The 574,603-nt window shown below is 48.0% G+C and overlaps 3 protein-coding genes and 3 pseudogenes across 5 annotated transcripts in view; 3 read left to right on the top strand and 3 right to left on the bottom strand.

Annotated features, from left to right (window-relative positions):
* The first annotated feature begins 87,907 nt into the window (after positions 1-87,907).
* Positions 87,908-164,657, top strand: LOC147737304 (uncharacterized; annotated as a pseudogene). Its single transcript, XR_015296094.1, has 2 exons — positions 87,908-88,027; positions 155,481-164,657. The product of XR_015296094.1 is annotated as an uncharacterized LOC147737304 (transcript).
* On the bottom strand, positions 91,488-91,927 carry LOC147737305 (microtubule-associated protein 1 light chain 3 gamma pseudogene; annotated as a pseudogene).
* On the bottom strand, positions 109,427-355,629 carry LOC147737302 (uncharacterized; annotated as a pseudogene). Its single transcript, XR_015296417.1, has 2 exons — positions 354,383-355,629; positions 109,427-109,612 (listed from the first exon to the last, which is right to left on the bottom strand). The product of XR_015296417.1 is annotated as an uncharacterized LOC147737302 (transcript).
* On the bottom strand, positions 268,964-274,228 carry LOC147737303 (endogenous retrovirus group PABLB member 1 Env polyprotein-like). The gene is made up of 2 exons (XM_086924999.1): positions 273,540-274,228; positions 268,964-269,786 (listed from the first exon to the last, which is right to left on the bottom strand). Exons 1-2 carry the CDS (start codon positions 274,226-274,228, stop codon positions 268,964-268,966), a joined length of 1,512 nt encoding a protein of 503 aa, XP_086781125.1.
* Positions 355,630-467,277: 111,648 nt separating the features above from the next.
* LOC147737301 (uncharacterized) overlaps positions 467,278-574,603 on the top strand; it is a 110,023-nt gene continuing 2,697 nt past the window's right edge. Inside the window, exons 1-3 of the mRNA XM_086925014.1 lie at positions 467,278-467,325; positions 523,309-523,427; positions 568,454-574,603. The exon at positions 568,454-574,603 is cut by the window's right edge and continues 2,697 nt beyond it. Coding sequence (XP_086781140.1) covers positions 569,852-571,231 — 1,380 coding nt within the window. The 5' untranslated portion in view covers positions 467,278-467,325; positions 523,309-523,427; positions 568,454-569,851 and the 3' untranslated portion in view covers positions 571,232-574,603. The remainder of the gene's footprint in view (positions 467,326-523,308; positions 523,428-568,453) is intronic.
* Positions 520,764-574,603, top strand: part of LOC147737284 (uncharacterized) — a 1,685,245-nt gene continuing 1,631,405 nt past the window's right edge. Inside the window, exon 1 of the mRNA XM_086925022.1 lies at positions 520,764-520,906. The gene's annotated coding sequence lies outside the window, so the exon portion shown is untranslated. The remainder of the gene's footprint in view (positions 520,907-574,603) is intronic.

Below are 574,603 nucleotides of genomic sequence, written 5' to 3'. Positions count from 1 at the left end.
CTTTTAGTTTGAGGTATCCAAGACCCTCACCCCTATGAGCGTCTGCGATTAACAAGTTTCTCCTGTCCATGTTTGGAATCACTCTATCCCCCACTCCAGGGATTCGAGCAAAAGGGACGGAGTTTGCATCGATTATGTATGTGTAATTGAGTGGATAATTGATCGGTAACGCTGAGCAGTCGCCTTTTGATGACGTTTTCACCGCTAGCACTGTTTCACCGTCAATGTGTTTTAATGTACGCTTTTTTTGATCCACGGGAGCCAATTGAGTGGCTTCCGCTGCGGCTGTTTCAGCCAATGAATTCCCTGCAACGTGAACGCCATCACGTTGATGACTCAGTGAGTGAGTCACGTGAGTCTTTGGTAGTTTTTTTTGTAAAAGAGCTACCTGTTCCCAGAGCAGTTTCTGCTTTATTGGTGCATCTGTGTCATCTTTGTAACCGTTCTGAATCCATTTCTGCAAATCGCTGTTATATGATTTGACGCAGTAATATGAATTTGACACTATAAGTGTCGGGAATTCGCGATCCGCATTATCTAGCGCCATTTTCAAAGCTATTATTTCAGTTTGTCGTTCTGAATTAGTTTCTACTGAGTGTGTCTTTGTTAATAGAGGTTTCAGTTTACCTCCGCGCCACACTTCTTTTGTAATCTCACATGTGGGGTTGTATGCTTGTTCTCCCCATACGGAGGGTTGAGCATTTCCGTTTGTAAAGATTACACAAGAGTAGTGTCGTAAGGGCAGAATGTCGATTGGCAGAGGATACGTTCTTTCATATTTTAGATTTTTTAATTCTTCTAGTTCTGGTGTACGGCTCATTTTTCTAGAAAATTGTCAGCCAGGCTACACTTGATAATTCATATCCTTCGAACAGGACTGTCAGATGGGCAATTCTGGATTTTTTAAAGTTGAATTTGTAACCCTCTGCAGCGAACCCAAGTATTATGGTGTTCACTCTTTTCAAGTGAGTCTCCAAGTCATCATCTGTTAAGTAAATGTCATCGACATAAGATAATGCTTCATCATCATATAGTTGTAGTAATTCTGTTACTCTCGCTGAGAATACCCCCGGGCTGTTCTTGTACCCCTGGGCTAAACGACAGAATTGTTTTTGAGTGCCATTTACTGAGAATGCAGTTACATATCTGCTCCCTGGTGCTATGTTTTGACAAAAGAATCCATTGGAAATGTCCAAGGTTGTTTTGTATTTTTTGCGCACTATGTTATTCATTAGTGCAGCACTGTGTGAGTTTTGCACTGCAAAAGTTTTGCAACATGTGTTAAGGTGTCGGTAATCCAAAACTAGACGATATGAATTGTCTGGTTTGGAGACCGGAAACAAAGGGTTGTTCATTTGTGAGGTGCAAGTTTCAATCACCCCCTGGTATTCTAGCTGATCTAGTATTTCATTTACCTGTTTTTTAGCTTCTTGCTTAATTGGGTACTGCCTTTGTGCAGTTGGTTGTGATTTTAACTGGATTTTGTGAGGAGGAGAATCCTCATCCCATCCTACATGATTTTTATATAAAGCAGGTGCTAAGGCCACTGCCCACTTTCTAGCAAGTGTATATTTTTTATGAATCGGGATGTGATTCGAGAAGGCAGGCATAATTACTTCTTCGCCATGAGGGCACCCCCTAACAAACTCCGGTGGCCAGTCTTTTTCAGCTAGAAGGATGTCATAGCCCTTGGAGAGGTTATCCCAAAATAGTCCCCTTATTTTCCTAGTCTTATCTCCCTCTATACGTAATGTTATCTCGTATATCTTGTGGGGCTTGCTAACTCTGGTGTCTGCAGTTTCCACTTGAAGATATTCATTCGTGTCCACTGTCTCCAGATGATTCATAAGGACTTTGCGAGCTATGCTCACCTCTGCTGCGCTGTCTAGCATTGTCTGAGCCCACTCTCCGTTTTTCAGTTGTGTCCTCAGTATTCTCGGCATGGTTAACTACCTTGATACTGGCTACCTTCTTTTTAGGAAATTGTAATTTCTTTTTTAGTTGAGCAGGTTCCTTGTCTTTGGACTTGGCGTGTGTTGGACAGGCCACATGAAGGGCCGCTCTCCCCCGGCCCAACCAGGCCCGAGTCCAGTCACGCAAGTACCACACACCACCATTGCCCGTCCTCCGTCCCCTCAGGGACCCCTGCCCTCGAGCATGCCGACCTCGTGGGTCCGATCCACTGCTGGCCCACGCGCCCAACCTGGGGCGCCATCTTGGACACTCCACCACGAGGCCGCCTGGCCCCCGATCGACCTCGACCCTGGGCCTGGCCCGGCCTCAGACATTCCGGCACCACCCTCCACCCAGGAGGTGAGCGGGCTACTTGGCGAGTCAATGGGAGAAAGAGGTGTTGATGGCTCTCCCCCGCCAAGGGCCGCTCGCCCATCGCCTCCCCGGGCGCTGGCTCCACCCCCCTGCTGGGTGTCTGGACTCCCTCATCCCGGACCTCCCGACCTCCAAGTGCGAGGGTCCGGACATCAAAGCACACCAGCCCTATAACTGGGGCAGCTCCAGAGCAGGAAGGCAGTTGTATCTTGGAGTTGAGAGACGTAAAGAGGAACTCATCCTGGACGGACTACTGGCGCTGCCGTAGCTCTGTCCTGTGCACCATCGTCCTGCCTGTTGGCGCTGCCACAGCCGTCGTAACCTTCATCCTTCATCGTCGTCGGGATCTGCTGGCGTGGCCGCGGACCGTTGTAACCGTCATCCTTCACCGGGACCTGCAGGCTCCGCCGCGGACCGTCGTCTTTCCTTCGTCCATCTCGGGACCTGCCTGGCTCCGCCGCGGCCCGATCATCTAGAACGCCGAGCTCGAGGATTGAGAGCTATTTTTCACTCATTGGTAACTAAGACTGTCCCGCTACCCCTTTCCTCAACCAAAGACTAGAATCGAGGGGACCCCTGAGTCCAGACCTCCTTGTATCATACCATCGTAACCTAAGAATTGCATATAAAGTCTCGTTAACCTTCAGTCTTGTGTGGTGTCCGTCTGTGGGGGGGAAGTTACTTGTCTGTACAGTCGTTGGAGACGGCTCTCCCCGGAGACCTCTCCCCGTAATCTCGGCCGACCCTCCCGGTCCGTCTAACATTGGTGGCCAGCGGCGCGATCCGAATCACCGCATAACGTACAGAGAGTAGCTCACCCCACAACGAATCACAATGACAACTAAAGAAAGCGGATCAACCGAGAAGTTCCAAATGGAAAAACTAGAGGAGTACAGCCATCGTGAACTAAAGCAGTTCTGCATCGAACTAGGTATCGCTACCACCGGACTAAGCACCAAGGACGATTTTAAGCATGCCCTAGAATCTTGGGCAGAGACCGGGGATGCCGAAGCCCCTGAGCAAAGCACCGCGAAAAAAACCACCACGGCCCCTGAAGGGCAAAGAACAGGTCTCTCGCAAGACGAGATCCAGGAAAGAGAAAAGACCCGACTACACGAGCTAGAAATGGCCCGACTCAAGATGGACGTAGAACTCAAGTTGGCCGAACAAAAAATCAACTTAGAGCACCTGCGTCTCCGAGAAGAAAGAGAGGAGAAACAGAGACAAAGGGAGCTCGAGGAAAAGAAACTGGCGTATGAGCACGAACGGAACCTAGCCGAGATCAACCTGCGCAAGCAGAATAAAGAGTTAGGGGTGCCCGAGCGACCCCACACCCCAGGGACCACGGAGAAAAAGGTACACATCCCCAAGGATGTTGTCCGAGAATATTTCCGAGAGGACGACATCCAGCAATGGTTTAAAGCCTATGAAATCGCTATGACTGCGCACCGGATCGATAGAAACGATTGGGGAGCCGGTCTATGGGGCAGATTCCTCAATGAGGGCCGCGATACCCTGCTACAGCTCCCAGACCACCAGATGACCTCCTACGACCATATGAAAGCGGCACTCCTCACCCGCTATGGCCTCACGCCCGAGATGTACCGTCAGAGGTTCCGAGACTGCACACGCATCCCGGGTACGACTTGGGTGGACTATGTAACGTACTTTAGCCGAGCTTTCGAAGGCTGGATCAGAGGAAGCAACGTCACGACCTACGAACAACTGTTCAATCTGATGGTATGGGAGCATCTGTCCAACAATTGCTTCATTGAACTACGCCAACACCTCCTCGACAGCAAGTTAACCGATCCCCGGCAGCTCGCAGCCGAAGCTGACCGGTGGGAGATCACCAGAGTGGGCCGGAATGGGTCCTACGAGCAGAACAGGAACAACAATGGTCACCACCGACCCAGAGGAGGAGGAGGGGGCCAAGGACGAGGAAGAGACAACACTCCGGCCGCCCCCGCTGCCAGCACCACCCCCCCGGCCAACCGGGGCAGCACCCCGGCGCGACCGGGGTACAGAGCCAATGTCACGTGTCACCGATGCCAACGAGTCGGCCACTATGCAAATGACCCAAGCTGCCCGCAGTACCAGAGTCCAAAACCCCGCCAAGTGGCCGCCGCGGCCCTAGGGGAAGAACAGATCTCCGAGGAACAGGAAACAGACGAACAAGAGCATCAAGAGTGGGAGCCAGCCGCCATGACTCTCGCGTGCTTAGGGGGAAGAGACATGGTCCCGCGGGTCCCCCTACCCGCTAACACCCAGAAGTACAGCCAATGGGTGAGCATCAATGGACGACGGGCCGAAGCCCTTCGGGACACCGGGGCCAGTGTAACAGCCGTCCGCTGTCACCTGGTGACCCCAGAACAGTATCTACCGAACATTCTCTGCCCTGTGCGATCAGCCGACAACTCGGAAAGTCTGTGTCGGATGGCCTGCGTCCCCTTCGAGTGGGGAGGGGTCTCCGGCATGTTGAAGGTAACGGTCCGAGACGATGCCCCCGTGGACTGCCTCCTCGGAAACGACCTGGAGAGCTCCCCGTGGGCAGCCGTGGAGCGAAGAGAACACTTGGGGATGTTAGGCGTCCCGGACTGGGCGTGCGTCACCACCCGATCCATGGCCGCCCGTGCCAACCATCACCCAGAAGAACCAGAATGGCCGGCGCCACCGCCTCCGGTCGCCCCAGCCGAGACCACCGACCATGACACCCCCCTCGAACCTGCTCAACCTTCCGACCTCGCTAACCTCGACCAGTGGGCCCAAGAGGGGGGGCCCACACAAGAACAATTTCGCCAGGAACAGAAGACCTGTCCCTCCCTCGAGGGACTCCGCCAGCAAGCGCTCGCCCAAAGCGCAGGGGATACCTCCGGAACTCATTGGGTCTACTGGGACAATGATCTGTTGTACAGCGAGCAAAGAATCGCCGAGCTGGGGGCCAACCGAGTACTAGTAGTGCCCCTCCGCTTTAGAGACTTTCTGCTAAACCTGGCCCACGATGTCCCCCTGGTAGGGCACCTGGGACAAGATAAAACCTACAGTCGCCTAGTGACCCACTTCTTCTGGCCCAAAATGAGAAACGATGTGCACCAGCATTGCCGATCTTGCCCCACGTGCCAAGCCAGTGGGAAGAGCGGCCGCAAACTAAAGGCCCCCTTGCAACCTTTTCCAGTAGTCACTACACCATTTGAGAGGGTCGGAATAGACATTGTGGGGCCCCTGGACCCGCGCACAAAACAAGGCAATCGCTTCATCCTGGTGCTAGTGGACCACGCCACCCGCTACCCTGAGGCTGTTCCTCTCCGGACTGTGACAGCCCCAGTAGTCGGCCGGGCTCTGATGGGGATCTTCTCCCGTGTGGGGTTCCCCCGAGAAGTCGTCAGCGACAGAGGCACGAACTTTATCTCTAAATACATGAAATCCCTCTGGCAACAGTGTGGGGTCACCTACCGATTCACGACCCCCTATCACCCCCAAGGGAACGGACTTGTTGAGCGGTTCAACCGCACGCTAAAAGGGATGATCGGGGGATTGGAAGAGCCCCTCCGTCGCCAGTGGGATGTGCTGCTGCCGTGCCTCCTCTTCGCCTACCGAGAGGTCCCACAGAAATCCCTAGGCTTCAGCCCATTTGAACTGCTATACGGGCACCCAGTGCGGGGGCCGCTCAGCCTAATCAAAGAGGGCTGGGAGATGCCTCCGGCAAAGAACCCTCCAGATGTCTTCCGGTACCTCCTCACCCTCCGCAACCAGTCCCGGCGGTTCAGAGAACTAGCAAAAGCCAACCTAGAGGCCAGTCAAGAGGACATGAAAAAATGGTATGACCAGAACGCCTCATCCATTGAATTCGAACCTGGCCAACAGGTATGGGTAATGTCCCCCACGGAGCCATGCGCTCTCCAAGACAAATGGACGGGGCCCTTCAAAGTAATCGAGCGCAAGGGTCCTGCCACCTATCTCATCGACATGGAATCCTCCCGGAACCCCCTCCGGGTCCTCCACGCCAACAGACTGAAACCCCACTTTGTACGAACAGAGCTCAGCCTCCTGATGGCCACAGACAATGGGGTTGAGGAAGACTCCGAGCCTCTCCCTGACCTCCTGCGGACTCAGGAGCAAGACGGCTCCGTGGATGGGGTCCGACTCTCGGAGACCCTCACCAGAGAACAACGCCAAGAGTGCCAAGCCCTCCTGTCACAGTTCGCCAGTCTGTTCTCCCTCACCCCAGGTGTCACTTCCTGGTGTGTGCACGATGTGGACACCGGGGACAGCCCCCCTATCCGCCACCGGGCCGACCGCGTACCTGATCGGGTACGGGCCTGCATCCAGGCGGAAGTGGCCAAGATGCTCACGCTCGGGGTCATCGAGCCCTCAGACAGTCCATGGGCCAGCCCGGTCGTACTGGTCCCCAAAGCAGCTGCCCCCGGAACCACACCAGAACTCCGGTTCTGCGTCGACTACCGGGGCCTGAATGAAGTCACCAGAACCGACGCACATCCCATCCCCCGGGCAGATGAACTGGTCGACAGAATGGGAGCTGCCCGCTACCTCAGCATCTTCGACCTGACAGCAGGTTATTGGCAGATCGGCCTCACACCCCGAGCACAAGAACGTTCTGCCTTCTCCACCCCCGATGGCCATTACCATTTTACGGTCATGCCCTTCGGCATGAAGAATGCCCCAGCGACATTCCAACGGCTCGTCAATCAGGTCCTGGCGGGGCTCGAAGGGTTCAGCGCCGCCTACCTAGACGACATCGCTGTGTACAGCCACCATTGGACCGAGCACCTCCGCCACCTCCGAGCAGTGCTACAAGCCCTTCAGCGAGCTGGCCTCACGATCAAGGCCAGCAAGTGTCAAATTGGGCAAGGGTCTGTAACCTACCTCGGACACCAGGTGGGAAGCGGCCTAGTGGCCCCTCTACAGCTGAAAATTGCCGCCATCCAGGACTGGCAGCCCCCATCACCCAAACCGAGGTACGAGCCTTCCTGGGCCTCACGGGCTATTACCGACGGTTTGTGAAAGACTATGGTACCATAGTGGGGCCCCTCACAGAACTAACGTCCAAGAATCAGCCCAAGAAGGTCAACTGGACCCCAGAGTGTCAAACTGCATTCGAACAGTTGAAAGCAGCCATGTGTTCCGCCCCTGTGCTCCAGGCCCCAGACTACAGCCGGGAATTCGTCGTTCAGACGGACGCCTCCGACCAAGGAATTGGGGCGGTCCTATCTCAAGTGAACACAGAAGGCCTTGATCAACCGGTGGCCTTCATCAGCCGGAGACTCCTACCACGGGAGCAACGCTGGAGCACCATAGAGAGGGAGGCCTTCGCTGTGGTATGGGCCCTCAAGAAGCTCCGGCCCTACCTTTTTGGCACCCACTTTAGGGTGCAGACCGACCACCGACCCCTGCAGTGGCTGATGCATATGTGGGGGGAAAACCCAAAGTTGCTACGTTGGTCCATCTCCCTACAGGGGATGGACTTCACTGTTGAACACCGGCCTGGGCCAGATCACGCCAACGCGGACGGCCTGTCCCGGTTCTTCCGCCTCGACGAGGAGAGTCCCCAAGAAGATGGGTAACTCTCCCCGCCTTCAGCTGGGGGGGACGCATGTTGGACAGGCCACATGAAGGGCCGCTCTCCCCCGGCCCAACCAGGCCCGAGTCCAGTCACGCAAGTACCACACACCACCATTGCCCATCCTCCGTCCCCTCAGGGACCCCTGCCCTCGAGCATGCCGACCTCGTGGGTCCGATCCACTGCTGGCCCACGCGCCCAACCTGGGGCGCCATCTTGGACACTCCACCACGAGGCCGCCTGGCCCCCGATCGACCTCGACCCTGGGCCTGGCCCGGCCTCAGACATTCCGGCACCACCCTCCACCCAGGAGGTGAGCGGGCTACTTGGCGAGTCAATGGGAGAAAGAGGTGTCGATGGCTCTCCCCCGCCAAGGGCCGCTCGCCCATCGCCTCCCCGGGCGCTGGCTCCACCCCCCTGCTGGGTGTCTGGACTCCCTCATCCCGGACCTCCCGACCTCCAAGTGCGAGGGTCCGGACATCAAAGCACACCAGCCCTATAACTGGGGCAGCTCCAGAGCAGGAAGGCAGTTGTATCTTGGAGTCGAGAGACGTAAAGAGGAACTCATCCTGGACGGACTACTGGCGCTGCCGTAGCTCTGTCCTGTGCACCATCGTCCTGCCTGTTGGCGCTGCCACAGCCGTCGTAACCTTCATCCTTCATCGTCGTCGGGATCTGCTGGCGTGGCCGCGGACCGTTGTAACCGTCATCCTTCACCGGGACCTGCAGGCTCCGCCTCGGACCGTCGTCTTTCCTTCGTCCATCTCGGGACCTGCCTGGCTCCGCCGCGGCCCGATCATCTAGAACGCCGAGCTCGAGGATTGAGAGCTATTTTTCACTCATTGGTAACTAAGACTGTCCCGCTACCCCTTTCCTCAACCAAAGACTAGAATCGAGGGGACCCCTGAGTCCAGACCTCCTTGTATCATACCATCGTAACCTAAGAATTGCATATAAAGTCTCGTTAACCTTCAGTCTTGTGTGGTGTCCGTCTGTGGGGGGGAAGTTACTTGTCTGTACAGTCGTTGGAGACGGCTCTCCCCGGAGACCTCTCCCCGTAATCTCGGCCGACCCTCCCGGTCCGTCTAACAGCGTGCTCTTCTGATCATCCTCTTCTTTCCGATTTCTGCGAGGAATTCTGAAAAGATTGAGAGGGACGTGTATCAATGTCTTGATATCTATCAGGTTTTTTAATATTATCCCTATTTCTAAGGTTATATCTATTCCCAGAGGGGTCATTCTGTGGTGACCTCTGTCTTCGGTTTGGAGATTTTCCTCTTCGCCTAGGAGACCTTCCTCTGGACTGGAATTTCTTTTCTTTAGGATTGGATTGTTTGTTTCCATCCCAGTTCTTTTTGGGTGAATTATTATTAAAAAATATTTTTTCTGGACTGTCAGTCAGTTGCGGTTTTAATGGTATTCCACCTAAACTATCTCTGCCTAGTTCCTCATAGGATTTTTCTATGATTCTGGCAATTTCAGCTGGTTGGTCTGCTATATCTGTCTCTTTTAACCTTTGGCGGATCGCCACGTTTGCTGCTTCACCTTTTATGTTGGCTAATAATATAGCCGAGACCTGCTTGAAGTCTTTCAGTAATTTCATACCAAGAGTTAAAGCAGGTTCTGGACCGTATTCATCTTGAATTTGTTTTAGCACATCTGGTATCACCGAAATGGATGGGACACCGTGCGTTTTTGTGTAGATGGAAGCAAATACTGTACCCCAAGTGTCACAGTCCTCTATGTGTGGTGCGATTCCCATTGGGAGACATATAGTCAGAATCCTGTGTTTTTCCAGCGGGGTGGTGTCAGGAAACACCGCCTCTATTTAGGTAATTTTCTGTGCCAACCAGAATGGTATTTGTTCCCGTTTAGCTGGAACTTTACCTAGGCAGGATTGGATGTTCTGTGGTGTAATTTTATTTGTGTTCCCCTGGTGAGGGGTCAGCTGTGGAAGTTTAATCGCTGGCTGAATTGTTGAAGTCCGCATTACATACTGAACTAATTGTCTATGAATTTTTAGTAATTGTTTTAGCTGTATTAACAGCTCTGCTGCAGGCATCCTATCGATGTCTGGATGTGGTGTGTATCCGGCTAGGACCGGCCACGTTGCTCCTGGTCTACCTAAAGGACCGAGCCTTGTAATGTGATTGTTATGTATTAGGGCGCCATCAAATAAGAGCAAATGCTCTTGGAATTTGAGTGGTACTTCCACCTCCTCGAAAGGAGTGTACGTTTCAGGAGGTTCCTCTATTTTGTAATAGTGGAAGTACTTTGTTACAGCATTAGCTGCTGGAAAATGTATCCATGTATAGTATACCTCTGTCTGCCGATATTCGTGTGCCTCAATTACGAATATGACTGTGCCACCTCTAGGTGTCAGTCCATTTTCTATAAGTTTTAGGGTTATAGATCTCCTTTTGACGACCGGAATGAGTATTATTTCCGCGTCTGCAGCCTGCATGGTAGCATCAGCTGCTGCGAGTTCAGTTGCTAATCTAACTGTTTCTCTTTCCTCATCACTTTCATCCATTTTACTGACCGGATGGTATTATGTTTATTTGCAGATCAGGTTTCTTTATGGAAACAAATATTAGATGCACAATATTTTGGAACACTGTTTATCCTTCAACGTTGACTATACCAAGAACCATACATAGGAGTTCCCTCCTGTGAGGTTTTGGAGGATATTACCTTTCACCCACTCCAGACGTCTTTGGAGTATTTGGGAAAAGGGGTCTGAGTGAGAAAGCACGACTGAGTTACTCTAAATGTCTTACGTTAGTTTTATCGCCCTTTCCAAACACGTTGGGCGCCATGTAGTGTAGTTCCTATTTTCCCAATAGGCTCTGCGCATTGGAATAATACCTACAGCAGTAAAGGCCTAGACCAGACGTTAACTAGGTCTACTACTGTCGATACTAGACTTAAAGTTTTGGGTTTGCCAGCTAAGCTCAGAGTTCGCTAGAAACTTTCTCGAATCTTCAAGAGAGAATTACCTCCCCTGATTAGACAAGAAGGGATATAGTTTCTGACAACCATAGAACATGACAACTTTGCTCTCCCCTAATCAAGAGTCAATCTCCAGAGTCGTGTGAGCACAAGGCAATTATTTTACTCAGTCAGTACGTGCATTCTTAGTCTCATCAGAATGTAGAGAAAAGGAAAGAGACGGGCGTGTTCAATAAAAAGGTGTTATTTATTGATCAGTCTTTTTTCTCATACAAGAGAAATGGATCGATATTATTGCAATACTTATAGTTAAGTAAAGTGCATACATTAGAAGCAATAGTATAAAATAATACTGTAAAAACATTGATATGGTTTCTGAGCCATATGATGTTTAAAATGATTAAAATATATTTACATACACATATACATTTGACTAAACGTACTCAACTGGTGTTTCTAAATACGCCTACCCCGTGTACCTGACCTAAGTCTAATGCGTGGGCGGGAATAGAAAGTTACAGTTTAAGTTAAGTTTGTTTTTGCCAAGTGAATAACTAAAGAATTCTCTGCGAGGGGTTATTCAGTTCTGTACCTGGAAGTTAGGATGAATGAGGAATGGTATCTCTTTCTCTGCTCTAGATATTCCAGGCTGCCTGCGAGGGCTGCCCAGAAGCGCCGGTGCTGGGTCTCTCGGCTTGAGATAGCAGCGCGTCTCTCAGCGCGTCAGGAAGGCGGGGCTGCTGCCAGCGGGGTCTGCTTCTGCTCTCGGCTTCGGCAAGTGTGGCTGCTCCGTCTTGTCACCACGCGTGTGTTTGCATAGGGCAAGATCGGCAATATTTATACCTTAAAGGTGCCGAGATTGACGTAAGGATGGACATAGATACGTCAATAAAGATGTCATACGACTTGCTCGTTAGCACATTCTTTACTAAAGTTCTCTGTGAAATCAAAACAATGGCCGCACGGATTGTCCAGGTTGTCATAGGTTTGATTTGTTATGAGAACGTCGTATGCCTTATCAGGGACTGGAGGAATGTCGCTTGTCTAATTAGATCTCAAGCGTTATGACCTAATCAGATAACACGTTCCTGTGCCGTAGTGTGACTGCGTCAGATAACCGTATCTGCATCATGGGGAATTTCTTATCTCATGGGCTGACTGTTAGTTGACTAGCTAGTTAGTTTAACCAGAATAGGGTCAGGAATAGGGGGATCGATTCAGAACCTGTAGAAATACACGACAGAAGTGGCCTGTCACCTGTGGACTGCGGCAGCGCAAGCAAGCAGCATTTCGCCAACCTCTTAAGACACAGCAGAAGCCTTTCATGATTGTGGCCTCCACCTAGCATGCACCTCACCCGATGAACAGTGCCTAGACACCGGCGCAGCGCTTCATAAAGGTTATTATTGTAGCAGACGAGACAGCTCTCGTGGTCTCACTTCACCAGATGGTGAATAGTGAGACCAGTACAATATAAGGCGAGGGAGACACTTCTAGGCGTGGCTGGTCCAAACAGATATTCTTGAAGTTAAGGCTCAGTCTGCTGCCGGTGCTCGCCAGGTAGAGAGCCAGAGGTGCAGGACGAGACATTCGTGTCACAGGTTCATGCAATCGTGGTCAAGTGGAGAAGCCAAGGTTAGGATCACACTCTTCAGACACCAGCTCATCAACATCGCCTTTTACTGATCACCTTGAATGATGTACATTTAGGGGTCACCTGGGGTAGGGATTACCATCCACACCGCCCCCTGAGAGCGCCGCCGTGCAGGCCGAAGCAACAAATTCTGAGTTCCAGAAACAAAGTGGGGACTGTAGGAAAAGCACCCCCTCGAGTCTGCATGAACATGCCACAGGCTGGCCAGCACAGACTTCATTGCATGTCTACAAATAACAAATCCCTCGATTCATGCTTCGAGGCTCTAACTTGCTGCATGAGTTCTTACCAACAGGAGCTAATAACAAGATCAAGCAAGCATTTGCAAAAACAATGGTGCTAGCCTTGGCAAGAAGGTGAAACTCTTAGTTTTATTGGAAGCATGTGTCACAAACTGAAAACAAATGATCAACACTGCCCCCATGTGCTTGTAATAAAAATGTGCAGTGTAAAAACAGCAACTCGTGGTTGTTTTACTAGTGATGTTTTACAAATGCCAATGCTTTCAGTGCTTACAGGCATTTTATCATTTGTTAAGGAGACCACAGTTAACCCAGCACTTAAACTGCAGGCAGCTAAAATGGCACTTCACAGAAGCTAGTAAACAAGAGACAGAAAAAAAAATGCAATCAAAAACAGAATTCTAAGTTTCGTGTTATGAAGGACCGGGCTTGTTTCTGCCTTCATGGTGCAATCACCCAGATGAAGGTTTACACGGGAGTGGTGCAGCCGTATGAGAGTACTAGACAGTCACCTACGACCCAAGCTAACTGGGTCGCCAATATACATCTAAAGAACCCAGTTCCAGAAATTAAAAGAGACACAAAAACTGGGGCACATACTGCATGGTCTGCCTATGGAGATAGGGTTCATTGCCATGCACCCATGTGTGGGCTACACAGAAAGGCAGTGAGTGGAGCAGCCACACTGAAGACTGCCGAAGGGCATCTAGACTCCAATCCACTCATCTCCACATGACCAAAATGTGGGCTTCGGAGCAAAGAACTTATCTCCCAGCCCGTACTTCTCCCAGATGCAAAAAAAAACAAAAACACTGGAGCACCTAGACAATATTTACCACCTGCCAAGCCACCCTCTACATGTACCATTTGCAATGGCAAAAGTTGGCTCTTTCTTTTGAACTTTTACGCCTGCCAAGTTGTGCTACACTGCAGAACACGGGTACAAAGTCAGGGCATCCCAAATGTGCCATTTACACGACAGAAAATAAAAACAAACTGTGCGTAATCAGAACAGAGTCTGGATAAAAGAGGTTTCAATTTGTCAGGGGACTTCGTTTTCTGCTCACAGAGTGCCCAGCTCCCGGGACAGAACTGTATTCTTTGCTGCAGTCTCCCACAGATAGGACACGCATATCCCAACACCCATAACAGGAGCTCCAGCACACACACCACTCACACTGGACAAAAGTAACTCCCTGGTCAGGACAGGTCATCTTTGAGAGAGTCAATGGACGGCAAAGCACGGCAGCCTTCTAGCATCTGTGGACACTTGGTGGTTCAACTGGTACCGACTGGTATATATCGGTCAGTGTTGCCGAAGTGTGAAGATTAGCCAGCCCTAAATACTGACCTGGTAATCTCCATTGTGACAGCTGGTGTAAGTGAGCAAGAGTGAAAAAGGACTCGCCTGCCCTCCCTAGCTTGAAGAATGCATGCACTTACACATGTAGACAAGAAGGGCACAGCAAAGTGGGAACAATTCATGTATTTGATTTAAAACAAGCCCGGCCACGAATACAGCTACAGCGTCCCGTGAGTGGTGCGCATATGCTTGCGAGACGCTGCTCATTACAGCAAACCATAGGCCGTAAGTCCCGCGAGTGGTGCACAAGCACTTGCGAGCCGATGCACATAACAGCAAGCAATAGGCCGGAAGTCCAGAGCGATTCCAAGAGGTAATTTTTCCTAGAGCAGCGCGTGCACGCTGCCTAGGCAAGACCTAAAAAAGGAGTGACAGAAGGTCACACGGATGGCAGGGGTTCAAAGGCCAGTTATGGCTCCAAAGTGAGCAGAATAGACACTCTGGTACCTCTCAACCGTCAACAGTGTCTCTATGGTTACACATTATTCAGCGCCTTGAGACCCTCATGGGTAAGTAGTGCGTTATTATGAACACAACTTTGTTAACATTGATGATAGAGTACCTCATAGTTCCACAATGATGCCCCTTTCACAGGAGTGGTAACATGGAAACTGATCAACTTGATTGTTCCTGTAACAACTTGTTTGCTTCATGTTGTTTGTATAACTTTTAATTCTGGAAAAACATTGTTTAAAAAAAGCATTGGCAATGTCAATCAGTCTCTCTATATTTTTGTGTTAAGTGGTGTCATTTTTACTAAAGAATATTCTTTCAATGTTATTGGTATGTGCTGTATACAATATTCATCATTTTAATTATTATATAATGGTTGCCTATTTGTATTATCAAAAAACAAAAATAATGACGCTTTAAATTTTGTAATTTCTTTTATTAACTTGCATAAGTAATGTTATTTTGTTGTACTGTTAAGACATTTGCAATGGCTTAAAAGAATATATGCAGGATTTTTTGTGATTTTCTCAAAACAATATTTGTTTTTAATACAAACTATTGTAAAATTTGATACTTATTATAAAGCTACATTTATCCAATATATTTCAAAACCTTATCCGTATAACATTTGTACAACTGTGTATTTGTCTCCTCTTAAAATTTTTACTTTTGTTTTTGCAGTGTAGCTCTTAAACATTGAAAGTGCATGATTTATTGGAAGTTTTGTTTAACTTTTGTAGACAGAATAAAATAAGTTATGGAGGAAAGGTTTTCCAGTAACAAGTATACATTTTTGTTGTTTAAATCTGCTTGCTAACCTTACTTCTTAGATTATTTTGTTCATTATATTGTATTGACCTTTGGTACTGTTAGTTCACTGACTTATGACTATGGTGTATTGTCTTCAATAAGTCAACCTTTTACTATTATATTTATACTTACTACTGGTGTGATTCTGTATTCTTTATATTGCATGCCCTTATATTATTCCGAATGAATTCTTTTAATGAAATATGTAACTTATGTTTTACTAGCTTGACATTTTATCAATTTCCACTTTTTACTGATTTGTTGTCAAATTAATGGTTTAATATTTTACTATTTTATATTCACTATTTAATATTTAATGATGTTTGTATTTCCTGCTAATAAAAAATGATAACACAAAAAAAGAAAGTGCATGATGTACTGGTAATTCTGTATATACAGCTAAATGAGTGTTATTATTAAAAAAAAATTTGTTTTCTAAGGAAGTTTTGTATGTAAGTAAAAAACATTTTTTTCCTTTTTTCTACTATTATTTACATTTTGTAAAAATATATACAGTAACATTTTTCCTATTGTTTACAAAGACATAATGCCTAAACATTGTATAATATGAAATTCTTTATAAATCAATGTTCAAATAGTTCTAGTTAAAATCTTATGCTGTATAATATTTGCAAAACAATGTTTTAATTCTCTTTTTTTGTGCAATGTAGTTTGTAAATATTGAAAGTGTATAGTATATATATATATATATATATATATATATATATATATATATATATATATATATATATATATATCACCTGGTGTTCTCGCCCGGTTTGAAGAGAAAGAAGAGGGGAGACACACACGGTATTCAGGTTGCAGGCAGCATTTTATTTCAGCAGTGTAGAGGCACCTGATGCGTTTCGTTTTAACTTAAAAACTTCTTCAGAGGTGTTGCCTCAGTCCTTGTGAGTGTGAGAATGGGCTTCAGGTGATGTTATGCACTTATATGCCTCGCCTCTAGTGGACGCCTATGGCGGTTTGCTGGGCATTGTGGTCCCTGGAGTCCCATTGATTTTCACAGTCTATTCACTCACGTTTACTGCACAGAGAGAGTGTTTTCCTTAGTTCAAAAGAATGCCGTGGTCGTTCTGCAGTGAAGGTTCATTACAGCATTGTCAGTCCCCTCCATTCGTGGTTGACTCGGCATGCTGTTTCCTGCAGTCTTCCAGTAATCAGCACTCTGCGCGAAGGTCGGTAGAATCTGCACTAACTTTCCTGGAACGTGCAAGTGTTCCGTATCCAGGACTGAATACCTCCCAAGTTGCTTCCCCATCTTTTGTGGGACTGCGCGGGATCCAAACCTGACTCCGGTGTCAGGCGGCAGCCTGTTTCCCCTGGTTTTCGGTTTGGCCGAGATATGCAGTTGTGGTCCAAAGGCGGGGAAAATTCACGGCGCTCTTTGCGGTGGTGCGTATTCTCGGCGACAGGACCAGTCGCTATATATCACCTGGTGTTCTCTCCCGGTTTGAAGAGAAAGAAGAGGGGAGACGCACACGGTATTTTTGTGCAATGTAGTTTGTAAACATTGAAAGTGTATAGTATATATATATATATATATATATATATATATATATATATATATATACACACATATATATATGTAAGTTTTATTATACAGGTAAATGAATGGTAACTTTTTTTTCTAAGGCAGTTTTGAATTAAAGTAAATTAACATGTTACTTTTTCTTAGACGTTGCAAGTATTTATTATATATTTTTTTACAATTGGCATTTCTTGTAGAGTTTGTTTAATACATCCATTAGTATGTATGACTTCACAGGTTGCAGGTAAATGTTCCAACAATTCATCTGGTAAGTCTTCTGTAAGCAGGAGCAGCAATTCCATTTCATGAAGCAGAACCAGTTATTAAACTGTATCCACAAAGGCTTGGATAATCCAATTTTACATGCTTATAATCATATAACCAATTCACAAAAATTAACTAATAAACATCAGACAATGAGAGAAGTGATGATTTTGGGGTCCCCTCTAACCTAGGGGGAGGACCAAGCAGATGCCTTGAGCACAAAGAGCATATCATGCTGAACAATTCAGTGGTGGTCCCATTCTCTTAAAACCACCCCAAGCACAGTTATGGGCAAAAATACAACTAAAAGCCCCTGCAAAGCGATAAGATTAGCATCATTATTAGCATTCATGAAAGGGTTATAATCTTTTTGAATTTTACTCATCAGGGACATCTTAGGACGACGAGGTGAACTGCAGCTTGATGTATAATATTTTAAATGCTATTGCATTTGCCTCATCAGGGACATCTAGGGACGATGAGGTGAACTGCAGCTTGATGTATAATATTTTAAATGCTATTGCATGTGCCTCATCAGGGACATCTAGGGACGACGAGGTGAACTGCAGCTTGATGTATAACATTTTTATTGCTATTGCATTTGCCTCATCAGGGACATCTAGGGACGACGAGGTGAACTGCAGCTTGATGTATAATATTTTAAATGCTATTGCATTTGCCTCATCAGGGATATCTAATGGAGGGACGCCCTCTCTATTTATGCATATTGCAGCAGCTAGGTGGGACAAAGATGGTAACGTGCGCTAGTATGCAGTGATGTTGATGCATATTGGTTCTCCCATGGAGGGAGGGATGAACCCACTGTGTGGGGGCTCATGGGGATGTGCAGGGGGATTACACCTGTGGTGTTTCACGCGCTCTCCTTGGAAGAGACATCGCGGGGTCGTGATGGTCCCGTGTGGGTGTATACCCTGGCACGGTGTAGTAAGTCGGGCCGTGGAGGCTCAGTGCCCTGTCGGTGGAGTAAGGTTCGGGGGGCATCAGTGGGCGAGATCTAGTGTCGTCTCACGGAGTGTTGGGTTAGCGCATTTTAAGAAGGAACTGTGAGTGAGTTGGTCACAACCTAGGTGTTAGATCCAGTACGTCTCACTGTGGACGTTTGGCATTGGAACTTGTGGCAGGGAAGGGACATTCCAGGCCAAGCAAGGGCGCTGTTGGTGAGATGGCACTGGGAGAGTGTAATGTGTCAGGTATTGACATGGGGGGAGGCCTTATCTACTGAGGCTGCTCCACGGAATATTATCATTCAAACCCTCCGTGTGGGTTGACAATCTGTACATCCAGCGTTGTTCTTTGGACAGTAGGTGCTTCTCGTTGTCTGTAGGGTGGACAGGGATCTGCTCGATGACTGTCCATCTGAGGTCATTGGTGGTATGTCCATAACTTAAGAAGTGCTCTGTGAGTTTGCTGATAGTCTTCTTGCACCGAACCGTACTTCTGTTTTCAGTGATTCTGGTGCGTACTTTTCTCGTGGTCATCCCCAAATATCGGAGCTGGCATGGACACTTGTTGGACAGGCCACATGACGGGCCGCTCTCCCCCGGCTCGACCAGGTCCGAGCCAGTCACGCAAGCACCACACACCACCATTGCACGTCCTACGTCCCCTCAGGGACCCCTGCCCTCGAACATGATAACCTCGTGGGTCCGATCCACTGCCGGCCCATGCGCCCAGCCCGGGCCGCCATCTTGGACACTTCGCCACGAGGCCGCCTGGCCCCTGATCGACCTCAACCCTGGGTCTAGCCCGGCCTCAGACATTCCGGCACCACCCTCCACCCAGGAGGTGAGCGAGCTACTTGGCCAGTCAATGGGAGAAAGAGGTGTCGATGGTTCTCCCCCGGCCAGTGCCGCTCGCCCATCGCCTCCCCGGGCGCTGGCTCCACCCCCCTGCTGGGTGTCTGGACTCCCTCATCCCGGACCTCCCGACCTCCAAGTGCGAGGGTCCGGACATCAAAGCACGCCAGCCCTATAACTGGGGCAGCTCCAGAGCAGGAAGGCAGTTGTATCTTGGAGTCGAGAGACGAAAGAAGAACTCATCCTGGACGGACTACTGGCGCTGCCGTAGCTCTGTCCTGTGCACCATCATCCTGCCTGTTGGCGCTGCCACAGCCGTCGTAACCTTCATCCTTCACCGTCGTCCGGATCTGCTGGCGAGGCCGCGGACCGTTGTAACCGTCATCTGCATCGGGACCTGCTTGGCTTCTCCACGGCCCGTCGACCATCCTTCATCCATCTCGGGACCTGCTTGGCTCCTCCACGGCCCGATCAGCAAACACGCCGAGCTCGAGGATTGAGAGCTATTGAACTCATTGGTAACTAAGACTGTCCCGCTACCCTTTTCCTCAACCAGAGATCAGAACCGAGGGGACCCCTGAGTCCAGACCTCCTTGTATTATATCAACGTAACCTAAGAATTGCATATAAAGTCTCGTTAACCTTCAAACTTGTGTGGTGTCCGTCTGTGGGGGGGAAGTTACTTATCTGTACAGTCGTTGGAGACGGCTCTCCCTGGAGACCTCTCCCCGTAATCTCGGCCGACCCTCCCGGTCCGTCTAACATTGGTGGCCAGCGGCGCGATCCGAATCACCGCATAACGTACAGAGAGTAGCTCACCCCACAACGAACAACAATGTCGACTAAAGAGAGCGGATCAACTGAGAAGTTCCAAATGGAAAAACTAGAGGAATACAGCCATCGTGAACTAAAGCAGTTCTGCATCGAACTAGGTATCGCTACCACCGGACTAAGTACCAAGGACGATTTTAAGCATGCCCTAGAATCTTGGGCAGAGACCGGGGATGGCGAAGCCCCTGAGCAAAGCACCGCGAAAAAGACCAACACGGCCCCTGAAGAGCAAAGAACGGGTCTCTCGCAAGACGAGATCCAAGAAAGAGAAAAAGCCCGACTACACGAACTCGAAATGGCCAGACTCAAGATGGACATAGAACTCAAATTGGCCGAGCAAAAAATAAACTTAGAGCACCTTCGCCTCCGAGAAGAAAGAGAGGAGAAACAGAGGCAAAGGGAGCTCGAGGAAAAAAGACTAACGTACGAGCACGAGCGGAACCTAGCCGAGATCAACCTGCGCAAACAGAATAAAGAGTTAGGGGTGCCCGACAGACCGTCCACCCCAGGGACCACGGACAAAAAAGTGCACATCCCCAAGGATGTGGTCCGAGAATATTTTCGAGAAGACGACATCCAGCAATGGTTTAAGGCATATGAAATCGCGATGACTGCGCACCGGATCGATAGAGCCGACTGGGGAGCCGGCCTATGGGGCAAATTCCTCAATGAGGGCCGCGATACTCTGTTACAGCTCCCAGACCACCAGATGACCTCCTACGACCATATGAAAGCGGCCCTCCTCACTCGCTATGGCCTCACGCCCGAGATGTACCGTCAGAGGTTCCGAGACTGCACACGCATTCCAGGTACAACTTGGGTGGACTATGTAACGTACTTTAGCCGAGCCTTCGAAGGCTGGATCAGAGGGAACAACGTCACGACCTACGAGCAGTTGTTCAATCTGATGGTATGGGAGCATCTGTCCAACAATTGCTTCATTGAACTACGCCAACACCTCCTCGACAGCAAGTTAACCGATCCCCGGCAGCTCGCAGCCGAAGCTGACCGGTGGGAGATCACCCGAGTGGGCCGGAATGGGTCCTACGAGCAGAACAGGAACAACAATGGTCACCACCGATCCAGAGGAGGAGGAGGGGGCCAAGGACGAGGAAGAGACAACACTCCGGCCGCCCCCACTACCAGCACCACCCCCCCGGCCAACCGGGGCAGCACCCCGGCGCGACCGGGATACAGAGCCAATGTTACATGTCACCGATGCCAACGAGTCGGCCACTATGCAAACGACCCAAGCTGCCCGCAGTATCAGAGTCCAAGACCCCGCCAGGTGGCCGCCGCGGCACTAGGGGAAGAACAGATCTCCGAGGAACAAGAAACAGACGAGCAAGAGTATCAAGAGTGGGAGCCAGCCGCCATGACTCTCGCGTGCTTAGGGGGAAGAGACATGGTCCCGCGGGTCCCCCTACCCGCTAACACCCAGAAGTACAGCCAATGGGTGAGCATCAATGGACAACGGGCCGAAGCCCTTCGAGACACCGGGGCCAGTGTGACAGCCGTCCGCTGTCATCTGGTGACCCCAGAACAATATCTACCGAACATTCTCTGCCCTGTGCGATCAGCCGACAACTCGGAGAGTCTGTGTCGGATGGCCTGCGTCCCCTTTGAGTGGGGAGGGGTCTCCGGCATGTTGAAAGTAACGGTCCGAGACGACGCCCCCGTGGACTGCCTCCTCGGGAATGACCTGGAAAGCTCCCCGTGGGCAGCCGTGGAGCGAAAAGAACACTTGGGGATGTTGGGCGTCCCAGACTGGGCGTGCGTCACCACCCGGTCCATGGCCGCCCGTGCCAACCATCACCCAGAAGAACCAGAATGGCCGGCGCCTCCGCCTCCGGTCGCCCCCGCCGAGACCCCCGACCAGGGCATCCCCCTCGAACTTGCTCAACCTTCCGACCTTGCTAATCTTGACCAGTGGGCTCAAGAAGGGGGACCCACACAAGAACAATTTCGTCAGGAGCAGAAGACCTGTCCCTCCCTTGAGGGACTCCGACAACAAGCGCTCGCCCAAAGCGCAGGGGATACCTCCGGAACTCATTGGGTCTACTGGGACAATGACCTATTGTACAGCGAGCAACGAATCGCCGAGCTGGGGGCCAACCGAGTACTAGTGGTGCCCCTCCGCTTTAGAGACTTCCTGCTAAATCTGGCCCACGATGTCCCCCTGGCAGGACACCTGGGACAAGATAAAACCTACAGCCGCCTAGTGACCCACTTCTTCTGGCCAAAAATGAGAAACGATGTGCACCAGCATTGCCGATCTTGCCCCACGTGCCAAGCTAGTGGGAAGAGCGGCCGCAAATTAAAGGCCCCCCTGCAACCCTTTCCCGTAGTCACGACCCCATTTGAGAGGGTCGGAATAGACATTGTGGGACCCCTAGACCCGCGTACAAGACAAGGCCATCGCTTCATCCTAGTACTAGTGGACCACGCCACCCGCTACCCTGAGGCTATTCCTCTCCGGACCGTGACAGCCCCAGTGGTCGGCAGGGCCCTGATGGGGATCTTCTCCCGTGTGGGGTTCCCCCGAGAAGTCGTCAGTGACAGAGGCACGAACTTTATTTCCAAATATATGAAGTCCCTCTGGCAACAGTGTGGGGTCACCTACCGCTTCACGACCCCCTATCACCCCCAAGGAAACGGACTTGTTGAGCGGTTCAATCGCACACTAAAAGGGATGATCGGGGGATTGGAAGAACCCCTCCGTCGCCAGTGGGACGTGCTGCTGCCGTGCCTCCTCTTCGCCTACCGGGAGGTCCCACAGAAGTCCCTAGGCTTCAGCCCATTCGAGCTGCTCTATGGGCACCCAGTACGGGGGCCACTCAGCCTGATCAAAGAAGGCTGGGAGATGCCTCCGGCCAAGAGTCCTCCAGATGTCTTCCGGTACCTCCTCACCCTCCGCAACCAGTCCCAGCGGTTCAGAGACCTAGCAAAAGCCAACCTAGAGGCCAGTCAAGAGGACATGAAGAAATGGTATGACCAGAACGCCTCATCTATTGAATTCGAGCCAGGGCAACAGGTCTGGGTAATGTCCCCCACAGAACCGTGCGCTCTCCAAGACAAATGGACGGGACCCTTCAAGGTAATCGAGCGCAAGGGTCCTGCCACCTATCTGATCGATATGGAGTCCGCCCGGAATCCGCTCCGAGTCCTCCACACCAACAGACTGAAACCCCACTTTGCACGAACAGAACTCAGCCTCTTGATGGCCACAGACAGCGGGGTTGAAGACGACTCCGAGCCTCTCCCTGACCTCTTGCGGACCCAGGAGCAAGACGGCTCCGTGGATGGGGTCCGACTCTCGGAGACCCTCACCCAGGAACAACGCCAAGAGTGCCAAGCCCTCCTATCACGATTTGCCAGCCTGTTCTCCCTCACCCCGGGTGTCACTTCCTGGTGTGTGCACGATGTGGACACCGGAGACAGCCCTCCTATCCGCCACCGGGCCTATCGCGTACCTGATCGGGTACGGGCCTGCATCCAGGCGGAAGTAGCTAAGATGCTCACGCTCGGGGTCATCGAGCCCTCCGACAGTCCATGGGCCAGTCCGGTCGTACTGGTCCCCAAAGCAGCCGCCCCCGGAACCACACCCGAACTCCGGTTCTGTGTCGACTACCGGGGCCTGAAGGAAGTCACCAGAACGGACGCACACCCCATCCCCCGGGCAGATGAACTGGTCGACCGAATGGGCGCTGCCCGCTACCTCAGCATCTTCGACCTAACGGCAGGCTATTGGCAGATCGGCCTCACACCCCGAGCACAAGAACGTTCTGCCTTCTCCACCCCCGATGGCCACTATCATTTCACGGTCATGCCCTTCGGCATGAAAAATGCCCCAGCGACTTTCCAACGGCTCGTCAATCAGGTCCTGGCGGGGCTCGAAGAGTTCAGCGCCGCCTACCTGGACGACATCGCTGTGTACAGCCACCATTGGACCGAGCACCTCCACCACCTCCAAGCAGTACTGCAAGCCCTTCAGCGAGCTGGCCTCACGATCAAGGCCAGCAAATGTCAAATTGGACAAGGGTCAGTGACCTACCTCGGACACCAGGTGGGAAGCGGTCTAGTGGCCCCTCTACAACTGAAAATTGCCGCCATCCAGAACTGGCAACCCCCTATCACTCAAACTGAGGTGCGAGCCTTCCTGGGCCTCACGGGCTACTACCGAAGGTTCGTGAAAGACTATGGTACCATCGTGGGGCCTCTCACCGAACTCACATCAAAAAATCAGCCCAAGAAGGTGAACTGGACCCCAGAGTGCCAAGCGGCATTCGAACGGTTAAAGGCCGCCATGTGTTCCGCTCCTGTGCTCCAGGCCCCAGACTACAGCCGGGAGTTCGTCGTCCAGACGGACGCCTCCGACCAGGGCATTGGGGCGGTCCTGTCCCAGGTGAACACCGAAGGCCTTGATCAACCGGTGGCCTTCATCAGCCGGAGACTCCTGCCACGGGAGCAACGCTGGAGCACCATAGAGAGGGAAGCCTTCGCGGTGGTATGGGCCCTCAAGAAGCTCCGACCCTACCTTTTTGGCACCCACTTTCGGGTGCAGACTGACCACCGACCCCTGCAGTGGTTGATGCATATGCGGGGGGAAAACCCAAAACTGCTACGCTGGTCCATCTCCTTGCAAGGTATGGACTTTACCGTTGAACACCGGCCTGGGTCCGACCACGCCAACGCGGATGGCCTGTCCCGGTTTTTCCGCCTCGACGAAGAGAGTCCCCAAGAGGATGGGTAACTCTCCCCGCCTTCAGCTGGGGGGGACGCATGTTGGACAGGCCACATGACGGGCCGCTCTCCCCCGGCTCGACCAGGTCCGAGCCAGTCACGCAAGCACCACACACCACCATTGCACGTCCTACGTCCCCTCAGGGACCCCTGCCCTCGAACATGATAACCTCGTGGGTCCGATCCACTGCCGGCCCATGCGCCCAGCCCGGGCCGCCATCTTGGACACTTCGCCACGAGGCCGCCTGGCCCCTGATCGACCTCAACCCTGGGCCTAGCCCGGCCTCAGACATTCCGGCACCACCCTCCACCCAGGAGGTGAGCGAGCTACTTGGCCAGTCAATGGGAGAAAGAGGTGTCGATGGTTCTCCCCCGGCCAGTGCCGCTCGCCCATCGCCTCCCCGGGCGCTGGCTCCACCCCCCTGCTGGGTGTCTGGACTCCCTCATCCCGGACCTCCCGACCTCCAAGTGCGAGGGTCCGGACATCAAAGCACGCCAGCCCTATAACTGGGGCAGCTCCAGAGCAGGAAGGCAGTTGTATCTTGGAGTCGAGAGACGAAAGAAGAACTCATCCTGGACAGACTACTGGCGCTGCCGTAGCTCTGTCCTGTGCACCATCATCCTGCCTGTTGGCGCTGCCACAGCCGTCGTAACCTTCATCCTTCACCGTCGTCCGGATCTGCTGGCGAGGCCGCGGACCGTTGTAACCGTCATCTGCATCGGGACCTGCTTGGCTTCTCCACGGCCCGTCGACCATCCTTCATCCATCTCGGGACCTGCTTGGCTCCTCCACGGCCCGATCAGCAAACACGCCGAGCTCGAGGATTGAGAGCTATTGAACTCATTGGTAACTAAGACTGTCCCGCTACCCTTTTCCTCAACCAGAGATCAGAACCGAGGGGACCCCTGAGTCCAGACCTCCTTGTATTATATCAACGTAACCTAAGAATTGCATATAAAGTCTCGTTAACCTTCAAACTTGTGTGGTGTCCGTCTGTGGGGGGGAAGTTACTTATCTGTACAGTCGTTGGAGACGGCTCTCCCTGGAGACCTCTCCCCGTAATCTCGGCCGACCCTCCCGGTCCGTCTAACAACACTCAATCAAGTACACTAGGTTGGTAGAATTGCAGTTCGTGTGCTTGCGTTGGTGCCATGTTTTACCCGTTTCCAGACTGAGGGTTTTGGTATGTTATGTTATGTTAAAATAGCTTATATAGCGCTCAGCTGCCCCAGCAAAGGGGCGTCCCGGCGCTGTGTAGCAGATAGATAACTGACTCCGATGAGATTCAGCGAGGCATAATTCCAGAAAAGCTTAGTTTAGGGGGAAGAGATGGGTTTTGATTGCCTTTCTGAAGTCCAACAGGCCTTCCAGTTCTCGTATGTGGGCTGGTAATGAGTTCCACAATTTTGCTGCTAAGTAGCGGAAGGAGCGTCCTCCCGCTCGGCAGCGCTTAATCCGAGGTACCCTGACCAGATGTTGACCTGCAGAGCGTAATACGCGAGTTGGAACATACGGGGTCAAAAGGTTGCAGAGCATTTTAGGAGTAGCAAGTTTTAAGATTTTGAAAGAAAGGCATAGAGTCTTAAACTGAATTCGCTGAGCCATAGGGAGCCAATGAAGCCTCCGGATGGTATCAGAGATGTAGCAGAATCGGGGAAGGCCTACTAAGGCTCTAGCAGCCGCATTTTGGGCGCGCTGCATCCGAGAGATCTCTGCTCAATTGGCTCCCAGCAGCAGGGAACAGGCGTAGTACAATCGGGAAAGAACCGTGGACTGGACTATCAGCTGCCTTGTAGATGAGTCAAAGAACTTTAAAATAGGTCTTAGACCTCGTAGAATGCCAAAGCATGGAGCAGCGACTTTTTTTGTCTGCAAGCAAAAATTAAGGGAGGAATCCAGCCAGACCCCCAAGTTTTTGACTTCTGTTTTGGGTTCTGGTGCTTTACCCAGAGCACTGGGCCACCAGTGATCACCCCATAGGTCTACGTTTTTTCCAACCAGTAGCACCTCTGTCTTATTTGCATTTAGTTGCAGACAGTTAGATGTCATCCAGTCTGCCACGGCAGTCAGGCTGCTTTTAAACCTGGAGACATTTGGGGCCGATCCTTCCGTTAGGGCAACCACTAGCTGCGTGTCGTCAGCATATAAGACGATGGCGAGGTCCCATTGTTTGGCGACAGCAGCTAGCGGCTGAACATAAAGATTAAATAATATGGGGCTCAATGCCGAGCCTTGGGGGACACCCTGCTCAATAGGATGTGCCTGAGATAGGAAAGGAGGGGTGGAAACACGAAATGACCTCTCGGTCAGAAAAGATCTGAACCAGGCAAGGGCCAAATCAGTGATACCTGCCTCCTCAAGCCGGTGGAGCAGAATCTTGGAAACAGTGTCAAAGGCGGCACTGAGATCTACCAGGATCAGTGCCGCCGTTTGACCATGGTCAAGGATAGATCACAGGTGTTCCGTCATGGCCAAGAGAGCGGTCTCTGTACTATGACCAGCGCAGAAACCATGTTGTGTTTCATCCAGAATGTTATTGGAGCTCAGAACGTTGATAAGTATAGAATTAACATGTGATTCTGCCACCTTCGCTATCCCGGGAAGAAGAGAGATAGGCCTGAAATTTTCAGGCTTCATGGGGTCTAAATTAGGTTTTTTAAGGATGGGAGAGACCCACGCCTGTTTCCATTTCACCGGAACCATGGCGGATGAGAAAGAGGCATTAATCAGCTGGTGTAGCGGGGCCATACAGGGCAGAGAGGATTCTCTGAACTGGGCAGCTTTGAGTGGATCAGCTGGAGAGCCCGACTTAATTTTCACAGTCAATGTGCTAAATTCTTCCCAGGAAATCTCAGGAATAGCCGTCAGATCAGAGGCTAAGGCTGGTCTAATGAAAGGAGATGGACCGGGCATAGTCATAGAAGAAAAAGATTGATAAATAGCCCGTATTCTCTCCACGAAGAAGGAGGCCAATTCTTCACATTGGGATTCTGACGTGGGAATAGGCGCTGGAGATTTTTTGGCACTGAGATCTTTGAGAATTTTGAAGATGACTTTAGCGGGGTTGGAGCTCAATTTAATCTCAGAAGCCTAGTACTCCGCTCGAGCCCTGCATGCAGCTCTATGATATGTTTTAAGTTTGGCTAGATAGTAAGCTTTTTTTCGGGAGCATAGACTTTCCTCCACTTGCGCTCATACCTTTTGCATGTCTTCTTCAGGGAAGTCAAGGTGTCATTATACCAGGGGTTAGAATCCTGTGTGCGACCCTTGATCTAGGTTGCCGGTATAAGAGTGTCAAGTGCCCGGGTGATCCAGGCACAGAATGAATCATATCCTGTCTCGACAATTACTAAAAGGGCCTAAAGGGTCCGCTCCTAAAAGTGCGTGGAAATCTTCAAGTCGAAACTTGCACCACGGTCTTTTAAATACCGAACGTTGAGTATTGTTGTGTGAAGATGCAGGTGTGGGAATGGTCATTTCAACTAGGAGATGGTCGGACCAGGCCAGAATAGTCTGATCCAGGTCCAGGTTAAGACCGCCAAAAATGCTAAAATTATCCGATTCCATGGCAAATGCTCCAACTGCCTCTAAGAGAGCATTGTTAAAACCGGAGGCAGGTCCGGGAGGCCTAAACATTAATTAGGGCTCCCTGTTTTCCGTTTTTCCGGATTTTTACATATAATTACAGACAGAAAACAATGGGGTTTCTGTCTGCATTTATTTTTAAAAGTGGATAAATACAGAAAATGGTGCTCCTTTAAAGGGACTCTCAATGCTGTCTTTGATGAATTATAGGTCAGCAGCTGAGCCTATGGACAGCATGGTTAATTAAAAAACAGGACAAAATGTATTTAAATAACAGCATATGTCAACATACATGTAATCTGTGCACTGCACTGCATCTCAGGGCACTATGAGTCTGTGCACTGCAGTGCTTCTTAGGATACTATGAATCTGCGCACTGCACTGCTTCTTAGGACACTATGAGGGATCTGTGCACTGCAGTGCATCTTAGGACACTATGAGTCTGTGCACTGCACTGCTTCTTAGGACACTATGAGGGATCTGTGCACTGCAGTGCATCTTAGGACACTATGAGTCTGTGCACTGCACTACTTCTTAGGACACTATGAGTCTGTGCACTGCACTGCTTCTTAGGACACTATGAGTCTGTGCATGCTGCAACTCATCTTACTTCACTGATGAATCTGCACTGCACTGCACCCTACTGTACTATGAGGAATCTGTGCACTGCAGTGCATCTTAGGGCACTATGAGTCTGTGCACTGCAGTGCTTCTTAGGACACTATGATTCTGCGCACTGCACTGCTTCTTAGGACACTATGAGGGATCTGTGCACTGCAGTGCATATTAGGACACTATGAGTCTGTGCATTGCACTGCTTCTTAGGACGCTATGAGGGATCTGTGCACTGCAGTACATCTTAGGACACTATGAGTCTGTGCACTTCACTGCTTCTTAGGACACTATGAATCTGTGCACTGCAGTGCATCTTAGGACACTATGAATCTGTGCACTTCAGGGCATCTTAGGACACTATTAATCTGTGCACTGCAGTGCATCTTAGGACACTGTGAGTCTGTGCACTGCACTGCTTCTTAGGACACTATGAGTCTGTGCACGCTGCAACTCATCTTACTTCACTGAGGAATCTGCACTGCACTGCACCTTACTGTACTATGAGGAATCTGTACACTGCACTGCATCTCAGGGCACTACGAGTCTGTGCACTGCAGTGCTTCTTAGGACACTATGAGTCTGTGCACACTGCAACTCATCTTACTTCACTGAGGAATCTGCACTGCACTGCACCTTACTGTACTATGAGGAATCTGTGCACTGCACTGCATCTCATGGCACTATGAGTCTGTGCACTGCAGTGCTTCTTAGGACACTATGAGTCTGTGCACTGCAGTGCTTCTTAGGACACTATGAGTCTGTGCACTGCAGTGCATCTCAGGGCACTATGAGTCTGTGCACTGCAGTGCATTTTAGGACACTATGAGTCTGTGCACTGCAGTGCATCTCAGGGAACTATGAGTCTGTGCACTGCAGTGCATCTTAAGACACTATGAGTCTGTGCACTGCACTGCTTCTTAGGACACTATGAGTCTGTGCACTGCAGTGCATCTTAGGACACTATGAGTCTGTGCACTGCAGTGCTTCTGAGGACACTATGAATCTGTGCACTGCACTGCTTCTTAGGACACTATGAGTCTGTGCATGCTGCACCTCATCTTACTTCACTATGAGGAATCTGCACTGCACCTTACTGTACTATGAGGAATCTGTGCACTGCACTGCATCTCAGGGCGCTATGAGTCTGTGCACTGCAGTGCTTCTTAGGACACTATGAGTCTGTGCACTGCACTGCTTCTTAGGACACTATGAGTCTGTGCACTGCAGTGCATCTCAGGGCACTATGAGTCTGTGCACTGCACTGCTTCTTAGGACACTATGAGTCTGTGCACGCTGCAACTCATCTTACTTCACTGAGGAATCTGCACTGCACCTTACTGTACTATGAGGAATCTGTGCACTGCACTGCATCTCAGGGCACTATGAGTCTGTGCACTGCAGGATACTATGAATCTGCGCACTGCACTGCTTCTTAGGACACTATGAGGGATCTGTGCACTGCAGTGCATCTTAGGACACTATGAGTCTGTGCACTGCACTGCTTCTTAGGACACTATGAGGGATCTGTGCACTGCAGTGCATCTTAGGACACTATGAGTCTGTGCACTGCACTGCTTCTTAGAACAGTATGAGTCTGTGCACTGCACTGCTTCTTAGGAAACTATGAGTCTGTGCATGCTGCAACTCATCTTACTTCACTGAGGAAGCTGCACTGCACTGCACCTTACTGTACTATGAGGAATCTGTGCACTGCACTGCATCTCAGGGCACTATGAGTCTGTGCACTGCAGTGCTTCTTAGGACACTATGAATCTGCGCACTGCACTGCTTCTTAGGACACTATGAGGGATCTGTGCACTGCAGTGCATCTTAGGACACTATGAGTCTGTGCACTGCACTGCTTCTTAGGACACTATGAGGGATCTGTGCACTGCAGTGCATCTTAGGACACTATGAGTCTGTGCACTGCACTACTTCTTAGGACACTATGAGTCTGTGCACTGCACTGCTTCTTAGGACACTATGAGTCTGTGCATGCTGCAACTCATCTTACTTCACTGATGAATCTGCACTGCACTGCACCCTACTGTACTATGAGGAATCTGTGCACTGCAGTGCATCTTAGGGCACTATGAGTCTGTGCACTGCAGTGCTTCTTAGGACACTATGATTCTGCGCACTGCACTGCTTCTTAGGACACTATGAGGGATCTGTGCACTGCAGTGCATATTAGGACACTATGAGTCTGTGCATTGCACTGCTTCTTAGGACGCTATGAGGGATCTGTGCACTGCAGTACATCTTAGGACACTATGAGTCTGTGCACTTCACTGCTTCTTAGGACACTATGAATCTGTGCACTGCAGTGCATCTTAGGACACTATGAATCTGTGCACTTCAGGGCATCTTAGGACACTATTAATCTGTGCACTGCAGTGCATCTTAGGACACTGTGAGTCTGTGCACTGCACTGCTTCTTAGGACACTATGAGTCTGTGCACGCTGCAACTCATCTTACTTCACTGAGGAATCTGCACTGCACTGCACCTTACTGTACTATGAGGAATCTGTACACTGCACTGCATCTCAGGGCACTACGAGTCTGTGCACTGCAGTGCTTCTTAGGACACTATGAGTCTGTGCACACTGCAACTCATCTTACTTCACTGAGGAATCTGCACTGCACCTTACTGTACTATGAGGAATCTGTGCACTGCACTGCATCTCATGGCACTATGAGTCTGTGCACTGCAGTGCTTCTTAGGACACTATGAGTCTGTGCACTGCAGTGCTTCTTAGGACACTATGAGTCTGTGCACTGCAGTGCATCTCAGGGCACTATGAGTCTGTGCACTGCAGTGCATTTTAGGACACTATGAGTCTGTGCACTGCAGTGCATCTCAGGGAACTATGAGTCTGTGCACTGCAGTGCATCTTAAGACACTATGAGTCTGTGCACTGCACTGCTTCTTAGGACACTATGAGTCTGTGCACTGCAGTGCATCTTAGGACACTATGAGTCTGTGCACTGCAGTGCTTCTGAGGACACTATGAATCTGTGCACTGCACTGCTTCTTAGGACACTATGAGTCTGTGCATGCTGCACCTCATCTTACTTCACTATGAGGAATCTGCACTGCACCTTACTGTACTATGAGGAATCTGTGCACTGCACTGCATCTCAGGGCGCTATGAGTCTGTGCACTGCAGTGCTTCTTAGGACACTATGAGTCTGTGCACTGCACTGCTTCTTAGGACACTATGAGTCTGTGCACTGCAGTGCATCTCAGGGCACTATGAGTCTGTGCACTGCACTGCTTCTTAGGACACTATGAGTCTGTGCACGCTGCAACTCATCTTACTTCACTGAGGAATCTGCACTGCACCTTACTGTACTATGAGGAATCTGTGCACTGCACTGCATCTCAGGGCACTATGAATCTGTGCACTGCAGTGCTTCTTAGGACACTATGAGTCTGTGCACGCTGCAACTCATCTTACTTCACTGAGGAATCTGCACTGCACTGCACCTTACTGTACTATGAGGAATCTGTGCACTGCACTGCATCTCAGGGCACTATGAGTCTGTGCACTGCACTGCTTCTTAGGACGCTATGAGTCTGTGCATGCTGCAACTCATCTTACTTCACTATGAGGAATCTGCACTGCACTGCACCTTACTGTACTATGAGGAATCTGTGCACTGCACTGCATGTCAGGGCACTATGAGTCTGTGCACTGCAGTGCTTCTTAGGACACTATGAGTCTGTGCACTGCAGTGCATCTTAGGACACTATGAGTCTGTGCACTGCAGTGCATCTCAGGGCACTATGAGTCTGTGCACTGCAGTGCATCTTAGGACACTATGAGTCTGTGCACTGCAGTGCATCTCAGGGCACTATGAGTCTGTGCACTGTAGTGCTTCTTAGGACACTATGAGTCTGTGCACGCTGCAACTCATCTTACTTCACTGAGGAATCTGCACTGCACTGCACCTTACTGTACTATGAGGAATCTGTGCACTGCACTGCATCTCAGGGCACTATGAGTCTGTGCACTGCACTGCTTTTTAGGACGCTATGAGTCTGTGCATGCTGCAACTCATCTTACTTCACTATGAGGAATCTGCACTGCACTGCACCTTACTGTACTATGAGGAATCTGTGCACTGCACTGCATGTCAGGGCACTATGAGTCTGTGCACTGCAGTGCTTCTTAGGACACTATGAGTCTGTGCACTGCAGTGCATCTTAGGACGCTATGAGTCTGTGCATGCTGCAGCTCATCTTACTTCACGATGAGGAATCTGCACTGCACTGCACCTTACTGTACTATGAGGAATCTGTGCACTGCAGTGTATCTCAGGGCACTATGAGTCTGTGCATTGCAGTGCTTCTTAGGACACTATGAGTCTGTGCACTGCAGTGCATCTTAGGACACTATGAGTCTGTGCACTGCAGTGCATCTCAGGGCACTATGAGTCTGTGCACTGCAGTGCATCTTAGGACACTATGAGTCTGTGCACTGCAGTGCATCTTAAGACACTATGAGTCTGTGCACTGCAGTGCATCTTAGGACACTATGAGTCTGTGCACTGCAGTGCATCTTAGGACACTATGAGTCTGTGCACTGCAGTGCATCTTAGGACACTATGAGTCTGTGCACTGCAGTGCATCTCAGGGCACTATGAGTCTGTGCACTGCAGTGCATCTTAGGACACTATGAGTCTGTGCACTGCAGTGCATCTCAGGGCACTATGAGTCTGTGCACTGCAGTGCATCTCAGGGCACTATGAGTCTGTGCACTGCAGTGGTTCTTAGGAAACTATGAGTCTGTGCACTGCAGTGCATCTTAGGACACTATGAGTCTGTGCACTGCAGTGCATCTCAGGGCACTATGAGTCTGTGCACTGCAGTGCATCTTAGGACACTATGAGTCTGTGCACTGCAGTGCATCTTAGGACACTACGAGGAATCTATGCACAGGAGCTGCCCGTGCAGGTAAGGGTGGCGGGCGGGGAGTGAAGAGCCGACGACGAGGGAGAAGATCGCCAGCCCACAGCAGCTATACTTAGGGTGACCAGAATTTTAAAGCCAAAAACCGGGACATTTCACAAAAATAGAAGAAGGACTACAATATTACTTCAAGCGATGAAAGCGCTCCTCAGCAGAGAATTACAGAACAGGCAGTAATAACATACATAAAATGTAATTTTTAAACCCAGTAGCTTGCCTGTTAATTAAACTGCTTTCTTGAAATAACTGCTAACTTTCCTTGTTTTGTAAAACATAAAAAAGGGAAACGGCCACTACAACGCGGCCGTTTCCACGGAAACATTAACCACGCATGCATTACAACGCACAAAAGCCTTTACCACGCATACCTTTACTACGAGGTACATTAAAAAGGGGGGCTCTCCCCCCCCCCCCCAAAAAAAGACTCACCTAAAGTCACTCGGCGTCGTTTAAGAGGAAATGGAAAGAAACTTCCGCTTCCTCTTAACGACGTACGACGTCACCACGAACAATGAGTGTAAAAGGTTACTCGTTGAAATAGCATTCCGTTGTAACGCATGCGTGGTAAAGGCATGCGTTGCAACGGAATTCGTGATAATAACATACAACCCATAAAAAACACCTCCCACTGTTTTCAGTCGACCCTCTCTAAAAACCGGGACATGAGCTAAATTTCTTGAAATTTAGACCGTCCTGGCAAAACGGGGACACCTGGTCACCCTAGCTATACTGTCTGTGTGTGCCTGGGGGAGAGACTGCTAGATTCTACCCCCGAGATAGATGGACTACTTTTCAACGAGAGCGCGGACCTTTCAGTGTCGAAAGGTCTTCCAAAAATTCGCCAAACCTTCTCCTCAGCGGCACTCGTGGTTCAGCTGATTTAAGAAGGGCACTAGCCATCTTAAAATGCGCAGACATTGTCCTCAGCTCCTGAGCTGGTTCAATGGCGAGCGCTTTCAATGTTACGCCGACCCCCCATGCGGACGTCACGCGGCCACGAGCTCGGACAGGCGCGTGCACGTCATGCAGAGTCTATCACTGAGGTGAGGTCTCACGAATGCCAAGTGTTATTTATTGTGTTCGGGAGAAGGGTTAGCCGTCTTTGCAATGCATTATGGGCCACCGGATGTGCGTTGGGAGGCTGTCACGCGGTACAGGAAGTGCCATCCTAACACCGGATGTGCGCCGGGAGGCTGTCTCGAGGCACCAGGAAGTGCCATGCTAACAGCGCTGCTCAAGGAAACAAGCATTTGCATATGCAAGTGATCACGCGTCAGTGATAGTTTGAGCTGCTGGAGCTGCAGGGAAGGAGCGCAGCTCGTAGATTGTCGGCACTATCAAACACCCTCTGCACTCACACCCTGATACTGTGAGCCAGCACCTCCCCGCCTTCACACGCATGGCACTTTGTGTGGCTTTAAACGCTAATATGAGGAACACAAGTGTGATCCATTCCGATGTGGATTCATGAATGTGTGCTCATGAACCCACAGGGGCGGTCAGGTGACAGTTGTCATGTATGAGGAGGCTTGAGTTGGACTGGGACCTCTAGGGACGATCCCTGGTACTGCACGCTGACCTGACCATGAGGTACATGTAGAAGTGGTCGGAGTCTAGTATTTTTGGAGTAACGAATACCTCAAAAAATCACAATTTTTAGGGGGTAACTTAGCTTGTATCTAAACCATAAATGTCACTCAAAATAGAACAGGTTCATACATTCGGTGCATATTTTTATTTTTGCACATCTTAATTATGAATTGATCAAATTCAAAACATTAGAGTAGAAAATATTGCAATTATTTCATTGGCGATATAAATCAAATTAAAGAAAGCACATTTGAATACAATAAATACATTCAAGTATGTCAACGCGCTCACGGTGCACAGAAAGGAAAGTATTTAGAAGGGATGGGTGTGTGGGGGTAGAAGTGGGGACCGGGTAAAGGTGGTGTGACTATGTTATAATCACAGTGAAAATGAAGCCTGTACAGTCTATATACAGATCAATGGGTTCCAAGAAACTCTCAAGCATAGGTTCCGTAGCCATCCGTTATTTAGTCCTATGCTTAGAAAGGTACAGAGTATAGGTTGTCGACGTTTCGACCCCTGAAGGAAAGGGTTGTTCAAAACCTCAGGCTGGGGTCTTCATCAGGACGCGTAGTAGAGCAGGAGCGCCTATAAGTAATGTGATAGTAATGAATGTGTCTGTCACTACCATAAACAATTAGTGCACTCGAATTAAAGTGAAAAATTACATACTTTGTGTGGGGCCCGGATTGGGCCTCGAGCTTGGGACCTTCCAGGGTTCCTATGTTGTATATTATGGCCTGTGAATTGTGTAAAAGGATCATAATTACAATGGGCTGTCCAACATGTGGACAGGTCACCAGTGTAAAACACAAACAAATTAAAACCGAGGGAGCACTTACTGGGAACTTAGCAACTTCCAATTGAGTTTCGTACGAGTCTTTGGCCAGCTAGGACGGCCGGTCCGTGGAGAAATCCGTTACTTTCTAAAAATGAAATGTTAAACACGGATCAGTCTGAGTAAAGGAAAAAGAAGTAATTAACCGCCAATGCCACACTGTGGTTGCTGGGCACATGCGCGGCAGTATGCATGCAAATGATGAGGTGGACCTCAAAAGCTGGTTGTAAAGATCACAGCTGGTGCAGCTATAGCTTAAAATAATATGCGGGCCATCATACTTAAAGGTCGTTAAGGAAATGTCCAGGCACGCCCTGGGTGCTGGGCATGAAAACGGCATGAAAAAGGCAGCCGTCAAGCATCTGATGCAGTTAAACGTAATCAGCCTTTGTGTAAAGCGGTATTGAGCTTCGCTCTGGGTACATAAAGATAACTGCCGGGAGAAATGCTCGGATTGTGCGTAGGAATCCCGACCATTTCAAGAGGGCAGAGTGACCTGAAACAGATTCACTCATCGCTTATCAGAATATCTTAATGTCAAAAAGCAGTAAAGCGTGAACCGGTATACAGCGCACAACCAGTATGTTGGACAGGCCACATGAAGGGCCGCTCTCCCCCGGCTTGACCAGGCCCGAGCCCGGTCACACAAGCACCACACACCACCAGTGCACGTCCCCCGTCTCCTCAGGGACCCCTGCCCTCGAGCATGTCGACCTCGTGGGCCCAATCCACTACCGGCCCACGCGCCCAGCCCGGGCCGCCATCTTGGACACTTCACCACGTGGCCGCCTGGCCCCCGGCCGACCTCAACCCTGGGCCTGGCCAGGCCTCAGACATCCCGGCACCACCATCCACCCAGGAGGTGAGCGGGCTACTTGGCAAGTCAATGGGAGAAGGAGGTGTCGATGGCTCTCCCCCACCAAGTGCCGCTCGCCCATCGCCTCCCCGAGCGCTGGCTCCACCCCCCTGCTGGGTGTCTGGACTCCCTCATCCCGGACCTCCCGACCTCCAAGTGCGAGGGTCCGAACATCAAAGCACACCAGCCCTATAACTGGGGCAGCTCCAGACCAGGAAGGCAGTTGTATCTTGGAGTCGAGAGACGTAAAGAGGAACTCATCCTGGACGGACTACTGGCGCTGCCGTAGCTCTGTCCTGTGCACCATCGTCCTGCCTGTTGGCGCTGCCACAGCCGTCGTAACCTTCATCGTCCTGCCTGTTGGCGCTGCCACAGCCGTCGTAACCTTCACCCTTCATCGTCGTCCGGATCTGCTGGCGTGGCCGCGGACCGTTGTAACCGTCATCTTACACCGGGACCTGCAGGCTCCGCCGCGGACCGTCGTCCTTCCTTCATCCATCTCGGGACCTGCTTGGCTCCTCCACGGCCCGATCATCAAGAACGCCGAGCTCGAGGATTGAGAGCTATTTTGAACTCACTGGTAACTAAGACTGTCCCGCTACCCCTTTCCTCAACTAGAGATCAGAACCGAGGGGACCCCTGAGTCCAGACCTCCTTGTATCATACTATCGTAACCTAAGAATTGCATATAAAGTCTCGTTAATCTTCAACCTTGTGTGGTGTCCGTCTGTGGGGGGGAAGTTACTCGTCTGTACAATCGTTGGAGACGGCTCTCCCTGGAGACCTCTCCCCGTAATCTCGGCCGACCCTCCCGGTCCGTCTAACATTGGTGGCCAGCGGCGCGATCCGAATCACCGCATAACGTACAGAGAGTAGCTCACCCCACAACGATCCACAATGACAACTAAAGAGAGCGGATCAACTGAGAAGTTCCAAATGGAAAAACTAGAGGAGTACAGCCATCGTGAACTAAAGCAGTTCTGCATCGAACTAGGTATCGCTACCACCGGACTAAGCACCAAGGACGATTTTAAGCATGCCCTAGAATCTTGGGCAGAGACCGGGGATGTCGAAGCCCCCGAGCAAAGCACCGCGAAAAATACCAACACGGCCCGGAGGGGCAAAGAACCAGTCTCTCGCAAGACGAGATTCAAGAGAGAGAAAAAACCCGACTACACGAACTAGAAATGGCCCGACTCAAGATGGACGTAGAACTCAAGTTGGCCGAACAAAAAATAAACTTAGAGCACCTGCGTCTCCGAGAAGAAAGAGAGGAGAAACAGAGGCAAAGGGAGCTCGAGGAAAAGAAACTGGCGTACGAGCACGAACGGAACCTAGCCGAGATCAACCTGCGCAAACAAAATAAAGAGTTAGGGGTGTCCGACAGACCACACACCCCAGGGACCACGGAGAAAAAAGTACACATCCCCAAGGATGTTGTCCGAGAATATTTTCGAGAAGACGACATCCAGCAATGGTTTAAGGCCTATGAAATCGCAATGACTGCGCACCGGATCGATAGAAATGATTGGGGAGCCGGCCTATGGGGCAAATTCCTCAATGAGGGTCGCGATACCCTGTTACAGCTCCCAGACCACCAGATGACCTCCTACGACCATATGAAAGCGGCCCTCCTCACCCGCTATGGCCTCACGCCCGAGATGTACCGTCAGAGGTTCCGAGACTGCACACGCATCCCGGGTACAACTTGGGTGGACTATGTAACGTACTTTAGCCGAGCCTTCGAAGGCTGGATCAGAGGGAACAACGTCACGACCTACGAGCAGCTGTTCAATCTGATGGTATGGGAGCACCTGTCCAACAATTGCTTCATTGAACTTCGCCAACACCTCCTCGACAGCAAGTTAACCGATCCCCGGCAGCTCGCAGCCGAAGCTGACCGGTGGGAGATCACCAGAGTGGGCCGGAATGGGTCCTACGAGCAGAACCGGAACAACAATGGTCACCACCGACCCAGAGGAGGAGGAGGGGGCCAAGGACGAGGAAGAGACAACACTCCGGCCGCCCCCGCTACCAGCACCACCCCCCCGGCCAACCGGGGCAGCACCCCGGCGCGACCGGGGTACAGAGCCAATGTTACATGTCACCGATGCCAACGAGTCGGCCACTATGCAAACGACCCAAGCTGCCCGCAGTATCAGAGTCCGAAACCCCGCCATGTGGCCGCCGCGGCACTAGGGGAAGAACAGATCTCCGAGGAACAAGAAACAGACGAGCAAGAGCATCAAGAGTGGGAGCCAGCCGCCATGACTCTCGCGTGCTTAGGGGGAAAAGACATGGTCCCGCGGATCCCCCTCCCCGCTAACACCCAGAAGTACAGCCAATGGGTGAGCATCAATGGACAACGGGCTGAAGCCCTTCGGGACACCGGGGCCAGCGTGACAGCCGTCCGCTGTCATCTGGTGACCCCAGAACAATATCTACCGAACATTCTCTGCCCCGTGCGATCAGCCGACAACTCGGAAAGTCTGTGTCGGATGGCCTGCGTCCCCTTTGAGTGGGGAGGGGTCTCCGGCATGTTGAAAGTGACGGTCCGAGACGACGCCCCCGTGGACTGCCTCCTCGGTAATGACCTGGAAAGCTCCCCGTGGGCAGCCGTGGAGCGAAAAGAACACTTGGGGATGTTGGGCGTCCCAGACTGGGCGTGCGTCACCACCCGGTCCATGGCCGCCCGTGCCAACCATCACCCGGAAGAACCAGAATGGCCGGCGCCACCGCCTCCGGTCGCCCCAGCCGAGACCACCGACCATGACATCCCCCTCGAACTTGCTCAACCTTCCGACCTCGCTAACCTTGACCAGTGGGCTCAAGAAGGGGGACCCACACAAGAACAATTTCGTCAGGAACAGAAGACCTGTCCCTCCCTCGAGGGACTCCGCCAACAAGCGCTCGCCCAAAGCGCAGGGGATACCTCCGGAACTCATTGGGTCTACTGGGACAATGATCTGTTGTACAGTGAGCAACGAATCGCCGAGCTGGGGGCCAACCGAGTACTAGTAGTGCCCCTCCGCTTCAGAGACTTCCTGCTGAATCTGGCCCACGATGTCCCCCTGGCAGGGCACCTGGGACAGGATAAAACCTACAGCCGCCTAGTGACCCACTTCTTCTGGCCCAAAATGAGAAACGATGTGCACCAGCATTGCCGATCTTGCCCCACGTGCCAAGCCAGTGGGAAGAGCGGCCGCAAACTAAAGGCCCCCCTGCAACCCTTTCCAGTAGTCACAACCCCATTTGAGAGGGTCGGGATAGACATTGTGGGACCCCTGGACCCGCGTACAAGACAAGGCCATCGCTTCATCCTGGTACTAGTGGACCACGCCACCCGCTACCCTGAGGCTATTCCTCTCCGGACCGTGACAGCCCCCGTGGTCGGCCGGGCCCTGATGGGGATCTTCTCCCGTGTGGGGTTCCCCCGAGAAGTCGTCAGCGACAGAGGCACGAACTTTATCTCTAAATACATGAAGTCCCTCTGGCAACAGTGTGGGGTCACCTACCGCTTCACGACCCCCTATCACCCCCAAGGAAACGGACTTGTTGAGCGGTTCAATCGCACGCTAAAAGGGATGATCGGGGGATTGGAAGAGCCCCTCCGTCGCCAGTGGGACGTGCTGCTGCCGTGCCTCCTCTTCGCATACCGGGAGGTCCCACAGAAATCCTTAGGCTTCAGCCCCTTCGAACTGCTGTATGGGCACCCAGTGCGGGGGCCGCTCAGCCTGATCAAAGAAGGCTGGGAGATGCCTCCGGCCAAGAGTCCTCCAGATGTCTTCCGGTACCTCCTCACCCTCCGCAACCAGTCCCGGCGGTTCAGAGACCTAGCAAAAGCCAACCTCGAGGCCAGTCAAGAGGACATGAAGAAATGGTATGACCAGAACGCCTCATCCATTGAATTCGAGCCGGGGCAACAGGTATGGGTGATGTCCCCCACCGAGCCATGCGCTCTCCAAGACAAATGGACGGGACCCTTCAAAGTAATCGAGCGCAAGGGTCCTGCCACCTATCTGATCGATATGGAGTCCTCCCGGAATCCACTCCGAGTCCTCCACACCAACAGACTGAAGCCCCACTTTGCACGAACAGAACTCAGCCTACTGATGGCCACAGACAATGGGGTTGAAGACGACTCCGAGCCTCTCCCTGACCTCTTGCGGGCCCAAGAGCAAGACGGCTCCGTGGATGGGGTCCGACTCTCGGAGACCCTCACCAGAGAACAACGTCAAGAGTGCCAAACCCTTCTGTCACGATTCGCCAGTCTGTTCTCCCTCACCCCAGGTGTCACTTCTTGGTGTGTGCACGATGTGGACACCGGAGACAGCCCTCCTATCCGCCACCGGGCCTACCGCGTACCTGATCGGGTACGGGCCTGCATCCAGGCGGAAGTAGCTAAGATGCTCACGCTCGGGGTCATCGAGCCCTCAGACAGTCCATGGGCCAGCCCGGTCGTACTGGTCCCCAAAGCAGCCGCCCCCGGAACCACACCAGAACTCCGGTTCTGCGTCGACTACCGGGGCCTGAATGAAGTCACCAGAACGGACGCACATCCCATCCCCCGGGCAGATGAACTGGTCGACCGAATGGGAGCTGCCCGCTACCTCAGCATCTTCGACCTGACAGCAGGTTATTGGCAGATCGGCCTCACACCCCGAGCACAAGAACGTTCTGCCTTCTCCACCCCCGATGGCCACTATCATTTTACGGTCATGCCCTTCGGCATGAAAAATGCCCCAGCAACTTTCCAACGGCTCGTCAATCAGGTCCTGGCGGGGCTCGAAGAGTTCAGCGCCGCCTACCTGGACGACATCGCTGTGTACAGCCACCATTGGACCGAGCACCTCCACCACCTCCGAGCAGTACTGCAAGCCCTTCAGCGAGCTGGCCTTACGATCAAGGCCAGCAAATGCCAAATTGGACAAGGGTCTGTGACCTACCTCGGACACCAGGTGGGAAGCGGCCTAGTGGCCCCTCTACAGCTGAAAATTGCCGCCATCCAGAACTGGCAGCCCCCTATCACCCAAACCGAGGTGCGAGCCTTCCTGGGCCTCACGGGCTACTACCGAAGGTTCGTGAAAGACTATGGTACCGTAGTGGGGCCTCTCACCGAGCTCACGTCAAAGAATCAGCCCAAGAAGGTGAACTGGACCCCAGAGTGTCAAGCGGCATTCGAACAGCTGAAGGCCGCCATGTGTTCCGCTCCTGTGCTCCAGGCCCCAGACTACAGCCGGGAGTTCGTCGTCCAGACGGACGCCTCTGACCAGGGCATTGGGGCAGTGCTGTCTCAAGTGAACACCGAAGGCCTTGATCAACCGGTGGCCTTCATCAGCCGGAGACTCCTACCACGAGAACAACGCTGGAGCACCATAGAGAGGGAAGCCTTCGCTGTGGTATGGGCCCTCAAGAAACTCCGGCCCTACCTTTTCGGCACCCACTTCCGGGTGCAGACCGACCACCGACCCCTGCAGTGGCTGATGCACATGCGGGGGGAAAACCCCAAGTTGCTACGCTGGTCCATATCCTTGCAGGGGATGGACTTCACAGTCGAACACCGGCCTGGGTCCGACCACGCCAATGCGGATGGCCTGTCCCGGTTTTTCCGCCTCGACGAAGAGAGTCCCAAAGAGGATGGGTAACTCTCCCCGCCTTCAGCTGGGGGGGACGCATGTTGGACAGGCCACATGAAGGGCCGCTCTCCCCCGGCTTGACCAGGTCCGAGCCCGGTCACACAAGCACCACACACCACCAGTGCACGTCCCCCGTCTCCTCAGGGACCCCTGCCCTCGAGCATGTCGACCTCGTGGGCCCAATCCACTACCGGCCCACGCGCCCAGCCCGGGCCGCCATCTTGGACACTTCACCACGTGGCCGCCTGGCCCCCGGCCGACCTCAACCCTGGGCCTGGCCAGGCCTCAGACATCCCGGCACCACCATCCACCCAGGAGGTGAGCGGGCTACTTGGCAAGTCAATGGGAGAAGGAGGTGTCGATGGCTCTCCCCCACCAAGTGCCGCTCGCCCATCGCCTCCCCGAGCGCTGGCTCCACCCCCCTGCTGGGTGTCTGGACTCCCTCATCCCGGACCTCCCGACCTCCAAGTGCGAGGGTCCGAACATCAAAGCACACCAGCCCTATAACTGGGGCAGCTCCAGACCAGGAAGGCAGTTGTATCTTGGAGTCGAGAGACGTAAAGAGGAACTCATCCTGGACGGACTACTGGCGCTGCCGTAGCTCTGTCCTGTGCACCATCGTCCTGCCTGTTGGCGCTGCCACAGCCGTCGTAACCTTCATCGTCCTGCCTGTTGGTGCTGCCACAGCCGTCGTAACCTTCACCCTTCATCGTCGTCCGGATCTGCTGGCGTGGCCGCGGACCGTTGTAACCGTCATCTTTCACCGGGACCTGCAGGCTCCGCCGCGGACCGTCGTCCTTCCTTCATCCATCTCGGGACCTGCTTGGCTCCTCCACGGCCCGATCATCAAGAACGCCGAGCTCGAGGATTGAGAGCTATTTTGAACTCACTGGTAACTAAGACTGTCCCGCTACCCCTTTCCTCAACTAGAGATCAGAACCGAGGGGACCCCTGAGTCCAGACCTCCTTGTATCATACTATCGTAACCTAAGAATTGCATATAAAGTCTCGTTAATCTTCAACCTTGTGTGGTGTCCGTCTGTGGGGGGGAAGTTACTCGTCTGTACAATCGTTGGAGACGGCTCTCCCTGGAGACCTCTCCCCGTAATCTCGGCCGACCCTCCCGGTCCGTCTAACACAGTATTTCAGAGTCAAATCAAATAAATGCCAAATGAAATGTGCGTGGAAAACCGACCATTTCGAAAGGGCAGAGTGACCTGGGACTGAGTCACTCGTAGTCTTACAAATTATCCACAATGTCAAAACGTAAAAGGACTATTTGAGTAGAACGAGTAAATAGTCTAACTCTGTCCGGCCGCCTGAGAACGGAGAAAAGCGGCAAAAAGCGTCAATGTCTCACCTGTTCAATGGTAGTGATAGAGCGCGCAGGTCACCCGGCTCACCGAATTTTTCCACGCACTGGGCCCTGGCGTGTTTATTTTCAATCGATAACGTTTCACTGGGGTGAACCAGGTGATTTTCCAATACACGCTCCTATGAGTAATCTGTTGGGTGACTCTTACACCACTTACTATTCATGTACCTGACTTACCACAGGCACATTACTCCTGACGGATCAGGAGCTAGCAGTGGATAGGTGATAAGGGTTTTCCTAAAAGGGAAAAAATTCTATTTTACACATTTAATACTTTTAATATTACTTTAATGTATAATGACCACAGACACCTTGATGGTTTTAAGGGTTTTATATAGTAAAAGTTTAGAATGAAAATGTCATTACAAGTAGGCAAATGCAAAGCAATGCGTCAATGATTAAAATCAGAACCAAAATATAACTATGTATCAGCGTGAGTATCATAGAGTAAAAGGGAACACTATAGGGCATGAATCATAATGAACATTTATCTAATACAGTTTAAACTAGGGCAAGGACGTGAGAAGGACCTAATGTGAGACCTAATATCTTTATACTAATTCCTAAACCTTATGCTATCTTTACTAACTTCACGGCAACCATACTAAGGGAAAGGGAATAAGTGGAACAATCTGAATAAACAGTCGGGTTCAACAATGTCCTAAAGGAAGGGTAAGAAGTGGAACATTTACTAATAAGCAACTGCATGTAATTTCATTCAAAGAAGATATGGAGAATATCACAGGCAAGATTGCTTTAATCAGAGGAGGAAAAGTTAAGGGTATAGTATAGACAGACGCCCACGTAAATAGTTACCTAAGTGAGAATGAGGACTAACCCTGGCCACGGGTCAGTTGGGAAAGAACGGGACAAGGACCCTCAAGGATTCAGGAATACCAGAAGGCGAGCAGGTACAGCTCATGGACAGTCACGACAGGATACCCCTCAGGTCTGGGTCAGGACTGGGTTCACCAAGGCACGACCAACCCCTTACAGCTTCGGATGCAACGCCAGCGTTACCCCCTCTCTGCACGGAATCCGCCAATAACCCCGATTGGGTTTTCGAATCTCCCAGTAAAGTGCTTCGCTTTAGCACTTAGGACTAAGTTCCACCCCTTGGAGTTTGTGGAAAGTTTCAGGCAGAATGCTCCGCAGCACTCTGTATCCGTCACCTATAGAGTTCGTAGGGTCAGTGACAGGTCTGCTAGTCGGACAAGTCGGACAACTTCTCTAAGCTAAGCTAGGCTATATATACTGTTTTGAGTCCCCAAGACCACCCATAAATGTTGCAAAATGACAAAGTCCCATCTTCTGATTGGTCAAGGGAGGTGGTTAAGTCATAGGTACCACCTATATTCTTATTACGTATTTCACGTGACATTTCCCTCCCCCCAACAGCTGGGTTCCCAGGCATACGTGTGGGAAAGTACAATAGTAGAGCACAGATTTGCAACATTGTTGCGCATTTCAGAGTAATAATAGCATGTCTTCAAGGTCAAAGGTGCGCCTGGAAAGGACAGTCCCCTTTTCAATGGCCAACTGGCCAGGTTCCATTGCTGCACGTCCCAGATCTTTGATCACGTGATGAGGGATACGTCAGCTTCAAAATGGATCCCATCCCTATTTCAAGGCCCTCAGTTGCGCGGTACATGAAAAGTAAGCGAAAACAAATTAATAACACAGAATAAAATGAATACACTGTACACCATGACCAACTACACTTAATCCCTTATTTCATAATACTTATTGCATTAAGAGTTAGTGCAGAAAAGATGCATAGACAAAAGCAGCTTAAGCTAGCATACCGCATGATTAGAGACAAGCGGCCATTTTGTTAACAATGCGCATGAGCGAACTTTTCCCTCCAGATTGCGAGTGCGTCACATCACGTGGGTATGACCGACGCATGCGCAGACTGAATTTCTTTGCAAAGCAGCCATTTTTAGTGCAAGCGTTATTAGTATGATAAAACACATAGGCAAGCCTCCTAGGGACACCCGTGTGTTGGGGAAATACAAAACAAATGACAAACAATCGGAGTTAGTACAGTTACGATTTATGCGAGGTTCATGATAGAGAGCAAGTCGCGTTACGTGCGAATCCTTGCTCCATCAATCCCCTCTTTGATGATATTTACTATCATCACTACACGTGAAAACAGATGTCAACTTCATTCATCCAATTCATCCATGTCAATCTCAACGAACTTATTGTTGAGCTTTCTCTCCGCCTCTCTGTGTGAATGATTGTTCTTTATTTTCTTATATATTTGGTTTCTTAATTCTTCTAATTCTAATTCTTCAGCCTTTCGCTTTCCTCTTTTATTCACTATATATTTTCTGCATTTCTGGCATTTGCAACAGATAAATATGATCAGAACAATCAAACCTATTCCAGCTAGTGGCATCAATATTTTCCATATAAGACTTTTACCTAAGTTAGAGAACCAACTACCTACAGAGGAGAGACCATCAGTCAGTCTCTTCCAGGCACTGTCAACCTCTAATGGTTTGAGTTCTTTTTCCAAATTAGTTATGTTTCTTACATACTTCTTAATTTCGACACTTTTATCAGGAATGTAAGTGCAACAATGTTGTGCCCTCAGCATCCTGCAGACTCCGCCCTCTTTTGCCAATAAGGTATCAAGAGCAAGGCGATTCTGTAAAACCATTGATCTGATCGCAACCATTTCGGTATTGATCATCAGAAATCCAGCAGCAGTGTCAGTTGATAACCGATCCACCACTGTAGATAATTTGCAGATTCTGTGAGTATTCAGAACTACCCCCATTCCAGGTATCAGTGCACTAAAAATATCACCTACAATTTCTCCTACACTTTCACGTTTGCTACGCACTAAGCCATTAGTAATTTCATTGCTTCCAGCTGCATTGTTCACATGGTATATTTTCGGAAAGACAATGCCAAAGTAGCAGCTTCCATACCAGTGATCCGGCAATTTGAAATAAGCCTTGTTTCCACATATATAATTGTTAGACGGACCGGGAGGGTCGGCCGAGGATAAGGGGAGAGGTCTCCGGGGAGAGCCGTCTCCGACGATCGTACAGACAAGTAACTTCCCCCCCACAGACGGACACCACACAAGGGTAAAGTTCAACGATACTTTATAGGCAATTCTTTAAGTACGATGAATGGTACAAGGAGGTCTGGACTCAGGGGTCCCCTCGATTCTAGTCTCTGGTTTGGGAGAAGGGTAGCGGGACAGTCTTGTTACCAAAAGATGGGTATAGCTCTCAATCCTCGAGCTCGGCGTTCTAGATGATCGGGCCGCGGCGGAGCCAGCAGGTCCCGAGATGGACGAAGGAAGCGACGGTCCGCGGCGGAGCCAGCAGGTCCCGATGAAGATGGTAGTTACAAACGGTCCGCGGCCACGCCAGCAGGTCCCGACGACGATGAAGGTTTACGAAGGTTACGAAGGTTGCGGCAGCGCCAGCAGGCAGGACGATGATGCGCAAGGCAGAGCTACGGCAGCGCCAGTAGTCCGTCAAGGATGAGTTCTTCTCTGCGTCTCTCGACTCCAGGATACAACCGCCTTCCTGCTCTGGAGCTGCCCCAGTTATAGGGCTGGTGCCCTTTGATGTCCGGACCCTCGCACTTGGAGGTCGGGAGGTCCGGGATGAGGGAGTCCAGACACCCAGCAGGGGGGTGGAGCCAGCGCCCGGGGAGGCGATGGGCGAGCGGCACTTGGCGGGGGAGAGCCATCGACGCCTCTTTCTCCCATTGACTTGCCAAGTAGCCCGCTCACCTCCTGGGTGGATGGTGGTGCCGGGATGTCTGAGGCCTGGCTAGGCCCAGGGTTGAGGTCGATCGGGGGCCAGGCGGCCTCGTGGTGGAGTGTCCAAGATGGCGCCCAGGCTGGGCGCGCGGGCCAGTAGTGGGTCGGGCCCACGAGGTCGATATGTTCAGGGGCCGGGGTCCCGGAGGGGACGGAAGACGAGCAGTGGTGGTGTGTGGCACTTGTGTGACCGGGCTCGGGCCTGGTCGGGCCGAGGGGGGAGCGGCCCTTCATGTGGCCTGTCCAACATGCGTCCCCCCCAGCTGAAGGCGGGGAGAGTCACCCATCCTCTTGGGGACTCTCCTCGTCGAGGCGGAAAAACCGGGACAGGCCATCCGCGTTGGCGTGATCTGGCCCAGGCCGGTCCTCAACAGTGAAGTCCATCCCTTGTAGGGAGATGGACCAACGTAGTAGTTTCGGGTTTTCCCCCCGCATCTGCATCAGCCACTGCAGGGGTCGATGGTCGGTCTGCACCCGAAAGTGTGTGCCAAAGAGGTAGGGCCGGAGCTTTTTGAGGGCCCATACCACAGCGAAGGCCTCCCTCTCTATGGTGCTCCAGCGTTGTTCTCGGGGTAGGAGTCGCCTGCTGATGAAGGCCACTGGCTGACCAAGGCCTTCGGTGTTCACTTGAGACAGGACTGCCCCAATGCCATGGTCGGAGGCATCCGTCTGGACGACGAACTCCCGGCTGTAGTCGGGGGCCTGGAGCACAGGGGCGGAGCACATGGCGGCCTTCAATTGTTCGAAGTCTGTTTGACAATCCGGGGTCCAGTTGACTTTCTTGGGTTGATTTTTGGACGTGAGTTCTGTGAGGGGCCCCACTATGGTACCATAGTCTTTCACGAACCTTCGGTAATAGCCCGTGAGGCCCAGGAAGGCGCGTACCTCGGTCTGGGTGATGGGGGGCTGCCAGGACTGGATGGCGGCAATCTTGAGCTGCAGAGGGGCCACCAGACCGCTTCCCACCTGGTGTCCGAGGTAGGTTACGGACCCCTGACCAATTTGGCATTTGCTGGCCTTAATCGTGAGGCCAGCCCGCTGGAGGGCCTGTAGCACCGCTTGGAGGTGGTGGAGGTGCTCGGGCCAATGGTGGCTGTATACAGCGATGTCGTCTAGGTAGGCGGCGCTGAATCCTTCGAGCCCTGCCAGGACCTGGTTGACGAGCCGCTGAAATGTTGCTGGAGCATTCTTCATGCCAAAGGGCATGACCTTGAAATGGTAATGGCCATCAGGGGTGGAAAAGGCAGAACGTTCTTGGGCCCGGGGTGTGAGGCCGATCTGCCAGTAGCCCGCCGTCAGGTAGAAAATACTGAGGTAACGGGCAGCTCCCATGCGGTCGATTAGTTCGTCTGCCCGGGGGATGGGATGTGCGTCTGTTCGGGTGACCGCATTCAAGCCCCGGTAGTCGACGCAGAACCGGAGTTCTGGTGTGGTGCCGGGAGCGGCTGCTTTGGGGACCAGGACTACAGGGCTGGCCCAGGGGCTGTCTGAGGGCTCGATGACCCCGAGCGTGAGCATTTTGGTTACTTCTTCCTGGATGCAGGCCCGTACCCGATCTGGCACGCGGTAGGCCCGGTGGCGGATAGGGGGGTTGTCCCCCGTGTCCACGTCGTGCACACACCAGGAAGTGACACCCGGGGTGAGGGAAAACAGGCTGGCGAACTGCAACAGAAGGTCTCGACACTCCTGGCGTTGTTCCCGGGTGAGGGCCTCCGAGAGTCGGACCCCATCCACGGAGCCGTCTTTCTCCCGAGTCCGTAGGAGGTCAGGGAGGGGCTCGGAGTCTTCTTCGGCCCCATTGTCTGTGGCCATCAGGAGGCTGAGTTCTGAACGCACAAAGTGGGGTTTCAGTCTATTAGCGTGGAGGACCCGGAGGGGGTTCCGGGCAGATTCCATGTCGATGAGATAGGTGGCAGGGCCCTTGCGCTCGACTACTTTGAAGGGCCCCGTCCATTTGTCTTGCAGGGCGCAGGGTTCGGTGGGGGACATCACCCATACCTGTTGCCCAGGTTCAAATTCGATGGAGGAGGCATTCCGGTCATACCACTTTTTCATGTCCTCTTGACTGGCCTCTAGGTTGGCTTTTGCCAGCTCTCGGAACCGCCGGGTCTGGTTGCGGAGGGTTGGGAGGTATCGGAAAACATCTGGGGGGTTCTTTAGAGGGGGCATCTCCCAGCCTTCCTTGACTAGGCTGAGCGGCCCCCGTACTGGATGTCCATACAGCAGTTCAAACGGGCTGAAGCCAAGGGACTTCTGGGGGACCTCCCGATATGCGAAGAGGAGGCACGGCAGCAGCACATCCCACTGGCGACGGAGGGGCTCTTCCAACCCCCCAATCATCCCTTTGAGCGTGCGGTTGAACCGCTCAACGAGTCCGTTTCCTTGAGGGTGATAGGGGGTCGTGAATCGGTAGGTAACCCCACATTGTTGCCAGAGGGACTTCATATATTTGGAAATAAAGTTCGTGCCTCTGTCGCTGACGACTTCTCGGGGGAAGCCCACACCGGAGAAGATTCCCATCAGAGCCCGGCCGACTACCGGGGCTGTCACAGTCCGCAAGGGAACAGCCTCGGGGTAGCGGGTGGCGTGGTCCACTAGCACCAGGATGAACCGATGGCCTTGTTTTGTACGCGGGTCCAGGGGCCCCACAATGTCTATCCCGACCCTCTCGAACGGGGTGGTGACCACGGGAAAAGGTTGCAGGGGGGCTTTTAGTTTGCGGCCGCTCTTTCCACTGGCTTGGCACGTGGGGCAAGATCGGCAATGCTGGTGTACATCGTCCCTCATTTTGGGCCAGAAGAAGTGGGTCACCAGGCGGCTGTAGGTTTTATCTTGACCCAGGTGTCCAGCCAGGGGGACATCGTGGGCCAGGTTTAGCAGAAAGTCTCTAAAACGGAGGGGCACCACTAGCACTCGGCTGGCCCCCAACTCCGCGATTCTTTGTTCACTGTATAGCAGATCATTGTCCCAGTAGATCCAATGTGTTCCGGAGGTATCCCCTGCGCTTTGGGCGAGGGCTTGTTGGCGGAGTCCCTCGAGGGAGGGACAGGTCTTCTGTTCTTGGCGAAACTGTTCTTGCGTGGGCCCCCCCTCTTGAGGCCACTGGTCGAGGTTAGCGAGGTCTGGAGGTTGAGCTGGTTCTGGGGGGACGTCACGGTCGGTGGTTTCGGCTGGGGCGACCGGAGGCGGAGGCGCCGGCCATTCGGGTTCCTCGGGTCGGGGTTTGGCACGGGCGGCCATGGACCGGGTGGTGACGCATGCCCAGTCCGGGATGCCTAACATCCCCAGGTGTTCTCGTCGTTCTACGGCTGCCCACGGAGAGCTTTCAAGGTCATTCCCCAGGAGGCAGTCTACGGGGGCATCGTCTCGGACCGTTACTTTCAACATGCCGGAGACCCCTCCCCATTCGAAAGGGACGCAGGCCATCCGACACAGACTCTCTGAGTTATCGGCTGAACGGACAGGGCAGAGAATGTTTGGTAGGAACTGTTCTGGGGCCACCAGGTGACAGCGGACGGCTGTCACACTGGCCCCGGTGTCACGGAGGGCTTCGGCCCGGCGTCCATTGATGCTCACCCATTGGCTGTACTTCTGGGTGTTAGCGGGTAGGGGGACCCGCGGGACCATGTCTTTCCCCCCTAAGCAGGCTAGAGCCATGGCGGCTGGCTCCCATTCTTGATGCTCTTGCTCATATTCTTCTTGTTCCTCTGAGATCTGTTCCTCCCCCAGAGCAGCAGCGGCTACTTGGCGGGGTCTTGGGCTCTGATACTGGGGGCAGTTTGGGTCGTTTGCATAGTGGCCGACTCGTTGGCATCGATGGCACGTAACATTGGCTCGATATCCCGGTCGCGCCGGGGTGCTGCCCCGGTTGGCCGGGGGGGTGGTGCTGGTAGCGGGGGCGACCGGAGCGTTGTCTCTTCCACGTCCTTGGCCTCCTCCTCCTCCTCGGGGACGGTGCTGACCGTTGTTGTTCCGGCTCTGTTCATAGGACCCATTCCGGCCCACTCTGGTGATTTCCCACCGGTCAGCTTCGGCTGCGAGCTGCCGGGGATCGGTCAATTTGCTGTCGAGGAGGTGCTGGCGGAGCTCAATGAAGCAATTGTTCGATAGATGCTCCCATACCATGAGATTGAAGAGTTGTTCGTAAGTTGTGACCTTGCTTCCTTTGATCCAGCCCTCGAAGGCTCGGCTAAAATAGTTTACATAGTCCACCCAAGTTGTACCCGGGATGCGGGTGCAGTCTCGGAACCTCTGACGGTACATCTCGGGTGTGAGGCCATAGCGGGTGAGGAGTGCAGCTTTCATATGGTCATAGGAGGTCATCTGGTGGTCCGGGAGCTGTAGCAGGGCGTCGCGGCCCTCATTGAGGAATCTCCCCCATAGACCGGCTCCCCAGTCGCTTCTATCGATCCGGTGGGCGGTCATAGCGATTTCGTAGGCCTTAAACCATTGCTGGATGTCGTCCTCTCGGAAGTACTCTCGAACGACATCCTTGGGGATGTGTACTTTTTTCTCTGTTGCCCCTGGGGTGTGGGGTTGCTCGGGCACCCCTACTTCTTTATTCTGCTTGCGTAAGTCGATCTCCGCTAATTTTCGCTCGTGTTCATATGCCAATTTCTTCTCCTCGAGCTCCCTTTGTCTCTGTTTTTCCTCTCTTTCTTCTCGGAGACGCAGGTGCTCTAAGTTTATTTTTTGTTCGGCCAACTTAAGTTCAACATCCATTTTGAGCCGGGCCATTTCCAGCTCGTGTAGTCGGGTTTTTTCTCGTTCCTGGATCTCGTCTTGCGAGAGACCCGTTCTTCGCTCTTCAGGGGCTGTGGTGTGTTTTTCTATTGCTGCGATGTTTTGATCGGGGGTTCCGGCAGCCCCGGTTTCTGCCCAAGACTCTAGGGCATGCTTGAAATCGTCCTTGGTACTTAGACCGGTGGTAGCGATACCTAGTTCGATGCAGAATTGTTTTAATTCACGATGGCTGTACTCGTCCAATTTCTCCATCTGAAATTTCTCGGTGGATCCGCTTTCTTTGTTTGACATCGTGATTTCGTCGTGGGGTGAGCTACTCTCTGTACGATAATGCGGTGATTCGGATCGCGCCGCTGGCCACCAATGTTAGACGGACCGGGAGGGTCGGCCGAGGATAAGGGGAGAGGTCTCCGGGGAGAGCCGTCTCCGACGATCGTACAGACAAGTAACTTCCCCCCCACAGACGGACACCACACAAGGGTAAAGTTCAACGATACTTTATAGGCAATTCTTTAAGTACGATGAATGGTACAAGGAGGTCTGGACTCAGGGGTCCCCTCGATTCTAGTCTCTGGTTTGGGAGAAGGGTAGCGGGACAGTCTTGTTACCAAAAGATGGGTATAGCTCTCAATCCTCGAGCTCGGCGTTCTAGATGATCGGGCCGCGGCGGAGCCAGCAGGTCCCGAGATGGACGAAGGAAGCGACGGTCCGCGGCGGAGCCAGCAGGTCCCGATGAAGATGGTAGTTACAAACGGTCCGCGGCCACGCCAGCAGGTCCCGACGACGATGAAGGTTTACGAAGGTTACGAAGGTTGCGGCAGCGCCAGCAGGCAGGACGATGATGCGCAAGGCAGAGCTACGGCAGCGCCAGTAGTCCGTCAAGGATGAGTTCTTCTCTGCGTCTCTCGACTCCAGGATACAACTGCCTTCCTGCTCTGGAGCTGCCCCAGTTATAGGGCTGGTGCCCTTTGATGTCCGGACCCTCGCACTTGGAGGTCGGGAGGTCCGGGATGAGGGAGTCCAGACACCCAGCAGGGGGGTGGAGCCAGCGCCCGGGGAGGCGATGGGCGAGCGGCACTTGGCGGGGGAGAGCCATCGACGCCTCTTTCTCCCATTGACTTGCCAAGTAGCCCGCTCACCTCCTGGGTGGATGGTGGTGCCGGGATGTCTGAGGCCTGGCTAGGCCCAGGGTTGAGGTCGATCGGGGGCCAGGCGGCCTCGTGGTGGAGTGTCCAAGATGGCGCCCAGGCTGGGCGCGCGGGCCAGTAGTGGGTCGGGCCCACGAGGTCGATATGTTCAGGGGCCGGGGTCCCGGAGGGGACGGAAGACGAGCAGTGGTGGTGTGTGGCACTTGTGTGACCGGGCTCGGGCCTGGTCGGGCCGAGGGGGGAGCGGCCCTTCATGTGGCCTGTCCAACAATAATAAATTCCTGGAAACACAGGTTCTGACCCATTTTTGAAACCCCAACCTCCAATTACCTTGTAATTGTGTTCACACTCGCTGGAACCGATGAATACATTGTTATAATAACTAGTCTTTTCTCTATGAAGACAGAGTTTCCCTTTCCGTTCAAAATCCAGCAACAGAGCAGGAGTCACTTCGCTTTGTGAGGTGTTATCCATGTTTTCTGCCCATCTAGAGGTTCTGTCCTTCTCGTCATTTGCCTTTTTCTGAAACTTTTCCCTTCTCTTCTCTGCCATTTTCAAGAACATTTTCTCTTGTGCATGTAAAGAACATGTCAAGTTGTCTCTACGAGCTTCATTCAGATCTATGTCACCTATCGTCAGGAAATATTCTCCCATGTATCGGGTTACCTCACTTCTAGTATGTACAATGTTCAGGTTTCCTCGAATAGGGAGTTCAGAAAAGATAACGTCAGTATTCGAGTAGTAGTACTGTAAAGTGCTCCTATAAAATAAGCTAGCTAATATACTACAGGAAATTCCATAGGTCAGGGGTAAATGGTGGTATGTCACACCTTCAGCTACTGAGGTAGGTAGCATCATGCAGACATAGCAATCTTCTATTTCCATAGCTTCTACATAGTGCACTAAAAGGTTTGCGAAAACATTTAAGTGTGTCCTGTTCTTCATTTTGTGAAAATGTAGTTCTCCCTCATCTGATGCTTCTAAGTCAGGTCGTGTATGTCTCAGACTCATTGCATTGTCACGTCTTTCTACTCTTCGTGGTGTTTCTTCAGTATGTACAACTTCTGCGTCTTGTGTCGTCGAGTCTGTAGGATATATGTTAGGGTCTTTGCTTATCATAAGAGGTATAAACACTGTTAATCCTATCCATATCACTATCACTAGTACTATACTACAGATGCATATTTTACAGCATGTTTTGCAACAGCTAAATCTGGACCTTCCAGTGACATTTGAATCAGACATTGTATCTTACAGGTGGCTTTCTCAACCCCTCTTCGTTTGTTCTCAGCAGAGGTTTTACTTCGCTTCACCTCAAGGAGGGTCTTCGTCAGAACTCCGATCAGTGATTGACTCTTTGTCGCTTTTGCCACTTGCTTCGGGCTCATCGATTTCTTCCAATACCAAATAGGTCCACTCAGGGCTCCAATACAGTCTGTTCTGTTTCTTTACTCTGTCGCCCTTTCGGATGGACTTTCCTCGGGATGCTTTTCTTTCACTTTCAGCCCTTTTTCGGTCTTTCAGTTTCTCTTCGACTGTTTTTATTCTTAGTCTTTTTACATATCGAGGTTCACCTTTCTTTTCGATCCTCTTTGTAGTCGAGGAAACTTGACCTTCTTCGTGAGCTCTTTTGCTTTTTCTTCTTTGTGGCACTATTGCTTCAGCAGTGTCTTTTTCCCTTCCTGTCTGACTAGTTCCAGGTCTTTCATCTGTTTCTTCTGCCTGGTCCTTAAGCTGACCTAGTTCAGGTTTAGACTGTATTTGATCTTGGTTTGCGAGTGATTCACTGGACTCTTCTTCCTGAACACGTTCATCTATTACTAACTTACCCTGTTCATGCTCTTCGATCTCTTGATTTTCTTCCGCATGAACTTCTGCTTTGACTACTATCTGTCCCTCTCCAGTCTCTGGTGTCTTAGGAGGAGTGTTGAAGACTTGATCTGTCCCTACTTGGTCTGTTCCCTGATCAGATTGTATGATTGTTGTGATGATCTGACCTTCTCCCTCTTGTTCTGACTCACCTGCGCTGTCCCACTCACTACCTAGGTAAGAGTATTTTCTGGTTCTTATTGGATCAAGAACCTGGTCATCAGCAGGAAACCATTCAACTTCTTGACTTGTGCCTGGTAGTTCGATGTCAGCAGGATCCGGACCCTCTTCTGGAGTCTCCTCAGCTGGACTACCATCGGCTTCAGTCGCGTTTTCTCCGGTCACCTTCTTCGTGTGACTTGCATGGATCCACTTTGGTACACCAGCACACTTCACAGCAGTTGTGGTGACAAGGATCACTTGTCGAGGCTTGCCCCACTTCGGTCCAAGGCAACTCTTTCGGGTGTGTTTCTTCAACACCACCCAATCACCTGGTCTCAGATTGTGCGCTGGAGTTGTAGGCCATTCGACAGCAGTCTCTCCAATCTGGTGAGAGATAGAACGCACTTGGTCACCCAACTGCCTGCAGTACTCTAGCACCATATCATCAGAAATACTTAGCAGTTTGTGTCCAGGTACCCATGCCTGTCGCATCATTCTTCCCATCAGTACTTCATGGGGGCTTAGGCCTGTCTTTCTGTTTGGAATACTTCTCAAGCTCATCAGCACCATAGGCAAAGCTTCTATCCAGTTCATTTTTGTGGAGTCACACAGTTTTGCCAGCCTGGACTTGAGAGTGCCGTTTATCTGCTCGACTATTCCAGAAGCCTCTGGATGATAGGCACAGTGCAGCCTTTGCTCCATTTTAAATGCTTTGCAGAGTTCTTTTAGGACTTCGTTTGAAAAATGTCCACCTTGGTCTGTTTCAATTGTCTCTGGAATTCCAAAGCGGGGGATCAGTTCCCTAAGTAACAATTTAGCTACTGTCAGGGCATCATTCTTCTTTGCTGGGTAAGCCTCCACCCACCGGGAAAACAAGCAAACTATGACCAGGACATATCTATATCCTTTGCACAGGGGCATTGTTATGAAGTCTGCCTGCATCCTAATGAAGGGACCTTCTGCTCTCCCAATGGTACTTTGTTCCACTACTGTCTTCTTTCCTGCATTGAACTGTTGACACACTAAACACCTCTGGCAAAGTTTGTCTGCTGTGCTCCTGAATTTTGGACTGTAGAACACCTTTTCAAACATTCGGCACATGGCATCCCTCCCAATATGTGTTGGCTCATGTATTATCCGTGCCATTGCGGTAACCAGTCGTTCAGGTAGTACAGGCATACCAGTCACGTGGACCACAACACCATCCTCTTCCCTTTGTCGACATTCATCCTGCCTCCACTTGTTCCTTTCTTTCCTGTCTGTTGTCCGTTGTAGTTCTCTCAATTCATCCCATGTTCCCAATCTTTCAAACAACATCAGTTGACAGCTGTTTCCACCTCCCCATAGTTTAATTAGGAGGGACATTTTGTGTCGGGCACAGTACTGGGCAATTTGGTCAGCATATCTGTTTCCGGCTGTCACTTCGTCATTTCCAGATCGGTGAGCCGCACACTTGACCACGGCCAATTCTTTGGGCAATTGGATGGCTTCTAGTAAGTTTTGTACCGGTTTTCCATTTCGGATAGGAGAACCTGAGGAAGTCATGAATTCTCTTTGCAACCAGAGCTGGCCGAAATCATGAACAACTCCATAACAGTACTGACTGTCAGTAAAAACAGTTACTCTTTTGTTTTTCCCTAGTCTGCAAGCTCTTGTTAGGGCTATGAGTTCAGCTACCTGAGCCGATTTAACTTCGCAAAGATAGGAAGCTTCCAGTGTTCTTTCTAATGTGACTACAGCATAGGCAGCACTCAAACCTCCATCCTCATGTCTCAAGCATGAACCATCCACAAACATTTTGAGGTCTCCATCAACCAAGGCCACTTCTCTGATATCAGGACGGGGTTTTGTGCTAAATTCAGTCAAGTCTATGCAGTTATGCTCAATTTCATCTCCTGCCTCTACATCAATGGGAAGGGGCAATAGAGTTGCTGGGTTTAGGATGTTACATCGGGAAATTATTACATTTTCTGCACCAATGAGAATCCTCTCATACTTAGTCAGCCGACTAGGGGTGAGATACTGTGTCTTGGTTCGGGTGAGCAAGATCACAACTGAATGTGGAACAAACACAGTGACAGGATGTCCCATCACAATGTTCTCACTCTGCTCTAGACTTGTACAGGTAGCAGCTACTGCTTTCAGGCATCCAGGTAATCCAGCAGCCACTGGATCTAGTGTGGCCGAAAAGTAAGCCACAGGACGTCTAATCAGTCCATGTTCCTGGGTTAAGACCGAGAGCGCACAATTGTCTCTCGTGTCACAGAACAGTTCAAAGTTCTTAGTATAGTCAGGCATTCCTAATGCAGGAGCTGTGCACAGACAATTTCGCAATGTTACCCAAGCGGTCATGCATTCATCATTCCAACAAACAGGGTCTTCTGCTCCTTTCTTTGTCATGTTTACCAAGGGTTTAGCTATAGCTGCGAACCCCACGATCCACTGTCTGCAGTATCCAACAACTCCTAGGAACATTCTTACTTCTTTCTGGGTTACTGGTAGTGTCATCTCTCGAATGATTCTGATTCTTTCTGAAGTGACCTTTCGGATCCCTTTCTCTATCTGGTGCCCCAGATATTTTACTGAGTTCTTGCAGAACTGTAGCTTGTCTGGTGAAACCTTATGTCCTCCTTTTCCTAGGTGATTCAGCAAGGCAATGGTATCAGTGACACAGTCGTCTTGACTTCTAGACGCTACCAGCAGGTCATCTATGTACTGCACCAGGACAGACTCTTTAGGCAGTACTAAAGATTCAAGGCATTTCTTTAGAATCTGGTTGAAAATCGATGGACTTTCGGTGTACCCCTGGGGAACACGATTCCAGACATAGACCTGGCTGTCAAATTCAAAACTGAAAAGGAATTTGCTTTCTGGATGCAATGGGATGGAAAAGAATGCATGGCATAGGTCAATGACAGTGAACCATTCCGCATTCCATGGAATCTGGTACAGTATCACTGCGGGGTTTGGTACAATTGGACAGCAAGGTACTACAATTTGGTTTACCTTGCGCAGGTCCTGCACTACCCTATATTTTCCGCTAGGCTTCTTAATTCCAAGTATGGGTGAATTACAGGGACTGCTCATCACTTCCTGAATGATGTTTGCTTTGAGCAATCTGTTTAATTCCTTTGCGACTCCTTCTTTCACTTCTGCACTCATTTTATACTGTTTGGTATTTGGGTATACAGCATTTGCTTTTATAGCTATTTTCACTGGGTCTACATTTGCCATTAAGCCTACATCTTTTCCAGTAAAATCCCAAACTTCAGGTATTACGCTCGATTGCAGTTCTTCAGGTAGACTTTCAATGGACATGGGCCTAATTTCTGTGTCGGGCCTCAGTAACATCAATTTATACAGGCCATCTTCATCTGGGGTCTGAATTTCAACCCCATTTGGTGAGCAAAAGATGGTGCAACGCATTTTGCACAGCAAATCTCGTCCTAGTAGGTTTACGGGACTGGAATCACAGACCACAAATCTGTGCATTTCCTTGAAATTTCCTATGGAGATTTCCATAGGTTCTGTTACCGGAGTACTGATTATTTGATTAGAAACTCCCACTACTTGGATAGCTTCTCCCGAGAGGGGTAGGTTAGGAACATCCGCTGTTCTCACAGTGGAACGGGTAGCACCAGTGTCCAACAGAAAGGTGGCATCTGTCCCTTCAACCTTTCCTTCAATGTATGGTCCAGTCTGGTCTACCGGTAAGGAGGCGCCAAGCACGCACTCCTTGTCCTCCCCCCTCAGGCCCCGTCAGTATTGATCATCACAGAGGAACGTATCATTTAACAGGTACTGTGGAATGGGTGCATTTCTCTCATTCTCTCTTTCCCACACTTCGACCCTTTCATTCTCTTGACCCTGATTCCTATAACTTTGTCTAGGAGCGCGAGGCAACGGAGGCTGATTTACCTGCAGTGGGTTCTTTCGGATCCCCTCTTTCTGCACCTGTGGATTTAAACCATTTACGGGGGCATTACCAGCCTGCAAGTGCGGACATTTATCTCTCCAATGCCCTATCTGACCACATCCGTGACAGGGGAATTTTTCCATAGCCTCTTCTCTACTCATTTTTATCCGGGCCTGCCTCCACCCCCTGGAGTTGAATTTTGTGCATTATTAATGTTATACAGGAACCCTATATCAAGGGTCCAGAGACCTGGTAGGTGTTTGTATGGTCACTGCTTATTAAGTCAGTGTATACCAAAAAGTGTGTAAAAAAGAAAAATTTCTTTTTAGAGTCCCCTCACTCACCGGGGTTGCCCCACGGTGACATGCTTCATCATTGGGGCCATCCCAGTTCTCTACGAAAAGGGGCGTGCTGCGACAAGGCGACTACGCAGGAGCACTAGTTTTGTGAGATGACTATGTGTGGTGCATGTGTAATGATGATGGAGTGGGTGTGGAATTAAAAATACCGTGCTAGTGGGCCTCAACAATTTATTTCGCTCCTAGTGTGGTATAAAAATTAAAAAGGGGTAACACTGTCTTCTAACTTTTACTGAGTTAGATCAGTGTCAAAGGTCAACATGTTTCAAGCTCCCCCAAGCTTTTCTTCAGGACCATACAGGGTCCAGCCCTGTATTGCCACTCCTGTTTTTCAAATGAAAGAGTATTGCTAAAAATACTTATTTACAATGAACGCTGTTGTCAATAAACATGCGTGTTGTTATACATACGTTTTGTATTTCACTTCGATTTCTGTAAAATAGAATAACAGTTGTTATTTGATGGACATCCCCTTCCAAGAAGGGGAGCAACTCACATTCATCTCTTTTTAACTAGGGCGTGAGTGTGCCCTTTACATCATAATGATGCGTGCTGGTTGTCAAACCGGTGTAGAGAAATAAATCACTGTGAATAAAGTGGTTTAGTGGTTTCACACATAAAACACATAGACTAAATGTGACTATTGACAAAACACACAACATATACACACGAAATAATATGGCAGATGGTAATATTTACATAAATGAGTATAGAATTACACCCCATGGTCTTAGGCAAGGGCAGGAACGCCTCGTGGAAACATTGCTGAAAAGGATTATCAAAGTTTAGAGTTAGAAGGCTCTTTTCCTGATTGCTATTCGAAATTGCCGGTTTCCTTGCAATCTATCGCAACTCATACACTTACTTCCTATTGGCAGACCCGCTCGGTACTACCTGGTGTCTCCTCGCCGGACCGCATACTGATCTCAACCCGGGCTCGCGGTGTATTTCAAACGCGCGTGCTTCCGGGTTGCCGGGAGACTAGAGCGCTCACCTTGCGCGGCCATCTTGATGGGATGTGATCGCGATTGGCGAGAATGTTACCAAAAAAGGGAAAATATACCGAATAATGCTGGGTTGAGGGATAAGGAATATTTTACAGTGATACTGTTGACTGGGGCATTTTAAAACACTAATTTAGAACACAGGTATTTTTTCTCGGTTAGGTGAAGTTTTTTGACAAAGGGCTAAGCTTTATTCATAAAAACGGGTTTTTTTACGTTTGGAAGATGGGAAGGTTAGTAACTGTCTTTTTAGGGAAGTCTGTGCCTGATATTTATGAAAAAGTATTTAAGGTGATAGGTTATGTTTGTTAGGTAGATGGAGGTTCTGAATGGGAAGTATTACCATGATTTTACAGCTAGTGTGGTTCATACCATCCCAAGTTAATTTAATTAAGACAAAGGAGGGGGGTCTATGGGCGGAAGGCTCCCCACGGGATTTCATCATTAAGTCCCTGGGTGTCCGTATGTAGGCGAAACACCCATCTTTGTTCTTTTTCGTGGAGGACTCGTTCCTGATTGTCTTTATTCTTCACTGTTTCTATGACCACCCAGGTTAGATCATTTGGGGTGTGGTTGTGTTCAATGAAGTGGGTGGTCATTCTTGTTGTGGCTCGCTTGCACCTGATGTTGCTTCTGTGCTCTACTATGCGAGTACTGACCTTCCTAGTGGTCATTCCTACATAGTGAAGGTTGCACGTGCAGGTTATTAAGTATACAACCCCACTAGTATTGCAATTTGAAAATCCTTTCAGTTCCCATTTCGTACTGTTGTTAAAAATTACGCTCTTGGTTGGGGAAGTCAAATGGCAAACACTACAATTGTTGCATGGAAAATGCCCATCAGGTAGTGGTTGGGATCTCACTGTTTGGGTTATGGCTTTTGGACGGGTATGTACCAAATAATCCTTCAGATTTTTACCCCGCCTATGACTGAACATGGGAGTGGGTATGTGAAGGCCACCGCTGTTAAGTATTTGCCAATGTTTTCTGATTATTCTGGACACACTATCAGAAACTTGATTGTACGTGGTGATACAAATCGGTTTTTTGTCCTCAGGTTGCGTTCTCTCTTTTGGTTCCAGTAGTGCTTCCCTGTTATTGTTAGCTGCCCGTTTTTTAGCCTCTTTGATTAGTTTGTCTGGGTATTTTCTGTATCTCAGCTTGTTGCTTAAGTCTTCCGCTTGGGTTAGGTAGTCAGATTTTTTGCTGCAGTTCCTGCGCAAACGGAGGAATTGTCCAAATGGCAAGTTTTGTTTGAGATGGCGAGGGTGGAAACTGTCAAAAGTTAAGAGGCAGTTTCTTGCTGTCTCTTTAAAATGGGTTGTAGTCACCAGTCTGCCTGACTCAGCGTGAATGTTTAGATCTAGAAAAACTAGATCGGTCTTGCTAATTGAGCAGGTAAACTTGAGGAAGGGATCTTGTGTGTTAAGCCAAGATAGAAAAGTCTGAGCTTCTTCTTCTGTGCCTTGCCATATCAACAGAATATCGTCGATATAGCGTTTCCAATGTAGGATCTGATGTCTGTGTGGGTTCCTTTCATTCAGTATCTTGTTTTTCTCCAGTTGATGGACGTACAACCCGGCTATGCTCGGCGCAAATGTACTGCCCATACTGGTCCCATGCTGTTGTTTAAATAGGGTAGATTCGAAACGGAAAAAGTTTTCACACAGTGCTAGTTGGCAGCATTCGAGTACTACATGGCGAGGAGTATGGAATTCCCATTCACTTTCGTATAATACTTCCTCTAGAATCTGTAAAGTCTCTCTGTGTGGCAAGCTGGTATATAGACTTTCGACATCCAGACTTATCAGAAGGCTGGATGTCGCGTCAAAGGTTAAGTCTTGTAACAGGCACAGTACGTCCTTGGTATCCCTCAGATATGTGTCTGTTTTTTGCACAAGAGGTCTGAGAAAGGCATCTGCGAATTGTGAAAGAGGCTCTAGAATTGAGCCTATCCCCGAGACTATGGGCCTCCCTGGTGGGTTCTCCAATCTCTTGTGTATTTTGGGGATAGTATAGAAGTATGGTATTGTTGGTTTTTTGTTTGTCAAGAACTCAATTTCTTTTTTACTTAGCCAATCATTGGCTTGACATTCCTCTGTCAGGTATGCAATTGAGATTCTTAGACGTTCTGTTGGGTCTTCATCCAGTTTGGCGTAATTTCTTGTGTCCCCTAGTAAACGGAGACATTCATTCCTGTAATCCGTGGTGTTTTGTAATACAATTGCCCCGCCTTTGTCGGCTGGTTTTATGGTAATTTGGTTGTTTCTTGACAGTTCCTGTAACGCGGATTGTTCAGCTTTGCTGGTGTTATGAAATACCTTAATAGCTCGTGGGTCTAACTCCTGAACTTCTCTCATGACCGCTTTTTCAAAAGCTAATACCTCCACAGGTAGGTTGTGTGATGGAGGGACAAAGTTTGATTTTTTATGTAAACCTGTGTCACTCTTTGTTTGTTCTGTGGGGTCTTTGTCTTGAAAGAATACCTGTAATTTGATCTTCCTTAGGAATTCTTTCAATTCACAGCATAGTTTGAACTTGTCTGTGGTTGGGGTGGGTACAAATCCTAAGCCTTTATTAAGCACTTGGATCTGTATAGCCGTGAGGCATAGTGAGGATAAATTTACTACTAAATCGAGCTGGTGCTCGTGGTTGGTTCCGGCGGGCCTTTGCTCCGCGTGTGACGTGTTGTTGTCACCACTGGTTCTGCCCATTGTACTCCCTGGTTGGGTTTGTTTTTTGCTCTTTGTGCCTGGCGGCCTCTCCCTAAAAAAGGTTTCCTTTGGTTTCCTTGGTTTCCTTGGTCATTTCCCCAGTTTTGGTAGTTGGGTTGGTTGTACATAGGTGGGCCATAGAAGAAAGGCGGGGGCGGAGGGCAATAATTATATGGGTCTTGATACATGGGCCACATCGGTGCCTGGTTTCCTCTGAAACCCCTTGTGTTACCTCTTCCTCTTCTGGGTCTTCTGTTGGGGGTGGTGCTATAATTACTTGATCCCCCAGAGCTATTTGATCCTGTGTCAGAGCCATCACTATCAGTGTTGTATCCAGGGTTCTTATTGCTGGTTCTGTAATCATCCCTAATGTAGGGATACACTTTTTCATGAGCAAATGCTTTTTTATCTTTGGATAATTTGATGTATTTTGAATCCTTCAGGCTGATTTCAAATTCAGACATCGTTTTATTTAGCTCATTCAGTCTTTTTGTTAATTCTGCTGGAGTTTGAAAAGACTTGAGGCGTATCTCCATGGAATTTATCTCTTCCTTTAGGGAATCTACTAATCTGGTCGCAGTTTTAATAATCAAGACCAGCCAATCTCTGGTACAGTGCCAGGATATTTGTGACCAGTCCAGCTTGAATTGTTTGTCGTGCTGGAATATGAAAGGTTCATTCCTGACTATGAGGCCCCTTGGTGCTGCGTTGGCTTGTAAATACTCCGCCATCATGACGCCATGGATCAGTGTTTTTATCTGTGTTCTCTTTAATTCTGTCAATTCGTCCCAACACTGGCTCGCATCACTGTTTTCTCCTGTGGGTGCTCCTGTATGTGGTAACATGGAGGCAATGGCTCTATCAACTTCATCCTCCGAGAAGGATAGTCCTGTGTTCTGTGCCATGATTTTTTCGGTGAGAGGAATGTCAAGCCAATGATTGGCTAAGTAAAAAAGAAATTGAGTTCTTGACAAACAAAAAACCAACAATACCATACTTCTATACTATCCCCAAAATACACAAGAGATTGGAGAACCCACCAGGGAGGCCCATAGTCTCGGGGATAGGCTCAATTCTAGAGCCTCTTTCACAATTCGCAGATGCCTTTCTCAGACCTCTTGTGCAAAAAACAGACACATATCTGAGGGATACCAAGGACGTACTGTGCCTGTTACAAGACTTAACCTTTGACGCGACATCCAGCCTTCTGATAAGTCTGGATGTCGAAAGTCTATATACCAGCTTGCCACACAGAGAGACTTTACAGATTCTAGAGGAAGTATTATACGAAAGTGAATGGGAATTCCATACTCCTCGCCATGTAGTACTCGAATGCTGCCAACTAGCACTGTGTGAAAACTTTTTCCGTTTCGAATCTACCCTATTTAAACAACAGCATGGGACCAGTATGGGCAGTACATTTGCGCCGAGCATAGCCGGGTTGTACGTCCATCAACTGGAGAAAAACAAGATACTGAATGAAAGGAACCCACACAGACATCAGATCCTACATTGGAAACGCTATATCGACGATATTCTGTTGATATGGCAAGGCACAGAAGAAGAAGCTCAGACTTTTCTATCTTGGCTTAACACACAAGATCCCTTCCTCAAGTTTACCTGCTCAATTAGCAAGACCGATCTAGTTTTTCTAGATCTAAACATTCACGCTGAGTCAGGCAGACTGGTGACTACAACCCATTTTAAAGAGACAGCAAGAAACTGCCTCTTAACTTTTGACAGTTTCCACCCTCGCCATCTCAAACAAAACTTGCCATTTGGACAATTCCTCCGTTTGCGCAGGAACTGCAGCAAAAAATCTGACTACCTAACCCAAGCGGAAGACTTAAGCAACAAGCTGAGATACAGAAAATACCCAGACAAACTAATCAAAGAGGCTAAAAAACGGGCAGCTAACAATAACAGGGAAGCACTACTGGAACCAAAAGAGAGAACGCAACCTGAGGACAAAAAACCGATTTGTATCACCACGTACAATCAAGTTTCTGATAGTGTGTCCAGAATAATCAGAAAACATTGGCAAATACTTAACAGCGGTGGCCTTCACATACCCACTCCCATGTTCAGTCATAGGCGGGGTAAAAATCTGAAGGATTATTTGGTACATACCCGTCCAAAAGCCATAACCCAAACAGTGAGATCCCAACCACTACCTGATGGGCATTTTCCATGCAACAATTGTAGTGTTTGCCATTTGACTTCCCCAACCAAGAGCGTAATTTTTAACAACAGTACGAAATGGGAACTGAAAGGATTTTCAAATTGCAATACTAGTGGGGTTGTATACTTAATAACCTGCACGTGCAACCTTCACTATGTAGGAATGACCACTAGGAAGGTCAGTACTCGCATAGTAGAGCACAGAAGCAACATCAGGTGCAAGCGAGCCACAACAAGAATGACCACCCACTTCATTGAACACAACCACACCCCAAATGATCTAACCTGGGTGGTCATAGAAACAGTGAAGAATAAAGACAATCAGGAACGAGTCCTCCACGAAAAAGAACAAAGATGGGTGTTTCGCCTACATACGGACACCCAGGGACTTAATGATGAAATCCCGTGGGGAGCCTTCCGCCCATAGACCCCCCTCCTTTGTCTTAATAAAATTAACTTGGGATGGTATGAACCACACTAGCTGTAAAATCATGGTAATACTTCCCATTCAGAACCTCCATCTACCTAACAAACATAACCTATCACCTTAAATACTTTTTCATAAATATCAGGCACAGACTTCCCTAAAAAGACAGTTACTAACCTTCCCATCTTCCAAACGTAAAAAAACCCGTTTTTATGAATAAAGCTTAGCCCTTTGTCAAAAAACTTCACCTAACCGAGAAAAAATACCTGTGTTCTAAATTAGTGTTTTAAAATGCCCCAGTCAACAGTATCACTGTAAAATATTCCTTATCCCTCAACCCAGCATTATTCGGTATATTTTCCCTTTTTTGGTAACATTCTCGCCAATCGCGATCACATCCCATCAAGATGGCCGCGCAAGGTGAGCGCTCTAGTCTCCCGGCAACCCGGAAGCACGCGCGTTTGAAATACACCGCGAGCCCGGGTTGAGATCAGTATGCGGTCCGGCGAGGAGACACCAGGTAGTACCGAGCGGGTCTGCCAATAGGAAGTAAGTGTATGAGTTGCGATAGATTGCAAGGAAACCGGCAATTTCGAATGGCAATCAGGAAAAGAGCCTTCTAACTCTAAACTTTGATAATCCTTTTCAGCAATGTTTCCACGAGGCGTTCCTGCCCTTGCCTAAGACCATGGGGTGTAATTCTATACTCATTTATGTAAATATTACCATCTGCCATATTATTTCGTGTGTATATGTTGTGTGTTTTGTCAATAGTCACATTTAGTCTATGTGTTTTATGTGTGAAACCACTAAACCACTTTATTCACAGTGATTTATTTCTCTACACCGGTTTGACAACCAGCACGCATCATTATGATGTAAAGGGCACACTCACGCCCTAGTTAAAAAGAGATGAATGTGAGTTGCTCCCCTTCTTGGAAGGGGATGTCCATCAAATAACAACTGTTATCCTATTTTACAGAAATCGAAGTGAAATACAAAACGTATGTATAACAACACGCATGTTTATTGACAACAGCGTTCATTGTAAATAAGTATTTTTAGCAATACTCTTTCATTTGAAAAACAGGAGTGGCAATACAGGGCTGGACCCTGTATGGTCCTGAAGAAAAGCTTGGGGGAGCTTGAAACATGTTGACCTTTGACACTGATCTAACTCAGTAAAAGTTAGAAGACAGTGTTACCCCTTTTTAATTTTTATACCACACTAGGAGCGAAATAAATTGTTGAGGCCCACTAGCACGGTATTTTTAATTCCACACCCACTCCATCATCATTACACATGCACCACACATAGTCATCTCACAAAACTAGTGCTCCTGCGTAGTCGCCTTGTCGCAGCACGCCCCTTTTCGTAGAGAACTGGGATGGCCCCAATGATGAAGCATGTCACCGTGGGGCAACCCCGGTGAGTGAGGGGACTCTAAAAAGAAATTTTTCTTTTTTACACACTTTTTGGTATACACTGACTTAATAGGCAGTGACCATACAAACACCTACCAGGTCTCTGGACCCTTGATATAGGGTTCCTGTATTTCGTACACAGACTGGAGGACGACCTGGTTTGGTTTAACCTCCTTCTCCCTCCTTTTTTGTTTATGCATTATTAATGTTAGTCATTTTACTTAACTGTTTTTCTTGTTGTTCAGCTAATTTCACCTGAGCCCACATTACTTTCTCCTTTAGGGCTTTCTTTTTATTCTCGATCTCATCTTCGCAGTATTTGGCATATTTGAGAACATCATCAATGGGTTTCCCTTGCCAACTGATTTTGTTATCTCTAATCCACTGAGATATTTCAGGTCTCAATCCTAACACGAATCGATAACTGAAATGTGTCATATCCTTCATGTCCACATTATCGATTCCACTGTAAGTTTTGAACACCTGCAGTAACCTTTCATAAAAGGAATGGACTGTTTCATCACGCTCTTGGGTAGTTCTATCTATACGGGTCCAATCAGTTTCTTTTGCAGGGACCTTTTTCTTTAGGTATTGTATGACTTGGTTATATTTTCTCATTACGTCAGGTGAGGGAGCTCCAGTTACAGAGTCTCTCTCGTACTCCTCATTGGGCCAATCGATTTCAATTTTACACTCGGTCCATAGGTCCACAGGTACCACAATGTCGAAAAACCCATCCAGGTCTTTCAGGAGACATTTCTGAACCTTTATGAAGCGTTCAACCTGTCTGTACCATTCGACCGGTTTCTCCCTCAGTTTTGGGAAGTCATTGGTAAAGGACACTATATCTTGTCTGGACCAAGGGACATGGACATATTTTCCCCCTGGGACTTCTCTCATGGGACATAATTTTTCTGGCGTGTTAACTTCTTGTAGGACGTACTCAGCAGTCTGTGATCTCTCCTTACTATCCTCCTTTTTCTTTGCCCACCTGGCTTTCCATTTGTCTAGATCTCCCCATTTCTGTGCTAAGTTTATCAGTTCCTTGATCTGCGTTTTCTTCCCTGCTGTGTTCAGGTTTTCTAGATCTTTGTCTGAAAAGTCTACTCTGTAGGATTTCTGTAGTACTTTGGATCTGCTAATATCTATTCCCATACATACTACCGTGTCCATTAATTTGTCATAGTATATTTTTGCGTTCCGGGTAAGGTGTTTGCACATGAACAACAACTCCTCTTCATCCCTGACATTCAATCGTTCTAAACCCACATTCCCTGCGCTTAGTTCCTCTAGCTCTATTCTTAGCTTATAAATATCTAGTGGTTTCGGGTGAGGGGTTCCCTTTTCTAATTCTCGGGTCCATCTTTCTATTTCCTCGGGAGTTACCACTGTGGTACTTTGAGTTCCTGATGAGGACTCTATTAGCACGTCTTTGTTCCTAGTCTGAGTTCCAGTTCGAGACATACCAGGTCCCTGTTCCCTATTAGGCAGATCCATCAAGGAAACCATGGACTCGCATTCACTTGCTTGGTCATCAATAATTAGTGGTTCTTTTCTGGGCTGGAGTATCATCGGGGTTATGACTGGAGTTTTAGGAGTATGTATTCTGTCCCCATATAGAGGAAAAACAGGACCAATGGTTACTGGAATCGTCAGGGCTTCAGGATTCGGATTTATCTGAGCTATGGCATGTATGAGATCATTTCGCTGTCCTCTCAGGGCATCCCTTTCCTGCTCGTGTAACGCTCTATTCACGGGGGGATCCTGTATCATTTGGGGTACTAGAGAAGGATATATATTCGGAGCTGTCAGAGTTGATAAAACTGGTCTTTCTTCGCCAAAAGGGTTGTAATTTGGGACCACGGAGTCGGGTCTATCAAATCCCTCTCCTCCCGCTCTTCTCTGATCTATTCCTGTGGAATCTGCTTCACTAGTACTTCTTCTTCCTGAAGGTCTCAATGTGTTAGTTTGATTCTGAGATCTGGTGTCTTCATTATAAGGCGGGGGATTTTTCATGAATAAGTCTTCTAAAAACTCATCTTCCGATTCACCCAGGGGCATCAGGTGTCGGGATTTCTCAGTACATTTCTTCCCTCCCGCCATTTCATTAGCTCCGAACATAGGAAATAACCCTTCTACCATCATGTTTTGTCTCCACTGTTTCAATTTCTGCTCCTTGGTCTCTTTTACCATTTTTGGATACCATCGGGCCACTCCCTTATCCATTCGGGGTCTGTCTCGCTCTAGAGCCTCAATTTCCCATTCCTCTAAAGCTTCATACTGTGTTAATCTAGGTCTGGGATGTAATTCATTCATTCGGGTCCTCAAATTAAATAGGATTCTCCCGTTAAAAGTACCATCAATGGGAAAGGCTAAAACTCCATCCTCCGCAGAGTACTTTACCCAGTTTTCTATCCATACACAGGTATGATACCCTTTCTCTAACATCATGAAAGATGCTGGAGTATCTGGCGGAGGAATGATCACACCTTCCCTAGTTCGTACGGGTTTGTCAGTTTTGAAGAAATTCTTTAATTTGCTGGCAAATGACATTTTTCTCTTTCCTCCGTACATGTTGTGAGGTCTGCCTCTACTCATCAATTCCTTATGACACCCTAGATTTCGTGGATCAGGCAGAAAATCAGGGTACCACATACACCGCTCGTAACAATCTATAAGCTCGGTGCAGAAAATTTTTACTTCGTTTGTGCTTCCAATGCTAGCGCGACTCCAATTTCTCAACAACCAATCAGTGCAGAGGTTGCAAAAGTTCTTGACCAATGGGTGCGCGGCCTTTTCGCGAGACGCGTTCTCACGCTCAGGCACTCACCCATCCCTTACAATTTCGGCTTCACTACACACCCGCTGGTTTAACCAATCCCAGCGCGGCACGGAGTAATGTCAGAGCAGCCCTTCGACTGACTCCCTCCTTCACAAGGTAACGGAAACTTGGTATCTTCTCTACGGTGCTAATACTAACTTTAGTCAACAACATGTAACATTCGCCATTGTGTAGGAGTGTTCTAAAGAGATAGAAAATTCTTCCTTTACTGCAAGTAAACCACTTCTGTCTACTTTTCATACACTTCGGATAGACTTCTCTTGCCTACCCTCACGCAAGCATTAGAAAACCTGCTATTACCCAGACTCATCCACTTCTTTCCGGGATATATACTAAGCCTGGGGTTCGTCAGCGTTTCCCTTTGCTATCATACAAGCTCCGATGACTCTATTACTCCCTTAGTGTGACCCTTACTAGGTGATATCAGACCAAGGTTTCTATCAGAATCCCTTCACTGTCATTCATACAGTTTTCCGAAAAAGACCTAATTAGCGCTTCCAGTTCCACTTGAACCATGCACTAACCTTTCCTCCCTACAAATGACCTCTGAACGCGATGGATTCTACTCACCATCCGTTATACAATTCCCCGGGGATTTCAGACAACACTCAACGATCACACACAATTGGTTAATAAAACATATAATATTTAGCAGCAATACATATATATATATTATTTAAAACATTTTGAAATCGATTTCTTGTACAATAAAATATTAAGTAACACAATCAATAATAAAAACAATTTTAGCAGCACATTTATTTTTCACGGTTTATTTTCTAACTATCTTATCTACCTATCTTACTAGTCCTAACCATTCCTCTGCTTACCAGAAATTACTGATAGAGCGCGCAGGTCACCCGGCTCACCGAATTTTCACGCACTGGGCCCTGGCGTGTTTATTTTCAATCGATAACGTTTTTCTCTGGGGTGAACCAGGTGATTTTCCAATACACGCTCCTATGAGTAATCGGTTGGGTGACTCTTACACCACTTACTATTCATGTACCTGACTTACCACAGGCACATTACTCCTGACGGATCAGGAGCTAGCAGTGGATAGGTGATAAGGGTTTTCCTAAAAGGGAAACAATTCTATTTTACACATTTAATACTTTTAATATTACTTTAATGTATAATGACCACAGACACCTTGATGGTTTTAAGGGTTTTATATAGTAAAAGTTTAGAATGAAAATGTCATTACAAGTAGGCAAATGCAAAGCAATGCGTCAATGATTAAAATCAGAACCAAAATATAACTATGTATCAGCGTGAGTATCATAGAGTAAAAGGGAACACTATAGGGCATGAATCATAATGAACATTTATCTAATACAGTTTAAACTAGGGCAAGGACGTGAGAAGGACCTAATGTGAGACCTAATATCTTTATACTAATTCCTAAACCTTATGCTATCTTTACTAACTTCACGGCAACCATACTAAGGGAAAGGGAATAAGTGGAACAATCTGAATAAACAGTCGGGTTCAACAATGTCCTAAAGGAAGGGTAAGAAGTGGAACATTTACTAATAAGCAACTGCATGTAATTTCATTCAAAGAAGATATGGAGAATATCACAGGCAAGATTGCTTTAATCAGAGGAGGAAAAGTTAAGGGTATAGTATAGACCCGGGGTCTCCAACCGGTCGATCGCGAGCTACCGGTAGCTCGCGGAGACCCCGGGAGTAGCTCGCCTGGCCCTTGCTCTGATTGGAGATCTGTGGATGGGGCGGGCCGGGCGAAGCGGATGACCCGATGACGCTCCTCCGATGACGCTCCTCTCCGGGAGCTGCAGACTCCTCTCGTGAGAGTCTGACGTCATCGCCAATAGAAAACGCGCGCTGCCATCGCACTCTCTGCCACTGTGCTACGGGTGCCAGCGCGGAGCTGTAGACTAGAGTGACTTCCACCACCAGAAGCCGCCACTGCTGCAGGTAAGCTCGCTCTTTTCGTGCCTCTTCCCCCCCTCCTCACATCTGGCGCCCCTCTGACCCCCGCCCGCTGAACACGCTCCGGCTGCTCTCCTGCCTCGCTCCCTCTCTTCCCAGCAGATAGACCCCCTCCCTCTGACCCCCGCTCGGGCTGCTACCCTGCCTCGCCAGACCCCCTCCCGCTGACCCCCGCTCGGGCTGCTCTCCTGCCTCGCCAGACTCCCTCCCCCTGACCCCCGCTCAGGTCTCCTGCCTCGCCAGACCCCCTCCCCGTGACCCCCGCTCAGGTCTCCTGCCTCGCCAGACCCCCTCCCCCTGACCCCCGCTCAGGTCTCCTGCCTCGCCAGACCCCCTCCCCCTGACCCCCGCTCAGGTCTCCTGCCTCGCCAGACCCCCTCCCCCTGACCCCCTCCGCACCTCTGGGTGACATTAGGCCAGAAGGGGAAACAATCAGCTCAGGTAGTGGGTCAGTCCTCACATGGTAGGGTTATGCAACGTTTTAATTCCTACTCTTTCCCACAAGTGGCAAGAACAGCGCTGCTTCTGTGCACTGAACTTCAGAATGTGCAAGGATCGTTTTATGTCCGTTACAGCTGTGCCATGAATTCCTGCGGACATGCCAACAATATGGTAGATGAAATCGGGGGATTTAAAAACAAAAAAAATTTGGGTGAATGCTTTCACTTTCACGCACAACAGACCGATATCAGAGTTCCTGCAATAGCACTTCAAGCAGCCTATCTCAAAGGGTCTTCCAATTTAAATGAGGCTTCACAGTATTCCATTGCCGCTTTACAGCTTATTTGTGTACTAATGACACTTCAATTAAAGGCTTGGCAGCTGCTTGGCGTGCATGCACATAGCACCTAGAAAACTGGCAAAGCGCTAGAGGAGTGTTTGATTGCTATCAATACGTTTTGTTACCTGGGGTGTGGAGTTTTTTCAAGGGTGTTCATTCTCTCGCTCAGGAAGCTTCAATTCTAAAAGAACTTAATATGCCCCATAGATTTTCAAAAGACAATAGATTCCATCCTCGGCCCCGTACTGCCTCCTTTAATATGCAAGCACACCCCCACACCTCCACCCTGCTGACTTCACAGGTTCAATCATGTTCCTGACAAGAAAGCTGCATATATACCCTTAAATTTGTGGGTGACCTGGGGCTTTTCCTGAGCCTCGATGGCTGTTCAAATTCTTTCTGATTTAGTGCACATTTGAGACTTAGTCGATTTATGATTATTGAGGGCCTTCACGGCAAATGATTTCTATGTATTTATTGAGACTGTTATTGCATTTTAACTTTCAAAAAAGCAGTGAATGTACTATCACTTGCAAGACCCCCTCCTCAGACCCCCTCCCGCTGACCCCCGCTCAGGTCTCCTGCCTCGCCAGACCCCCTCCCCCTGACCCCCGCTCAGGTCTCCTGCCTCGCCAGACCCCCTCCCCCTGACCCCCGCTCAGGTCTCCTGCCTAATTGATAGACAAAACATTTAATGAAGTCGAACATGCCAAGTACATACAAAGGGGAATGATAGTAATTGAAGTGTAAGTAGTAAAGCTGAAGATTCTGTGGGCGCTTGAAGGAGTTGTTAAAATTAAGGGCGTAGGATGAGCACTGTGGTTGAAATCTCTTGCATTGTCTTCTTTCTAATTTGTTTTGTTCGTACACGTGCAAGTAAAGTGAAATTCCTGTTCACCCTCTCTACGGCATTCATTTGCAAAACATCCACCCTTCTCAGGCGTTAGCGGGTACTGGAATAAACACTGAAAAAGATGATTCTCGTCCCACCCTCTCCCAGCATCAGCAAATATCCTAGATCTGTGGATAGTGAGACACATTGGAAATGGCATCTTCTCTATGGGTTGGGCATTACACGGTGAACGTTTGCAAGATAGCAGATGCTGTTCTAGCTTTCTTCCAAATTCCCAGTGGCATCTCTGTGGCCAGCATAGGCTTGGAGAAATAACGCTGTTTTTGCATCATTTGGATGCCCCGCTCCCTCTCTTCCCAGTAGCCAGGGCCCCCTCACTCTGCCCCAGCCCAGGCTGCTGTTTTGGCCTCCTCCTTGCCTCCGCTCCTCTTCCCTTCCCGGGCTGCTGTTCCCTCACCTTATAGTCACATTGTACACAGAGCCGTCTGTAAAGTAAACTAGTGTGCTTTTGTATCATTTATTGGGCTTCATTTGCATGTTTTTCATATTACGTACCCCTAATGAGGAAGGCTTGAGTGAAATGTATTTTTGTTTGCGAGGCGTATTGTTACTTTATTGTACTGCGCATTTATTAATTACTTTGCAAGTTGGTGCCATAAAGTTCTCCTGCTTTGTAATGCATGCACTCGATTGCACAGTTTATATCGAACTAGTGAGTGGTATAACCTTGGTAAGGCTTCTGAGCATTGGGTAGTTTGTGGTTAGTTGTATGTTTGCCGTGTTCAAAGTAGCATGTGCATGTAGGTATGTTACTTACACACGCAAGCTATCAACCAAATGAATTACTTTCACTACAGCAGACACCGCACCTGGGGCAGGCAATCCATTATTGGATGGCCAGAAATGTGGGCTTGGGAGTCCCAGCATGAGCTGTCCTGCGGGCTATAGAGCGAAGATTTGATAAAGGTGTACTTTGACTAATCAGGGTTGACCGAGATGCAGCTGGGATGAGGACGGACTAAAAAGAAGTGGGCTGAGAGATGAAAAGCAAGGACATGTAGGAAAGGAATAGGGCAGCAGAGGCACAGAAGAAAAAATATCAGTGAAAAAGTTGGCGACTGAGAAAAGTAGATGAAGAAACAAAATGGAAACATAATAGGGAGTGACATGTTATATGCAGAGTGGGGAAATGGGGTAAGAGGAGAGAGAGAGAGAGAGAGGGAAAGGGAGAGTGGGAAGAAGTAAGAAATGGAAAGGGCGGGAGCAAAGGGGAGTGCAAAGAGTCACAATGAGAGGAGAGTGACAGGGATGGAGATGAGAGAGAAGTCCACAGAGGAGAAAGCGACAGATGGGAGGGGAACGAGTGGCAATGAGAGGGTGTGACAGAGATGCAGATGAGAGAGGGTGGCGGAGATGGTGAAGGGTGTAAGACACAAAGACACTGAAACACAGAAATGAGTGGGATGCAGAGAAAGGAAGGTGGTCATTTTTTAACAGAAGTAGACACTCGACTTGCTGGGACAAGCACTCAGTATTTCCTCATCCAGCCCAGTGAGTCTCGTGGAAGCTCCCAGAAAGGGGAAGGTGTGACCAGGGGGGTGCTTGTGAGGTGGCACAGGGCGCAGTATGTCTGGCTTCGGGTTTTGTGTTTGTCACTATGTGAGCAAATCGAGTATTTCAACGTCTGCTTGCAACTGCAGAAGCCTCTGTGTACTTTTTTGGGTACAGGTCTTTAAGCCTAAACAAATGTTCTTGAATCTTGCTTTATGTGTGTACTTGATAGTGTTTAAGTGTGTTTGTACTTGTGTTGGGGTGAAGTTGATGGATATAAAGATGTTGTTACAGATCCTGTTATAACACTTTCGCAAGTGCTTTATCAATCTTCCTGCTTCCTCAAATTTGCTTGAAACTCTTTTTTTTTGCCTCAGTGCAATACCACAATCACTTACGCCTCATCACTTTCAAATGTCACCAGCCGCCCCTGATTACAGCATTATTAAAACTGTCCATGTGGTATTCTTGCCTTTTGTGGATTGAATGTGGACTTCATCAACATTTTTACTCTTGCTACAGAATCAACAGCCAATGATGGGTCAAGAGCCAGGTCCCTCCAAAAGGCCGAAGACTTACCACTTCCATCAAGAGTGGGAGAACGAATTTTTATTTACACAAATCAAAGACAACTGTGTGTGTTTAATCTGTGGAGCAAAAGTTGCAGTGGGGAAAAAGGGCAATGTTGAGAGGCATTTTACAACAAAGCACATGAATTTTGAGAGGAAGTTCCCTAAGGGAAGCAGCCTGAGGTCACAAAAAGTAAATGAACTGAAATCTGCATTGCAGACACAGCAATCTTTTTTTACAAAGCCAACAAAGAAAGCCACTGCAGCAACTGAAGCATCCTTGGTAGTTACTCATCACTTGATCAAGCACAAAGCAACATTTTCAGATGGAGCAATTATGAAGGAAGCAATGCTTCTAATGGCCCACTCTTTATTCAAAGACTTTAAATTTAGCCCTGAAGTTATGTCTGGCATTTCAGATGTGCAGTTGGGGGCAAACACTATGGTACGAAGGGTATCTGCATTATCGGGCAACGTGACAGAGCAGTTGGAGCGGGATTTAAAGACATGTAAATATTTTTCTCTGCAATGTGATGAATCTGTTGATGCAAGCGATATTGCACAGTTGGCTATCTTTGTTAGAATGGTTTTTGAAGGTTTTACGTATAAAGAAGAATTTTTAACTCTGTTGCCTCTGAAAACCACAACCAGAGGATCTGACATCCACAATGAGGTGAAAAAGTATTTTGCGAAACAAAATGTTCCATTGAAAAAGTTAGTGGCGATAACAACTGATGGTGCACCCGCAATGATAGGGCGTCATTCTGGCTTCATTGCCAATTGTAAAGCAGATCCAGATTTCCCTCCGTTATTAAACTACCATTGCATTATACATCAACAGGCAATATGTGCAAAGGTAATGGGGTTTGATCATGTGATGACTCCTGTTGTTAAAATTATTAATTCAATTCGTGCAAAGGCCAAGCAGCACCGAACCTTCAAATTGTTCCTTGAAGAACTTTCAGCTGAGTATGGTGACCTTTTACTGCACACTCAGATCCGATGGCTTAGCAGAGGAAGAATACTGCGAAGATTCCTTTCCCTATTGCCAGAAGTCAAAGCTTTCATGGAGTCTAGAAATGAAGATACCACACAGCTGTCAAACACTGAATGGTTGCTCGATTTAGCTTTTTTGACAGATGTCACAGAGAAATTAAATTTATTGAACTACGAGTTGCAAGGCAAAAACAAGACAATAGCCAACATGATTAGTTCTGTGAAAACATTCAAAACAAAACTTAATCTTTTCATACAGCATGTACAGAAAAGAAAGTTTCAGCACTTTCCCTCAGTGCTCCAAATCCTGTCAGAAAACAACATTGAGGCTGGGATCCTTGACATACAAAAATACAGTAACCTCCTCGTGAGGCTTAATCAAGAGTTCAGTGACCGGTTTAGTGATTTTGAGCAACTGGAGCCCTGTGTGATGTTCACTTCAAACCCCTTCATGGAAGTGGATCTTAGTGACATTTCAGAGAAAATTAGTGTTCTTCTGAACCTTGACTCTGACACCATGGAAATGGAGATGGTCTCACTTCAAAATGACATTGAATTGAAATCAAGGCAATCTGACATTAATTTCTGGAGTCTTGTGGATGCAGAAAAGTTTAAGAACATCCACACAGCTGCATTGAAACTTTTTTCCCTGTTTGGCTCTACCTATCTTTGTGAATCTGCATTTTCCGATATGAACTTCATAAAATCTAAGTTTCGCACACGTCTGACTGATGAACATTTAAATGACTCCATAAGAGTTGCCCTCTCAAACTACACCCCAGATTACAAGGCATTACTGGACACCATGCAGTGTCAAGTCTCTCACTGAAATTATTTGTATGTAGTCGTAATCAATACTTGTTCAGTCGCACTTCCTGGGGAAATGACAAATCTGTTTATTTATTAAAACCAAGATTAAAGTCGCTGCAGACAAGAATCTTCAGCCTCCTGCAAAGCTTTTTTAGTATTTGAACAAGAACAATGCAATGTGTACTGCAGGCCTGTATTACAAACACAATAAAACTTAGCTGGAGAGAAGAATCTTGAGCACGTTTCCAAATGATTATTTGCAGCATAAAAACGAATCAGTTCCACATTGAAGTTAAGATCGCTTTCCATGTATGTTTGTTAATTGAGCCGCATTACAATGATTATTTCAATGACCACTATTACTGGAAGGTCTTAATTTTGGACCTTAATTTTGGACCTGGTAATTGAAATGACTTGAAGCGTCACAAATCCAAAGTCATTCCTTTTGGTGTTCTAGGCCTGTCTTGGGTATTTTGTTCAAACCACAGTATTAAAGGCAATGAAACGAGGCGTGGGGGGGTCTCGCGGAAAAATGCACAAGTTGATTCGGGTTCGGTAGCTCACGACTATGTTCACTGGTCAGAAGTAGCTCTCACTACACAAAAGGTTGGAGACCCCTGGTATAGACAGACGCCCACGTAAATAGTTACCTAAGTGAGAATGAGGACTAACCCTGGCCACGGGTCAGTTGGGAAAGAACGGGACAAGGACCCTCAAGGATTCAGGAATACCAGAAGGCGAGCAGGTACAGCTCATGGACAGTCAGGACAGGATACCCCTCAGGTCTGGGTCAGGACTGGGTTCACCAAGGCACGACCAACCCCTTACAGCTTCGGATGCAACGCCAGCATTACCCCCTCTCTGCACGGAATCCGCCAATAACCCCGATTGGGTTTTCGAATCTCCCAGTAAAGTGCTTCGCTTTAGCACTTAGGACTAAGTTCCACCCCTTGGAGTTTGTGGAAAGTTTCAGGCAGAATGCTCCGCAGCACTCTGTATCCATCACCTATAGAGTTCGTAGGGTCAGTGACAGGTCTGCTAGTCGGACAAGTCGGACAACTTCTCTAAGCTAAGCTAGGCTATATATACTGTTTTGAGTCCCCAAGACCACCCATAAATGTTGCAAAATGACAAAGTCCCATCTTCTGATTGGTCAAGGGAGGTGGTTAAGTCATAGGTACCACCTATATTCTTATTACGTATTTCACGTGACATTTCCCTCCCCCCAACAGCTGGGTTCCCAGGCATACGTGTGGGAAAGTACAATAGTAGAGCACAGATTTGCAACATTGTTGCGCATTTCAGAGTAATAATAGCATGTCTTCAAGGTCAAAGGTGCGCCTGGAAAGGACAGTCCCCTTTTCAATGGCCAACTGGCCAGGTTCCATTGCTGCACGTCCCAGATCTTTAATCACGTGATGAGGGATACGTCAGCTTCAAAATGGATCCCATCCCTATTTCAAGGCCCTCAGTTGCGCGGTACATGAAAAGTAAGCGAAAACAAATTAATAACACAGAATAAAATGAATACACTGTACACCATGACCAACTACACTTAATCCCTTATTTCATAATACTTATTGCATTAAGAGTTAGTGCAGAAAAGATGCATAGACAAAAGCAGCTTAAGCTAGCATACCGCATGATTAGAGACAAGCGGCCATTTTAGCAACAATGCGCATGAGCGAACTTTTCCCTCCAGATTGCGAGTGCGTCACATCACGTGGGTATGACCGACGCATGCGCAGACTGAATTTCTTTGCAAAGCAGCCATTTTTAGTGCAAGCGTTATTAGTATGGAAAAACACATAGGCAAGCCTCCTAGGGACACCCGTGTGTTGGGGAAATACAAAACAAATTACAAACAATCGGAGTTAGTACAGTTACGATTTAGGCGAGGTTCATGATAGAGAGCAAGTCGCGTTACGTGCGAATCCTTGCTCCATCAGTAGGACATGCCTATCTCATCCGACTCCTCCGGCTGTCAGCGGCAATCTGAGCCGCCTCGAGGTGCCGGCGCTAAGTGCTGCTTGGGGGCTCGCCAGAGCCCGGCCAATCACAATAGAGTGATCCCAGGGAGCGGGGAAAAATAGAAATGCTTGTTTAACCTAAGTGTAAATCACAAAGGGATTGAGGATAGGACGGCAAGCGTTCGGTTAATAGATTAGGTAGTGTGATGTGGGAAAGGGCACTCAATCAAACATGATAAAGCGGTGTTCTGCTTTGGAAGTGTTCATGTCCGGACACAAATGGAAGAGGTTACCAAACGTAGGGCACTTAATCAATTGAGGTGTAGGAGCTAATCACGATATGCATTTCTCGGTGGACAGTCAAGTTGGAGTGAACTGAACCCAAACAACATTGCATCATTGACATAGCATTATAAGTGTACGTCCATGCGCCTGGCCCAGTTGTTAAATGACTTAAAATCTACAAAGCTGAGACAGCATGTTATTGAGCACTGGCATCAAAGTTATTCAGTAATCATCCGAAAGGCAGCTGTAACACCTTAAAGAACACAAACATCAATCCACAATTTGTTAAGCAGTGTAAGAATATTTATACATCGTACTTTCTGGATCAAGCCCAATACTATAATTCTTAGAGTTAAGTGGGGCTACGGTAGAATGACGTTGTCAAATGGCTCATTGTCTAGCTGAGTCAAAGGCGGGCTGGAGTGGCCCCCAGTTCATCAAACCCGGGACAGGATCTAATGGTATGCTTTACAGTGTGTAAAAAGGCCTCATGGATCAATCTGGATCTAAAAGTGCCATCTGAGAGAATGTTGTTTCCAGTTCATTTAGGCCATGCTGGACAGAGTTGAAAGATTGCATCCATTTACACTCCCGCACATTCAGGATGGAATTGAGATTACCACCCCGTGGGCCCAGTGTAACTTTTTCAATGACCACCCACTTGAGGGATTCTGGTGTGTGTGTGTGTTCTTGGAAATGTTCTACCAGGGGGGCTCCCGGTGTTTTACATCTTATCCTGCTACAGTGCTGTAACACCCGGTTTTTGATTTTCTGTTTGGTTTGACCTATATAAATCATTCCGCAGGGGCAAAAAATTGCATAAATAACTCCATGGGTGTTGCAATTCGTGAAAGACTTCAAAGTTACAGTCAAATTATTGTGTGTTACAGTTTTAGTTTCTAGACATAGTGAGCAGGCTTTACAGTTGCCGCATTTATGGTTACCGAGGATAGTTGGTAAGTTCCACATTGATTGAATAGTGGGAGCTGCCGGGCTGTCCATCAGAGAGCATACTACAAAGTCTCTAATGCTCTTTGCTTTTTTGAAAGCATGCATGGGTAGATGATGCATTTCAAGGGCCTCTGACACGATATTCCAGTGCTTGTTCACAATCTTGCGTATTGCATTGCTTTTGCTGCAATAAGTAGTCACACAGATCATCCTGTCCTCAAACGGTTGACGATCCCTGGGTAACAGCAAGGAGTCTCTGTTGCTAAACCATGCCCTCTTCCGTGCTCGTTTCACCAGTCTTTTCGGGTATCCTCTTTCTACAAGTCGGAGGATGAGTTCGTCTGATTCGCGAAAGTAATCATCCTTCATTGTGCAGTTCCTCCGAATCCTGAGGAACTGTCCGAATGGTAGATTATCACATAAGGCCCGTGTGTGGTGGCTGGAATACTGCAGCAGCGTATTTCTCTCAGTAGGTTTTCTATAAAGAGTGGTATAGAGCAGCCCTTCCCTTTCTTTGATGGTGATATCCAAAAAGTCAATTGTTTCATTATTGCATGTGCTGGTAAACTGAATGTCACATGATTGAGTATTGAGCCAGTGTGTAAAGGCCTCCAATTCTTGCTTGTCTCCTGCCCATATGATCAGTATGTCGTCTATGTAACGACGATATTCCAAGATCTTGTCATGATATGGGTTAATTGGACAGAGAATCCTATGTTGCTCATACTCATTCATATAGAGGATGGCCAGATCTGGGGCAAAGGCCGCCCCCATGGCTACGCCTTTCATCTGCATGAAGAAATTGTCTTGAAATATGAAAAAGTTCTTTGTCATTGCAATCTCCAGGAGGTAAATGATAAATTCCGTGGGGACTTCTGCTGGTTGTGGTCTTGATTCCAAGGCTCTTCGTATAGTTACCAGAGCTGGTTCTTGAGGGATGCTCGTGTATAAAGACACGATGTCCATTGTTACCAATAGTTGTTTGTCTTTGTCGAATGGGCGTTGGTCTATCAGGTTGATCACCTGCATCGTGTCCCTCAAGTAGGTAGAAGTGGCTTCAGCCAGTGGCTTCAAGAAGACATCAATGTATTTACAAAGGGGCTCCAAAAGGGACCCACAGCCCGATATAATTGGTCGTCCAGGAGGTTTGGTGGGGTTCTTGTGGACTTTAGGTAAGACATAGATCGTCGGGGTCCGTGGTTGGTCAACATTGGGATAAGAGTGTTCTTTATCAGAGAGGAAACCGGCTTCCTTTGCTTTAGCAGTGATAGAGAGTATCTGGCGTCTGATCTCATTAGTCGGGTTGGTTGTTAGTGGTCGATAGCTCACATTGTCCCTCAGTTGCGAGTATATCTCTTGTTTGTAATCATCAGTCCCCATGATAACTATAGCTCCACCTTTGTCCGCCGGCTTGATGACCAGCGATTTATTGTTCTTGAGGCCATCTAGAGCTGCTCTTTCACTCTTTGAGATGTTGTGTCTTACATAAGGGCGTTTCTTCCACATCTTGAGTACATCATTCATTACGAGGCTTTCGTAGGTTAGAATTCGATGGTTAATCATGGCAGTGTGGGGTGTGAAGGTGGAGGGTGGTCGTAAGCTGGTAAATGCTCTGGTCTGGGTAAAAGGTTTGTGTAGGAAGAAGCTCCGCAGGCAAATCTTCCAGAAGAATCTCGCCAGTTCCGTTTTGATGTTGAATAAATTGCCCTGTGAGGTCGGGACGAAAGAAAGGCCCTTGCTCAGGACTTCAATCTCTTCAGGGGATAGTGTCTGGTTAGATAAATTCATAATGGGGCTTACTTTGGTTACCAGCGGTAAGTCTTCTTCCGCGTGCTGATTTCCCCATGGTTGGCCTGCTGGAATCTCACCTGTTTGCTGTTGTAGCCTTGCTGTCTCGAGTCGTCCCAGTTCTGAGGGTCGTGGCCTCTGGTCGGCCGTCTGTTCCATCCACCGCCTCTTCCCCGGGGGGGTCTCCATGTACTGTCCTCTAAAAAAGGTTGTTGTTGTCTTTGGAGGGTCCTGTGCTGGTTGGTACCACTGTTCTTGATTTTGATAGTTGCTCGGTCCAGCCGTCTCGTTGTCACTTCCTCCACTGTACGAGGAGTCTGAAAAGTTAGTATATCTTCTTCCACCTCGTTGGCCACCCCTGTAACCCCCTCTGCCTCTGTAGAAAAAACGACCCTGATTATCCTGCTTGAAATAATCCTCAGCCAGATACGGGTAGGTTTTTTTCTTATTATAATATTGGATGTCCTTTGCTAGTTTCTCCAATTTTTTGTTTTTCTAGCAAAGGACATCCAATATTATAATAAGAAAAAAACCTACCCGTATCTGGCTGAGGATTATTTCAAGCAGGTGGAAGAAGATACACCAACTTTTCAGACTCCTCGTACAGTGGAGGAAGTGACAACGAGACGGCTGGACCGAGCAACTATCAAAATAGAAGACTTACCGCTGGAGCTTAAAAATACCTGTATGAAGCCAAAAGTACATTGTGCGGTTGCGTAGGATAGTGCGATGCGCACACACGAGGGGGGAGCGCATACAGACGGGGAGCAGGGAACCACGGAAAACCGGCACGTTTGTGAGACAAACGTATGCGTGGCTACTGTCACGTGGATCCCAATAACCGTTTTAGCCTTGTTGTTGTGAAGGACGCGATACTCTAGCCCTTACGCGTTGTGCAAGAGCAGAGACAATGGCATCCATCTTTGTGGGGGATGCGGCCTGTTATTTCGGTGAGAAGACCAACCTTTCAGCAGCCATCTTTTTGTGTGACGCCTGCCTCCCCGGCCGCCATCTTAGCATGGGGAGCGCGGCCGCTCGTCTACCACCCAAGAAGCCATTGTTATGCGGGGCGTGCGACGCTGCGACCGGTTACCGTTAGACAGAAATGAAGGACTTCGACATCATATCAGATAAATGCGCCGGTTATGGGCGCTCCTGGAAACGCGCGCACGTGAGTGTGGACTATCTGTGGATCAGACTTCATGGGGGTATAAATGGGGAAGGGGGGGTGATAAAGATAAGAGATGAAAAGTGACTCCCGGTTCTCTTCTCCTGTGACGATCTGCTGTTCTCTTCCACCCCGCCTACATCTTTAACTCCCTGTTCTCTTCTCATGTGCTGATCTGCAGCTCTCATCCACCCACCTCCTTCTTTAACTTCCTGTTCTCTTCTCTCGTGCTGATCTGCTGTTCTCTTCCACCCCACCTCCTTCTCTACCTCCCTGTTCTCTTCTCCCGTGCTGTTCTGCTGCTCTCTTCCACCCCACCTCCTTCTTTAACTCCCTGTTAACGTCTGCTGATCTGCTGCTCTCTTCCACCCCACCTCCTTCTTTAACTCCCTGTTCTCTTATGCTGTGCTGATCTGTTCCTCTCTTCCACCCACCTCCTTATCTAACTCCCTGTTCTCTTCTCTTTTCTCGTGCTGATCTGCTGTTCTCTTCCACCCGCCTCCTTCTTTAACTCCCTGTTCTCTTCTCCTGTGCTGATCTGCTGCTCTCTTCCACCCGCATCCTTCTTTAACTCCGTTTTCTGCTCCTGTGCTAATCAGCTGTTCTGTTCCAACCGCCGCTTTCTCTAACTCCCTGTTCTCTTCTCCAGTGCTGATCTACTGCTCTCGTCCACCCGCCTTCTTATTTAACTACATGCTCTCTTCTGCTGTGCTGTTATGCTGCTCTCTCCCACCCACCTCCTTCTCCAACTCCCTGTTCACTTCTCTTCTCCAGAGCTGATCTGCTGCTATCTTCAACCCGCCTCCTTCTCTGCCTCCCTGTTCTCTTCTCCCGTGCTATTCTGCTGCTCTCTTGCACCCCACTTCCTTCTTTAACTCCCTGTTCTCTTCTCCTTTGCTAATCTGCTGCTCTCTTCCACCCACCTCCTTCTTTAACTACCTGTTCTCTTCTCTCTTGCTGATCTGCTGTTCTCTTCCACCCCACCTCCTTCTCTACCTCCCTGTTCGCTTCTCCCGTGCTGATCTGCTGTTCCTTTCCACCGCCTCCTTCTCTAACTCCCTGTTTTCTTCTCCCGTGTTGATCTGCTGCTCTCTTCCAACTGCCTCCTTCTTTAACTCCCTGTTCTCTTCTGCTGTGCTGATCTGCTGCTCTCTTCCACATGCATCCTTCTCTAACCGCGCACACACACATACAACTACACACACACAACACCACACACACAATCGCACACATAACCACACACACAACCACACCCACAATCACACCCAACCACACACACACAACCACACATACAACTACACACACATACAACCACACGTACAAACACACACACACACACAACCACACACATCTATCTATCGCCCTCACTCTATCTATCTATCTATCGCCCTCACTCTATCTATCTGTCGCCCTCACTCTATCTATCGCCCTCACTCTATCTATCGATGGCCCTCACTCTCTATCTATCAATCTATCTATCTATCTATCTATCTATCTATCTATCTATCTATCTATCTATCTATCTATCTATCTATCTATCTATCTGCCTCACTCTATCTATCTATCTGTCTATCTATCACCCTCACTCTATCTTTCACCCTCATTCTATCTATCTATTGCCCTCACTCTATCTATCGGTCATATCGCCCTCACTCTATCTATCTATCTATATATCTATCTATCTATCTATCTATCTATCTATCTATCTATCTATCTATCTATCTATCTATCTATCTATCGCCCTCACTCTATCTATCTATCTATCGCACTCATTCTATCTATCTGCCTCACTCTATCTATCTATCTGTCTATCTATCGCCCTCACTCTATCTATCACCCTCATTCTATCTATCTATCGCCCTCACTCTGTCTATCGGTCATATTGCCCTCACTCTATCTATCTATCTATCTCCCTCACTCTATCTATCTATCTATCGCCCTCATTCTATCTATCTATCTATCTATCTATCTATCTATCTATCTATCTATCTATCTATCTATCTATCTATCTATCTATCTATCTATCTATCTATCTATCTATCTATCTATCTATCTATCTGCCTCACTCTATCTATCTATCTGTCACTCTATCACCCTCATTCTATCTATCTATCGCCCTCACTCTATCTATCGGTCATATAGCCCTCACTCTATCTATCTATCTTTCGCCCTCACTCTATCTATCTGTCTATCGCCCCCATTCTATCTATCTGTCTATGTATGTATCTATCTATCTATCGCCCTAACTTTATCTATCTATCGCCCTCACTCTATCTATCTATCTATCTATCTATCTATCTATCGCCCACTCTATCTATCTATCGCCCCACTCTATCTATCTATCTATTTATTTATCTATCGCCCTCACTCTATCTATCTATCTATCTATCGCCCTCACTCTATCTATCTATCTATCTCTCTATCGCCCTCACTCTATCTATCTCATTCTGTACTCCACCACCTGGTCTTCTAAAAGTACAGCCCTGCCACTTTACATGCCTTTTCCAAAGGTGCCAGGATACAGGAATCCTGCAATGATCTATCATCTCCAATGTTGCCTTCAGAGGTTTCTGGGAGAGGGGATCTTTTAAGTGGATGCAATTTGTTTTTATACCTGACCCACTCCACAGTGTCATTTATGAGGCCAAATTAAATGCAGGGGTGCAGGTTGTCAGCTGGTCGCCATGCCTGCTTCCAGCAGGCAGGTGATAGCTGCTGAGTCCGCCAGTGGTGCCAGTCAGCAGTTATTATGGACTGCATGGCCATGCGATGGGGGTTTCAGGCCAGTGGTGGATTGGATATTTGTATAGCCGTGCTGTCCCTGTGGTCCTGCCTTTTGCTGTGCTCTGCCTGTTTAGCAGAACACAGCACCACTGTTTGTAGATGGACATTTCTGAGAGTTTTCATTTCTATTACCTACAAACATAGCACCCATATTAGTAGACTGCAAGTAAAACCCCCAGAGTTTAGCTGTGCTATTGAATGGTCAAAGATCCTCTGTTCAATGGTACTCATTTTATCGACCCTAGAAGGATGAAAAGCTATGTAAACTCATGTGAAATGAAACAAGTGAACATGTGAGTATAGGAGAGCAAAGACAGATCCTTGGAGTAGGCACATTAGCTCCTTTGGCCACCAGTGTAATACATAACTGTTACCATACCTCATGTCCCAGTAAGATAACGGTGTTCGGACAGTGTAGTGACACACACAGTAGAGTGTTTTAGTGATACTGCCTGTCTTCAGAGCAGCCTGTGACTGAAAAGGGGGCTCTCTGTGAGCTCACTGACTCCTAGCACTCACTGCAAACCATCCTGAGTGCTCGGGTGGCAGCTATGGGGTTAACGCTGCTCGAGCAGGAGGAGTGTTCGCCGCTGGATCTTAAAAGCGCATGCGTGTAATCACACGCATGCGCAGTACACGGGCAGTAGAGTGGGGTGCTTCAAAATCCATGCAGCCAAGACATGGGCTTTCCACGCATGCGCATAATTATGCGCATGCGTGGAAACGCGGGGGGTGTAAAGCCAGATGGGGTGGCTCTATCGACAGTACACCGGGTCTTCTGATAAACGCCGCTCTCCACAGCAGGGGCCGCTGCAGGCGCGCGGCGAGGGGAGCTCGCGCTGATCTGAAGGTATGACGCGGCCCTCGTGGATCCCGGCGGTTATAACCCGGCGCGCGGCGAGGGGAGCTCGCGCTGATCTGAAGGTATGACGCGGCCCTCGTGGATCCCGGCGGTTATAACCCGGGAATGCCAACAGGCCCAGTGATGCCCGCTTGACTGGCCTCAGCTCTGGATACTACTCTGTGTAGGCGCGGGCGCCTCCGCGCTTTAAGAAGTTCGGAGAAAAACGGATGTTTTTTGGCCGACAGTTTCTTGTGACTGAAAGTACATCCACGAGTCTACCGAGGCAGGGCTCTCAAGGCCACATGAAAGGCCGGATTTATTCACCAAAGGACGATTTTTGTTCGTTTTTATTTTTTAGAATCTCACTGTAAAACATAAAGCAGAGAGTGGTGGTTTTATCTGGAGTTGGTAAGTAGCAGTGAGGTTGGAACGCTTAGGAAGGCTCAGTCATTAAAGCCAGATCTAGTTTCTGATATCGTGATTTTTGTTTTTTGTCATCACAGTGGTTGTTGGTCCTGATGAGAACCCCCATACTGCAGGGGGTTTGTAACGCATAGATCGTGTTATTTCCACTCCCATTCAAATTGTTCCCTTGGTTGGATTAAGATTTATGTTATATTGTGAAAAACTGCATTGACAACATTTGTTTTGCATTTATAAAACATCTAAGAGGGAATTTCTGTTGGAGAGTGGCCAGGCCAGTTTTCATAATAAGAACATTGGCCCGTTAGGATTAATGTGGTGTATGTTGTTTGTGGTGATGTGTATCAATGTGGATGTGTACATATGAACAACGTGGAGGGAGTGTGAGTGTAAAAAGGTGTGTGTATTTATTTGATGACATTGTTTTGTATACATAGCCCCTGTATATACACCTCATTTCAAAACACATTTTGAAAATTGCAAATAAAAGCTAATAAGAAGCTGTTGGATGCTTGGTTTGGTTTCCTTGCACCTATTTATTTAATAGCATTGTAGTCAGGTATCAGTATTGGCAACTCGGTTGGTGTGTTTTGTTGGTGACTCCGCCTTACTGATTAGTCAAGCCCTGTTTTTGGTTACATAGCATCTACAATGAAGGGCCAGCAGCAGTGGTGTAGGTGAATGAGTGGGATGGAAGGGGGGGAAGAAGGAGCCCCCAGCATCAGGAATAAAGGAAGTGAGGCAATCAGGGAGCGTGTGCTCTCAACTCACTGTCCCAGGCCTTCTAGAGGCATCCCACTGCATGCGACGATATCTCGTCTGAGCTCTTCCCCCTTGCGCCACGTCTCTACCGTGCCCTCTCAATTTATTTATTTATTTATTTATGCATTTTTATATAGCGCGGACTTTACCCGAAGGCGTCAGAGCGCTTCACATTCGGAACAGAAATGAAACATAATGAGAAACATTACAAAAGAGCAGATTGCTAAAACATACGTTACTTACATAAGGTAATAGTGACAATTGTGAGCAAACAAAAAAACATGAGGTAGTAAAAATTGTGAGCAACCAAAAATACATGAGGTAGTAAGGGTAATAATGACAATTGTGAGCAAACAAAATACTTGAGGTAGTAAACATTGTGAGCAACCAAAAATACATGAGGTAGTAAAGGTAATAGTGACAATTGTGAGCAAACAAAATACTTGAGGTAGTAAAAAATGATGAACAACCAAAAATACATGAGGTAGTCAAAAGTGCACAAGAGGAAAAGTGACAAGTGTGCAGTTAAAAGAGAAAACAGAGTATAATTTGAGGTATAATACTGCAATAAGTGCTCGGCACAAGAACAGGCGTTACGTAGGCAAGGTGGCACTTGTGCAAGTATCAGAGGTAAAAACATGTGAGAGGTAGCAACCGTGTGTTACAAGGGCAAAGTGTTGTGTGCATGTTACAAAAGGGCACCGAACACAAGTACATGGAGAATACTGCAAAAAGGCAGACACTCCCATCACAGGAGAACACTGGGAAGGCACTCCCATGGTCATGGAAAGTAGTAAATATCAGTAGTGGGAAGCCTTCCTCCAAATAGCAAGAGGACGTGAATTACTATTGGAGGTGTCTCTGGAGGAGGAGAACTTTGAGGTCCCTTTTGAAGGCCTGGGAGGAGGTGGTGGTCCGGAGCTCAGGCGGAAACGAGCACCGGTGCACAAGGCCCGCAATTCAGAGAGGGGCGCAGATGTGGCAGGGCTACAGCATCCGGAGCTTTTGCGCGGTACCAGCGAGTTCAATCTCGACAAAGTTCGGTCCCCCAAGGTGAAGGAAGGAAGTCGCTCAGGCAAATTCAGCTCTTGCAGCGGTCTAGTCTCTACGCAAGGCCCCGGCTTCCGCAACCAGGAGTGCCGCAAATGCCAGCCACCATAACTTCGGCCCCAGACGTCAGTTCGATTTCGGGCTAAAAGCGTTGAGCACCACTACTCTCCGGTGTATGGATATGGCACCGGAGGATCAGATTGGTGTAGCAGATTGGCGTTGTAGGGAGGGAGTCACGGAGACAATCTAGCAGGCGGCTATGCTGGATCCTCACGAAGCCACGCCCCTTCTGGGTAGTTCTTGAGCACTTTGTTGACATGTCGTGGCCGTTCCTTTCAAGGAGCAGGGCAGAAGCGGCAGACGCACCACAGGAGTCGGAGCCAGCACTGTGGAGGGAGAGCACAACCCTATCCAGGTCCAAGGTGTAACTCTTCCCACCAATCTGCATGGAGATCTCTCTATTCAGCCCTGGCTGCCTCACCCTGTCTCCTGGAAATTCCCCAGCCCCTGTCACTCAAACTCCAGACAGGGAATACACAGCACAGCAGAGGCAGGCTTGGATAGTTAGGCAAGAAAATACCTACTTTCTAAAAGTGGCATTTTCAAACACTGAATTTTAAAACCCCCTTTACTAAAATATGTATTTTATCATTCTGAGTTCAGTCCTAATAACCTCAGATTTCTACCATGTTCCCTGAGTCAGTTAGGATTATAAGATGTAATAATCACAACTGCTTATTCTGGCCTACGGAGAACAGGTAGCCTTGCAATAGTGAAAATCGAAAATGGCTGTAATTCACTATTAGGACATGCCACATACATCAGGGCTTGTCCTACCTTATACTTACATCGCATCCTGCCTTGGGCCTACCATAGGGGTGACTGATATAAAGCAAATGGACGGTTTAGGGACTGGTACGTGGGTGCACTTACCCAGTCGACATGGCAGTGCGAGACTGCACGCAGGCTCTGCGATGGCAGACAAGACACACGTTTACAGGCTACTTCTGTGGGTCGCACAACCAGTGCTCCAAGCCCACCAGCAGCATTTGACTCACAAGCCCTGGGCACCTCGTGTACACTATACTAGGGCCTGACTGTGAGTCAAATATACCCAATCATGGATTCACAAATTCGTACAATAATTTACCATAGGGAGCACTCGCACTGTGGCACTGGACAGCAGTGGCACAGTGCCTAAAGCATCTTACACCAGAAAAACACATGAGGCACGGTAAAAAAATGGAAAGGAGACTCACACCAATGGTGCCAGGTCTAACACTCTAGATAAAACCTGCTTTAATGTTAAGCAGTCTGTAATAGTGCGTGGCAGTCTGTCTGTTTCTGCTAGTCATTGGTTAGATTGCAGCCAAACATCTCCTGTGATGCATTGGTCAGGAATAAGAAGCCATCTTCATCCTTATGATCCCAATACACTTCTGACATTGTGACAGACATTAACTGTAAGGTCTTGTTATTCACCATAAAGAAAAAAGCCTGTGTTTTTGATAAAGCTAATTGGCATCCGACAATGGTCTTAAATTGCGACATGGTCAGCTCTTCGGGAACAAGAAATTTCCTTTGTCCAATACAGGCAAATACTTTTATATTTTATACCTTTCAATGACCACCAGTAGTTTGGACAGACATACTCTGTTTCTATCACCCACCACACCTTTCCGAGTTGCTAAACTCTTCCACATTTTAAACGGGATTGGGTTTTAGTTTCTCTGCACACTTTCCATGCCATTCCCTGACAGATTTACACTGTTGCCTGTTGAACACGGCACTACACCACGCCCTCTATGCCTAATTGATCGTTAACTAATGAATTGTCCTCGAGTGGTGTTTTTATATACAGTTGTGGGGGGCTGAGCTGCGTGTGGGGAGAGCTCACCGTTACCTTGCCAGGCGACCACGGAGGTCCTGCTGCTGTCCTGTCTCCCTCCCGCCGCCGCAACTACCAACGCGGCTGCCGAGCGGAGGGAGACTACGTTTCCCAGGTGCCCCAGGTCCAGGAAGTGAAGGAGGAGCGCCCGGAGGCGCGTTGAAAAGTCACCGGCTGTGTCGGTGGAGCGGGGGCTGAGCTGCGTGTGGGGAGAGCTCACCGTTACCTTGCCAGGCGACCACGGAGGTCCTGCTGCTGTCCTGTCTCCCTCCCGCCGCCGCAACTACCAACGCGGCTGCCGAGCGGAGGGAGACTACGTTTCCCAGGTGCCCCAGGTCCAGGAAGTGAAGGAGGAGCGCCCGGAGGCGCGTTGAAAAGTCACCGGCTGTGTCGGTGGAGCGGGGGCTGAGCTGCGTGTGGGGAGAGCTCACCGTTACCTTGCCAGGCGACCACGGAGGTCCTGCTGCTGTCCTGTCTCCCTCCCGCCGCCGCAACTACCAACGCGGCTGCCGAGCGGAGGGAGACTACGTTTCCCAGGTGCCCCAGGTCCAGGAAGTGAAGGAGGAGCGCCCGGAGGCGCGTTGAAAAGTCACCGGCTGTGTCGGTGGAGCGGGGGCTGAGCTGCGTGTGGGGAGAGCTCACCGTTACCTTGCCAGGCGACCACGGAGGTCCTGCTGCTGTCCTGTCTCCCTCCCGCCGCCGCAACTACCAACGCGGCTGCCGAGCGGAGGGAGACTACGTTTCCCAGGTGCCCCAGGTCCAGGAAGTGAAGGAGGAGCGCCCGGAGGCGCGTTGAAAAGTCACCGGCTGTGTCGGTGGAGCGGGGGCTGAGCTGCGTGTGGGGAGAGCTCACCGTTACCTTGCCAGGCGACCACGGAGGTCCTGCTGCTGTCCTGTCTCCCTCCCGCCGCCGCAACTACCAACGCGGCTGCCGAGCGGAGGGAGACTACGTTTCCCAGGTGCCCCAGGTCCAGGAAGTGAAGGAGGAGCGCCCGGAGGCGCGTTGAAAAGTCACCGGCTGTATCCGCGTCGCGGGAGCGCGCGGGGCAGCGCCGGGCTAAGCCCGGGCAAAGGGCGGGCCCTCTGTGGCCCTCAGAGGCACAAAGAGGCCGGGACGGGCCACCACCCTTATCACCCTGTTACAGCAAAGAGGTACTGTGCTTCCCCTTATCATCTCTATTTAGCCCACTGTTTGCTATTTAGCATTACACCATGTCTATCTGGGACGAGCTTAATGCCATGTGTGGAACTCAATATACCCCCGACCTTTTATCCCCTATAAGCACAGACAACAACCCACATCTCGCTTACGACACCCTGCAGATGTCACCTCTGTCTGTTAATAAACTCCAATCTCCACTTATAGCACTACCGGGTGGGCAGAACACCAAAAGAAAGACCGATGATGCCATCAACAACGGAAAGCCACCCAAAACTCCTAAACTATGCTCCAGTCCCTCTCAGCACCACTCAAATGTTACCTCTGTGTCGGGGGATATGGAGCTTGGAAATAAGGAAAATTCCCCATCACCTCCCCAACCAACTTTATTGGCCCAGCTCGAGCATCTATTAATCTCCCTAATTTCTCCATTGGTGGAAAAAATCAACGATCTGGGGGATAGGATATCTAACATTGAACTGATAGTCAAAACACATATCCCACCAGGAACTAAATCAGCATCATCAAACCCTCCGATCCCCCTCCTTGTCCGGGAAAAACCAAATCTGAACCCCCGCAGGAATGCGCACTCTCAAACTTTATCGTTGGCCCAAACAAACCACATTGAGGTGAAAAATGAACCTATCAGAATGCCACGAATAAATCTACCTCCCGAAGCCGCCCCCTATGTGACTGTTGTCTCCGGGATTCCACCTCTAACCCACGGAAAAGTTGAAACACGCCAAGACTTACTACACAAGGCCATGCATTGGTTACAGACTAATAGACCTCTGCCACCTGACCTAGATGGGGGGATCTTAAGCGTTAGGAGGGTGGGGTGGTTGGGCACTCTGCCAAAAGACATTCCAGGGGACTTGGTCCTAATTAGGTTCAAGCAAAGGAAAACAACCCCTTACTTACGTTCCTGCAAGTATAAACAGGGGGATGGCCAAATTCGCATCTGGGATTTACATGACTTTTATCCGAGCTTTCCACCCACCCAGATATCAAGAACACAAAGGTCTTGGGAAACTTTAGACCGATATGGGACATAACAATTATTGCTGTTTTTAATTTGTTGTTTTTAAATGTCGTTTCTAAATAGTTCCCTTATCAGTGATTTTTAACCTCCTACTGAGTATTGGATAACTTCTTTTAACTGAAATCGTTTCTTGTCTGTCATTATAATGCTTTTTTAAATTTTCTATAATAATGTATGCTTATGCTTATATGATATTTTTTCTAAATATCGAATAAAGCTTATTTTGAACCTTTGAACCTATACAGTTGTTCCAAAGTGAACAGGAAACAATGGAATGCAATTTTTTTTCTTCTTTTTAGCCTGCTCTTTGACCCTAACTTCACAGTCCCTGGCCTCCCCAGTGCCACTTAGTAGTACCACCCTTTCACTTTTTTGTGGCGTTTAATTGGAGCATGTAAATGAAGACAGCCTAGAATGGCTCCTTTTTGTGCTTCCAGGCTATCTTAATTTACATGTAATTGCAGACCTATTTGCGCCCCCCCTGGCAACACATCCACGAACCCCCAGGGGGGCGCACCGAACAGTTTGAAGACCTCTGCCATAATGTTACTGGCGCTTGTGTAGTGTGTCCATGTTAATAGCACTTGTGTAGTGTGCCCATGTCATGTTACCAGCACTTGTGTAGTGTGCCCATGTTATGTTACTGGCGCTTGTGTATTGTGCTCATGTTATGTTACTGCCGCTTGTGTAGTGTGTCCATGTTACTGGCGCTTGTGTCGCGCACCCATGTTATGTTACTGGTGCTTGTATTGCGTGCCCATGTTATGTTACTGGTGCTTGTGTCACGTGTACACATATACAACAGGGAAACCTAGGGGTCTAAAAAAAGAGGATTATTAAGAACCTCTATGTACTTGACTGGAAGTATAAAATAGTACAACCAGATATAGCCATGGCTAACTAGTTATGACTTGGGACAAGGAGTATAAAAAATGTGGGCCACCAATGATTGTAGAGGAAACACATTTTTAGGATTCCCATCAAAAGATTGTATTATCACTTGGTAATCCTATAAGGGTCGCATGTCTAGATCATTGAGATGGAGATCGTACCCTTTATCAGTAAATGGTATTCCGACCCACAATCACTTTAGGACCATGTGACTCTGATCTGATGGGATCAAGTGCAGTGCAAGAAAAATTATAAAAGTGGTGAATTTAAAATAGGATAGAGAACCACAAGAAAAAGATTTTTTATTTATTTTGGAAAAGGGCCTCTTCCTGTTAAAAACAAGAACAGTGCAGTAATATATGTATCTTGCAGTTTAACCAAATACCTGCAAGGGGGCCAACATGTTTCAGCCTTTTGGGAATAGGACCCTAGGCTTTCTTCAGGGCCTCTGTTCTAACTTGTAAATGCTACTGCAAGTGATAGATAATGTACTAAATTAATTAAAAAAAGTTTTTTAGTGAAATGAAGTGATAACAAAGAAAGGATATTATTTTGTGTCATGTGCCCATGTTATGTTACTGACACTTGCGTAGTGTGACCATGTTACTGGCGCTTGTGTAGTGTGTCCATGTTATATTACTGGTGCTTGTGTAACGTGCCCATGTCATATTACTGGCGCTTGTGTAGCATGCCGCTGTTACTGGCGCTTGTGCAGCATGCCCATGTTACTGGCGCTTGTGCAGCATGCCCATGTTACTGGCGCTTGTGTAGCATGCCCATGTTACAGGCGCTTGTGTAGCGTGCCCATGTCATGTTACTGGCGCTTGTGTAGTGTGCTCATGTCATGTTACTGGTGCTTGTGTAGTGTGCTCATATCGTGTTACTGGAGCTTGTGTAGCGTTCCCATGTTACTGACACTTGTGTAGCGTGCCCATCTTACTGGTGCTTATGTAGCGTGCCCATGTCATGTTACTGGCACTTGTGTAGCGTGTCCATGTTACTGGCGCTTGTATAGCGTGTCCATGTTACTGGCGCTTGTGTAGTAAGCCCATGTTACGTTACTGGTATTTGTGTAGTGTGTCCATGTTACTGGCGCTTGTGTAGTAAGCCCATGTTATGTTACTGGTATTTGTGTAGTGTGTCCATGTTACTGGTGCTTATGTAGCGTGCCCATGTCATGTTACTGGCGCTTGTGTAGCGTGTCCATGTTACTGGCGCTTGTGTAGTAAGCCCATGTTATGTTAAAGGTACTTGTGTTGTATGTCCATGTTACTGGTGCTTGTGTAGTGTGCCCATGTCATGTTACTGGTGCTTGTGTGTTGTGCCCATGTCATGTTACTGGTGCTTGTGTGTTGTGCCCATGTCATGTTAGTGGTGCTTGTGTAGTGTGCTCATGTCATGTTAGTGGTGCTTGTGTAGTGTGCTCATGTCATGTTACTGGCAATTGCGTAGTCTGCTCAGGTCATGTTACTGGTGCTTATGTAGCGTGCCCATGTCATGTTACTGTCGCTTGTGTAACATGCCCATGTTAGTGGCGCTTGTGTAGTCTGTCCATGTTACTGGTGCTTGTGTAGTGTACCCATGTCATGTTACTGGTGCTTGAGTAGTGTGCCCATGTCATGTTACTGGTGCTTGTGTATTGTGCCCATGTCATGTTACTGACGCTTGTGAACTGTGCTCATGTCATGTTACTATAAAGGAACAACAACGGTCCTTGACAAAAAGGATGTACACTGTTAAATAATTATAGGCCACAATCTGAGCTATAATGAACAGGAAGTCCAGCCGGACCTCAAAATTTAATCGATAATGTAATAAAAAGAATATCAAAGCAACATATTTACAGTGGGACACAATCCTGTATCCAACAGGGCTAGACAACAATTTACAATAACAGGGGGTGGGAAGTTTCTCAGGCAATTTACAATAAGTGAGCAGCTAGAAGTTTAGATGGAAGGACCGTTGTTGCTCCTTTATACGAATACCCTTGGTCCTTGCTTACCGAGTGGGTTCCCTTGTTCTTCTAAATAGCATGTCATGTTACTGGCACTTGTGTAGTGTGCTCACGTCATGTTACTGGCGCTTGTGTAGCGTGCCCATGTTACTGGTGCTTATGTAGCATGCCCATGTCATGTTACTGGCGCTTGTGTAACATGCCCATGTTAGTGGTGCTTGTGTAGTGTGCCCATGTTATGTTACTGGTATTTGTGTAGTGTGTCCATGTTACTGGCGCTTGTGTAGTGTGCCCAAGTCCTGTTACTGGCGATTGTGTAGTGTGTGTCTAGAAATAAGGAGGACTATAGGCTTTTTTTTGCCAGGTCCAGCATACATGACCAACAACTGATCAATACAAAAGGGTATGCAGTTCCTGACTGAACAATACAGTTTGCTTAAGTGAAACCGTGTTCACTTAATATCCAAATCAAGGAGGGGATTACGCCTTTCGGAATTAAGGCCCTCACACACCCAACCAGCTATGTGTCATACTTCATCATTGGGTCTACTCCTCGTCGGGTCGACACTACAATACCCGACGGGCACCCTCTAAGGGGCTCTTTGGCGGAGATCTTTTATTCCTTGCCGTAAGGTGCAGTGCGTGTGAGGGGCCTAGTGATTGTAAGAGGTGTAAATAAGTGAGACTAAAACAGGAAGTAGAGGTCCAATCAAAACAAATTTAATGAGTGTGGCTCCTATCCTGGTTAAAACTGACTGTGGCGGACCCCTGCTGTAATGTTACAGGGTACCGCGCCCCCAAGGTCAACATCTTTCTTGCCTAAATGTCAAATAGATGGCAATTCTTCAGGAACAGTAGCAAATTCTATCTACACGGTCAGTGGTGGTCCAATGTAGCACAAGTGATAGACCACCTAAATGTGGCACCTGAGGATCTAGGAGGTCAACCTGTGAGAAAAAGGAAATTCACAGAATAGTTATGTGCATGTTCATGATGTTTGTTGCACAAATTTGTAAATAACCTTGCAGCACTCGACTGTGAGGAAAGCATGCTTCACGCTGGAGTGCTGTGACCATGCGTGAGGCGACGATATTAAAATCAAAAATGAATCTCATTTTCTCAGTGTGGTAGAGCAGTTACAAATAGTGGTAGTAAGTAAGGACTCACCCCATTGGGGTCAATGGCTAGTAACAACGTGTTCCGGCAGGTGTTGACACTGAAAAGTGCAGTGTCCAATGAGATGGAAATGAGGGAGGAAACACATTGTGAGGAAAAAGGTAGTATGATACAGCTGGTTAATTGGTCTCTCCACCTGTCGCAGTGGCCAGGGATCAACGGACACAGTCAGGCCAAGGTGTATCCTAAGCTTGGTTACGAGTCTCTGAACTTGGAGTACAGAAAGGGGCTGTGTCAGAGTACTCGAGCAGCCCGGCACAGCGCGAGGAGGCACCGTATAGCCCAGCACCCAAAACTGCGTGCACCGGGATGGGACAGTACCGTACCTAACGTGTGTGCCCGCTGGGGCCGTGGCGACTGTGCAGCTCACGGCGCAATACCGCAATGTCAGGAGACACACAAACAAAGCAGCTGGCGGCCCGTAGTCTCGTAAATATTAGGGGCTCACCTGAAGCGAAAATGCCAAGGAATCCATGGGCATTGCCATGCCAGCAGCAAGAAGTCAATTACTTACGCGTCTTCTCCGTAAAATGTCGGAGGACCTACCACTCACTCTGCCGGGACAGGGAGGTAATGGCCATAAGTGGCGCGGCGTTGTTAAGCTCGTGGTTGGTGTCAAAAGGGGGTGGGCCTCCTGTCTCACTAAGAAGAGCGCTAGGGCGCTAACCTAAATTGGTTGGTGCCTGGTTGGAATAGTAGAGCGGACACCTCGAACAGGATCCGCAACCCTCCAATAGACCACGTTAGAGTGTGGGCCATTGTATAATGTCCTGTTTGACCAGGCATGTACCGATGTCACTGGTGTCCCTGTGGTTAATGCACGTCACCAACAGAACGTGTAATCGCTAAGAGGGAGTGTAATGTACTAAAGGCCATGTTCGTCTTCAAACGGGGTCTCAGCCTCATTGGGAAGTACATGTGGGCCCTAACCCTGACAATAGGCCATTGGGCGATAATTTATAGTAGTAGAATGGATCCTTTAAAAGGGTCCGGTGGTCTCCGTGGCACCTATTAATAAAAGTTAAAACCATGTCAGGATGTCACAATTAGTCAAACATACATTAGTGTCCCAAATGTAATCATGTAGATGTGTGTGGGTGGTCACATTGGGAGATAATAGTGTGCAAAAAGGTCTTAGAAGGAGCTCTAATGCAGTGTTAGCCAGCCAGAATTACGTGTTGGCCAAACAAAATACTGAGGGTATGGGATACTCTGGAGGGTATATTTTATCTAGTCAGCAGGCTCCAGGGACTATCCTCCTTTAATCCCTCTTTATCTGACGCAAACCTAAGCACCCATCTCTGTTCAGTGCGGAATAGAATGCTCTTGTTCATTTTGGGGTACGCTTCTAATATGACCCAGCATAGTGAATCTGGTGAATGTTTCAGGAGTTAAAAATGGGCAGCCATATTGGTGTTGGCTTTATGACATCGGATATTGCTCCCATGTTCTGTAATGCGTGTCTTGATGGGTCTGGTGGTCATGCCTATAAAACGGAGTCCACCGGGGCAGATGAGCATGTATAGGCAATTAGGAGTGTTGCTGTTAGTGTGCCTCTTTAGCTGCCATTTAAATCTATCGAAAAATGTGATATCTTTAGTAGGTTTTGTAAGTGGGCAAACTGTACAGGCACCGCATGGGTAGTGTCCTACAACAGGTACTTCAAGGATCTTTGTGAGGTGGAGTGGACTTTGGGCCTGGTATGTATCAGCATATCCTTGAGGTTGCTTGTGCTTTTTAAAGCAAACCTTGGAGCGGGCAGGTTAAGTGTGCGGAATAAAGGATGCCCCGATGTTTCCTCATGGTATTCCTGATCCTATTAGAATCTGGGGTAAAAGTGGTGACATGTGAGCACCTCACTGGGCTCTTTTTGCCTTGTTTCTAGTAGTGCTTCTCGATTATTATTTCTGGCCTACTTAAGTGATAGTGCAATGTTGCGTTTCGGATATTCTCTTTTGCGTAGGTTTTCTGCTAAAATGTCTGCCTCCGTTTTAAAGTCGGCCACAGAACTGCAGTTCCTCCTAATTCTGAGGAACTGACTGAAAGGCAGGTTTTCTTTCGAGGCTCTTGGGTGGTGGCTGCTAAATAGTAAAAGACTATTTCTGTTGGTGGGTTTTCTGTGCAGTTTAGTACTGATCTGACCTTCGTCTAACATGACCTTGAGGTCAAGGAAAGGTATATTATTGTCTGAGATGGTGCTGGTGAACTTCAGATAGGGGTTTAAGGTGTTGATCCAGTGACAAAATTCATCACATCTAGATCTTTCCCCCTTCCACAAGATGAGGATGTCATCAATAAACCTCTCCCACATAAAAACCACATTAATGAGGTAGGGGTTCTATGGACTGTGGATCTCTTTCCTCAAAGCCAGACATATACAATCACACCACACTCGGCACGAATGTGCTGCCCATTGAAGTGCCCTGGGTCTGATGATAGAGTTGTTTATTATATTCAAAAAAGTTCTCAGTCAAAGCCAATGTAGCTCACTCGAGCACGAATGGCACTGGGGCCGGAGATTCTCAGTCTGTTCTAGTCCGTGTATCCTCTATGACATTTAATGTGGTGGGATGTTGGCGTAGAGGGCCTCAACATCCAGGGTAACCAGAAGGTTAATTTCTTCTGGATGCTGGAGCCCCTCACTCAGGCAGAGGACATCAGTGGTGTCTTGTAAGAACGAAGGAACGGCTTTAACCAGGGGTTGCAAAAAATAATCACAGAACCAAGAGAGTGGTTCGAGGATCGACCCAATCCCCGAGACGATGGGCCTACTGGGGACTGGAGTAACCCCTTTGTGAATCTTTGGCAAGATGTAAAAGAAAGGTGTCTTGGGGTCCTTATTGATGAGGAATTCTTCTTCCTTCTTGGTGATCCACCTCTCAGTCTCAGCAGAGAAGTCCATGGTTGATATAATGGTGGCTAGTCGCGGGGTGGGATAATCTATTATGGGAGTGTAATATCTCCGGTTGCTGAGTTGTCGTAGACATTCTGTATCGTAGTCAACAGTTGACTTAACTGTTGCCCCTCCCTTATCGGCATGTTTAATGGTAATGTCTGGATCATCCGCCAGAGCCCTGACAGCCATCAGTTAAGCTGAGGATAAATTGTGAAAGGTAGTGGGTTTAATGTCACTCGTTAGGTCTTAGAGTACCGCATGCTCAAATGTCAATACCTCGTTTGGTACCTTGCTACTGTTTGCTGTGAAGGTGGATGGTTTTTGTAGCCCTGAGTCCTCCGTCGGGGTGGTGGGTTTGTCTTGGAAAAAGGCTTTGAGGCGTATCTTGCGAAAAAAGCCTTGACTTCCACAGGTGTCACAAAACTCATCAGTCGTAGGGGTAGTGACATAACCCAAACCTTTCTGTAGTACTTTCTCTTCAGAAGAGGTAAGAGTCCCAGAGGACAGATTAACAATTAATTTTTCTTCCTTCTTGTCTGGCTCCTCGTCTTGTCGTAAATATTTAATTTACCGTCATAATTTCTATACAGGAAAGTACTTAATCAATAATAACTCAATCGGAAAGAAAAAAGACAGAGTCCGTGGTGTTAGAGTTCTTAGGGGTTTTATTCCTTATAAAGGAATGGTCATGACTTGGATATCATGTTCCTGCAACCTCAAGGGTCCAGGAAGGGATAGAGCCATCTTTTATTGACAATACATAGCTTATATACTTAATTCGTGCAGTAGAAACCAATACAGTAGGCGTAACAGCTGAGAGAAACGAGATAACAGCATCCACGTGGTAGTGGTACGTAATTAGAAGGCGGGAACTGGGCGTAAACATAGAGGTGTGTGCTAGAAATGTCATAGGTAGGTGTCACAAGTGGGTGGCACAAAGCAGAAATGTTGCAATGTCAGCAGAAATCTGAGGCTTGGATGCGCGCGCAGCTGCATGACGTGTGATTGACGTGAAACTGGAGGGTGCTGGGGACTTGACATTTACACTGGCGGAAAGAGACAGAAGTCTGGCATGTCAGATCAACTTGTGCTTCTATCATATCTGATGTTTGGGAACCATATTATCTGGACGGAAAGGTCTCTGGGGCAGAAGCTATTCTATACTGACTGTGAGTGCGTGTATAAGCGCCTAAATGTCTGCATGAGATGTGTGGGGGCATGGGCCTTCCAAGGGAGCATGGTAACAGAGACTATGAATTACTTGCATGGAGACAGTAAGGCCTGACCCTTTGCTCTGCAGCTGGGGGAATGTTTACTTAACTAGTAGGCAGGAATGCATTCTCGAGGAGCGGAACAGATAATTCGAAGGTTGGAGTCAGTCTTGGCAGGCAACAGGCTGAGCTAAGCGCGGTGGGCCGCGCTAGAAGTAAGTCAGAGTTCACGGGTACAGAGACAGCCTGGGCTGAGGCCCTCGGAGTCAGAAAACAGAAAAAGAGGCTCGATGGCAGAATTCAGGGCCTACTTCGCCAGAGCTGAAAAACGTGCAAAGTATACCACAAAAAGACGTTGGCATAGCATACTTAGGAACGGACTATTCAACCCATTCAGGGTGGGTTCGAAAGAGGACATGTTAACGTTGGACGCAAATGTATTTGCGTCTTCATAGCTGGCACAGGAGACGGTGGGGAACACGCTAGGGAACACAATTTGACCATAAAATTTATATTTCCTCATTCCCTCCTTGTTCCCTACGGACCCTTCATGATATATCGATCCTCATGAATCGATCAGTTTGTTCTTGTAACATCATTTGCTCTTCTTTCTTCCTCTCACGGTTTGAGAGAAAACTGGAATGTTCAATGCATGATGTGGCGCACAGTCCACAAATCGCTGGCCCACACTGTAGGCACAGGCAACAACTGAATATTAGGACTAGGCCAATGCCTAGGAAGGATAGGATCTTCCATCCCCAAGCAGTTAACGTTGTCCAGAACCAACCGGACCAAGTCCAGGTGCCTGGATTCTGATGTATCAGATTTGCAATATTATGAAGACGTGTAATAGCTTTGTATACAGATGGCGCGTTTTCTGGGATGAAAACACAGCAACTTGACCCGATGACCTTACAGGCTCCGCCTCTATCTGCCAAGATGACGTCAATAACAAGACGATTCTGAAGAACAACAACCCGCATGGCGGACTGCTCCTCTGTTAAGTTACCTAGGGCGGAGGCAGTTTCATTCACTACTGCTTCAAGAGTTCTAGTTAATCTGCGTATTAATTTACTATTTTGAACGGGGCCTGTGAAGAAAAAGAATCCTTTATTGAAATCTGTATATTGCTCCCATGCCGTTTCAGTGTAGTCGACAATCGGGAGATCTCTTCGGAGCCTATTCTTTACTAGATTTGTATTTCTGTGGTAATCAGGAGGGGCTAGAAAAACAGGTGGCAGAAGGAATGCAATGTAACAGGTACCATCCCAATCTGGAGGTAAGCGTATGTATGCGGTATGACCACAAACAAAGTAGGAATGACGGGTAGCTTTAAAGGACGATTTACCTTGATCACTGAATTCGACCACAGTGGTACATTTGCTATGACCTAAGTGTACTGAACCTTTCTTACTAACACATAATTCACCAGTGACTGGTAATACTGACATAGCAGGGAGAACTGGTGCAGCTTCGGATTCAACAGTAAGAATCATAAGGTTAATTGTGTAATTACCTAATCCATATACTTCATTCTCTAGATCAGTTCCTATTCTAGTGGGGAGTCCCTTCTTGTCAGGGTAACAGACGTTAAGCAGAACTAAGTTCAAGTTTCCCCAAACCCAGCTCCCTTTGAAAACAGCAATATCAGAATCTAAGGAATTAATTATTCTAAACCATGCACCACAGGAGCCATTGTGAGTGAACGGGTACGGAAAGAGGGGCAGAGCTCCCTTGTATTTCTGATAGGGAGGGAGTCGGCCACATATCCAGCAGTTTGTAGCATTGTTAGTCTGATGGGAGTGATGTAACATACTAATGAATGTGTTGTTGCGCAGCGCAAGTCTGTAAGAAAGTTCATGTGGAGGTAATTCACTAAAAGAATGTTCAGCAGTGACATTATAAGCAGATTGTTCACGCTTGAAAACTGGCTAATAGATAGGAAGCAGTATACTGGCGATAATAATCAGAAGACTTAGAAAAAACATAATCAGTAATGTCACTATACAGTGACTGCGGAGTGATTTGCAATATGTATGTTTCTTGAGTTGTCTCTCTCTCTCTCTATCTCGATCTAGGGGATACATGTCAGAAACTTTTTAACCGATTCACCTAGGGGAGGACTTAAACAATTAAACTGTCTGACTTGCTAGATCTGAGTTTCAGTTTGTACTCCTCTTGGGGAGTTTTCTCTCGTTCGGGAACTTTAAAGTCACTAGGTTCGATACAGTCTTTGGTGGGGGTGGACGAGTCTGGGTCTGGTTTCAGTTCGTTGCACTGTTTGATATGACTCGTATGGACCCACCCCTTTCGGCCTTCAATCTTGACGGCGGTCCGTGTTGTAAGAAGGACGGTCTTCGGCTCTTTCCAGCGGGGCTCCAGCGGACTTTTCCGGTCGAAGTTCCTCACTAGGGCTAGATCACCAGGACGGACATCATGCAGCTTTACATCAGTGTTGTCAGGGAAGGCTGCGGCAACCTGTGAACGACATGATTGCAGTGCAGACATCAAGGAGGCAAGGTAATCTGTCAACATGTTACAATCAACATCAGTAATTTTCTTGGGAATGGGCGTCCCCCACATATTCGGTGGTCTGCCAAAGACCACTTCATACGGGGATAGTCCTGATCTCGAGTGGGCGACCATCCTCATATAGAACAATGCAACTGGCAGGGCGACTATCCAGTCGACCCCTTTCTCTTGACATATTTTAGCGAGGCGGGTCTTTAATGTCTGATTATGCCTCTCTACAAGGCCTGCGGCTTCGGGATGTCGGACACAGTGGAATTTCCACTGATATCCTAGCAGCAAGGAAACTTGTTTCATTAATTCGGATGAGAATGGCTGTCCGTTATCTGAGTACACGACACGAGGCAAGCCGTATCGTGGGAAGAATTCACGAACCAGCTGCCTGGCAGTGGTCGGAGCAGTGTAATCTGAGACTGGATATGCTTCGGTCCAACGGGAAAGTGCACAAACAATTACGAGGACATATTTGAATCCTCGACAACGGTCCATCTGGATATAATCCATCTGGAGGACTTCAAAAGGGTGATCAGGAGGATGAAATCCACCTTGCTCTACGGGAACACTTTTTCCTGGATTGAACTGACAACAGATCATGCAGGTACGCACTTTCTGTTTTGCTGCTGCTCGTAAGTGTTTGTTGTACCAGAGATTCTGTAAACTGCCTAGCATCGCTTTCTCTCCTAGATGTGCAGGACTATGTGCTGTATTGATTATGACTTGAACCACCTCCGTGGGCCAGAGAGAGATACAGGAAATCCTGCCAGTACGCGTAGTTCCTTCTAGCTGATGGCAGGGGACAGAGCTTGCAACGCACCAACCAGCGCGTGAGGTGGGGGAGGGGTCCCTGTTCGGGCGCCAAAATGTCGTAAATATTTAATTTACCGTCATAATTTCTATACAGGAAAGTACTTAATCAATAATAACTCAATCGGAAAGAAAAAAGACAGAGTCCGTGGTGTTAGAGTTCTTAGGGGTTGTATTCCTTATAAAGGAATGGTCATGACTTGGATATCATGTTCCTGCAACCTCAAGGGTCCAGGAAGGGATAGAGCCATCTTTTATTGACAATACATAGCTTATATACTTAATTCGTGCAGTAGAAACCAATACAGTAGGCGTAACAGCTGAGAGAAACGAGATAACAGCATCCACGTGGTAGTGGTACGTAATTAGAAGGCGTGAACTGGGCGTAAACATAGAGGTGTGTGCTAGAAATGTCATAGGTAGGTGTCACAAGTGGGTGGCACAAAGCAGAAATGTTGCAATGTCAGCAGAAATCTGAGGCTTGGATGCGCGCGCAGCTGCATGACGTGTGATTGACGTGAAACTGGAGGGTGCTGGGGACTTGACATTTACACTGGCGGAAAGAGACAGAAGTCTGGCATGTCAGATCAACTTGTGCTTCTATCATATCTGATATCTGATGTTTGGGAACCATATTATCTGGACGGAAAGGTCTCTGGGGCAGAAGCTATTCTATACTGACTGTGAGTGCGTGTATAAGCGCCTAAATGTCTGCATGAGATGTGTGGGGGCATGGGCCTTCCAAGGGAGCATGGTAACAGAGACTATGAATTACTTGCATGGAGACAGTAAGGCCTGACCCTTTGCTCTGCAGCTGGGGGAATGTTTACTTAACTAGTAGGCAGGAATGCATTCTCGAGGAGCGGAACAGATAATTCGAAGGTTGGAGTCAGTCTTGGCAGGCAACAGGCTGAGATAAGCGCGGTGGGCCGCGCTAGAAGTAAGTCAGAGTTCACGGGTACAGAGACAGCCTGGGCTGAGGCCCTCGGAGTCAGAAAACAGAAAAAGAGGCTCGATGGCAGAATTCAGGGCCTACTTCGCCAGAGCTGAAAAACGTGCAAAGTATACCACAAAAAGACGTTGGCATAGCATACTTAGGAACGGACTATTCAACCCATTCAGGGTGGGTTCGAAAGAGGACATGTTAACGTTGGACGCAAATGTATTTGCGTCTTCATAGCTGGCACAGGAGACGGTGGGGTACACGCTAGGGAACACAATTTGACCATAAAATTTATATTTCCTCAGTCTCTACCGAGATGGTTGGTTGTTCCTGCCATTGTCCTCTCTTTTGATGCCCTCTTCTCCGCCCTCTCCTTTTGCTCCAACCTCTGTCTAAAAAGGGAAGTTATTTCCTTGTTGGAAAAATTACGGATGGCCATGATGGTACATGGGGACTTGCCAAAACGGGGGTGCTTGATGCGGTGGCAGTGTGCCCATGTTACTGGCGCTTTTGTAGCTTGCCCATGTTATGTTACTGGCGCTTGTGTAGGGTGCCCATAATATGTTACTGGTGCTTGTGTAGCATGCCCATGTTACTGGTGCTTGTGTAGCATGCCCATGTTATGTTACTGGCACTAGTGTAGCGTGCCCACGTAATGTTACTGGTCCTTGAGTAGCGTGCCAATGTTACTGGCACTTGTGTAGCATGTCATGTCATGTTACTGGCGCTTGTGTAGCATACCCATTTCATGTTACTGGCACTTGTGAAGCGTGCGTATGTTATATTGCGTGCCCATGTCCTGATACTGGCGCTTGCGTAGCGTGCCCATGTAATGGCACTTGTGTAGTGTGCCCATGTCATGTTACTGGTGCCTGTGTAGAGTGCCCATGTTATAAGCCTATGTAAAGAAAGTTCCCCCTATAATATTTTATTTTAGGACTTAGAGAGAGGGGAGAGAAACAGGAAGCTGTGAAAAACCTCTAACTTGACCTATCTCATTTATACTTCTGATTCTGTAAATTCATACATTATACATACCCCCAAGTTATTTTGCAAACCATCACAGCTTCAAAAAGACTAACTTATTTTAATATTTTATTTTTCTGTTTTTAAACATTCAATTGTTATCTGTTATGCAGTCAGAATTGACAAAACAAATTCATAATAAAGATAAAACTGAGCAGAAAAACACAATATTTACTATAGTGAAAATAACCGTACACTCATTTATCCAACCTGCAAGCATACCAACTAAAGCATCCATACTGACATACATGCAAACAACACTACAAAATAGTGACAAAAGACAATTTAAAATACGTATGAGATCCAATAAGTTTGATGCGAGACACTAATACTGTTTCTACAATGGGCTGGAGAGTCCCAACAATTTCTTCTTCTATGTGTCTCCGGTGGGATTCCCATATGTGAGTTTTCGGTCAACGCACGTTTCGGTGGGACACAATCAAAACCATCTTCATCAGGAGCAAATAATAATTCAAAGTTTTCAAGTTTGAAGGGTGGGGTTAATACGAAAAAATGCAAAACACATGGCAAAGTCAGTCCAGCGGTTCGCTAGTGGCAAAGAAAGCATTTTAGTTATTTGGCCATTTTATCAATAACACATTAAGATTGCTCCTTCCTGGTGGGTGGCATATATAGTCTGGCCGCAGAAGATACCCCTACACCGTGATAGTAAATTCACGCATACTAAAAAGAGCAAAAGAGAAAAGGAGAAAATATATGGCAATTTTTTTTTTAAAAAGATAGAGGTACCCTGATTATATAGTTTGATTATGCTCATGCCAGAAATTATTATAGCCGGAAACCCGAAACTTGAGGTTAGAAATGATTCAATAGTGCTAATACCAAGTGTGCAATAGAAAGAGCGCAGAGATTAAGGATTTCAAGAAAGAGGCCGTGACACAAACAAAAAAATTTAAGCGTGCCCAGAAACTTAAGTCAAAGAGTAAATTTACATGTATTCTAAACAAGTAAAAATGTTTAGATTTATGTTATCTTCTAATACGTAGATGGACAGATAATTACAGGTCTACAATTTGCTCTGCTTGTTGATTTAACTAAAAACAGAAAAAAAACATTGTAAGGCGATACATGTGCTAGTCGTCAAACCTGTGACAGCCCTCCAAAAGATTTTATGAAGAAAATCTCACCCTCATAGTCGAGTTAGAAAATATATCTGTTGGTTGTCAGTCTTGATTTTGCTCAAGTGCCTTCAGCTTAGCATCCAAATAAATAGAGTGCAGGCTTTGATTATATGGGAGAAACCCAGTACCTGAAAGTATTTTAAAAAGTATATGTTATACTGAGGGGTTCCTACCTAAGCTGGAATGGTGCTGCACAGATTTATTCCATACAAATATGTAGGGAGATATTACTTCGAAAGTAGATTAGCATGAGACTTAAAAACAGATTGTATGATAGAGCAAACAGCCCTTCACTCTCCAACAATTTTAAAGCAAGAGCATCCTTCATGCCATATAAAAAATCAGCTACCTTTATAGTACAGAAAATACTAACTCAGTCATGAAAGCCGATAAGTCTCAGTATGCACTAGTATATAGAATATCCTACATCTACATGTGGCCACTATACATTGCTCATTATCTATGCGGCTCCATTGGTCATAATGAGAAATTTCCTAGTTATCACAAAGGAAAGTTTCAATTCTATTAAGGAAGCGGAGGCGAGGATTATGCATATCCTTTCTCTATTTATTAGACAGCAAGTTAAAAGGAACAAGAAAAAACAGCCATGAACTACATAGCCCATGAGGCTCAGCGGTAGTCATGGAAACCAGTCTACCAATCACAGTCCAGGCAAGGGCATATAGGAGATCCCACGACGTAGTCCTTCCTCTTTCAATGCTGCAGGAAGTTAAGTTGACCATCGTCTAATCCGTCTTCTGATCTGAACCTAGGATAAAAGAGAATATAATAATCTCCTATACAGAAGGAACTCCTATATGAGAACATTACATAAGCATAAAGCAACCAGTCAAGCAAATACAAAGGCAATAAAGTACTTGAAGCACACGCTGCCAAATAAAACTGTAATCAAAATAGAACATATCTGATGCAAACACAATAAATCACAAGAGCAATACTTTCCTGATACGTAGAAAGTTAATCCTCATACAGATAATCCCAGGGCTGGAGGTTAGATGAAGCCAGGGAGGGATAATCCTCGCCTCCGCGTCCTTAATAGAATTGAAACTTTCCTTTGTGATAACTAGGAAATTTCTCATTCTATGTCAGGAAGCGGAGGCGAAGATTATGCAAGTTTAAAGCTTACTTACCACAAGCGCAGAGGCTTCATGAATTGGCTTGAAATAAAACTATATAAAAGTTGATTCCGAAGACCAATCAGACGCATTCATAACGTCCTCCAATCTGCCACCAACGTGGACAGCCTTGGAGGCCACAGCTCCTTTAGTAGAATGAGCTCCAAAATTTCTGACAGCAATCCCAGATTCAGACATAACCTACTTGACCCATCTAGCAATGGTGGGAGAGGAAACCGCCCTAAAGAGTTTCTTAATGGCAATAAGAAGTTGCCGTTCACCAGGAGGTCGAACCTCCAAAGTCAAGAAATAAGACGAAGGAGAATAGCGAGTTTAGCTGAAATCTCCTTGCGAGACAGATAATCATTATCTTGCAAAGATAAAAGATGACGAAGAACCAAATTAACATCCCAGAGGCCAGAATAACGTGGCTCTGGGGGACGTGAAAGACGAATGCCTTTCAAGAGCTTACAAACCCAAGGGTGTTCTCCAACCGGAGCCCCATCCACCAAAGAATGACCAGCAGAAATGGCTAAATGGAAAGAATTAATGGTACAATAAGCCAACTTCTGATGGAAGAGTTCCGCAAGGAAGTTGATTACCTCAGCAACGGAGGAGCCCACGGGATCCAGGTGTTTCGACAAACACCAAAGAATCCAACGTCTCCAAGCAGATCGGTATCGCTTGGTAGTACCCGGGGCCCAGGCCTGTTGAATGAGGAGTTCAGCTTCTCTCGAAAGCGAGTAGTCAGTCCATCGTCTCCTGAAATCCTCCAGGCCATAAGATGTAGATGGCCTTGGAGAACCAGGGGGTGAGGATGGCGCAGGGGATCCGTCAGAATGTGCTCGAAAGACGGCAACCGAAGAGGCCTGTCCCAAGACAATTCCAGAAGGGACGGGAACCAAATCTGAGCTCTCCAGATTGGAGTAATCAGGATAAGAGAGGCTTTCTGCCTGCGGACTTGAGCAGCGACCCTCTAAATGAACAGGAATGGGGGAAAAGCATAAGCTGGAAAACCCAACCAATCCTGAAGGAAGGCGTCCACCGCCTCCGCTCCCGGATCCTGCTTCCAACTGAAGAATCGCGGGAGTTGGGCATTCCATCTGGAAGCAAAGAGATCCACAAGGGGAAGACCCCACAGGTCCATAACCTGATGGAAAATCGCAGGATCCAGCCTCCAATCGCTGGCATTCAGGAAATGTCGAGAGTTCCAATCTGCCACGCAGTTCTGAACTCCTGGGAGATACTCCGCCGTCACCGAAATTTGACGTTGAAGACAATAATTCAAAAAATCCTTGGCAAGATCTGCCAGAATCTTGGAGTGAGTACCGCCCAGGGGATTGATGTATTGAACCGCCGTCATATTGTCCATCCTGAGTAGGACAACAGCAGGAGACTCTCGTTGTCGTGAAGGAACGAATGGCGAAAGTACCCCCAGGAGTTCGAAGCAATTGATGTGGTGATGCAATTCCTCCTCCGTCCTCCTGTCCCCCGCAGACAGAGAGACGTATCTGGCCCCCCAACCCAGGCGACTGGCATCGACTCGATTACCAGAGCTGGACGGGAGCCGAAAATCGCTCTCCCATTCCAAGCCTCCATGTGGTCGATCCACCAGAGGAGTTCCGACCTGCATTCCAGGGAGAGGGAGATCAACTCTGAGTAAGTAAGACCTCTGCGGAGGTGAAAAGCCTTCAACCTCTGAAGGGCCCTGTAATGCAGAGGACCCGGAAAGATAGCCTGAATCGAAGATGATAACAAACCCACAATTCTGGCCACTTGCCGAAGAGAGATCCTGTCCCGACGGAGTACCTTGCGAATCTCCTTCTTGATTTTGGAAATCTCCTGAGACGGAAGATTCAGGGTGGCATCTGTCGTGTTGATGCGAAACCCTGGAAAAATCATGCTCTGCTGCGGAATCAAATCTGATTTCTGCGCATTGATGGTGAACCCCAGATTCTGCAAGAGGGACACAGTAACCTGCAAGTGGAGGAGAAGTTGATCCCTGGGCTGCTCCTTCAGGAGAATGTCGTCCAGATAAATGATCAATCGAATGCCTTTTGTGCGAAGCTGTTTGACCACCGGTCGTAGGAGTTTTGTAAAGCACCAAGGTGCTGAGGAAAGACCAAAGGGAAGAGTTTAAAACTCGTAAATTTGATCCTTCCATTGAAACTGGAGGAACCGGCGATGTGGAGGGAAGATGGGAACCGAAAGGTAGGCATCCTTGAGGTCCAACCGGACTAACCAATCGTCATGGAGAAGGAGATCCCTGAGGAGATGGATTCCCTACATTTTGAAATGGCGATAAACCAACCACTCGTTGAAGGAACGGAGGTTGATAACTGGCCTGAAGCCTTTTTCTTTCTTTTCGACCAGAAAGATATTGCTGAGAAAACCTCTTGGATGAAGATTGGAATGGACAATAGCTCATTTTGAGAGAAGATCTTGAACGTCCAGATCGATGAGTGCGTCTTCCGCTTCGGAAAAAAACAAAGGGCGAGGACGAGACATTTGAAGAATCCTTGAACTGTTTCCAGCACCCAAGGATCTGACGTGAGATCTGCCCAATTTGCTAGAAACCAAGAAATCCTTCCCCCCAGACAAACCGGAGAGAGGAGATTCATACTTACCATTGAATCCTTTGGAATTATTCTGGTTGCCACAGCGGCCTCTGTCTTGATCTCTGCCTCCACGGGAAGGATAGAAGGATCCCTGCCTACCATCGTTCCAGCCATTGGTGCGCTTTCCTTGTCCCTTATTGGAGCCTTGGTTGAACTGACGGCCGGAAGAGCGACCCCTGCCTCGTCCAGCCTCGGCAAAAACCTTTTTCGGAAAAATCTTCTTTATCAAGGGCAGAAAATGTGGCCACAAACTTTCCAAGTTCCTTCACAAAGGGATCACCAAAAAGTGTGCCCTGTGCCACAGAGCCTGCCTCGGACGAAGACAATTCCCCAGCTTTGGGTCAATCTTTAGGAGGAGAGAACGGCGACGCTCAGCTGAGAGGGCACAGTTGGCGTTGCCCAAAAGGCACATCGCCCCCTGTGCCCACCCCGCAACATCGTCCGCTGGAAGAGGTTGTCCGGCTTCTCGGGACCTTTGCGCTAATTCCATGATTTTAGTCAAGGACCCAACAACATCTAGAAGCTTGTCCTGGCAAGCTCTCTAAGATCTATCGATGCCCTTCTTAGGGTCCTTCATGTACTTTGCAAAAAAGGTGCACAATTTTGGGTCTATCTCCGGGGTAGCAGTAACGCCATTAGGGAGTGTGGGCCGAGGGCACTCTGACCTGAGGTGAGATCGCACCTCCTGAATGAGGGGTTGTCTGATTTTAGAGGCAACATAATCGGCTGTCATCCTATTGGGTACCCATTCAGTGGAACGTGGGCGGAAGATACAATTAGGGTCAAACCTGTCCGGATGAACCGGCTCACCATCACCAATGTCCGAAACAGAAGGCCTAGGACGCCAAGACCTGCCCGAATCCATCAAATCCTCTGAGGATTCATCATCATCTGCAAAGACATCATCATCCTCACCCTCTCCGCCTTCGGGAAACCCTTCTTCAGGGTCAAAATCCGGTGTGGCATCGCCACCTGTATATCCGGGTGAGCTTTCCTCCCGGTAGGGTGCATTTCTAAGTGTGTGCGCACTCTTATATAAGACTTCAGCAAGTTTACTGAAGCCCTCCAGGTGCCCTGCTTCACGCTTGACTGCCTTACGTGACACCACAGAGTGAATACCACTAGGCCCTGCCCCACTGTCTCCCAGGATTCCAGAAGAAGACTTAAAGACATGAGCAGACAGTTTATTAACACTGTCCTGCAGAGGAGCAAGCGCCTGGGCAATAGCCGAAGAAAGGAGCTTGTCAACCTCTGCAGGAGAGCGCACTTGGGGTTGCGGGGGGGGGGCTGTCCCTCAGAATCGGGGATAGACACATAATCATGGTCATGACGTGACTGCATATTCACAGAGGGTCGGGCACCCATAAACAACACCCAATAGCTATGAATATAAGGGTTCCCCCCAACACAGGTGCCCTGCGCAGTAAATAGCAGTTGTAGAATGAATACAATATATGATGGAACACTGTACCAAAGTTATGCAAGAAAACAGCCAAGTGTGGGCCAAGCCCGTCTTTCCTACCGCAAACGCGGTGTCAGTGAAGGGGGCAGGAGGCCACACAGTGTAAAACAACAAGAAATGCCCCCAGCGTGTCTCATCACATGCACGCAAAGGGCGCTGTGGTGAGAGCTCCGACACCGGCAGCGCGTCGAACAGACAGCCCTACACGGCGCACCGCATAGGACAGACGCTCGAGCCGGAGCCTCCCGCGTCAGACTGCAAGCAGGAATGCTCCGCCAAACAAGAAAACCACAAGCAATATAACAATTTAAGAAAACAAGCCGTCACAACAATAACTGCCCATGCCACAAGAAATACGCAATAAGAATTGAAGCAAGGGACTTAACTGACGGGGCAGCAATAGAGAAAGAGGAAGGACTACGTCGTGGGATCTCCTATATGCCCTTGCCTGGACTGTGATTGGTGGACTGGTTTCCATAACTACCGCTGAGCCTCATGGGCTATGTAGTTCATGGCTGTTTTTTCTTGTTCCTTTTAACTTGCTGTCTAATAAATAGAGAAAGGACAGTCTGTAGCCAGTGGGTGGCGCATGCGCAGATCTGTATTCACTACCTCCGGAAGTGACGTCCTGTGTTGCGGCAGCCAAGAAATGCCGCAGCCCCAGGGGCGCCTCGAAGCGGAGGCTTCATCTCCAGGCGCTGCGAGTCCTGGTGAGTCAGAAGAGAGGCCAGGGGGGTGAGAGGCCTGGTGAGTCAGAGGTAAGGCTGGGGGAGGGGGGTCATCTCTGTCATCGACCCTCATCCTCCAGCATTGACCCCTCAGACCCTGTGTTGACTCCTCCTGGAGGCTCCTCGAGGCCCGGGGCCTTTACAAGCCTCAGTGTGATCTGCATTTTTATAAACCATTTGTGAATTCTGTATCTCTGCTCTCAGAGCACAGGTCCTGAACAATCATCGTCAAAACCAATAGCTGTCACCCATGCACAATCTCTTGGCTTTGCCAATGTTTGTTTAGACATGCTGCACAGCACTGCGGCTGATGTAAAATACACTTAAAGTAAAATAAAACAGAGCAAAGCGCTGACACCCCAGAGTGCAACGCGGCCTGGGACTTTGTTATTCTTTGTCATGTTGCACAGCAGCTTGCGAGCTTTGCATTATGTCTAAATAAGCATTGACAAAGCCAAAATACCTCTCATGTTACCTGAGAGCTATTTGGCTTTGTTAATGTTTTTTAGTGACGATGCAAGGAGTGTTGGCAGCAACATTACTCCAGGGCTTCCAACACCTGGAATATGTGGGTATGGTTTCATAAACACAGTCACTCATTTAATTACAATACCACGCAAGCAATATTCCCTCTATTTTTATCCTCTGTGTGCGATAGAGTAAAGTCTCTGTGCACTGCGGCCAAAGCTATGTCAAGAACCTAATCATGCATGTAGACCCGGGCTTTAAGTGGGATGAAAACACTAGGGTGTCTCTCAAAAGGCATGACCAATGCAATGAAGGGCGTGGCTTAAAAGCAATTAAGTTAGCTTAACATAGTGTGCCACCTGACTGATATTTTGCTTCTTCTGTCATTGCATCCAGATATATAATACAAGTATAATTACACCTACAAGAAGCCAGGATTATTGGCTTTGTCAATGGTTGTTCGTTGCATAAAGTTGTATATCAATTGAAAATGCTTCTGCTCTTGTGGTAGAGGTTGTGGCTTAATGCTCGAGCTGCCAACTTAGGCGATGGGTTTTCTGTCTCGGTCAGACTAACATTCTGTGATTCTCTGAAAATCGATGAATCTCCCCATGCATACAAAAAAAATAATCGGGTGAATTGCTCCAATAACTTTGGGTTGAGTTCCCACTATATACAACTTGCTACATTTCTTTTCTAAATGCGGGGCTGATGGTTTGCCTTTTGAAAGAAGTTATCTTAAATGCAGCCCATGACGGACGCTGTGATCAGGGGAGCAACTAGACCCGACCTTCGGAAGGGGGCTAACACTCCCACCCAGGGATAGCCCTAGCACGCGTTGCACACTGTGCAACAGTCTTTCTTGGCGCCCCTTCTCCTTCTTCGCCATGAATTCCATCACTATCACTCACCAACATCCAGGATCATCTGAAAGCACACGTTGTGCTTTTAAACGTCCTGCTTTTCTTTTCTTAAAGCAGCACTGCTGCAGGGCTGATTGTGGGCCTTTTGAAAGAATTTATGTTAATCACAGCGTCCGTCATGGGCTGCATTTAGCATAAAAATACTTTCAGAAGGCAAACAATAAGCCACACAGCTGCGCTATATTTAGAAAAGAAATGCATCAAGTTTAAAATCACGTACCTGTTCTTTCAGATGATTCTGAAAGCACACCTCATGTTTGTAGACTTGTTGCATTTCTTTTCTAAGTAGAGCGCATCTTTGGAGTTGATTGTATGCCTTTTGAAAGTATTTGTTAAGTGCTGTCCTTGATGGGCACTGTGATTAACATAAATACTTTCAAAAGGCCCACAATCAGCCGAGCTCTAGTTAGAAAAGAACGGCAGCAAGTACATGTTATGTTAATTAAACTTTTAGAGTGCAACGGTTACCCTGAGGTGTCCTGGTGCTATGCACTGCATATCAGGAGAAATTATGTCTCTGAGTAAACAGCCATGTTTTCAGCCCCCTTCTAAAAAAGAGGAGATCTGCTGAATTTCTCAAATGGAACGGCAGATCATTCCAGGCCTTAGATGCGCAGGCGATGAAACTCCTAGCTCCCCCAACTGTTTTTTTTTTAAATATAGGAACTAGGACTTGTCTTGCTCCTGTGGACCGAAGAGTCCTTCCTGGAACATACCATTTGAATCTTTGCCTCAGATGGTCAGGCCTATTCCATTGAGGGCTTTAAATGCCATACAGAGGGCCTTAAAGCTTACCCTTTGTTCCACAGGGAGCCAGTGTAGTTATATTAGTTCTTTTTTGACAATATTTAGGTGTCCCTGTCAACAACCTGGCCGCCGCGTTTTGCACGCTCTGAAGCCTGTTAATGTGCTGTTTTTGGGCGTTCAGACAGACGCTGTTGCAATAATCCAGACGTGCCATAACAAGTGCCGTGGCCACCGTCCTGAGACTTTCTTTTGGAAGATAAAGCTTTATTTTTCTTATGATTCTGAGTGTCAGAAAACAAGCTGACACCACCGTGCTTATTTGGTCACTAAACGTAAGTTTGTTATGCACTAACACCCACAGATTTGTTGCTTTTCCAGTGCAATCAGGGCAAATACCAAAATCTTCTGGTCACCAGTCTGGTGACCATAGCTGTGGGTTATTCCTGAATATGATGACCTCTGTTTTGCTTGAATTTTGTTTCAAGCAGTTGGTCGACATCCACCCTGAGATGGCTTTCATACAATTGTGAACATGTGCCCCAGTTTCCTTTTTATCCCCATCTCTAAGAGATAACACAATTTGAGTGTCGTCCGCATAGGAGGTGAGTTGGAAGCCAAAGGATCTTATTAAACATGCCAGAGTTATCATGTACATATTAAAAAGTGTTGCGCTTAACGGTGAGCCCTGAGGCACCCCACAATGGAGGGAACACGGCTTTGACATGTTGTTGTCGTCCAGATCAACTGTTTGTGTTCTTTCAGATAGAAAGGACTGCAGGAGGTTCCAAGCAGCACCCTGTACCCCTGCTTCACACAGCCAGTCCATCAGAGCTTCATGATGGACCGTGTCAAAGGCCGCTGACAAATCTAGCATCATCAGTATTGCCTTGCCTCCACAGTCCAAGGCCTCCCTCACTTCCTCTGTAGATTTAATTCAAGCCAGCTCCGTGCTGTGTTTGCCTCTAAACCAGTACTGAGACTGGTCGAGTAGATTATTGGTTCGAAGAAATAAATCGAGCTGGGTATTCATAGCTTTTTCAGCATTTTTTGCAAGAAGCGGAAGCCATGAAATTGGCCTATAACTACTTGGGACCTTAGGAACCAGAGTCGTTTTTTAGGTTTTGCCTAGCCAATGCGTACGAAGTACGCATGCGCTAGCAAAATCTTATGTTTTCCTCTGTGGGGTCGGGTATCCGCCCCCTCCTCCCATTGGCTAGCTCCATAAATGGAGGCTAGCCATTGGGAGACGGCTCTGTCCGTCAATCCCGGACCAGATTCGGGGGCGTTCCCGAGATTTTTTTCTCTCTCCACCCACTTCTGATCGTCAATGCGGCGGTGGGTGTGTGTTATTTTTTTTTTTCGAGTCGGCCTGTTTTCTTCTTTTTCCAAGTGTTTGTTGTTGGAGTTGGCTGCAAGATTTGAGTTCCCACGAAGCGTTCAGGTAAGGAGCATTTTCTTTATAAATATGTTTTCACTTTGTATGTTTACGTATGTTTGTTTTGATCCCGTCCCTGACCCTCCCCTCCCGCTGTCCGTTCCCGCCCCCCCCTCCCGCTCTCTGTTCCTTTCCCGCCCCCCCTCCCGCTGTCCGTGTGCTCGTGGTGCTTGTTTGTCAGAGCTAGCAGCGAGGATGCTAACTCATAACCAGCACTATATATTAACTGCAGCTTCTCTTGTAAAGATTAGCAGTTTCTGTTCTGACCTATTATGCGAAAAACAAGCCCGGCTTGCTGCTTGTTGTGACGGCGCAAGCCGTGTTTACATCGACGCTCATACTTACGGGGATGCGCCGAAGCAGCTGCGCCGGGAAGCTAGAGGAAAGAAAATTGTGCGCGTCTGGGGAGGGTTTATATAGCACCAGATGCCGGCGGCTCAGGGCGTTCCCAAATATAGCCTGAGTAAAGCCCTCTGCAAAACCCAAAGGGCGCTGGCGCCCTGCACCCTGCAGGGATGGAGGATAGGGTGGGGGGGCAAAACCCAAAGGGTACTGGTGCCCTGCACCCGGCAAGGGAGGGGGGGGGGGCAAAACCCAAAGGGCGCTGACGCCCTGTACCCGGCAGGGATGGAGGGTGGGGGGGGGCCAAAGGGCGCTGGCCCCCTGCACCCGGCAAGGAGGGCGCGCATTCTGACCTCGTGCAGAGCTAGACCCCCTCAAACAGCAGCACAAAACCTTCGACCCGCCCGCGGTCCCGAGACGTCGCCCATAATGAGAATACATGATGCTCTGAGATTGACACGTATATCGGCGGGTCACTGCTCCTGTACACGATCAGATGTCAGACAGAAAGGAAACCCCTGATATCGAGAACAGAGTCGCGTGGTGGATGGACGGATATGGAAACATAAGGAACTCAGCAAATACAAATGGACCCGGATGCCATATAGGCACTATATTGCATAACTAATGTGCAAAGTGAATTGTATACTTTTTAAGACGCGGTAAAGAACCAGCGATCGCCTTGTGTGCGCAGGTAGCCCAAACCCTAAGCAGGCATAAATAAGGCTTTTCTGTAGAAGTTGAATTCACGCATGGATAAAATGTGTCTTAAAAATATGTGAACTTCTAAACAACATGAATGTGTCCTAACTCAACATGTGCTCATGTAAAGCGCTCTAACCCCTTCGGGTCTCGTTAGCGCTATATACAACTTTTTTTTTAAAAGCTTTAATGTGTACTGCCTAGCAGTGGCATCGGGAGCGGGGGGGGGGGCCCTCCGGCGGACGGGTGGCAGCATACTCTTCACACCCTTATTAACTCCACCGTGTGGGAGAAGCTCCGTAGCTCACTATTTTACCGAGGTGTTTATTCAAAAGTGCCTCTTTGTGTTCACGAGTGGCACTGCTAGGTTGAAGCATTACATATTAATTAAAAGCCCCACTCTCTTCTTCTTTGGGCCACAGGGATAACGTGAGAACTTGTGGGGCAGAGAAGGGGGAGAGTGCCTATGATAGATAAGGCTCTTTGGTCCGGTTATAGTCTAAGTCTGCTAGACAGAAATTTTACTGATGGGTTTATTTAATATACAGCCCAGCCAGGGATCTTCTTTTAATTATTTAGAACTAATACAGCCTAAGCTGAGGATCGAACTCTGCTCTCCACCTCCAAGGTCGGCAGCTTTATGTGTTACGCCACCTCTCCTCGCTTCACTTTGTTTCCATTGCGTGACCTTTAAGTGCCCCTGGGGCACAAGCAGGGGCCTACTAAAGTGCTTCTCTTCGGAATGCACTGTGCGGTCCCCCGGGGTATACACTATGCGTCATGTTTTCTGTTCCGATTGGTCATGCCTTTCCACAGTTTGTGGGTGGCCACAAAGCCTAGAAACCGTAAAGACAATATCACTACATCCCATCTAATTGAGTTAACTTCAAATTGTCAATTTCTCAGTTCTCGAAATAAGGTATTCAAGCCAAGCCGGCTGTTGCGTGAAGAAAGTTAGGCAGATGCTCTTAAATATACTATACACAGAAGATTCATTTTAAGGTTCCTCTCAATATGCAAAAAAAAGAACTAAGGATCGATCATGTATCTATAGAGCTATCCTGTATATTTGTTTCTGCATTTCAATAGTAGGTATGAGTGTATAAGAGAATCGGGTTGCCTTTCACCTGATTCACTTGTGCCAAAGTAAATAGTGGCCAAATGTGTTGGCAGAGTAGACAGTAAGGCTGGAGGTTGGGACACCCAGTTACCACTTGTTGGCTGACCTTTGATGCAGGGTGAGTACAATAGAAAGTCCTGGACAATGAATGTAATAATTATGTGGAGCGCTGTCTTGTGCACTGTGAGGCTATCGGCAGGGCTTAAGCAGGAGCAAGTTGAACCAACTATTTCAAAAGAAGGAGTTTGTGCAGGTTTTTTTTTTTTAAACGGGTCATTTTTAAGGACCAAGGCTTGTTTTTCATCCTCGGACTTCATCTAGAGTAGGAGAGAACGGAAGGAGAGGAAGAAAGGAGGAAGAGAAAAAATAGGGAAATTGTGATAAATGAGAAAGCATGGACGGAAAAGAAACTGCGAAGTGAGATGAAGAGACAGGCAGTGTGGCTTGCTGGAAGAAAGGTGTGAGGTGGAATCCAGTTTAGACAGCCTTGGTATTTTCTAACATGGCATTTGTAAGTGCCAGTGGCGGGCTCTTACAAATTCTTTAGGCCCCTGCACTTATTTATAAATTCAACCCTAAATGGAGTACATTACTGTGTGCCACTTTTACTGTGTGTACATGTGTTGTGTTTGCATAGCGCAAACATTCCCAAAAGACAGCAGAGCAGTGTACAGGCTCAAAGGAAGAGAGCAGCAGTGAAAGGTGGGTGTGAATGCCCTCATTCTGTTTCGAACAGTAGTCACACAACTACCAAGAGGCCCTGTGTGTTGTGGCCCCACACGCTTTCTGTTGGCTAGGTGAGTGTCTTTGACAGGCGTACCTTTTGTGTTTTTTTTTTTTTTGTTTTTTTTTTTGGTCGAAGCCTACATCTTTTGGACCTTCGGAAAGCGGCCATGAGAATGCATTTCACCCATTGCTTGCCAGTGGCTTTGTACCTCACATTTTCTTGCTTTTATTTGGACTGTTCAGCTTGAGTTTGTCCCTTCCATTGCCCAGTCAAGTCAAGTATTACACCGTCTCCTCCCTCGGGACTCGCTCCTCTCTCCGAACTTTGCCTCGCAATGCAGGAACATCGCTGCCAGCAGCAGCAGTGCCGACCGGTGGGGCCGCATCCCTTGCTGAGCTTTGCGGGGAACCCGAGGAGTGGCAAGGGGTCAGCGGTGCCACCGGCAGGTCCTGGCTCTGCAGTCATGCAGCTCCCAGGATGCAGGACTTCTGCTCATACTCTCATCCCGTCACTCACTCTTCCCTTTCACCACTCTCCTTCTCTCACTGCCTCTCTCCCTTCTGCTCATACTCTCATCCCGTCACTCACTCTTCCCTTTCACCACACTCTCCTTCTCTCACCGCCTCTCTCCCTTCTGCTCATACTCTCATCCCGTCACTCACTCTTCCCTTTCACCACACTCTCCTTCTCTCACCGCCTCTCTCTCCTGCTCTTACTCTCATCCCGTCACTCACTCTTCCCTTTCACCACACTCTCCTTCTCTCACTGCCTCTCTTTCTTCTGCTCATTCTCTCATCCCGTCACTCACTCTTCCCTTTCACCACACTCTCCTTCTCTCACTGCCTCTCTCTTCTGCTCTTACTCTCATCCCGTCACTCACTCTTCCCTTTCACCACACTCTCCTTCTCTCACTGCCTCTATCTTCTGCTCATACTCTCATCCGTATGATGGTTATACATTCACTAGTATTATACACAAATTTCAAGTGCACCCACACGGGAGAGGGGAAGGGGTGCAGAGGGAGGGGGTGTGTTTCAATTAGTTAACATCACTAATCAAAAAAATCCTTAAGCACAAATCCACAAGTGAAACCATCATTATCATTGATCCATGAGTAAGAGATCAAGAGGAACACATGTTAAATAAAACATTCTACATGAGACAGAGACTCCTGTAATGATTCTTATTATCAATCTTGGGGTAAGGAGTTCGTATAAGTAGAAGATGGTCTACGTTTCGACCCAGAGGTGTAGGACAGTAGATCCTTACTCGAGGGTCTTCATCAGGACGTGAGGGGGTGAAGGAAGAGGTGGGGCTGAGTCCTAGGTATAATGGTGAAAAAATATATATGCGCATTATTTTAACGGTCTCAAAGGAGTCCCGACACACATAGATTAAAAAAGCCCGGAGGCCATTCACATCAAGATACTAAACGTGTGAAAGAGGAGTTAAAAAGGAGGGTAAGTACACTAAGGGAGGAACAAAAAATGATTACCTGGCAACGCAGGTAGACAAGGCCACAGGCCTGCTGTGCGTGTTGCGTCTCCAGGCAGGGCCCAGTCCGGATTAATATTAGAGGTGTCTGAAAAGACATATGGAAACAATTCGGTACATTAGCACCAAACACCTAAGGTAACCCGTTTCAGAGCAGGTGGGGGGCAAGGGCGTCAAAAGCCTACCTTATAATAAGTAGTTGTTAGTAAGTAGTTCACCCGTTCTAGATGGCACGGAGGGTGGTGTCCACCAAGTACGTTTTAGGAATTCCCCAGGCGCTCGTCTGAAAGACACCGAGTGGAATATCACGTATCAAATAACGGAGAGCTGGATATGCAAGCAGTATGGCACGCATTGTCAAAGAGCTGTGACTCACCCAAAAGGGGATTGTGAAATGCTATCAGGAAGGAGCAGGCTCAGCGTGTCTCCTTGAAAGTGGCAGGGGCCTCCGTGGCCTGAGCGTCCCAAAAGTGGATAAAGTGCATCAGACCGCCATCTGGAAAAGCGAATTCCGGAGAGAATGTAAGGAGACGATTTTGGCTCTAAACGGAAAAAGTTACAAACGCGGCTACTTTCAATGGACTCACCCGTAATGAGTCAGAGCGGAGCCAGCGTCAGCGCGTGTCTGCCTGGAACCAGGAAGTGTTACCATGGCTACCAGGATCGATTTTGTAAACTCCTGAAAGAAAGACTCAGACGCGTTGCTGAGTAACAGGGTAGCATCCCTTTGGAGGAAAGACTGATGCAAGGGGATTATTGAAAAGGGTTGAGACCCATCACAGGATGACAGAGTTGCTATTATAAACCAATATGACACGGTGATGCGAGTTCACCCTGCAGTGATTGACGCTTCCATGTGGGCCCCAGATAGACATAGAAGCGAAGTGTGAATTACAGTCAAAAAAACAAAATAGCGCGAACCTGCCAACATGGCGGTCTGGCGCACAGTGTCTCAAACCAAGGTAGATCAACCGAGTCACAACAAGCATAGGGGTCATATAAACATTTGGTGAAAGCCCGCATTCAAGAGTATGGCCATTCGTATGTGTTGAATGTACTACAAATGCGCGGACCAACCCAACACGGTAGTCAAGGCGCATATGGGTCAAAAGAATATTTCACAAAAACGTCCATAAGGCAACCATTACATAATCCCTCAGTATGGTCATTGGTATACAACACATGTACTCCATAGGCGCGGACCAACCATACAAGGTAGTCAAACGCATATGGGTCAAGGCGCATTAGGTTCAAAGGAATATTTTACAAAAACGTCCATAAGGCAACCATTACATAATCCCTCAGTATGGTCATTGGTATACAAACCATGTACTCCATAGGCGCGGACCAACCATACAAGGTAGTCAAACGCCTATGGGTCAAAACACGCCCTGTTGGCAAACATACGCATGATTACCCAATGTGGCCAAAGGTGTGCACTGCATGTGCTGCAAAGGCGCGGACCCACCAACCAGGGTGGTCAAACGCCTAAATACAGTGGAAAACACTCAAGCTGGATTAAAGAGACGAATGAGTTAGAGAGTCAGCATGTTAGTGTGTATAGGTACCCAAGAGCGTGGAACCTAATTCACAAGGTGGCCATTTGCGCAAAACTACTTTCTGATTCATTCAAACCCCTGGATACTGAATCAAAGAGACGAATCCATTTAATCTCCCTTACATTGAGGATGGGTTCGATGCTGCCGCCCCTTGGGCCCAGTCGGACCTGTTCCAAAATTGTCCACTTCAGACTTTCAGGGGGGTGATTGTGTGTGTTACAGTGATCGACCAGCGGGGCTCCTACGACCTTGCATCTCACGCGGCTGCAGTGCTGCAGAAAACGTACCTTCGCACGTTGCTGTGTCTGACCCACATATATCTGGTCACAGGGGCATATTATGCACGCATTTAAAAAGGCAAGGAACATCCGAGACCATGTGGTGCGCTCCTTCCTATCGAGCCCAGCTGAACCATCGATCACAACCATGTGGAACCTTCCTCCTATTGTGGGACATTATCGATGCGGATCCTGCAAAGCCTGTCCATCGACTATTCAGACGAAGATCTTCACCCACAAACAACATCAAGTTCCCCTCAAGTCACACACCAATTGTAACTCCACCAATGTGGTATATTGCATAATATGCCCCTGTGACCAGATATATGTGGGTCAGACACAGCAACGTGCGAAGGTACGTTTTCTGCAGCACTGCAGCCGCGTGAGATGTAAGGTCGCAGGAGCCCCGCTGGTCGATCACTGTAACACACACAATCACCCCCCTGAAAGTCTGAAGTGGACAATTTTGGAACAGGTCTGACTGGGCCCAAGGGGCGGCAGCATCGAACCCGTCCTCAATGTAAGGGAGATTAAATGGATTTGTCTCTTTGATTCAGTATCCAGGGGTTTGAATGAATCAGAAAGTAGTTTTGCGCAAATGGCCACCTTGTGAATTAGGTTCCACGCTCTTGGGTACCTATACACACTAACATGCTGACTCTCTAACTCATTCGTCTCTTTTTTTTTTTTTTCAAATTTATTTTTATTGATTCTTAAAAGCAAACAAAAAAAGGGGGACAATCAAACATAGCGACAAAAGCAACAGACCCAACGGGTAGACTCCAGGACCGCCATTATCACAGTACAGAATGCAAGAGGGCGTAATGACCGCCAAGTCAGTGTTCATTCGCATAAGTGGCTCACATCAGTTCTCCTTCAGTTGCAGAAGAGCGAAGCCAAGCCGCCACCGAGGCGCATCACAGCACCGGAGTCCTCTATAGTCCATTACTCAGCTACGTGTCGCGTAAACAGTAACTTCAACCGCCCCCCCCCCCCCACCCCACCCTCCCACCACCCTCCACCCGTGGCGGCAGCTCACATTCATTCATACCGGGAAGTATACCACTCTGCTATCAGATCTGGAACAAGTGTAGTGCTCGCAAGCCCGACGGGCACACTGCCGATGGGAGACCCCGGGACAAGAACCTGACCAAGGGGCCCCACGTAAACATGAAGTTCTTGAAGTTGCCCAGAAAGATGTCGGAAACCCTTTCCAAACTCAGTAGTCGCCACAACCGCGCATGCCACAGCGAAGTCGCCGGTGCCGTAGGCTTCTTCCATGTCGCTGCCAGTGTCAATTTAGCCGCACCCTGGCACAGCCATATAATCCGCTTGTCGGCTCTAGTCTGATGCGCCAGCATCGGATCACGAAGCCCCAATAGGACATAATCCATGGTCTCCGGGATCGGATATCCAATCACCTCTTTAATGTGAGCCAGTATCTCTGACCAGAAAGGCTTGATGGTTGGGCAGTCCCACCATATATGGCGGAAATCTCCCAGCAGGCCGCACCCTCTCCAGCACCTGTCGGAGGTCGATGGGAAAATGCGGTGCAGCTTGGATGGATAGAGATACCAGTCATACATAAGTTTCAAATGAGCTTCCCGAAGTCCAATCGAGTGGTTGTGGGCTTTGATATCTCTCCACAACCCAGTCCATTCGGCTTCCGAAATGTCCCTCCCAAGACAGGTCTCCCAATGCTCCTTATAGCGGGGCCTAGGGAATATTACTGTGTCCATGAGCAGTCTATATATATGAAGGATATTGTCCCCTTCATACATGAGGTGCGAACAATGAACGCCTCGAAAGACGTCAGTTGTCTCGTGGCCGCGTCTCTCACCCCAGGCGAGGTAGCCCAGTGTAGGAGTTGGTTATGATGGAACCGTTCGGTGGGAGGTACCCCATAGTCCCTCATGCAATTGTGAAATGTAAGTGGATCTGCCCCATGGAACAGGTGGGTAAGCGCCCTGCAGCCCCCCTCACTCCACAGTGTAAACGGGCCATCGCGTACCGCCGGAGGGAAGGACAGGTTCCTATGTATAGGGGTAAATGGTGATGGAAAGGTGGTCCAACGGTCATCCCCAGCCAACGTGTCCCAGATTTTCAGGACCGTACCCGTAGGAGTGCATATATAGGCATTCTTGGGTCGGTCTGCCTTCGGCTTCCAGGCCAGATCCCATATGGATCTCCCAGCCACACTACGCTCCATATGTAGCCAATGCTTCTCTGACATGCGTTGAGACCATTCCACAAGCACTCTCAATTGCGCCGCCTTGTAGTATAAATGCATGTCTGGGAACCCCACTCCCCCCTCCCCCCGCGGCCGGCGAAGTACTGCAAACGGGAGCCGAGCCCGGCCCTCTTGCCATACAAATTTCAGCATGAGTGTCTTCAAGCGCCGGAAGAAGTCTAGGGGCACAGGTATGGGAAGGGCCTGGAAGAGGTACAAAAATTTGGGCAGCAGCACCATCTTGAGCGCATGAATGCGCCCGAGCCAAGAAATGAATTTTGGCTTCCATTTCTCTAGTTCCCCCCCGGATCGCCGCGAAAGTTGGAGGGAAGTTAGCTGCAAACAACCCATCCAAGGCGGGGGTTAAGTTAACACCCAGATACAGCAAGGAGGCGGAGGACCACGAAAGGGGCGTAAGAGGACGCACCTGTTCCACCACTGCAGACGATAATGTCAAGTTCAGGATGTACGACTTGGCCATATTGACCTTAAATCCCGCCACCTTCTCATAGTCAGAAAGAACCACGTGGACATGGGGCAGCGAGCGAACTGGGTCTCCCAGTGATAAGAGAACATCATCCGCGAATAGGGAGATCTTGTGCTGTTCTCCAGTGAAGGGAATGCCCATAATCTCTTCCTTTTCCCGAATTGCAAGCGCCAGCGGCTCTATACTGAGCGCGAAGAGCAGTGGGGAAAGCGGACACCCCTGCCGCGTACCGCGGGTATGGGGGAAGCAGGCAGACCTATGTCCGTTAACCAACACTCTAGAGGTGGGCCGGTCATAATTAGCTTGAAGCATTCGTACAAAGTGGGGAGAGAACCCGAAGGCCTCCAGCGTTAAGTTTAGAAATCCCCAATCGACACGGTCAAATGCCTTCTCCGCATCTAGGCCCACCAATACAGCAGGCAAGCGAAACCGGTCTGCTTTTTCGATCAAGTGCACCACGCGTCGCAGATTGTCATGCGTCTGCCGCCCTTTGATAAATCCAGACTGGTCTGGATGGATGATAGTCGGCATCAGTTCTCGTAGCCGCTTTGCAAGAATCCCTGAGTAAAGCTTGGCGTCCAAGTTGGGCGGTAGGAAGCACATTGAGTGGGGTCTTTCCCAGGCTTGGGAAGGATGGTAACTAAAGCTTCTGCCATTGATCCCGAGGTCCGCCCCTCCGTAGCTATGGAGTTGAACAGGGTGACTAAGAACTCGCAGAGCTCTCCCGCGAATGTCTTATAGAATGAGGCCGTGTACCCGTCCGGCCCGGGGGCCTTGTGGAGCTTAAGAGCTGTTATGGCGTCAAGCACTTCTTCCCTCGTAACAGGTGCCGAGAGTAGCTCATTCCATTCCCTGGAGACTTGGGGTATAGGGAGGCCAGCCAGGAAGGCGGACTGAGCCACCCGATCTCATTCGTCTCTTTAATCCAGCTTGAGTGTTTTCCACTGTATTTAGGCGTTTGACCACCCTGGTTGGTGGGTCCGCGCCTTTGCAGCACATGCAGTGCACACCTTTGGCCACATTGGGTAATCATGCGTATGTTTGCCAACAGGGCGTGTTTTGACCCATAGGCGTTTGACTACCTTGTATGGTTGGTCCGCGCCTATGGAGTACATGGTTTGTATACCAATGACCATACTGAGGGATTATGTAATGGTTGCCTTATGGACGTTTTTGTAAAATATTCCTTTGAACCTAATGCGCCTTGACCCATATGCGTTTGACTACCTTGTATGGTTGGTCCGCGCCTATGGAGTACATGTGTTGTATACCAATGACCATACTGAGGGATTATGTAATGGTTGCCTTATGGACGTTTTTGTGAAATATTCTTTTGACCCATATGCGCCTTGACTACCGTGTTGGGTTGGTCCGCGCATTTGTAGTACATTCAACACATACGAATGGCCATACTCTTGAATGCGGGCTTTCACCAAATGTTTATGTTTATATGACCCCTATGCTTGTTGTGACTCGGTTGATCTACCTTGGTTTGAGACACTGTGCGCCAGACCGCCATGTTGGCAGGTTCGCGCTATTTTGTTTTTTTGTTTTTTTGACTGTAATTCACACTTCGCTTCTATGTCTATCTGGGGCCCACATGGAAGCGTCAATCACTGCAGGGTGAACTCGCATCACCGTGTCATATTGGTTTATAATAGCAACTCTGTCATCCTGTGATGGGTCTCAACCCTTTTCAATAATCCCCTTGCATCAGTCTTTCCTCCAAAGGGATGCTACCCTGTTACTCAGCAACGCGTCTGAGTCTTTCTTTCAGGAGTTTACAAAATCGATCCTGGTAGCCATGGTAACACTTCCTGGTTCCAGGCAGACACGCGCTGACGCTGGCTCCGCTCTGACCCATTACGGGTGAGTCCATTGAAAGTAGCCGCGTTTGTAACTTTTTCCGTTTAGAGCCAAAATCGTCTCCTTACATTCTCTCCGGAATTCGCTTTTCCAGATGGCGGTCTGATGCACTTTATCCACTTTTGGGACGCTCAGGCCACGGAGGCCCCTGCCACTTTCAAGGAGACACGCTGAGCCTGCTCCTTCCTGATAGCATTTCGCAATCCCCTTTTGGGTGAGTCACAGCTCTTTGACAATGCGTGCCATACTGCTTGCATATCCAGCTCTCCGTTATTTGATACGTGATATTCCACTCGGTGTCTTTCAGACGAGCGCCTGGGGAATTCCTAAAACGTACTTGGTGGACACCACCCTCCGTGCCATCTAGAACGGGTGAACTACTTACTAACAACTACTTATTATAAGGTAGGCTTTTGACGCCCTTGCCCCCCACCTGCTCTGAAACGGGTTACCTTAGGTGTTTGGTGCTAATGTACCGAATTGTTTCCATATGTCTTTTCAGACACCTCTAATATTAATCCGGACTGGGCCCTGCCTGGAGACGCAACATGCACAGCAGGCCTGTGGCCTTGTCTACCTGCGTTGCCAGGTAATCATTTTTTGTTCCGCCCTCAGTGTACTTACCCTCCTTTTTAACTCCTCTTAACTCCTCTTTCACACGTTTAGTATCTTGATGTGAATGGCCTCCGGGCTTTTTTAATCTATGTGTGTCTGGACTCCTTTGAGACCATTAAAATAATGCGCATATATATTTTTTCACCATTATACCTAGGACTCAGCCCCACCTCTTCCTTCACCCCCTCACGTCCTGATGAAGACCCTCTAGTAAGGATCTACTGTCCTACACCTCTGGGTCGAAACGTAGACCATCTTCTACTTATACGAACTCCTTACCCCAAGATTGATAATAAGAATCATTACAGGAGTCTCTGTCTCATGTAGAATGTTTTATTTAACATGTGTTCCTCTTGATCTCTTACTCATGGATCAATGATAATGATGGTTTCACTTGTGGATTTGTGCTTAAGGATTTTTTTGATTAGTGATGTTAACTAATTGAAACACACCCCCTCCCTCTGCACCCCTTCCCCTCTCCAGTGTGGGCGCACTTGATATTTGTGTATAATACTAGTGAATGTATAACCATCATACGGTTTTTTGGGTTCAGTGATATTAAAAACACTGTTAACCATTACTTTTGTTTTGATCTTATCTAATTGTGTGAAGATTTAGTGATTTTTGTGTTTTTGGTCTGGGACCTCTTCATATACTTCAATTTATTACCCAGGTCCCACTGACCACATGGGTCGAACCCCTCTATCTACAACATACTCTCATCCCGTCACTCACTCTTCCCTTTCACCACACTCTCCTTCTCTCACTCCCTCTCTCTCTTCTGCTCTTACTCTCATCCCGTCACTCACTCTTCCCTTTCACCACACTCTCCTTCTCTCACCGCATCTCTCTCTTCTGCTCATACTCTCATCCCGTCACTCACTCTTCCCTTTCACCACACTCTCCTTCTCTCACTGCCTCTATCTTCTGCTCATACTCTCATCCCGTCACTCACTCTTCCCTTTCATCACACTCTCCTTCTCTCACTGCCTCTCTCTCTTCTGCTCATTCTTCCATCCCGTCACTCACTCTTCCCTTTCACCACACTCTCCTTCTCTCACCGCCTCTCTCTCTTCTGCTCTTACTCTCATCCCGTCACTCACTCTTCCCTTTCACCACACTCTCCTTCTCTCACCGCCTCCCTCTCTTCTGCTCATACTCTCATCCCGTCACTCACTCTTCCCTTTCACCACACTCTCCTTCTCTCACCGCCTCCCTCTCTTCTGCTCATACTCTCATCCCGTCACTCACTCTTCCCTTTCACCACACTCTCTTTCTCTCACCGCCTCCCTCTCTTCTGCTCATACTCTCATCCCGTCACTCACTCTTCCCTTTCACCACACTCTCCTTCTCTCACTGCCTCTCTCTCTTCTGCTCATACTCTCATCCCGTCACTCACTCTTCCCTTTCACCACACTCTCCTTCTCTCACCGCCTCCCTCTCTTCTGCTCATACTCTCATCCCGTCACTCACTCTTCCCTTTCACCACACTCTCCTTCTCTCACTGCCTCTCTCTCTTCTGCTCATACTCTCATCCCGTCACTCACTCTTCCCTTTCACCACACTCTCCTTCTCTCACTCCCTCTCTCTCTTCTGCTCATTCTCTCATCCCGTCACTCACTCTTCCCTTTCATCACACTCTCCTTCTCTCACTGCCTCTCTCTCTTCTGCTCTTACTCTCATCCCGTCACTCACTCTTCCCTTTCACCACACTCTCCTTCTCTCACCGCCTCCCTCTCTTCTGCTCATACTCTCATCCCGTCACTCACTCTTCCCTTTCACCACTCTCCTTCTCTCACCGCCTCCCTCTCTTCTGCTCATACTCTCATCCCGTCACTCACTCTTCCCTTTCACCACACTCTCCTTCTCTCACCGCCTCCCTCTCTTCTGCTCATACTCTCATCCCGTCACTCACTCTTCCCTTTCACCACACTCTCCTTCTCTCACTGCCTCTCTCTCTTCTGCTCATACTCTCATCCCGTCACTCACTCTTCCCTTTCACCACACTCTCCTTCTCTCACCGCCTCTCTCTCTTCTGCTCTTACTCTCATCCCGTCACTCACTCTTCCCTTTTACCACACTCTCCTTCTCTCACCGCCTCTCTCTCTTCTGCTCATACTCTCATCCCGTCACTCACTCTTCCCTTTCACCACACTCTCCTTCTCTCACCGCCTCTCTCTCTTCTGCTCTTACTCTCATCCCGTCACTCACTCTTCCCTTTTACCACACTCTCCTTCTCTCACTGCCTCTTTCTTCTGCTCATTCTCTCATCCCGTCACTCACTCTCCCTTCAACACACTGCTAACTCTCTCCAATGCACCACTCTCTCTCACCCTAATTTGTTTTTCCTTCTTGGCTCTATCTCTATTCATTATCCCTCCCCGACTCCTCCTGATTCTATAGAGCACTTTTCAAAAAAATTTGTAACCATCGTCCATTTGCGTGAGATTACGCTATTGGCATTGTAAATGACAATGGCATTAATTTATCTGTTTTCAAAACCAACACATAAATTAAAAAATTGTCATTGACAACGCCAATCGCTCTAACTTTGTCAAAGGCAGAACCATTGCATTGTAAATGCTTGTTTTAATAGAGGGAGGATAGAGGCCTTCTTCCAGTCCCTGGGAAATATGCCGGTGGTGAATATGGTGTTGAGCAAAGGGGTAAGAGCTTACCCTTTGACTTCCGGAATTAATTTCAATACAAACGCCGGACATGGGTCCATGGAAGACCCTGATCGAATAGAGTTCAAAAGTTTGATTGACTCTGATGTTTCTAGCAATGAGAATTTATCTAAAACTGGTGTAGGGTTGGGTCTATTAGGTTCTATTTTAGGTGGCTGCACTCTTTCACCTTTTTGGGCTAAAGTGAATGTAGAAAAAATACATTCCACCTTTTGTTGGAAAAAAGTAGAAATTTTTTCGCACAATTCAGGACTACTTAAGCTCTTAGGGGCTGGTGCGGCAAGTTTAGTAATCGTTTTAAAGAGTTCTTTGAGATTGGACTTAGCTTGAGAAATTTGTTCTGTAAAACCTTCTTTTTTGTTCTCAGCAATAGTTCCTTATAGATTCTGAGACTCTGCTTATACATTTCTATATCCTTACTTTTATACCCTTTCCTCCATGCCCATTTAATATTTTACAGGCTGTTTCAGGTTTTTTAAAATCCTCTGAGTACCAGGGGTCTGAGGGTTGGGCCCGTGTAAGGGTTCAATGTTTCACCGGAACTAATTTATTGCATGCCGCGTCTATCCAATCTGTATAGGCTGACGTAGCCTCGTCCCCCCAGAGGGGAGCGGGCGCAAGGTTCTCTTCAGTGCCCCTTCTAATTCTAAACAATCTGCATTTTTCCAGGCTCTTTTTGTAATCTTCCTTATGGGTTCAGGTCTGGGTTGAAGGCCGTTTGACTCTTTCAGTTCAAATAAAATGGCACTGTGATTGGACCATGCCAATGGGAGTACCACAGTGCAGGTCAGATTTGGATTATTAGAAACTGTCAGCATTTTACAGGACTGTATTTCATTTGGATAGCTCATTGGGTTAATACACCTCCTGCAAAGAGTCTGTCGGCATATTAAAGGACTGTATTTTATATCGATAGTTCAGTGGGTTAATGCGCCTCCTGCAGAGAGTCTGCCAGCATATCACAGGACTGTATTTTATATCGATAGTTCAGTGGGTTAATACGCCTCCTGCAAAGAGTCTGTCAGCATATTACAGGACTGTATTTTATATCGATAGTTCAGTGGGTTAATGCGCCTCCTGCAGAGAGTCTGCTGCATATTACAGGACTGTATTTTATATCGATAGTTCAGTGGGTTAAATGCACCTCCTGCAGAGAGTCTGCCAGCATATTACAGGACTGCATTTTATATGGATAGCTCAGTGGGTTGATGCGCCTCCTGCAGATATTCTGCCAGCATATTACAGGACTGTATTTTATATGGATAGCTCAGTGGGTAAATGCTCCTCCTGCAGAGAGTCTGCCAGCATATTACAGGACTGCATTTTATATGGATAGCTCAGTTGGTTAATGCGCCCCCTGCTGAGTCTGCTAGCATATTTCAGGACTCTATTTTATATGGATAGCTCAGTGGGTTAATGCGCATCCTGCAGAGAGTCTGCCAGCATATTACAGGACTATATTTTAAATGGATAGCTCTGTGGGTTAATGCGTCTCCTGCAGAGAGTCTCCGAGCATTGTTCAGGACTCTATTTTACATGGATAGCTCATTGGGTTAATGCGCCTCCTGCAGAGAGTCTGCCAGCATATTGCAGGACTGCATTTTATATGGATAGCTCAGTTGGTTTATGCGCCTCCTGCTGAGAGTCTGCCAGCATATTACAGGACTCTATTTTATATGGCTAGCTCAGTGGGTTAATGCACCTCCTGCAGAGAGTCTGCCACCATATATTACAGGGCTGTATTTTATATGAATAGTTCAGTGGGTTAATGCGCCTCCTGCAGCGAGCCTGCCAGCATATTACAGGACTGTATTTTATATGGATAGCTCAGTGGGTTAATGCGCCTCCTGCAGAGAGTCTGCCAGCATATTACAGGACTGCATTTTATATGGCTAGCTCAGTGGGTTAATGCACCTCCTGCAGAGAGTCTGCCAGCATATTACAGGACTGTATTTAACCCCTTCCATGCTGGTGACGAACCCCAGCCGTCATGCACTACAGTGCTCGTGTGCTGATGACGGCTGGGGTTCGTCATGGCCCGCCCGTGTTCTGCCGGCGGCCGCACACGGGGAAAATCGCGGCCGCACGGAAGGGGTTAATATGGATAGCTTAGTGCTTTAATGCGCCTCCTGCAGACAGTCTGCCGGCATATTACAGGACTGTATTTTAGCTGGTTAGCCCAGTGGGTTAATGTGCCTCCTGCAGACAGCCTGTCAGCATCTTTCCAATGCATTTTAATGCTGGTGTCCGCATCACTGCTTTAAAATGCATTCGACACACATACATAGCTCCCAGATACGATAGAGAGCACATACAATGCTTAAAAAACAGCATTGTGTACCGTAGATAATCTATGCACTGCGCTCTGCAGGGCCTGCGAGACATCAATCCTGCTTGCGATGAGGAGATGGATTCCCTACATTTTGAAATGGCGATAAACCAATCACTCGTTGAAGGAACGGAGGTTGATAACTGGCCTGAAGCCTTTTTCTTTCTTTTCGACCAGAAAGATATTGCTGAGAAAACCTCTTGGATGAAGATTGGAATGGACAATAGCTCATTTTGAGAGAAGATCTTGAACGTCCAGATCGATGAGTGCGTCTTCCGCTTCGGAAAAAAACAAAGGGCGAGGACGAGACATTTGAAGAGGGGACTCGTAGAATTCTATATGAAATCCTTGAACTGTTTCCAGCACCCAAGGATCTGACGTGAGATCTGCCCAATTTGCTAGAAACAAAGAAATCCTTCCCCCCAGACAAACCGGAGAGAGGAGATTCATACTTACCATTGAATCCTTTGGAATTATTCTGGTTGCCACAGCGGCCTCTGTCTTGATCTCTGCCTCCACGGGAAGGATAGAAGGATCCCTGCCTACCATCGTTCCAGCCATTGGTGCGCTTTCCTTGTCCCTTATTGGAGCCTTGGTTGAACTGACGGCCGGAAGAGCGACCCCTGCCTCGTCCAGCCTCGGCAAAAACCTTTTTCGGAAAAATCTTCTTTATCAAGGGCAGAAAATGTGGCCACAAACTTTCCAAGTTCCTTCACAAAGGGATCACCAAAAAGTGTGCCCTGTGCCACAGAGCCTGCCTCGGACGAAGACAATTCCCCAGCTTTGGGTCAATCTTTAGGAGGAGAGAACGGCGACGCTCAGCTGAGAGGGCACAGTTGGCGTTGCCCAAAAGGCACATCGCCCCCTGTGCCCACCCCGCAACATCGTCCGCTGGAAGAGGTTGTCCGGCTTCTCGGGACCTTTGCGCTAATTCCATGATTTTAGTCGAGGACCCAACAACATCTAGAAGCTTGTCCTGGCAAGCTCTCTAAGATCTATCGATGCCCTTCTTAGGGTCCTTCATGTACTTTGCAAAAAAGGTGCACAATTTTGGGTCTATCTCCGGGGTAGCAGTAACGCCATTAGGGAGTGTGGGCCGAGGGCACTCTGACCTGAGGTGAGATCGCACCTCCTGAATGAGGGGTTGTCTGATTTTAGAGGCAACATAATCGGCTGTCATCCTATTGGGTACCCATTCAGTGGAACGTGGGCGGAAGATACAATTAGGGTCAAGCATGTCCGGATGAACCGGCTCACCATCACCAATGTCCGAAACAGAAGGCCTAGGACGCCAAGACCTGCCCGAATCCATCAAATCCTCTGAGGATTCATCATCATCTGCAAAGACATCATCATCCTCACCCTCTCCGCCTTCGGGAAACCCTTCTTCAGGGTCAAAATCCGGTGTGGCATCGCCACCTGTATATCCGGGTGAGCTTTCCTCCCGGTAGGGTGCATTTCTAAGTGTGTGCGCACTCTTATATAAGACTTCAGCAAGTTTACTGAAGCCCTCCAGGTGCCCTGCTTCACGCTTGACTGCCTTACGTGACACCACAGAGTGAATACCACTAGGCCCTGCCCCACTGTCTCCCAGGATTCCAGAAGAAGACTTAAAGACATGAGCAGACAGTTTATTAACACTGTCCTGCAGAGGAGCAAGCGCCTGGGCAATAGCCGAAGAAAGGAGCTTGTCAACCTCTGCAGGAGAGCGCACTTGGGGTTGCGGGGGGGGGCTGTCCCTCAGAATCGGGGATAGACACATAATCATGGTCATGACGTGACTGCATATTCACAGAGGGTCGGGCACCCATAAACAACACCCAATAGCTATGAATATAAGGGTTCCCCCCAACACAGGTGCCCTGCGCAGTAAATAGCAGTTGTAGAATGAATACAATATATGATGGAACACTGTACCAAAGTTATGCAAGAAAACAGCCAAGTGTGGGCCAAGCCCGTCTTTCCTACCGCAAACGCGGTGTCAGTGAAGGGGGCAGGAGGCCACACAGTGTAAAACAACAAGAAATGCCCCCAGCGTGTCTCTCATCACATGCACGCAAAGGGCGCTGTGGTGAGAGCTCCGACACCGGCAGCGCGTCGAACAGACAGCCCTACACGGCGCACCGCATAGGACAGACGCTCGAGCCGGAGCCTCCCGCGTCAGACTGCAAGCAGGAATGCTCCGCCAAACAAGAAAACCACAAGCAATATAACAATTTAAGAAAACAAGCCGTCACAACAATAACTGCCCATGCCACAAGAAATACGCAATAAGAATTGAAGCAAGGGACTTAACTGACGGGGCAGCAATAGAGAAAGAGGAAGGACTACGTCGTGGGATCTCCTATATGCCCTTGCCTGGACTGTGATTGGTGGACTGGTTTCCATAACTACCGCTGAGCCTCATGGGCTATGTAGTTCATGGCTGTTTTTTCTTGTTCCTTTTAACTTGCTGTCTAATAAATAGAGAAAGGACAGTCTGTAGCCAGTGGGTGGCGCATGCGCAGATCTGTATTCACTACCTCCGGAAGTGACGTCCTGTGTTGCGGCAGCCAAGAAATGCTGCAGCCCCAGGGGCGCCTTGAAGCGGAGGCTTCATCTCCAGGCGCTGCGAGTCCTGGTGAGTCAGAAGAGAGGCCAGGGGGGTGAGAGGCCTGGTGAGTCAGAGGTAAGGCTGGGGGAGGGGGGTCATCTCTGTCATCGACCCTCATCCTCCAGCATTGACCCCTCAGACCCTGTGTTGACTCCTCCTGGAGGCTCCTCGAGGCCCGGGGCCTTTACAAGCCTCAGTGTGATCTGCATTTTTATAAACCATTTGTGAATTCTGTATCTCTGCTCTCAGAGCACAGGTCCTGAACAATCATCGTCAAAACCAATAGCTGTCACCCATGCACAATCTCTTGGCTTTGCCAATGTTTGTTTAGACATGCTGCACAGCACTGCGGCTGATGTAAAATACACTTAAAGTAAAATAAAACAGAGCAAAGCGCTGACACCCCAGAGTGCAACGCGGCCTGGGACTTTGTTATTCTTTGTCATGTTGCACAGCAGCTTGCGAGCTTTGCATTATGTCTAAATAAGCATTGACAAAGCCAAAATACCTCTCATGTTATCTGAGAGCTATTTGGCTTTGTTAATGTTTTTTAGTGACGATGCAAGGAGTGTTGGCAGCAACATTACCCCAGGGCTTCCAACACCTGGAATATGTGGGTATGGTTTCATAAACACAGTCACTCATTTAATTACAATACCACGCAAGCAATATTCCCTCTATTTTTATCCTCTGTGTGCGATAGAGTAAAGTCTCTGTGCACTGCGGCCAAAGCTATGTCAAGAACCTAATCATGCATGTGGACCCGGGCTTTAAGTGGGATGAAAACACTAGGGTGTCTCTCAAAAGGCATGACCAATGCAATGAAGGGCGTGGCTTAAAAGCAATTAAGTTAGCTTAACATAGTGTGCCACCTGACTGATATTTTGCTTCTTCTGTCATTGCATCCAGATATATAATACAAGTATAATTACACCTACAAGAAGCCAGGATTATTGGCTTTGTCAATGGTTGTTCGTTGCATAAAGTTGTATATCAATTGAAAATGCTTCTGCTCTTGTGGTAGAGGTTGTGGCTTAATGCTCGAGCTGCCAACTTAGGCGATGGGTTTTCTGTCTCGGTCAGACTAACATTCTGTGATTCTCTGAAAATCGATGAATCTCCCCATGCATACAAAAAAAATAATCGGGTGAATTGCTCCAATAACTTTGGGTTGAGTTCCCACTATATACAACTTGCTACATTTCTTTTCTAAATGCGGGGCTGATGGTTTGCCTTTTGAAAGAAGTTATCTTAAATGCAGCCCATGACGGACGCTGTGATCAGGGGAGCAACTAGACCCGACCTTCGGAAGGGGGCTAACACTCCCACCCAGGGATAGCCCTAGCACGCGTTGCACACTGTGCAACAGTCTTTCTTGGCGCCCCTTCTCCTTCTTCGCCATGAATTCCATCACTATCACTCACCAACATCCAGGATCATCTGAAAGCACACGTTGTGCTTTTAAACGTCCTGCTTTTCTTTTCCTAAAGCAGCACTGCTGCAGGGCTGATTGTGGGCCTTTTGAAAGAATTTATGTTAATCACAGCGTCCGTCATGGGCTGCATTTAGCATAAAAATACTTTCAGAAGGCAAACAATAAGCCACACAGCTGCGCTATATTTAGAAAAGAAATGCATCAAGTTTAAAACCACGTACCTGTTCTTTCAGATGATTCTGAAAGCACACCTCCTGTTTGTAGACTTGTTGCATTTCTTTTCTAAGTAGAGCGCATCTTTGGAGTTGATTGTATGCCTTTTGAAAGTATTTGTTAAGTGCTGTCCTTGATGGGCACTGTGATTAACATAAATACTTTCAAAAGGCCCACAATCAGCCGAGCTCTAGTTAGAAAAGAACGGCAGCAAGTACATGTTATGTTAATTAAACTTTTAGAGTGCAACGGTTACCCTGAGGTGTCCTGGTGCTATGCACTGCATATCAGGAGAAATTATGTCTCTGAGTAAACAGCCATGTTTTCAGCCCCCTTCTAAAAAAGAGGAGATCTGCTGAATTTCTCAAATGGAACGGCAGATCATTCCAGGCCTTAGATGCGCAGGCGATGAAACTCCTAGCTCCCCCAACTGTTTTTTTTTTAAATATAGGAACTAGGACTTGTCTTGCTCCTGTGGACCGAAGAGTCCTTCCTGGAACATACCATTTGAATCTTTGCCTCAGATGGTCAGGCCTATTCCATTGAGGGCTTTAAATGCCATACAGAGGGCCTTAAAGCTTACCCTTTGTTCCACAGGGAGCCAGTGTAGTTATATTAGTTCTTTTTTGACAATATTTAGGTGTCCCTGTCAACAACCTGGCCGCCGCGTTTTGCACGCTCTGAAGCCTGTTAATGTGCTGTTTTTGGGCGTTCAGACAGACGCTGTTGCAATAATCCAGACGTGCCATAACAAGTGCCGTGGCCACCGTCCTGAGACTTTCTTTTGGAAGATAAAGCTTTATTTTTCTTATGATTCTGAGTGTCAGAAAACAAGCTGACACCACCGTGCTTATTTGGTCACTAAACGTAAGTTTGTTATGCACTAACACCCACAGATTTGTTGCTTTTCCAGTGCAATCAGGGCAAATACCAAAATCTTCTGGTCACCAGTCTGGTGACCATAGCTGTGGGTTATTCCTGAATATGATGACCTCTGTTTTGCTTGAATTTTGTTTCAAGCAGTTGGTCGACATCCACCCTGAGATGGCTTTCATACAATTGTGAACATGTGCCCCAGTTTCCTTTTTATCCCCATCTCTAAGAGATAACACAATTTGAGTGTCGTCCGCATAGGAGGTGAGTTGGAAGCCAAAGGATCTTATTAAACATGCCAGAGTTATCATGTACATATTAAAAAGTGTTGCGCTTAACGGTGAGCCCTGAGGCACCCCACAAGGGAGGGAACCCGGCTTTGACATGTTGTTGTCGTCCAGATCAACTGTTTGTGTTCTTTCAGATAGAAAGGACTGCAGGAGGTTCCAAGCAGCACCCTGTACCCCTGCTTCACACAGCCAGTCCATCAGAGCTTCATGATGGACCGTGTCAAAGGCCGCTGACAAATCTAGCATCATCAGTATTGCCTTGCCTCCACAGTCCAAGGCCTCCCTCACTTCCTCTGTAGATTTAATTCAAGCCAGCTCCGTGCTGTGTTTGCCTCTAAACCAGTACTGAGACTGGTCGAGTAGATTATTGGTTCGAAGAAATAAATCGAGCTGGGTATTCATAGCTTTTTCAGCATTTTTTGCAAGAAGCGGAAGCCATGAAATTGGCCTATAACTACTTGGGACCTTAGGAACCAGAGTCGTTTTTTAGGTTTTGCCTAGCCAATGCGTACGAAGTACGCATGCGCTAGCAAAATCTTATGTTTTCCTCTGTGGGGTCGGGTATCCGCCCCCTCCTCCCATTGGCTAGCTCCATAAATGGAGGCTAGCCATTGGGAGACGGCTCTGTCCGTCAATCCCGGACCAGATTCGGGGGCGTTCCCGAGATTTTTTTCTCTCTCCACCCACTTCTGATCGTCAACGCGGCGGTGGGTGTGTGTTATTTTTTTTTTTCGAGTCGGCCTGTTTTCTTCTTTTTCCAAGTGTTTGTTGTTGGAGTTGGCTGCAAGATTTGAGTTCCCACGAAGCGATCAGGTAAGGAGCATTTTCTTTATAAATATGTTTTCACTTTGTATGTTTGTTTTGATCCCGTCCCTGACCCTCCCCTCCCGCTGTCCGTTCCTGCCCCCCCTCCCGCTCTGTTCCTTTCCCGCCCCCCCTCCCGCTGTCCGTGTGCTCGTGGTGCTTGTTTGTCAGAGCTAGCAGCGAGGATGCTAACTCATAACCAGCACTATATATTAACTGCAGCTTCTCTTGTAAAGATTAGCAGTTTCTGTTCTGACCTACTATGCGAAAAACAAGCCCGGCTTGCTGCTTGTTGTGACGGCGCAAGCCGTGTTTACATCGACGCTCATACTTACGGGGATGCGCCGAAGCAGCTGCGCCGGGAAGCTAGAGGAAAGAAAATTGTGCGCGTCTGGGGAGGGTTTATATAGCACCAGTTTCCGGCGGCTCAGGGCGTTCCCAAATATAGCCTGAGTAAAGCCCTCTGCAAAACCCAAAGGGCGCTGGCGCCCTGCACCCTGCAGGGATGGAGGATAGGGTGGGGGGGCAAAACCCAAAGGGTACTGGTGCCCTGCACCCGGCAAGGGAGGGGGGGGGGCAAAACCCAAAGGGCGCTGACGCCCTGTACCCGGCAGGGATGGAGGATGGGGGGGGGCCCAAAGGGCGCTGGCCCCCTGCACCCGGCAAGGAGGGCGCGCATTCTGACCTCGTGCAGAGCAAGACCCCCTCAAACAGCAGCACAAAACCTTCGACCCGCCCGCGGTCCCGAGACGTCGCCCATAATGAGAATACATGATGCTCTGAGATTGACACGTATATTGGCGGGTCACTGCTCCTGTACACGATCAGATGTCAGACAGAAAGGAAACCCCTGATATCGAGAACAGAGTCGCGTGGTGGATGGACGGATATGGAAACATAAGGAACTCAGCAAATACAAATGGACCCGGGTGCCATATAGGCACTATATTGCATAACTAATGTGCAAAGTGAATTGTATACTTTTTAAGATGCGGTAAAGAACCAGCGATCGCCTTGTGTGCGCAGGTAGCCCAAACCCTAAGCAGGCATAAATAAGGCTTTTCTGTAGAAGTTGAATTCACGCATGGATAAAATGTGTCTAAAAATATGTGAACTTCTAAACAACATGAATGTGTCCTAACTCAACATGTGCTCATGTAAAGCGCTCTAACCCCTTCGGGTCTCGTTAGCGCTATATACAACTTTTTTTTTAAAAGCTTTAATGTGTACTGCCTAGCAGTGGCATCGGGAGCGGGGGGGGGGGCCCTCCGGCGGACGGGTGGCAGCATACTCTTCACGCCCTTATTAACTCCACCGTGTGGGAGAAGCTCCGTAGCTCACTATTTTACCGAGGTGTTTATTCAAAAGTGCCTCTTTGTGTTCACGAGTGGCACTGCTAGGTTGAAGCATTACATATTAATTAAAAGCCCCACTCTCTTCTTCTTTGGGCCACAGGGATAACGTGAGAACTTGTGGGGCAGAGAAGGGGGAGAGTGCCTATGATAGATAAGGCTCTTTGGTCCGGTTATAGTCTAAGTCTGCTAGACAGAAATTTTACTGATGGGTTTATTTAATATACAGCCCAGCCAGGGATCTTCTTTTAATTATTTAGAACTAATACAGCCGAAGCTGAGGATCGAACTCTGCTCTCCACCTCCAAGGTCGGCAGCTTTATGTGTTACGCCACCTCTCCTCGCTTCACTTTGTTTCCATTGCGTGACCTTTAAGTGCCCCTGGGGCACAAGCAGGGGCCTACTAGAGTGCTTCTCTTCGGAATGCACTGTGCGGTCCCCCGGGGTATACACTATGCGTCATGTTTTCTGTTCCGATTGGTCATGCCTTTCCACAGTTTGTGGGTGGCCACAAAGCCTAGCAACCGTAAAGACAATATCACTACATCCCATCTAATTGAGTTAACTTCAAATTATCAATTTCTCAGTTCTCGAAATAAGGTATTCAAGCCAAGCCGGCTGTTGCGTGAAGAAAGTTAGGCAGATGCTCTTAAATATACTATACACAGAAGATTCGTTTTAAGGTTCCTCTCAATATGCAAAAAAAAGAACTAAGAATCGATCATGTATCTATAGAGCTATCCTGTATATTTGTTTCTGCATTTCAATAGTAGGAATGAGTGTATAAGAGAATCGGGTTGCCTTTCACCTGATTCACTTGTGCCAAAGTAAATAGTGGCCAAATGTGTTGGCAGAGTAGACAGTAAGGCTGGAGGTTGGGACACCCAGTTACCACTTGTTGGCTGACCTTTGATGCAGGGTGAGTACAATAGAAAGTCCTGGACAATGAATGTAATAATTATGTGGAGCGCTGTCTCGTGCACTGTGAGGCTATTGGCAGGGCTTAAGAAGGAGTTTGTGCAGGTTTTTTTTTTTTTTTAAACGGGTCATTTTTAAGGACCAAGGCTTGTTTTTCATCCTCGGACTTCATCTAGAGTAGGAGAGACCGGAAGGAGAGGAAGAAAGGAGGAAGAGAAAAAATAGGGAAATTGTGATAAATGAGAAAGCATGGACGGAAAAGAAACTGCGAAGTGAGATGAAGAGACAGGCAGTGTGGCTTGCTGGAAGAAAGGTGTGAGGTGGAATCCAGTTTAGACAGCCTTGGTATTTTCTAACCTGGCATTTGTAAGTGCCAGTGGCGGGCTCTTAAAAATTCTTTAGGCCCCTGCACTTATTTATAAATTCAACCCTAAATGGAGTACATTACTGTGTGCCACTTTTACTGTGTGTACATGTGTTGTGTTTGCATAGCGCAAACATTCCCAAAAGACAGCAGAGCAGTGTACAGGCTCAAAGGAAGAGAGCAGCAGTGAAAGGTGGGTGTGAATGCCCTCATTCTGTTTCGAACAGTAGTCACACAACTACCAAGAGGCCCTGTGTGTTGTGGCCCCACACGCTTTCTGTTGGCTAGGTGAGTGTCTTTGACAGGCGTACCTTTTGTGTTTTTTTTTTTTTTTTTTGGTCGAAGCCTACATCTTTTGGACCTTCGGAAAGCGGCCATGAGAATGCATTTCACCCATTGCTTGCCAGTGGCTTTGTACCTCACATTTTCTTGCTTTTATTTGGACTGTTCAGCTTGAGTTTGTCCCTTCCATTGCCCAGTCAAGTCAAGTATTACACCGTCTCCTCCCTCGGGACTCGCTCCTCTCTCCGAACTTTGCCTCGCAATGCAGGAACATCGCTGCCAGCAGCAGCAGTGCCGACCGGTGGGGCCGCATCCCAGGCTGAGCTTTGCGGGGAACCCGAGGAGTGGCAAGGGGTCAGCGGTGCCACCGGCAGGTCCTGGCTCTGCAGTCATGCAGCTCCCAGGATGCAGGACTTCTGCTCATACTCTCATCCCGTCACTCACTCTTCCCTTTCACCACTCTCCTTCTCTCACTGCCTCTCTCTCTTCTGCTCTTACTCTCATCCCGTCACTCACTATTCCCTTTTACCACACTCTCCTTCTCTCACTGCCTCTTTCTTCTGCTCATACTCTCATCCCGTCACTCACTCTTCCCTTTCACCACACTCTCCTTCTCTCACTGCCTCTCTCTCTTCTGCTCTTACTCTCATCCCGTCACTCACTCTTCCCTTTCACCACACTCTCCTTCTCTCACCGCCTCTCTCCCTTCTGCTCATACTCTCATCCCGTCACTCACTCTTCCCTTTCACCACACTCTCCTTCTCTCACCGCCTCTCTCTCCTGCTCTTACTCTCATCCCGTCACTCACTCTTCCCTTTCACCACACTCTCCTTCTCTCACTGCCTCTCTTTCTTCTGCTCATTCTCTCATCCCGTCACTCACTCTTCCCTTTCACCACACTCTCCTTCTCTCACTGCCTCTATCTTCTGCTCATACTCTCATCCCGTCACTCACTCTTCCCTTTCACCACACTCTCCTTCTCTCACTCCCTCTCTCTCTTCTGCTCTTACTCTCATCCTGTCACTCACTCTTCCCTTTCACCACACTCTCCTTCTCTCACCGCCTCTCTCTCTTCTGCTCATACTCCCATCCCGTCACTCACTCTTCCCTTTCACCACACTCTCCTTCTCTCACTGCCTCTATCTTCTGCTCATACTCTCATCCCGTCACTCACTCTTCCCTTTCATCACACTCTCCTTCTCTCACTGCCTCTCTCTCTTCTGCTCTTACTCTCATCCCGTCACTCACTATTCCCTTTTACCACACTCTCCTTCTCTCACTGCCTCTTTCTTCTGCTCATTCTCTCATCCCGTCACTCACTCTTCCCTTTCACCACACTCTCCTTCTCTCACTGCCTCTCTCTCTTCTGCTCTTACTCTCATCCCGTCACTCACTCTTCCCTTTCACCACACTCTCCTTCTCTCACCGCCTCCCTCTCTTCTGCTCATACTCTCATCCCGTCACTCATTCTTCCCTTTCACCACACTCTCCTTCTCTCACCGCCTCTCTCTCTTCTGCTCTTACTCTCATCCCGTCACTCACTCTTCCCTTTTACCACACTCTCCTTCTCTCACTGCCTCTTTCTTCTGCTCATTCTCTCATCCCGTCACTCACTCTCCCTTCAACACACTGCTAACTCTCTCCAATGCACCACTCTCTCTCACCCTAATTTGTTTTTCCTTCTTGGCTCTATCTCTATTCATTATCCCTCCCCGACTCCTCCTGATTCTATAGAGCACTTTTCAAAAATTTTTGTAACCATCGTCCATTTGCGTGAGATTACGCTATTGGCATTGTAAATGACAATGGCATTAATTTATCTGTTTTCAAAACCAACGCATAAATAAAAAAATTGTCATTGACAACGCCAATCGCTCTAACTTTGTCAAAGGCAAAACCATTGCATTGTAAATGCTTGTTTTAATAGAGGGAGGATAGAGGCCTTCTTCCAGTCCCTGGGAAATATGCCGGTGGTGAATATGGTGTTGAGCAAAGGGGTAAGAGCTTACCCTTTGACTTCCGGAATTAATTTCAATACAAACGCCGGACATGGGTCCATGGAAGACCCTGATCGAATAGAGTTCAAAAGTTTGATTGACTCTGATGTTTCTAGCAATGAGAATTTATCTAAAACTGGTGTAGGGTTGGGTCTATTAGGTTCTATTTTAGGTGGCTGCACTCTTTCACCTTTTTGGGCTAAAGTGAATGTAGAAAAAATACATTCCACCTTTTGTTGGAAAAAAGTAGAAATTTTTTCGCACAATTCAGGACTACTTAAGCTCTTAGGGGCTGGTGCGGCAAGTTTAGTAATCGTTTTAAAGAGTTCTTTGAGATTGGACTTAGCTTGAGAAATTTGTTCTGTAAAAACTTATTTTTTGTTTCCAGCAATAGTTCCTTATAGATTCTGAGACTCTGCTTATACATTTCTATATCCTTACTTTTATACCCTTTCCTCCATGCCCATTTAATATTTTACAGGCTGTTTCAGGTTTTTTAAAATCCTCTGAGTACCAGGGGTCTGAGGGTTGGGCCCGTGTAAGGGTTCAATGTTTCACCGGAACTAATTTATTGCATGCCGCGTCTATCCAATCTGAATAGGCTGACGTAGCCTCGTCCCCCCAGAGGGGAGCGGGCGCAAGGTTCTCTTCAGTGCCCCTTCTAATTCTAAACAATCTGCATTTTTCCAGGCTCTTTTTGTAATCTTCCTTATGGGTTCAGGTCTGGATTGAAGGCCGTTTGACTCTTTCAGTTCAAATAAAATGGCACTGTGATTGGACCATGCCAATGGGAGTACCACAGTGCAGGTCAGATTTGGATTATTAGAAACTGTCAGCATTTTACAGGACTGTATTTCATTTGGATAGCTCATTGGGTTAATACACCTCCTGCAAAGAGTCTGTCGGCATATTAAAGGACTGTATTTTATATCGATAGTTCAGTGGGTTAATGCGCCTCCTGCAGAGAGTCTGCCAGCATATCACAGGACTGTATTTTATATCGATAGTTCAGTGGGTTAAATGCACCTCCTGCAGAGAGTCTGCCAGCATATTACAGGGCTGTATTTTATATGGATAGTTCGGTGGGATGATGTGCCTCCTGCAGAGAGTCTGCCAGCACATTACAGAGCTGTATTTTATATGAATAGTTCGGTGGGATGATGCGCCTCCTGCAGAGTCTGCCAGCATATTACAGAGCTGTATTTTATATGGATAGCTCAGTGGGTTAATGCGCCTCCTGCAAAGAGTCTGTCAGCATACTACAGGACTCTATTTTATATGGATAGCTCAGTGGGTTGATGCGCCTCCTGCAGATATTCTGCCAGCATATTACAGGACTGCATTTTATATGGATAGCTCAGTTGGTTAATGCGCCCCCTGCTGAGTCTGCTAGCATATTTCAGGACTCTATTTTATATGGATAGCTCAGTGGGTTAATGCACATCCTGCAGAGAGTCTGCCAGCATATTACAGGACTATATTTTAAATGGATAGCTCTGTGGGTTAATGCGTCTCCTGCAGAGAGTCTCCGAGCATTGTTCAGGACTCTATTTTACATGGATAGCTCATTGGGTTAATGCGCCTCCTGCAGAGAGTCTGCCAGCATATTGCAGGACTGCATTTTATATGGATAGCTCAGTTGGTGTATGCGCCTCCTGCTGAGAGTCTGCCAGCATATTACAGGACTCTATTTTATATGGCTAGCTCAGTGGGTTAATGCACCCCCTGCAGAGAGTCTGCCACCATATATTACAGGGCTGTATTTTATATGAATAGTTCAGTGGGTTAATGCGCCTCCTGCAGCGAGCCTGCCAGCATATTACAGGACTGTATTTTATATGGATAGCTCAGTGGGTTAATGCGCCTCCTGCAGAGAGTCTGCCAGCATATTACAGGACTGCATTTTATATGGCTAGCTCAGTGGGTTAATGCGCCTCCTGCAGAGAGCCTGCCAGCATATTACAGGACTGTATTTTATATGGAACGCTCAGTGGGTTAATGCTACTCCTGCAGAGTCTGCCAGCATATTACAAGACTGTATTTTATATGGATAGTTCACTGAGTTAATGCGCCTCCTGCAGAGAGTCTGCCGGCATATTACAGGACTGTATTTAATATGGATAGCTTAGTGCTTTAATGCGCCTCCTGCAGACAGTCTGCCGGCATATTACAGGACTGTATTTTAGATGGTTAGCCCAGTGGGTTAATGTGCCTCCTGCAGACAGCCTGTCAGCATCTTTCCAATGCATTTTAATGCTGGTGTCCGCATCACTGCTTTAAAATGCATTCGACACACATACATAGCTCCCAGATACGATAGAGAGCACATACAATGCTTAAAAAACAGCATTGTGTACCGTAGATAATCTATGCACTGCGCTCTGCAGGGCCTGCGAGACATCAATCCTGCTTGCGATGGCCTTGGAGGACTCGTTATAGTTACCGTCCACGGATATATGGTTTCTTTTCCTGCTGCTTCCTCGGTCAGGTGCCCTCCCCCAGCCTCCCTGAAACAGACATGGGCATGGGAGGGGCTGCTAAATGAGGAAAGTCACTGAATAAGTGTGCTTGCTGTACACACATAAAATATTCAAATATAGTTTGTGGTGCTGCGGCCTTCCAGCGTAAGACACTCTAGGAGGAAAACGGACTGACTCTGCGCCCACTCGAAAAAAACATAGAAATGCTGCATTCCATTGCTGCATTCCATTTCTGCATTCCATTGCTGCATTCCATTGCTGCAGTCCATTGCTGCTCTCCATTACTGCAGTCCATTGCTTCTCTCCATTACTGCAGTCCATTGCTTCTCTCCATTACTGCAGTCCATTGCTGCAGTCCATTGCTGCACTCCCTTACGTCAGTCGTCCATTGCTTCAGTCGCCCATTGCTGCAGGCCATTGCTGCAGTCGTCCATTGCTGCAGTCGTCCATTGCTTCACTCCATTGCTGCAGGCCATTGCTGCAGTCCATTGCTGCACTCTATTGCTGCACTCCATTGCTGCAGTCATCCATTGCTGCAGGCATCCATTGCTGCAGTCGTCTATTCCCGCAGTCCATTGCTTCTCTCCATTACTGCAGTCCATTGCTGCAGTCCATTGCTGCACTCCCTTACGTCAGTCGTCCATTGCTTCAGTCGTCCATTGCTGCAGTCCATTGCTGTAGTCGTCCATTGCTGCAGTCATCCATTGCTGCAGTCGTCCATTGCTTCACTCCATTGCTGCAGTCCATTGCTGCAGTCCATTGCTGCACTCCCTTACGTCAGTCGTCCATTGCTTCAGTCGTCCATTGCTTCAGTCGTCCATTGCTGCAGTCCATTGCTGCAGTCCATTACTGCAGTCGTCCATTGCTGCAGTCGTCCATTGCTGCAGTCGTCCATTGCTGCAGTCGTCCATTGCTGCAGTCGTCCATTGCTGCAGTCGTCCATTGCTGCAGTCGTCCATTGCTGCAGTCGTCCATTGCTGCAGTCGTCCATTGCTTTACTCCATTGCTGCAGTCCATTGCTGCTCTCCATTACTGCAGTCCATTGCTGCAGTCCATTGCTGCACTCCCTAGTCGTCTATTCCTGCAGTCGTCTATTCCTGCAGTCATCCATTGCTGCAGTCATCCATTGCTGCAGTCATCCATTGCTGCAGTCATCCATTGCTGCAGTCATCCATTGCTGCAGTCATCCATTGCTGCAGTCATCCATTGCTGCAGTCGTCCATTGCTGCAGCCGTCCATTGCTGCAGCCGTCCATTGCTGCAGTCGTCTATTCCTGCAGTCCATTGCTGAAGTCCATTGCTGCACTCCCTTACGTCAGTCGTCCATTGCTTCAGTCGTCCATTGCTGCAGTCCATTGCTTCACTCCATTGCTGCAGTCCATTGCTGCACTCCCATACGTCAGTCGTCCATTGCTTCAGTCGTCCATTGCTGCAGTCGTCTATTCCTGCAGTCCATTGCTGCAGTCCATTGCTTCACTCCATTGCTTCACTCCATTGTTTCACTCCATTGCTGCAGTCCACTGCTGCTCTCCATTACTGCAGTCCATTGCTGCAGTCCATTGCTGCACTCCCTTACGTCAGTCGTCCATTGCTGCAGTCGTCCATTGCTCCAGTCGTCCATTGCTTCAGTCGTCCATTGCTTCAGTCGTCCATTGCTTCAGTCGTCTATTCCTGCAGTCGTCTATTCCTGCAGTCCATTGCTGCAGTCCATTGCTGCAGTCATCTATTGCTGCAGTCATCCATTGCTGCAGTCATCCATTGCTGCAGTCATCCATTGCTGCAGCCGTCCATTGCTGCAGTCCATTGCTGCAGTCCATTACTGCAGTCGTCCATTGCTGCAGTCGTGCATTGCTGCAGTCGTGCATTGCTGCAGTCGTGCATTGCTGCAGTCCACTGCTATACTCCACTGCTGCAGTCCATTGCTGCAGTCCATTGCTATACTCCACTGCTGCAGTCCATTGCTGCAGTCCATTGCTATACTCCACTGCTGCAGTCCATTGCTGCAGTCCATTGTGGCAGTCCATTGCTTCAGTCGTCCATTGCTGCCTTCCTTTGCAGTAGCCCATTGCTGCAGTCCATTGCTGCAGTCGTCCTTTGCTGCGGTCCATTGCTGCGGTCCATTGCTGCAGTTGTCCATTTCTGCAGTCCATTGCTGCAGTCGTCCATTGCTTCAGTCCATTGCTGAGGTCCATTGCTGCAGTCGTCCATTGCTTCAGTCCATTGCTGCGGTCCATTGCTGCGGTCCATTGCTGCGGTCCATTGCTGCAGTTGTCCATTGCTGCAGTTGTCCATTGCTGCAGTTGTCCATTGCTGCGGTCCATTGCTGCGGTCCATTGCTGCGGTCCATTGCTGCGGTCCATTGCTGCAGTCCATTGCTGCAGTCCATTGCTGCAGTCCATTGCTGCAGTCCATTGCTGCAGTCCATTGCTGCAGTCCATTGCTGCAGTCCATTGCTGCAGTCCATTGCTGCACTCCATTGCTGCACTCCATTGCTGCACTCCATTGCTGCACTCCATTGCTGCGGTCGTCCATTGCTGCAGCCGTCCATTGCTGCAGTCCATTGCTGCAGTCCATTACTGCAGTCGTCCATTGCTGCAGTCGTGCATTGCTGCAGTCGTGCATTGCTGCAGTCCACTGCTATACTCCACTGCTGCAGTCCATTGCTGCAGTCCATTGCTATACTCCACTGCTGCAGTCCATTGCTGCAGTCCATTGCTATACTCCACTGCTGCAGTCCATTGCTGCAGTCCATTGTGGCAGTCCATTGCTTCAGTCGTCCATTGCTGCCTTCCTTTGCAGTAGCCCATTGCTGCAGTCCATTGCTGCAGTCGTCCTTTGCTGCGGTCCATTGCTGCGGTCCATTGCTGCAGTTGTCCATTTCTGCAGTCCATTGCTGCAGTCGTCCATTGCTTCAGTCCATTGCTGAGGTCCATTGCTGCAGTCGTCCATTGCTTCAGTCCATTGCTGCGGTCCATTGCTGCGGTCCATTGCTGCGGTCCATTGCTGCAGTTGTCCATTGCTGCAGTTGTCCATTGCTGCAGTTGTCCATTGCTGCGGTCCATTGCTGCGGTCCATTGCTGCGGTCCATTGCTGCGGTCCATTGCTGCGGTCCATTGCTGCAGTCCATTGCTGCAGTCCATTGCTGCAGTCCATTGCTGCAGTCCATTGCTGCAGTCCATTGCTGCAGTCCATTGCTGCACTCCATTGCTGCACTCCATTGCTGCACTCCATTGCTGCACTCCATTGCTGCACTCCATTGCTGCACTCCATTGCTGCACTCCATTGCTGCACTCCATTGCTGCGGTCGTCCATTGCTGCAGTCGTCCATTGCTGCACTCTATTGCTGCACTCCATTGCTGCAGTCCATTGCTGCCTTCCTTTGCTGTAGCCCATTGCTGCAGTCCATTGCTGCAGTTGTCCATTGCTGCAGTCTTTCATTGCTTCACTCCATTGCTGCACTCCATTTTTGCAGTCCATTTCTGCAGTCCCTTTCTGCAGTCCATTGCTGCAGTCGTCCATTGCTTCAGTCCATTGCTGCGGTCCATTGCTTCAGTCCATTGCTGCGGTCCATTGCTGCAGTTGTCCATTGCTGCAGTCCATTGCTGCAGTCGTCCATTGCTGCAGTCCTTTCCTGCAGTCCATTGCTGCGGCCACAGCTGCCATGTGGCTTAATCGCGTGAATCCGATCGCTATCACATTTGCGGCGCTTGTCCACTCAACTCCCGGGCTTCTTTTCACGCACTTGAGGTGCCCACTTCTTTTACGCGTCTTTTCACTTTCAGCCCGGCCGCCCTTCAACTCCACCTCCCTCCCTCACCGCAAGATCGTGTGTATTTTCACTTTCAGCCCGCCCTCGCTTCAACTCCCTCCCCCTCCCTCACCGCTAAGCGCGTCTTTGACCATGTTAACTTGTTATCTGAGTTATTCGAATTCCTCTCCAATCGGGTAAAGGCCATATGAATACATCGCAATAATGAATATTTCTTTCATGTTGTTCCAAACAAAATGCAGCTTTTAAAAAGCGCCTGCACAGCCTGAGAAACAGCGCTCGGCGCTACAAAAGAGCAACGTCTGATATGTTTCTACTCACGAGGCTTTGAAATACATGCAGTGGAACGTCTAGCCTATATGTTGCCATAGTAGCCAGCGGCTGCTTTTCATATTGGCTTTGCCTTTCACAGACTAGAGTTTGGGATTTTATTAAAAGGTCTGACGGTCTGTTATCAGGTGACATCCATTGCGGCTGCTGGAAAACATCCCTCGGTACGTGGTCACATTTCAGCACATACTGTCCTCTGAATGAGTTTGACATTTTTAAGGGCCACTTTAAATCTATTGTCGTTTTCTTTCTTCATTTTGGCACACATGTATGCCTACAATCAATATTCAATGTTCCTTCCTGCCACTGGAATGTGAGAATTTCAAATACTTCATCATTCTTTATCTTTGTTCCATTCTTGAGATAAATTGGTGCTAACTGTGAGCCCAGGCATCGCTTGTAAAATCAGCAACCTTCGTAGTGTCAGGCTCTGCCTACACATTCAACCACCGCTGCAAACAAGCATTAGCATAGCCAATATGTCTCACTTTTGGGACCTTATAAGTATTTAGTTATGCAGCACAGTATCCTTGGTGCAAAAACAGAAACTGTTTCACTGCTAAACACTTATAAGGTCCCAAAAGCGAGACCTATTGGTTGTGTCAATGCTTGTTTATTAACCTAATTGTAGCAGGTAGACGTATAGTGTGCACTCTGTCAACATGTGGACAGGCTACTCTATGCGTTCCTTCTGGTCTAAATGCTGTTATGTTTGGCTTGGTGTACATTGGGAAACCTGGCACGCAGCTGATGCCTTGGGCAATATTTTATTAAAAATCAAGTATTAAAAGAACTGGGGTGGGGATACCTTGTTGGAGATTGAGTGTCTGCTGTGGTGCATTCCTGCAGCGTCACTCAGATCTATGTTACTACATGTGCCCAGGGTCTGCAAATTATTTGCTACTAGAGGTCTGCAGCACTGATTGTGCTACCCACCTATGCAGCCTGAAACCATGTCTCAGGCCTTCCACTGCAGTGCCTGTGTGTGTGCAGTTTACTGCCACATCAACTTTACATTTAAAACTACTTGCCAAGCCTTCAAATCTCCTTTCTTTACATATTAGTCGCCCCTAAGGATGGCCCTTGGTAAACCACCACGAGAGTGCTATGTAAGTAAAAGTTGGAACATATACTCTGTGTTTTACATGTCCTGGTAGTGACAAACAGCTAAATTCAGTTTTCACTGCTGTAATGCCGACTTTCATTGGCTAGAACTGGGAATTCCTTAGAATACCTATAAGCTGTAATTCCTGATTGGAAAGGAGTAGCCGTTTCATGTTTCATATTTCATATCTTTGGAATAGTAATGATAAATCCTCCTTTAACATTCCTATTTTAAAAATGCTACTTTTAGAAAGTGGACGTTTCTATGCTTGTACTGCTCTTTGTGCCTTATACCCTGTCTCTAATACACGTCTGGGCTAGGTGACCGACCCCTTTGTGCATTCCGTCTAGACAGCCACAGACAGTGCAGGGGTTGGGTGTGATTTAGCACCCATCTGCATCCATCTGTATTCTGATGGGTCTTCCTGGGAAGATGGGAGGAAGGGGCCCACCCTTACACATCACAGGGTAGTGAACTGGCCCATACAAATTACTGATAACTCCCTTTGGTAGTCTGGAGTGAGTGCTGGGATTGAAAAAGATACTGGTGCACTTCAAAACCACTCTTTGGAGTTTCCCTCAGATCATTGGCACATTTGGACGTAAGTGCTAAGTCTCTGGCCCTGTCAACTCCGTCACTTCTGGATCTACACAGAACCGCTGTCAGAAGGACTGGGGTGCTGCAGAAAAGACTCAATTGGATTGTTTTTGACAAAGAATTGCTTTTCTGTGTGTTGCCCTGTGGAGTGCAGCTCTCTGACTCCTGGAAGGAGAGCTAGACTCTGTCTTCACTCCAAAGTGTGCTCCAAGGGCTTTTTAGCTTGCCTCCTGTTTCTCAAGTGTCAGAGACACAAAGGACTTCCTGCAGTTCTGCTGATGCTGCTGGACTCTCCCTTCCTATCCGTGTCTGAGGTGCCCCCTCCAAGTTCTGGACCTCAGAAGTGGTTTCTACAGCTGAGTCTCTGCCAAATCTGATGTGACGCAGCACGAAGCCCTGCAAAGTTTCTTCCGCTAGATGGCACAAGGCCTCCCCACGCACACTGCACCCCAAGCTCCAAGGTACTGTGTTCAGTGGGCCCAAATGGGTCCCTGCAGTCTTTCTGCGCTCCATTGTAGTCGGCCTGCACTTTGAATTTGCACCGGTCCCTCTTGACCAATCTGAAATAACCTTTTTTAGTGTTACCTGCTTTCAATTGTTTTATTACCTTTTTTTTCTTCAACATTCAATATCGCAGCTTCTACTTGATTGATTTTTATCGTTTTGGACTTGTTTTACTCAGATACATGTTCTCTATATTTCTAAACTGAGTCTTTTTGTGAGGTATTCACTGTGTTGTTGCATGAGTTATTGCACAAACCCTTTAAACATTGCCTTTTAAGCATGCCTGCTCTGTGCCCAGCTACCAGGGGGTGAGCGCAGAATAATTTGCAATTGTTTTGTGACTTACCCTGACTAGGATTGCTGGCCCTACTTGGACATGGTGCATACCTCTGCCAACCAGAGACCTGTTTTCTAACCGGTTCCATCTTGCATTATTCGTTAGGCCGTTTGATAATAGGAACCGTTCCCTGGATAAGATGGGCGGCATCTTGTTGCTGTGGATTTAACATTGTAGTGTCTCTTGGGAGAAGATCTCACTCACTGAACAAGCAACAGTCTCTGGTCTCTTGGTTACTCCACACTCCTCAATAGAAGGCGATCACAAAAAGATCGTATGCCCTTACTCTGCCTATTGCATCTTTACATTGAAAGTGGAATCTAGGATTTCTTCAACGCACTTGTCTATATGAACACTTAAATGCATCATTAAATGCCAATGAGTTTTTCTGATGGGTTTTGCATTTAAGCTTAATGATTGTTTCTTTTTCTTAATCTAACAGGTGAAATAAATGCAGTAATGAATGTCAAAAGTAAAGCTATTAAACATCACTGGTGTGGGGAGTGATGTAAAAACAGTGTGCCTCAAAAACTCTTCCCTTGAAGGCTAATGCCTCGCCGAAGTCTTTTTCTACAGCAGAAAACCCAAGATGCCCAATGAGGTCTGTACTTGGCTCTTAGATATCAGCTGATAGACATTGGAGACACAACACACTGACATACTGAAGCAAGTCTAAGGTGCTGATTACGAAGGAAGAGAGAACCTGGTATCAGAAAGAACACACATGAGAAAAACCATATGAATTTCTAGAATGTGACAAAACATTTATTAGGCCAAAAAACAGCAAGTGCGACATAAGAAACTTCATACTGGAGAAAAACCAGATAGATGGACTGACTGTGAAAACGTGTTCTTTGCAATGAAAGACCCAGTGCAGCATCAGCGTGTCCACGTAGAGGAGAAACCATATAAATGTACAGAATGTAATAAATTGTTCAGATGGAAGGCGAGTCTAAAGCGGCATCAAATGATCCACACTGGGGAGAAACCGTATGAATGTACAGAATGTGACAAAGCATTTATAAGAAATGAAAAGCTAACACAACATCAGAAAATTCACACTGGGGAGAAACCGTACCAATGTACAGAATGTGACGTGGCATTCATTAGAAAGTCACATCTAATGAAACATCATAAAATCCACACTGGGGAGAAACCATATCAATGTACAGAATGTGACAAAGCATTTATAACAAATGGAGAGCTAAAACAACATCAGAAAATCCACACTGGGGAGAAACCACATCAATGTACAGAATGTGACAAAGCATTTATAACAAATGGACAGTTAACACAACATCAGAAAACCCACACTGGGGAGAAACTGTATGCATGTACAGAATGTGACAAGGCATTTATAACAAATGGAGAGATAAAACGACATCAGAAAATCCACACTGGGGAGAAACCACATCAATGTACAGAATGTGACAAAGCATTTATAACAAATGGAGAGCTAAAACGACATCAGAAAATCCACACTGGGGAGAAACCATACCAATGTACAGAATGTTGCCTGACATACATTAGAATGTCGCATCTAATAAAACATCAGAAAGTCCACACTGGAGAGAAACCATATCAATGTACAGAATGTGACAAGGAATTTATAACAAATAAACATCTAAAACGACATCAGAAAATCCCCACTGGGGAGAAACCATACCAATGTTCAGAATGTGACAAGGCATTTATAAGAAATAGAGCTCTAAAGCTACATCAGAAAATCCACACTGGGGAGAAACTGTATGCATGTACAGAATGTGACAAGGCATTTATGACAAATGAAGACCTAAAACGACATCAGAAAATCCACACTGGGGAAAAACCATATAAATGTACAGAATGTGACAAGGCATACAGTAGAAAACACCTTTTACTGGAACATCAGAAAACCCACACTGGAGAGAAACCCTATCAATGTACAGAATGTGGCAAATCATTTATAAGAAATGTACAGCTGAAGCAACATCAGAAAATCCACACTGGGGAGAAACCACATCAATGTACAGAATGTGACAAAGCATTTATAACAAATGGAGAGCTAAAACGACATCAAAAACTCCACACTGGAGAGAGACCATATCAATGTACAGAATGTTGCCTGACATACACTAGAAAGTCGCATCTAATAAAACATCAGAAAGTCCACACTGGAGAGAAACCATATCAATGTACAGAATGTGACAAGGCATTTATAAGAAATAGAGCTCTAAAGCTACATCAGAAAATCCACACTGGGGAGAAACTGTATGCATGTACAGAATGTGACAAGGCATTTATGACAAATGAAGACCTAAAACGACAACAGAAAATCCACACTGGGGAGAAACCATATAAATGTACAGAATGTGACAAGGCATACAGTAGAAAATACCATTTACTGGAACATCAGAAAACCCACACTGGAGCGAAACCATATCAATGTACAGAATGTGACAAAGCATTTAAAACAAATGGAGGGCTGAAGGGACATCAAAAACTCCACACTGGAGAGAGACCATATCAATGTACCGAATGTGACAAAGCATTTATAACAAATGGAGAGCTGAAGCGACATGAAAAAGTCCACACTGGAGAGAGACCATATCAATGTACCGAATGTGACAAAGCATTCATTAGAAAGTCACACCTAATGGAACATCAGAGAGTCCACACTGGGGAGAAACCATATCAATGTACAGAATGTGACAAAGCATTTACAACAAATGGAGAGCTGAAGGGACATCAAAAAGTCCACACTGGAGAGAGACCATATCAATGTACCGAATGTGACAAAGCATTTATAACAAATGGAGGGCTGAAGCGACATGAAAAAGTCCACACTGGAGAGAGACCATATCAATGTACCGAATGTGACAAAGCATTTATAACAAATGGAGAGCTGAAGCGACATCAAAATGTCCACTCTGGGGAGAAACTGTATGAACGTACAGAATGTGGCAAGGCATTTATAAAATACAAACAGCTAAAGCAACATCAAATGGTCCACACTGGGGGAGAATCCGAATGAATGCACTGAATGTGGTAAGGCATTTATAACAAATGGAAAGCTGAAGCGACATTAGACAATCCACATTGGGGAGAAACCATTCAACTGCACTGAATGTGAGAAGGCATTTATTAGAAAGTCACTTGTTATGCAACATCAGATAATCTACACAGGGGAGAAACCCTATGAATGTACATAATAGTACATCAGAAATTCCACACTGGTTAGAAACGATATGGCTGTACTGAATGCGATTTAGCAGTTATTACAAAGCAAAGTTAAAAAATACACCAGAAAGTTTCCACATGAGAGAAACTATATCATTGTACAAAATGTGACAAAGAACTTATACCAAATGGAAAGAGACCATTCAACCTCACTGAATGTGACAAGCTATTCATTATAAAGGGAGATTTAAAACAATATCAAGTCCACTGTGGGGAGAAACCACATGAATTTACAGAATGTGACAAGGCATTCATCACAAAGCAAAATTTAATACAAAATCAAGAAGTTCACACAAGAGAGAAAATGTATGTATTGAATACCACAAAGCATTCATAACAAATGGACAACTGAAGCGATGTCTGAAAATCTACATGGCAAAAAAATCCTATGTATTTAGAGTGTAATAAAGTCTTCCAAGGAAGAATAAGCTAACATCAACAAATCCACACTAGGGAGAAACACTATTAATAAATATAATGTGGCATGGGATTGATTACAAAACAAAATGTAATATATCAGAATGTTCACACAGGACAGAAACTCTATAAATGTATTGAATGTGACCATTGATTCATAAATGGAAAGCTAACGCAGCATCAAAAGTCCACCCTGAAGACTGCACTGATTGTAGCAAGGCATTTGTTAGCAAGGGAGAGCTAAACAACATCAAAGTCCTCACTGGGAAAAATCTATATTAATGTGCGCACTCAAATCAATCAATCGGTATTTATTAAGCACGGCAAATCATCTGTGAGATTCTCAAGCCGCAGGGGAGGAGTTGCTGTCCGGAGGGGCTGATCAGTTGAACAGCCAGATCTTGAGTTCTTTCCAGATTCACTGATGAGTCGGATCTCCAGTGCAGGGGAAGTTCATTCCAGGTCTTTACAGCCAGGTGGGAGAAAGAGCAGCCTCCGTGCCTGGTTTGACACTGGGAACGTGAGCAAGCAAGAGGGAGGTGGAATGCAGGTGTCTGGCAGGCTGGTTAAAGAATAAACTTTGGCTGATGTAGGACGATCCTTCGTTGTGGAGTGCCTTACAAGCATGGGTCGGTATCTTGCCTCTTTTCTAGACTGGGAGCCAGTTGAGTTTACTGAGGTGGGGAGTGATGTGGGTCTGCTTCAGGAGGTTGAGGATTAGTATTGCTGCTGAGTTCTGTATTGTCTGCAGTTGTCTCTGGAGGTTAGTGTTGATTCCTACATACAGAGTTTTTAGGTAGCCAAGCCAGTTAGTCACCAGGGCTTGGGTGATCATTTGTCTGGTGCTGATGGGGAGCTGCAAGATCTAAAGATCTTACAGCACATGTGCATTGTGAGTCATGGCATGGTCTGTAAGGGAGGGGACTGCTGACCACCATGCGTCGCTCCACGGAGATGCCTGGTAACTGAAGATGAGGACTTCCGTCTTGTCTGTGTTCAGTTTTAGGCAGTTGTGCTTCATCCAGTCGGTGATGTCGGCCGGGCACCTATGTAAGTTGTCTCTGGAGTTGGTGAGGTGGGTGTAGAAGATGACTTTCAGTCTGTGTGATCTAATAATGTTGGCTGGGGGTATCATGTTAGTGTAGAAGAAGGTGGGGATAATTGAGGATCCTTGTGGGGTACCACAGATGATGTGCTTGGGCTCAGGAGTAGGGCAGGAGTCTGATTTTCAGAGTTTTTCTGGTGAGGTAGGAGGCGATCCATTTCAGGGCATTTCCTTGGATTCCGATGTGGTGGAGCTTGTCGATCAGGATCTGGTGGGAGACCATGTCAAAGGCAGCCGAGAGGTCGAGGAGGATGGGGCTGTATTTTGACTGAGGTCCAGGTGGGCTTTGATATCATCTGTGGCTGCTATCAGTGCAGTCTCTGTGCTTTGATTGGCATGGAAGCCTGAAGGGGAGGAGTCCAGGAGGTTGTTGTGCTCCAGGTGTCTGGTCAGCGTACTCTTGATTGTCCTCTCAAAGACTATGGCCAGGAACGAGAGCAGGGGTATCAGTCAGGAGTTCTTCAGCTGCTCTAGGTCTGCTGAATGTTTTTTAGGAGGGGTTTCACTTCTACATGTTACCACTCTTCTGCAGAGGGGGCCAAGGCGATCGATCTGTTATGTGGGTTTGTGAGCTCTAATCTGATCACCTTGCTCCTGAGGTTAAAGATATGGTGGGGCATGGATCAGCGGGTACCCCAGAGTGCATTGTGTTCATTATAGAGGTGGTGTCTTGTGCAATGAGGGTATCCCAGGAAGTGGCCCGAGGTCAGAGTTAGTGTCAGTGGGTGTGAGGAGGGCGAGGCTGTCACTTGCAGAGAGCTGAGGTTCAAAGTCCCTGTAGATGACCGCGATCTTCTAATGAAAGTAGTCAGCAAGTGTGTAGCACAGATCCTAGGAGGGAGTTATGATATTCTCTGTGGCTGCAGGGTTGCTGAATTCCATGATGGTGAAGTGCTCATTGCTGTGGTTTGATCTGATCTTTATCCAGCATGTGAGCGCTCTCTTCTTTGAGGAGGTGGTAGTGGTTGATCGATGTCCTGAAGGTGGTGTAGTGCACTGGATCCTTATTGGTACGCTATCTTCTTTCTAGCCAACAACAGTTTCATTTAGAGGTCTGAAGTTCCAGGGTAAAGAGGTTGACACTCTTTGCCGATTCTCTGATCTTGGTCGGGGTGGCATAGTCGGTGATCCAGTCTGTGAAGTTCCTGAGGGCCTGTTTAAGGTCTAGAGCTGTGTCCAGACAGTTGGCATGGCGAGTGTTTCAGTTCTCATCTGAGAACGTTTTCCAGTTGCGCTGGGTTGTTTGGCTTTGGTTGCCGTAGTATTGTGCCCTGTGATGGTGAAGTGGACAATGGAGTTGGTCGGTCCAGGTGAGTTCTGTGACATGGTGGTACTTGATTGGTTCGCTGGAGATGAGGATGGAGTCAAGCGTGTGCCCAACGATGTGTGTTGGGTCGATGACGAGTTGGATGAGGCTGATGTTGCTCATGCTTTCTATTAGGTTGGCAGTGCTGACGTCGCTTAGGTCTTCCTTGTGGAAGCTGAGATCTGCTATGAATATGTAGTGTTCAGAGGCAATGGCGAGCTAGGTGATGAAGTAACGGATGGCTTTGCAGATCTCTGGACGAGTTCCTGGAGAATGTGACAAAGTGTTTTTAATGAAGTATCTGTATGAATGTACAGAAAGTGACAAGGCATTTATTAGAAAGGCACCTCACAGCCAATGTATCATGGGAAAGCCCACCCTGGGGAGAAACCATATAAAGGGCCACGGGTATGCCTAGACGTGGGTCCCGGGCTCACTGTACACTGGATTCAAGATGACTGATGAGGGGTGATACCCTAAACCGGTCCCAGTATGCTTGTTTCTGGTCCAGGGAGGACCTGCCTTCAAAGTTCAAGCTGGACTGTACCCATGAGGAGCAGGGCCAATGATTTGAATATGGTTAAGTCTTAACTGGCTTGGCATGGTGAGCAAAAGAACAATGGATTTAACCCAGATCACTTGACTGGGGGTGAATGTTTGAATTATTCCGAATTCCGTCCATAATTTGTGTGTCTTTTGGTTATGTATATAAGCACAAGACAAATTTTAAACCATCAACACAAGACAAGAGACCTTGTATCAATTTTATCAACTCTATGCCCGCATACGTAGATTGATGTGGTCTACAATGTCACTTATGGGTGTGGTGACGAGATAACACATCCAGTGATGTGTCCTGTTTACAAAGCTGACTCATTGTCACTAAGCAGCATGACCAAGCCCTTTTCCTGTTCCAGAGTCTACTATAATAAACTGTCATGACAAATTCAACAGTGCTGTACCACACTCCTCTCCAACTGGACTCCCACCAAATAACATAAAAAAACATAAAACTACTGAACTGTACGGACCCATCTGGTGACCAAAGAAACGCAGCGGGGAGAATACGAAGTTAAATCCTCAGTCCTTGAATGGATAGTAGGAGCAATTGATAGGTCAGTGTGTCACCATCTTGAAGACATCGATACTTGGATAGAGGCTATAAAAAAACTGGTCGCTTCGCTTTGCTTGTTTATGAAAGGTTAACTGTTATTTCCACAGTGATCAAGGCTTCAATCGAGCAGGATTTATAAAGCCCGGCTAATCGCCCAATAGGTTATCCAGGCGCTTGCAGGTCCTGTAGGCTTATTCGAACACCCAGGTCTTGAGGGTTGTTGGATGTGGCCCTTTTTGCAGGGTTATCCCCAAACATTTTGCTTCCACCTCCTATTTTTTTCATGATCTGTTGTTCTTGGTTTTAGGACTCTGGGCACTTTACCACTGCTAATCCGTGCATAAGTGCATATGCTCTCTGTGTAAATTGTTAATATGATTGGATCTCCCTGATTGGCAGGTTCGGATTTACTGGTCAGTACCTAGTAAAATGCACTGGGTGTGCCGGTGCTGGTAAATCAAATACTACTAGTGCAGCACTGATTCTGCCACCCACATGAGTAGCCCTAAAAAGATGTCTCAGGCCTGCCACTGCAATGCCTGTGCGCAGTCTGCTAAGTGCCATGTCGCCGTGGCAAGTGCACACACTTGCCAGGCCCTAACCTTCCCTTTTCTTACATATAGGACACTCTTATGGTTGGCTCAAGGTACCCCCCGGGCAAGGTGTAGTGTATGTGAAAGGTAGGACATGTACTGATGTGTGTAACATGTCCTGATAGTGAAATACTGCCAATTTCGTTTTTCACTATTGAAAGGCTAGCTTGCCCCATAGGACAGAATGAGGAATGCTTTGTAACATTCTTAAGCATATCTTCCCATAGGGATAAGATGGAAAAATAAAATTTAGGCTCTCTGAACTCAGAATTTATTAACACATATTTTACTAAAGATGGTTTTTAAATTGCGCGTTTGCAAATGCCACTTTTAGAAAGTATTTAGAAAGAAAGAAGATCCCCTAGGAACTACTTTAGAATGCTGCTATTTATTTAAGCAGACTTAGTGTCTTGACCATACTGTTCATAGCCAAATTTGACTTTTATCACATACATTTTTTATGTACTTAAATGCTTTTTTACAAGTACATATGTCTGAGCGCAACACAATCCGTTTACATCCAATATTTTTAAACAATTAACAGTTGAAGAATAGACATGAATTCTTCAAGCTACAACAATAATGTTACTAAAATTAAATAACATGTAATAATTACACCAACATAATCAGCTACAACAAGCAATCCTGAAGCCTGCTACTTAACGCCTTAGTTAGGACTGCTGTCACAAGGGCAGTTTTTCTGTGGGGCTAAATCTTTAGGTGAAGGCGTCCTCAGAAAACTAGTTAGACATGGACTAGTGAATGTCCCTTTGTGAATGAAAAGGAAAAGTTGTTATGTTTCCAATCCCATTGTTATGTCGCTGGATTTTCGTCAGGGCTGGGCACGGTGTAACCTGTTGGTTTAATAGAATGGACAAATAAATATGGGCTCTTTCTCGCTATTGAGACTATTAACTATTGTAGTGGGTGAAGTACCTTTATCAGTAAAGAGACTCAGTCAGATTTCTCAAGAACTTTAAGGCTGGGCCTGTAGTGGAAAAAACGGGAAGAGACACGGACATCTTGTCTCAGTATTGATTGATATTCGGCCATTAAATATATATTGCTCCAGTAAAACTAAAAAGTGTAGAAACTTACGTTGATTTGGGTTGTTTGTAGATAGTTGGCCTCGAGTCTTTTCAGCAGTCTAACTTTGGAGTGAGTTAGACAGAAACACCACAGTGTTTTAGTTCAACAAAGTGTCGTGGAGATGACCCGTACATTTATATAGTGTTAAGTTAGCATGAGCTTATTAGAAGTTTAAACACCATTTTTCCTTGCCTGCTCTGCTTTGCACATGACATACTCTGCGCTGGTGTTTAGAGAAACGATAGATGCTTTGCTTCACATGAGAATAACTTGTTTTGCTGCATTTCTAGCCTGCTTCGATAGTTTAGTCTGCACAGTATGCGCTGACACCGTCAAGGTTATCTTAGACACTGAGGTTGTTGTTCTAACTGATCAGCGCACGTTCTATCCATCACATGTATGCAGCTGTGGCCACCTCTGAGGTTCGGCACGTTTAATAATGCACTGGGTGGGCATGAATAGACACACTTGGAGAACATTTGTGTGCTGAGAGCTTGAGGAGAATATGATGTGATCCACTCCTGCTGATTACCAGAGGTATGGGGCCACCCATGTAAACCTGTGAGACCTTAATTAGTTATAAAATAACTTGCTATCTAGGGAGGGCGAAATATAGGTATATGTATAACCTGTTTCCCTTTAGCATTATAACATGCTTTCTCCCTTTGTATTTTATGGAGCAGTAACAATGCTGACAACCTGCTTTTTATAATACGTTTACTTATACTAGCAAAGATGCTGCTCATTAGAACACGTTGTTAGAAATAAACATTTCAAACTTATTTGTGTCTCATTTACTCCTTGTTTTGGACTGATATGATAGTATAATGAAAGAGTGTTCTTGTTTCCACCTTACCTGAGGAATCCTAAGTTTCATGTTCTGGGTTGACTAATCATTGGGGTTTTCACTATAGGACGAAGAACCGATGAGTCACTGATGCTAGTCTGGTAGGGGATGTTAGGTACTAAGGTGAGTTTGGTGTACCCTAATTCACTGAGGTCCTAGGTCTCTATGCACAGTTCTGTATAGGAACGGAATCCCTGCAACATGGCGCCCAACGTTTGGTCGTATATACGAGGCGCTTGAGTAGTGCTACTATCAGTCCTTTTTTCTTCTTCTTTTTTTTAAAAACATTTATTGCCAATGTCACAACTCACACAGCTTTTGTAGCCTACAACCCGCAGGCCGGCAGCATGACATATCCAAGCATTTAGGTGCGTTAACACAGCCATATTTCCGACAACCAGTGCAGTCCGGTGGCGAATCTGAGGTGTTACCATACTGTATCTTCTGCCTGTGCGTAAACGCATGTTAATATTGTTCAGGTGAAGCTGTGAACTGTCACTAATGCTTAATTCTTAATACCACATCCAAGCCTGGCTGCAAATTACCCATTTGGTTCTCCATCATATCTAAATAAGTCCTCTGGCTCTAGCTGCGATCCATCCTCCCAGTCTCAGACTTCCCTCAACCCTCCCCCTATTGATAGTCCACAAGTACGAACATCCGCGCCAGATTCATGTCTTTTGCACATTATACTACTCACATCCCACAGACAAGCACTCCCATTCAATCGAACATGCTCACTGTTCCGCGCCACCACGACCCAGCCATTCTGCAAATGGTTCCCAAATGTCCAGAGGCCGTGTTCTGGCTGGCATAAGTTCCCAATAATTAGTCAGTTGGTCCCTACAGTATGTGACCGATTGGATCCATCTTGCCACTGCAGGAGGAGCTGCTTTCTTCCAATGTAAAGCTACCTGTCGTTTAGCCGGCAGCAGCAGCAAAGCGGTCAGCTTACGAGACCCTCGTGGCATCTCCAGAACAAAACCCAACAGTGCCAGCAATGGACTCGGCCTCAAGTCCACTTCTATAATCCTCCCGATGTATCCTAAGATTTCCTCCCAATAGAGCGCAATATGCCTACACCCCCATGTCAGATGGAAGAAGTTCGCATCGGCAGCTCCACATCTCCAACAATTCGCATCAGCCTGAAGACCCATTCGATGAAGCTGTTTAGGCGTGCGGTAAGTTCTATGCAAAAAGTTAAAATGTATTAGCCTCAGCCTATAATTAGGAGACAGGTTCTCAAGCTGCCAGCAACAAAATGCCCACTGCTTTTCACTAATTGCCGTGCCTGATTCCCTTTCCCACTCAGTACTGGATGTGCACACAAGTATTGGTGAGTGCTCCTGTGTGTTCCTGTAAATACGAGTGATCAGTTTTCGAGGAGAGCTATTAGACAATACATCTTCCAGCGCCGGTAACGGGGGAGGCGCCTTCGGGAACTCTGGGTATCTAGCTTTTCATGCGGCCCTCAGCTGGTAATAGAGCAACATGTCCGAGGCCGTCGGTTCCTCCGCTGCGCACATCTGTTGCAGCGTCAGAAATTCATCAGCAGGGTATAAGTCTCCTGCAAGTTTTAAGCCATGATTACGCGCTCTCTCCGTCACCGCTTTGTCCGTTAGAGGTCTCAGCAGAGGATTACCTCCCAGCGGCATCAACGGAGCATAAAGCTCCGACACAACCGCCCTGTGTGCTATTTTCGACCAGGCCCATCTAGTCACTTCGACTGTGTTTATGTCCGATGGGGATTTCTTGTAAGGGTGGTAAGCCGTCGTATTCAGTGGGGTTGGAGAAGCAATGTCAATCTTAATCGCTACATGCGGTTGGTATGGGATGGGGTGCTGCCAAAAATGCAAGAACTGCGCCTGAGCACTGAACGCATATAGTTCAAAGTCTGGAGCAGCAAGCCCACCCTGGCTGAATGGTAGTGTCAATAGCTTCCATGAAACTCTAGGTTGACGTCCTGCCCAAACTAGCTCCAGAAACACAGTTCGCCGCCGTTTAAAAAAGTGGGCGTTGAGGGGAATAGGGATATTCACGAATAAATATAACAGTTTGGGTAGAATTACCATTTTACTTATAGCTATTCGACCCGTCAGGGAGAGAGGCACATTTTTCCATCTCTGCACTTTTCCCTCCATCCAGTTCACCACTTTTCCATAATTTGCTAACCATATTTCCTGTACTGATCTACTGAACCAAATCCCCAAATACTTAACACTGTCGTCTGTCCAGGCTATGGGAAATTCTGTACTGCACCTAGTGATGCCATCAGTCAAGGGCATCATTACAGATTTGGTCCAATTGACCTCTATGCCTGAGAGGCCCCCATACCGTATGAATTCCCTCATCAGTGGGTCAAAGTGTTCTGCAGGCTTAGTCATATAAATGGTCATGTCGTCTGCGTACATCGAGACGAGCAGTCCTCTAGAGGTGAAGCCAATACTGCGATGAGTGTGGTGTTGTCGCAGCCGCGCGCAAGGGGTTCTGTGGCTATGGCGAAGAGCAGCGGCAACAGAGGACAGCCCTGTCTCGTGCCCCTGGTTATTCCAAACGGTTCCGAAATCTGACCGGTGACTGTCAGCCGTGCCGTAGGAGACGCATAGAGGAGCGTGATCTGTTGAATAAATATCGTGCTAAACCCCATGCGGGAAAACAGAGCAAATAAAAACTTCCACTCTAGGGAATCAAATGCCTTAGTGGCATCCAGTAAAGCGGCAGCTGCCTGCACACTAGGGTCTAAATAATGGAGTAGGCCGAAGAGAACTCTCAAATTATGTGATGTGGCGCGACCAGGCACACATCCCGACTAATCCGAGAGCGCTATCTGCGGTAGCCTGGGTTTCAGTCTTTCTACCAGCAATTTGCCGTATATTTTCGCATCCAGATTAATTAAGGAGAGGGGGCGGTAGGACTCTGGGTACATCGGGTCTTTATCAGGTTTGAAGAGTAATTATCATGGCTTCTCTGAGTGTAGGTGGCCTCCTTATACACCTGATGCAGTCTTGGAGCAACTATGTCTATATACTCTTTGTAGAACGCAGCCGTCAGTCCATCCGGACCCGGGGCTTTGTCAGCCGGCATTCCAGCAATCACTTCTCTAACATCCTCTATTGTGAAAGACTGGTCCATGTATCGTCTGGCTCCATCATTAAACAAGGCCAACGCTATCGTGTCCAGATAATCTGCTATGTCAGTCTCATTAGCATTTGTGCGAGTGGTGTATAACATTCTGTAGTATTCCGTCATTGTATGCAATATGGCCTGTGGTTCTCTCACCGTCTCGCCGCTCGATCCTTGTAATTCTGTTATATATTCTGCCCCGCGTGGCGCTCGTAGCAATGCGGCTAATGTCTTCCCTGCTCTGTCCCCCTCCCCATACCTCCTAGCTTGTGCGTATTTATTAAGGTACGCTGTTTCCCTTTCAGCTTCTTCTTGGAAGGCCGTTAGTTTGATTCTAATTACTGCTTGAGTGAACGGATATGGACTTTCCCTATTACTTCTCTCTAGATTCGCAATATCCTTCTCTAGGCTACTCAATGTGTTCTGTATAGATCTAAGCACCCCTGTTTTTAGCGCCATGCAGCTGCCTCGGGTCACCACCTTGAACGCCTCCCACAGGACACCTGGTGAGTCCACCGTGCCTTCATTTAATTCAAAGTATTCAGACAGTTTTGCCCTCAGTTCTTCCCTAAACACTTGGTCCAGCAATGCTCCTGAGGGAAATCTCCAGCTAAAAGGACGTATGTATTGTGGAGGAATCTTCAAGCGTACACACACAGGCGCATGATCAGAAAAGGACCTTGGCAGATGTTCTGCCACTGCCAGACGTGCATGTAGATCTCTGGACATCAACCAATAATCAATCCTGGACCATGCATTTCTATGTGCAGTCACACACGTGCCCTCGCGTCCATCCGGGTGTAGAGCTCTCCAGGCATCCACCAGCCATTCTTCAATCATCAGATCTCTCAGAAAGCCTGCAGCTCTAGGGTGGTGCTCACGGGCCGTACCCTGTCTGTCCACCTCGGAGGATAGGACCACATTCAGGTCTCCGCCCCATAATATCGCCGCCTGGCCACATGACTGGACCTTTTGCCACAGTGTGCTGAAGAAACTCGGACTATCCACATTTGGCCCATACACATTGACAATCAGTACCGGAGTAGCACACAGTGTTCCTAGCAGTAAAATATATCTACCCTCCTTATCTATTATGGATGTGTGAGTTTTCCATTGTAAACCTCTGCGTATGGGGATGGCTACCCCTCTAGTATAGTTTGAAAAAGGTGCTTCAACAATCTCACCCCATCTGTAGTGTTTAAGCATGTTAGTGGTGGTAGAGGCCAAATGAGTTTCCTGCAATAAACAGATATCTACCTCATGGCGCATCAGGTATGAGTGAATTAATCTCGCTTTCCTTCTGTCGTTCAGCCCTCGGATATTCCAGGATAGACAATTAACCGTCTTATTAGGGGACCCCATCATACGTAAAACAAGCTACAATTAGGCCTCCCAACTCAGTCAGCCATTTCCGTATGCAGCAGCGAGCCAGGTCATACATTCTCTCAGAGTGACTACAGCCAGACCCCGGAAGACCTATGTGTGGTATTGCACTTGATCTGAAGTTTCGAGCTAGTGTAACTGTGAGGCCAATCAGGCAGCAAACATAACCAAACATCGTGTATCCCTGCCGCTCTGTCCCCCCGAACTGGCTGAGCATTATCCACCCCAATTATCCTTATCTTGTGAATTCGTGTCCCAACATCCCCTCCCCCCCACCCACACCAACCTCCCAATCAGGTTGTGTTGTCCCCCCCAATACCCCAAACCATACATTCCATAGCATCATGTATTGGTACATGGGACTCATCCCTTGGGGCATGCAGAGTGACCGCCGTTCTCCCCCGTACTCTTGACGGGGTGGCAGAGCTGCTCGCACCACGTATACCCCTCAAGGCCCCATCCTTAATCATAGTTCCCGAGTGATGTTCGGTGAAATTTCTGAATGTCCTCCTGAAATGGGCACCCCACTCACCCTCCCATTTTGAATCAGCTCCCTTTTGGGCTTGACTTGGCACAGGTGTACACATGCCTAGTATCTGCTGTATTATTCATATTGTACCAAGTCATTCAATGTCACTCAGTCTGTTTCCAGATGTGGCGTTGTCCGAGTTCGTCTGATTGCGGTGTTCTTTCACTTGTTGCTTAGCATATGCAAGTGCAGCACCAGGGTCAACAAAGAAGGTGGGTCTGCCTGGACCTTGGCCCCTCAATTTGGCCAGATATAGCAAGGCGTATTTCGTGCCGATCTGCTGGAAAATCCTTTCCGCCGGGATGAATTCCCTGTGAGCTGTTTGTACCTGTAGGGTGAAATCTGGATAAAACGCTACGTTATTTCCGTTATATTGAATTGCTCCCTTTTCTCTGGCCAAGCGTAAGATTGTGTCACGGTCCCTGTTGTTTAGCACTCGTGCCAATATGGGTTGTTCCATTGCGCCTGGCTTGGGCCTAGGACCCAACGACCTGTGAGCCCTTTCTATGAGGAACATGGTGGACAAATCGGTCCCAAACATGCCCTTAAACATAGTTTCCACATATTGCGCCATGTTTGGAATGTCTGTTGATTCTGCAATGCCTGTTATACGTATGTTGTTACGTCTTGATCTCGCTTCCAAGTCCTCATTCTTCTGTTGAATCAAGGCTAAAACTTTGTCCATGCCTTTCACTTTCTTCTCTATCTCCGTGTGACCCTCCTCAGTTTCTGTGACTCTTGTCTCCAGGACACCGCCTCTTCCCTCCTGCTTGTCCATTCCTTGCGTGATCCTATCCATGCGCTCCGCAAAGTGTCCATTTTAGAATCGATGCCCTGCAGCTCAGCCTTTAGTTCCTGAAACATGTGTTTCACATCGTCATCAACTGTGTTTTTTGCACTTTTCTTCTGTCCATCAACTGTGTTTTTTGCAATTTTCACATAGTCAGCCGGCATCTGATCCTGCACTCCGTCCTCTCCCTGTTCACGCTCCGCTGCCCCCGCATCTTGTTGTTTATTCGTCTTCTTTTCAAACGTTATTTTTGGCTGTCTAGTTTCCAGCTTCCCCATTGTGAACAAGCGCTGGAGCGCCCTCCAACCCAGTATAGCGGCTCAGCAGTGTGACACAGTCTCTCCCTTAGGCTGGCTCAGGACCCTGTGTGGGTCACAAGGATTGTAGGTCGGAGCAAGGCCGCTCTCAGCCGCAATGGTGGTAGTTCCTTAACCTCCCCAGCACACAGAGTACAACCTGCGCAGCAGTGGCAGTACCAATGCCCAGAGCTCACCTCTCATGCACAAATCGTCGTCGCCACACAGCCCGCACATATGGCACAACTCTCTTCCTGGGCTCCCCTGATGGTGGTCTGTGGCAGTAGCCGCCGTCTCTCACGCCTCACAGATCGCCAATAAATGAATGACCGGGGGCCCAATCAGGTTCGCTTGGAGGGGTCAGTGTATCACTGTGCAGCTCCTCAGAGTACCTTCTCTCTTCCCGGGTTGTCTGTTAGGGTCCCAGACCTGTCCCAGCTCACTGCACAGTGTTTGCACGCCGTCAACACTTGTTCGGATCCACTAGCGCTGTGCAGTCCCCTCAACGTGACTACTCTGCGGGGCGCATGCAGAGCACAACATTAGCCTGATGGGTGTTATGAGTTACCAGGAGCGCGTGTTCCCCTGCAATCCAAACCGAAATGTCTGCAGTCGCCTCCTGCACCCTTACTTATTTATTTCCGCTGCCTTTTCCTCGGACCACAGTAGATCCGCAGCACCGGGAATACAAAATGGCGGCCGCCCTCTCCTCAGACGATCTCTGTATTGGCGCGGTGCTCCTCACGTCTCATTAATCCAAACTTTCCCGAACCAGCCGTCTCATTCTGTCAGGTCCCACATACAGGTCGCGTCGTCACCCAGAAAGCGAAATCACTTTTACACGCTTGCAGCTCCTCAGATGCTATCGGCCCTCGTCTCACCTTGTCTTCCCTCCACCATCTAGTTTCTGATTCTCCCTCCGCTTGTCGAGCCGTCTTTTCCGCCAGTGCAGAGTGGAGCCAGATGCCTTTAACACGCTGCTTGATGCTACGTGCGTCCACCACCTCACATCCCGCAGCGCCAAGCGGGCAGCGCCCAAGCCACTGCTCCCCCTCCACAGCCGGCTCCGCTACTTGAGGGCCCGGCTTCAGCCGCTCGTCCAGGCCTCACTTCCAGATCCAGCCCTTGTTCGCCGCCACATCTCCAGATCTCCCTGTGCTGTCCTGATTTTACCTACAGCGGCTGCCGGGCGCCCACACAGTCTCACCCATCTGGTGGAGCCGAGGTGTACCGTGTTAGGGTCGGATTTATGTCGGATATTCAGCTCGGCTGGCAGAGCTGCAGATTCAAGCAGCCATTACGCTCAGCGGCCAAGCCACGCCCCCGCTACTATCAGTCCTTAACGCCTTCACCATTGTTTCCGGATAACGGTGGTGACGGATAAACCTACCTATAGTTACATAGGTCTTTTTAAGCTTGAATCTATCAAAACGGTTTTATTTTCGAACTACTACCCAGTTGTGCTACGCAGTTTGGTCTAGAACCGGACTTTTCTGTTTCGTAATGGCAGACGCAGTGGATATACGCTGCATAGTCGGATTGCGGTACGCAATCATTTGCAAACGTATACCGTCCCTTTGGAGGGCATGGCGGTAATTTTTGTGGTGAGTGCGGAGGTAGCTTACCCATTTGAGATCTTTTACTCTTGGGTTACTTTTCCTGCAGTAGATGCTTCTTCTAATGTGTTTCATACATATACTCTCTGTTGGACCTGGGGTCACCAGTCCACATAGGGTAGCCTGGCACAGAGTGAAAGGACTTATCTCAAAGGCAATCGTGTTATGCTTGAGTCGCACTTATCACAGTAACACAGCGCCCATCCACTGAAAGAAGACACCACACCTTGTTAGAAAAATAGAAATGCTTTATAGAAATCTTTTGATAGGTTTACTCCTTCAGTAGTTCAACCTTATAATGCATTAAGCACTTCCACCTTTACTTATTTGCATAAATAGAGCACCACTTTGTTTTGTCTTACATGTTACACTTATTCACCAAAAACAAAAGAACTCAGGGAAACTCTTGGCACTTCAGGCTTCCAGCAGTTATTTTAGATTAACATCTCACCATTTTACTCATAGTGTACTTGACTCTGAGTTTACACCCCATGTTCCAACTTTCATTTTACTAAGAATCTCCCTTTAGCCCTAGTTTTACATCAGGGCAAAAAGGTTCCAACCACATCCCATACAAGTATTGGTTTACTCAAATTTGACTCAGGCTAGTGGGAGATTTCGTCACTGTCCATTGCTAAAGCACCATAGCCAAAGTCAGTAAATATTAGCCGCTAGCATACATCAAAGAAAAGTCCCCAATGACATTAGTGGATTGCAACAACATGGCACCCTAAATGCAGTTTCCCATTTAGTTTCACCTTCTTCTCACTTTCACATAAGCGTAGGGAGAGGGTTGTCAAAGTTAGCGTACATTCAAAGGTGTTAACCCTCCTCCCTTGAAAGCACTGCTACATTCAGTTCTTTTTCCCTAACTAACACTGTGTTATGATGATGCCACAGTTCTCCCTCAGTTTTCCGGCCTGCTATGCGTGAAGGGAGAGTTCTCAGAGAGGATTCAATATCCTCTGTTTCCCAGCCTGCTACCCTGCTTACTTTACAACCGGACCATCCGGCCAATGCCAGCAGTCTGAGGGATCATGGCGACAAACCGGGGAGTGTAGGGGTTAATTCTGGCCCGGTATGCTAAAGGCGGCCACATCCATACAGGGAGAGTCCGTGGTAACTGGAGTGCCTCAGTGCTTGTGAGTCCCTTCCTCTCCACGCCCCTCGGAGGTCCGGGCTCCTCCCTTCCCGGCCTCTCCCACTCTTGCCTTTCCCCTTCCGGGCTCAAATCCTCAGCGCCGGGTCAGCTCCGATGACAGAACATCCTGCGGACTCGAAGGCTTCTCTCCGTCGGAGATCAAGTCTCGCACGGGGCCGTCTCTCACCCGCCCTCGGCTACTTCACCTACGGCTCTCACTGGGAGCTCAGGTCGGCCTTGGTAAGTCTACAGCCACGAAGAGAGAGGGGGGGCAGATTCTGGCCAGGCTCACAGTCGCTGAGGGGAATCTCTATGCCCTGCCTTTAGAAACCACCAGGTAGGGAATTGACTACACGAGAGTTCTTTTTGTGGTAATCCCCGATATAAGGCAGTCCCAGACACGCTTACTTTTCAGATCTACATAGATCTTTTCTAGCGATCCTTACTGGGGGAAAGTCTCTCTTCTCTGGTACCTCAGGTATGTCGTGAGGAGACGGCTCTGCCGGGTCAGATCCACGGTTGAGGGGGGGTATCAGACAGTAAAGAGGAAGCAGCCCCCAGAGTCTGTTAGACCCTCTACCGCGCGCCCACCTCCTCGCTCCTCAGCCTGGACTCCAGCTCGCCCTTGACCTGAGTACCACCTCTCCTCAGCTCAGCTCTCTCTACAAAATGGCCGCACAACATTCCAATATTTATAACCTAGGACCAGAGGGTCTAGAGTGGACCAGAAAGTTCTGGAACCCCTCATATTACGTATACAACAAAGGGGGACAGAATGGGGACAATATTTAAAGGGGTCCAGTGTACCTGTCCTAACAACATGTAACCAAAGAGTTGTACAAAGTTCCCCTGGGAAGCATCTTATAAAAAAGGGGGGGGGGTATCTCTCTCTCTAGGTTGACTGATGTAGCCGGTATTCAGGGGACCAGTCAGGTCCCTTGTCGGAACTAAGAAACCTCACACAACTAATAGGCTAGATGACTTATTTCATTAAGCCCTTGTGGTGTTGTATCATCATCGGCTTCCTGCTCCTGCGTCAAGCTGGCGCTGCAATGCCTGACGGGTAACAGCAAGTGTTACACTTTTGTGGAGATCTTTTGTTCCTTGCCGTGGCTTGATGATGTGTGAGGGACTTAAAAAAGTGGTAGTGAGCGTAGAGTGAGTTTTAAAAAGGGTTGGTTAGTCCACTAAGTAACCTTTATTCATGTGGTAAGCCACCCTAATAAAAAGTGCAAGGAGGGGTATGGAGATCCAAAAAAGAATTAGGTTGGTCTCGGTTCAACCCTCAAGTGTGGTCAACATGTTTCATGCCCTAAGGGCAATTCTTCAGGATCTAGTAGTGCTCATATACCAATCAGGGGCCCGGGAAAGGGCTTTAGTGTATATAGTATACAACCTGGTAGGTCTATTGCTGGGGCAAGCTGGTAGTCCTGCGTTCCCGTCAGACCTAGGGAAGGAATAGAGGCATTAGAAACAATCTGTTTACATTCCAAGTAATTTGTATGTTGCTGCCTTCCCAAGTTTAGATATATATAACACCCGAGCATCAGTGGTATCTATTGTGCTCATTGATACAGAGGTGAAAATGTGAAAGAGAGAGAGATGTTGTGAGTGACTTAAGTGAATATGTGAAAACAAAATGTTTTCGGGAACATAATGGAGAACTAACTCTTAGAGGAAGTCTGTTTCCTAAGTAATACAAGGACTTCTAAGGTTAGATCATTGTTATGCTTTCACTGAGGAGCCAATTACCCCCGGGTTAGGAAGGAGAAAAGACAATAGACTACTGCCTAGAGAATATTGTGGCTTACCATTGTAAACCCTCAGTAGGACCACGCGGCTCGTTCCTGTGGGGCCTGCGCTTTGCGGTAATTACCTAAGGGATGTACGAATCAGGGATCAATTGGAGCCTGGATACTGAGAAAGGAATTTTAAAAAGAACTTTGTAAAGGTACAGCCAGCAAGCCACATGGAGCACTGTCCCACCAGGCTGCCCCGTCCAGAAAGACATGCCGCACGCCATGGCCCACGACGCTGCCCGCAGCTGCCGCGTATCCACACTGGGATCGTAGGGGGGCTCAATTGTGCCGGCAACTGGTAGGCGAGGGTCCCAGTTGGTAGCGCTAACCATCCAACAACCAGCGCCCAGGGGCCAGGCAAGGGCAGCCTCCAAGAGGCTGCAGCCCGGCGGAGGACCGAGACCCATATGGTCTCGCTCGGGAGTCCGACACTCATCAGGGTTGGAGTCCTGAACCAGACCACAGGCGCGAGGCCACTGCCGGTCAGAACCTACCCCCACACTTCGGCGTGTACTTGACACGCGGAACAGCCGGTGATGTGTTGTAGAGACCGCCGCCATTAAGTATACGGCGTTAGCGTCTCTATAGGGGGGCGTGTACAGATGACGTTGCTCGTGGACCGGCCAATGAGGTGCCTCGGGTGTCAGGCAATCCCGAGTGGAGGTCGATAGGCTGCCTGCAATGTTAGGGAGTGAGGGCAAAGTGCCTCACTAGAGTGGGGTGGCAAGATGTTGTAACTCTGCGGTATCTGGGTCCCAATTTATTTATTTATTTATTTATTTGCTGGTTTTTATAGCGCTTGAATCAACTCCAGATGGAGTATCTCTGCGCTTGTGGTGCCGACTAAACAGAAGATGTAAATTGGAGCAGATGCTAGATCTCATTTTTAAATAAGACGGTTTTCAGTTGCCTTCTGAATTTTAAGTGCTCAGTACACTGTCTTAGGGACAGAGGGAGTCTGTTCCATAATGTGGGTCCTGCAATTGACAACGCTTTATTCCCATGCCTCGCTTTCTTGGCGCGGGGCACCACTAGGAGCAGATTATTGCTTGATCTCAGTGTACGAGATGGAATGTAGGGAATAAATTTGTTTTCCAGATATGCAGGCCCTTGTCCATGGGATTCTGATTAAAATATAATGCGTGTCAGTCTCCGTTGTGGTGCGGGGGGGGGCGTGTCCTGATGACGTCACTCGTAAATCGGCCAGTGAGGCCACTGGTATCAGGCGAGTGGGAGCCAATAGTCTCCATAAAATCTGAGGGACTAGGAGCAAAGTTGGAAGGTTGTTTTCACCTTAAGGCACCCGGGTCCCAATAATTCGTGATTTGGGATTCTGAATGAACCAGATGACAGCTCTATGAAAAGGCACCTCTCTAATGCAAGAAGTATGATACATCACCGGAGGTGCAGAGTTTTATTGGGGATATCGGTGGATAAGGAGTCAAGTGGAGTTGGCCTAATTTAACCCATGGATAGGCGGGTAACGTCAGTCTTGGAGGTAATAAGCCCGCAGGGTGCCCTACGCTCAGGGGATGGAGCCTGCGCTTTAAATGATGGAATCTACCTGATTCTATCGGGTATAACTATTGGATGCTATGTAGTAGCAGCAGCAACGCTACAAGGGATTTGAAGGAGACTCAGCAGGTAAGATGTGGGTACTATAGTACTTATCGTGGTATTTGGTTCCAAGGAACTGAGTCGTTGAGCCCACAGGTGTCTAGTTGTAGTCGGTGCACCCACCTTTGTTCCATTCTAAAGAGGGCTTGTTGATTAATGGAGGGGTGGGACTCCAACACCACCCATTTCATGCTCTCTGCTGTGTGGCCAGTTTGCTTACAATGATCGTAAAGTCGCGTGTGTGTCTTTCCACAGCGAATGTTGCTGTTATGTTCAATGATGCGCACTTTGACAGTGCGCATCGTCATGCCTATGTAGTTAAGCCCACAGGGGCATGTGAGCATGTAGATGCATCTACTGCTATTGCAGTTGGTATGCTTGTTGAGGTGCCAAGTAAAGGTATCGGATAGCCTGATGGTTTTACTTTGTAAAGACTGGGGACAAACGGGTGCAATTTCCGCAACGGAAGTGGCCCACGACTGGTGGTAAATCCCAAAGTGTATTTGGAGGCAAGGTGCTTGTCTTTTTGGGTCGAGTATGGATCAAAGTATCCTTCAAGTTGGCAGTTCTTTTGAAGGCAAATCGTGGCCGTGGAATCTCCAAGCCAGCGGAAGTGATGATTCCCCAGTGTGAATTTACCGTTTTTTTGATGAAGGTTGAATTTTTGGTGTAGGTAGTTACGCAGGTAATGACATCATCTGTAGCCTTTGTGTGTGTCTCCAGAAGGGCTTCTCTGTTGTTGTTAAGTGCTCTTTTAGCTGACTGTTTGAGTAGTCTCGTCGGATAGCCTCTTTCTTGAAGTTTATGTTGCAGGGTGGATGCCTCTTGTTTGTAGTCCGATACTGACGTACAATTCCTGCGAATCCGCAGGAATTGTCCAAAGGGTAGGTTCTCTCTCAAAGCCCTGGTGTGGTGACTCTGGTAAAGGAGGAGACTGTTTCTATCAGTCTCTTTTTTGTAGAGAGTGGTGGTGATCTCTGTAGGGTCCAACCTGATGGTAAGGTCGAGGAAGGGGAGAGATTGTTCGGAAATGGTACCTGTGAATTTGAGGAATGGGATCTGGAGATTAATCCAGAAGCAAAAGGCTTCACAACTGGCCCGGTCTCCATGCCAGAGGACCAAAATATCGTCGATATAGCAACGCCATAGGGTCAGATGTTCAAGGAAAGGATTGGTCTCCGCGGAGTAAATGCAGAGCTCCTCAAAAGTGGCCATGTAAATACATGCCAGGCTTGGCGCGAAAGTAGAACCCATAGATGTCCCACAAATCTGATGGTACATCTGTGACTCACATCTGAAAAAGTTCTCCGTCAGAGCTATACTTGCTAAAGCCATGATAAATGAGATGGGGGTGGGTGATGTCCATTCCTCCGTCCTCAAGGCAGACTCTACTGCTTCCAGAGTTGCTTGCTGTGGAATATTCGTGAATAGAGCTTCCACATCCAATGTCAGTATGAGATCTACATTTTCCCTGCCATCCATATCATCAAGCAAACGTAGGACATCTCTAGTGTCCTGTAAAAAGGATGGAATTTTCTTTACTATCGGTTTTAGGAATACATCGCAGAATTGGGATAGGGGTTCCAACAAGGATCCTACTCCAGAAACAATGGGCCTGCCTGGCACCGGAGTGACTCCCTTGTGGATCTTTGGTAGTGTGTAAAAGTAGGGGGTCACCGGCTCTGCTGTAATGAGGAATTCTGCTTCCTTCTTTGTTAGCCATTCATTAGTTTCCCCCTCAATCACGAGATTCATGATGGTAGTCGTCAAACGTTTGGTAGGATCTATAGTGAGGGGTCTGTAGTGAGTGCTGTTTGATAGTTGTCGTCTATATTCCCGGTCGTATTCCTCATAGTCTTGGATGACCATGGCTCCTCCCTTATCCGCCTGTTTAATGACGATCGTGTTGGCTTGAGCGGCTTGTCTCTCTGCTTTGGTCAAGTTATTGAATTGGTTGATGTACGGTTTCTTTGTGAGGCCGGTTAAGACAGCTCTCTCAAAAGCCAGAATCTCCGGGGGGACCATCCCATCCGTCGGAGTAAAAGTAGAGGGTTTCCGTAATCCTGTGTCTAGAGTTTCTGTTTCAGGTTTGTCATCGAAGTAAGCTCGCGGGCGTATTTTTCTGAAGAGCTGCTTGATTTCAATCATTTCTTGAAAGTTATCTGGAGTTGGGGTTGGGGCAAAGCCAAGTCCTTTTTCTAAGACTTTGTTTTCACTGGGGGTCAAAGTCCTTTTCGAGAGGTTCACCGTCAGACTCTTCTCCCTCTGGTTGTGCTCCTGGTTTCCACAGTGGTCTGTGGTGTTGGCTGGTCTTGCCACTGGACCCCTTTCTGTCCGCCTCGCTTTCGCACTCTTCCTCTGCCCCAACCTCTGCCTTGAAAAGGTGGCTGGTTCAGAGGGAAAAATTGTGGTGGACCCTGTTGGAAAAAGGGGTACTGCCACGGGGGTGCCATATGTGGGGGCCCATGGAAGTCGGGTCCTTGGTGGTAGCCAGGTTGCCAGTTGGGGCATTGTGGGGCCCGATTGTTCTTTGGATTATATCCACCACTGGAATCACTGCTGTTGGAGCCTCGTCTACTGTTGTTGTCCGAGTTTTCATCCGAGGAGTAGCTGGTCTTTTTATTCTTATAGCCATCCTTCAAGTATGGGTATACTTTCTCCTTTTCGAATTTTGCGATATCTTTCTGTAGTTTGGTTGTTTTAAGATTCAGAAGGTATTCATGGTGGTCAGCCATTTCCTGATTGATATCAGCTAATTTCGTGGTGAAGTTAGCCTTATTGTTCTTGTTGACTGCGCTCCTCATTGTCGCTTCTATGGCTGTAATTTTCTCCATTAGGGCATCGGACAATCGTTTCGAGGTTTGCTCAATTAAAAAGAGCAAGTCTTTTCTTTGGTGCACTTCCAGGATACCTGGACCCAATCAACTTTAAATTGTTTATCTTCCAAGAAGAGTCTGGGTATGATGTTGATAATTAGGCCCTGTGGGGCAATGTTACTTCTCAAATATTCAGTCATCATTGTCCCATGTATCGTGATCCTTATCAGTTCTTTCTTCATCTCAGTTAATATGACCCAGTCATCATTGGAGGTACCAGAGGCAGAGGTAGCCGAGGTGGTGAGAATGCTAGGGGCTGCCCTAAGGGCTTCAGCTATTGCGTCCTCATCAAAGCTAAGACCCGGTACATCATGGCCGCACAACATTCCAATATTTATAACCTAGGACCAGAGGGTCTAGAGTGGACTCATATTACCCAATGGCCCCAAGCCCTGAGGTAGCACTTGGCAGTTGGCAGGCACCATTTTGTAAAAGATCAACTCCAACACCTCCATTTTAAAAGAGCACCTGTGCCCCTTCATGGTGTAAAAAAACAATAATAAGGCACCCAGAGCTCTAAGAACAACACCAAAAATTGTAGTGGACACAAAAAATAAAAATTAGGAGGCAAAAGGGAAAAATAGGAGTGTTAGACCTGTCTGGCTTTTTGGCGAAGTCCCTCCTAAATTTTATTTATTTTGTCCCCTTTTTGCCCCTCATACCCTTGTTAATTTTTGTGTCTACTGACTTTTTGTAGGTGTTGGTCAGGGGGATAGGTGTTTTCTTCCCCCCTCATAATCTTTTACCTTAGGCCCAGAGGCCTGTTCTGACAGGAAAGTTGGCACCACCTAAAATGGTGGCCACCAACTGCCCCAACTGTCACCAACAGAACCTGGCCATAGCCTAACATAGGGCATTCCAGAACCTTCTGGTCCATTCTGGACCACTGAAGGGCAGCCTATATAAGGCGGAATGTGGGGCAGCCATTTTGTCTACCTGTGGAAGTCAGCTGGAGGACAGGCTGTAGCCAAGGGTGGGAGAGGTTAGACATAGGGTTGACCTCCTAGATAGGGAAGCTGCCTTGGGTTGTCACCTCAAAATCCCCCTTTTGGGTTATTTGTCCTGACCCCGCTGTGAAGGATTACTGGAGACCCTGGGCGCCTAGCTTGCCCCTTGTCCAAACTGTACAGGGGAAGTTCGAGGAGGAGACTGCAGTGCTGCGGTGCGCAGTCCTCTGCCCAGCAGAAAGAGACTCAGGAAGGATAACCTTCCTCCCTAAAATCCCAACCCCTTCTTCAACTCAAGTGCTAAAAGGACTTTGTGAGGAGAACTGGGTACAGAATCAAGCCAGCGCTGTCCCTACCTTCCTGGGTGCTGGGGAAGGCTGGTGTACTGAGGAGCCCTGGCTGGATCTGCAGACAACTGATCCCGGGAGTCCTTGGTGGAAGGCATCAAGCGTTCTGGAAAAGCTCCCAACCCCGGGATCCACTGAGCCTGGGAAGCTTGTCAGGGCTTCCCTTCGAACGCGGGACCCCGGGGACACCTTCCGCGCTCCAGTCGCGTTACCGAGTAGAGTCCCGGTTTACAAAGAAGAGCCTGGGCGAGACGCTTTGCTAAGGCGCAATCGCGCATGCCCAGTCGGCTGTAATATTCCCTCAGGAGGGGCCTAGGTCCGAGCAGGCCCGGTGCGGTGTCGCTTCTCCCCCGCGCATGCGCAGGAGAGCCCGGGGGCGTGTGGAAGCGCCGACGCGACGCTGAGGAGAGCTGTCCGGAGGCAGCCTCGGCGAGTGGCAGAGATCAAGTGGGGCGCCGAGGGACAGATCCTGGACGGTGAGGAGCAGCCCTGTGGCGAGGCTGCATCACCGTGTCTGCGCTCCGTTTTCTGTTTGCTGAAGAGGTCTCTGCTCCTCTGAGAGGGAGCGAGGGGGCCGAGTAACAGCGGTGAAGCGCCCTCGAGTCCAGAGGGTGAGCGGAGGACTCGACTGCTGCCTGCTCCTACAAGTAAGCGGGGAGGAGTGAGGCGAGGCGAGGGAGAGCTGGTTAGGCCTCCTTTTCGTCTGGTTTCCTTCCCACACTGGTTGAGCCTGAAAGGAAGAAGGAGGGGGGAGAGCCTGGAAAACGAGGGGCTTAACTGTGGAAAAACTACCTATAACAAGGAGCCTGGTTAGCTGAGGGGTGCAAAGAATATAAGAGTCCCAGTCAACCCCCTGGCTCTTGTTCATTAATGACAGTTGGCCCCCCTCTGATGGAGTAGAGTGTCTGAAAGGCAAAATAGAAGCCCATTGCATCATTAACTGTCCTATGGACTTAGAAGGGTTATCTACCAGACCTGGTTGTGGTGCGTATTCAACTGTAATGAGCTATTGGAATTAATTATCAAACTGCATAGTAATTTAAGAGTGTTATTGCTATTGCTGAGACCAGTTATAGAGTATAGGTCATCTTTAGAAACTATGCCTAATTAAGCGCTAGAAATGCTAGGAATGTACAGCTGATGATTTAAGCTAGCACCTTGACAGAATCTGTAACAAATTCCCTGACTAATAAGATTTGTGCTTTCATCTCATAAGGAAATCTACTTGTATTTAGGTGGCGCTGGGGTTTTTCCTCCCAAGGTTCTAGCAGAGTGATAAATAACCTGATTGATTCTAAGGTACAGTTTATCCTAATGTACAAGTGTAATAGGAGTTCAGGGATATAGCCACTGCTTTAAAGACAACGTGTTAATCTGCTATTAATTTCAAAAGTGTAACTGCTGATTCTAAAAGTGATTTGAAATGTTTTGAGCTAATTACATGTGAGCTACTTATATTTGACAACACAGAGAACATTATTTTTATATAAAGCAGTACGTATTTTCACATAATTTTGGTGTAGTGTTTTCTTTTTGAGTGCTATTGCGTGGAATTACTTTTGGGTGGTCTGCAACCTTTAAACTGTGCCTCTGAATGTTAGTCTTGCCCTAGGCCAGGCTACCTAATTCCAACATATTGGTGCCTAGCGGTGGGATTGCGGACTTGGTTGCAGCTACTTACTAGTAATTTGACGTAATACACCTAACCTACACCAGGAGTTTTCTCCTTGCGGCCCTCCCAATTAGTCTTTTTGTTTTTTCTAAATTTATTCCTGGTGGTGGGTGGAGTTGGCTTAAGGTTGCCCTTGCCCCTTTGAAATTTCTGGTGTGTATCCAGGTTTGCCAGACTCACAATGGAGTTTGCGGTGGAAAACCTGGAAGTCTATTCCGTGCCCCAATTGAGAATGTTCTGCCAACGAATGGGGGTCTTTTTCAAACATGGTGCTAGGAAGGGGGAGCTCCAGACTAGCCTCAGGGCCTGGGTGGAGGCACACCAAGAGACAAAGGAGGAGGATGAAGAGGTCGACCAGGACACGGTGGGGGAGGTGGAGGAGTTATTCCGCCATGAGGGGGAAAACTTGCTCACCGGACCAGTGTCCTATTCCAGAAAGGGCAGTAGTATTTCTGGGAGAAGCCTAACGGAAGCCGAGCTCACCGATAGGAGGGAGAAAAGACAGCTAAAGTGGGACTTGGCTAAGATGGAACTGGAGAAAGAGGAGAGGAGGATGGTCCACGAGTTTAGACTGAAGGAACTGGAGCTCCAAAGTCTGCAACGGGGGTCCTCTCCTGTTAGGAATGGTGGCAGCGGACCGAAAGAGTCAGCCAGGGAGACCAAACCCTATATCCCAAAGGACCTGATAGCGAGCTTCAGTCAGGGGGATGATGTTGCTAAGTGGCTGGCCGCTTATGAGGTTTCTTTGAAGGTTCATGGAGTGCAGGAGAAGCACTGGGGGGGTAGTTTGTACAAGTACATGCCTCCTGCTGGTCGGGACACCTTGCTGGCCGTGGATCCAGAGGAACAGACAAACTACCCAACCATGAAGCTGGCGTTATTGAGGAAGTTCGGGCTCACCCCAGAAAGGTACCGACAGAAGTTCAGGGGGAGCCACAAGATGGGCACTCAGAACTGGGTGGACTTCCTTGATTACGCCAGAAAGGCCTTAGAGGGTTGGGTCAAGGACAGTGAGGTAAAAGATTATGAGGGGCTGTATGATCTGTTTTTGAGAGAACACCTCCTCGAGAAATGTTTTCCCGAGCTGCGCCAACACCTGGTAGACAGCAAGCTGACCAATCCCCGGAAGCTTGCAGAGGAGGCGGACATCTGGACAAGTACCCGGGTGTCCTCCAAGGGGACTGGAGGGGAATCTCAAAAAGCCGGACAGGGCGCCCCCCAGAAGAAGGAGGGGGGGGGAGAAAAAGAAAGAGTTCTCTAAAGGTCCCCAAAATAACTTCCAAGGGAAGGGAGCAGGTTTCACCCCTAGGGCAAACCCGCCCCGGAACCCTCATCCTGGCCAGAGCCAGCAGCCCAGGGTTCTCCACTGTTTTGAATGCGGTGGCGTTGGACATTATAAGGGAGATGTCAGATGCCCAAAGAGACCACCCCCTCCCACCGGAGGAAAGTCACCGGGAGTAGCTAGTGTAGCGCTCGGGGAGGAGTTGCCCTTAGATAAAGAGGGTGAGTGGGCGGGTGTCACCTTAGTGTCCATGGGAGAGCGGGAGATGGTGCCAAAGATCCAGGTGCCCCCAAATACTACAAAGTATGGGCAATGGGTTACCATCAATGGCCAGAGAGGGGAGGCTCTGAGGGATACAGGAGCCAGCATGACTATGGTGAGAAGTCAGCTGGTGTCCCCAGAGCAGGTTGTTCCTAATGTACTCCACCCCGCCGCGATGGCTGACGGCAGAATGGGCCACTATCCAGTGGCTGAGGTTCCCTTTGAGTGGGAGGGGGTTGCAGGTTCACTTCGAGTTGCCGTAAGCCCTGCCGTGCCAGTCGATTGTCTGTTGGGGAATGACATGGAACACAACACTTGGAGAGAGGTGGAATACCGGACGCATTCTGCGATGCTGGGTACACCTGACTGGACCTGTGTCAGCACACGGTCTGCGACTGCCCGGAGAGGGAGTTCGCCTGGGTTGGAGCCTGGAACAATGGCCCAACCCGCTGCTAAGAAGGGACAGACCCGGAGACAGAGAAAGCCTGCTCCGGCTTCCACACCCCATGAGACAGATCGGCCACCTGCGGTGGTGGACCAGGAGTCCGTGGAGGGGGAAGTAGACTCTCTGGAGGATTTGCCCATCCCTGCGGAGTGGCATGTGGAGGGAGGTCCTACCAGAGAAGAATTCTGTAAGGGGCAGAGGGAGTGCCCCACCCTTGAGGGACTGAGGCGACAGGCTGAAGCCCAAGCAGCAGGTGATGTTACGGGACATTACCATATTTACTGGGAGGATGGACTCCTCTACAGTGAACCCAAGGTACCCTCGCCTGGTTCATCGAGGGCCTTGGTAGTCCCGCAACAGTACCGAGCCTTTCTTTTGGAATTGGCTCATGCCATACCCCTGGCAGGACACTTAGGCCAGGACAAGACCTTTGCACGGCTTGTTCTCCACTTTTACTGGCCTCAGATGAAAGCGGCGTCCAACACATACTGTAGGACATGTGTAACCTGCCAGGCCAGTGGGAAAACAGGGGTGAAGCTAAAAGCTCCCCTGGAACCACTTCCAGTCGTTAGCACCCCCTTTGAGAGGGTGGGCATCGACATTGTAGGGCCTTTGGATCCACCAACAGCAGCTGGTCACAGGTTTATCCTGGTACTGGTGGATCATGCCACACGGTACCCAGAGGCAATACCTCTGAGGACAGTCACTGCACCTGTAGTGGCAAGAGCCCTAATGGGAATCTTTACCCGAGTGGGATTTCCCAAGGAAGTTGTGTCCGACAGGGGGACCAACTTCCTGTCAGCTTACATGCGGGCCATGTGGAAGGAGTGTGGAGTGACCTACCGGTTCACCACTCCTTATCACCCCCAGTCGAATGGACTGGTTGAGAGGTTCAATAAGACCTTGAAGGGCATGATCAGAAGTCTGCCCGAGAGCCTGCGGAGGAAATGGGATGTCCTCCTACCCTGTTTACTCTTTTCCTACAGGGAAGTGCCCCAGAAGGGAGTGGGCTTCAGCCCCTTTGAGCTTCTGTATGGGCACCCTGTACGCGGTCCTCTCAGCCTGGTGAAGGATGGTTGGGAGAAATCTCCCAGGAAACCCCCCCAGGATGTGGTGAGATACATGCTGGCCTTCAGGAGCCAAATGGCGAAGTTGTGGAAGCAAGCTTCTGACAACTTGGAGGCCAGCCAGGCAGTCATGAAGGAGTGGTACGACCACAACACTCACCAGGTGGAACTGGAGCCTGGACAGAAAGTGTGGGTGATGGAGCCTGGAGAGCTTAGCGCCCTCCAGGATCGCTGGACAGGCCCCTTTGAGGTGTTGGAAAAGAAGGGTAAGGCCACATACCTGGTGGACCTTAAGACCCCTCGACAGCCCCTACGGGTGCTACATGCCAACCGACTCAAGCCCCACCATGAGAGGCCCGAAGTCATGCTGATGATGGTGACTGACGGGGGAGAGGAAGCGGAAAGCGAACCTCTCCCAGATCTCTTTTCGTCCCAAGAGAAGGATGGGTCAGTGGAGGGAGTGATTCTCTCTCCCACTCTCACTCCTGAGCAACGGGAAGACTGCCGCCAGATACTGGAGCAGTACTCTTCGTTGTTCTCCCTTGTCCCGGGAAGGACCCACCTGTGTACCCATGATGTGGACACAGGAGACAGCCCACCAGTGAAGTCCAAGACCTACCGGCTGTCTGACAAGGTGAAGGCTAGCATACATGGAGAAGTTGCCAAGATGCTAGAGCTGGGAGTAATTAAACCTTCCAACAGCCCTTGGTCCAGTCCGGTGGTGCTCGTGCCAAAAGCCGCACCACCAGGCACCACACCTGAACTGAGGTTCTGTGTGGATTACCGAGGACTGAATTCAGTGACAAGGACTGATGCTCATCCGATCCCTAGGGCGGATGAATTGATTGACCGGCTAGGAGCTGCCCAATATCTGAGTACCTTTGACCTCACTTCAGGGTACTGGCAGATCTCCTTGACAGATGGAGCAAGGGAAAGGTCAGCCTTCTCTACGCCTGAGGGACACTACCAGTTCTGTGTGATGCCCTTTGGGCTCAAGAACGCCCCTGCCACATTTCAGTGGCTGGTGAGCCAGGTCCTCTCTGGAATGGAGAGTTTCTCTGCTGCTTACTTGGATGACATTGCTGTCTTCAGTAGCAGTTGGGAGGACCATCTGCAGCATTTGCAGGCCGTTCTCCAGGCCCTGAGACAAGCTGGATTGACCATCAAAGCCAGCAAATGCCAGATTGGGCAGGGGTCGGTTGTGTACCTTGGACACTTGGTGGGTAGGGGGACTGTGCAGCCCCTGCAGGCTAAGATTGAGGCAATCATGGCCTGGGAACCCCCCAAGACACAGACTGAGGTCCGAGCTTTCCTGGGCCTCACAGGATACTACCGTCGCTTTGTGAAGGGGTATGGCACTATTGTAGCGCCCCTCACAGAGCTCACCTCCAAGAAACAACCTCGACGGGTAGTTTGGACAAAGGCTTGTCAGCAAGCCTTTGAAAAGTTGAAACAGGCAATGTGTGCGGCACCGGTCCTGAGGGCCCCAGACTTCTCCAAGGAGTTCATTGTCCAAACGGATGCATCAGAATATGGCATTGGGGCAGTGTTATCGCAACTCAATGAAGAGGGCCTGGATCAACCTGTAGTCTTCTTATCCAGGAGGCTGCTTCCCCGGGAACAGAAGTGGAGTGCCATTGAGAGGGAAGCTTTTGCGGTGGTGTGGGCTCTGAAGAAGCTGCGGCCATACCTCTTTGGCTCGCACTTCCTGGTTCAGACCGACCACCGACCCCTTCGTTGGCTGATGCAAATGAAGGGGGAAAATCCCAAGTTGTTGAGGTGGTCCATCTCCCTACAGGGAATGGACTTCCGGGTGGAACATTGGCCTGGAGTGGACCACGCCAATGCAGACGGTCTCTCCAGGTATTTCCGCCTTAGTGATGAGGACTCCCAAGGGGTTGGGTAGTTCTCCCCACTTTCAGCTGGGGGGGACGCGTGTTAGACCTGTCTGGCTTTTTGGCGAAGTCCCTCCTAATTTTTATTTATTTTGTCCCCTTTTTGCCCCTCATACCCTTGTTAATTTTTGTGTCTACTGACTTTTTGTAGGTGTTGGTCAGGGGGATAGGTGTTTTCTTCCCCCCTCATAATCTTTTACCTTAGGCCCAGAGGCCTGTTCTGACAGGAAAGTTGGCACCACCTAAAATGGTGGCCACCAACTGCCCCAACTGTCACCAACAGAACCTGGCCATAGCCTAACATAGGGCATTCCAGAACCTTCTGGTCCATTCTGGACCACTGAAGGGCAGCCTATATAAGGCGGAATGCGGGGCAGCCATTTTGTCTACCTGTGGAAGTCAGCTGGAGGACAGGCTGTAGCCAAGGGTGGGAGAGGTTAGACATAGGGTTGACCTCCTAGATAGGGAAGCTGCCTTGGGTTGTCACCTCAAAATCCCCCTTTTGGGTTATTTGTCCTGACCCCGCTGTGAAGGATTACTGGAGACCCTGGGCGCCTAGCTTGCACCTTGTCCAAACTGTACAGGGGAAGTTCGAGGAGAAGGAGACTGCAGTGCTGCGGTGCGCAGTCCTCTGCCCAGCAGAAAGAGACTCAGGAAGGATAACCTTCCTCCCTAAAATCCCAACCCCTTCTTCAACTCAAGTGCTAAAAGGACTTTGTGAGGAGAACTGGGTACAGAATCAAGCCAGCGCTGTCCCTACCTTCCTGGGTGCTGGGGAAGGCTGGTGTACTGAGGAGCCCTGGCTGGATCTGCAGACAACTGATCCCGGGAGTCCTTGGTGGAAGGCATCAAGCGTTCTGGAAAAGCGCCCAACCCCGGGATCCACTGAGCCTGGGAAGCTTGTCAGGGCTTCCCTTCGAACGCGGGACCCCGGGGGCACCTTCCGCGCTCCAGTCGCGTTACCGAGTAGAGTCCCGGTTTACAAAGAAGAGCCTGGGCGAGACGCTTTGCTAAGGCGCAATCGCGCATGCCCAGTCGGCTGTAATATTCCCTCAGGAGGGGCCTAGGTCCGAGCAGGCCTGGTGCGGTGTTGCTTCTCCCCCGCGCATGCGCAGGAGATCCCGGGGGCGTGTGGAAGCGCTGAGGAGAGCTGTCCGGAGGCAGCCTCGGCGAGTGGCAGAGATCAAGTGGGGCGCCGAGGGACAGATCCTGGACGGTGAGGAGCAGCCCTGTGGCGAGGCTGCATCACCGTGTCTGCGCTCCGTTTTCTGTTTGCTGAAGAGGTCTCTGCTCCTCTGAGAGGGAGCGAGGGGGCCGAGTAACAGCGGTGAAGCGCCCTCGAGTCCAGAGGGTGAGCGGAGGACTCGACTGCTGCCTGCTCCTACAAGTAAGCGGGGAGGAGTGAGGGGAGGCGAGGGAGAGCTGGTTAGGCCTCCTTTTCGTCTGGTTTCCTTCCCACACTGGTTGAGCCTGAAAGGAAGAAGGAGGGGGGAGAGCCTGGAAAACGAGGGGCTTAACTGTGGAAAAACTACCTATAACAAGGAGCCCGGTTAGCTGAGGGGTGCAAAGAATATAAGAGTCCCAGTCAACCCCCTGGCTCTTGTTCATTAATGACAGTTGGCCCCCCTCTGATGGAGTAGAGTGTCTGAAAGGCAAAATAGAAGCCCATTGCATCATTAACTGTCCTATGGACTTAGAAGGGTTATCTACCAGACCTGGTTGTGGTGCGTATTCAACTGTAATGAGCTATTGGAATTAATTATCAAACTGCATAGTAATTTAAGAGTGTTATTGCTATTGCTGAGACCAGTTATAGAGTATAGGTCATCTTTAGAAACTATGCCTAATTAAGCGCTAGAAATGCTAGGAATGTACAGCTGATGATTTAAGCTAGCACCTTGACAGAATCTGTAACAAATTCCCTGACTAATAAGATTTGTGCTTTCATCTCATAAGGAAATCTACTTGTATTTAGGTGGCGCTGGGGTTTTTCCTCCCAAGGTTCTAGCAGAGTGATAAATAACCTGATTGATTCTAAGGTACAGTTTATCCTAATGTACAAGTGTAATAGGAGTTCAGGGATATAGCCACTGCTTTAAAGACAACGTGTTAATCTGCTATTAATTTCAAAAGTGTAACTGCTGATTCTAAAAGTGATTTGAAATGTTTTGAGCTAATTACATGTGAGCTACTTATATTTGACAACACAGAGAACATTATTTTTATATAAAGCAGTACGTATTTTCACATAATTTTGGTGTAGTGTTTTCTTTTTGAGTGCTATTGCGTGGAATTACTTTTGGGTGGTCTGCAACCTTTACACTGTGCCTCTGAATGTTAGTCTTGCCCTAGGCCAGGCTACCTAATTCCAACAAGGAGGGACTACCCAAAGGGCTGACCGGTCTAACACCCGTCCCCCCCAGCTGAAAGTGGGGAGAGCTACCCAACCCCTTGGGAGTTCTCTTCACTAAGGCGGAAATACCTAGAGAGACCGTCTGCATTGGCGTGGTCCACTCCAGGCCGATGTTCCGCCCGGAAGTCCATTCCCTGTAGGGACATGGACCATCTCAACAGCTTGGGATTTTCTCCCTTCATTTGCATCAGCCAACGAAGAGGTCGGTGGTCGGTCTGCACAAGGAAGTGCGAGCCAAACAGGTATGGCCGCAGCTTCTTCAGAGCCCATACCCCCGCAAAGGCTTCCCTCTCAATTGCACTCTACCTCTATTCTCGGGGAAGCAGCCTCCTGGACAAGAAGACAACAGGTTGATCCAGACCTTCTTCATTGAGCTGCGATAACACTGCCCCAATGCCATGTTCTGATGCGTCTGTTGGGACAATGAATACCTTGGAAAAATCAGGAGCCCTGAGGACTGGAGCAGCACACATTGCTTGTTTCAAGGTGTCAAAGGTTTGCTGACAAGCCACTGTCCAGACTACCCGTCGGGGTTGCTTCTTGGAAGTGAGTTCAGTTAAGGGTGCCACAATGGTGCCATACCCTTTTACAAAGCGACGGTAGTAACCTGTGAGGCCCAGGAAAGCTCGGACCTCCGTTTGGGTCTTGGGGGCTCCCAGGCCATGATAGCCTCAATCTTCGCCTGGAGGGGCTGCACCATTCCCCTGCCCACCAAGTGGCCTAGGTACACCACCGACCCCTGCCCGATCTGATATTTACTGGCCTTGAATGTCAAGCCAGCCTGTTTCAGGGCCTGGAGAACAGCTTGTAGATGACACAAATGGTCCTCCCAGCTGCTGCTGAAGACGGCAATGTCATCCAGATAAGCAGCGGAGAAGGCCTCCATCCCAGAGAGGACCTGGTTCACCAGCCGCTGAAAGGTGGCAGGAGCATTCTTGAGCCCAAAGGGCATTACACAGAACTGGTAGTGGCCCTCAGGCATGGAGAAGGCTGACCTTTCCTTTGCTCCATCTGTAAGGGAGATCTGCCAGTACCCAGAAGTGAGGTCAAAGGTACTCAAATATTGGGCAGCTCCCAGCCGGTCAATGAGTTCATCCGCCCTAGGGATCGGATGAGCATCAGTTTTGGTCACTGAATTCAGTCCCCCGGTAATCCACACAGAACCTTAGTTCTGGAGTGGTGCCCGGTGGGGCAGCTTTTGGTACCAGAACCACCGGACTGGACCAGGGGCTACTCGAAGGTTCAATTACTCCTAGCTCCAACATCTTAGTGACTTCACTGTGGATGCTGGCCTTTACCTTATCTGACAGCCGGTAGGTCTTAGACTTCACAGGTGGGCTGTCTCCTGTGTCCACATCATGGGTACACAGGTGGGTCCTTCCCGGGATAAGGGAGAACAGCGAGGAGTACTGCTCCAGGACCTGGCGGCAGTCCTCCCGCTGTTCAGGAGTTAGGGATGGGGAGAGAATCACTCCCTCCGCCGACCCATCCTTTTCCTGAGACGAAAATAGATCAGGGAGAGGCTCACTCTCCTCTTCCTCTGCTCCATCGGTCACCATCATTAAAATGCCCTTGGGCCTCTCATGGTGGGGTTTGAGGCGATTAGCATGGAGCATCCGCAGGGGCTGCCGGGGGGTCTTCATATCCACTGAGTAAGTTGCCTTCTCCATCACCTCAAAGGGGCCTGCCCAGCGATCCTGGAGGGCACTAAGCTCACAAGGTTCCATCACCCACACTTTCTGGCCAGGCTCCAACTCCACAGGGTGAGCATCGTGGTCATACCACTCCTTCATCACTGCTTGGCTGGCTTCCAAGTTGTCAGAAGCTTGCTTCCACAACTTAGCCATTTGCCTCCGGAAGGCCAGCATGTAGCTCACCACATCCTGCGGAAGCTTCCTGGGAGTCTTTTCCCATCCGTCTTTCACCAGGCTGAGAGGTCCACGCACAGGGTGCCCATACAGAAGTTCGAAGGGGCTGAAGCCCACTCCCTTCTGTGGCACTTCCTGTAGGAAAACAACAGAAAGGGTAGGAGGACGTCGCATTTCCTACGCAGGCTCTCAGGCAGACTTCTGATCATGCCTTTCAAGGTTTTGTTGAACCTTTCCACTAGGCCATTGGTCTGTGGGTGGTAAGGAGTGGTGAACCGGTAGGTAACCCCACACTCCTTCCACATAGCCCGCATGTAAGCTGACATGAAGTCGGTCCCCCTGTCGGACACAACTTCCTTGGGGAAACCCACTCGGCTAAAGATCCCCATCAGGGCCCTCGCCACTGCAGGTGCAGTAATGGTCCTCAGACGGATTGCCTCTGGGTACCGTGTGGCGTGATCCACCAGAACCAGGATAAACCTGTGACCAGCGGAAGTTGGTGGATCCAATGGCCCCACAATGTCGATGCCCACCCTTTCAAAGGGGGCGCTAACGACAGGAAGTGGTTCCAGGGGAGCTTTCAGCTTTAGCCCTGTTTTCCCACTGGCTTGGCTCGACACACATGTCCGGCAGTAAGTGTCGGACGCCACCTTCATCTGAGGCCAATAAAAGTGGGGGACAAGCCAGGCAAAGGTCTTGTCCTGACCCAAGTGTCCTGCCATGGGTATCTCATGAGCCAGTTCTAAAGGAAAGGCTCGGTAATGTTGAGGGACAACCAAGGCCCGTGACGAACCGTGCACTGGTGCCTTTGGCTCACTGTAGAGGAGACCATCCTCCCAGTAAATATGGTAGTTCCCCGTAGTGTTACCCGCTGCCTGGGCTGCGGCCTGTCGCCTCAGTCCCTCAAGGGTAAGGCACTCCTTCTGGCCCTTACAAAACTCCTCCCTGGTAGGTCCTCCTTCCACATGCCACTCGGCAGGGATAGGTAGGTTCTCCAGGGAGACAACCTCCCCCTCCGCGGACTCCTGGTCCACCACCGCAGGTGGCCTATCCGTCTCACGGGCGTGGATGCCGAGGCAGGCTTCTCTTGTCCCCGAATCTTTCCCTTTCTGGCAGCTGGCTGTGCCTTTGTCCCAGGCTCCAGCCCAAGCGAACTCCCCCTCCGGGTAGTCACGGACCTTGTGCTGGCACAGGCCCAGTCAGGTGTACCCAGCATCTCAGAATGAGTCCGGTATTCCACCTTCTTCCAAGCATTGTGCTCCATATTATTCCCCAACAGACAATCAACTGGCACGGCAGGGCTTACAGCAACTCGAAGTAGACCTGCAACCCCTTCCCACTCAAATGGAACCTCGGCCACCGGGTAGTGACCCATTCTGCCGTCAGCCATCGCGGCGGGTGGAGTACATGTTGGATCACCTGCTCTGGAGACACCAGATGACTCCTTACCATAGTCATACTGGCTCCTGTGTCTCTCAGAGCTTCCCCTCTTTGGCCATTGATGGTGACCCACTGCCCATACTTGGTGGTATTTGAGGGCACCTGGATCTTAGGAACCATCTCCCGATCTCCCAGGGACACTAAAGTGACTCAGCTCTGGAAAACATTTTTCGAGTAGGTGCTCTTTTAAGATTAGATCATACAACCCCTCGTAGTCTCCACCTCTCTGCCTTGCACCCAACCCTCTAAGGCCTTTTTGGCATAATCTATGAAATCCACCCAATTCTGTGTAGCCAGTTTGTGGCTGTTCCTGAATTTTTGTCGGTACTTCTCAGGGGTCAGCCCAAACTTTCTTATCAGTGCCACTTTCATGGTGGGGTAGTAAGTCTGCTCCTCCGTTTCTAGGGCCAGAAGCGCATCTCTTCCAGCGGGAGGCATATATTTATACAGGCCACCCCCGTGTGTCTTTCCAATATCCCATGGGCTCTTAGCGAGACCTCATAGGCAGCCAACCATTTCGCAATGTCGTCCCCTGCACTGTAGCTGGCGACTACGTCTTTTGGCAAATAGGGTCGGGGTTCCCTGGCTATCTCTTTGGGTTCGCTGCCACCAACAGGAGCACTAGGAGTCCCTATTTGCAGGGCCTTGAGGTATAACTCCTTTGAACTCCATTCATGAGCCAGCCTCTGTTCCTCCCTCTCCTTCTCCATCTTAGCTAACTCCCACTTCAACTGCCTTTCCTCTCTTTGGTCAGCTAATTCTGCTTCGGTTAAGCTCCTCACAGAGACACTGCTGCCCTCCCTCGAAAGTGTCCTAGGACCTTGCAGTAGGTTCCCCCTTTCGGTTTGGTACAATTCATCCACTCCGATGACAGTGTCCCAATCCCCCTCTTCCTCCTCCTTCTTCCCATCTGAATGTGCTTCCACCCATGCCCTCAAGCTAGTTTGAAGTTCACTCTTTTTCGCACCTCGCTTGAAAAACGCCCCCTTTCTCTGACACAATTCTCTGAGTTGTGCCGCAGTATAGGTCTCCAACTCTTCCAAGTCAAATTCCATTTTGCCAACAGGGTATCAAACAGCCACTTATAAGAATTCAAGGAAGGGTATCACGTGAGGGTTTCCTCCACCCACCACCAGGAAAGAATTTGGAAAAGCAAAACTGTAATTAGGGAGTCCGCTAGGAGAAAACTCCAGGTGTAGGTTTGTGGAGCACACTAGGCTACTGCTAAGTGGATGCAAGCATAAGCTCTATCCCACCACTGAACACCAATATGTTGGACCTGGGGTCACCAGTCCACATAGGGTAGCCTGGCACAGAGTGAAAGGACTTATCTCAAAGGCAATCGTGTTATGCTTGCGTCGCACTTATCACAGTAACCCAGCACCCATCCACTGAAAGAAGACACCACACCTTGTTAGAAAAATAGAAATGCTTTATAGAAATCTTTTGATAGGTTTACTCCTTCAGTAGTTCAACCTTATAATGCATTAAGCAATTCCACCTTTACTTATTTGCATAAATAGAGCACCACTTTGTTTTGTCTTACATGTTACACTTATTCACCAAATACAAAAGAACTCAGGGAAACTCTTGGCACTTCAGGCTTCCAGCAGTTATTTTACATTAACATCTCACCATTTTACTCATAGTGTACTTGACTCTGAGTTTACACCCCATGTTCCAACTTTCATTTTACTAAGAATCTCCCTTTAGCCCTTGTTTTACGTCAGGGCAAAACGGTTCCAACCACATCCCATACAAGTATTGGCTTACTCAAGTTTGACTCAGGCTAGTGGGAGATTTTGTCACTGTCCATTGCTAAAGCACCATAGCCAAAGTCAGTAAATATTAGCCGCTAGCATACATCAAAGAAAAGTCCCCAATGACATTAGTGGATTGCAACAACATGGCACCCTAAATGCAGTTTCCCTTTTAGTTTCACCTTCTTCTCACTTTCACATAAGCGTAGGGAGAGGGTTGTCAAAGTTAGTGTACATTCAAAGGTGTTAACCCTCCTCCCTTGAAGGCACTGCTACATTCAGTTCTTTTTCCCTAACTAACACTGTGTTATGATGATGCCACAGTTCTCCCTCAGTTTTCCGGCCTGCTATGCGTGAAGGGAGAGTTCTCAGAGAGGATTCAATACCCTCTGTTTCCCAGCCTGCTACCCTGCTTACTTTACAACCGGACCATCCGGCCGATGCCAGCAGTCTGAGGGATCACGGCGACAAACCGGGGAGTGTAGGGGTTAATTCTGGCCCGGTATGCTAAAGGCGGCCACATCCATACAGGGAGAGTCCGTGGTAACTGGAGTGCCTCAGTGCTTGTGAGTCCCTTCCTCTCCACGCCCCTCGGAGGTCCGGGCTCCTCCCTTCCCGGCCTCTCTCACTCTTGCCTTTCCCCTTCCGGGCTCAAATCCTCAGCGCCGGGTCAGCTCCGATGACAGAACATCCTGCGGACTCGAAGGCTTCTCTCCGTCGGAGATCAAGTCTCTCACCCGCCCTCGGCTACTTCACCTACGGCTCTCACTGGGAGCTCAGGTCGGCCTTGGTAAGTCTACAGCCACGAAGAGAGAGGGGGGGGAGGGCAGATTCTGGCCAGGCTCACAGTCGCTGAGGGGAATCTCTATGCCCTGCCTTTAGAAACCACCAGGTAGGGAATTGACTTCACGGGAGTTCTTTTTGTGGTAATCCCCGATATAAGTCAGTTCCTGCCACGCTTACTTTTCAGATCTACATAGATCTTTTCTAGCGATCCTTACTGGGGGAAAGTCTCTCTTCTCTGGTACCTCAAGTATGTTGTGAGGAGACGGCTCTGCCGGGTCAGATGCACCGTTGAGGGGGGGTATCAGACAGTAAAGAGGAAGCAGCCCCCAGAGGCTGTCAGACCCTCTACCGCGTGCCCACCTCCTCGCTCCTCAGCCTGGACTCCAGCTCGCCCTTGACCTGAGTACCACCTCTCCTCAGCTCAGCTCTCTCTACAAAATGGCCGCACAGCATTCCAATATTTATAACCTAGGACCAGAGGGTCTAGAGTGGACTCATATTACCCAATGGCCCCAAGCCCTGAGGTAGCACTTGGCAGTTGGCAGGCACCATTTTGTAAAAGATCAACTCCATCACCTCCATTTTAAAAGAGCACCTGTGCCCCTTCATGGTGTAAAAAACAATAATAAGGCACCCAGAGCTCTAAGAACAACACCAAAAATTGTAGTGGACACAAAAAATAAAAAGAAAAATTAGGAGGCAAAAAGGAAAAATAGGAGGGACTACCCAAAGGGCTGACAGGTCTAACACTCTCACAGTCGTGGCGGCGGATTATGTTCCGTATAGGACGCAGGAAGTTCCAATTAATGCTTGGCAGCTCGGAGTTTGGTTTAATGGCGCCCTACCCCACACTTTATTGGCACCTAGATTAGGTCCTTTATCGATACCAGATGCAACCATTCCTGTCTTAGCTGGATTAACGCCGCATCCTAATGCGGGGGCGATTCCAGTAGCTGAGTTAAGGCGCCTACATACGGTCGCAATTGCGGTCATTAGGGACTTAGTGCAATTTATTAGCCACAACGTCCAGGGTGGGGCTCCTGGTGTGCAGGCTCTTCCAGTAGGATCGAGCGGTTTGACGCTCAGTCCCGTGATGGTTAATGCAGTAATGGGCAAGCGTCCCCAGGATAAGGATGATATGCCTTTCTGGCTTGCTGAAAAGTTTGATCAGCTGGAAGCAGTATTTCCCAATACGTCTCCTGTGGAGAAATTACTGGAGCCACCAATCACCCTAAAACACTTTTTGGTGTAGTAAAAGAGCTGGCGGGCTCTAAAATAGTCGCTAGCCCTCCTCCCCTCAACCAACAGCAGTGCGATAATCTCGCCCTTTTTTTCACTGGAAAAATTGAAAAAATTCAGCAGGAATTAGCCAAAACCAACTTAAGTAGACCACAACAAGACCCCTTTACTACTTCAACCAGTGACCCACCTGTCACCTCTACCCCCCTAACTTGGCACTCACCTCTACTTCCACAGCCCATCTCGACCACTGGCCTCTATTAAATATGGAAGGACTAGTAACTATCTTAGGTAACATCAAATCTGGCTCGCCTAGAGATCCCCTCCCTATTTCCATTATGAAACAGTTAGATACTCCCCATCTGCAGATTATTCTCAGCACTCTGAATACCTCTTTGATAAACTCATCTGTGCCATCACTCTGGAAAAATGCGATGGTCACTCCGCTTCTGAAAAAACCTACGGCAGACCCTAAAGTTCTGGCCAACTACAGAGCCATCTCCCTTCTGCCCCTCTTTTCCAAAATTCTGGAAAGACATGTTCATGCTACTCTTTCACAGTACATTGAAACCAATAATTCTCTCCACCCTTCGCAGTCAGGTTTCCGTACTGGCTTCTCCACAGAGACAGCACTTTTGGGAGTCACTGAGAGGCTTCGTCAAAATCTCGATGCCGGACAAACTGTAGCACTCATTCTGTTAAACCTCAGTGCAGCATTCGATACCATCTCCCATGAAGTACTTATTCAAACTCTGAAATTGTCTGGCTTATGTGGTGCTGTCCTGGATTGGATCACCTCCTTTTTAAACAACCATACCTTTCAAATTACCTCGACTGTAGCATGCTCTAAAACCTTCACCTCCCCGTATGGGGTGCCTCAGGGCTCAATACTGCTGAACAGGCTGGTCTAACCCTCTTCACCTATGCGGATGACTCAGATTATTTTTTCCCTTACCAACTCAGACCCCCTTGCACCCTCCGATCTTAAACATGGTCTCAGTTGTATCTCCAACTGGATGACGCAGAATCATCTGAAGCTTAACGGTGAAAAAACGGAGGTCCTCATCCTAGGCAAGCAGAAAGACCTTTGGTGCCGTGCTCACTGGCCGGCAGAGATGGGAAACCTCCCCACACCTAGCAGCCATGTTCGGAATTTGGGCGTCATTGTCGACGACACGCTTTCTATGAACCAACAAACCGTCAAAATAACCGCGCTTTGTTTTACTATCCTAAAATGTCTCAGGAAAATACTATGGATGTTACATGTTTACACTCAAACAGTGGTCCACGCCCTAGTCACATCTCGATTTGACTACGGCAAGATTCTTTACCTTGGCTCAAACAAAGCTGTGATCCGGAGACTTCAGTTAGTCCAAAACTCTTCAGTCAGACTTCTCTGCAAAATTCCCAGGGCCTCCCCCATTTCTGGACATCTTCGCAACCTTCACTGGCTCAGGGTGGAGAACCGGATTAAGTTTAAAGCCCTGAGCTACATGTTTAAGATCAAGGCCGGCACTGCCCCTCACTACCTTCAAGCGCTTGTTCGTCTCCATTTTCCCTCTCGTCACCTACGGTCCAGTAGCATGGGCAATTTCTTAGTACCCAGAGTTAAACTCTCCAGAATGGGAGATGGATCCTTTACTTACCTTGGCCCCTCTCTCTGGAATGCCTTGCCCACTAACATTCGCGAAGAAACTGACTACGTCCACTTTCGCCGAACACTTAAGACCTGGCTTTTTAATCAATAATTCATACTGTTTGCCCGAGATGTTGATCCACGTCCGTTATGGCGCCGGGAAACCCTTTTTGGGTAGCTGAGCGCCTTACAAATCCAATAAATAAATAAAAATAACTAAATAAACACAGGATTCTTACAATATGTTTGTCCAAGGAATTGGTGCCCGAAGCCGGTGACTGTGAATCTTGGGGTAAAATCTTTGCGGCAGTCTATAAGAGGTGTTTCGGCACACCGCCAAGGACTGTCCTGCTAACTGTCATTAAGCGTGTTCAAGATGAACATGGACCTGTGGCTGCGGTTGAGTTGGGGATGAGGCTCTGTGGCTCATTTGATGTAGTTTCCAATCTAGTCCTTGCTAATGTCAAGGGAGATGCGGTAAGCTTTCAAGTGGCGAATGCTTTGCAGACTGTTCCAGACGCCGACAAACCCATACAGTTGCCGAGAATAATTACGGGGGATTATAAGACCGTGGACGTAATAGTTTAGGTGTGAAGCCTTTCGCTACTAAAGAGAAGAAACAAACACAGGCTGCTAAGTCTGATAATTCAGAACAGCCTAAATCTCAAAAACAAAATTGGACTAAAAACAAAAAACCGGGTAAGCAACAGAAACAGGAGTCACACCCTGCATCACCTGAACGAGTATATGATTTGCGCGACCGCACTACGATTAAGTCATCTGATCGATTTCAAGTTGCTGATCAACATTCTCCTCGTTCTTTACAGGACACATTGGCCTCATCAACCGGTGGTGGTGGAGGCGGCGGAAGAGGTCGGGGTGGCCCACAGAATCGCGACCAGCCCCGCCCGAAAGACAGGAAAGGGCAAGCAGGACGATTCTACACCGAGAAGACCCCAGTTTCAGAAAAAGAAAGTCGCCGTTTTAACAGCGAGATATGCCACAGATAATGAGAACGCAGCTTTGGAATCTGACACGGGCCCTGACGTTGTTGGACAGCACAGCGGAGATTACCATAATTTGAGTAAGCCTGCGTCCACTACTGAAGGTGGCAGCGACTGATCAGTTTGCTGTTGTTGAGACAGCTGACACTAGAGTAGGACCCCCTGAAAGGCTTTTTGAGATTGTTATTAACATAGGAGACATGCAACGTACTGTAAAAGGGGTATTTTGGCGAGATTTACCATCTACTTATGATATTTTGTTAGCGGAGGCTGACTGGCCCCCACCTTTTGTGCTCACTGCTCTAAGAGGGGAGAGGTAATCCTCCCTAGTTTCGCGAACACAGTCCCGAAGGAGCATGCGCAGAATTTGGCAGAAGAGTGGGCTAAGGCGCTAGCGCCAGCTTTGTACCGTACTCACTGTGGTTGGGATAGATTGTCACCCCACCATTAGATTCCTTTGCGGTCGATGCCACAACCTCAATATCCCATGCGATGAGAAGCGAAAGCTCCAGTGGCAGAAATCCTTGAACAATTGTAATATCAGGGAGTTATAGAAACTTGTGTGTCTCCGATGAATAACCCACTTTTTACTGTAACCAAGCCTGACGGTTCATATCGTTTGGTATTGGATTACCGGCATTTAAACTTGCATTGACGTACCTGTGCAGTACAGAATACTCACGGCTCGGCCTTAGTGGATAGTCTTGTGAGTAAACGTTTTAAAACAACACTTGACATTTCCAACGTTTTTTTTGCCCATAACTTGTCTGAATTGAGTTCTCAATGGACTAGTTTTACCAGTGGTGGCAGACAGCTTAAATTTAAGCGCCTAGCTATGGGTTACAAAAATAGCCCGGGTGTGTTTGCTGCCCGTATAGTGTACTTGTTGGAAACAATGGATCCAGATGCATGTTCATATGTTGATGATATATATCTCACCGATGATGAACTTTGGCAGAATCTGAGCCGAGTGGACCACATAATTGGCTGTTTTGCAGACTTCGGCTATAAATTCAACTTTGCAAATTCTCATATTGCAGAGTTTACAGTGTTGTTTTTGGGTTACGAACTCAATAATGAGGGCAGAGGCTTAGCCCCGCACTTTTTGGAGAAATGTGCACAATTACGCGCTCCAACAACGCTGAAAAAACTACAGTCTTTGCTGGGATTTTTAAATTTTGGGCGTACGTATATTCCCGATTATGCCCAGCGTATCAAGCCTCTGTATGCTTTGATACAACCAACTTTTACCAAATCATGCTGGCTGCCGGAACATTCAGCCCTTTTGCAATCTTAGAAGGCTGACCTTCTTGAATCAAAATTCTTACTGACTCGTGATAACCACACTAACCTGGTGATTAGAATCGTACCCGGGGCGGTGGGCTTCACGTACCTTACCTTTAATGAAGGTGACACAGTACCTATTGCTTACAAGTCACACTTTTCACAGCAGTGCAAATGGCGATTCTGAAGGAATGCGCACTGCCGCAGGGAAAACGCATGTTAGTTGTTACCCCGTATCCTGCCTAGGAGGGAGTGACGAAAGCCAGTGTACCGAATTCTAAAGCTTTGCACCCACGGTGGATACAATGGGCCACGTCATTGACGTCTCCGGATGTCACGTTTATCTTTGATGCTTCCTTGCAGTCACAGGAGTGCTTACAGTGTGAATTCGTTCATCCTGCTCCCTTGACAATGCGCCCTTTGGAAGAGTTCCATTGTATCATTTACACTGACGGTTCTGTGCAAGTGGCGCATGGGTCTAAGCACGCATATGTCTCGGCCTGCACGATTGTGGTGGGTACCATGGTGAATGGAGAGTTCAAGTCCGATGTTGTGCATTCACAGACATTAGGGGTCTGTACAGCCGAATTGGCAGAGCTACGTGCTCTCTTGCTTGCATTGGAGTACGCAGATCCTAGTGTGACTACTCTTATTGTGACTGATTCTTATTACTGTGTACAGTCATACAATAATAATCTATTCTTTTGGGTCAGAATGAATATTGAGACTCCAAAGGTAGCACAATAAAACATAAAGTGATCTGGGTTCGAGTGGCTGAACTTAAAAAGCAACTGCCGCTTGTGTATGTAGTTCACACTCTTGGTCATCAGCGCATAGGAGTACACGCTGTTGGCAACAGCTTAGCCGATGAGGCCGCAAAATCAGCAGTATCGACATATATGGTTGCAGCAGTTACACGTTCCAAAAGTAAGATTGATAATGATATCTTGGCTGCTATAGCCGCTACTGTGAATGGAAGTAAATGTCCTACAGGATTCCCTTTCTAAGTACTCATATCACTTAAGTCCCAAAAATGTTCCTTTTGTGAAGATACCAGACGTTGGTGACAGAGTGATTCCCAACACAGACCGCAGACACTCACTGATTACAGCTGCACATGAAGGTGTTGCGTCCGCTCATGCAGGCGTTTCGTCTACTGTAACTCAGTTACAGCCACGTTTTTGGTGGCGGGAACTGTATCAACAGACGCGAGATTATGTCCTCCAATGTGACATTTGTCAGCAGATTAAGCCTTCAACGGCTGCGCGTCCGCCCTAGACACAGTTGTACATTTAGAATAAACCACCTGGGTGTGTTTATTTGGACCACTGCGGTCCTTTTTCTTCTGATACTGCGTATAAGTACATCTTCGTTGCAGTTGACTCATGCACACGCTTTGTTTGGGTGTGGCCGCAACGCATCGCTGATTCACGGACTGTCATAAGAGACTTGCGTATCTTTGTAGGGATTTTTGCATGTGGTACCTTCCATTCCGATCAGGGTCCAGCGTTCGCCTCTAAGGCGTACAAGGATGCCATGAGTTCCCTGGGGGTCCACGTCAAGTTTTCGTCTCCGTACCGACCTGAGGGTAATAGTGTTGTGGAGCGAATGAACCGTGATAGAAAGCAGTCTTTGACGGCCCGAGTTATAGGCACTGGCAGGAACAGGCTAGACCATCTTGGTGGCATACAGCGTGCACTTAATAATCTCCCTAGAAGGTCTCTGGGTGGGCGGACCCCATACAAAATGCTCTTTGGTATCAAAATGTTCGTCCCGGACCTTGAGGGTCTAGACCCAATGGCGGTCGATGACGTGGATGAACATTGTCATGTTTTGCAGAATCTACAAAAGACCAGAGACAGTCTTGCAAAGGAACACTTGCCTTCCTCATATGATGCTGCGTTGCAGATCCCGGTAGTTGGCTGGCTTACCCGAAGGTTGGAGAACTGGTCCGAAAGAAGATCGAGAACAAGAAATAATTTGGCACCTCGTATCGAGCTCCAGTTCCTGTACTTGGCGTGCAGGGCACAAGAACAGTCATTTTACCTCCACTTCCAGGTCGTAAAGAAAAAAGGTATATCTCTATTGACAATGTCAAGGTACACAGAGTGGCCGATACTCCTTAGCATGGCGCCTGCATTTTCCGTGCCGGCACTGCAGAGAAATTCTCTTTTGGTTCCAGCTCCTAGGAATGTGCCCGAAGTTACTATCGAGATGCATGTGATTTCAAATCCCTTATTAACTGACATTCCCGATACAATTATTGATGAACCTGATTATGCGTATCCCACAACTTTATCGATGCCTGATTTTACAGACTCGAGTAGCTAATGAGTCCAGATTTTCATTTGAAACTGCCTCTTCCACATCCAAGACCCCTTCCAGGATTGCTGTTTTTGTTCATTGGTTTAAAAAAATGTTTTTGATTCCCCCTTGGACTTACATCTGGATGGTCCTCTTTTCTATTTTTTTGTTTGTCCGTAGGTTTTGTGATATATTTTTACCGTTTGGTAAATGGACATTATGTAGAGGAAAGAACTGTGATACGTCCTCTTAATGGAACATTGGCTCCGCACTCTTCGTCCCACATCCACAGATCCCGGAGAGATTTAGACTATGTTAATATTACTGCCTGGCCCGTCCTGGATGGTATAGTTTGGGGCGCAGTCGAATTTCAGATTCATGGTCCGACAGAAGTCGTTAATGTCCCTAATGTGTTACGAGTTTCCATGGGGGATGTAATTAAACAAAATATACGTGCTGATGATTGGGATGTACAAGCTAATCAAGCTTTGTTTTCAGATTTGAAATATTTTGCTGCCTTCGATGCTGAAGATTTATATTCAGATTCTGCTAATTATGGTGAATTATACTGTTACCAGGACTTTGGCAATCATTACCTGCATGACGCAAACACGAGAAGAAATGTAGTAAATTATACTCAGTGGGAACATTGCCCAGCCCCTATAGAAGGCAGTTCTAAGGCTCTTTTAAAGAGATTTACATATTTTACAGATTTTAATCAGACAAATCAAGATGCATTTTATTCTAAGTTAAAGGAAAATTCCTCTTCCAAAGTTAGACTAACTCACACTAAACTGTTATATTCCAAGTCCTTTCTTGACCAGTTGGCAATAGGGGGCTATGAATTGTGGAAAGATACTATTGATCTTAAATCTGTTTGGGGTTCTAAAAGTTGGCAAGTGCAAGGCACAGAGGCTTTGCACCATGCATGTCTCATCCCGAAACATATGTTGTTTTTGAATTCTACTGTTTCACAGACTACTTGCTTTGGATTGGCTACACCTGAAAAATTAAATGCCCCTACTTTTCCTGATTTAGGAGAATACCAGGGATGGGATGATTTTACAGAATTATCTATCCGGGATTTACAAAAATTAATGCTGAATTCTTCATTTAAAATTTCAAGCATTAATCCCACTAGTTGGTTGCTTTGGCACAAAAGTGCTGATTCCTGTCAACGTCGTTTTTTGGGTCTAGCTCCTGGTTATAAACAAGTTACGACGGATCCCAGATTCCTGTGTGACCATTCTGTAACTACTTACTCAGTAGGGAAGTTGTGTCAGAATTGGCTCAAACACTCCACTTTGGCTTCTGTTAAGATGCATTTGTCAAAATTGACGGAGGATGTTGATCTGAATGACTTTGTGAAAGGTTCTGCAACTGGCAGATCCAAGAGATGGATTTATGCTGTTTATAATGAAATTTGGAAGCTATCGCAAGTTGAAGCTGCTTTGCGTTTGAGAGCTATTGATCAAGCTAATTTAGAAAAAGTGCTTGCTGTAGTAGATAATCGTCTTAACACGCTTTCTTCCCGCATGTACACATTAGATAATATTGTTTCATCTGTAGTTGATATTGTACAAGAAGATGTGTCTGTTTTATTTCATGGTCAAAATCAGCTGCGTTCTATTATGCAGTTTGCTTGGACTTTACAGACGTTAAAGGCAGGGCGAGTTCCTTGGGACTATATAAATACGTCCTCGTTATTTGCCCCTTTTAATTTAACTGAAAAACAACAGTTTATGTCAATGAAGGATGCAACGTTTTCTATGTTGCATATTGAAAAGTTAGAACCACTGCCTTGTTCTATTGCTGAATACAATTCTGCAGTATGGCTTATACATGGGTTAATTACACTCCCGTTTTCACTTTTTAAATTTGATAATTGCATGAAGTATTATGCTATAGGCCGTTATAAACCATTGGGGAGTGCTTATCTCCATGAAGTTTGGTCTCTGCCATTTACATACAGATGCCTGAGGGAGGGTAAAGAAGTTTATTTGAATGGGGAAGACTGCACAGTTTCGCCTGACCGTTCCCTGGTGTGTAGGAATATTCAAATTCATGGTTCTTGTAATGAGAACGCGAGTAATCTGGCGTGTGTTTTAAAAGGCACACCTACACCTGCTATCGAGCCGACATTTACATTGCTGGCAAATGGTAGTTATTTACTATTAAACAATGAAGATTGCTGTGGGATGATTTCCGGCATTCCTTACGTAGTTACCGTCAGTGAAAGGGTAATCTGCTGTAAAAATGTTTTATTTCCGCCCCGCGTAGGAAGCTGGATGTTTACATCTGGCCGTCGATTCTGACCTGGGAGGCAGAGTTCAACAAACTGAGTCAAATCAGAGCTCTATTGTCCCAAAAAGAAGTTGCCCTCACATCTGCTCGTGAAACATTTGTCCTTCACGTGGCCAACACCCGCACAGAAGTCTAACCTTTATTGAATACGGACATGCCCTTACATTTTGGGGAGTTAATTCATACTATCTTTAATGCCTCCTCGACTACGGGGCTGGCTCATGTTTTTTAAACTTGTTAGTGGCCTTGTCACTTCCTTTCAAACTATTTTTGGTGTATTCCCTGCCTTTTTTCATTCGATATTCTCCAGCCTGTTTGGTGGATTTCCCTCAATGCTCGCAGTGGTTGCCGGTGTGCTTCTATTACTATTTTTGTTTAAAAATGGATGCACTTCCTGTGGATCGCGACAATCAGTGCCGGTTGTGGTTGCTGCGCAGCCGAATGCTTAATTTTTATGGAGTGCTGCCTTTGGCTACATTAAGTGCATCTTATGGATTATCGTTTCGATTTTCCTTTTTTACATGCGTTCAGCCTGTCTTTCATTGCCTGAGCTGTGATTTCGACTGGTCCCTGGATTTGTGTCTCTGCGGTACGGTGTCTCCCAATGCAGATTATGATTGGCTGATGAGCCCCTTAGTTGCTCATGAAATGCTCTGTTCTGGCGGAGGGATTATGGCCTTTGCAGCGATGCATGGAGTCTTGGGGCGTTGGAATGTGTTCACAGCAGCGCATGATTTCTTGGCACGCAGTTATATTGAAGTAAACCCGAGTTGTCCTCTGGTGCTAGAGGCTCCGGTGATCGAAGAACATGCTTGCTCTTTCCCTTTGGTGAATTGGATGGCTGAAATGTTTTCAGATGAGAACAACGACTTCCTATTGGAGGCTGTTGCAACGTATTGCGCATACACGCTATTGGAGTGAGACATTACTTTTTTCTTCGCTCTTTCCCCCGACTGAGGTCAGGAGTACAGCGGTGTACGTTTTTTTTTAACTCGATATTGAAATTGTATTAGCATTTGTTGCAATTTTTTTTCTACCGAACTATAAAGTTTATTCCCGTTATCTCAAATTATGGCCATTTTTGAACTTTACTCTGACTTTAAAACTTGGACTCTGCGTTCATGATTTGATTCTGTTTACGTCACGTGCTCCGATCAAGTGAGGGTGTCGTGGAGATGACCCGTACATTTATATAGTATTAAGTTAGCATGAGCTCATTAGAAGTTTAAATGCCATTTTTCCTTGCCTGCTCTACTATGCACACGGCACACTCTGAGCTGGTGTTTAGAGAAACGATAGATGCTTTGCTTCACATGAGAATAACTTGTTTTGCTGCATTTCTAGCCTGCTTCGATAGTTTAGTTTGCACAGTATGCGCTGCCACCGTCAAGGTTATTTTAGACACTGAGGTTGTTGTTCTAACTGATCAGCGCACGCTCTATCCATCACATGTATGCAGCTGTGGCCACCTCTGAGGTTCTGCACGTTTAATAATGCACTGGGTGGGCATTAATAGACACACTTGGAGAACATTCGTGTGCTGAGAGCTTGTGGAGAATATGATGTGATCCACTCATGCTGATTACCAGAGGTATGGGGCTGCCCATGTAAACCTGTGAGACCTTCTATTAGTTAGTTGGAAGGCGAAATATAGGTATATGTATAACCTGTTTCCCTTTAGCATTATAACATGCTTTCTCCCTTTGTATTTTATGGAATAGTAACAATGCTGACAACCTTGCTTTTTATAACATGTTTACTTATACTAGCAAAGATGCTGCTCATGAGAACACGATGTTAGAAATAAACATTTCAAACTTATTTGTGTCTCATTTACTCCTTGTTTTGGACTGATATGATAGTATAATGAAAGAGTGTTCTTGCTTCCACCTTACATGAGGTATCCTAAGTTCCATGTTCTGGGTTGACTAATCATTGGGGTTTTCACTATAGGATGAAGAACCGATGAGTCACTGATGCTAATCTGGTAGTGGACGTTAGGTACTAAGGTGAGTTTTGGTGCACCCTAATTCACTGAGGTCCTAGGTCGCTATGCACAGTTCTGTATAGGAACGCAATCCCTGCAACAAAAGCAGTAAAAGAGAATCGTATGGATGGGCTTTTTTTTTTCAAACTTACTTCAGAGCGTGTCAGTGGCTTTCTCCCTCACGCTGTGCGAAGGGTGCTTCTCGTTTGTGGCACCTTCTGTTTAAAAGAATACCCTGTGTTACATATTTGCTAATCTGAATAATGCTCACAAAAGTGGTGTGCTGTTGCATTATGTATGTTTATGCCACGTTTGGACCTACTTACAATATTGTGCGCGCTCTTGGGTCTCTTTGTATTCGGAAATGGGGGAAACCTTTGACACGTATTTGATTCAGTTAATCAAAGGAGGAAGAGAAACACAAATGAATGTTTTAGTTCGTGCGCCTTAGGATATTTTCTCACTAACGCTTTAACAGGGTCAGTGGACCTTTCCTTAACTCATAATTTGTGTCATGCCTTAACGGTCGTCCTGCCGTTCTGTTGTCTCGAGCGTGAGCGCGGAGACTACCACTTAAATTTATACCTTTGTACAGGAAGTGCTTATGTCAGAGCAAAGCATTGTGGGAGTTGTAGTTTCTGTGTTTGGAAGGAGGTGTGGCCACGACGGTTTACCTACTCTGAGTGTATATTCATTTTGTTTTATTTACATACTTTCTGAAAAAACCTCATTCCTGTGGTGGTTGACTAGTTAGTGTAATCAAATTATGTATACAACAGAACTTTATTTACTGGAGCAAAATAAAAAGCTTGTTTAGAATTAGGTTAAGCAAATGAATTAAATGGTCCGTCATAAGTACAGAGGGCTCAACGCAATGTTTGTTGAAGTTCTGTCATTTCGATCAACCTGTCTACTACACAGTTGAATTTTAGTATTACATAGGCTTCTCGCTTGAGAAGTATTGATTCCACACTTCTTCCTCGGTGTGGGATTTTGATACCCGAGAGCACTGTCCACTTGATCTTTTTCAGTGTGATTCATGTCAATAAATTGTTGAACCATTAGTGATGTCAACACTTTTTGTTTAATTCTAGACCGATGTTGGGTCAGTCTTTGATTTATTTGTTAATTGGTTTTTTCAATGTACAGCTTGGGGTATCGGCACATAATTGCATATACTGTATTTCTACTTTTGCAATTTGTGAACTCTTTGTGAGTCCATTTGATATAGTTGAATTCAAACTCTATCCCTTCCACTGTGTTGGTGTGTGATGTACAATTACCACATTTGTGGTCTCCTTTCTCTGGATTAAGGTTCCATATTGTTCGTAAAACAGTTTTGACTTTGGAGGTGCCCAAGTCAGCTCTTATGATTTGTTGTCCGATGCACCTATTTTTCTTTAGTGTAAATCCAATTCCTGGTGCTATGGGAAAATTCCTTGACTCCATCCTAGAATGCTCCTTGGCCAGATCTAGCACTCGGACCAACTTCCTCATCCTAGGGGACTTTAATGTCCATTTTGAAGACAGCAAAGACAATACGGCCTCAGAACTGATCCAAGACTTGGCTACTCACCAACTGCACTTACAGAATTCCCTCCCTACTCATAATTGGGGGCATTTGCTCGACCCCATATTCTGTAATTTCCAGGACCTTGTGACCAGGCCCCCCACTCCTGTGCCATGGTCCGACCACCTTCTTATTCCTTTCAGTTGGCACATTTACTCCAAACCGCCGCAAATTCAAGCCCCCGGCAGACCATCCAGACCCTGGGCAAAACTAGACGCTGCTAGATGGAAACAAGCCCTCGAGGATACAGTCCCCACCCTTAGCTCAACCATCGACCTCGCAGACAGGGAATTTTCATCCTGGATTACCAACTCTTTAGACCTAGCCCTCCCAAAAAAACCTCATCGTAAACCAAGGACAAAAGCTACCTCTCCATGGTTTACCCAAGAAATACGCCTTCTAAAGAAAGCCTGTAAGAGAGCAGAAAGAGTCTGGAGAAAAGACTTCAATCCTATCAGTAAAAACAACTACAGACTGATGATTCTCAATTATAAAAAAGCTCTGAAAAACGCACAAATCTCCTTTTACAGCGAGAAAATTAGCCAAGCAGCAAACTCGTTGAGGGAGACGTTTCTCACTTTGAAAAAGCTTCTTAAACCCCCCACTCCCCCAGCTGCGCGAGACCCTACAACAGAACACTGTAATGAGTTAGCCAACTTTTTTGACTCTAAAATTCAAACTATACTCAAACAACTTCCGCCTCTCTCCCCCTTAGACCCCTCCCCCCTTCCCACCTCCCAACATCAGAGCAATGGTGTTGAACTAAACAAATTCCAACCCATCAATGCGGAAACTCTTGGTTCTATACTACAAGCCCTCAAAAGCGGATCGCCCCATGACCCAGCCCCGATGAGACATCTTAAACAGGTAGCCCCGAGTATCCTGCCTCTTATAACCAACTTACTAAATACCTCTTTCGAATCTGGAACAGTGCCCACAAACTGGAAAAAAGCGGTGGTGAAGGCACTCATAAAAAAACCCAACCTTGACCCGGATAATCTGGCCAACTTCAGACCTATATCCCTCCTCCCAGGCATCAGTAAACTGGCGGAAAAACACATAAACTCCCAGCTTTCATATTATCTGGAGTCCAATGAGCTGCTAAAAGTCTCTCAAACGGGCTTCCGCCCGGGCCAAGGGACAGAAACAGCAATGGTGGCGGTAGTCGAAGAATCCAGGAAAGTCATCGATGCAGGAGGATCAGTGGCAGTGATCCTCCTGGACCTCAGCGCAGCATTCGACACCGTCAACCATAGCATCCTTGCCCAACGCCTAGGAAACCTCGCCATCACCGGGACAGCCCTTAAGTGGCTAAAATCCTTCCTCCACAACCGCTCCTTTCAGGTGGCAGATGGAGACTGTATCTCCAAGGAAACCCCGATACGTTGCGGAGTGCCCCAGGGCTCCTCTTTGAGCCCGACACTCTTCAACGTATACATGGCACCTCTGGAACAAATCGTCGTCCCCTACGGCATCAAACTCCTGACCTACGCGGACGACACACAGCTGGTCGTTTCTCTGAGCCAGTCAGAACCCCCCTCCATCGATCTGTATTCCTGCCTGGAGAATATAGTCAGCTGGATGAGCAACTCCAATTTAAAGCTCAATGGGGAAAAAACGGAGCTAATGGTACTAGGCAACCAGTCCCTTTTTTGCCCGGAGTCTCTATGGCCGCCCAGTATGGGCCCACCACCAATCCCCAAAACTGATATCAAAAGCTTGGGGATCTGGCTGGATGATAAACTTACTCTCAGCACCCAGGCCAAAAAAACTGCAGGAACTTGCTTTGGCGTGCTCCGCTCCATCCGCAAAATTCTTCCACTCCTACCATTCCAGTCTAGAAAACTGGTCATCCAGGGCCTCATACTGTCCAGATTGGACTACGGCAATGCCTTATATCTTGGATCCCCAAAGAAAGTCATCTCTAAGCTTCAGGTGGTGCAAAATGCGGCTGCCAGAATTCTCACTGGCACCAAAAAACGCTGCTCTGCCAAGCCTGCACTCAAAGAACTGCATTGGCTCCCGGTGGAACAAAGGGTGCATTTCAAGGCCATGTGCCTAACCCACAAAATCCTGCACGGAAAAGCCCCCCCGGTTCTGAAAAATCTCGTAACTCCCCACACGACAACCAGAACCCTACGCTCTACCAATGCCCACCTGACCAAAATACCCAAGATCAAAAAATCACGTTTCGGAGGTCGACAATTCTCATTCCAGGCATCCAAGATGTGGAATACTCTTCCACCGGCCCTCTGGGCCCAACCTAATCTCTTAACATTCCGCAAATCCCTGAAGACATGGCTGTTCCCTTGATCCCTTGTTTCCCTCCGGCCCCTCCCTTGGAAATCTTAGTGGATTCTGTCAGCGCTGGGACGCTCCCGGGCAGCCATGCGCTCTACAAATCTCCTAAATAAATAAAAATAAATAAATAAATAATGGTCTTTCCATTGGACACTCTAATCTGTACAATAGATGCCAATTATTCAAAATGATCTTTCGGAATTTAATAGTGTGTGGACCGTATCTTTTCACGCACACTAGCTTATTGAGAGGTTTTTTGTTTTTTTAGTTAATAATTTTTCTCTCTGTATATACCATGCTCTTTTTTGGACATGTTTGAGCATCTTCTTCGGGTAGCCTCTTGCCTTCAGATTGTCGCACAGGATATCAGTGTGCCCTATGAAGTCATCCTTTCGGGAACAATTGCGTCTTACTCTTAGCAATTGACTGTATGGAACATTCGCTTTCAAACTTTGCGGGTGAAAACTTTGATAAAGAAGGATGGTATTTTTATCAAAGGGTTTTCTACATAATGTAGTTGTCAATTTCTGATCTTGTGGGAAAACTTCAACATCTAAGAACGTCAACCGCGTCTGGCTTTTAGTCATGCTGAATTTGATGTCTGGGTGTCTCGTGTTTAGCCACTCATAGAATTGTGATAGTTGTTCGGCCTTGCCTCCCCACTGGCACCAAATATCATCAATGTAACGATACCAAGATTGTATGTATTGACTGTAAGGGTTGTTGTGGTGAATGGAAATGTCTTCAAACAGGGCCGTGAAGAGGACCGCCATCTCCGGAGCGTAGGGACACCACATGGCAGTCCCCTTGACCTGCATGACGAACGTGTCAATAAATCGAAAGTGTTTTTTTTTAAGTGCTATTCTAGCTAAGTTCATTGTGAATTCTGTGGGTACTCTTTGCGGTTTTGGTCGACCTTCTAAAAAGAATTCTATCGCTTACAGACCATCATCCTGAGGGATCTGGGTATAAACAGAAGTGACGTCGAACGAGACCATCCATTCTTTGTTGACGTCAAATGGATGGCCTTCAATTTCATTGATAAAATCTGTGGTGTCTTTAAGGTATGATGTAACTTGGTTCATGAACGGTTTCAGGAAGACATCCGCATATTTGGCAATTGACTCCAGAACTGAGTTCACCCAGATGGTTCTTGGAGGTTTTAGTGTATTTTCGGTAAAAAATAAATGACTGGGGTGCGTGGGTTGGCTTTATTTAGGAATTTAAACTCCTTTTGGCCCAAAATCCCTTGTTCTAGTCCCCATGTGAGTTTATTATGTGTTTCTCCCTGTATATGACTAGTGGAGTCTTCCTTCAACTGTCTCTACCACTCAACATTGTATATTTGGCTATTTGCTTCAGCAATGTATTTCTCCTTCGACCACACGACAAGAGCCCCCCCTTTGTCAGCGGGTTTGACCACTATTGTATCATCATTTCGTAAGTCTCTGATGGCAGCTTGTTGGTGCCGTGTGATATTTCTTTTGAAGTACGGCTTTTTCTTTTCAAGTTGTGTAATAGATGATAGAACTGTCTCTTTAGGAATGGTATATGCCGGGAGTATGAAAGAAGATTTATTGGATAAGCCTGATGGCTCTGGAATCTTAACGCTCTCTTTACTGTGGAAAAAGGCTTTGAGCAGGATTTTCCGGCAAAATTCGAATGCTTCGATTTTCAGATTGACTAGGTCTGTTGTTACTGGAATGAATTTCACTCCAAGCTCTAAGACTGACTTTTTATGAATAGACAACTGTTTTGGTGAAAGGTTGACTATGGAAGATTCCATTACGTTTTGTAAAAGTTTCTCCGAATTCTCATTTCCCATGCTTGTGGTTTGAATCTGACTCGGTTTTTGGACTCGCCCTATTCTAAAAAAGTATTTGTCCGTTTTGATGGTCCTTCTTATGGGTCTAAGTCTCCCGATGAGTCGGATGAAGAAGTTTCAGGAAAGGTAAAAAATCTATTCTTGGATCGACCTTGATATTGGGAGAGACCTGGACGTTCTTCAACCTGCGAGTAATAATCCTCTTTTAGATAAGGAGTTTCTATATTGAAGGGTTTTAAATCCTTCTCAAATTTTGATGTTCTGAAGTTGATAGTGTTATCCGTGAAAATTTGGATCTCTTTGTCAATTTTTTCTGAAAGAGCTTTTGCTTCAGAAGCATTATGATTATCTTGAATAGCTGTAATTAGAGTGTCTATTTCTTCTTTTTCTTTTAGACCAAGTCTTTGTGTCATTTTGATTGTGTGGACGATAAGGTCCCTGCTGCATTTGGTGGAAATGAAGCTAAAACTCTTTTTGTACACTGGGTCTTCTGTAAAAGTAACCAGCACGTTTTTTACCTGTAGGCCCCAAGGTATGGTGCCTGCTTTTAGGTGCTCAAGTAAAGTGTCTGTGCAATTCAGTCCAAATATGTTTTTTATTGAGTTGAAACAATTTGTCCGTCTCATTTTGCTGATTCGTATTGGTACTGGTCTCTAGTGCAAAGCAATCCCACTCTGCCGAAGGGCTGAGTTTGTTTTGAGCACCTCCGGGCGCAGGCTGAGTGGGGCGGCGTCAGCCGCAAAGGCTACTTGGGGCTGTAGTCCCCCCCTAACGGCGGCCGTGCCGTGAGGTGGAATGGCATCTCTGGTGGCGGGGGGGGCCTGGTCTTGTGGCTAGAGCCCGCGGTGAAGGAGTGGCAGAAGCGGCGGCAGACCTGGGCGTGAGGCAAGGGCCCGATATGCTGGGACACACAGAGGTAGGCACGTGGATTCAAAGGGCAGTCAGGTCTCTAGTGCAAAGCAATCCCGCTCTGCCGAAGGGCTGAGTTCATTTTGAGCGCCCCCGGGCGCAGGCTGAGTGGGGCGGCGTCAGCCGCAAAGCTCCTGGGGGCTGTAGTCCCCCCTCCCGGAGGCCGTGACGTGAGGTGGAATGGCGTCTCTGGTGGCTGGGGGGGAACCTGGTCTTGTGGCTAGAGCCCGCGGCGATGGAGTGGCAGAAGTTGCAGCAGACCTGGGCGTGAGGCAAGGGCCCGATATGCTGGGACACACAGAGTTTGGCACGTGGATTCAAAGGGCAGTCAGGTCTCTAGTGCAAAGCATTCATTGGTACTGACTTTTATTGACGAGAAATGACATGGTCCTGCAATTAAGTTCTGTACATGGGCTTCTGAGAAAGATAACGTGTCTTCCTCAGACGTTATCTGAAAGGCTTATGGTTGCCTATGTTTCGTGGTTTGTGCTGCCCGCAAAGAAAGCTATTGAAATGCTAGACCCTCGCGTGCGTTCTCGCTCTAATGAACCAGGAAGCAGAGGGGCCTTGTCCATAAGGTACCAGGTAGAACAATCAAAATTATTAAGAAAGAAAGAAGATCACCTGGTTACCACTTTAGAATGCTGCTATTTATTTAAGCAGACTTAGTGCCTAGACCACACTGTTCATAGGCAAAATGTGACTTTTATCACATACATTTTTTATGTACTTAAATTCTTTTTTACTATTACATATGTCTGAGCGTGACACGCTATCAGTTTACATCCAATATTTTTAAACAATTAACAGTTGAAGAATAGTGAACAAGAGACATGAATTGTTCAAGCTACAACAAATAATATTGCAAACATTAAATAACAACATGTAATAATTACACCAGTATAATCAGTTACAACAAGCAATCCTGAAGCCTGCTACTTAACGCCTTAGTTAGTTAGGACTGCTGTCACAAGGGCAGTGTTTCTGTGGGGCTAAAGCTTTAGGTGAAGGCCTCCTCAGAAAACTAGTTAGACATGGACTAGTGAATGGCCCTTTGTGAATGAAAAGGAAAAGCCGACACGTTTCCAATCCCATTGTTATGTCGCTGGATTTTCATCAGGGTTGGGCACGCTGTAACCTGTTGGTTTAATAGAATGGACAAATAAATATGGGCTCTTTCTCGCTATTTATTGAGACTATTAACTATTGTAGTGGGTGAAGTACCTTTATCAGTAAAGAGACTCAGTCAGTGTGTTTGAAAATGCCACTTTTAGAAGTCGGCATTTTCTTGTTTAACCATTCTGTGTGCCTCTGTCTGTTTGTGTATTGACTGTCTCTTTTGGAGTTTCTGGGGCTGGTGAGGTGCATTCTCTGAGACAGCCACCGGGGGGGGGTTCATGTGTGTCCTGCCTTTCCTGAATGAGTCAGGGCTGGGCTGAATAGACCTGGGCTGCATTCAGAGTAGGAGTAGGATTTCTCACTGGCACCTGAGTAGGCCCGGTCTGCATTTCGAGTGGTGGGAGAAGATTTCCATTGCAACTGAATAGTGCCTGTCTGTCTGCCTTACACAATGCTGCCTCCACCTCCTGCTGGGCAGCTGCACCAGAGAGGACAGAACTGGCTTGGACTGGGCTCAGAGACCCTTGCACAAAGAGAACAAAGACATTTTGGGGTATAAGTATTAGACCTAAAACCCCTGAACTTTAGACTACTTCTGAAATCAAGAGGCACCTTTGCTAAGGAGAGGAGCTGGAGAAACTGAGGGGGGAAGTACTGCCCTTGCTGTGTGTCTGGCGTTGGCCTGCAGTTGCTGTTTTCTGCCAATGAAAGGAGAATAACTTTGCTGTCTGCTGTGTCCCCAGCTTGAGGAGTCTCCAAGGGCTTGCGTTTTGAAGTCTCAGGAACACAAAGACTTCACCCCCAGCTCCCCTGAACTTCCTTGCTGGGAGTTCTGACCTGCCAAGAGGTGCCTGTGACTGTTTTGGGCCTCTGGAGGTTGACGCATCGCTATTTTTTCCGACAGTTTTTTGAAACACAATGCCATGGTGCGAGCAGAATCTCCTGCATCGCAGCACCCCTGCCGAAACCAACGCAGCGCTTGTCACCACGTCAAGAATCAACGCAACAAGAGATCGCGGCTGAAAAGGTCTACGCAGCACCTTGCTGCCACCACATTGTTCGCCGATGCATCCCGGATTCCCATGCATTGTCTCTGTGTGACAAGTTTTCCCCGACGCATCACCTGCGGATCGTAGTCGCCTCAGAATTGACGCATCGCTTCCCCCTACAGACCGGACCAGACGCATCGCTCCCCTGTGGACAGCGGAACTATTGCATCACATCCACGAAGGTCTCAGAAATTACGCATCTCTTTGTTTTTCTACACTTCTCATCGCTGCGGCTGTTTAGCTTGGTGAATTTTGTTGCAACAACAGGTACTTTGCAAGAAATCACTCATCCATAGTTTTCCTTGGACTCAGTTGCGAAAACCTTTTGAAAGTCCTTTTTCTTAATACTTTTATGTTGGATTTTTGTCATTTTGGTCCTGTTTAAATAAAGATTTTTTATTTTTCTAAACCAGTGTGGTGTCCATTTGTGGTGTTATCACTGTGTTACTGTTAGTGTTGGTACAAATACTTTACACATTGCCTTTGGGATAAGCCTGTCTGCTCATTCCAAGCTACCAAGGTGGTGGCCAGGGGTTATCTGAAGTGTATATCTGCTTACCCTGACTAGAAGCAAGGGTCCCTATTTTGGTTAAATGTACCTTCATCTGCGAGACCCCCATTTCTAACAAGGGCCATTCTGAATTCCGGAATAATAATTATAAATGTAGAGCGCACAGTTACTTCAACAGAGGTGTCCCGGCGCTAAATTGCAGATTTGTGGTAAGGGTAACAAGTGGGTCAATCTAAGGTAGGTTAAAGAGACAAGTTTTTAGTGCCTTCCTAAAGGCCTGTTCTGATTCCATCTTGAGGAGGTGAAGGGGCATTTCGTTCCAGAGTTTCCCGGTTTTCACCGTGAACGCCCTGACACCTATACTGGCCTTAAAGAAGCCAGAAACCCTGAGCAGTCGCAGGTGGTTTGGTTTTAGGGCCCGGTCTTCCTGGTATATTTGCAATCTCTGCCTCAGGGCCCTGATCTCTGGTGTCTCTGTAGGCCAAAGTGAGCACCTGAACTCGATCCTCCTAATAACAGGATGCCAGTGGAGGAGCCACAAATGCGGGGAAATGTGATGGCGAAGCGGCACGTTCCTAATTAGTCTGGCCACGGCATTTTGAATTATCTGCAGCCTGAGGACCAGATAAGCTGGCAGCCCTAGATAACGACTGTACGAATAGTCCAGCTGGGAGATCACCAGTGCAGGAACTGTTGTCTTCCGGCAGTAAGTGTAAGAATTTTCTCAAAGCTCTTAACTTCCAGAAGCATATAGAGGAGGTGCACATGGGTCTTGAAAGAGAGGTCGTTGTCAAATTTAAACTCCAGATTTCTGACCGAAACCACCGGGTTACGGGGTGGGTTCAGCTCCAAGGGCCACCACAAATTAGAAGGTGGTGGTGCCGCCTGACTGAAGAATAAGTAAAATGTAAATGTAAATGTAAATGTACTGGTATTTATAGAGCGCACAGCTACTTCCCTGAGGTAGTGTCCCGGCGCTGTCCGTATACCGCTTAGGAACCCTTCCTGGTTTTCCCTGTGAGTGTCCACTCCTGGGCACCCCCAGGGTGAAACCAGGCATCCCAGCGCTTTTGGGGCCGTTGTGGAGATTAAGCAAGCTATTGCCCAGAGTCGCAGAGTGGGACCCATGATTAGAACAGGCACGAGGCGAGAATTATCAGGTCCGAGGAAATTGAGCCCAAGACCCGCCGAGGCGGGTATTGAACCCTGGTCCGGGCCAGACCTCTGCATCAGGGTCTGCCGCTCTAACCATTGAGCCACACTTCTCCACAAGTAAAAGATGAGGTGGTCCGAGTAGAATATATATTTTACAATTATCATGTACGGGTATAAAATGTAATCTTCCACACCACAATAGTCTTTAGATACATATATTCTGCGCAATAAGAATGTGGTATGCAATATTCAAAGGAATTGTGTTTATTCCATATCAATGCAGTACTTATGCTTTTTTACTGCATACCATTATTTGTAAATCATCTCCATATCATTTATGTAATTTGTACATTCATTACACAATAGTTGCTCTCAGTGAGGATAAGAAAAGGGGATTGAAAGGTAGGTGTGGGACGTGGTAAAGGTGGTGTCACAGTATATCATCACATGAAAATAATAACGCCTTTACAATTAAGGTACTAGCAATGTTCCCAAAGTACATCACACATAGGTTAGAAAAAATTGTTCATTTGTTCCTATGGCGTAGGTCTGCGTTTCGACCCCGAGAAAAATGGAAGGGTTATTCTTCTCTCATGTTGGGGTCTTCATCAGGACAAGAAGGAGAGCCTAGAAAAAGGACATTGCCTGTTATAATAAACTCACGTGGTGGGATTGCGTATAACATGTAGGCCAAGCAACACGTTAACTACATGATGTGAGGCGGACGGCATGTCTGGCGTCACGTCTTGGGCTGAAATTTGCTCCTATTAGTTTCAAAATCTGCAATAAAATGTAAAAACAGATGGGGGAGGAGTAGGACCAGGAAAGCTGCTCTCTTCATAGGTCATTATAGAGAAACCAATGTCAATAGACTTACTTTAATCCAGCGTCTTAAGTGTGGTACATGGGGTCTTCAGGTGGTGTACTTCAACATGTGCTGCATATCGTTCTGTGAGGATCATGAAGCAGACATATCGAATAAGTTTCTGTTCTGTACCAGGAAACTGGTACACTATGGAAATTAGAGTTGTTGGGACGGATAGTTCAGTAATTCAAAGCTAAACTGAGCGCCAATTACATCCGCAATATGGCTTAACCGTCAAAGGGAATGGCACGTTATATATGTGGCACCTTCTGCTGTATACACGATGTGGTGATTGTTTAGTTAAAACAACGGTTAGGGGGCCTGGGACTGGGAGCGTAAACATACCTTCTTTCTCGTGGGGCTACAGCGACCGGCACACCTCGGCTGGACCGTGATTGTGGCTGCTCGTGGTGCAGCCGCTGAATGCTCATGTAGAAAGGGGCTCGGCATTGGTAGCCAATCAGCTACCTCCGATGGGAAGTGCCGCGAGGGACCGTCTAAAAAGGGTCGTGCGAGTATAATGAAGTTAGTCAAGGGGCCGATGTATTGTGAATCAACCTCGTGCGAGGGCATGAAATCAACCTAGGGGCGTGAAGTGGAAGCCTCAAAGGTCAATATTCTAAAGGAGAAGCCCTGATTGCTTGCATAACCTCTATACACTGCGTCAAACAGGTTATTACATATTTGTATTACAACCTATATCTGTAACATCGTAAATCCATACAGTTTGTTTATATACATTCAGTCCCAACCGGGAACAGATGATCTCAAAAAACTAGATGTCATTGAAATTATAGCATGGACATAGCGGACAATATTTCAGGTTAGAGCGGCTTGGGAACATCATATAAACACTCATCTTCTCAACAAAACATTATATTGTGGGTAGTTCAGTACATTTATACAGGAAGAAGAATAATGTCGTGGAGGCATGATTGGAGTCATACTGAGGTGGTTCACAGAGAGTTAATTGTCAGTGTGCTTAGAGAGTCAGATTTACATTTATTCCGGATCTAGACCTGCCAATTGTGCAAAATTAGCGTCCAGCTCGTTCAGGCCTTTGTGAATTGTATTGAATTTGTGCATCCATTTGCACTCCCTGATGTTAAGGACGTTATTGAGATTACCCCCTCGGGGCCCAGGGTGATCTTTTCAAGTACAACCCATTTCATGGAGTCTGGGGTGTGGGTCATTTCCATGTAATGTTCCACCAGGGGCGCCCCTATTGTCTGGCATCGGATTCTACTACAGTGTTGAAAGATCCGGTTTTTGATCTTTTGTGTCGTTTGACCTACATACATAAGGTCACATGGGCAGATGATGGCATATATAACTCCACTAGAGTTACAGTTGGTAAAGGATTTCAAATCTACCATTAAGTTGTTACTGATGATTTGCTTTGTCTCCCAGCATGTAGTGCAGGCTTTGCATGTAGTGCACCGAAAATGGCCTACCACTGCCGGTAAATTCCAGAGTCCTTGTATGGTGGGTGTCTGCGGTGTGTCCAGCAGGGCACAGACGACGTGGTCTCTTATGCTTCTGGCTTTTTTAAAGGCATGCATCGGTGGTTCTGGGCTGTCTATTATGTCTGCTACCAATCCCCAGTGCTTGTTTATTACCTTCTTAATTTCATTACTTTTGTTGCAATATGCAGTGACACAGATCATTCTTTCTTGGGATAGCTGACGTTCTTTTGGAGTCAGTAGGTTGCTCCGGTCTTGGAACCAGGCTCTTTTGCGAGATCTTTTAACCAATCTTTTTGGGTATCCTCTTTCAATCAGACGAGTGATTAGGTCATCAGATTCTTTGAAATAGTCTTCTTTGAGAGAGCAATTTCTCCTGATGCGAAGAAATTGCCCAAAGGGCAGGTTGTCCCGAAGGCCTCTGGTGTGATGGCTAGTGTATCTCAGCAAGCTGTTCCTTTCCGCCGGTTTCCTGTAGAGGGTGGTGTACAATTTACCTTCTCTTTCTTTGATGCTGATATCCAGGAAATCAATTGAATCTTTGCTCTTGTGCATTGTGAATTTGATGTCGTCTGACTGGCTGTTGAGCCATTCAAAGAAGACCTGCAACTCTTCATCCTCGCCATTCCAGATCATGAGGACATCGTCTATGTACCTGACCCATGTGGCAATTTTCGGCTGGTGTGGATTGTGGTGGGATAGGATGCAGTGTTGTTCGTATTCAGACATGAACAGGATGGCCAAATCAGGAGCAAAGGCTGCGCCCATGGCCACTCCTTTACTCTGGATATAAAACTTGTTGTGGAAAAGGAAGAAGTTCTTTGTCATGGCGACTTCTAGTAGGTCAACGATAAATTCTGTGGGTACCCCAGCTGGATGTTCTCTTTTTTGTAGGGCTCTTTTCATTGATTCCAAAGCAGGTCCTTGTGGTATGCTGGTGTAAAGAGAGACGATGTCCATTGTGACTAAAATTTGACTCTCTTTATTGAAGTCTGCCTGATCAACCAAATTAATTACTTGCATGGTGTCCCTAAGGTACGTGGGTGTATTTTCTGCCAGGGGTTTGTGGAATGCATCCACGTATTTACATACCGGTTCGAGAAGGGACCTGCATCCTGATATAGAAAATTAGGACCAAAGGGCGCGCTGCCTGGGTTAAGACGTTACAAAGTGTGTGAGGAGCAGGAGTATCGTTGTGTAGTGCGTGAAGAGCAGACGGCAAAACACCCTTAACCGTCCAAACAAGTCAAAGACAAGGCAAATTAACAAGGATAAGCTCTCGCAACTACATATGTGTTCATCTAAACAAGGTACAATGACCAAAAGTTAAAAAGAAGCGCAGAAGCAGGTTCTTTGGTGTAAATCTTCTTGTCACAGCAAGTTGTTTAATTTTCTCCAGACTTGAGAATAATACAATCGCCGACACGTGTTTCGTCGTGTGCGGTTGAGTCACACGACTCTTCAGGGCTGGTGATACAAAATAATGTAGGCAATTTGTTATCTAAACATGTTTCACTTGATGCTGCATATGGTGACAATTGTGCAACCGACATGCAGTTGTGACGTGCGTATGTATCGCACATGGTTGGTGAGATTTGGTGAAGACACTTGCATACTCGGGCAAGTGATTGGCCTTATAGTGCTAATGTGCACGTAGTGAGTGAGATGGATTAAAAAGACCAATGTGTGGTCATGTGTCACTCGTACACAGTGGTCCTAGAAATTAGAGGGTATCCGTAGTGATGGTGAATAAAACGTGAGATGTCAGATATATTGACTCTACTTAGATGCGTGACGAGGTATTTGTGTGGCCTCATGGCGTGGTAGTGATGAGAGTGTCTATATAGGTTAAAGACCCAGAGAGCACAATTCATGCAAAATTTTCCGTTCAATGGATTATAGGTATTACCTTCACTCCAATTCCAAAGTGTGGTTGGAGTAAGTCTGGGTCTCTAAAGGCTCACTTTCACGCTAAATAAGGTAAGGGTGAAAGAGAAAAGAAAAGGGAACTCATGAGGAGGCTTTCTAAAGGAAGCAATGCTTGCAGGACTAAGATGAGTCTCGGGCAGCAAAGAAAATCTTTCTCTTACCGATGGGTTTTCTGTATTCATAAGAAACAGTCGAAGCTGTTTGACAAAGTGGTCAGTTGCAGTGTATGGATAGAACTATTGTAACCCACTGGTAATTTCCATATGAAAATATAGCGCTATATGAGAAAATGAAAAAAAGGGGGGAAAAAACATGAGTTTCTGTTGTATAGCGCCATACAGTTAGTTTAAGCCAGTTTGCTAGTTGTAGATCTCTAGAAAAATGCTCGCCCAGTCGCTCTTAAAAGATAAGGTATTGGAATTGCAAAGGATTACCTGTATCTCGCTATTCTGTAAGGTGGGTAGCCGGGAGGGGATTCTATATAGCGCCAAGATGAGGAAACGGGTCCGTGACCTCTGCGGTGGTGTGCTGGCGAGTAAATGTGAAAAAAATAGTCAAACAAATGTCCCAGGGACATGCGTTAGGAGAATCGTAACTCGCACGCTTGTTAACTAAGACGCGGGTCCGTGGTATGTCAGAAAACGGTGGAGAAACTGACACTCACCCGCTGTAGGCAATCCCTCCTCTGTTGTTTCCCGGCCGTCGTCTCTCGTGTACGAACACGTGACCCCGGGAGAGGAGGGATTATAATGAGAGTAGTAGACCTAGAGGACGTACTTCAAGTGAAGTTTATGTCAGCGCCATTATTGAAAGGGGAAATCATATATGAAACGAAGGAAGTCTATGTCTGCTTTAATGGAAATACCCATCTGTGTCTATTGTTAAAAAACATGATCGTGATATAGAAAAAAGGAGTAAATGTAGTCCACTGTAATATCTATGAGTAATATCTATGAGTCACACAATCCCGCTACTTGTCAATGCAACTCATTACTCGTTGCTCATGTGTGGGAAATAGGATCATAAGAATGATAAGGGATGTAGATGTAGAGATCAAAATCCCTATGTCAGTCGTTCTGTAGACATAACATTGTCAAAAACGAAGAAGCAAGGATGCTGTGACGTTAGGCATGCGGGGCCAAGCCTGGGTGTGGCTGGATTATTCAGATGTGATGTGCATATTTAAAAGAAAGTGCAACGAATTGTGACTAAGTGAAAAAGAAGGGGACACATCATACCCCAGTACATCCGAATATGTTAAAATATATACCAAGTATTAAAAAGCAATAGCGGGACTCAGAATATGTACGTAAACAGTAAGGTTTGCGAATAGTAGACAAGTGTCCATATTGTCAATCTCATTAATTTTAACATTGACCTTGTAATGTGGTACAGTATACATAGTTGTCTTAATACATTAAAACATGAAAGTAGAATACATTTGACTCCCATAGAGAGGAAGTCTCTTCCGTTGTCATCTGTTATCAACACCTTAGAATTCAGAGTATTTATACACAAAATTAGTCAGTTTGCACCATTTTCTCATATAGGGCTATATTTTCATATGGAAATTACCAGTGGGTTACAATAGTTCTATCCATACACTGCAACTGACCACTTTGTCAAACAGCTTCGACTGTTTCTTATGAATACAGAAAACCCATCGGTAAGAGAAAGATTTTCTTTGCTGCCCGAGACTCATCTTAGTCCTGCAAGCATTGCTTCCTTTAGAAAGCCTCCTCATGAGTTCCCTTTTCTTTTCTCTTTCACCCTTACCTTATTTAGCGTGAAAGTGAGCCTTTAGAGACCCAGACTTACTCCAACCACACTTTGGAATTGGAGTGAAGGTAATACCTATAATCCATTGAACAGAAAATTTTGCATGAATTGTGCTCTCTGGGTCTTTAACCTATATAGACACTCTCATCACTACCACGCCATGAGGCCACACAAATACCTCGTCACGCATCTAAGTAGAGTCAATATATCTGACATCTCACGTTTTATTCACCATCACTATGGATACCCTCTAATTTCTAGGACCACTGTGTACGAGTGACACATGACCACACATTGGTCTTTTTAATCCATCTCACTCACTACGTGCACATTAGCACTATAAGGCCAATCACTTGCCCGAGTATGCAAGTGTCTTCACCAAATCTCACCAACCATGTGCGATACATACGCACGTCACAACTGCATGTCGGTTGCACAATTGTCACCATATGCAGCATCAAGTGAAACATGTTTAGATAACAAATTGCCTACATTATTTTGTATCACCAGCCCTGAAGAGTCGTGTGACTCAACCGCACACGACAAAACACGTGTCGGCGATTGTATTATTCTCAAGTCTGGAGAAAATTAAACAACTTGCTGTGACAAGAAGATTTACACCAAAGAACCTGCTTCTGCGCTTCTTTTTAACTTTTGGTCATTGTACCTTGTTTAGATGAACACATATGTAGTTGCGAGAGCTTATCCTTGTTAATCTGCATCCTGATATAATCGGTCGACCGGGAGGCTTCGCAGAGTTTTTATGTACTTTTGGTAGTACGTATATTGTAGGCACTCTGGGTTGTTCCACATTCAGATATTCGAATTCTTTTTTGGAAAGGAACCCCATTTCCAGTGCTTTTTTGGTGATGGTTATTATCGTCTTTCTGATCTCCTTTGTAGGGTCCATTGATACTGGCCTGTAGCTGACTCCGTCCGTTAATTGGGAAAAAATTTCCGCCTTGTAGTCTTCCACATTCAGCATCACAATGGAACCCCCTTTGTCCGCTGGTTTTATCACAATTGACTTATTGTTCTTTAGATCGTCCAGTGCTTTTCTTTCTCCCGTTGTGATGTTGTGTTTCACATAAGCTCTTTTGTTACATATCTTCATGACATCTCGCATTACTACACTCTCATAGGTAACAATCCTATGCGATACTACTGCCATGCTTGGCATAAATGTAGATGGAGGCCTTAGGTTCGTGAAGGCTGTGGCAGCGATAGTTGGTCGGTTCTTAAAGAAGTTTCTTAGGCGTAATTTTAAAAAAAATCGGGTTAGTTCGGCTTGGATATTAAATCTGTTGACCTGTGATGTCGGTACAAATGATAATCCTTTGGAGAGCACGCTGGTTTCTTCGCTTGTAGGTGTATATCTCGATAGATTAATGATAGGACTTGTAATCATTGTGGTGGTGTTTCTGGGGAGCCCCCCTGTCACCATCTATAAGTCTTCCTCCTGGTGCTCCTCTCGCCGTGGTCCTCTGGTTGAAAATGTACCTGTTTGGTGTTCTGGCCCTGTTGTCTTGCGCCATCCCACGCCTGTTGGTTCTGGCCTCTGAATGGACGGTTGCTCCATGATCCTCCCCTGCCTCTGCCTCGTGGTGGTCTCCATTGGGTATCTCCTAAAAAAGCCGTTGGCAGACCACTCGTGTGTACCTGTGGGGACTGGTACCATTGGTCTTGTGGTTGGTAGTTAGCTCCTGATTGTTCGTTTTCGCTCTCACCATATATGAGGAGTCAGAAAAGTTGGTGAATCTGCGTGAGCCCCTGTATCCACCTCTTCCCCTGTAGAAGAAACGACCCTGTGTATCCTGTCTATAATAGTCGGCTTGGAGATAAGGATACATCTTCTTTTTATCGTAGTACTGAATGTCTTTGGAGAGTTTGTCCAATTTCTTTGTTTGTGTCTCAATATCGATGTCTTTCAAAGTTTTCTTCAATCTATCCAGGGTCTCTTTGGCATTGTTAAAGGTCGCGTCGCTGCTTATTTCAGCTTTCAGATCTTCTATCTCTTTGGCTAGTTGTTCAACCTGTTCTTTTGCAGTCTCCACTCCCAGCACCATCCAGTGCCGGGAGCAGTTGTTTGCCACGAAGCTGAAGCCTTCTTTAAATTTTGGACTGTCCACGAATATAACAGGCTCGTTGCGGACTTGTAGTCTGGTGGGGATGATATTGGCTCTCAGATACCCAGTGAGTAGGTGACCATGTAGTTTGGTTCTTACTAACTTTTTTTCAAGACGTTCTAGTTTATTGATTTTCTCATTTAAAGAGTAGTCTATGCTGGTGCTATTAGCTGAAAGGAACGCATTCCCTGTGTCTCCCCGATCAATTTCTTTATATAGTCTTCCGTGTAGGAGAGGGTCTCTCGTGACATACTTGTATCACCCTCCCTGGATGCAAAATACTCGTTTAGTGAGTAGTATTACTTAGATGCGAAAAACCCTCGCAAGAATGCTCTTGCTCTTAGAGTATGAGTATTAAAGGGGTGTGCCCTAGTAACTCATGGACCTGGGTCGTTAGGTAAGTAAAAAGATGAGGTGGTCCGAGTAGAATATATATTTTACAATTATCATGTACTGGTATAAAATGTAATCTTCCACACCACAATAGTCTTTAGATACATATGTAACGTGTTGCTTGGCCTACATTTTATACGCAATCCCACCACGTGAGTTTATTATAACAGGCAATGTCCTTTTTCTAGGCTCTCCTTCTTGTCCTGATGAAGACCCCAACATGAGGGAAGAATAACCCTTCCATTTTTCTCGGGGTCGAAACGTAGACCTACGCCAAACCCTACACGCCATAGGAACAAATGAACAATTTTTTCTAACCTATGTGTGATGTACTTTGGGAACATTGCTAGTACCTTAATTGTAAAGGCGTTATTATTTTCATGTGATGATATACTGTGACACCACCTTTACCACGTCCCACACCTACCTTTCACTCCCCTTTTCCTATCCTCACTGAGAGCAACTATTGTGTAATGAATGTACAAATTACATAAATGATATGGAGATGATTTACAAATAATGGTATGCAGTAAAAAAGCATAAGTACTGCATTGATATGGAATAAACACAATTCCTTTGAATATTGCATACCACATTCTTATTGGGCAGAATATATGTATCTAAAGACTATTGTGGTGTGGAAGATTACATTTTATACCAGTACATGATAATTGTAAAATATATATTCTACTCGGACCACCTCATCTTTTTACTTACCTAACGACCCAGGTCCATGAGTTACTAGGGCACACCCCTTTAATACTCTGACTGAAGAATAAGACCTCTGTTTTCTCTGCAGTAAGCTTTAATCAATTCTAAATCATCCAGACCGAGATGTTTTTCAGGCATTGCTTAAAGTTGAGAAAGGCAGCTTCCAAGTGTTCTTTGAAAGAGAACACCAGCTGAGTGTCAGCAGTGTAGGAGACTACTCTCACACCCCATGTCTCAACCAGGGTCGCTTGAGGGGCCATGTATACATTGAAAAGTAGCGGGCTCAGCGCTGAACACTGGGGTACACCGCAAACAAGGGGTTTCTGGGTGGAAACATAAGGGCGTAGGAATACTTGTTGTGAGAGATTCTTCAATAACGACTGGAGCCAGGACAGAGCAGTACCTCTCACTTCCACCTGTTTCAGTCTCTCCAATAGAATTGGGTGGGCCACAGTGTCGAAAGCAGCGGACAGGTCCAGCAACACCAGCATAGCTGAGGTGCCCTGGTCCACAGATTCACGCACAGTTTCAGAGACTTTAAGAAGTGCGGACTCCGGTCTGTACCCCATTCTAAAACCCGATTTGCGAATCATGAAAGCAGTTGTCCAATTCAAGCATTTCATCCAGTTGCTTCTGGACTTCCTTCTCTAGAATTTTTGCTGGAGCTGGCAGTCGGGAGATGGGCCTAAAATTCTTGTGTTCTGCTGGACCCGCATCTGGTTAAGTAGAGGCAGCAAGAATGCTTGTTTCCAGGCAGCTGGGTAAATGCCAGTTGTTTGTCAGTGAGGAGTTCCAGATCTGGTTCCAAAGCAGATTGAGCCAAGGGGCCAGTAGTTTGAAGAACCAGACTTACACTTGTGTAGCTCCTTGAGTGATACCTCGGGCGTCAATGGACAGAATTCAGACCAGGTGCCGGGAGGGTCTGGCATTAGACTTGGCACATGGGAGGATATAGATAAAGGAAAGGCGAAGTAGATCATTTGAATCTTTTCCTCAAAGTAGTCTGACAGGTCAGCACAGAGGGTAGAAGATGACGTTACTGTACTGTCCAGAGCAGTGGGAGTAGTAAAGCTTTGGACAATTTTAAACATTTCTTTGCCCAAGTTGTCAGGTTGTTTGATTTAGTTCGAGAAACATTCTCTCATAGTACTGCGCTTAAGCCTATGGAATTTTTTCAATGCCTCTTTGTAGAGGCATTTAGCCACTGGGTTATAGGATTTTCTCCAGGAACGTTCTAATTTTTGGCAGAAACTTTTCTCTGTTTGTAATTCTGTGGAGAACCACGGGGCTGAGGGTTTCCTTCTTGAAGGCCGTCACCAACCTAGGTGGGGCAACACTGTCTAAGGCGGAGGTGACCCAGCGATTGAAGCTGGATAAGTCCCTGTCGGTTAGATCATCTTGGAGTGCCGGTCCCATAGCTTCTGGGGTGACCCAAATCAAGTTTCTCCTGTGAGAAATTGGACAGGAGTTAGACCAATTGGATTCAAGCCAGAAACTGAATAGTACCAGAAAATTGTCCATCCAGGTCAGGCATACTGGTGCCTCCACTTTAAGGTTAGGATTGTTGGAAAAAATAAGGTCAAGCATGTGGCCCACCATGTAAGTAGGTGCGGTCACCCATTGCGTGAGATTTAAACCCTCTAGAGTTTCTGCCAGCAATGATACCTGGGAAAAGATTTTCATCATCATCCACATAGACGTTGAAGTAGCCTTCCACAGTTAGATTGGCGTAATTCAGAGAGTTGAGTGACGATGTTGCAGAGCTGTATCGGGTGGCAGGATAGGCTGTCATGAGGTCTATATACCAACATCTCGGCCAGCGAGGAGGAGGGTGAGATTCTGACACAGGTCAGGGCCTCAATGTTCCCAATGTGCTCCATTCTCCTAGTGGAGATCTCCCAACCATCCCTCAGGATAACAGCCACACCCCCTCCTATCTTCTTGTTGCCATCCCGATTGGCGCAAGTAATCCGAAAGCCACCAGGTACCACCAGCATCAGGTCAGGGTTAGTTCCCTCCCTCAGCCAGGTTTCTGTTAGAAACATAAGATCCCAGGAGTTTGACTCCAGGGAGAGCCACATGTTCTCTGTGTGTTTGGGTAAAGATCAACAGTTGATCAAACCGTCCTTGATATTAATGCTATTCGCCAAGGGGGGCACCTGAGGGGGCTTTGACACGGTCATACTGCCACTCGGTGGAATGAAAAGGCCCTTTGACACTTACCCTAGTAAACCACGCTGGCCCTCTTCCCTCTTCCCAACTTCCATGCTACACCCCTTAGATTCCAGCCTCAGATGTCGGAGGAGGACATGCTCGCACTCTTACTATCATATGATGACTATGCGGTCTCTACCAGCGTCATACCCACTATCACATCTGCACTTTGGCGGCCGCAGTGTACGTAGGAAACAGAAGTTTAGGCAAAGTTAGGATATTTAATCCCTTGCGATACAGAGAAGACAAGTAGAACAGGAGGTTGGCTCTGATGGAGATAGATGGAGCGCATGAATAAACATGAATGGCGTTCTATCACACAGAGAGGGAGGCAATTGTACCTCAAGCGCTAAGACGTTATTTTGGCGCTTCAAACCCTTTATACCGATCTTTTGGAAGATTAATGCATAACCCTTGTCCTGAGGAGGCCTAAGAAGAAAAGGCTGAAACGTGGTCACGGCGACACTTCTGAGGAGGAGTCATTGGAACCATAGTGATCTTTGGAATTGTGTGGTGTCACACTAGGGCTAGGATAATTAGTCTACAAACCTTAGGTGTTTCACCTTGACTACCTCTGAGTGGTTCACACAGAATTCTAGGGTTACTTTGCAAAGCATTATTGTGTTTTTGTGGATGTATATAATGTTGTGGTATATGTTATTTTTTTGTCTTCTTGATTGATTAGGTGCCACTGTTTGTGTGTTATAAATATATTGTGATACATTCATTAAGAATAACAATAATTGTGGAGAGGGTAATTAAATGTGCTCTACTCATAAATTGTTTTGTATTTTTTCCTTCATACCATTTTTTCTTGTATAAAAATATGCGGTTTCTACCAGCATCCTACCCACTTTCACATCTGATCCGGATAGACAATCTAGCGTTAACTTAAGATCCTTGAATAAGGATAACTTACTTCAGATCGCCACGCCGCACCGAGTGGAAGCAACTACAAACTCTCATATTAAATCGATGCTTCTCAACTGCAGATCAGCAGTGAAACACACAACGGATATCTCTGAACTCATCATTTCACAAGAACTAGATCTCCTGATTCTTACTGAAACGTGGCTTAATCCTCCTCCCCTATACTTGACATCCTAATTCCTCCTGGCTATGACATAATCAGATGTGACAGACCTATTAGATCTGGGGGCATCCCCTGCATCCATCATTCTAGCCTCGTTCTGAAGCAGACTCATAATGATCTGATGTCCTCCTGTGAGATCCTATTCACTGAAATTTGAAACAAGGGCAAGATTGTCGGTGTGCTTCAGTCGATCTATCATCCTCTTGGTGATCACCATATCTTCCTCGGTGACTTCAACCTTCACTGGAATGACACAAATGATCCACTAGCTTGCTGAGTTGGCTCATTCATGGGCTCCATATGTGGGGTGGGATTGGCAGAGAAGGTGTTAGCTCGCTCTGCAATCTCATAAAACTCTGTTAATAGGAGATTTGAACCATCACTCTGATATTTCCTCCAATCCAGATTCCTACGGGCTTTTAGAAGCCCTGGAATCCCTGGGCCTCTTCCCCAAAGTATTTAGCCCCATTGGATAACATCTTTACCAATACGCAGGAAGTAGCAGTAGATCTCCCGCTAGCCCTGACTCGGACAGACCACTCGGCTCTAAAATTTGTACTAAGTGTATCAAAGGTATTAACTAAATCCCAAGGTACCTTAGGCCGGCAGAGACCGTGGAGGAAGGTGACCCTATCCTCCTTCATACCAGTATTTAAAGCCCCGGTCCTTCAAAACTGTGTGGACAGCAATGTGGCACTGGAACAGCTAGAGGGCTCTCTGACCAAAGTTCTGGATACGATCGCCCCAAGTAAAGTTTGCAAATCTAGGGCAAAAGCAGCGCCAGCACCCTAGTACAAAGATAGCCTTAACCCTTTCGATGCTGATGACGAGCTCAGCTCGTCATCACCCACGGGTGTCGTGTGCTGATGACGAGCTGAGCTCGTCATGAATAACCGACATCCTGAATTTTCAGCACAGGACGGGAAAACTGCCAGCAGCCATGTGGTTAAGAAAGAAAAAGCAGGGTGCAGGAAATGGGAAAGGAAATGAGGAAATCTAAATAGGAGGCAGACAAACTAGTATATAGACTGGCCCTTAGACAATATCTAAGGAATTGTAATGGTGCGAGAAGACTGCATCTGGGACCCAGAATTGATGAAGCGAAGAACTCTTCTAAGGAATTGTTTAAAATCCTGAAAGACTTCACTAATCCAAGAGTGAATAACTCATCCATTCCGCAGACGCAATGACTCTGTTATGATTTGGCCAACCAATTTAAGCAAAAGATAGACAAAATCTATATCTCTTTTAACCCTCAGATGGAACCTAGTGTGGTTTCACAGATGTATGACGATTCCACTTCCTTCTTTTCAGAAACATTTGAGGCCATAATGGTGGACAATGTCCACTCACTACTGGCTCACCAAAAGTCTGGCTCCTCTTTTGACATAGCCCCTCCTTTCATTATCACGACCCTGGCGCCGGCCCTAGCGACACCTATTGCGGATTTATGTAATCGCTCTTTAAGCATAGCCACCTTTCCCCAGAGATGGAAGCGGGCCCAAATTAGATCCATATTAAAAAAAAGCTATGGCCGATCCATTGGATATCCAAAATTATAGGCCAATCTCTCTTTTCCCCTTGTTTTCAAAGGTCATGGAGGCCACAGTCAATGAAACAGTTAGCACATTATTTAGAAGCTAATGATCTGCTGGACTCCTCGCAGTCAGGCTTTCGAGGCTCGCACAGTACTGAGTCTGCACTGATAGAAGTCACTGATACAATCAAGTTGGCCTTGGATAAGGGAACTCCGACCATGCTGATCCTTCTGGATCTGTCGGCCGCATTCAACACCATCTCTCATCAAACCCTGATGGATACATTACGAGAGATTGGTTTCAGGGGAATAACACTTTGATGGTTTGAGAGCCTTCTTGCCGACAGATCTCAGCAAGTCCAACTTGAGTCGTTAACCTCTCAGACTGTGGCTGTGGATAAAGGGGTACCATCAGGGCTCCATTCTAAGCCCTAAGCTATTCAACATTTATGTATCTTCTCTGGCGCCCACTATTAGATCCTGTGAGTTTGACACTGTGTCATATGCGGATGATTCTCCGCTTATCATTACCATCGATTCAGATCCCTCATCGATCTGAGAAAGATTCAAAAAGTGTATGTTACTGACGGCGGCCTGGATGACTGATAATTTCCTACAGCTGAACACAGCCAAAACGGAGATTCTGCTGTTTGGGAAACCAATGGAGTGTTGGTCTGCGGACTGGTGGCCTCCTGAGCTAGGCGACCTTCCGACCCCAAAAAAGTGGGTAAAAAATCTAGGTATTATGGTGGACGATAAACTCTCCATGGAGCGACATGTGAAGAGCATTTCTGGCACCTGCTTCGGCTTGTTGCGGATCCTCAGAAAGGTCTTTCCTTGGTTGCCCCCTCTGCTAGAAAGTCACTCTCAGGCTCTCTTAGTAAGCAGGTTGGATTATGGCAAGTCCCTGCTAAAAGTGGTCAGAGAAGATCTTCTTTCCAGACTTCAGGTCGTTCAGAGTATGGCTGCACGTCTTGCCCTTAATCGTCCTTCGCGCTCGCCTTCGGAACCTCTTCTGCGCCAACTTAATTGGCTGCTAATTAAGAAGCAAGCAGTATTCAAACTTCTATGTATAGTATTTAAGACTCTACAGTCGCATGGCCCGGTCTATCTTAGGAAAAAGCGGTTTCCCTATATCCCTGGTCGGCAACTGAGGTCGAGCATTCGGCGGCTGTTGTACCCAATGAGGATCAACAAGACTAGAACGGGAGGTCACTCCTTCTCTCATCTTGCGCCACTCCACTGGAACAAGCTCCCTGACGACATCCGTGACAGTCCTAATTTGGGGCTGTTCAAAAAGCATCTAAAAACTTGGATGTTCAGTCATTAATTAGCGGCCTCTATTCACTCATCACTTTTCTGATATTGTGGCGCCGAGAGATCCCCGTAGGGATGATTCATCTTGCACCTAACAAATATTAATAATAATAATAAATAAATAAATAAATAAATAAATAACTAGGGGTCTGAGCATGAGGTTGGGGAGAACATCTTTGAGTATGCAAGTGGGGGGTCCCAATGGACGTATCCTGTGCCATGGAAGTAGCTCTAGAAGAAGCGGACGGTCGAGGGGGGTTCATAGGAGAAGGGGGCCCTGGTGTACAGTGCAATAGGTGAAGAGGTAGAGGAGGGAGGACGTAGAGGGTTCAAAGGAAGGGTGCTGGGGTTTAAGTTGTGTGCGGGGAAGGAGAAGTAGAAGCGGGGAAGGAGAAGCAAACAGATTAGAGTTACTGGTACTAGGAGACTCAGTCAGATTAGAGTTACTGAGACTAGGAGATGGGTAGCATGTAGTCTCAGGGTTGGTATTGGAAATGTTACACTCCAATGTGTTGCTGGCGGTAATAGCATGAGAGAGGTGGAGGGTGTGCCCCCGGTGTGGGAGGTAGCTGGTGGTTCAGTAGTAAAGGGGCGGCTAGAATATTTTGGTCTGGTAGGCTTGGGGTTGTTGTTCCGGGTGTTTGGAGGGGAGATAGGAAGGGAGGCCGCGGAAGGTGTTGCCGTGCTGGTGAGATTGGGAGGACCTAGATTAGCAGGATCAGGGTTATTAAGTGAATTTTTAATCTTATTAAAAATACTGTCAAACCGATTCAGGTACAAGTCCGAGGCTTGAATAAGGATGTTGCCGTTATTGTAGAGAGAGAGATGGTCAGTTCCGCATTGAGGAAACAAGACGGAATTAGGTTACTACGTAAAACCCGATTTGCGAATCATGAAAGCAGTTGTCCAATTCAAGCATTTCATCCAGTTGCTTCTGGACTTCCTTCTCTAGAATTTTTGCTGGAGCTGGCAGTCGGGAGATGGGCCTAAAATTCTTGTGTTCTGCTGGACCCGCATCTGGTTAAGTAGAGGCAGCAAGAATGCTTGTTTCCAGGCAGCTGGGTAAATGCCAGTTGTTTGTCAGTGAGGAGTTCCAGATCTGGTTCCAAAGCAGATTGAGCCAAGGGGCCAGTAGTTTGAAGAACCAGACTTACACTTGTGTAGCTCCTTGAGTGATACCTCGGGCGTCAATGGACAGAATTCAGACCAGGTGCCGGGAGGGTCTGGCATTAGACTTGGCACATGGGAGGATATAGACAAAGGAAAGGCGAAGTAGATCATTTGAATCTTTTCCTCAAAGTAGTCTGACAGGTCAGCACAGAGGGTAGAAGATGACGTTACTGTACTGTCCAGAGCAGTGGGAGTAGTAAAGCTTTGGACAATTTTAAACATTTCTTTGCCCAAGTTGTCAGGTTGTTTGATTTAGTTCGAGAAACATTCTCTCATAGTACTGCGCTTAAGCCTATGGAATTTTTTCAATGCCTCTTTGTAGAGGCATTTAGCCACTGGGTTATAGGATTTTCTCCAGGAACGTTCTAATTTTTGGCAGAAACTTTTCTCTGTTTGTAATTCTGTGGAGAACCACGGGGCTGAGGGTTTCCTTCTTGAAGGCCGTCACCAACCTAGGTGGGGCAACACTTTCTAAGGCGGAGGTGACCCAGCGATTGAAGCTGGATAAGTCCCTGTCGGTTAGATCATCTTGGAGTGCCGGTCCCATAGCTTCTGGGGTGACCCAAATCAAGTTTCTCCTGTGAGAAATTGGACAGGAGTTAGACCAATTGGATTCAAGCCAGAAACTGAATAGTACCAGAAAATTGTCCATCCAGGTCAGGCATACTGGTGCCTCCACTTTAAGGTTAGGATTGTTGGAAAAAATAAGGTCAAGCATATGGCCCACCATGTAAGTAGGTGCGGTCACCCATTGCGTGAGATTTAAACCCTCTAGAGTTTCTGCCAGCAATGATACCTGGGAAAAGATTTTCATCATCATCCACATAGACGTTGAAGTAGCCTTCCACAGTTAGATTGGCGTAATTCAGAGAGTTGAGTGACGATGTTGCAGAGCTGTATCGGGTGGCAGGATAGGCTGTCATGAGGTCTATATACCAACATCTCGGCCAGCGAGGAGGAGGGTGAGATTCTGACACAGGTCAGGGCCTCAATGTTCCCAATGTGCTCCATTCTCCTAGTGGAGATCTCCCAACCATCCCTCAGGATAACAGCCACACCCCCTCCTATCTTCTTGTTGCCATCCCGATTGGCGCAAGTAATCCGAAAGCCACCAGGTACCACCAGCATCAGGTCAGGGTTAGTTCCCTCCCTCAGCCAGGTTTCTGTTAGAAACATAAGATCCCAGGAGTTTGACTCCAGGGAGAGCCACATGTTCTCTGTGTGTTTGGGTAAAGATCAACAGTTGATCAAACCGTCCTGGATATTAATGCTATTCGCCAAGGGGGGCACCAGAGGGGGCTTTGACACGGTCATACTGCCACTCGGTGGAATGAAAAGGCCCTTTGACACTTACCCTAGTAAACCACGCTGGCCCTCTTCCCTCTTCCCAACTTCCATGCTACACCCCTTAGATTCCAGCCTCAGATGTCGGAGGAGGACATGCTCGCACTCTTACTATCATATGATGACTATGCGGTCTCTACCAGCGTCATACCCACTATCACATCTGCACTTTGGCGGCCGCAGTGTACGTAGGAAACAGAAGTTTAGGCAAAGTTAGGATATTTAATCCCTTGCGATACAGAGAAGACAAGTAGAACAGGAGGTTGGCTCTGATGGAGATAGATGGAGCGCATGAATAAACATGAATGGCGTTCTATCACACAGAGAGGGAGGCAATTGTACCTCAAGCGCTAAGACGTTATTTTGGCGCTTCAAACCCTTTATACCGATCTTTTGGAAGATTAATGTATAACCCTTGTCCTGAGGAGGCCTAAGAAGAAAAGGCTGAAACGTGGTCACTGCGACACTTCTGAGGAGGAGTCATTGGAACCATAGTGATCTTTGGAATTGTGTGGTGTCACACTAGGGCTAGGATAATTAGTCTACAAACCTTAGGTGTTTCACCTTGACTACCTCTGAGTGGTTCACACAGAATTCTAGGGTTACTTTGCAAAGCATTATTGTGTTTTTGTGGATGTATATAATGTTGTGGTATATGTTATTTTTTTGTCTTCTTGATTGATTAGGTGCCACTGTTTGTGTGTTATAAATATATTGTGATACATTCATTAAGAATAACAATAATTGTGGAGAGGGTAATTAAATGTGCTCTACTCATAAATTGTTTTGTATTTTTTCCTTCATACCATTTTTTCTTGTATAAAAATATGCGGTTTCTACCAGCATCCTACCCACTTTCACATCTGATCCGGATAGACAATCTAGCGTTAACTTAAGATCCTTGAATAAGGATAACTTACTTCAGATCGCCACGCCGCACCGAGTGGAAGCAACTACAAACTCTCATATTAAATCGATGCTTCTCAACTGCAGATCAGCAGTGAAACACACAACGGATATCTCTGAACTCATCATTTCACAAGAACTAGATCTCCTGATTCTTACTGAAACGTGGCTTAATCCTCCTCCCCTATACTTGACATCCTAATTCCTCCTGGCTATGACATAATCAGATGTGACAGACCTATTAGATCTGGGGGCATCGCCTGCATCCATCATTCTAGCCTCGTTCTGAAGCAGACTCATAATGATCTGATGTCCTCCTGTGAGATCCTATTCACTGAAATTTGAAACAAGGGCAAGATTGTCGGTGTGCTTCAGTCGATCTATCATCCTCTTGGTGATCACCATATCTTCCTCGGTGACTTCAACCTTCACTGGAATGACACAAATGATCCACTAGCTTGCTGAGTTGGCTCATTCATGGGCTCCATATGTGGGGTGGGATTGGCAGAGAAGGTGTTAGCTCGCTCTGCAATCTCATAAAACTCTGTTAATAGGAGATTTGAACCATCACTCTGATATTTCCTCCAATCCAGATTCCTACGAGCTTTTAGAAGCCCTGGAATCCCTGGGCCTCATCCCCAAAGTATTTAGCCCCATTGGATAACATCTTTACCAATACGCAGGAAGTAGCAGTAGATCTCCCGCTAGCCCTGACTCGGACAGACCACTCGGCTCTAAAATTTGTACTAAGTGTATCAAAGGTATTAACTAAATCCCAAGGTACCTTAGGCCGGCAGAGACCGTGGAGGAAGGTGACCCTATCCTCCTTCATACCAGTATTTAAAGCCCCGGTCCTTCAAAACTGTGTGGACAGCAATGTGGCACTGGAACAGCTAGAGGGCTCTCTGACCAAAGTTCTGGATACGATCGCCCCAAGTAAAGTTTGCAAATCTAGGGCAAAAGCAGCGCCAGCACCCTAGTACAAAGATAGCCTTAACCCTTTCGATGCTGATGACGAGCTCAGCTCGTCATCACCCACGGGTGTCGTGTGCTGATGACGAGCTGAGCTCGTCATGAATAACTGACATCCTGAATTTTCAGCACAGGACGGGAAAACTGCCAGCAGCCATGTGGTTAAGAAAGAAAAAGCAGGGTGCAGGAAATGGGAAAGGAAATGAGGAAATCTAAATAGGAGGCAGACAAACTAGTATATAGACTGGCCCTTAGACAATATCTAAGGAATTGTAATGGTGCGAGAAGACTGCATCTGGGACCCAGAATTGATGAAGCGAAGAACTCTTCTAAGGAATTGTTTAAAATCCTGAAAGACTTCACTAATCCAAGAGTGAATAACTCATCCATTCCGCAGACGCAATGACTCTGTTATGATTTGGCCAACCAATTTAAGCAAAAGATAGACAAAATCTATATCTCTTTTAACCCTCAGATGGAACCTAGTGTGGTTTCACAGATGTATGACGATTCCACTTCCTTCTTTTCAGAAACATTTGAGGCCATAATGGTGGACAATGTCCACTCACTACTGGCTCACCAAAAGTCTGGCTCCTCTTTTGACATAGCCCCTCCTTTCATTATCACGACCCTGGCGCCGGCCCTAGCGACACCTATTGCGGATTTATGTAATCGCTCTTTAAGCATAGCCACCTTTCCCCAGAGATGGAAGCGGGCCCAAATTAGATCCATATTAAAAAAAAGCTATGGCCGATCCATTGGATATCCAAAATTATAGGCCAATCTCTCTTTTCCCCTTGTTTTCAAAGGTCACGGAGGCCACAGTCAATGAAACAGTTAGCACATTATTTAGAAGCTAATGATCTGCTGGACTCCTCGCAGTCAGGCTTTCGAGGCTCGCACAGTACTGAGTCTGCACTGATAGAAGTCACTGATACAATCAAGTTGGCCTTGGATAAGGGAACTCTGACCATGCTGATCCTTCTGGATCTGTCGGCCGCATTCAACACCATCTCTCATCAAACCCTGATGGATACATTACGAGAGATTGGTTTCAGGGGAATAACACTTTGATGGTTTGAGAGCCTTCTTGCCGACAGATCTCAGCAAGTCCAACTTGAGTCGTTAACCTCTCAGACTGTGGCTGTGGATAAAGGGGTACCATCAGGGCTCCATTCTAAGCCCTAAGCTATTCAACATTTATGTATCTTCTCTGGCGCCCACTATTAGATCCTGTGAGTTTGACACTGTGTCATATGCGGATGATTCTCCGCTTATCATTACCATCGATTCAGATCCCTCATCGATCTGAGAAAGATTCAAAAAGTGTATGTTACTGACGGCGGCCTGGATGACTGATAATTTCCTACAGCTGAACACAGCCAAAACGGAGATTCTGCTGTTTGGGAAACCAATGGAGTGTTGGTCTGCGGACTGGTGGCCTCCTGAGCTAGGCGACCTTCCGACCCCAAAAAAGTGGGTAAAAAATCTAGGTATTATGGTGGACGATAAACTCTCCATGGAGCGACATGTGAAGAGCATTTCTGGCACCTGCTTCGGCTTGTTGCGGATCCTCAGAAAGGTCTTTCCTTGGTTGCCCCCTCTGCTAGAAAGTCACTCTCAGGCTCTCTTAGTAAGCAGGTTGGATTATGGCAAGTCCCTGCTAAAAGTGGTCAGAGAAGATCTTCTTTCCAGACTTCAGGTCGTTCAGAGTATGGCTGCACGTCTTGCCCTTAATCGTCCTTCGCGCTCGCCTTCGGAACCTCTTCTGCGCCAACTTAATTGGCTGCTAATTAAGAAGCAAGCAGTATTCAAACTTCTATGTATAGTATTTAAGACTCTACAGTCGCATGGCCTGGTCTATCTTAGGAAAAAGCGGTTTCCCTATATCCCTGGTCGGCAACTGAGGTCGAGCATTCGGCGGCTGTTGTACCCAATGAGGATCAACAAGACTAGAACGGGAGGTCACTCCTTCTCTCATCTTGCGCCACTCCACTGGAACAAGCTCCCTGACGACATCCGTGACAGTCCTAATTTGGGGCTGTTCAAAAAGCATCTAAAAACTTGGATGTTCAGTCATTAATTAGCGGCCTCTATTCACTCATCACTTTTCTGATATTGTGGCGCCGAGAGATCCCCGTAGGGATGATTCATCTTGCACCTAACAAATATTAATAATAATAATAATAAATAAATAAATAAATAAATAACTAGGGGTCTGAGCATGAGGTTGGGGAGAACATCTTTGAGTATGCAAGTGGGGGGTCCCAATGGACGTATCCTGTGCCATGGAAGTAGCTCTAGAAGAAGCGGACGGTCGAGGGGGGTTCATAGGAGAAGGGGGCCCTGGTGTACAGTGCAATAGGTGAAGAGGTAGAGGAGGGAGGACGTAGAGGGTTCAAAGGAAGGGTGCTGGGGTTTAAGTTGTGTGCGGGGAAGGAGAAGTAGAAGCGGGGAAGGAGAAGCAAACAGATTAGAGTTACTGGTACTAGGAGACTCAGTCAGATTAGAGTTACTGGGACTAGGAGATGGGTAGCATGTAGTGTCAGGGTTGGTATTGGAAATGTTACACTCCAATGTGTTGCTGGCGGTAATAGCATGAGAGAGGTGGAGGGTGTGCCCCCGGTGTGGGAGGTAGCTGGTGGTTCAGTAGTAAAGGGGCGGCTAGAATATTTTGGTCTGGTAGGCTTGGGGTTGTTGTTCCGGGTGTTTGGAGGGGAGATAGGAAGGGAGGCCGCGGAAGGTGTTGCCGTGCTGGTGAGATTGGGAGGACCTAGATTAGCAGGATCAGGGTTATTAAGTGAATTTTTAATCTTATTAAAAATACTGTCAAACCGATTCAGGTACAAGTCCGAGGCTTGAATAAGGATGTTGCCGTTATTGTAGAGAGAGATGGTCAGTTCCGCATTGAGGAAACAAGACGGAATTAGGTTACTACGGAAACCGTGAGGGGTTTTACATAGAGCTTTGTAACAAAGCGTATCGGTAAAAACTCTTCTCCATTGGGCTCGTCTGGCTGTGAAGAAGATAAGGTCTGTCACCACTATGCCCTTGGATGCACGAAGGTAGGTATCAGAGGTTGCGTTTGTGTAGATTGTTTTTAAAAGACTTAGCTGCCTTCTTTGAGAGGTTGGGAGGGAAAATACTCTTGCAAACATTAGTGCCTACCCGTGTCAAGTCCTTGGAGAAACGAGGAAAAGGTTGCGCCATGGTAGCTAGTTGAGTCGATAAATCCAACAGAAGCTTAGAACCTTGTATCGGCTAGGTAGATTGCAATCAGGTTGTGTCCAAGTGTGCCTGGTGGGACATACCACCCTTTCTAACACAATCAGGACTGGAAGTAGCCAAACTGTGTCTAAGTGCGACTTGACTGGCCTCCCAAATACTAGCCTGTGAAGTATTCTGCCTTACTGATCTAGAGTAGGATTTAGAGTAGCTCTTGAATCAAAGGAACCCTTAGCAGAACAGCAGAAGAAAGTGGTGACCCCTCCCATAGCCTCAGCTGGACCCCGGTGAAGGTACTCATGGGAGACTGGGTAGGGTCCTCCTCATAAATTGTTTGTAACTACAGCCAGCCAGCAAGTATATAAATATCCCCAGCAACGCGCTGAGGATAGTCTGACTAAAACCTCCTCAGGTCAGCAAGCCAAGGAGCTACACTCCTTATCGAGGTATTTTCCCAGCAGGGGTCAGCAGTAAAAAACAAATCAATGATCGTCTCAAGGTACACGCAACAGGCGGGCTCCCATTCCCGCATACGTTGATCTGTAATTTCATGGCGAGCTTGTTGATGATGATTCCGAGGTTCCTGGCATGGTCGGAGGAAGCGGGTGCGGGTTCTAGGTCTGATGACCAGCAGGAGTCATTTCATGTGTTGCTGCTGTTGCCAAAGATCAGTACTTCCGTCTTGTCTGTGTTTAGCTGCAGGCAATTTTTCTTCATCCAGTCAGCGATTTTTGCGACACATCTGTGGAATTTGGTTCTGGTGGTGGTAGGGACATCAGTGAGTGAGAGGATGAGTTGGGTTTAGTCTGCGTAGGAAATTATGTTAAGACCGTGGGATCTGACAATGTTGACCAGCGGGGTCATACATGCGTTGAGCGTGGGGCTTAAGGATGAGCCCTGGGGGACCCCAAAGGTGATCTCCTTGGGTTCAAAAGTGAAAGGCGCGAGGTCGGTCCGCTGGGTTCTTCCGGTGAGGAAGGAGGTGATCCATCTGAATGCCGATGTGGTGGGATCTTTTGATCAGTGTGTGGTGGGATATGGTGTCAAAGGCTGCAGAGCGGTAAAGGAGGAGCAAACTGCTGTTTCTCCTTGATCGAGGAGGGTTTGGATGTAGTCAGTCCCTGCGACCATGACTTTCATAGCTGTGATTGCTGTGGTAGCCAGATTGGGAGGCGTCGAGTAGCTGGTTCTTCTCCAGGTGAGTCATGAGTTTCCCAGTACCTTTGCTGGGATTGAGAGCAGGGAGATTGGCCAGAAATTTTTGAGTTCGCTGAGGTCGGCGGAGGGATTTTTGAGGCTTGTTCTTGTGCTTTCAAAATTGTAAAAAAGGGAGTCACTCAACCAGTCTGAGAGTTAGAAAAGGCCTCCCCCCCCCCCCAATTCACCAGCTACTAATTCTCGAATAACCACCCACAGTGTCAAGACAAGTTATAACTCTCATCAATATGCAAAAAGGACAGTATTCTAACACTGCTGTTATATCTAACACTACGGAGCATCACTTGAGTCTGGGTGTCAATGTGATAGATGCCAGATTAGCCACCCTGAGGCTAGCCTGTAAAGCTCTGCTAAGGTTACTCATACAATGTGGGTAGGGGTTTGTTGGGAAGGCTGTTTGGGCGACTATTACTAGAACACAGGTAGCACAGGGGTTTGGTGTCAGAAATACTGCTGATCAAATAGATCTGATTTGACAGAAATCTTAGCAGAAAGGGGGGGTCGAAATTGCGGACACAACACATATATTTAACATCCCAAACAATCTGGCTTTAGATCAGGCCTTTCAACAGAATCCGTGCTGCTCCATGCCACTGAAACCTTAAAGTGGCCTTAGATCATGGGAGGGATGCAGTACTGATTCTGTTGGATTTATCGGTCTCTCACTACATTCTGAAAGTCAGACTCAAGATGAGTGGCATCACTAACAAGGCACTTGCCTGGTTTTCATCGTTTGTAGATAACGACACAATATTGTGACCCTTGGTTTCCACAAATCACCCGAAAACAGCTATCAGCCGGAGTACCACAGGGCTCCTCCTTGAGCCCGATGTTATTTAATCTTTATATGACTCCACTGCTTATTTAATTGACTCCTTTGGTGTTGAAGCTATTACAGATGCAGGCGACACCCAAATCATTCTTACCCTAGACAAAAACTCCACCGATGCGGAAGAGAAATTCCATCACTGCCTAACGGCAGTCATGAACTAGATGAAATGCAACCATCTGAAGTGCAAAAGCTAGAAAACAGAGATCTTGCTGTTTGGGAAGGCAAACGCCTTCATGCCCAGCCAGTGGTGGCCGGCTAACAGTTCCACTGCCCAATACTGCGGCCAAAGCAGGGAACTTAGGAATCAAGTTTGATTCAACCTTGTCTTTTCATAGCCAAGCACTTGCAGTGGCAGGTATGTGCTTTCACACAATTAAAACTCTGGGAAAGTTCCTAGACCTACTTCCAATCAATGCTAGGAAGTCAGTGGCTGTTGCACGGGTCCTGTCTCGTTTAGACTATTGCAACAGCCTCTATGCAGGAGCTAATAAAACAGTGCTGACAAAAATGCAGGTAGTCCAGAATGCGGCTGCCAGGCTCGTACTTCGGCTCCCAAGGGGTTCCTCCTCAGAAGCAGCACTCAATCAGCTGCACTGGTTGCCTATTCACAAAAGGATTTGATTTAAAGTCCTAACAATCATGTACAAAGCATTTAAGGCAACAGGGCCTTCCTTTCTCAGGTCGAGAATTCACCCATACTCTACTCAGCGATTGCTGCGCTCGTCCTCAAGTAACTACCTAGGAACCCCCAGTTATCGCTTGAAGACAAAAGGGGGAAACACCATTGTGGTATTAGGAACCAACGCCTGGAATTCTCTCCCACTACAATTGAGATTGACACAATCAGAACTTCTCTTCAGGAAACTTTTAAAAACCTGGCTATTTTCTACACCTGATATTCTGGTATTCGCTCTCATCTGAGCCTCTCTCTTCCTTTAGATCTGACCCTCCCGCTGCACTACTGCATTGACCTTCGTATTTCTCCCTCTAGCGCCAAGATACTCCTTGGAGTGAACGTTGCGCTTTACAAATACCACCATTCATTCATATGACTGGGGCAAGCCCTGGATGTAAGGCTGGGCTGCTTGCCTGTAATGTGAGAGGGGTGAATGACCATGTGGGTGTTGTATTAGTTACGGAGATGCATGCTGGTTATGTGGGGGTTAATCATTTCTCCAAAATCTGGAGTTTGTACCTCCATTTCTTTTCCTCAGTCGCTACAGAAGTGGCTATATTGGTTAAACAAGGCTTATGGTTCAGGCCTGTGGACACGTTCTGTGATGAGGGCCGGTGTGTGGTTGTACAAGGGTTGTTGGGTTTGGTACACATTACATTGGGCTGAACTTCAACGATACTGCTTTCTTTTTCACTAAAGTTAGAAACAGGCTTGTGGACGCTTCCCCCTCGCTTTGTAATATGTGGAAAATGCTTCAATGCTGCAAGCTGATTTGGATAGCACCGGCAGCAGGTCCAGCTGACACACCGAAGTGCATGAAGATCTATGGGATATTATGCACCAGTGCAAACTGCTAGACGTGTACCATGTTGAATGCCCTAATTCCAGAGTGTAAACAGTCCATAGTACATGAAATATCTTCCAGGATTGATTTCTGGTTAGGATCTAGAGATGAGATGGGCTGGGTTTAAATTATAACACATTTACCTAGGACTCTGTCCATTCATTCTCCGGTTCTGATGACTTTGACCATTGACTTAGAAAGTAGCAGCTGCGACTATCTGAGCTGTCAGACCCACTCTTTGAACAGAAAGTTGCCAAGTGATTTTTATTCTACTACATGTTGAACCAGGGCTCTGTTACCTCTGTGGCTACCCTGTAGGAAGCATTTAAAGAGTGATTAGGGGTGAATACATACCTAAAAGTCACGGGATATTAACATTGCTGAAAGATACAATATCACACCCAGAGCGAGACATCATTGCCAGAGTGAGAATATGGGAGCTCTTGAACCCACTGTGTTGCTTTTAATCACCTGTGCCCTTAACTTTTGCACATGAAGTCTTGTCATTGAGTCAGCTTTCCGCTTTCCTGGGGAGATGTGTTAACAACTCCCAGGAAAGGATACAATAGGAGCCTTCACTGGAAGGAGGTTTCTCCCACCTGTAGGAAGTTGCACAGATGTTGGCCCAAAAGGCGAGCTTCAAACCAGAAACCACCTTTGAGGGGCAAATGGGAACCACTTGGGAGAGGGGCTGCTGTATTGTCTGGATAGACAGGCTTGCACTAGGGACAGGAAAGGGGGGGCAAGTTGCCAAACCAGTTTTTCAGGGGAATGTAGCTCCTTTGGTAGCCCCACCTCTGAGTTGGGCTAAGGAGGTCTGGATACTGAGAAAAGGGTTCTGCCTTATTTGGAGTGGATATAATAGTGCACCCTAAGGTATCCTGCTGTCTCCTGCTAGTGTAGAAGTTGTTTTCCGGGCCCCGCCGAGGCAAGAGACTCAAAGGGGCAGCTGGCAGACCTGCTGTTCACACCATAGTGACACAACAGTTAAAGAAGTCTGCTAAAGGCGCGTGAGAGCCCTGATCGCTGCTCCTCATCGCTGTGCAGGACCAAGTACCAGGACCAGGCTGTCAGAAGTTGCATCTGAGTCTGCTGGACCTGGGAAGGTTGCCGGAGAAGCCACAGCCCAGGGAAGGATTTGGCTGTGGCAGTGACACAGAACAGCTGGCAGTTCAGTGGGAACCGGACTTCTGCCAGGCCTGAGAAGACCTCAAGGGACATTGACCCCTGTAGCCAGAATCACCTCACCAAAACTGCAGACCAGGGAGCAGCTGCAGGAAGACCCCCTTCGACCACATCGTTTCCACACCACCCTTAAGCATATTAAGCATGTTGTATTCTTAGTGTTAGAAATGGGATTTCTGGTTGGTTGTTTAAAGAACGCGTTGTACTTTCTAGGAGTCTATGGGAGTAGCCTTGCAGTATTTGGACTGCGTTGGCTATGACTAAATATGGATATGATTCTTATGCCTTTATAAGGATATGATTTGTTATAACACATAAGGGCATGAATCGGGAATATTTAAATAGGGTCCTAGATACGTTCACAACAATGTATGTATTGAATACCACAAAGCATTCATATAAATGGAAAACTGAAGCGACATCCAAAAATCTACATGGCAAGAAATCCAATGTATATACAGAGTTTAATAAAGTCTTCCACAGGAAGAATAATCTAACGCAGCATAAACAAATCCACACTAGAGAGAAATCCTATTAATTAATAGAATGTGACAAGGGATCGATTACAAAACAAAATGTAATATATCATAAAGTTCACAGAGGAGAGAAACTCTATACATTTATTGAATGTGACCATGCATTCATAAATGGAGAGCTAACTCAACATCAAAAGTCAACCCTGAAGACCGCACTGAATTTAGCAAGGCATTTATTGGCAAGGGAGAGTTAAAGCCGCATTAGAAAGTCCCCAGTGAGAAAATCTATATGAATGTACAGAATCAATCAATGGGCATTAAGCGCTGCAAATCAGTGAGGTTCTCAAGGTGCTGGGAGAGAAGTTGTTGTCCAGAGGGGCCGATCAGTTGAACAGTCAGGTCTTGAGTCCTTTCCAGATTCAGTGATGAGGCAGATCTGAGGTGCAGGGGGACTTCATTTCAGGTCTTTGCAGACAGGTGGGAGTAGGAGTGGCCTTGTGCCTGGTGCGTTAGGAGTTTAGGCGAGGAGGAGGGAGGCGGACTGCAGATGTCTGGCGTGGAGCCATCTAAAGATCTTGCGGCGCATGCGCATTGTGAGGAAGCAGATGGCGGAGATCATGTTGATTTGAGCTTGTTGTCCAGGACAATGCTGGAGTCACGGGCATGGTCGGTAGGGGAGGGGAAGAAGCCAGGTTCTGCTGACCACCATGCGTTGCTTCAAGGAGATGCGTGGTTACTGAAGATGAAGTCTTCTGTCTTGTCCATGTTTGGTTTTAGGCAGTTGTGCTTCATCCAGTCGGTGATGTTGGCAGTGCACCTATGTAAGTTGTCTCTGGAGTTGATGAGGTGGGTCTAGTCGGTGTAGAAGATGACCTTCAGCCCGTGCGATCTAATAATGTTGGTTAGGGGTATCATGTATGTGTAGAAGAAGGGGGACTAATGAAGGATCCTTGTGGGGTGCCGCAGATGATGTCCTTGGGCTCAGGAGTAGGGCGGGAGTCAGATTGTCTGAGGTTTTCTGGTGAGGTAGGAGGCCATCCATTTGAGGGCATTTCCTTGGACTACAATGTGGTGGAGCTTGTAGATCAGGATCTGGTGGAAGACCATGTTGAAGGCAGCTGAGAGGTCAAGGAAGATGAGGGCTGCAGTCTCATTGAGGTCCAGGAGGGCTCTGATGTCATCTATGGCTGCTATCGGGGCGGTCTCTGTGCTTTGATTGGCTCGGAAGCGAACTGGGTGGAGTCCAGGAGGTTGTTGTGCTCCAGGTGTCTGGTCAGCTGCCTCTTGATCGACCTCTCAAAGACTTTGGCCAGGAACAAGAGCAGGGGTATCAATCGGGAGTTCTTCAGCTGCTTTAGGTCTGCTGAAGGTTTTTTCAGGAGGGGTTTTACTTTTGCGTGTTACCACTCTTCTGGGAAGGAGGCCATGGCGATGGATCTGTTCAGTGGTGTTATGAGCTCTAAGCTGATTGCCTTGCTCTCGAGGTTAAAGATAAGGTGGGGGCATGGATCAGTGGGTACACCAGAGTGCATCAACTTCATTATAGAGGTTGTGTCTTGTACGATGAGGAGGTCCCAGTTAGTGTCTGTGTGTGTGAGGAGGTGGAGGCTGTCACTGGTGGAGAGCTGAGATTCAAGTCCTTGTAGATGACGGCAATCTTCTAATGGAAGTAGTCAGCAAGCATGTCGCACCGATCCCAGAAGGGAGTTATGATATTCTCGTGGATCCAGGGTTGCTGAATTTCCTAACAATGGTGAAGAGCTCATTCCTGTGGTTTGAGCTGATCTCTATGCGGGATGTGAGGGCACTCTTCTTTGCTTCTTTAAGGAGGAGGTGGTAGTGGTTTATCGATGTCCTGAAGGTGGTGTAGTGCACTGGATCCTTACTGGTACGTCATCTTCTTTCTAGTCAACAAGAGTCTCATTGAGAGGTCTGAAGTTCCAGGGTAAACAAGTTGACACACTTTGTGGATTCTCTGATCTTGTTTGGCTCGGTGGGGGTGGCATAGTCGTGATCCAGTTTGTGAGGTTATTGATGGCCTGTTTAAGGTCTGGAGCTGTGTGCAGTCAGTTGGCATGGAGAGTGTTGTTCCAGTTCTCGTCTGAGACAGTTTTCAAGCTGCGCTGAGGTGTGCTGGGTGGTGTGTCTTCAGTTTCTGTAGCGTTGTGCCCTGTGATGATGAAGTGGACAATGGAGTGGCTGGTCCAGGTGAGTTCTGTGTCATGTTGGTACTTGATTGTTTTACTGAAGATGAAGATGGAGTCAAGTGTGTGCCCTACGATGTGCGTTGGGTTGATGATGAGTTGGATGAGGCCGATGCTTTCTAGTAGGTTGTCAGTGCTGGCATCGCTAAGGTCTTCCATGTGGAAGTTGAAATCTGCTAAGAATATCTAGTGTTCGGAGGCAATGGCCAGTTGGGTGATGAAGCAAGGGACCGCTTTGCAGAACTCGAGGCGAGTTCCTGGAGAATGTGACAAAGTGTTCTTAATGAAATAGCCGTATGAATGTACAGAAAGTCACAAGGCATTTATTAGGAGGGCACCGCACAGCCTATGTACCATAGGAAAGCCCACCCTGGGGAGGAACCATTTGGTGACCGAAGAGCCACAGTGGGCAGTATGCAAAAATAAATCCTGTCCTTGAATGGACAGAACAGGCAATTGATAGGTCAGCTTTTCACCATCCTGAAAACCTTTGCTTCAGTTGTTTATGAAAGGTTAACTGTTAATTCCACTGTGATCAAGGCTTCAATCGAGCAGGATTTATAAAGCCTGGCTAATCACCCAATAGAGTATCCAGGCACTTGCATGTCCCATAGGCTTATTCAAACAGCCAGGTCTTGGGGACCATTCGAAATTCCGGAAGTGAGGTGATGGTCCAGAGGAGTGTGGGGAGGCTGTTCCAGGTCTTTGCTGTAATGTGTGAGAAGGCGGGTCCCCCACTTCTGCTTGGGTGGATGCAGGGAGTATGGGTACGTGAAAGGGAGGCAGAGTGTAGTCTTGTCAACGGTTGGTGGAAGTTCAGGCCGTGGTTAATGTATATGGATCCTTGGTTGTGTAGAGCCTTGTGTGCGTGGTTCAGTAGCTTTAATTGTCATCTCTTCTGTACAGGGAGCCAGTAAAGTTTCCTGAAGAGGGGTGTGATGTAGGTTTGCCGGGAAAGACAGAGGATGAGTCTGGCTGTGGCATTCGGTATGGTTTGAAGTCTCTGTAGGTGGTGTGCGGCAATTCCTACGTAGAGGGTGTTACCATAGTCCAGTCGGCTGGAGGGCCTGTATCACGGTGCATCTTGCATGGAGGGGTAGCCACTTGAACATCTTCTGTATATGCAGAGTGTGGAATCAGGCAGAGGAGATGGCGTTGATCTTTAGTTTCATGATGAGCTTGTTGTTGATGATGATTCCAAGGTTTCTGGCGTGGATGGAAGGAGTGGGTGTGGGTCTGGGTCTTAGGTCTGATGGCCACCAGGAGTCATTTCATGTGTTGCTGCTGTTCTGTAGTAGGGGATCTCTGTGTATAGTCATAATCTAGTGAATAGTCCCGCCCATGTGCGCGGACCCCGGAGCAATCAAAAATAATCTCTTAAGCTGTCAAAACATGCAGACCTGCATAGACACTTAAGAGAGAATTTAAAGACAGATAATGCAGCCTATATCCACAGGCTACACTGTCCAATACTTCAACTGGAAATTCCACCAAAAACCACAACAGCACAGCCTGTCCAGGGTTTTCCACAGAGAAAAACCTTGCTTTGAACAGCAAAACCCTCTGGAATGATAGAGAGGAAGGAGTGGACAGACAAGCCCCATAGGCTGCCATTATGTGGCTCAAAACAGGATACTGTGCCTTTAAGAGAACTTCCCAGAAGCCTCACAGTATCCCAGAATGCAGTGCAGGTCCCTTTCACCTTCAGTTCTTTTTTCCGGCTCCTGCTAGCAGGACCCTGGAGCATTAGCTCTTCTTTTCTGAGCTTTTTCTTTACTATTTTTGTGATATTTTTGGATTTTTGTAGCTTCACTCGACGTCTTTGGCCTTTATCTGCATTCTGATGTGGTTTTTTGGCAGAATTTCTGCAGTCTTTTTGTCTTTAGACTATTTCTAGTCTGACATGTGCTTTGTCTGCAGCTGAACTGAAGGCCAAAGCTGAAGCTCACAGGGTTTGTACTCTGTGCTTGCCTGTGTCTTTGGACGCCTGTCTTCTCTGTACCTTCTTTTCTAGGGGGCTTCGGCTTCCAGGTTTCAAACAGAGGAGTTTGAAGGCATCTTCAGCCTCTGGGTGAGGTGAGGGTAGGTCCTCTACCGAGTCCCATGCTGTAATCTCTGGGGTTATCCCCAGTAAGGGCACGTCTGAGCTATGACGCGGTTCCAGTCGGCACGTGGAGTGCCTGGACGTCATGGAGTGCCTCGACGTCATGGAGTGCCTCGACGTCGACGTCATGGAGTGCCTCGACGTCGACGTCATGGAGGGCCTCGACGTCGACGTCATGGAGTGCCTCGACGTCGACGTCATGGGGTGCCTCGACGTCGACGGCATGGAGTGCCTCGACGTCGACGTCATGGAGTGCCTCGACGTCGACGTCATGGAGTACCTCGACGTCGACGTCATGGAGTACCTCGACGTCGACGTCATGGAGTACGTCGACGTCATGGAGTACCTCGACGTCGACGCCATGAAGTGCCTCGACGTCATGAGGTGCCTCGACGTCATGAAGGGCCTCGAGCATGGAGTGTCTCGACGTCGACGTCATGGAGTGTCTCGACGTCGACGTCATGGAGTGTCTCGACGTCGACGTCATGGAGTGTCTCGACGTCGACGTCATGGAGTGTCTCTATGTCATGGAGTACCTCGACGTCATGGGGTTCCCCGACGTCATGGGGTGCCTCGACGTCATGGAGCAGTGTTGCTCGACGTCATGGAGCGGTGATGCTCGACGTCATGGAGCGGTGATGCTCGACGTCATGGGGCAGGGATGCTCGACGTCATGGGGCAGGGATGCTCGACGTCATGGGACAGTGAGGCTAGACGTCATGGAGCGGTGAGGCTCAACGTCATGGAGCAGTGATGCTCCTTTTGGGGCATTGGTCACTTGGGCTCTGCCCTCTTCCGTTGGGTCAGGACGTCACCGTTAGGGATGGCTCGGCGTCTCCTTGGTTGACACCTAGTGACATTTTGACGCCTGAGTGTTGGTTGTCATAGAGACAGTCACTGTCTTAGTGATGGTGACGTCGTAGTGAGGTCGGCGTCATGGGTTACAGCCGCAGAGTACTGCCGGCTCTTGACGCCTGGGTCTGGTTCCAGGCCTCGCTCCTTGGTGAGCCTCCCGTCGTAAGGGGACTTTGTGTTCCCGGCACCTTCCACTCACGACGCAGGGCAGTTGATCAGCGTCGAGGAACCCTTCTGATGGGGAGTTTGTGGTTACTCACCACGTGTACACGAGGGACGTTTGTCCTTTTGCTTAGTTTTGAGTGCTTGCATGCCTGCACGGCTGCTAGGTCGCCTCCTGCTCAACCACTACTGGTGAGACCACCGGGGATGTTTCAGAATTCTCTCGGTTCCCTCTTCCGTCCACCACCCCAGGGGCCTTTTGCCCCTCAGTCTGCGAACCTCCGTGCCTTGATGCCAGGGATGCGTCTGCCATGAGTACGGGGAGTCCCTCTCCGACTCTTTACTGGTTGGCGGGGCTTACCTTTCGTCCACTACCGCCTGGCAGGAGGTTCTGGCTCCGGCCGTGCTCCTGACTTGGTCGCAGGGGTGGCGGCATGTAGGCCTCGCGCTGTGGCCCGCGGTTGTTGGACCGTTGTTGTGAGATCCCTCTGTGGGGGGGGTTTTCTTCACCGATTTGTGGTTCCTCTGCCGTGAGACAGGAGGGAAGCCTTACAAGAGGTGGTCTAATGGGCCTGATAGTTTCGGATCTAGGCATCGGTGTCGGAGCGAAGTTTTTCTCTCCTGCCAACCCCCAGGTACTGTGGGTTTGTCCTATGCTGCCATACTTCTATTTGCCTGACGTCTCTGCAGCCTGCGGCTCAGCAGTGTGCTTCTACTCTCCCGTTCTTTGGGCAACCCTTGGGTTGCCATGAGAGTAGCGAGTGGCCCGCATGAAGTCTGAATCGGAGAATTTTGGACGGCTGTAGGTTTGGGGCATGGAGAACGGCCTGAGGCCTTCTGCCCTTTCTAGCGGCGTTTTTCCTCCCAGGACTTGCCGGTGGTCCCGGGCCGCCAGTTAATGCTTTACAAGTGTATTGTGCGCATACGCGGGAGAGCTTGTGGCTCCTCGGCGAACAAAGGCCGGCTGGGTCTAAGTCAGTCTTCGGTTCATCGGCCCTCCTCCAGCACTTCCTCCGGTCGGCTCGCGGTTTCAGCGGTGCGAGCTCTAAGCAGAGGCCGTTATCCTGTCTAGGACAAGGGCGATAGAGGACGTACCTCTGTCTCAAAAGAGGAGAGGTCTGTACTCCCGGTTCTTCTGGTTCATGAGAAGGACAGGAACGAGTTCCGGCCCATTCTGGATTTGCGACAAGCAAACAAGTGAATTCGCAGCAGAGGAGTTTCGCATGCTGTCGTTGCATCAGGTTTATGCTCTGCTGCAACAGGGAGATTGGCTTGGTGCCATAGATCTACGGGATGCATACTCCCATGTGCTCATTGCACACAGGAAGTTCCTGCGATTCCAGGTCTGCGCCCATCATTATCAGTACACAGTACTGCTAGTCGGGCTGAAGTCTGCGCCCAGACGATTCTCGAAGTGCTGGCAGTGGTAGCTGCACGCCTGTGGAAAAACGAGGTGGCTTCTCTAACCGTGCCTGGACGATTGGTTGATCAGGGCCTCCTCCTTCTCGGAAGCTCAGGCGCACTTCAGGAGGACGTGCGTTCTCTGGAACGAGCTGGGGTTGCACATCAACATGTCCGAGTCTGTCCCCATTCCGGTCCAGTGCATACAGTACTTGGGAGCCTTCGTCAATACGCTGTCAGCAAGCGTGTCTCCTTCGGTGGAGAGTCGATTTTCTCCCCTTGGGAAGGCTCAGGCTCTTGTGACCGCCCCATCTACGGTAGTGGAGACGGTGTCTTCTCTACTGGGGTCGGTGGCCTCTTGTATGTTCCTCACGCCACACGCACGGCTGCTCATGAGACCTTTGCAGGAGTGCTTGGAGGATCAGTGGGATTAGAGGAAAGGATCCTTGGGCGACAAGATACGACTGTCTCTGCGTGCTCTTCAGTCTCTGAAGTGGTAGTGTTCAGCGGAGAATCTCCTAAGAGGGGTTCCCTTTCACAAGGACATTTCCACACAGACTGTCGTGACGGATGCGTCTCCCCACGGCTGGGGGGCGCTTTCCGGAGACTTGCAGATACAAGGAACGTGGTCCCCGATGGAGTCCACGTATCCATCATTTTCTGGGAACTCAGAGCTGTTCCCTTGGCATTGAAGGCGTTTCTTCCGTCCTTCCAGACCAACTCTCTGCTTGTACAGACGGACAATTTGACCACAATGTATTACCTCAACAAGCAGGGGGGTTCGAGATCGCGCACTCTGTCGCAGGAGGCGCGGGCGATCTGGCGACTGACTCTAACGGCTACCCATCTGCCAGGTGTGCAGAATGCTCGGGCAGACGTGCTGAGCAGACTGATTCAGGAAAGCCATGAGTGGGTCATAAACGACGAAGTACTAGGAGAAGTCTTCGGCGAATGCCGAGACTTCGCCTCCAGGTACTGCCTGTGGGGAAGCTGGGGAATGCGTTCTGGATTAACTGGTCGAACGGCTTTCTGTACGCTTTTCCACCTTTTCCCTTGATTCCGGCGGTGTTCGTCAAGCTGTCCCAGTCCAGGGCGCGGATGATCCTGATTGCCCCGGAGTGGCCCAGACAGTGGTGGTTCACGGACCTGCTTCACCGGTCTCTCCGTCCTCTCATACGGAGGCCTTGCAGGCCGGACCTTCTCGCAAAGTTCAGGGAGCAGACGTTGCCCCCAACCTCTCGTCTTTGAGTTTGGCTGCATGGCTCCTGAGATAGTGTGATATGGCCATTTGAATCTACCAGAAGTTTGTATGGACATACTGAAGGAGGCTAAGCATCCTTCCACTAGGGCTTCTTCTGCTTAATAGTGAAAGAAGTTTTTGCATCTGGTGCAAGTCCAGGGACCATGCCCTGTCGACGTGTAAGGAAGATGTCTTCCTTCTGTGTCTTCTACGCCTGGCGCAGTCGGGCCTTAATGTCTACTCCATTACGGTTCATATTGCTGCGCTGACTGCCTACAGGAAATGCCCTTCAGACTTCCTTCTTCCAGATCCCTGTGATCAAAGATTTTTTGGAAGGCTGGAAGAAAGCATTCCCTCCTGTCTGGCTTCCTTCGCCTTCATGGGAATTGAATGTGGTGCTGTCCAGATTGATGTAGGAGCCTTTTGAACCTATTCATAGGGCTTCGTTGCAGCATCTGTCCTGGAAGGCGGCGTTCCTCGTGGCCATCACATCGGCCCGCAGGGGGAGTGGTATTCAGGCGTTGTGTTGCCAAGGACCTTATACTGTATTTCATGCTGCTGAGGTTGTTACGCATACTGACCCTAAATGTCTTCCTAGGGTTCTTTCTGGTTTTCATGTCAATCAGACAATAACTTTGCCTGCGTTTGTTCAGAATCCGGCATCTCCTGCGGGAAGGTCCCTACATTCCCTGGATGTTAGGAGGGTGTTGGAATTTTAGCTGGCTAAAACCAGAGATATTCGTGGTTCAGATCAATTGTTTGACAATTATGAATCAGTCTGGACCGGTTTTGCTACCTCAAAAGAGTCCATCTCTAGGTGGATTGTGTCCTGTACACTATTGTGTTACCGACAGACTAATACGACCTTAGGAGGTAAACCTAAGGCTCATTCCACCAGGGGCATAGCTGCCGCGACTGCTTTGCTGCTTAATGTTCCGATTGCAGAAATCTGCATGGCCGCCACTTGGAAGACGGTCCTTACCTTGGCTTAGCATTACTGTCTGGACACTGATACCAGGGCAGATGCTCAGGTCGGGCAGGCTTCGCTGCGAAATTTGTTCGCACAATAGTGGTGTTATTTCTCATTTCTCCACCGCCGCTTTGGTGTGGGGATGGGCTTGCCATTCTATTCACTAGATTATGACTATACACAGAGATCCCCTACTACAGAAGGAGTAGTTTCTGTCCTGTAACTCCAGTTCTGTAGTAGGGGTATCTCTGTTATAGTCATAAGCGCCCACCCTCCTCCCCGGTGGAGAGAGATATTCATGTAAGGAATGCTACAGGTCTGGCGTGTTACGCCTTCAAAAAGAACTGAAGGTGAAAGGGACCTGCACTGCATTCTGGGATACTGTGAGGCTTCTGGGAAGTTCTCTTAAAGGCACAGTATCCTGTTTTGAGCCACATAATGGCAGCCTATGGGGCTTGTCTGTCCACTCCTTCCTCTCTATCATTCCAGAGGGTTTTGCTGTTCAAAGCAAGGTTTTTCTCTGTGGAAAACCCTGGACAGGCTGTGCTGTTGTGGTTTTTGGTGGAATTTCCAGTTGAAGTATTGGACAGTGTAGCCTGTGGATATAGGCTGCATTATCTGTCTTTAAATTCTCTCTTAAGTGTCTATGCAGGTCTGCATGTTTTGACAGCTTAAGAGATTATTTTTGATTGCTCCGGGGTCCGCGCACATGGGCGGGACTATTCACTAGATTATGACTATAACAGAGATACCCCTACTACAGAACTGGAGTTACAGGACAGAAACTACTCCTTGCCAAAGATCAGTACTTCCGTCTTGTCTGTGTTTAGCTGCGGGCAATTTTTCTTCATCCAATCGCGATGTTTGCCATACATGTGTGGAAGTTGGTACTGATGGCGGAAGGTACATCGATGAGTGAGAGGATGAGTTTGGTGTCGTCTGTGTAGGAAATTATGTTGAGACTATGGGATCTGTCGATGTTGACCAGCGGAGGCCATATATGTGTTGAAGAGCATGGGGCTGAAGGATGAGCCCTGGGGGACACCATAGGTGATCTCCTTGGGTCCAGAGGTGAAAGGCGAGAGGTGGATCCTCTGGATTCTTCCTGTGAGGAAGGAGGTGATCCATCTGAGCACGTCTCCTTGGATGCAGAAGTGGTGGAATCTTTTGATCAGTGTGTGTGGTGGGATATAGTGTCAAGGGCTGCTGAGCAGTCAAAAAGGATCAAAGCTTCTGTTTCTTCTTGGTCGAGAAGGGTTTGGATGTCGTCTGTGGCTGTGATCAGCATGGTTTCGTAGCTGTAGAAGCCGGATTGAGAGGGGTCAAGTAGATGGTTCTGCTCCAGGTGAGTCATGAGTTTCCCAGTACCTTTGCAGAGAATAGGAGCAGGAAGCTTGCCCAGTAGTTTTTGAGTTCGCTGGGGTATGCAGAGGGTTTTCTGAGGCTTCCTCTCAGGCTTTAAAAATTGTAAAAGAGGGAGGCACTCAAACAGTGTGAGAGTTAGAAAAGGCCTCCCCCACCCAAAATTCACCAGCTACTAATCCTCGAATAACCACCCACAGTGTCAAGACAAGTTGTATCTCTCATCGATATGCAAGAAGGACAGTATTCTAACACTGCTGGTATATCTAACACAACTGAGCATCACTTGAGTCTGGGCATCAATGTGACAGATGCCAGTTTAACCACCCTGAGGCTAGACTGTAAAGCTCTGCTAAGGTTACTCATACAATGTGGGTTGGGGTTGGTTGGGAGGGCTGTGTGAAAGACTATTACTAGAACACAGGTGACAGGGTTTTCATGGTATAAATACTTCTGATCAAATAGTTCTGATTTGACAGAAAAGCTTAGAAGAAAGAGGGGGGTGAAAATTGCAGACACAACACACATGACTGGTGCTAGCTCTGGATGTAATGCTAGGCTGCTCGCCTGTAATGTGAGAGGGGTGAATGACCATCACAAGGTCCAACTGGTGACTGCATACCTCATTACGCCTAAGGGGCGAGTTTTTCATTAGTTCCGGAGATGCATGCTGGTTTTGTGGGGGATAATTATTTCTCCATAATCTGGAGCTCGTACCTCCATTTCTTTTTCTCAGTCGCGACGGAAGTGGGTATATTGGTTAAACAATGCTTATGGTTCAGGCCTGTGGACATGTTCTGTGATGAAGAGGACAGGTGTGTGGTTGTACAGGGGTTATTGGGTACGGTACACATTACATTGATCAGTACATATGGGCCAAACTCTGACGACCCTGCTGTTTCTTTGTTTTTTCTCACTAAAGTTAGAAACAGGCTTGTGGATGCCTCCTCCCCCCTCCTCGCTTTGTAATATGTGGGAAATGCTTCAATGCTGCAATCTAATTTGGCTACCACCGGCAACAGGTGCAGCTGACTCACCCAAGCATATAAAGCTCTATGGGATATTATGCACCAGGGCAAACTGCTAGACTTGTACCGTGTCGAATGCCCTAATTCCAGAGTATACATTCCATTCCGTAGAGGATGCCATATCTTCCAGAATAGATTACAGGTTGGGATCTAGAGATGCGATGGGCTGGGTTGAAATTATAACACATTTACCTAGGGCTCTGTCCGATCATTCTCCGGTTCTGATGGCTTTAACCATCACCACCTATGCAGGGATACATAGAAAGTAGCAGCTGCGACCATCTGAGCTGTCAGATCCAGTCTTTAAACATAAACCCACCAAGTAATTTTTATTCTACTACATGTTAAACCAGGGCTCTGTTACCTCTGTGGCTACATTATGGGAAGCGTTTAAAGAATGATTAGGGGTGAAAACACACTTAAAATTCACAGGATATTAATATTGCTGATAGATACAATGTCACACCCAGAGCAAGAGACATCATTGCTAGAGTGAGAATATGGGAGCTCTTGAACCCACTGTGTTGCTTTTAATTCCCTGTGCCCTTAACAGTTGCACATGAAGTCTTGTCATTGAGTCAGCTTTCCGCTTTCCTGGGGAGACGTGTAAACGACTCCCAGGAAAGGATACAATAGGGGCCTTCACTGGAAGGAGGTGTTCTCCCTCCTGTAGGAAGTCGCACAGATGTTGGCCCAAAAGTCAAGTTTCAAAGCAGAAACCACCTTTGAAGGGCAAATAGGAACCACTTGGGAGAGGGGCTGCTGTATTGTCTGGATACGTATAATCAATTGGAGGGGGGAGAGAGAGATCAGATCCTTTCAGTCTCCATTTAGTTAGTCATAATCAATAAGGGAAAGGATCACTTGGCCTGCGTAAACCAAGGTCTGCAGGTAGGTAGGTGGGTGTCTCCCAATAAAAAGACCCTCATACACGCGTTTTTTTTCTGTTTTCTCGTAGCGGTATATGATGTGACTCCGCTCATTTAAACACGTGAGTGTGTAATCCTTGGGTCAGTTCTTTTGTGTGCACCCTCCGCCAGGAGGCTTTACCTTTGGTTAAGGCAGTAGTGATCGTGGAAAAGTGAGTGGAAAGTGGTGATATATAAAAATTTGCCCGGAACAGCCATAGAATTGACTTTAATGAGTCTGGATTCGGACAATTATAAAATTGATTTGTGCAGCTATGGAATTGGTTATGAATTCTAGCGCACTTAATTAGTGTGATAAAAAGCGGTCGACATGTTTCAGCCTTAGTTGCCAATTGGTCAGTAGGCTTTCTTCAGGACCAATAAAAGGTGCAGTGAATAAAAGTGAAAGAATAGGTAAATTTATAATCTGATTCTTCGGGTAGTAGAAGGTCGCATTGTACCTCTACGGATTGCAGAATTTGCTTCTTCAGGGAAGAGGGCGTACAGAGGGAGGTTGTACTCAGACCTTCACCTCCGTTCTTGCAGCATGTGCTGTCTCTGCCACTCTTTACCCCGAATTCCGGGTGAAGAGTGGCAGAGACAGCACATGCTGCAAGAACGGAATTGTGCGCTAGAATTCATAACCAATTCCATAGCTGCACAAATCAATTTTATAATTGTCCGAATCCAGACTCATTAAAGTCAATTCTCTGGCTGCTCTGGGCAAATTTTAATATATCGCCACTTTCCACTCACTTTTCCACGATCACTACTGCCTTAACCAAAGTTAAAGCCTCCTGGCAGAGGGTGCACACAAAAGAACTGACCCAAGGATTACGCACTCACGTATTGTCTGGATAGACAGGCTTGCACTAGCGACAGGAAAGGGAGAACCAGTTGCCAAACCAGTTTTATTGGGGAATTTAGCTCCCTTGGTAGCCACACGTCTGAGTTGGGCAAAGGAGTTCTGGGTGCCAAGAAAAGGGTTCTGCCTTATTGGGAGTGGATAGAATGGTGCACCCTAAGGCAGCCTGCTGTGCTCTGCTATTGAAGAAGTTGTTTTCCGGGCCCCGCCGAGGCAAGAGACTCGAAGGAGCAGCTGGCAGACCTGCTGTTCACACCATAGTGACACAACAGTTAAAGAAGTTTGCTAAAGGCGAGTGAGAGCCCTGATCGCTGTTCCTCATCGCTGTGCAGGACCAAGTACCAGGACCAGGCTGTCAGAAGTTGCATCTGAGTCTGCTGGACCTGGGAAGGTTGCCGGAGAAGCCACAGCCCAGGGAAGGATTTGGCTGTGGCAGTGACACAGAACAGCTGACAGTTCATGGCACTGGACTTCTTCCAGGCCCGAGAAGACCTCAAGGGACATTGACCCGTGTAGCCAGGATCACCTCACCAAACCTGCAGACCAGGGAGCAGCTGCAAGAAGACCTCCTTCGGCCACATCGTTTCCACACCACCCTTGAGCATTTTCAGCATGTTGTATCCTTCGCATCAGAACCACTGCCTTAGGAATCGATTGCAACGCGGATAAAGTGCCTGGAACTGTTGTAAGACTGCTTCTTCTGTGGAGGGAACGGTTTCTGAGGGCCTTGCGGGTCCCCCTGACTGGCTCCCTGCTGAAGTCGGTTGCCCAAAGCAACTCTAACTGACCGTATTACAACTAGCCCAACATTTTGGTGAAAATAATTCTAATTGCCAAATTTGTTAAATTTGTCATTGCTTATTTGCCGTTAAGTGAAATTTTCTGATTTACTATACCTTGTAAATTCCAGATCCCTCCAGGGGATATTTTTCATTGTGGTTCTAGAAATATATTTAAAAAAAATATTTAAAATATAAAAATATTATTTCTTCTGCAATTGTTTTGATGGTTTCTAAAATGCTTCACACTTGTAGCTTTGTGTAAGTCTTGCTGTTAAGAGCCACAGCCACCAAGGGTTGAGCTAATGTTTAACAAACTAAACTTACTGATCCTGAAAGGGTTTGTAGGTGTTTTACATGGTGAGGTCACAGTCACACAACCAAACCATAGAATATACCCTATTTCCTCACAACCACACACCAATATTCTTTTACAACCTTCACTCACAGCATTCCAAGCACTTTCTCAGACATACAGGGAAAGGGAGCACAGGCTACAAGACATTTAACACACCGTTTCAGACATACATGTTATGGGCACATAGGTTGCGGCAGCATTCCAAACACTGGCTCAGACATCAGTGAATGCGAGCACAGGATAAGTCACAAATTCTATATACCAGCTGAGACATACAGGTAAAGTTAGCACAGGATACAACACACATTCCAGACCACAGCTCAGACACACAGGGAATGGGAGCAAAGGATATGATACACATTCCAGACACCAGCTCAGACACATATAGAATGGGAGCACAGGATACAACACACATTCCAGACCACAGCTCAGACACATATAGAATGGGAGCAAAGGATATGATACACATTCCAGACACCAGCTCAGACACATATAGAATGGGAGCACAGGATACAACACACATTCTAGACAACAGCTCAGACATACAGGGCTTTCAAATAAATAAATAAATAATAGATGCAGTGGATACAACACACATTCATGACCCCGGATAAGACATACAGAGAATGGGAGCATACAGGATACGACACATATTCCAGATACCGGCTCAGCCATTCAGGGAATGGGAGCAGAGGATAGAACAGACCTCTCTTCATTACTAACAAAACAAAAACACAGCTATTCTATTGCATAAAAGCAACTGGAATGATCATTTACAACCACTCCATCTCCAACAAGTTTCGTTTACACATTCACCCAACGCCAATCTCTAAAACTCTGCAGGACCCATGAAGACACTAAATGACAATGTAGAAGCTGGAATAAAAATAGACCAAGACTTTATCAAGAACTTTTATATACGTGTACACAGGGACCATAGGCTAAACAACTCAGTTTGCAGAAATCCAGTGTGGTCTTTTATTGTTATAAACCACAAAGGCCATTTTAATATACATCCAATGAACATACACAGTCACAAGGAACATTTCTACATATCATGCACAATTGCATCTTATGCTGTTTATCAGGAGAATAGTGCAGCATGATTATCAAGAACATAACCAGTCAGAGAAAGGCAATTGCTTGTGCCACCGGCATGCTACGAGATGGTGGCCTTTGTGATTTCCACAATGCACAATCATTCAAACCTGTACTTTCCAAAGTATTTTAAAAATAGCATATTGTGCCACATTCTTTTATCCAATCAGGGAGGAATGTTAAACACAGCGTATATATGGTGCGACACTGATCGCTGCTGCTAGACTGTTTAAATGCTGTGTGTTATACGTTTAATTTTCTGAACTAGCCTTGCGCAAATGCTGTTTATAACAAAAGGGTACATGGGTTCACAGAAGGTCGCTTGCCTTTTGCACACGTTCTGCATGTCCTGCCATCATTGAGTATCACAGAGCAAGTCATTAGCAAAATGGACTCCTAACCAAATCAAAATGGATTTTTACATTGTCTTTATTTACTCAATAAAGCTTTTCAAACTTAAAAAAAAAATGGAGTCCACAACAACAAATGGCATTTGTATAAAATGTGTGACAGACTAAAACATAAGGCTCAACACACCTCATATCAAACAAAGAAACAAGAAAACTAGGTTGTTACTACCTGGCAGGTCCAGTTAGGGCTCCATTCCTCACCAATTGTGCCTATCCCCCAGCTGCCACTGCAGACCACACACCAACATCCCACTACACCAGTCTCCGTATTCCAGTCTTAGCTTTCAGACACCAGCTCAGACACACAGGGAAAGGCAGCACACCGGATACTACAGTCTCCTCAGACAAGATACAGGGGTGTGAGCAATACACTTCTACTGTCTGGGAACAAAGACCTCGCAATTCCATCTTGTGCAAGACCAGGAGCATTCAAGACGGATACCAGTGTACTCCATTCCTCTGGCTCACTCACAAACAGCATTCATGTGCTACACTGGGGACATCAACAGCACATTTAATACACTAACCTTGTTAGCATGAAGGACTGGGTAACCACAAAGAAGAGGAACTTTACAGGGGTGAGCTAATAGGCCTTGGAATGCAATCTGCCTTCTCTGCATGATCACCCGGATTCTTTTCACCTTTTGCCGGACTCTATATCTTTGTTGGATTTAGAACTCTGCACAATACCCTCATCACCAGCATGCTCCCCCTTGAACCCTGGTTAAATTGGCTTATTCCCAAGTGGCACATTTAACTTTCCTGTAAGTCACTAGTGTGTGATGTAGAAAACTACATATGGGGCCTGGAAGGTAAGTGGCATGTGTGGACTGGAGCACCCATTGTGCCATCTACTAGCATGGCAGTGAACATCGCTACAGGCCTATGCCATGGAACCTGACTGCTGGAGTGTAAACCTGCAGCGCCACCTGGAGCTATTGATTTGACAGCTCAGTATCAAATGCTGCTTGGCAGGTCTGTTGTACTATCTGTAACACTCGGAGTGCACTTAAAAGTGAGAGAAGAGGATGCCCAGACAATTTCTGTGGAGCCCCTGCTTGGTTGCTGAAGACCTCTGCTTTTTGTACTACCGGACTTCTGTCTCTAGGTTTGTTGTGGGTACAGTGCCTGCTTTAAACTGGATTTTAGTGTTTACATGTGGGAAGACACTAGAATTACCACAGTAAATTCTCCAGTCACACCCCCACACCCCTGGTTTAGGCTGAAGACTTTTGGAATCTTGAAAATACTTTGACACATGGCATTTTAGGCTGGTCTTAAGTGCACAAACATGAAATACTGAAAACGTGGGTAGTGTAGGCCCGGGAATGATTTCAAATGAATTAAAAATTAAAGATTTTGTTTGTTCTGAATCTTAATTACACCCCAACAGACTGTGGACACTTCAATTATCTTTAAGGTTGTGTCTCCTCTGGAAAGTGAACTATGGTTTACTACAACAGAGCAAAATCTGGATTCCGCAGCAACCACAGCACCAAGACCATCCTCCTAGCTGCCACGGACGACATCTATACCCTCTTCAACCTGGGCCACACGGCTGCCCTCATCCTACTAAACCTCTCAGCAGCCTTCAACACCGTCTCCCACCGCACACTAACTGCCATACTCCACAAAGTTGGTATCCGGGGACTGCCATCGACTAGATCTGCTCCTTCCTCACTGGCTGAAGCCAAAGAATCTGACACCTGCCCTTTAGTTTCCGAACCCACAGATATCAGCTGCGGAGTATCCCAAGGATCGTCACTCAGCCCCATGGTTTTCAACCTCTACATGGCCCCTCTCGCCACCATCGTCAGAAAACACGGACTCCACATTGTATCTTATGCCAATGACACCCAGCTCATCCTCTCAACGAACATGACAGCATCAGACACATCTTCACAGAAGGTATGAAAGACCTCGCCTCCTAGATGAGCAACAACTGCCTCAAGCTCTACTCAGAGAAAATGGAAGTCCTCGTCCTCAAATCCACCCGCTCTGCATGGGACAACACCTGGTGGCCCACCGCCTTTTGCAACCCTCCCACACCCACAGACCAAGCTTGCAACCTCTGCATTATACTCAACTCCACCCTCCCCATGAACCGACAGATTAATGCCGTATCTTCTTAATGCTTCAACACCCTCTGCTTCCTCCGCAAGACCTTCAAATGGATCCCCCCGAATCCAGAAAGATCACCACCCACGCACTCATAACCAGCAGACTACGCAATGGGAACACCCTCTATGCCAGAATAAACAAATCTCTACTCCTCAAACTCCAGACAATCCAGAACGCCTTAGCTAGACTGGTCCTCGGCCTCCCACGACAACACCACATCACCCAGCACCTAGGAGCACTCCACTGGGTCCCCGTCGAAAAGAGAGTGACCTTCAAGCTCCTCACTCATGCCTCCAAATCCCTCCAAAACATTGGACCCAATACCTCAACTAAAGAATCTCCTTCTACGCACCCAAGAGGAGCCACTTCTCTGCCGAGCTTGCCCTGCCGAAATCCCACAGATCCGCAAAGCCAGAGCGGTGGGTGATCCTTTCCTACATCGCAGCCAAGATCTGGAACAAACTCCCACTCAGCATCAGACTAACCCCCACACTGTAAGCATTCAGGAAGAGCCTCAAGACTTGGTTCTTCAGGTGAGACGACACTGCTCGACCCCCACTCACCCCCAACCCAGCGCCTTGACACCCTCATGGGTGAGTAGTGCGCTTCACAAACCCCTGATTGATTGACTGACTTCCTGGCCCCCTCTTGTCGCCATTGTGAAGTATTTCACCTCACTGACAGTCGCCTCCAACTCGATCACTCCCTTGCAAGATCTCTGCAACTATCCCTCTTATTTCCTCAACTACACAATCACTGCCATTCACAGCAACTTCAATAAGCAACTAGACCCCAAAGTACTCACTAAATACCTCCCCACCCTAATCAAAGAACCAATGCTACCCACATTTCCCATCATCACCCAAGAAGAAACCACCGCTACCATGAATTCAATCAACCCAGGGACCCCATATGCCCCCTGCCCCACAACTCCTACTATATAGGACTGCAACCCATCAGCACCATGCTCACACCCATTCTGTATGCCTCCTTCTCTTCCGTGACGTTACCGGAGACTTGGAAACATGCAACTGTCTTTCCATTGCACAGGAAACCCTCTGCAGAGCCTTTAACTCTCGCCATCTACAGACCAATCTTCCTACTACCATTACCAGTCAAGGTCTTAGAGAAAACCCTCAACAGAAGTCTCAGCGAATACCTCAAAGACCAGCAACTCCTTGACACCACTCAGTCTGGTTCCAATGCTCCCAGTAAACCATTTCATGCATTTACTCCCGTTTCTGTGTGGTAGATCAAATTAAAAGGAGGTAGATGTGATCATTAAGCCTGCTCCTCAACACCACTCAGTCTGGTTCCAAAGTCTACACAACTTTGGAGTCCAAAGACACACACTCCGATGGATGTTCTCCTTCCAGACTGGAATGAGCCAGAGTGTCAGCATGGCACTATACTTCTTGGACGTCCATAACCTCATCTGCAGGGTTCCGCACGGATCCTCCATGAGCCAGACTCTCTTCAACGTATACATGATCCCTCTAGCCAGCATCATCTCACGACATCAACATCCTCTCCTACTTCCAACTCATTCTCTCCCTTATGGACAAGATGCCCGTCCAGTCCCCAATCAATGTCTGCATGATTGAAATCGTCCACTGGATGGAGACTATCTGTCTGAAGCCGAACACTGACAAGACCGAAATTGTGATCTTCAGGGAGAGCACTTCACCCTGGGATTCCACCCAGTAGCCAACAGAGCTAGGACCAACAACGCCAAGCACCTCAGGATCATCATCGACACCAGACTCGACATGACTTGTTGTGTGTCAATTTATATTCCGTATGAATTTCCCGATTCATGCCCTTATATAGGTACAATTCACATTGCCCTTATTTAGGCATATAAATCCAGCCCTTATTTATGCATTGCTCATGCTAACCAAATACAGGCATGGCTACTTACATCCGTTCATCTACGTTACAATGAGTTCTTGGAAAAACAGACTCTTAAGCCTTTAGGACTTCCCCTTGCTTGGATATTGATTTCTCCAAGAACTCATTTATTATTTTTATTTTATTTTTTTATAAATTCTTTTTATTAAAGCAAGAGTAAACATTGTATTGAGCATGGTCAAGCAAGGGGAACTTACAAGCTCGAATCTTTATACATATACAGCGCAAGCAGTAGTATACATGCATTCAGGGCAATTCATTGCAGTTCGTTCACATTACAGGTGGGTCATCAATCTGGGCAATTTGAGGGGGATCACAAATGGTGCCTCTATACTCGTTCCATTTAGACCATATTTCTATCCACTTCCGCGGGCACCCCCGTGCTACGTACACTGTTTTTTCCTCAGCGCATGCACCAGTCCATATCAGTTTTCCATAGGCCCACTCTAGGGGGTCGAACCGCTCCCCACCGCCTAGCTATGTTTCTCTTGGCAATGGCATATCCAAGCGCAACCCATATCTTTCCCTGGGGGGGGGGGGGGGGCAGGTCAGTTGGCTCCCACACGTTTAATAGGCACCTCTTTGCTTCTAGTCTGAGCTCCACTCCCCACACCTCCTGCATACAGCGGGTCACCCGGGTCCAGTAGTTCCTCAGTAGAGGGCATTCCCACAGCACATGAAAGTAGGTCCCCAGGTCTCCACATCCCCGCCTGCAGCTCCCATCCTCACTACGGCCCACCCGCTGTAGTCTGGTACAGGAGAGATACACGGGATGCATGATTTTAAGCTGGATGAGCCTGAGTCTGGCCGATATGGCCACCTCCTCGTCTATCTCGAGCCTGTCAGCTTCCCATCTCCCCTTAAGGGGGAGCAATATGTCCGGGGAGTTGTTGATTTTCGTATGTAAGTGATATAGCGTGTTCGGCGAGATGGCCATCTAGGAGCCTGTCCTCTAGTGGGGAGGAGTCAGGGGGCCGTGTTCCCACAGGGATGTTGGCCCGGAGGGAGTGCCTAACCTGGATGTACCTGAAGTGTTCCGTGGGTGCTAGTTCGTAGGTGCTTTGGAGCGCGGCAAAGGGGATCACCCATCCGGACCCCACAAGTCTCGAATGTGGGAGATGCCTATGAGGTCCCAGTTACGGAACCCTTTGGTCCAGCCGAGTGTTCCGAGTCTCTCCGAGACCCACAGGGGGGTCGCCATTGTTAGGGTGTCAGATCATCCAAGCCTGCGCTGTACTATGTGCCATAGTTGCACCGAGTGTTGCGTGGGACCTGTTAGTTGGTATCTTCCTGGCTTCGAGTTAAGCGCTGCTTCGAAGTTTCCGCCAGGCAGCTGCCAACGGTCCATCCCAAACCCAGCGATGTTCCCGTCACTGTATGTGCCCTGATTGATGGCTGAGAGGTGAGCTGTCCAATAGTACTTGCGGATGTCTGGGAGAGCTATGCCTCCATCATACCATCCCAGAGTAAGTTTTTGTAGGGATATGCGAGGTATCCCCGACCAGAGCAGTTCCCTTTGTGCGGCCTCAATGGACTTAAAGTAGGAGTGCGGGACAAGGTCTGGGTAATTTTGCAGGGCGTACAGGAACCTCGGCAGGGCCATCATCTTGATGAGTGCCGCTCGCCCCAGGAGAGATAGCGGGAGCTTCCGCCAAGTGGCCACATCCCTTTTTAATCGTTGCAGAGGTGGGAGTTGAGGTACTGGGTTTTTAGGAACCGGCACAGAACCGGTAACCCAGCGGTGCCAGGGCACACCCAGAGACCTCGGGTTCTTTCCTGATCCAGACCACAGAAACTCAGAGTCTTCTAGGTGAAGTCAAAGATTGATTTATTGGTTGCAACCAAGGTAACAAGTATCCTAGAAATACACCACACGGGGAGAATATTCTCAGGAGACTGCTCGCCTTCACAAAGTCAGGCTTCTCTTCTTATACAAAGTTTCTAGCTTCAGGCGAACATTCTTCGCATTTGTAGTATGTTATTTACAGTTATTGGTTTACAAGAAAAAACAGAGTCATGATGACATGTACATATTTCACGTCGTGCTGGCCACAACAAATCACTCGGCAAGGCCTAACATTTCATCAGATATCGCTGGACCCTCAATAAAACGGGCACCTCCCCATCATAAAGTAAGTGAAGCAAAAAAGAGTGGAGATAGATGTGAGCGAGATACGGCAGGTGTGCGCGCTGAAATGGTTTTATGGTTTGTTGAGCCTTGATGATATCTTGTTCGGCCACTGGGAGGGGAGCTGACCTAACGAGTTCGGCCTGGGGCAATGGTTCCAACTTGTACAGGTCATAGGAAAGTCGATTAAGGTGTACGTGTCCTTGTGGGATCGGATTCAGCTGGATTAAGGCCTATGTAAAGGGCAACACGCCAAATGGCGGCTATATACAAAATGGAAGCCAAGGGTTCAGGATATCAATGATGATTTCGAGGTGAAATCATCACCTGAATGCGACGAAAATGCTTGTACATACTGTACTCGCCATTCTCGGTCTTTTGACACTAAATTTGTCGTATTACAACAAAGTTTTCATTCCTAAGACTGGGATGGGTATACAAGTTCGGATTTTCAGTACCACAAACCCTCCTTTTGCCCTTACATAGGCAATTAATCTATCCTCATGTTAGTCTGAGTCCAGATCTATATTCTTAAAGTCATTGAGATGTTGCTGTAGCATCATCCTAGTACTTAGTCCATCTCTTGACACAGGCTTCCTTATACATGATGTAGCACAGATGCCACATATTGCAGGAGCGCACTGTATGCACAGACAGAACAGGAAAAGGATGGCCAAGATTATCCCAATGACCATTAGAATTTTCCAACCCCAGCCAGATATCAGATCCCAAAACCACCCCATTAGGGACCAATCTCCTTTATCCACATGAATAGATTCGGAAATCTTATGCAGTTTGGAGATGGCCTGGTACACTGTTGGAGCGTTATCTGGGATAAAAACGCAGCAGCTCGATTGGATCAATCTACATACCCCACCTCGGTCTGCAAGTATGACATCTAAAGCGACCCTGTTCTGAAGGGTCATAAGACAATCCGACTGGAGCTCAGCAGTCAAGTTACTAAGGGCACCGGCAGTTTCAATTACGGTGGACTCAACTACCCTTGTCAATTGCCTTATGTTCCTGCTGTTTACCATGGGTCCCCAGAACGGCAGAAAACCTCTTGCAAATTCCCCAAATTCTTGACCTGCAGTATCTTCTTTACTCAAGACACCTCTAACTACCCTTGTCCTGTGGTAATCCGCCGCTGCTGTGTAGGTGGGAGGCAACAGGAACAAAACAAAACATGAGCCCGAGAAGTCAGGGGGCAACCATGTATAGGCTCTATCATGACAGATGAAATAAGTACCCTTAGCTGCTAAAAACGCAGGGGAAGTCTGAGAACCAAAAACATACGTTTCTGTACAGACACTTTTCCCTAACTGAGCTCTGGAATTGAAATGAAATGAAATGAAAAATTGCATTTGTATAGCGCATAACTGCCCTGAGGCCTCGCAGCGCTTGAAGATTAAATGGTTTAGCGCAGGCTCACGGCAGGTCAACAGGATTTTGCAAACAAATGCGTTTTCAAGGCCTTTCTAAAAGACAGGAGGTTGCTATTTCCTCGGATGGCGAAGGGGAGGGCGTTCCAGAGTCTGGCCGCCGAGTGGGAAAAAGAGCGGCCGCCCCAACGGGCTTTATTGATCTTAGAGGAGGTAGCCAGCTGCAGGGTGCCAGACCGAAGGGAGCGTGCTGGAACATAGGGCGTAACCAGAGGGTGCAGAATCGCTGGGCCTACACGATGGAAGGATTTGTGCAAAATGCACAAAGCCTTGAACTGCACTCTGGCAGCCATTGGGAGCCAATGAAGGTCCTTCAGAGCCTTCCTCGCCGACTGCCGACGGGGCAGATTAAACAGTAGGCGGGCCGCACTATTTTGTATGACCTGAAGCTTCTGAAGTACCGAGGCCGGTGCTCCCAGATAGAGAGCATTCCCATAATCCAGGCGAGAGAGAATCAGGGCCTGGACCATGATCCTCCTCGCCTGGAAAGGGAGCAAAGGGAGCACCCGCCGGAGCATCCTCATTAGTCCAAAGCAAGTGGCGGCAGTCTTAGTAGCCTGGACCGAGAAATCAAGGGTGGTGTCAAGCCAGATCCCGAGGCTCTTTATCTGGGACCTAGGGGCAGGGGGGAGCGCCAAGACATGGTGGCCAGACGGGTGCAAGAACAGACGGGGAGGAATTTCCGAGGAGAATGATGTCTGTCTTCTCCCCGTTAAGTTTCAGACAAGAGGCTTGCAATCAATCTGGCAACAGCCTCTAGACAGGGGCCTAAGGTGTTGGATGATCCATCTGCGTGGTCTAGAGAGACCACCAGCTGCGTATCATCCGCATAGGTGACAATACGCACACCAAAGGGATGGACTATCCTGTCCAGGGGTTCCATGTAGGCGTTAAAAAGGGTCGGGCTCAGGGAGGAGCCCTGAGGGACCCCACACCTGAGAGGGTGTTTGGGAGAGACTATCTCACCCTCGAAGACCTGGAAAAAACGCTCGCTCAAAAAGGAGGCAAGCCAATCTAGGGCCGCGCCCGACACGCCCATGCCAGCCAGTCGATGTAATAGCGTGGCATGGTTCACCGTGTCGAACGCGGCGCTAAGATCTAGCAAGATAATGGCCACCTTTCCTCCCTGATCAAGAGTCGCTCTTGCTTCCTCTGTAACCGCTAACATAGCGGTTTCCGTGCCATGTTGAGGACGAAATCCTGTCTGGGAGGCACGCAACAGACAGTTGGACTCCAGATAGTCTGTTAAGATATTGTTGACATGCCTCTCCAGCAGTTTACTCAACCAGGGGAGCAACGAAATGGGGCGGTAGTTGGACAGGTTACTCTGATCCAGGGTGGGCTTTTTGAGAAGTGCCCTCACCATGGCACATTTCCAGGAGAGTGGGACCGATTTGGACACAATGGAAGTATTTAAGGTTTCCAAGATGACAGGACGAATAACGTCCAAGGCCTTGACAAGAATCCGGGGGGGTGCCGGGTCATTGGGTGACCCGGAAGTAACTTTGGAGATTAGTCTATCCAGACTACAGGCATCAAGGAGCGGAATTGTGTCCAGCTTACAGGGAGCCAGAGAGTCAGCTGGTTTATGTGGGACAGAGCGGGCGTTGACCATAGAGTTGCTAAAGGAAGAGTATATGGTCAAAATTTTCTTAGAGAAGAAGGCAGCCAGCTCATTGAGCGGTCTTGTGCACCTTCGGCAGTGGGACGCTCAGCCGGGGGTGAAATAAGGGACTTAGCGATCCTAAAGATTTCCCTAGGCGCGTTGGCTGCTGCATTAATTTTCCCTTCATAGAAGAAGGCTTGCGCCATTTTAATCTCTAATTTGTAGAGCTTCATTGCAGACCTATAATCATCCTTCCTAGATGGAGAATGGTCCTTCCTCCATGCTCTCTCTAGTTTGCGGCAGTCAAGTTTTAATAACCTTAGAGCAGGAGTGTACCAAGGTGCAACTTTAGGTCTTCTAATAAGTTTACAAGGGCGTTTGGGAAGAACTCGGTCTAGGGTGCTGGAAATCCAGTGATCAAAGTCGTTAGAAGCAGAGGCAGGAGTCATAGCCTTCCTCGGGGGATCTTGGATGAGAGCAGTTGTCCAGTCGGTGAGGGGAAGAGAGGACCATTTCCTGCCCAAATACTTGGTAGGAGCATCACAAGGGGAAGAGGAGTTGGAAAGCCAGGTGAACGGTATCAAAAAGTGATCGGTCCAAGGCAGTGGAACAGGGGACTCTACATTAAGGTTGGTGTTACTGTATATGTGATCAAGAAGATGTCCCTTCTTGTGGGTCACCTGATGGCCTCTCTGGCAGAGGTCTAACGCTTGCATGTTGATCCGAAAGTTATTAGCTGACGTATCATGGGGGTCATCTAAGTGGATGTTAAAATCCCCAAGCAAGGTGAAGTTAGATGAGGTCAAAACTGCGTTGGCAGTGAGGTCCGTGATTTGCGTAATAAAATTGTTAAGGGAACCCGGTGGGCGATAGAGTAAAATACCGGAAAAGGTGGTGGTGGGGGAAAAATCAAGTGCAAAGTGTAAGCTCTCACAGGTCGGCAGGGAATTGGGAGTGACCCGACACTTAAAACTATCCCTATATATGATGGCAAGACCCCCGCCTCTCCCCGACTGGCGGTCGAGGCGTTTAAGGTTATAGCCTTGAGGTGTGGCCCATATTGTAGTCGGGTCATTGTCCATCTGGAGCCAAGTTTCCGTTAAAAATAGAGCATCAAGATTGAGCTCTTCGATCAACAGGTGCAACTCTGTGAAGTGTTTAGGTAGCGACCGGCAATTGAGGAGATACAATCTCCAAATCTCTCCCGAAGGGGGAGAGTAGCTGCATGGGCGGGGGGTGCTCCATGTACAGTGCTTACAGTGATGTTCAAGATTGGCTGGGGAAAATGAGTGGCGACAGGAGGGACTGGTGGGGGGACGTAAGGAGTGTAACAACAAAGAGTTGTAGGAAATTCGATTGCCCACCATGGTGCTGGTCGACTCCCCAGGCCAGGGCCAGCGAGAAGCGTCTGGACGCGGACTGGCGCAGACTGGCTTCTCTTTGGCGCCTCTTCGGCGCGTATACGGCGCTACCGCTGCGCGGGGTAAGAAGAGGTCATATAGATTAGGTGAGGGTGGAGACTAGCCCGTCAACCTCCCCAAGATGGCTGCCCAGGATGGAACAACCAGGAAGTGGTGTCGCTTGAGCCTCCCTCCACAACAATCAGCACAGAAGCTGTGGTGGACCGGGGAGTAGCGACCAGAATGCAAGTGAGAGCTCAGAAATATATTTAAAAACACATATTAGCACAATCAATAGGTTTTTAAAAGTCTGTAAAACGAAATAGATGCTTGCAGTAATCCTAGTCACAGTCAAGCGCTAGCGCTACGATCTTCGTTGGTTAATGATCGTGCGCGAATAACTCCCGCCCTAAAATAGTGAGGGCGAGGGGGAGACTAGCCCGTCAACCTCCCCAAGATGGCTGCCCAGGATGGAACAACCAGGAAGTGGTGTCGCTTGAGCCTCCCTCCACAACAATCAGCACAGAAGCTGTGGTGGACCGGGGAGTAGCGACCAGAATGCAAGTGAGAGCTCAGAAATATATTTAAAAACACATCTTAGCACAATCAATAGGTTTTTAAAAGTCTGTAAAACGAATTCTTGCCAATACCTTGCAGGCATGGGTTGCCTTGATGGGGTACAATCCAAATCGGGGAAGATCTCTTAGCTTGCTGTTTCTCACCTAAAGTAGCTCCATATCCGGTCACGTTCCAACCTACATATGCAAATATCTCATCATCCGGAGTATCCTCATAAGAAATTACTTCCTTAATCATGTCAACTATACCTTTGACTAGGGCGCTAGTCTTGAGGTTGTCTTTTACAGAACGTAGGGGTTGGACTTCTCGTGCATATATGAACATTGTTCTGTATGCCCACACAGAACCATTATGACTGAAAGGCAGGACTAGATAAGGGATACCTTTATCCGTAGTATGGGGCATAAGGCCGCAAACCCAACAGTTAGTTGTGTTCATTACTAGTTGGTGTTGGTGCAAGAGCTGAACAAAGGAGTTATTGATGAACTCTATCGTTCTATTGGATTCATGGTCAGGAAGGGGGTGGAAAGAATGAGAGGAAACAGTAGGAGGAGGAGGTGTAGGGGATGTAGTGGCCGTAAGTGTTACACGAAAGGAGAATAAAACATATCCTATTAAAAACGTCATCACACTGAATAGCATAAAAATGCACAATATTAAAAAACTTTTCTTTGTCATCACTTTACATAATTTGTGTTTAAAGTTCGTTGGTTTGGCAGGTCTCTCCATCTCGGAAAACTCCATCCTCTCTAGAGTGCTGCCCGCGGTGGGAGGTTGATTCTGCTAAGGGATGCTTCTGTCAGTCTAGGGCAACTCCCTTGGACCAACCAGAACTACCGACCTAACGTCGTTAGCTGCACTCCAAAGACTTTTAATTAACCGCGGCCCTAGCAGCGGAACCCGGATGGCGGTTCAAAAAACAAAAATAAGCAAGTTTCTCAGATGGGAGAGCTGCGCTTTTCAAAAATAGTACTTGGAGGGAAAAAGAAAATTTTGTTTATTTGTCCATAGGTCTTGGTCTCAAATTATAACGTTTTCTTCCTGGTACTGTTTGATCCTGAACAAGAGTTCAGGCTCCAAAGTGTTCAATCGCTTTGACGGTGGCACAGCTTCTTGCAAAATGTTCTCGTTTTCACATTCAGAGTTAGTTCCTTTCACTCATGCATCACTGAAAGGCAGAAGCTTTGGCACGGTGCCAGTCTCTGAGTCAGCGACACCTTTCTGGACCCACTGGTCATATGGCAGGGGCAAAGGGATCCTTTTGCAGTGGCCCCCGGGGATCCAGTGCTTCCTCCCCTCCACTCGAACCGCTGATCTTGTGGAGACGAGGTGCGGTCCGGTCCACCTGGGCTGGTCGTTTTTCGTCCTCTGAAAATTCCTCACAAGGACCCAGGATCCAGGGTTGATTGCATGGCCTGGAGTTTCAGAGACCGGAGGCAGGGTGTCGTTGACCTGTTGATGCAAAACACGTAATTTAGCCGTCAATTCATACAGGTAATCAAGCAAAACAGGGTGTTCTAGTTCGCTAAACTTTTTGGGCCTAGGCACTCCCCATATGTTGGCCGGGCGGCCAAAGACTATTTCGTAGGGGCTAAGTTTCACTCGCGAATGCACAGTCATTCTGGTGGATAGGAGTGCTAAGGGTAGAGCATCAGGCCATTTAAGACCTGTGCTCGCTTGGATTTTGGCCAGTTTTAACTTAAGCGTGCCATTGTAACATTCTACTAATCCAGCTGATTGGGGGTGATTTGCAGCGTGGAACTTCTGCCGAATACCTAGCCCTTCGCATACATTCTTCATCACACGGCCCACAAATTCACTCCCGTTAGCACTCCAGATCATTCTAGGCATTCCAAATCTAGGGAAGAACTCTTTTACAAGGGCTTTCGCTGTGGACAAGGCAGTATTGTCTTTTAGGGGATATGCTTCTACCCATCTTGAGAAGACACACACAACAACGAGCACGTATTTTAAATTGTTGCACCTTTCCATGTGGATGAAATCTAGCTGCAAAACATCGAACGAATACGTAGGAGGCGCAAAATGACCAGCTGGAGTTGGGGTTCCCTTTCCTGGATTGTGTTGGAGACACACCATGCAATTCTTGACGACATTCTCTGCACACTTGGGAATCCCCGAATTTTGCCATACTGGGGCCAACAACTTGCAAATTCCTTTCACGCTGATATGAGCCATTCCATGAGCCATTGTAACCACTGCAAGCACGTACGCATCGGGTAACAACCATCTCTGGTGCTCAGACAATTCAATCCAACAACCATTCGCATCCATTTTACCCATACTTTCTTTCCACATGCTCAACTCTTTCTCTGTAGCCTCAGCTTGAATGGATTTCACACTCTCTATCGTGTCTTCACACATTCCAACATCACCAACCCATCTTGCAGGTCCTGCAACATACATTCGGCTCATCACATTCCTTGCAGTTTCTTACGCGATTTCATCAGCAAATGCATTTCCACGACCAACATCATCAGTCACCTTTTTGTGAGCACTACATTTCACAATCGCTACTTGTAGGGGCAAGGTCAGTGATTTAAGAAGCTCATTCACCAACTGACCATGCTGAATCTTAGCTCCATGCGAAGTCAGGAACCCACGTTCTTTCCACAATCGTCCAAAACTGTGAGCCACACCAAAAGCATACTGGCTGTCGGTGTAGACAGTCACTTTCATTCCTTCTGACAACACACATGCTCTCGTGAGTGCAATTAATTCTGCTGCCTGAGCTGAATTATGTGGAATACGTGCAGTTTCAACAATTGTATGCAAAGTCGTGACAGCATATGCTGCAGTCGTGTCACCATTCGGGAGCTTGAAACATGAACCATCCACCCACAATGTACCATCACATTCAGCAAGAGGAGTATCTAGGAGATCTACTCTCCCTTTTGTTTCTTCTTCTGTCTTAAGGAAACAATCATGCTGTTCTGAAGGATCTGATTCTTCTATGATTGGCAACAACGTGGCCGGGTTTAATGTGCTACATCTTTTTATGTGCACATGGCTCGCTAGCAAGGTCAATTCGTAACCTGACAATCGAGCACTAGTTAAGTGCTGTGTCCTGGTTCTATTTAACAATATGTCTACTGCATGTGGGACCATTACGATCAAAGTGTTATCCATCACTATACCAGCAGACTGTCGAATAGAAACAGCACTGCTGCTGTAGCTCTTAAACAACTTGGCAATGCTGTAGCTACCGGATCCAACGTTGACGAAAAATATGCACATGGACGCTGTTTGTTTCCAAACAACTGTGTCAGTACTGATAATGCACAACCTTGTTTCTCATGGACATACAGTGTAAAGGGCTTACTGTAGTTGGAGGTACCTAACACAGGAGCCGAACATAATGCATCACGTAATTCAGAAAAACTTTTCTGACACTCTTCTGACCAAGGAACGGGATTCGGTGTACCTTTACACGTTAATGCCACCAATGGTTTGGCCAATAACGAAAAATTTGGAATCCACTGTCTACAGTACGATGTAATGCCCAAGAAAGCACGTACTTCTCCCTGTGTTCTAGGCACACTCAATTTCGCTATTGCCTGAATTCTTTCTGGGGTCAGTTTCCTTCCCTCCTTCGATAAGAGATGACCTAAGTAGGTCACCTCTTGTCGACAGAATTGTCATTTGGAAAGTGACACCTTGTGATGTAAATCACACAGATGACGCAACAATGACAACGTGGCTTTCTTACATATTTCCTCAGTATCTGCAGCAACAAGCAAATCGTCAATGTACTGCACAAGAGTGGCACCATCTGGTAAAACAATTGTATCAAGCTGTGTCTTTAATGCTTGACTGTATATTGATGGACTTTCACAGTAGCCCTGGGCAGCGCGTTTAAAGTGGAAACTTCGTCCTCCTAAAGTGAAGCCAACAATATCCCTGCTCTCTTCAGCAATGGGGATGCTGAAGAAAGCATTCTTCACGTCAATTACCGAAAACCAGGCTGCAGAGGCTGGAATCATAGTCAATAGGGCAGTAATGTCAGGAACAACTGGAAATTGTGGCACAACTATTTTATTCACCTCTCTCAGATCAATCACGAATCTGTACACGGGTGGCTGAGAGGGATCAGTTCGTTTCAAAACCAGCAGAACAGGACTATTGCAAACGTTGCCTCTTGTTTCTTCAATGACATCTTTTTCAATCAGATCATAAACGATAGCTAGCAAAGCTTTTTCACCTTCAACTGAAATTCTGTATTGGGGAATTTGTGGCATTTTAACATTGGCTTTCAATGTTATGACATATGGTGGTATTTCCAAGAGACCTACATCATTAGGACCAGTAGCCCAAAGAATATCAGGAAGAAGCGACAATTCTGTTGGAATTTTATCCCTTGATAAATACATTGGAGAAACCACTTTCTTACCTAAAGTAAGCTGTACTCCTGAAGGAGAACAGTACAAAGTTGCATGTAATCTTTTTAACAGATCTAACCCTAACAAATTTTCACCACAACCTGTTGTCAGAATAAGGGGTGCTTCTAATTTTCAGGGACCAACAGAAAGAGACAAAGGGTCAGAAATCGGGTTCCTAATCAGGGTGCCAGAAAAACCTACAGAGACATTCATTTCGCCAGACAAGGGTGCGCCAGGGAGTTTGGAGTGCATAATAGAACTCTTTGTAGCACCAGTATCCAACAGAAAAGGTTCTGACACACCTGATGTAATCACCTCAACGTATGGTCCATTCTGATCTACTGGAACTGAAACAACTCCCTCTCTTTGTCCATGGCTGTCCTAGCAATCATTACTATCCCAATTTTCACCTTCTGTATAATAATCATCAGCATAGTACTGAGCTGTCCTACCAGATGCGTTATTCTGCTGATCGAACCTATTCATAGAATTTTGTGGTGGAAGAGACTGTGTGATCTGGGGGAGGTTTCCACGTCCTCTACCTCTAGACGCTTGCTGAACGCCTCTACCTCTTGTGTTTGAAACACCATTCGCACGTTGTAACAGGATAGGGCAACTATACTTAAAATGACCTTCTTCCTTGCAATTTGAACACTGATTGGGACCTACCGTGACACGTGGTTGAGTATACTCTACTCTTTGCGAATTCCTCTGATACTGTTGAGGCTGCTGATAATTATTCTGATAGTGGTTCTGACCACCATTATTCTGGCTGCTACCACCACCACGTGGCGGATAGGCTTGCTGCAACAAGACCTTCGTTTTCAACTCTTTCGTTTTCTTGTCTGCTCTATCTTTCTCGTCTTTGTCTCTATTTTCGTAATATTGGGCAGTAGCCAATATCTGTGCTGAAGAAGAAACTGCCCAAGAACTCTCTGAATCCTTTAACTTTTTACACAACTCTGGAAGTAGATTGTGCACGAATTTATCGACAAATAATCGCTGACCACCTTCTGTGCTCATGTCTTGACCACTGTGGTCAACAAAAGTTTCTTCAAATCTGCTGAAGAAATCAGACAGCGTTTCTTCTTTCTTCTGCTTACATGCAGACAACTTGTCCCAGTTTACACGTATCGCAGGCATTATTGTTTTCATATACTCAATTATCCTACCAGGGAGATCTGCTACCAACGGCTCAGGTTTAGCACCACCAATTTGTAGGGCATCGGCAGCAACGATATTAGCCCATGAGTCACCTAATTCCTGATCATGATCTGTATGATAAATTTTTCCCCATAAAGGCTGTGGAACAACGTTCAATCAATCAATCAATCAATCAATCAATCAATCAAAGCATTTATATAGCGCACTACTCACCCGGAGGGTCTCAAGGCGCTGGGGGGGGGGGTCCGCTACTGCTCGAACAGCCAGGTCTTGAGCTGCTTCCTGAAGGCGAGGTGGTCCTGGGTAAGGCGGATGTGGGTCGGAAGGGAGTTCCAAGTCTTGGCGGCCAGGTAGGAGAAGGACCTTCCTCCTGTGGTGGCTCTTCGGATGCGGGGGACGGTGGCGAGGGCGTGGCCGGTCGATCGAAGCTGGCGTTTGGGAGCGTAGAAGTTGAGGCGGCTGTTGAGGTATCCTGGGCCTTGGTTGTGTAGGGCTTTGTGTGTGTGGGTGAGGAGCCGGAAGGTGATTCTTTTGTTGACCGGGAGCCAGTGCAGGTCTCTCAGGTGTCCGGAGATGTGGCTGCGGCGGGGGATGTCCAGGATGAGTCGTGCTGAGGTGTTCTGGATCCGCTGTAGTTTCTTCTGGAGCTTGGCGGTGGTTCCGGCGTAGAGGGAGTTGCCGTAGTCCAGACGGCTGGTGACGAGGGCCTGGGTGACCGTCTTCCTGGTCTCGGTGGGGATCCATCGGAAGATCTTACGTAGCATGCGCAGGATGTTGAAGCACGACGAGGAGACAGCGTTGACTTGTCTGGTCATGGAGAGGGAGGAGTCCAGGATGAAGCCCAGGTTGCGTGCGTGGTCTGTGGGTTTGGGTGCACTGCCTAGGGCGGGGGGCCACCAGGAGTCGTCCCAGGCGGAGGGTGATGATCCCAGGATGAGGACTTCCGTCTTGTCCGAGTTCAGTTTCAGGCGGCTGTTCGACATCCATTTGGCTACGTCTGTCATCCCTTCGTGCAGGTTGGCTCTGGCGGTGGCGGGGTCGTTGGTGAGGGAGAGGATCAGCTGGGTGTCGTCGGCGTAGGTGATGATGTTGAGGTTGTGCTGGCGTGCGATGGCTGCGAGGGGGCTCATGTAGACGTTGAAGAGTGTTGGGCTGAGCGAGGAGCCTTGAGGAACGCCGCAGATGACTTCGGTGGCCTCTGATCTGAACGGGGGGAGGTGGACTCTCTGTGTCCTTCCGGCCACTCCAGTGCCTTCTCCTGGATTCCGACGTTGCTGAGGCGCTGTACTAGGGTACGGTGGCAGACCGTGTCGAAGGCCGCGGAGAGGTCCAGGAGGATGAGGGCCGCTGTTTCTCCGTTGTCGAGCAGGGTTCGGATGTCATCGGTAGCTGCGATCAGGGCGGTCTCGGTGCTGTGGTTGGCCCGGAAGCCAGACTGCGAGAGGTCGAGGGAACCGTTCGTCTCGAGGAAGGCGGCCAGTTGCTTGTTGACGGTCTTCTCGATGACTTTTGCCGGAAACGGGAGCAGCGAGATGGGGCGGTAGTTCTTGAGGTCGGTGGGGTCGGCTGATGGTTTCTTGAGTAGAGCGCTGAGTTCGGCGTGCTTCCAGCTCTCCGGGAAGGTCGCGGTGTCGAAGGAGGTGTTGATGATGTCTCGCAGGTGGTGTGCGATGACAGCGTCGGCCTTGTTGAAGACGTGGTGAGGGCAGGGGTCTGTCGGAGATCCGGAGTGGATGGAGTTCATCGTGTGGACGGTGTCTTTGGTGCTGATCGGGGTCCAGGCGTGGAGGGTGGTTGTGGGGGGCGGTGGGTCGGTCGTGGTGTGCGTCGGTTGAGTGCTGAAGCTGTTGTGTATGTCCGCGATCTTGTTGTGGAAGTAGGAGGCGAGGGAGTTGCAGAGGTCTTGTGAAGGGGTGATGTCGTTGTTTCCGGCGTTGGGGTTGGAGAGCTCTTTCACGATGTTGAAGAGTTCCTTGCTGTTGTGTGCGTTGTTGTCCAGTCGTTCCTTGAATGCGGTTTTCTTGGTGGTGTGGATCAGTTGGTGGTGTTTTCGGGTGGCGCGCTTGAGGGCAGTCATGTTGTCTGGTGTTGGGTTTCTGCGCCAGGTTTTCTCGAGTGCTCTGCAGTTCTTCTTGGAGCTCTTGAGTTTGTCGTTAAACCATGGGGCTTTCTTGCTGCCGGGTCTGCTGGGCAGGGTCTTCAGAGGGGCGAGGTCGTCTGCGCAGTCGCTGATCCATTTCGTGAGGTTGGTGGCCGCTTGGCTGGGGTTCGTTGTGCTGGTGGGAGGGTTCTTGCTCAGGGAGGTAGCGAGCTGGTCTGCAGTGATCTTGTTCCAGCTTCTGCAGGGGACCTGTTGCTGGTGATGGTGGAACGTGGTCCTTCTGAAGCTGAAGTGGACGCAGCTGTGGTCCGTCCAGTGGAGTCCCGTGGCGTGGCTGAAGGCGATGTCCTTGGTGGAAGAGAAGACCGGGTCGAGCGTGTGTCCAGCGTAGTGGGTGGGGGTGTTGACCAGCTGCTTGAGTCCGAGGTTGGCGAGGTTGTCCAGCAGGGTGATGGTGTTGCGGTCGTTGTTGTTCTCCAGGTGGAAGTTGAGGTCCCCGAGGAGGATGTAGTCGGCGGAGGGGAGGGCGTGTGGGCTGATGAAGTCGGCGATGTCTTCGCTGAATTGTGTGCGTGGTCCCGGGGGTCTGTAGATGAGGGTGCCTTTGAGGGTGGTCTTGGGGTTGACGTGGATCTGGAAGTGCAGGTGTTCGGTGGGTGCGAGGGTATCGTCGGTGTCGGTCGTGATGCGGATGGTGTTCCTGTGGATGATGGCGATGCCTCCTCCTGTCTGGTTGACGCGGTCCCTCCGGATGATCTTGTAGCCGTCCGGGATGGCGATGGCGATGTCGGGCGCTGAGGAGGCGTTCATCCAGGTTTCCGTGAGGAAGGCGACGTCTGGGGCTGTGGTGTCGAGCAGGTTCCAGAGCTCGACGGCGTGTCTGTGGACGGAGCGGGTGTTGAGCAGGATGCACTTCAGGTGGGTGGTGCTGGAGTTCGGCCTGGTGGATGCTGGTGTAGCGTGGGTCCGGTTGCAGGTGAACTTGCAGGAGTGGCAGCTGAAGGGTCCGTGGGTGCGTCTCGGTGTGGCTCGGTAGCAGCCCGGGGTTCGGCCGGTGTTGAGAGCGTTGAGTTCGGTGGCGTCGTAGGTCCGTCGGGTCGGCTTCCGACGGTGAGGGCCAGGGGTCCTGGCACTGGGCGCGGGCCAGGCGCGGACGGGTGCAGACGGGCTTACCTTTGGCGCACCTTCGGCGCTCAATCGGTGCTCCCGCTGCGCGCGTCCGCTGCGCGGTCGCTGAGGGGGCGTCATAAGTAGGAGCCGGGGGGAGGGTCAGCCGGGAGGCAGGAGGACCAATGGGAGAGGGGGGGAGGCGGAGCTACGGGTCAGCGGCGGCGGGAAAGCGTCCAGGCAGCAGGAAAGACAGCAGGCAGGCAGGCGAGCGGCAGGACAGCGAGGAGGGAGCGACCACCTGCGAGGGCACAGGGGTCACAGTGAGTGACCCGGCAGGGACCCCTTAAGTAGGAGCCGGGAGGGAGGGTCAGCCGGGAGGCGGGAGGCGGGAGGACCAATGGGAGAGGGGGGGAGGCGGAGCTATGGGTCAACGGCGGCAGGAAAGCGTCCAGGCAGCAGGAAAGACAGCAGGCAGGCAGGCGAGCGGCAGGACAGCGAGGAGGGAGCGACCACCTGCGAGGGCACAGGGGTCACCAAATAACATATCGATATCGGCTAGGTTCATGATACACAAACCAGCAGTCTGTGACAACTCTTTGTAATACCCTGCAGGATTTTTACGGGGGTCAGGCAATGTCTGTTTAAGGGCCAAAACTTCAGCTCGCTTCCAAGGAACATGCACCCATACACACTGAAAATGAGGCTGAATAGGTGGATTAGCATTTGCGTCACCCTCTCTCCATTGTGGGGGAACTTCTCTCATGGGGTACTGTCGCAATCTTTTTCTACTGGATGCACCATGCTCAGATTGTGACCCAGAAGTGCTTCCCTTACTCTGATACGACAACAATATCTCAACCGCTTTCTTGACATCGGGACCTACAATCATGCCTTCTGCAAAATCAAACCGCGCACGACACAATTCGGGCGGGTTGCATTCCTGATCATTGTCTTCCAAATCTTCACAGAGAAAAACACGCATTTGCTCAAAAACGTATCTCTGCTTCGATGCTTCCCATTGACGGAAGACTTCCAACACAGACTCTACATCATATCTTACAGTGTCCATAACCCATTTACGTGCTAACCGATTCAGTAAATCTCTCTCTTGATAGTCAGGCAGTTGACTTCGCAACTGTCTTCGTTCTGTGTTAGGGGTCGTGTTAGGCGACCCGAGAAAAGGTGAGAAAATATTAGTAACAGTGTTGGCCATTCTCTGTCGAATGGAAGGAGAAACTGACGGAAGAACGGGCGGAAATACAGGGTGAGATAAGGCTGGAGCAGAGGTCATAGCAGAGGGAGCATTAGGAGAAGTAGATGGTATACTAGGTAAAGTCGGAGCAAATACAGGTGAAACAGATGTGATCGGTGAGCCTTGAGGAGGCTGCACCAGAGATGCAAGAGCCAGCTGAAGGGCAGCTGGTGGGTGCTGTGGAGGAGCAGGAGGCAATGCAATCACAGGCTGTGCAACTAAAGGTTGCGGAGGTGCCGTAGCATTCTGCGCATAGGGGGGTGGCGAACTTAACAAATGTGATATTAACGGATCTTTTCCCAGTTCTTTTGCTGGATCTTGCTTAAGAGTCGGCAAAACTGGATAGCATTTATCTATCGCCATTTTACGTTGCCTGTGCAACTGCTCACTCATCTGTTCTTCTTCATTGTCTTTATACTGCATAGCAGCTTGCATTATCGAAATATCCCTTTCTCTCTTATTTTTCTTCTCTAATTTAATTTCCTTTTGTTTGGCCTCCTTACGCCATAGGCGGAAAGAGTCAAACATTGCCGGCCGGGCTTTCTTTTTAAAGAGTTTGACCTCAAGGTTATCTAGGATTTCAGTGTCAAAACTACCGTATTGGGGCCATTTTAAAACACCATTGTTTCTGGTGTACTTGATCCACACTTCATTATATGTAATGGGGCCTACCCCATGCTTCACGTACAATTCATATGTTGGAGTTCCAACTGGAGGAACCGGACAAGAGTCCTCCAATCGGGAGTCCCTATTATTACAACCAAGACAAAACAAATTTATAAGTCTAAGACCAGGCATTTTCGCTCTCTAGTCTAGCTCCAAACTTCAAAGGATTATCGATTATGATATTTCTCGTGAATACACGAGTCCTTCGGCTTTGGCACTTGCAAGTTCCAAATGGATCCCAAAGGATACCCAAGACTAAGAATTAACTAAGGACTAGGAGACGCTCCACTTATACTTAACTGAGATATCGATGACGTCACCAGAAGACTCGTCTCAGTGTTTCGCTCTACCAAACTTCAAGGGTCCAAATCAGGGCGATAGCCAGGGCAGCAGTCCTTCGTAGCCGTCGGGAAGCGGGGAACCTTGCAGTAAAGACTTTCGGACCACGTCGACATGCAGGGGTCGATGAAGTGGCAGGCCTTCCTCCAGAATTTTCACACGAAGCTCCTCACGAACCTCTGGCTGGACCGGTACCGCTGGAATCGCCCCAAACGTTGGGCGCCAACTGAGGTACTGGGTTTTTCAGAACCGGTACTGATCCGGTAACCCAGCGGTGCCAGGGTACACCCAAAGACCTCGGGCACTTTCCTGATTCAGACCACAGAAACTCGGAGTCTTCTAGGTGAAGTCAAAGAGCGATTTTATGGTTGTATGACTAAACAACTACTTCCTGAACCACGACTTCCTAAACAACGAATGTTTAACAACGACCTATTCTTAACCACTACTTATTTTATAACGACTTCCTGAACAACGAAAATCCTTTAACTTGCCAATTACTAATTTCTGAGACTGTTTTCTATTAAATCATCAAGTTTATTCTTTGTCTTTCTTCGTGCTCAATACGATCATTTAAAAATAAAAAAAAAGGCTTTGATTTTCTGTTTAGTCTCAAAAGTAACGAGCACAAAGACTTTAATCTGAGCACCTCTGCACAAGCGCAAACAATGAAAGTAGATTTGCTACGCTAAAATTAATTAAACATGCTTTTTTCAAAAATATAATAATAGGTGAACATTTTTTAAATTATTTTATGTAAGATTTGAAACTTGAGAAATAAAATTAATTACTAGTTATCAAAATACTTCATAACCAATTATCCTTAAAATATGTACATCCTGTTGCAAGATGTAAAAGTGTTTAAACTTCAAATTAAATACACAAGTAGAAACACCCTTTTTTAAAAACAAAATGACCAATCTTAGAATGTCAGAGAATTCCAGAAACGCTTTTCCAAAATCGTTCATCCGAGCAGATGAAAACCAGACTACATCCAATACAGTTTTTTTTTTAAACGTCAGCCAGGGTGCAGACAAAACGTTAAGGCTGACATTGGCACGTTAAGGCTAACATTATCATTACAAGATCTCAATGTCAACATTCTTTTCCTAAACTACCGCGGGCAATAAAGGCTGATTTTTGATTGTGTGGAGATAAGTGATGAATCACTCGAACGAATCGCAGTGAGCATGTGGGAAGTAAACACGTTCTCTGCTGGCTCTGGCTGCGGGTCAACGTAAGAGTTAGAGTGAGCTGGTTGCCGCAGTCCTACAGTGAGGAGACCGAGGGGCGAATTGTTGGCAGCCCAGCACGGAGGGCAAAGCAGCATGCTGTGTAAGTGGCCAATTCCAGCACTGGAACCCCGGACCAGATTGGAACTGACGTACCTCGCCTGCCGTAACGTGCAACTCCGGTATTCTAAAAGTCGTGGTTCCGTCCTTCGTTGTTCAGCCCTTCGTGGTAAGTGAATCTTCGTTATTAACTCTTCGTTGTTCAGGTAAGTCGTTGTAAATACATCGTGGTTAAGGATGTTTCCCCGATTTTATTGGCTGCAACCAAGGTAACAAGCGTCCTAGAAGTACAACACACAGGAAGTATGTTCTCAGGAGACTGCCGCAATTCACGAAGTCAGGCTTCTCTTTTTATGCAAAATAATAAGCTTCAGGCAAACATTCCTAGATTTTCAGGATACTATTCACATATTTCGAACACAAATAAGTAACAGAGTTATGATGACAAGCTCACATTTCGGTTGTCCAACCCATAATAAATTACCCGGCAAGGTCCAGCATTTCTATCAGATATCGGTGTTCCCCCAATAAAACGAGCAGCTCCCCACTATAAAACAAGTAAGAGAAAAAGAGTGGGGCCAGGTGTGGGCAGGATTCGGCAGGGTGTGTGTGCGATGAAAAGGTTTTATGGCCAGTTGCGCCTAGATGCTATCTTGACCGGCCACTGGGAGAGGAACTGACCAAACGAGTTTGGACTGGGGCGATGGTTCCAACTTGCCCAGGTCACAGAAAAGTCAATCAAGGAGTACGTGTCCTTTTGATATTGAATAAGCCTATGTGAAGGGCAACACACAAAATGGCTGCCGCATACAAAATGGAAGCCAAGGGTTCAGGGTACAAATGACGATTTCGAGGTGACGTCGTCACTCGAATGCGACGGAAATGCTTGTACATAATGTACTCGTCATTCTCGGTCTTTTGATACCAAACTCGTCATGATACGACGAAGTTTTATTCTCGAGTCCAGAATTGTACACGAGTTCGGGATTTTCAGTACTACAACGCCCCCTCTACCAACAATGGCCCCCGGTGCCTCTTGTGGGCTCTAAACAAATATGGGCCCGTCGTTTGAGGCAGGGGGGGCAAGGCTGGGCCCAGCGGCCAGCTCACTGGGCCCTCCAGGCAGGAAGGCAGTCTTAGTGGCGGTCCTCCTGGCACCCAGCAGCAGCAGGCCCCCCTCAAATTAGGATCAGCAAAGAAAACCCATTTCTGGGGACACAGCCTCTTTTTATACAGGTAAATCCTTTGTCTGTGTGCAGGGTGGGGGAAAAACCAGTCGCAGCTGGTTGTGGAGCACTGTGATGTGCTCAGCCACCCTTCCTATTCACTAGTCAGGCTAGGGTCATCAGTCGCACCACAGGGGGCAGAGCCAGCATTGTGTGGGGAAAGTCCTGCCCTATTCAGGTCCCAGGTGCACTCCTCCCCGGCCATCAACATGCAGATCTCCCATTCACCACTGGGGCAGACCCATCATGACTCATGCAGCCAGGCTCACCAGCCAGCTCCAGCCAATCACAAGCCAGCCAGTCATTTCCCCTAAATTACCCAAACATGCCAACTTCTAGAAGTGGAACTTCCATGCTAGACACATTCACGCCGCACACATCATCGCGCAGCATTTAATCACACGAGTCCGCACATACCAAACTCAAGCTTGCACTCCCCACGCATCAGGAACTACCAGGGACACATACATTCCCCATGCATTCCTATGGGAGGGCAGGCCAACCTCACTACACGCAAGCACTTTACCCTGGGACACAGTGGTAAAGTGCGCAGAGGCACAAAAATCACTAACACCAAGTCACCTTAACAAGCAAAAAGTTTAGGGGTGAACCTGCCAGAAGGGCCAAGTCCAACACCTTCTGTCTGGTCCCACCAAGAAAACTGTGATCCGAGGCTTGATTACAGCTAGCCTGGATGACGCTAATGTTCTTCATCTTGGCCTATTGGACTATGCTACCAGAGACTCCAGGTGGCCCAGAATGCTGCTGCACGACTACTTCTCAATCTGCCTTTGACAACTTGGGCATCAACTCACAGTCAGAATAAATAACTGCATTAATCAAGGTATTACAAGATGAAGATGTGCAGGACAAATTAAAATGGTTATAAGTAATAAACAGCTCCATGTACAATAAGTATACAATTGACAACAATTTGGTTCTCAAGACTGGACTGTACAGTTAAGTGAATGCTGATGGCATAAAGGAAGGATAATTGTGAGGTCTGATAAATATCCAAAACTGTAACAGGAAAGAAAAGAGAGAAAACAAATTAAAAGGCACGAGGTTGCAAACTCAGGCAAACAACAAGTGCAGCCAGCAGAAAGGGGGAGGGGCAACAGCCCCACAGCCGTCACTGGGCCCAGCAAAGGGCCTCTCCAGTGGGGTCTAAGCACCTACAACAATTCAAGAGGTGGGGAGGGTCTGGCCTTAACTCAACCCTGTCACTAGAGGGCTATAACAGTGCCAGTGAAAGAGTCTCTAGCTTAACTCCCTCTCCCCCTCCCAAACCACCCAGATATTTTAGAAGGTCATGTATGTCATGAGAACATAATTATATTGCGTGTACTTCAGCCTTAAATTTCTGAAGACCTTTTTTGGCCATCTTGGGGAGAGAGAGTTAAATCCACGTCACCAGACGTCTGGAGGCGCCCAGAGAAACCAGTCATTGCAACACTGTTTGGGTCAAGGGTTCATCTCATCACCGGCCCACAAGTCCTGGAATGTTTGCGTCAGCATCTCGTAAATAAGGAATTGTCTTGGAGGTAGGTGTCATAGTGAGCCATCCAATCTTCAAACAGCAACAGTGCACCCTGTTGGTAACAGTCTCCCACCATCGCCAGTCCAGCATCTGTCCAGGCTGACAGGCTGCCTGCTGTAAAAAAATGTAGAAGGGTTCTTCATGGAGGAGGCCCACCCACCAGGGTCAATGCCGGTACATATCAAGGCATCCCCAAGGTTCTTAAGACGCAGTTTCACCACCGTTTAGCGCTGCAGTCAGAAGTACTCCTGGGCATGGTATCATCACCACCGGGCAGAGCTGTTTGGTTAACAGGACTCCCAGATGTGTGGACAGACCCACCAACCCCGACTCCCCTTGGTGGGTTCAGTACAGCTATTGCGTGACCCACTGAAGTTGTGAGGCCAAGAAATACAGTTCAAAATCAGGGGGACCTAGGCCTCCTTCAGCAGGGAGGCACTAGAGAAAACCTGTGGGGCCTACCATCTCATGTCACAAAAAAGGTTTCTGTTTCCAGATACCTGAGAGCCTTGCTAGAGGAAAGGACAGCCACTGCTCAATGGGGTTGGCTGTTGGGATAGTGTCTAGTGTATACCAAAGGAAAATTTTTTCCTTTTTTAGGTGTCCCCTCACTCACCGGGGTTGCCCCACGGTGACATGCTTCATCATTGGGGCCATCCCAGTCCTCTACGGGCTGGGGCGTGCTACGACTTGCGGAGTTACGTAGGAGCACTTAAATGGACTATGTGTGGTGCATGTGTATTTGTGGGGAGTGGACTATGTGATGGGTTAAAAAATACCTGCCCAGTAGGTTACTAATAAACTTTATTCTGGCCTCTAGGTGGTAGTCTTAAAAACGGGGTAGGGAGATAGGCTATCCTAAACTTAATGTGTCCAGATGTACCTATCAACTCCTAAGTCGACATGTTTCGTGCATACCCCAAGCACTTCTTCGGGACTACACAGGGACCAGCCCTGTGTTCGCCACTCCTTACTCTGTCACTGAGATATTTACAAAAGGGTTTAAACTGCAGCAAACTCTGTTAAGTGCATGCATATATACCTACGTATTTTGTTCCCAAAAACACGTGGTTCCTGAAAAATAGAAAACAACTTTAAAATTCAAGGGGTGGTTGGCCCCATTAGTTATCACACACAGTTTTTTACAGAAGTGATGTACTCTGTGAATTCGGACGCGGACTCATTGGCCGTGCTTGTTTTCATGCACAAAAACGTGATTGATTTCGTGCATTTTCGAACGTGGTTTTTAACAAAACACCTTTCGCAGTGTCACACCCATACATTCATCTGTCTTACACACTCATACATACTTTTTTATGAGACCTAACTGGGCCCCATGGAGTCGGAGGGGTATCGGTATCCTCGCAACTCTGATGAGAAAGAAATGGAGTTGTTAAGTCACCCAGTACTGCTCGTTTACTAGGCTTTTGCTCCGTTTCCAAAACGGCATTCCTTCTCGCCCTATACCACTTACTTGTGCTCTGGTTACCTCCTGTATTCAGGCACCTACTCTTTCTCCCTCCGGTCCGGATGTTATCGGACTGGAGGTTCCGTGTTGTTTAAATGCTGATGCCATTCGCGGTATCCGGCGCTGATCCGGGAACGCCCTTCGCGCACGCTAGAGCGTGTGCTTCTCTACCCGTGCCCCGCCTACGTGGCGGCCATCTTAGGGGTGTTGATCTTCGCGCAAAATCATATTCACGTGTCTAATGTGACTATTATTGCAATACGATACCTCTAGATGAACTTAGGGTGATATGCAGAGTATTTGTCATATTATCAGGGGTTTTACCCGCCGTGTTTGAAAAAAGTGAAAAATAGTTCAAAATTGTACCTATGGAACTGACTCCCTAATGCTACCCATCCGATGAATATGGAGTGTCACCAGTATCCCATGGTAGTTTTTAGCTGGTAACATACAGTATTTATTATAAGGGATCCAAAACTTCCAGTGACAAAATTCAGCCACACAGGATAATCTTTCATCCCGTATTGTACAATTATTGCCATAAAGATGTTAGGAACTATATTCATGAGACTTCGTGTATTTCACACGTAATGGGTATGATTTTATAGTGTTTACATGTGTCTTTCATGTAAACTGTCCCCAGGGAATGTCGTCATTCAATCCCACGATATGGGAGCGAAGTCTAAACACCCAACGTTGCTCCTTTTCTAATAGTTTCTTTTCCATGTCAGCATGGGCTGGTTGGGTTTCCAGCACTACCCAGCGCATATCGTTGGGTGTGTGTGCTTTTTCCAAAAAGTGTGTTGTCATTTTGGTGTTCGAGTGTTTACACCGAAAGTTACTGCGATGTTCAACCATCCTGGTGTTAACCTTTCTGGTTGTCATTCCAATATAATGCAAATTGCACACACATGTGATCATGTAGACAACTCCTGATGTATTACAGTTTGAAAACTGTCTTAACTCCCATTTGAGGCCTGTATTACAAATCACCTGTTTGGTGGTTTCAGTAAGGTGGCACACGCTACAGTTGGAACATGGATGGTGTCCAGCTGGTAAGGGGTGCAGACGTCGGACTGGGCCTTCCATAGATCTAGGGCGTGTGTGTACCATCAAGTCCTTCAGGTTCTTCCCTTTCCGATGACTGAACATTGGTTGGGTGATGTTAAGACCCCCGCTATTCAGAGTTCTCCAATGTTTTTTCACTATCTTTGTCACCTGCTGTGAAGCTACTGTATACGTAGTGATGCAGATGGGCCTTTTTTCGGATGGATTTGATTGTGGTTCCTTAGGTTTGGACTCCAACAGTGCGTCCCTGTGGTTGTTTGATGCCCTTTTCTTAGCTTTCTGAACAATCTTTTTCGGGTACTGTCTCTGGTATAGTTTGTCGCAAAGTTCCTTGGCCTGTATTTCATAGTCACATTTCTCTGAACAGTTCCTTCTTAGTCTCAGAAGCTGCCCAAATGGCAGGTTTTCACGGAGTTGGCGTGGGTGGAAGCTTTCAAAACTAAGTAGGCAATTCCTAGACGTTGGCTTAAAATGTGTCGTAGTTATTAGTGTCCCTTTTTCCGCCTTAATGTTTAGGTCTAGGAAAACTAGATGTTCACGGCTCATTGTGGAGGTGAACTTCAGGAAAGGGTCCTGGAGATTCAGCCAATTTAGGAACACATCTGCCTCCTGCTCGTTTCCATTCCAGATGAGGATGACGTCATCGATGTAACGCCTCCACATCTGGATTTTGGTGGCATAGGGGTTGTCTGTATTCAGGATCTTTTTTGTCTCTAGCCAGTGCACATACAGTCCCGCCACGCTCGGCGCGAATGTGCTTCCCATGCTAGTTCCATGGGTCTGTTTGTATATAGTTTCCTGGAAGAGAAAGAAGTTCTCGGTCAGGGCAAGGCGGCAACATTCTAGCACTACATGCCTGGGTGTTTTGTAATCCCATTGATTTTCGAATAAGATGTCCTCAAGGATCTGTAGGGTCTCTCTGTGAGGCAAGCTTGTATACAGGCTCTCTACGTCGAGACCTATCAGTATCTGTGTGGAGGGGTCAAAAGGTAGGTCTTTTAGAAGGCACAGTACTGATTTGGTGTCCTGTAGGTATGTTTCTGTCTTCTGTACCAAAGGTCTCAAAAAAGCGTCCGCAAACTTGGACAAAGGCTCAAGTATTGATCCTATGCCTGAGACGATTGGTCTCCCAGGTGGTTTTTCCAACCTTTTGTGGATTTTAGGGATAGTATAAAAATACGGGGCCCTAGGGTGTTTGTTTTCCAGGAAATCTGCCTCCTTTCTAGTTAGCCAGTCGTTGACCAGACACTCTTCCACCATCCCAGCTATCTCGATCCTTAGGCGTTCTGTTGGGTCTGCCCTCAATACCTCGTAATTTCTTTGGTCTGCCAATAATCTCAGGCATTCCGTCTCATAGTCTTCTGAGTTTTGTATAACAATTGCCCCGCCTTTGTCGGCTGGTTTTATTGTTATTGTTGCATCGTTGGCTAGTTCGGCTATGGCTTCCTTTTCAGCTCTACTGGTATTATGAAATGTATTCAAAGCCCTGGTGTCCAGATCCATTACATCTTTCAGGATTGCCTTTTCAAAAGCCAGTACCTCAACTGGTAGGCTATTCGTAGGAGGGGTAAAGGATGATTTTTTCTTTAGTCCTGTGTCACTCGTGGTTCCTATAGGTTGTGGTTTGTCTTTAAAAAAGACTTGTAATTTTATGCTGCGTACAAATTCCTTCAGTTCACAATACAGCTTGAATTTATCCAGGGTCGTGGTTGGAACAAAACCCAAACCTTTTTCCAAGACTCTCTCCTGAACAGGTGTCAAAACTTTGTCAGAGAGGTTTACCACTAGGCTTAGATGTTGCTGGTTGATGGTGTTGTTACTGGTCCTTGGCTCCTTGTGTGTGTTCTGTTGGTTTCCAGAGGTTGGGCCCATTGGACTTGCTGCCCTCTGGTTTTGCCTCGGCCTGGTTTTTTGCCCCTCCCTAAAAAAGGCTGTTGTGGTATTCCTGACATCTGGGTGTTGTCCCAAAATGGGAAAGGTTGTTGTGGGTATGGTTGCTGGAAAGGAGGGGGTCCATAGAAGAACTGTGGTGGTGGTCCTTGGTAGGGCTGCCAGTTGTTTCCCCTGTTCATTCTTCTCCCCGCTCTGCCTCGCCTATTTCGCGGTTGATTGCGATTGTAACTGTTATCAGAGGAGTCGGATCCTGTATCGGAGGCTCCGCTGTCACTGTTATAACCTGGGTTCCTCCCAGAAAGTACATACTCCGCTTTAATGTATGGGTACACCTTTTCATGAGAAAAGGTTTTCTTGTCTTTGTAAAATTTAGTGTACTTAGTGTCTTTCAGGGATATCTCGAATTCAGTCATTGACTTGTTCAGCTCGTCCAGCCTTTTCTTGAGTTCTGCCGGCGATTGGTATGTTTTTAGTTTAACCTCCAGGTCCTGGATCTGCACCTTCAATGCCTCAGCTCTGCGTGCCGCGGTCTTTACAATGAGGACTAGCCAGTCCCTGGTGCAATGCCAACTGATCAGTGACCAATCTTTTTTAAAAATGAGGTCATCTTGAAATATGAAAGGTTCATTATTCACTATAAGGCCGCGCGGTGCTGCGTTGGCCCTGTGATACTCGCTCATCATTACCCCATGTATTATGGTTTTGACTAGATTGCGTTTAAGTTCCGTTATTTCGTCCCAACTCTGTTGGGATTCACTAGTATCCTTGTAAGTAGTGCTTGAATGGGGGAGCATGGAGGCTATTATCCTATCTGCCTCATCTTCTGTAAAGGAGAGCCCTGTGATCTCTGCCATCTTGAACTTTTTCAGTAAGTACTTGTGTCAGACTAGAACGTGGGTGTGTGTCACTACATAGGTGTCTATAATAGACTCCCGCAGCTGCGCGCTGCAACGTGTCAGTAAAAAACTAGGGGAGTTAGAGGGTTTACTAGCTTGGCTCGCCCTCCAGTCACTAAAGTCACAAAAAAGGTTTCTGTTTCCAGATACCTGAGAGCCTTGCTAGAGGAAAGGACAGTACTGCTCAATGGGGTTGGCTGTTGGGATAGTGTCTAGTGTATAACAAAGGAAATTTTTTTCCTTTTTTAGGTGTCCCCTCACTCACCGGGGTTGCCCCACGGTGACATGCTTCATCATTGGGGCCATCCCAGTCCTCTACGGGCTGGGGCGTGCTACGACTTGCGGAGTTACGTAGGAGCACTTAAATGGACTATGTGTGGTGCATGTGTATTTGTGGGGAGTGGACTATGTGATGGGTTAAAAAATACCTGCCCAGTAGGTTACTAATAAACTTTATTCTGGCCTCTAGGTGGTAGCCTTAAAACGGGGTAGGGAGATAGGCTATCCTAAACTTAATGTGTCCAGATGTACCTATCAACTCCTAAGTCGACATGTTTCGTGCATACCCAAAGCACTTCTTCGGGACTACACAGGGACCAGCCCTGTGTTCGCCACTCCTTACTCTGTCACTGAGATATTTACAAAAGGGTTTAAACTGCAGCAAACTCTGTTAAGTGCATGCATATATACCTACGTATTTTGTTCCCAAAAACACGTGGTTCCTGAAAAATAGAAAACAACTTTAAAATTCAAGGGGTGGTTGGCCCCATTAGTTATCACACACAGTTTTTTACAGAAGTGATGTACTCTGTGAATTCGGACGCGGACTCATTGGCCGTGCTCGTTTTCATGCACAAAAACGTGATTGATTTCGTGCATTTTCGAACGTGGTTTTTAACAAAACACCTTTCGCAGTGTCACACCCATACATTCATCTGTCTTACACACTCATACATACTTTTTTATGAGACCTAACTGGGCCCCATGGAGTCGGAGGGGTATCGGTATCCTCGCAACTCTGATGAGAAAGAAATGGAGTTGTTAAGTCACCCAGTACTGCTCGTTTACTAGGCTTTTGCTCCGTTTCCAAAACGGCATTCCTTCTCGCCCTATACCACTTACTTGTGCTCTGGTTACCTCCTGTATTCAGGCACCTACTCTTTCTCCCTCCGGTCCGGATGTTATCGGACTGGAGGTTCCGTGTTGTTTAAATGCTGATGCCATTCGCGGTATCCGGCGCTGATCCGGGAACGCCCTTCGCGCACGCTAGAGCGTGTGCTTCTCTACCCGTGCCCCGCCTACGTGGCGGCCATCTTAGGGGTGTTGATCTTCGCGCAAAATCATATTCACGTGTCTAATGTGACTATTATTGCAATACGATACCTCTAGATGAATTTAGGGTGATATGCAGAGTATTTGTCATATTATCAGGGGTTTTACCCGCCGTGTTTGAAAAAAGTGAAAAATAGTTCAAAATTGTACCTATGGAACTGACTCCCTAATGCTACCCATCCGATGAATATGGAGTGTCACCAGTATCCCATGGTAGTTTTTAGCTGGTAACATACAGTATTTATTATAAGGGATCCAAAACTTCCAGTGACAAAATTCAGCCACACAGGATAATCTTTCATCCCGTATTGTACAATTATTGCCATAAAGATGTTAGGAACTATATTCATGAGACTTCGTGTATTTCACACGTAATGGGTATGATTTTATAGTGTTTACATGTGTCTTTCATGTAAACTGTCCCCAGGGAATGTCGTCATTCAATCCCACGATATGGGAGCGAAGTCTAAACACCCAACGTTGCTCCTTTTCTAATAGTTTCTTTTCCATGTCAGCATGGGCTGGTTGGGTTTCCAGCACTACCCAGCGCATATCGTTGGGTGTGTGTGCTTTTTCCAAAAAGTGTGTTGTCATTTTGGTGTTCGAGTGTTTACACCGAAAGTTACTGCGATGTTCAACCATCCTGGTGTTAACCTTTCTGGTTGTCATTCCAATATAATGCAAATTGCACACACATGTGATCATGTAGACAACTCCTGATGTATTACAGTTTGAAAACTGTCTTAACTCCCATTTGAGGCCTGTATTACAAATCACCTGTTTGGTGGTTTCAGTAAGGTGGCACACGCTACAGTTGGAACATGGATGGTGTCCAGCTGGTAAGGGGTGCAGACGTCGGACTGGGCCTTCCATAGATCTAGGGCGTGTGTGTACCATCAAGTCCTTCAGGTTCTTCCCTTTCCGATGACTGAACATTGGTTGGGTGATGTTAAGACCCCCGCTATTCAGAGTTCTCCAATGTTTTTTCACTATCTTTGTCACCTGCTGTGAAGCTACTGTATACGTAGTGATGCAGATGGGCCTTTTTTCGGATGGATTTGATTGTGGTTCCTTAGGTTTGGACTCCAACAGTGCGTCCCTGTGGTTGTTTGATGCCCTTTTCTTAGCTTTCTGAACAATCTTTTTCGGGTACTGTCTCTGGTATAGTTTGTCGCAAAGTTCCTTGGCCTGTATTTCATAGTCACATTTCTCTGAACAGTTCCTTCTTAGTCTCAGAAACTGCCCAAATGGCAGGTTTTCACGGAGTTGGCGTGGGTGGAAGCTTTCAAAACTAAGTAGGCAATTCCTAGACGTTGGCTTAAAATGTGTAGTAGTTATTAGTGTCCCTTTTTCCGCCTTAATGTTTAGGTCTAGGAAAACTAGATGTTCACGGCTCATTGTGGAGGTGAACTTCAGGAAAGGGTCCTGGAGATTCAGCCAATTTAGGAACACATCTGCCTCCTGCTCGTTTCCATTCCAGATGAGGATGACGTCATCAATGTAACGCCTCCACATCTGGATTTTGGTGGCATAGGGGTTGTCTGTATTCAGGATCTTTTTTGTCTCTAGCCAGTGCACATACAGTCCCGCCACGCTCGGCGCGAATGTGCTTCCCATGCTAGTTCCATGGGTCTGTTTGTATATAGTTTCCTGGAAGAGAAAGAAGTTCTCGGTCAGGGCAAGGCGGCAACATTCTAGCACTACATGCCTGGGTGTTTTGTAATCCCATTGATTTTCGAATAAGATGTCCTCAAGGATCTGTAGGGTCTCTCTGTGAGGCAAGCTTGTATACAGGCTCTCTACGTCGAGACCTATCAGTATCTGTGTGGAGGGGTCAAAAGGTAGGTCTTTTAGAAGGCACAGTACTGATTTGGTGTCCTGTAGGTATGTTTCCGACTCCATGGGGCCCAGTTAGGTCTCATAAAAAAGTATGTATGAGTGTGTAAGACAGATGAATGTATGGGTGTGACACTGCGAAAGGTGTTTTGTTAAAAACCACGTTCGAAAATGCACGAAATCAATCACGTTTTTGTGCATGAAAACAAGCACGGCCAATGAGTCCGCGTCCGAATTCACAGAGTACATCACTTCTGTAAAAAACTGTGTGTGATAACTAATGGGGCCAACCACCCCTTGAATTTTAAAGTTGTTTTCTATTTTTCAGGAACCACGTGTTTTTGGGAACAAAATACGTAGGTATATATGCATGCACTTAACAGAGTTTGCTGCAGTTTAAACCCTTTTGTAAATATCTCAGTGACAGAGTAAGGAGTGGCGAACACAGGGCTGGTCCCTGTGTAGTCCCGAAGAAGTGCTTGGGGTATGCACGAAACATGTCGACTTAGGAGTTGATAGGTACATCTGGACACATTAAGTTTAGGATAGCCTATCTCCCTACCCCGTTTTTAAGACTACCACCTAGAGGCCAGAATAAAGTTTATTAGTAACCTACTGGGCAGGTATTTTTTAACCCATCACATAGTCCACTCCCCACAAATACACATGCACCACACATAGTCCATTTAAGTGCTCCTACGTAACTCCGCAAGTCGTAGCACGCCCCAGCCCGTAGAGGACTGGGATGGCCCCAATGATGAAGCATGTCACCGTGGGGCAACCCCGGTGAGTGAGGGGACACCTAAAAAAGGAAAAAAATTTCCTTTGTTATACACTAGACACTATCCCAACAGCCAACCCCATTGAGCAGTACTGTCCTTTCCTCTAGCAAGGCTCTCAGGTATCTGGAAACAGAAACCTTTTTTGTGACTTTAGTGACTGGAGGGCGAGCCAAGCTAGTAAACCCTCTAACTCCCCTAGTTTTTTACTAACACTACCGCCTACCATCTCATATCAGACTGCCCAGCAAGGTGTCCAGTTGCTTGAACTAAGAGACAGTTACCCCCACTATGAGGTTAACAAAAGAATAGAGCAATTTTGGGAGCAAAACCATTTTAGACACCGAGATCTGGACATGATTGGTAACTTAAGAGAGTGTCAGAAGTGTTATGTAGTTCCTAATAATACCTAGGATCTGTGCATTTGTTAGACAACATAAACTAAGGGATTGATGTCTAGACTGATTGCGGACACCCCCACAGGCTATGTCGGCCTATACACCAGCTAGCTCACAGTGCCACTATAAGCCCCCGAATCCTACCAAGGAGCGAATAGTTTCTGGCAACCATCAAACATGAAAATCCTTGACCCTTCAGGGATTGTGGAAACAGCACAGAACTTTTCGCTCAGTCACTCGTGCTCACTTAGTCTCAGAAAGATACACAGACTTAACGTTGGGGTCGTTTTCAATAAGCATTTATTGAACCGGTGCCATTCTAGTGTAAAACATGTGTGCTGCAACAATCAATAGACAGAAGCAAATGTAAGAGATTACAAGCACCAACAGAATAAACAGTAGATACATTTCTACCATGGTGCTAAGCAATGAATATATGCAGGTATATATAAAAACAGTAATATTGGCGTACTCCTATTATGCCTATCCTACCTAAGTGCACCTAAGTGTACCTAGCATGTATGTCGGTATGAAGCCTAAAATCCCCTAGGAAAGAGTGAACTTCATAACCTGATGGGAGAGAATGAAGGTCCCCTTCTTGGTCACAAGTTGGACACCCCACAAGGGATATCAGACCACTGCGCGTTGAAGCCTCAGCGTGCAGGGACCTCCGTATCAGTGTCAGCGTAAAAGCGTCTCCTCTCACTAACAAGTGAAAGTGCTGTTCTTTTATAACAAAAGGGTAGCCCCTGGGTTCTACCACAATTGATATGTTGTGTGTACAATTATGCAGAGGAGCCTAAATCAATAATTGTAATTATGCAAAGTAGCCCTGATGACTTTTGTACAGTGAATGTTAATCCTGTTACATACTTCATGTGCAGGGGTTTAAGATATGATGCTAAAAATCCTCATGCATAATAAATGAGTCTTGTGTCAAGGAATCCAATTGATATTTATTCAGCACATAACTGTGTAAAAGGTCAGCGCTAGAACCGTTATGTAGATCAAGGTAGGACAAATGTAGGTAAAAGGTCGCTTTGCTACATAGGCCTATGTTTGGAAACATAACCGAAGGGAACACTGGACCTCAGGGATTGGAGAGTCTTACCCAAATTTCCCACCCGTAAATCGCCCAGGAAATGGTAGATCTGAACTCCCAGGGGTCAGTTCAATTCTGGGGGCAGGTGTAGGGGTCTCTGGGTGTAGAGGACAGAGGAGATGCATGCGTCTTGGCTGTATCAACCTAGAGACCTGCGACTCTCTTGAACTCTCCCACAAGGCCCAGTGCCGCCGCAGAACCCATAGAGCCATCCTTCAAGTATAGGAGGATGATACCGGTGTAGAGGGAAATATTATGGTCCCAATCTTCAGTTTCTATGCCTTTACTCTTGCCTGCTAGCCAAAAAAGTTCTGCCAGCGGTTCAATGGCCATGTTGAACAAAAGGGGTAAGAAGGGGCATCCATGCCCGGTGCCCCTATACACTCTATACTGTGGGGAGATGGTGGCACCTGTTTTAACCCAGACTGTTGGAGTAGTGTGAATCAGCTTGACCCATCTAAGCCAGCATTCCCCCAAACCCATCTGCCGCATGATCATGAACAGAATTTCCCACCTTACGGTATCACAAGCCTTTTTCGAGGTCAACTGACATCAGCAGTGCATGTGGGTGGGATCGGTCCTCCAGGTGGTATAGGACATGATACAGTTTTCTAAGGCTCAGGGAGGTACTGCGGCCCGGGATGAAGACATTCTGGGCACAGTGGATTAAGGGGGGCATGTGGGGGAGTAGGCAAAGGGCCAATACTTTACTAAGGAGGTAAGCAGGTTCGGGGCACATCTATCTTAACCTCATGAGCGCTACCGTGTTTTCCCGCTGTGCGCTAAAAAAAAAAATGGCTTGTTTATGACAAAGCCAGCTCGTCATCCGCACAGCGCAGGTAACGCTGATGACGAGCTGGCTTTGTCATCAGCACCGAAGGGGTTAATCTAGTTCTCCAGATAGGACAACATATCATCACACTCCACCCCCTCAGGGAGGCCCACCACCTAGATGTTATTATGTTGATTACGTCCTTCTGGATCTTCGCATCAATATTCAATGGTCCGTACTCTGTCTGACAACTCTGCTATCTGGCGGGTAAGTGTCGAGCTCTCGGATATTAGCTCCCCCACTGATGTCTCAACTTTTTTTAACTCTATCAGCCGATGGTGATGTTCCTCCTGCAGCAGGAACAGGCCCACCGACACTGTGCTAATGTCTTGTTGGAGAGTGGCTTTGGTGTCGTCTATAGCTGTGAGGATTTTCTCCAGGTAGAGATGGATGGGGTCAATCGGGAGCCGGTTCCCCGGTGTCCCCCAACGTGCCTCAGAACTGATTCCAGTCTCATGCGATACCCCCACTGGTTTATACTTTGGTTTCCCCATCCAGGCGATGTCTGTATGCAGTGGAGCAGTCTTTAGGTGGAGCATGACAAGGCTGATCTGGATAGGGCTTCGCAAGGAGACAAAGGGATAGTGTGTACAACATGTACTGCCCAGCTTTAGTACAGATGTATGTTGTTACCTGAAGTATTGTTGAGATGCAGGGGGGTCAACAGGTACTGGATCCTAGGGACCCCAAAGGCAACTGCTGTGTCAATCACAACCTAGATACCACAGGTTTAGGCACTGTAAATCCAGGGCCGCCTACCTGCACCCTGGAGAAGCTATGGTAGCTGGTGTTGACTGCTCCCAATGTGTGGGCTATCAATGTGCATTCTTCAACCCTCCATCTGGTGTGGTGGAGCACAGGAAAGGAACAAAACAGGAGGCGAGGTAAGTGGAGCGGGCAGCTCAACGTGTATCTTGGTTGCCTACAGCTTAAAATAGAGTCCTAAGCTCTGCAGGCCCACTACGGACCCACCGATCTCCAACCACAACCCTGCCAGGGCCCGCAGGGGCAAGGTCTTTTTGCATCAGGTTGCCCTCGAGGGGGCGTAGCGATGCACCAAGAAGGGATCGCAGGAGAAAGTGAGGAAAGGTATTTTTGTGTGGTCCCCAGCGGCCAGGCCTTCAGCCAAATCAACCATTAGGCCCACTGCATGAGGCCTCAAGGCAGCCACTGGGGATCTGGTGTTCTTGCAGGGTCATTGGGTCACGCAAGGCTTGGGGGGTGGTCAGTGCAGTTTAAATGAGGGTCCTTAAAGGGAAAAGTAGGTTCACCTCCATTCTCGGCGTCGCTGTGATACAGTCCAGTGTCTGGCTGCCCCGGGGGGCATGGCTGCAGGACGTTGCGCCAAAGAAGTCAATCCAAGCACACCATGGGGATGTGAGTGCACAGCAGCGGAGGTACCAGCATGACAGAGTCAAAGGTGGGGCCTGTGGGTGGCACTCGGACGCAGCAGAATCTGTTGGCCACACAGTTGCAGAGGGCTGACACAGGGCCATCGCTCCCATGCCGGCCCTCTCCTGCAGGGTGTCAGCCATGCTAGCAGTGAGCAGCCCAGCGAAGGGCCGGGAATGCGGCTGATTTGGCAGCGACACCGGCCTCCGGCAGCCGCACTGGAGCTTGTGGCAGGTCCTCTGGTTTGGGAACGGTGCAGTATCATGGGTAGTGTTGTGTTGTCGGGGGCTAGGCCCACATACTGGAATGAAGTACCATGCAGACACAGATGATTATGGTGCTGAACTGGCTCCAGGCACGTGCGCCTGGCCTCTTTTATTGACAGGGTCACCTGAGCGGTGATGCCTGAAGTGGGTGGGTGTGAAGTGTGTTACACTTGCGGGCAGAACACCAGAACGTGTCTGGCTAGACACGACAGGTAGTGTAACTTATTTTTACCTAAATACACATACATGACATGTTTGTATGCAATGATATGTAGGCAATATCAAATGTTCCCTTGTGTCACATATTGTGTACCACACGCACTGCGGCTGACCAACTCGTCCTCACAAGGGACCCTCATAAGAAGGCGGCCCCTTCAGTGCCACAGGATGGCACACTGGGCAGCCTAGTGTCCAGAGACCCCTTTGGGGTCCCGCTCGTCACTTCCGGCCAGGGTGGGGGGCGGGGAGAGGCATAAATTCCTCTCGCGCCAACCTGGTGGCCTCTTTGTCCCTTCACCTGACGCCATTTTGATGTATGTCTCCCGGGAGCTGCTGCGCATCCTTCAAAGACACTTCTAAATCTAATTCACGCCCTCACTATTATCTGAAAGAAGACCCTCTAATATAGAAAATTCTATTGTCCTTTGACTATGAAAGTGCCTTCCCAGTGTGTTCTGCCATTTATTGCAGTATTATCCTTTTACCTGTGTATGGTACCCTTTTGTAACGTGCACACGTCACTTTTCTCTTGTAACACACTGTTTGCTACCTCTTACATTTTGTTTGCTTTAGATACTTCCACAATTGCCTACGTAACGTTTGTTCTTGTGTTTGAGTGTGTGCCATATATTGCAGTATTATACCTCTACTTGTACCTTGTACGCTTGTGTAACCTGCACTTGTCACTTTTTCGTCCTGTAATGCACCGTTTGCTACCTCTTGCATTTTGTTTGCTCACTATTGTCACTTTTGCCTCATGTAACGTAACGTTTGCTCTTGTAACCTGCTGACTTGTAATTTTCTCCTCATGTATCATTACTGTTCCTATTGTGAAGCGCTCTGACGCCTTCGGGTAAAGTCCGCGCTATAAAAACGCATGAAATAAAACATTTTTCAAAAATGCGGTGACTGCGTACCATTGTCCTCCCCAGCCCAATCTCCCCATTTGGGGTTGTGTGCAGGGCAGGGCGGCCCGGCCAAATTTGCGGGCTGTCTTGGGGGGGGTTTGGTCAGCTCATGGGTGTCACGGGCGTCTCGGCCAGGCTGCCCCCAGCCCCGTGCCACCCTGCCCTCCCTGCTCCAGCCCCTGGAGGTGGAAGCATAGGCCCCCGTGGTGATTAGGGGGCCAAGGGGGAGTGCTCAGAGCCCGACCCCGGCCTGTCCTGTAATGATCAGAGTCAACCTGCGGCACAGGCCGGTTCTAAGGGATATACTTGCCCTTTAAGTACCAGCCACAGCCTGTCCTGTAAATACCAAACCCGGTCCTACCTCCGAAACATGCACGATTAGTTCCAAATGTGCAGGGATGCAGAAATATCTTCACATTGTGCTAGCATCACACGTGATGCATCCTACTTGACAGGAGTGTAACAGTCAATACAGCCAGTACACTGTACACTGTACACTGTACTGTATGTATATATAACCACCTGTTCTTTTTCTTTCTTTTTAATAAAAAATTGTGAAATAAAAATATATATATATATATATTTGGCAAGTAAAGTGTACAGTTTCTTTAGAAATGCCTGCAAAAATGTTTAATTTTCGTTATTTTATTATCAAAATTGTACTGCAAAATGCACCATTTTAACATATTTAAAAAATATATATATATACAATTCTCGAGGGGCAGTCACACACGATCAGGCAAAGTCTTGCTTCCATTTTACGCCCACTACTTTCAAACTTCACCAGCCACCACTGTACTTAATTGTCATAATGCAGTCCATTTTGGATCATAGTACTAACCTTGTGCTCCTCCACATGACTATGTTGTATCCTCAGGTTGTAAATATGTTCATTTACTCCTCTGCATCTAGCTGCTCAGCCAGTGTGAGTGTTCCAGTTAGAATGTTAGTGCGAGTGGAATGTTTGGGTGCATGAGTGTTGTCAGTTGAGGATGAGCTGCGCAGCTAGGAGGCTGCTCCTGGTGGGGCAACTTGTTCCAGACTTATATTATACTTCCTGTTATCCTATTTATGGCTGAATAAACCTTCTACATAACTCAACCTCATCTGCCTCGGCTACATCATTATATGTATGTATGGACCAAGATACTACATATTTGTCCTCTAATATTTCGATAAATCATCAGGCTTTAATAATAGCTCTCTCTTCCGGAATGAGTGCATGTCGTTCCAGTTGTACATTGCATTGGACCTATGGGCTTGTGATATAAAATGAATCTGAGCAATTTTATAAGGTGCAGATTTGACCCAAAGGCATCAGAGTGTTGTAGTATTTTATCAAAGCTGCGCGCGTGTTTGTTAAGTTTGATGTTGAATAATCGTAGCGAAGCAAATGCTGAGGGTCGGCTGGCGATGAAGACGTGACTGGTGTTGCCTGGATGCACATTGATTAATACCTCCTCTCTGTTTTGGAAGGTTTGAGGTCGAGTGCATACTCGTGCACAACATCACATGTGGTAGGATTATCAGTTGCCCTTGGTAGAAATGTATTTGGGGGCCCCTGTTTGGATCAGCTTTGAATTTGATACAGTCCAGCTCTTTCATGCCCACTTTGGAAAGAGTTACTGACAGTGCACGGACAGACTCTTCCAATTTCTTAATGTGTTTCCATACAATATGCGGGGATGGTGACGCGTTTGCAAATTTGGCAACACAGCAGCAGCTCACTAATAGTAATGAAAATAATAGGTGACTCTACCAACTAGCATAAAGGAGGTTCTGTTTTGATCTAAAAGAAACCTTTTACTGATGTTGTAAGGGTGGAACACGTGGCCCAAGCCGCACAGGGTGAAGCTTTGCAGGGAGGCATGCTGGGCTCGGTAATCTGAACGCTGGGGGTCGGTAGTGCGACCATTGGTGTTACTTTCGCTCTCACAAGTTGAGAAGAATAAAAAGAGACTTGGACGGCGCCAATTTGATAAGGGACTGTGTTCTTCACAAGAACATGTGCCACCGGTCCAGAATCGTTGCATTTTCAGTATACTACTACACCAAAGCCATATTGCGGCTGTTCGCCTGGTTGGTGTCCCGTGCGCGAGAGGGGCAGATTCAGATCTCCCGTCCCCAGGTAGGGGAGGGCAGTGCTCTCTCTGGGTGCAGCTGCTGTACAGCACTGAAATGATGGAAATGTCACACACAGCAGTTGAAACCTTGGCATTCATGGATGGGGGCGGCTAGCTCTCGGTTGACTATGCAAGAAAGCTATAATTGTGGCTTATTTATCTTATGCAAATAAGAAGCAACGACTAAGCTTGTTACAGGTGTAGTGCTCCTTTTGTACTAAATATAGGGAGGCAATGACATAGCGGCTAAATAGCAGGCAATACTCAGCACATTCCCTGAGCAAGCGGGGTAGCCCTGCAGATTAGTTGGGCCTGCATAAGCCACACATATACCTCCTACATTCTGGCCCACGCAGAGACATTTACATAAGTTGTATCACAGCATTGCCAGTTTCTTATACTCAGGCCCATTGACGCTATGGTGATGCGTTATCAATTTGCACAGATCTTCGGACCTGCTTTAGCCACACATACCTCCTCCAGTCTGACCCCACTAAGACCATTCAGCTCTGGCTCCACTTCGGGTCTGGCTGATACAATAAAGCCTCTAACTTGTTTAATCTCATTGGACACAGGTTGGCACATTAATGGCCATGTAGGCGATTGGTTTGGCTGGTTTTACTTGAAGGGTCCGGATGTGGCCAGGCAAAATCAACAGTCGAAAACTCAACAACAGGGGTTGACACGCAGTGGAGGGCCCTTGGCTAAGTCCACGGGTAAGCTTTTACCTAGAAGGTATATATTTAGTGGTTATTCAGGTACTAAAGTAGGGATACCTTTTCCAGTAGTCACATGCCGGGAAGTGCGTAGTGAGGAAGTCATAGTTACCCTAGTATTTACATTTGTATAGGGTGCTTGTTAAAAGCCTCCTAGGGTCCAACGAGTGCCAGGCAAACAGGGACGGCTTGTACAAGAGATAAACATGAGGGGTTACTCAACACGGTGTTACAAGGGATGTTGCCTGAGCAGAACTCAAACTGGCCTTATACGCATGATGGAGACGCTTGCGGCCAGGCAGTGGGCTTGTCCAACTAATGTGACATTGTTGAGGGTTGCAAGCATGCACGAACAGATGGATCCTCGAGACCATCCAGGACAGACCAAAACACTCGCCCCATAGCCAGGGAGCCAGGCCTTTGCAGAAGCTGCCGGCTAACTTGTGGGTTGTGGTGCAATAAGCTGAAGGGAACATGGGGTCAGAGCATAAGTTGGCTACAATGACTGAAGAAGGATTGTTTTGGCATTCCCACTGCTCAAGAAGGGGCAAGTATTCGTTCATGTTGTTCCCCTTTTACATGGCACATACACGAGGACACCCGTGCTTATGTCACATATCTCATAGCAGGATAGTCACCAAAGGGGGGAAATGGCCATTATCATGCCTTGCCAGGACAGGGATAGCCACCCACACTAACTGGAGCCTCTAGGGAAGATAAATGTTACAAACACAGACTGGGGTGTGGTGGGCCCAAAGCCCCTCACCAAAGCTGCGGGGGGGCATCAGGCTGTCAGGTGTCTTTGAGGGACGGGCAAGGGCAGTAAAGGGCCGTAGTACGTGAGACGGTATTTGCAGGGATACAGAAGGGTCCCAGCTGATCCACCAAAGGGACTACAACAAAACATGTGACACAAAATCTGAGGGTGTCTGGCAAGTCCATGTTGCTCTTACATATACATACACACATCACTCACGTGTGAGATGGGTATAGTGATATGGATCTGCACCCACATCCCCCATGAGACCTGCCTTAAAGGGCCCTTTCATGTAATGTATTTTTTTTTCTTTTTACATTTGACTTCACATTGTGGTTCTAGTTTAGTCTGCAAATCTGTTAGTTTTGCAGGGTTTTTTGTGCACAGTATATTGTCAATGACAATTGCAGTTAGCATTTAATGGTAAAGTGTACCAAACCAAACTTGGATGCAGCACTCCTGGAACAAATAGAGGCCGTGCAATAAAAACGTAATCATTTTCTATAGCATCATGGTCTTTTAGTCAGTGTCTGTGTTTTTGTGGTCTGGCGTGACAGCGCAGCTGTCACCAGACAATTATGTGAGCATCAGTAGACAGGGCTTTGGCTCCGCCCACACGTTGGAAGCCAGGAGTGCATGTTTTGATTGGGCAGAAGTTGTGTGCTTCCAGAAAAAACTGCTGGTCCTCTAGCAGTTGTGATCATTTTGTTTATCCAGCTGTCTGAGCTTGAACTTTGAAGGGCACATACATGACATTGCAAAGCGATTAAATTGTCTTAGATAAATAGATAGTCTATGATGTTTTCCTTTGGCAGCATCACAGATGGGAAGCAGGGAGTCATTAACCTACATGGATTTTTAGGTCTGGCTTGACAGTGCAACTGTCACCTGACCTTTTAACCTACTCCAAGATTATTCTACAGTTCTTTGCTTCCACACAAATACATATTTATTCCCATGATATTTACTTATAATGCTTCACTTTACCATACAGTATTCCTTTAAAACCAGACCTATTGCATTGCCAGTGCTTGTTTTAATTACTTGTGGTCATGCTGCGCAGCAGCCACGGTGCTCTACAACATGGCTAAAAGACATTGTCAAGAGCTAATAGCTATCGCATAGGCGAGACCTATTGGCTTCGCCAACGCTTGTTACTAAGGCTGTGATTCCTGCCTCGTTTTTATTAATAACAAACATCTGCATAACGGAAGAGTTCAACTTGTCATTAGGAGACCAATAGATGTTAAAGGTCCAGTGGCAAGAATTCTGATGACACTTGGGGCCATATTATCAAGAACGGCGTTAAAATTATCGCTTCTAGCATGAGTCAACACCGTGATGTCAATGTAGATTTCCCGGCCACCCGTAAGAAGGCCACTAGAGGGCTCGCCATCTTGGAGCGACTGAGGTGGAATATCACTGGTCGGTGCAGAGACCTGCGCCGCTCAACAATCCTGTTTGCACGGAGCTGGCTCCACTTCTTTTAATATCCCAGCAGTGGGAATTCGGGTTGATATTTCATTGGTACTTCCGTCGAAGCCAGTGAGGATTATTCAGCTGCAGTCTGAAGACCAGGCCTGGGGGACTTGTCCTTTAGTCAAGAGGAAAATCTAACTGCATTTAAAAGCTGGTTGGCAGCTTGTATCACTTTCTTTAGCTCACAGGCTTTGTTCCTGCGACAGATGGTTTAATTCTAATTCACCCAGGCTTTTTACATTTAATAATAGTCATTATAAAGGTTTGATTGATTACATAAAATTTAAAGTTCAGCATGGGAATGGATATTAGCTATGGAAGTCGAGTCCCTTCAGGAAAGTGACCATGAGCCTCTCCTTTGAGCCTGAAGAGTCTGCAACATGCGGTAGTTTGCAGTAAACCTTTGGTAGCAAAAAATAGTTAGCCAGAAGTTAGTCTCAGCAGAAATTACCAGCCCAGAGTTCCATCAATGCACAGCTTTGCAAGATCCTATAGTAGACCTCATAGTTCCTTATTCTCTAAACAGGTTTTGGTAAAGAGACTGTCTAATCATGCAAGACAAAACCAATATGGCCAAGATGGTGGGCTCACCAGGTCTGCTTTAATTCCAGCAATCAAATCTATTCTAGCTAACACTATGGAAAGTTTCAATTCTCTTGAGGACAAGGAGGCGAGGACTATAGAATATTTTATTTCCATCCAACAGCCATGTGACAAACATCACATATCAAACTAACGTTCCCATAAGAACTTGGGCAAAGGTACCAGCTCAGATTCATCCAATCGCAATGCTTCCCAGTCCATAATGGTCCCTCGTCATTTTCCATGACCCTCAATCTTCCTGCGACGAGCACCAATACAATTGATCCAGTTAATCCTGTTTAGAACTTTAATTTCCTGAAAATAACAGGGCTTTTCACTGTCTCCACAATTATAATATACATTTTCATTTCGATTACTAACAATGCAGATGTGCTAGTAGTTAGAAGTTATGCAGGCATACAATGGTACCTACCTTCATAGCCTTGTTCATTTACATAATCCTATATATGAAACATCTATTAGCAACAATCTAAATTACCTTCGGTCAACATTTTCATGTTTACCTCTGTCCATTTAATGTCCCCGGGTGGGGTGAATGACCTTCAGTCCTTTGGTGGGATAATCCTTGCATCTGTGTCTTTAATAGAATTGAAACATTCAGTTACGTTAGTAAGGATATTTTTCATCTATGCCCGGACTGGAAGCGAGGATTATGGTAGTTTGAGGTTTATTGAGTCTCAGAGGACCACATCAGCGACCGCTTTAAAGTAAAACCTCTTGAAGGTTGAATCTGAAGACCAGTCTGCAGCATTAAGAGTGTCCTCTCTTCCAGCACCAAGTGAGAAGGCTTTTGCTGCCGTAGTGTCTCTAGTCGAGTGCGCACCGTACTCTTTAGTCTCGATCCCAGCTTCCTGCATGACCTGCTGAACCGATCTAGCTATGGTCGGGTATGAAACCGCCGTATGAGGTTTTTTGATGGCAATGAGCAATTGCCTCTCACCTGGAGGGCGAGGTTCCTCTGTTATACTATCCTATGCCTTTATTCATTTTACCACGCACCGTTTTGGGAAATTCCTAAATGGCAGGTATGAAACAATTCTAGAACTACATTTTGCCCTTCTGGGTATGTGAAAAGTAACCGCAACGGGGTAAATACCCTACTTGTTAGGTTGAGAGCTCAGACGTCTATGACACTCCTGCTTGAGACTAAGCGCAGGATCATGGCTACTGGCCAGACAGTTGTAGATAGATATTTAGGGCCGTATTTATCAAAAAGAATTGCAGTGAAGCAAGTCCTCTTCCTGCGCTGTGTTACAGGGAAAGGGCCGGAATGTGCCATATTTATCACAACGCAGCGCATTCCTGCCGTTTACCAGTGCTGGCGCACAATGTGCAGCCTAGCGCCAACGCAGCCACCCTGGCACCCTGGTGCCAGGGTGGCTCCAGGATTGTTTTTGTGCAGGAAACGGCACGTTCCTGCACAAAAACATTCCAGTGACACATGTTACTCTTCATAAAAAGAGGAAGTAACAAAGAGAAATAAAGATATTTCTCCTCATTACGCCTCCCCTTGGAAGGCGCAGCATTTTGGCGCTTCCCTCCGAAATGCTGAGGTGTATTCAATCACATGCTGGTAAATCTGGGAATGTGTCAACATCCGTGGGTGTCTGGTGGAAACACCCACGCAACGCCCATGGAATGCCTCTCTGGGGCAGAGTAATGCAACGCAGCGATTTGTGCTGCGTTGCGTTAGTTGAGATTTATCAATCCACTCAGGGACCAACAAGGTGGCCTTGGTGGTTTGATAACATCGCATTTCAAGGGTTGCGTCGCTTCTGCAACACATTGCGATGCAACCATTGATAAATATGTCCCTTGTTATTCGGCCCTGAGAGGAAGAGATTGAAAACCCTATCCACATCCCATAGTGCAGAGTACCAAGACTCTAGAGGTAAAGAGAGACAAATACACCTTAATAGCTCACTAAGTATCAGGTGTTCGTCTACTGGTTGGTCCTCGATAGTGGAGTGCCTCGCTGAGATTGCTGATCATAAAGGTATTCACCGATGTGCACTCCATTTGGTCGGAGGGCACGCTTGCAAACAATTCAACATATAGACCACTTCTCTCTCCACTGGTTCTTGGTTCCTCTGCAAGCACCAAGCCATTTATCTCGACGATGCCAATGTGTATTGTCTAATTGTTGCATCAACAGAGCCTTTAGATAGGAGTGACTGAGCTAGGCACATACGTCCTTGGATTTTCCATATTTCCCTGTAATCCTCCGAACCATAAGACGTAACCTGTCCTCGATGATGCATGCTCCTCGGTGGATGCAGTAGCAGAACTGGGAGAAGGGTTTGACTTATTGGAGAAAGTTTCAATATAACTGGAAACCACACTTGAGATGTCCTGATCGGGGTTACCACTACCAGGTCTGTGTGTGGTTGCCACAACTGTGCTGAGACCTGCCTCATCATCTAGAAAGGTGGAAAACTATAGCCCTCTTTCCTTGGTGCAATTTTGCAGGAAGGCGTCCATTGCGCCCACATTTGGGTCAAGGTTGAGGTGAAGAGATCGATGGTGAACGGACCACAGCACATTGCGATCTGCTTGAATATCTCCATCTTCAACCTACAGAAGCTTACGTCTGACAGATGTCTTGTGCCAACCCGCTACCATCTTTAGGAGAACTTGGCACTGTATGCTGTCCTTATCCCAGCACGGTATCATCAAGGGGCCGGTAAGGAGCTCTTCACAGTTGATACGCAGCTGATGTTTTATTTATTTATTTATTTATTTTTATTCCCAGTAGAGAAATCGCCACATCTGGCTACCCTGCACTTCTGCTGGTGTCTGAGTCACTTTCCATACTTGCATGTGGGAGAGCCACCAAGCTGTCTCCTCCTTTGCTTTAAATGACAAGGATGCTTTCTGTGAATCTGTAAGGCCTTTCATGAGATACTTCTCCAACCTCTAGAGGGCTCTGTAGTGCAAAAGACCCGGGATGATGGTATATATCGACAAAGAACATAGAAGAAACACTCTAATGAACAGGCGCCCCCCTACGCGTAGCGTTTCGTTTAGTATATGTTTAGTGTAGTAGGTGTTTTCGTTTATGAATTCAGTTAATACTTCTAGGCGTTTTAAAATGCCTTCGCCTTACAAGGTGTATAATAAGGCTGTATGGTATCGCGCCCTCAGTTTCAAGGATGCCCTGCAGCCTGCTCCTGCATTATCAACGTAGCTACACCCCATAGGGATGGTCCCATAAGCGCGAGTCCAGCCAATACGTTTCATTATAAAGAACGTTTTCAAGGCAGCATTAGTTCTTTACTTGGGGGCTTATTTACAAGCCCCTTGCGCCACTTTTGCGTCACTTTCCCCATGTTAAAAGTGACGCAAAAGTGGTGCAAGGGGCTTGTAAATCTGCCCCTTGGTATTTAAATTTACGCTTGATACGTACTTTCTGGCGCAAGAGTTAAGAACACCGGCTAAGGAGTCTGTGGCCATAGGGTTAGATTCCTGCCATAGATACGCGGGATGTGATCTCTGGCAGGGATTGGAGGCTCGGGTGTGCTTATACACCTCTTTTTAAAAAATAATTTTTTTTAAAAAGCAATGGATTGATTACAATGATTTCCCTCGGTCACAATAACTAACGGAATAAACATAAAAGCCGTAGTGGTGTCATAGGCTTCAGGTTTTGCTGAACATTCATGCGTCGGCACGTATCCCTAGCTCTTCATGCCTTGGTAGAGCTTGAGTATCAGAAATAACAGCGGTATTAAGTCTACGCATTGATGTTATACTGTTGCTTTTATTGTGAAGTGAGCGTGGGAACGAGCATAGGTAATGAAGTATGCATTCATGTTGGGTGGTCCAGCAAGGGCTGGGCTCAGCTAAGCTAAGCTAACTGTGCCGTCAGTGATAGTCCCGAGCCGGTGGTTTATAGTAACCTGCGGGTTGGATTCAGCTAACTGTATCGTGAGTCGTCAGGAATGCCATGTATATGCTGTGATTTTATTGGAAAGTTGAGCGTCTGAAATAGCAGTGGTATTAAGTGTATGCATTTGTTATGCTGTTAATTGATTGGAAAGTTGGTAGCATAATATCGGTACACAGTCAAAATATCGAGTTGAACATTTCGACCTATCAAAATATCGTGTTTGAAATTTCGAAGGTACAGAATATCGATGTCAAGAATATCGTAGGACAGAATATCGACCCTAAGGTAAGTAATATCGAATTTATTTATATCGATGTAAGTAATATCGAAGTTAGTAATATCGATAGCATATATATCGATGTAACTAATTTCGATGTTACTAATATCGATATTAGTATTATTTTTATGTTTTTTATTATATATGTGTTATATGTTTCTGTTAAATATTTAAAATAATTTATATTATATGTGTATTATTTTTATATATTAATACATTTATTTTTAAGTAAATTATATGTTTTAGTACCAGAGCGGGTTGTGGGTTTATAGGGGAATAGGGTGGGAAGTAATTTAATTGTAAATAAATTAATTATTTATGTATACATAATTTTTTATATAATTATTAATTGGCAATTAATTATATTAATTGATACATTAATTATTTAATTGGTAAATTAATTATTTAATTGGTAATTAATGTTAATTTTCATTAAATGTAATGTTTTAGTACCGGAGCGGGTTGTGGGTTTATAGGGGAATAGGGTGGGAAGTAATTTAATTGTAAATAAATAATGATTTTTTTAATTATACTTTTTTTTATTTAATTATTAATTGGCAATTAAATATTTTAATTGATAAATAAATTTTTTAATTGGTAAAATAATTATTTCATTGGTAATTAATGTTAATTTTCATTAAATGTAATGTTTTAGTACCGGAGCGGGTTGTGGGTTTATAGGGAAATAGGGTGGGAAGTAATTTAATTGTGATTAAATATTTTTTTTATGCATAATTTATTTTGTAATTACTTAGTAATTGGCAATTTATTTTTTAAATTGATAAATTAATTATTTAATTGGTAATTAATGTTAATTTAAATTAAATGTTATGTTTTAGAACCTGAGCGTGTTGTGGGATTATAGGGGTATTGGTTGGGAAGTAATTTAATAGTAAATATTTACTTATTTATAAAAAATTTTAAGGATAATTAATGTATTAATTAATTATTAATTGGCTATTAATTATTTGAATACATAATTATTCTATTTAATTGGCAATTAATATTTGTAATTTGTAATTATATTTTAATCAGTAGGAAAATTCATCAAATAATTGGTAAACATTTGTTTAATTTTTTTAAATTTTGGATATTGTTTCTTTATTGTTTTTTAATTGTGATTTAAATTTAAAAAAATATATTATTTTATGATAAATAGTTAATTTTTTATATTTATTATTTGGTGAGTACTATTTAATAATTATTAATTATTGGTGTTTGTTGTTAATTTTTTGTCAATTAATTCTTCAAATATTATTGGTTTTATTAATTATTAATAGTTTTTTATTGATGTTGATGTATTAAAAAAATTAGTTATACTTTATTGCAAATATAAACATTATTTATAAGTATGTTAAAATAAAATTCTACGCCATTAAACGCTTTCCCTACTGTTGCACCCTTTGGAGTTGGAATAGTAAATGTATCCCCCTACGCTATCCAAAGCTTTCCCTACTGTTGCACCCTCTGGAGTTGGAATAGTAATTTTTCCACCTACGCTATCCAACGCTTTTCCTACTGTTGCACCCTTTGGAGTTTGAATAGTACATTTTCCACCTACGCTATCCAACGCTTTCCTTACTGTTGCACCCTCCGGAGTTGGAATAGTAATTTTTACCCGTACGCTATTCAACGCTTTACATACTGTTGCACTCACTGGAGTGGGAATAGTAATTTTTACCCACCCGCTATCCAACGCTTTCCCTATTGTTGCACTCTTTGGAGTGGGAATAGTAATTTTTCCCCCTACGCTATCCAACTCTTTCCCTACTGTTGCACTCTTTGGAGTTGGAATAGTAATTTTACCCCTATGCTATCCAATGATTTCCCTACTGTTGCACCCTCTGGAGTTGGAATAGTAATTTTTACCCGTATGCTATCCAATTATTTCCCTACTGTTGCACTCACTGGAGTGGGAATAGTAATTTTTACCCACCCACTATCCAACGCTTTCCCTACTGTTGCACTCTCTAGTATGGGAATAGTAATTTTGACCCCTACGCTATCCAACTCTTTCCCTACTGTTGCACTCTTTGGAGTTGGATAAGTAATTTTTCCCCTTACGCTATCCAACGTTTTCCCTACTGTTGCACCCTCTGGAGTTGGAATAGTGATTTTTCCACCTACGCTATCCAACGCTTTCCCTACTGTTGCACCCTTTGGAGTTAGAATAGTAAATTTTCCCCCTACGCTATCCAATGCTTTTATTACTGTTGCGCTCTCTGGAGTTGGCATAGTAATTTTCCCCCCTACGCTATCCAACGTTTTCCCTGCTGTTGCACCCTCTGGAGTTAGAATAGTAATTTTTACTCTAACGCTATCCAACGCTTTCCCTAATGTTGCACCCTCTGGAGTTTGAATACTAATTTTTACCCTTACGCTATCCAATATTATTTATATTTATTTATGTATTTAATATGTTGCATAATGTTGTATTTAATTAATTTTAATAATATTGAAAGTATATTCAATTGTTTTTATTTATTAAATATAAGTATTTATTATTATTTATGTTATTATTTTATGAGTGTTGATGTATTTTTAATTTATAGTATTAGTTAATATTTTTTAATTAATAATCTTTTTTTATATATTATTAATAATTAATTAATATATTTTAAATATTGTATGTTTAATTTTAATTACATGTTTAATATTAAATATGTATTATGTAATCATTTTAAACATTATAACATATTTTTAAATAAGTTTAAATTATATATAAGTATTATTAACTTATTTTAACATTTTTTTTTTACAAAAAACCCCGATATTTTTAATTACGATATATTTAACATCGATATTTTAGTTTCGATATTTTTGTACTTACCATGTTGTAGATAGGGTGTCGATATACTTGCCTTCGATATTCCAGCGTCGATGTTTTGTCTGTCGATATTCTGACCCTCGATATTCTGTCATAGATCCGCATGTTAGCACAGTCTGAGCTGATGAATTATAGAAACTTGTGGGCTCAGCTAACTATCATTAGTCATCAGGAAAGCCACATAATGACTTACTCTGTGCTGTTATCCTGGGCCCGCTGAACCCCTATCTGGCTGACTGGTTATTTAGTCAGTTGTAATAACACTGGTCATTCATATACGCTCTGTAGTTCATCTGATTTCGGCAGCATGTGCTTAAACACATATGGCCTGCGTCGTCAGCCATTTACTCAGTTCAGGAGTCATCCTTTTCTTATTTATATTTTGAAGTAAGACCTGGAGTTACTTAAATCAATTAAGCTGCCATAAAATGCTCCAAATGTGCAAGGTTTGAGGGGCAGTATGCCGCTCATACCAGGTTTCCTAGGCTTGTTTCAAATCTGCCAGACATAAAGCCGTCTGACTCCCAAAGGGTCTTCAAAGGGGTTCCTAAAACAAGCATTTTATGCCATAGTCCCCCTCCTTGGTGGTATTTATTAAGGCCCAAATTATTTTGTTTAAAGCTCAAGCTCGAAGGAAGGCGTTGCTGTGTGAGAAGTTGTTTGACATTTACTGAGCCTATTATCTAAACTTTAAAGGTTTTGGTAACACAATGTCGAAGAAAACCTGTGGTCACGTTTTGGGTGGGCCCGTACATATGTATAAAGATGTTATCTGTCTGTGGTTCAACAGGGGCCCATGACCATAGGCTAGGCGGCCAGTCTTCATACCACATGCCAGAGCTCAGTTATATACCATACATGCATTGGCATCGTATGACTAGTGACTACTTAGTACATTCCTCATTTAGCTTGGTTCTCCATTGAACTAAATGCGTTCCTTTAAAAAGGTTCGGGTTTCTTTCTCCATGTAAGTATTTATGGTTCAAGCGCTACACCAACAGGCCCTCAGATTACAATTCATAGCTCATACGATTGTCAACAGTTTGTTTGGGCTGTCCAGCAGGGCCGGGGAGATTAATGGGTTAACGCATCCATTGCAGGACCTGGGGTTCCGCCTCTTGGTCATGGGTTCTATTCCCGGTGAGGTACTCTTAAGATTTTTATCGTGGCGGAGGTACACCACTAAACACAATGCTATTTAGTAAATGAGCATCTGTTATTCAACCCCTAAATGCCAAGGGGTATGGGCGTCGGCAACCCAGGAGTCCCTCCTTGCAAGTTGGGATGGTAGTGGCGGACCGGGGAACACAATATTTCTTTGCTGATATGTCCTGGCGTCAGCGTCCACAAGTGGTTTGTATTATGTAATAAAGCATACATTAAGGGGGCGGTGTTTACCCGCATGCTAACAGGCTCAATTCCTAGCCGGTACGCATAGCCCTTTCCTACCAGAGGGTTATTCAGCTCCAAAAAACCCAGGGGGATGGGCTGTTGCAAATTGGTAGTAACCCTTTGCGGCTGCGACTTGGGCTCATTGCCGGCGGGAATAAGGATTAGAATAATGTCAGCTCTGATGCACAACTTTACTATGTTAAAGGTTTTCGGCCACTGGTTCACCGGGTGGTGCAAGTCATTTGGTAAAACGCTGAAATAAATATATATGATACCGTAGGCTTTCTCTACTTTGAAATGTAATGATACAGGGTTATAGTGCTACCTATTTCGCCCACAATACCAACGCAACTATTTGATGCCGGGACAAGCCTAGTAGAGGCCGCAGAAACAAGAAATGAGGTCCTACTTTGGAAAACAATTGACCACCCGTTTTTTAAAGATAATGCAACAGGGAGAATAGAAATATCGGTCTCTCACGAAGACTGGATTATGCACTTTGAGTGTATTTCTAATCCAGAAGCCTTAAAAATTAGTTAAATTAAGAAGAGTAAATTTATTTTATTTGAACCCGTAAAAACCCTACCAATCTCGTCTGAGGAAATTAAAACCGCCCTCCATAAAAGTGCTACCGGTAGAGCCGCTGGACCAGATGGGGTGCCCATCGATATTTTTAAAGGTCATGTGGATTTTTGGACCCTAATCCTACTAAAAGTTTTTAATGCCGCGTTAAGAGGGTTCTTGCCTGCATCCTGGGCAGAAAGTATGATCGTCCCAATTTTTGAAAAAGGAGCCAGAGGGAAGGCAAACTGTTATCGACCCATATCCCTTCTGGACTCAACCTACAAATTAATGGGACAAATTCTTCTGGGGAGGCTGGAAGAATGGGCAAATGAGAATAATATTCTCTCTGAAGCCCAGCATGGGTTCAGAAGGGGAATTGGAATGGTAGAACAGTGCCTAAACTTGGAATTACTAATTGGAAAATATACCTTGCTAAGGAGGGTGCTCTTCATCTTTGCTTCGTAGATCTAACAAGTGTGTTTGATCTCGTTAATCATGTCAAACTATGGCAAACCTTGAAAGAGCAGGGAGCACCTACTGATATTATTGTATACCTGTTCCAAATGTATACATTTTTAACTTCCAGGGTACATTTTGGAAAATATGGGGAATGTACCGAGGATTTTAGAGTGACAAGTGGAATACGCCAGGGTTGTGTACTGGCGCCACTGCTCTTTTCTTTATATATAAATAATATAGATACCTACTTACAAAATGAAACTGTAGATACCCCAAAAGTTGGAATACGCAAAACTCCAGTCTTACTTCATGCTGATGATGCTGTCCTTTTATCGAGGACAGCGAATGGCTTACAACATTTAATTGAGAAATTTGCTGAATTCATGTCAAAAAAGGATTTAAAGCTAAACCGTACTAAAACATTCGTAATGACATGTGGGAAATCCAAGTTGAAGCATAAACAGCACCACGTTGGAGGAGTAGTTATAGGGAGAGTCCCAATGTTCTCCTATCTAGGTCTTCTTATTTATCCAATTTATTAAGCGCACTACCACCTAACAGGCATCTTGGCGCTAGTAATTCTGAAACCATGTCAGCACAGGAGGGGGTGAAGCGCAGGCTAGCTCATAGGGAACAGCCAGGTTTTAAGGTTCTTTCTGAACGCAAGCAACTCCCCATGTTGCCGCAGTGCAAGAGGTAGAGTGTTCCACAGCCTAGCTGCCACCACCCCAAATCTTCTACCCCCTGCCCTGACTTTGTTGAAGCGTGGTACTTTTACTAACATTCCTGTCGAAGAGCGAAGCTCTCTGCCCGGAACGTACCACCCAAACATTTGCTGAAGAGGGATTGGACCTTTTCCGTGAAGGGCATTAAAGACTAGGCACAGAGACTTAAATGTAACTCTCTGTGCCACTGGCAACCAATGCAGCTCCGACAGTGCTCCAGAGGAAGAGGTCCGCCTTGACCAGCCCAGTATCAACTTAGCCGCAGCCGATTGAACCCGCTGGAGCCTGTCCAGCAGGAATTTGGGGGATCCCAGGAGTAGAGCATTACAATAGTCTACTCGACTGAGTATGGTACTGCGTGCAATTAGGGCACGGGCTTGATGCGGTAGGAGGGGAAAGATCTTCCTCAAAGAGCGCAGAATCCCCAGACAGCAGCTCACCACTTTCCCCACATGCACCTCCAGAGAGAGGTCACAATCAAATGTGACCCCTAGGTTGCGGACTGTTTTTACCGGCAAGCCGGGATTGGGGAACTCTGGTGGCCACAGATTCATGGGCGGCCCTTCCCTGTTCTTATGCGTTGTAACGTGCAGCAGTTCAGTCTTAGCAATATTAAATTGAAGGGAATTCTCCTTCAACCATTTTGTCATGTCTCCTAAACATCTGTGAAACTCTTCTGCTGAGATGGATTGCTCTCCCTCCAGGGAGAGAATGAGTTGAGTGTCATCAGCGTAATTGATGACTTTGATGTTATAACGCTTGATGACCTTCAGCAGGGGTCTCAAATAAACATTAAAGAGAATGGGGCTGATGGCCGAGCCCTGAGGTACCCCATGAGGAACAGGAGTGAAGGCAGATTGGTAGGGAGGAAGGGAGACTGCTTGCTGCCTTCCTGAGAGAAAGGAGCGGAACCATCTCAAGGCCGCCCCCGTGACTCCAACCTCACTCAGCCTCCTCAACAAGATGTTATGGTTGACCGTATCGAAGGCGGCAGACAGGTCAAGCAGAATCAGCACTGCTGTCTGATCCCTATCTGCCCGCCTCCGAAGCTCATCCATGACGGTCACCAGAGCTGTCTCCGTTCCATGAGCTGGTCTGAAGCCGAATTGCTCCTCCTCCAGAAGATTAACCCGCTCCAAGTGTGCGGACAGTGTGCCACTCACTGCCCGTTCCACTACCTTGGCTGGGAAGGGGAGGAGGGAGATAGGTCTAAAATTTTTCAGGCATTCAGAATCCAGAGAAGCTTTTTTTAGCAAAGGCGTTACGAGTGCCTGCTTCCACAAACTGGGAACCACCCCTTCTGCAAGAGACTGGTTACAGATCTTGCACAGCAGTGGGAAGAGCTCCACCCCAAATTCCTTCCAGTTCTTACAAGGTAATGGGTCAAGGGGGGAGCCTGAAGCAATACTCTCTGCTAACCTGCAAAAGTCCTCAAGCTGGAAGAGCGGAAATTTCGAAAGAACCTCCCGGACAGACTCCTTAGAGCTGTCATTCTCCAACGGCCCACTCCTGTCCTCAACAGGGTCCAAATGTTCAGTTATTACTTCCAGAGGCTCTGATTTGTTTCCAAGATCTTCAATAATAGAGGCCACTTTGTTACTAAAGAAGCTGGCCACGTTATCACATAGCCTCAGAGATGGCAAAATCTCATTGGCACAGCACTCCGGGTTTGTCAAGGTATTGAGAATATTAAAAATGCAGCAGGAACTATTTGAGGCTCTAAGAATCGCAGAGGCGAAGAAGTCAGCCTTCGTTCTTTTTATGACCTTCCTGTAGTTCAGTATTTTTGCTCTCCAGGCCTTTTTGTCCTCTAATAGATATTTCTGCCTCCAGGTTCTTTCAGCCCGATTACAGTCAAGCTTCAGTATTTTTAGTTCTTCACCAAACCAAGGGGCGGATGGCCTTCCTTTATTCAAAAAGGATTTTAGAGGCACCAATGTATCAAGAATCTGAGTGATCTTTTTACAGAAGGAGGGATAGTTTTCATCAACCTGGGCCTCCGGCGAAAAGCAATCTTCCACCGGGAACACCATGTCAAAGTTTTTCATCCGTGTCAGGACTCTCCAGTCCCTCCCCAGGAAATGTATCCTCCGCTTCCCTACCTTCGTATCCCAGTTGGCCATGTTCAAATAGAATTTGACCAAAAAATGGTCAGTCCAATCCATTGGAAGCACCTCCCCCATGTAGAGCTGATCATCTGAAGCGAAGATAAGGTCCAACATGTGACCCCCGTGTGAGTAGGCACTGAGACCTGTTGATTTAGCCCCAGCCCCTCACAAGATTGGAGTAGATTAGTCAATCCTATATCAAGGGATCCGTTCGACCAGAGATTAAAGTCGCCCAAAACTAAAATTCTCCGATGTGTGGCAGCCATGTTGGTAAACAGATCTAAAAGCAATTGCTGCTGCAGCAGACTAAAGAACCCCGGAGGTCGATAACAGATAATACCTGTCAGGGATTGGCCCGTCGCACTCTTAATTGAGAACACCAGGAGTTCCACCCCAGCGACCAGGTCAATATCAATGGTTTTTAAGCCCAAAGAGTCTCTGTAGATCAGCCCCACCCCTCCCCCCCTGCCCTCCAGCCTAGGCACATGAAGAAGTTTAAACCCTGGCGGGCAAGCCACCCCAAAGTCAACCCTACAGTCCGGCTGAGTACAGGTCTCAGTCATACATAATATCTCCAACCCCTGTGCCTCAATCAGAAGCTGAATTTCAGTCCCATGCTTAGGCAGGGAGCGGACATTCAGCAATCCACAAGGAAGAAGCTCCCCCATCATAAAATCTGACACCGGCGCGGCAGACTCCGCCAAGGCCAGACTGCCCCTACTCCGAGTACCCATGTTAAGGGCGTGTAGATCAGCCGCAGAGTACCGCAGAGCATTGCCCTGATCATAGGTACCAGACAACAGAGGAGTGGCAGCATGGCTGGCGCTGAGCGCTTCCTCAGCGCGGACGGGCGCAGACGGGCTCGAATTTGGCGAGCCGTCGGCGCGCCGTCGGCACGCCCGCTGCGCGCTCACGTCTCCATGCACCTATATCCTGTGCCCCCTCCAACTAGAACGCCAGCTATCAGAGGGGCGGGACGAAATCGCTCGGACGGTCCAGCCAATCAGAGCTGCGTCAGGAATTCAAGCTGAAGCAACGACGCCTCCAGCCAGCCTCCTGTAGCAGAGCACTTCCCTACAATAGGTGACCTGCCTTAAAGCTAGAAACGGTCAAAAAAGGGCAGCGCGAACCGAGTGAGGCAGGTAAGGAGCCAACCCTGCACCAAGCAAACACACAGGCACACAAATAAAATAATACAGCAACTTAAAAGAAGGGTGCCCTCTCACGACACACACCTCCTCATACACACGGCCAAAAACGTTAAAAACTCGCTCCAACAGTGAATTAAAATTCCCAAAGCGTAATGGCTACAGGATTACTTACAAGGTAGCGCGCTCACGTCTCCATGCACCTATATCCTGTGCCCCTTCCAACTAGAACGCCAGCTATCAGAGAGGCGGGACCAAATCGCTCGGACGGTCCAGCCAATCAGAGCTGCGTCAGGAATTCAAGCTGAAGCAACGACGCCTCCAGCCAGCCTCCTGTAGCCGAGCACTTCCCTACAATAGGCGACCTGCCTTAAAGCTAGAAACGGTCAAAAAAGGGCAGCGCGAACCGAGTGAGGCAGGTAAGGAGCCAACCCTGCACCAAGCAAACACACAAGCACACAAATAAAATAATACAGCAACTTAAAAGAAGGGTGCCCTCTCACGACACACACCTCCTCATACACACTGCCAAAAACGTTAAAAACTCGCTCCAACAGTGAATTAAAATTCCCAAAGCGTAATGGCTACAGGATTACTTACAAGGTAGCGCGCTCGCGTCTCCATGCACCGATATCCTGTGCCCCTTCCAACTAGAACGCCAGCTATCAGCGAGGCGGGACCAAATCGCTCGGACGGTCAAGCCAATCAGAGCTGCGTCAGGAATTCAAGCTGAAGCAACGACGCCTCCAGCCAGCCTCCTGTAGCCGAGCACTTCCCTACAATAGGTGACCTGCCTTAAAGCTAGAAACGGTCAAAAAAGGGCAGCGCGAACCGAGTGAGGCAGGTAAGGAGCCAACCCTGCACCACGCAAACACACAAGCACACAAATAAAATAATACAGCAACTTAAAAGAAGGGTGCCCTCTCACGACACACACCTCATACACACGGCAAAAAACGTTAAAAACTCGCTCCAACAGTGAATTAAAATTCCCAAAGCGTAATGGCTACAGGATTACTTACAAGGTAGCGCGCTCGCGTCTCCATGCACCGATATCCTGTGCCCCTTCCAACTAGAACGCCAGCTATCAGAGAGGCGGGACCAAATCGCTCGGACGGTCCAGCCAATCAGAGCTGCGTCAGGAATTCAAGCTGAAGCAACGACGCCTCCAGCCAGCCTCCTGTAGCCGAGCACTTCCCTACAATAGGCGACCTGCCTTAAAGCTAGAAACGGTCAAAAAAGGGCAGCGCGAACCGAGTGAGGCAGGTAAGGAGCCAACCCTGCACCAAGCAAACACACAAGCACACAAATAAAATAATACAGCAACTTAAAAGAAGGGTGCCCTCTCACGACACACACCTCCTCATACACACTGCCAAAAACGTTAAAAACTCGCTCCAACAGTGAATTAAAATTCCCAAAGCGTAATGGCTACAGGATTACTTACAAGGTAGCGCGCTCGCGTCTCCATGCACCGATATCCTGTGCCCCTTCCAACTAGAACGCCAGCTATCAGAGAGGCGGGACCAAATCGCTCGGACGGTCCAGCCAATCAGAGCTGCGTCAGGAATTCAAGCTGAAGCAATGACGACTCCAGCCAGCCTCCTGTAGCCGAGCACTTCCCTACAATAGGTGACCTGCCTTAAAGCTAGAAACGGTCAAAAAAGGGCAGCGCGAACCGAGTGAGGCAGGTAAGGAGCCAACCCTGCACCACGCAAACACACAAGCACACAAATAAAATAATACAGCAACTTAAAAGAAGGGTGCCCTCTCACGACACACACCTCATACACACGGCCAAAAACGTTAAAAACTCGCTCCAACAGTGAATTAAAATTCCCAAAGCGTAATGGCTACAGGATTACTTACAAGGTAGCGCGCTCGCGTCTCCATGCACCGATATCCTGTGCCCCTTCCAACTAGAACGCCAGCTATCAGAGAGGCGGGACCAAATCGCTCGGACGGTCCAGCCAATCACAGCTGCGTCAGGAATTCAAGCTGAAGCAACGACGCCTCCAGCCAGCCTCCTGTAGCCGAGCACTTCCCTACAATAGGTGACCTGCCTTAAAGCTAGAAACGGTCAAAAAAGGGCAGCGCGAACCGAGTGAGGCAGGTAAGGAGCCAACCCTGCACCACGCAAACACACAAGCACACAAATAAAATAATACAGCAACTTAAAAGAAGGGTGCCCTCTCACGACACACACCTCATACACACGGCCAAAAACGTTAAAAACTCGCTCCAACAGTGAATTAAAATTCCCAAAGCGTAATGGCTACAGGATTACTTACAAGGTAGCGCGCTCGCGTCTCCATGCACCGATATCCTGTGCCCCTTCCAACTAGAACGCCAGCTATCAGAGAGGCGGGACCAAATCGCTCGGACGGTCCAGCCAATCAGAGCTGCGTCAGGAATTCAAGCTGAAGCAACGACGCCTCCAGCCAGCCTCCTGTAGCCGAGCACTTCCCTACAATAGGCGACCTGCCTTAAAGCTAGAAACGGTCAAAAAAGGGCAGCGCGAACCGAGTGAGGCAGGTAAGGAGCCAACCCTGCACCAAGCAAACACACAAGCACACAAATAAAATAATACAGCAACTTAAAAGAAGGGTGCCCTCTCACGACACAAACCTCCTCATACACACTGCCAAAAACGTTAAAAACTCGCTCCAACAGTGAATTAAAATTCCCAAAGCGTAATGGCTACAGGATTACTTACAAGGTAGCGCGCTCGCGTCTCCATGCACCGATATCCTGTGCCCCTTCCAACTAGAACGCCAGCTATCAGAGAGGCGGGACCAAATCGCTCGGACGGTCCAGCCAATCAGAGCTGCGTCAGGAATTCAAGCTGAAGCAACGACGCCTCCAGCCAGCCTCCTGTAGCAGAGCACTTCCCTACAATAGGTGACCTGCCTTAAAGCTAGAAACGGTCAAAAAAGGGCAGCGCGAACCGAGTGAGGCAGGTAAGGAGCCAACCCTGCACCAAGCAAACACACAGGCACACAAATAAAATAATACAGCAACTTAAAAGAAGGGTGCCCTCTCACGACACACACCTCCTCATACACACGGCCAAAAACGTTAAAAACTCGCTCCAACAGTGAATTAAAATTCCCAAAGCGTAATGGCTACAGGATTACTTACAAGGTAGCGCGCTCACGTCTCCATGCACCTATATCCTGTGCCCCTTCCAACTAGAACGCCAGCTATCAGAGAGGCGGGACCAAATCGCTCGGACGGTCCAGCCAATCAGAGCTGCATCAGGAATTCAAGCTGAAGCAACGACGCCTCCAGCCAGCCTCCTGTAGCCGAGCACTTCCCTACAATAGGCGACCTGCCTTAAAGCTAGAAACGGTCAAAAAAGGGCAGCGCGAACCGAGTGAGGCAGGTAAGGAGCCAACCCTGCACCAAGCAAACACACAAGCACACAAATAAAATAATACAGCAACTTAAAAGAAGGGTGCCCTCTCACGACACACACCTCCTCATACACACTGCCAAAAACGTTAAAAACTCGCTCCAACAGTGAATTAAAATTCCCAAAGCGTAATGGCTACAGGATTACTTACAAGGTAGCGCGCTCGCGTCTCCATGCACCGATATCCTGTACCCCTTCCAACTAGAACGCCAGCTATCAGAGAGGCGGGACCAAATCGCTCGGACGGTCCAGCCAATCAGAGCTGCGTCAGGAATTCAAGCTGAAGCAACGACGCCTCCAGCCAGCCTCCTGTAGCCGAGCACTTCCCTACAATAGGTGACCTGCCTTAAAGCTAGAAACGGTCAAAAAAGGGCAGCGCGAACCGAGTGAGGCAGGTAAGGAGCCAACCCTGCACCACGCAAACACACAAGCACACAAATAAAATAATACAGCAACTTAAAAGAAGGGTGCCCTCTCACGACACACACCTCATACACACGGCCAAAAACGTTAAAAACTCGCTCCAACAGTGAATTAAAATTCCCAAAGCGTAATGGCTACAGGATTACTTACAAGGTAGCGCGCTCGCGTCTCCATGCACCGATATCCTGTGCCCCTTCCAACTAGAACGCCAGCTATCAGAGAGGCGGGACCAAATCGCTCGGACGGTCAAGCCAATCAGAGCTGCGTCAGGAATTCAAGCTGAAGCAACGACGCCACCAGCCAGCCTCCTGTAGCCGAGCACTTCCCTACAATAGGTGACCTGCCTTAAAGCTAGAAACGGTCAAAAAAGGGCAGCGCGAACCGAGTGAGGCAGGTAAGGAGCCAACCCTGCACCACGCAAACACACAAGCACACAAATAAAATAATACAGCAACTTAAAAGAAGGGTGCCCTCTCACGACACACACCTCATACACACGGCCAAAAACGTTAAAAACTCGCTCCAACAGTGAATTAAAATTCCCAAAGCGTAATGGCTACAGGATTACTTACAAGGTAGCGCGCTCGCGTCTCCATGCACCGATATCCTGTGCCCCTTCCAACTAGAACGCCAGCTATCAGAGAGGCGGGACCAAATCGCTCGGACGGTCCAGCCAATCAGAGCTGCGTCAGGAATTCAAGCTGAAGCAACGACGCCTCCAGCCAGCCTCCTGTAGCCGAGCACTTCCCTACAATAGGCGACCTGCCTTAAAGCTAGAAACGGTCAAAAAAGGGCAGCGCGAACCGAGTGAGGCAGGTAAGGAGCCAACCCTGCACCAAGCAAACACACAAGCACACAAATAAAATAATACAGCAACTTAAAAGAAGGGTGCCCTCTCACGACACACACCTCCTCATACACACTGCCAAAAACGTTAAAAACTCGCTCCAACAGTGAATTAAAATTCCCAAAGCGTAATGGCTACAGGATTACTTACAAGGTAGCGCGCTCGCGTCTCCATGCACCGATATCCTGTGCCCCTTCCAACTAGAACGCCAGCTATCAGAGAGGCGGGACCAAATCGCTCGGACGGTCCAGCCAATCAGAGCTGCGTCAGGAATTCAAGCTGAAGCAATGACGACTCCAGCCAGCCTCCTGTAGCCGAGCACTTCCCTACAATAGGTGACCTGCCTTAAAGCTAGAAACGGTCAAAAAAGGGCAGCCCGAACCGAGTGAGGCAGGTAAGGAGCCAACCCTGCACCACGCAAACACACAAGCACACAAATAAAATAATACAGCAACTTAAAAGAAGGGTGCCCTCTCACGACACACACCTCATACACACGGCCAAAAACGTTAAAAACTCGCTCCAACAGTGAATTAAAATTCCCAAAGCGTAATGGCTACAGGATTACTTACAAGGTAGCGCGCTCGCGTCTCCATGCACCGATATCCTGTGCCCCTTCCAACTAGAACGCCAGCTATCAGAGAGGCGGGACCAAATCGCTCGGACGGTCCAGCCAATCACAGCTGCGTCAGGAATTCAAGCTGAAGCAACGACGCCTCCAGCCAGCCTCCTGTAGCCGAGCACTTCCCTACAATAGGTGACCTGCCTTAAAGCTAGAAACGGTCAAAAAAGGGCAGCGCGAACCGAGTGAGGCAGGTAAGGAGCCAACCCTGCACCACGCAAACACACAAGCACACAAATAAAATAATACAGCAACTTAAAAGAAGGGTGCCCTCTCACGACACACACCTCATACACACGGCCAAAAACGTTAAAAACTTGCTCCAACAGTGAATTAAAATTCCCAAAGCGTAATGGCTACAGGATTACTTACAAGGTAGCGCGCTCGCGTCTCCATGCACCGATATCCTGTGCCCCTTCCAACTAGAACGCCAGCTATCAGAGAGGCGGGACCAAATCGCTCGGACGGTCCAGCCAATCAGAGCTGCGTCAGGAATTCAAGCTGAAGCAACGACGCCTCCAGCCAGCCTCCTGTAGCCGAGCACTTCCCTACAATAGGCGACCTGCCTTAAAGCTAGAAACGGTCAAAAAAGGGCAGCGCGAACCGAGTGAGGCAGGTAAGGAGCCAACCCTGCACCAAGCAAACACACAAGCACACAAATAAAATAATACAGCAACTTAAAAGAAGGGTGCCCTCTCACGACACACACCTCCTCATACACACTGCCAAAAACGTTAAAAACTCGCTCCAACAGTGAATTAAAATTCCCAAAGCGTAATGGCTACAGGATTACTTACAAGGTAGCGCGCTCGCGTCTCCATGCACCGATATCCTGTGCCCCTTCCAACTAGAACGCCAGCTATCAGAGAGGCGGGACCAAATCGCTCGGACGGTCCAGCCAATCAGAGCTGCGTCAGGAATTCAAGCTGAAGCAACGACGCCTCCAGCCAGCCTCCTGTAGCCGAGCACTTCCCTACAATAGGCGACCTGCCTTAAAGCTAGAAACGGTCAAAAAAGGGCAGCGCGAACCGAGTGAGGCAGGTAAGGAGCCAACCCTGCACCACGCAAACACACAAGCACACAAATAAAATAATACAGCAACTTAAAAGAAGGGTGCCCTCTCACGACACACACCTCATACACACGGCCAAAAACGTTAAAAACTCGCTCCAACAGTGAATTAAAATTCCCAAAGCGTAATGGCTACAGGATTACTTACAAGGTAGCGCGCTCGCGTCTCCATGCACCGATATCCTGTGCCCCTTCCAACTAGAACGCCAGCTATCAGAGAGGCGGGACCAAATCGCTCGGACGGTCCAGCCAATCAGAGCTGCGTCAGGAATTCAAGCTGAAGCAACGACGCCTCCAGCCAGCCTCCTGTAGCCGAGCACTTCCCTACAATAGGCGACCTGCCTTAAAGCTAGAAACGGTCAAAAAAGGGCAGCGCGAACCGAGTGAGGCAGGTAAGGAGCCAACCCTGCACCAAGCAAACACACAGGCACACAAATAAAATAATACAGCAACTTAAAAGAAGGGTGCCCTCTCACGACACACACCTCATACACACGGCCAAAAACGTTAAAAACTCGCTCCAACAGTGAATTAAAATTCCCAAAGAGTAATGGCTACAGGATTACTAACAAGTAAGGACTTTAATAGTAAGGACTCTTGGAACCCTATATCGCCTCATGCTGTCTGAAATTTTTATGAAGAATTGAAGGAATTTTCTGGTTTTTGTCAAAAATGGGAAATAAACCTATAAGGGAAATCCTCACCCTATATAGAAGTAAGTTTGTGATGGGTGTTTGCCATGGGTCAGCGATATGGGGGAGAGAAAATATTGCGCCCTTACAAACAAAAGAGAACACATTTTGAAAAAGACTATTGGCAGTTCCAAATCCCACGGCCAATTTTATAACACAAAACTGTCTTTATCATATATTATTTATTTTATTAATAACATACATTCTGGCGGGGGTTATGGGCTAAAGAGGAGACCAAATTTACAACGGATCTGAAAAAGGATTGTTACTCCCTTGATCACAGTAAAATAAAATCCCTTGGCTAGAGCACATCTCTAAACTACTTAAATATTGTAAGATAGACTTTAATAAAATGGATCCGGGATCTATTCTAGACATAAGTAAGAAAAATCTGAAGCTGAGATATACTATTGCCAGTGAACAAGACAGATATGATGAAACAAGACAGAAGCAAAGTGTTATTATTTACTGTGAAATTCTCTTGGTGGAGGGTATAAAAACACATTTAACACTAGTAAGGAATACCCAACACAGATTTTACCTAACAAGGCATAGACTTGGTACATTACATTACTTAACTGCATTTTCCGATAAGGAAAAGTGGTCCTATAATTTACCAAACTGCCCGTGCAATGGAATTACCCCACAGTCCACGTTGCATTTTTTACTATTTTGTACTTTCTATAGCGGTATCAGGAAAAGCAATTAGGAAAAGAAGAGAATTAACACATCTAGATGCACTATTATATGAGAAACCTGACAAGATTAACTAGGTGTGCCTAACTATGAACTAATTTAAGAAGCAGCCTTGTAGAGTAAGCACATTTTTTATACATGAGACATTTTATATTAAATGGTGTATATTGTTCTATATGTTTAAATAAGTGTACATATTTTAACTGTGTATTAGGATGATATTTTAACATACTCCCAGATGAATTATGTGTGCTGCCCCTAGTGACCCACTGTAAAATTTGTATATACTAAATGTTTTATTTATTTTTCCTTTTTTCTTTATTACTTTTAGTATGCTTTTATGGTTGTATATTTTACACTGAATAAAGTTGATTTGACTTGACCTGAATGGACACAGCTTCAGGCGAGTTTAGGTCAGTACACGTGGATTCTGGTGGCCAGATATCTGCGGACTATCTGGTGGATGGCTCTATAGAGCAGAACTAGCACCTTGAACACAATTCATTTCCACACAGGGAGCCAGTACAGCACAGAATCCTTGGACTGCAGGGGTGGAGACGAGGCAGAGAGCAGTACAGTGCATGACACCCAGGGGCGTTGCCGAGATGGCGAATGCGACAGACGCTTGTTTAGTGAGCTCTGTGCCGACCCAAACATTGTCCTGTCCCATTGCATCCCTTAGCCTGCTGTGGTACCGCCCTACCTCCTCCTAGCGACCTGCGGGTGGCACCTGCTGCAGACACCCGTTGTTTAGAGTGTCCGAAGCCCCAGAGAGGTGTTTGTCGGTGTCGGCCCAGTGTTGCCTGTTACCTCGAGGAAGATTGGAGCAGACAACAGCAGAAACCAGCAGGTGATAAATTAATTACTGGGGAGCCGGCTGGAACCCATCTCCACAAACCTCACTCAGTCAAGACTCCACCGACAGCACAACCGGAACATCGAAACTGGCTTGGTGCCATCCCACCAGCCTGACAGCAGCAGAGTAGTGTGAGCCAGCCGAGAAGCCCGTCGCCACTGTGGTCTTCTGTCTCCAGCCGCAACATCTAACTACAGTGGGCAGAGCGCCGGCTGCTGAACGGAGTACTTGGGACCGGCACCGCTGCGGACTGGCACCGCTGCAGACTGGCACTGCTGCAGACTGGCACGGGTGCGGACTGGCACCGCTACGGACTGACACCGTTGCAGAATGGCACCGCTGCGGACTGGCACCGCTGTGAACTAGCACCGCTGCAGACTGGCACGGGTGTGGACTGGCACTGGTGCGGACTGACACCGCTGCAGAATGGCCCCGCTGCAGACTGGCACCGCTACGGACTGACACCGCTGCAGAATGGCACCGCTGCGGACTGGCACTGCTGCGAACTAGCACCGCTGTGACTGGCATGGGTGTGGACTGGCACCGCTACGGACTGACACTGCTGCAGACTGGCACCGCTTTGGACTGGCACCACTGCGGACTGGCACCGCTACAGACTGACACCGCTGCAGACTGGCATCGTTGCAGACTGGCACCGCTGCGAACTAGCACCGCTGTGGACTGGCAATGCTGCGGACTGGCACTGCTGCAGACTGGCACCGCTGCGAACTAGCACTGCTGCAGACTGGCACCGCTGCAAACTGGCACCGCTGTGAACTAGCACCACTGCGGACTGGCACCGCTGCGAACTAGCACAGCTGCAGACTGGCAGCGCTGTGGACTGGCACCACTGTGGACTGGCACCGCTGCGGACTAGCAACGCTGCGAACTAGCACTGCTGCAGACTGGCACCGCTGCGAACTAGCACAGCTGCGGACTGGCACCGCTGCGGACTGGCACCGCTGCAAACTGGCACCGCTGCGGACTGGCACCGATGCGAACTAGATATATGTAAGTATATATCTAGGCAATTGTTAGTGCTTGTCTCAAGTCTGCATAGGTGCCAGTCTGCAGCGATATCAGTCTGTAGTGGTGCCAGTCTGTAGTGGTGCCAGTCTGCAGCAGTGCCAGTCCGCAGCTGTGCCAGTCTGCAGCGGTGCCAGTTTGCAGTGGTGCCAGTCTGCAGCTGTGCTAGTTCGCATCGGTAGTGAGTGAAACAAAGGCCCCCTGAGTAATAAGGAGTGAGCAATTCCTAGATCAGGGTAAAATCATATATGTAAGTATATATCTAGGCAATTGTTAGTGCTTGTCTCAAGAAAACCATCAAGGTTGAAGGCCACTCTCAAAGATATGGTAATACAAGTTTATTCACATCATGTCAATTCATAAAATTTATTTAAAAACAATTTTTTAATGAAACTGAAGAATAAAAATGACCCTATTTAGGGGCAAACACTACATATATAACAACTTATACAAAAAACAAACATAAATGCATATAAAATATGTGGCAAGGTAGCAAATAATTCTCGACCCGCGTTTCGGCGACCAGCGCCTTCTTCAGGACAAGGCACAAGATGACTTTCTTAAAAATTGGTATGAGGACTTGATATTATGAAGGGGTAATACCACGGAAAAAATGCTGAAGGTTCCTTGTAGATAGTAACAATTAGAATTACAGTTCAAATATATATGAATCCAATGATATCGTCAAGTAAGGATTTGAAATGTGTTTGTTTATATTAGAGACAATATAACCTTAAAGAAAATGAAGGATCTTTTTATGACGAACGAGATAGGACCATATAAATTATTAATCCCAGTGTGTCAGAACGTTGCAAAGGTAGTATTCAAGCTGCGATAATAAATAATGACACAATCTGTGCAGAAAAATTGACTGCCTTTAGCCTCCACGTTAGCGTATTAGATAAGAATTATGATGCTGAGGCTGATAAACCTTGCTACATAGTCGTGGAAGCTGAACGGGCGGCAGGAACCCTCACAGTCTAACAGGTAAAGACGCGAGGTTGGATCAGCATTGTTTCCGCTGTATTACCCCTTCATAATATCAAGTCCTCATACCAATTTTTAAGAAAGTCATCTTGTGGCTTGTCCTGAAGAAGGCGCTTCTCGCCGAAACGCGCGTCGAGAATTATTTGCTACCTTGCCACATATTTTATATGCATTTATGTTTGTTTTTTGTATAAGTTGTTATATATGTAGTGTTTGCCCCTAAATAGGGTCATTTTTATTCTTCAGTTTCATTAAACAATTGTTTTTAAATACATTTTATGAATTGACATGATGTGAATAAACTTGTATTACCATATCTTTGAGAGTGGCCTTCAACCTTGATGGTTTTCTTGAGACAAGCACTAACAATTGCCTAGATATATACTTACATATATGATTTTACCCTGATCTAGGAATTGCTCACTCCTTATTACTCAGGGGGCCTTTGTTTCACTCACTACCGATGCGAACTAGCACAGCTGCAGACTGGCACCACTGCAAACTGGCACCGCTGCAGACTGGCACAGCTGCGGACTGGCACTGCTGCAGACTGGCACCACTACAGACTGATATCGCTGCAGACTGGCACCTAAGCAGACTGGCACCGCTGCAGACTGGCACCGCTGTGGACTGGTATCGCTATGGACTGACACCACTGTGGACTGAACAGCTGCAGACTGGCACTGCTGCAGACTGGCACTGCTGCAGACTGGCACTACTGCAGACCGGCACTGCTGCAGACTGGCATGGCTGCGGACTGACACCGCTGCGGACTGACACCGCTGCGGACTGACACCGCTGCGGACTTTCACTGCTGCAGACTGACACCGCTGCAGACTGGCACCACTGCAGACTGACACAGCTGTCGACTGACACCACTATGGACTGACACCACTGCAGAATGGCACCGCTGTGGACTGGCACCGCTACGGGCTGACACCACTGCAGAATGGCACCGCTGTGGACTGGCACCGCTACGGGCTGACACCACTGCAGAATGGCACAGCTGCAGACTGGCAGTAACACTGCCAACATCTAAATCAGGCCGAGTTATGTAGTGCTCCGCAGGGAGCGGTCAAGTCAGAATGAGTCGCTTCCATCTTCGATTATTAGCATCCTTCCATATATTTTTAGAAAGCTCTTTGAAATGTGCTCTCTCGAAATGTGTGAATCTGGGAAAGTTTAGAAAAACATATGAATTGGAAAGAGTTTGAATTGCAAACTGCGTTCCTGCTGTCAGATACCACATCAGGTGCGCAGGGGACAAACGCATTTTACTGGTCCTAGTAGTCCAAATGTGTCCCCTTCCTCGATGCTGGGAGCCCCATGACGGATAATCCTGTTCCTTGGTGAGTGAAGAATGAGGCTCGTCTGACAGTGGCAATTTCCTTTTTTCCATGGTCACTCTGGGCTTAAAGCCTAGAGACACCAGGGGAATCGGGGGGCATATTAGCAAGGATCTCGTTAAAATTATCGCCGTTTGAGCGGCAGGAAACTGCCGCTCAAACGGCGATAATAGCTTGCAGGAGAAGCCACCCCTTGCAAGAAGGCCCAGCAGACGCAGTAGTAGTGGTGGGGGTTTATTGAACGGGTTTATGCTACCAGCTATGCATCGGTTAGGGCAGCTGACTGTTGCCAGCTCAGTCTGGGGAGGGGAAGTTAAGTTTTCTTGTTGTACTTGTACCCAAGCTTATTAGGAGGGGACTGTGATGCCTATCTTCAGGGGATAGGAGTAGGAGAGGGTTAATATATGAACAACACACGTAATGCAGACACGACCCTCTAGGTACAACTTCCTTACCCGGAATTTCAGGGGGGTGTGCTCCATGGCCAGATGGTACAAAGTCTTAACATGGGGCTCAGAGCAGTCAATGGTAAGTCCTCCTCTGGCAGGAAAGTGGCCAAAACATAGAATAATATGTCTCATTCTAGTCGCTTGGACTACCTGTTTCTAGACTTGAGACTTTGGTCACTCCTGATGGATACGTGTATCCTATAGAGATTGAACCATAATTCCTGCTGTCTCACTATGAAATCTTTTTGTATTAAAAAAGATGCCCAGCTCACCTCAAAGATGGATACTGGTCAAACGACACACAGCACATTAAATGGGCCCAAGTTGTTGACTCCCGGACATTTTGCTTGCAATTACTGAGGACATAGCATTTGGTTTAAAGCAGGTGTCCACTAAGCTATCTAGCGTTGGGGACATAGGGGCAATTATTGGCTCTAATAATAGCCTTACTTCCTCAATCCTGCATCATTAACTCGCAGGCCCCCTTTCACAACAAAAAGTTGGTTTAATAAGGAGCACAGTAGAATCGTTCCCTATTAGTCAGGGCAATAAAAGCTAAAGATATGCAGCAGGCCCACATCGCAAGGAAACTCTATAAAACTCAGGCCTAGGTGAAAAGAGAGATGGATGAGGGGAGATGGAAAGACCTCCAAGCTGCTTCTTCTGCCAAGACTGTTAGATTTTGGAACCTAGTGAAGTGGGGTAGAGACGGGCAAGCCTACCCACCCCGTAATTCTATTACCCTTGTCCGTTGCTCATTTTTTCCATCTATAGTCTGAGGTCACTTCCTCTAATGCTGCCAGGAGTGAGCTAAATGATCCATTGGCATCTTTCCCTGTAGTTTCAGTCTGAGGTCCAAATGATGGTGCCGATGTCCCTTAAGCCCTATATGCAGTTGGCAGAGCCAGGCCCAGACAGCATTCCTGCTGCTGTATTTTTTGCAAGATTGGACAAAGTGGTCTAAGTGTCTACTCATTCTGGCGAACGCCATCTCGAGTGGTGTCCCCATTCCTGCTTCCCCCAAGGAAGCTGCACTAATTCCTATTTATAAAAAAAGACTGGTGCCTGCCTGGGAACTAGTGGCCTATTCGTTTAATTGATTCAGCCCAAAAATCTTTGCCCGACTCGTTTTGTTTAAAATCCAGGATAGCATAAATGATCATTATATCCTTTCATGCTTGCAAACAGGTTACCGCAAGATCAGCACTATCGATCACATTTTCTGTTTCTTACTTCTATACTGGAGGGTAGTGAAAATCAGCAGAGGCAGCATGTATGCTACCTTCGTCGACCTCAAATAGGCATTTGATTTGGTTCCCCATAAGTAGTTATGTTCATTCCTCCTTGAATTGGGCATGACGTTAGATCTGCTTTCTTTGGTAATTTATATGCATCAAGGTAATTTTGCCCAGGTTTGTTGGGGTGGGCTGGGTAAACTTACCTATCAGCTACCTATAGACAAAAATGTTTACCAAAGCTGTGTTTTGGCCCCTACTCTGTTCTCCTTGTTCCTAAATGGCCTGGTTCATTTTCTCTCTTGCTTTCCTATCGACGCCCTTACTCTGGCCAGTACAAAAAACCCCATATTGTTGTTTGCAGGAGATACTTTGCTGATCTCGGAAACACCAGGATGTCTGCAACGTGACCTGCACCATTTCGAGGAGTTCTGCAGGGTGCAAGGTCTTGAGACAAATGCCATCAAGACGAAATATATGTCTTTCAAACAAAATAGATCTTACAAGGGAAGAATAATGGTGGGGGACATCCCACTGGAGAGGGCAGATGTATTTAATTATCTTGGTGTCTCCTTGTGTTCGACCATGTCCTGCAAGCACAACTGGATGCCCTGGTTCCTAAGCACAGACAGATTATCTGAGTTATAGTGAAGGAACACAATCGCTCTTTTTCTAAATCAATCGGTCCAACTTTAAAAATCTATGATGCTAAAGTGTTGGGGTCGGTTCCATATGCTTCAGAACTCGGGGAGTTCCCCAACATTTCCTCTCTAAACCTCTCTGAGAACAAGTTTCTGAGAAGTGCAACTCAGCTTCCCCCACCTCCGATACTTGATCTGGGCAGAAAAGGGTTAGTTAACACCTTCACTGCGGCGGCTATTCCGCCGCAGTGCTAAGGCGGCGGGGGGGCCGCTGGTGATGGAACCGCTCCGTCACCAGCCTCGGTTGAGCTGTGCTGATAACGGAGTGGTTCCGTCATGGCCCCGTCAGCTCAATAGAACACGCCGCGCAGGCGCGTCGGGCGGGCAATGACGGACCCGCTCCGTCATCAGCACAGAGCCACCGCGGTTGATGACGGAGCGGTGCGGTCATCAGCGTCGAAGAGGCTAATAAAGTCAAACTACACCCGTTAGTATACTGGAGAAGGCCTTGGTCCACACCTGAACTTGCTTACTAAGCTTTGGCTCAGCAGGATGTTATAGATGCCGAAAGGCTTCACAAAATCAAGTGGCTACAGCAAATTAAAAGCTTTCTACTAGATATGGACATGAGGGTACTTTGGGGAAACCCACCCTGCAAACCTATCCCCTCATCAGAAATCTCATTACTGGCTATGGATCTGGCAATGCGAAGCGAGAGGTGGAGAGCCATGGACAGGAAGGTTCCGTGATTTCAAACGTCGCTCCTTACTGAAATGCTACTGGGACATTATCACTGTGCCTCTTGAAAGAAATCTCTATTTCCACTTCAGAGTTGGCACTTCGCCTTTGAAATCTTTTACCAACAAATGGGACTCAGGTGAATACAATTCTTTATAACTAAACATATTTTAGCCCTACTCTAATCTAATGTATCATATAGATGCCTTACATCAACACTATGGAGCATTATTTGAGGACATTGGAAAATGGATGGTGCCCAGATTTTGAATCTAACCTACTTGTATGCTGCGATGCTCTGGCTCTCATATGAGAAAAAATAGAATGTAATTTATGTAATGCTTGGAAAAAAAAGTAATACTTCATATGCCGAATGTAACTATGTAAAATGATTTTATGCCATGAATTGTCGAAATAAAACTTATTGAATTGCTACTAGAATATAACATACTACTAATGATAATAATATTAAAATATACATTGAAAATAACATGCAGGCAATGGTATTAAGAAGGTTGACCTGACAGATGGTGTAAATGGGAACCATGAATGTTCTGGGAACAACCTAAGGTTGTAAGAACAACATATGTCCTTGGATGTCATCACAGGCAATGATAGGTCAATAAGTCAGTTGTTCAGTTACTGTATTAAATCAATACTCAGCAGTTGTACTAATACTAACATGTGAAAAGCATCTTCAGGAGCTGTTGGCACTCTGTCGGACTCATCACTAAGCAGGGACATCTTTGTGGTTTAACTGATTGAATTGTTCAATTCACTTTGGCTTGGAAAAGGAACTGCCCCGAGAGAATACAAGTGTTCTTTTATGAAATAAGGACCTGAAACAACATATATATCAAGGCGGGGTGGAATATGTTTCAACCTTTATAATCATTATTTTGCTTATGCTAATATGACCGAATGGCCACATTTCTCTTTGGATGTTTTTATGCATTATATGTATTTAATATTATGTATGTTTTTATTGCTTTCATGATTTTATTATATCTTCAGTGATCAAATAAAGCTATGGTGAATATATTTTACTAGAATAAATATTAATGACATTTAGAATAATAGATAAAAGCCATCATAAAATGTTCTTGTTGATTGTCCTGATGCGTTCAATTACTTTATTTTGTGAGTAAGAGGAGCGCAAGGTTGGAATGGTCTGCAGATTTGTAGAGCGGACTAATACCCAGCAGGGTAGCCCGACGCGGAGTAGTTGTGAGTCTAGGCATCCCTTGGGCCTAGTGGGACTACTCGAAGCGCCGGGTCTTCAGCTTCTTGCAGAATTCAAGAACTGAGGGGGAGGTATTTATGTGTAGCAGCAGTTTGTTCCAAGTTTTAGGATCTATGTACGAGACATTTCGACTGAATCTGGTTTTCACTATGCCTGAGATTTGTACAAGTAGGAGTCTGGATGAGCAGAGGTGTCTGGAAGGTTTGTAAAAGAAGAAGGGATTGTTGAGTTATTCTGGGCCAGTCGTATGTAGAGCCGTGAAAGTATGGGTCAGACGTCTGAATTGTGTTTGCCATCAGCGCAGGAGTGACAATTCCGCTTTTTACTTCACTGATTAAAAGGAGCCACAATAAGATTATGGATGTTCAAACTGTCAGTGTGAGTTGTTGCATCTGATTTTTAATAGATGCAACAGAATCTGCCTTAGCCCACAACTGAAAGTTTACCAATTTTATGAATAGCGACAGTAACAAGAATAGATGTAGGATTTGGTATGTTAGTTGGGGATCAGGAAGGATATTATTCACACGCTTACTGTAATCATAAATTGCATGTGAAGCATAAAACAGTGTACATAACAATAGGTGTAGCAGATGTAACAATACACATTTTGTATTCATCAATGAGCGAGCAGGGCTAATTATCTTCAATTGATCCCTATGACTTTAAGTTATTCAATATTTGTTAAATGGCGCAGATATCACATGGGCCTGCATAAGCTGCTGGAGAGATGATATCATTGAAATTAGGATGAAAGCTGTGGTACCTGGCCCGTCTCTTGTAGTCCTCGGTCTGGTGGTTGACTTGAGGCTTGTACAAGACAAGCTCTTGCATATTACAGTGAGGTTCACACAGATAGATGTGAAATGTGGAGCTTTGCAATGATTTGAACTAGAGATGCCTTTGATACTGTCAAGCATGAGAACCTCTGAAACACAGAATGGGCCTATCTGGGGCATTGCTAAGCTGGTTCAATTCATTTCTCCAAAATCGGACACAAGAATTCAAAGTCAATAACACCCTGTCCAAGCCCGTTCCAGTATACCTGGGTGTACCGCAAGGATCCGCACTATCCCCAACACTGTTTAATCTCTTCCTGGAACCCCTCACTGAAATTTTACAAACCTCTAACGTGCAATATCACATGTACACATATGACACACAACTATACCTCAAGATACACACCCTAGAGAACATCAAACTACTTAATACAGCGCTTAGGAATCCCCAAACTTGGCTGGCAGAAAATCATCTTAAACTGAATGCCCTAAAGACTGAATTCATACTAGTAGCTCCACCGGCTCAAATCCCGAAAATGCAAGACTGGATCGAACATATTACGGCGTTCAACGTTCAACCTATCATTGTGGACTCAGCAAAGTCACTAGGAATAACGTTAGACAGTAACCTCAAAATGCAAAAACATATCAGTAGTGCTACAAAGGGAGCCAACTTCCAGATAAATACACTGAGGAAACTGAAACCCTTCCTACCACACAATGACTTCAAGCAGGCAGTAGAAGCTCTGGTTATACCCAAAGTGGAATACGGATGTGTCTATCTCTGTGGTCTACCCAAGGCATCAACTGCACCTCTGAGAGCTTCAATCAACGCCGCAGCAAGACTCATAACTGGATCTAAATGTAGCTCCCACATCTCCCCGGACCTTCAATCCCTGAACTGGCTACCCCTAGAGGCGAGAATTCAGCTGAAAATTGCGTGCATGACGCACAGAGCCATGCATCAAGACACCCAGTTACCTGGCAAAGAAATTGACGATATCGAGTGGGTCCAGACCCTCAAGAAATGAGGAAAAACTACTACTGAAACCACAAAAATTCCATAAGAAAAAACTAATAACAGATCCTTTTCGGGGATGGCACCTAGAATTTGGAACGCCTTACCCCCAGAAACCAGACTCAACCCGTCCACTACCTCTTTTAAAAAGGAAGTTAAAGCCATCCTCATGGCCAAATACACATGAATAGGGTTTGCTGAAACCCTGATACGAGATGCATACACGCTCCCAACCACAAGACAATTCTTGATGTTAAATCTAGCTATGTTGTTTTTACTACATGCTTTATTCACTTGTGTGGATTGGCTCCTATTTGATGTATAAAGTAACATTTATTGTTTGTGTAGCACTCTGTTATCCGCCAAGATCTTGTTTGCGCTCTATAAAACTTTCAAATAAATAATAAATAAATAAATATCCATTTACCATCTGACTAATAATCACACTTATAATTTGCAAGTACCCGGGAGGTGGTTTCAGAGAATAGTATTCCTTTGGATGGAGTTATTGGGGACGAGGAAGGAACTAGCGACTTGTGGTAAATATTCCGTGTTGTGTGTTCCTGGGCATTCTTGGGTTGCTGGCAGCTCAACAAGAGGAATGTCTCAATAGTATTGATCTGGTGACTATCTAGTGTCCGAGCAGAATGAACAGACCTGTCCACATGGTGAGATTTATGACAGTCAAAAGGAACCTTTTGATTCTTCTGTCATCCGGGAGTGGTGGGTGTTTGTAGTGGGATGTATTGTCTGCAACACAAACAATACAGTTATGAAATTAAGAATGTAATATTCCAGGCCAGATTAAAACGCTGCAAGAGAAAAATGAATGAATACAAATAATGCTCCTGGAGCTCATTTTTGGGATTCAAAATGTACAAAAGTCTATAAAAATAACCCCCGACTTGGGGTTAACACCTACAGACATCTTATAGAAGTAAAGCGCATTTGCACTTCTGCTGGGGAGTGTTGTTCAGTTCGAACTGTAATCCTGAAGGGATATTCAACCTAGGTGTGGGTGGCAGAGAGTAGCAAGGAGCAAGGTGGTGTACAGATGCTTGCAGTTCAGCTCAAATGTGCCAAACAACATGTTTAAAAAAGCATTGGCATTGCCAATAGGTCTCGCTTGTGGGACCTTATAAGTATTTAGTTTTGCAGCACAATATCCGAGTATGCAACAAGGATATTGTGCTGCAAAACAAAATACTTATAAGGTCCCACAAGCGAGACCTATTGGCTATGCCAATGCTTGTTTTCTTTTTCATCTCCTCTTCATGGTCGAGTCAAGCTTAAATTCTCTGGGGCTTGTTTTGTGTTATCGCGTTCTCGTGAGGGGAACATCAGCGCACCTAGCAATTGGCATTCTCAACTAGAGCACCGCATTGATGTACAGATAAAGAAAGCGGCAAACAAAAAGCAGAATTACAAAAATCTCAGATGAGTTCCGAAACAAAGGAGATAAGATACCAGGAACAGGCTATGTTGTGTGTTGATGACTGTGTGATAGCGAGTTAGTGTGAGCAAAAACTACTGTGCTGGACGCTGGTGTGGAAGAAGAGATGCGCAGAGAGGACACGAAACTGGTGTGAGGCGGAAAGGAAGGAAAGTAATGACAAGAAGGGAAGAGGACCGAGATGGGAGGAGAGAGGATGAGCACAAGGGGGAGAGAGGATGAGAAGGAGGGGGGGAGAAGTAGGAGGAAGAGATGGGATCGGAGAGAGATCGAGGAAGGGGGTGGGGAGAGAGACGCGAAAGAAAACAGAAGTGCAAGTGTGTGGGGATTGCGTGTGAGAGAAAGATTGCGATCTAGACGAGACAGAAGGGGTGAAACGCTAACCTCGAGAGTGCAAGAGAGAGAGAGAGAGAGAGAGAGAGAGAGTGACGGAAGGAGAGAGGGAACAAATGACACAAGCAGTGGAAAGAAGAGATAGAAAGATACATCTGTGTCAGTGGAAAGAGGGGGCAGCGAAAGACCAGCAATGACGAAACAAGACTGCCTGTGGAGACCAACTACGGGCAAAAGCAAAATCAAATGGAAGCAAATGGTGGGGGCCTGAAGGAGGAGGGGGTGCAAGGGATGAGGGAACACGGCCTAGGGGAAGCTGGCTGGGGAGGGAGAGGAGAAATGCAAGGAAGGCTGTGTGCGGCGTAATTAGGGGAGGAGAAGCCGAGAAGCCGCAGAGCGCACGCTGGGCGAAGCCCTTTGATGTGCTGTGCGGCAAATGGAGGGAGGCTGATGCGCGTTCATGTTTGAACACGTGGTTCACATGAACTTCATGAAAACGCCAGGCAAAAAGCTGGTGGTTTCATGAAGATTTTGTCGACTTGAATTCTCGCTCCGCTCGATGCGCATGCGCGCATCGATAGGTCGCGAGACCTAAAAAGTAGCCACATCTTTGTGAAAGGAGTGGAAGTGGCTATTGGCCCTGTGGACTGAACGCCCCTTTGATTGATGTTGAAGACGTGGGTGGGAACGAGCGCCATTCAGTATGGCCCTCTGCATCACAGATGGAGTCCATCATTCAAAACTGTTGCTGGTGCCAGGCAGATCATTGGCAAAGAAGCAAAGCTGTTGGCTTGTCTCAAAGCTGGCACAGTAGGAGGTGGATCGTGGCTCAACTTGCATGTTGTCACTGGTCTCTAATGGGTAAGCCATTTTAACATAATTCTCCTCTTCAGGAGAGTTCTAGGAGTTGCCAAACCTAGAGCCCTTTCGGGGGTATTCTGTGATCATCTGTACTCCTCTGGTTACAAAACCCTTGCAGCATCTCATCTCACAGCTTCTCGAAGCAAGTTCATCCAACCGACAGTGCGTGTAACAGAATCTGGTCAAATAATCCTGTGAATCAGAATCAAGCCCTGAAGGCAAAGATTCAAGGCACATGGGGAGAGACCCTTTTCAAAGTTCCTCTCGATGCAACAACCTCCTTTTGACTCTAGCAGGGATTCTTCCCTCTTCTGGGTCCAAACTAGTCATAAAATGCCAGCGGGCCAAGCAGGAGCTTGTAAAAGGAAAACTAGAGTACACCGGTGAGTAACTCTAAGTCAAGCTGTGAAGAGTTAAAACACGTCCAAGCTTTTCAGAGATGCAACGTTTTTGTTTAGTGGCATCAAAATGTTAGCATTTGTTTTGAGAAGGGGCCTGGCATGTAGAGCAAAAGGATGACTGGGCTATGCATCTACAAGTTAGCTAAAAGGGACAAACAATGGTGACTTAACTGATCCTAGGGCACATTAGTGCCCCGGCCACATCATGGCATGCCCGCAGCTGTGCAGATGCACTGAGAAGACAAAAGTATACAGAGCTCTCCTCAAAAGAAACAGCGGAAAGAGGTCCAGTAAATGTATTTCTTAACTGCTTAACTGCGGCGGCAATTCCGACACGGTGCGGCAGTTTAGCGGAGTGGGCAGGGCGTGTCGGCCAACAGATGTGCGCAGAACTACCGAGGTACTGCTCGCGACGGCTGTTGGCCGACAAACGCAGCAAATGCGTTAAGGGAGCAATACCAGAACATCTCCAGCATTGAAGGAAGCAGGCCACCAATGCATGTGATCATACAATATCTTGATGAGGTGCCACAAATGAGGGATCTTCTTGTGTGCAGACAGAATGAGTGTCACAACAGAAATAATTCTCCCATCTATATAGGGCAATGGAAATGGTTTCCCTCCATGTTGATGCCTTCAAGGGGAGGTTGTTTTATACACGACATGAAAAAATACAATTTCTTGGTCTTTATTTGTTTCAAAAGACTGAAATGAAAACATTGTGCTTCACAACAGAAAGGCTTACAAAACAAAGGAAGAACACAGGGAAGAGAAGATTACATAACACAGAATGGAGAGCAGAAACCCTAGTTGAACCACCTTCGTCGTGTTAGACTGGATAATGTATGCTGCTTAGCTTCTGGCATTATGCAGAAAAACCAGGGTAAAGGGTGATGAGTGGGATTTTTTTTTTTGACAGTGACAACATTCCCCAGGTTTAGGGTCTGTGCTATACAAAATCAGTAACATTTTTCAGAGTATGTGGGAGGAGTCAGATTTATAGGGCGGTCACTCCAAGCCACACCACAGAAGCCACGATGTTCGGAATACTGTCTGGTTACCAAATGTAGAGTTTTACAGCCTTCCGGTGAATGTCTCAGCTCTTGTGTGCTTTCTGAGTTTTACATTTTATTTTTAACTGAACATGAGTGACAAGACTTTGCCTCAGACACATTTTAATTTTATTTCGACATATTACAAAGGTCTGTAACTGAGGGTGAACAGGCCCTGGTAGTTAACCTCTTATACTCAGCAGGCTGCAGCACTAACACTGCTTTAAGAGGGGACTGGGGGCAGAAAAATGCAGACAACCAATAAGTTGCCCACGTTGAAGCAATAGATCGCTTTGCCTGAACCAATGAAAGCAAACATTTATGTATGTGTGGACTTCATCAACTGAGGATTCAAGATCAAAATAATCGATGAATTTCAGGTGTTTTCGGCAGTTCAGGTGATATAAGAAGCAGCTTAGGGCCGTATGTATAGATTTTAGGGATAGCGATTTCCTAATTGTGATTCTCTGTGAATCACAATTAGGAAATCGCTATCCAAATGTATGAAAATCTCAGTTTTATTCAGCGATTACTAGGTTGTTGCAAATCTCCCAACCTCATGAATATTAGTGAGGTAAGTCGCAGTTTCAGACCCATCGGGAATAGCAGCCATCATAGATCACCATGTCTGTGATTGCTTATTAATGAAGCAACTTCTTTTATTTTTTTAAATGCAGCCCATATTCTTTAAAGGAACACAGGATGCATTTTGGAAAAAAAACTAAGTTAAATATTTCTTTTTTTTAGATTAGGCAGTGGTCTCCCTCCCTGCTGTTAAAATATATTCTTTTTTATTCTCAAAGGGGAAGGGGGCCCGTTGTGAATGGGTTAACACCTCCTTCAAGGAGTCAGTAAAACTTGAAAACTATGCAACTGTAATTTTTTCGCAAAAAATTCATACATCCCATTCAGATTCAGTATTTGGAATAGACGCCGCTTTCAAATACTGAATCTCAAAGACAAATTGAAATTCGGAAATATGCTACCGAATCACATCTTGTGTTTTGTGCATGTGCAAAAGTATGTTTTGTACATGTGTAAAAGTATGTTTTAAGGCCAGAAACGGCCAGACCGCAAAAATGGTTTCTACATAAGGCCCTTAGCTTCCAGTGAGTTAAGCTTCAACAAATGTCAGGCAGCTGGGCCTCAGTCTCACTCATGGATAAGTTAATGAATGCTGATAATTGATGTCAGTCCTGGATGTTGGTGATCAATATCAGAGCTGGATGTTGTTCACTGATGTCAGCTCTGGTTGTTGGATGATGTTAACTTCTTGTGAGTCCTGGACGTTGGTGTCTGATGTCAGCTCTGGGTTTTGGTAACAGATGTTAGTTCGGGTTGTTGGTTCTGGGTGACCCCCCCCCTCCTCACCCCCAGCCCGAGGCAAAGTTGCATCTATCGTGAAAAATGACGAACCATTTTTATTCTGCACTATAAAACATTAGGATCAGTTTTGCAGTTGCTTTTTCAAACACCTGCACTTTTTAATTTGTGCACAGGGCCAATAATACCATATTTCGGATGTTTGCATGATTTCATCTTTATAGATACCGTTTATGTTTTCTTCCGATTCAGGTCTCTGAATAGGCTTTCATTTTACACACAGCAGGAGTCATAACAAAAGATTCCATGAGGAAGGATATGTTAGTAAAATGTTCTACATTACTAATCTTTACACTATTGACAAATACTATAAATATCATGTGTTTGTGCAAAAATAGATACAGTCGTAGAATTGATTGTGTTTTCACTTTCACGGGCAATATCTTTGAAGTGGTTTTAACACTTTCGCAGCGGCGTCTATTCCACCGCAGCGCTAAGGGGGCGAGGCGGGCGCGCGGCGCGCCCATGCTGGTGACGGAACCGCTCCGTTACCAGCCTCGGTTGAGCTGTGCTCATGATGGAGCGGTTCGTCATGGCCCCGCCCTCTCAATGGAACGCCCAGTGCAGGCGCGGGATCCACGCTGCGCAGGCGCGGTGAGCGGGCCATGAAGGAACCGCTCCGTCATCAGCACAGCGCTACCGCGGTTGATGACAGAGCGGTTCTGTCATCAGCTTCGAAGGAGTTAATAGGCCATACTGGGCAACAATTGGTCGGAATCGATTACACTAGATCACAATGGTTTGTGATTTTTCATTTTTTGTCCCTAAAGGCATATTCCAACATTTGACACTCTACAAAAAATCTCCATGCATTGTTCTCTGGTACATAATATACAATTCCCACACTAGAGTCCATGCACAACTTGCCACATTAATATACTGTTCACCAGAGTCAGGACGTTTCAATAACTATCAGCTTAAATCATTTCACTAGTTTCAATTTGTTTTTCTAGTATGACAACGTGCCAAGGCTAGAGTCTCTTTGGCTTTTTGAATTGCAGCACATTTAAATTACCCTGATGGCTTTCATTCATTAGCTTGTTGTAGGAATTTAGAGAAGAGCATTTTAGTTAACTGCTTCCACTTTTTTGCTCATCACAATTTTCTTTTTTATATATGTCATCGCCATGATCTTTTCCATGAGCAAAGTCACAGGAGGGAGCAGCTCTCTTACTACTGCAACTTATTTTATGTCACTCTGCTGAACGTTTGGCATGGGAATGTTTATAAAGCAGTGTGAGTGTGTTGGAGGTGGGATGTGTGTGGGTGGGCGGTGTGTTATATGGGGTGAATGGGGTGTGTGGTGAGAGTGCATTGGGACTGGAGTGCGTTGGGGATGCGGGTGCGTTGGGGATGCGGGTGTGTTGGGGGATGCGGGGGCGTTGGAGGGATGCGGGGGCGTGCGGGGGCGTTGGAGGGAATGCGGGGGCGTGCGGGGGATTTTGTAATTAAAAAAGCCCTTACAAGTTCCACCTAAACAGGTTTGCAACTAAGCTAGATTTGCGCTCACCCATTAAGTCAGATTAACATTCTCACTTTAGCTTTTCAAAGATATTATTTCTCATGCAAACCAGATATTTTCTCCCTCATACACCTAGGCAGACTGAGTTATTCATACATTCAAACAATGTTATGACTAGCCGCTTGGTTTTGCAGCGCACTGCTAACTTTTTTGGGGCAATTCCATGCTATCTCAACAGTAAGACGGATTTCACTGCACTTGTAGGGTTTCAGTTCAGGTTAATTATTATTATTATTATTGGGACATTTGTAGAGCGCTGCGTTACGCACACTGGCGTGTCCACGCGCTAAAAGAGGAAGGGGCAGCGAGCAGGGATCACAAAGACAGCGCAGACAGTTATTTTGTGTAGAGGAATGTTTTCAATCTCGCTCGGAACCTGGCTTCCTCCGGCTCCAAGCGCAGGTCCACTGGAAGTTTGTTCCAGTTATTGGCCGCCAAGCATCTGAAAGACCTGCCTCCCATACGGGCTTTCTTAACTCTGGGGATCTTGAGGAGACCGCCCCCTGCGGATCGAAGCGCACGTGTTGGTTGATACACTTCGATCAATTTATTCAGAGGGTCGGGTGCCCTGCCATTCAAAATTCGATGACAGGTGCAGAGGGCTTTATACTCCACTCTTCTCCTCACGGGGAGCCAATGTAACTTCTGAAGCGCCGCCTTAGAAGGCGCCCTTTTGGGCAGCCTGAGAATCAAACGAGCTGCCGCATTCTGCAGCACCTGCAGGCGTGCCATGCTTTTCTCCGAAGCCCCCAGGTACAGCAGGTTCCCATAGTCCAACCTAGCTGTCACCAGGGCATGAACCAGGGTTTGACGGGCACTGATCGGGAGCAGGTCGAGGACCTTTCTTAACTTCTTCAAAATCCCGAAGCAGACTCCTACCACCCGATTGATCTGGGGGCCAAAAGTAAGATCCACATCAAACCACACCCCGAGATTGCGTGCCTCTTGACAGGGGGTCGGGGTTGGTCCAAGACAAGGTGGCCACCATGCCGACGACCAGGCAGACTGGGCTCTCCCCACCACCAGCACCTCTGTCTTGCTGCCATTAAGCTTCAAACAGTTGATAGCCATCCACTCGGCAAGATCTTTCATGCACGAGCGGAAGCCATCGGCAGCAAGACAGGGCGCGTGCGATAGGGAGATCACCAGCTGCGTGTCATCGGCATACGAGACCAATTGAAGACCATGACTCTCTACAATCGAGGCAACCGGCGCGACATACATATTAAAAAGGGTCGGGCTCAATGACGAACCCTGCGGTACGCCTTGGCCCAAGGGAACCCCCTTTGAATAGCAGTCTCCCTGCCTAACTCGAAAGCTTCTCCCCATGAGGAAGTCCTGGATCCATCTCAGCGCGGTGCCAGAGATGCCACCTCTGTTCAGACACTGTAGCAGGATGTTATGACTACAGTGTCGAACGCCGCGCTGAGGTCCAACAAGATCAGAGCCATAGTTTGGCCTGCATCCACCCCCTCTCTCAGATGTTCCGTAGCCATAAGGAGGGCAGACTCGGTGGAGTGGCGTGGCCTGAAGCCAAACTGTGTCGCGTGGAGCAATCCCGTCTCTTCCACGTGCTTCATAATTTGAGTATTAACCACCTTTTCTGCCACTTTGGACAGAAACGGCAGGAGGGAGATGGGCCTCAGATTCTCTAATACCTCGAAGCCTAGGTGGGGTTTCTTCCGGAGCGGGAGCACCACCGCCTGTTTCCACCCCTCAGGCAGCTTCCCCGAACTGAAGGAGATGTCCAGGACGTGCCTCATATAAGGTTCCAAAACTTCAAGGCTTTCCGCCAGGCGTTTGGGAGACACTGGGTCCCGCGGGGACCCTGATTTAACAGAGCGACACACCACTACTAAATCCTCAGATGGAGGGGTGTAGAAGTTAGTAAGGTGCCCTGCCGACTCCGTGTCCGCAAATGCTGCTTCGAGGTCAATCCCTGTTGTCGGATTGGGGAAAGTCGAGTAAATCTTCTCGACTTTAGTTGAAAAATATTCCGCAATACGGTCGCATGACTCCGTAGAGGAGCTCTCCGGCTCAGTAGGTGAATTTACCGTGGTCAAGGACTTGTAAATACCGAAGAGTTCTTTAGCCGAATTCTTCGACCCCAGGATTTGTCCAGCATAGTAGGCCGCCTTAGACTTTTTGATCAGCCTATGGTGCAGGCGCCTTTTTTCCAAGAACAATTCTCTGGCCTGATTGTCATACGACACCCTCCATGCTCTTTCGGCTCGCCTACAATCTGCCTTTGTTAACCTCAGTTCACCACTATACCATGGGGCAGAGCGTTCTTTCCGAGCACCTGTGGAAGTGCGGCAAAGAGGGGCTGTCTGGTCAAGCGCTTCAGTAATGCGCTGATTCAGATTTGAGACCGCTGTTTCAATGTCTACGCCACCCGGCTGGCCACCCTTGCTTAAAGCTTGGTTAAAGTCCTTCACCGAGAATTTGGCCCACTTCCTCCTGAGATAGTTAGGGGGTGCCTGACTGGCTTTGTTGGAATTTAAGCTCTGTATGGAAAATGCCACCAGGAAGTGGTCTGTCCAAGGGATAGGCTCTATACCGGACACCTTCACACCTCCCCAGTTAGCATAAACCGGGTCCAGAAGGTGTCCCTGGCGGTGCGTGGGGTCCGATAGCTTCAATTCAAGTTGAAGAGCTAGCATGTCCCGGCAAAAGTCCTTAACCCCTGTATCCTCGGGGCAGTTTAAATGAATGTTCAAGTCTCCTAAAAGGAGAAATTTATCCCTACGTAGGGTAGCCTCCATAAGGTTTTCGAGCAGGCTCTCTCTGAACTTAGTACAGGCCCCTGGCGGCCGATATATCAGACAGCCTTTGATCGTTGTGCCCCCATTGATTTGGATCGTGAAGACTCCCGCCTCACTCTCATCAATCATCGTGCGCTCTAGACAACAACCCAAAGTTTCCCTAAAAATAATAGCAATCCCCCCTCCCACCCCCTCAGGCCTATCCTGCCTAACCCAAGAATAGTTCTCCGGCGTGGCCTCAATAATATCCGAGTCGGAAAACTGGTCTAACCAAGTTTCCGTAAGAAACATAAGGTCAAACTTTTTGTCTGAGATCATCTCATAGACATCAAGTCTATGTTTACGTAGTGATCTTACATTAAGGAGGCCACAAGAAAGTGCTTGCTCCGTAGTGTCCCGCAGCAGAGTAGTAAAACAATAGCCGCAGTGGGAACAATCCCTATCGTCACTCGTCATGCCATGCATACATATGGATGTAGTGCGAGGACGGAGGCCAAGGAGCTGCTCCTTAGACCAGCGGATCTTACGACCAGGGGTTATCGCCCTAGCCCGCTGTCGGCCGCGGACGGGCGCAGACGGGCTCGACTTTGGCGACACTTCGGCGCGCCTTTGTCGCGCCCGCTGCGCACGTCCGCTGCGCTCCCGGTATGACATCCTCCTTTTAAAGCCCTCAGCCCGTCTGTCTCACCGCGACTAGACCGCTAACCGGTCACTCGCAGGCGGAAACGGAAGTGACTGTCTCTCACCTCCACGCCCTCCGCTCAACGGTGCTAGCCACCCTGTCGGACCGAGGCGTGGACGAGGGAAGACAAGACAGGCACCCCAATGCGTCTGGTGAGTCAGGGAGTCCGTGGGGATTCTAGAAGCCTAAGTCCGCTAAGGGTTTGGCTTTAGCGGAAACACCGCTAAAAGTGCATCCAATTTCCGTGCAGAAATAAAGTTTTAAAAATAAAGTATGCTGTGCAGCACAGTCAGTAAAAGCGCTACGTGAGCACTATTAAAAACACATTACACAATAACAGCGCGCAAAGCAGCTGCGAGCCCTGCCACTGCTCACTCACCGCCACTCGTCCCACGTTCCTGGATTCCTTTTAAAGCCCTCAGCCCGTCTGTCTCACCGCGACTAGACCGCTAACCGGTCACTCGCAGGCGGAAACGGAAGTGACTGTCTCTCACCTCCACGCCCTCCGCTCAACGGTGCTAGCCACCCTGTCGGACCGAGGCGTGGAGGAGGGAAGACAAGACAGGCACCCCAATGCGTCTGGTGAGTCAGGGAGTCCGTGGGGATTCTAGAAGCCTAAGTCCGCTAAGGGTTTGGCTTTAGCGGAAACACCGCTAAAAGTGCATCCAATTTCCGTGCAGAAATAAAGTTTTAAAAATAAAGTATGCTGTGCAGCACAGTCAGTAAAAGCGCTACGTGAGCACTATTAAAAACACATTACACAATAACAGCTCGCAAAGCAGCTGCGAGCCCTGCCACTGCTCACTCACCGCCACTCGTCCCACGTTCCTGGATTCCTTTTAAAGCCCTCAGCCCGTCTGTCTCACCGCAACTAGACCGCTAACCGGTCACTCGCAGGCGGAAACGGAAGTGACTGTCTCTCACCTCCACGCCCTCCGCTCAACGGTGCTAGCCACCCTGTCGGACCGAGGCGTGGAGGAGGGAAGACAAGACAGGCACCCCAATGCGTCTGGTGAGTCAGGGAGTCCGTGGGGATTCTAGAAGCCTAAGTCCGCTAAGGGTTTGGCTTTAGCGGAAACACCGCTAAAAGTGCATCCAATTTCCGTGCAGAAATAAAGTTTTAAAAATAAAGTATGCTGTGCAGCACAGTCAGTAAAAGCGCTACGTGAGCACTATTAAAAACACATTACACAATAACAGCTCGCAAAGCAGCTGCGAGCCCTGCCACTGCTCACTCACCGCCACTCGTCCCACGTTCCTGGATTCCTTTTAAAGCCCTCAGCCCGTCTGTCTCACCGCGACTAGACCGCTAACCGGTCACTCACAGGCGGAAACGGAAGTGACTGTCTCTCACCTCCACGCCCTCCGCTCAACGGTGCTAGCCACCCTGTCGGACCGAGGCGTGGAGGAGGGAAGACAAGACAGGCACCCCAATGCGTCTGGTGAGTCAGGGAGTCCGTGGGGATTCTAGAAGCCTAAGTCCGCTAAGGGTTTGGCTTTAGCGGAAACACCGCTAAAAGTGCATCCAATTTCCGTGCAGAAATAAAGTTTTAAAAATAAAGTATGCTGTGCAGCACAGTCAGTAAAAGCGCTACGTGAGCACTATTAAAAACACATTACACAATAACAGCTCGCAAAGCAGCTGCGAGCCCTGCCACTGCTCACTCACCGCCACTCGTCCCACGTTCCTGGATTCCTTTTAAAGACCTCAGCCCGTCTGTCTCACCGCGACTAGACCGCTAACCGGTCACTCGCAGGCGGAAACGGAAGTGACTGTCTCTCACCTCCACGCCCTCCGCTCAACGGTGCTAGCCACCCTGTCGGACCGAGGCGTGGAGGAGGGAAGACAAGACAGGCACCCCAATGCGTCTGGTGAGTCAGGGAGTCCGTGGGGATTCTAGAAGCCTAAGTCCGCTAAGGGTTTGGCTTTAGCGGAAAAACCGCTAAAAGTGCATCCAATTTCCGTGCAGAAATAAAGTTTTAAAAATAAAGTATGCTGTGCAGCACAGTCAGTAAAAGCGCTACGTGAGCACTATTAAAAACACATTACACAATAACAGCGCGCAAAGCAGCTGCGAGCCCTGCCACTGCTCACTCACCGCCACTCGTCCCACGTTCCTGGATTCCTTTTAAAGCCCTCAGCCCGTCTGTCTCACCGCGACTAGACCGCTAACCGGTCACTCGCAGGCGGAAACGGAAGTGACTGTCTCTCACCTCCACGCCCTCCGCTCAACGGTGCTAGCCACCCTGTCGGACCGAGGCGTGGAGGAGGGAAGACAAGACAGGCACCCCAATGCGTCTGGTGAGTCAGGGAGTCCGTGGGGATTCTAGAAGCCTAAGTCCGCTAAGGGTTTGGCTTTAGCGGAAACACCGCTAAAAGTGCATCCAATTTCCGTGCAGAAATAAAGTTTTAAAAATAAAGTATGCTGTGCAGCACAGTCAGTAAAAGCGCTACGTGAGCACTATTAAAAACACATTACACAATAACAGCTCGCAAAGCAGCTGCGAGCCCTGCCACTGCTCACTCACCGCCACTCGTCCCACGTTCCTGGATTCCTTTTAAAGCCCTCAGCCCGTCTGTCTCACCGCGACTAGACCGCTAACCGGTCACTCGCAGGCGGAAACGGAAGTGACTGTCTCTCACCTCCACGCCCTCCGCTCAACGGTGCTAGCCACCCTGTCGGACCGAGGCGTGGAGGAGGGAAGACAAGACAGGCACCCCAATGCGTCTGGTGAGTCAGGGAGTCCGTGGGGATTCTAGAAGCCTAAGTCCGCTAAGGGTTTGGCTTTAGCGGAAACACCGCTAAAAGTGCATCCAATTTCCGTGCAGAAATAAAGTTTTAAAAATAAAGTATGCTGTGCAGCACAGTCAGTAAAAGCGCTACGTGAGCACTATTAAAAACACATTACACAATAACAGCTCGCAAAGCAGCTGCGAGCCCTGCCACTGCTCACTCACCGCCACTCGTCCCACGTTCCTGGATTCCTTTTAAAGCCCTCAGCCCGTCTGTCTCACCGCGACTAGACCGCTAACCGGTCACTCGCAGGCGGAAACGGAAGTGACTGTCTCTCACCTCCACGCCCTCCGCTCAACGGTGCTAGCCACCCTGTCGGACCGAGGCGTGGAGGAGGGAAGACAAGACAGGCACCCCAATGCGTCTGGTGAGTCAGGGAGTCCGTGGGGATTCTAGAAGCCTAAGTCCGCTAAGGGTTTGGCTTTAGCGGAAACACCGCTAAAAGTGCATCCAATTTCCGTGCAGAAATAAAGTTTTAAAAATAAAGTATGCTGTGCAGCACAGTCAGTAAAAGCGCTACGTGAGCACTATTAAAAACACATTACACAATAACAGCTCGCAAAGCAGCTGCGAGCCCTGCCACTGCTCACTCACCGCCACTCGTCCCACGTTCCTGGATTCCTTTTAAAGCCCTCAGCCCGTCTGTCTCACCGCGACTAGACCGCTAACCGGTCACTCGCAGGTGGAAACGGAAGTGACTGTCTCTCACCTCCACGCCCTCCGCTCAACGGTGCTAGCCACCCTGTCGGACCGAGGCGTGGAGGAGGGAAGACAAGACAGGCACCCCAATGCGTCTGGTGAGTCAGGGAGTCCGTGGGGATTCTAGAAGCCTAAGTCCGCTAAGGGTTTGGCTTTAGCGGAAACACCGCTAAAAGTGCATCCAATTTCCGTGCAGAAATAAAGTTTTAAAAATAAAGTATGCTGTGCAGCACAGTCAGTAAAAGCGCTACGTGAGCACTATTAAAAACACATTACACAATAACAGCGCGCAAAGCAGCTGCGAGCCCTGCCACTGCTCACTCACCGTCCATATGTTGTACTTTCTTTTAGTTTACATGGAACTATGTGCATGAACATCATTCCTGAGTGGAGGCGTGCCTAGCGTGCGTTCGCTCATGGTGAGTCAGGCTAATTTTGTGGTTGAATCCTTTCTGACATTCACTGCACCAGTAGGGTTTTTCCCCTGTGTGAGTTCTCTCATGCTGGGTCAGATGAATTTTCTGACCGAAGCTTTTTTGACATTCTTCACACTGATAGGGCTTTTCTCCTGTGTGGGTTCTCTCATGCTGTACGAGATGGATTTTCTGACTGAAGCTTTTTTCACATTCTGTGCACTTATAGGGTTTTTCTCCGGTGTGTGTCTTTTCATGCTGAGTTAGACTACATCTCTTAGTAAAACATTTTTCACATTCATTGCACTGATATGGCTTTTCTCCGGTGTGAATTTTTTCATGCTTAGCAAGAATACTTTTATCCTGGAAGCTTTTCTGGCATTCAGTGCACTGATATGGTTTATGTCCCAAGTGTGATCTTTCATAATGTGAGACTGATTTTATGACGGTAGGTTTTACCACATTCAGAACACAAATACCGTTTTTCTCCTGCATGTGCACCTTCATGCTGAATTAAACTCGCTTTTTTGCTGAAACTTTTTGGACATTCAGTGCACTGATATATTTTTTGTCCCAAATGTGTTCTTTCATGTCGTGTCAGATAGTGTTTCTGACTAAATCTTTTCTCACAATCAGAGCACTGATAAGGCTTTTGTTCAGAGTGCGATTTCATATGTCGAGTCAAGTAGGATTGTTGAGTAAAGGTTTTCTCACATTCGGAACATTGATAAGGTATCTCTCCTGTGCACCTCTTTTTCTGTACTGTCCTGTTCAAATTACAAGCTAGGTGAGTCTCTTGTGAAGTGCATGGGTACACTACTTCTGCAATCTGCACAGTCTTATAAATAATGTACACTGTTTTTTGATTCAAATTGTGCTGTTGTTCTGGCTCTTGCTTTACAGTCACAAAACCCTCCATCTCCTCGATCATGTGTGTCCTTGCTGCCCCCAACTTAAGGGTTCATTGACATATAAGAAATTAGAGAGAATCCAGAAACTGCATTTAAAATCAGTCAGCGACTCTGCTCTGTATGGTCGTTACTTCCTGATCAAATCCAGCTTTTAGAAATTGGTTTCTTCTAAAATCTCTGGAACATCTCTCTCTTTGTAGTCTATTTGCTGCAAATGACAGAATCCTTAAGTATTGTTCCTGTCCACACTTGAAGCCACCTGCAGTATAACAAAAAAAAAAAATTAAAGTGAAATATCTTTCAAGGTGTAAACGAATTTTAACGAAATTATTTAACAGTGATTGTCAGCATTCTGGAAGTAATGCATGTACTTTTCTGTTGGGATAGAGTTGGTAGGGTTTTGAGGCAAGGATAATAAGGCAGATTGATATGTTAACAATAAGTGTGCACTCACTCAGTAACATAAAATGATAAATCTATTTACATTTTGTATAGACCGTAAAAGAATTAAAAACAAATTGTTTTGCCATGTCGAATGATATCAAAATTAATAAACTAAATTTGAAACTTGCATAATCTTGTGAAAGGCAGACACAGGAAGATGGCTGAATGAAAGCCTTGAACGTTTGCGCTGCCGGGCACCCAGCCTAATCCTACAGAATCTAGCGCTATCCCAAGGAGTTAGAGGTCAGACCCCTAGAGGAGGTCCCACGTATAGAGCCCTCCAGTTGGTAGAGGGGGCTCGGACTTACTTCCTACCATGATTGAGCGCACAGATGCCAAGGTGAGTGCCATACAGTGGCAGCCCAACAATTGCAAATTGAGCTCGGCGGACCAAGGGGGCTGCAGACTCCACTTCCCAAGCCTGACGAAACCATGATGGGAAGCGCATAGACGCCTGCAGAGGCTTGGCTGAGATGTACTGGCACAGCCGGGCACACTGGGGCTGAATGGCTTCCTAGAAATAAACTGATCGCTGGGGCACGCAATACTGGTTGGAGCCTAGAAGCCTGAGGATGGTTGCCACAATGACAGCGGCTAGATAATGGAGATGAGGTCAGCACAGTCCCCAGGCGGTAACTGCCCCTGCCCTTCCTGCGTTGCAGACTGCTGATGCAGAGAGCGTATACAGTTGCAGGAGGCCTGCCTGAGAAGGCATAGAGGGCATGAGAAGTGCATACAAGTTGACATACAGGTGCCACCTGTGCAACCCCTCTTCCCTCCCCATTGACGTGATCATATAGTTGGGACTGCGACCCGGCAACCCTGAGCTTCCAACTGATAAGAGGTTGCTGAGAAGGGATCTTCCAGCTACTAACCTTTGAGACGTGGGCGGTAGTGGATGAGAGGGAGGCTTGAGGGGTAGGTCCTTGCTCATGCCTTGGGGGACATTGCTAGGTTCTTCTTCATGTTATTGTTCTGGAGGTAATAAGTGTCAGACAGACCTGAATAAGACAGTCTGACCTGCAGTGGGATGGGCCGCTGTTTTGAGAGGGTACCCAGGGGATAGCAGAGCACCTGCTGAGACATAGGATTTGAAGGAACGGGATAGGCCCCTGTGGCAATAACTATTCTGTGTAGTTGTGGGCCGAGATAGATCTTCTAGAACAGGCCAATAACCATAAATGCACAGATATACAGAGGTGGGAGGAGGCCCTGCATGGAACTCGCAGAGCAGACAAGGCCTATTTCCACGGGCGGATGAAATGTCCACTCCCCAGATACTGATTGCTATTACCCAACTGACACAGATGCTAGAAGAATAAATGGATTCCATATTCATTGATAGTAATATTTGGATCGCCATAAGGTGAGGGAGCGACTGCTGCAGACAGAACTAAATGTGGTTGAGGTCACTGCAAACAAAACAGGTGATGGACCGAATGTGGATCAATGTCACACATTCATCCCAGTCCAAAGATCTGGGCCCAAATCCATCGTTTTTTTGCACTCCACACCACCCTGGGTTAGACAATGGCGATATGCAAATCAGCTCTGACCCTGTGCCCCATGGGAACAGTCCAGTCCGAACTACAAAAGCCATGTCCTTCCCAGAACGGAATCAAGCATCCGAGGACCGGACCGGTTTCGAGGTAACACCTCTCATCAGCCCGGCTAGCTTGACTCCAGTGGTGTGGAGTGCCTGGGACCCACGTCTGAGCATCCCCAGTGCACTTAGGGCGAATTTGCAAACAAAACAGGTGATGGACCGAATGTGGATCAATGTCACACATTCATCCCAGTCCAAAGATCTGGGCCCAAATCCATCGTTTTTTTGCACTCCACACCACCCTGGGTTAGACAATGGCGATATGCAAATCAGCTCTGACCCTGTGCCCCATGGGAACAGTCCAGTCCGAACTACAAAAGCCAGGTCACTGCAAAACTGGCTCCTAATCCTCACCCAGGTTAAACTTCCATCATTAGCAATTTAGGGGTCCTGAGTTCCAATCGTTACCCTTCTTCCTCCCCATCCTTGCCCAAGGTGGAACCCAACCCATCCACCAGACCCCCTAACCATTGGGTCTTTACTGCCCCTCAACACAAGAAGCCCATTGCGGACCACCCTTTCACCTATGGAGGGAACTGGCCTTCTCCTGCTACTCACATATCATCACCCAATGCTCACCCCCATAACAATAAATAACAGCACTCTAGATAACTAAGCCTACTAAACTTCCCTCCTCTCATCACTCCTACCTCAAGGAGCACCCCACTCACCCACTGTGCTTCCCAACACCTGGCACTCCACTGCTCTATAGCACAAAAGACACATGGAGGAAAACTGTAGAACACCACTTCCTTCTACTCTTCATACCCCCTCCATGTCACCAACCACCAGACCCCAACCTCCAAAAAACCTCCACTTATACTTTCATCCGGGACTATGTGGAACCTACATTACCTACCACTGTTCCTGTTACGAGGAGACATCACTCCCTTCCTATCACCAGACTAACTAACCACTCCTTATACCCCCGCACCCCCCCCTTGAGGCTGAACTGAAAGACATCAAGCAGGGTCTTCTGAACCTACTACACTTTTCTTCAATGATGGAGGAGCGCTGGAATCTCTACATGTCCTTCAAGAATAATCAATCATGCCTCCCCACTACGGCTAAACTCTGCCAAAGTCAAGACTCATCTTGGAAAACGAGACAAATTTTACCTGGAAATCTAGGCCTCGTTAACCATCACACCAGGCCATATAGGATCACTGACCCTATGTCTGATGCTGACATTCACTCGTTTCTACTTCATTACAATACCGCCAATAATAAACCTTCTCTCCCACCAGCCCGGATGCTTCTAAAGATACCGCGCCGAACTTCCGCTAAACCAGCACTTCAACAACTCCATTGGTTGCCAATACAACAAAGGGTGGAATTCAAGGCGATGACCATTATTCATAAAGCCCTCCTCAAGATAGGTCCTGCTCTAACCCAACCTCTGTTTTGCCCTTACCAAACCAATAGGTCCCTGAGATCCAGTAGTAAGAATCTTCTGACAGTCTCACGAATAAGGAGAATCCGCATGGGCGGCAGACGTTTTTCTGTCCAATCAGCTAAGCTCTGGAATAATCTGCCGGACTCTATTCGGATGGAACAGAACCATACTAGGTTTAGAAAAATGTTAAAAACCTTCCTATTTCTGTAATCTCTCGGATGATGAATTGGTGCACTGCAGCGCTGGGATGCCTCTGGGTAACCACGCGCTATAGAAATGAGTATTCATTCATTCATTCATTCATCCTAGATCCAGACTATTTCCTCCAACTCATTTAGAGAATTCAGTGTCAATCTCAGAACATTGTCGTTGGAGTCTCCTAAATATCTGATAGGGAGACTCCAGAGAATACAGTTGATGGCGGCCAAGTTTGCACTAATGAGACCACGCCAGTCTTCAGCGTCTCAGGCCTTGGCCGAGCTCCCCTGGCTCTCAGTTATGCAGAGGGTTCAGTTCAAGTCAATGTGCATAGTCTCTAAGGCTCTGTATGGCTTGGGCCCAAGCCATTACAGAGCAGGTTTGAATGGTATGTACCCGCACGTAACCTTAGCTACTCCTCAGCTAAACTGGTGAGAGTATCCAGGTTTAGAGGAGTTAGATATGGAGGAAGAGCTCTTAGTATTGCAGCAGCTTCGGCTTGGAAAAAACTCCTAGCCGAACTTAGACAGATAGGTAATCTGCTGCCGTTCAGAAAGAAGTTAAAGACCTGGCTCTATCCTAGGGCGTAAGTATGTGGCCGTGACTTTCTAATACTTTTTGACCCTGTACTCGACATTACACTCAAGGTTAATTGATCTCACGTGTTCAAGCGCCAGGATACCGTAGGGTCACAGTGCGCTCTATAAATGCGGAATACAATACATTCAATACTTTAAGCCTTGATAATTTACCACCAGTCTCCACATCTCCCCAAGAAGCTGTGGTTACCAAATCCCACCTCAAGTCAATGCGTTTGAATTGCAGGTCAGCGGTTAGGCATGCTGCGAATACAGCCGACCTGTAATTCTTCCAAGGTCTGGACCTCCCGATCCTACCACAAACTTGGCTTAATGTTTCCTCCTCACCAATTTTGGACATTCTAGCTCCCCCTGAATATAACCTAATCAGATTGGACAGACCTCACAAAGTTGGGGGAGGCGTAGCTTGCATCTCTCGCTCCACTCTCACTGGTTGCTTGTCTCTATTTGCGTTTTATCTCCCTTCTTCTTTTGCCTTCCTCTCTCTATCATGAGTCCGAAGCTGCTGGGTTCTGCTCTCCCTCTTGGCGCGCGTGGATGCATGATAATGCAGAGATGACTGCAACTGCTGACAAGACACGCACACTAAAAGCTATAACCTGGCATGTGAAGGGCCTGAACTGCGGTAGAAAGATGCGGTTAGTGGCAGCGTTTCTTAATTTATATGGAGCAGACTCTGCTTTTTACAAGAGCTGAATCTGATAGGAGCCTCGTGTTCGAGCCTGCGAGTGGGAAGGATGGGTGAAAAGTTCATAGCGGGCTACTTCAACTACGCCAGGGGCACAGCCATCGTTCTCAGAAAGGGCTTCCCTTGGCATACGCTCACTGCAATATGTGATCCCCAGGGTCGGTATGTGATAGTGGAGGGGGTTCTTGTAGGTCGCCCAGTGAGACTCATATCAATATACGGCCCAAACACCGAGGAGCTCCAGTTTTTTAGCGAGATGCGGCGGTTGGCGGACTCCCTAGGCCCCGGGTCAGTGCTATGGGGAGGTGATTTTAACGTGGTTCTCAACTCCAATTAGGACAGGTCAAATGGTTCTCGCCGGCCTCACACCTGAGCTGCGGCACAACTGCAGGCCCTTATGGAAGACCAGGATCTGATAGATGTCTGGCGCTGCCAACACCAATCCAGCTGAGAGGGGAGTTGCATTTCCTCTGCGGGCCCCTCGTGGTCTAAAATTGACTACTACTCATATCCTGCGACGTGGACACTTTGGTTAGACACTGTGCCCATCTTGCCTGAACCCTATCGGATAACGCTTCAGTACTATTTGAATTTATTTTAACAGACGCGCTGAATAGAGCCTTCAGCTGGAAACTTCCAGCTGCTGCCCACTGGGACCAGGTGTTGCGAGAGGAGATTGGATCAGCCATACTTTGACACCAAAGTCAGCTCTGCGGACACCCCATCCGCTCTATGGGAGACGTTTACGGCAGTCATTAGGGGCAAGTGTATTGCTAAAGAAATTGGTGTTCTACGTTCACTGAGGAATGATCTGCAGTGGCTAGAGAATTAGATCACTCGCTTGAATTAGAATTCTTCAAGTCCAATCAGCTCACGTCCTTTGGGCAGATCAAGGCTAAGATAGCGGAATTTGAGGATGCTAAACACAGAGAAACGCATTTCCTAGATCGGGAGGAGCGCGCTCGCCAATACGGAGAGGGTGACGAGGTCGGCAAAACCCTTGCGCATCTTCTTAAAAAGCCTTGGGCAAATGCCCGCCAAGCTCTTCAAAAATCTTATACTTTCCATAATCCCACTCTGGTCCGAGATTGTCCATGAATCTCTCCTACAAAGCAGGATTCCAGATTGCCTCAAGACTGGCCAAGTCACCTCCATACCTAAAAAGCCAAATGCAGACCTAAATGATCCTAACAACTTTAGGCCCATTTCCAATATCATGACCCTAGCCAAACTACTTGAGAAATACTTTCACACACAACTGTGTAATCACATTGATCAGTTTCAACTCCTTGATCAATTCCAATCAGGTTTCCAAGCGGGTCACAGTACCGAATCTGCCCTGACACACATTACTGATGACACTCAGATTTCTTGACCGAAATGAAAGCTGCCTACATTTTTCTCCTGCATCTCTCCTCAGAGTTCGACACCGTCAAACATGATAACTTGATTGATCTTCTCGAAAAAAGGAGGGGCTTATCAGGCACAGTTTTAAATTGGTTTGCCTCATTCCTTACACAATAGCTCACAGAGAATCCAAAGTCAACCATTCCTTTTCTAACAACACCCCGATCTCAACTGGGGTCCCTCAAGGATCTGCATTATCACCCACGCTCTTCAACTTGTACATGGAACCACTTACAGAAATTCTGAACCGCTCGAACATATATTGTCACATGTATGCAGATGACACTCAAATATACCTAAAAGTCTCTTCACCTGACAATATCAAAACTCAACTCCTTATGTCCTTGTGAAAACTCAAAATTGGCTACCTCACAATCACCTTATACTGAATACCCTCAAGCAGAATTCCTACTTATTGCCCCCCACAATCATACTACCCCCATTCAAGACTGGCTCAAACAACCAACGGCCCTCAACTGCATTCCACATGTTGTGGATTCAACCAGATCTTTAGGCATAACGCTGGACAAACACCTCTGCTGAAATAATGCACCCCAGCTACTCTTTTTTTCCTATTGAATTTACATTTCTCCTTTGTTAATGCAACACCATGTTCTTAAAGAACGAAGAAAGTATATTTTTTACTTTATTATATTCCAGGACAAAATCTGTTTAGAACTCATGGTGGGTCAAATCAAAGGCCTGTTGCACAGAGAGAAGACTGAAGATGCCAGCACCCGATCCATCGAAGTTCCAAAGATGAGATTAAAAAAAAATATATAGGGTGAATGAGGAAGTGCCAAAACTGGGGACAGTTGGCCCCAGAAACACTAACCTCACTGGTTAGGGGCTGCCCAGCTGTCATTCCCAACCGCTAGCATGCGAAAGGCATAAATGTGACACCTCCAGGCACATACTACAGAACACTCCTGAAGTGATGAAGATCAAAAAATGACTGAACCTGCTGTTAAGCAACCTGGGAGGAACCCTGAGGCACAGGACCGGCTTTCTTTTAAATCCAGGAAAAAGAAGTGGATTCCAAAAGTCAGTTGGATGACCACATGTTCAAGCTACAGGTATACAATAAGCTACAAGAAGCCTTTCCTCCGACTGCTCAGGTGACCAGTGCCAACTGGACCCTCTGCCCGACACCCTGAGTGTGTCTAGGAGCCACCCCAGAGGGGCTTTAGCTTTTTACTTCTGTGGTGGGTTGGGGATTAAAGGGATAAATCAGTAGATAAAATCTTTGACCAGGACGAACCTGGTTGGTGTATTTCATCTGTGCTCCATCACAGTCAGCCTCTAATTACACCTAGGTGCTGCACACCACGTCAATTGGCACTTTGTTTCTCACATAAAACTTTAAAAATTCCTATTTCACCGGTGCCCTTAATGGATTTTTGTCATTTTACTTTATAATTTTTCACTAGTTTTTGGCTTGATATTTTTATGGTTTTGAATTTCAGCTTTATTACTGTTTCAGTGCTGCATAAATACTTTACGTATTGCCCTTAGATGAGCCTGTCTGCTCTGTGCCAAAGGGACCATGGGGATGAGCTCAGTGACGCTGAGGGTCAGTGCAACAACTAGAGGAGCCAACCATCAACTCAATACTTACTCAAGTGGCTCCCTCTCGAAGCAAGGATTCATCTCAAGATATCCTGCCTGACACACGGTTTGAACCGAGCCCTAGGAAGTTCGAATAATCTACTATTCACACCTAAAAAATTCAACAAAAAGAACTTACAACCGATCCTTCTCTGGTCTTGCTCCAAGAATATGGAACTGTCTTCCTCCCGAACTCAGAACTAATTCCTTGATCGCCACATTCAAAAAAAGAAGTCAAAGGGTTGTTCCTGAATAGCTACTTGCAATAATAGTCCTGAAATCACCCAAACAACCTGTACTTCCTGTTTACTGCACTGTTTTGTATTGTCCTACAATGCATTTTATACTGCTGTGTACCTTCCATGACCTGGGCAATTCTTTATTCTTCTCCTGGTTAAATTGCTTGCTTTCATGTACAGCGGTCGGATACCAGGATGGGTCATGTTCACGCTATATAAAACCTTTCAAATAAAATAAACAAATAAATAATATAAATATATGAAAAATCATAAGTGATAACTAGAATTTGCTAAGCAGACCTAAAGAACATCTATATATTTTTTAAACCATAAGTAGTAAATATTTTTCTACAAAGTATCATCTAAATTCATACATGCAATCAAATTATACATAGTTACATGCAAACGCGGAGTCAGTGAATCCACTATAAGAGTGTGCATATACCCAAAGGGAAGTTAAAATAAGGGTCTGTCCTACAGTGTTAAAAATCTAGAGTTATCCAGACCCACTGCTTTCAATCAGGCGGATTCTGCCTGCGCAAGTTTGAATACAGGAGATCCACAGATTTCAGAGAGAAAGACTTCAGATAAGAAGAGGATGAGACACAAAAAAGTATGGGTGAATTCGACAGGAAAAGCCCAGAGTGAAGGGAAAGAGGTCCATGAATAAGAAAGTGGCTTAGAGCGGGTAGAGGAGCATCCCATTTCCTATCCTGTTCCTCCAAGACACCCAACAGTTCCTCAGCTCGCCTCCGCTCGCCTCCCCTCCTCCGCTCGCTTCCCCTCCTCCGCTCCACCGAAATACACTCCAGATTCTCTTTCATTCCTACTGAATTTACATTTCTCCTTTGTTTATGTATCACCATGTTCTTAAAGAACAAAGGAAGTATATTTTTTACTTTTTATTATTCCTCTCAATCTTTGCACATTATCATCCTGAAAATAGCAATGACCATTGAAGTTCCAGGACAAAATCTGTATAGAACTCATGGTGGGTCAAATCAAAGGCCTGTTACACAGAGAGAAGATTGAAGATGCCAGCACCGATCCATCGAAGTTCCAAAAATGAGATAAAAAATAATATTTAGGGTGAATGAGGAAGTGCCAAAACTGGGGACGGTTGGCCCCAGAAACGTTAACCTCACTGGTTAGGGGCTGCCCAGCTGTCATTCCCGCCCGCTAGCATGCGACAGGCATAAATGCGACACCTCCAGGTCCATACTACAGAACACTGCTGACCTGATGAAGATCAGAAAATAACTGAACCTGCTGTTTGGCAACCTGGGAGGAACCCTGAGGCACTGGACCGGATTTCTTTTAAATCCAGGAAAAAGAAGTGGATTCCAAAAGTCAGTTGGATGACCACATTTTCAAGCTACAGGTATACAATAAGCTACAAGAAGCCTTTCCTCCAACTGCTCAGGTGACCAGTGCCAACTGGACCCTCTGCCCGACACCCTGAGTGTGTCTAGGAGCCACCCCGAGGGGCTTTAGCTTTTTACTTCTGTGGTGGGTTGGGAATTAAAGGGATAAATCAGTAGATAAAATCTTTGACCAGGGCGAACCTGGTTGGTGTATTTGATCTGTGCTCCATCACAGTCAGCCTCTAATTACACCTAGGTGCTGCCCACCACGTCAATTGGCACTTTGTTTCTCACATAAAACTTTAAAAATTCCTATTTCACTGGTGCCCTTAATGGATTTTTTTCATTTTGCTTTATATATTATATATTTCTTTATTAGGTTTTACAGAATAGAAAACCATAAAAGTAATGTTACAATCAGATAAAAAAACACTTATTTGCAATTTATACACATTCGTCACAATTTTTAAAATAAACATTGCCACACTAGCCTTAGAAGTCGTTATTCGGACAAAGGTTTAAAATTATCCAATTCATAAATCATGTAAGAGCACTACAAATTTGTTCTATGTTTAAAAATACATTTCAAGAAATTGACGACGGGGTAACAGATGCATTCAGATTTTAAAAACTGTAGGCGCAACATAGCTGGGCGACATTGCCTAAAACCCCACTGTTTTAACAGAGGTAACAGCCATAGTCTCCGATGGACGTGATAAAATTTACAGTACAGAACAGTGTGAATAGTCGTCTGCTCTGATGTACCATCGCAGGGGCAAGGCATAAGGGTCAGGTCCCAGCTAGTTTTGATTGGAAATGCTACTAAACGATGGAAGAGATTTAGTCTGAATCTCGTTAGAAGAAGTCGCTCGAATACTTGCGAGCCTTAAGGCTTCTAGGTGGCTCAGTGCCCTTGCTTTCAGATCCTTCTTCGAGATTTCATGGATCTTCTCGGGGGTTATATAATAGCACTCAAGCCCTAAGTCAGTGAAAAAGTTTTTCACATAGAGGAGCCAACTAATTTTCAGTGAGTAGTCTAATTCCATGCAATCAGCCATGAAGTTCTTTTCAGAAGTCCATATTCCTCGCCAAAGTAAAAGTGGTTGGATTTTTACCAAATCCCCTAGGTATGGTAACCCCAATTCCACATGACAGGCTAATGTGGAAATTTGTTTTGGTGCCGCTAAGAGGAACCTTAAAAAGGTGTTTTCTGCCACCTGCAAGGAGCCAATGTTGGCGTGCCCCTACACTCCTGCCCCATAGAGGGCTATTGACTGGCATTTGACAGAATAGATTTTTGACAATTACGCGGGAGGTCTTTTTCCCAGCCTTTGAGAGAAGTTTATGAGGGCTGTAATAGCTCTCATAAAAAGGTGTTTTCTTGCCTCTATCGCGGCTTTCCAGTTTAATTTCTGATCTATTATAATGTCCAGGTAAGGATAATGGTCTGTTGTGGCTATTTTTTTGGTTGCGGAGGAAAATATCTTTGGTTCGTTTTTTTCCCTGTGCCTGCTGTCATGACATATGTCTTTTTTATATTTATGTGTAAATCAAGGGTCCCCATGAAATGTTCATACCTGTCCAGGGCCCTCTGCAATTCATGTGAGGTACGAGCCAATATCACGGCGTCGTCTGCGTAGAGCAGAGCGGGAATCGGTTGCTTTTGTACATAAGGTAGATCCTGGGCCCCCCTCAACATCTCTGCCTCCAGGCCATTTGTGTAGAGGGAGAACAAGAACGGGGCCAGTACACAGCCTTGACTAACTCCACGCTCCACTCCAAAATGATGCAGATAATTCGCCCTTTGTGCCGAAGCGTACCCTCGCAGAGGCCTTAGAATATAGCTCCCTCAGAAAGTCTACGAGGGGGGTGTCTACTCCTATTTGTCTCAGAATGGTCCAGAGCCTTGCACGGGAGACACAATCAAACGTGGCGGACAAGTCTACATAAACCATATATAGCTTGCCCTGCATTGCCTGAACGTATTTTCCCAGCATCATGGAGAGGTTTAGGACCTGTTCTGTTGTGCCAAAACCCTCCCTGAAACTAAATTGGAGATCAGAGAGGACCTGCTCGTCCTCAGCCCATGATTGGAGACGCTCGAGCACAACTCTACCCACTACCTTGCCTAGCGAATCCAACAATGAGATGGGGCGGTAACAAGATACCTCTTGTCGGCCTCCTTTTTTAAAAATTGCAACCATAATAGATTTGGTCCAGGAGTCCAGCAGCCCTTTCTCTGTGACTGCATTACACACCCTAGTCAGTATTGGAGCCCAGAGGTCAGTGTTGTACTTAAAGAGGTCTGCGGGGACACCATCGGGACCCGGGGCTTTCCCATTCTTACTAGCATTTAGGGCCAAAAGCACCTCAGATATGTCAAATTCTAGAGGAATAGGATATATGACTGCAGGAAAGGGAGCATCTACACCTATTAGAGCAGAGTTCTTCTGAAAAATGTTCATAAAATGAGACACCCAAACTGATTCCTCAATTGCGACATCAATTTTAGGGGAGTTATCTTCTGATAGATATGGGGATTTCACCACTCTCTAGAAGGCCTCGCTATTTTTCTCTCGGGCACTTTTATATAGTTGCTCCCACAAGGCTTGTTTTAATTCTCCCTTTCTCTTTTTCCGCGCGTTATAGTACTCTTTCCTAAGCCCACTAATTGCCTGGGGGTCTCTGATGGTTTTGTTCAAGGCTGCTTTTAGTTTAGTATGGGTCGCTGTACAGCTATGGTTAAACCACCCAGCCTTCCGAGATTGATCTGTTTTAGGCTTTGAAGTAAATAATTCCTTTATTTGTGTTAAGATTTTGGCAAAGTTACTAAGGACTTCTTCATCTGTGACTGCTAAATCTAGACAGCTCAGGATGTGTGGGTAGGCTACTTTGATCAGTTTTTCAGTGATCTGCCCGGGGTTTATCTTATCCCATCGTATGGAGAGCCCATTTGTCCTATCTACTTGTAAAGTGTTTTGATTTAATGCGTTTGCTATAATCTGTGGGGATAAGTGTGGGTGTATTCGATGCAATTCAAACGTGAGAGCAGAATGATCGCTTAATATATTGGGTAAGACCGCGAAGTTCCTTACTCTATTAACAAGAGAGTTTTATAGCAAAAGATAATCAACTGTTGTTTCAAACCCCCTCCCTGTGTATGTTGGTAGCAGCCTATCTAAGTTTGGAGCCAAATTATTAACTACTGTGAGCCCTAAGGCTGACATAACTTCGTTCATAAGGGACCCAAGTTTTGTATGGTTAAAATAGACGAGGGGGGTATTATGTTCGTCCACTAGCCCACAGCCGTTATTATTGCTACGTGGGCAAGGGTGCAGGTTGAAAACCCCCCCCCAATGATGTTCACGGTTCCATTTTCTCCGTGGTTCTGACTAAGCTGGGTGAGCTTATCATGAAGGTTAGACACGATCTTTAAGACCTGTCCTTCCGCTACATTGTTATACAAGTTAAGCAAGAGGATGGTCTCCTTATTATTAAAACAGACGGAGGAGTTGGAAATTAAGATCTAGATCAACAGCAGTTACTTTTATATCTTGTATTGTGTTTGATATGAAAATGGTCAGTCCTCCCTTGGGCCCGCCCATAACTCCTGCTAAAGCTGGGGAAAAGTAGGTTCTATAGCCTAGGAGATGGAGTTCCTTTGTGGACCATGTCTCCTGAATACAAATGATGTTATAATTTTCCAGGAAACTCAGGGCTTTGCCATCTTCAACCTTAGGGCGAAGGCCCGCGATATTCCAAAAAATGACACTTAGGTCTTGGGGATCCTTTGTTAAAGTGCCACTTATTGGAAGAGTGGGGTCTGAATTTTCCCCGTGGCCCCCTAGGGAGTCCTCATCCGATGGTGGTCAATCGACCATCTCTAGACAACTATATCTATTCGCTGTAGGGATACCTCTCCATCCATCCCTGTAGGGTGCCTCTCTTATGTGGCTCCTAACAGGGTTGCCTCCCCACTCATCCCTATCATTATCCCAATAGCGGGGGCCCATTGTGTGTCGGCTTCCCTCATATGGGAAACCATTTCGATTTCTGGGTGGGTAGAAAAAGGAGAGGGGTTTTGTGTCTATTCCTTCATTTACGCCCGCCTGACCCCATGAGCAAATGTGGTCGACTGTTCGGGGATCTTCGACGTTAATAAGGACACAGTCGCCCCGGATGGATTTCTTTCCATGCCCCACCCACGTAAGATTGTCCCGAACGATTTTCACATGCCCCGAAGAGGTATGACGCCCTCACCAACTGGGAGAAGACACCAGAGGAAGGGTGCCAGCCTTTGGCATCTGTTCTTGGAACATACATGGCCTAACCTCCAAAATGGATGACCCGGACTTCATAAAGTATATTTCACAATTTGACATCGTAATGCTGCAGGAAACCTGGCTCTCGAGCACAAAACACATCCCGGGTTTCACTTGCTTTTCAACAGCTGCGGCTAAAACCAACAAATTTGGACATCGGTCAGGAGGTCTGGCGACATACGTATCCACCACATCAATACCCTCGGCAGTCCATCTGGCCCCATGAACATCCTCAACCTTATCCGTAAAAATCAAGTTACAGCTGGGCACCAAAGAGGAAGAAGTCTGCTTTGTCAACATATATGTTCAACCCAAAAACAGAGCCAAAGACTCAAGGATCATCTTGAAACAACTGGCGGAGCATGCGACACAACTGGAGAAACCACTCCTTTTCCTGTGGGGGGACTTCAATCAAAATCTACTTGGCTCGTCACAAGACGACGATGCCCTGGCTCTCAATAAAATCTACAGCATACCATCACAAAGCTCCACTCCAAACCGGAGAAAGCGCCAAAATAACGCTTTTCTACAAGAATTAGAACATCAAAATCTCCGGGCACTAAACGGCAGATTTCTGACGGACTCCCCCCCAGTAGCTTCTTTCTACTCTCATAGTGCCAGCTCCATTTTGGATTACACTTTTGCCAGCCTGGCACTATTTCCATACATCCGGGAATTCAGAATGGGGGATCAGGGGGAAAGTGACCACCGCCCTCAGGAAAGCCAGCTGACAGCAAGGACGCAAATGGTAACCAGGCCAGACAATACACTGGGGGAGACTTATACAATTAATCTAAGGAAAATCAAGTGTTCGCCGACTAACACAACCACCTTGGCTGAAACTGCCCTCCAACTGTACAAATCACATACATCAGATGCAGTTGGGCACATTTACCACAGACTCACTGGTAAACAAACTGGCAAGAAAGACAGCTCCTAAAGGCAACCACAAAACAGAGCACAACAGAAGCAGCTTAAAGAAGGGACAAAGATTACAACTACGCTCACAAAAAAGAGCTGTAAACCAATCCTTACGGAGACTAAGAGCAGCGCCCCAAAACAACCAACTTCGAGTCACACTGAAAAAACAAAGGGCTGAGCTCAAACGCACAAAATGGGAAATAAAAAAAGACGCAGAAAACGAAGGCTGGGCAAAACTCTTATATGATTCCAAAAGCAACAATAGTACCCGCTTTTGGCAATCAGTAAATAGGATCCTACGCCCAGATCACAAGGACCTCGGCTCACATATTGGGGAAGAGCAGTGGATTAACTACCTTGGCAGTCACTTCAACGATCCCTTGGGACAGACAGGGGTACAAAGTAGTACCAATGCAGAGCAATCACTCGGAACGATTATGTCAACGCCGACAAACTTGGAAGATCAACCCCAAGCCAGTGACACTCTGGCACCATCAGTAGCCCAGCAAATAGTCCTAGTAAAACAGCAGATTAGCAAGGGCAGGAAAGAAGGCGCTCCAGGTCCTAATGGCATTCCGCCAGCCCTGTTCAAGGAAAAAGACACAGAATGGGCAACTATTATTTAAATTTGTTTTTATTGTTGCAGTAAAGTATTTCAGTACAGAATAAACAGACCGCCGACGTGGCCTCAACATTCAGCCACGAACAGCTATGTGTGCAACGTTTTCTTGCTATATAGAACTGGTACACATAAACAAGGCTTCGGTGAATCAGTGCATTATAATCATGCAAAGGCTCCTGCAGGCTGAAAGGTGATGGGACGGTATCGCCATAGGGGCGATGAATAAGGTCAGATGGGTACTTTCATGCCGTTACAGCGCCGGATCTAGATCTGTACTGTGCACACAGCAGTGTTACCAGTGAACAGGGGGGTAACGGAACTGTGGGAGGGAAGCATGTAGGCGCTAGCAGGGTCTAAGTAGGGAGATGATGGCGGCGGGTGTCGAGGGGGGGGGGGGGAAGAAACCCATGGATGGCCGGACATGCGAGAGGTTGCCTAGGATATAGGGGGTATCGGGGTCCGACTCTGGGGTGGCTCACTTCAGGTGAAGGCTACCGGTCTTCTCGGGTGGGGGGAGGGGAAGGGGCAGGCGGGTCTCCAGCCTGCGTGGACTGGCGGAAGCTGTGAAGGAGCATGGCCCATTCCATGGAGATGGGAAGCTTGCGCTCGCCCTTGGCTTCTTCTTCCCTTAAAGCGTCTTCCTCCGCTGCCGCCCATTTGTTAACCGCCCCCTGCCAGTGTGCTATGGGGGGGACCCTCAGGGGATCGCCAGCGCATGGTTATACATCTATTGGCTAGTAGGAGCGCTAAGGACACGAAGCGCCTATGCACCGGCTCACGTTTAGAGATGTGGAGGATGCCTAATGCACTAGATTCCCAGGTGGCTAGTGTAGTGAGACCCGTGAGTTCCAGGAGTGTGTTGTGCACCCCCTGCCAGAAGGGTTGGAGATTGGGACAGTCCCAAAACATGTGACGGAAGTTCGCAGCTGGGGAACAGCATCTGGGACACAGGAATGGCGTGGAGGGGTAGAACTTCTGTGATCGCGCTGGGGTGAGATATGCCCTGTGTAATATATAATATTGAATATTTTTGAAGCGGGCATTTCTAGAAACGCGTTTAGGGGCCTCAAGAGCTTTAGTCCACTCCGAATCGTGTAGAACCCGGCCTATGTCCTCTTCCCAAGTGGCTCGTAGGGTCGTCAGGGGGGTGTATGAGAGTTCCCGGATGGATTTGTATAGCCATGTGACCAGGTGGCGACCCACCCCCATATGTAGGATAGTATGTATTACTGGATGCGTGTCTGGCTCGCCATTTTGGAGATTGAAATGGGGTCGGTATCCGTCGAGCAGTTGCCTATACCTGAGGAATTGGCCTGGGGGGAGCCCGTATACTGCGACCAGGCGGTCCAGCGGTTTCAGCTGACCCTCCTCGAAGAGTGATTCTAGATCTGTGATGCCACAGCGGGACCAGTCGGCGAGTAGTGGGGCCGCAAAGTAGGAATCCTGCTTGGGGCCACCTATTAGCGGCAGCAGCGGGGAGTATGGGGGTCTAGCGGGAGATAGCCGGTGAATCCGTAGCATACATCGGCGCGCAATCGTCACCTGGAGGGGGTAAGTGCGCCGTGGCTTGGTGCCCGGGAGGAGCAGACGGGTGAGTTCCGGAGTCATGATTCTACCAGTAGGGGTAACCGTCTCCTGAGGATAACGGTCCGCTGTCCAGTAGGACAGCCACTGGAGCTGTGCTGCGAGGAAATATGCCTCGAAGGATGGAGCTCCGAGTCCCCCCTGTGTTGTGGGGAGTTGAAGAGTTTTCAGGGCGACTCTGTGGCGGCCTGCTCCCCAGATGAGAGTTCCTAAGAGGGAATCAACGTCGCGAAAGAAGGATCTGGGTGGTATCACCGGCAGGTTTGTGAAATGGTAGAGGAGCCGGGGGAGCATCACCATTTTAGCAAGGGCTATCCGTCCAATCGGGGCCAGTGGTAACTTATTCCAGAAGGCGACCGTCGGGCGCAGACTCTCGAGTACCTTGCGGTGATTGCCCTCAAAGATGTCCGTCGGAGAATGGTATAAGCGGACGCCGAGGTATCGGGGAGCTTCCGTGGACCATGAAAGCCTATGTGGTCCAAGGTCGATGTCTCGGGGGGGTAGGTCCGGGTGTAGGGGGTAAACCGTGGACTTGTCCCAGTTGACTTGTAGACCCGAGGCAGTTGCAAAGTCCGCCAATGTGGCCCCTATGGGGGTTAGGTCCATTTCAATGTCTCGGACATATATGAGGAGATCATCCGCGTACATGGACACACAATGGGTCCCGTCTGCAAGCGGTACTCCCCAGTACATCCCCTCCCGACGCAGTCGAACCGCCAGCGGCTCGACCGCTAGCGCGAACAGGAGGGGTGACAGGGGGCAACCTTGTCTCGTGCCTCGTCGGACTGCAAACGCCGGTGAGATACGTTTCCCGATACAAACTCGAGTAGTGAGGTCGGTGTACAGGAGGCGGGTGTATGCCAGGAGCGTCGGGCCGAGATTAAGGCGCCGCAGGACTGAAAATAGGTAGGGCCAGGTGAGGGTGTCAAACGCCTTCTCCAGGTCCATAATGAGGCAGGCAGCGCGGGGAAATCTGTCGCGTACCTGATCTTGGATATGGAAGACTCGGCGGAGGTTCTGGGAGGTATTCCTCCCGGGGACGAAGCCGCATTGGTCGGGGTGGACCAGCGGGCGTATGACCTGCGCATAACGATCAGCTAGGATCTTCCCCAGGATCTTACAATCAGCCGACAGGAGTGTGATAGGTCGGTATGACCCCATGTGAAGCGGATCTCTGTGGGGCTTAAGAAAGGTGACAATCACGGATTCCCGTAGCGACTGGGGCAGTTTCCCCAAGTGGAGTGACGCCCCGAACACCCGTGACAGACGGGGAACCACCAGGGGAGAGAATGTTGCGTAGTATTCTAGCGGGAAGCCGTCCAGTCCTGGTGCTTTATTTCGGGACATGGCGCGCATCGCTTGGGTAATGTCAGAGGGGATTATCTTGGCGTCTAGTGTGCGCTTGTCGGAATCCGATATCGTGGGTAGCGTCAGAGGGTCTAAGAACTGATCTGCGGTAAACGGGGTACAGCATGTCGGGGCTTCGTATACTCGTGTATAATGGCGCTGGAATGCCAGGAGAATCTCCGCTTGTGATTGCACCAGTACACCGTCCGGGTTGAGAATGTCCGTGATCGGCTTGATTTCGGTGTCCTGCTTCGCCATCCAGGCCAGAAGAGCCCCGGTTTTGTCTCTGTCTTTGTGCACCCGAGAGGCGTATGCCCTGAAGTTATACTTACGGAGGTCAGCGCAGGCAGTTTGGTATTCCGTTTTGGCCTCTGCCGTGAGCACGGCGTGTTCCTCCGAGTCATCAGGCCGTTTGGTGAGAGCAGCTAGAGCTTGTTCCGTCTTTAAGAGCGACCGTTCCAAGGTGCGGCGGACCCCCACTATCTGTTTGATGCATTCTCCCCTTGCCACCACTTTATACGCGTCCCACTCCACTAGTACCGATGACGCTGTATTCTCATTGTGCATAAAGTAGTCGCTTATGCTGGCTTTGTGCGCGTCCCTGAAGACCGGGTCCGTTAGGCAGTCTCTGGGGAGGCGCCAGGTGGGGACCGGTGGATGCGGGGGGCGCCAGGTAAGCCGTATTATGTGGGCATCATGATCTGAGAGGATCCGCCCCAGGTAATCTGTAGATGTAACCTTAGGGAGGATCGGAGCAGAGCAGAGGAAACGGTCTAGGCGGACCCGAAGGTTGTGTGGAATCGAGTGGAAGGAGTAGATGCGAGCCAGTGGGTGTAGGTGTCGCCATGCATCAGTGAGCGCCCAGTGTGTGGTCCATGCCCTGAAGAGGGCCGCCTGCCGAGGGGCCGGGGAGTGCGGGGGGGGAGGATGTGAGCGGTCCAGTGAGGGGTCTAGTGTGCAGTTAAAGTCGCCTCCCAGCACCCATGGGACTGTGGTGAACTGGGCCAGGATGCCCGTAAGGTGATCCCAGAACCGGTCCTGATCCGTATTAGGGGCGTATATGCTGCCAAGTAGTACCCCTTGCCCATCAAGAATTCCCTCCAGGAGCGCGTACCTGCCCTCTCTATCTACTACTCGCCGGAGCGCCCGGAAGGGAGTACCAGGTCTCACCCATATTAATGCGCCGCGTGCGAACGCTGAATATTGTGTGGCGCAGATGGTCCCTCGCCATTTGGCTTGTAGGTGAATGAGTTCAGTAGCGTTAATGTGCGTCTCTTGTAAGAACGTTATGTTGGCCGCCATGCGCCGTATGTAGGAGTATACAGAGTAGCGCTTGCTGGGTGTGTGTAGGCCCCGTACATTTAGTGTAAGGATACTAACGTCAGAGTGGGGGACAGCCATTGCTAGGGTGACGTGGTTGGGGGAGGGGCCCCTCTACAGTTCCCGTGTGCCGCCTATGTGTGCGTGTCGTGTATGTTCCTGCGCGCCAAGCTTCCTTAAACGTGGGGGGGGGACTGGGGAGGTGAACAGTAACTAGAACTTCGGGTGGGTAACTGTCCCAATACTGAGGATATGTCACTGGGGGTGGCATATCCAAACTAGTGTCCCACTAGGGGAGAAAGTCAACAGTAGTTTGCGGGGGTGGCAGCGTGTGTCTACGCTGGGCCTGTGCGCGGGTCGGGCTCTAGTAGGAGAAATATCTATCGCTCGCTGGCGCTTACAATTATCTAGTAGATCAGTCTAGGCTTCTAGACGTCGCGCATCATCACAGGCATTCAAGAAAAGGATATGTCAGGTGACAGTTCAGTTGTTCACGAGGAAGTGACAGGTTGGCTGGTGAGGGCAGCGTCCAAAGTTTGTGCCACAACAAGGGGGGAGGAGATCGGGCCGAATCCCGACATGGTTCCATCGCTGTCTCGATCTTTCTCCGGGGTGAATAGGTGTGGCTGGCCTTCCAAGTCCGAAGCAGGGGGTGACGAATGTAGTTCAGTGACCGCCCGCAGGGCATCTCGTCGCTCCTGCATGATTTGGGTGAGATCGGGTGAGCCCGCTGGGGAGGACGTCTGGCTCTTGGGGTGGCCGGATCGCTCATGGTTAGCGCCACGTCTCCTGGACCGTCTGGAGTCATTATTGCGCGCCTTCCGGGGTAAGGGTTTAGGGAGCAGCGGGCAATGAAATTCGGTCCAGTCCTGTGCGTCAGCCGCTGTGTCGAAGAAGAGGGCTTTCCCCTTGTGGATCACCTTGAGGCGGGCGGGGAACAGCAGGGAATATTGAAGTTCGTTTGCGCGGAGGCGCCTCTTGACTTCTAGAAACGTGGATCGACGCTGTTGAATCTCCCTGGCATAGTCTGGGAACACCATAACGTGTTGGTCCTCCACCTGCAGGGGGCCCGCCGTCCGGGCCGCACGAAGCACCGCATCCCGGTCCCGGAAGTGCAGAAACTTGGCTAGCATGGGCCGCGGGGGAAGACCAGGTTTGGGTGCCCGGGCCGGGACCCTGTGTGCCCTTTCGATGGAGAAGTACGGCGACCGGTCACAGTCCGGGGTGAATGACTTAGTCCAGGATTCCATGTAGGTCAGAGGGTCCGAGTTTTCTATCCCCTCCGGCAGGCCCAGGACGCGAATGTTGCAGCGTCTCGAGCGTCCCTCCAAATCCACTGTGCGTTCCTCCAGGGTCGTCACGCGGCGTAGGATCTCCTGCATATCTGCTGCCTGCGATTGCACCGTTGGTTGCAATTCAGTCACGATCCGCTCACCCTCCTTCACTCTGTCCGCCAGTTTACGGTGCTCATCTCGGATCAGGCTAATGTCCGTTGCCAGGGTGCCTAATCTCTCCTCCATCGAGAGGCGAGACATTTCTATTGCTGCCAGCACCTGGTCCAGCTTCGTTGATAGCGTAGGGTCGGCTTGCGATGTATTGGACTGTGTCCACGCCCTCGTCTGGGGCATCTTCTCGACAGCCGTTTCTGGGACTGCCGACCCCTGGGTGTTCCTCGGCTTCCCCATGGGTGCTGCTGAGGGGGAGAGGGGGGGGTCCCCCTCGGTCGTCGTGTGTCCTGCGGGTGGTAGGTCGTCGCCACGTGGTATCGGTGGGCGAGTGGGCCGCCACTCCGGTTCCTCCGAGTCCAAGGCGAGGCTCGTTTCACCCCGGGGGGGCCACCACCAAGGGCGTCAAGGGTGGTACGCGGTCACCGGGGTCGGTGGATTCGATCGCGTGGGGGCCTCTGCACCTCACAGGGCGGGGTCCAGTGCCCACGCTGACCGGCCGGGCAAGGTCGGGTGGCGTGAGCTAGGGGGGGCACTGACAATGTCTCCAAAGCAAGTGGGATGCTCTCGTCTCCAGAGCGGGATTCGTGGCTGTTCCTGGTGTTAGGCCTGCACAGGCGCCATGTTAAGGTCAGGCACTCGGATCCACTGGGCAGTTTGTACCTGTGAGTGCGAACTGGGAGCTCAGGCCGGGTGGCAGCGTGTTCTGTGGCTGTCCTTGTGGATGGACGTGAAGAGGGGGCCACCGGGGCGCCGACCTGAGACCCTCAGGGAGCAGGAGGGGAAATGGCAGCACAGCACTCACCGATGGTAGTGGCGGGGTCTCCAAAGCGCTCAGCTCCGTGTGAGTGGCGGTCCTCTTGTAGTCCGCGGTGGCAAGCTGTCCGGGTTTGAGGGCCGATCAGGCTCCCGGCAGGGAAACAGCCTTGAGGCGTCGGAGCTCCGGGTTGGCGGCCGCCATCTTGGGAGCCGGGGCTCCGGGGTGAAAGAGGGCTCCGTTCGGTGTTCTAGCCCTCGCAGGGGTGGCTCCCGGTCGCCGGCTGGCCGAACTTCCTGGGGCCGCTGTGTAGCTCCGTGATCGGCCGACCCTCACCTCACTGCGCGTCCGGGTAGGTGGTAGCCCGATGCTGGCAGGCCTCTCCAGTTCCGCCCGGGCTCCAAGCGGCCCTGGCCCACTCCAAAGGGGCCTCCCCACAAGCCCGGGGCGTCAGAGGTGGCTCGTCAGGGCCGGCAGCGCCCGGCGCCAGGAGGTCGTGGAAGCGCCCTCTCCCTCGCTAATGCGCAGTGCAGAGTCAGTGTCCGACCGGCTGGGTCAGGTGGTATCGGCCCAGGGGGGGGGCGAGGTTCGTGTTGTTTCTCGGCGCCTAGGCCTCCGTGGGCGCCATGTTAGGGTCAGGCACTCGGGCTCTCCACCCAGCCCTCAACGCGAAGTCCTTCGGTTCCCTCTGTCCGGTGGCTATGTGGGCTGTGCACCCCTGCGGGGCCTCGAGTAGGCGGGGGGGCCCCGCCGGGAATCGGTGTCGGGACTCCGGGGGGGAGGGGGAGCGATTGACACTCACCGCCCGTGAGGAGAGTTGCGGGCCCCCGGAGGCACAGTCCTGCTCTGGCGGCGCTTCCGCCGGTCCCTCATGGTCCGCGGTGGCGGGTCGGTCGGTGTCACGGCCTGATCAGATCTCCGATGAGGGAGAAGCGCCGGGGTTGTGGAGCCTTGGTGCGGCGGCCGCCATCTTGCGCGCCGGGGTGTAGAGGCAGAATCGAGCGTCGTCCAAAGTGTACCCTCGAGGGTCGGACCCACAGCTCCCCCGGGATTCCCCACCGTCGTCGGCTGGCAGTATCTTCTGTGGCCGTCGCTGAGGGTGTCGGCTCTTAGCGGGTTCCGCGTCCGGGAGACGGGGCTGCGCCCGCCATTTTCAACGTCGGCGCTCGGCCCCGGTAGGAGACTCTCCAGGACGCGCCGTCCGTCAGCTGCTTCTGCAGGTCGCTTGGGGGATGCCCCAGGGCAGCACAGGTGATGTGTGTGGAAGTTGAGGCTCCCGGCGATCATAGGTAATGGGCAGGATGCTAGCCCGATCGCGGAGCCTCAGCAAGACACAGCCGCCATCGTGGCTTGCTTAGCCACCACAGAATGGGCAACTATAATACAACCTTTATTCACAGAAGTCAGACTCCTAAATAGAATTCCAGACTCCTGGAGAGGGTCGACAACTGTCCCCATACACAAAAAGGGAGACAAAACGGCCCCCGATAATTACCGCTTAATAGCCCTCATTGACAACGAGGCGAAATACTTTGCTGGAATAATCTTAGAGGAGATTGTGACATGGGCGGACTCAAAGCAGATTATACCATGGAACCAGACGGGTTTCCGGAAAAAAAACTGAACTACTAACATCCTGGCAATCTCGCTGATTATTGACGGAGCCAAAACAAAAAAACTGCCGCTGCATTTGTGCTACATCGATTTCACCGCAGCCTTTGATAATATCGAGAGAGGCATGCTGTGGCAGAAACTTGCACAATGGGGAATATCTCAATAACTTCTTAATATGCTGAAGTTACTTCACTATGATACCTGGGTGCAGGCGAAGTTGGGAAGTGGGACCCATCTGTCTTCCAAGGTTCGAACGACCAAAGGGCTAAAATAAGGGTGCGTGTTGGCCCCGACCTTGTTCAATCTGTTTATGGCAGATCTATCAGGCCGACTCGACACATGCAACTCCCACTCTCCGAGGCTAGGAGGAAAATCCCTAAGTAATCTATTTTATGCGGATGACGTGGTGCTTCTAAGCCACACACATATTGGCCTCCAGAATTTACTGATCGAAATGCATAGTTACGCAAAGGAAAACAACCTAAAAATCAACCTAAATAAAACACGTATGATGGCGATCAATACCAGGAACAAACACCAGAAGCCCTGGAATCTGGGTGGCCGAAAAATAGAGTCTTCTCGAGAATATAAATACTTGGGACTTATCTTTGACACCGAAGGCTCATTTGTCCGGCAGATGGAGGAAACCAAAAGAAGAGGAGCCTCCATTGCGATCACATTGAAAAATGTAGCAAATCAACTATCGGGAGCCGACACTAACACCATATTTAAAAGTCATCCAGGCCAAATTGCTCCCTTCAATTTCCTATGGCAGCGAGGCACTACGAGGAAGAGACTCCAGGAACCTAGACAATATCCAGGTAAAAGCATATAGAGAGTTGTTCTCACTTATTTATTTATAGCATTTGTAGAGCTCTCTGTAACCCTACGGGCATCCTGGCGCTTAGGTACATAGATAAAAGCTTTGTGGGGACAGGAGCATGGACGAGATGCTGAACCGGGTAGATTTATTTATTGTGATGGGTTTTAGGAGGGTTTTTTGGGAAAAGCCAAGTTTTCACCTTTTTCCGAAAGGTCAGAAGATCATTAGTTTTTCTGATGTCGATGGGGAGGTTATTCCATAGGTGGGCTGCAGCTATACTGAAAGCTCGTCCTCCACAGGTGGCTTTCTTGATCCTAGGAATGCTGATGAAGTTTAAGGATGAGGATCGAAGAGACCGGGTGGGCTCATACCACTTAAATTTGTTCTGGAGTGGTCGAGGGCCTAGCCCGTGAACTGCCCTGAAAACAATACATAGGGATTTAAAGCAAATCCTTTGGTGTACGGGCAGCCAATGTAGGTCAGCCAGGGCAAGAGTGGTAGAAGATCTGGAGATGAGATAGGCAGGGGATTCCAGCAAGAGATCATTGCAGTAATCCAGGCGGCTGAGGATAGTGCTCCTGACTATGTCGGCTCTGGTCTGTGGGGGCAGGAGAGGTAGCAGTCTTCGGAGTCCTCTTAATAAGGCGAAACAGCAGCTAACCTGCTTATTGACGTTGGTCTCTAGGCTTAGTTTGTTATTGATAGTGACTTCAAGATTTTTTACAGAGCTCACTGGGGTGGGTGAGTCCCCTAGCGACTGAGGCCAGAAATCTGGCGGTAGACTTTTGGGGATTTTTCCTACTGTGCAATGCAGTATTTCAGTTTTCTCACTGTTGAATTTTAGTGAGTTCTGACTGAGCCAGAGAGACATGTCCAGCATACAGGTGTGGAAAGTTTCCATTGAGCTTGCTCGAGCTCCGTCCAGCGAGATTATCAGCTGGGTGTCATCTGCGTAGTTTGTCACGCTGATGCCATGGCTTTTGATGATCTGCATCAGGGGTTGCATATAAAATTAAAGAGTATAGGGCTGATAGCAGACCCCTGTGGGACTCCGTGCGGGACTTTGATGAACTCGGATTGATAGGGAGGGATAGATACTGCCAGCCACCTGTCCGTCAAGTAAGAGCGGAACCAGTCGAGCGCGACCCCTCTAACTCCTATGTTCATTAATCTTTCTATCAGGATGCCGTGGTTCACTGTATCGAACGCGGCGGACAGGTCAAGCAGAATCAGAGTTGCTGATTCTCCCCTGTCCGCCCTCATTCGCAGGTCATCCATAACTGTCAGCAGGGCTGACTCCGTTCCATGAACTGGTCTGAAGCCAAACTGCTCCGCTTCCAGGATGTTGTTGGTTTCTAGGAAGAGGGCTAGAGATCTGCTGACCCATCTCTCGATGATCTTTATAGGATATGGTAAAAGGGATATGGGTCGGTAGTTCTTTTGGCAGTTTGGGTCCAGATTAGGTTTTTTCAATAGCAGGGTGACGATCGCTAGTTTCCATCCTACACCTCGCCTGTCCAAATAAGGCTTGAGTTTGGCTTAAAAAAACAAGACCTTGCAAGACAAGGAGCTTTCATTATCTGCTGCCACAAACTCCGCTCAGCCCTCAAAGACACCTTAAACGCGATGCTGTGGCAAGACATACAAAGCAGGGATGAATCTCAGGCACACTCCTACTTGAAGGCAGCTTTGGGGGCTGTCAAGGCAACCACACTCTGGGACATGCAACTGGGGCACAACCCCTTTAAAAAAGTGGTTTGGAAAAACGTAAAAACTATTTCCTTAATAGAGGACAAGGCCGCTTTTGCAAAAAGAAACCATGCGTGGATGACATTAAACACGTACAAATCTCTGACCCCACAACCTTACTTCAGCCAGCGCTACCCAAAAATTACAAAACTGAAGTTTTTGAAATATAGATTAGGGATCCTGCCCAGTAGAGAGCATCAACCACCATGGCTCAGGAGCAATGGCCACGAAGTCTGTCCGCCCTGCAATCTAGCAACCGGAGACATACTACACATGACCTGTCTGTGTGAAGAGCTCCAACAAGTACGTTGACAGCTATTAAGGGACCAGCTTAAGCAGATAGGGACCAGCACGCGAAGGCAGGCTGTGCTTGCATGCTTGAACCCTGCAAACACAAAACTGAACTGTAGATATGTCAAATTTCTGACTACAATAGAGCAAAGCCTGCAAAATCTACAACTGGCAGCAACTCCTGGCTCTGGGACCTAATGGATGAACCTTGGGCCACAAAAATCTAGCCTGCTCTGGCACAAGGAATACTGCCCGACAACCACCCTCGGTCTCCCACCGCATGCCTTTTGACAAAGACGATTACACAGACTATATTTTTATCATATTTTAAAAAATTGTTTTAAATGCAGTGAATGTACCGGTTTTAATTAACTATACATAATAAAATTTACTTACTTACTTACACCCACGTAAGGATCTTACTCAACCCAAAGGGTGGTAATGGTCGATTCATGCTGAGCCAGTGCAGGACCTTGTTTTTTAATGACCAACTAGATTCTGTAGCTGAATCAGTCAGTTCTGGTACGCCGGTCATCACGGCCACGTAGGGACAAGCCTCAGGTGGAAGATTGCCGGCAGATTGCCGGCAGAGGGTCCCCTATCCCAATCCTTACTTGGGTTTGTGTTTGTCGTCTTGAGAGTCCTATCGGTTTGTTCCTGGCTAGTCTGTGATGTTTGTGGAACCGACTTCTCTGCAGTTTTCTTTTCTATTACTGTGGGCGGCATCTGTTTTACTGCGGGGGCAGGGTTAGATGACTTTTTGGCTGGTTGGGCTTTTAATTTGTTAGCAGTCTACTTTTTTTTCCCCAGTTTTTTGGACATCCACTTATGGGGGATTTTTTATAAAGGATGTCAATTCAGTTAATTGTTTTTCTATTTTCTGTAGTCTGGCTTCTACCGGGCTGAAGCAAAGTTGGATTAACTCCCCTATTTTTTTCAGAAGTTGATCATCTTCGTTTCCTTTTCTTTCACCCGGCAGATTCGCCGTTGGGTCTAGACTAATCACTCCTGAGTTTTCTTTGTGAGTTTGATTTAGCTGGACCGTGTGCCTATCTTGTCTCCCTCTCCGCTTGGTTTGGTCTAACTTCTCTGATAGGTTTTTTTGTGGCTCACGTGTCTGATTGGCCTTCGATCTTTCTCCTTTATCTTTCTTTTTCCGTACAGGTCCCTCCCTCCTGCCTCTCAAATGTCTTGTTTCCTCTGGGGTAGTTTGAGTAGCTAGAACAGGGGTTTTTTCCAAATCCAAACTTAGCTCTAAGTCGGATAGGAGTTGTGAGGCCGATAGGTCAACTGCATTTGTTAAGCTATGGATGTCAGCACGGACTTCCAATGCGCCTGGCATCCTAGGTTGCTCGGGTGTCTTGGCTGTCGCTAGGAGTCCTAGGGAAGATCTTTTAGCGTTGGCTAGGTCTTGAGACACTCTTCGTTCCATGAGGGAAATGCCTTGATCAATGAAGGAGTTTGCCCTAATAATAAAACTATCTAAAGGGCCTATGAGCTGGGCCTCTCCTGCCGCTGTTTTGCTTCTACTACCTCGTGGTGTCATGGTGAAAGGACCCTGGGTGGTTTTCAATCCCCGGTCCTAATACCTAGATCAATTGACAATTGATTTCTGCAAAAATAAGATATTTAACATACAATGCAGATTAAAAGCAGTTTTGCTGCAGGTAGTGGACAAGAAGAGTTAGAGGGGGGGCCCGGTCCGGTCTTACACGGTCTCTAATGGGCTAAAACGGGCCCGCCCTTTGCCCAGGCTTCGCCCCGGTCTTCGTGCCGCGCGCGCCGCGCGCACCCCGCTAGCGCATCAGTGGGAGTGTCTTAAAAACAGCTGCGGCCAATAATCCAAGTGCAAGGCCCGCTGGACCTCGCAGTCCAGAGTCCCTGCTCTCCTCCTCCTGGCGCTCGGGATTCTTTCTCCCCGTTCCGCTGCTCCGTTTGGTCAAGAATTAGCGAGTGAACACAGTCAGTGCAAAGGTCCCAGCCTTGCTGATACGTCAAAATATATTCTGAATATATGTCCAAAGTGCAATTCAGGTGTTCAAGTGTTCAAATGCTCATTCAGCAGCAACACAAGCATATATATATATATCAACCTCTAGGGCCCCCAGACTGCGCAAAAGTTCCTCCAAACTGACTTTTTGCTGAGAGAGAAAAAAAAATAAAAAGGGATGAGCAGTTTGTTTTCCCCACTTCGGGAACTTGCAAAGACAGTTCCGCTATCAGCCTCTCGATTTAAACTTTTGACAAAAAAATTAAATAAAATGACAACCGCCAAGCGGCAGAAGCGATAATTCCTACCGCATTTGATTTTGCAGCCTCTGTGAATCTGTGGCTGTAGGAAATGGGACCCCCGGCCGGCCAGGGCTCGCGCCACAGCCAGTCAGAGACCACCACTCCTATGTCAGGGCATGGGGGTCACACACCTAGACAACCCCTGCTCACCCTCTAGGTAACGCGGCGCGAGCAGTCAGGCCTATTTCGGAGGTCATGTGTAAAGTATTTGCGCACGCACCCACCAGCAACAACATCCAGGGCCTCCCACAAAAGGAACACCACAAAAGGTATATTGTATTGTGTATTGTGGCATACTTATATAGCGCAACCTGTCACCACCAAGGGCATCCTGGCGCTTTGACCCGTACTCAATGAAAACAGTAGCTCAGCCTATCCTAGGAAAAAGATGAGTCTTTAAAGCCTTTCTAAAGGATAGGAGATCTCCAAGGCTTCTCAAGGATATAGGCAGAGAGTTCCAGAGTTTGGCTGCCGCTACTCTGAAAGAGCGGCCCCCCATCCTCACTCTCTGGAATCGTGGGACTACCAATAGCCTGGATGACGAAGAGCGTAAGGCTCTCGATGGACAGTGCCAGGCAAACATTCGCCGCAAAGGAATGGGGCCCAGATCGTGAATAGCCCTGAACACAATACATGCTGCTTTGTAGCGCACCCGAAGATGAACTGGCAGCCAATGAAGTTCTCGCAGTGCTGCCGTAGAAGAACTATGGTAAGGGCGAGAAAGGGCGAGTTTAGCAGCGATGTTTTGCACCCTTTGCAACTTGCCCAAGAGTGTTACCGGGGCCTCCAGAAGTAGTGCGTTACAATAGTCAAGTCGACTTAGGATGGTACAACGCACTACTTCTGGTCTGGCTTGCACAGGGAGGAGAGGAAGGACCTTGCGCAGCATACGAATCAGCATCATACATGTTGACGAGATCTTATTCACATGTAGATCCAACTGCAGGTTAGGCCCAAAAGTGACGCCTAAATTGCGCGCTGATTGTGCCGCAGACACCGTCTCTGAGAAGGACGGAGGCCAGAAGTCCACTGGGAGGTCGCGAGGAATTCGATCAGTGGAGCAATGTAAAACCTCCGTCTTAGTTCCGTTGAACTGTAACGAGTTCAGCCGGAGCCATTCCGCTGTCGCCTGCATGCACCGATGAAAAGTCTCCAGTGTGACTGCGTCCTGTCCCTCCAGAGAGAAGACCAGCTGGGTATCATCTGCATAATTAAATGCAGAGATACCGAAGGTTTTAATGAGCTGGACCAGGGGGCGGAGGTAGACATTGAAGAGTATGGGGCTGATGGCCGAGCCCTGAGGTACTCCTTGTCCCACTCTCCGTTCCTCCGAACTGAAGGGGGGTAATGAAACCCGTTGCTGACGGCAGTCCAAGTAGGAAATTAACCAATCCCTGGCCTTGTCCCTGACCCCGCATTCCTCCAGCCTAGAAATCAGGGTGGGATGGCTGACCGTGTCGAACGCGGCCGACATGTCGAGCAGCACCAAAAATGCTGCCCGACCACTGTCGACTCGCGCCCGCAGGTTGTCTAACACGGTCACCAACGCGGATTCCGTCCCATGTGCTGGGCGGAAGCCGAATTGCGTCTCATCCAACCAGCTGTTCCCTTCTAGGAAACTGGACAGAGCACGGGTGACCAGCTTTTCCATAATTTTAACCGGAAAAGGGAGCAGGGAGATTGGCCGGTAGTTAGAAAGGCAGGCAGGGTCGAGCGTAGGTTTTTTTAAAAGCGGGGATACCACTGCCTTCTTCCAGCAGCTTGGAACAGTAGCTGTCTCGAATGACTGACAGCAGATGGCGTGCAGGGGCTGGAAGAGGTCCTCTTGAAACACCCTCCAGAGTCTAGGGGGGAGAGGGTCCAAAGGCGAGCCAGAGGAAATCGTTAGGGCTAGGTCGCCGAACTCCTTCAAGGATGGAAGGGGAAAACTACTCAGCTGGGGTCGACTGGCCTCGCACGCCGGAGCTCCCAAACTGAGGGCCGACTCCAAGGAAGGAGAAAGATGACTTCTCTGCTGGGGTCGACTGGCAGCGATCTCCGGAGCTCCCAAGCAGAGAGCCTGATCCAAAGTGGGGGTAGAGGAGCCGCTCAGCTGGGGTCGACTGGCCTCGCTCGCCGGAGCTCCCAAACTGAGAGCTGGCTCCACCGGAAAAGGGAGAAGGCTACCCTGCTGAGGTCGACTGGCTACAATTGCCGGAGCTCCCAAGCAGGGAGCCGAATCAAGGGCCGCGAGGGGAGAGCAGTTCAGATGGGGTCGACTGGCCGCAGTCGCCGGAGCTCCCAAGCTGAGGGCCTGATCCAACAAAAGCAAAGGAGGGCTACTCAGCTGGGGTCGACTGGCTTCCGCCGCCGGAGCTCCCGGGCTGGAGGGCTGCTCAGCTGGTCGGGGTCGACTGGAGGGCGAGACCGGAGCTTCCTGACAGAGAATGGTAGCCCTCTGCAGGGGTCGACTGGCCATTTCCTCCGGAGCTCCCTCCTCAGTGGTAAGGTTCCGTGGGTCCTGCAGACCTGCTAGGATTTTACAAATTTTTTCCTCAAAGGCATCCGCCAGAGAGTCACAAAGAGCTTGCGACGAGGGAACAGCGCTGGCCACACAGGTCGGATGAGCCAGGTCCTTGACGATTTTAAAAAGGGCCTGAGCCTTGTTTGGGGCCTGATTCAGAGTAAGTTCAAGGAAGGTCGCTTTTGCGATCTTAATTTGGGCTTTATATTTATGCATAGCAGACTTAAATGCAATTTTCTCGGAGTCTAGGTACTGCTTCCTCCATACCCTTTCCGCGCGTTTACAGTCGAGTTTGAGCTGGCGAAGTTCGCTCGTGTACCAAGGACTGGCTCGGTTCACTCTCCCTCGCGACTTCCGAAGGGGCGCTAACTTATCCAGTGAGCTAGCTATGGACTGACAGAAGAGGTTATAACTGTCTTCAACTGTATTGCCAAGTTTGAAGTCCTTATCTAAGATGTTCGGCAATGGGACATTGTTTAAGATGCGGGACCAAGGTCTCTCTAGCTTAGCTAGAGGTAGTCCAGCCTTACGCGAAGTAGGGTCCTCCGACCAAAGGGAAAACCTGATCAGAAAGTGATCCGTCCAATATTGGCACTTGATGTCCACAAATGATGCCCATTGAGGATCCGCGAACACCAGGTCCAAAATGTGGCCTTTCCGATGCGTGGCGGCATTCACCAACTGTACTAAATTAATATCTGTACACGCTTGGCTAAGAGAGAAAAAAGCATTGTCCAGCGAACTGCCTGCCCACAGATTAAAATCACCAAGAACTAATAACCTGGAGTGGGAGCTGGCAAGTTCATAGATTAGGTCAATGAGAAGAGGAATGGAAGGTGCTGGTCCCGGGGGGCGGTAACAGAGAACACCCGAGCAGCACATCGACTCCTGCTGTTTGACTGAGAAACCCATCAGTTCAAATCCCGGTACCTCTCGAATCTTTAACTGGGAGAGGGTGAGCGAGTCTCTATGAATAAATCCGATTCCCCCTCCTCGGTTAAGTGGGCGCGGTGCGTGGCTAATTTTATATCCTGTAGGGCAGGCTAAGCCCAGCTCGACCTCACAGTCCTCCCGTGTCCACGTTTCAGTAAGAAAGAGGACATCGAGCTGTTCAGACTCAATGAGGAAGGCTATTTCCGTGTGGTGCTTGCAGAGAGATCTGACATTAAGCAAACCACAGATGATTGGCTTGGAAGTGGACGATCTAACCGGGTCCTGCCCAGGTCTGAGTTCGATAAGCTCACTCCGAGTGTAAGCTATGCGGTTTGAACCGGAGGGGCCAGAGGTAGCGGCCCTAAGCGCGTCCGTTGCGCGAACGGGCGCAAACGGGCTTACCTCTGGCGCACCTCCGGCGCCCCTACGGCGTCCCCGCTGCGCACCGTCGCTGCGCACTGGTCTAGCGGCCATCTTAAATGGCCGGCAGGGTGTCACGTGGGTCCTGGCAGGGCGAGTGTCTCTCCCTCCCCAAGATGGCGCTAAGAGTGGAAGGACTTCTCCCCACTCCAAGATGGCGCTCACAACCGGCGCGAAGATGCTGCAGAGCCCCCGAGTCCCTTCTAGCCCACAAATGTGGGTTTGTGGCGAATTATGGTGTGGGTAAGGCTCCCTTATTTCCCCCTAAGCGGTAGAAGTATTAATTAAAAGCGCGAAGCGCTCGGCGCAGTTTACATAAAACGAGGCAAGTAAGCTTTAAAATTCTACGAGCAAAGAGCTATATGCGCGCAGCGCTGGAGCAGCGTTAACACTGAGCACAAATCAATATCTGCCTAAGCGAGGTAGGAGGTCCTACTGATATTACCTCCTCCTCCAATGCGTGGGTCCTGGCAGGTCCTCCAATATATGAGAATAGTCTTTGTATTAAAAAGGACACATAGGAACACACACTTTACAAGGTGCCAGAGGCACGGGCAGGGTTTGCACGGGACTATGTACAATGCAGGGCCATGAGGCCACTGCTAGGAATAGGCACATGATGGAACTGGCATTAGGACACATAGTAATCATTAGCAACATATTTGAGGTATAGGACACAAAGGATAAGGCACATAACGCATCAGGAGCACCTTCAGAGGTGCAACACACCATAACTCTCATGGATCACATGAACATTAGCACATACGTTCACCAGGCCAACTGGCCTTCCTGGGGCTCAGACGCCCTCAAAGTCTCAATATCCGGACAGGCTGCAGGTAGCCAATAAAAGAACCTAAACGTGGCAGCTGCCCACGAAGTGCTGGGCAGCTGAGGGGCATCGTGGGAGCCTCGCAGGCTCGGGAGAAGAATTGCGCCATAAAGGAGCCTCTGGGGCTCGAGAACAAAGATACTGGGCGGATCCTCGCCGGCTCGAAAGGACAAAGGGTAATGGTGGAGCCTTGCTGGGCTCAGGGACACTGGGACACGGTGGAGCCTCTCGGGCTCATGACTAATGGTGGAGTCCCTCTCGGGGGACTCGAGGACATCTCGGGCCGGGGGAGCCTCTCGGGCTCGGGAAGCACGATGTGGGATGGGGTCGAGCCTCGCAGGCTCGGAGGGACAAGGACCAAGGGTGGAGCCTCTCCGGGCTCATGCATAAGATGTGGGCAGGCGGGATCCCCCTCGGGGGACCCGGCATCACTGGGGGCCCCCACGGCCCTCTGAGTTCCAGGACACTTGCGCTGGAGGGGAGGGGCGGGCACCGGCAATGTGCCCCGACGCCCCGCCTCTCCCTCCTATCAGCACTCACCGGTCGGGGACGCGCCGGTCTCTCCTCGCTCTCCGGGGCTCCCTTTCTCTCCTGGGGGCCCCGAGGGGGGAAGCGGCAATTCTCCTGGGGGGATGCAGGGGCACGGAGTCGGCTCCCGCCACCCCCTGCCTTCTCGTACTCTCGCCAGCCGTTCTCCAGCTCCTCGGGCCACCGTCCAACCACTGCGCGGCCCGGGGAGACGTCAGCAGCAAATCCCGGGCCGGCAGCCAATCCCAGCGCAGCCCGGGAAGGACAACACCAAGGATCCCGGGGCAGTGGCGGTGAACTCGGGGGAAATTATGAGGGCCAGGCTCCCTCGAGTTGGAAGGACAAATAGCGAGGTAGGCACTCGCTGGGGCTTCAGGCACCTCAGCAGGACAGGGCAAACGCCGGGTGGCACCGGCTTGAGGAATCCAGCGCTCCCAGTGCTATAAGGGAAAATAGAGCGCTCCCAGCGCTAGTAACATAAATGAAGCGCTCTAAGCGCTATAGGGCAGGAATCAGCGCTTCCAGGCGCTAAGTAGGAAGAACAGCGCTCCCCAAGCGCTAGAGGAGAAATAGCAAAGTTCATCAATAGTCCAGGACCTCAGGTGGAGCACAGCAGCTCCTAGGAGGGAAAAAGGCCATCAGCAGTCCAGGAGTAGGGCAGGGCCCAGGGAGGCAAGCCAACCCTGAGCCCAAGCAGCAGCAGCAGCCCCTGGTAGATTCAAGTTGAGAACAAGAACAACTTGTAAGAGGACACAGCCCCTTTTTATACAGCACAACTCTTTGATGTAGGGGGGCAAGGTGGGGGGAGAACCAGGCGCCGCTGGTCTGGAAGCACTCAGGATGTGCTCAGCCCCTCACTGTATTCACTGGCAGGGCAGGGTCATCAGTCACACCGCAGGGGCCAGAGCCAGCATTGTTCAGGGAAAGCTCAGCCCCTCCCCTCACATCTGCAGGCTAATCTCGCACTCACCACTGGGGCAGGCCCCTCCAGACTCCTGGAGCCAAGCTCACCAGCCGGCTCCAGCCAATCACACGACAGGCATACTTTACCTTATTATGCCACTTTCTAGAAGTGGTACTTACACGCTAGCCACATTCCTCCAACATACATCATCACGTAGCATTTCATCACACGAGTACACCCATACCAAACTCGGGCCTGTACACCCAACACCTCAAGAACTACCGTTGATACATACATTCCCAATGCATTCCTAATGGAGGCAGGCCATTCTCACCCACGCATTCAGAGAACACAGCACGTACACTGCGCCACGTGCGCAATCACCAGATAATCTTAGCACTAGATCACCTATCACAGGCAACAAGTTTCAGTGGTCAACCTGCCAGAAGGGCCAAGTCCAACAGGGGGGTTATCCAGGCGTTGTCTAGAGCTCCTCAATCAGCCCAGTCATACTCTCCTCCTGCTCCCTTCAACTATTGCAACCATTGAAACAGCTGCTCCAACTCGACTGAGCTTGACCGGGGGGGTGGGGGGCAGACTGTACCTTTACTTTGTGCTTCGAGGTCCACGCTCTGTAAACTTCTCAATCTACCTTACGTATTCCCCTTAGGTGAGCCTGTCTGCTCTGAGCCAAAGGGACCCTGGGGATGAGCTCAGTGATGTTGAGGGTTAACCCTGGAAAGGGTGTGATCATTCCCTGAAGTGGGAAGTCAAACTTCCACCCCAAATAACAATCCAATTTCTTACAAATAATGACGGATAAGTGGTAGTAAAATCTTGAGCTTTGCAATGCTTGTTTACCATGTTACCACTAGCCATTTGACTAACTCGCAGTTTTCTCATATATTGATGCCTTACTTGCGCAACAGTCTAGGTTCCATTGTAACTCCAACAGTGCATTTGAGCACCATTCTAGTACTTTAAATGAATATTAAAAAACAAATATTCCAGTTACCGAACAGCAAAGTGATTGGATTTGATGCACCTAGATTGTTCATTACACAGAAACCAAATGTAAATGTAACTACTGCATCACTGAACCGACTTGGGCACCCGTCATGAGGACTGCCGTCCAAACAGAAGGCTAGAACGGAATGGGACTGATCACCCCCAACAAGGTCTCCGTTTTCCCCTAGATTACAGTAGAAAGGGCTTGAGCTATACAAGTCTACAGAAGATCCAAACTTGATCTTGAACTTTATAATATTAAACGAGTAAGTTTTGTGAGTCTCCACTTTCTGAAGCAAAGCTTATGATTTGTATTTGGGTCATGCGTACGTAAGACCCAATAAGTTTACATCCATGTGCGCGTTCCCCTGACATACAACGGCAACCACTGGAGAACTAGGGAAGCTTACAGTGCTAGGAATGTTTCCTATACCCAGGAAAACATTCTACTAACAAGGATGTTGTGACAGCCTCACTGCCATTTATTGTAAGCACAGTGCTCCTTCCGCTCATTCCAAAGGCATCCTGCAAAAGATCTGAAGACATTTCTTGTGCTAAAGATAGTATTACTATTTGCAATAAGAATAAAGGCTTGCAGGCAGGGGGGGTAATGCTGCAGATTATTCTGATCAATTGTAAAAATGAGTAAAGTGCCGAGCTTCAGAGCAGTGTTGGCAAACATGGACAGATGAGTAGGCCTGGAACCATCATGGGAGCAGAACATAGATGAGTGACCTTTAACTAGACATTGACCAGAAGCGGTCAATTGGGGGGTGAATGTTACAACTTGGAAGAAATTACAGCAGTCAAGAAACAGAAAAGGGTTTCGGAGCAGGGCCTATGCCTCACTTTGCATGTTGACATGTCCACCTTGCTGTGTATAAGTGTGGGTACTGGTATTTTTATGTTGTTACCCTAGCTAAAGAGAAACAGAGCACAATACAACCATGCAAGTGTTTCCAGACAGAACAATATTGTGCCCATCAAAGGAGGATTTACACATTTGAACTCCACAGCTCTATTACATTTCTTGAATTAACATTTAGGCAAAGGAAGATTAGGAGATCTTAAGATTTTCAGGAAAGCGCTGAAGCTGGAACCAGCACCCAGATCCCCAGGTTCCACAATAGTCAGCTGAGACACCAGCACATATTTACTCCCAAGATGTTCTTTTAACGTAAGCTGCCTCCGTGCTGAGTGGGAATGAGCCAGATGCATTCAATACGATTGGCGTAAAACTGTGAAGCGCAGACTTGGATCTGGCAACTTCCACTCCCAAAGAGAAGAGCCATCTTCAGTAGCAGATAAGGTCATGTCCCTCATCACCCCACTAAAATGCAAATGTTATGCACATGTAGCTCCTCATGCTTCCTCAAAGCGCTTAACCCTGCAAGCGTGGCACTTGGCAGAGTTGTGCTTTGATCTCAGGCAAACCTTTTAATGTGGCTTAATCAGGGTAAGCTGGGCCCAGAAAACTGGTGACTTGGCTCTGGGTCCAGCTCAGCTCTTTGATGGTTGCCACAGTGGAGACTGCTACGCAGAAGGGCAACTACGAGAGTTATCCTCCCCGATTGAGGAGGACACACTCCCAGAATCACAATCTATGACCCATGGGACACTAACAAGCTCCCTACAGACACTGTGGAAGATCAGCCACATTGAATCCAAAACACAGGACGTCTCACAGGTTGTTCTTACCTTTGGCAGTGGGTGCAAGCTCATTTCTCGGCTATACAAACCTGTAGGCATTGACCGCAACCCCACTGACGAAACTAAGGCCATACTGCGAGGAAGCAATAGGACAAAAACTAAGAGACAACGAGTGGGGTCATAGAGGGGCACATCCATGTGAGGTCTCCAGACACACTAGATTCCACTAGACGCGATTTAACTATCTGCACACCATGTACTTACACCCAAAGACTGAACATTATTTTGTTGACAACACAAAAAATGCCCCAGGTTCCACAGAACAGATGCAGACTTTATACATGTGATATGGGCTTGCCCATCCATTGGCAAGAGGTCACAGCAGGCTTGAGGAGTGGGCAACCGGGAGAAAGCACATGTGGTAACCATGGAGACATGTCTACTGGGCCTGTATTCTCACTCGCAGCCCCAGAAAGTGCAGTCTAGATTTCTGGACTTAGGTTTGATCACGGCCCGCCAAGCAATAGCGATGTGCTGGAGATCACTTGAGGGGTATCCCCACTGCCACTGGAGGAAGTTCATAGAAGGGAAAGAGCGGAGGGCACGACCCTCCCAACCGAGGAACGCTGGGGGGCTCCATCAGCTCTCTACAGCGCACCTCTAGAATCAACTGACAATCATTCAAAGAACCCGCAACAGAACCCCAGAGCAAAGTCACAGATAAGAACAGATATACAGAGGTCACCACAATTGACACAGATCAATGCCATGACCCAGAACTGGACTATGAATGATAGACCAGGTACACAGCTGCTACCAGCGAACATAGTAAATGTATACATTTACAAATTAGATAGTAAACCCTGCGTATGGGGAAACGGGATTGCCATGGAATCATGCGTTAAAACCGCTGAAGTCTTATATAACGAACAAAAACCAGCACCCCACACTCCATCAAATTCTGTCCATTAGCCGTACCGCAAACCAATCAAATTTCCTTTTAAGTCTTTAAACGTGGCAGAAGAGATGAAGATCACAGAAAACATTGGTAAAGATAGACAAGCAATTCATTCAACAAAAGAGGGGGGGGACCGAGGAGCCAATAAAGGTCCAGTGTCCATGCTCCTAAACGAATCTATTCACAAAAGGAGGACAAAGTTCCTATACTTGAGTGCAAAAGTTACCCATACATTAAAAACAGGGAAGAATGGGGAAAGAGTAATCCTAGGTAAAAAGTACCCTAACGGGAGAGGGAAAGACATTATACTTCCTCTGCTGCTTCACACACCCCGGGGGATGTCATGCTTCATCATCGGGCAATTTGCTGACCTTATGTTATGCCTTGAACTGGTAACTTTGGACAATTCCGGGGGATTAGTTCTTTGCAATAACATACGTTAGGACTTACATTACGGTCCTCTGTGTTAGGCAATGTGGCTGTATTCTTTTAGCCCCCACCTTATGGCCTAAGCATCAACTAATTCCCAGGGAACCTTTCATCATGTTCCCTAGATGTTGTTGACAAACAAGACAGCTGTGATGTCAGGTAGGTTATGACCTATAACGTGTGCCAGTTTCTGCCACCTGCAGCCGCCAGCACAGATTAAATAAACGCTAAATAGAGGTTAATTTTTGGTTGAGACGTGAAATGCAGACGCTGCCATGAGAGCAAAATATTCGGAGTATTTGTGATTGTTATTTGGTTCCAGAGTGGGAGAAGAGGGACTTTAATCTCACTGAAGAGATTTGAAGGAAGCAGATCTCTGGAGTGGTTTGACAGGATTTGTAGTTTGGTCATTTTTTCAAAGGATTTGAACGAACTCCACACAGCAATATTTTTGGGTGTGTGTGCAGGACGCTCAAGCCACATGGGTGGGTGGGGGCTGATATGTGAAGGTTTCAGGGGGAGATCCAATGTAGTCTTTAAGTCACTTTCAATTTTTTCGTCTGTCCCAGGAAGAAGGCAGCAGGTTTTTAGCCGTTAGGCTGCAGATTAGACCCGGAAAGCAGGATGGGTTTCCTGATATGTTGCAATTTAATGAATTCAAACAATTTTTATGTCGATTCCTGGCATTGTTTAGCTGTTTCCTGAAGACGTTTGCTTTTGAGCTATGTATGTGTTTGTTGTAAATTATTATTAGAGATCTCAGGTGCTGGAGGAGTTTGAGCGAGGAGGTGAATCTCCTTGACCATCCAGCCGATATTAGATTGCATCTTTCGGCATTTAGACTACCATTGTACAAGGCTCTGAGTCTTTGGTGGATACTCTTTTTAGTTGGGGGGTGCCATAGAGTCTGGAATGTTTGTCATTGAATTAGTGTAATGATCAGTAAGGTCCTGGACATCTGACATGTCCTCGGGAGGGGTTAGGATGTAATTGCTGATAGATGTTAGTTCATTCAGGTTTATGTTGCGAGGGTTCCTTTTTCAGTGTCTGTTTTTTTTATTTGAACCTTTTTTGAGGACACTGATTTTTTTTTTAAAGCTATTTTTATTGATTTTCCACACCCACACCCACTTTTACATGGAACATGTTCGTCAATGGAAGGCACAAATCAAAATACATTGCATGATTATTCAGTATCCACCGTGGAGACAACATCAATATCTTTAGTCTATGACACCTTATATTACATCCTGTTCACCTTATTTATCAAGGACTTCCTCAATATATGCATTTGATGTCATCCCATGGTGCAATGACTCCTCAACCTAGTTTCTCCCTCATTCTCCCGCCCTGCCCTCCCCCTTCCCCTTAACTCCCCCCACCGGTGTGCTCCAAACAACATAAACAAGAATAACCAAATGTCTTTCCGTGCTAGGGAATGTAGGTCTCTGATGTCACTTCAGCCATACTCCCAGGTCCATTAGTTCTGCCCATGCTCCCACTCGCCCATGGACTATTTACACCTATATACGTGCTTCGTGGCCTGACAGAGTCCTGAGAACCCTCCAGTGAGCCTGCGTCTGAATCCGTCCATGCATGCGTCAACAACGCCACCAATGCTTCCCATGCTTGTGCGGTGTCCATTGCTGTGTCCGTATTCACTCTTCTGGCGTGTTGGATTCTAACCATGCTCTCACTGGCTGCCCATTTCGCAAACTCCACCCTCCATCGCTCCACACTAGGGCCCTGCCTGGATTTCCACTGCCTTGTCAATTCTCGCTTAGCCAGCAACAACCCTCAGTCCATAAACTTGCTTGTGATCTTAGTGCGCTTTGTGTGTGGAAACCAGTACAATATACACGCCCCCATGTTGGACTCCACCTGTCTGTCCGTTTCCCCGTACAGGACCTCCATCACCGCCTCCTAATACGTTTCGAGCTGCGGGCAACTCCACATTATATGTTGGAAATCCGCCGTTCTCGTGTTGCACTTGGGACAGCATGCAGTGTCTACGTGAAAATATTTAGCTATCCTCTCTGAGGTTAAGTAGGCCCTATGCACAACGTAGAAATGAATGAGCTGAAACCTGGCATTTAGTGTGCTTTGCCATGCCCTTTCAACTACTCTGGTCCATGCCATCTCAGGAATATCCTTTCCCAAGTCCGCTTCCCATTTTCCGCGCAGCTGTGTCAGTGGCTGCAGTCCCTCCTCCACCATTCGCCTGTAAAGACATGTCACTGCTTTCACCGTCCCCGCTGCCATTACCACATATTGCCACGTCAAGGACGTCTGAGGCTCAAATAGCCCCGTTCCCCAGTATTTCTGAATCGCAGCCAGCAGAGCTGCATGCAACAAATAGCCACCTCTAGGCAGGCCATAGCTGTCCTGCAATGCATGGAAAGGCAGGAGGGCCCCCTCCTCATATAAGTCCCCATTCATCTGCAGTCCTAAATCTTCCCACTCCGCCAATGCAGACCAGTCCCCCATGTGGGAAGGCCGTGCACATGCCCAGGGGAATCTCCGGCGCATACGGGCGTGGAACACCACACCTACGTTTGTATCCGTTCCAGCTTGCTCTGAGTGTTTTCTCTTCACTGGTCAAGGAATTCAGTCGCAATTGTTGTCTAATTACCACAAATGAGAGAATATGCCTTGGTAGCCATCTGTCCTCTGGTCCATCTGGCCCCCTAAATTCACTAGCGACTGCCTGCGTAAGCCACTGCAGATGCGCTGCCAAATAATACCCTTCAAAATCCGGGACCGCCCATCATCCTGCGCCCCTAGGCCTCATCATCGTGGCCAGAGCCACCCGCCGCCTACCATTTCCCCAAAGAATCCCCCCACCATGTACCGCAGTGCCCTAAACACCGACCCCGGGATCTCAACCAGCAGCGTCCTGAAGTAATGTAAAAGTCTAGGCAGCGCTACCATCTTCAGCAGCGCCATCGACCCGCAACCAAGAGCGGCAGAGTGTCCCAGAACGCCATACTCCCCTTGATCCCTCGCACTGCTCTATTCACATTGCCCTCCAATAGAGCCGCCTGTTCATGGTAGATGTTAGTTCCCAGGTATTGTATGCAACTAGGCTCCCATCTCAGCCTCTCCAGCCCTGCGGGAGCTACACATAATCCTGACACCTCCCCAAACTTCCGCAACAGCTCCGTTGTCCCTGTGCCTACCTCATCGGGCTCGGCCAGAAACATCAATAGGTCATCCGCGTAAAGCAATATATAGTGTACTTCCCCACGGACCTCTATCCCAGCATAATACTTCCCAGACCAGGCTTGCGCCGCCAGTGGCTCAATTGCCAATGCAAAAAGAAGCAGAGATAGCAGGCAGCCTGTCGCGTCCCTCGTCCCATTGAACAGGGCACTGATACCGTCCCCCCTGTCCGCACCCGGGCTGTCGCTGAATCATACAAGATGCGGGTCCACCTCACAAACGTTTCGCCCAATCCCACTTTGCGCATTACCTGAAAAAGTAATGGCCATTCTTGGCTATCAAAATGCCTTCTCTATATCCACCGATAAAATTAGGCCTTCACTGTCGGCTCCTGGCAGTCTTCCAGGATTCACAATAAGCGCCTGACATTGATAGCCGTGCTGCATTTAGGGATAAACCCCGATTCATCCCGGTGCACTAACTGCGTCATGTTCGGGAGTAGGCGTGTCGCCAGGATCCTACTCAGGATTTTGTAGTCGGTCGCCCACATTGAAAGTGGGCGGTAGGCCTTCACATCCGCTGCTTCCCTACCCGGCTTCAGGAGGGGAATGATAATCGCCTCCCTAGTGGTCCCAGGCAGCCTCCTCACTGTAAGTGCCCCCTTATAGACTACTTGCAGTCGCAGGGCCAGAGAGTCCAGGTATTTGGAATAAAATTCAATAGGCAGGGCATCCACCCCAGGTGTCTTGTTCCGGGCCACGTGCCTGATCGCGCATCTGATCTCGCCCACCGTGATCTCACCACCCCGCGAATCTCCCTGCTCAAACTCGGCATCGCAAGCCCTTCCAGATAATTCCCTCTGCATACACAGCCAGCTGAGTGCGGTATAAATCGGCATAATACTCTAGGAGCCACCCATTAATCCCTACCTGCGTGTGCATCAACTCACCTGAGGCCGCCCTTAAGCCTAAGATCGGTTCACCCCTTGGTAGTGGGTTGGCTAGCCACGCCAGCAGAGTGCCCAATTTGTCCCCCTCGCGTGTATCCGTGTCCTAATTTCTTGTAATCGAATGAGCGTAACCTCTTCATCTGCACCTCAACAGCTTCCTCGGCTTCTCGCACCTCAGTGCCTGCCCTGGGTCTCCCCGGTCTGTCCCTCTCCGCTCCCCTCAGTCTGCCCTCCGCTGATTCCAGGTCTGCCAGTAACGTTTTCCTGACCCCTGCCACCGTATTAATGCAAACGCCCCTGACCACAACCTTAAATGCTTCCCATTCTATTACCGCCGATATCGCCGTCCCCTTCGTTCTCCTCAAAATATCCGGTAATGCCCACCTCCAACCCTTTACTAAAGACTAGATCCTCCAGCGCCTCTGGGCGGAGGTGCCAGGTCTGTATAAGTGATCTCTCTCGGCTCCATCGTATCCACACTAACAACGGATTATGGTCAGAGATTGTTCTCGCTAAGTACTCACTATCTGTCACCTTAACATGGACGCCAGGGGTGCACAATATGGCGTCCAGTCGCACATGCATGTCATGGATGCTAGAGTAATATGAGTATTTTAGAGAAACAGTGATCCCTAGATAGGAAGCGCAGAAGAGACAATAACATATAGACCTTAATAGGTACTATAGATATTCAATGCCCAGCCGGACAAAGATTTTTTAATTTGCAATTGGTCAGTAATAGTTTACATAAGAAACAACACAACACAATGTAAAAAAGGAACGCAATCCTGCATCCAATGTAGGAGAAAGCAAAACAAAACACATACAACACGAAGGGTTTCAGGCAACAAAAGAGCAATGGCTGCTTGGAATAATTATAGAGTCAAGCAAACTAGCCAAAACAGAGACCACATTCTTCATATAAATTGCTAAACAATGGTACTATTTTTGAAAATGTCGACGACGTTTCGATCCCTGTCTCTTAACATACAAGGATCATCATCAGGACTTAAGAAATAATTGCCTGGTATTTTTACCCAATGCCTTGTAAAAGCGTGGATGCCATCCATAGGGTGAAGGATGACAATCCTGCTGTGATGGATATACTGGGGTAGTCAATAAGGCATTTAGAGTGGAGGAAAGCGCTGTAAGGGCTTCACTTCGGGATTCGAATCATGAATTGGGCCGTGGTATCAGCATAGTTGGAGCAATCGCGAGGAGTTCACGCGTCAGCTGCTACGATGGGCGTGGCACATTGACACCTCTCAGCCATTGAGCGATAAGGATTTTGCCTATCATAGCAGCTGACGCATGAACTCCTCGCGATCACTCCAACTATGCCGATAGTGCAGGATCAATAATGAAGGTCATGGAGCTGCAGATGTGTGATAGCCAGGTTGCGTACCTCACTTCAGAAGAGTTCATGATCAATAATGAAGGCCCCGGAGCTGCAGCCATGTGATTGCCTGGCCGAACACAAGGTGTCTGTTCAGCAGATACAAATTAATAATGAAACTCCGACCCACATGCTGTGTGATAGCCCGGGTGAGCATGCAGCTTCTCTTCAGGAGAGTGAAGAATCATTTATAAATGTCAATGAGCCACATGTTGTGTGATAGTCAGGTTGAGCCCAATAGTTTTCTGCAGAACAGTACGGGCTCATTAACAAAAGCCACAGAGCCTCACACGGTTTGATAGCCAGGCAAAATCACCATTTTACATTCTTGGACAACAATTTCTAGATTGCTAATGGAGCCAAATTTTGAAAATGATTGTTCCACAAAAGAAATGAAAAACAAAAAGATTGATTGCACAAAAATAATATATAGCTAGAACCAATCACAATGCTATAAAATGTACACAATAATTACTAGCTTTTTACATGTTAAAAAGAAATGCATGTTTTTTGATATGTAATAGAATTTAAAAAATGATTTGGATTTTGGCATTTGACTGCTGATTGTAAAGAAATGAGATTGCTCCCCTAAACTCAAGATAATTTGTGCTGTCAGCAGGGAGTCTGATAGAGGAGGCAGTAGAAGGGGGTCCTGTCCCGACAGTGTGACTGCTGTCAGCAGGGAGTCTGGCACAATGAAGAGACAACGCTTGAAATTAATGTCTAGAGTCTTCCTCATCGGGAGTTGTGAGGGGCTCGATGTGACACTGTTAGTCAAATCTTCAAGGGGAGGTCACAGAGACTCAAAGCCATTGGATTTCAATGTCGAGCCTGTTTATTGCGACTTAATCATCCACACTGATCGTAATAAGTGATTGGATCAGGCCCTCTCCTACCAAATTGTGTTTAGTATGTATTAGTATTGTTTTTATTTGTGATTTTCTACTGTACCATTCAGCGCATTGATGTTAACTACGATCTCATTGCACTTGTTACTTTCTTATATGATTAGTTGATGTTTGTCCTTCCGTATATATCCTTGTATGTCTTTATATGTTTTACTGTATGTAATTTTGTCTGGAAACAACCAAGAAAAACTTGGTTTGAAATCATAAACGACTAGGACAGCCGCTGATGTCAAACTCTTGAAGGGGGAAGAGTCGCTTTTCCTAAACCGCTGCAGTTTGAACTGACCCTAGGAAGCCACCCAAACTTCACGCAACTTGGCCTCCACTGGTTCTTTTGGTAGGGCACCGCCAGAACCTCCTTTAGGCTTACTTCAGGAAGTAGTGGGTTTGAAAGTCTGTGACTTGGATTACAGTCCGCCTTTGTGTAAGTAGCCCTAAAGTTGTAGGGTGCTTCATTGGGTTAGCATTAGAGTTGGAATAGGAATGTCCCCTGCATTTTATTCTGAGTTTTATTAAGCGTGCACCTACAATTTTTTCGGAGCTTCATTAAGCTCGCACTCGACCCGAAGGTATCGGGATCATAGTGCTTTATCTGAGCCCCAGTTGCGTTACAGATGGACACATTCATTTTTGTTAGGCACAGGGATATTGAATGATTTGGCCAGAATCACAGGATGTCTCACTTGACGGATCTGAGTGCCATGCATGAAAGTATAGAGCTGGGAATTTTAAAGATTATTACGTCACCAACAGATAGTTGGAACGGTGCACTAATATACCGTCCCTCAGGAACTAAGACCAATTTCACGGACCAACTGATCGATGTAATTGCTATACATGTGCTCTCCTCAAATACATTTCTTTTGTTGGGGGATTTTAATTTTCATGGTGAAAATCATACGAACCCTGAGGTTAATAAACTCCTCTCTACTCTTGACATGATTGAACTCACCCAAAGAGTTACAGGCCCAACTCATCCAGCTGGCCACTCGCTAGACCTAATCTTTTCTAATATTGATCATCTAACCTATAACCTCCCAGACTCTCTCACTTGGACCGATCATTCAATGATTAGGTTCTCTATCCAACAGCCATGCCCTAAGAGCTCAGACTTAAGTGCAGGGAAAAAACAAGTGGCACAAGACCTTGGGGAAATCTTTCTGTAGAAGCCTTTAATGAGGATTTTCACCTGGAATCACCAAAGAAGGATAAGTAAGCTCCTACGACTTTGGAAGAATTTAATACCACCTTTGTGACAGTTTTGGATTCTCCCCAATGTCCACCATCAGCCCCCTGGTGCACTTCGGAGCTAAAGATTGAAAAATCCAAATGCAAGAGATTGGAGAGACTTTGGCGAGTTAGTAAAGACCCACAAAACAAACTACGGTTTAAACAATTCTTGTCTAGCTGTAATCTGAATTTAAAATCAGCCAGACGTCTATTTATTATTAACCAAATTGAACGTGCCAGTAACGTCCCAAAGGCCCTTTTTAATATAGTAAAAGACTTTGTATCTCTTCTTGTCTGTAGACAATTGCCTATGGAAACCCAAGATTTTTGTAATTCGTTGGCAATCTATTTTCAAGAAAAGATCATTGATATTTAAGCTAACTTTTCATCGATCACCTCTCAAGACCTTGAAGCCTCTACTAGAACAGAGGGCTTAGAAAAAATGGCAGCTAGCACCTTAGATTGTTTCGAGCTAAACACGCTTGAGGAAGTTTCCAATGCTCTCTCCTTCTCAAAATCTGGCTCACCCCAAGATCTTTGTCCTCCGAAGACAATGGCCCTATTAGCCACTCGTTGCGTGCCAGCAATTCTAAATATCAATAATTATTCAATACAATCAGGTACCATTCCAATAACATGGAGGGAAGCATTCGTATGCCCAATATTGAAGAAACCGACTGGGGATACCCGAGAACTCAGCAACTACCGCCCTATTTTTTTGCTACCCTTATTGGGCAAGCTGCTGGAAAGTATAATTAACAAGCAACTAAGTCTATGCATGGAGTCCAACGAAATTCTGGATCAATCACAATCCGGGTTTCAACCGGGCTTCAGTACCGAGTCTGCCATGCTCGCTGTAACTTCCTCGCTCACACAGAAAATAGACATTGGAGGATACTGATCCTTCTAGATCTCTCCGTGGCTTTTGATACCATCTCACAGTTAGTGCTCGCGGAGAGACTAGCTTCCCGTGGCATTCAAGGGGCAGCCTTTTAGTGGTTGCAGAACTTTGTCAGACAAAACGCAAACTATCATGCTAGGGCCATATCTGTTAGAAAAAATTGTAGAACAGCTAGGTTTTGACATAATTTCATAGGCTGATGATACTCAGCTTATATTTACTATTGGCCCAAAGATAGAAGCAGAGAAATTGCGGTTCTCCAGTGGAATGCTTGCAATCTCTAGCTGGATGACACAGAACTGCCTCCAGTTGAATCCTGGAAAAACCGAGGTCATGCTAACGGGGAAAGCCTCAGCTAGCTGGTCTGATGAATGGTGGCCCTCACAATTGGGACCAGCTCCTGTTCCTAAAAAATGTGTTAAAAATCTAGGCCTAAAATTAGATCAGTCATTAACCATGAAAGACCACATTGCTGTCACTATTAGCTCCTGCTACTATAGTATGCGTTTACTCTGCAAACTTCTTCCCTACTTGCCCACTAATCACCGCAGAACCTTAGTTCAAGCCATGGTCATCAGCCAATTAGACCATGGTAATGCTCTGTTGGCGGAAGTGGGAGAGACCGTGCTTACTAAATTACAAGTGATTCAGAACACGGCGGCCAGAATGTTACTGAACCACCCTGCTGGCTCCCCTTCTGCTCCCTTGCTGAGAGAGCTGCATTGGTTACTGACCCGCCCTGCTGGCGCCCCTTCTGCTCCCTTGTTGAGAGAGCTGCATTGGTTACTGAGCCGCCCTGCTGGCTCCCCTTCTGCTCCCTTGTTGAGAGAGCTGCATTGGTTATTGAGCCGCCCTGCTGGCGCCCCTTCTGCTCCCTTGCTGAGAGAGCTGCATTGGTTACTGAGCCGCCCTGCTGGCTCCCCTTCTGCTCCCTTGCTGAGAGAGCTGCAATGGTTACTGAACCGCCCTGCTGGCTCCCCTTCTGCTCCCTTGCTGAGAGAGCTGCATTGGTTACTGAACCGCCCTGCTGGCGCCCCTTCTGCTCCCTTGCTGAGAGAGCTGCATTGGTTACTGAACCGCCCTGCTGGCTCCCCTTCTGCTCCCTTGCTGAGAGAGCTGCATTGGTTACTGACCCGCCCTGCTGGCGCCCCTTCTTCTCCCTTGCTGAGAGAGCTGCATTGGTTACTGAGCCGCCCTGCTGGCGCCCCTTCTGCTCCCTTGCTGAGAGCGCTGCATTGGTTACTGAACCGCCCTGCTGGCGCCCCTTCTGCTCCCTTGCTGAGAGAGCTGCATTGGTTACTGAGCCGCCCTGCTGGCTCCCTTTCTGCTCCCTTGCTGAGAGAGCTGCATTGGTTACTGAGCCGCCCTGCTGGCGCCCCTTCTGCTCCCTTGCTGAGAGAGCTGCATTGGTTACTGAACCGCCCTGCTGGCGCCCCTTCTGCTCCCTTGCTGAGAGAGCTGCATTGGTTACTGAGCCGCCCTGCTGGCGCCCCTTCTGCTCCCTTGCTGAGAGAGCTGCATTGGTTACTGAGCCGCCCTGCTGGCGCCCCTTCTGCTCCCTTGCTGAGAGAGCTGCATTGCTTACTGAGCCGCCCTGCTGGCGCCCCTTCTGCTCCCTTGCTGAGAGAGCTGCATTGGTTACTGAACCGCCCTGCTGGCGCCCCTTCTGCTCCCTTGCTGAGAGAGCTGCATTGGTTACTGAGCCGTCCTGCTGGCACCCCTTCTGCTCCCTTGCTGAGAGAGCTGCATTGGTTACTGAGCCGCCCTGCTGGCGCCCCTTCTGCTGCCTTGCTGAGAGAGCTACATTGGTTACTGAGCCGCCCTGCTGGCTCCCCTTCTGCTCCCTTGCTGAGAGAGCTGCATTGGTTACTGAGCCGCCCTGCTGGCGCCCCTTCTGCTCCCTTGCTGAGAGAGCTGCATTGGTTACTGAGCCGCCCTGCTGGCGCCCCTTCTGCTCCCTTGTTGAGAGAGCTGCATTGGTTACTGAGCCGCCCTGCTGGCGCCCCTTCTGCTCCCTTGCTGAGAGAGCTGCATTGGTTACTGAACCGCCCTGCTGGCGCCCCTTCTGCTCCCTTGCTGAGAGAGCTGCATTGGTTACTGAGCCGCCCTGCTGGCTCCCCTTCTGCTCCCTTGCTGAGAGAGCTGCATTGGTTACTGAACCGCCCTGCTGGCTCCCCTTCTGCTCCCTTGCTGAGAGAGCTGCATTGGTTACTGAGCCGCCCTGCTGGCGCCCCTTCTGCTCCCTTGCTGAGAGAGCTGCATTGGTTACTGACCCGCCCTGCTGGCTCCCCTTCTGCTCCTTTGCTGAGAGACCTGCATTGGTTACTGAGCCGCCCTGCTGGCTCCCGTTCTGCTCCCTTGCTGAGAGACCTGCATTGGTTACTGACCCGCCCTGCTGGCTCCCCTTCTGCTCCCTTGCTGAGAGAGCTGCATTGGTTACTGACCCGCCCTGCTGGCTCCCCTTTTGCTCCCTTGCTGAGAGACCTGCATTGGTTACTGACCCGCCCTGCTGGCTCCCCTTCTGCTCCCTTGCTGAGAGAGCTGCATTGGTTACTGACCCGCCCTGCTGGCGTCCCTTCTGCTCCCTTGCTGAGAGAGCTGCATTGGTTACTGACCCACCCTGCTGGCTCCCCTTCTGCTCCCTTGCTGAGAGAGCTGCATTGGTTACTGAGCCGCCCTGCTGGCGCCCCTTCTGCTCCCTTGCTGAGAGAGCTGCAATGGTTACTGAACCGCCCTGCTGGCTCCCCTTCTGCTCCCTTGCTGAGAGAGCTGCATTGGTTACTGAGCCGCCCTGCTGGCTCCCCTTCTGCTCCCTTGCTGAGAGAGCTGCATTGGTTACTGAACCGCCCTGCTGGCGCCCCTTCTGCTCCCTTGCTGAGAGAGCTGCATTGGTTACTGAGCCGCCCTGCTGGCGTCCCTTCTGCTCCCTTGCTGAGAGAGCTGCATTGGTTACTGAGCCGCCCTGCTGGCTCCCCTTCTGCTCCCTTGCTGAGAGAGCTGCATTGGTTACTGACCCGCCCTGCTGGCTCCCCTTCTGCTCCCTTGCTGAGAGAGCTGCATTGGCTACTGAGCCGCCCTGCTGGCGCCCCTTCTGCTCCCTTGCTGAGAGAGCTGCATTGGTTACTGAACCGCCCTGCTGGCTCCCCTTCTGCTCCCTTGCTGAGAGAGCTGCATTGGCTACTGAGCTGCCCTGCTGGCTCCCCTTCTGCTCCCTTGCTGAGAGCGCTGCATTGGTTACTGAACCGCCCTGCTGGCGCCCCTTCTGCTTCCTTGCTGAGAGAGCTGCATTGGTTACTGAACCGCCCTGCTGGCGCCCCTTCTGCTCCCTTGCTGAGAGAGCTGCATTGGTTACTGAACCGCCCTGCTGGCGCCCCTTCTGCTCCCTTGCTGAGAGAGCTGCATTGGTTACTGAACCGCCCTGCTGGCGCCCCTTCTGCTCCCTTGCTGAGAGAGCTGCATTGGTTACTGAGCCGCCCTGCTGGCGCCCCTTCTGCTCCCTTGCTGAGAGAGCTGCATTGGTTACTGAGCCGCCCTGCTGGCGTCCCTTCTGCTCCCTTGCTGAGAGAGCTGCATTGGTTACTGAGCCGCCCTGCTGGCGCCCCTTCTGCTCCCTTGCTGAGAGAGCTGCATTGGTTACTGAGCCGCCTTGCTGGCTCCCCTTCTGCTCCCTTGCTGAGAGAGCTGCATTGGTTTCTGACCCGCCCTGCTGGCTCCCCTTCTGCTCCCTTGCTGAGAGAGCTGCATTGGTTACTGAGCCGCCCTGCTGGCTCCCCTTCTGCTCCCTTGCTGAGAGAGCTGCATTGGTTACTGAGCCGCCCTGCTGGCGCCCCTTCTGCTCCCTTGCTGAGAGAGCTGCATTGGTTACTGAGCCGCCCTGCTGGCTCCCCTTCTGCTCCCTTGCTGAGAGAGCTGCATTGGTTACTGACCCGCCCTGCTGGCTCCCCTTCTGCTCCCTTGCTGAGAGAGCTGCATTGGTTACTGAGCCGCCCTGCTGGCGCCCCTTCTGCTCCCTTGCTGAGAGAGCTGCATTGGTTACTGAGCCGTCCTGCTGGCTCCCCTTCTGCTCCCTTGCTGAGAGAGCTGCATTGGTTACTGAGCCGCCCTGCTGGCGCCCCTTCTGCTCCCTTGCTGAGAGAGCTGCATTGGTTACCTGTAAGGAAGAGATCCTTTTTCAAAATCTGTCGTCTCACTTACAATGCGCTGAATGGCAGAGGCCCTTACTATCTACAAAAGAAACTCACCTTTCATACACCGAACAGAAATCTCAGATCCAGTACTCTAGGCCTTCTACAGGTTCCTCGTATACGTTTGACTCAGACTGGTGGAAAAGCTTTTTCGTATCTGGCCCCAAGATACTGGAATAAACTACTGCTGTCCCTAAACACAATTTCCATATACAGCACCTTTAGGAAACAACTAAAAGCATTCCTGTTCTAACTCTGTTCTGACTTTCAGTCCTCGGGCCAAATTTCTAGGCGAGCGCTGAGATGCCCCCGGGTGAGTCATGCGCTATAGAAATTAACTTAACATAACAACATACATAACATGCCTGAATGTAGCTAAACCAGAACCCCTAAATGTGCGCTGCCAGCTTTGCTCAGTTTGACTTCTAATTATTATAGCAGCGCTCCAGCACTTGACAGCTCAGGAAGCCATAAAAATGTGTCTTTGCATTTCAATACAGTGATGCGGACCACCACATTGAAATGTGTTACTCTAACCCCTGATGCATGTTACTTGGCTGGCCTGCTCCCCTCAACGCAGGCACCCTTGCAGTATGGTGCAAGGCTGCCTGCATTGGCGCTAGACAGCTAAATTCAGCACCAGCACAGGAAGAAATGCAGGGCTGCACCGTATTCTTGTAAATACGGTGTAGCCCTGCATTTCAGAAGTGGAGAGCGTGGCGTTAAGCCAAGGAGGCCAACGCCGTGCTCCACCACTTCCTTGTAAATATGCCCCTTAATGACAACAGCCTGACCTATTTTTTCAAGAGACAGAAAATCCTCTCATTTCAGAGGATGCACCGCCTTGATGTAGCATTGCTCCAGGACACACACCTGTCACCTAGTGAACATGATACATTCAGAAGGGATTGGATGAGTACGGTACTACATGCCAGCAGGATCCTGACTACCCTTACACAGCCATCTACTCCTTCGTAACATGGGGAGAGTGGGTTGGATATCTGTTTTCACAAATCCCTGGGGGTTTGCACACTGCAGACATGGTGGGACCACCCTGGGCAGATATATTTTTGCCAAGGTTCAGATGTTCAATGAGTCTTTGTGTGTGGGCTCTATCTATGCCCCGGCGGCTGACCAAACTCCTGCTCTCCTTTGGACAGCCGGGGTATTCATGAGGGGGGTGCTGGAATATGGCACCTTGACAAGTCCAGAAACCAAATGACCAGGCAGCCCGAGACCGGTTAATCCTCTCTGACATTATTGATGATCATGTCTTGATGGATCCATGGTGATTGACGCACCTGAGGGACGTGGACTATACTTTCACCTCCTGCGTCCATTGTAAACGTTTACACCTTGATCCTCGCAAACAGTACCTCTGATCATGATCTTCTGCAACTCAACCATAATCTTCGACTGTTGCAAACCCCTCAGGCCCATTGGAGAATGTATACAGCATGGTATAAAGCCCCTGAATACAAACACAGACGGTTCCAATATCTGAGTCAGTACTTGGAAGAGAACGCTGGGTACATCTCCTCTGCACAGGTGCTGTGAGAGGGCAGGAAGGCCGATGAACGATTTGGCTGCCTATAAGTGCCACTGTGAGGCATAATAGTGTTGGTTGACTGACCTTGAGTTTCACCTGGCTCAGACGTATAACGCATTGCTGATCTCTGCTCTTCTCAAGGAGCTGCTTGGAGCCAAGTATGATATGAACTCCGATTACACAGTGGAAGACCAGATGGATACGATCTGTTGACGATATAGTAAGGGACGGTGAGTCGGCCCCCTTTGCTACTCTCATGCGTGATTATGGGCTGCCACAATCGTATCACTGACAGTACCGACAGCTCATGCAGAGCCAGCGACACATGCCGGGTGCTCCCCCTTATGGTCTGAAGAGTGCCCCAATGTTGAGTTATACTCTGATGTGGAAAGATTGAAGGAGATTATGGTGGGATTATATGTTACCACTATGGACAGCCTTTTTCAAGCACCACTGCCCACACTTTGTTTGTGGGAGAAGAGGCTGTCCCTCTCACTGTCTGAGCAGGACGGGTACGACCTATGGAAAGACCATGGCAGTTTCCTCCAGGAGGTCAGGTTGAAATTCAGTTATTTCAACTTCCTACACCACTTGAACTGGACGCCGGAGCGGATCTATAAAGCACATATAGTGGAGGATTCCAAGTGCCGGAGGTGCTGAAGGTGTGACGCACTCGTCTGTGACATTTTACATTTCCTGCAGACTGTACAGTACATGTGCTACTGGGGCTTTGTTTTGGATACCTTGATGACCAACCTAGGGGTGGCACCGCAATTGATGGCCCGTCTGACCTTGCTTCACAAAATGTCAATTTTCCCAGGATTTAACCCACCATTGTAAGAGTTAGCTGTCTATGGCCTTCGTAGTGGGAGTTGTCTTTTTTGGGGGCAACCATGGGGCCTGGGACCCTGACATTTTATTTTCCTGTTCCCATGTCCCTTCCCCTCGTGTTCTCCCTCATCCTACTTCCCTGATCATCTGCGGGGTCTTCTGAGCCACATCACCTCTATCTAGAGGGGTTATTTCATTTATTGTTTTTCCTGTTATCAATGTCTTCTCACAAGTTCTAGTTTACACAGTATCTTGCTGAATCAATAAACTTCCATCCCTGTAAATGCTCATTGTATATTAAAAATCAATAGAGAATTAATGTATATAAAAAAAGACACAGGAAGTGGTGTTACTTAACATTTGACTTTGACAATTCCAAAGGAAGAGACCTTACTGAATTTATATTAGAAAAAGAGAGAGTTTTCCCTGACAAACCCAGAAAGGACTGGGAAATATTATGACAAAAAAGGGGATTCCTTTCTGTGATTATTAGATGGAGGTGGAATATACTTTGTAAGGTAAGACACCTAGACTTTTCTCTCCTCAATTGTATATATACTAAACATCACATAAATTATATCAAAAAAACATAATATTCATTAAAACCATATTTATTCAAAGAAACAAACGTATTCAAATGGCATAATATAGACACAAGTTTTGCACATAAAATTTCCTACATATATCAAAGTCATTCATAAACACATTTACAATATATTCCAATACATTAACATGTAGAAAAACAATTAAAAGTAGCCAGTAATGTCGACGCGTTTCGGTGTTTAGATCGATGGCACACCTTCCTCAGGACTACATTAAAATTCTTCAATCTAAAAGGTATATGGACAATTGATTAGTATACATTCAGTGAGGGATTTAATTTCATTGCAGAAAAGTTTTTACGAATCTTAAGGTGTCTATATTACAAGTAACGAATTCCTTACATCTTTCGCAATTTTCAATTTGCGGTACCAGTCTTAATCCTGGAGATAGAGTAACCTTATCCACTGTTATGGGTCTTTGTTATTCCCTTGAGAGACCTATATACAAAGAATAATAATATGATAAGATCTTGACATGCTGCTTGAGAAAACCAAGTCAGGGTCTCCGCTAGATGCCTGCCCTCTTAAGATCATGAAGCAGTGTAGAGGATCTCTTCTACCCCCCTTACTTGAGATCATGAATGGGGTTTTGAGGGAGGGCGTCTTTCCACAGCAGTGAAAAAATGCTGTGGTAAAACCTCTTCTTAAGAAACCCTCCCTAGATCCCGGGGTTTTAAAAAATTTCCGCCCCATCTCACTGCTCCCGGCCCCTGCAAAGATGCTTGAGTCCCATTTAAATGGGCATCTAGCTGCCTTTGTGGAGAATTCGGGCTGCCTGGACCCTTCCCAGCATGGTTTCAGGAGGGAACATAGCACCGAGTCCACCCTCACCCTGGTCCTCGACTCCATCCGTATAAGTGTGGATGAGGGTCGGACATCCCTCCTGATCCTTCTGGACCTCACAGCTGCCTTCGATACCCTATCTCCCCGTATCTTAACATCGCGACTGGGTGAGATTGGGGTCCGGGGGGCAGCCCTGGGTTTGCTCTCTTCTTTTCTCGATCATAGGGAACAGAGGGTAATGCTGGGAAAATTTCTATCTCCATCCCTGTCTGTGCAATGTGGGGTCCCTCAAGGGTCGGCGCTTAGTCTCACCCTTTTTAACATCTATGTGACCCCCCTTGCCAGACTTATTCGATCTTTTGGGATGGAGGTAGTTTCCTACGCGGATGACACCCAGATCCTCGTGTCTCTCTCCCAGTCAATTGAGCTAACGGCCTCCAGATTTAGATCTTGTATGGAGGCCGTCAGCCAGTGGATGATTTACAATTCACTGAAATTGAATGGGGAGAAGACCGAGGTGATGGTGTTCGGCGGAAAGGAAGATATTTGGTCCATGGAGTGGTGGCCTGACTCGCTCAGTCCCTGCCCTAAGCCTACCTCCTCGGCTAAAAATCTCGGGGTGATGATTGACCCTACTCTGGACATGCGCCAACAGGTCAAAGATGGGTAATTTCACCTCCCAGACCTTCTCCCTTCCATGCGGCGTTCCACAGGGCTCCTCGCTAAGTCCAACGCTTTTTAAAATCTATCTATCGGACTTAGCGAGGGTGATAAAATCTTATGGAATTGCCCTAACAACTTACGCCGACGATACCCAATTAGTATTATCAGTGCACAACAACGGAGCATCTATCGCCGCCAACTTTCAAGAGGGAATGAAGGCGATAAGCTCCTGGATGTCATCAAACTGCCTCAAACTTAACTCCGATAAAACGGAGGTGATGACTTTCGGGAGCTTGCACCCAGCATGGTCCCCTCAATGGTGGCCACCTCAGATGGGGTCCCCCCCAACCGGTGGTCAAGGTCCGAAATCTCGGAGTCATCTTTGACAATAAACTTACTTTCATACACCACGTCAATGCTGTTGCATCATCTGCCTTCTACACTCTAAAAAAAATTAAAAAATTACTTCCTTACCTACCACAGTCCGCGGGCAAAACACTCATCAGCACCTTAGTGTTCTCGAGAACCGACTATTGTAACTCTCTTCTCCTGAATGCCCAAGAAAAGGTTCTCAACAAGCTCCAGACAGTACAAAACGCGGCGGCGAGAACCCTACTATCCATTCCTAAGTTCACTTCAACCTCAGCTCATATCAAGGAACTACATTGGCTTCCGGTTAGGAGCCGAATCAAATTTAAGGCTCTGTGCATGTGGATGACGACCAGCCGCCTGAAACTGAACTCTGACAAGACGGAGGTCCTCATCCTGGGCTCTTCACCCTCCGCCTGGGACGACTCCTGCTGGCCTCCCGCCCTGGGCACCGCACCCAAACCGACAGATCATGCACGCAACCTGGGCTTCATCCTGGACTCCTCCCTCTCCATGACCAGGCAAGTCAACAACGTCTCCTCGGCGTGCTTCAACATCCTACGCATGCTACGGAAGATCTTCCGGTGGATCCCCACCGAGACCAGGAAGACCGTCACCCAGGCCCTCGTCACCAGCCGACTGGACTACGGCAACGCCCTCTACGCCGGTACCACCGCCAAGCTCCAGAAGAGACTCCAGCGGATCCAGAACGCCTCAGCCAGACTCATCCTCGACATCCCACGAACCAGCCACATCACCGGACATCTGAGAGACCTTCACTGGCTCCCCGTCAACAAAAGAATCACCTTCCGCCTCCTCACCCACGCACACAAAGCCCTACACGACCAAGGCCCGAGCTACCTCAACAGCCGGATCAACTTCTACGCTCCCAAACGCCACCTCCGATCAGCCAACCACGCCCTCGCCGCCGTCCCCCGCATCCGAAGAGCGACTACAGGAGGAAGGTCCTTCTCCTACCTGGCCGCCAAGACCTGGAACTCCCTCCCGACCGACCTGCGCCTGACCCAAGACCACCTCTCCTTCAGGAAGAAGCTGAAGACCTGGCTGTTCGAGCAGTAGCGGCACCCCCTCCCACCCCCCAGCGCCTTGAGACCCTACGGGTATGTAGCGCGCTATATAAGTGTCACTGATTGATTGATTGATTGATTGTGCATAGCCTATAAAACTTTGAATAATGCAGGACCACAGTTTCTAAAAAGTGCTCTCCACCCACTGGAACAACGCAGGACCCTTCGATCTTCCTCTGCCCACCTGCTGAGCGTCCCCAGGACAAGAAAGGCCAGCTGGGGAGACAGATGTTTCACAACTGCAACGGCCAAACTGTGGAACACCCTACCACTTCATATCAAAACTGCCCCCACGCTTCTCAAATTTAGAAAGAGCCTTAAAACATGGCTGTTCTCATCGTCCTAACTCCCCCGTCACACCATCAGGGAGCTCTGTAATCAATAGCGCCGAGACACCCTTACGGGTATTTGCGTGCTTTAAAAATTGCAATAAATAAATAAATAAATAAATAAATTTTACAGAAAGAACTACAAAAGACTCACGTGATACACGCACAGAGTCTTCAACGTGATGGCGTTCACGTTGCAGGGAATTCATTGGCTAATACAGCCACAGCGGAAGCAACTAAACCGGCTTCCGTAGCCACAAAAAAGCGTGCAGAAAAATACATAGACGGGGAAACAATGCTGGCAGTCAAAACGACCTTAAAAGGCGACTGTGCAGCACTACCCGTGAACTATCCACTCAATTATGCAAACGTAATCGATGCAAACTCCGTTCCTTTTGCTCGAATCCCTGGAGTGGGGGATAGAGTGATTCCAAACACGGACCGGAAAGGTTTCCTATTACAGGAAGCACATATGGGGTTGGGTCTGAGACACTAAACAATCATGGACTCTCTGCGAGAGTTGCAATCAGAATACTGGTGGCCGGACAAGAGTTAAGGAATTCATGACTTCGCAAAGAACTGTCCGGACTGCAACAGAGATCGCAGTGGAGAACCGGCCAGTGAAGTGTCAGAAACCCTGATAGAAAGCATAAGGCAATCTATCCGCGCAATCAAAAAAGAGAAAAACGTCCCATTGTACATCATTAAGGCTAAACGCACTTAATAAATGTGGCCCCAGCGCTCGGCTGACGCCAGAACGGTTATAAAAGATCTGCGAGTCTTTATCGGCCCCTACGCAATTGCCATGTTCCATTCTGACCAGGGTCCTGCTTTTAGCTCTCGAGCTTATAAGGAGGCCATGGCCAGCATGGGTATTGAATTGCGGTATTCTTGTCCGTCGCACCCCGAAGGGAACAGTGTGGTAGAAAGAAAAAACCGAGACATAAAGCGATCTATAACAGCGAAGGTATTAGGTTCGGGTGCTGGGTGGGTCAAACATTTAATAAGTGTCCAAACGAGTCTTAATAACTTGCCAAGAAATTCTCTAAAAGGTTTCAGCCCATACGAACTATTGTTCGGAATTAGAATGAGGGTTCAGGACCTCGATAGTCATATATCAGTGGTACAAGAAAAAACAACGGACTTTGATATAAAAGATCGTTTGGCTGTTTTACAGGACTTGAACGAAACAAGAAAATCCTTAAGCAACATAAAGTTAAAACAACAGCCAGCTACCACTGACGAGGCACCACAAGCAACAGCCCCAGCAAGGCCTGTCTGGATTCCAAAGATTGGGGATCTAGTCAGAGAAAAAATAGCGGTGAAGAAGGAATTTGGGCCTTCTTACAGAAAAGCAGTACCTGTCTTGGCAGTCACCGGAACAAGATCAGTTGTACTACCGCCTCTTGCTGGTAAAAAGGAGAACAGAGTTGTATCAATCGACCTGGTAAAACCACAAGCATGTGGCCTATAATCAACAGTAGGCCCAGTGGACTCCCGAGAAACAACAGAATACCCAAACTTGCAACAATCCAAGAGGTTCAAACTGAAAGACTAATAACATTCGATCAGCCTGCAGTGCACAGAGAAGGACTATGCAATAATGCCATGGAACTCGTGCCTCTTGAGACACAGATTGAAACAGTTCGTCAAGAATCACCAGTCTACAATAATGTGGCATCAGAAAGTGCCACCGAAAGACAAATTGAAAATTCAATCCCAACAATTGACAGAACTGCCTCTGGTAATTTCTTCGACTTCGACAACTTTTCCGAGGATCAAAGTAACCCCGAAGTGATGCCAGAAACTGAAAAAAAGACTTTTAAAGAAAAAGCAACAGAACTCTTTCATCAACTGAAGGAAATCTACCCTGTTTCCCCTTGGTTAGAGTTCTGGTTTGGTTTAGGTGTATTTTTCCTCCTGCTTTGGCTCATCATGGTACTTTGTTTGGGAAAATTCATTGAGGGAAAATATAGTACAATGGACACAGCAAGTCAGAACATCAACTTAGTCCTCAAACCACACATATCATCCCACGTGAAGAAAAGAGAACTGTCAACAGTAAATGTCACAGCCATTCCAATACCTGGTGGGGTAGTATGGGAGAAAACTGACTATGAGATCTATGGTCCGGTCGAGAGCCTGAAGTATCCTCATCAACTGAAGGTTTCCTTAAGTGACTTTGTAAAACCTAGTACATTCTCTGATGATTGGGACTTTAACATTATTAATGATATGATGTCTGATTTAGTAATGTCAGCTAGATTCACAGATCATGATTATTTACAAGGTTCGTCTAGTTATGAACAGATGTTCTGTTTTACACATTATGGCGATCATTACTTGCATAAATCTGGACAACCTAGAAATGTTTTTAAGTATAATCAATGGGAACATTGTGCAACACCACCTAAAAGCAGTTCTAAAACATTCTTTGAGAAATTCAAGTACTTCTCAGGGTTTAACACCAGTGATGCAGAAACGTTTTATTACAAACTGTTAGATAAAACAGGAATGAAAACAATGCTGACAAACTCTAAATTGATATATTCTGAAGCATTTTATGAAAAAATGATGACATTTGGTTTTGATTATTGGAAAAATAACATTGAAACAAAAACCATTTGGGGTACGAAAGATTGGCAGGTACAAGGCCTAGAAGCACTATTCAGAACCTGCATGATACCAGAACAAATGATGTTTTTAAATGACACAATTCACCAAACATCCTGTCTTGGTCTAGCTAAGATCAAAGACCTAAACAAACCATCTATACCAAAGCCAATACCTGAAAATACAACTACAGATATTGAGTTAGACGTTTCACATATTTTACATTTTAACAGAACACATCCTGATTGGAAAAAGTGGTTAATCTGGCCTACTGACACAAACAACTGTCAAGATAGATTCCTGAATAAAACACAGGGGTTAAAAATGACCAGACAAGACCCTAGATACTCCCAGAGACAACATCCAGGGATTGTAACAACATACAATGTAGGGAAACTCTGCCTCGAATGGCTAGGATCATCCACACTGGCTGAAATTAAGCAACACTTGTCTTTACTTAAAGAGGGTGCTGATTTGCGAGATTTCATTCTTGGACCACGCAAACAGCGTCAAAAGCGTTTCATAGTGACCAGTATCTATGCTGCATACAACGAGGCTTGGAAAGTCACACAAATTGAAACAGCTGAAAAAATACGAGAAATTGATCGTATTAATTTGGAAAAATCACTTTCTGTAGTGGACAATGGGTTAATGACTCTGTCCTCCAGAATATATTTGTTGGACAATATTGTATCCTCTGCCTTTGATATAATAGACAGAGACTTGCTAATGTTACAGCATGGCCAGTCGCAATTACGTTCTATTGTACAATTAGGCTGGACGCTGCAAAATATTCGTTCAGGCTATGTGCCTTGGCGTTTAATCAACACAACGTCATTATTTTCCATCTTTAACCTTACTGATAAACAAATCAGCTTGGCACAGAAAGGAGCAGACTATACAATCCTGAGCATCGAAAAACCTGAGATATTACCATTGACAATGTCAGAGAGTCCCGTCATTGAATGGATAATACACGGGATTATCACAATTCCGATAACAACTTTCCAATTTAAAAAGTGCCTTGAATACATACCTACTGGCCAGTATGAACGATTGGGTAAAGGATATGTTAAGTCAACATGGAAATTACCATATACACACAATTGCTACAGTGACAGCGACAAAAATGTATTTCTTAGTGGTGAAAAATGTAAACGTTCACTAAGCGGTATACTTTTGTGCCAGGGTATTAATTTACATGGAGCCTGTGAAGGAAATGCTAACAACCTTTCATGCCACCAGCTTGTCACACCTGCAACGCAGATAGAGTCTTTCTTTATGCAACTCGCAAATGGGAGTTACATTCTAAGAACGGATCGCAGATGTTGTGGCCTTTTGCCAGGGAAAAGTTATCTCGTAAGCGTAAGTTCCATGGTCAAATGCTGTTTGCAAGCATTGTTCCCTAGCGGCCCTGGAGACATAGAGACTCCCATCTGGCCTCGTCTGCATTTCTCTTCTATACGAATTGATACTTTAAGCAAAATGAAATCTGTGCTTTTACAGACAACAGTGCCCATCACGTCATCAAAAGAGACGTATGATCTCCTAGTTGCAAGGACAGCTACGGAGGTTCATGACCTTCTATCAACAAATTGCCCCGTGCATTTCGTAGAAATGTTGAGCCAACTCCTTAACATGTCTAGTGCCACAGGCATCCCATTCCAAATTTTGTCCACTCTGTTTTTGGCAGCATACCCCTATTTTTGGGACTTGTAGCAGGGATTTTAATTTTGACCATCCTGCTTCGATATGGCAAGCCACAGCTCCTATGGAAATGGAAGAAACAATCCTAGCAGTACGCTACCTGGACAGAATAACTAGAGTCCTTGGATTGGCCAGGCTGAGAGATCTAAACATGACCTGGTTCCTTTCATTCAGACCGATATGGCAAAACTGCATCTTACCTGTACTACGATGTATGCTATGCGGAGGTGAATGCGTGTTAGACACCTGTCTTGCACTTCCATCAGCAGTACCAATGGATATCGATACTTTGCTCAGTCCAGTAACGGCTCACGCATTGTGTTGTCCCCAGCGGTTACCAATCCTGATGACGGCATTCGTTGAGACTCCTGTACTACGACTAGGTGGTAACAGTGGAGCGAGTGACAAAAGCAACATCACCCATGTACGACCATCAGTGAGCATTGCTGATCCAGCCTTTGATGACAGCAATCATTCTCACACCTGCCAAGTTACAGCGCTATCGAATTTGGTTGAACTGTCACCTGATTTTGTAGACCAATTCTTTGAGAGCCTGTCTGATATGATGTTCTCACCCGAACAGAAACAATAACTTTATAGAAGCATTCCGACACACAGCGTTCCCATGAACTCTGAATTCGGCCTTCAGTTTTGAACAACAAAAACTGCTAAAAGCGTTGGAACTCTATTTTCCCCGTTCAGCAAGAATTCTTTTGAATTGAACACCTTTTAATATTCACCTTTTTTTGGCACGAAAAATTCTTTGCTTAAAGTAGAACTATTCATAGAGAACAGGAGCTTCGACTTTTATTTCTATATACATCTAGAGACATGATAACTTTACACCGGCCTCTAGCACATTTTACTGCAATGCATTTATATGTGATGAAATTATCTCTCCCTTCTTCTGTATTCAGAGATATTTCATGTGTAATACTTTTGCATAATCGTTCATTGATTTCATATGCTATAATTTTTGAATGATTTCTATGCTTCAAAACCGTACAGTACCTACATTTTCACGTATTACAAATACGCCTGTTTCAAATGCATATATGTGTTTTGGGGTGGGCAATGTTACACATGCTCTTATTGCTCTAGTTTTAGTAATTTGATGGACATAAATTCGTGGAGTGGGTGTCGCGTTCTAATCTAGGACCCTGATCGATACTGTGACCTTATGCCCCTATACGGCTATAAATCCATTTATTCCCTATATTGGCATAACCGATCAGATGCAATATTCAGAAACTCATCTCTGGCCTCACACGAACAGAGCCACATTTCAGAATCGCTTCCTCTGCCACTTCCTTTGCAGCTCATTAGTGCAATGACATAGCAGAAGTTACTATCTAAGATTCCTAGATTAACACTCCGAGTTCTTCAACAAGATAAAAACTCAGCAACCTGGGAAAGCCCCGCTTGCTATGTTTTGATTAGTAATAGAACTCTAATGAGCACTGATAGACGATCACTTCCTAGTGATATCTTTTATTGACGTCTTATGTCCAAAAACGTACGTCAAACAAGGCACCTTTCAGGTATAAATATTACCAACGTTGCCTTAAGCAAACGCTGTCACGCTGTCATGCTAGCTGCCTCAATGCCATCGCTGCTGAAGAAGCTGCTGTTATGCTGATGATACCATAGCTGCTATCGCTACTGCTATCGCTGCTAACTAGCGAACGATGGTGTGGTGAACTTAGGAGCTGAACAGCCGTCCCCTGCAAGAGCCCAGCAGATGCAAGCTGCCCGCGGACGCTGCCCCTCCTCTTCCTCCTCGACGCGCTGAGAGAGAGACGCTGTCTTTTCTCCTGCAGAGAAATCCAGCTCCGGCGTTTCCAAGCCACTCTTGCGAGTGACTGGGATATCGAGTTCCCTGAAGGAGATACCAGACCTCCATCATTCTATTCCAGAGGTATGGTGTTGACTAAACCCTTAGAAGAGAATTCTTGAAGCAAACCTTGGCAAAACCAACTTAAACTAAAACTACTTACTTACTCCCCGCCCAAGTATTAGGCTTAGGTCAGGTACACTGGGGTAGGCGTAGTTAGAAGCACCAGTTGAGTATTTTAGTCTAATGTATATATGAATGTATATATGTTTTATTCATTTTAAACCATTATATGGCTAAGAAACCATATCAATGCTTTTACAGTATTATTTCGCAATCCTCCTTTTACTGTACGTACTTTTTATAATAACAAGTCTTGCAATTGTGGCAATTCATTTCTCTTGTACGAGAAGAAAGACTGTTCAATAAATGTTACCCTTTATTGACAACGCCCGTCTCTCTATTCTCTACATATTGTGAAAGTAAACTGCACAACCACTGACTGAGTAAAATAACTGTCTATTGTTCACACGACTCTAGAGATTGACTCTTATCTGAGGAGCAAAGTTGTCATGTTGCACGGTTGTTGGAAAACTGAATCCCTTCTTGTCTGTACCAGGGAAGCTGATCACTTCCTATTCAGAGAAGAAAGTTTCCAGTGATCTCTGAGCTAGTTGGTAACAAACCCAATTAAGTTTAGCATAGTCAGTAGAGGCCTGGAAGATCCGCACTTCTACGTCGATACTACTGTTTATGTTATTCCAATACGCAGGGTCTATTGGGAAAATAGGAACTACACTACAATCCCGTATTGTTTGGGTCACCATTTCCGGCTGATTTTCATATGGAAGGGCAAACTCCTCCAGCTCAGATCCATGCAGGAAACTTGCCAGGTGCTGGGCATTGAGAATCCAATCCAGGAGGAGAAAGAGGGCCCACAGACTAAAACTCCTCGAGAAAGATGACATAAGCTCTACGGGAGGCGTAGCACAGAGCGAGCGACGAGACCGGTGCCCAAAACCATGGCACAAGAAAGACTGGCAGTGCTGGAGACATTGTCGAAGGAGACATCCCCCCATGATGACACCGTGAACGACTGAGGGACAGATAAGTGACATTTGCAAGGATGGGTGGGCGGCAAAGAAGTCTGCGGGGATCGTAGAGACACGGGGAGTGTAGAGACACGGGGAACTGGCCACACATGTTCCCAAGTATTCCGACTTCCAAGGACGCGCACACACGAATGGCGGGCCCTGGACAATTTGAGGTTAATGGGTTTCTAAGTTGGGGTTAGGGAGGGGAGGGTGGAGAATGGGTATGCAGGTTGAAGGCGTTGAAGAGAGGATCAAGCGGCAATGGAGGCCGGGCAGACGTTGGGAGCTCAGGGGGAAGAGGGATCAAAGAGACCCAAATACTGGCCAAAGCTGGTGCACTCACTATGACACGCTATTTCCCAGCCCACACTGAAAATTCTCACTCTCATTGCGAGAGGTCTCAACAATCCCAATAAAAGGAGGTCCATCCTTTCCTACCTGGATAACATGGAGGCAGATGTGTGCCTCCTCCAGGAGACACAGCTCCTCTCCATAGATTGGCATAGAATGAGGCCACGACTCTTTCCCCAGCAGTTCTTTTCATCTACCCTGGATAAGAAGGCCGATGGCTATTTTAGTAGCCAAACGTTTTAAGGGGACAGTGGCTGAAATCAAAGAGGTTGATGGGAGCAGGGCCATCGATAGCATAGGTGTTGGTATGAGTATTTTAGATGCCGAAATTGTGTGGCAAACCGCCAGAGTTACTGCTCCCGCAATCACCCTTCACCCGATATACAATCAATCCAGGGGCTGAGTCAATTGCCTATAGATAGAAACGGCTCCTCCCCCCACCCACCTATACCAACAACCATTTCAAATACCAACCCCACCAGGGAAGGTGCTAATAGGTTAAACAGGACCAAGGGCTCGAATCAGAACATGTTGTCTAGTACCTTGTGTATTAATGTTCCTGCCGCCCCAAGTATCAATGGCTAATCAGGATGTCCTGAGTCTGTCGCCCGCTGCTTGCCCTTAGGTGTTGGTACTGGCAGGAGTACCTACTTTAAAGAGGGATCAGCATGAGCCATGGGACCAGCTTCGCAATAAATGTGCGGACTGGCAATCAAGGCATAGAAGCTTCCATGTATCCGAAGTAAAGGAAAATACTGATCCTGCTATTAAGTTACCTCATGGCCTGGCAGTAACTGAGTGTACTATTCCCACAACCCACTTATCCCCCCATGCAGCCAGATTGGGTACAACTTATTAAAGACCAAGATATCCTTTTATTTCAGTTAACATGGGCCACCCAAGAATTGCATATTGAGGGGTTTGAATGCCATAATATCCTAGCAACAACCCCCAAGCAGGGTCGACCATTTGGGGGTTTTTTCAATCTGGGTCAATATTGAGACAGGGGGATGCATAAAAACTGTACATACAGATAACAATAATGTTCAAGGCATATTATTTAATAGGGGAATTTCCTTTTGGATAATTAATTTTTATAACAATGATTTTCATTCTGTTCCAAATATACATTTTATAAATTTGTTTAATTTTATTGCATCTATTGGAAAATCCAAAGACTCTTTTAAGTCAGTAGGAATCTGTCTGTGGGCGATTTTAATGCTAAGCTAACTTACTCATGGTCAAGTGAATATTCATCAACAAAGGAGCGTCAAATCAAAAGGACTGACTACAGGTTGAAGCTTGAAGGAAAACCATAATAGATTTTTATGAAGGCCCTCACTCACCGATCTGGTCGGTGACATGCTTCATCACTGGGCCCCACCAGGAGTAGCCGAATGCCACCCCGGTGTGCTTCAACGCCAGGTTACTGCGGAGCTAGTATTGTGATTGTGAGGTGATAGATAAAATGGCCAATTGAGTCGAAAAAAATAATTTTATTGGTTTCGCCAAATGGTCACGTTATGTGGAGGATAACGGACACAGATTAAAGGTCCACTGTTATCCTAGTGAAAAAGACGGTCAACATGTTTCTGCCTATGCGACAAGTTGTATCAGGCATTCATCAGGACCAGTGTTAGAAATGGGATTTCTGGCTGACTGAGGCTTGCGCCCAAGCCAGACAAAAACCACCACTCCAAAGATAACCCCTGCTCACCCCCTTGGTAACGTGAAACGAGCAGTAAGGCTGATCCCGGAGACATTGTAAGTTAAGCATTTGCGCACGCACCCACCAGCCACAACTTCCAAGACCCCCCCACAAAAGGAACTCCACACAAGGGTATATCCACAATAGCCTTTGTATTATCAAAACACATCAGATAGTAATCACACCATATACATTGGGCCACCTGGCACGGGCAATATTTACAAGGGATTATATACATAGGACAGGGCCGCATGGACCACTGTCCGGGATTAGCACTTGGTAGATTTAGCACTTTGCAGGACTAGCACTTTGCAGGAATAGCACTTTGCAGGAATAGCACTTTGCAGGAATAGCACTTTGTAGGAATAGCACTTGGAAGGAATAGCACTTTGTAGGAATAGCACTTTGTAGGAATAGCACTTTATAGATTTCGCACTTAGAACATGGGATATTTGTAGCACCAAGTAGCCAATGTAGCCCACCACCAGGCACCACTGGTAGACGGTAGGTCCATCCTACGCGATCCTAACCACCTTACACCTAGATCACACCGGGAACCCTGAACTCACTAGCGTAACTATATTAGGCGAAATTACCTCCTAAGCCTAAATACCTTGAGAGGCATCAGAACACAGGGTGCGCCAAACATCCTACACTCAGTGCATTTCCAACCACCCCAAAGCATTAGTACATAACTCCCATTAGCATATAAATCACCTGAGGCACCTAAATCACGTTAGGCACAAAAATCACATTTGGGCACATAAATCACATTAGGCACATAAGTCACATTAGGCACATGTTGCGCCACTGCGCCAGAACCTAAACGTAGAATCTGCCCACTACTTGCTGGGCAGATGAGGACAGGGACAGAACAGGGCCTAAACGCTGCAGCTGGCACTAAGTGCTGCGCAGCTGTGGGAGGCCAAGGTAGGGATGAAGGAGTGCGTCTCACTCCTAGAGGCGAAAGACATGTGCCTAGAAAGAAAGACCTAAACGGTGTAGCAGCCCACTACTGGCTGGGCCACTGAGGAAAGGGACAGGGCCTAAACGGTGCAGCTGGCACTAAGTGCTGCGCAGCTGGGGAAGGCTAAGGTAGGGTAAAGGAGTGCATCTCACTCCTAGAGTCAAAGTACAGGTCCCCCTAAACGAAAGAACCTAAACGGTGCAGCTGCCCACTAATTGCTGGGCAGCTGGGAAACAAATCTGCGACCTGGGCCCTCACTGGCCCTTTCAACATTTTGCGCCAAACTGAGCCCTCTAGGCTCTGCAGACAACTGGGGTCCCCTAATAAAGCGTGGGCCCGCCTGGGCACAGACTGGTCGCCAAAGGTGGGGAGCCATCTAGGCTCTGAAAACCATGGGGGGCCTTCGTTGGAGTCACAGGGCTCGGCTGGACAAAATGGCGTTGGAGCCACTCTGGCTCAACAGGACAAAATGGCGCTGGGGCCACTCGGGCTCGACATACCACTGTCCCGAAATCAGGTGGGCCTCGTGGCCTTTCAGGAAAATGGGGCCGGATGTTGGAGCCTCGCAGGCTCTGAACCAAAAGCAACGGTGCCCCTGGGAGCCTCGTGGCTCGAGAACAAACTGTGGGCAAATGGGAGCAGCCCGCTCCCTTCCGGGGCCGCTCTACTACGCAGGAACAATGCCCTCTTGAGCCTCTCAGGGCTCTGACAACATAATGCCCCCGGAGCCTCTCAGGCTCGTAAATCAAAAAATGCCCGCTGAGCCTCGTGGGCTCTTCACTAATGGCACCTCGCGAGGGGAGCGGCCCGCTGCCTGCCGGGCCGCTCTACCCTGGATCCTGCCTCTCAAAGACGTCGGAGTCCCTCTCTGGGGACTCTAAGTAACTAGGCCCAAAAGAGCCTCTTGTGGGCTCTAAATAATAAATGGCGCCTTCTCTCTGCCCTCACGGAGCCCCCCAGCCCTTTGCACTCACTGGGCTGCTCTGGCAGGGACTCCTCTCATCTCAGTGCGCAGGAGAGCTCCCGCTCCTCGGGGCTACGCCGCACTCGCCAGCGGGGCTCTCCCTCAGCATGGGAGCCCCTCTCAGCAAAAACGCCATCTCTCACCACGCTGCTTCTTCTCTCCCTCCCCGATGAGGCGGGGTAGGCTCCCGACCTCCTCCCTGGTGACCTCACTTCCGGCCGCACTCAGGACTTCCGTCCTGTGGCCCCGCCCACAGTCAGGCGGGCCGCAGCTATTTTCAGGGGCAGAATTAGGGGGTAGGCTCCCTCGCCCTACCAAGTAAATAGCGGAGTGGCCACATGCGACAAAGGGGGCAAGGGGGGAACCTATTAGAAGGGCCAAGTCCAACACAACCCCCTTCCAGCCAAAACGCAGGGCAGACCAATCACCACGGTGATGGGCTTCCCTGCTTTGGGCGATAGAACATGGACGCGGGCCCGCACTGCAGGGACACCCTCTGGTTCTATGCCATGTTGTTCCACCGACAAGCATCCATAAAAAAAAATATCGAAAATTCAGGACCAGCTAGGCCACCCCACCGGTACTCCTTAGTTTTCCACGGCCAGGACCAGGCCCTCCAGATGTCACAGGTCCTGACCAACTCACAGAGTGGGGGCAGTAACCCCTGGCACACAACAGCTATTCTCTACTCTCTCTCTCAGTGTGGCTACAACTACCACTGATCCTTCAGCCTAGTGACCGCACCCTCAGGCTGACCAGAGGTCATGGGCAAGAGGGCCACACCCTACCTCTACGGCTGGGGTTGCGCACTCTCCCAGGAGAAGCACCCTCCAGAACACAATTCTTCCACCAATCTAGGGACTCTCTGCCACCACTGGTCTACCACCTGGGATCTAATTTCACCGAATGCCCAGGGGTCAGACTCCCTCTGACCCCCTTCCAGTCCCGCACCCTCCCATGTAGAACAGGGTCCTTCCACTTAAGGTGGACCCCACCTGCTCTCAGGTAAGTACCACGACACACAGCCAAGAACCCTAAGGATCCCCGCTAGGCCCGTACCACCCCTTCTGGGAAACACAGGGTCTTTTCCTTCAAGATGAGCCCCACCGGTGTCCACAGGGGTACGCCTAGAAGACAAACCGGCCAGGACACTTGCTACAGTCGCCCTGCCGTCCAGATACGGAAACACCGGCCCCTTGCTCCCCAACCGAGGGCCGTACCCTTGGGTCAGATGCCTGGTCGCACCAGGACTTCGTGCAAGGAAGACACATGACGCATAAAACACATTCAGCGGTGTAAGGAAGGACACATGACGCATAAAACGCATTCAGCGGTGTAAAGAAGACACATGATGCATCAAACACATTCAGCCGTGTAAGGAAGGACACATGACGCATAAAACGCATTCAGCGGTGTAAAGAAGACACATGATGCATCAAACACATTCAGCCGTGTAAGGAAGGACACATGACGCATAAAACACATTCAGCGGTGTAAAGAAGACACATGATGCATCAAACACATTCAGCCGTGTAAGGAAGGACACATGACGCATAAAACGCATTCAGCGGTGTAAAGAAGACACATGATGCATCAAACACATTCAGCCGTGTAAGGAAGGACACATGACGCATAAAACGCATTCAGCGGTGTAAAGAAGACACATGATGCATCAAACACATTCAGCCGTGTAAGGAAGGACACATGACGCATAAAACACATTCAGCGGTGTAAAGAAGACACATGATGCATCAAACACATTCAGCGGTGTAGGTAGGGCACACTTATCGTTGATTCAGCAAGCTCCCCATCTCAGAGGACTTACACCCAAGTATTACTGGGTTTCGGGCACCTGAATCCCACCCACTCCTTCTCCTCTAAGACAGGACGTGGGCCCCTACACCAAAGTATTCAGCACAACACACCATTCATCCACACACACCCCCTCTCGGACTGGTAAGACGGTTTCTACCGCCCCTGATTTCTCAACCTGACCACCACATGACACAGGTACCATTACTCTGGGAACAGGATGGGGACACACAACTGGACACGCTTTAGTTGCCACCACTGGATCCCACCCTTACTGGTGAGCCCAGAAGACCCCCACAGCACTTAGGGGATGATCTGCCTTCCCAAGCTAGGGACACCTAACTCACATGGCACAAGACACGTTTCCAATGCAATGACATTTAGAACAACCTTAAGAACAATAATCCCTTTCCGTGTGACTATCTAACATGCAGAGTTTTGTAGGGAAGTCAGTTGTCGCTGCGGTACTGCGCAAACACAAATCGTTATCCTCTCGCTGCTGCCAGTGTTAGAAATGGGATTTCTGGCTGACTGAGGCTTGCGCCCAAGCCAGACAAAAAACACCACTCTAGTTAGGGCAAGGGAGTTACACTCCAAAGATAACCCCTGCTCACCCCCTTGGTAACGTGAAACGAGCAGTAAGGCTGATCCCGGAGACATTGTAAGTTAAGCATTTGCGCACACACCCACCAGCCACAACCTCCAAGACCCCCCCACAAAAGGAACTCCATACAAGGGTATATCCACAATAGCCTTTGTATTATCAAAACACATCAGATAGTAATCACACCATATACATTGGGCCACCTGGCACGGGCAATATTTACAAGGGATTATATACATAGGACAGGGCCACATGGACCACGGTCCGGGATTAGCACTTGGTAGAATTAGCACTTTGCAGGACTAGCACTTTGCAGGAATAGCACTTTGCAGGACTAGCACTTTGCAGGAATAGCACTTTGCAGGAATAGCACTTTGCAGGAATAGCACTTTGTAGGAATAGCACTTGGTAGGAATAGCACTTGGTAGGAATAGCACTTTGTAGGAATAGCACTTTGTAGGAATAGCACTTTATAGATTTCGCACTTAGAACATGGGATATTTGTAGCACCAAGTAGCCAATGTAGCCCACCACCAGGCACCACTGGTAGACGGTAGGTCCATCCTACGCGATCCTAACCACCTTACACCTAGATCACACCGGGAACCCTGAACTCACTAGCGTAACTATATTAGGCGAAATTACCTCCTAAGCCTAAACACCTTGAGAGGCACGAACACAGGGTGCGCCAAACATCCTACACTCAGTGCATTTCCAACCACCCCAAAGCATTAGTACATAACTCCCATTAGCATATAAATCACCTGAGGCACCTAAATCACGTTAGGCACATAAATCACATTTAGGCACATAATTCACAATTAGCACATAAGTCACATTAGGCACATGTTGCGCCACTGCGCCAGAACCTAAACGTAGAATCTGCCCACTACTTGCTGGGCAGTTGAGGACAGGGACAGAACAGGGCCTAAACGCTGCAGCTGGCACTAAGTGCTGCGCAGCTGTGGGAGGCCAAGGTAGGGATGAAGGAGTGCGTCTCACTCCTAGAGGCGAAGGACATGTCCCTAGAAAGAAAGACCTAAACGGTGTAGCAGCCCACTACTGGCTGGGCCACTGAGGAAAGGGACAGGGCCTAAACGGTGCAGCTGGCACTAAGTGCTGCGCAGCTGGGGAAGGCTAAGGTAGGGTAAAGGAGTGCATCTCACTCCTAGAGTCAAAGTACAGGTCCCCCTAAACGAAAGAACCTAAACGGTGCAGCTGCCCACTAATTGCTGGGCAGCTGGGAAACAAATCTGCGACCTGGGCCCTCACTGGCCCTTTCAATATTTTGCTCCAAACTGAGCCCTCTAGGCTCTGCAGACAACTGGGGTCCCCTAATAAAGCGTGGGCCCGCCTGGGCACAGACTGGTCGCCAAAGGTGGGGAGCCATCTAGGCTCTGAAAACCATGGGGGGCCTTCGTTGGAGTCACAGGGCTCGGCTGGACAAAATGGCGTTGGAGCCACTCTGGCTCAACAGGACAAAATGGCGCTGGGGCCACTCGGGCTCGACATACCACTGTCCCCAAATCAGGTGGGCCTCGTGGCCTTTCAGGAAAATGGGGCCGGACGGTGGAGCCTCGCAGGCTCTGAACCAAAAGCAACGGTGCCCCTGGGAGCCTTGTGGCTCGAGAACGAACTGTGGGCAAGTGGGAGCGGCCCGCTGCCTTCCGGGGCCGCTCTACTATGCAGGAACAATGCCCTCTTGAGCCTCTCGGGCTCTGACAACATAATGCCCCCTGAGCCTCTCAGGCTCGTAAATCAAAAAATGCCCGCTGAGCCTCATGGGCTCTTCACTAATGGCACCTCGCGAGGGGAGCGGCCCGCTGCCTGCCGGGCCGCTCTACCCTGGATCCTGCCTCTCAAAGACGTCGGAGTCCCTCTCTGGGGACTCTAAGCAACTAGGCCCAAAAGAGCCTCTTGTGGGCTCTAAATAATAAATGGCGCCTTCTCTCTGCCCTCACGGAGCCCCCCAGACCTTTGCACTCACCGGGCTGCTCTGGCGGGGACTCCTCTCGTCTCGGTGCGCAGGAGAGCTCCTGCTCCTCGGGGCTCCACCGCACTCGCCAGCGGGGCTCTCCCTCAGCATGGGAGCCCCGCTCAGCAAAAACGCCATCTCTCACCACGCTGCTTCTTCTCTCCCTCCCCCGAGGAGGCGGGGTAGGCTCCCGACCTGCTCCCTGGTGACCTCACTTCCGGCCGCACTCAGGACTTCCGTCCTGTGGCCCCGCCCACAGTCAGGCGGGCCGCAGCTATTTTCAGGGGCAGAATGAGGGGGGTAGGCTCCCTCGCTCTACCAAGTAAATAGTGGGGTGGCCACATGCAACAAAGGGGGTAAGGGGGGAACCTGTCAGAAGGGCCAAGTCCAACAACCAGTGTGTGCAAGTATTTACAGTGGTGTGTGTAGCGGCCTCGGCGGTATGGGCGCGGTAAGGCCCACCCTACCAGAGGACAGTTATGATAAAAATTGAAAATGATATTGTTGGACAGGCCACATGACGGGCCGCTCTCCCCCGGCTCGACCAGGCCCGAGCCCAGTCACGCAAGCACCACACACCACCATTGCACGCCCTACGTCCCCTCAGGGACCCCTGCCCTCGAACATGATAACCTCGTGGGTCCGATCCACTGCCGGCCCATGCGCCCAGCCCGGGCCGCCATCTTGGACACTTCGCCACGAGGCCACCTGGCCCCCGATCGACCTCAACCCTGGGCCTAGCCCAGCCTCCGACACTCCGGCACCACCCTCCACCCAGGAGGTGAGCGGGCTACTTGGCAAGTCAATGGGAGCAAGAGGTGCCGATGGCTCTCCCCCGCCCAGTGCCGCTCGCCCATCGCCTCCCCGGGCGCTGGCTCCACCCCCCTGCTGGGTGTCTGGACTCCCTCATCCCGGACCTCCCGACCTCCAAGTGCGAGGGTCCGGACATCAAAGCACGCCAGCCCTATAACTGGGGCAGCTCCAGAGCAGGAAGGCAGTTGTATCTTGGAGTCGAGAGACGTAAGAGGAACTCATCCTGGACGGACTACTGGCGCTGCCGTAGCTCTGTCCTGTGCACCATCGTCCTGCCTGTTGGCGCTGCCACAGCCGTCGTAACCTTCATCCTTCACCGTCGTCCGGATCTGCTGGCGAGGCCGCGGACCGTTGTAACCGTCATCTTCATCGGGACCTGCTTGGCTTCTCCACGGCCCGTCGACCATCCTTCATCCATCTCGGGACCTGCTTGGCTCCTCCACGGCCCGATCAGCAAACACGCCGAGCTCGAGGATTGAGAGCTATTTTACGCATTGGTAACTAAGACTGTCCCGCTACCCTTTTCCTCAACCAGAGATCAGAACCGAGGGGACCCCTGAGTCCAGACCTCCTTGTATCATATCAACGTAACCTAAGAATTTCATATAAAGTCTCGTTAACCTTCAATCTTGTGTGGTGTCCGTCTGTGGGGGGGAAGTTACTTATCTGTACAGTCGTTGGAGACGGCTCTCCCTGGAGACCTCTCCCCGTAATCTCGGCCGACCCTCCCGGTCCGTCTAACATTGGTGGCCAGCGGCGCGATCCGAATCACCGCATAACGTACAGAGAGTAGCTCACCCCACAACGAACAACAATGTCGACTAAAGAGAGCGGATCAACTGAGAAGTTCCAAATGGAAAAACTAGAGGAATACAGCCATCGTGAACTAAAGCAGTTCTGCATCGAACTAGGTATCGCTACCACCGGACTAAGTACCAAGGACGATTTTAAGCAGGCCCTAGAATCTTGGGCAGAGACCGGGGATGTCGAAGCCCCTGAGCAAAGCACCGCGAAAAATACCAACACGGCCCCTGAGGGGCAAAGAACCAGTCTCTCGCAAGACGAGATCCAAGAAAGAGAAAAAGCCCGACTACACGAACTCGAAATGGCCCGACTCAAGATGGACATAGAACTCAAATTGGCCGAGCAAAAAATAAACTTAGAGCACCTTCGCCTCCGAGAAGAAAGAGAGGAGAAACAGAGGCAAAGGGAGCTCGAAGAAAAAAGACTAACGTACGAGCACGAACGGAACCTAGCCGAGATCAACCTGCGCAAACAGAATAAAGAGTTAGGGGTGCCCGACAGACCGTCCACCCCAGGGACCACGGAGAAAAAAGTGCACATCCCCAAGGATGTGGTCCGAGAATATTTTCGAGAAGACGACATCCAGCAATGGTTTAAGGCCTATGAAATCGCGATGACTGCGCACCGGATCGATAGAGCCGACTGGGGAGCCGGCCTATGGGGCAAATTCCTCAATGAGGGCCGCGATACTCTGTTACAGCTCCCAGACCACCAGATGACCTCCTACGACCATATGAAAGCGGCCCTCCTCACCCGCTATGGCCTCACGCCCGAGATGTACCGTCAGAGGTTCCGAGACTGCACACGCATTCCAGGTACAACTTGGGTGGACTATGTAACGTACTTTAGCCGAGCCTTCGAAGGCTGGATCAGAGGGAACAACGTCACGACCTACGAGCAGCTGTTCAATCTGATGGTATGGGAGCATCTGTCCAACAATTGCTTCATTGAACTACGCCAACACCTCCTCGACAGCAAGTTAACCGATCCCAGGCAGCTCGCAGCCGAAGCTGACCGGTGGGAGATCACCAGAGTGGGCCGGAATGGGTCCTACGAGCAGAACAGGAACAACAATGGTCACCACCGATCCAGAGGAGGAGGAGGGGGCCAAGGACGAGGAAGAGACAATACTCCGGCCGCCCCCATTACCAGCACCACCCCCCCCGGCCAACCGGGGCAGCACCCCGGCGCGACCGGGATACAGAGCCAATGTTACATGTCACCGATGCCAACGAGTCGGCCACTATGCAAACGACCCAAGCTGCCCGCAGTATCAGAGTCCAAGACCCCGCCAGGTGGCCGCCGCGGCACTAGGGGAAGAACAGATTTCCGAGGAACAAGAAACAGGCGAGCAGGAGTATCAAGAGTGGGAGCCAGCCGCCATGACTCTCGCGTGCTTAGGGGGAAGAGACATGGTCCCGCGGGTCCCCCTACCCGCTAACACCCGGAAGTACAGCCAATGGGTGAGCATCAATGGACAACGGGCCGAGGCCCTTCGAGACACCGGGGCCAGTGTGACAGCCGTCCGCTGTCATCTGGTGACCCCAGAACAATATCTACCGAACGTTCTCTGCCCTGTGCGATCAGCCGACAACTCGGAAAGTCTGTGTCGGATGGCCTGCGTCCCCTTTGAGTGGGGAGGGGTCTCCGGCATGTTGAAGGTAACGGTCCGAGACGACGCCCCCGTGGACTGCCTCCTCGGAAATGACCTGGAAAGCTCCCCGTGGGCAGCCGTGGAGCGAAAAGAACACTTGGGGATGTTGGGCGTCCCAGACTGGGCGTGCGTCACCACCCGGTCCATGGCCGCCCGTGCCAACCATCACCCGGAAGAACCAGAATGGCCGGCGCCACCGCCTCCGGTCGCCCCCGCCGAGACCCCCGACCATGGCATCCCCCTCGAACTTGCTCAACCTTCCGACCTCGCTAATCTTGATCAGTGGGCTCAAGAAGGGGGACCCACACAAGAACAATTTCGTCAGGAACAGAAGACCTGTCCCTCCCTTGAGGGACTCCGACAACAAGCGCTCGCCCAAAGCGCAGGGGATACCTCCGGAACTCATTGGGTCTACTGGGACAATGATCTATTGTACAGCGAGCAACGAATCGCCGAGCTGGGGGCCAACCGAGTACTAGTGGTGCCCCTCCGCTTTAGAGACTTCCTGCTAAATCTGGCCCACGATGTCCCCCTGGCAGGGCACCTGGGACAAGATAAAACCTACAGCCGCCTAGTGACCCACTTCTTCTGGCCCAAAATGAGAAACGATGTGCACCAGCATTGCCGATCTTGCCCCACGTGCCAAGCCAGTGGGAAGAGCGGCCGCAAATTAAAGGCCCCCCTGCAACCCTTTCCAGTAGTCACGACCCCATTTGAGAGGGTCGGGATAGACATTGTGGGACCCCTGGACCCGCGTACAAGACAAGGCCATCGCTTCATCCTGGTACTAGTGGACCACGCCACCCGCTACCCTGAGGCTATTCCTCTCCGGACCGTGACAGCCCCAGTGGTCGGCCGGGCCCTGATGGGGATCTTCTCCCGTGTGGGGTTCCCCCGGGAAGTCGTCAGTGACAGAGGCACGAACTTTATTTCTAAATATATGAAGTCCCTCTGGCAACAGTGTGGGGTCACCTACCGCTTCACGACCCCCTATCACCCCCAAGGAAACGGACTTGTTGAGCGGTTCAATCGCACGCTAAAAGGGATGATCGGGGGATTGGAAGAGCCCCTCCGTCGCCAGTGGGACGTGCTGCTGCCGTGCCTCCTCTTCGCCTACCGGGAGGTCCCACAGAAGTCCCTAGGCTTCAGCCCATTCGAGCTGCTCTATGGGCACCCAGTACGGGGGCCACTCAGCCTGATCAAAGAAGGCTGGGAGATGCCTCCGGCCAAGAGTCCTCCAGATGTCTTCCGGTACCTCCTCACCCTCCGCAACCAGTCCCGGCGGTTCAGAGACCTAGCAAAAGCCAACCTAGAGGCCAGTCAAGAGGACATGAAGAAATGGTATGACCAGAACGCCTCATCCATTGAATTCGAGCCGGGGCAACAGGTCTGGGTAATGTCCCCCACAGAACCGTGCGCTCTCCAAGACAAATGGACGGGACCCTTCAAGGTAATCGAGCGCAAGGGTCCTGCCACCTATCTGATCGATATGGAGTCCGCCCGGAATCCGCTCCGAGTCCTCCACACCAACAGACTGAAACCCCACTTTGCACGAACAGAACTCAGCCTCTTGATGGCCACAGACAATGGGGTTGAAGACGACTCCGAGCCTCTCCCTGACCTCTTGCGGACCCAGGAGCAAGACGGCTCCGTAGATGGGGTCCGACTCTCGGAGACCCTCACCAGAGAACAACGCCAAGAGTGCCAAGCCCTCCTATCACGGTTCGCCAGTCTGTTCTCCCTCACCCCAGGTGTCACTTCCTGGTGTGTGCACGATGTGGACACCGGAGACAGTCCTCCTATCCGCCACCGGGCCTACCGCGTACCTGATCGGGTACGGGCCTGCATCCAGGCGGAAGTAGCTAAGATGCTCACGCTCGGGGTCATCGAGCCCTCAGACAGTCCATGGGCCAGCCCGGTCGTACTGGTCCCCAAAGCAGCCGCCCCCGGAACCACACCAGAACTCCGGTTCTGTGTCGACTACCGGGGCCTGAATGAAGTCACCAGAACGGACGCACACCCCATCCCCCGGGCAGATGAACTGGTCGACCGCATGGGCGCTGCCCGCTACCTCAGCATCTTCGACCTGACGGCGGGTTATTGGCAGATCGGCCTCACACCCCAAGCACAAGAACGCTCTGCCTTCTCCACCCCCGATGGCCACTATCACTTTACGGTCATGCCCTTCGGCATGAAGAATGCCCCAGCGACTTTCCAACGGCTCGTCAATCAGGTCCTGGCGGGGCTCGAAGAGTTCAGCGCCGCCTACCTGGACGACATCGCTGTGTACAGCCATCATTGGACCGAGCACCTCCACCACCTCCAAGCAGTGCTGCAAGCCCTTCAGCGAGCTGGCCTCACGATCAAGGCCAGCAAATGCCAAATTGGACAAGGGTCGGTGACCTACCTCGGACACCAGGTGGGAAGCGGCCTAGTGGCCCCTCTACAGCTGAAAATTGCCGCCATCCAGAACTGGCAACCCCCTATCACTCAAACTGAGGTGCGAGCCTTCCTGGGCCTCACGGGCTACTACCGAAGGTTCGTGAAAGACTATGGTACTATCGTGGGGCCTCTCACCGAACTCACGTCAAAAAATCAGCCCAAGAAGGTGAACTGGACCCCAGAGTGTCAAGCGGCATTCGAACAGTTAAAGGCCGCCATGTGTTCCGCTCCTGTGCTCCAGGCCCCAGACTACAGCCGGGAGTTCGTCGTCCAGACGGACGCCTCCGACCAGGGCATTGGGGCGGTCCTGTCCCAAGTGAACACCGAAGGCCTTGATCAACCGGTGGCCTTCATCAGCCGGAGACTCCTACCCCGGGAACAACGCTGGAGCACCATAGAGAGGGAAGCCTTCGCTGTGGTATGGGCCCTCAAGAAACTCCGGCCCTACCTTTTTGGCACCCACTTTCGGGTGCAGACTGACCACCGACCCCTGCAGTGGTTGATGCATATGCGGGGGGAAAACCCAAAATTGCTACGTTGGTCCATCTCCTTACAGGGTATGGACTTCACAGTCGAACACCGGCCTGGGTCCGACCACGCTAACGCCGATGGCCTGTCCCGGTTTTTCCGCCTCGACGAAGAGAGTCCCCAAGAGGATGGGTAACTCTCCCCGCCTTCAGCTGGGGGGGACGCATGTTGGACAGGCCACATGACGGGCCGCTCTCCCCCGGCTCGACCAGGCCCGAGCCCAGTCACGCAAGCACCACACACCACCATTGCACGCCCTACGTCCCCTCAGGGACCCCTGCCCTCGAACATGATAACCTCGTGGGTCCGATCCACTGCCGGCCCATGCGCCCAGCCCGGGCCGCCATCTTGGACACTTCGCCACGAGGCCACCTGGCCCCCGATCGACCTCAACCCTGGGCCTAGCCCAGCCTCCGACACTCCGGCACCACCCTCCACCCAGGAGGTGAGCGGGCTACTTGGCAAGTCAATGGGAGCAAGAGGTGCCGATGGCTCTCCCCCGCCCAGTGCCGCTCGCCCATCGCCTCCCCGGGCGCTGGCTCCACCCCCCTGCTGGGTGTCTGGACTCCCTCATCCCGGACCTCCCGACCTCCAAGTGCGAGGGTCCGGACATCAAAGCACGCCAGCCCTATAACTGGGGCAGCTCCAGAGCAGGAAGGCAGTTGTATCTTGGAGTCGAGAGACGTAAGAGGAACTCATCCTGGACGGACTACTGGCGCTGCCGTAGCTCTGTCCTGTGCACCATCGTCCTGCCTGTTGGCGCTGCCACAGCCGTCGTAACCTTCATCCTTCACCGTCGTCCGGATCTGCTGGCGAGGCCGCGGACCGTTGTAACCGTCATCTTCATCGGGACCTGCTTGGCTTCTCCACGGCCCGTCGACCATCCTTCATCCATCTCGGGACCTGCTTGGCTCCTCCACGGCCCGATCAGCAAACACGCCGAGCTCGAGGATTGAGAGCTATTTTACGCATTGGTAACTAAGACTGTCCCGCTACCCTTTTCCTCAACCAGAGATCAGAACCGAGGGGACCCCTGAGTCCAGACCTCCTTGTATCATATCAACGTAACCTAAGAATTTCATATAAAGTCTCGTTAACCTTCAATCTTGTGTGGTGTCCGTCTGTGGGGGGGAAGTTACTTATCTGTACAGTCGTTGGAGACGGCTCTCCCTGGAGACCTCTCCCCGTAATCTCGGCCGACCCTCCCGGTCCGTCTAACAGATATACATCAGATTCCCTTTGGAGTAGAACCGAGTTTATTAAGAGTGCTTAGTTACAGCACATCATGGGTCTCGCGAGGGGGGTGATAGCTAATCGGCACACCGCCCTGGAAGCTAGGCACCCTCTTGGTACCTAGAGAAGCCCTAATCAACCGGACCCCGCACTCTAAATAAACTCGGTCACAATACCAGCTCCGCAGTTACCTGGCGTTGAAGCACACCAGGGTGGCATTCAGTCACTCCTGGTGGGGCCCAGTGATGAAGCATGTCACCGACTAGGTCGGTGAGTGAGGGCCTTCATAAAAATCTATTATGGTTTTCCATCAAACAACAGAGTTAATATACTTTTTGTTGCTTCAACCTGTAGTCAGTCCTTTTGATTTGACGCTCCTTTGTTGTTGTTAAGTATTATTATCCGAGGGGAATAGGAGCGTCCTTGTCTCCCTTCCTCTCTAGTTGTTATTGAGCAAGTGAATATTCACACAGCAGCAGACAAACATGCAATGGGGTAGAGAGCTAATGGACCATTTGAACACCCTTAACTTAATTAATGTTATAGAAATTGATGCAACTACAAAAGATAATGCCCCCATGAACCTCCCCCAGACGGAGGGGCTGTTCATCTACAATTGATTGTTTTTATCTCCCCCGCTTTAGAAGCAAGCTTGCTTAAAGCCGAAATTATGGCCACAATCTTTGGGGTAAGGAAATCAAAAGGGGGGAGGAAGAGGTGGTGCTGTGTGGCACCGAGGTGGGCACGTCCTCCTCTTGCAAAAGTAACTGTAATCAAAAAGGTCCACCTCAAACAAAGAGGTTGGTGCGTATCTTGATGACCTTGGGATACACACATGTGGTTAAAATACCCCTCACACACCAAAAGGGCCCTTGGTGTCATGCTTCATCATCGGGGTCTTCCCGCCCGGCTGCCGGACGGGGCAGTGCTGCGACAAGCGACTACGCTGGAGCACCTTTTTAATTGTGGGTGCTATGTGAGTGAATGGAGTGAGTGTCAGTGGGGTCAGGGGTGATAGGTGAGTGATGTTAAAAAATACCAGGCCTAGTGATACAAAAAACTATTTAATAAGCACTGGCTGGTATTGTTAAAAAAAGTGGTGTCGGAAAGAGTAAGCAGGTTTATGAGCTTACTTTCCTGTGTGGGTCGACATGTTTCGGGGCGACATGCCCCTTCGTCAGGACCGGGGTAAAAGATCCCCCTGTCACTCACTAGTGTGTCGCCACGGTGGGTCTTATTTTTACAAAAAAATGAAAATAAAGGGATCAATGTGTATGTATATATATTTTATATTACTAGATACACATCCCTAGCTATGAAGTAAAGTACTCATGTAGTATGCTCTTTACGATGAGGAACAGTGCCTCATGGGCCAGCGCTAGATCGGAGGGTATAATAGGGGTCCAATCAACCCCCAGCCTCGTTGTGCTTCCTCCTCCGTCCGTGGCCTCCGTGGAAATCCAGCGCTGGCCCATGAGGCACTGTTCCTCATCGTAAAGAGCATACTACATGAGTACTTTACTTCATAGCTAGGGATGTGTATCTAGTAATATAAAATATATATACATACACATTGATCCCTTTATTTTAATTTTTTTGTAAAAATAAGACCCACCGTGGCGACACACTAGTGAGTGACAGGGGGATCTTTTACCCCGGTCCTGACGAAGTGGCATGTCGCCCCGAAACATGTCGACCCACACAGGGAAGTAAGCTCATAAACCTGCTTACTCTTTCCGACACCACTTTTTTTAACAATACCAGCCAGTGCTTATTAAATAGTTTTTTGTATCACTAGGCCTGGTATTTTTTAACATCACTCACCTATCACCCCTGACCCCACTGACACTCACTCCATTCACTCACATAGCACCCACAATTAAAAAGGTGCTCCAGCGTAGTCGCTTGTCGCAGCACTGCCCCGTCCGGCAGCCGGGCGGGAAGACCCCGATGATGAAGCATGACACCAAGGGCCCTTTTGGTGTGTGAGGGGTATTTTAACCACATGTGTGTATCCCAAGGTCATCAAGATACGCACTAACCTCTTTGTTTGAGGTGGACCTTTTTGATTACAGTCACAATCTTTGGGGACCATAATTATAAGGTGTAAGATCACTAGCCTGTCTGCACTGTGAGATCGTAATTGACCGTTGTTGCGTACCTGGAATATTATAGTGTGGCTATTGCACTTTCATATTGTGTGTTATTCTATTTAAATTTGCTCCGAAAACCGGAAGTATACCGGAAGAGAACGATTTTATGAGCCACATTTTTGCACACTTCTAATGTTGTCTGATGTCACCTAATAAGTTTTAACAGTTTTAAAAAGAAATTCTTGCCTGGTCCCTAACTTTTCTCGAGCGTTTTTCGGCCCCAGCGGTACCCGGATGTGAACCGGGATCGCACTGCACTTGGGGTTGACGCTCTAGTCTTTTTCTTTCCCCACTAGTATATAACACGCGATGCAGTGGATGTGCGTAGCGGGCGCGCCGGCGGCACGCCGAAAGAGCGCCAAAGGCACACCAAAGGCAAGCCCGTCTGCGCCCGGAATGCGACAAGCGCCAGGACCCCTGCACAAATCTCCCCAAAAACCTACGGTAAGCAATTGCTACTAGATATGAGAACAACTCTGTGTGCCCCCCATAGTTGGTGCCCACAGAGTATTAGTAAAATCGGGATTTGAATGTCCATCCTGTGCCTTTAAACTCCTGGCTCGTACTGGACTGAAACTTAAGAACACAAGTAACTTAAGGCTAAAACAGGAAAAGAATGAGTTCCTGAAAGACAGGAGCAAAGGCCAAAAAGACAGTGAAAAAACAGGAAAATATAGGGAACCGAAAAAAGAAGAAATAGAGGACGTGAAATGCTTGTTAGTTAACGTTCGCTCTATGCCAAAATATAAATATGAGTTGGAAGAGCTAATTCAGCTCTCCAGGCCAGATCTAATTTTTCTAACCGAAACCTAGACGGATGATACATCAGCCCCTGATTGGAATATTGCTATTCCAGAAGGGTATGCACTCTTTGCACAAAATAGAACGACAGGCAAAGGGGGAGGAATAGCGATTATATATCGCAACCACTTTAAAGTGCATTTTGAAACAATCTTAAACCTCCAGCATTGCACTTCCGCATTAAAGTAAACAACTTTCAGATCCTCCAAGGGATATTGATCTATCGTCCACCTGGAAATAGAGCGGCCTTTTCTCAAGCCATATTGACAACTTTGGAACGTTACACTGACTCGCTCCCTCTTACTATTCTAAGAGATTTAAATTATCATCTAGAAGCACACAATACCACTGGCACGGCCAGATTGATTGTTAATCTAGATGCATTCAATCTTAAACAATTAGTAATAGAACCTACCCATCAGGCAGGTCATACGCTGGATGGAATTTTCACCAGTGACTCGGATGTTACAGTCCTCAATATACAGGCCTTACCATGGACAGACCATAAAGCCATTCACTTTAATTTTAAATCTATTAAACCACAATCTGGAGCACAAGTGATACTACCTAAGACACTAATTAGGCGATGGGATAAAATTAAAGAAGTGGACTTGGAGTCGGCACTTGATTCTGTTCATATTTTTCAGGAATGTGATAATAATAAAGCTGCTCAGCAGCTAGATGACTGGCTAACGCCAGCGGGAGAGAAGATCGCGCCTAAGAGATTAATGGCCGGAAAAAAATCAAAAACATCTTCTTCTTGGTACACCTCAGAATTAAAAGCCTTAAAAATTGAATGTAGGAGAGCAGAACGCCGGTGGCAGCAGAACTACGACACCTTACAAAAAGACATTTATAATGCGACTATGGCACGTTATAAAGAAGCAATTATTTCCGCAAAGAAACAATTCTTTACCGTGAAAATAAATGAGGCAGGTAACTCCGCAAGGGAATTGTTTAGAACGGTTAATTTGCTAGCCAAGACACAGCAAGACAAAAGATTTAAGACTGATCAAAAGCTATGCAATACAATGGCAAGTTATTTCCAAGAGAAGGTATGGGAGATTTATAATAATTTCCCATGTTTGCCTACTTCTCAGAATACACTAACACCTAATACTAGTCTACAATGCACGCTGCCTGGCTTTCAGCCTATGAATAACAATGAGGTGCAAATGTTACTTCTTTCTTTAAAATCAGGCGCACCCACTGATCCTTGCCCCCCCCTCCATTATACATCAAGCAGCCCAGAAAATCAGTGAAAAACGTACACCTATTTTAAATCAAGTTATAACCACTGGTGTATACCCGATTATCTGGAAAAAGGCGGCTATTCGACCTCTATTGAAAAAAACAAATTTAGACCCTAATGTGCCCAAAAACTATCGACCTATAGCAGGTCTACCTATCATGGCAAAAGTATTGGAAAAACAACTCAGCAGAGAGTCAACAGAGTACTTTGATGTAAACAACTTACTCGACAGCTCGCAGCATGGGTTTCGTCCACGTCATTCTACGGAGTCCGCACTGATTCTTGCATCTCAGGAGATCCGTAGAACAGTGGATGGTGGAAAAAGGGCTGTCCTTGTACTCCTTGATCTCTCGGCCGCTTTTGATACTGTAAACCATGTGGTTTTGTTACAGCGGCTGAGGGATGCAGCAGTTGAAGGGACTGCTCTGTCCCTAATGTCATCTTTTCTGGAGGCCAGAGAGCAAAAGGTGTTTTGGGACGGCACACAGTCTGAGAGTTTTCATCTGCCTTGTGGAGTGCCCCAAGGATCTGCGCTGTATCCAATCCTCTTTAATTTGTACATTGCCCCCTTGGCCAGTCTAGTCAAGAAACATGGTTTTGGACTCGTATCATATGCTGACCACTCTCAGCTTATCATCTCCATCACCGATGATCCAGAAGTCACTGCAGGTAGATTCCATGCCTGCCTCACTAACATTATGAGATGGATGGGCCAGAACTATCTAAAAATAAATACGGAAAAGGCAGACGTGATGGAGTTTGGAACAGGGCAATCTATTTGGAGTCAAACCTGGTGGCCGGTGTAGGCTGGACAACCCTCACCCTATTGACAGGGTTAGAAATCTGAGAATGATTTTCGATAATAAGCTGAATTTTGGCGCCCAGGTTAACAGCCTTGTCTCTTCTTGTTTTTTTCTCTTAAAAATACTGCGAAAAATGTTCCCTTTTATTCCTCAAGTACTCCAGAAAACTGTGATGGTAGGGTTTTTCGATCAAAGTTGGACTATGCTAATAATGCATTGTTCCTGGGTATTGATGAATCTCAGTTACAAAAACTGCAATTGTTGCAAAATGCGGCTGCCAGACTTCTTCTGGGGCTGCGTAGAGGACAACCGACATCAGCTGGAATAAGATCACTACACTGGCTCCCTATTAAACAACATATTGAATTTAAAGTGCTAACTTTGGTACACAAAGCAGTAAACGGGGGAAGTCCAGCTGATCTTCATAAGCTTTTCATAACTTATGCTCCCCCACGAGTACTGAGGTCGGCTACGCAAGGATTAATCAAAACTGTAAAATTTAGAAGAGCTAGATGGGGCGGTCGAGCTCTAACACACTGTGCAACTACGCTCTGGAATAAACTACCGATATCCTTGAGACGCCAGCCAAATCTCAAGCTTTTCAGGAAGAATTTGAAAACCTGTTTTTTTACAGCCGCAGAGGTCATAAGCTTTCTCACTGCGCCTTTCAGCCTCTCACTTTCATCGCCATGACATTTCGGTATTAGTGCGTTTTACAAGAAAAAAATAAACATAAACCATAACCCAATACAAATAACGTTACGGATGTCTCCAGTTCCAACGCCTCAGACAGAATGTGGTGCTCGGGATCTATCACCATCCACAGATAACCGCAGACTGGTATGGCGAGGCATTAATAACGCAGACCGATTCAGTTCTATGGTTAGGGGAAACATGAATCTTATTATCATCTGCTTAGAGGCCCTGTTGCACACCCAGTGGCTATCAGCGCCTTTACCGAACTCAGTGGATCCATTAAATCCTTGCTGTCTAAACCCATTTCTACAGTACAGCGCGAGCCCAGATGGTCCAATCAGGAGTGCTCAATTGCCAACAGGAAGCTCCGCAAGGCCCTATCTCAAAACCCTAGGTGTAATGATTTGGTCAAGTCCTTAAGGTTGACATATAGGCTGGCTATTGCTAATAGGAAGGAACAGTTATGAGGTGAGCACTGGGATGCGCTCATTAATGCTGCCAGCTTAAATAATGGGAATATATTTTGGACTACCATTAAAGAGTTAAGATCAATGGGACAAAGGTTCACTCCCATCAGATGCAACATAATGAGCGCTACCTGGGAAAGTCACTTTTCCACTATTTACCAAGAGCCTGCTTTTTAACCCGACCCTTTTATTAACAGGGTGCCACCTGGAGTCTCATTATCTTGGGCACGGTGACCGCTGCCGAGTCGGCTCGCAACTTAGGGGTCTTGTTTGAGCCTAGCCTGCAGCTTGACGCCTCTGTCAACAGGACCACGGCGAGTTGTATGGGCTTGCTTCGAGCCTTACGAAAAATCTTGCCGTTACTTCCTCTAGGAGCCAGGGCAGAAGTGGTGCGTAGTACCATCCTCAGTAGGTTAGACTACTGCAACGCACTGCTTCTGGGGGCTCCCAATATCCTGGTATCAAAGTTACAGAGGATTCAAAATATGGCAGCCAAATTGGCTTTATCTCGCCCACGTTCTGCATCGTCATCGGCAGCACGCTCTGATCTCTACTGGCTACCTGTCCAGCAGCGGATTCTTTTTAAGGCCTCATGCCTTGTTTTCAGGGCTTTGCATGGACTGGGACCAACGCTGCTTCAAAATCTTTTCTCCTGGTACCAAGCCGCTAGACCCCTGAGGTCTTCTTCGGCGTTCCTGGTGATGGTCCCCAAGATTAACAGAGTGAGGATGGGCGGCTGTGCCTTCAGCTTTGCGGCCGCCAAATTGTGGAACACCTTACCTCTGTCGCTGAGGAGTAGGCAAGATCTGACTTCCTTCAAGAAGGATCTTAAAACCCACCTCTTTCCAAGAGCAATGTAGTGTATCACATCTGATGGATTGTTATGGTCACAGTGCCAGGATACCCTTTGGGTGGCAGTTGCGCTTAACAAATATACATACATACATAAACGAGGTTTAGGAGGCTATATGTCAGAGTGTGGGCAATAAAACTCCGGGCCCTGATGTGTTGCCCATCGATCTTATTAAATATAAACCAGATTTTTGGGCCCCACTGTTGTTAAATATTTGTAATAATCTAACCAATGACCCACTGCCTAAGACATGGTGTACCAGCACGATCGTTCTCATTTTTAAAAAGGGCGATTGCACACAACCTTGTTGCTATAGACCGAGCCAATCACCCCGGCCCTAGAAATATATAACATGGTCAACCTTTGAAACCTACTCCGACGAAGAAATAGGCAAACTGCTCAGCACCTTGAAACCTTCCAATCACCTCACGGATCCCCTCCCTGCTAACGCTGTCAAAGATATCACCCCATTTCTCCTTCCTCTCTGGACTAAAATTATCAACAGCTCGCTCCAAGAAGGAACCATCCCTGACTCCCTCAAAGTTGGACAAGTAACACCTTTGCTAAAGAAACCTACTGCCGACACATCCGACCTAAACAACTACCGTCCCATTACCAATATTCCCACTCTCGCCAAATTATTGGAAAAATGCGCACAGCTACAACTGACTAAACACATTGATCTGTTTGATCTCCTCAACCCTCATCAATCAGGCTTCAGAGCAGGACACAGCACTGAAACTGCTATAACTCACATAATTGACGACGCCCTTCAAATCCTAGATCAAGGTGATACCTGCCTCCTCATCCTTCTTGATCTCTCTTCAGCATTCGACACTGTCAAACATGAGAAGTTACTTGATCTTTTGAGCACAAGAATGGGTCTTTCTGGGACTGTTCTCAAGTGGTTCACCTCCTTTTTACACAACAGGTCGCAGAAGTTCAAGAGTAACAACCTGATGTCCTCTCCAATACCTGTTTCGTTAGGCGTCCCCCAAGGATCTTCCCTATCACCAACTTTGTTCAACCTAGTTATGGAACCTCTCAACACCTTGCTTCAAGCATCCAATGTACTTTTTCACATGTACGCAGATGACACCCAACTATATCTCAAATTACAATCCCCCAATGACATCTTACTACTGAACTCAACGATCAGAAGCACCCAATCCTGGCTTGCTGATAATCATCTCAAACTCAATGCTCTGAAAACAGAATTCCTGCTGATCACACCTCCCGCGAAGATCTCCACCACGCAAACCTGGCTTAAACAGTTAACTGCACTCAATGTCCAACCCATCATAGTGGACTCAGCGAAATCCCTAGGCATAACCCTCGACTCCAACCTCAACATGCAGCATCATATCAGCAAGGCTACTAAGGGAGCGAACTTCCAAATCAATACCCTGAGGAAACTTAAACCCTTCCTACCAGCCAAAGACTTCCAAACTGCAGTACAAGCACTAGTAATCCCGCAAATTGAATACGGCAGCACCATCCTCTGCGGTCTCCCGTTAACCACCACTGCACCCCTAAGAGCCTCTCTAAACGCCGCAGCCAAACTCATCACTGGATCAAAAAAACACTCACACATCACCCCTGACTTGAAAACACTGGACTGGCTGCCTTTTGAAGCCAGAATACATTTGAAAATCGCCTGCATGACACACAAGGCTCTACATCTGAGCTCCCCCGGATACCTCACTCAGAAGCTGTCAATCTCTGGCGGCTCTAGAAACACTAGAGGCACAAACAATCTTCTGCTAAAACCTCAAAGATTCCGGAAGGTAAAAACTTATAAACGCTCTTTCTCAGGAATGGCACCCAGGATCTGGAACTCACTCCCTCCTGAAACCAGGCTCATCTCCTCCTTCACACTTTTTAAGAAAGAAGTAAAAGCTATTTTTATGGCCAAATACACTTCACCTATTAGCGTGGATCTGGAAAGACTCTACACTGACCTGTTTTACTCTGTTCGAACTCTATGACTATGTATTTTATCTGTATTATTGACGCTACTGACTATCTATGCACACATTTAACTGTTATATTTGTATTATTGATGTGCTGTACTACTTTGCTCCCTCACGTACCTACCCTTCCCACTTATTATGTGTAATCCCACTCTCTTGCTGGCATGCCCGGCTTTGTAAAGCGATCTGATATCTGCAAAGATCTTGTTCGCGCTATATAAAACTTTCAAAATAAAATAAATAAAATAAAAAAATAAATGAAGGTGATAAGTGCCTCTTTGTACGGTTCGGAACTGTGGGGATTTTCCAATTTGAATCAATTAAATTTAGCGGAGAATAGGATTCTACGTCGTCTAGTTCGGGTCCCCCAAAGTACCCCCACTGTACCGCTTGTATATGATCTTGGCAGGAAAAAAATAGAGGATTTGGCGCGGTTACGTCCCTTATTATATTGGAGACGGATCATGACAACTCCTGAACTAGTTCACTATGCCACTGCCCTGAAGGACATCACTAGGGCAGATCGATTTCATTCTATCCCGTGGCTCAAAGAAATAAGGGGCTTATTAACAAAGTTGGAACTAGATCACCTATTGGACGACCCAAATGCCTCAAGTTTCCCGTCAAAGATAAACCTGAAAAATATGTACTGGAACATGGTTTGGTTGTCTGCCCTTAGTACTGGAGCCAACACAGAGTTAACTGGTCGTTTTCTTGATATTAAATCCCTACCATTGTGTGAGTCTTACTGGGACATTATAGAAAGGCCCTATGAAAGAAAATTGTATTTTCAATTTAGAATTGGGACCCTTCCAGTAAAAGCTTTTACTTATAAATGGTCAGTAAACCAGAATGACAAATGTCATTATTGTAAACATATGATTGAGAATGCACCCCTCCTGCTGTTTGTATGTCCCCTTTATATAAGCCCCCGTCGTAAGTGGATAAAACCTGTGTGCACAAACCTGGGGACACGCAGTTTTGTAGAGGCTCTAAGAATACTCGCATCAGATTGCACACCCTCCATGGCGATAGCCGTTGCAAAATTCCTAGGGTGGGCCTGGACAATACGCACCCGCTCTTGCAGTCCCTAGAGGCTAGCCAATGAATTTTTTCACATCGAGTAATGTACGATCAATTTTTTAACCAATGTTTAATCGAATTGTTTTAATTCATTTTGTATAAATTGTTTTTAATTCTTGTAAGCGACAGCACCATGGTTTAATGAGTTTTTAAAAATGATGAATTTAACTTTGTAGTATTTATAGTGTAGTCTCAGGATGAATATTTGCTTTGATGACATGCTGTCAAATAAAGCTTTGAAATTTGATTTGCTATAGACCGATCTCCCTCATAGATAACACCCTTAAAATTTAAGGCATAGTTTAAAAAAAATAAATTTTAAACTCTTTTTATTCAGAAAATAGGCTCTCGTGAAAATGGCGGTATACACAGTAGGTAGTGGCAGGAGTACATGCGTATAACAGACAGATACATATCAAGCAATATGAACATCACAGTTCTGCAGAAACGGTGCGAAAGTCATACAAAAGCCCTAGGACTGTAGTGAGGCAGTCTGGGTATCCCACACTTCCCCTCTGAACCTCCTCCACGCCCCCCATACCTTTTCCCATTTCCTAGGGCACCCCCTGCTCTTATAAATCACTCTTTCGGCCCTTTGGCACCAGTCCAGGTCCTGTTCCCACTCTTCCACCGTCGGTAGTAGGTCACTACCCCACAGGCGGGCTACGTTTCTCTTGGCCACCATACTTGCCAGCGCCAGCCAGATCTTATCCCATTTCGGCCAGGTGACGTCATTTGTAACTCCTAGAATATGCCATTTAGCCTCCAGCGGGACCTCTGCCCCAATCACCTCGGACATTATGGCAGCTAGGTGAGACCAGTATGCCCTGATCATGGCGCAATCCCATAGGATGTGGAAAAAGGAGCCCTCCTCCCCGCAGCCACGCAGACAGAACCTGGAATCAGCGTATCCAATGCGATGAAGTGTTGTGCGGGGAGTGTAAGAGCGGTGCAGGATGCGTAGTTGGACCAATCTAAACCGTGTTAAGGCAGAGTTTTAAACACAAAAAATGTTAACCTGGACAGAGGACAATCCGATTTTAGAACAATGTCAACTAGGTTTCAGGGGTAAAGTTGGCACAAACGAGCAAAGTCCTAATCTTAATTTGATCATAGGGAAATACACTTTTGCACAGCATTCGCCACTTTATTTCGCTTTTATGGACCTGTCCTCAGCTTTCGATTTTGTCAATAGGTCCCGTCTATGGCCCATCCTTTTAGAATATGGACTGGATGAGGCCCTTGTTCATTTATTTGCCTATCTCCATACGGACCTGAAAGCGCGGGTCAGGATTGGTGGTGGGGGAGAAGTTTCCAATGACATCAGTGTAGGTAGAGGGGTCAGACAGGGGTGTGTTCTGGCCCCCCTCCTATTTATCATATATATAAACAATTTACATAAATCACTGATTACACTAACTAATGATGTTCCCAGAATTCAAGGCAAACCTCTCCCAGTGCTTTTATACGCAGCTGATGCGGTTTTAATTGGTCACACACCAAATGCACTACACACTTTAGTTTGAGGTTTCACAGATTTTATGTCCGGCCTAGATTTATTCACAGATTTTAAGAAATCTTTTATAATGCCTTGTGGGCCAAAATAATGTCCTTTAAATTTTATCTCTGTGAGTAACCAAAAATTAACTTGCACTGCTACTTTACCTTATCTGGGAATGGTCTTCGCTGCGAACGGCACCTGGTGGGAACACTTGGCATATTGTAAAAGTAAGTTCTCAAGGCCTTTTAACGCAACCCTCAGTCTTCACCGCCCTAAAAGATCGGGAACAATTGCAGCCATTTTAAAGATTTTTAAGATACAGTGTGTACCAATAGTTACCTATGGGGCAGAGGTATGGGGTGTTGCCAAATGCTCTTGCGTCCAATCAAAGGTAAATAGATTTTGTAGAAAACTTTTGGGCACTCCAATCTCCACCCCTCTGCACATATGTCACTGCCAACTGAAATTACGATACATTGAAGACAGCATAAGGGCCCGCCCTGCACTATTTTGGCTATCCATAATGAAGAATCCAGAGGCTTCTCTCACAAGGGACATAATAGATGATGGTCTTCGCTGTGAGAAAGGGATGGATATTCCATGGCTTGCTGGGGTTGTCAAGAGACTGGAAAGCGTTAACCTTGGTAGACTGTTTGCCAACTCGAACATGGCTGTAACAATGGGCAAAAATGTTTCAAAGACAGCATTGTACGCACTTTATAGCACGGATAGACTAGAAAGGGAATTGAATGAAAAAACTGTTGCAAAATATATATCCATTGCGTACCCTGAGCATTGTCTACCAAGTTATATTACACTATCCATGTCCCAATGGGAGAGAGGCCTCCTATTCCGTCTAAGAGCTGGGACAGTAAGATATTTGCTTTGTTTTCCCTATGGGTATAACCCAAAACTTGACTCCCTGCCATGTCCATGTGATGGTCACATCGGTCCAACACTTTTACACTTTTTAGTCTTTAGTAAATACTATATGAAATATGCACAATGGTTGTTAATCTCTGTATTTTAAAAAATTGTCACCTATTAATTTAACAGACGCTCTTGACTGCAGATTTAAATTGGACAATGTTGAATTGATCTTGCGCATTGGCACCTTTTTAGGTCTCGGCCTAACGTACAATTATGGGGGCTTGAACATGCCCCTCTTCTCCATTGGCTGGCTTCATAAACGTCTTTTTGGGATTCTGGGTGTGTTTTTTCGTTTCTTTCTGTTTTCTTTCTCTCCTCTTCCCATTGGCTGGAATTTTACCTTCCAGCCAATGGGAAGAGGAGAGAAAGAAAAACACGCCCCGAATCCTAAAATGAGGCTGTGTTTCTACGAGGCATTTCTGCATCGCCTAGGAGAAACGTGGTGGTGTTTCCATGTCGTGGGAGCCCCTAGTCTTCCCCCCGCATTGTGCCCTCAGAGGGCCCTCCTACCTGGAGTGGTGCCAGTGCAGCTGTCCCGGTGAGTGGAGACCGCTGGGGGCCGCCCCCGGGGTTTATGGTGCACCCCCTGTGCCATTCCTCGCCTCTGTGGCATGACCGGGCTGCCCTGCATCGAGTCTGCTGTGTGCCTGTGTCTCATCCCGGGCCTCATGCGACTCGAGGCAGATCGGTGGACTGAAGTGGGGGTCACCAGAACTTTCAATCTCCACTCCCGATTCCTGCTCGGACCGTCTCTGGGGTGATATCTGGCCAAGCTCACCCCCATATACCTCAGCGCTCACCGCTACTTCCGCTGAAGGAGGCGCCATCGCGGAAGCGGTGTAAATCCCCCCCGCCACTGCGGCCGGCGGGACTGGGCGCTGCGGTATGTGGAGAGTGCTGCCCCACTCGCTTTCGCCCAGGTCGTTCCACTGTGGAACAGTGTTTAAACCTGTACATGGTTCTGAACAAATACACTATGGCTCGTTCCAGCCCCATATACCTAGCCTTCATGGACCTGTCCTCAGCATTCCACTGGGTCAATAGGTCCAAGGTGTGCCAGTTGATGTCCTCCATTGGCATTGACAGTAACATCATTTTATTTTTTTCAGGGATCTTCACCGTGATTCAACCACGGTTTTCCACTATTCAAAGGATCTGAAAGTGCCCTATCAGCTTGACATCAAGAGAGGGGTGTGTCAAGGGTGCATTTTAGCATTCTTTCTTTTTAACCTATATATTAATTCCTTAGAGAAGGCCCTCTTGGCCATAAATGCGGACTGTCCCCAGGTAGGCAAGCGTAGCCTGCCAGTCCTCCTATACGCGGACGACGCAGTCCTCTTGGCGAGGACAGCTAGGTGCCAACAACTTCTTCTGAACTCCTGTGCCCTTTTTATGAAGGACTTGGAACTTTCGTTTAATCATTCCAAGTCGTTCATTATGCTGGTGGGACCTCGTAAAGCCTTTCACTTGACCATGTCTCAAGCATCCGATGGCTCAAGTATGTAAGAGTTGGCCTCTCCAGGGTAGGTAGGAACTATTTGCTAACCCTGAGCGCATATGTAAGAGGGACCTTTCTCTGGTCAAAGAGTGTTTTTTAAGAATGAGCTGCTGTGATAGAGAGGGAAATGAGCTGTGTAAGCCTAGTGTGCGTAAGTACATTGTGTTAAACACTGTACCAACCACCAAACCTTATCTTTTAGGGCATAAAAGCATCCATGATTGTTTTCTATTGACCCAGTTTCGGCTCAACCTCTTCCATTACCTCTTGGCACACCCTTGCGGCTCCCACAGAGGCCTTGTGCCTCATGCCCTGTGGCTGCAAAGGTGAGTCTCCTCAGGACATGATGCACTTTTTTAATGTTTTGTAGTTTTTATGCTGTCCTTAGAAAGTTACTTATTATTCCCATTCTCAAAAAAGCGGGTTTTAGGAGGGTGAGACCAGCTCTTATCTTTTAACAACTGCTCTCTATTGACACTGTTTTGCATACGCTTAATTTTTTACGAGTCGCTGTTAGACTCAGGTCAAGCTGCTATTAACTTCTGTACTGTAATTCATGAATTTTTATCTTGCGCTCTGATTAACTTGGACATATTATATTTGTCAATCTGTAACTTGGAAGATGTTTTTCTTTTATAAAACCGAATAAAGTTGGTTGATAATAAACACTAGGGGATTCATTTACAGGGTATCATGGTATCCCTCACAATAACTCCAGGAGTCACAGTCCACACAATGTACATGCTTTGTTCCCCCTACTTCCAACCTTACATGTACCCCTAATCACCTGTCCAAACCTCTCCCTGCCTATACAATAAAAATGCTGCAGTTGTAAATACATATCAACTACCATTTATTGTGTATGATATATTTTATTGAATAATAATACCTAATAAATATAAGCTGATTTTAAAGCAAAACAAAACATCAATTGCCATACAGAGACAAAAGTAGTACATAAAAATCAACATACTGTAACACAGCAAAGTTATGTAGAGCACAATTCCTAATTTCGGGCAATCTTTAAAGTTCAACAATAGAAACGTTCTTTAAGAACAGGAAAGGAAACAAAGAAGGTGGGATACAGTGATTTCATTTATGTAATGCTTCCTACATATAGAAAAACAAATACAAATTATTTTCCTTAAGCAATAAAGTCCTTACATTAAAAAACAAAGAGAAATATATTGAACAATGAACATTTCATATGTAATTAGAATTCACTTTGAATATTTTAACCTCCTCTGCATTATTTGACTCATGATTACAACCTGAATGCTTTCTGGAAAGGAACCACCTCATGGGGTTCAACATCACATCTTTTCCAACAATAGGATTCAAATGATAAACTTGAATTTCAATTCAATTTATTGATTTAGGCCATTTTGGAGATGAAGAATTTTAAATATATACAAAATCCATACACTTTTGTAAAATTGTCAGCTAAACTTGAATTCAATCAAATTTTTGATTAAACACTTCCCATTCCAGCAAGCCTCACAAGTCCACTTTTTTCTACCTTACCTATTAGTGATAATGTTTCGGTTGGCAACAACAATAAATATGTTTAGAATTTTACCTCCGAAAGCAAACACATGCCATTTCTGAATCATGGTGCACAATAAAATGTAGGAACAGAAGGGCATCTTTTGGTGTAGCATTCATTTGGTTTGACAAAGCTTGAAACTAGAATTCCTGAACGTTTGGACATTTAAATGTCATATTTTAAAAGAGTTCAAACAGACCCAGCACGTGGTCCGCGAAAAATAGAAGGTGAGTGAAAATGTGCTGATAAGTAATCTATTGATGTAAAATACAGTGGTCAGGCAATGCTTGTGGATCTAATCTATTCAGATTTTAACTCCATAGTTTGTTCAATAAATTGACTGAGCATAATACTTGAAGGTCCATCTCTCAGATCAGTTCTATTACAGTTTTATTTGCGATAACACTAATAGAGATCATTGATAAATAGACTTTAAAAGCCATGGGTGGAATTGATCTTTGGTCTGAATCTAGATTATTGTCTGCAATAGAAACCAGTACAAACAGATCAAATCTAAAAGCATTGAATATGTTTATTATAGTGGTTTAGAGTAAACCCAGAAGACACACATTGTTCCTGAAACTCAGAAAATGTATCTAAAGATTATGATTACATCCTATTTTATGTCCAGAGACTACTTTAGCTGCTTTCCTGTTTAGGTGACAACATTTGCAAATATATTTAACAAAACATTAAAGCTGGATGTCAGTAATTCTGTCTTTAATTATTGTGTAAGAGTTATGTGTGATGGTTTTTATTTGAGCTGAAGCAACACTAACACTAAATAGGTACATGCACCGGTTATCATTCAACTAACATTATTAGCAAACTTAATTTGGAGGGATTTGAGAAAAATGGACTCATGTTTTATTGTTAAAAAAATCCAATAGTTTCAGTAATTCACAGATTTTGCAAATGCTAAACCCCTTTTTGAAATCTACTAAGCCCATTTAACAATTAAGAATTTGGAAGGGGAATGTTAATAGTTTCCATTCTGAATATTTAATACATCGTTAAGGTATGTATTGAGCTTTGAAACCATATCCGGGCTGAACAACAGTAACAGGAGGTAGTAACCCAAGGGGACATTTGTGAATCTGAAAGAAAAATGGGGTGCATTGAAAAATGCCTTTATTTAAAAGCAATCACAGACACAGTAGTGTGCTGACTCTACAAGCAACCACTTTATAGCATATGGATTATTAGTACATGAACTTCAGTATTTCCTATATTGCTAAAATGTAGTCTCTAATATTTTTGTAATGTTGTGTAAATATTTGTTCCTGTTAGTTCCCCTTTCAATATTGTCATGAAATTTACCTATTCTTTTTGTCAAACATATTGAAATATCTTTATCACAATTTTTGGGGCATTCTAAAAAGTGTTTTCACTCTCTACCTTAAAGCTTCCTAAGAAAAATACTGACGCCAGTTCCTGGTTTCTCCTAGATCATTTAGATTTCTCACTAAAACAAGCACAATATGGATTTGAGAGCGGTGGTTATTATAGTCATACGCACTGGGGTTAGTTTAGAAAAGACCAACATAGAACTTCCTTAATCTTTAGAAATAATACTTGCAAAAGTTTATGTTCAATAATTTCAGACAATTTACTGATAGAGATATCAGATAAAGATCCCCTCATTTCTTATACCTTGTGGTATCAAAAATCTGCTAGAATTAACAGAATTCTCTTCTAGATAAATCCAGGTATGGGAAGTTATTAAATGCGATTATCAACTTTCTGTTATTTGAACACATTTTCTCAGTGCACAGAGTATTTCCCTACATAGATCACAACATTTCATGCAATGGTCTGCGCTTGAACAAACAATGAAGGGGTAAAAATGTATTTCTACCACAATCAAGAAACCCTTGGGTCTCTGAGGATTACTGTTGCAAATGAAGACCTAGCTAAGATGAAATATCCCTTTAAAAGGACGATTTCCCTCACCCGTGTGTGAGAAAACAAGGACCCCCTGGGTAGTGATAGCTAAAGACTCCTAGGGCAGGGTGAGCAAAGTATGTGTACAAAAACTTCCTAGGCAATCTGGGTAGCAGACTACAGATAATGGGACCAAAATAGAACTAGGAGTAGGCAAACAATACAAGAAAAAACATTAATAAAAATAAATCATGATTTTAATCGACATGTTAAAAATCATATAAAGAACGATAAGTTCAAATTATATGACACACAATTAGATAAAATGACACAATATGCACTCTTTAAAAAGACACCAACATAAACCTAATAGTGTCTACAATATAAAATGTAATGACAAATTACTCGACGCGCGTTTCGGCGAAAACGCCTTCTTCAGGAGACGCAAGTTACAATTAGACAAAAGAAACGGAGAATGTTGTCTTCAGATGAATGACACGGTAACAAACTACCTGTGTAACTAGGAAGTGATTCCTGTGCTTGAAATAATTTGAAAAGATGGGGCTTATGGACGAAGGAAAATCCTGTATTATGACAGCAAAGGTTCTTTAAAGATATGTTCAGGTGCCGACTTGTACGTAAAGGAGTATGAGGATAAAACGTGGAGCAGCAATATATAAACTGGCAGTAGTCTGAACAGTCAGATAAATGTCTGCAATGTTTGCTGGATCAACGTTAAGTGGGCCAGCTGATACTTAGTAATAGTAGAATGATGGCCGGAATACCAAAAAATGCAACTGATAAAGAGAAAAGCCCCGAGGTAACGGTGGGTTCTGCAGCGGTGCCGGGATATGGCGTGCCGTCGATCGAGTAGTATTTCCCTCACCCACCATAGTTGGCATGCTTCCTTATTGCAGATCTCCTTGCACCGTGATACAACCCCCTCACTGAGAGGAAGGAGTTCAGGCATATTTTGTTATAGAGAAAGGTATACTAAATACCACAATAATGAGCTCATGGTAGTGTGGGCAGCAGAGTGAAAGTTAAAACTTGCTAAAGGGTATGTGGTTTCCATTATTTGTACGCCCCTGGGCCAGGATAAAAACAGGGCACTGTGGGAGAAATATATATGCACTGTTAGAGTCAATAAGAGGTCAACATGTTTCAGCCTATTAACCCTCCAAAGAGGTGTTTGCGTCATTCTTTAGGACTTAATCAAAAGTTCTGCTGCTCAATGTACTCAATCAATAACAAGCATTGTCATAGCCAATAGGTCTCGCCTTTGGGACCTTATAAGTGTTTAGCCATGCAGATCCAGTTAACAATGTGAAATATTTTCTATTAAAAAAAAAGACTATAAACTAAGCTAGAAGTGACTTCATAACTGGTTAATCGAACATTTCTAGAGGTTTAGTATATATAAACAGCTCCTTTTTTCTGTGGTGTGTCATATAAAATTGATGCTCTAAATTTTGGTAAGAGTACACAATGTAAAAAAAATTCAATCCTGCTTTTATATCAATTTACCTTTGAAAGCTTGAAGTGAAAGACAATTCTAAGTGGCACTCCACTATCTTTTCCAACCGAACTAACAGACCAACATGTCAGCTCTCAAATTAAGTTTATATTTCCCTATACTAATTCATCACTAACCGTTTTTGGGTCCTGGAGTAGCGTGCTACTCGCCGAAAAATCGCTTCAATGTTCGTCAGGGGTAGTAAGCGTTATATAAATGCAAATACATTACAGTTACTGTTTACATCAGGCTGCACTGACACAAGGATAGAAGTAGAGTGGGGCTTAGAGTTGATCTGCCCAGAATGAAGCATAGTACAGAAAGTCTGTGAACAGTCTATATGTTGTGCGCCTGGCAGAGAAAAACACAGCAAACAATATCTATCGAAGAGTCTATTGGCTCAGTCAATGCTTGTATTTTTAATACATTTCATGTTCGCAAGCACAAGGATAGGAAAAAAGCTTTCTAAAAATACAAAAGAAAATAGGATGATTTTGAAAAATGCTCCGGTCCACACCCATATCCCATGTAGCAGGAAGGATACACTGTGAATGCGATATCCTTTGTGGAAATGTGCGCCTCTACAGGACTTACATTTGAATTATCAAAAACATACCTTCTCCCAAAAAGAAAATGTTACTGGGCCAACTGGAAAGTAAATGCAAAGGAATAAATAGGCACTGTATCAATACTGAAGGCATTTTGGACAAACCGGGGTTAAAGGCAACAATTCGATGAACCACGCTACCAAAGCACAGGAATGCGGTGGGAGTCTCCAGCTCTGGGTCGGATTCCTGGAATGAAGCACGTGCCGCAGGGAACAGATGCAAGGGGCATGCAGCGTTCTCGTAAACTAGCTTGACTTCAAGTCAAAAAAACAAACTTTATTTGGTTTGTTACAACCATAAAAGTACAATTTACCTCTTATCTCACTAAAACAGGGAAAATAAAAACGACAGTAAATACATAGCACGGCGGTATCAATAAACATATTACATCTTAATATACATATACTTTGACTATCGTTTTTAAAACCGGAATGTTATCACAATTAATTTAAATGAGACGCTTAATTCATATCTATACATCATCTTCTTAATCATACAGCACTATTTTAATCACTAATTGTTTCACATTTATTTGATGTCAAGGGCTTATATTATTAGATCTTACTCTGTGCAGCTGAGGAATACCTTAACTTTTTTCATATATTTCCCCAAGGCACAGGCTATATCTAAGTTCTCCATTTCCATCAACAATTTAGCAGCTTGCATCCTATTTGCAATATTATAATTTTTAAAAATCGGACGTAAAATCTCCTTTCGTAAATCTAAAAACCACATACAATCTAATAAAATGTGTATAATATTACAGGTAGTACCTAAAGTGCAAGTGCAGGTCCCATTACAACTTATCATTTGATTTCGGGCTCCATTATTCGCGTAGCATGGGTTTATTCCGATTCTCATTTTTAGGACTTCCCGCCTTAAGTTATGACTTGGTGTTGGACTTGGCCCGTCTGGCAGGTCCGCCCCTGAAGTTTGGTGCTTATTATATGTGTCCGGGGAATGGTGATTCCCCTTCTGAGTGTGTGTGTGGTGAGAGAGACCTGCCTCCCATAGGAATGCATGGGGAATGTATGTGGCTCTGGTAGTTCCTGATGCGTGGGGGCGTGCCGGGTCGTGTTTGGTATGTGTGCGCTCGTGAGGTTGAATGCTACAAGATGATGTATGCAGCATGTGTGTGACTAGAAGGGAAGTGCCACTTCTAGACTTTGGTGCATGTGTGCAGTAGGTGTGCTGGTGTATGATTGGCTGAAGCCGGCTGGGCCTTCCCCACCAGGCTGGCTCCACCCCCTAGGGTGCGTCCAGTGCCCCTGGCCTGGCCAGTAGCATGAAATTCCTTATAACCAGTTCTGGCTGGTTCTCTCCCTGCCTGCCCCTTTTGGAGACAAAGGGAGCTCCTGTATAAAAGGGGGGTGGGCCCTCTTCTCTCTCTCTTCTTCTTCCTGCCTGGGTCCCTACCTGGGGAGTGCTGCTGCGTGGGCTCAGGGTTGGCTGGCCTCCCTGGGCCCTGCCCTACTCCTGGACTGCTGATGTTCCTCTTTCCCTTCTAAGAACTGATGTGCTCCCCCCTGAACTCCTGGACCTCCTGTGGACTCTGCTTTCCATGCCACTAGCTCTTGGGAGCGTTTACCTGCTGTACTAGCGCCTTGGGCGCTTCATCTATGCTTCTGGCGCTCGTGAGTGTTTTCCTGCTGGCCTAGCACCTTGAGGGCGCTTCCTTCATACCCTCACGCTGGGAGCGCTATCCTCAACTAGACCGGTGCCCACCCGGCGTCTGCCCCGTGCTACGGAGGCTCAACAACCTCAGCGAGTGCCTACCTCGCTTTATTCCCTCACTGGCTGCCTTATCGAGGATGCCGGGCCCTCGTCAATTTCCCCTGTGCTCACCGCCGCGGCCCGGGACCCCGCGTGAAGCCCCGCCCCCGGGCCGCGCTCTGATAGGCGGCTGGCCCGATGACGTTTCCCCGGGCCGCGCTCTGATTGGCCGGCGGCCCGGGGAGCTGCCCACCCAGAAGAGATCCGAGCAATGCAGGAGGCAGCGGGAGCCGACTCCGCGCCCCTGCGTCCCCCCAACAGAAGTGCCGCTGACCCCCCCCGGGGCCCCCCAGGAGCGAGCGGGAGCCCCGGAGAGCGAAGAGAGACCGGCGCGACCGGCCGGTGAGCGGTGAGTGCGCCGGAGGGGGGGCGGGGCGTCGGAGCACATTGTCGGTGCTCGCCCCTCCCCTCCAGCGCGAGCACAAATGCGGTTAGAGGGCCGCGGGCCCCGCAGTAATGCCGGGTCCCCCGAGAGGGACCCCGCCTCGCCTTACCTTACCCCCCTGAGCCCCGAGGGGCTCCGTCTACAGTTTTGGCCCTCCGAGCCCTCGAGGCTCCGTCACGGGCCCCGGGGGCGCCCATTGATGCCGGGTCCCCCGAGGGGGGGGCCCCGCCTGCCCACAGTTCTTGTCCTGAGCCCCGAGGAGGCTCCAACGTGCCCTGGCCCCGAGCCCCGAGGCGGCTCCAACGTGTCCTTATGCCTGGGCCCCGAGTGGCCCCTCCACGTGTCCCTGGCTCTGCCTGGGCCCCGAGTGGCCCCACCACGTGTCCCTGGCCCTGCCTGGGCCCCGAGTGGCCCCACCACGTGTCCCTGGCCCTGCCTGGGCCCCGAGTGGCCCCACCACGTGTCCCTGACCCTGCGAGAGGCTCCACCATTACCCCCTGTCCCCCCAAGCCTGCAGGGCTATGTCCAAATCCCCCAGCGGCCCAGCACTTAGTGGGCCGCTGCCACGTTTAGGTTTGCCCCGGGCCCCTTGCAGCCCATTCTGGACATCGAGACTTTAAGGCGCCCTTGCCTCAGGAAGGCCATCTGGCCTAGGGGGCGCTACTGACTATCATCAAAGTGTTGCTAAGAATTCTTATGTGTTGCCCTGCTGATGGGGGCCTCTGTGGTGTGCTGTACCTTGCCATTCCTTCCCTCCTGTATAACCTTGCCTCATGTATGTCTATACTGGTTAGAGTGAGTTCTATTGCTGGTTCTATGAGACCCCGGGGCGTGACGTATTCTATGCTAAGCTCCCGGTGATTATGTGTTCTAGTCCTAGTCCGAGGAAGCTCCCAGTGAATATGTGTTCTAATGCTAGATCGATCATGTGCATACCCCTGGCAGGGGCCCCTTGGCCCTGCCCTGTTCTTTTCCCTTGTAACCCCTGCCGTACCTCGAGCCCCTTGTAAAGTGTATGTTCCTATGTGTCCTTCGTAATACAAAGACTATTTTCATATATATACTTGGTGTGGAGTTCCTTTTGTGGGAGGCCCGGGAGGTTGTTGTTGGTGGGTGCGTGCGCAAATGCTTCACACATGTCCTCCGAGATAGGCCTGACTGCCCGCGCCGCGTTACCTAGAGGGCGAGCAGGGGTCGACTTTATATAGGAGTGGTGGTCTCTGACTGGCTGTGGCGCAAGCCCTGGCCGGCCGGGGGTCCCATTTCCTACACTTGGTAACCGGTCCACATACGGAAAGTGTTGGTCAAGCTCCCAGGCAGATGTCATGTGGGCTACTGAGCTTTTTTGTGAGAGGTACTCCCGGTCATAAGTGCGGGACATATCCGTGCCTTGGAGCCTTAGCTCTCTCTTTCCTATTGTTATATGATCTTGTAGTGGGCAGACCTTCAGATCGAGCACCCTGTATGCATTCCTTATTGATGCTTTAGCCTCTTTTGCCCAGGGTAGGTCGCTCTTTGTAATTTCCTCTTTGGCCCACTGGGAGATTTTGAGGAGCTCATCTGTTCCCAATCGCTGCCAGAATCGTACAAGGGCCATACAGGCGGTTATCGCCCACGAGGTAATTCCCAACTCAAGTCTAACCGCCTGTACCATAGAAGATTTAGGCAGTACAAATAGGCTTTTTAATATATTTCCCTCCTCTCTATCCCAGGAGGTCTTACTGCTTAAGTAAATGACTTCGGCTCCGTACAAGAATTGAGGGGGCACCATTGCTTGATAGGCTTTCAGGACCGGTCTGTCCGACATTTCTCCGTATATATTGTTGAATCTTTTTAGACCTTTCACGGAAGCCAATGCCCTCATTTTTAGTGATGGTAAATGAGTATGCCATTTCAGGGTACCAGAAAACCACATTCCCAGGTATCTATATTCAGATACCCTCTCGAGTAATACTGTGCCCAGGTACCAAGAGAACTTTGTTTTTCTCCTACCAAAACAAACAATTTTTGTTTTCTCCATATTTACTACTAGTTTTTTGGTAGTACAGTATTCTTTGAATCGATTTAATTTTCTTTGGAGCCCAATCTCCGTCTGGTCCATGATTACCAGATCGTCAGCATATAGGAGGCATGATATCTGGTTTCCTCCCAGTTTTGGGTTTGCCCCTCTAACCTCTCTCAGCTTTTGAGGCAGGTCTGCTAAGAACAGGGAGAATAGTAGGGGGGCAAGTACACAACCCTGCCTTAAACCGTTCCCAATTGGGATTCTCTTCGTCAATCCTCCCTCCTTATCCAGGATTATCTGTGCCCAGTTTTCTGTATGCAGTTCTTGGATTATGGCTAGCAGATCACCCAGTATTTCATAGCCAACCAGTGATGTCCACAGCTGCACCCGGTCAACCAGATCGAAAGCTGCACGGAAGTCCACGAAACAGGCGAATAATTTTCCCCCCTGATCGATCGACTTCCGTGCAATGGACCAAAGAGCGAAACAGTGGTCAACAGTTGAGTGGCCTTCTTTGAACCCTCCCTGTTCTGGTGGTATTATCTGTTTGTTATCCACCCAGTCCTTTAGTATACCCAAAATTACTTTTGAAAAGACCTTTTCTCCTATATCCAATAGGTTTATTAGGCGATAGTTTTTTGGGGAGTTTACGTCTCCTTTCTTATGTATTGGCCTGACGATTGCCCCTTTCCAATTATCTGGGAACTTGCCTGTATTTAGGATCTCTTGAAACATATTAGAAAAAAACTCCGCCCACCAATCTACATTCGTTTTTATTATAATTGCTGGTAAATTATCAGGTCCTGCAGCCCGTGTTAGGTTTAGTCTTTTTATTATACTTCTAATGGCATCTGGGGAGAAGTGTGCTTTAATTTCTTCCCTTATTCTAGGCCAATCATTGGCCGTTCTCCCCTCCCTCTCTGGCCATATGCCATAGATTTCTTTCAGGTATGTCACCCACTTGTCCTCTGGGACCGAGCAGTGTAGGGTTCCTGAGGCTTTCCCCGTACATTCCTGAATTAACTTCCAAAAACCTCTCACATTCTTTTCTTCAATTATCTCCAGTAAATTCCCCCAACATTTGTCCTTAAATGTCCTTTTTTTATCTCTAATGGTGGCCTTATATTTTATTTTTAGTTTCTTAAGTTCTATTACCGCTTCATCACTATAATAAGCTCTTAGATATCTCTCCTGTTTTCTAATAGTGGCCTTGACCTTACGACATTCATCATCGAACCAATGGGAGGTACTATCGGGGTATGGTTTCATATTATTTACTACTTTACGATTACCGTGTTTTAATTTTAACCTGAGGCATTCCACCATATCCCTTATTGTATTCTCATACCATCTTATGCCCTCCACTGGTGCTAGATTATCTAAATTCACCGTTAGCTGGTGTGCACTCAGTTTTTTTATATATTCATCTGTAATTCTCGTAGTAAGTCGTTTAGGGTATTCCACCTCTACTTGAAGCACTTTTTGTCTATGTGGGGAACTGCGTACCTGGAGTTCTACCTGTAGAGGGTAATGATCACTACCCTCAAGCCTAAGAATTTCAAATTGTTTGATTAAATAAAAGTTCCAGGCCTGAATGAATGCATAATCTATTGGGCACATTTGTTGTCCTATCTTAAAAGTACGATTTGCGGGCCGGTCTGCTTCCTTCCTTCCATTTACGCAGACCATACCTATGGCCCCCAGCAGTTGCCCAAGCTCATCGTCTTGAGTGGAGATCTCACAACGGGGAAAATGTGCGAGCTCTATTTTATATACTCCCAACATATCCCTCAATCCGTTTTGATGGGATTTAGTCTATGATTGAAGTCCCCCAATAATATTAGTACATCTCTTGGATAGCAATCACATAGGTACTCCAGGTCTGATTTTAAACAATCTAGATCAGTCTTATATTCATTTGATTTCCCTTTCTGTATGTACACATTTATAATACATAAGTGTTCACCCCCCAGCATATTGTTTACGGTACACACTCTACTACCCAACGCCCATTTGCACTTAAGTTCGAGGGGTTCCATATCTTTAACTATCCTTGTTGAGATCAGCGTCATCTGGCCACCTGACGGTCTACCTGATTGGTTCTTTTTTGCTGGTTTTACATGGTGAGTGAAGCCTTCCGTAACAGGGGTTTCGTCGCACAGCCATGTTTCCTGGAGGCATACAATATCATTTTTCTTCAAGATGTTTTTGAAATCTTCCTGTGCTTTTATTCTATTGTATCCATTTACATTCCAGGACAGAATGGCAAGGCTGTGCAACGACCCTTCTTCCTAATCAATGTTACTCATATAGCTGTCTTCCTCACCATTCATGTAGGCCAGATCTCTATATCTATTCCCAGCAAGGACATCTTCCACGTTCCACCTCTGATCTTTTGGTTTTATCGTAATTTCAAGGGCATCTTTCTTGCCTCTCCCCAGGCTAATCATCTTTATTTGTCTTTCATCTAGTGCTGCGTGGTTCCTAAGGAAAGAGTTCCCTGTCTTATTCAGTAACACCTCTTCCCTTTTTACTATTCTAATTCCTTCCCAACGCATCTCAGACTCTGCCTTTTCTATTGCATCTTTTATTAGGGCTGAGTGGAGTAGAACCTTTGTTATTTCCTTCCCCTTGCTATTCACCATGAACCCAACTTCTTTTAAATCTGCGGTGCTGACATATCTTAGGCTGGGACACATTGCAAAAGATGATAGGAGCTGTGAACGATTTAAAGGGTTTAATTTCCTTGTTCTTTTCCCCCCCTTTTCCTGTCCTAATGGCTCTACAAACACCCAGTTATCTGTAGGGAGTTCTAGCTGTCGGTGTTGTAGTAATCCCTCTGACCTCTCTTCCCTATTATGCCTACTTACTTCTTCTCTGTCTCTAGCTCTGTCCCCCATCACCTGATTTAGGTTTGTGGGCCCCCCATCTACAGGTATGTCCATCCCCCAACCTACTACTGAGCTCTCCTTTACCCCAGGTTGGGTCCTCCTGGTAGCCTTTTCACCATTTCCCAATCTCTTCCTACTTATCCTCCTGCTTGGATCGGCTGAATTATTGCTACTTGCTCCTGTTTCTGCAAAAATTAGTTTCTTAACTCCTTGCCTTAGATCCTTATCCTTTAACTTATAGACTGGAGTGGCCCCCTTCGCTTGCTCCTGGTGCTTTTCGGGGTTGCTGTTAACTGGGGCCTTTTTCCCCCTCCTTTGCTTTGTTGTTATTTGCTTTCTATAGCTCCTTTCCCCATACCTTTTTATTATCATTGGGCGATAGGATATGTATTCTGTGGGTGCATCCTCTGAATGGCTACTCTCCCTTCTCGCTACATCCCCACTATCCACTATAATCTCTTCCTGATCTTCTACTGGTCTTACTAAGGCGGGCATCAAATTTTTAATCTGTATCAATTCTCCGAGAATATCCTTATATTGGTCACCTTGTCTTTTTATAATGTCGTTATTTAGGACTGAGACTTCTAAAATGCCCTGCAAGGTCTTTTGGAGCATCAACATAACTTCAAGCATGGATAGGCTAGTAGATCCAGTCACCTCCAAATTGCATAGGGGCACGTCTGTAGCATTTAATCCGATAACAATTGGGCTCTTTAGTCTTTGTTGTCCATTGACACTGATTTCCCGCTCAGCAGAATTCTCTTCACCCAAGTGGTTGCTACTGTCTATTTTATCCTCGTTCACCACCTCTGCTCCTGTGACCTGGGTGAATAGTGACTGCCACATCCTTGGTGAGGAAGACAATCAAGGTTCCAATGGTATCTCAGAGATATTGAAGACTGACTGGTTCAGGGGTTCCAAGCTAGTTTCTGCCGAGTCTTCGATGGTTTGCGGGGTCTCTAATACACTTGACTCCTTACGTACTGTCTCTCTCCCTTTAAAATGTTTCCCGATAAAATCCTTAATGGTTTTTGATACCGCCGACCCCCCATTTGCGCCAGCTGACTTACAGGATGCAAGTGCTGGCAAAGGAGTTGAACTCGGGGGTGAGATTTCTCCATTAGTCATTACTCTGCTGCCGGTTGGTGTTGTTTTTGCGTTCTCCAGACTTTTTGATGCATTGGTCACGTCCACCATTCCGGATTTGTTTCCTGCTTTTTTAGGGTTTTTCAGGGCCTTACGTGGTTTTGTTTTCCCTAAGGCCATTTGTTTTTCAAATTCTTCTTTACTACGTAGCCGGGGGTACAAGGGAGCTTTGATGTACTGCAAGGCTTCTGTCGCTTGTGTATAGGCAACTACCCTCTCCCCCAGATTGCTTCCCTTAATTATTTAATTTTGGGCAGAATGTTCAAGTTTAGGAAGACTTGCCAACCAACCAACCAACGCACACCATGACCGAACAACCACCCCCCACCACCACCCTCCACGCCTGGACCCCGATCAGCACCGAAGACACCATCCGCACGATGAACTCCATCCACTCCGGATCACCGACCGACCCCTGCCCTCACCACGTCTTCAACAAGGCCGACGCTGTCATCGCACCCCACCTGCGAGACATCATCAACACATCCTTCGATACCACCATCTTCCCTGAGAGCTGGAAACACGCCGAACTCAGCGCTCTACTCAAGAAACCAACAGCGGACCCCACCGACCTCAAGAATTACCGCCCCATCTCGCTTCTCCCGTTTCCAGCCAAAGTCATCGAGAAGACCGTCAACAAGCAGATGGCCGCCTTCCTCGAGACGAACGGATCCCTCGACCCCTCACAGTCCGGCTTCCGAGCTAACCACAGCACCGAGACCGCCCTCATCGCCGCCACCGATGACATCCGAGCCCTGATGGACAATGGGGAAACAGCGGCCCTCATCCTCCTAGACCTCTCCGCGGCATTCGACACGGTCTGCCACCGCACCCTAGTACGGCGCCTCAGCAACATCGGAATCCAGGACAAGGCGCTGGAATGGATCATCTCCTTCCTCGACGGAAGAACACAGAGAGTCCGCCTACCACCATACAAGTCAGAGGCCTCCGAAGTCATCTGCGGCGTCCCCCAAGGATCATCTCTGAGCCCCACCCTCTTTAACGTCTACATGAGCCCCCTCGCGGCCATCGTACGCAAACACAACCTCAGCATAATCTCCTACGCCGACGACACCCAGCTGATCCTCTCCCTGACCAACGACCCCGCCGCCGCCAGAGCCAACCTGCACGAAGGGATGAAAGAGGTAGCCGAGTGGATGACGACCAGCCGCCTGAAACTGAACTCGGACAAGACGGAGGTCCTCATCCTGGGCTCCTCACCCTCCGCCTGGGACGACTCCTGGTGGCCTCCCGCCCTGGGCACCGCACCCAAACCGACAGACCATGCACGAAACCTGGGCTTCATCCTGGACTCCTCCCTCTCCATGACCAGGCAAGTCAACAACGTCTCCTCGGCGTGCTTCAACATCCTACGCATGCTACGGAAGATCTTCTGGTGGATCCCCACAGAGACCAGGAAGACCGTCACCCAGGCCCTCGTCACCAGCCGACTGGACTACGGCAACGCCCTCTACGCCGGTACCACCGCCAAGCTCCAGAAGAGACTCCAGCGGATCCAAAACGCCTCAGCCAGACTCATCCTCGACATCCCACGAACCAGCCACATCTCCGGACATCTGAGAGACCTTCACTGGCTCCCCGTCAACAAGAGAATCACCTTCCGCCTCCTCACCCACGCACACAAAGCCCTTCACGACCAAGGCCCGAGCTACCTCAACAGCCGAGTCAACTTCTACGCTCCCAAACGCCACCTCCGATCAGCCAACCACGCCCTCGCCGCCGTCCCCCGCATCCGAAGAGCGACTACAGGAGGAAGGTCCTTCTCCTACCTGGCCGCCAAGACCTGGAACTCCCTCCCGACCGACCTGCGCCTGACCCAAGACCACCTCTCCTTCAGGAAGAAGCTGAAGACCTGGCTGTTCGAGCAGTAGCGGCCCCCCCCCCCCCCCCCAGCGCCTTGAGACCCTACGGGTATGTAGCGCGCTTTATAAGTGTCACTGATTGATTGATTGATTGCCTCCTTCACTTACCTCTGTTTCTGTGGGCCCGCACTCCTTCCTCACCTCACCACACGAAATCCAGGCACCTCAGCAACTTCAATATCAGTATTCTCTCCTGGTAATTTGAGTCTTTTCTTCTGCCACCATCCGCCTCTTAATTGTATGCTCTTAACGGCTTCTCTCCGAATACTACAGACTCGGAATTAACATGCCCACTCTCTTCCCCTCGTTGATAACACTTTCCTTTGGCGCTTCCTGTGCTGCGTCTCTGTCAGCGCGCCGGGTCCAGAGTCTGTGGACCCCCGATGGGGGGTGCGGGCGCCGCGCCCCCTCTGTTCCCTACAGCGCGGCAAAAGCGCAGATTCAATATTTGCCGCTTGTTCTAATGAGGGTTCTGTTTTTGTGCGACAGGCGGCGGTTGCGACGGCCGAAAAAGCAGCCGGCGTTCGAGGCGTTCCTGGCGATGCGCTTACTCGGTCAACCGGAAGCTGAGCGACGAGCGCCGAGGAGTTCCGATGTGGGCGGTCCGTTGGGAGTGCTACAGTCGGGCACAGAAACATACTTCTTTAATGCAAACGCTGAAAGTAACTCTATGTGAAGGAGCGGTGCTCAGGTCTATTGTCAGCGTGGATCTCACTTCGAACTACATGAAACCTATGATCTCAGTCTTACCTTTCTATCGCCGCAGAGCGCAGCAGAGGACCCAAACCCTCAGACCGAGGGCGGGGCGGTCTCCACATCTGAGTAGCTTCAGCACAGGAACCGGTGTAGAAGAGCTCAGGCCGTCGCTTGGGGTGACTTCCGGTATGCCGACATAATAATAAACGAAGGACTGCGGCAATGGAAACGGGCGCCGTCTTGGAATGGTGAATATGTCAAATGCTCGTGTTCTGTAAACTCATCTACTTCTCATAAATGTAATCTCAAAAATACAATTTAGATCATTAAAAGGGTGGCGTGTATAATATAAATCCATATTGCGTAATGTGTATTAACTATAAGAGATATTCTTGTGAATCCTCGTGGCTACTTTCAAAATTGATCGTAAAACGTCACAAACATTATTGCTGTATTTAAAAAAAAAATCTGTCATTTTTGTGAAAATTAAATTATTTATTATTTTGATCGTTTTTTAATTTGTAAATAAACAAATTATTATAAGGTTTCAAAACTGATGCTGCATTGTTTTCTAATAAAAATATGGTAAGATTCACTAACAATACATTTTCACACGCTTTTCCGTTACTTGCAAAGGAAATACTTGTCCGTCTTCTATTATGCTTGAATCTGCTGATGTACTCGCACGATAGTTTTACTTCATTTTCAGGATTGCAACTTCCGGTGATCGCAGGATGGCGGCGCTAAAGTAGACAGGTAAGATTATGTTTAAACTGTAAATAGAGCAGAATATCGTGGACACCTCTAATGTAATGATAAAAGTGAGGGAAGGGCTTTGCTTAAGAACGGGTTTGGTATAATTTAATGTAATGCTCTATTTTACCATGAAAAACACCGATGCACGTTACAAGTAGTAGTTCCACCATGCGAATGGTTCCTTGTTAATTTTTTTAAAATTTTAAATGTAATATTAAGAGAATGCTTTTGGTTTGACCATGCCATCTCCGTGAATCCAAGACTGAGAATGCTCTTTATATTGTGATTGATGTCGAGCCAGACACTAACCCAGAAGCATCCTATTATAATCTGCGTGTTGAAATGTGGTCTCCTATTATAATCTGCATGTTGAAATGTGGTCTCCTATTATAATCTGCATGTTGAAATGTGGGCTCGTGGTTGGATACTGGTGGCCTGCTCTTTTTGAAACATAATCTAACCTTTAAGGCACTAGAGGTTTACTGTGTACTGTCTTTTGTTCCCATTGAGCCCTTAGTGTGAGGGTGTTCTGTGCACATGTAATCCCTCCTGAAATAGTTTACATTAATGGACCACCCAGTTTAAAACATACAACTTGTTTTCTTACCCAAGTCTACATTACAAGCAATAAGAGCTCCCAAGGGTGCCATTGTTTAAAGACATCTTTTTGTTTTACTTATAGAATTTAATTTTCATTCGAAGTCTAATTCAGGACCATTTAAAAAAAAAAAAACAGGTTTTCAAGTGCTCGTGAGTAAACTGGCCTTAATACCTGGATTTTTTGGCATTCGTCTTAAAATGATGATTGATTTGAAATAAGATGGTTTGTTGGATTTTTTCGAAGTTACTTTGTTGAGAACCAGCAATGCTCATTTTCTTGGATTTTTGCGAGTGATTGACATCGATCAAATTTCAATTTTTAGTGGAATAAGTCTAATAAAGTTGCCTTCTTTTGAAAGTCTTAGGGGGTCATTAGGATGGTGGGCGGACAATCCTGTCGGTTTACGGACTTTGTCCGCCTGCCATCCTGTCGGTATGCGGGACTGCCCGCCATAACGGCGGGGGTTGAATTAGGATGTGCCCGCCACAGTGGCGGGCACATCCTGCATGTTAAGCATTGTGGCGGGCGGTGCTCTCAGCACCGCCCGCCACAATGCTTAAAAAGCACTTTTACATTTGCATAATCAAAGAGGCAGGCACTGCGCGGTGCCTGCCGCTTTGATTATGCGAATGCAGGTGGGTACCACAGGTACCCCCCGTGTGCACCCCACACATCACCTTCACTCTGGGGGCCCGCAGGGGGCCCCCAGAGTGAAGTCCGCCGGCCTTTCCGTGGCGGCATTGCTGCCACAGAAAGGCATTAAAAAATGCCCATCATAATATGGCTGGCGGTGTCTGATAGACACCGCCACCATATTATTCCTTTTCCGCCCCGGCCGCAAGGCGGTGTTTGCCTCCGCTGCGATCCCCCCCGCCATTGTAATGTGGCAGGGGGGAAAAGGGTGGCGGGCGGGCATTAATGTCGCGTGGATCGCCACCACCACCATGGCGGTGGCGATCCGCCCGACATCGTAATAGACCCCTTAGTCTTCATGAAGCATTCTCTTTTTGGATATTGGAAATTGTTGGACCTAGATTACCCAAGCCTACATATGGTAGCTTGGCACAGTAGTGGTCTACAGCTAACTCAAGGCGTTGGCTAAGTACTTACAAGTCTCACTCACAGTAACACAGTGATGAACCACTAAAATAAAGACACAACACCTCTGTTTGGAAAAATACCGTTACCTTTTATAAAAATAATATGGCTCTTTGGATTTAAATCATACAGGATACAACATCAATTTCTTTTAGGAGTAAACATTACACTTTTGCTTTGAGAAATTACTTTTCACTCTTCCTGCTGTGGAAAAAGGGCAGTAAAACGCATTCACTTGGCAAGAGTTCAGTAATGAGGAAGTGACACTCTTTTGAAATTACAAGAAACCTGTTAGATTTACACTATGCAGGGTTACACACTTACATCACCTAACTGGCATGTACATTTCCTAACAGTTTCAGAGTGCTCTTCAGGGTTATTGGCCTGCTTCAGTAGTAATTTTCAAGACCCTAGTATCACTACCCTGTAACCAATTCTATAATTACTCTGGTGTATCAAGCTAACTCCCAGCTTTGATCAACCCTGGTTTCTACAATGAACTATTATTTCTTCTATTCACAACTTAGGATTTTCACTAGCAGTTCCCAGTTATCAGACTCTTTAGTGGCCCCTCTTCCCTGCTCCTTACTTTAGCGTGGGGACGATGATGTCCCAGTCCCCACGCGTCACTGTTGCCTCAGGGCGCCTGCCGGCGTCTTTGCCTCTTTCTGCCTCGGCTCCGCCGAACCGGCGCTTTGCTGGGGGGTCTGGCGGTGAATCGATTGGGGTCCCCAACTCTCCCTTCCCTGCTCGTGTCTGCTTCACACTTTGACACTCGAGCGGGGAAGGCAAAACGGAGCAACACGCCTGGGCCTCCTTTTCCCTCGCTCGCGCTGGCTCCTTCAGCTAGCGCTCGAGCGTGGGGGATCGAGGTAACTGACACGGCGCTCCGGGAATCCTTCCGGCGCCTCTTCAGTCTCTCCGACCGTCGCGCTGAACCTCCGGTCATGCGCGGAAGCGCTCCTCGACGACTCCGCCTCCGCTCCCGCCTCCTCAGCGACGCGCACTGCTCTGGGCCTGCTCACCTTATTGCCCCTCCTTCCGGGGACATCCACAGCTCACGGGGCATGCGCGAGCCTGACGCTGGAAGCGTCTCTTCAGGGGCCGGCTCACTTCGCCTCACAGAGGCCGATTAAGGCAGCGCGGGTGCGAGGGACCAGTGTTCCCGCTTGGCGCCGCGCTGTCACCACTCTTTTGGCCACTGATCCTCCCCTCACTTGGCTCCAAGGAAAAACGCTGCACAGAGCGGGACGCTCTATCTTCAGGGTCCCAACAGGCTCCGCTGCCGCCTGCCTCCTCCACCAAGCCTCAGGAGCACCACAGAGTCCACACCTGGCTGGAATCCACTCCCTACTCAGCGCTGGTAGGTGGAAGTCTTATCCAGGGAAGTTAGGTCTCCTAGCAGAGCGTTCCACTAGGGATCAATGGGGGCAAGTCTTAGAAGGGTCTTCCTTCTCAAATAGCTCGATTTCTCTATCAGTAGTTGTTGTCTGGAGAGAGGGATCGGTCAAAGGCTGAAGGGGGAACAATCCTCTGAAGTAACTGTCAGCCTCAGAGACAAACTAGCTGCTCTCAGTGTGTCCACCTCCTCTCACCACTGCCTCACTCCTCTACTCTGGGGTCAGCACAAAATGGCTGCTGGTCACTGGCCTTATATAGGGTGGCCTGAGACCTGCAGAAGTCTCTAGTTAATTCCAGAAAGTTCCCTAATGTTATCCTATGGACCTGTCCTCCAGTAGTGTCCGTTATGGCAGTTGGTGGACACCATTTTAGATCTCTGGAGATCCCTAGATTTTCAAGGGGGGTGACTAGGCCTCACAAGTTATGAGGGAAAAATGGCGTCATCGCCAAGGAACACCTAACCCCCTGACAGCATTAAAAATTCCTGATGGACACATGTAAAAATAAAAATAGAAACTCTGGGAGGCTAAGGGGGACAAAAATAAATCATGATGGTTAGAGTCTTCCCAGAAGCAGACAGGTCTAACACGCGTCCCCCCCAGCTGAAAGTGGGGAGAACTACCCAACCCCTTGGGAGTCCTCATCACTAAGGCGGAAATACCTGGATAGACCGTCTGCGTTGGCATGGTCCGCCCCAGGTCGGTGTTCCACCCTAAAGTCCATTCCCTGTAGGGAGATGGACCACCTTAGCAACTTGGGATTCTCCCCCTTCATTTGCATCAGCCAACGAAGGGGGCGATGGTCAGTCTGAACTAGGAAGTGCGAACCAAACAGGTATGGTCGCAGCTTCTTCAGAGCCCAAACCACCGCAAAGGCTTCTCTCTCAATTGTACTCCACCTCCTTTCCCTGGGGAGTAGTCTCCTGGACAGGAAGACCACGGGTTGATCCAAGCCCTCATCATTTAGCTGCGATAACACTGCCCCAATGCCATGTTCTGACGCATCTGTTTGGACAATGAATTCTCTAGCAAAATCAGGGGCCTTGAGAATGGGAGCGGAACACAATGCTTGTTTCAAGGTCATGAAGGCTCGCTGGCAAGCCTCCGTCCAGACTACCCGTCGGGGTTGCTTCTTGGAAGTAATTTAAGTGAGGGGGGCCACGATAGTGCCATACCCCTTCACGAAGCGACGGTAGTATCCAGTGAGGCCCAGGAAGGCTCGGACCTCTGTTTGAGTCTTGGGGGGCTCCCAGGCGATGATAGCCTCAATCTTTGCCTGGAGGGGCTGCACCGTCCCTCTGCCCACCAAGTGACCTAGGTACACCACCGACCCCTGTCCGATCTGACACTTGCTGGCCTTGATTGTCAATCCAGCCTGTTGCAGGGCATGAAGAACAGCTTGCAGATGCTGCAAATGGTCCTCCCAGCTGCTACTGAAGACAGCAATGTCGTCCAGGTATGCAGCAGAAAAAGCTTCCATTCCAGAAAGGACCCTGTTCACCAGCCGCTGAAAAGTGGCAGGGGCATTCTTGAGCCCAAAGGGCATCACACGAAATTGGTAGTGTCCCTCAGGTGTAGAGAAGGCTGACCTTTCCTTCGCCTCCTCGGTAAGGGAAATCTGCCAGTACCCTGAAGTTAGGTCAAAGGTACTTAAGTATTGAGCAGCTCCCAGCCGGTCAATAAGCTCATCCGCCCGTGGGATAGGATGTGCATCAGTTTTTGTCACTGAGTTCAAGCCTCGGTAGTCCACACAGAATCTCAATTCAGGTGTGGTGCCTGGTGGGGCAGCCTTTGGTACCAAAACCACCGGGCTAGACCAAGGGCTTCCAGAAGGTTCAATCACTCCCAGCTCCAGCATCTTGGCGACTTCACTCTTGATGCTAGCCTTCACCTTGTCCGACAGCCGGTAGATTTTAGACTTCACAGGTGGGCTGTCTCCTGTGTCCACGTCATGGGTACACAGGTGGGTCCTACCCGGGACAAGGGAGAACAGAGAAGAGAATTGCTCCAGTATCTGGCGGCAATCACTCTGCTGTTCAGGAGTTAGGGATGGCGAGAGAATTACTCCCTCCACCGACCCATCCTTTTCTTGGGACGAGAGAAGATCAGGGAGAGGTTCGCTTTCTTCTTCCTCTGCTCCATCGGTTACCATCATTAAGACAACCGCGGGCCTCTCATGATGTGGCTTGAGGCGATTGGCATGCAGCACCCTGTGGGGCTGCCTCGGGGCCTTAAGATCCACCAAGTAGGTGGACTTCCCCTTCTTCTCCAACACCTCAAAGGGGCCTGTCCAACGGTCCTGGAGGGCATTTAGCTCTCCAGGTTCCATCACCCACACCTTCTGTCCAGGCTCCAGTTCCACTGGGTGAGCGTTGTGGTCATACCACTCTTTCATAACTGCTTGGCTGGCCTCCAAGTTGTCTGAAGCTTGCTTCCACAACTTAGCCATTTGGCTTCGGAAGGCCAGCATGTAGCTCACCACGTCCTGGGGAAGCTTCCTGGGAGTCCGTTCCCATCCGTCTTTCACCAGGCTGAGAGGTCCTCGTACAGGGTGCCCGTACAAAAGTTCAAAGGGGCTGAAGCCCACTCCCTTTTGTGGCACTTCCCTGTAAGAAAACAAGAGACAGGGTAGGAGGATGTCCCATTTCCTCTGCAGGCTCTCAGGTAGACTCCGTATCATACCTTTCAAGGTTTTGTTAAACCTTTCCACAAGACCATTGGTTTGTGGGTGATAAGGAGTGGTAAACCGATAGGTAACTCCGCACTCCTTCCACATAGCCCGCATGTAGGCTGAAAGGAAGTTAGTCCCCCTGTCGGACACAACCTCCTTGGGGAAACCCACTCGGGTAAAGATCCCCATCAGGGCCCTTGCCACCACAGGTGCAGTGATGGTCCTCAGAGGTATTGCCTCTGGGTACCGTGTGGCATGATCCACCAAAACCAGTATGAACCGGTGACCAGCTGAAGTTGGTGGATCCAATGGCCCTACAATGTCGATGCCCACCCTCTCAAAGGGGGTGCTAACGACAGGTAGTGGTTCCAGGGGAGCTTTAAGCTTCACTCCTGTTTTCCCACTAGCTTGGCAGGACACACACGTCCGACAATATGTATCAGACGCCACTTTCATTCGAGGCCAGTAGAAGTGGGGGACAAGCCGGGCAAAGGTCTTGTCCTGTCCTAGATGTCCTGCCAATGGTATCTCATGAGCCAGTTCCAGTAGAAAGGCTCTAAAGCATTGAGGGACCACCAAGGCTCTGGCTGAACCGTGGCCAGGTGCCTTGGGCTCACTGTAGAGGAGTCCATCCTCCCAGTAAATCCGGTAGCTCCCTTCAATGTTTCCCGCTGCCTGGGCGTTGGCCTGTTGCCGCAGCCCCTCGAGAGTAGGACACTCTTTCTGAGCTTCACAGAATTCTTCCCGGGAAGGACCTCCCTCCACATGCCATTCAGTTGGGATGGGTAGGTTTTCCAGGGAAGCAACATTCTCCCCTGTGGACTCCAGATCCACCTCCGCAGGTGGTCCAGCTGTCTCACGAGGTGGAGATGTCGAGGCAGGGTCCTCCGGCCTCTTGTCCTTCTCCTCTCTGGCAGCCGGCTGGGCCATTGTTCCAGGCTCCAGCGTAAGCAAACTTCCCCTTCGGGCAGTCGCTGACCTTGTGCTGACACAAGTCCAGTCAGGGGGTCCCAGCATCGCAGAGTGAGTCTGGTACTCCACCCTCCTCCAAGCATTGTGCTCCATATCATTCCCTAATAGGCAGTCAACAGGCACGGCAGGGCTTACGGCAACTCGAAGTGGACCTGCAACCCCTCCCCACTCAAAGGGAACCTCAGCCACAGGGTAGTGGCCCAATCTGCCGTCAGCCATTACGGCGGGATGGAGTACATCTGGGATGACCTGCTCTGGAGACACCAGCTGACTCCTTACCATAGTCATGCTGGCTCCTGTGTCTCTCAGAGCCTCCCCTCTACGGCCATTGATGGTGACCCACTGCTCATACTTAGTAGTATTAGAGGGCAGCTGGGTCTTGGGAACCATCTCCTTATCTCCCAGGGACACTAAGGTGACACCCGCCCGCTCCCCCCCATTAACCAAAGGCATCTCCTCCCCGAGCACTACACTAGTGATTCCCGGGGCTTTTCCTCCAGTGGGAGGGGGTGGACTTTTTGGGCATCTCACATCTCCTTTATAGTGTCCCACACCACCACACTCAAAACAATGAACAACCCTTGGCTGCTGGCTTTGGCCAGGGGTAGGGTTGCGAGGGGGGTTACTCTTGGGGATGAATGCTCTGCCCCTTCCTTGCGAAGTATTTTGTGGCCCTTTTGAGAACTCCCTCTTAGTTTCCCCTCCCTCTTTCTTCTGGGGGGCGCCCTGTCCTTGCTTCTGGGAATTCCCTCCAGTCCCCTTAGTCGACACCCGGGTACTAACCCAGATGTCCGCCTCCTCAGCAAGCTTCCTGGGGCTGGTCAGCTTGCTGTCCACCAGATGCTGTCTTAGTTCGGGAAGACACTTCTTGAGTAGGTGTTCCTTGAGTATGAGGTCATATAGTCCCTCATAGTCTCCTACTTCGCTGCCTCTTACCCAACCCTCCAGGGCCTTCCTGGAGTAGTCCAAGAAATCTACCCAGTTTTGTGTGCCCAGCTTGTAGCTGCCCCGGAACTTTTGCCTATATTTCTCAGGGGTCAACCCAAACTTCTTGAGCAGCGCTGATTTCATAGCCGGATAGTAGGTCTGTTCACTCTGGTCAAGGGCCAACAAAGTATCCCTGCCAGTGGGGGGCATGTATTTGTATAACCCACCTCCCCAGTGGACTTCCAGAATCCCATGGGCCCTCAGCGAGACCTCGTAGGCGGCTAGCCATTTAGCAATGTCGTCACTGGGTACATAACAAGCCATAATATCTTTTGGTAGGTACGGTCTAGGTTCCCTGGTGTTGGTCTGGATATCGCTGCCACCATTCTCTGGTTTGGGGGTACGTAAGTTTAGGGCTTGCAAATCCATCTCCTTGATCGTCCGCTCATGCTCCAACCTCTTTTCCTCCCTCACCATGTCCATCCTGGCTAGTTCTATTCTCATCCTCCTCTCCTCCCTCCTATCTTCTAACTCGGCGTCGGTCAGGCCCCTCTCTGACACGCTACTGCCCACTCTGGAAGGTGTTCTAGGACCTGTTACAAGGTTCTCCCCTCCCGCCTGGTACAGTGTTGCGGTCTCTAGGACAGTGTCCTTGTCACTCTCTTCAGGATCTACCTCCTCCCCGGAATGAGCCTCTACCCATGCCCGGATACTGGTCAGCAGCTCAACTTTTCTGGCGCCTTTCTTGAAAAACACCCCCTGCTGCTGACACCATTCCTTCAATTGGGTCACAGTATAATTGTCTAGCTCTTCCACATTTATTTCCATTTCTATTTGAAGTATACAATGCTACACAGGAGAAATCCACAAAGTGACCTGAGGTCAACCTCCACCCACCGCCAGAAGTAAATTTAGAAAAATCAAAAATGTAAATTAGGAGGGCCGCAGGGAGAAAACTCCAGGTGAGGTCTCGTGGTTGGCACTGGGTTACTAATAAGTGAGTGTAAGTACAAATCCGCTATCCCACCGCTGAAACACCAATTATGTTGGACCTAGATTACCCAAGCCTACATATGGTAGCTTGGCACAGTAGTGGTCTACAGCTAACTCAAGGCGTTGGCTAAGTACTTACAAGTCTCACTCACAGTAACACAGTGATGAACCACTAAAATAAAGACACAACACCTCTGTTTGGAAAAATACCGTTACCTTTTATAAAAATAATATGGCTCTTTGGATTTAAATCATACAGGATACAACATCAATTTCTTTTAGGAGTAAACATTACACTTTTGCTTTGAGAAATTACTTTTCACTCTTCCTGCTGTGGAAAAAGGGCAGTAAAACACATTCACTTGGCAAGAGTTCAGTAATGAGGAAGTGACACTCTTTTGAAATTACAAGAAACCTGTTAGATTTACACTATGCAGGGTTACACACTTACATCACCTAACTGGCATGTACATTTCCTAACAGTTTCAGAGTGCTCTTCAGGGTTATTGGCCTGCTTCAGTAGTAATTTTCAAGACCCTAGTATCACTACCCTGTAACCAATTCTATAATTACTCTGGTGTATCAAGCTAACTCCCAGCTTTGATCAACCCTGGTTTCTACAATGAACTATTATTTCTTCTATTCACAACTTAGGATTTTCACTAGCAGTTCCCAGTTATCAGACTCTTTAGTGGCCCCTCTTCCCTGCTCCTTACTTTAGCGTGGGGACGATGATGTCCCAGTCCCCACGCGTCACTGTTGCCTCAGGGCGCCTGCCGGCGTCTTTGCCTCTTTCTGCCTCGGCTCCGCCGAACCGGCGCTTTGCTGGGGGGTCTGGCGGTGAATCGATTGGGGTCCCCAACTCTCCCTTCCCTGCTCGTGTCTGCTTCACACTTTGACACTCGAGCGGGGAAGGCAAAACGGAGCAACACGCCTGGGCCTCCTTTTCCCTCGCTCGCGCTGGCTCCTTCAGCTAGCGCTCGAGCGTGGGGGATCGAGGTAACTGACACGGCGCTCCGGGAATCCTTCCGGCGCCTCTTCAGTCACTCCGACCGTCGCGCTGAACCTCCGGTCATGCGCGGAAGCGCTCCTCGACAACTCCGCCTCCGCTCCCGCCTCCTCAGCGACGCGCACTGCTCTGGGCCTGCTCACCTTATTGCCCCTCCTTCCGGGGACATCCACAGCTCACGGGGCATGCGCGAGCCTGACGCTGGAAGCGTCTCTTCAGGGGCCGGCTCACTTCGCCTCACAGAGGCCGATTAAGGCAGCGCGGGTGCGAGGGACCAGTGTTCCCGCTTGGCGCCGCGCTGTCACCACTCTTTTGGCCACTGATCCTCCCCTCACTTGGCTCCAAGGAAAAACGCTGCACAGAGCGGGACGCTCTATCTTCAGGGTCCCAACAGGCTCCGCTGCCGCCTGCCTCCTCCACCAAGCCTCAGGAGCACCACAGAGTCCACACCTGGCTGGAATCCACTCCCTACTCAGCGCTGGTAGGTGGAAGTCTTATCCAGGGAAATTAGGTCTCCTAGCAGAGCGTTCCACTAGGGATCAATGGGGGCAAGTCTTAGAAGGGTCTTCCTTCTCAAATAGCTCGATTTCTCTATCAGTAGTTGTTGTCTGGAGAGAGGGATCGGTCAAAGGCTGAAGGGGGAACAATCCTCTGAAGTAACTGTCAGCCTCAGAGACAAACTAGCTGCTCTCAGTGTGTCCACCTCCTCTCACCACTGCCTCACTCCTCTACTCTGGGGTCAGCACAAAATGGCTGCTGGTCACTGGCCTTATATAGGGTGGCCTGAGACCTGCAGAAGTCTCTAGTTAATTCCAGAAAGTTCCCTAATGTTATCCTATGGACCTGTCCTCCAGTAGTGTCCGTTATGGCAGTTGGTGGACACCATTTTAGATCTCTGGAGATCCCTAGATTTTCAAGGGGGGTGACTAGGCCTCACAAGTTATGAGGGAAAAATGGCGTCATCGCCAAGGAACACCTAACCCCCTGACAGCATTAAAAATTCCTGATGGACACATGTAAAAATAAAAATAGAAACTCTGGGAGGCTAAGGGGGACAAAAATAAATCATGATGGTTAGAGTCTTCCCAGAAGCAGACAGGTCTAACAGAAATTAACAAAGAAAATCACATATTTTGTTTTTCTTGGATAAAAGGAGTTTGCATTGATGCACTGCATCAAGGCAAACCAAGTTGCCTTTTTAAAATATTGTCCTGGATTTTTGAATTTGAAAAGTAAAAACTGGATATTCTGGGATTTTCTTTGGATCTAAAGAAAAATTGTTTTTGGCAAAGATTGGAGTTGATGACCAATGGTGACTCAAGGATTATTAAGCAGTTCCATTGCGTTCAAAAAAAGAAGACAGCTAAAGGTAGGAACCCCAACTTTCCTTTTTTTTAGAGAAAAATATTTTAAAAAATTCCAATCGAATTGTTGACTGAAGAAAAAATGGCAAGTAAAACCATATTGAGGTTAATATTTTTAATTTTCAGTAATGTAAAACATAAGCAATACTTCAAAATTTGCAAACATTCGTGACAAGAATTTTCAATTCTATTAAGGACTAGGAGGCGAGGATTATGCTTTCTCATTTCTTTAATGAAATGCTCAGCAGCCAATAAAAACAACCAAAAAACTACATTTCCTATGAACACCAGGGAATGACCATAGAGAGTAGTGTATAAAAGGTCCCAACATTAGTCCTTCTTCCTCTTTCTTTGTGGAAACAGGTCCAGGTCAAAATAAAATCCCAAGTAAAGTAAGAACAATAACTCCAAACAAGCTGCAGAAATCCAGAGGATGCTGAAGTAGGCAGCAGAAGAACTTCGGGTCCAGAAGCCAGGAGGAGAATGACACTCCGGATGAGAACAAACAACATCACTTCTGGTCAGAACCTGGAAAAGACACAGAGCCGTAACATCCAAAATTGCAAGAGAGTCAAGAGCAATCCAGGGAGGGAAAAAACAAGGAGTGATATATTTGCAATTGCATGTAAACAGTCACAATACATTAGCAAGCAAATATGAACAACGGGTGGGATAATCCTCGCCTCCTAGTCCTTAATAGAATTGAAAATTCTTGTCACGAATGTTTGCAAATTTTGAATTCTATGTCAGGACAGGAGGCTCCGATTATGCTTTTTTAAAGCTGATCCACCACCACAGAAGCAACACTATCAATAGGTTTATAATAAAACGTTTTGAACACAGAATCAGATGACCAGTCTGCAGCCTTCATAATATCAAACAGAGTAACACCCATGGAATAAGCTTTAGAGGCCATCGCCCCTCGTGCAGAATGCGCGCCAAACACAGACACATCAATACCCGCCTCAGACATAAGCCACCGCACCCAGCGCGCCAAAGTAGCTGGAGTGACAGGGCGAAAAGATTTTTGTAAGGCAATCAATAGTTGACCCTGCATGTCTGAACGGAAAGAAGCAGTACTCACCTCATAATCCTTAAGGCATTGTACAACAAAAAAGTTGGGACGAGAAGGAAAAGAAGAATATGTAATGGAAGGCGTATTAGATTTCGTACGTCTGGAAAGACGAAAGGTAACCCCCTCAGGAGTAAAACTGCGACCTGCTAGATCCAAAGCGTGGACATCCGACACACGCTTACAAGAAACCAGACAAAGTAACATCGTCAATTTCGCAGATAATTGTTTGCGAGATAACAAAGGATTCGAAGGCCAAGCCTCTAAGAACCTGAGAACAACAGAAACATCCCATAAAGTAACATATTTAGGGGCGGGAGGTTTCGCAAAACGAACTCCCTTAAGTAACCTGGAAATAAAGGGATGTTCACCCGCAGGCTTCCCATCGATGTGGATATGACCCGCTGAAATAGCAGAGCGAAAACCATTAACCGTCGAATAAGCCAGACCAGAGGTGGCCAAGGATGCCAAAAAATTAATAATCATACTGATATCTGCTGAAACGGGATCAACTTCCCGTTGAGCACACCAATCACACCATCGCTTCTAAGCCCCTTTATACCGTTTGTGAGTATTGGGAGCCCATGCCTCACTAAGGAATTTGGAAGCGTCGCTAGAAATGCCTGGGAGCGTCCAGCGATCCCCGAGATCCTCCACGCTAGCAGTTGAAGAGAGCCGGATAGGATCAGGGGATGTGGATCTCCGAGAGGATCCACCAAGAGATTCGACAACGGGGGATGAAGGAACGGCGGAGCGCAGCACATTTCCAGAAACACCGGAAACCATGCTTGAGCCCTCCAGAGAGGGGCAATCAGAATCAGATCCGCTCGAAACCGTTTGGTGTAAGCTAGCACCCTGGGAATCATTAGAAAAGGTGGAAAGGCATAACAGAGGGTCGATGGCCACTGCTGAAGAAAAGCATCCGTGGCCAGAGCCTGAGGGTCCGGCCTCCAACTGTAAAAGCGCGGAAGTTGCGCGTTGAGGCTAGAGGCAAACAGATCTAACTGACATTGACCCCAACGCCGAAGGAGAGCACGGAATACTCGAGGGTGAAGCCTCCAGTCGCTGTAATCCCGAAGATGTCTGGAGTGCCAATCCGCAATCTGATTGTTGCACCCCGGAAGATACTCCGCAATACCAGTGATCTTCCTCTGAAGACAAAAATGCCAGAAATCCTTGGCTATCTCCGCCAACACTTTGGATCGGGTCCCGCCCAGCTTGTTGACATATCGGACTGCGGACACGTTGTCCATCCGGAGAAGAATGCAGCAACTCGGTTGAAGGCGAGAGAAACACTTGATTGCAAACGAACCCGCTAGGAGTTCCAGGCAGTTTATGTGGAGAGCCAACTCCTGAGGGGACCAACGACCCCCCGTCGAGACAGACCCGCAGCGAGCACCCCAACCCCACTGACTGGCATCGGATTCTATCACCAGCTCCGGGGACGCACCGAATAGGGCTCGACCATTCCAGGCCTCCATGTGGTCCAACCACCACTGCATCTCCCAACGCACTTCCTCCGTAAGAGGAATCTGGTCTGAGTACCTGAGACCTTTCCGGAGATGTTGGATTTTCAGCCTTTGCATCGCTCTGTAATGCAGAGGACCTGGAAAGATCGCCTGAATGGATGATGCTAACAGACCTACTACACGTGCCAACGACCTCAACGACACAGTCAGTCTGGAAATAACAGACGTCAATTCTCTCCTGATGTAACGCATCTTCTGATTAGGCAAGAGAAGTTGACAAGCCACCGAGTCGATCTGGAAACCCAGGAACTCTATAGACTGGGCAGGAATCAAAACCGACTTCTGAACATTGATCAGAAAACCTAGAGACTGTAAAAGATCGATGGACCACTCCAGATGTTGTTGAAGTTTGAGAGGACATTCCGCCATAAGGAGAATATCGTCCAGATAAATAATCAATCTGACACCCAGAGACCGTAGATGTTCCACAACCGGTCTCAACAGCTTCGTGAAGCGCCACGGTGCCGACGAGAGACCGAACGGGAGAACCTGATACTCGTACCAAACTCCCTGCCAGTGAAACTGGAGAAAACGACGATGAGGCCTGTAAATCGGAATCGAGAGGTACGCATCTTTGAGATCCAGTCGGACCATCCGATCCCCCTCGCGCAGGAGATCCCTCAATAGATGGATACCCTCCATCTTGAAATGTCGATAGATCACCCCACCGTTGAAGTCCTTCAGGTTGAGAACCAGGCAAGCGCCCCCCCCCTTTTTTCTCGACCAGAAAGACTGAACTGGCAAACCCCATCGGATGACGGGTGGTTGGAAGAATCGCCCCTTTCTTGAGGAGGGTGTCTATTTCCCCGGAGAGACAAACCTGATCCTGAAGAGAAAAATGCAAACAAGGGGGAGGACGGGTCTGATGCATCGGGTGATAAAACTCTATTCTGAACCCTTGAACAGTTTGTAGCACCCATGCATTGCTGGAGATCATGCGCCAATTTTGTAGGAAAAATTGAATGCGACCCCCCAACATTACATCGCATGCTTGAATCAGGCTCACCTGTAGAGTGGGCATCCTGGTAGTGTCCTTGTTGACCACCTGAACGTCCTTTGCCATACTGGCCTTTTCCTTTCCGTGATGGATAAAAGTTGGCCCTGGTGGAATAACTAGCGTCGTAAGATCCTCTTTGCTGAGAGGAGTTGCCTCTCTGGGACTGGTTTGCAGAGCCACGGCCGAACGAACGTCCCCTACCTCGTCCGGCCTTTGCAAAAACCGGACGCATTGCCCGTCTTAAGGAGGCTTGCGCCTTGTCTATACCACTGAAGGTGGAGACAAACCGCGTGAGCTCTTTGAGAAACGGTTGACCAAACAAGAGGCCTTGCGCCTCAGGTCCAGACTCCGAAGTGGCCAATTCAGAAAGTTTAGGATCAAGTTTCAAAATGATGGACCTGCGACGTTCCGCAGACATTGCGCAATTGGCATTCCCCAATTGGCAGATCGCCCGTTGGGCCCACTCAATTAATTCAGTTGGGTTCACAAGGGCAGAGGCCTCCTTCGCCTTATAACCCAGATCTAAAATCTTGGTGAGCGGTCCAAGTAAGTCTAGTACCTTATCCTGACAAGACCGCCAAGATCTATCAAGGCCCTTCTTCGGGTCCTTTGCATACTTCTTCAAGTACGTGACCATCATGGGGTCAACCTCCGGAGTCTCGCCAAATGGTCAGCCAAATCAGGTCTCGGGCACTCTGAGCGCAACCGGGCCTGAACCGAAGCCTCAAAAGGTTGTCGAATGTGCGCCTCAATATAGGTAGCCACAGCAGGTGAAGGCAGCCATGTGGAAGAGTTCGGATGAACGATATCTGCAGGCTCAAAATTGAGCACCGGAGGACGCTCCGGGGCATCCACAAAATGTTCCTTACAGACTCGTTTTTTAGGAGGAGGAGAAGCATGGTCCGAAGAAGCGGAAGACTGTGCATTGTCCGATTCGGTATCATGCAGATTAGAAGCAGTGGAAGGCGCAGCCGCCAAACTCTTAGCCAGGCGTTGAAAGTCTGTCTTATGAGGGTTAACAGGAGACTTTGCTGTTTTCTTGGAAGCAGGCAACCAGCCCTGCTGCTGCGCATAGAGATTCAAATGACGCTTTAAGGGGTTAATAGCACGTACCAGTGCCTTGTTAACCGACTGTTGAACACCCTTATCCAACTGTTCCACCAAATTCTGTTCCAAGGAGCCTTCCTCCTCATCATCATAGTAATAGTCGTCATCAGCGTCGTATTAATCAGCCATTCTACACAAGGGTAGAGAGTAAATGCCCACAAGACGACTGCAACAATATGGAGTGTCAAAACACAAGTCAAGGGGGAGTGTTATAACCCCAAGGCAGGCTTTGAATGAAGCAGGAACAAACCTGACTTCCAAAGTATTCAAGCGTGGAGGGAGCCAAAGCCTGCGCAGCACAAAAACACTCTAGGCAGAGCCTATGCCACAAAGTTGCAACCAAAGCCCTCAGAAGACCTCGGTGTCTGACGGGGTTAAAGTTTGGAGACCGGCTGTGGGCAGGACGCCAAAAACGTCGTCACTCAACCAGCGCTGAGGAAACCCAGAAACCGGAAATAGGACAGCGCGCATGCGCGACTGTCGCCTGCCACCAAAGACCGTCTCGAGAGCGCTCGCGCTCCCCAACAAAACGGAAACCCCTGCTCCCGCTCCACCAAAGGCACGCGAGCAGCTAGGAAGCGCCCGGACCAACAAACGGAGGTGAGACACACGCTCCAAGCCCAAAGCAAGCTGCACACCGGCAGCGGAGAAAAAACACGCACGAAGAACGGAGACCGAGCCCCAAACGCGCGAACCACAATGCGCAATGGCAAAGCACAGTATATAAAGTGAGCAACAATGTTAAAGCAAGTAAGAAAGTAACAATATGCTAGTAGAGAGAAAATAATGCACTTAACTGGCTGCGGAGCAGCAAAGAAAGAGGAAGAAGGACTAATGTTGGGACCTTTTATACACTACTCTCTATGGTCATTCCCTGGTGTTCATGGGAAATGTAGTTTTTTTGTTGTTTTTATTGGCTGCTGAGCATTTCATTAAAGAAATGAGAAAGCATAATCGGAGCCTCCTGTCCTGACATAGAATTTCAAGGTAGTCTGAAGCCACCATCAACGAAAATAGTTGTATTTTAGCCAATAGTTTCTCAGACATTTCTCTGCTTCTTTTCGAAATCCGTGGATTCAGACTACCTGAAAGTGATTGCGCTAGTCTCATTTCCTGGAAACTTTGTTCCTTTTTCAAAATTTCCAGAAAATGATATATATTAGGATGATGTCTACCTACTGTTTTATCAAAAGAATTATGCCAACCCCTCAATTGCATTGTTTGTTTTGACACCACCTTTCAAGAAGGTTGAATAGCAGTTCCACCATTCAATAGGATACTTGGTTTTCCGCCTGCGACCCGACCCGCTTAGATGGCCAATCCAGGTATCCTCACAATAATTTAAAATTTGTGCCAATTTTTCTTCATTTTGGGTATAAAAATCTGATTCAGTAATTGCAGTGTAGTCAGTTTTCAGTTTTTAACGTCTTTATTTCGATTTTTCATCATAAAAGACACACACATACACAAAATTACTTTAAATACAATTAGTGCAACGAAGTCATAAGATCATAAATATTTAAATACATATGCTAACCAAATCAAAAAGAAAAGAAACAAGACAGTTGAAATGAAGACAAAGCAAATCTAGTTAAAAATCTCAATTAAACATACTTATAAAGGCGTCAAGAGGAATTTTAAAAACATTTGAGCATATATAAAAAAATAGCAGATCATCAATACTGATAAAGTCATAGGCCAAAAAAACCAGTGGGGTAACACAGTGTACAGGTTATTTAGGTCATGATGCTATGAGCTGATTGATTTAATCCTTATCAGCCAAGCCCACCCAAGGAATTTGGCCAATCCTATAGTTAGCCATTCAGATGTGTTAGTTCTCAAGATATACAGTGCTTCACTACTCACTCGGGTGTTAAGTCTAGTACATATAGGTTTCAGCCACTTATTACGTGGTTCACAATAAGCAGAACAAACAAATAAAAAGTGACCAACTGTTTCTTTACAAACAGTACAACAGGGACAGAAGCTTGACTCTAACCTCTGCCAGCCGCTAGTAAAAGCCCTCAGGGGCAGTGTACCTACACGGAACTGATGGTATAATTTCCTGTCTAATGTTTTAAGGATAACATCCCAATATACTTCTTTGTTAGGTACTGCTTTGTGGAGCAAGAACTGGCCTGTCAGATTCATTTTCTCAGAAAGTGCCACGTGTTCCGTTTTTACCATAGACCAAAAGAGAAGTTTAAATTCATTCTTAGTAGGGAAGGTTTGAGAACCCGGCTCCGACCAAAGCAAAGGGAGACCCATTTCGATAAGAGTGTTCTTAATTTGCTTTAGCCAAGGTATGCCACCTGCCCCTTGTTGCATTCTCACATCCTGTAATTCACGGGCAAACATGGCCAACTCCGGGGTGGACCATATACGCCTCCATAACGCCACCATCCTATAGAGGGCCTGGTGTTTAATGGTATGCATGCCCATGTCCATCAGGAGTGGAAGAACTGGTGTTGAGGGGGGGAGACTAACTAAGTTTCGAAGGAATTTATTCTGTATCCTATCCAAGACAGCCAGGTCCACACATCCCCAAATGTCGGCCCCATATAATATGGCTGAACTGATTTTAGCACTATAAATTTTAAGTGCGGGCAGTACTCTTTTAGTCAGGGAACACCGCTGCTCTTTTACTAGACAACCAGTCAGGCGGGCAAATTTCAGACAGAGTGCCGCTACTTGATCTTTCCATTGTAGCCTGTAATCCAAGGTAACACCAAGATAAGTCATTACATCAACCTGCTCCAGTCTAGACCCATTCATTAAAACATGTCCCCTCAGTGGCTTTTTCTTAGTTAGGACCATGAACTTGGTTTTATTAATATTGATCTCAAGATCATTCATAGTACAAAAGTCCATGAATTTATTTATTGCTACCTGTAAACCCTTCTGTGTTTTGGCCAATATGAGGGTATCGTCTGCAAAAATTAAAAGAGGGAATTTGGACCCACCCAGTGAAGGAGCATCGGTGGGGGTATCTGAGAGGAACTTTACCACCTGGTTGATGAAGAGTACAAATAGGGTGGGGGCCAGGACACAACCCTGCCTCACACCGCGAGTAACGGGGAAGGATTCGGTAACCTGGCCCTGACGACCCCATCTGACTCTTGCAAAGTTACCCTCGTGCATCCTAATAGTAAGTTCTAATAGTGCACTAGGGACCCCCATCCTTCTCAATGCAGCCCACATCTTCCCTCTGGGGACCAGATCAAACGCTGATTTGAGGTCCACAAATGCAGCGAAGATCTTCCCGTCTCTCAAAAACACAGTTTTCCAATAAATCATGACTAATCTTAATATCTGATCAACTGTGCTAATGTGTGCTCTAAAACCCGCCTGCATTGGAGACAGAATGTCAACTTCTGACATCCACAAATGGATTTTCCCGAACAGCATTCTGGCTATTACTTTTTGTAGGGCGTCGATGAGACTGATGGGGCGATAGTTTCCCGCATCAGATCTATCCCCTTTTTTGTGCACTGGCAAAATTTCGGCCCCTTTCCAGGAATTTGGGATCCTGGTCCCTCTAGCTATAGCATTTGCTAAATTTAATATATACGGGACCCAGTGTGTTTGATCATATTTGAAGAGGTCCGCAGGGATGCAGTCCATGCCGGGGGCTTTGCCATTCTGCACTTGTTTAAGAGCAGAAATAGCTTCAGTTTCAGTAAAAACAATGTGATCAAGTGAGGCCACCTCAGACTGCACACTGGCATCTTCCCTAATGGTAGTAAGGGAGATCCGTTCCGTGTGGCTGAACTGTGCCTCGTAGTGCTTGACCCATTGCTCTGCCGGGACATGGTTAACTGGAATATGAAATTCCCCCGCCCCTCCCCATTTCACAACCTCCCAAAATTTTTGTTGGTTAGATGAGGTACTTGCCTGGTATAAATCTAACCAACGCTGGTCATCCCATTTGATTTTTGCCTCTTTTAGCGCTTTCTTATAATTCACCCTGGCTATCCTTATATCCGGGCATGATTTGGATTTAATAGCCTTTAACAGAGAGCTGTGGGCAATACTACATGTCTTATCATACCATTTCAACCTAGATTCTGCTGGGACATTATTTCCTCCTTTTATAGGTTTGATAAAAAAAGATTTAATTTTACTAAAAAGAGACTCATGAATTGTCCCAATTAGATCGAGTGGAGTTCCAGCCTCAAGTATGGGTACCATCTGTCTTGTAGCCGCCAGGACCTCCATGGCAATCCTGCTAATAATGGCAGTATTGTCTTGGAGCCCAGCCCATTTTACCCTTCTACAATCATTTGTGAGACCAGCGTCTGCTGTATCAATATTAGTTGCCGAGTTCATGTGAAGACCCTCATCCACAGATAATTTTACTACCAGGGGGTTATGATCACTCTCAGATCTAGTGACTATTTCCATGTCCACCAGTATTTTCCAAAACTCTATCTTTAACAAAAAATAATCAATGCGGCTCGAGTTTACGGAGTTATCGAATGTAACTTTTCCCATCTGGTCTGATTTGGTCCTTCCATTCGCTGCACGCAAGTCCCATTCAAGGCAAAGACCCAACCACTGCATAACTGCCTCCGTTACTTTTTTAATTGGAGGGATAGACAAAGGAGGAATATTCCAAATCTGATCAATTTCCCCGTATCCCCCACTATCAAGGCTAGGAAACGGTTCGAAACAACAGTTGAAATCGCCTGCCACCATAACACATTTGTCACAGCTAATGTTATTCAGTAGGGAGTCAAGTTCAGCTACCACTCCCGCAGGCTTCCCACCTGGTAACCCTCTAGCATATATGTTGAACAAAAAAAAGGTCCTGGTTATTTTTACCGGTTAATTTCAACGCTAGGATGTCATTACTCAGAGTAGGGAGTTCCGTGATGGTAATGGCTAGTGATTGTCTGATCCAAATAACTAGGCCTCCTGAAGGGCGACCCTTCGGTCCCTTACTAGCTGGTTTGTGGTGATTAAGGTAGCCAACCCGATAGATAGCGTCGGTTGTCCAACTTTCCTGCAGGATAATAACATCATGTAGATCCACAAAGGTGCCCCAATCAGCCTCTGACACTTTCCCCTTTAAGCCCGCTATATTCCAAGACAAGACTGTGAGGGTGTAGGTTGTTTTCTCTACCATCTTGGCGGTTGGGTTGACGACAGCCTTAGTGATCGTCTGTCTAGGGGTACCTGACAAGAGTGTTTCCCTTATTACCACCCTCTGTGGATTTACGCTAGACACAGGGAGAGTCTCTACCCCAGGGACACACACATTATTTAAGGGACACGTTACAACAGCACTAGAACGCCCAGTAATCGATTGTTCTACATCATGTCAATCCACACCTTCCAGACCGGAAAGGGGAGCAAACCGGTTCGCAAGGTGGGGATAGAACATTGGATAAAGTGGAGTGTCAAAATTGAATCTCCCTCTAGACCTGTCCCTTCTTGAGTAATGAACCGGAGTGTGGGATCTATTTGTATATAAGGCTGGATAAAAATAATGCAGTAGTAAAGTTTGTACATCCCCAACTCTACCGAATCTTGGTTCCCTGCAAATGTATTCGGCAACCCAAGGCTCTCTGAAGCTAACCACCACACAATCCCCCTCAAGATCTTTCTTCCCAAAGCCAATCCACTCCACCCTCCTTACATTAAGTATTTCAGGATTTAGATTAGGAGGTAGTGGCCGGTTTTTATTAAGCCAAAATGTAACCTTATTGTAAAGATCCTTGTGTGTTTCTCTCTTGCCATCTACAAGCGGAGCCACGCCAGTTAAAACAATTGTATAAGGTACTGACTCCGGTGGGAGGTTCACACACTGTTTCTTTGGGATAGGTTTGGCAATGGGCTGATGACTAATATTTTTGCTCCTAACAGAAGTTGGATTTTTCGGAACCTGATGGTTTTTTACAGGCTTTAGCCTTGCAGGGTTCTCTGTAGAAGCCACTTTCTTGGGATCGGGTACGGTTTTTTGCGGGGCCTTGGATATAGAGGGTCCCACTTGTAAACTATTAACCCCCGCTTTATTATTCATCCTAATGGTGGGCTTCGGAGTGGTCGGGACAGGAGGGGTCAAACCAGCAGTTGCTAAACTGGCGAGGATTCTGTCAGAGGTCGCTATATTATCCTTCACTAGCAAATCTATGGAATCCATTTTTGTATTTAATAACCTTGTCCTTTCAAAAAGAGGTAGGAGTAAAGATTTGAATAGCAGCTCAATTTTAGCCAAAAATATCTCTTCTGTGATGCTAATCATAGTCTCACCTCCTCCTTGCTGGACAGTAGCGTTAATATTGGGTTGCTGTGGGGGGGAAGGTGAAGCATTTCCCAACCCCTCAGTTTGTTCCTCTATGACCGGTGAGTCTACCCTCTTGCGTTTCCCAGGGTTGTGAGTGGGTGTTTGTTGTGGATGGGAGGGGGAATCCATTAGTTCAGTACTAATGTTGAGGTTTGGTGAGTCTGAAAGACCAGTATTATCCCTGGACTGATCTAAACAAATAGTCCCGCTATTTTGTAAGTTATCGTGTGCGGTATTAAAAGCGCTTTCCTGGTAAGAATCCACTATTTCCACTGTATGGATCTCAGGAGCAGTTACCAACAATACTTCGGCATTACTATCCGAATTCAACGTCGAGAGTGGGACAGGGGAGACAGCCTCATTGATTTTACCTAGTGAAGACCGCTTACCAGTAATAATATCAAGCGAGAGGCGTTTTTCAACCAGGGCGATCTCCTTCTCTAATATAGCAGTAGAACGCTTAAAAAACTGATCAATTGTACCAGTAAAAGTACCATTAGAGGTTGAGACCTGAACTTGCCTCTCCTTGCCAGACCTTAAAGGCATTTTTGTTATTCCTTTTAAAATACAACTAGCGGTACTATATCCAACCTCAATACTTAATCAGCGATGCCACTCAGGCCACAGTATTTTAACGACACTTTAGACACTAACAGTCACAAAAAGAATTTTACCAGTTAATAAGGTTCATAAATAGGTGATCAGGAAGGAAACGTTAATAATAGGGCCCAGCCCGGCCTCCTCCGGCCCCGGGCGGCCACAGACGGTCCCGCCCTTGTCCCGGGCTTCTCCCGGTCGCTCCCGCTCGGCGGGAGTACTAGGCTCCTTAAGACTCCGCAACTACGTGATAGGCGGGGGGCGTGGCCAGCGGGGAGAGCAGCCCAGGTGATGGTGATTGGGCGCGCAGGGGCTCCTGGACACTGGAGTCCCCTGCCTAAGCTCGCAGCCCCGCTGGTTACTCGCCTGTCCCCGCGCTCCTCCTGTGGTCTCTGGTGCTGCCTCCTGGCAAGCGACGCGCTGCGGGACCCGCGAAGCGGGTCCGGCGAGTCGTGGAGACGGTTAAAATCCACAAAGGGTCAGGGTCAGCTGCACTCTAAGTCCGCCGTGCTCCTCTGGCGTCCTGGCGCTAGCAATCCGTTTACAAAGGGTCCCAAAAGCACAAGATGAAGTCGGCTTTTACCTCCGTTGGCGGGGGGCGTGGCCAGCGGGGAGAGCAGCCCAGGTGATGGTGATTGGGCGCGCAGGGGCTCCTGGACACTGGAGTCCCCTGCCTAAGCTCGCAGCCCCTCTGGTTACTCGCCTGTCCCCGCGCTCCTCCTGTGGTCTCTGGTGCTGCCTCCTGGCAAGCGACGCGAAGCGGGTCCGGCGAGTCGTGGAGACGGTTAAAATCCACAAAGGGTCAGGGTCAGCTGCACTCTAAGTCCGCCGTGCTCCTCTGGCGTCCTGGCGCTAGCAATCCGTTTACAAAGGGTGTACTCATATACACTCTCAGGTGGTACAAAACACAATGCTGTTAGTTTCTTTAACTCAAATTGTAATTTGCTGCTTGACAAATATTCCTCAACCAAGGATGATTTCTGTATTTTGCACAAACAAGCCTGCGAAAAGTGAAAGAAACATCCTTGAATTTGCGTTTCAGGGTATAATTTTTTGATTGTAGTAATCATCGCCAATTCAAAATCCATTATTACTTTTGCAGGACTTTTATTCATGTTTCTGGTTTTTAATACTGACAAAAATTCAGTGTACGTAGAAGAATGTTTGTCAGGCAGCAAAGCCTAGATTAGAGGGACTGTGGTGTTATTTATGTTAGCATGAAAAGTGTAAATTTGAGAAAATGGATGGGGTGTTGATTTGAAAGTCCCATCCATCATCCAAATTGGACTGTTCACAAGAGTTAAAATGGTATGGTTAGTGCTAAAAATTAAAATTCTTTTTAGTAAATCTCTATTATCATATAAAAGAAAGGATTCATTAGAGAAAGTTATCAATAAATTACTAGGGATGTTAATATCTTCAAAATTACGATGTGTTATTGGGTGTGGATTACTTGACACTTTTCTCTTTGAACCATCCGCCTACGGTTGGGGATGGAGGGCATGCTACCTGCAACATGCAACGGTATGTTCTTAGCCACTTCCCTCAGTATTGTTCCACAATTTTCATTTGAGGTGTGTGCGAGAAGTTTGATCTGTTGGACATTTTCTCTTACTTCTATTTCCATTGCAGAGGCAGAGTGGTTATGCTCTGTTGTCCTAACCACGGTTTCTTCCAGAGTAACCGCTCTGCCTGTGCAATGGGAAGAGAAGTATTGCACACACCTCCAATGACATCTGGGTTCAACACTTTTATCTTTACAATAGAGGTACCCATCATACTTTAGAAGGTTATTCCCTGTCTGAGATTATACATACGATGCACGGTTGCTGCTTGACATTGTTGATAAATCTGTTTGAATGTAAAAAAAATATATTTCTATCAGCTATCATTTCTACGCATGTTGCTTAATGAACATACAACATATTTCAGAGAAGTTATCTATTCTTATTCTAGGAAATGATGGATAGATGGGTGGTGTGGGTGGTCTTCCCCAAAAAGACCCATACATTTACATCGCTATTATGGGTAGATGAGGGGTGTGGGGGGTCTCCCCCCCACAAATACGCATGCTATTTAAACGTATTAATGGGTAGATGGGGTGTATGGGTGGTCTTCACCAATAAAGATGCATGCCTTTACAACGTTATTGTAGGTAGATGGGGGTGTGGGGGGTCTCCCCCCCCACAAATACTCATTTATTTATATGGTTAACATTTGAAGATGGGGGGTGTGGGGAGGAGTTCCCCCCACAAATATGCATTTATTTATAATGTTAACATTGGAAGATGGGGGTGTGGGGGGTCTCCCCCCACAAATACGCATTTATTTATAATGTTAACATTGGAAGATGGGGGGTGTGGGGGGTCTCCCAACACAAATACGCAAGCTATTACCATGATATTATGGGAAGATGGGGGGGTGAATCTCCCCCCCCACCCCTCCCCCCAAATTCATTAGATTTAAAAAATAATACAAATTTGGGGGAAGGTAAGCGTGCATAAATCATAAAACGTTCTAAAAGAAAAGCCATGGTAGTCGCATGCAAGGTTTTTAAGACTCATTTCTAACTTATAGCTGTACTTACTTTGTATATATGTTTGATATTCCGTAGTTTCTTGAAGGATACTGCTTGGTTGTCGTAATCAAGGAGATGTAGATTTCCAATTTTGGAATAGATTTCTCTGAATAGAATAGAAATGGTACAAAAAGTTTTAATATTTTTTAACATGTGATCTGTGTTGACTTTCTGGGTGATTTGCTTGTTTTGCTTTGGTCTTTAGTCTCTATTTTAAAAATTCATGGTTGTTAAGTCTTAGGGGGTCATTAGGTTGGCGGGCGGACTTTCCGTCTGCCTTGGCCCCTCCATTGGCGTTGGCGGGTGGGGTCGGAACACGGGTGGATCGCCGCCGCCACGCGGGCGGTGGTGATCCGCCTGTGATCCTAATGGGCCCCTTATTATTTTCTCATTATATTCTTTTTTAATATTTAAAAAAGCTTGAATTTTGTTGTTTCAGAATCACTGTTACGCTCTTTTTTCATTTGTACTCACTCTTTTTTAAATTTGTAAAAAAACATGGTAATGGTTTTGTAACTTAAAGCATGTTTGAGCTTAAAAAATGTCTTATAAATATAGGCATGGTAGTAGCATACAATGTCTTGGTTTATAAACCTATTTTGTCTATTTAATTTAATAGAGATTTGCTGGTACTTACCTTGTATATCTCTTTGTGTTCTTGTAAATTCCTTTAGTCCCCTGCTTGGTTGTTTGAATCAACTCAACTTTGGTTTTTGTAAGGATTACATTTCTGAAAATAGAATAGACATTGTACAATAAGTGATTGTATTCAGAGCTGTTATGTGTTGACTCCCTGGATAAGTTGCATTATGATTTGGTTCACACTCTCTATGTTGCTTTTTTTCAGGGTATATAAGTTTTGGTGTACTCATACTATCTCCTTTTATTTTTTTCATACGCTAGTTTTATGTTGTTTCTTTATCCTTGTTATACACTTGACCTTTTTTGGTACTCTATCCATGCTTTTGTAAATGAAAGAATCTTTATCAACTGTTTTTTTCACACATTTTTGGAGTGCATTTTTTCAATGCATGTTTTTAGGTCTCGCGACCTATCAATGCGCGCAAGCGCATTGAGCGGAGCGAGAATTCAAGTGCTCGAAATACTCGTGAAACCAAGGGTTTCGTTCGTGCGGTTTTCTAAGAGTACACGTGGCCACAGGCACGCGTTTTTCGGCCATAAACTTGCATTTCTCCTCCCCCTTCCCAGCCAGCTTCCCCCAGGCCATAGCAGCACTCCTCCCACACCTTTGAAGTGAAGCTTAGCTTCACTTCAAAGGCTGCTTCACACCGTGTCGCATTTCTCCTCCCCCCTCCCCATCTCTGCCTTCCCTCAGTCTTGTTCTTTTAGACTACGGATGATCTCTTGTTCGCTTTGTGACCAGGAGATCAGACGAGTATCCCGGCTTCTCCACCCGTTCACATACGTGTGTGATCTTGAGCAAGCCATGACTGGGTTCCACTATTTGCCAACGCAGCCTGAGTCATGCGCAGCGCGAGGGCTGTTTGCACCAGCAGGCCTCTTCCACAACAGTGTCTGCATCTATATTATACACATTTAAACCCAGCTGGTTTACAAACACGTCAGCCTTAAATCCGGTTCAACAACTAAGTATTAAAAAATGTGCCATAAGTGCGTGGATATGTGATTGATTTCCAACCACTTGACCTCGCTTCAGGGGACTTTATCCTTAGACGGGGGACAACCTTTGGCTTTAAGTACCCGGTGTGATGTGCACAGACGTAGATTATTGTAACAGAAACGCTACGGGATGAAACACTTAAAAACAAACAAATGTAAACACTGAGAAGCAGACTCCTGCTATCTGTCGTTGTATAATATTCTGGTTTATTTCCTTTGTTTGATATGTAGTAGTCCGTGTTTAAAAAGTCTGGAGTGTTCGGCCCTGCGAGGTCTGGAGAGGGGTGCGATGCCGCGGCCGCACACCCCACAGGAGCACCGGTGCAACGCAGGCCTCTGCAGCCCCTGCCCTGCAGGAGACCCCAATATTTCACGGGGTCGCCACTTAGCACAGGGCAATGAAATTATGTGACTTATTGGAGACCCGTGGCCCCTCACCGCGTTCTGCAATGGCGGCCCCAGCATTGCATTAAGCCACTGTTTACACCCCCCCCAGGAAACACTGCGGGTTGGGTGAGATTGGGGTGAGGGGTGTCTTTCAGTTCTCAGGGGCACTACCGCACACTATATTGGTTCCCGAGACTCGACATGCGCAGGGACACACAACACTAGCTTTGCATATAGCGTCATGCGGCACCTTGTCGCTTCTAGGCGTTGTAATGACAGTTGTCAGTCTTCTAATCCTTCAGTGCTCTACTTTACGTACAACATGTACGTTTCGCATAGATGATCACACACAGAAGAAACCGCATTATGCAGAGAACGAACAACCATCAAATAATATATTTTATAACTCAAGTAGGTTAAACTCTGGGGAGAGGATGTGGCTTAACGGCCAGAGCGGCGGACCTTGAAGCTGGGGACCCGGGTTCGTGTCTGGCTGGAGGAGGCTCGCGCATCCTGTGGTTCTGGGCAAATCATATATTCTTCCCATGTATAGAAATGCATGTGTCCTTGTGTAATGTAACTGGTTCTCAAGTACAGTGCTGTGATACCTTCGGGTCGAGTTCGCGCTATATAAAACTGCAAAAATAAATAAATAAGAAAGAACCCTGTGGACACCGTGCTTGGACTTGCGACGCTGGAGGGGAAACCACACACACCGCTGATTTATAGACAATGAGCCCCATGCTGGTGCTTCGGGCAGCTAACCCGGTAAATGCCCAGTTTCAGGCACTGAACAAAAAATATTCACACAAGACACACTCCGAGGTCCTGGTGCAAAAGGTGGTGCAAAACAGCTTCGAATGTGCAGTGCGTTCTCTGAAGCCAAACTGTGCTCGTGATCCGGTTTCCTGGGACTGCAGGGCACAGACACCTCTCTGCAGCAGGCACACCGACCACAGGGCAGCCCCGCCGTTTACAAGCAGGCGAGCGGAACAAAGCTCAACCTCTGAATTAACACCCATAAAAGTAAACAAAACACTACTTCATCTGAAAGTGCTTTTCAGGGAACACGTACGGCCGGGTTTTGTGCTGTTCTATGTGGAGAAATTGAGAGGTTTCAGACACATTTAAGTTAAGCAGCGTCACAGTCATGATGGTCTGCAGAGGCTCCGTGTTTTGCACCAGAGTCATTCCTTCTAGGTTTCATTCTTATTTATTCAAGGAGTTTCGTATAGCGCTAAACATGGGGCCTTGCAGCTATTCGGAGCGCTATGAGGTGGATTCCGTGTACGTGTTCCCCCCACCCCCTACACCTTACACACCCAATTTTCTTTATTGATACATTTATTGGGTCGGCTGCCTTTGTGCGCCTCTGTTTTCCTGGTCTGTGTCTTATCTTTATTGTAATGTTTTCTGGTTGTCTATTGTAGTGTTTGAATACAACAGCGCGGTTGGAAAACCAATTTATCTTTAAAATGCACCGTGTGTTGAAGGTTATTATTAATTGTGTTTTGGAGTATACATATTCTTTTGAGACCATTGATGAAAAAGCCGCTAGATTAAGTTGGGCTCTATTATATGTATACTATTCATATTTTTGTTTAACTAATGTCAAGTGACTTTTGATTTAGATACTCTCTTTACAACAGTTGGCTTTTCCTTTCTCAGCTCTTCATATCAAGGCATTAAACGTGGTAACTATGATGCTGTTGAGGATCGCGCCCATATGGCATCAGCCTCCCTCCTATTTGCATTTTGTAACTGCCGCACATCAAAGGGCTTCGCCCAGCGTGCGCTCTGCGGCTTCTCCTCCCCTAAATTCGTTTGCTCTTTTCTTCTTTTTCTGGGTTACGCTGTTGCCTCGGAGATCACGTTTGAGCTGCCTGACAATGCCAAGCAGTGCTTCTATGAAGATATCGCTCAGGGCACCAAGTGCACTCTGGAGTTTCAGGTAATTAGCTATTTTGCCCTAGAACACCAATAGCACATAGCCCCCTGTAAACCGGAGCTTTTATGCAAGGAGTAGGGTGGTACCCTAAGTAAACCGCTTAGGCGCATCGTCATCGGTATAACGATGCTATACCCTTTTCGTCCCAATACATTTAGGCTATCTTCTTTTACAATTACTGCATCTATTATGTTAACTGGCCAAATCCAAGGAGTGGGACTTAGGTTGTGATCCTGGTCTTTGTAACGAAACGCAAACATTAGTTATGCCATGCTAAATAAACATCGCACTAGAAGATCCACACTAGGGGAGGGGTGAGGGGGCAAATCCGTGGCCAAAATTGCTTGTGGTGACTCCTTTACCTCATTTTTTTTTTTTTTTTTTTTTTTTTTTTTTGGAGACGTTTATTATTGGTCACAAAGTGCAGTACATATAGCAAAGCCTACAACCCTGCGGGCCGGCTGCAAAAAAAAATCTGTGCATTGTCGAGGCAGATGTGTACAGGGGAGGGCATTATGCATAGGTCTATTTATTGTCCGGCGTGTCGTGCCACGAGTAAATTATACATAACATGCGCTTTTAGCACTCGGCCATCACTGTAAATGACGTCTCATTTTACATTTTATTTATAAGTGAACCAATAACTTTTCAACAAAAATAAACAGTACCGTGCACATCGGTACGTCCCAGTGTGCCTACGGTTTCAGTGTAGCTCCATGCACCCACGGCGCATGTGGCAGCAATGTCTCTTCAACTTGCTTATGCATGTGCTAGGAGCGCATTAGTGTAGTGAGAGAGCTGCGGCCGTCCCGTGTGGTTAGTTGTAAAGCGGGTGGTGAACAGGGTCATTGAGCGGCGGCGTCCCACCAGCTGTCTGCTTGTTGCACGACATGCGTGGCAATCGTATGTGTCGCCCCTGCGGCATTTCCGGTGGGTGCCACCCGCTCCCGTGTTCTGTGCCATGTGTTTAGCCTGGGGTGTCTGTCTGTCGCTATGTGGTAGTGGGTATTCCCGTAGCTGGGAAGAACAGGAATGCGAAACCTTCAACATGGGAATGTGCAGAGGGGGTCAGAAGCGGGGGGGGGGGGAAGTGTACTCGTGTGGGCTGTGTCAGGGTTGTAGTGTTGAGAGCAGCGTGCAGGCCATTACGTGGTGGAGAGCCCTCATTAGCGTGGCCGACTGTGTTCGCGGCGTATGTGCCGGGGGGTCGGTGTCGCCCTCGGGGAGGGGAGGGGGGGGGGTGAGCGCGGTGTGCAGCCCTGTCTATGATGTTGTCGCTCGTAGAGGGCCTGCCCGTCTCGGCTGTCGCTGCGCAATTCCCCTGGCCACACCCTCTGCCTGCAGGGACCCCAGGATTTCATCCCAGATGTGTGCAATCGGGAACTGTCTCAGACCCGCTATCTCCTCCCCGCGCAGTGCCGTGCCCTCTGCTTTGGCCCAGTTAACGAAGGATGCATACCAGTGCGCGGGAGCTGGCGGTACTCTGCTTTTCCAATGCTTGGTGAGCAGGCGCTTGGCTGTGATAAGGCCTAGGTCCCAGAACCGGGCTTGTGTTTTGTTCTGTTTAGTCCTCTTATACAGCCCAAGAACGCATGCCTCCCACGTGTTGGGTAGTCCCGGGCCTGTGCTGCGTGTCAGGAGTGATGTCACCTCCCCCCAGTAGTTGGACAGTGTCGGGCAGCCCCAAAGCATATGCAGGATGTCAGCATCTAGCAGATCGCATCTGGGACATGCTGCAGTGTCTATTGCGAAGTATTTATTAATTCTGTCTGGTGATAGATATGCCTGGTGTAGTATGTACAGCTGGATGGTGCGGAAGCGGGAGTTACGCGGGACATTCACAGGGCTGGCCAAGACCAGTTTCCATTCTTTATCCGTCCAATCTCTCCCTCGGTGGATTGCCCACTTGTCCCTAATCTGCTGTGTGGACCTCTGGGTGTGTATGAGGAGCGCCTGTGCCAGCCAGTGCGTGATATGTGAACCTCTGCCCATGACGTGCAGGTATTGGATCAAGTGGTGGAGCGGTGGCTCCTCCTGGATATCTCCCCAGGATATCATGTACGTCCTCACCACTGACGCGTGGAGCAAGAATTGTCCTGCCGGCAGGCCTGTGCCCTCCGATAGTTCCGCAAATGGGAGCAAGGCCCCACCGCGTATAAGTCGCCCATCGTCTCCACCCCGGCAGCGATCCAGGGTTCCAAGCTGCGCGACGACACCATCCCATTCCTCCGGGGGGTGCCCAGCAGGAGAAGGGCGGGAGCGTAAGGTCTGACATTCTTTGTCAGCTTCAAGCCGCGGAGGAAGCATTTGCGGGCTACGGCCATTTGCAGGGGCAGAGGGCGCGGTCCCTTGGTCAGTGGATGAAACAGCGCGCACACCTGCTGGTGCGTCCATTGGTAGTCTGCGTTGGCAGTGTCGTCTAGGTGTGAGTCGCTGAGCCAGTACGTAACCCATTGCAGCTGCGCTGCCAGGTAGTACAGCTCCATATTGGGGACCGCCATCCCTCCCTCCGCCGTCGGGGAATACAATTTCGCCAGGGCCACTCGTGGGCGCCCCGTGTTCCAAATTAAGCCGCGAAGCATCGACTCTAGATCGCGGAAGATCCTCGTGGGGACATACGTCGGGATATTTGCAAAGTGGTAGAGTAGTCTCGGTAGCGCAATCATTTTAGACAGAGCGATCCGGCTGGGCACATTCAAGGGCAGCGTCTTCCAGAAGTTCATCTGGGCCCTCAGTGAGGACACGGCGCGTACCAGGTTGCCTTCTAGTATATCCTGCGGGTCTCTGTAAATATGCAGCCCGAGGTACTTGAATGTGGTCGGGTACCAGGTAAGTCGGGCGCCACCGAGGTGCACCTCGCATTCCTCCAGGTCCGGGCTGAAGGCGTATACTCCGGATTTGGTCCAGTTGACCCTGAGGCCCGATACCTCCTCAAAGGTCCGGAATATGTCCGACAGCATCGCAGGCACCGCGGCGAGGTCTCGCACATAGAGTAACAGGTCGTCTGCATATAGCGAGACCGTGTGCACCCCGTCTGCCAGCGGGATCCCCCAATCCCCTCCTTTGTCCCGTAGTAGGGCAGCCAGGGGTTCGATGGCCAGGGAGAAGAGAAGGGGCGACAGAGGGCAGCCTTGTCTGGTGCCCCTGCGTACCCGCACCGCCTCTGACAGCAACCTGCCCGTCCGCACGCGGACGCTAGGCCTCTGGTAAAGCAGCCCGACCATATCCATGAAGGCATCTCCTACGCCGAGTTTTCCCAACACCGCTCCCAGGTACGGCCACTCCACCGAGTCGAAGGCCTTCTCCAGGTCCAAGACGAGGCATCCCGACCTCGGCCAGTGTGTTGTGGCCGCCTCCTGGACTCTGAAGAGGCGACGCAGGTTACGGGAGGTGCTCCTAGCTGGCATGAACCCGTTCTGGTCTGCGTGAACCAGGGTCGGGACCTCCAGGGTCAGGCGGCGGGCCAGCAGGGAGGTGAATATTTTGTAATCCGTGTTTAACATGGCTAAAGGCCTGTATGACCCCATATTCGTGCCGTCCCTGCCTGGCTTCAGCAGTGAAACCAGGTTCGCCTCGTTTAGTGAATTTGGGAGCGCCGAGTCTTCGATCGCATGGGTATAGAGCTTGAGCATCTCCGGGATCAATACGTCCGAGCAAGCCTTAAAGAACTCAGCAGGCAGGCCATCGGGGCCAGGAGACTTGCCGTTAGAGAATGCGAAGATAGCCTCTCGCATTTCCTCTTGGGTGAATGGTCCCCCAAGATCCTCCTGCTGCGCATCCGTCAGGGAGGGCAGTTGGACACCTGCGAGGAAATCCGCAACTGTGACTGCGGAAACCCTCATCTGTGACCTGTACAGGGTCTGATAGTGTCCCACAAACGCCTGGTGTATCTTGCTCTGCGTGTATACTATTTCCCCTCCAGTTGTCCTAATAGCGGACACCGGTTCCGTGCGGGATTCCTGTTTGACCAGCCACGCCAGCAGTCTCCCCGGCTTGTCGCCGTGTTGGTGCACCCGCGCGGAGTGGGCCGCAAAATTAACGTGTCTCAGCCTTTCTAGTAGTGTCGTATGTTCCTCGCGGGCCTCCCGCAGCCTGTCGTCCGTGCCGGCCACTGCTTCCCGCTCCCAACGGAGCAAGTCCGCCTCCACCTTGCTCAGATCCGCCTCTAATTTCTTCTGTATGCTCCCTTGTGTGCCCAGGCAGTGACCACGTATCACCACTTTAAAGGCGTCCCATTCCACACTTGGAGAGGACGCGGTGCCTGAGTTGTCGGTGAAGTACTGTGCCACTCGGGCCTGGAGGGCGTCTCTGAAGGGGGCGTCCAGTAGCAGAGCGGGCTGCAACCGCCACGTGGGTATGGGCGGGTGTGGGCGTTCCCAAGCTATCGCCAACGTGTGTGGGTTATGGTCTGAGTGTGTCCGGCCGAGGTAATGTGTCTCAGTGATGTGTGGGAGCGTTTCTGCTGTCACCATGAATCTGTCCAGGCGGACATGTAGCGCGTGTGCCCCCGAGTAATATGAGTATACCCTGGTGTCTGGGTGGTGTGCGCGCCACGCATCTCTGAGGTCCCACTGCATTGCCCACCCTGTGAAAGCCTTCGTTGCCCCCAAGGACGTGGCGTCTGGTCTGGGCGGGGTCGAGCGGTCCAGTACAGGGTCTAGCACTGCGTTGTAGTCACCTCCCAGTACCCAGGGGACTCCATGCCAGGGCGCTAATTTTCCCGAGAGGTGTGTCAGGAAGCTTCCCTGGTCTGTGTTTGGAGAGTACACGGACGTCAGGACCACTGGCTGCCCGTCCAACCGACCCCTCACTAGCACATATCTCCCCCCCCTGGTCTGCTATCACTTCTGTCATTGTGAAAGGGGTACCCGGCCTAACCCAAAGTAGTGTCCCACGAGCAAACGAGGAGTATTCTGTGGCGTACAGTTGACCCCTCCATCTGCGTCTTAGTGCAACCACCTCCGCCCCGCATAGATGTGTCTCTTGTAAGAGTGCGATCTGTACCTGCTGCCGCTTCAGGTATGAGTATATTTGGTATCTGCGTGCGGGTGTGTGCATGCCCCTGATATTCCAAGTGCATATTTTAATCGAAGTCATGTTAGTGGTGCGTACCTCTCCCCATCTTTCGCACTGACAGCAGCTCCGCTAGGGGCTCTCCCATTGTCAATCTCAACATGCCCATCTCCGCCCCCCGTAGTACACTTAGCATCGTCCTGGTAGACATTGGGTAGGGGAAAAACATTAGATAACAGTAACCAACTGTGGGTGTGACCCACTAAAATACCAAAGGGGCAGTGGCGAAACGGGCCACCGTCCATAATCTCAAGTGAGAGGGACAACAGTTCCAGTCTAAGGGGCAGTGCGCATAAGCACGGTTGAGGCCAAGAGGAAGTTAAGGTTGTTAAAGGGATTCTAGTTCCATCCCCGAGCCTCTAGTTGCAAGTCTTTTACCGGGCTCTAGCCGTACCTGCCGACGGCCAAGGACTGGTACGGGTCCGGGGGCAACCCCGCCAACCCCAACCCCACCAATCGCCAGTTCCACTCATGCAGTACTCACTGTTCCTGTGGTCCACTGTCCGTTCGGTAGGCATGGGGGGGAGGGGCACTCCCCTTGTCATACCTGGCGTCTGTTGTGTCGCAGCGTCTCAATGGCCTTTCGCCTCTCCCCCCTCGCCTGTGCGGCCATGGTGCATACTTCTCTAGTGGAGTCAGTGGACCAGATCAGAGGTTTGTGGCGTGACCACCGGCAAGTCTACGGAGATCTGCGAGTTTGGAATCCCGTAGATGGCTTCATCATCGTCGCTGGGCGCTGTCTGTTGTCCGTCCTCGGGGTGCGAGTCCTGGGAGAGCGGGTTGCTGAGCTGGGAGACTTTCCGCAGTGCGTCACGCTGTTCCTGGAGCATCTGATCCAGCGGGGGAGAGTGTCGCGATCCTCCATCCGCTCGCTGGGACTGTTGGGCTCCACGTCTCCGGCGGTTACGTGGGCCTCGCCTCCTGGGCCTCGCCTCGCCCCCACGAGTGTGCTTGGGCGCCGAGTCCGTGCCTCCGTCCAGCCACTCGCTGACCTCCCCGGGTGTCCCGAAGAAGTAGGTGTTGTCTCCCGCTACCACTCTCAGCTTCGCAGGGAAGAGTAGGGAGTATTTGAGGCCTGCAGTGCGTAGCCTCCTCTTAACTTCCAGGAAGTCATGCCTCTGGCGTTGCACCTGGATGGTGTAGTCGGGGAAAAACATAATGGACGCATTGTCAATGCGTATTTCACCCATGCGCCTCGTTTCCCGCAGAACCGCATCCCGGTCCCTGTAGTTCAGTATCCTGAAGAGCAGTGGTCGTGGGTTGGCGCCCGTCGTGTAGGGCCTGGTCGGCACTCGGTGTGCGCGTTCCACGACAAAGTGAGGCGATAGCGTGCCCTCGGGCAACAGGGTCCGCAGCCATTCTTCCACATGCTGCGCTGGGTGGTTCCCCTCCCATTTTTCCGGGACGCCTACGAGTCTAATGTTATTTCGTCTCGCCCTCCCTTCCGCATCCTCAGCCCTGTCTTCCAGGAACTCTACTCTATTCAGGAGGTCCTGTACCTGCTTGTCCGTTTGGGTGACTTTGGGTTCGATCTCTTTCACCTCGCCCTCCAGGGCCTTGGTTCGGTCGGACAGCTTCCTGTGGTCGTCCCGCAGGAGGGTCAGGTCCACAGCCACGCCGTCTATCTTGGACTCCAGGGACGTTCTGGTTTGCTGGAGCGATTGCTCCATTCGCTCTACGGCCGCCAGCACGCTGTCTAGTCTCGTGGCCAAGTGCTCGGCAGCCATTTTGTCGAGTTGCTTGCTCGTTTTCCCTTTCGGCGGTGCCCCGCCTGTCCCGGTGCGGGTCCGCACCCCTCCTGACATGTGCGGGGGTGTACGTCCAGCAAAGTCTTTTTCTCCGCCCCTCAGGTGGCACCACCGAGATCACCCTCTGCCGGTGCCAAGGGTCCGTTGGTCCGGGGTTCCCCCTTCAACCGTGGTTGGCGTCGTCGTAGGGAGAGCTGTGGGGGTCCAGTGGGTCACCTCCTCTCCGCAGTCCAGCTGCGCCACGCAGCCCGTAGCGTATCAATCACCCCAAGGGTCCGGGTGTCTCGTGTGTGGCCGGCGGCGTCCGCACGTCCCTTTCCCCTCTTCACAGGTGTCTTTGCATGTGGGGGGGAGGGGGGGTCTGCTGGCGCCCCTCCAGGTGCCCTCACCGTCAGTAGTTGCAATGCGTGGGTAAGGCGTGTGTGGTTCCGCCCCCCGGTCCCACTGTGCCCGGCCACAGGTCCGTGACTCTCCGGGCAGCGCCTGATGCCGTGCTGTGCCCTAGGGCCCGCCTGACTCTCCCTCTTCTCGCCGGGTCAGTTCGTGCACCCCAGGCGCCACAGACAATCGCTTCTGAGCTGTGGCGTAGGCGTAGTCGTTCACTGGGTGGGGCAGGGGGGTAGGGCCGGGTCTCCGCTGGACCCTCAGTGTATGCCCCCAGTGCGGCAGTGTTTCGCTGGCAGCCCCCGGGGAGCGCAAGTCAAGCGTGGCGGCAAGTTGTGGGCGGCCTCTCGATCCCGGTCCCCTCGCGGCGGCCCTCTTGCCTGTGTCTCCCCAGGTAGTGCCCGGTGGCATGCGATGTCCCAGGGGCCCCCCGACTCGCCCTGTCCTCACCGGGTCTGTTCGCGCCCCCGGGTGTCCTCAGGCGCATCGGCAACAGTCTCGCTGGGGCTGCGATGCGGGCGATGTGTCTCCGCTGTCCGTTGGTCACTGGGCAGGTCAGCGGCGGCTGGGCTGGGTCACCGCCGGACCCTCAGCGTCGTCCCTCGTTGCGGTGGCCGTCCCGTTGCTGCCCTCGGGGGTGTGTGGGCCGGGGCCTGTATGCTAGGCCCAAGCCCCGGTCACTCGTGGTTGCTCTGCCGACCGGGAGGTCTCCGGGTCCGCAGGAGAGTCACAGGATAGGCCGGGGTCTGACCCGACGGGGCCTCGGAGCAAAAGTCGGCCAGATCGCCGAGATGACCTTCACGTTTGTCCGCCTGCAGTTTCCGGCGGCCTCGGTTCAATGAGGCGGATAATCGGCTCGGGGGAAGGGGAGCTATTCACGGAGCTCTACCCGAGCACGTCCTCCGCCATTGCGTGCTTAGCCACGCCCCCGTGACTCCTTTACCTCATATGTTTCACATTCCACGCTGGGCTGGGAGCAGATAACCTCCGTTTGGCGAACAGCAGCTTCAAATAAGCCTCATGGGCTGAGGCTCTGCAAAAAAACATGCTAAAAGCCTTCGGCGACTCCCCAAGGACTCACAAAAGTAAACATTTCCACTGGGAGCGATTTGAAGGGATGCAGACAGAGCCAATTTGGGGCCATCTTTCAGCCAAATGCACGGCTTTGGGAGAAAACTGTTTTTTCCACTCCTCCAACATGAAAATGCTGCAATAGCTTGCTCTATCCCCCTCCACTCGTAAATTCACTCATATATCATTCTCCATGCATGTGCACTCTGAGTTAACACCACATTCACCCCCATACTCTTCAAACTACTCCTGCTCAGTAACGCTATGCCCATTCATTCCATTACCTTTCCCACATCCTCTCGTTATCTAGCTGAAATGCCTGCCTGCTTTGCATTTGTTTCCCATGTTAAATTAGCATTCCCTACCTGCCACAGTCGTAGACAAACAACCGTCCTCGTGTTCCCTTCCAACAGGAGATTGTACCCTCCCTTATACCTCCCTTTTGGAAATCAAGTACATCCCTCCCAATTGGTCAAAGACTCTTCTCCTTACCCGCCCCTAACGTTCTATTGTCCGCTTGCTTTTACATGCCAGAGACTCCATTTCCCATTATGCAGTTTAATGTGGAGACCTGTATAAAAACGTTTCCATTGCATTATTCCACAATAATTGCACACATTGTAACTGATTTCTCGAACCGAAGTAGGTTTCCAACAAATAAAGGTTCTCAGTTTCATCTCATTACGACATTGTCTTTTCCGACCAACCACGATGTTTCTCCTGCCGTGTGGAAACATTACTCCACATTTTTTTTCCTTAGTCCAATTTTTTCTGCGGGTGCTATCCCAGAATCAGGCATACATTTCAACATGCCAGTTCAATAGTGATAGGGATGCACTCCATATTATCATTATTACTCAAATGGCATCCCTTTATCTCATAGAATGCGTGCAGCTTGGTGAGTGCCATGCCCAATGACACCAGGGTCAAAAACGTGCTGAACTGGGACGTAATGTCGCCCCAACCAAATGCACTGCTCGGGTTACGCCTTCTTGGCGATCCTTGACTTATACCAAATTAATCATTATACTCTTGTAATCCATACAGTAAACACTGTATTCGACTCGTTTTCAACATTATTTTCTCTTCCACACGTGGAGTGGTGTGCAAATTTTCAAGTTTTCTAGTGCTCGAGCAGGGCCACCCGAACCTCATTCAAAACAAGCACTGGCGTTGCCAATAGGTTTCGCATTTGGAAAGTTGGAGCTATTGGTTTTGTAAATGACATTTTATATGTATATATTGTTATTGACAATGCCAATAACGATATATAAATATAAAATGTCATTTACAAAACCAATAGCTCCAACTTTCCTACTGCGAGACCTATTGGCAACGCCAGTGCTTGTTATTTTTCTACATACTTTTCTCAACACATGCTTTAAGGGAAATAAATAAATGTTGTTAAGTTAAAATTGGGGGTCTCTCCTCTAAAACTTGGGGCCCCATTAGGATGACGGGCGGTTTGCCTCCGCCAGGCTGGCGGTGGCCACCGCCGGCCTGGCGGAGGCAAACCGCCCGACATTGCAAGCCCAAATCCCCCCGCCATATTAGGATGGCGGAGGGGAAGGTGGCGGTGCAAAATACCGCCCGCCTGTTTTCCGCCCCGGTCGCCTAGCGGCCGGGGCGGAAAACGAGTAACATGCAGGCGGTGTCTGTTAGACACCGCCCGCAATATTACCATGGGCATTTTTAGATGGCTTTCCGCGGCGGCGCTGCCGCCACGGAAAGGCATGCGGTCTTCACTCTGGGGGCCCCCTGCGGGCCCCCAGAGTGAAGTACAGGTGGGGGGTGCACATGGGGGGTACCTGTGGTACCCCCCTTCATTCTCATTTGCAAAGCGGCAGGCACCGCGCGGTGCCTGCCGCTTTGCAAATGAAAATGTGAAAGTGCATTTTCTGCATTGTGGCGGGCGGTGCAGAGCGCACCGCCCACCACAATGCTGAAAATACAGGATGTGCCCGCCACTGTGGGGGGCACATCCTAATGGTGTGTGCGGGACCCCCGCCCTTAGGGCGGGCGGTCCCGATTTCCGACAGGATGGCGGGCGGGCAAAGCCCGCCCGCCATCCTAATGGGGCCCTTGGTGTTTAAAAGAAAACATTGCGTTGTATTGGTATGCGTTATCTAAGCATGTTTTATTAAAAACATGTCTGAAAAAAAGGCATTGCATTGGCATACAATGTGTTGATCACAGACTATATAATTATGTAGGTATTTTTCTGTACTTACTTAGTATTTCTCTCTGTTCTTTTTGTAGATCCCTATAGTCCGCTGCTCTTTGGTTTAAACCAAGGAAATGCAGGTTTTTTTTCGGATTTGAATTCTGAAATTTAAAAATACATTTTAAAATCTCTTTTGACTTTAAAAGTGATTTTCTTTTTCATTTTTATTGTCACTGTCTAAAATCTCCGTACATTGCTTTCTTGTTTGTTTGTTTGTAAGGATACATTTTATCAAAATTAAAAAAACTTACCATGCCTTTTTTTTGGAATCTCTTTCTTTGAGGGTCTGCACTTTCCTTGTCCTTTCCTGTAGTTTAATTCAGAAATATTTCTGCAATTTTAAATAAATCAAAATATTTTGATTCTCATTCATCTACCTTTCATTTTTTCACTATTTTTTTAAAGCATACATTTTGTTTTATTTTTATAAAATATTTAAAGAGTATATTTTTTAAATTGATTTAAAAATAAAAACATAATATTAATTAATGTTAACATACTTGTTGTTTACGGTTGTCTCTGCATTCCTCGACGTCTCAAATTATTATTTTTGTGCTAAGTAGTGTATCTGTAATTTTAAATGAATACATAAATATAATTTTGTTTGAATTATTTAAAATGTGAAATTTTATAAAATATTAGTTTTTTTAAGGAAGAGAGACTTTGACTGTATTCAACATATTTAAAAATTTAATTTCTCTAAATAATTCTTTCATTTCCTAACTCAGTTCACGTTGTTGGTTTAAAGCTGTGGTTCCCAAAGTGTGCGCCGCGGCGCCCTGGTGCGCCGTGATTAGAAGCCAGAGGCGCCGCGGCGCGGCGCAGGATGTGGGTCGTGGACCCCTCCTTTGTGCTGCCAGGTCACTCTGCATCTCAATTAGTGATTGATGGAGAAAGCCTTTCATTCTCACACGTGGCAGACATTGCCCCAGGGCACGCATCTCCCGGTGTTTTCTTCTCGCTCCTATCTGGACTGTTTCTCTGAGCCCGGTGCAGCAGCCTGTCCTGTTTCTCAACCCCTATGTAGCTGACTGTCCTGCTTCTGGGACCTTGTGGAGCAGCCTGTTCTTTTCTGTACCCCGGTGGAGCAGCCTGTCCTTTTCTGTGAGCCCGATTGCGCTGCCTGTCCTGTTTCTCTGCCCCCAGTGCAGTTCTTTCTCTGAGTCCAGTAAAGCTTCCTGTTCTTTTCTGTACCCCGGTGTAGCAGCCTGTCCTTTTCTGTGAGCCCGATTGCGCTGCCTGTCCTGTTTCTCTGCCCCCAGTGCAGTTCTTTCTCTGAGTCCAGTAAAGCTTCCTGTCCTGTTTCTGTGCCCAGTGGAGCAGCCTGTCCTTTTCTGTGAGCCCGATTGAGCTGCCTGTCCTGTTTCTCTGCCCCCAGTGCAGTTCTTTCTCTGAGTCCAGTAAAGCTTCCTGTCCTGTTTCTGTGCCCGGTGGAGCAGCCTGTCCTTTTCTGTGAGCCCGATTGCGCTGCCTGTCCTGTTTCTCTGCCCCCAGTGCAGTTCTTTCTCTGAGTCCAGTAAAGCTTCCTGTCCTGTTTCTGTGCCCGGTGGAGCAGCCTGTCCTTTTCTGTGAGCCCGATTGCGCTGCCTGTCCTGTTTCTCTGCCCCCAGTGCAGTTCTTTCTGTGACTCCAGTAAAGCTGCCTGTCCTGTTTCTGTGCCCAGTGGAGCTGCCTGTCTTGTTTCTGTGAGCCCGGTTAAGCGGACTGTCCAGATTCTCTGTGAATGAGTTCAGTGCATGTCTTCCTGTCTTGTCAATCTGTGAGTCTCTGAGGCTGCGGTCCTCGGATGCTTGATTCCGGTCTGGGAAAGATATGGCTGTGTAGTTTGGACTGGACTGTTCCCATGGAGCACAGGGTCAGAGCTGATTTGCATAAAGCCATTATCTAACCCAGGGTGGTGTGGAGTGCAAAAAACGATGGATTTAGGCCCAGATCCTTGTACTGGGGTGAATGTAAGACATTGATCTACATTCTGTCCATCAAATTGTTTTTTGTAATTTTCTCCCTGAGTGTACTGGGGTAGCTCAGACGTGGGTCCCAGAGCCTCCACACCACTGGAGTCAAGCTAGCCGGGCTGATGAGAGGTGTTACCTCGAAACCGGTCCGGTCCTCGGATGCTTGATTCCGGTCTGGGAAAGATATGGCTGTTGTAGTTCGGACCGGACTGTTCCCATGGGGCACAGGGTCAGAGCTGATTTGCATAAAGCCATTATCTGACCCAGGGTGGTGTGGAGTGCAAAAAACGATGGATTTAGGCCCAGATCCTTGTACTGGGGTGAATGTAAGACATTGATCTACATTCTGTCCATCAAATTGTTTTTTGTAATTTTCTCACACTACTTTAGGCCACACATATTGCGCATTCACACACTGCGCAATCACACACTGCGCCCTCAAACACTAAGCACTCACACACTGCGCACTCACACACTGCGCACTCACACTACTTTAGGCCAGACACACTGAGCCCTCACACTACTTTAGGCCACGCACACTGTGCCCTCACACTACTTTAGGCCATGCACACTGCGCCCTCAAACAACTTTAGGCCACGCACACTGCGCCCTCACACAACTTTAGGCAACGCACACTGCGCCCTCACACTACTTTAGGCCAAACACACTGCGCCCTCACACTAATTTAGGCCACACACACTGCGCACTCATACTAATTTAGGCCACACACACTGCGCACTCACACACTGCGCACTCACACTACTTTAAGCCACGCACACTGCGCCCTCACACTACTTTAGGCCACATACACACTGCGCCCTCACACTACTTTAGGCCACGCACACTGCGCCCTCACACTACTTTAGGCCACATACACACTGCGCCCTCACACTACTTCAGGCCACGCACACTGTGCCCTCACACTACTTTAGGCCACACACACTGCGCCCTCAAACAACTTTAGGCCAGGCACACTGCGCCCTCACACTACTTTAGGCCACACACACACACTGCGCCCTCACACTACTTTAGGCCACACACACTGCGCCCTCACACTAATTTAGGCCACACACACTGCGCACTCACACACTGCGCACTCACACAACTTTATGCCAGACACACTGAGTCCTCACACTACTTTAGGCCACACACACTGCGCCCTCACACACTGCACCCTCACACCACTTTAGGCCACACACACTGCGCCCTCACACTACGTTAGGCCACGCACACTGCGCCCTCACACTACTTTAATCCACACACACTGCGCCCTCACACTACTTTAGGCCACGCACACTGCGCCCTCACAGTACTTTAGGCCACACACACTGCACCCTCACAGTACTTTAGGCCACACACACTGCACCCTCACACTTCTTTAGGTCACACACACTGCGCCCACACACTGCACCCTCACACACTCTGCACTCACACACTCTGCACCCTCACACACTCTGCACCCTCACACACTCTGCACCCTCACACACTCTGCACCCTCACACACACTGCACCCTCACACACACTGCACCCTCACACACACTTTACACTCGCCCTACTTTAGGCCACACACACTGCGCCCTCACACTACTTTAGGCAACGCGCACTGTGCCCTCACACTACTTTAGGCCACGCGCACTGCACCCTCATACTACTTTAGGCCACACACACTGCACCCTCACACTACTTTAGGCCACACACACTGCACCCTCACACTACTTTAGGCCACGCACATTGCACCCTCACACTACTTTAGGCCACACACACTGCACCCTCACACTCTGCACCCTCACACACTATGCACCCTCACACACTCTGCACCCTCAATGCAACTTACACTCCAAATATCACTCATTGCCATATAATTACATGCCACATAATTACACTGCACTCAATGCAACATACACTCCATATACCACTCAGTGCTGCATAAAAACACTCTAATTACACTCTACTAAATACAACATACACTCCAGACAATACCACTCAGAGCCACATAATTACACGCCACATAATTACACTGCACTCAATTCAACATACACTCCAAATACCACTCAGTGTCACATAATTACACACCACATAATTACACTGCACCCAATGCAACATACACTCCAAATACCATTCATTACCACGTAGTTATATGCAACATAATTACACTGCACTCAATGCAACATACACTCCAAATACCACATAATTACACTCTACTGAATGCAACACACACTCCACACAATACCACTCTGTACCACATAATTATACGCTACATAATTACACTGCACTCAATGCAACATACACTACAAACAATCACATTCAGTGCCACATAATTACACGCCACACAATTACAATCTACTGAATACAACATACACTCCTCATAATACCACTCAGTACCCACATAATTACACGCAACAGAATTACACTCTACTCAATGCAACATACACTCCAAATACCACATAATTACGCGCACTCAATGCAACATACACTACAAACAATCACACTCAGTGCCACATAACTACACGCCACATAATTTCACTGCACTCAATGCAACATATACTCCAAATACCACTCAGTGACACATAATTACATGCCACACAATACCACTCAGTGCCACATAATTATATTCTACATAATTACAATGCAACATACACTCCTCATAATACCACTCAGTGCCACATATTTATATGCTACATAATTACACTGCACTCAATGCAACATATACTCCAAATACCACTTAGTGTCACATAATTACATGACACATAATTACACTGCACTCAATGCAACATACACTCCAAATACCACTCAGTGCCACATAATTATATGCTACATAATTACACTGCGCTCAACACAACGTACACTCCAAATACCACTCAGTGCCACATAATTACATGCCACATAATTACACTGTACTCAAGGCAACATAAACTCCAAATACCACTCAGGAACGCAAGGCGGAGAAACCAGCAGGGGAAGACCGGAAAGACAGAGAAGACCTAACAGCTTTCCGAAAGAGAAAACCGGAGCCCAGGGGAGGTAACAGCTTGTCGGCGAGAGGAACACCCGAACCTGGCGGAGGAGGGAAAGCCGAAACAGATGGAGACCAGACCTCACTGAGGACGCAGAGTCCCCACGCCACGGCCCCGGAGGGACGTGGCTCTTCCAGGTGCGTGGGCATCTACAGGCTTTTGAAAAGGGGCTGAGTCAAAGAGGGACGTGAGAGGAGGCTGAGGGGTGAAAGGAACCCAGGAAAAAGGAAATAAGTGAGACAGAAAGGAAAGACAAGAGCAGAAATCATCGGCTACTCTTCTTCTTTTGGTTGCTCCAACCCCCTCCCTTCACATATATGCATAGCAATTATTTATCCCTGACATCCTCCCTTGATTAAACCATAAAGCAAAAACACTTACCTGAGTCTTTACCTTCTGTCCGAAAGGCGGCCGAGGCTCACCTAAGGGACTGAAGTGGAAGAACCTGTGGGAAAGAAGAATACAAAAGAGACAATCAATCATTGTGATTTCCTGTAATACTAATAAAAAGTGCATACCAAGAAATTATTCAATGCAGTGTGCTCCCTCTTGACCGACTCTTCTACAACGGGGTGCTACATACTTTCCCTACAGGGAATGGGAGACAGCAGAGACCAACAGACACACACACACACGGGAAAGCAAAGTAGGAAAACCCTACATACAGTTTTTTAGGTCTCGGTAATATCCGGTCGGCAGACCGGATGTCCGAGAATTAATGTCAGTAAGAGGGCTGCTTTATCCCGCCCTCTTTTTGGCTCTCCCTCCATTGGCTGGCTTCCTAAACAGAGGCCAGCCATTGGAGGAGAGAGCCGTCCCTCTGAATAGGCTCCGTCTTTTTCGGATTTGGGGGCGTCATTTTTGCTGTTCTTTAGCTCGTGACGTAGTCCGTCACTCAGGACAGCAAAACCACGCCCCTAAATCCGAAAAATATCGGAAGCTCGAGTCCGCCATTTTCTCGCCGTCTAGCCTGCACCAACTCGTCCCCTGTGAGGTCGCCTCTTCAGTCACCTTGCAGCCTCCCTCTCAGCCCCTGCAGACTCCCACTTCCCTACTCCCTTTCGCTCTCACCCGTCCTCCCAGTCCGTAGCTCCATGCTCCGGCAGGCTCCCTCTCGGCGCTTCTCGTCCTGCACGCTCCTCTGCCCTGTAACCTCCCACCTCCCTGCACTCTCACTCTCAGCTCGCCTCCATCCAGTCTCCCTCCACCCTCTACCCACCCGTACCCATTGACCCTAGAAGACCTCGGATACCGTATGAGCCCTGGATCCCACCGATACGCGAACACCCCCCACCCTCCCCCCCCAACCCGTCTTGCCGGCGGCGAGTTCTAGCATAAGGAAATCCTCAGGAGCGCAGGCCGCTGGCAGCGCGAGCCACGTCAGGCTCATAACTCATTGCAATCATTGAATTAGCATCAGGGTGTCTAGTGAGGGGACAGGCGAGAGGCTGAAGGTACGGGGGCTCACAGGGGGGAAAGCACTTTGAAGCGACAGTCACCCGTCCTCCCAGTCCGTAGCTCCCTGCTCCGGCAGGCTCCCTCTCGGCGCTTCTCGTCCTGCGCGCTCCTCTGCCCTGTAACCTCCCTGCACTCTCACTCCCAGCTCGCCTCCATCCAGTCTCCCTCCTCCCTCTACCCTCCCGTACCCATTGACCCTAGAAGACCTCGGATACCGTATGAGCCCTGGATCCCACCGATCTGCGAACACCCCCCCCCCACCCCCAACCCGTCTTGCCGGCGGCGAGTTCTAGCATGAGGAAATCCTCAGGAGCGCAGGCCGCTGGCAGCGCAAGCCACGTCAGGCTCATAACTCATTGCAATCATATAATCATTGAATTAGCATCAGGGTGTCTAGTGAGGGGACAGGCGAGAGGCTGAAGGTACGGGGGCTCACAGGGGGGAGAGCACTTTGAAGCGACCGTAAAGTGCCAGATTAGAACTAACGAAACCAGTGTAAATTTAAGCGGAGGTGGCTCTTGGGCATTTTTGCTTCTGTAGCGAGTTACGAAGCAGTGTATGCGCAGGTGACTTTTTGTGTACCTTCCAGGCGGGTGCAGGTGGTTACTGTGTGCCCCCTAATTGTGTGCGGATGCCTCATACTGTTCGTTCCAAAGTGAGTGTGCGGGTGCCTGGGACTGTGCATCTCTGGTGTGTGCTTTGCAGAAGGCCTGTGTGTTGTGTATGTTGTTCAAGTTACACGAGCGTTTGAGCGCGCATGGAACTTTAACAACAACGAGAGCTTGTGTGTTTAGGCGCGTGAGTGAGCGGATGAATGTGTGTTTGTGTTTAAATGGTTGCGCGTGTGTGTGGATGCATGTTGTGAAGGCGTGTATATGTTTGAATGTGTCGTGAGTGTGTATACTGATTGGTTGGAGGTCGCGTGTGATTGTATGGGTTTGAAGGGACCGTGTTGGATACTTAGCGGGAAATTTACGGTTTCGAGTATTCATGGGAATGTATCTGAATCTCGAAGGAACAAAATAAAGTATGCTTTCAACTACCTGTTGTTTCCTGGATTCCTTGGCATAATCTTGCACTTTACAATACTGTGCATCTGTTCCTCCCACTCCCCGGTATATGTGGTGCATTGTATTGCCGATATCGCTTTAGGCAATGCCTGCATTTCCGAGGCTTTGGACGCGTGACATCATGTACTTGGCTCTTTCAGTTGTGAGGATTCTGCCTCCATCCTAGATTGCAAGATATGGGCTTGTGTTTAGTATTGTCTTCACTACCTGTAGAAACCTTACCTCCAGGTGCCTGCTGAAAGCAGGTACTGTCTGTAGCACTCCGATGTGCAGGCGGCTGACTCTGCTTTTTTCACCCATTTGTTTGCATGTGTTTGGTTTAGTACAGTTTGTCTCACAAGTCAGAGACAGATGGTGTTGGGTATGTACATATGTTATGTGAGCGGTCACGAGCGCTCGTAGCTCGTGACAAGCTCGTGCAATCTGACACTGTGTTGTCTTTTAAATATGTAGAGATGGCATGTCCTTTTAGGTGCATGGAGGCCAGCAGCACATGTGTACTGTGTATCCGTGAGGTACATGTGGTTAATGTTCCTGCACCTCACAAGTATGCGCAGGCTGCTAGTAATATCTGTGTAAGAGACTGGAGTCGCTACCTCCAGGTGTGTGCAGCAAACTCCAGGCACCTGTTGATGCCTGGCACTCACTCTACCACCCAGGTATGTCCTAGCAGATGCTGTGTGAACCTGCCAGGTGTACACATGTGGCTAGCACTTAGTGTGCCTCGTGCTGGTTTCCAAACCACTTGCAGCGCGTGTATCTCCTAGCTGGCTGGTAATGCCTGTAAATCGCTAATGTGCAGAGCAAGTTGCTATTTCTGTTCTGTACTTTATAGGCATTTTATCTTCCCTGTTTCAGAATGTGCTGTCTTTGTGATTGCCACACAGCTCTGTGACATCACAGCCTGCTGTCTCATCAGCCCATCCACATTAGCAGGTTTGAAGTGCTGACATATGGTTCAGTGCAAATCATCTGGATTAAAATTAGTTTTCATTGAGAAATTTAGATGCGGGTTAACTGAGCGGCTTCTGCGTGATAATTTACAAAACTTGTACTGTGTAATGCCACGCTCTAGCCTTTGTCCTAATGAGACGATGCCAGAGTGGCCAGCGCCCGGGCCAGAGTAAAGGAAGCTTTTGCACCCACAGTATGTGTCCTTCTTTGCAGATAGGTTACATGCAAGAGATGGGGGTGGGGGGAGAGAGATGGGCGGATTTTGTGTGTGTGTGTGTGTGTGTGTATTATGTATTCTGTATGCATCCTTGACTAACATCATGACTTATTTTAAGACCCTGCATGGTGTCCTTTCAGACAGAAACTCGGCTTCTCTTTCCCCACTGGGATCACGGATTTGGAGGCCCGAGTCAGTAAGGTAAAATGAATGAGCAAACACGCAGTGAGGCTTTTAGAGAGAGGAGAGGGGAGGGGGGGGGGGGGGGGGGGGGCGAGGATGTGGATTTCGAGCATTTGACATATGTGATTATCTATCCCAATTGCGGAATGAAATGCAGCATTTCATAGACTTTGAAACAACTGAGTAGTAATAACAGTAAAATAGCTCCCACCTTGAACCATATCTTAAATAGCACCAAGGGACACTGCCCATACTCCCTAGAACAGTTTCCTATACCCTTTCGTCGTCCTTCCTTTCACTTATCCATCCACACATCGGTTCCTGCTTTCACCCTTTATACATCCACATTTGCATGCTTCCTTCATTGTCCATCCACTCGTCTCTATATGCATGCATCCATTTATCTTTTTAGCCATTGATCCAGTCACTAGCCCATCACCAATCCTCAATTCACTCTGCTACTCATTGCTCCATCCATTACTCCAATTCGTTCATTCTAAAGTCCATCCATCCTTCCACCCTTCACCATTTCTTCCTTCTTTGTTTCGAAGTTTCCTTCCTTCTTTCACTCTTCCTTTCCCTTTCTATTCTTGTCTTTCTTTCTGCCCATCTCACTTTTTCCTCCTGTGTAGATAGCTTTTTGTGGGGGTGGCTCTGTGTGTATAAATGCAATAGGTCATGCATATGCAAGCGATTAAGCTGTTGGCATTGTAAATGACAATGCTATTTATTTATGATTAAAAAAGTCATAAGCAATGCCAATAGCTCTACCTTTAATAATGCCGAGACCATTGCATTGTAAATGCTTGTATATGCTTGCATATGTACATTATTTTAGAAAGATGGTGAAACTATTGATTTTGTTCAATGTGCTTATTTTGCTAATTACTTTTATCTGCTTCTATTATCATTGCAGCACATAAATTCTATACAAGAAATAGGATGGTTCAATACATAATGAAAATGCTAATGTTATATTATTTTAATTTGATTTCGCACAAGAATTACCACTAAGCAGAAACTCCTTAAAGGAGAAATTTAGGATTTGTTGTAGTACCACTCTATCTTTGTGAAGTTGAAAGAAAGGCTCTTATTTAATGCCTTAAGTTCATCAACTCTCCTTAGTGAGGTTATCGTTATGAGGAAAGCAACTTTCCATGATAGGGATTGTAACTGACATTTGTGCATTGGTTCAAAAGGCGGGCCCATTAGCCTTGTAAGGACTATGTTTAAGTTCCACTCTGGAGCAGGGGGAATACTTGGCGGTATAACCCTTTTTAATCCTTCCATGAAGGCTTTAATCGCTGGTGCTCCTTCAGTCAACAATTTTGTCTAGACTGTATTACGGGAACTGCCTATACTTGGGCGCGAACAAGGCTAGCGTCAAGCGTCTTCAAAGGGCACAGAATGCAGCTGCTCACATGCTGATGGCCCTTGGGCACACTTGCTCGGTTTCCCTTGTACTTCAGAAACTTCACTGGTTACCGGTAGAAAAGCGCATTCAATTCAAGGTGCTTTGTTTGGCGCATACGATCTTGTCACCTAAGGCACCGGCGGGACTGACGAGGCTACTAGAGTTCTATGCGCCACGACATCCTTTAAGATCTGCCGCCTTAGCTCTGGTGTGCACCCTGCGTGTCTGGAAAGCCAGAGCGGGTGGCCGTTCCTTTCGCAGCCTGGCCGCGCAACTCTGGAACTCACTCCCTGTGTTCATCAGAGTGATCCGGAATCATCTTGCATTCCGTAAGGCCATAAAGACCTGGCTCTTTCCGGCTTAAAGCTTTTCGTATCTGGTTCTTGTCCGGGAGTCTGTGGTCTGCGCTGGGACGCCCCGCCGCTGGGGCAGCCATGTGCACTATAAATCTGATAAATAAATAAAATAAAATAAATAAATAAATGTTTGTAATTCTGAGGAGATATGATATTATTCTATTCTGACTCGTGTTGCAGGCGAACCAGAGTACGAGCCTACACTAACTGTTTATTGCTCATTTTAAACTAATAAAGAGATTCAATTGAAGGACTCTGAGACTCTGAAAATGCATCTCTGCCACGGATGAGACCTCTCTGGTTGTTTATTCAGAAGCAGGAGCAAATCTTGCAACAATACCTGAACTCCCGACAGTCATCTTCAAAAGTCTGAGTATAAAACAAGCTTGCAAAAACAATTTTCTTTACAGGTGCTTGTTGTTGTCCTAGATATTCATGTATGCATGCGTATCTGCGGTGGCTGTCCTTAAGTGGCATTTTGTTAACTATTCAAAAGTGTACTCAAAGCGAGCTCTGGCTGATGCTTGCGCATCCACGGAGCCATCGTCGAATGAACAGGTTTTGTTTAAGTAAAGCACATTCAAATATTCTCCCTGTAGATGTGTGTGCATCAGTGGTAGAAGCGATCTTTGATGAGATTTGTTAAAGCAAGTGCTATTTGAAGATGCAAGTAGTGCATGCGTGCACTTGCGGCACGTTAGAATGTCAGCGTGCTTGTGTGCGCAGTCAGCTCTTTTTGGAAGCACATACTTATGATTGTGGCGCGCCCTTGCTTGCTCCCGCAAAGCGGATGCCGCCACAAGCATGAGTATGTGCTTCCAAAAAGAGCAGAGCAACGGCTAAAGGTCCTCCTATGCAGCACATGCGCACTGCGTATGCGAGACCTAAAAATGGCATCCAGTATGGTACCCTTTACATGGGTGCTTGTGTTTATCAGCTGTTTCAGTTGCATGGCCTCCATGTCATGAATTAATCTAACTGCCGTGGTATTATCAGGTTCATCCAGATGGAAGTTAAAGTCCCCCAATAATGTAATGGAGCTCTTGCTGGCCACCATGTCTGCTATTAAGCTGGGAAATTCCACTAGGAATGGAGTGGGGGGTCCTGGGGGTCTATAGAGCAGTGTGCCTGAAAACAAGTTACTAGCCGATGTTTTAGGCTGAATTGTACAGTTTCACTGTTGGTGGTGGCAACGGACGATATCATGCATTCATAGTCGTTTTTGTAAATGATTGCTACCCCGCCTCCCGTTTTTCCCATCCTACCTTGTCTTTGGATAAGGAAATCTGGGGTTAGTCCTTGGATTATGTCAGGGTCGGACCAGTCTTTCAACCACGTTTCATTAACGAAGAGAATGTCAAGTTCTTCATTCTCTATTAGCATGATGATTTCTGTGGTGTGTGCTGGCAAGGATCTACTGTTAATAAGTCTCATATCTCATTCCTTGTGGGCCTATCTAGTTGTAGTGGCCCTTCAATCTTTTATGAGTTAAACTTAGTCTGGCAGAGAGGGCATGACATCTTCTTCCCTATGAAGCTTGTTGGCGCTAGAGTTATCTCACAATGGGCTCTACCCAAGTATCTCAATGAGAGTAATAATACTCTATCATATGTGATGAGCTTACCATTTTCTGGGACGAATTCGGCATGGTTTCTTGCCCTTGACCGTGTCCGGACGCAGACGGGCTAGCCTTAGGCACGCCAGCAGCGGGCACCATAAGTACTAACATGAAAAAAAAGTACATATACAGCAAACACTTATTTAAAGGTTAATTGCAGTTAGGAAAAGGAGGTAACTAGGCCTTTAACTTTAGGAACACCTTCATTCTTAATGGCAGCCACTAGATATACATGCTTTGTTTCCCTACCCCGACTTTACACCCCGCTGGCATCAGTGCGGCCCTCGGTCACACCATAGACCAAACTTTGCGGCCCCCGGGAAAATGTTTGTGAGTATGCGTGATCTAGATCAACAAAAGGCGGGAGTAGTTAGACAATAGAACGAAACAGAAGCATGCATCTCTAAAAGGCACAAACGGGAACCAATGAAAACAAGCATTGGCATAGCCAATAGGTCTTGCCTTTGGGACCTTATAAGTGTTTAGACATGCAGCAGTTGATGTTGTTGCACCAAGGATATTGTGCTGGATAACTAAACACTTCTAAGGTCCTAGAGGCGAGACCTACTGGCGAGGCCAATGCTTGTTTACCTGGTGGGCATTGGCTGACCGCTGCCTGGTCACTGAGGCCCTAGTGAGGTTGAGACATATTTGGGGGAGTTTTAGCCTCATCAGATGATGCTGTGCAGGCCCAGGTACAATGAGGCGCAGTCGGTGCTGACTGGGAGTGTGTTCTTTCACTTTCAATTGACGGGGCTGCCCCCCTTTACTCTGGTGAAAGCCAAAAATGGAATTCAAGTCGATCTTCTCATCACACAGACAAAATGTCACCGTTTGCTGAGGCCTTGAAAAGAGTGGCCCAACCCCAGCAATGAGGGCCAACGAGCATTGTGGATACAAAATAATCATCCATCGATGCAACAACAACAAATGAACCCCGGAGAGCAGGCTCGAGACCCCCCCAGCAGCAGACAATCTTTGTATCTCTTCGCCTCACCTGGGGTTTCATGTGGGGCCTGGGCTCCCTGCTGGGGTCGGGCTGAGCTTTCCGAGGCCTTTGTGTAACCCCAGGACTGAACGATGAGCGCGGGTTTAGGAGGACCGTAGATGGACAACTGCGCATGCACCGAGAACAGACACTGCTTCCCAGCACGGGTTAAAGAGGCCTTTGAATCAACTGCGCATGCGCTGGGGATAGACTCCGCTGTCATCACAATCCCACTCCAGAAATCGATGCTAGAAAGATTCACAGCACAGGCTCCGGCAGCACGGAGCGCAGGAAAGGGCGAAAGCTCAGGGCCAGGACATGATAAATGAGATACAACAGCTGCCTCCCGCCGCGGAGCACGAAGAGCCTCGTGCCACAGCAGGGTGAGCTGTATTTTAGTGCAAAGCCTCCCAGTTCTGCTCCCGTGGGGGGGGGTGTCTCTCCTCTGCGCAGGCGCAGTGAGACTGAGCGGCCTCTGCGGGGGGAGGGGGGGGGGGTTGTCTCTCCTCTCCGCAGGCGCAGTGAGACTGAGCGGCCTCTGCAGCGGCGTGAGCGCGCGCGTCACTCGGGGGCAGTAACACACCGGGACACACTCCTCACAGGCAGCCGGCCCCCAGCGTGCCCCACCTCTCCCCCAGGCCCTGCAGCCCCCACTGAGCGGTGAACAAGGAGAGGTGAGACACTCTAATCTCAGTTTCCAAACTCCATTGGTACTATACTCTGCACATGCGCATTTGTTACTCTTAGACCCGCTTTAACCCGCGCTCCGCTGCGGGAGGCAGTGTCTGTTGTCCGCGCATGCGCACTTATACGGCGCGTGTGACCGACTACTCTAAGCCTGGCTGCATACAGTACGTCTCTAAACTGCATTGGTGTACTACCCTTGAGCGCATGCGCAGTTGTTAATCCTAGGCACGTGGGGGCGGGGCCTGTGGTGTGAATGCTCCTCCTCTACCAGGGTTCGGGGCCTCTGTGGGGGCGGTGATTGTGGGAGTGTGGCCTGTGGGGGCGGAGACTGTTTATGTGGGGTGGGGTGGGCGGGGTCTGGGGGGGCGGGGTCTAGAAAAGTGGGAGCGGGGTCAAAACAGCAAACATGCCCAGACCGGGGGCGTTGCATTATATAGGGAGGGGGCGCCATATGTTTCTGAGTTTGATTTCCTGCGTGCACGACGCCTGTGTGACCAGAATTTGGAACTCGCTTCCTCCGTACCTCCGCACTGCCACCTCTTTTCGCATCTTCCAAAAGGACCTTAACCCCTCCGTTGCTCATGGCGAGCGGAGCTCGTTATGCCCGTTGGAACGCTCGCACGCTGGGCTGATTCCCCTGCCATGCTGAGCGTTCCATTAAACGGGTGCGACCGGAGCGCCGTGGCTCATGCCGAGCTGAGCTCGTCATGAGCACAGGAGGGGTTAAGGTCCTTTTGGAAGATGCCACATTACCTCAGTATATGGCTTATGAAGTTTGTTGAGCCATCATTTTGTTATTTTCATTTCAGGCAGGTCTCAGCACGGAAGATACAGGTCAGTTAGGAACGTGGTGACATCTCATATATACACACACAGGGTTATGGTAGCACGCGGGTATTCACGTAGCGTTTGAACCATTGGTTGTGGAAGCATGTCATTAAGCACCTTTTTCTACCATTTGATCCAATTTTTAATGTGCATGGCAATTAACTACAAGCAATCGCGGTTGTGGTTTACTGAATTCCCATTGAATATATAGCAAAAGTTACATGTAGTTTTTTGTTGGTTTATTCCAGTATTCCCCTGAAGAAGGTAGACATACCAAAATGCATTGGGAAACAAGGGACATATGCTGAAAAGCCCCATGGGCGAGACAAATAATCTTAAAAGAGATCCTGGACTGAATGGGAGGCCAGTGTAAGTTTCTTCTGGCTAGCGAGGCCGAGGCAAGCCTGGGGAGATTAAGGACCATCTTTGCCGCCGCATTCTGGACCATTTACAAACGATGAATAAAGCTCTTATTTATACCCACATAGAGGGCGTTGCAATAGTCCAGACTTGATGAAACTATTGCCACAGTGGCTTGTTTCCGAGCATCAGGAGAAAGATAGTGGGCAATCTTTCTTAGAACCCTGATGATGCCGCAGCAGGTGGAAACAGTCCTGCTGACCTGATGTTCAAAAGAAAGCGTGGTGTCTATAAGCACCCCTAGGTACCTAGCGAACTGGGGCGGGGGGGGGCGGGCAATCCCCAAGTGAGGGTGGCCACCAGTCATTTGACCAGATATCCTGATTACCCCAAAAATCGACACCTCCGTTTTCTCCCAGGGGTTTTAAGTCTCTTCAGTGACACAAGCTGCAATAATAGTTTTTGTCGTTGCAAAAAAATATGAATGGCCGACGAGTTTCAGTAGATCAAAGAATGGAAGGGCTGGGGAACTGTCAGTCATCTCACTGCTAAGCAGAGCAGTGTCATGCTTCATCCTCCGTCAGGCCTCTGATTTTGACCAACATCGATTAGAACACTGGGACCTTAGAGACCATCCTTTTAATGAGAAAAACAAAACTAAAAGTCCCATAAGCGCTTGCTACGTGCCGGGATTGTGCTTGCATTTCTCCTGTTCTGAGTATCCTGCCCCTGATATTTCCTTCGTATCTGTACTGTATGTAGATATCCTGCTTCGTGTGCAGTATTGTGGGGCTGTGTGCGACTGTGAGACGACCCTTTTAGTTCCTTATATGAAAATGAACCTCTTAAATCCTGATTCAAGTTTGTGCACCGGATTACAAGATCTGCCCTTGTATTTTTGTGACCCTGGATTCCGAACTGCTATAACTTCCATATTGCCTGCTGTACTCTTGCTTGCTTAGCGGCCGGCTGGGTCGGTTGTAGGCCCATACTTGTAATTGCTTGTACTACTAATAAAGGTTAAAAAAAAAAGTCCCATAAGCAATAGTGGTGGAAGGTGTCACACATGTCCTGAGACAACATCCGATTCAGCGCATCCAGTTCCATTTTTTAAGTATTTGACACTATATTGAATTTATAACCTTTGTTTTTTATGGTCATGAGTCACCAGAATACTAAAAACGTGTCTTTTATTTTCAAGGTCAATTAAGTAATGGTCACCAGCTTGGAAGCTCTGTTAATTCTTCAGTATTTGTCATTGATCTCCACATGTGGCTGGTTTGGGTCTGCCCCCTGCATCTATCCCGATAACTCGCACAGGTAAGGACCTTGTCGCAGCAACATGATAACACCATACTCGTCTGTAAGAAGTGCGCTCCGAGGCAGCTATCGGATCATCTTTGTGAAACAAGCAAGCGCCAATATCTGCTATATACATGTGTTAAATAAAACAGTCAAATCACTGTATACTGTTCCGGAGGTTCAGTCCCAGAGTCATTATCTATAATTGAAATCAGACACCCTAGGAAGCATGTGCTCTTAAGACAAGTTGCGTTCACTCACCTGAAGGTAACATGCTTCATCATTGGGCTATACTCCTCACCAGGCCAGCGCTACAATGCCTGGCAGGCACCACAAGAGGGCACTTTGTCGGAGATCTTTTATTAAGTATGCCGGATGAGCATAGTAGGACACAGGATGTTTGTGTCATAAGATTTGAGATTGGTGAAAGTCTGAATATAATTTATTTATTTAAACATTTGTAAAGCGCTACAAAGGCCCTTGGGCATCTCGGCGCTGATATCTGCTAAATTCAGCCCTAAAGGAGGATCTACTTATTGGTCAAATAACCAAGTTTTGAGTTGTTTTCGAAAGGACCACAAAGAGGGACTGTTCTTTATGATTAGCGGCAAGGAGTTCCAGAGCTTGGGTGCGGAAACAAGAAATCTTCTGTCACCCCATGAGACCAGTTTGGTACGGGGTACCTCCAGCTGGAAGAGATCAGAGGACCGCAGGGACCTAGCGGGCCGGTAGGGGATGAGTTGTTGAGTCAGAAAGGCCGGTCCCTGGTTGTGCAGTGCCTTATAGACAATGCACAGAGCCTTAAACTTAGCTCTGTTCCTAATGGAGAGCCAATGCAACTCTCTGATAGTGCTCGAGACTGATTGGAATTTGGGGATGTTACCCAACAGTCGGGCAGCGGCATTTTGAATAGTCTGCAGCTTGTTGAGGACTCTCTCTTGGGCATTCAAGAATAGAGCATTACAATAGTCCAAGGTGGATAAGACCAAGGACGTGATCAAGGTTTTGTCAGCTGAAGTAGGGAGAAAAGGGAGGATTTTTTTGATGATTCGTAGTTTATAAAATGCGGAGGAGGCAATCTGATTTGCACGAGGAAGAAAAGTAAGCCTGTCATCAACCATGACACCCAGGTTCCTCACATTGCTGACTGGGGTGGGCGGTGAACCCATGGACTGTGGCCACCAGCGGGAAGACCAATCTGGGGATAAGTGTTCAAAGATGACCACCTCGGACTTATCCGAGTTCAATTTGAGGCAGTTGGCGGCCATCCAACTTCCTATAGCCTGCATGCCAGATTGAAGTTATCAGCCACTTTTTGTCCATCATTTCTGATGGCCAAGACCAACTGGGTATCGTCAGCATAGGAAGTAAGGCTCATCCCATGAGCTCTGATGGTGTTGGCAAGGTCCGACACGTATATATTAAAAAGTGTCGGACTCAGGGATGAGCCTTGGGGGACTCCGCATGGCAGGGACAGGGTGGTAGATTGAAAAGGCCCTATGGTGACCACCTGAGTCCTTCCTGCAAGGAAGGATGCCAGTAGGGTCTTAGCCTTATGCTTAATCCCCAGATCTTCGACACGGTCGATCAAAATAGCATGATCGACCGTGTCGAATGCTGCTGAAAGGTCCAACAATATCAAGACCGCAGTGCCACCCGCATCACAAATGATTCGGATATCCTCTGTGGCCTTGATCAGGGCCGTCTCCGTCCCATGATGTTGGCGAAAACCAAACTGAGAATCATCCAATAAATGATGGAGTTCTATAAAGGCTGACAGTTGGGCGTTTAAGGCCTTTTCGACAACTTTGGCCAAGATGGGCAAATTGATCAACTATCGACCAGTTCCCGCAATATAGTTAATGTGATCTTCCTCGTCCATGTTGAGATTAAAAACGGTGGCAGAGAAATTGAGGAACTAATGGCCCCTATCACTGTGTGAAAGTGTCTATCATCTATGGACCTGCTCGTAAGCTGGGGTCTATACTTTTTTCATGCCCTGTGTAGTCATGGATCAATCTGTTGGCATTTCATCAGGACCAAATATGGGAAAATGGGTAAATGAGACCTAATCTTCTCCACAGCGTGAGGAGCTCTGTAACTCAGCGCCCTGCACCGTGCATAGGTGAAAAGGTGCCTATTAACATCTGGTGAGCAACAGGTGAGCACTGTCTAACAGAGTGCACTAGATACGGTAACCCTCCTAAAATGCAGGAGATACTGACTTATCCATTAGCGAGGACGCCCATCAGAGGGCAACTGGTTTGAAAAGCACATGCTTCCTAGTCTGCGTTCAGTTAGAGATAATGTTTGTGGGACTGAACCTCCAGAACAGTATACTGTGAGTTGATTTATATGAAGATTGTGTATATTGGACTGTCATTTTCCTCAGCATCTTTTGTGCTATATAAAATAAAACACTACACACCTGGAGGCCAACACATCTATCATACATTTAATGCAAAAATAGCAAAAGGCCAAGCAAAGTAGCAAGTGACAATTGTCTTTGCAATGGACGAGAGCAACCACCCTAAAGCAATTTGGAGAATATAATGCTAATGCTACACAATGTATTTTTATACACTTTTCTCCTAATACAAGTCAATGAAACATGAACACGTGATAGAAACAGTTACTGAAACAACACTAATGAGTAGGAGGCAGGATCTTCTCTCGAGAGGAATGTAAGGAGTCTGTGAGGTGCAGATAAAAGATACACAGAAAAGCTGCAGAATTCACTGTTTCTGGAAATAACTCTTCTGTTTGTTAATATTCAATTTACTACAAGATACAGGAAAGTGTGCAGATGGACATCACTAAATAAGATGGTTCTGGGCCCTAATAGAATCATGTAACTTTGCAGGCATATTAAGGCGAACAGAGACATCAAATTAATATAAGAATATTGTAATTTGGTAATGTAATATATCAATGCACGTTATGGCATTCATGGGTAACCAATTATCGGTATTAAAGAAACCAGTATATCCAGTTATGCTTTCTCCATTCCTTCTTCCCAGTGGCCACCACTGCTGTTAGCCAGCCATATTCAGCCGTGCCTCCTGTGACTTGGAATCCTGCATTTAATCAGTACCCAAGGTCGTCAATGCTTCTAGCCAACTCCAGTCACTGGTGCCACTCGCACCCCACCACCCTTGGGTCTGTTATTATATTAGCCAGCTCCAGTCAGTAGTAGCCCCTTGGGCCTGTATGTAAGCCTACTAGCCAGCTCCTGTTAGTACTGGCCTCTGGGACCTGTTATCATTCTAGCCAACTTGAGTCATTAGTAGCACCTTGGGACTAGTGATCATACTAACCAACTTCAGTCAGTATTGCACCCTGAGAGCTATTATCTAGCTAGGTAACTCAAGTCAGTAGTGACCCCTGCACCTTAAATCCTGCAAATATTCAAAACCAGAGGTTAACTCTACTGTCAACCAGATCCAGTCAATATTGACATGTATTGTTACCCTGCCTGTAATGAATACCAGAGGCCAGCGTTGTTGCTAGCCATTCCAGTCACCAGTGCCCGTCACATATTATCCTCAATAGGGTCAATGCCAAGGCCTGTGCAGCTGCTAACCTGCTCTAGTCAGTAGTGACCTCCCAGACCTGTTATTCTGCATATAATCAGCAAGGCTTCTGCCCTAATAACACTCACCCCACATCCTTATGGTATATTAGCAATGTAATTTATTTACATCATACGGTAGGTACCGCACTATTTCACACGATCCCAAAAAACAAAGAAAATCAAAAATTGCCTAACCATTCAGCACTCCACCTTGTCAAAAATTACCAAATCACACCAAGCACTATAGCCTGCCACATCACATGGCACACTCAGCCACAACATGACCAGATACCACGGCAGAGATTTGGGGCCATTAATCCTCTGTTCGAGGCATGTATGCTGTAGATGCACATGCTTTGAACACTCCTGCCATCTTGTGTTGGGTCCGGATGTTTGCAAGTTGTTTTTCTTCGAAGAAGTCTTTCCAGTCGCGAGGTAAGGTGACTCCTCCTTTCGGTGATAGTGCGCATGGGCATCGACTCCATTGTTGTTTTTTACCCCAAACTGGTTCAGATGTGTATTGCTGCGCTCTGAAGCCGCTCTTCGGGTTCCTCTCAGTGTGCAGTCCACTTTACCCTCAACGGTATTGATTAGGTACGCGTTTCCCTGTTCTCTGCGTTTCAAATCGATCGACAAACTCTCCATTTTCGATAGAAAACCTTGTGGGCAATCATCGGGCCTTGCTGCATAGGGCCAGCCATCTGCAAATGAAATGGATTCCATTTCTGTCCTGGGTGGCACGCCAAGTACCCTCGCACCGACCTACATCAAGTTTGTAACTTGCGCCTCTCTCCAGAGCACAAGGCGGAAGACTGCGACGCTTGTAAGTCGTTTCGGTCCAAGAGGACTCTACCCGATCATCCGACTCGATGACGAGAGCGGAAGCGTCAAAGCATTCAACACACTCTGGATATCTTTGCAGAAGAATCTGACCAAGAAGAGATAGAAGCGTCCTCCGTAGAAGAAGAGGCCCTCTCGATTCCAGAGTCCGATTCCGTGCTCGAAATCTATCTGGAGTCCCAAGATGTGCCTTCAGGACATGCTTTCGAGGGAAGAATCTGACCAAGACGAGATAGAAGCGTCCGCCGTAGAAGAAGAGGCCCATCTCTGTGCCAGAGTGCAATCGTTGGGGCATGCTGGGGCAGCCATGTGATTGCAATTTTACGTCATGCCAGTACCATAGGCGACTGACCAAATGTATTGGTTATCATGCGTCCTTTCTGACAACTAAAGAGGCCTAATAAACAGCCTTTGGGTGTCAGCTCAATACTTAGTTGTGTGGCATGCACCATTTCTTCGACAGCTATTTGCCAGAAGGAGTGTATTGCATCGCAGATCATGGTTAATGTAAGAAATCAGCCCCCACAGTGTTGCAGCGCAAGCATATATCCGGGCAAGACCCGACCATTCGATGAAGGCCTTGTGGCGTTAAGTAGGTTCTTCGCAGAAAATTATAATGTATCAGCCGAAAATGGGCATTACTAGAAACCATGTGTGTTAGTTCACAGGCCCGCTACCAGTCTTGATCTTCCATTGGAATGTCAAGGTCTAAATTCCAGGCCTCTCGGTCTGTGTGTAGTGCCTACTGTATCTGATTGCATTGTACTGTAAAGATCCATAATTAGGTGTCTACACGTGCCATAGGTTAGCAGTATTTCCAGGGTTTGAACATGCAGCGGAGCTGTCGCAAAGCATGGCCAGGTGTGCTTAGTTACGTCTGCCAAGCCTGCATCTTGTAAAAATAGCCACTGGCTTAGACCAAACTCTTTGCGGGCATGTTTAAAGGCGATAAGTCTCATCTGGGTACAATTCACCCTATTGCTCGCATTCCCCTCCCTCCATGCCTGGAAGGACAAACTGAGTGCCATCTGCCTGATTGATTTTAATATCCAGATTGAGAGCTTCCTATGGAATGGTGCGCCCTTAAGTACTCTCACTACAAACCATTGCCATATTCTGGCCATCTGTCACACAATATATGGAGTATCTCTCGGTGTACCTAATTCCTCCATTAACAGCTCTGGAAGACAACCAGCGTCCACCATTTGCTCTAAGAGCCGCATTTCCCAACTAGGGACTGTGTTGAGCCATCGAGCTGCGTGTTGCAATTGAACGGTGTTGGACTTGGCCCTTAGGGCTGGTTCCCCCCTAATCTTTTTGCTTTTATTTGTGACCCTGTGTTAGTGATTTTTGGGTCTCTGCGCACTTTTCCCTGGGTCCCAGAGTGAAAGTGCGTGCGTGTAGTATGGCTGGCCTGCCCTCCCATAGGAATGCATGGGGAATGTGTGTGTCCCTGGTAGTTCCTGATGCGTGGGGAGTGCAGGCTCGAATTTAGTATGTGTAAACTCGTGAGAGTGAATGCTGCGAGATGGTGTATGCGGCATGTAAGTGTCTAGAAGGGAAGTGCTACTTCTGGACATTGAGATATGTGTGCAGTGAGGGTGCTGGAGCGTGATTGGCTGGAGCTGGCTGGCATGCCAGGCTCCAGGAAGTCTGGATGGGTCTGCCCGGTGGTGAGTGGGAGATTAGCATAAGTGATGTGTGGGAGGAGTGTACCTGTGTCCTGGATGGGCTGGGTTTTCCCCACACAATGCTGGCTCCGCCCCCCTGTGGTGTGTCTAACGACCCTAGCCTCCCCAGTGAAAGAAATGGGTGGTTGGGCCATCAAGAGTGCTCCAGAACCAGCTGCGACTGGTTTCTCCCCCACCCTGCACCCTTAGACAAAGGATTTACAGTATAAGAAGGGGCTGTGTCCCCACTGAAGTTGTTCTCTTTTCTGATCCTGCCAGAGGGGGCTGCTGCTGCTGCTGGGGCCAGGAGGATCGCCACTTGGACTGTCTCCCTGCCTGGAGACCCAGTGTGCAGGCTCTGGCCCAGCCTTGCCCCCCTGCCTGCCTCCAGCCCCTGCTGGAGCTTGTGCTGTGCCTACAGCGTTGAGAGCGGTGCTCTCTGTCCTTCAGCGCTGGGGAGCGCTGAAATCTCCTGCCTAGCGCTTTATTTTGCCCATAGCGCTGTGAGCGCTGTATTTTCGTCCTGTGGCGCTTGGGAGCGCCTTTCCTTGCTGTTAGCGCTGCTAGCGCTTTGGGTGCCTTTGCCGGTGCCCACCCGGCATCTCATCGCCCTGTGAGGTGATCTAGCAGCGCGGGTGCCACCCCGCTCATCTGCCGCTGGTATTGTGCCCGTTTTGGAGATATTAATTTATCACGAGGGAGCCCACTCCTCGGATAATGGGACCCCGCCTGCCTATCTAAAGCGAGCCGCAGCGACCCGGAAGTGTTTGTGTGCCCGGCCAATCACAGCGCGGCCCGGGAGAGGCCGACCGGAAGTCCCGCCCCCGCAGCGGAGCAGAGAAGCAGCCTGCCGAGGCTCCCGAGGGAGAAGGGAAGCCCCGCCGAGAGGAGCCGACGCCGCAAGGAGACGCCGCCTCCCGAAGTGCCTGGTGAGTGCGGGCGTGCCCTGGGTCGCGTCTCTGACCCAGTTGTTTCTGGGTCCCTGAGTCCCCCGTGAGGGACTCCATCCTGCCTGCCCTTGTGTTCCCGAGTCTCGAGAGACTCGAGGGGCCCGGTCTTTGTTCCTGGAGCCGCGAGGCTCAGACCCGGCCCCCTCGTTCTGTGAGCCCAGAGAGGCTCGGGGCCATTCCTTTGTTCTGGAGCCCGGAGAGGCTCCAACCCGGCCTAATAGTTCGTCGAGCCCCGAGTGGCTCTCCAGTGTTCTGGGTTCCCCCGAGAGGGCCCCCCCCTGCCCACATTCGTGACGAGCCCCGAGAGGCTCAGGGGCACCCCTGTTCTTCGAGCCCAGAGAGGCTCTTGCCCCCACAGTCATTTTAAGAGCCCAGAGAGGCTCTGAGAGTGCCATTTGCTTTGCGAGCCCTGAGAGGCTCGAGTGCCCATTCTTGTCTGAGAGCCTGAGAGAGGCTCAGTAGGGCCAGTTCGTTGTTCTAGAGCCCAGAGAGGCTCCGCAGTGCCACAGTGGTGGTTCTTGAGCCAGAGAGGCTCCAACGTTGCCCTAACTTTCCCTGCACCAGTTGCCCAGCACTTTGTGGGCAACTGCCACGTTTAGACCCCCTGACTTTGGGACACAGGGCATCCTAGCCCTAGAGAGGCCAGTTGGCCTAGGGACAGTCACAGGTGGTGACTTAAGTGAGTTTGGCGCAATTGTTCATTTTGCTTACACCTCTGAATGTACTGTGATGCATCATGTGTTTTCCTCCCTTACACCTCTGAATGAATGTTATGCATTGCATCATGTGTTATGTTCTTACACCCCTACAGGTATTGTAATACTTAGGTGGTTGTTGTCCTCCTAGCGCAGGTGGTGCTAGTGAGGTCCTGTTACCAGTGATTACTGGTTGTGTGCTCTATTTTTATATTATGTGCTACAGTGATTTTACATTCTAAAGTGCTATTTCTAAAAGTGTTACTTCTAAAAGTGCACACCCTTGACAGTGGTCCAGGTGGCCCTGTCCTGTACATTATCCCCTGTAAATTCTGCCCGTGCCTCAGGCGCAATGTAAAGTGTGTGTTTTATCTAATGTATGTTTATTGGAATACAACGGCTATTTTTATATATAACCTTGTGTGGAGTTTCCTTTGTGGTGGGTCTTGGGTGTTGTTGCTGGGGTGCGTGCGCAAATACTTAACTCATATCGCCTCCAAGTTTAGCCTTGCTGCTCGCGCCACGTTACCTAGAGGGTGAGCAGGGGTTATCTTGGCGTGTAACTCCCTTGCCCTGACTTAGGAGTGGTGGTCTCTGACTGACTTTGGCGCAAGCCCTGGCCAGCCAGGGATCCCATTTCTAACAAATGGCATAATATTAGGGGTCCAAATGTGGGACCTCTGATCCCCCGCTGCATAAGGCCTGGCAAAAGCCTCTCTGCTATGTGTAATGGCCTTGTTGAAAGATGAAGGGCATGATTGATGGACTTCCTGAAAAACTCCGAAGAAGATGGGATGTCTTACTTCCATGCCTGCTTTTTACCTATTGGGAAGGGCCATAGAAGGGAGTGGGGTCCTGCTTATTTTAGCTTCTGTTTGGGATTTCCTGTCGGGACCACTGTGCCTTGTGAAGGAGGGATTGGAGAAACCTCTTGTTGAACCTTAGCAGATATAGTTGACTATGTGCTTGGTGTTTGCTCCAGTATGTATTAGTACGTGGAAAAAGCAAGCAAAAACATTGAGGACAGCCTAGCTACAGAAGCTCTGGTGATGCCAAAAGGCTGCTATGGTTGAGTTCCAGCCTGGGCAGATAGTGTGGGTTTTGGGGCCTGTGGTTTCTTGGGACCTGCACGGTAAGTGGAGTGGACCCTACCCTATCCTAGAAAGAAAAAGGGAGGTTACCTACCTGGTAGACCCTGGCTGTGACAGGAACCATAAGAGGCCGTCCAGCTCAACCGCCTTACACACTACTATGACATGGCAGATGTGACCTTGCTCATAGTTCCAGATGATGATCAGGAAGCAAAGAGCGAACCTGTCCCTGACCTGTCCAACAATCCAAAAGGTGGGTCAGTGGAAGGTGTGGTCTTGTCAGACACCCTACCTGCCCATCAGGAGACTAATTGCAGGCAAGTCCTAAATCATTTTGCTGAGCTCTTCTTTTTGACGTCTCGCCAGACTAGGTGGTGTATCCATGCTGTAGACGCTGATGAAAGACTACCTTTCGAGAATAAAACATACAGGCCGACTGAACATGTGAAAGAGAGCATCAAAGCTGAAGTAAGCATGATGCTGGAATTGGGAGTTTTAAAGCCTTCTGAGAGCCCCTGGACCTGCCCAATTGTCTTAATCCCCAAGCCTCATAACCAGGATGGTAAGAAAGAAATGAGGTTTTGTGTGGACTATTGGGGCGTGAATGCTGTGACCAAAAGCAATGCATACCAAACTCCATGGGCAGATGAACTTATTGACAGGTTGGGAGCAGCCAAGTATTTGAGTATGTTCGATCTCACATTAGAGCACTGGCAGATAGGTCTGACGACTGCAGGAGCAAAAGAAATATCTGTATTTTCAACCCCAGATTATCAGTTCACTGTAATGCCCTTTGGTTTGAAAAATGCACCTGCCACTTTTCAAAGGTTGGTGAACTAATCCCTTGCTGGATTGGAATACTTGAGTGCAGCATATCTACACAACATTGCTGCCTTTAGCTCCACCTGGCAGGATCACCTGATCCACCTTAGTAAAGTACATGAGGCTCTGAGAAGAGCAGGCCTCGTTATCAAGGCCTTCAAGTGCCAGATAGGGCAGGGAAAGGTTGCATACATGGGTCACCTTGTTCGTGGAGACCGGGTTCAACTCTTACACCCCAAGATCTAGACCATTCTGGACTGGGTGGCTCCAACTACCCAGACTCAAGTGAGGGACTTCCTTGGCTTCCCTGGTACTATAGGAGGTTTTTGAGGGATTATGCCACCATTGTGGCACCCCTCACAGAACTGACTTCCAAAAGAATGCCCACAAATAGTGAACTGGACTGTGAGCTGTCTAAAAGCTTTTGACACGCTGAAGAAAGCAATGTGCTCTGCAGCTGTTCTGAAAGCTGCGGATTATGTCAAGCAATTCATTGTGCAGACTGATGCCTATGAACATAGGAGCAGTGCTATCCCAAAAACATGTTTTATAACAACAAGGGACCCCAATTCAGTCAGCCAGGGACCTCGGGGAGCAATTTTTCTAAAACAACAACGGTCCCGTGCATAAAACAGTTCACAGCCAATAAATATAGACGAAATCAGTTCTATATTTTAGAATGACATGTCCAGCCGGACAGAGGTCCTTCAAGTTTACTAAATAAATAAAATTCCAAGGTAGAACAAGGATACCTTCCACAAAGCCCCTGTGTGGTAAGCAAGCCTGTGCCCAACACTTGCGGGGTGATTACAGTTGGAGAAAATAGGAAAGGTTTAAAGGCAAAACAAGCGTTTTTCTGTTTACATATGCATTGTACAGAAAATATCAATTAGCACCGTTACATCAATCTACACAATCAAATATTTGTATAGGGTGCATGAGCAAGTTGACGGCGTTTCGGTTCCCCTAACGGGTCATGGGAACCATCATCAGGACAAACAAATAATTGCCTTTTTCACTAAACCTCAAATTGCCTAAAAGAAAGAATAAGAAAAGTACAGACTTTAAGAACAAGGTACATATAATTAAAGGAAAAATAAAGTGACTCCTTATGCAACGTGCATAAACTCGTTGGCCAGGTAGTGGTACCGCACTGTTTCTACGGGTGACATGGTAAACCTAGTAGGTCTATGTTTTATTTACAGGATTTTAAGGACATGCGTCAAAAAATGCTAATCAGTGCCTAATAGACAACGGTGGTTGCGCAAATTACCCAACGGAGTGCGCGTGATGACTAATTATCTCCTTGTCGTGGTGGTGTCTACTAAGAGCCCGACAAATCGTGTGAATTGGGGCTCTATGAGGACTGGGGGGCACGCTCTGCTTACCGAGGCAGTGCGTAAATGGTCATTTATACAAGTCGATGCTCAAATTAGTCCGGACGTTCGGTAATTTGCGCAACCACCGTTGTCTATTAGGCACTGATTAGCATTTTTTGACGCATGTCCTTAAAATCCTGTAAATAAAACATAGACCTACTAGGTTTACCATGTCACCCGTAGAAACAGTGCGGTACCACTACCTGGCCAACGAGATTATGCACGTTGCACAAGGAGTCACTTTATTTTTCCTTTAATTATATGTACCTTGTTCTTAAAGTCTGTACTTTTCTTATTCTTTCTTTTAGGCAATTTGAGGTTTAGTGAAAAAGGCAATTATTTGTTTGTCCTGATGATGGTTCCCATGACCCGTTAGGGGAACCGAAACGCCGTCGACTTGCTCATGCACCCTATACAAATATTTGATTGTGTAGATTGATGTAACGGTGCTAATTGATATTTTCTGTACAATGCATATGTAAACAGAAAAACGCTTGTTTTGCCTTTAAACCTTTCCTATTTTCTCCAACTGTAATCACCCCGCAAGTGTTGGGCACAGGCTTGTGTACCACACAGGGGCTTTGTGGAAGGTATCCTTGTTCTACCTTGGAATTTTGTTTATTTAGTAAACTTGAAGGACCTCTGTCCGGCTGGACACGTATTCTAAAATATAGAACTGATTTCGTCTATATTTATTGGCTGTGAACTGTTTTATGCACGGGACCGTTGTTGTTTTAGAAAAAAATCCCAAAAACATGACCACGGTCACGATCAGCCAGTGGCTTTCATCAGTAGAAGGCTAATCCCAGGGAACAGCGTTGAACTGCCATTTAGATGGACGCCTTTGCTGTGGTTTGGTCCCTTGAGAAGTTTATGTCCAACCTGTTTGGCTCTCACTTCCTAGTTCAAACCTACCACGGGCCTCTCCGATGGTTAATACAAATGGCTAAAGTAGTCCATCTCCCTACAGGGAATAGACTTTGAAGTGAAACAGAGACCTGGGACTGCCAGTGCAGATGGACTTTCGAGGTTGTCCCATTTAGACGAGGTTAAATGTTATGTTATGTTAAAAATACTTATAAATTGCGCGCACCCCACAAGGTTTCATGGCGCTGGGGACAAGGGAGTCCTGCCGGTAAGTGATTCATTCATAAGTCTGGCGTAAGAGCCAGGTCTTTAAGAGTTTCCAAAATTGAGGATATGATATCATCGATCTAATGTCCTGAGGGAGAGAATTCTGAAATTGAGGGGCCAGGACTGCAAATCTTAGTCCCTCCCAATTTCTAGCGTTTAAAGGACAGAGTAGCTAGGGGATTCAAATGGGAAGACCTAAGATCCTGAATGTGGATATATCTGTGGACCAGAGTAGATACAGACACTGGGCAGTTGCCGTGGGGCGCTTTAAAGAGGAGGCATCCCAACTTGAATGCACTACGTTCGACTACCAGAAGCCAATGTAACTTTTTCATAGGAGGGGTGCCATCCTGCATTCTTGCCTGGCGATAGATTAATCTAGCAGCCTGGTTCGGCACTAGTTGCAGTCTTTTAGATTGATATGCCGGAATGCCAAAGTAAAGAGTTAGAGTAGTCAATGTGAGAGATGACTAAGGCTAAAGCAACTTGGGTAAGAGCTTCAGTTGTGAGAAATCTGCTCTTCTCCAGTAATGGGGTAACTTTCATAGATTCACATGCGTGAATAATTCCCCGTCGTCGAAGTTGGATTCCCACGGGACATAGAATAGCAATATAGCTATAGCATAGCGAAAGCATAGCTAAAAGAGCAATAGGAAGTATTGTAACATGGAAGTTAATAGGAAAAAACTTGTCACTTTAATAACTTGTCCAAGTCATTAGATATGGTACAAACTCCAGCCAATCAGGTGAAAGCATCCTCTGGAACCTTCTCCTCAGAGGCTCAGGCTCTCAGATTTTCTACCGCACGTCGTGTGAAGGGAGTCTCTCTGAGCTCTGCTCAGTACCTCTACCTTTTCCCTTCAGAAACTCTTCAGAATATCTTCAATGCTTTGTCTACTACAAAGAGGTCACTCATCAGACACTGTGAGTCTTGTGGGAAATTCTGGCTTCATTCCGAAGACCCCCACAAAAAGTGTGTCTATTGCCTCCACTCTGAACATCAGGTGAGAGATTGTAAAATCTGCAGGACTTTTACTCAAGAGACAGAGAGACATGTCTACTTCTGTGGTTACAGAAACTCAAGACCAAGGATAATCCCTTATCAGATGTTATGAGTGATTCCTCTCTCAGGGCTTGTGAGGCGGAGATGGTATCTGCTAAGGCTAAGGTGCTCAAGAAACACCACACCTCTACTCATGAAGGCCAGACTTCTTCTTCAAAAAGGCTCCTGCTCCTTCTAAGGGACTACTTAAGCCCTCTACACCTCCGAGATCTGCCTCTAAGTCTCAGGCGTCTAAGTCTCTTCCTGAGACAAATTTGCCTAAAAAAATGGGTTCCTGCTACAACGACCACTTCCACCTTCTCTTCTCCTCAACCTACAATGATAATGTCGTCAGCGTCCTCTCCGTCGACGTTTGTCATGGTGTCGGTGAAGCCTCACTCGTCTGCCACCTCCCTCACTTCGTCGTCGACAAAAAAGAGGCCTGTCTCCGGTCAGTCGTCGACGGATGCCTCCTCGCTGACGAGACGGTCGATGGCTCTTAAGGCTCCACCTGCTTCGTCAACGGTTGCCTCGACGACCGTTGACTCATTGACAGCACAGAAGCCTTTCCTTACGGAACTTCAACCACGCTCTTCGTCGTCAACCGCTGAGTCGGCGGCGGCATCCTTGGTTCCACCTTCAGCTTTGATGTCTCTAGTCCCCTTGAAATCTTCAGCAACACATTTGCCGCCTTCAGGAACGACGGATGTTTCCCTACTTCAATGTCAACGTAGGAACTCTTGTTTGAATCTATTGCCAATTCAACCGTCTCCAAATCTTTCTGTGGAGCTTTTTGACTATGGGGCTAATGAGGAGGTTTCGGAAGATGATGACCGGTTCCGTGCTGCTCGTACTCCTTCCGAGCTTCTCATCAAATGTCAAGATATTGATGATGACCAAGGATATGATTATTACCCTGAGCCTAATACTCAACCACCACTTGAGAATCCAACTGTGCAGATGCCCATGTCTCTCATCTCTAATTTGCAACATGTGCTTGATGACTACTTCTGCCGATTTCCTCCCTCGGAATCAGCCTCATCTGTCCCACAGATGCCTCTTCCTCTGCCTTCATCGATCATCAGGCCGCTCCCTCCGTGGCATTGATGTCTCATCACCCGGAGGACCCACACACAACTGACGATGACATCGAAGAAGGGGAGTGGGTGATAGATCCCTCCTTACTGAGTGGGACAATTATTAAATTCCGACTGCGTCATCTACTGACAAAACTGAAGAGCCGACCTGGCACACATACATCCCTGTGTGCCATTCTCATGAATACTGCTAGAGGGATGTCTTACACATATCTCGGGCAGTGAGTTAAAATTCGCAGATTTATATAGTGCGGCTCATCACCCGTGATGGTTTCCAGATGCTGTCTATGGTCACGTGGTGATAAAGTGATTTGCCCAGAATCACAGGATGTTGCGCTGAAGCAGAGACTCAAACCCGGATCCCCAGTTCCCAAGTCGGCAGGTCTGACTGCTGCACCACATCCTCTCCACCCTGTGAGGGCATATCTGCCTGAAATGCCCCTGATGCCCCTGCAATATCCTAGTCGATTCCTGGATATTGTAAGTACATAGGCTGGACACTCATCATTATTAGTTCGCCAGCTCCATGATGGCTTCATTGAAATATGTGATGTTTGGCACCAAGCATCTCAGCATAATAAACTTGCACTGATTCCAGTGTAGATTTTATTAACAATTGCACACATAGGGCCCCTTAGAGGGGTCCCCTGAAACCTACCAATCCTTAGTGTGGTCATTGACTAGCCTGAGCCTGCCTGTTACCACCAGAGTGTATTCTGACCTCAGGGGAGAGTGCCTGCGCAATCTGTGGCTGAGAACAATGCCTTTCCTGAGGGGAGGTATTCACGTCTCCCCTGGACAGGAAGAGCCATCCGTGGTGGGGAGCTTCAAAGGTCTTGCCTCCTTTGTAGTGCGACCCCAGCCTCTCCTGTTCGAAGAAGCGGGCCTCCGTCGCGTCCTCACCCCCTTTTTGGCGGCAGGACAGGTGGGAAACCTTTGATAGAATAGGAGATGTGCCCCTCCCTCTGTCAACTCCAGCCCTCGGGTGCTGGAGGCTAGGTCAAGTACACTTTTCAGTGCCCATCATCTTGAAGATGGTGGGACTTGTTCAGTTAGGGCTAGGACTGTGTCCCCCTCTCACCAAAGGTGGGCATGTTAGAGGACCTAGACACCCAGGCAAAGGGCCCATCGGACACGACCTATCACTTTTTTGTATCGCCCTTGAATCAAGTTTTTAGGTGGCATCCCCAGTCCATGAACTTCAGTTCCTTACCACCTAGTTCCCCCGAGCCGCTGTTACCTACCTGTAAGCAGCCTCTGTCCGATTGCCCCAGTCCCCCTTAATTTGTATTGGGTTTCCAACCTAGAACTTGCACCTGCACCCGGGCGCCCACGTGCCGCTGGTGGTGCACTGTTGGTTCTGAAGTGAACCTTGTCCAATACTGACCTTAACTTCTGAAGAATGGTCTTGTAAGTAGATGTTGGCTATACATTTGTTGAATGCTTTCTTCACCCCATAGGTTAACATTGCAAAGTCTGAAAATTGCACTAATTGTCTACTTTTTATATTGACCAGAATTTCTATTGCAAAACTTATTTACTCAAGATGAAATTCTGTGGTTCCGCAAAATAAATCTAACCAAGTGTCATTTTTAGGTTTCGCACTGCGACCCGATCGCGAAGCGATCGTCGCTGCGAAACTCTATTGTAATAATTTCTGCTTTCAAGGAGTCAAGGGAGACAGGAGACAAGTGATGTGCACGCGCACGTAAACGGATCAGGTCACGCGCGCTTCCTGTCTCCCATGGCTCCTTGGAAGCAGACACACACGCACGCACACACACACATACAGACCCCCCCGCCGCCGCGCATACACACACACACACACATATACAGAACCCCCACCCCTGCCGCGCATACACACACACACATACAGAACCCCCACCCCTGCCGCGCATACACACACGCACGCACGCACATAAGGACCCCCCCGCCGCCGTGCGCATGCACACACACACACACACACACACATACACACAGAACCCCCCGCCTCTGCCCCCAGGCGCTTACACACACACATCCCCTACCTTGTCTCGGCGTGTCTTCTCATCACAGCTTGCGCAGGGACAGCCAACGTGCACGCGCACGGCGACGCCGTCTCCTGCGCTACAACCGTGGTTTCGGTTTCGCAGACTAACCTTGTTCTATATTTCTATAATTAAAATAGGCGCCTCAGACTCCAAGTGCCGCCTCAGGTTGTGACCTTCGCTGTACGTCAAACAACGCAAAATCTGAGCACAAACGCTTAAAAAAAATGTGCCAAGGATGTTCGACAGAAACGATGTTGGGAATGCCGGTCGTGATCGAAGCAGCGGCGTTTTAATTTTAATCTGCAATGAACATTAGTACTGTTCTGCTGGCGTCAGACAAGAATCCCAACGAAATAATAAAAAAAAATAACAATTCTTGTGTTTTTCGCTAATCTCCCTTGGAAGCATGTTTAAGGCTGGCCCGGCGCGTCAATGCACACCTGTGGGAAGGACAGGAGACCTCACATCGAGAAGGTGCAAAGCGGGGGGTGGGGGGTGTATCTGGTGCAGGGGGTCAGTTCTGGTGACGTCAGTGTGTTTCTGGCCGGGGTGCCTTCGGTTAATGCAGCACCGGGGGTGTGAACGCTCGAGGCGGTGTCCCCCGCACACCAGGCCTCGGCATCGGGATGGAGAGCTGAGGCGCAGGTTGAGGTGGACCGAGCCCATTAACTCAAGGGTTGAGAGAATTGAGTCCGCAGTCTCAAAGTTTGGGGACTCGGATCAGGACTGCTGGGAACGAGATTGTGTAAACCCTTTACGGTGCGGCTGACATGACCTGCGCTTCAGCAGCGAATGCAGTTTTTCCTAGTCTGAATTTGTTGGACAGGCCACATGAAGGGCCGCTCTCCCCCGGCCCGACCAGGCCCGAGCCCGGTCACGCAAGTGCCACCCACCACCACTGCACGTTTTCCGTCCCCTCCGGGACCCTTGCCTCTGAACATATCGACCTCGTGGGCCCGATCCACTACTGGCCCGCGCGCCCAGCCTGGGCGCCATCTTGGACACTCCACCACGAGGCCGCCTGGCCCCCGATCGACCTCAACCCTGGGCCTAGCCAGGCCTCAGACATCCTGGCACCACCATCCACCCAGGAGGTGAGCGGGCTACTTGGCAAGTCAATGGGAGAAGGAGGTGTCGATGGCTCTCCCCCGCCAAGTGCCGTTCGCCCATCGCCTCCCTGGGCGCTGGCTCCACCCTCCTGCTGGGTGTCTGGTCTCCCTCATCCCGGACCTCCCGACCTCCAAGTGCGAGGGTCCGGACATCAAAGAACACCAGCCCTATAACTGGGGCAGCTCCAGAGCAGGAAGGCGGTTGTATCTTGGAGTTGAGAGACGCAAAGAAGAACTCATCCTTGACGGACTACTGGCGCTGCCGTAGCTCTGCCTTGTGCACCATCGTCCTGCCTGCTGGCGCTGCCGCAACCTTCGTAACCTTCGTATCCTTCATCGTCGTCGGGACCTGCTGGCGTGGCCGCGGACCGTTTGTAACCACCATCTTCATCGGGACCTGCTGGCTCCGCCGCGGACCGTCGTTTTCCTTCGTCCATCTCGGGACCTGCTGGCTCCGCCGCGGCCCGATCATCTAGAACGCCGAGCTCGAGGATTGAGAGCTATTTCCATCTTTTGGTAACAAGACTGTCCCGCTACCTTTTTCCCAAACCAGAGACCAGAATCGAGGGGACCTCTGAGTCCAGACCTCCTTGTACCATTCTATCGTACTTAAAGAATTGCCTATAAAGTCTCGTTGAACTTTACCCTTGTGTGGTGTCCGTCTGTGGGGGGGAAGTTACTTGTCTGTACGATCGCTGGAGACGGCTCTCCCCGGAGACCTCTCCCCTTATCCTCGGCCGACCCTCCCGGTCCGTCTAACATTGGTGGCCAGCGGCGCGATCCGAATCACCGCATAATCGTACAGAGAGTAGCTCACCCCACGACGAAATCACGATGACAACTAAAGAAAGCGGATCCACCGAGAAATTCCAGATGGAGAAATTGGACGAGTACAGCCATCGTGAACTAAAACAATTCTGTATCGAACTGGGTATCGCTACCACCAGACTAAGTACCAAAGACGATTTCAAGCATGCCCTAGAGTCTTGGGCAGAAACCGGGGCTGCCGGAACCCCCGATCAAAGCATCGCAGCAAAAACCACCACGGCCCCTGAAGAGCGAAGAACGGGTCTCTCGCAAGACGAGATCCAGGAACGAGAAAAAACCCGACTACACGAGCTAGAAATGGCCCGGCTCAAAATGGACGTTGAACTTAAGTTGGCCGAACAAAAAATAAACTTAGAGCACCTGCGTCTCCGAGAAGAAAGAGAGGAGAAACAGAGACAAAGGGAGCTCGAGGAAAAAAAACTGGCATATGAACACGAGCGAAAATTAGCGGAGATCGACTTACGCAAGCAGAATAAAGAGGTAGGGGTGTCCGAGCAACCCCACACCCCAGGGGCAACAGAGAAAAAGGTACACATCCCCAAGGATGTCGTTCGAGAATACTTCCGAGAGGACGACATCCAGCAATGGTTTAAGGCCTACGAAATCGCTATGACTGCACACCGGATCGATAGAAGCGACTGGGGAGCCGGTCTATGGGGGAGATTCCTCAATGAGGGCCGCGACGCCCTGCTACAGCTCCCGGACCACCAGATGACCTCCTATGACCATATGAAAGCTGCACTCCTCACCCGCTATGGCCTCACACCCGAGATGTACCGTCAGAGGTTCCGAGACTGCACCCGCATCCCGGGTACAACTTGGGTGGACTATGTAAAATATTTTAGCCGAGCCTTCGAGGGCTGGATCAAAGGAAGCAAGGTCACAACCTACGAGCAGCTGTTCAATCTCATGGTATGGGAGCATCTATCAAACAATTGCTTCATTGAACTCCGCCAGCACCTCCTCGACAGCAAGTTAACTGACCCCCGGCAGCTGGCAGCCGAAGCTGACCGGTGGGAGATCACCAGAGTGGGCCGGAATGGGTCCTACGAACAGAACCGGAACAACAATGGTCAGCACCGTCCCCGAGGAGGAGGAGGAGGCCAAGGACGCGGAAGAGACAACGCTCCGGTCGCCCCCGCTACCAGCACCACCCCCCCGGCCAACCGGGGCAGCACCCCGGCGCGACCGGGATACCGAGCCAATGTTACATGCCATCGATGCCAACGAGTCGGCCACTATGCAAACGATCCAAACTGCCCCCAGTACCAGAGCCCAAGACCCCGCCAAGTAGCCGCTGCTGCTCTGGGGGAGGAACAGATCTCAGAGGAACAAGAAGAATATGAACAGGAGCATCAAGAATGGGAGCCAGCCGCCATGGCTCTAGCATGCTTAGGGGGGAAAGACATGGTCCCGCGGGTCCCCCTACCCGCTAACACCCAGAAGTACAGCCAATGGGTGAGCATCAATGGACGCCGGGCCGAAGCCCTTCGCGACACCGGGGCCACTGTCACAGCCGTCCGCTGTCACCTGGTGACCCCAGAACAGTATCTACCAAACATTCTCTGCCCTGTCCGTTCAGCCGATAACTCGGAAAGTCTGTGTCGGATGGCCTGCGTCCCTTTCGAATGGGGAGGGGTCTCCGGCATGTTGAAAGTAACGGTCCGAGACGATGCCCCCGTAGACTGCCTCCTGGGGAATGACCTCGAAAGCTCCCCGTGGGCAGCCGTAGAACGAAGAGAACACCTGGGGATGTTAGGCGTCCCGGACTGGGCGTGCGTCACCACACGGTCCATGGCCGCCCGTGCCAACCCCCGACCAGAGGAACCCGAATGGCCGGCGCCACCGCCTCCGGTCGCCCCAGCCGAAACCACCGACCGTGGCGTCCCCCCAGAACCAGCTCAATCTCCAGACCTCGCTAACCTCGACCAGTGGCCTCAAGAAGGGGGGCCCACGCAAAAACAATTTCGCCAAGAACAGAAGACCTGTCCCTCCCTCGAGGGACTCCGCCAGCAAGCGCTCGCCCAAAGCGCAGGGGATACCTCCGGAACACACTGGATCTACTGGGACAATGATCTGCTGTACAGTGAGCAAAGAATCGCGGAGCTGGGGGCCAGCCGAGTGCTAGTGGTGCCCCTCCGTTTTAGAGACTTTCTGCTAAACCTGGCCCACGATGTCCCCCTGGCGGGACACCTGGGTCAAGATAAAACCTACAGTCGTCTGGTGACCCACTTCTTCTGGCCCAAAATGAGGAACGATGTACACCAACATTGCCGATCTTGCCCCACGTGCCAAGCCAGTGGAAAGAGCGGCCGCAAACTAAAAGCTCCCCTGCAACCTTTTCCCGTGGTCACCACCCCGTTCGAGAGGGTCGGAATAGACATTGTGGGGCCCCTGGACCCGCGTACAAAACAAGGCCATCGGTTCATCCTGGTGCTAGTGGACCACGCCACCCGCTACCCCGAGGCTGTTCCCCTGAGAACTGTGACAGCCCCGGTAGTCGGCCGGGCTCTGATGGGGATCTTCTCCCGTGTGGGCTTCCCCCGAGAAGTCGTCAGCGACAGAGGCACGAACTTTATTTCTAAATACATGAAGTCCCTCTGGCAACAGTGTGGGGTTACCTACCGCTTCACGACCCCCTATCACCCTCAAGGAAACGGACTCGTTGAGCGGTTCAACCGCACGCTCAAAGGGATGATCGGGGGGTTGGAAGAGCCCCTCCGTCGCCAGTGGGATGTGCTGCTGCCGTGCCTCCTCTTCGCATATCGAGAGGTCCCCCAGAAGTCCCTCGGCTTCAGCCCGTTTGAACTGCTGTATGGACACCCAGTACGGGGGCCGCTCAGCCTAGTCAAGGAAGGCTGGGAAATGCCCCCTCTAAAGAACCCACCAGATGTCTTCAGGTACCTCCTAACCCTCCGCAACCAGACCCGGCGGTTCAGAGAGCTGGCAAAAGCCAACCTAGAGGCCAGTCAAGAGGACATGAAAAAGTGGTATGACCGGAATGCCTCCTCCATCGAATTTGAACCTGGGCAGCAGGTATGGGTGATGTCCCCCACCGAACCCTGCGCCCTGCAAGACAAGTGGACGGGGCCCTTCAAAGTAGTCGAGCGCAAGGGTCCTGCCACCTATCTCATCGACATGGAATCTTCCCGGAACCCCCTCCGGGTCCTCCACGCTAACAGACTGAAACCCCACTTTGTGCGTTCAGAACTCAGCCTCCTGATGGCCACAGACAATGGGGCTGAAGAGGACTCCGAGCCCCTCCCTGACCTCCTACGGACTCGGGAGAAAGACGGCTCCGTGGATGGGGTCCGACTCTCGGAGACCCTCACCCGGGAACAACGCCAGGAGTGTCGAGTCCTTCTGTTGCAGTTCGCCAGCCTGTTCTCCCTCACCCCAGGTGTCACTTCCTGGTGTGTGCATGATGTGGACACGGGGGACAGCCCCCCTATCCGCCACCGGGCCTACCGCGTGCCAGATCGGGTACGGGCCTGCATCCAGGAAGAAGTAGCCAAAATGCTCACGCTCGGGGTCATCGAGCCCTCAGACAGTCCCTGGGCCAGCCCGGTCGTGCTGGTCCCCAAAGCAGCCGCTCCCGGCGCCACACCAGAACTCCGGTTCTGCGTCGACTACCGGGGCCTGAATGCGGTCACCAGGACAGACGCCCATCCCATCCCCCGGGCAGACGAACTAATCGACCGCATGGGAGCTGCCCGCTACCTCAGTATTTTCGACCTGACGGCGGGCTACTGGCAGATCGGCCTTACCCCCCAGGCCCAAGAACGTTCTGCTTTTTCCACCCCCGATGGCCATTACCATTTCAAGGTCATGCCCTTCGGCATGAAGAATGCTCCAGCAACATTTCAGCGGCTCGTCAATCAGGTCCTGGCGGGGCTCGAAGGGTTCAGCGCCGCCTACCTAGACGACATCGCTGTATACAGCCACCATTGGCCCGAGCACCTCCACCACCTCCGAGCAGTGCTACAAGCCCTTCAGCGAGCTGGCCTCACGATCAAGGCCAGCAAATGTCAAATTGGTCAAGGGTCTGTAACCTACCTCGGGCACCTGTATGCAAATGCGATAATTTTACCCCACAAGATAATATGCACCTTATGTTATTCTGCCCTTTTTATCATGTACCTAGGCAAAAGTATTTGTTACCGTTGTTGAAAGCGAAAGCATTTACGCAGGCAAAACCTGCCCTTTTGTTTTTACAAATGCTTGAGTCACCTCTGGTAATGTTTAGTGTTGCAAATTACCTCGTTGCCTCGGTGCGGATTAGGAAGAGGAAATCACAAACCCAGTAGTGGGGTCAGTGAAGAATGTGGTATATACTGCTTTTTTGCACAAGATGATAGCTTATTTGCACTTGATGAGTTCATTTAATCTGATTGTTTTATTGTTTTTAACTGTAATGCACTGTATGAAATATTTTTACCGTATTTGGATTGTTTTTAAATACTGTAGTATGCTTTTATGATTTTTAACAAAATCGAATAAAGTGGTTTTTGACTTGACTTGACTTGACTACCTCGGGCACCAGGTGGGAAGCGGCCTGGTGGCCCCTCTGCAGATCAAAATTGCCGCCATCCAGTCCTGGCAGCCCCCCATCACTCAGACCGAGGTACGGGCCTTCCTGGGCCTCACGGGCTATTACCGAAGGTTCGTGAAAGACTATGGTACTATAGTGGGGCCCCTCACAGAACTCACGTCCAAAAATCAACCCAAGAAAGTCAACTGGACCCCAGAGTGTCAAACAGTATTCGAACGATTGAAAGCCGCCATGTGTTCCGCCCCTGTGCTCCAGGCCCCCGACTACAGCCGGGAGTTCGTCGTCCAGACGGATGCCTCCGACCATGGCATTGGGGCCGTCCTGTCTCAAGTGAACACCGAAGGCCTTGATCAGCCAGTGGCCTTCATCAGCAGACGACTCCTACCCCGAGAGCAACGCTGGAGCACCATTGAGAGGGAAGCCTTCGCTGTGGTATGGGCCCTCAAAAAGCTCCGGCCCTACCTCTTTGGTACACACTTTCGGGTGCAGACCGACCATCGACCCCTGCAGTGGCTGATGCAGATGCGGGGGGAAAACCCGAAGTTACTACGTTGGTCCATCTCCCTACAAGGGATGGACTTCACTGTTGAACACCGGCCTGGGCCAGATCACGCCAACGCAGATGGCCTGTCCCGGTTTTTCCGCCTCGACGAGGAGAGTCCCCAAGAGGATGGGTGACTCTCCCCGCCTTCAGCTGGGGGGGACGCATGTTGGACAGGCCACATGAAGGGCCGCTCTCCCCCGGCCCGACCAGGCCCGAGCCCGGTCACGCAAGTGCCACCCACCACCACTGCACGTTTTCCGTCCCCTCCGGGACCCTTGCCTCTGAACATATCGACCTCGTGGGCCCGATCCACTACTGGCCCGCGCGCCCAGCCTGGGCGCCATCTTGGACACTCCACCACGAGGCCGCCTGGCCCCCGATCGACCTCAACCCTGGGCCTAGCCAGGCCTCAGACATCCTGGCACCACCATCCACCCAGGAGGTGAGCGGGCTACTTGGCAAGTCAATGGGAGAAGGAGGTGTCGATGGCTCTCCCCCGCCAAGTGCCGTTCGCCCATCGCCTCCCTGGGCGCTGGCTCCACCCTCCTGCTGGGTGTCTGGTCTCCCTCATCCCGGACCTCCCGACCTCCAAGTGCGAGGGTCCGGACATCAAAGAACACCAGCCCTATAACTGGGGCAGCTCCAGAGCAGGAAGGTGGTTGTATCTTGGAGTTGAGAGACGCAAAGAAGAACTCATCCTTGACGGACTACTGGCGCTGCCGTAGCTCTGCCTTGTGCACCATCGTCCTGCCTGCTGGCGCTGCCGCAACCTTCGTAACCTTCGTATCCTTCATCGTCGTCGGGACCTGCTGGCGTGGCCGCGGACCGTTTGTAACCACCATCTTCATCGGGACCTGCTGGCTCCGCCGCGGACCGTCGTTTTCCTTCGTCCATCTCGGGACCTGCTGGCTCCGCCGCGGCCCGATCATCTAGAACGCCGAGCTCGAGGATTGAGAGCTATTTCCATCTTTTGGTAACAAGACTGTCCCGCTACCTTTTTCCCAAACCAGAGACCAGAATCGAGGGGACCTCTGAGTCCAGACCTCCTTGTACCATTCTATCGTACTTAAAGAATTGCCTATAAAGTCTCGTTGAACTTTACCCTTGTGTGGTGTCCGTCTGTGGGGGGGAAGTTACTTGTCTGTACGATCGCTGGAGACGGCTCTCCCCGGAGACCTCTCCCCTTATCCTCGGCCGACCCTCCCGGTCCGTCTAACAGAATTAATAACGTTATTTATTCCAGGTGGGATTATATTTGCTTTTTGTATCCCCCTCAAACCTTGCAGAAAGCCCACACTCTGGAGCCCAGGTGCAGAACTCTTTAGGTTAAAAGACTAGATATGCCATTGTGCCTGGCGTGCTCTGTGCACACGGGGAACATGTTTTTAATGTGGCATCAAAGAGGCAGACACCCTCGACTCATCCTTCCGGAGTCATCAAAGGCACCGCACAGCAGGAGCATGTCAGGGGTCTTACCCAGGTTTGGGCTCAAGGACAGTGGCCCCCTTGTTGTACAACCGCAGCGCTCCAGTATCGTCCGCATTCTTAAAAATATGCAAAATGAAAGTACACTCTGCTCTTGTCTACTTGGGATGAATCGGTTCCATCCATTGCTATTAGCTGCATTTACACGTTTTTCACTATTTTTTTAGGTTTCGCACTGCGAACCGATTGCGAAGCGATCGTCGCTGCGAAACTCTATTGTAATCATTTCTGCTTTCAAGGAGACAGGAGACAAGTGATGTGCACGCGCGTGTAAACGGATCAGGTCACACGCGCTTCCTGTCTCCCATGGCTCCTTGTAAGCAGACACGCACGCACACACACACACACACACACATACATACAGACCCCCCCCGCCGCCGCGCATACACACACTCACACACATACACACATAGAGAACCCCCCTACCCCCCCGCCCCGCCGCGCATACATACAAGCACGCACACAAACACACACAAAAATAGAGAACCCCCCAACCCCCCTGCAGCCGCGCATACACACACACGCACGCACGCACATACGCACACACACACACACACATACATACTGAACCCCCCGGCGCTTACACACACATATCCCCTACCTCGGTTCGGCGTGTCTTCTCATCACAGCTTGCACAGGGACAGCCAACGTGCGCGCGGACGGCGACTGCGTCTCCTGCGCTACAACCGTGGTTTCGGTTTTGCGGCCTAACCTTGCCATTGGCTGTACTGCCGCCAACCGGCACTTGTTCTCAGGTCCAAATGGCCCTGTTGTAGACAAACCCTGGGAAGCGGACAACGAGAATATATAATATTGTGCTATCTATATAGCGCTTACAGCCACAAACCTTATCTCGGATACACTGTAAAAACCCTTTCTAACACCTCATTCCTATGGTACACATTTTAACGAAAGTCTGTGATTGCAGAGCGGTCATAGATGTCAGCAGCAGGAGGATAACTCACTGAACTATCTTTCAGATGTATTTGTGAAGGATGATCCATGCCAGGCTTTGGGGCCAGTTTTGCATCCTCCATGCACTACCTCTCCACGAAGGATCCGGTAATTTAAGAGGCACGCGCATGGGGGCGTGCAGGCGGAGTCCTCGGGGACGGGCAGGTGATGAGTGAGTTGCCTCCTTACAGAAAGTGGCATGGGCTTGGATTTGGTTTCTAGGGACGCATCAGCAGTAGACGGTGACTCACGCGCCCCCAGTCGGCGCGGATGACACCCTCGCCTCTCACCTTCCGCCGATTGCGTGCCTCAGTCTTTGCCAGGAGTGTAGTGCATACTACTGCAGGCAGATGCCTAATAATTATTTTATTAAATTGGTAATGTTTTTCCTAATTTAAAATTGTAGTTACATGACCGGGGCTGCTGGCGCAGGATGCCGGGGCCGGTAAGCTGGCGGGAACCTCCAAGCTGGGCACCCTTGCTCACCCCATTAGGATAGTTCGTTTCATCCTGCTGCTGGTCTGACTGCGAGAGCAGGTTTTGGGGCTGAGTTCTATGTAGTTCTTCCCTAAAAATGTCAACAAACAGTTGTGTCGCCTCATCTTCACTTCGAGCATCTGGCGACAAGCAGAGGTTGGGCGTGCACAACATAATAAGGTAGGGGGTGGGCTTAGACTGTGACATCACACGCCGAAAGGGAGGACGATTTCTGCTATTATAAAGGGTCCTGCATGCTACTACATTTGTATCACTGATCAAATGCAGATGGACATTACCGTCATTATCCCACCTCACAAAGTGATATTAGCTGCCAAGTGGGTAAATGCATTGGGTGGCCCCTAATGCCAGTCCTGTTCTTTTGGGCAGCAGCGTATTTCATTCTGGGTCTTGTAGTTTCACATTTAACTTTGCAAGTTTGGGATTTAACATCGGGTTTTTCAAGAACACTACTACTGGCTATTGTTTTGTTTGTTTCACTGTGTTTGTGCTGCTCTGCCCGTCTGCGCCCAGTCCGTTCTGTGACAGATATAGGGATCGAAAGTATAGTGGCCCGACCCATCGACATACTCGTTTCTCTATGCAATCTGCTCGATCCACTATTATCTGGTCTCAACCTCTCCCTTGGATCACAGCACACCCTCTAGTGTTCCTTCCCTTGTCCTCTCTTCTGCTGAACCTCAAACCTCCAGAGGGAAGCGGGTCCTCTCCTTTGTTCTCGCCCCTCGTCTCAGCCTCCATCTTTGACGTTACTGTCCCTCTTCTTATGTTGCTGTTCGGACACCCTCGCTGTTACTCCTTCCTTGGAACTAGTTACAAAGCAAAATGCACTTGTCAGGTGTGAAAATGCAGCACGAGTAAAAGTGTGAGGGGACAAAGAAACAAAAAGCCTGAAATGCTCAGGAGTAATTGAAATTAGGTCAGAATAATTGTGCAGCTACAGATTAAGATGCTCATTTAGATTCCAATGAAAACAAGCATTGAAATAGGTCTCGCATTGTGACAAGTCTGAGCTATTGACATTGTAAATAACAATGCCTTTTATTTATGTTTTAAAAAAAATTTAAATTAAATAAAAGGCATTTTTATTTGCAATGTCAATAGCTCAAACTCACGTCAATGCGAAACCTATTGCATTGTAAATGCTTGTATAAATTTGTCTCAGATTTATTCATTGATTGTGTGTCATTTAGTGCCACTGTGTGTGTACAATGCTTAGAGCGGCAGACCTTGATGCAGAACGCTGGCCAGGGACCAGGGTTCGATTCCCGCCTCGGCGGGTTTCGGGCTTAAATTCCTCTGACCGGATATTCTCGCCTCAGTGCCGATTCTAAGCATGGGTCCCACGCTGCAACTCTGGGCAATAGCTTGCTTAGTCTCCACAAAGGCCCCCTGATACACAAGGGATGCCTGGTTTCACCATGGGATGCCCAGGAGTGGACACCCCACAAGGAAAAGCCAGGAGGGGTTCCTTTGTGGTAGGAGTACAAGCGCCGGGATGCCTCCGGGTCACTGTTCGCGCTATACAAATACGCCACATTTACATTTACATTTACAACAAATGCTTAAAACTACCCTCGTATACGTTTACCTGCTCCCCCACACTACCACAAAAGAGCATTAGTATTATCTACTTGAGCCTCTGTAAAGCCTTTGGGGATCCACTGGACTCTCTGCTCACTCTACCTCTTTTTGGTATAGTATATAGAGAGCCAGCTTCCTACACTGGTGGCGCAGCGGTAGGGTACACAACACACTCTACCTCTTTTTGGTATAGTTTATAGAGAGCCAGCTTCCTTCACTGGGGGCGCAGCAGGAGAGTACACGACACACTCTACCTCTTTTTGGTATAGTATATAGAGAGCCAGCTTTCTACACTGGTGGTGCAGCGGTAGGGTACACGACACACTCTACCTCTTTTTGGTATAGTTTATAGAGAGCCAGCTTCCTACACTGGTGGCGCAGCGGTAGGGTACACGACACACTCTACCTCTTTTTGGTATAGTTTATAGAGAGCCAGCTTCCTAGACTGGTGGCGCTGCGGTAGGGTACACAACACACTCTACCTCTTTTTGGTATAGTAGATAGAGAGCCAGCTTCCTACACTGGTGTCGCAGCGGTAGGGTACACGACACACTCTACCTCTTTTTGGTATAGTATATAGAGAGCCAGCTTCCTACACTGGTGTCGCAGCAGTAGGGTACACGACACACTCTACCTCTCTTTGGTATAGTATATAGAGAGCCAGCTTCTTACACTGGTGGCGCAGCGGTAGGGTACACGACACACTCTACCTCTTTTTGGTATAGTATATAGAGAGCCAGCTTCCTACACTGGTGGCGCAGCGGTAGGGTACACGGCTTTGCGTTTGCTGGTCCACTCTTTTTGGTATAGACCTAGTGAGAGCCAGCTCCACACGCTCAAGTACTCACACACACTCAGACATAGACAGACAGACACAGACACACACACTCTCTCTCTCTCTCTCTCTCACGCACATTCTCACACATACCCACCCTACCTCACATTAGAAACATATATTTAACTTCTAAATGACACCTTCAACTAGGACCATTAGTAAACAGGTTCATGCAGAATTGAAAAGATCCTACTTGTAAGGATATCTGTGCAGTCATCCCCATGACAGGAAAGAAGAAATGCAAATGAATGAATAAAATGCTTTAGGAGGCTGAGCACTCTTAAATTAAGAAATGAATGAAAGATACACCAGGAATAGAGAGAAACAGAAAAAGAAATAAGAGAGAAAAAAAAGAGTAAAATAAAGATAATAAAAACAAGGGACATAGAAAATACGAAAGAAAGAAATGAGGCTCCCCTATATTATATTCAGTGGTGCTTGTAATACAGCGGCCAGGATATCTGTCACGTTTGTGTCTGAGTAACCCGGCCAGTAACCCGGCCAGCGAACTCTAAATCAGGCTCTTGACACTTTGCATTGTTGCTGCTGTTAACTGTGCACCATTACTTCCTCAGAAGTCACAGGCAAGAGACACGTGGTCGCCTGTAACATAATTTTTATAATTACAAGGGTGTGACAACACCACATAACACCGCATAAACAACACGTGCAGATTAAACTGCAGGATTCAAATAAACCCACACACACACGCAGACCGTGAGATTAAACCTGTGCTAAACACACAAGCCTCAATAACAGGTAGATAATACAAAGTCTGATGGACATAATGAAGCAGACCTAGAGATACATGCATAGCACAGACAAGATAAAGGTCTTGATTTAGAGTTTGATGAGCAGGGTACTCCTTCACAAGGGTGGTGGAGTATCCTGTCCAACAAACGGATGGTCTGCCTGTAAATATATCGGACGGCCCTTCCTCTCTAGATCAGGCTGTTTGATGTATTTTTCTCTTATTCAGGACCACCAGGGAATACCTGGCAGTCGTGATGAGAATTTGTTTTTAAATGAATCACACTTCCTGGGAGTAAATTAATCAAGGAGACAGTTCCAGGGGTGTGAGGGTCATTAGTTATTGCTTTTTAAAAACAAACTCCAGCTTTGGAAGTTGTTGAATGGCCGCCTGAAACATCCCCAAGGGATCCAGAGAATTGTAGATCAACTACCTATAGATGGTTGAGAGTGCTTTTTCGGTCAGGGGATTAGTTAGCAGCTGGGGATGAATCAGGCAACTTCTCCCCTTCCCAGATGTGACCTTGCAGAGCGTGACCCACCTGCAAATGTCAGAACCGTTTTTAGTCACCTAATTCATACTTTTGTTGTAGGATTGTGAAGGGCACAAGTGCCTGTCCTCTCCACACATCGCCCGGCCGCTCTAAGCTAATCAATCCCCATTTTGTGAAGCCCTGTAATCCTCCCACTGCACTTAAGAGATCACCACCATACAGTGGAATAATTTCAGTCAGCTTACCTTCTCAGCCTAAACACTTGGTAGCCTCTCTCCACACCCTTACCACTGTTTAGGTATGAGTAGGTAGGGTGCACTCATACTTTCTTCGATACAGCACCAGGGTGGGGTAACCTCTCTTGCCCATGGTCAATCTATCTACCGGGTTAGTAGGATCCTCACGGTCCACAAACACACAGTTGTTGACAGCCATCAGCTGCGTGGCCCAGTAATACTTGTGAATGCTTCGGACGCCATTCCACCTTAATAAATTCCCCTCTGCACCTTACTCAGCGTGAAGTGCCACCACCCCACAACAGGAGCCAAAGTTCTCGGTCTACCCTTTGAAAGAAAATGTTTGGTGGGATCTTGAAGGACATTTTTTTTCACGATGTACAGGAGACCCTGGAGGGTCATCACTTTAAATAGGACCACCCGGTCAAGTAAGGAAAGCGGGAGCGCCCACAAGTGTGGGGTGTCCCAGCAAAGTTGGTCTAATTTCGGAAGTATGCTTCTGCCTGTGACTCTCTTGTAATAAACACGCCCAAATATTTAAAGCCATGTAGTGCCTCCCGAACTGTGCACCTAGAGTGCAGCCGCAGGGTCCCTGTCTCCAGCAGGAATAATCCTGAATAATCTCTAAATATGTGAAAAATGTGTAGGATTTGTTCACTCGAGAAGGCTGATTACTTGTCCTACAGCAAAACATCAGCGTAGAGGGAGATTCTCTCATCCCACTCCTGATCAACTGGAATACCCCATAGGAGAGGTCCTGGCGAATCCACGCACGTGAGAAGAACATAGGAGACAAGTAACATCCCTGTCTGACGGCAAAAACTCGGGAGGATGTTTTATTGACGCGCATGCGCACTAGAGGGTCCACATACAAGAGCTTGACAGCAGCGCCACTGGTTCAGCAAAGGAATCCCCTGTTGGATGTGGTATGCCATTAAGGTGCCGGAGATATAAGCGCGTTCCCTGGTGTGGCATGAATCCCGATTGATCAGGATGAACCACTGTTGCAATAACTGTCTGCAGGCATATCTCCAGGACGTACGCAAGGACCTTAGTCTCAAAATTAAGCGGGAGAGAGGTCTATAAGACCCACACTCAGTTGCTGCTTTGTCCTTTTTTGAGATGACCACCACCTCAGACATTCTTTGGTCCTCTGGGAGACACCCTTATTTTCAGGCAGTCTGAAACCTCCCTGATTTTATCCTTCATGCTTTTATATAAATCTATGGGGAGATCATTAGGCCCCGTCGCGTGCCCTGTTTGCAAGGTTCCTATTGTCTTATTTATTTAGTCTACTGTCAGGTCTTGGTCTAGTGCGTCTCGGTCCTCATTCGTTAGCATTGTCAGGGTCAGGTCTTTCAGGAATTCTCTCCCAGTACTTCCGCCCCCTTGTTGTCAGTGTCCTGGATTGAATTCATCCTATAGCACGCAAGCTGATTCAACAGGCCGCCCGTTCTCCCTAAAATCGAAGTCTGCTCATACAAGCTTTGAACGTCTTGTCTTTTCAAATATCACGGATCAACCCTTGGGGGTAGCATGAAGTCCACAACCGGACCAACAAGTTGCACCTCCACCAGCGAATGGTCTGAGATTCCCCCTGCTATGTGCGTAGCGGCTCTAAAATCATCTTTATGGACAGTCTGGGTGAAAAGATAGTGCAGGCATGCCAGACTACCATGTGCTGCAGACAGGTGCGTCCGGTTCTGATCCCCTCTTCCCCTCTAGGGGCATTTAGGAGTATCATGAATATAGTATAGGGTCAGTTCTGTCACTCCAGACGCCCCAATGTGTGTATGCTCTGTCGTAAATGTCTTACTCTTTCACAGGATGAGTCAGTCTTGTCTGGGCCTCTTTCCTGTTTCCGGACACTTGAATGACACGCCCGAAGACTCGAGAGAGCAAAGGCCCACTAGCAGGCTTTTGTGGAGCGCTTTTGTCCTGGGTATAGTGCTGCATTCAGTAGGGCACCCACTTTGTCTTTTCTTTGCAGTTGCCTGAAGATCAGCAGTCCCAAGGTAGCAGTCACACCTGGCCTGTCTGTAAGTGCAGCCCCCTCTGGAGGCCCGACCATCAGCAATTGAGCCCACATTGTGGGCGGCTGGATCACAGGCGTAAGCTCAGACAGGGTGTTCGACACTGGAGTAGTTGTAGTCCCTCATGGGCCTCTGACACAGAGTAGTCAGAAATTCAGCAGCTAAAAGCCCTACAGAGGCTCTCCAGGAAGTCAGTAGATTCAGACTCTGTTGTGTTAGGAATTTGGAAAATGCAACCTTGAACGGGACAGTTGGCAGCACACAATCGTCCAACTGGGCCTCAACAATCATGTTTTCGTAGAGTTTTATTTTCTGCCTTGAACTGTTGGGAGAGTCTTGGTGGGGTGGGGTCCCTCAGACTAGCTGGTCCTGCTGGATGGATTTCCGGCTCGCCCTACAGATAACTGGATGTGTTGGACCTTGCTTCTTTCAGGACAGCCTTGTCCTCCTGCTGGATAGTCAAACTCCCTTCCCTTTCTCACCAGACAGGCAGGCTTCTAGGCAGACTTCTAGGCTCTTCAGGACAGGTACACAGCTTCTCCATTAAGTAATTCAGCCTGCAGGTGATGTCCCCTCGACTTAGATAGGCTGACACCATCCCTGGTGTCACAGCAGGCACCTGAGTTCTTTGTAGAGCACTTTATTCCTTGGTAACAGAGGACTTTGAACTAGAGTATAAAAGAGGGTTAGATGGTCCCACTTGTATACACAACTGGCAGGCAGATGATGCAGTTTACTCTGTGGCACTCTCACATTGCATTTATGCTACGCACACCAACACCCTAAACATTCACTTGATGTTATTGCAAAGTCTGGGCACAGGTATAGAAATGGAGCATTACATGGGTGTGTCAGTAGAATATTTTAAGCTTGCTCTGCATCCCAAGACCACTCTTACTGGCTTGTTAGTATACCATCCCCCGGGCACGGCTACTTCCTGGCTGGCCCAGCTTTCGGATTACATAGCTTTGGTTCTCCCAGCGTCCAGCAACTTTTTGGTTGTTGGCGATCTCAACATGCATTTGGAGGACCCAAAAAACAGCGTGGCCTGCAATCTTATTGCTGACCTCGCTTCTATGAATCTTATTATACATAATAAGGGACCCACCCATAGGTGTGGTCACTTTCTTGACCCTATCTTTTCCAATATTCCTCAGTTATATTGTTCCTCAGCTTTACCTGTCCTCTGGCCTGATCATTATTTATTCAAGTTTACCGTTGCTATCACTGTAGTATTGCCTAAATGTATAGCCCCAGCGAGTGTCAGAAAGAGAGACTGGAAAAAGTTAGACATTGTTGCTCTCAACAATGCTCTGGCCGATAACCTGCCCACCAGTCTACCGAACCTGGCTGATATGGAAACCGCGGCCAGTGCCGTGAACTCCTGGCTCCAGAAAGCCATTGACACCTGTCTTCCTCTTGCTCATAAGAAAATGACAATTCACAAAACACCTGCCCCGTGGTATAACGAGACGCTTCAAACTGACAAATCCCGATGTAAAAAATTGGAACGCGTCTGGAGAAGGGACTACTCCCCCCTCAGCTGGCCTCATCTATAAAACTGAGTTGAAGCGCTACCACAAAGCCGTGCCTCGACGCGGGCTAACTATGTCAACAGAATTATCTCTGAAGCCGTTAATAAATCTAAAATACTGTTCAGTGTGGTTAAAGACCTCGCTGGTTCTCAGACCACGGCTACCCTTCCCCCTCTATCAAGCAGTAAATGCGATGAACTTGCTCAGTACTTCATCTCTAAAATTGAGAATATTTACCAGGACATTTCTGCCCAAAGAGACAGCAAAACCTCGGTGAACTCGCTTTTTGATACCGGGGAGGTTGTTGACTCGTCTGTGCCGTCCTCTGATTCACTCCAGTCCTTGCCTTATCTCCACCCTTCTACCCTTCTGGAGATCCTGAGCAAAGTTATGTCAGGCTCTCTTCGATTGATCCTTTGCCCGTCCCAATACTGCGCTCTCTGGATTCCCCCCAGCTCTTGACGATATGTACTTTGCTTAATCACTCGCTCAACACTGCTGTTGTTCCCAGTCCCTGGAAGCACGCAATGGTCACCCCGCTATTGAAAAAACCTACTGCTGACCCCAACGTTTCCTCTAACTTCCGCCCTATTTCTTTATTTCCTACATTTTCCAAAATCTTAGAGAGGCACATCTACCTGCACCAGCCCCAGTTTGTGGCAACAAATAATTTATTACATCCCTCTCAGTCCGGTTTCCGTCCGGGATTCTCCACCGAGACCACCCTCCTTGGCGTTACAGAAAATCTCCGCCTGCTATTGGATCGAGGTGAAACAGTTGCACTGATATTGCTTGATCTCAGTGCAGCTTTCGATACTGTATCTCACAGTATCCTCCTCAGTTCCCTTGCGGCCACTGGCATCGGTGGAAAAGCCTTGGATTGGCTTATATCTTTCCTGATGGACCGGACCTTTCAAATTTTTTCCCACTCCTCCACTTCTAAAATGTATTCTTCCCCATATGGTGTGCCACAGGGTTCAATACTTAGTCCTCTCCCTTTTAATCTTTATGTTACCCCCCCCTGGCTCACATTGCACAACATTCCGGCTTGAATGTATTCACTTACGCTGATGACTCTCAAATAGTCTTCTCTTTATACCAAGTTGACCCAACCTCTACCTCTCTTCTGTAAGCAGGTCTCAGCAAAATATCCAGCTGGATGAATCGCAACCTGCTCAAATGAAATGGCGGTAAGACCGAGGTTCTGGTACTTGGGAACAAACCTGACCTCTGGAGCCCGAGACATTTGCCGTCTGCCATAGGTTCCTTACCTTTTCCGTCCAAACATGTGCGTAATCTTGGTGTGACCATCGACAATGGCTTATCCATGAAAGATCAGGCAAACAAAGTGGCAGCCATCTGTTTCACCAAGATCAAGGCTGGGGTAGCCCTCTTGTACCTTCAGTCCTTAGTCAAACTCTATACCCCCTCTCGCTCTCTCCGTTCCTCTTCTCAATATTTATTCTGCGTACCTAAGTACAGACTTTCCAGAATGGGTGGCAGTTCCTTTGCAAACTTGGGACCAAGACTCTGGAACTCCCTTCCTCTGGACATCCGTATGGAGAACTGTCACGCTCGCTTTCGCAGAGCTGTGAAAACCTGGCTCTTTAACCAATAACATCCTACTGGATAGTTCTGGCTGCTTCTGCCTTTTAGCGCCGTGAAACCCTTGCGGGTAGCTGACGCGCTTTATAAACTCAACAAATAAATAAATAGAAAGCCACTCCACTGACCATGATGCAAATATCTCATCCGGCTATTGATCCTTACAACAGGGTGCATTTCCACTACCGCTCTAGCTGTTAAACCCATGACAGTCCTCTGCCCTTAATGAGGGCACACTTGGTGTGACCCTCCAGGTCACAGGACCGGTCCAAGATCTCTCATAGCCCCTTGTTAGAAGTTGCACAGTACTGGGGTGGCAGAAAAATCTCATGTAATTGTTTTGTGGTAGATTTATCCCAGTAACATGCAGTTAAAAGTTTGACGCCATGGACTGGGGAGTTGCCACGGGGAACAGATTCTTCTGCCTGTCAAACTACATGCCATTCACTATTACATATTGTTTTTCTGCTTTTATTTACCACTTTTTTTAAGCAGGTGGTAGATATAAACATGTGGTTGGTTGGGGGTAGATGGGTGAAGCAGGGGAGGGAAGAGGAAAGCATTTTCTAACAGAGGGAAGAATTGTATGTTTCCCCCAGTTAGTAAAAAACCAGCATACGCCTTGGCTGCTTCTGCTGCACCCAGAGTCTTGTGGGTCTTTTCAGTCTAATTTTTCTGTCTGGAAAAAAATTGTGTTAGTCAAGAGGGGAATCCCTGGAGTCTACTGATCAACCGATGACTACTACCTTTCTTGTTAGAGAAAAAGGTCACACAGTACAATATGTATTTAAGGAATATAAAAACGGGTTTCCACAAAGAAATAGAATCGTTAACAATCTGTTTTTATTAAACAACCAATCAATCAAGCAATAAAAAGCAAAGCAAATTCATACAATTTTACAATACAGAAGTGGAGAAGTGTGGCTCACTGGTTAGAGCAGGCAGACCCTGAAGCAGAGGTCAGACCCGGGACCAGGGTTCTATTCCCGACGCGGCAGGGTCTTGAGCTCAAATGTCCACGGACTCGATAATTCTCGCTTCGGTGCCTGACCTAATCATGGGTTCACACTCTGCAACTCTGGGCATTAAGCTTGCTTAATCTCCACAACGGCCCCCCGCGGCGGGATGCCTGGCTTTCACCTTGGGGATGCCCTGTAGGGGCTATCTCACAGGGAAAAGCCAGGACGGGTTCCCAAGGCAAGCGCTTAGAGACCCCTGGGTTATAAGCGCTATATAAATCCAACATACAATATAATACAATACAATACAATACAGTTTAAAATCCAAGGAAAAATACCTTGGAGGGATAAAAATACAAAACAGTGTTACACAGACACAATAGTGTTATACAGACACAATATTACAATATACGATAAGTAGAGACATATCTAAAACATATTGACAATGGATAGACGACAAACTGAACTACATATAGTCACAAAACCCCTTGTATCAATGTGGCTTCCAGATATCTCTGCCACTGAATGTAACCAGATCCAATGGCCTGAACCAATTCAACTACTATAAAGCTTTAGTGGAAAAGTAAGGTACCCATCTAAAGTTTTACCCGGCCCTGACTGGATTCTTTTAAACAAAAAACAATGCGTCGACGCGTTTCGGTGCTGTACAATTGATTCTGTGGCACCTTCCTCAGGACTTCTCTTGCTGGGGTTTCAAGGAACGGATGGTTACACCGTATCTGTAGGTATATTGGGAGAAATGTACGGAGTCAATTGTCGTACATGATACCTGTTTCTCTTTCTCTTGAATCAGTAAGTATTAGCTTCTCTTATCTCAGATGCATGTTACTGCTTTACTCACTATGGATTAAATCCCAATATCGCCTGACAATTCCTATCTCCTGGTTGTTAGATGGTTACTCAATGAATGCACATTCGATTACTCGTAGTATGTTAAACAGGTACATCAGATAACGCAATTTTGTTTGCATTGTACATTGCTATTACTACAAGACCCTATCACATTTACAGTGAAATTATTCGGCAGCTAGCATAACATTCCCTCCGAGTCGTTTTCAGTGTGGAAAACCTGTTTTTCTTTACTGTCCGGTTGCTCCCTTCGCCCTCTGCCTCCCCCAGACGCTGAATTCACTGCTGGCTGCATTCGCTCCTGCCTACCTGCCTGCCTGCCTGCTGCTTAAGCGCACTCAGCGCTCGGTATCGTTTTTGTGCAGATTTCATTTATTTTAATTGTCTTTCTCTGGATTGTACTCGGCGCTCGCTAGTACTTGCCTGCTGACACTATATAGAGGTCCTTCTGCGCACTACTGCTGATTTTTCAGATAAGAGGCGATTGTAGAGTGCATTTTCACTGTTTACCTACTTTGTAGCTGTGTTTACCCTCGGCAGCCCGTGGCTCCTCCCATATCCCGCCTCCCAGCCGCCCCTCCCACGCTCCACCCCCTCCACCATCCATTTATGGCCAATGCCCCCACGCGCAGCGTCCACGCGCTTCGGACACGCCGAAGGTGCGCCAAAGGTAAGCCCGTCTACGCCCGTCCGCGCCTGGACCGCGCCCAGTGCCAGACCCCCTGCCCCTCGCGCTGCCCAGCCCTCCCGCATTACCTACGATGCCGCCACCCTCCTAGCCCTTAACCCCGGTCGCGCCCCCAACTGCGTCCAAGCCGCTCCTGGACGCACCCATGGCCCGTTCTCCTGCTTCTCCTGCAAATTCAGCGGCACCGACAACATCTCCGCTACGACCACACCACAGATTCCCGACCCCAACCACCTACAATGCATCCTTCTCAACACCCGCTCAGTCCACAGGCACGCCATTGACCTTTGGAACCTACTAGACACCATCTCTCCTGACGTCGCCTTCCTAACGGAAACATGGATGAACGCTTCCTCCGCCCCTGACATCGCCATCGCTATCCCTGATGATTATAAGATCACACGCAAGGACCGCACCGACCATACAGGAGGTGGAATCGCTATCGTCCATAAGAAAACAATCCGCATCTCAACCAGCTCTGATGCCAACCTCGCCAACTCCGAACACCTTCACTTCCAGATCCACATCGACCCCAAGACCACACTCAGAGGCACCCTCCTCTACAGACCACCAGGACCACGCGCAAAATTCAGTGAAGACATTACGGACTTCATCACCCCACACGCGCTCCCCTCCAAAGACTACATCCTTCTGGGAGACCTCAACTTCCACCTTGAAAAGATCAACGACCGCAACACCGCCACCCTCTTAGACAACCTCGCCAACCTCGGACTTAAACAACTGGTCACTTCCCCCACCCACATCGCAGGTCACACTCTCGACCCCATCTTTACCTCCAGCAACTATGTCTCCTTCAGCCACACTTCAGATCTCCTCTGGACTGACCACAGCTGCGTTCACTTCACCTACAACAAGCCGAAACCCATCATCCACCTCCAACCAACTCTACAAAGAAACTGGAACAAAATCACCACAGACCAGATCTCCACATCACTCCTTCAAACCTCCCCAGCCCTCTCCTCTAACGCCAACGAAGCCGCCGCCAACCTCACCCTATGGTTATCCAACACCGCCGACACCTTAGCACCACTGAAAAAACGGCAAAGCAAACCAGGCAGCAAGAAGGCCTCATGGTTCAACGATGATCTTAAGAAATCCAAGAAACTCTGCCGCTCCCTTGAAAAGGCCTGGAAAAAAGACCCAACCACCAACACCAAGGACGCCTTCAAAAGCGCCACCCGCACTCACCACCAACTGATCCGAAAAGCCAAGAAAACAGCATTCAAGGATCGACTTGACAACAACGCCCACAACAGCAAGGAACTTTTCAACATCGTCAAGGAATTTTCCAACCCCTCGGCCAACTCCAACGACATCACCCCCTCTCAAACCCTCTGCGACTCCCTAGCCTCTTTTTTCCACAACAAGATTGCAGACATCCACAACAGCTTTGACAACCAACCCGAAAACCAACCCACCCTACCAGCTGCTGACCATCTTCCCCCCGTCAACACCCTGAACGCCTGGAACCCAATCTCCACTGAGGACACCATCCGCCTGATGAATTCCATCCACTCTGGATCCCCCACGGACCCATGCCCTCACCACATCTTCAACAAAGCAGACTCCGTCATAGCACCTCACCTCCGAGACGTCATCAACTGCTCCTTCAACTCCGCTACCTTCCCAGAAGATTGGAAACACGCTGAACTCACCGCCCTTCTGAAAAAACCAACAGCAGACCCCGCCGAACTCAAAAACTACCGCCCCATCTCGCTTCTTCCATTCCCGGCCAAAGTCATAGAGAAAGCTGTCAACAACCAGCTCGCCGCCTTCCTCGAAGCCAACAAATCACTCGACCCCTCACAATCTGGCTTCCGAGCCAAACACAGCACTGAGACCGCCCTCATCGCAGCAACAGACGACATTCGAACTCTACTGGACAATGGAGACACAGTCGCCCTCATCCTCCTCGACCTCTCTGCAGCCTTCGACACAGTCTGCCACAGCACCCTTTTACAACGCCTCAGAAACATCGGAATCCAAGGAAAGGCACTGGAATGGATCACCTCGTTCCTCACCGGAAGAACCCAGAGAGTCCGCCTCCCACCATTCAAGTCCGAGGCCTCTGAAATCATCTGCGGCGTACCACAAGGATCCTCACTCAGTCCCACCCTCTTCAACGTATACATGAGCCCCCTCGCAGCCATCGCCCGCCAACACAACCTCAACATCATCTCGTACGCGGATGACACTCAACTGATCCTTTCTCTCACCAAGGACCCCAGCACCGCTAAAACTAACCTACACGAAGGAATGAAAGAAGTCGCCGAATGGATGAAACAAAGCCGTCTGAAACTGAACTCAGACAAAACAGAAGTCCTCATCTTAGGTAAATCCCCCTCTGCATGGGACGACTCCTGGTGGCCGGAAGCCCTCGGAAATGCACCCATCCCGACAGACCACGCACGGAACCTTGGCGTCATCCTGGATTCTTCACTCTCAATGAACAGACAATTCAGCGCCGTATCCTCTTCCTGCTTTAACATTCTTCGCATGCTCAGAAAAACATTTCGCTGGATCCCCTCCGAAACAAGGAAAACAGTCACCCATGCTCTAGTCACGAGCCGACTGGACTACGGAAACACCCTCTACGCAGGTAGCACCGCCAAAATCCAGAAGAAACTACAACGAATCCAAAACGCCTCAGCCAGGCTCATATTAGACATCCCACGCAACGAACACATCTCTGGTCACCTTAAAGACCTCCACTGGCTACCCGTCAATAAGAGGATCACTTTCCGACTGCTTACCCACGCACACAAATCACTCTACGACATCGGACCAGATTGCCTCAACTCTCGACTGTCCTTCTACACCCCCTCCCGCCAACTTCGCTCTTCCAACCAAGCCTTCGCCACTGTTCCTCGCATCAACAAGACCACCATGGGAGGCAGATCCTTCTCATACCTGGCTGCCAAAACATGGAACTCACTCCCCGCTTACCTTCGCCTCACCCAGAACCACCTAGCGTTCAGAAAGCAGCTTAAAACGTGGATTTTTGACAAATAATCCACCTCCCCTTCCTAAGCGCCTTGAAACCCTCTGGGTATGTAGTGCGCTATATAAATGTTTTGACTTGACTTGACTTGAGGGGGGATTCTACTGCAAGGGTCCTGAAAAAGGTAGATAAAGTATAGTCTCACCCTCAAATAGTGTAGGAGACGTTCCAGAATGGGGTCTGCTTTGTATCACACTTAAATTCTGCAGGCTTTACTGTGGATGTTCCTGTCAAATAATATCCTACTATTAAAGATGGGGTCTCTTACATTTTATCAACTAAACAGATCTATACGTTGTCATAGTTACCTCTCTCCTGACCTAGGAGCTCCTTCTCTTGGGGTGTCTTCCTTTAATATTGTCAGGCGTTTTCACTATTTTCGTATATCTATAGGGGTAATGTACATCGTATATTTACTGTGTCTTGCCTATATGCCTGTGTCTCATCTAAGGCTTCATATTACTATATCTTACCTCTTAGAGTATTAAAACATTCTTTGGACGGGCATAAAATGTCGCCGGTATTTCCAAGAGCTGGATATGTTCTGTTGGACAAAGACAAATACGAAGCAGTCGTTACTACTTATGCTTCAGGTATTTCATGATTTTCTACTGCTAGACTTGTTACTGTACAAGGGCACTACCTCCACTTATTTTATGCTGCTCTCCTGCATTTGCTGCTGTTGTTCACCCTTATTTGTTGGCCCAACAAACATGTAAAGGGCTTGCATTACTGTATGTTACTACTATTATCTGAAGAAATCTGACTGGCTTCCATGGGGTCACATCTTAGTTCTAATTCCCCCACACGAGATCAGTGGTAAGTGATGAAACTACTCCCTCCCCTATAGCGTTTAGCGGTGTAGGGGTTAGGGTGTTGGAGAGTTCACTTTCCTAATTCCCACTACAACCCTTTACTCCTGTGGTTTAAACTAACATCTAGGTAACATCCCTTGGGATAGAACCCCCTCTTTAGGACATGTGGGCTGGGGAGTCACTTACCAGGATTACGCTGCACAACGCCCGTCCCGTGCGTTCATTTAATTTTCGGATGCTGTGAGGTTACGCACAGCGAGTGTTTATTTAGTTTGCGTAAACGGGCCGCCCTAGCATCCAAGTTGGTTATGGGCGCCATATTGTAATGGTGATTTGAGGACCAGGATGGAACGCACGGGACGCTCCATCCTGGTCCTCAAATTACCATTACAATATGGCGCCCATAACCAACTTGGATGCTAGGGCGGCCCGTTTACGCAAACTAAATAAACACTCGCTGTGCGTAACCTCACAGCATCCGAAAATTAAATGAACGCACGGGACGGGCGTTGTGCTGGTATATATATAAATAATACGTTAGGAGGCCATACGTTATAAACCTCGCTTTGCATCACCACTCAAAGATGGCGCCCACAGGAGCTCCGTTTATTGAAGCGCCTATCCGTCGCGCGTTAAGACAGGTGTGAGCACTTTGATAATCAGGAATACATATAAATACAGGCACCACACATCACACACTAGAACGAGTGAGGGAACGAGGCAGAAGCGCGATCACAGCGTAATCCTGGTAAGTGACTCCCCAGCCCACATGTCCTAAAGAGGGGGTTCTATCCCAAGGGATGTTACCTAGATGTTAGTTTAAACCACAGGAGTAAAGGGTTGTAGTGGGAATTAGGAAAGTGAACTCTCCAACACCCTAACCCCTACACCGCTAAACGCTATAGGGGAGGGAGTAGTTTCATCACTTACCACTGATCTCGTGTGGGGGAATTAGAACTAAGATGTGACCCCATGGAAGCTAGTCAGATTTCTTCAGATAATAGTAGTAACATACAGTAATGCAAGCCCTTTACATGTTTGTTGGGCCAACAAATAAGGGTGAACAACAGCAGCAAATGCAGGAGAGCAGCATAAAATAAGTGGAGGTAGTGCCCTTGTACAGTAACAAGTCTAGCAGTAGAAAATCATGAAATACCTGAAGCATAAGTAGTAACGACTGCTTCATATTTGTCTTTGTCCAACAGAACATATCCAGCTCTTGGAAATACCGGCGACATTTTATGCCCGTCCAAAGAATGTTTTAATACTCTAAGAGGTAAGATATAGTAATATGAAGCCTTAGATGAGACACAGGCATATAGGCAAGACACAGTAAATATGCGATGTACATTACCCCTATAGATATACGAAAATAGTGAAAACGCCTGACAATATTAAAGGAAGACACCCCAAGAGAAGGAGCTCCTAGGTCAGGAGAGAGGTAACTATGACAACGTATAGATCTGTTTAGTTGATAAAATGTAAGAGACCCCATCTTTAATAGTAGGATAATATTTGACAGGAAACATCCACAGTAAAGCCTGCAGAATTTAAGTGTGATACAAAGCAGACCCCATTCTGGAACGTCTCCTACACTATTTGAGGGTGAGACTATACTTTATCTACCTTTTTCAGGACCCTTGCAGTAGAATCCCCCCTTAGTTTAAAGTAAAGATAAACAGGTTTTCCACACTGAAAACGACTCGGAGGGAATGTTATGCTAGCTGCCTAATAATTTCACTGTAAATGTGATAGGGTCTTGTAGTAATAGCAATGTACAATGCAAACAAAATTGCGTTATCTGATGTACCTGTTTAACATACTACGAGTAATCGAATGTGCATTCATTGAGTAACCATCTAACAACCAGGAGATAGGAATTGTCAGGCGATATTGGGATTTAATCTATAGTGAGTAAAGCAGTAACATGCATCTGAGATAAGAGAAGCTAATACTTACTGATTCAAGAGAAAGAGAAACAGGTATCATGTACGACAATTGACTCCGTACATTTCTCCCAATATACCTACAGATACGGTGTAACCATCCGTTCCTTGAAACCCCAGCAAGAGAAGTCCTGAGGAAGGTGCCACAGAATCAATTGTACAGCACCGAAACGCGTCGACGCATTGTTTTTTGTTTAAAAGAATCCAGTCAGGGCCGGGTAAAACTTTAGATGGGTACCTTACTTTTCCACTAAAGCTTTATAGTAGTTGAATTGGTTCAGGCCATTGGATCTGGTTACATTCAGTGGCAGAGATATCTGGGAGCCACATTGATACAAGGGGTTTTGTGACTATATGTAGTTCAGTTTGTCGTCTATCCATTGTCAATATGTTTTAGATATGTCTCTACTTATCGTATATTGTAATATTGTGTCTGTATAACACTATTGTGTCTGTGTAACACTGTTTTGTATTTAATTTTTATCCCTCCAAGGTATTTTTCCTTGGATTTTAAACTGTATTGTAAAATTGTATGAATTTGCTTTGCTTTTTATTGCTTGATTGATTGGTTTTTTAATAAAAAACAGATTGTTAACGATTCTATTTCTTTGTGGAAACCCGTTTTTATATTCCTTAAATACATATTGTACTGTGTGACCTTTTTCTCTAACAAGAAAGGTTAGTAGTCATTGGTTGATCAGTAGACTCCAGGGATTCCCCCTCTTGACTAACTGTCTTCCTACCCTGTTCCCTGGTGAAAGTGGGGTACCCTCTCCTTTTGAAACCTGGAAAAATATTGTGTCCTGTTTTTCTGCACCCGGTAAATCCAGGTGCAGAAAAGCCTAACAACTGATAATCAGGTGGAATAAAATGAACACATGAAAGTACTCCTTAATTTCATTGCCCTTGATTCATACTCTGGACCATAGTTGAGGGATAGGTCTAGGCATAGTCCTCGCAGCACACAATAGATTTGAGTGTGGCAGAGGCCAGAGCTCAAAAGTCAGGATACCAGATGCAAGTAGGTGGTAACTCAGGGCAGAGAAAAATGCCTGTTGTCCGTGGAGGGGAAATTCCCATCCTAGAAATCTACATTAAAATTAATTAATAGTATTCTATTTTAAATATCTTTTTGGTGCCAGTCCATATGACTTTAATGTCTGCTTTTGGGATTCTATGTTACAAGTCCATGAGCTTAATAAAATGTTGGAAATTCTACAAATCCTCACTCCTAGATCCAAGTACTCTCAGGCTACCATTCTACACTCTGCTCAGTCTGAAGAACAGCTCAACACTTTCGAAATTCTGCATTGATATGGCTTGTAAATTATTTTTGGGGATATTTATTTGTAATAACTATTTAATTTTAATACTATAGGTGATTGAAATTACGGACGAAGAAAGCAAGATTAAGCACCAGTCATCTGAATGTTAGTGCCATAAGAAGGTTTATTTTGAAAAAACTGAAGGACATGCAGCATTCTAAATTTAAACAATTTCCAAAATCTAGGTGTGGCGAGGAAGTGGGAGCTGAGGAAAGTACTATACCTGTAAGTGAAGTCTCTAATTTTGCATTTCATTAACCCAGAGCAAAATCATATCTGTCCACACAGCATCAGAAATAATGCCAGAAAGACCAATCACAACATCCTCATCTGAAATATTATCAGGAAGACAAATTGCCTCAGCATGACAGAATAACGTTCATCTAAAGCACGCATGATCTAAAGCATCATGTAATTCCAGAGTGGAAGCACACACTGCATAAAAGAAAGATATAACAAAAGGTTTCTTCTACAGACCATCAAAGAAAAGACACTGAAAGAAGACTCCGAAGCTGACACGCTAACAACAAAAAGATTGGAAAATCACCTTTGTTCAACAACCGTTTTTACCAGTTACGCAAGTTTGAGACTATCTGCCTCGGGATACAACACCGCGACCCACTCTGCTCACTCTGGCGAAAACCTTAAAAATTCACCAGTCTATTGTGTTCATGACCATCTCAGATTGTTTACTTTTTATTGTGTACTGTTCTGTAATTCTATGTAAATCGCCTCAACATTATCTGTTGTGCAGGAGTGAAATGTAAAACTGTTAAAAATAAAAATTGATTAAATGAGCACTGTTGCGCTATAGCTAATGTAAATAAATCCTCGTCTTCAGAACTACAATCCTTAACCTTACACCAAACATAGAAAGGGTAAAAGGAACTGATGTTCTGCGACTGGTGAGACACAATATTACTGTGCATGTTCTAATGTTCTCAGTTACTGCCACTACGCCAGTGCAAACATGTACTTCTCAGTTTAATCATTAAATATCAGACTAACACCTTATCACTGCATTGCTAAGAACCTATACAAATAGATTTGAGAAAAACTTCAGTCACAAAATAAGTTGCTGCTGGAGAGCTATAACCAAAAGACTGTTATCTGCTAGAAACATTTCAACATGTTTTAAAGGGCTGCATCCAGACATATTTTGCTCAATTCAAGTGTTAAGAAGATTACACACAATTTCTTTTAGAGATAAATGCTGAACATTATCTAAACAAGCCTGACTCTAAAATCGGGTTCACTCTTACCGTGGCATATAAGCAAGAGAACTAAATGTAGAGATATTAACTCTAGGAATAAACCTTATAAAAACACGGGCTGTGAGAACAAATTCAGTGTTAAAACCCGCCTCAATCAAAGTAACCCAAGTTGGGGAAAAAAGTTAACTGTGCCAAAAAAGATTCAGCCATAAATCTCATCTCACTGAATTTGAGAGAATGCACACTGGGAAAAACCACTCTCAGTGCTCAGTGTGCCAAAAAAGTTACAGTTGTAAATCGTATCTCACTGAGCATATGAGAATCCACCTTGGGGAAAAACCTTATCAGTGCTCTGAATGCCAGAAAAGGTTTTGTAACAAACAAAGTCTTTCTCGACATGTATTAAACCACTCTGTGGAAAAACCATACCAGTGCTCTGAATGCCAGAAATATTTCAGTGTAAAAAGAGACCTTACTGTACATACAAGGACCCACACTGGGGAAAAACCTTATCAGTGTTCTGAATGCCAGAAAAGGTATTTTAATAAACAAAGTCTTTCTCAACATGTATTAACCCACACTGGGGAAAAACCTTATCAGTGCTCTGAATGCCAGAAAAGGTTTTGTAAAAAAAAAAGTCTTTCTCAACATGTGTTAACCCACACTGGGGAAAAACCTTATCAGTGCACGGATTGCCAGAAATGTTTCAATTCCAAAACCCATCTCACTCGGCATAGAAGAACTCACACTGGAGAGAAACCTTATCAGTGCTCAGAATGCCAGAAATGTTTCATTGACAAAAACAGTCTCACTCATCATATAAGAACCCACACTGGGGAGAAACCTTTTCAGTGCTCTGAATGCCAGAAATGTTTCAGTGTAAAAATCAGCCTCACTGAACATACAAGAATCCACACTGGGGAAAAACCTTATCAGTGCTCTGAATGCCAGAAAAGGTTTTGTAACAAAAAAAGTCTTTCTCAACATGCAATGACCCACTCTGTGGAACAACCTTATCAGTGCTCTGAATGCCAGAAATGTTTCAGTGAAAAACGTCATCTCACGGTGCATATAAGAAGCCACACTGGGGAAAAACCTTATCAGTGCTCTGAATGCCAGAAATTATTTAGTGTAAAAAGTGGTCTCACACAGCACATAAGAATCCACACTGGGGAAAACAGTTATCAGTGCACTGAATGCAACAAATGTTTCAGTTACAAAAGCTGCCTCACTCGGCATACAAGAACCCACACTGAGGAAAAACCTTATCAGTGCTCTGATTGCGACAAATGTTTCAGTCGAAAAATCTGCCTCACTCGGCATAGAATAACCCACACTGGGGAAAAACCTTATCAGTGCATTGAATGTCAGAAATGTTTCAGTGAAAAAAGAATACTCACTCGGCATACAAGAACCCACACTGGGGAAAAACCTTATCAGTGCATTGAATGCCACAAATGTTTCAGTGAAAAAACCAAGCTCACTTACCATATAAGAACCCACACTGGGGAAAAACCTTATCAGTGCTCCGAATGCCAAAAATGTTTCAGCCGTAAATATGAGCTCACTGCACATGTGAGAAGCCACACTGGGGGAAAAGCATTATCAGTGCTCTAAATATCAGAAAAGATTCAGAGGTAGTGATGGTTACATGCACCATAAGAAAACACACCATCAAAAATACTTCAGTGCTCCAAGTGCCAGAAAAGCATCAATTTGAAATGCAAGCCCACTCTACATGAGCAGACGCACACAGGGAAAAAACATTACCTATGCTGTGAATGTCAGAAATTCCTATTTTTTGATAGGCACAGCCTCACTAACCATAAGCAACTCCATACTAATGACAACCTTAGGAGTGCTCTGAATGCCAGAAAAGCTGCAGAGGAAAATGCTATTTCACCATGAGAAACTCCACACTGAAGATAATCCTTATGCCAGAAAAGCTAGAATCTGAAAGACTGTGTTATGCTTCATGAGAGATCCCACTCTGGGGTAAAACCTTATGAGTGCTCGAAATGCAAGCAAAGTTTTAGTTACAAATTACTTCTCACTTGACATGAGCGAACTCACATGGGGCAAAAAAGCCTTATGAGTGTTCTGAATGTTTGTACTTGCAAACATCAACTAATTAACAAAAAATTCACAATATTAATGTCTTAAATTTTTTCCACCCAAAAGGTTTCTACTCACACTTGTTTCTTAACATATGACTGAAATCTAGATGTTCATAATAAGATTAGGCCTAGGCGTTGTTTCTCAATGAAGAACTCCGCAAAGTGTCAAAAAAACTAAACCGCTCAACGCGGAGTTCTGCGAGCAGCGGAGTGCGTTAGGGTCAATTTGAAGCACTTTTTCTGCGAGTAGCACGCTACTCCAGGATCCAAAAATGATTAGTGGTGAATTAGTGTAGGGAAATATAAAATGTATTTGAGAGCTGGACATGTTGGTCTGTTAGTTGGGTTGAAAATTAGAGTGGAGGGATAGAAGAGGGAAGGTTTTGCATTTATATAGCGCTTGCTACCCCTGATGAAGTGTTGAAGCGCTTTTCAGCGAGTAGCTACTCCAGAACCCAAAAGATGAATAGATAGATCAATTATTGTGGGTAGGTTGTTTTATTATATAAATACAACTGTACGAAAATTCATAAAATTCTGTTGCAAAGTTGTATCCAAGAGTCAAGTATAGTCTCTGATAATAATGTATACAAAGTTGGCTTGCCATCAAGACTGATGCCCCGTAATGTTGATGCAAAGTCATCTGTGCTGGAGTATCCTAGACTCTTGTTGAATTGTGCCATCCACCATTTAGGTACTGCTATTTGTATCAGGTCCACGTTCTAGGCAGACACAAACGCCGAAATTGTGCACTATTTATATTAAGCATAATGTAGGTGAGCATATGACAGTAACCACTGTACAAGCTGTAGTGCTTAGAAGTAGAGTGACATAGAGGGCAAAAAACACTCCACTAACTCTGTCACTCGCTTAGTACAGACGAACGCCAAAGACTTAGTACATGATGAAGCATCAGAGTGCACCCTCTTTCTGCTTCCCGTGGTAATTTTGGCTTTTGTTCTACAGAAGAGGCTGCAGACACTTCCATAGCCCTTTATGTAGTGTGGATCACGTAGGAGAGATTCTCAGCGGGCATGCTTTCCTTTGTATTGGGCATGGCCACATTCAAATGGAAAACCTTTTGTCTTGGGACTGCACTGTATTATTGACACGGGCGAAAGGGCAAACAAGCAGTTAGGAGGCACACTGAATGTATATCCCCACCTGACAGGATGGTGACAGACCCCAACCACCTGCAGGGGAAACGTGCCACCTCGTTTAATAGCTGCCAGATGTTTTACTTTATAAGCAGACTGGTGGTTTACAACTGTACCTACGTTGGGGCACCACATGCTTTTTCCAGCATAATCTGGTGTACTCCCCCTGTGTGGCATGACAGCACCCGCTGAAGACTTCACCATTGTGTAGTCTGGGACAGTGCACCTTCCCTGTAATTCTGAACTGGGCCTTTAAATACGGTACTATTATGTGTGCCTATTTAATTCAGTTATACAAATAATGTGGTACTACCTGTATACTAAGGTACATAATGAGATTACGTAGATTACACCTCTGCGTGCTTAATGTTGCCATTTGCATTTCAAGACCAGTGATTAATGTGGCTTTATGAAGTTCAACGGCATTAGGTGTTCCCGACCTGTCTGATACTTGCATATGGAAAAGATGGGCCATTTGGAACCTAAAGATAGATAAACATATTCATAGGTCACGATTTAAATCTGCATCTAAAAATAACTGTACATTAGGAGAGGTAATAAGTGAGATGTTAAAAGGCAGCCACTAATCGAGCTGCATTTGTAAGTAGGCCTCCCTATATTATGAGATCTATTCCTGCTTCAGTCCTTAATTGCAATGAATACTTTAATACGCAGGCATGAAGTAATTGTCGATGTGCTTAAATATCCTCCTGTCTCCCCACCTCTTCCCCAATACATCCTTAACCAGTGGCCTAGCCAGTGTGCCCTGGGCCCTAAGGCAAGAAAGGAAATGTGACACCTGCCCTCTGTTTGGACTGTGGAAAACAGCAATAATCATTGTTCTGTGGGCCCCTCAGGCCTCTGTTTGAACTGTGACAAACAGCAGTTATCAGGGTTCAGTAGGTCTTTAAGGCATCTGGGACCTGGTGGCACTGTACCTGCTGCACCAATGGGAAGCTAAGCCCCTGCCCTTAACAGCTTCTATTCTAGCCCCACTGGTGAACTGCACCAGCCAAGTACTGACCTGGCCATATCTGCAGGCATGCAGCCGCCTCTTCGACTGAAGGGATTTAAGTCGCATGAAAGCAGCATGCGGGAAACAACTATTTTCTGAGGCAGTCAACCAACACATTGTCTGTTCCATCCCGAATCCATTTAAAACCAGGGACGAAAAAATGGTTCATCGTCATCTGTTGCTTATCAAAAGGGTAAAACGGATTCATCTAACATTACAGGGACCACATAAAAATATTGTGATTCTGTGTACAAATTAAAACTAGCATGCATAAAGAAAGGAGAGCCTTTGGCCAAAATAGCCATTTTCCCTACCCATACTTCTAGCACATCTTTTACAAAGAAAATGCTAACTACATTGTCATCCGGAAATAGTCATTAGCGCCTACTCATAAGCAAATGACATTTAGAATTCTCTTTCACTTCAAGCTTTCAAAAGTAAATTGATATAAAAGCAGAATTTAATTTTTTGACATTGTGTACTCTTACCAAAATTTAGAGCATCATTTTTATGACACACCATAGAAAGAAGGAGTTGTTTATATATACTAAACCTCCAGAAACGTTTGATTAACCAGTTATAAAGTCACGTCTAGCTTAGTTTATAGTCTTCTTTTTTTTAATAGAAATTATTTCACATTGTTACTTGATCTGCATGGCTAAACACTTAGCCAGTTTTAACTTTCCCTCTGCTGTCCCCA

Source organism: Lissotriton vulgaris, chromosome 1_1, assembly GCF_964263255.1.
Source record: "Lissotriton vulgaris chromosome 1_1, aLisVul1.2, whole genome shotgun sequence".
Lineage (NCBI taxonomy): Eukaryota > Metazoa > Chordata > Amphibia > Caudata > Salamandridae > Lissotriton > Lissotriton vulgaris.
Note: the sequence above shows the minus strand (reverse complement) of the source record. Positions and strands in the feature narration are given on the sequence as shown.

Bases quoted from the DNA above. Each gene is read 5' to 3' on its own strand.
- LOC147737303 (XM_086924999.1), bottom strand. From the start codon at position 274,228: ATGGAGTTTTCCGAGATGGAGAGACCTGCCAAACCAACGAACTTTAAA. The intron at 269,787-273,539 runs GTTTTACAGACT...TTTCAATTCCAG, and splicing joins CAAGGTATTGGCAAGAATTC to AGCTCAGTTAGGGAAAAGTG.